Source organism: Talpa occidentalis, unplaced genomic scaffold (assembly GCF_014898055.3).
Source record: "Talpa occidentalis isolate TD23 unplaced genomic scaffold, MPIMG_talOcc4v2.1 talOcc4.4, whole genome shotgun sequence".
Lineage (NCBI taxonomy): Eukaryota > Metazoa > Chordata > Mammalia > Eulipotyphla > Talpidae > Talpa > Talpa occidentalis.
The window spans coordinates 46,472,566-46,926,844 of NW_023604295.1; the positions used below are offsets into that span (position 1 = coordinate 46,472,566).

Below are 454,279 nucleotides of genomic sequence, written 5' to 3' on the forward strand. Positions count from 1 at the left end.
TACCCAACTGTTTTCCAAAGGAGTTTTACTCTTTCCACTCACTATGAACAACATATGTGAGTTTCACTGTTCTACCTTCTCATCAATACATGATTTTTAATCCTATCTGACAATTTCTTCATTTTAATTAGTGTTTAGACCATTTACATTCAGTGTAATTATCAATATAGTTAAGTTTAAGAAATCCATCTTGTTTGTATGTTTTCATAGTCCTATTTCCTTTTCCTCTTTTACTGCCACCTTATGGATATAATGAGTATTTTAAAAATTTTGTCTATTAGCTTTTCAAGTATACCTCCTTGTTGCTTTTTTTAGAGATTATTCTGGGAAATAGACATTTTTATTGCAATCTACAATTAATATATACCACTTCACATATGAAGTGCAGCTAATAATATACCACTTCACATATGAAGAGAGAACTTTGTGACTCTAATTTTTCCATTTTCTCTTCCTGTATGTACATTTTATATCTACAGCACTTTATTGTTTGCTTTAAGCATTTGGTTCTTCTAAAGAAATTAAAAGCAAGTGGAAAATGCCATACATTTATCCAGATATTTATCATTTTTCTGTGTCTTTATTCCTTTGTGTAGATACAAATGTCCACTTAGTGAAATACTTTTTCATCCTGAATACTTTCAAGTCTCTTTAATTTTTTAAACTTTTGATTACAACCTAATGATATTATAAATTCTTAATATATCTTGCATAACTCAAAGGTTCATCTTTCATTTTATGGTTTATCAGTGGAATTTATGAATTTTTTTAAGCTCTTTAAAAAACTTTACCTGTTTCTGCTATTAATTATTGGGTAGACCATTTTAGGGATTCAGCTACACTTGCATTTTAATTTAATATCTACCTTGACAAACTGTAACTTGAGATGCCAGTTTACCTCAGGTAACCTTAAGTTCTTTAAATGTAAAGTGAGCAAGAGTATAAAGTTTAAATGAAAAAAAGAGAATTAACATACTTAGCACAAAACTTTACATACTGGCTGCTCAGTAAACAGATTTTTTTCCCTCTTTTATTTTCTCCTATACCTCAATGATGTAATTTTTGAAAGAAGAACTACATACATATACTATCTTCACTTAGTCATTTTAGATGATTACAGTGTGTTTGTTCATTATGATGACTGACCCCTGACCAACGTCAGCAAGGAATTCTTCTTGGCTAGCTGCCAGTAAACTTTGGACTGTCTCTTTACCTGGCCTGAGTGTGTCACAAGATACCCACATCCCTGTCATTTAAATGTTCATTGTCCTTTATCTGTGGATTCTTTTCCAACTTTTGGAATTCGTCTTCTTTTAAAATTTCCCCTTTCCATATATTTTGTCCAGTAGCTGTTGATCCTCCGTACTCTTCTCCTTAAGTCAGCTTTACCGTTAAACTTGTTACAGCCACCTAGCACCTGTAAATCAAAGTACTAGCGTAGCTGTTTTTTCACCTCCACTTTTTTTCTAAATATCTTAATTAAAAAAATACTTTATTGCTAAAAAAAAAAAAAAAAAAAGCAAACCATCATCATTGAGCTTTCAGTTCTTTTTGCTGGTGGAGGGTCTTTGCTTGATATTGATTGCCACTGATTAATCAGTGTAGTTTGCATAGATTGGGTGGCTGTGGCAACTTAGCAAAATAAGACAATAATAAGATCATCCACACTGATTGACTCTTCTTTTCATGAAAGATTTCATGACATGCTGTTAGCATTTTGTGCATAATAGAGCTTCTTTAAAAATTCAAAGTCAGTCCTCTCAAATCCTGCCTCAACTACGTTTATATAATATTCTAAATCCTCCATTGTCATTTCAGTAATGTTCAACAGCATCTTCATCAGAAGTAGATTACATTTCAAGAAACAGCTTTCTTTGTTCATCCATTAGTATAAGCTCCTCAGAGTTTTATAATGAGATTGCAACATTCAGTTACATCTTCGGCACTACATCTAATATCCTAGCTTTTTTATTACTACCACCACATCTACCATTACTTCTCCATTAAAGTCTTTGAAACCCTGAAAATCATCACAGAATCTGTGTAGGGTGGTATAAGAGAGAGGGTCTTTTCTTTTTTTAAGTATAAAAAGAAAAAAAACAAGTGCAATATATTTGAAAATTTTTCATTATAAAATTTTGGTGGTTAACATGTTTAGCTCTAAGTTGCCTGTGAGACAGAATTTAGGAGAACAGTGTAGGGAGTAAATGTAAATAAATAAGACATATAGTAAATCTTGTTACTATAAGTATTGTAATATTTAAATAATTTCTGAAAGTTTTATTATTGGTATTGTTTCATATAATAATTGCCACACATTAAAAGCATATAACTTGACAGTTTTGACATATCTATATACCCACAAAACTATCACCATGAAATCAAGATAATGAACAACATTTATAACCCCCAGTAGTTTCCTGGCACCTCTTTGTAGTACTTTCTTCCCTCCACAGACCTCATTACCATGATCTTATTTCTCTTGCTATGGGACGAAAATTTTCTAAAATCCCATGTAAGTGAAAATATACTATAGTTTGCTCTTTTGGGTCTTTTAATCAGTCTAATTATTTGTAGATTTCCATGTTCTTTTTATTAGTAAGTAGCATCCTACTGTCTGCATTCACTACCTTTTTTTACTTACTCACCTACTAATACACACTTGAGTTGTTTCTACTTTTTGACATTCGAAAAAAGATGTTATGTACATTTGGTTACAAGTCCTTATGTGACTACAAGCCTTCATTTCTCTTGGCTAAATATTTAGAAGTGGGAATGATGAGTGTATGGGTAATATATGGTTAACTTTTTGCAGACTGCCACAGTATTTTCTGAGATACCTTACCATTTTATATTTCTGTTGTCAGTGAATGAACATTTCAGTTACTCTGTATCCTTATTATGACTTGGTATATATATAATCTTTTGAATTTTAACCTTCTTGGTTTCTAAGTTATACCTTACAGTTTTAATTAACAGTTTTCTAATAAAAATGATGTTGAGCATCTTTTTATGTGCTCATTTGCTCTCTTTGGTGGAGTGTTTGGTCATATTTCTTGCCTATTTTTATTGTGATTGTCTTCTCACTTTTTAATTATAAGAGTTCTTTGTATTCCCTAGGTAAAGTTCCTTTGCAAAATACATATTTTGCAAATGTTTTTATCTATAGCTTGCCTTTGTTTCTTGAGTATATCTTCTGAAGTTTTTAAAAAACAAGTTAAAAATTTGATTGAATTCTGAAAAATTTAATGAAGTCTAAAAAATTAGAATGAACCAAAAAATTCTGAAATTCTTATTTTATCTTGATCATGCACTAGCTGTGACACAAATCTTAAGGGCTTATTTCACTTCTCTGAGCAACTGTTCTTAAATTGTCAATGGCTTAATATTTTATTTTAAAAATTTTGTTTTATACCAGACCCTAGAATCATAAAGACAATAGTATGCATTGTCTCTCTTCAGAATGCTCATTTTTAGGGCCTCCCTGGTGGCGCAGTGGTGAGCGCTGGGTTGCGAAGCTGCCCGCAGCCTCTGCAGAGCCAGTTCGATCCCCGGCAGCTCCCCGGCTACCGGAGGAGGGTCCTGCATGGCACGCAGACCTCTCCTGCTGCCCACTGTTCCCCTCTGCAGTGTACTTCGGTCCTTCTCCCTGCTCTGGCTCTAGTGAATTCTCTCACCCTCCCGCGCTTCTGACTGTACCCAGTGCTTGTATAAATAAATAAATAAATCTTAAAAAAAAAAAAAAAAAGAATGCTCATTTTTATTTTTTAATATATCTTCCTGGTATCTGTCTTGTGCAGCCAGGTCCATATACTTTCCCTCTCCTGGTGTCTACTACAGCTCTGGAGAATGACGTGCTCTGTGTATTTCCATCTTGTATTGTTGTTACACTTCTTTTCCACACCAGATATATAAATTTGTTATAGCAGGAACTCTACATATATCATAGTTCGTTGCACACAGGGTACACTGATTAAATTACTGATGATACTGTTTTAGTAAGATTCTCTTGACTAACTTATTGATAAAAATAAATCTTTGGCTGTACTACACTAAATGAATAAAATATATTCATATTTCAAGTGTCATTGCAATAGATTACTTTTCTATATGGAATGAAAATGCTGGTTTTTACTTAAATATTTTTAGGTGATTTTTTTTTTTTTTAAACACAATCCAGATTTAACTCTACTAAGATGAAAGGCAATATAGGGTAGTACAGCATGGACTTAGTAGTCAGTTAAATTAAAAATCTTTAACAAAGGCGGTTCTGTTTAACAAGCTATATGTTTTATAACTTTCGAGTTCCTTTTTCTAATGAAACCAGTATGTTAAAACATACAAGACTTTTTAAGTATATAGAAAATTTTAGCAAAAATTTGCTTAATTTTTCTAGGTCCTGGGCACACCAACAAGGGAGCAAATTCGAGAAATGAACCCAAACTACACAGAATTCAAATTCCCTCAAATAAAGGCACATCCTTGGACTAAGGTGAGTCAAAATGAGTTTTAAAAATGAACATTAAACAATAGCTAACTAAAACTGGGGTCCTCATTGTTCTTGACTAAGCTATTTTGAGACTAATCACTGCCTGTGTACAAAGTACACATCAGTTCTGCATGTAAAAATAGTTGGGTAGATGTACGTAAGCATTTCCGTGATTGTACATGGTTTCATCCCTATTGATTTCCTGTAGACAGTTTCCAGCCTGGGTTTTTATTTGTAAGGGAGGAGGGTGTACTTAGATCAATAAAATACAGAACTTCATTAGGAGGAGGATCTTACATGTAAATTTGACTACTTAAAATTCAGAAGTTAATTTCCTTACATAGTGTTTTTAATTGGCTCAACATCATATTAGCATGTAAAAACATACATTTTATGTATTTTCTTTATTCTTAAATTATTAGTACATAGATTTTGCTATAGATAACAGTGTGTTTTACTCCTCTAGGTTACTTTCCTTTTGGTGTTTTGGGAGCAGGAATAAAAGCAGATATGATCTTAACCTTAGGGTATACATTGGAAACAATTGATGGGTTTAACACATCACCAGCCTATCAGAATCCTAACCTCAACATTAGATGGAACCAGTTCCAAGACCAAAAGTACTAATTTACCAGAAGACTTTTATTTCCTTTGATACTTTAATTGAAATGATTTTAAAAGATATTTTTTCGCATTTCAGTTTAATTTGTGTAAACATGCATAGGGAAAAAACAATATCTTAATAGGGTTTATGGCTATAGTGAATCGCTAGCTTCCTAATTTTATGAGGACTTCTGACCAAAGATACCAAGTGATTTATCCAAGAATTCATAGGTGATTTGTGACAAAGCCAAGATTAAACTTGTGTGTGTGTGTGTGTGAACTGTTAAATCTTTCAAATGTCTACTTATGTGCCATGCACTCCTCTCCCCCTTTTATTTATATTTCATTATATTTTTGTGGGTTTTAAATGTTTGAGTTTATGATACTCATTTCAAGGTGATACTTTAATTAAAAATGTATGTGTAACAGGTTGTTTTGAACAACGATAAGTTCATTTACTTGATTATAGATGTTTTATAATATGAGGTGAAGTAATTTAGGACTGTAGATGAACTAATTTACATTTACCAGATTCAATGCATGTCTCTTTCTCACTCTAATTATATTATGATTCCAGTTACTTTTTTTCAAGTTCTCACCATCTTGTTACCTCTCTTCATTTTGGAAAATCTTCTTGTTACTAATTATTTATTATTTAGAGTCAAAGACCTCAGTAGTATAGTCATGCCAGAATATATATGGTATCTTTCACTGATCAAGAAATGAAGATGTTATTCTCTGCTTTTAAATTTTGTAATGAATTTTGACTAGTTTAAGATAAACCACTGTTTGATCTTTGTACTTTAGATTCTTTTTGGATTTGGATTAGAAGATACCTAGGGTCTCTCTTAACTCAGATTTCTAAGTGACTTACTTGGATTTGAATACTGATTTGCAAACTTGAATCATTAAAGTTATTCCAAGTTAAAGTATTTGTAATAGGTGGTTTCTAGTGTACTGTGATTTCAACCATGTTAAGTAAACAACTGAAATCAACAAGAGAATTCTATGTAGTAAATAAATACAGGGAAATGTTTCAAAGTGCTCACAAGTAGTTTGGATGAGATGCGTGTAGGTGATACTATTTTCTTGGTTCTGTGTTTCCATTTTTCTTAAATATGCACCTTTTTATGAAGAAAAAAGTAAAGCTCTTTCAGTGTAATATAAAATAAATATACATCACACATTACCCTTAATAGACTTTCTAACCAATATAATGATGAAATTAGGGTCATAAGTCCCAGTACTTATGATTTATATCAAGATTGCCATCAATATTAGTATATGTCATAATTTGCTACTACTCTTCCCACCTTCCCCCTTCCCCACATTGTCTCTCTTCAGTTTAAGTGTTAGCCAGGATGGAATGTAAAAAATGATTGATTATAATTAAAATAGAAGCCAGCAGAAGATTTATGGTAAATTTGTATGCTTTATGCCTTCTTTTGCATTTATGGATTCTTGATGTTTCTGTGTCTTGCCTAATGCTTTTCAAATTTGAATGATCTGTATAAAACCCTTTGACTTGCTTATTAGGTTTCCATTCTAGTACCACATGTGGAATAATGACTCAATTTTCCCACCTGTTTTGTCTGTTAAACCTACATAATTTTTCATGTAGGTTGTCTTGACATAATTTGATTTTCACTTGGAATAAATGCATTTACCATGTAATAAGTACACTTATGTTAATTTCTCATTAGAACACAAAACTAGAGTGGTATTACTGTGGTCGTAAACATAAAACCAAATTCAGGCAAAGAAACTCCATGGAACTACTTCATCCAGCTAGATGATTCAGAATATGCTTATTGATTTTTAAAAGACAGGTTATTATTAAATGCACATGCAAATTTTAAAGTTCTGGAGGGAACCTAGACACCTGAATCTTCATTATGATTGAGGCAACAGCTTGAGAATTATACTCTTATGCTAGGTAGCCAGTAAAGTTTTTTAAAACATAAACAATATTACTTTCTAAAGAGATGGGCTTATTTCCTTTGAATGGCCAGGCAAACAAGAATCTGGAAACAAAAGCTGATTTGCCTTAATTGCAGTCGTGTGTTAGATCCCACTTAAATATTCAGTAGAACTCCAGACATGTGAGTTCCCTCGTTTTCACTGCTGCAGTGTAGTCAGCTATATCTTCAGGATTGGACACTGGTGTTCTCAGAAAAGGAGGCAGTCAAAGATCATGAGACAAATGTCTTCTGTGGAAACACTGAGGTGAGAGGATACAGATGTGTAAGAAAGATAGCAAAACAAAACAATGAGATGATCCTAATGTGGTGCATGGCAGGAATCTTGAGAATTTAGAAATCCAATTGTTATAGGACAGGGAGAGGGTCAGCCCAAACCCCGCAAACCTGCCTATTCTAAATGGGTTCTGCCATCCGCCGCATCAACACAAAACATAGGAGACTTTAATGGGAAGGAACTTTAATAAAACTAGGAAACAATACAGGTAAGGCAAAGAGTCTAGTTTCTAAATGAAGCACCCAAAGTTACCCATCCCCTCGTGGGTAAAAGTCCATCCATATGGGATCGGCCCAGAACAAGGCCCCAAAGCCTGCCACAAGTCTAAAGCATCTTCCAGTGGGGACCCACAGAAAACGGTCACAAACAACTGGACAAGCCCGGAAGGAAAAGAGCAAAATCAACATCAAGATAAAAGCTGCCATTGTCACCTCCCCACGGGTCTCACCCACATCTGTGTCACCTAGTCCACAACCAAAAGACAAGCGCAGTTTCTTCACGTGTCTCTAGGCTCCATGTGCCTCCTCCAGGTCTCCTGGCTCCATCCTGCTTCCTTCCTTAGTCTCTTCTCCAGCTTCTCCTCTTCCTGCTCAGCTCCACCCTCCCTTGGGAGGGGCAGGGAACCTCCCCCTTTCCTGGGGACCACCCTGTTACACAATGAGTGGCCCTTGCCTATTACTTAATAGCCAGAGCAACATAATTCATAGATAATGTAGGAAAGGACTTAGGTGCTATGTTTTGAAACACAGACCATTACTGGGAGTGGGTTTGGGAAGAATAAAGATCACTGCATTGGTGTATGCATGTACACTTCAAGGAATAAAAGCCAGATGGAAAACAAAAAGGAGGTCATGCAAAAAGTAGAGCAGGTATTAGTTAGAGAATTAGAGAAGAGATTGGTTGGAAGAAAAGAGGAAGCTTAAATTTTGCATTTAGCACATGGAGAGGCTATTTAAATGACAGTGTAAGGTTCCAGTTTAAGCATTGTTCTTACTCTTTCTGCCTCGAGGTTTTTCTTTTGTAAGATAACAATTTGACTATAGTGTCTTTTCTCTGGGTTCTTTTGAAAAGGCAGCCAAAGTATGCATCTAAAGGATTATTTCCTTTTAATTCTAAATAAATGAAAAGATTCTACCTCTAGTATAGTTCTGTGATTGTCCTCCTTATCCCCACTGCCCTGACTTAGATCATCATCATATCACAGAATTGTTAAAACAGTCTCCTACCTTCTGATTTCCTGTGTTCAGTTTCATGTATTGCTATCAATGTTAGTTTTCTTAAAAGCACACATGATACTGTCACTCATATTTAAAATTCTTCTCTGATTCCTCATTGCCATTAGGAAATTCACCATTTATGTTAAATGTATATCATTGTATACATATGAAAGTGATCATAGTAATACAGTTATTAATTGCATCCCTTCATTTAAAAAAAGTTCTCATTTGGATGACAGATTATACAGTCAGTCTGTTACTAATCTTTTCTATCTTTCCTTTACCAAAAAACCCAAAAGATTTAATTCTTACTCTGCTCCTAACATTCCCTGAGGCATCTAGTCCGTAGAACATGCTCTTTCCCATTTTCTCCAGCTCCTCTGCCGTTAGGGTGCATGCAGTCAATGAATGTAAAAGACTTTTAGAATTTGTATGTAGGTAGTTAGGTATAGTTAGAATAGGTTAAGGATTTCTAATAAGCTTATATTGTGTTTTCTATGTACCCTTCCTGCCCTCCCCACCCCATTTGTCCTGTTTCTGCTAATAGGACAAGTATTTCCCCTTTATCCCAGTAAGAATTGTGTGGGGTCAATTAAATAACACAGATATTTCTATATATTCTTTTAAAATAATGAAATTTATAAATGACATGGGTGGTTAGTGAAACAAAGTTGATTAAGAATCCCAAGGGCCTGATCTCTTTCAGTTACATTAGGGCTCTTTAATATGTTAGCTACATATGTGCATATTTTCCTACATCTAGCTCACTTTAAAGAAAAGAAACCATGCTGAACTTCTTGTTCTAATGAAACTGTCCTCCTGATTGTTTCCCAGAGAAACCATACTCATTTCTACCTCTGGCTACTATCTTTTTTTTTTTTTACACTTAGAATGCTCTTCATCTCTGTTTACCAAGTATTAATCTATTCTTAAGACCTCCCTTCTCCCATGAAATATAATTATTTCTCCATGATTATTTCACCACATAACTCCTGAAGGACCTACCAAGTCATAACATATGTATTATAGCAGTTCCTTATTTCTCTTTCGTAATGGTTAAATGACAGTCTATTCTGTATGAAGTAGATATCAATTAACTCAAAATGTTTATTGCTAAGTTTTTGGCATACAGACTAGTTTACTAATAGTTAAGTGTCTATAGGGTATGTGAGACCACAAGATCACTGGTTAGGTATCCCAGAAAGCATTGTCCACAAAAATCAGTCCTTCTGTACTTGATTTCTTAGAATACTGTCTAAATATTTAAAAATGAATGACACTGAAATTTCCAACTAGCTAACAAGGTAAGCAGAAATTTGAGTATGAGATCGTTTCAGCTATCAAAGGAATCAGACTAGACTGAATACGTTACATTTATTATCCTCTGTGCTTGAAACTAAAGGAAATCTTGCTGTACTATTTTTTTTTAACATTTTCTTCAAAATTTGACATTCCTTTCAACACAGGGTTTTTCAGAATTTGGTAAACACATCTGTTTCAACTATAGTTTAACACTATCAAAAATGCCTTCAGAGGGTCCTAGAGTGTGGGGAAAAAATTGCTGTCAAGTTGTTGTTTTTGGTTTTTTGGGTTTTTTGCAAGTTCACTTTATCTACCTTTCTTGTCTTTCTGCCGTAACTCATTTTGTTCACATGTATTCCAGAAAGCATGAAATGAAAGTTGGAAATTTCTGTTGGTCACTTAAATTGCCACTTTTCTGTTGCTTATGTAGATCAGTTTTTATATATTATTCAACCTCCTCTGCCCTGAACTTTCTACTTACACAGTATCACTCGTGACATATATTCACTATGGTCTCTACTGAACTTTCTACCTACATCTTTATTTAATGCTGTAATAATTACATCTTTTCTAACATCCATTTTCCTGTGTACAGGGTTCCTCCTTTTTCTTCTTATAATGGTTATATTCCTATCTCTTTGCTAGAAATTATATGCACTAAAATCCAGCTACTTGGATGGTTAATCCATACGTAAGAGGAATAATATTTTTTTGAAAATACTAAGACTTAAGTTTCAAGACACTTGTGGAGAACAGAGGATAGGGTTGGGGTGGATGGAAAAAATCTATTTTTAACATCATTTGCTCTTTAAAACCCTTTATCTCCTATGTAATTAATACTATGCCGGCTACCATAAAAGGATGCAAAAGAAGTAAATATATGTTCCTTGTCTTTTGAAAAACTTGCTGGTGATTGACTCTGTTAAAGCAAGTATTAAATAATATAATATATAACCATGTACTTCATCATGTGCTGTAGGTATTCAGAGGTATTTCACATGCCATAGGTATTATAAGTTTGTCTCCAGTGAGGGATGTTAGAGGGAAAGAGGAAGTCTCCTTAAAGATGATGGAAACACTATTATGAGTGTGCTGTTGAAGGAGGATTTGGATTTGCTTGGGTGTAGAAAAGGAAAGGAATTACTGTGTCTTCAGAAAACGTCCCATAAAATGAGGAGCTGTGGATGAAAAGAAAACAATCCTGTATTCTTGGGAAGGTCAGCCTGCCTACAGTCTTTTTTAAGAACAACAAAAGATTAAATTGGATAAGTAGATTTTTAGTAAGTCACTGTTCTATGTGAGCCTGTAATACTGTCTTAGTGAATGATACCAAAGGGAAAAATTAGGTTGCATAGTTAGATACTGATATCAGCTCACATATATAATGTGTCTTATGGGTAGTAGAGCTCAGTAAAACTCAGTAAAGCTTTTATTTAGTGCAGCTGAAATTTATTAAATGCTAGCTATGTTTTGGCTAAGGAATTGATTGTTTCTTATAAATTATGGACAATATCTCAGCACTTAGGTAGACTTAAATTCTTTTCTTAATTAACTTGATTAACATAATCATTCAACTAATCCATGGGTGGCATTATCTTTCTTTTAGTGGTGTACTCAGATTTACAGATTGCAAGTAATTTTAGATGATTCATAGGTTATTTGAGAGTCAATATTGGGGTGGCCTTCATGAATGTTCATGGTTTATCGGTTTTTAACATTGGGTGCTTGTATATTTTGTGTATGACCCTAGAATGGTGTCTATGTTGTACATTAATACAATGCAAACTAGAGCAAAGTAGCTGTTTAGAACAGGCACATTTGTTCTGTGTTTCTTAGATTAATTATCATTGCCCATAGTCATTTTTACATTGCTCTGGTTAGCCGTTTATTATAGTGGAATTGTTGAGTACTGATGCTATGATAATCAATCATAGGGCTTGAATATGATATTTGACTATTTATAAACGCTAATTTCAAATGGCTTAAGGTTCAGTCATAACAGTTAGCTCCAGGTTGTAATTTGATATTTGATGGCCAAAGGTCTTTTCTAGGATATATAAAGGGGAACATTAAATCTCTGTAGTTTATGAGTTATCCAAATGCAAATTTATTTTTAATAATTCTTCATTAAGGACTCATTTGCATTTGTTCAATACCACAGAGACTTTATTTCTAAAAAAATTTTTTTTTCTATTAGTTTCTTCTATGGATTAGTATTTGTGATGAGAGTTTCTTTCAATTTAAGAAAATGAGTTGCTGCACAGGTGAGGTAGTATTTGAATATTTAAAAGTTCATGTCAGTGTTTTGGTTCTTTACAATTTTTCCTTTTCTCTTTGCTTTTTTTTTCCTTTTGTTTATTTACTTTTTTAATTTTTTGCTTTGTTCTGTTGCTTTATTTATTTACTTTTGTTTAAAGTTTTTACAGGGGGTGTTTTGGGCTCTTCATGGCCTTGCTGCATACTTGGCTGGCCATATTTAGTCTGCGCACTAATTGTTAGTTGGCCCAGTTGACTCTTACTTTGTGCTCTCAGTTCTTTCAGTCTGGTTTTCTATTTTTGTCCACATGGTTGTGTTTTAGTTCACGAGAGATTTTTATTCTGATGGGCCGGATTTTAATCCGTGTACTAAATTTTAGTCTGCAGACTAAAAGTAATCCGCGGATTATTTATTTTTATAAAATATTTAATTCTCCCACTGGAAACTATCCTAAAAGAATGTTAAATTCTCTTAGAATAGCCAAGGGAATTCACAGCTACTGGTGAGTTCTGCCAATTTTTGTCCTCAATACCTAGACATAATAGACCCTACAACCTCTCAGGCATATTTGGCTCCTTTGTGCCTAGGTGTTGGTGTACATTATTATGCATGTCACCTGTAACTGTGACTGTCCCTTAGTTGTATTGCTTATTGTATATATTTTTGTTTAGCTTTTGGTGGGTGAATTGGGCATATTTGCAGATGGAACTGTGTTGAATTTGTAGTGGTCAAAGACATAGGATTTTTTTTTTTTCAGTGAGTTTTTCCAAAAAGGAAAGAATGTTCTATTTTTATTTTTCCTAAGTAATGGGTGCAAGGGTATGAGGGGGCAAAGCCCACAATAGAAAAAATAAGTTTATATACCCTCACTCCTGAGGTGATATGTCAATTTCCTGAAGAATCCTAAGATAATGAGAATGTCAGCAAATATCTTTTAGCAGGGAAAGTCAATCCAAAATGGAGAATAATCCGCGGTGGCCTGATCCTTTTTAGCTCACATAAATTGAAAATATTTGGCTTGCAATCGATAGTAATACAATTAAATTTATTACATTCCTCTCATTGCTAATAATTTAGCAAAAAAATGTTTATACTGTGTAACTGGAATATATTAATAGAGAAAAATTAGCGTCTTGGGAACTCCTATCTTTAAAAGCAGGCAAATATCTCCCCTCCAAGCCATGTCAATGGACTATGATTCCAGGTCGTAGAAGACCAAACACTTTACTTTGGGAACTTTACTTATAGATTTCATTTTGATTTTAACTTTTTTTGGTTTTGTATTTTTTTAATAAACGCACTGGCATTGGAACATAATAAACTAAAATTAAAATGTTTCTTTACTGTGCCTCACCATTGCGCAATCAAACAATTTTTTTGCATACACTGTGGTGAAATAATTTTTAAAACTTGGACTTGCTACTGTGGAGACTGATGTTTAAAGTTTATAACTGTATAAACATTTTCTATGTCCCCCCCCCCAACACCATGGATTTCTTATAACATTGGATATATTTTTCCTTGCTGGACTATTCTCTTTTGGATTGACTTCCCCTGTTTGGATTATTTCACTGCATTATCATCTTTAGGATTCGTCAGGAACAGGACATTTCACCTCAGGAGTGCGGGTATGTACTTAATTTTTTTTTTCCCCCAAAATTTCAGGGCAGGTCTGTAGAATGAAAGGGAAAACATTCTTGAAACGCTAAGCAGTTATTCATTCTTAAAATTAATAGTAAAGACAATGTAGGTAGCTGTGATTTCTGTTTTCATACACTGTGTGGTGTAGGCTTTGCTTATGGTATATTTAAATTGTCAATCTCCTGAGTGATTTAATGATACCTAGACTATAGCTGAAGAATTGTGGGGTTTTTAAATTATTACTTTTGCAAAAATGAATATTAATGAAGATCCACAGAATCAAAGATTCTAAGTGTTAATTTAAATGAGTAAGAATGAAATGGCAGCAGAAAATTATTCATTAAAAGCCAAATTTCAGTTACTGGTTTCCTTTTCTTTAGCCACAAAGATAATTCAGAAGTTATTTTCTAGTTTGGTCTGTAATTTTTTAAATTTGCCTGCTAGCATACCCTGTATTATGGTTAGAAATCTGAACTTTGGGAGATGCTGGGTTTTGACCCCATGTGATTTTCACTTAACCTTTTATAGAATATTAACCCCCAAGACTTTTCTCATCAGGAATCTCTCAGAGGGTTGAAAATAATAACGGATAATTTTTTGAAATGCTGATTGCCTTGATTTTACCACAGATTTTTCTCTTTATTGTTTTTACCTCTTTCATTCCATGAGTTAGCGACTCCTGGTAAAATAGGTTAATCTGTACATTAGTACCAACATGATGGTCACCTATAACCAGTAAGATACCAAAAAGATTTGAATGCTGTTTTGTGTGTTTTTTAAAAAAAAAAAATCAGATATAAACTTATAATACTGGTTTATTAACAACTGTTACACAAAGTATTCATTAATATAACATGAAATTTTTCAATTTTAAATATACTCACTGTTACCCTACAGTTGAATGTTATCAGGAGATATTTATTTCTACTTTTGTTGGTACTTCTGCTTCTACTTATGTGCTCCCATATTGATGCAGAAGCATTTTTGATTAGACTTAACAAAATAAATTTATGTGCTGTTAAATAAATGAACTGCCCTCCAAGACAGAATATGTCAGTAATGCTTAAACTTAAAAAAAAAAAAAAAAAAAAAAAATTTTTTTTTTTTTTTCAATTTTCCTTCAGTTTTTTTTTTTTTTTTTACATTTTGAGTTTGATTATGGAGCTGACTATGGAGTCATAGAGGAGAAAGTGACTAAGAAGCAGTGGAAGATCTAAACATTTCAAATAATATAATACCTTAAAGGTTTCCTTGACTTGAGGCAAGTCAGATTATTCAAAAGCAGTGTTGTTTTTTGGTTTTGGTTTTTGTTTTTTTGCCTTACAGAAGGTTTAAGATCCTACTTAAACTATTTTTCAATTTCCATGGAAAAATCCTTACTAATAATAAACTAATAATAAACTTTACATGAATATGAAAGCAAAAAAGTATAGAAACTACTCACTGGAGAAAGTACTCATAGTATCTTAAAATGTAATGAACTCTGTAATGGTAACTAGTTTTCCTAACTTTGGCCAAAATGATTAACGAGATGTTGTATGAGCCATTCTCATTAGGAAACCTTAGCCTCCCAGGCTCTCCTCCATGCTTTGTCACAATCTAGTTGTCCTTTCCTCGTTTGTGAGTCTGTTTTCCCGTCCATTTATACGTCTGCTTCTCTTTATATGTATGTCTACTTCTACACATTCTGTTTGAATATAAGTTGTTCCTATCAAAAAATGTTTCATTTTAAAGTGTCAGAGGCTTTCTATCCATCTGCTTATGTTTATTTCTTCCCCCCCCTTCTGCTTTTATTTTGTAACTATTCATAACTTAGAACAAAATATATTTTCATCAGTCTGTATTGATTAGGAGTTTTAAGACATATGTGTCTTAAATTTCTATCCTAAGTAAATTAATTTGTATTTTACTTAAATATAGCCTTCAGTTGAGTTTTTCTGTGAGCTAATGGCTCCTAATGAAAGTACATTTCTCTCTCCTGATTAAAAGCTTAGAGTATCTATTCAAATAAGGTAATTGGCCATGTTCACAATAACAGCTACTTGAGAAAGCAATTTTAGGCATTTTGTCAAATTCCGAGCATTGTAAAATCTCTTTAAATTATGACAGGTTCAGTTTCTTGAAGAGGTAACTGCAAATCACTAACATTTATAGACCTAGATGAAACAGCTTTCTTTCATTTTAAAAAGTATTGGTGCTAATTTGAACAGTGCCATTATCAATAATTGTTCTGCACAAATCACACAAAAGAGGCAACATTTAATTGCCACAGCAGTCAAAACCTTAATTTTTTTTTATATTTTAATTATGACCTCCAGAATCCAGCCTTTTTCATGTACATATTTGATTATACTTCTTTATGATTTGCATGTGCTGATTTCCCCCCCATATCCCCTAGTTTTTTCTCTGAGATTTTTCCTATATAGTCTTTAATTAGTAGTTCACCCCAGTGTGGTGAATCATATACAGTTAACGCTTTTCATTCTAGAAGGCTCCTTTCCCATATGCAACCATGTTTTTGTACATGGTGGGAATTAACTGAGTATTCAGAAGTTACTTAGCTAAGATTCTTACAATAAGGCATTGATTGTTCTTTTCCTTTTTTATACTACAGGTCTTCAGACCCCGAACTCCACCAGAAGCAATTGCACTGTGTAGCCGTCTCCTGGAATATACACCAACTGCCCGATTGACACCACTGGAAGCTTGTGCACATTCATTTTTTGATGAATTACGGGACCCAAATGTCAAACTACCTAATGGACGAGACACACCTGCACTCTTCAACTTCACCACTCAAGGTAATACCAAACACAGTTCTCTTACTTTCTGGGAAAACTACATATAGATGTAAAGTGACACCTATTAACTAAAATCCGTGGCGGACAAATGTGGGCCTTTAAATCTTTATGCAGTAGGAAGCATCCTTTATAACCTCTTATTTAGGCAACTACTTACATGGTTTTGAACAAAACAGTAGCAAATAAAATTGTTCAAATAGGCATAGTGTCTATAATTTTAATAAATGTTGGCAAATGAATCATCAGTAGAGATTTCATTGACTGTGGTTTTACTAATGAGACTAATGTACAAATTAACTTTGAGTTTTATATCTGAAACTTAGAATATTAGCATTTCTTGCTTTCCAAGGATTTATATAGTTTTAAGACTTGGAAATAAATCTGACTATATTTGTGTAAATTCAGATATTTTACAAATGGGAGAACTGGAGTCCATCCTATAAACCCTATAAAACTACTTCTAAGACCATCTTATAAAAAAAGGAGTAGACATAGATTCTTTCTCCAGTCTAGAAAGTTGAAGATAGTAGGAGAAAGTCAGGTACCAGGACACATTTAGGCTTACTGTGAAGACTTCAGCTTCTGACTCACATAGAGATGGAATAACATTACTGATGAATCAGTGAAGAAGTTTTTGATTGTTTGACAGTGGAACAAGTTGTTTTCAACATATTGATCTCTGTACCTAGAAATGTTCAGGAAAAATCTGGGTGATGTCTCATTGTAGATAAAATTACTCCCATTGGTGGAAGGTTAAATCTAGATAATCTTCATGCCTTTTCCACAAACGTCTGTAATTCCGTGTCATACAAGTTTTAGACCTCTTGAGAAAATAAATTTTGTTTTTAATTCTTACTGCTTTAGTTTTAATCAAGGAGGATACATATAGGTTGAAGTAAATGTTGAAAATACAGAGAAAATTAAAATCACTATACCAGTTCAATTACTTTTAGTATTCAAAATATCACTCTGTAGCATTTTATGGTATAGCTCTTTTCAGTCTTTTTCTAACACCTTTATTAATAATCCTTGAATATAAAATGATCCTGTGGTTTCCCAATTAAGTTTCCAAGAGGGGTTTTTGGTTAACTCAAATGTATTTAAAATTATTTAATAAAGTTAATATTAATTTAGAAGTTTTACTTTTTTTATATCTCAGATTTCATAAAATAACTATTCAAACTCTATACACATATTTTATGTCTATCTTTGTAAATCACTACAGATATTTTAGGACCATCTATCATAATTTTGTAGGTTACAGCCCCTAAAATTTGGATTTAAAGCACTTTTTGAATCAATATGAGTCCACTGTTGGGAATAGTGTACCCCTTTACATGTGTTTTTTACTGTTGTACTGTAGGCATATGTTTATTATGTGTGTGATATAATTATTTACTGGATTGCTTTTTAAAATTAGTGATCTCTAAAAGACTTGTATATAGTGATGCCTAGCTCTCAACTGAGAAAAGTAGGCAGCATAAACTAAGTCAATGTTAAGTGTTTTTTGCCTCTTTTTTTAATCCCTTCTGTCAGGTGACCTTAAAGTTTCCCGAGTTTTTTCGGTGTCTTCTTTGAGGACTTAGTGTCACAACAAATTTAGAAATTCAGGATTCAGTTTCACGGTTCACATGTACCATTTTTGAAGTAATTGTATTTTATTCTTTAGTCAATGGATAATTTTCATTATTACCCAAGAAAATGAAATTCAAAAACTGTTGTATTTCTTATTTTATGAAATTCTAAATAATAAAACAAAATTCACATAAGAGGAACCTTTTTTAAGTGATAATGTTTCTATTGAAATAGCAATGGTTTACAACATTGTATGTATATTGGGAGTAAATATGTAAAATTCAGAAGTATGATACAACGCTACATCTACTACCAAAGCATCTATAATCCTCCTCCATAGTCTATTTGGCCCCCTCCCCTTTGCTTTCCTTTCCCCACCCCTTCCCTCTGGTAGCTTCAGTTCTGCAGTCAGATTTCAAGGGTTTAATTTAATTTAGTTTTTCTCTTCTTTGTTTTGTTAAGATGAACCATTTTAAAGCAAACAGTTCAGAGCCTCCCTGGAGGCGCAGGCGGTTGAGTGCAGCTCTGTGAAGCTGTCCATAGACCTCTTCTGTCTCCCCCACTGCTCGCCTCAGCAGTGTATTTCATCAGTCTCCCTGTTCTGTTCCCAACTCTGTCTCTGGTGAATCCTCTCACCCTCCCGCGCATCTGGCCTGTACCCTGGTTCATAAATAAATAAATCTAAAAAAAAAAAAAAAAGCAAACAATTTAGTATTCAAGTGTTGTGCAACTACCACCACTATCAAGTTCCAAAACATTTTTATTGATCCTAAAGAAAACTTTTCATAAAACTAAACATTAAGGGCCTCCCCAGTGGCACAGCGGTTGAGCACTGGGCTGCGTAGCTGCCCGCAGCCTCTGCAGTGCCGGTTCGATCCCCGACCGCCGGTGAGCGTCCCACATGGTGCACAGACCTCTCCTGCCACACCCGCTGCTCCCCTCAACAGTGTATATCGTCAGTCTGCCTGTTCTGTTCCTCGCTCCGTCTCTGGTGAATTCTCTCACCCTCTCGCGCTTCTGACTGTACCCAGTACTTGTATAAATAAGTAAATAAATCTTTTAAAAAAAAAAACTAAACATTAAATTCAAAATGCCATAATTTTGAGATAAAGCCTTTTTTTTTTTTTTAGTGTTAAAATGCACTATGTTAGCAGCCATTCTAAAGCTGAGCTATGATCACATAGTAGTACTTTCTAAATAAGTATTATATTTGAACAGTATTTCTAAATAGGGACATGATGTTTATTAATTCATGCAACCAGCATTTGTTTGGCATTTCTGATGTTCCCTGCAGTTGCTATGAAGATTAAGTATTTGTGTAAAGTTGTGGTATTGTATAAAAGTAAAGCTTACAATAGAGCTAACTACAACTTGATGTTTATTACTATGAATAATTACTATAAACATTACTGTGAACAATTAATCATAAATAATTAGTATTAACTTCACATAATTAAAACAAATACTTCTTTCATCAGCTAGAGGGAGAAGAGAGATGAACAGATAGGGAACAGAAACCTTTGAGATCCTTCTGAGCTCCTGCATCTGTAACTCAGGAGAATACTATTTTTCTGGCATTGGAGCTTCAGTATTCTAGGACCCTTCCTGACTGGCAGTGTTGTCTGTACCCAGGCATTGGTAACCAGGACAGACCTTTGATATATCCTCTTCTCTCCCTTTCCTTCAGTTATTGACTCTCAAGAGTTAGGACATGACTGAATCAGATACTAGGCAACATGTGGAATCAGAAAATCCCAACAGGAATCGATTTTTTAATTCACTAATTTTTTGTCTAGTCCAAGACTGGAATGATTGGGGAAACAAGTTATTTTCTATCTTCAAAGACGGGTTTCCAAATAACCCTGCCATGTACATCTCCAGTGCCAACTTTCTACTCAAAATTTGTATGGTATTTTACCAGGTAAAATGATTTTGCCAAACCTTATTCCCCTGAGGGCGTAAGGCAGAATGGGGATTGGACAGGAGCGACTAAAGGTTATCAATCTGTTTGCATAAGTATGATTTAGTTTACAGACTCTACTGCTTAGCTGAATTACCTGAAAGAATGGTAGCTATGTGGAGAGATGAGGAGCGGTGGCCTACTGGGTAGGTCAGAAGGGGAAACTGATTAAATAAAAGTTAAAATAAATAAAGCTACATGCAGGAATACTTGGATATGAGGAAACACATGATGAGATGAAAAAAATCCCTGTAAAATGGCTGTGTGAGACAGTAGACTTGAGGAGTCCATTTTCTTAGGAATGAGAGGTAGACCTGTTTATATTTATCAAAAGATAAGTTAGTATAGTTTATTTACTTTGATAGCTCAAATATGGAATACATCTTTTTATTTGTAGTATTCATCATGGGCTCCAAGAGACTTAGGATTATTGTTTGTTTTGCATCTGCTTTCCTGCCAACATATTTAAAAATATATCAGACACTGGGACACCTCAATCCTGAATATGTTAGTAAGAGTGTCTCTAATAAACAAGGATCTTTTTCTATATAACTATTTAATAAGATTGCCGCGGACCAGCACAGCAGTAGACAATGAGGCCGTCTCAGGGTTGAGAGACTGCGCAGGGTGGTCAGGGATTCGGTTAAAGAAATGACAAACAGACACACTTCAAGAGAGAGTGTAAATCTGAGTGTCTTTATTTTTGTTAGTGGTCAGTATATATATGTTTTTTCTAAAGGCATAGGAACAGTGAACATCAAAGAAATTAGTTTGTTCATAGGTTTAGCTTATCATTGACAGGGCAATGATTTATGTCCAAAATACATCTGGACCTAGCTGCATTCCTAAGTAGACAGGTTATTAACTCTTTCTATATTCTTGTACTAATTACTACTACTATTATCTACTTATGTTTACTCATAATTAATTGTCATAGGTAAATTTATATTATAATGTAGTTAATATCAAAGGTACTAAAGTTAAGCACATAATAGAAAGATTATTAAACTACAATTCTATTATAACACAGTGTTTAGTAATGTTTCATTTGCATTAGCCTAATTATTAAATTACGTATGCTTTTTAATTAGCAATCAATGACCAGAAAAAGGAAAGATTTTAGAGAGACAGTTGTAGCAGAATAAAGTTTATGGGCCTTGAGAAAGCGAGATAAGGTTCCAGGTGGTCAGCATTTCTTTTAATCATCTTTGTGGCAGCTTCTGGTGGTCGTTATCTCTTGGCAGGCATTCGGCTTCTCTGCATCTTAGGGAGTTTGCTGTTCTCCCCCTGCGCGCATGGTTCCTTGCCCACGCCGGACCTCAGGGACCATGGCAACAGCCATTAGCCCTGAGGGTCACTGCAGGGGGAGGTGCAGCATAAGATGAATGATGAGTCCCTAATATTACTTAATACACAGTCCATACTCAAACTTGCCCAGATAGAAACCAGTTTTTTTTTTTCCCCTCCACCAAACCACCTGTGCCAATACCATACCTGCCTCTCTCCCCAAAGTTTTAGTTGAGGTAACTAGAGTGCTAGGGACAAACAATGTTGACAATATTCAAGATTTTAAGATCTGAATTATCAATTGTTTGTGAGGATATTTTCACTGAAGTTTTTTTGGTCCACTTTGCTGCTTTGGTCATACTGCTCCAAAGGATGTGGAATGATACAGAAACAATCAAAAGCTAATAGCTTAATTTAAAATTCTGTATGTAGTTGGCATAGGTACCCTTCCAAGAAGACCAGAACATTAGTGGTATCTGATACATAACTAAGACAATAAAGATTGTCTATGAAAGGAATAAATCTATAGTTGTAGACTTCAACCAAGTCATTATGTCTCCCTTTTTATATATAAAAAGATGAGGTGGTTGTAGTAAAGAATATTCAAGGACACTTCCAGCATCAAAATTCTGATTACAAAAAAATGAATAGACTCCAGAAAGACAAAAAGCAATGAGAAATAAAGCTAAAACCAGAACACAGTAGAGTGGGATTCATAAAATCACAGTATAAATGGATGAAGAAAAGAAAAAAACAGAGCATGCCTGATTCCCCCAGAATGCAAAATATTAGAAGTATTATTTTTAAATGCCCCCAAAAGTTGTTCTCAAATGGATAAAAGAACTCCTAGTAATTGCACATTTATTACACTTTAACAAGAGTGGAGTTCTGATGTTAAGAATTTCAGGTTATTAAAGCATATTGTTTTTAATAACTAGAACTCTTAAATGCTGACTTTTAGCTAGATAACTTCTAAAATATATCCCTACTATAGATCTCCCTGGTGGCATAGGGGTTAAGTCTCAGCATTAACACTGCAGGCTGCAAGCTAAGTTTGATCAGTGCCAGGGAGTTAATCCACTTATGGCACAGCAAACCTCTCTTGTCTGGCCCACTGCTCCCCTTAGCACAGTGTATTTCAGTAGTTCTGCCTTTTCTGCTCCCACTCTGTCTCTGGTGAATCCTCTCACCACCACCCCCAAACCTCTTGTCTACACCCCAATTTTTCTATGCATAAATAAATAAATAATTTAAAAAATAATAAAATATATCACTACTATAAATGTAGCATAATAAATGCATTTAGGCATTTTTGGGTGACTAGTGTCAATTGAGATGCTCCCTCTTTGAAGGCAAAGTGGTCATGGATTTGTGCAGATATCAAATAGTCCTCACATGTAAGTAAGATCACCAATATCGTGAAGCACAAAAGACAGCCTTGTAATTTGTTTACTGTTTGATCTTCTAATTAGCATTTGTTTAATTTTCTGAAAGAATATCGAATATGTAGTCAGCACTTGGAACTTGGTCAGTGATTTCCTAAGCACTTGAAAATTGTTAGCATAGGAGAGAAACAGTTCCGATGGCATTCACTTGTTTATCTAAAACAATACGTCCAAAATGCAATGTTAGAATTCAATAATATGTGAGATTAAGGTGAACTACAATGTTATATTTGGAAGAATAGAAAATTTAGATTAAGGGAAACCTCAGGTTTTGCCAACTAGATTTAGGTTTTATTTTGTTTTAATATTTTTAAAAGATTGTTTTAATAGTCATTTGGTATGACTGAGTCTATTCAGTTTGTCTTTTTGTGGAAATTTTTTATTTGTAGTTCCCAGTTATAAACAACAGTGCAGAAAAATTTTATTAAATGAATTTAACCTTTTGGTTGATTGAGACCTCTCTTGGTTTATTGATATCTAAATTGTGCATTAAAATATTTGGTTATGGGCCTCCCCGGTGGCGCAGCGGTTGAGCGCTGGGTTGCGAGGCTGCCCGCTGCCTCTGCGGCGCCGGTTCGATTCCTGGCTGCTCCCCAGCCACCGGAGGAGGGTCCCACATGGCGTGCAGACCTCTCCTGCCGCCCGCTGCTCCCCTCAGCAGTGTACTTCAGTCCTTCTGCCTGCTCTGCTCCCTGCTCTGGCTCTGGTGAATTCTCTCACCCTCCCGCGCTTCTGACTGTACCCAGTGCATGTACAAACAAAACAAACGAACAAACAAATAAATAAAAAAAAAAAAATATTTGGTTATGGAGCACATAGTGATTCATGTACCATCAAAACATTTTTAATGTTTGGGCCTCCCCGGTGCCACAGCAGTTGAGCACTGGTTGCGAAGCTGCCTGCAGCCTCTGCAGTGCTAGTTCGATCCCTGGCCGCAGGGCGAGGGACCCACATGGCGCGCAGACCTCTCCTGCTGCCCACTGCTCCCCTTAGCAGTGTACTTCGGTCCTTCTGCCTGTTCTGCTCCTTGCTCTGGCTCTGGTGAATTCTCTCATCCTCCCGCGCTTCTGACTGTACCCAGTGCTTGTATAAATAAATAAATCTTAAAAAAAAAAATTAATGTTTTCTAATTAAATTATTATATAATTTTTGATGTGTTGTTTCATAGTATCTGCAATTCTTTGTCATGCATTTACTTTTCTAAAATCTTCTAGAACCTCTTGCCATGTTTTCTGAACCACATCTCTGTATTATCTTCCAACTCTCAAGTCTAACTCTCAAGTCTATCTTCCAACTCTTCTAACTCTCTAACATATATTGAATAAATACTAGCCTATTTTTCTTTATTTTTACATTTTAAAATGACAGGTTTATTGGGAAAAGAGAAGTACCTGAATAGTCACAGGTGCTAGGAGAGCTGCTAGCCTACTTTTCATTTTTAATCTCTTCTATACTCTCTCTGCCTTTAAAGTGCATACACTCCCTGATCCTGAAATTTATTTATTGCTTTTCTGTTCCTGCCCTCCAAAATGCCATCCTTTTATGCATTCTTTCATTCTGGTTTCTATCCACATATACTGCCTCAATTTCCTCACTACTCATTGACATGGATACAGAGGAAGATTGGGAATAGTTTGTGAATGTTGTGGACAAAAAACAATCACAACTAATTTTGGACTAGCTATGAGAGCCCCATGGGAGTACTCATAGTCTGTCCCCACAAAAAGGACAGACTTGTATATAGAATGGGACTATACACGAGTACAGGAGGCTTCCTCATTCACATAGGAAAAGCTGTAACAGTTAACAAGCTTTCTGAAATAGAGAAAGCTAATCAGTGGAAAGCAAGGGACTTACGGAATGCCTACAATTAAAGAAGAGGAGGAGGACAATGGGGTATCATGTGGTTAGAGGGACACATAAAACCTATAAGTGGCTGCCTTGTTTAGAATTCCTTAACATTAGGATGTTTGATTCAAAAAAGTTCACAAAACCTTTCTCCCCCTATCCAAGACCACTTATTGGCAAACTTGTCTTTTTACTTGTTTTGTAGACTTTTCTTACTCTTCTCTTTGTCTTTGGATATGGTAAAGCCTCCAAGAACCCCATAGCTTCTCCTTTACTCACTTATTTTCTTCATTTTCCACCTACTTTCCCTTCATTAATTAATCCCTTCTCCCTGCTCAATGGTAAAATGACTATTTAATAGCTAGAGAGAAAAGAAGATTGCTTTTTCTTTTTTTTTAAGATTTATTTATGCCTTAAAGAACTGGGGTACAGGCCAGAGGTGTGGGGGGGGAGAGGGTTCACCAGAGACAAAGTGGGAAACAGAACAGGCAGACTGGCTGCTGAGGGGAGCAGTGGGCAAGACAGGAGAGATCTGCTGTGCCATGTGGGTAGCTCCCTGTCTGGCTGGGGATTGAACTCATGCTGCAGAGGCCGCGGATAGCTTAACAGTGCTGTGACTAACCCCTTTTCAAGTCCTGCACCTGTGCACAAACCTCCCCTCCCTTCCCCTCCCCACCCTCCTCCCCCCTTCTACTCCCCCTCCCCCCGCCCCATACACTCACAGAGACACTTAGAATAAGGCACAGAACCACCATGGCTCTACAACCAAGCATGCAGTTACATAGAAAGATAGATAATCTGGTGAAAGAGACTAAATGAATGGTAGGAAATGAATAGAATGAGATGTAAGTGACCACAAACCACTGATAGTTTATTCGAAAGATTGTCTTAAAAGTAGCTTGGTCAAAATGTCTTATTAAAATATCTGATCTGGGCCTCCCCGGTGGCGCAGCGGTTGAGTGCTGGGTTGCGAAGCTGCCTGCAGCCTCTGCAGTGCCAGTTTGATCCCCGACTGCTCCCCGGCCACTGGAGGAGGGTCCCACATGGCGCGCAGACCTCTCCTGCCGCCCGCTGCTCCCCTCAGCAGTGTACTTCGGTCCTTCTGCCTGCTCTGCTCCCAGCTCTAGGTCTGGTGAATTCTCTCACCCTCCCGCACTTCTGACTGTACCCAGTGCTTGTATGAATGAATGAATGAATAAATAAATAAATAAATAAATAAATAAATAAATAAATAAATAAATTATTTAAAAAAATATATCTATCATCTTTTTCCTTTTGTTTTAGATGTTAGGTACTTTCAATTTAAAAATTCCCTTCTCCTGAATAGGTTGGATGCCTGGATGCCTTTCTTGCCAGCTTGTTTATACAGTTGTCCTATTTTCTATTTCTGGTGATCAATGACAATTATCTTTTTGTCTCTCTATCCTAAGATCTAACACACTGTTTCATGCTCAGTATTCATGCTCAGTATTTCATGCTCAGTATTTTTAATCTTCATTGGGATGGTTATCTGTCTGATGTTTAGGTTAATGAAGTAATTACGACCATATCCTGCATTAATTTTTATTCCCAGAACCATAAAAGACATTAGTAATGGTGATTCCTTGGCGTTCTCTTGCTTTCCTTGGTATAAGATTGTGAATTAAAGTTGGTCTAATTTAAAGTAAAACAACATAGGCTCTTCCTGTTGCTCAGTGGGAACCAAAACAGCCACTACTGCTTATTATGAGAAAACAGCATCTTTTCTAACCTGATTTAAGGCAGTGGTTTTCCAGCTGTCTTTCCAAGAAAGACTATTATTTGACAAGCTGGCCTAAAAATCTCCTCATTTAAGCGGGAAAGGTAATAAAGAATATTCTCTCCCTTTTAAGCTTTTCCTCTCATTTTTTTTCATAAATCTATTGTCAACTTGTTCCTTTTTGCCAGAATCTGATGTCAATTAGGATTTAATTTAGTGCAAAATTTAGATATTTAGGTACCAATTTGAATAAATCAATATTACCAGGAACTATGCATCAAAAAAAAGCTTCTGCCGTGCCCACTGCTCCCTTCAGCAGTGTATTTCATCAGTCTTTCTGTTCTGTTCTCTGCTCTGTCTCTGGTGAATTCTCTCGCCTTCCCGCGCTTCTGACTGTACCCAGTGCTTGTATAAATAAATAAATAAATCTTTAAAAAACAAAACAAAACAAAACAAAAACTGTTTCTCTTACCTAGGACTGGAGGGAGGGACAAGTTGGGCATGACTGCTTAACGATTTCCTTTGGCGGTGATGAAAATGTTTCGTAACTAGATACTGGTGATGGTTGTACAATATTGTGAATGTACATTATACATGTTATAATGGCTAATTTTATGTTACATGAATTCTGTTTAATATTATAAAACTACCATATCCTAACTGGTTTATTCTGTGCCAATGTATCTATGAATTTTCAAAATGTATGCTATAACTCAGAGGATAATTATCTTCCTGTAGCTAATACTGTCATACAATTACTCTTTAGAGTTTTTACACTTAGAGAGTGAAAATGAACACTCATTGGTTAAATGCTGAAATATCAAGAATAAACTAGGTTTATCTCCGGCAAAGGGGAAACATATTACCTAAAGCTAACACTAGATGCTTACATGTACAAGCTCACTACCTCTCCTGCAATCTGTCTACATCATTAGATCCAGTGTCTACTTAAAAGGATTTCTCAGAACTCATATGATAGAATTTGAAAACCAATCTGTATGCAGTTGATAGAAACTTTTCCCATGGAGGTAAAAAAGATATATTTTAGACTTTAAAAAGTAAAATCCTTATTGAATTAAAAAGCAGCTTAGAGGGCCTCCCCGGTGGTGCAGCGGTTGAGCGCTGGGCTGCGAAGCTGCCCGCAGCCTCCGCAGCGCCGGTTCTATCCCCGGCCACCGGAGGAGGGTCCCATATGGCGCTCAGACCTCTCCTGCCGCCCACTGCTCCCCTCAGCAGTGTACTTCGGTCCTTCTGCCTGCTCTGCTCCCCGCTCTGGCTCTGGTGAATTCTCTCACCCTCCCGCACTTCTGACTGTGCCCAGTGCTTGTATAAATAAATAAATAAATAAATCTTTTAAAAAAAAAAAAAAGCAGCTTAGAATCGAATAAAGACTTTTTTCTTTAAAGCAAGGAAACTTTTAAATCAGTGTTCATTAAATCCTGTTTCCTCTCCTGTTTGAGTAGATCTTATCAGCCATTGACCCAAACATTTGGGTAGGTTGGTCTGTGCATGTGATCGTGTATTCATACACACACAGACTACAATATTTTTCTATGATACCATCAATCTCAATTTCTGTAGTCAAATACTGTCAGACTAGTATGGGGAAACCTAATATATTTAAGTTAATGAAAGGTGGAAATTGATTAATATGCTTACTTTCAAACTTCTGGCCAATATTTTTCTCCAAGATGTCTTCCACTCTCAAACATACCCTAATTTTATCAGATAGTGCTTTTGTTATGTATCAGAACGTTTCTGCTGGCTTTCTCTGTAAATTGATTACTAAGCTCATTGATTTTCAGATGTGTATTCATTGTATTCTTTTTTTTTCTGTTAAGCCAGTGTCTTAATGCAGTATCTTCTGTTATTGTTAACATAAAATAGTGTTACATACCCCCCCCACAAATGTAGACTCTAATATGTATCTTAACTATTTCTCTAGAACTGTCAAGTAATCCACCTCTAGCTACCATCCTTATTCCTCCTCATGCGAGGATTCAAGCAGCTGCTTCAACCCCTACAAATGCCACAGCAGCCTCAGGTAAGAAAAGTCTCTTCTATAAAAACACATTGTCTTGTTTTAAGTCATGATTTACCTTCATCTTATTTCATCTGATGAATGTGAACATTGTATACTTTCCAAGTATCAAAAACAGCACAACCAAATAAATAAATGTGAATAAAATGTTGCTTTACTTCCAAAAAGCATAAAAGACCTCATAGTTTTAAGATGTAAATGCCTTATTATAATGTTACATTGTGTTACCTTAGTTATTATTTTAAAAGTCATACTTTCCATATAATTTCTTGATCAATATTTGTCAAATGAGGTAGCAGAAAGTAGTGTATATAAATGTAATGTTATTGACTATAACTCACTTTAGTTCCAGTACCCCGAAATGTAAATTATACTAGTATACTAGAGAGGCAAATTTTTGAGAAACATAAAATACAGATTGGTGTAATTTAATCATTTGAAAGATCTGAAACTGGAAAGCACATACATTGAAGATTTAGATCTGAATGTAACTAAAACTTCTCTAGCCATAAAAAAATTTAAAAGTGTGTACAGAATCCCAGATTAATGCTCAGGTGTACTGCTGACTCCATAGCCAGCTAATAGTGGGGCCTAAATCAGTGAGTATTACTGTCATTACTGATGTTCTGAAAATATTCAACCCTTGAGTGAATTGAAGGTCTTCCAAAGAATGACTGGTTGCTGTATACAATGAATTTATAAATATAATAGGTAGCACAGTCGGGTTCCAAATTTGGTGCCCTTTTATTCCCTTTACAAAAAACAGATGTTAAAACCCGACTTTATTTTCATTAAATCATCTATTAAACTCATTGAACTGAGTTAAATCAGACCTATTTTTGCTTAAGGGCATTTATGTTGCAGGAGATAAAACCTTTCATTACTAGTTCCTATCATTCACCAGTAAGGTCAAAATCCATCTCTTTTTGTCTGACATAGAGTTCTTTGTTCCTGTCTAGTTTTTTATTTTTTAGAACATTGCTAATAAAGATTAAAAACATGTTCTTGTTCATGTCCATCCTTTGTTCCAGAAAGTATGGAAGGAAAGGTATATTTTATAGTTCTGGTTCCATCAGCACATGCTATCTTAAGAAATTTGGACTTTGTTAGTGTCTTACTAAGTTTCTCACTGCAAAATGAGCAGCATTGCTCCTCTAGAGTAATATTATAAAAATAAAATATGTACTGAAATGTGTTTTAAAACTTTTAATGTAATAAATTTCTTTTAAAACTATGACTTATTAAACAAAGAATTGTTGAGATGAGCTATTAAGAAATGTAATAAATAACTGGGGTTTGATTACAGTGGTTATTCAAAACATGAAATAGACCTAAACCCTGAACTAATGCATTTATTTGTTGAACCAATTTCCATAAATATTATTAGAATTGCTTGAGACTGAATAAAAAGATGAATTATTGATTGGTAAATTTTGGGTAATTTTAAATAAGGATTTGGCAATTTGCATTATAATCTTTAGTAAGGCATTAAAATACATATGCTCTCTATTATCTTTCTTAGCTTAACCTTTCCTTATCCACAAAACAGGAAGAATAAATGCCAACAGCATACAGTTGTAAACAGTAAGATATAAAGTATAGAAAGTGCTTAGTTAGCATTTTGCCTCGTTGCCTGGTAGGCCTTCAGTGAAAGGAAACTGCTATAATATTTTTACTATTGTTATTGCCAAGTGAGGACAGATCCAGACATATTAAAAGCCAGTCATGTGGAAGGCAGGGTTGACATTCATCCATTTATGAAAAAATAAACTAGGACTTTCCTCACCTGGATAAATGGATACCCATCTTTCCAGTGAGGGAATGTCTGTAGACACAGCTTGAGCTTTTTTCATAAAACATTTCTGGGTCTGCTTCAGGATGCAAAGAATAAAGTATTAATCTACAAAGCTCCAGACCCTAAAGATCTGATTCTGAAAATTTTCAGATTTAAAATTTTCAAAATCAGAATATTTCATTCCTCATGCTGTGGCTAAAGCCATAGCACCACAATGTAATATCCCAGCATGGCCTTGGATGAATTGATTGTAATATGTACCTCTAAATTACTAAATAATTAACTTACTAAATAATTAATGTACCTCTAAATTACTAAATATAAGTTAAATTAATGGAGACTATGTATAAAAACAGTTTAGAACTGGGACCATTTTTGGGTCTCCGATGGTGGCCTAGGGAGCTATCAGCGCTGTCACTGCTATAGCCTGAGTTCAATCCCTGGCCAGGGAGCTAACCTCACATATGACACAGCAGACCTCTCCTGTCTCCCCTATTGCTCCCCTTAGCAGTGTATTTCAGTAAATCCTAAATCTGCCTGTTCTGTTCCCCACTCTGTTTCTGGTGAGTCCTCACCCCCTACACTTCTGGCCTATACCACAGTTCTTCTATGCAAAAAAACAAACAAAAAAAACCCCAAAAAACTGGGACCACTTTTAGTTAGGACAAAACCATGCAACAAGAAGCAGAATACCTATTTTCATAGTCTGAGAATGTGTGTCTGGTCATCTAAAAATGATTTGACTCACTCAGGTACAAATTCAGAAGAGAAGCATAACACTGAAATTATCATCTGACCTGTTAAAATACCATTTCTACTGATGCTCAGCACCATTATGAGGTTCTTTCAAACATTTTTGTGTTCTGAATAAGCTCATCGAACCCAGAGGCACCTAGATGACTGCCTTTGAAGCTTTTTATGTTGTTTATAGCTGACTTAAAGAAGAGTGGAGTTTTCCAGCATTTATGTTCTCTGGAAGCAAAGCTAAATCAGTAGATGGGATAAAAGCAGAAGAATGAGGCAGATTAATGAATATGCCATTAATCATAGTCAGTCTTCTACCTTTGGATTTTAGTCAGTTTATCTTGGCTTTCAGATACTAGAGCTTCTTAAATTTTAAATGCATTGTGAACAGACATCTTAGATTTATTACCTATATTGTTGCTACTGGAAAAGCAAAGAAAATAGGTTTTTCTTACCCAGACTATAACCTAAAGGCCATATTGAGATTACTCTAGAAATAATGTCGTTAACTATTATTCTATAGCCTTTTTAAAGAACTTTGATCAGGACAAATACACTTTACTCACCTTCCTTGAAAATGGTAAAGATAGTGCATCTATCAAGTTTGATAGTATTAATACCAAGGACTAATAACTTTGCAAATGTTTTAAATATTCTTCTGTTATTTTTGAGGTTCAGGTAGTGACTGCAGCTGACTATTAATAAAGACTTGTTAAAAAGTATTAGGATGTATAACGAGGGTTTTTTCCCTCAAAAACTTTTACTTTTTTAAAAAGAAAAAACAAAAGAAACACCTTCCACCATCCATTATACCCCCTTAACCCTTACTCCCATTCACACCCCCCACCCTCAATTCAGTAATCATATCCAGTAATTTGTTTTTATTTTGTTTTTCACATTGTTTCCTTATATTTTACATATAAGTGAAACCCATCCAATACTTATCTTTCTCACATACTTTTAAAGTCGTTTTTAGAATACCTCATTATCTGGGAATTAGGTGATCATTGCTAACTGATGTGAGAAACTCTTGAAAATTACATGTGTTACTGTCAGTCCATAAAATGTAAGAGTGTATATGTGTGTATTCTGATCTTTCTCCACATCCACCATTCCACTTGGGAGTCCATTCACCTACGCTATCTAAAGTAACAAGCCTTAAGAGATAGTTTAACTAATCAAATATGGACCACTTAGGAGATCATTTGGTCTAATATCAGATGAGTTCAGTATGACATGGTGGGAATTTGATCTAGTAATTTTCTCTCATGTTTTTTGTATATCAGTCTTCTGGGTACAGTTTTTTTCATTGCAGTAGTTCTATTAAAATAAATTTTTAAACTACTAATTTCAGTTCACCTCTCGTTATCTACTGAGAACTGGTCATCTCATATGTAAATATATTAAGTAGCTAGAAGCTCATCACTGCAAATGTCAGTCTGTTAGAAAGTTTTTCCCCTTTTTGCCCTGAAATTTATCCCCTATGTTCCTTCTACTCAGTGATGCTACTCTGGGGTTATACAGACCCAATCTAATCCTTATACACCCAATCCTTCAAATTTTTTTTTTTTCCAATCCTTCAAATTTTAGTGGTGGCTAATGTGCCCTCCATAAATTCTAATCCAAGATACATTCAAAAGTGTTAGGTGTTAGGTTTTCTATGCAATTTTATATCTAGACATCTATCTGTACAATAGATTATATAGATACATATATTTATATATTGCACATTTCATAAAACAAATTTTTTGCCTCTATCATAGAAACTAAAAATATGTCATATTGGACAAACATACCTAGAGAGTTTTGCTGATACTGAAATTACCGATAATGTAAATTAAGTGGGATTAGGCGAGGTTTACTTAAGTTATTATTCTGGTCATCTCTAAGTGATTGGTTATTCCTTTTGTTTGCTTAGCTACAGACCAACCTTAAATACTCAGTTATATAATAATGTTATTTTAAAAAAACTCTGTAAGATACTTTGGTGTTGTCCAGAAAACTTATAGGTATTTTTCCATCAAAAAGGGGTATCAAAAATGCAAATTAAAAATTTTTTAAGGCAGGGAAATATATGGTGCCTACATATTTGTGAACTGAATTTCTGTAATCCATTTTAGAATTTGTTTATTGAACTATAGATTCTGGGTTTAAAAACATTTAAAATGTGTAGCTTGCCCTCACCTTCCTTGGGCTGCATTTTGTTTATTAGGATTTTTGTTATATCCTTTCCAGGTTGAAAACCCTTCTAACAGAAAAGGGAATCATGATAGGAGTTGGACAAGGTCTGTCTTCTCTGTCTTTTTACCTGCTCAGGGGGCTTAACTGTTTTTTGATCTTGCTTTGAAAACCTTTTGCTGATACCATATTTAAGCCAAACCTGGCCTGTTAACAGATTTACATTGTTATTTTCTATTCTTCCACAGATGTGTGCCCTTAAAGTTACGTATTTTTTTTTAAATTATGAGCTTGTCAGAGAAAACCCTTTTAATTGGTTTCTATGATCTTCTCCATTTACTTCTTCATTGAATTATTTGCAATTGCTTGATCAGAATTTTTTTTATAATTTTCTACTTCTTGTCAGTATTAGCCCCCTTTGAAGACTAGCCACAAAATTATACCTGTTTAGTCTCTGACTTTTTGAAATACATTTTGCTAAGGTCATGGTTCAGATTTAGCCAGGGCAGTGATTCCTTTTCCTTACTAATAAAGTGTTTTTATCCCAGAAATCCTGTCACCTTCTATATCACTAGCCAGTTTTTTTAGTTGGGCAGAATTAAGCCTAGAATAATTTCTACCATTTTTTAATTGTTTCCATTAATTTTGGGAGATGAAATGTTAAATTAGTATATCTAATGCTTTTGTAAAATGATAGTTACCATTCCTTCATCCCTCCTCAAGTACTGTTATCCCATATTCCTATGCCACTTTCATAGTGTGCATTGGGATAGCTGTATCCATGTTCTGTCTAGAGTAGAATCTGCAGTGTATGCAGATTTTGTCCTTTTTGTTTTCTCTTTTTCTTAATCCAAATGTGTGTTCATAAAAGTATGGTTTTTTTAGTTTTTTATAAAGCTTTTTAAAATGCAGTTTTTCTTTATTAAAAGCACAATATATAGTTATTCTAGAAAGTAAAAATTTCTCATATCACTTCCAAAGATAATCATATGTAACATATTTTAGACTATATGTGAATAGACAGGGAAGCATGCTCTTTTAAAAAGTTTCATGTTATTTGGGGAGTAGGAGTATGTGACCATAGTTACTATTCATACTACTCATATAGTACTATTAGTACTCTAAGACTACCATAATTTATTTAACTAATTCCTTATTTTCGGGCATTTGGGTTGTGTCCCAGTTTTTAGATGTCGAATTGCCAAGTCCAAAGATAGGAAGAATTTTTCGTTTTTTGATATATGTTGTCAGATTACCTTCCAGAAAGCTTATCCCAGTTTGTTTTGTCCATTGGTAGGGCACATATTTTTCTGTTTCTCAACTACCTTGACTCTAGTTAGTCCAGAGTGGGCCAGAGGGAAGCACAGTGAGCGGGCTCACACATGACAGTTCTATGAATTACCAGGGAATGTGGGTATCTTACTGAGGTAAAGTGCTCTACCCGTTACCTCCTCTTGGTTCTGTGTTTGAATTAACAGACTTCTGCCCGTATACACCAGTTTGACAAAGTCACTGACACCAGTGAGCAGAAGCAGCTCACTCTGACAATCTACTGCTTACTAGTTTCAGGTTCACTTGAGTATATAGATATTAAGTTGAAGTAATTATATAGTCAGGATATATTCAGGATTCAAGATATCACTTAAATGAATAAACACCTACCTAAAGCGCAATGAACTAGGTCATTATTTTCACCAGAATAAGTGTCACTTCTGAGAAATTGTTTCCTTTTATGCAAAAGATGTTTTTGCCTATTAAGTAGAAATTTGTACTTGGGATTCCCCCTCTGAATGAATGTGGAATCTTCTCGATTACACTTATGATGTTCTGTCAGATGGTCTTCTGTGTGTCCTCAAGTATTATTCTCAATGACTGACCTGCAGCCACTTGCTTTTACTTTATATTCCTGTTATTAGTCTTTATTCCCCCATTAGGTGTTTTAACTTAAAGGAAAGAAGACATTGTGTCCCAAGTGCCCATTGCCCAGTTCCCACCCTGAGTAATAACAACCGCTCTTCACATAGAGGGCACCTACCACTGAGCTGGCAGCGCCCGACACCTCTCTGCCCCTGCCAGTCTTGGTAACGAGCTCTCCGGGTTTGCTGCTGGAATGTTTGGCTTGCTGGGGTCTGACTCTCAGTTCTACTTTTGCAGTAAAGTGACTTACAGCTATCTTGATGTATTACACCACGCCTTTTCCTCAGAATAAATGAAAAATGGGGTGATGATGCTCTGCTAAGGGGGACGCCTCTTCTTCCTCATTAAAATTGTCAAAATCAGGCCTCCTTGGTGACGCAGGTGGTTGAGCGCCACACTGTGAAGCTGTCCGCAGCCTCTGCAGCACGGGTTCAATTCCCGCCGGCCGCAGAGCAACTCACATGGCGTAGCAGACCTCTCCTATCTCACCTGCTGCTCCCCTCAGCAGTGTATTTCAGTCAGTCTGTCTGTTCTGCTCCCCACTCTGGTGAATCCTCTCACCCTCCCATGCCTCTGGCCTGTACCCCAGCTCTTGTATAAATGAAAAATAAATCTTTAAAAAAAAATTTGTCAGAATCATAGGCATTATAAAATGAAAATCAAGTCTTCCTTATAGGAGATAGTTTGATTTTATTAACGCAGATTTTTATTTCCATTTAAATATAAATATACTTTTAATTCTCTGTGAGTCATGATCTTGTTTGTTCATGTGTCCGTAAATACTAACATCTGAAACATAGTTTTGTAGTAGCTTGGAACAGCTTTAATGGGAACATCACGAACATTATGACTTAGTATAGATGGTATAAATAACATACCCCAGGCTGCCAATTTTTTGTTTTATAAAGGAGTGGACCTGCCATGAGACATTTCTAACTTTTATAAAAAAGAGTATAATTGGTGAACCAGAATACATTAAATGAACTCAGGAGAGCATAAGTAAGGAAATAGAGGTTCTCATATACTTTTAAAATACATATAAAACATAAAGCAAAAAAGTATTGGCTATATCTGAAGCACGCTCTTTTACTAACATGCCAGTAATAAATATTCTTAAAAAGTAATGATTTTGTATCTTTTGAGAACTTGAAATTTGTTTAGAGTTAATAAGGAATAAATTTTAATTTTCATATTGGCTTCAATTAAATTTAAGTAACTATATAACTAGTAGCCACCATATTAGAGTGTGGATGGAACATTCTATCATTGCTGCTGGGCCAGACAATGAACACTTGTGTCAACTAGAAGAAGGCTTTAGGGCCTCCCTGGTGGCAAAATGGGTTAAGACACAACCTATGAAGCTGTCTGCAGCCACTGCAGCACGAGTTCAATCCCCAGCCAGGGAGCCACCCACATGGTGCAGCAGACCTCTCCTGACTCGCCTGCTGCTCCCCTTGGCAGTGTATTTTAGTCAGTCTGCCTGTTCTGTTCCCCACTCTGTCTCTGGTGAATTCTCTCACACCCCACACCTCTGGCCTGTGCCCCAGTTCTGGTATGCATAAATAAATAAATCTTTGGGGGGAAAAAAAAAGAAGGCGGCTTTAGACCCACAGTTCTGGAATGCAGCTTCATGATGGCAGCTGTTTTGGAGCTCCACCGCCTCTGTTTATTCTCTGTCCTTTCTTCGCATCCTGTTTCCTTATTTTCTACTCTCTTTAAATGCTTTATAACAACTTATAAATGTGGAACCTTCTATTAAGTTCCTTACCCTCACCATTTGCACATTTGATCATATTTGGAGGAAGAGTGAGAGGATTGGTGATGTATTACATGTAGTTGAGAAGGGAAGATGAAGAATAAGGGTGAGAACTGTAGGTTTATAACCTGAGCTAGTGATGCGGCTGATTCCTCAGTATTGAGACATCTGGCCATCTAATTCATGACTTGATTATCTTGTGGCTTTTACAGACCTCTAAGAATCTGGGAAAGTAACTGTGGTACTCTCTAGAAAAAAAATTGTATGTCAGGTTTGGGGATTTTGCACATAAAAATTTATGTGCAACATTTATGTGCTAGGACAAAATCACAGCCTCAGAAACTGTGGGGAACCCAAAAACTTAGACCATCATCCTTGGCTTCACTTGGGATTGCCCAACTTGTCATTTTTACCTCTGAAGTCACACAGACTAACGTTGGTTTCAATAAATATATATATACATACTCTCTTTTGCCACATCCAATACAAAAGCCGTAGACCACAAACTCTTCTTAGAATTAGGGAAAACACAATTGCTAATCTGATGTAGTTTTCCTCATCTTGTATAGTTTATTAGGAGCATGCCTAATAATTGTAGAGGGACTTGGCTAGTGGCACTCCCATTGGCCTTGTGAGCATAAACCCTAGGTTGCATTTAAGTTCTTTGATATAGGGTCTCCCCTGGTGGCACAGGCTGTTGAGCACAGCACTGTGAAGCTGTCCGCAGCGTCTGCAGCGCTGGTTCGATCCCTGCCGACTGACGAGGGTCCCACATGGTGCAGCGGACCTCTCCTGTCTCGCCTGCTGCTCCCCTCAGCAGTGTATTTCATCAGTCTGCCTGTTCTGTACCCCGGTTCTTATATAAATAAATAAATCTTTAAAAAAGTTCTTTGATATTTATGTATATATTAGTTGCCTATTGCCTACATGTCAAGAGATTCCAAAACTTAACAGCTTAAAATGATAGTAAACATTTATTATCTCACATATTGAATAGTTTCTGTAGATGAGGTCAGGATGTCTTTTGAGGTTATAGTGAAAATGTCAGCCAGGGCTGAAGCATCTGAAGGCTTGCCTGGAGCTATAGTATCTACTTCCAGAATGGCTCGTTCATGTGATGAGTAAATCCATGCTGGCTGTATGTAGGAGGTCTCAGCCCCTTGTGATGTGGTCCTTTCGATAGGGCTTCTTGAAAGTCTCTCCTGGCAGCTGATGCCCTCTAGACCAAGTAATCCAAGGAGGAGGACAAGGTAGAAGCTACAGTTTCTACTATGGCATATCCTTGGCCATCACCCACCATAATTTCTGTAGTATCCTAGTTGTTACACGGGTCAGTCTCATCACCAGGGGAAAGGACTGTATAGGACATGGACATTTAGAGGCGTAGCTCAGTGAGGCCATCTTGAAAGATAAATCATACCACAATGTATATATACAGTCTTACACTTTCTTCCCTAAAGCTGATTATTCTCTCCATTGTCCCTCAGGTCCATCCATGGTTGGTTGGTTGGTTGGTTGATTGGGTGTTGATCTGTGGCAAGAAAGGTAGTAAGTAGGCATTGGTTTCTAGGGGGCTTTGAAGTTAGTGAATTATCAGCTTTATAGTTTCTTCCAGAAACACTTGTATCTCTGTATACTCCATACAGATTGTTTGAAAATTAGAAAATAAAGTAACTTATTTTAACCATTCTTGTAAATTTACTGATCTATTTTAATTTAATAACCCTTTTAGATAATAAAAATACATTTTTAGCTATCGAAGTAGATTGTATAGGACGTGAATGCAAGTCCCCTTAAGCTTTTTTTCTCCCTTTGCTAGGAAATCTTTTTTGCTGTCCTCTCATGCCCATAGAAATCTTTATTCTCTTCTTTGTTCTGTTTGTGCCCAACTCTCCCAATAGACCTTGGGCACATTACTGATTAATCTCTTTGTGCCTCCATTTTCCCATTTGCAAATGGGGATAATCCCCCGTTTCTTGGGGATTGAACATTTTTATTATATATGGCCGATACTTAGAGTAAATCATGTAAAATAAATTTACACAGCTGGGAGTGGAAACAAAATAAACATGTACCAAAAAGAATTTAAGAAATCTGAGGCAAACAGCAGGGGAGGGAAAGAGAGAGGGGTCAAAACAGGGAAAGGGAAGAGCACGAGGGACTGTGGTGATGGTTCACGGGTACAGTGGTGGTAGGAGAATTGTGGGGACTACACCTGAAGGGAGAGATAAAATACTATCCAAAAATTAACAAAGGTGTAAGAAAATAAATTTTTTAAAAAGAATTTAAGAAATAGTGTTTTGTTCAGTTAGTAAGGCAATTAGTCTGTTGCGGTTACTGTCGAGTTTACAGAACTTCACATTTGGTGTGCTTTTCTCCTCCCTGTATTCTTTGCCTCTGAAAAACAGAAAACTCTTATTCTCACCAAGACATGAATGATTTGATTTTAAGTGGAGTTTATTGCTCTACTTAGAAGTTTTTTATTTTGTTTTATTGAATAAGTACATATAGGCTAAGGTAAAAATGTATCAGGCTTTTCTGCCCTCCCGCCATTAGGATTGATGATAGAACCCTGTGGTTCTGAATGCATGCCTGATGGCGGGCACCTGGAGTAGGTTGTGGGCAGATGTAAGTGGGTACACCTGGGCTGAGAGACTGGGCTTACAAGGGCGGTGTCACGGAGATGCCAACAGAGAGCGGAACAGCAGAAGCAGAAGAAAGAGAACAAGGCCACGAGAGAACTCCAGAGAGCCCAGAGAGAGTGAAGAGTGCCAGCCTCCTGGCCCCCGGCACCCTTGCCTTCCGTGTACCTGATAAATCCCAAATAAAGCCTGCAAAGGCCACCGAAAGCTCTAGGACTCCTCCTTTACCCCATCTGCTCTATCAGAGAATGTGCTCCATCCCTTCCTGCCATTACAGTGCAGTACTGTGACTTTAGGTATCAAGGATATTTATAATCAAAATAGCTTAAGATTTTACTTATCAAGTGACTTGGAAGTATTTCTAAGAAGAAAAAATATTAGATCATTAAATTATAAACCCGAGGAGCATAAGTTTCTTTTCAAACTTTATTATTCAGAAGGTCAGTTTATTTCTGGTCATATGCCTACTTCAAAGGGTTGTGCTATTGTGATATTACAGGCAGCCTTTGAATTCATCCAAGGAAAGGGAAGCTAGTTTTGGGACTGTCCTAAACTCACAGCTAATAAGCAGTAAAAGGACATCTGCAGACTAGCATTTTACCAAAGAGCAAATTGTCATAAACAGACAGGCAGCCATGAAGATGAACTGTGTTGGGCGTTGGCTGGTGTAACATATAGCTGCCATGGTCAGACCTGCAAACAGTGCAGGTATGTGTGCTGATGCGATGGACAAGCAAGAACTTCCCAATGATTGGTGAAATCTCTTAAGTCCTGGGGAAGACCAGAATGCAGTGATTTTGCCTGTCGTCTTCACATGCCTAGAAGTGAGAGAGAATTGCTCTTTGATAATGACCGTGCATAGATTCTGAGTGTCATCCAAAGCCCGGGAAATGCTACAGTAAGCATGGATCTCTGAGGAACAGTGTAATCCTGAAGAGCTCCTTCTGTGCTTTCTCAGAACTGTCTTTTCTAAAGCAACCTGTGTCTAAATTACGGAAATGAATGTTTCTTCCTAAGAAAGGCTTACAAACTTGGGGTCCACCTAGGAACTATGTTAGGTTATTAATGATGCATGGAACTTGGATGATTATTGAGAATAAAACTCCCACTAACCAGAACTTATCCAGAAGTCATGAATAAGGCAGTAAACATAGTTAATTACTGATTATTGGAAAAGGCTGTTTATCTTCCTTTGGAGAATAGATTCAGTGTATCATATGCCTTCTCCTGCCAGTTGTCCATGTGCTCTGCCAACAAGTGACTATTACTCATCATAGGCAATGCAAATTAATACATGGACCCTGATGCCATATTGTCTGCACTTACTACATGAAAACAGGCTTAGAACAGCTACCGGTGTTTTGAAGGAAATTAAACATAATTATTCAAATTAAGACACATATAAATTATTTTTTCTACCAGAGGCCAAGCTGATGATAAGTAGATTGTTTTGAAGGCAGGATGATCAAAAAATTTAGAAACGAAGTATAGTTTTTGTAGAGTGGTTATAGAATGAAAAATTGAACATGTAATCCATAAATACTTTCTGTGTATCCTTGGGGGTCTTTGTTTCTCACTCTAATTTAAAAATTAAAAGATGCTGCGGGCCAAATGTTGTGTTGAGCAGTGACATTGTTTTATCTACTTATAATAGGATATAGGAGTGCTTGTCTCTAGAGAAATAGAACTTCTGGGTCTGTTTTTTTGATGTCACCTGCCCTAATGGCCAAGGGTAATGTGGCTTCCTGGTGATGATTCTTGGAAGTTGCTCATCCCAATCAAGCTACCTCTCTTCTTTACCAGAGTTTAGCATGCAGTGTTTCAAAGAAAAATTATCCTGCAGTTTATTTCCAGTCATGTGTGAGGACAAGGAGGCAACTAGTCAGCCATACAAACAGCAGTCTGTTAACTACCAGAGATGAAGAGCCAATCTGAATACAATTAAATGTCTGCTTAAATATTAATAGATGTTATAAAATAATAATGGCCCTCAAAAATTGGGAAAGAAGTTAAAGTTAGTTGTAAAGTTATACATATTTTCAAATGACTAGAAAAGTCAGTTCAGTACCAAGATGTGACTGCAAAATGCTTTATTGAATTAAATAAGTGAATTGGTACTACAGCAGCTATTTTTTTGCCAGTTGTTTTCCATTTCTGTGAATAATAGACTGTACTTAAAAGCCATCAGCTGAGTATTATTTGCACATAGTGTTTCTGCCTGTTAAAACTGATGACCCATATACTTCCAATTCTGTACCCACTCACCCACTTAAGCAGACGGCATATTAGAACAGGGTTCAAAATTTTTAACAAGTTTTCCCAGCTGTACACTCTTCATTTATTTTCAAGTAGACTAAACTCCAACTGAGTACTCATGTACAACTGAGTGTTCACGAAAAGTCTTTGGCTCCCTGCCTCTGTAACTTGAATTCAAAGATACTGTCTTCCCCGCACCAAGAACAAGCCAAGGCACTGACTTAGCTATAAGCAGAATTAAATTCAGATCTCATAGTATTGGCAATATTTCAGAAAACACCTCAAATACATCCTGGAAGCCCGCACAGTTCACAGTCTGCAGTCGAGGCAGTGTGCTTTTCTCTTTGCAGTATTATAGCGTTGCTCATGCTCTCTCTTGGGACCTTTGATTTACAGATGCTAATGCCGGAGACCGTGGACAGACCAATAATGCCGCTTCTGCATCAGCTTCCAACTCCACCTGAACAGTCCCAAGCAGCCAGCTGCACAGGAAAAACCACCAGTTACTTGAGTGTCACTCAGCAACACTGGTCACGTTTGGAAAGAAAATTAAAAAAGAGACAAAGAAACCTATTCATTTTAGTGTTCAATTTTTTTATTATTGTTGTTGTTCTTATTTAACCTTGTAAAATATCTATAAATACAAACCAATTTCATTGTATTCTCACTTTGAGGGAGATCCAGAGGGTGGGGTGGGGTTCTGGGGGTGGGGGGCGGGAAGCGGAGCACTAGAACACACAATCTCTCTCCCACGACAATCCTTTTTTATCAGAAATCTGCTGTTGTATACTTTAGAAACAGGACTCCTGCCTCATGCCCCTTCTACAAAAGGAGAAAACTTTGTTCTGTGCTGAAGTTTTTTTGAACTTTGTTTTCTTTTACAGTCAAGTGTAAGACTTCAGTATAGTGCACAGCTTGAAATTGGTCGGGAGCTTTGAAGGTGTAACTCTTGTAAATGGGGACTTAAATTGTCACTTGTAAAATTAATCCATATCCTCGGGTATTTGAAGACTTGCCTTTGGCATGTTGGTGGCAGGTGTGGCAGACAAAAAAGGAAATGTAAACCCAGGGTGGTCCATAAATTTTGAAACTATAAGGGGAAGATTGTTAATTGATTGAAGGTTTTGTATTGTTCTTAAAGAGTGCTGGTGGTGAAGAAACTTCTGTAGGCGGCTATCAGAAGAGGAGCCTGCATGCTCTGCAGGTGGATCTTTGCCTGACCAAAGGTTCTCTGTTAGTGCAGTTTTAAACTAGTGACCTAGGAGAAAACTGAAAAGGGCGATGAGCTGGCCACTCTGGCTGCAGAGATCAAAAGCTGATGAGCCTGGAGGAAGGGGACAGGCCAGGAGCAGATCTCACCACTGTGAATGAATTTGTCCAGATTTTTTCTAAAAGTACTTCCCTTGGAAAGATACACTTGAGAGGACATTATAGTTAAATAAATAATGTGAACTGTAACAGTCTACTGGTTTATTTTTCATATTTTTAATTGCAAATTGAGCTTGCAGAAATTGCCACATTCTGCACATAGTTCTAATTTTAAATCCAAATCTAGAATCTATTTAATTTTAGCTTTTCTTAATAACCTCATGCTTTTTAAATTTTATTTATTGATGCATGTCAGATAGACCATTACGAATATTTTAGATGGTAGGAATATTAAAAACTACACATCAAAATTATATAAACAGTCACTTGTACCTGCTGACATTGTAGGAAAGCTGATTATATAAATGTATGTATATATGTTATATATACATAGACTCAATACTGCCTTTGTGTGTGTGTGTGTCCACAGTATCAAAATTGGCTGGTTGAAGCATGAGAAGAAGAATGTCGTGTCCTCCCCTTTCGTCCTGCCCCTCTTCCCTGAGTAGTTTTAATTTCTGTTTTCTTTGTGTATCAGTGAATGGTGTCAGAATCAGTCTTTGTGTTTGACGAAAAAGCAATATTCCTTGGAAAGCAAGGAGGATTGAAGGATTATGTTTGCAGTGAGGAAAGAGATTTTCACAACTAGTTTGTTTTATACTTTTAAGGTTGACATCTATGTGGGCCTTATATACTCTAAAATGAACCTTAGTCACCTTGGTGCTTATGGGCCATTACTTGACCTATGAATTTTTAAGGCACAAATCAGTTGTATTTTACATGTAAAGATCACTCGTGATGGCCGCCTTTCCCTCCTACCCGCTCCCTCCTCACAGACCTTCCGAAGTTAGTTGAAGTTAGCTGAAAACCATCGGGCTGCAGAGAAAAGCCCTTGATTGTGTGTGACTTCCCTTCACCCTCCTCATTGCCAACTATGGTCTCCTTAGGGGTCTCTCCCTCCCAGGCATTTGGGTTCAAGTCTCTTGACCCTCACCAAGCTCCCAGCACCCTGTCCTCCTCCTTATCCAAGTGTGTGTGACTCCAAGAGAGTTACTGCCTGCTGAAGTGAACCAATACCCAGAAAGGCAACTGTGAGCCATCTTAGTTTCACTCACTGTTTAGCTGAGCGCTTAGGCCACCAGAGGGGTTTCTCAAACCTCTGCTCTTACCAGAATTCATGAGAAAGAAAACACTCAGTCAAACCAACTCAAATTGAATTTTACTTTTCATAATGAGCTGAGAGCTAATTAAGATTTGAAAGAAGTGTGAAATCAGAGTATTCAGCAGCATAATTCCTAAAGGGAATGTTTCAGTTTTGATAGACCATTTTCAAAAAGACTTTGTAAAGACGGTGAACCAGCAGGTCTGTGACAGACGTGGACCTGCTTTCATACCCAACTGCCCAGCCAAACATTTGCACACAAGACACTACTCTGGACTTGGTATACTTACTAGAGTCCATAAATATCTGTGCTTGTTTAGGAAACACCTCCCCCATCCCACCCCCACAAATGAAGAGCAAAGTGGGATGCTTTTCTTTCATTTGTGTGTGTGTGTGTGTGTGTGTGTGTGTGTGTGTGTACGCGCGCGTGAGCGCTGAGGTGCATGATTTTTCTTTCTCAAGGATCATGGCGGAATCACAGAACTCTTTTATACAAGTGAGATCCAGGTCTCTGAATATCTTTTTGTAAATAATAATAATAATAATAAAAAGCTCCTCACCAAATTCAAGCTTGTACATTATATTTTCTTTCAGTGTTTTTAAATTTAAGTTTTATTGTTTTGTATGTAAATATGTGGACCCAGGAACTGTTATTAATGAGCAAAAAGTTACTGTTCAGGGCAGTGATTCTGTTTAATAATCAGACAAAATGTAGACGAGCTTTTTAAAGCCATATAGTTTTAACTCTGTACAGTAGGTACCGGCCTGTATTATTGTAACAATAACTCTAGCAATGTATAGTGTATCTATAGTTTGGAGTGCCTTCGCTTCCATGTGTTTGCTTTTGGTTTTCTTTCTTTTTTTTCTTTTTTTTTTTTTTAATTTAATTGGTTTCTAGCCACGTCTCCTTGTCCCACCCTGGTCCCTTTGAAATAATAGTTCACTCATAACACAGTGTCCTAGCCCCTTCCACACTTAAGCTTCAGTGACACGGTGCTTAGGAGTGGAAAGAGGAAAGAAACCATGTTCATAATCTCATTTCATTCAAGCGCTGCCTTTGTTTTGGTTGTGAACATCTGTTTCCTTCTCAGTAGCAGTGACCGGTTTCATTTCATAGTTAGTCCATCCAGGGACCTAGTATAGTGCCGGGGGGCCCTAGAGCTGGAGGATATCAATCAACTAGATAAGATTTTGCTCGTCTCTTCCCCAAACCTTAACCTTGGGTCTTAAAAACAGCAGATCCCAGGACCCTTCCATACTCTCTCCTCTTGCCTATTTTGCTCCCAAATTAGAGCGAGAGAGAATTGGTTTGTAAAGTCAATTTCTTAATAGTATCAAGTTTTTTCATATGTCAGTGGTCTGAAATGCTACAGTGCAGTTCTAGCAGTTACTGCGTGGAGCGAGGCTGTGCCGGAGGACTTGTTTTAACAAGGGCACTCTGCTAGCCTGTTCTCTCCCTCCCACCGCCACCTCTGCCCCCCTTCAATAAATGTCATTTTAATTTCTTTTTTTAAAAAATCAGTTTAATTCTTACTGCGTGCCCATCCTGAAGGCCTTTATTTGAAAGAAGAAAAATCGAAATTATTTGCCTCCAAGTACTCCATTTGAGATGTCTTGAGTAGGAAAAACAAACTTTACCAAACCAAAGGTTGCTACTTTTGAAACATCTTGTGTTCGTTACAGTTAAGGGAGAAGACAGCACCTTCGTTTCAGTGACATGTCATTTTAAGTCCTTTTAATTTTTAGGCACATTTTTTGGGTTGTGTTTTAACAAAGCCTGCCTAACCAGTCATCTTGTGTGCACCAATGCAAAGGTTTCTGAGAGGACTATTGTATTTTCTGCCCCTGTGTTTATAGACACTGGCCTTTCGTTTCTTTTTCCCTTTCCTTTTCAAAGGATTTAACTTTGGATTTTCCCAAAGGAAGTTTGGTCAATGCCAGATCCCCAGGAGTTTGGGGTTATTTCTTTGTTTTAAGCCAAAATTGTATCTGATTCCTGTTGTTCATGATGTTAGTGATCATCTAATCACAGAGCTGAACACTTTCTCCCCTGGTCTCGAAAAAGAAACTTAGCATGCTTTACAATAAAATCTTTTTCTGGTAGAAACCTGAGCCACTGAAAATAAGAGAGACAGCTAGAAGCACAGTAGAGTCCCAGATTAAGGTCTATGAGAGGCTTTGAAAGTAATCCCTTGGGTTTGGATTATTTTCACAGGGGTTGTGACATTTTATTCAAGTTTGTTGCTCCGTTTTGCACCTCTGCAATAAAAGCAAATGACAACCAGTACATAAGGGGTTAGCTTGACAAAGTAGACTTCCTTGTGTTAACTTTTAAGTTTTTTTTTTTTCCTATATCTGTCTACAGGCAGATACAGATAGATGTATGAAAATGTGCTTGCCTGTAAAATTTGCATTTATAAATGTGTTGCCGATGGATCATTTGGGCCTGTACACATATCAATTAGCGTGACCACTTCCATCTTAAAAACAAACCTAAAAATCAAAATTTATTATTATATATATATATATATATATAAAGGACTGTGGGTTGTATACAAACTATTGCAAACACTTGTGCAAATCTGTCTTGATATAAAGGAAAAGCAAAATCTGTATAACATTATTACTACTTGAATGCCTCTGTGACTGATTTTTTTTTTTTTCATTTTAAATATAAACTTTTGTGAAAAGTATGCTCAGTGTTTCTTTTTTCCCTTTTTCCCCATTCCCTTGTAAATACATTTTGTTCTATGTGACTTGGTTTGGAAATAGTTAACTGGTACTGTAATTTGCATTAAATAAAAAGTAGGTTAGCCTGGAAATGAAATTAAAATTCACAAGTGTGTGGTCTTTATTTCAGTACCCAATCCTCTTTCCTTCACTCTATTTTGCCGCCACAATATGTAGTCACATCACCGTCTCTGTTCCTCCAGTCAGAGAAACATGAATCTTTGTTATAAGAAACAAAATATGAACACTAGTTCTCGTTCTTTCGAATGATCATATTCTTTGTATAGCCCCAAGAGGTGCAGCTTCCATCTTGGAAACCTTTGGACTTGATGTACAGGAAGTTTTTGAGATACTGCTTTGGAAAGAAAACATCCCTCAAAGAGACTAATTTTTAAAACATGTATAAGCTGCTGTCTTTGATTACTGTGTTCATGGTTTGGTGTAGCTGTACTTTCTTTTAACTTTCATCCCATTAGTACTGGTCTTTGGGAGTATCTGTAAAATATATGAACACCACAAACCGTGGGGCTGTACCTCCCAGGTAACCAACACATGTTGTGTTTGAGTCTGCTCATTTCCAATACTGGATGATGTATGTAAACATGTTTGTCTCTTAGTGCAAAAAAAAAAAAAACAACAAAAGACATTTTTTTTAGGACTGGCTCACTGTCAGGCCTACTCTAAAGGCTAGATATAAAGTCATGTGACTGCTGCTTCAATAAAAACAAATTTATATTGGATAAAATCTGGTCCTCTAGTTATTTTTATGGGGGGGGGGGTGGTGGTGTGCGGGTGGTGCCTAATTCCACTAATATTTGTAAAGTAGTTAAGACACATCAGGATGGGAGGGGGTTTTGGCGATGGGGGTTCCACAAAAACATTGAAGATATCACTTGTGGGATGGGCTTCTTGTGGGCATTGTAGAGCATTTGGGATGTACTACTATCTTGTTTACTTCCTGCCTATCTGAATCAGGATTGAGTTAAACCATGTGTTAAATGTCCTATAAAATAAACTATTTAAAATCTTGAAGACTGCATTTAAAATTTTTAAGGTCTTCTAAAAAGTCCTCTTGGTGTCATTTCGGGAGAGCAGAGAGAGTACATGTTAGGTGTTCTAGAAGAGGAGTTAGTGAGGAAAAGGAGGGATTTTGTTGCAGATACATCTCATGGAGAAGTTTGTGAAAGTAAGAGAACAAATTTCTGGAATGGCCACTCATTTCTGAGGAGTAGTACAATTCCACCCACCTATCAGCACAATCAGATTTAGAACTGGGGGTGTCAGGGGACACAGGCTGTGTGGAAGAGGGCATAATGAGGCCCGTAAGTTGTCAGAAACTGGGAGGAGACGCTCATGTATTTTCTCCTTACAGCCTCCTTTCTCCAGAAAGGAGAGGCCATCCACTCTGGGCCTTCCCACAAGAATTGTTAATGTCAAGGCTTTAATTCCATCCCTAAAGTCTGGGCCATGTAGAGCTTGGCTGCTGAGTGACTCTGAATAAAGGGGGTACCAGAAGGTAAACACTAAGGTCTTTCTGCCTGGAGACTAACTCCATCAAGTTAAATTATGTACTTTGAGGTTCTTCTATCAGCAGTCTTCACATGTATAAAGGCTAATAATAAAATTAGTAAAATAAATAGAAATAATACATATTCTATCTATAATATACAATAGTCCACCTCCACATTTCTTTTCTCCCCAGAAAAGAAATTTAAAATAAAAAAACAACCAAAAATCCACTAGCCAAAAGTTAATTAAATCACCATGTCTTGATTTGACATTAAACTCTTGAACATATTTGCTAAGCATAGTTCTTAGGTATGGAATGTCCTGTGTAAAATTAGTTAAAATTTGTGAAAAAGGCAAAAATCTCTTCATTCAAAATGACTATAAGCCAAGTAGACAACTTTCATACTCTTTAATTTTGAAAATAGGTGTGTAAACCGAACATGCAGTACATTCAATTGGTTCTGCTCTGGCTTGTCTCCTGCCAGCGTAGCCTGCCACAGAAAGCACCCCCAGAGTGGACCCCCAAGAGCAAACTCAAGTCCTACCTCAGAAGGGAGGAGACCTGTACCAAGTCACACAATTGTGCACACAGTGCCCTTCCTCCCACAGACATTCTGGCAACTGTCACTTGGGTCCCCCAGTGCACAGAAGCCCAGCGTGGCTCAGCACCGACACACGGAAACTCCCGCGCTGGCTAGCTCACCCATCACTTCTTTTGACCAACTTTTGTGTTTCTGCTTTGTTTCCTTTATTGAACTACAAACTTTTTCCAGGTTCTGGATCTACTTCTGAGTCAGGCTGAGTACCCCACTGCTGGCTGCATGCTCGTCCTTAACATGGGTTTGAGTGACTACAAAGACACAGAATGCGGTGCCCAGAGGGGAGAATATATGCATAGAGACATCATGATGAGCTTCTGATATTTAGTGCAGGCCTCTGGCTTCAGTACTCCCACAGATACCAATGCACAGGCTGCTGGACACAGTGGACCAGTGTGGGGACAGGAGGCTGGGACCTGGGGATGGGTGGGAAGTAGGACCCTAGGGTAGTAGAGAGAGCAGTAAAAGTACCCAATAGGCTAGTGAACGTGGGTGTGAACATAGACCTTCAGACGACCTTTTTCCCTCTCCCTCCAGGAACTAAATCCCCAGACCACAGGGCCTTTTCTGAGGGTTGGGTTGCCTTGCCTCTCAATGGCCTGACCTGTAGGCCATCACACTTTCCATATAAGGGTTAATGGCTTCTGTCTCCACCAATTGAGCTGCGGGGTGAGGGTGAGGAACACCAACCAGCCATCGTCACAGCTGCCATAGGAGTCTGCTGGGGGAGGCGAGACCGGCAGGTCACTGTGGGCGCTCAGCAGTGTCCATCTATATAACCCCAGCAGTGGCAGCTCCAAGGCTTCTGGCCCTGGCTGCCCGGGGGGATTTGCCCCGGGGCAGCTATTCAGCCATCCGCCATGCTGAACAACTCCCGCATGAGGGGGGTGGCAAAGGGGTGTATGTCCTGGATGCGCAGCAGTCGCTGGGTATGCTGGGCGTTGATGCTGCGGAGCTCGGTGAGCATGGCCATGATCTTCAGGAACAGGAACCTGCAGAACAACCAGAGGAAAGCTGGGGGTGTGCCTTTGCCCTGGCCCCACCCCACCAACCCTGGGACGCCCCCTGACGTTGCACAAGTTTGTGTGTTTTCAACTCAAGACATCTCCAATCAGCAAAGAAACAAAATTCAGTTAAGTTCCTTAAACTTCTCTTTCAGCATGCGGACTAGAAGAGCAGAACAGCCTTCAGAGACTCAAGGGGCGGGGTGGGGGGGCCTATACTCCCCACTACCACCTCCTCCTCGGGACTTGAGTCCTCATACACAGCGATTTCAGTGGGAATCCCACGCTTTGCAGGTGCCCAGTGCATAGGTCAATTTGGGAATATCACCCCCTTGGCTAATGGTTGTGCGTCAGGAATGAATGAAGTAGTGTGGAGGCAGGAGCTGCCGTCAGCAATCCCTTCCTGGACCTTGCTTGGGATCTAGTGTCTCAGATGTACTTTGTGCCTCAGTTTTCCCATGATACCAAAGGACTGAGCAAATTAAGACTTGCCCCCCCGCCCCCACATCCCTGCATGCTGAGCCCAAAAGCCAGCTAGAGAAAGCCAACTAAAGACTTGAGGCTTCAAGTGGATACCCAGTGCTGGCCTTGGCCTTCACCCGGCATGGCCTGGATCTGTGGCACTTTACATCACAGGGACTGCTGAGTCCCAGTGAAGGGCTGGAAGCCCCTGTATGGCCAAGCCCTGAGCAGCCTTCCTCTGGGTAGTGACCAGGACGAACTTAGAGCTTCCTGTCCCCTTTTGCTTGTGTTTTTCCTGGAAGGCGGTTTGGTGGTGCTCAAGAGCGTGGGCTGTGGACCTGCCTGGGTCCACCTCCATTCCACTGGTCTGGCTGTGAGCCCTTAGGTTGTCACCCTGAACCTCAAGTCCCTTGCTGGTTGGTTGTGGCACCCACTTCATGGGGTGGTTCTGGCACTTCTCAGCTAATGGTAGCTGTTATAGATTTATTTGTTCTCATCATTATTGTTCTAATGTGATCTTTATTGTCATGATAGTAATTGCTGGTTATTGCTAGAATACCCTGTGGGAGCCTCAGGGGAGCAACTAACTCTTCCCACCCTGAGAGACTGGGCAGATGTGAGCTGCTCTCACATCAGGGAGCAGGTATCCTCAGGCCCCCTCAGGCTTCCCTGTTGTTGGGCAGGAGTACAGGTAGCCTCGGCAGGAATTTGCCAGGGGAGGTCACAGATCAAGGCCCCCAAAGCCCTGGTGACACAAGGGATTAAGATGCAGCACTATGGAGCTATCCTCAGCCACTGCAGCATGAGTTCGATCCCCGGCCAGGCTGCTGACCTACATGGCGCAGCAGACCTCTGCTGACTCGCCCGCTGCTCCCCTCAGCAGTGTATTTCAGTTGATCTGCCAGTTCTGCTCCCCACTCTTTCTCTGGTGAATCCTCTCACTCCCCACACCTCTGACCTGTACCCCAGTTCTTACATGCATAAATTAATAAATCTTAAAAAAAGAAGAAGAAGAAGAAGGCCCAAGGCCCTGGTAATCAGAGACTGCCCCAGGAATCACCAGGAATCACTCTGGTCTGCTCTCCCAAGAGACCCAGGACAGGTGGGAGCTCGGAGGGCAGGGCTGCCCAGAGCCCCTCCCCGCCGCACACATGTTGCTCACCTGTGGGCGGGCTGAGGCCGGTTGCACTCGATGTAGGCCTTTAGGGTGACGGCAAATCGCTCCTGCAGCTGGTCCACCATCTGGTACTGCACCACACCCGGGCGGTCTGGCAGGAAGAGGAAGGCTTGGTGTCAGCAAGGCCGCAACGGGCAAAGACCAGCTCGGCCCAGCCCAGAGTGGACAAATTGCCGGCTGGAGACACCAGGGCAGGGAAGTAAGGGGAGCACTAGGAGGACTGCGTGCCGCCCTGTCAACCCGAAGGGAAACCAGTAGAGTCCCCAGCCCTCCGTGCAGTGACCGGGGAGCAAGGCTGTCAGCTGGGACCTTCCCTGGGGAGGGGCTACTCCTCCTGCAGCTAAAGCCATGGGGGATCAGCAAGCCTGGGGAGGGTCAGAGAAGCCAAGCAGGACGGGTGGGGCCGTCACCTGGGGAGAAAAGGGAGATGGCCTGCATCAGCACGTACTCCTCCTTGTGCAGCTGCAGCTTCTTCAGCATGTAGTGGAACTTCAGCACCGGCTCTAGGAGAAGCTGCTGGAAGCCACCTGTGGGTGGGGATAGGCTGGAGTGGCAACTTCCAGGAAGCTGACCCGAGTCCTACATTTCCCTGCCGGAGGGACCCACACTCCCAGGACGGGGCACCTCCCCTTCCTCCATGGCTGTGTTCCCCTCCTTTTGCCAGGACAAGCCGGCACCTGCGGGGTCTTCCAAGCAGTAGGACAGCCGGCCACACTCCCAGGTCCCGGTCTCTGCGTTGAACACTGTGTTGAATCTGAGTTGGCACAGCTCAAAGGTGGCCCCCTTCAGCAGGGAGATCTGGTCCTCGATGGGCAGGTTCCTGGCAGCAGGGATAGGGAGAGGACGCCAGCTGCCTGGGGAGCACCCCAGGCTGGCACCAGCACCCAAACCCATAATCCAGAAATCAGGAGCAGGGAACGGAGGGATGAGTGCCTGCTCCCCAAGACTACTGCGGTTTCTCCCCGTTGCTTCCAGTCTCCCCCTCTGCCACCCAGCTGAGCCGATGATGCCCCCTGCCACCTTCCTCTGTGGACCTATGTCCTGGCTCCTGGGCTGGTGCCTCACACCTTCTGCCTCAGTTCCTCCACTTGGAATGATTGCCCCGTTAGCTTCCCTTGAGTAAATCCTGCCAGTCCTTTAGCCCAAGCTGCCTCTTCCCTCTTCTACGTCTTCCCAGAGCAGTCCTGCCAGTGAGTTTCGTGCGGCAGGACTATTCGCTTCCTGTGTCCGGTGCGTGTTTCTGCTGTTATGAATGCTCCTTGTCTCCAGGAGGCCTGCCTGCCTTGGCTCCCTCTCCCAGCAGCCTTGACCCGGGGCTGTGTCCTCTGATACTGGTGTCCTTCCCATTCTGAAGGGACTGTCCTCTCCCCACCTGAGAGGGGCCCCCACTTCCCACTGAAGCAGTCTCCGGACTGGGGGTCCAGGAGAGAGTGAGAGCTCGTGAATGGCTCTTGAGGACGCCCTCTGTGTGCCTGTGATCTTGGGAATTCAGCCCCTCGTTTTCCTCACACTCCCTCTTCTTTTAGATCCAGCCCTGAGCTACAGATGCCTCTTTCGTCTGTGACCCCCGGTTCCCAGGCCAGGCCTTGGCAGGCACTGGCTCTGAAGCCTGCACTCTGTGCTTCCAAACCCAGCCTCTCTGATTGTGACCTGTGCACACGCCTTACCTCGCAGACCTCGGAGTTGTAGCTGGAGAATGAAGGTGATACTAGCGCCTGCCTCCGGGGCTACTTGTGCATGAAACTGGAGGTGACGAGAGGCAGCAAGTGACCTCCCACCCTCTTGCTAAGTCGTGGGTCAGCTCAGGTCAGCGGGGATCTGCCTACGTGCCTCTCATCCTGCTCCCTGGACCCAATTTGCCAAAATCCGCCCCCCACTCCAGTCTGTTGCCACCCTCACCCCACTAAATGAGTCCAGTATGTCACCCACAAGCCACTGGGGAACCTGGAATAGAAACTGCCCTTCTGTCTCCCGATGAAATCAGGGCTTCTGTTGTCTGTGATTCAGCTCTAGGTGACCAACCCAGGAAAGATCCGCCCAGGGTCATCTCCAGCCCTGGAGGACCACATATGATGGAGGCGGGGCGGGGGCGGGGGCTTTGGCCACCAGCCGGCTTCTTTTTCCCAAACCTCAGTTACCCTGTGGTGTTGCCTCCACACCATGCTCTGGCGGTCCTCCTCGGGGCCTTCTCTGCCATCCTCTGGGTGACCAGTCACCAGAGACCCAGCATCTGCTCGTGCCTCCTACTCCCTCAGGACTCCCCCCTCCTTCCAACTTCTGCTTTGCTCTGGAAATGCCAATTTGTGCTTCCTGCCCCTTGTGGAGGAACAGCGGAACCTGCCCTCTGATCGTCCGCCACGTATGTGCTGCTTGCTCTCACATGTTTTATTTCTCATGCAGCCCTGCATTGTAGGCACTAGTGACTCCCTGCCGAGAAGGGGCTAGGTACCCTGGCAGGTTCACGATCCGTCACGAGCCCCACAGAGGGCTCTATTCCTGGCACTATCAGGTGTTCTGGGGGCAGAGAGAAAGGAGGCTCTTTGGCACAACATCCCAGATTCACAGGGATCTACCTCAGACCTGCTGGCCATGCCCAACTCCTTTCCACACCCCTCCACCCTGCATCCGTATTCCTACCTGAAGTGGGAGATGACTTTGGCAAAGTTGATGATGCCTTTGAACATGTAGGTTGACAGGTCTGCTATGTGAGGCAGCAGGGAAAAGATCTCTTTCCCGTTGCTGGCTGTTGGGGGTTTGTAATTCCAGACGCTGCCATCCTCCCCCTGCAGCTGCAGAGAGACCTTCACAGAGCACAGGTCTTCCTTGATCTGGTGCCACTTGGCAGCTTCCTCTCCTGATGGCGCCCAGAGAGACTCCGGATTCTCAGAGCTGCCGCTAAGCACCTCTGGCAGCTGGGACAAAAGCCAGAAGGAGGAGAGAAGAGGAGGCACAGCATGTATTCTCCACAGCAGGTTCCCACACAGGCCCCAAGCAACAGGAGCAGCCATAGCCACAGCCTGAGGGTCATGCATTGCACACACACCATGTACATATGCGTGCATGCGCGTGCGTGCGTGCGCGCACACACACACACACACACACACACACACACACACGGCATTTACAGCACTTGTTTTTCTTCTTGCTAGTCTCCTGTGAGTGGTGTGCTTTCCTGGATCTGTGAATAAACGCTCTCTCCCGTTAGCTTGGTCAGAGATGGGTTTACTCCCTGCCCCAGTGGAAGGTGAGGGGTCTTCACTGAGGGTGTGCCCCAAGCATCCCATACCATGGGCTATTAAAGATGAAAAGAACAGACTTCTGGGACTGCTGTGCTTGCCACTTCTCTGAGCTGGTTGGGTCACAGAGGGGGAGGAGGGCACAGGGCTTGGACACAGCTGAGGTTGCTGGGACTGCTAACCAGTTCCCCAATGTCACACGCCCCCAACAGGTCCTGATCCTGTCCTCACCAAGCCCTGAAAACCAGCACCCTGGCACTGCAGCTTTCAAAAGCGCTGCTCATCTCCCAGGCCCAGCTTCTGTCTGTGGGAGAAGAGCAGCGATTCTCAGGCCTGAGCTGTAGCAGAATCACCTGGGGGGGACGTGCTGAGCCCAGACTGCGGGGCCCACCCTCAATTTCTGATTTAGGAATTCTGGGATGACCTGAGAATTGGCATTTTAACAGATTCTCAGCTCATGCAGCTGTTGCTGGCCCAAGTTCCTTGAGAACCCCAGGAATGAGATTGGGGGTCTGAGGAGCTAGTGCAGGGGCTGAGCCAGCACCTGTCTCATACCCGGAAGTTCCTGAAATGGGAGAAGGTGGTGTCAAAGGTTTTCATCTGAGCATCCATCAGCTCCCTGATCATCGTCTGCTGTTCTTGGGTCAGACCCTTTGTTCCTGGGGGCTGCAAGTCACCCCGTTCTCTCTTCTTCCTCCTGATCAAGGCGCGCCTCTGCTCCACGGCTGCATCCGACATGATCACTGCGGGGATAGCAGGGCCGCTCAGGAGCCTGTGATGGACTCTTAGGCAGCCGTAGGGAAAGTGCTGGTGACAGGAAACCCCACCCCTTTCCAGGCCTCAGGGGGAAGCCTGGGTGAGGACAGCGGCATGGGGTGCCACCACGGCAAGTTTGCAGAACAACAGAAGAGTGAGGCTTCAGAATCCAAACAGCCTGGGTTTAAGCGATAGCTTTGCCGCTGACTACGGTCACCTTGTGGGGGTGGGGGGGCTTGCCTCTCTTGCCCTCCGTTTCCTTCCTTGTGATCTGGAGGGGTTCATAGTGCTCCCTGCACACTGCAGTTACTATGAGACATTTCATGGAAGCATCTGATACAGCGCCTGGCACTCAATAGTTGTTCAGTAAAAGGTAGCTCATGTTATTCTTCTCTGGTGGATTAGCTACCAGCCAAGACTCCTGAGAGTCCCTCAGGATTTAGCAAGAATTATCAACTCCAGTCACTTTCAATGTAGACTGGAGCCCAAAGACTTTTGATGGGTTTCTGGAGCAAATTTGTGGGGGTCTTTGGAGAGGACATCTGGCAATGGCCTCATTCACAGCTGTCTGCCTGCTTGCCAGGGATTTGTTCCCACGGCAGGGTCACGCTATGATTGATAAATATACAATGGAAGCTTCCAGTCTTGCCCCATACATTTCAATCTCAATAGTACCTGGGAGTATGACTAAGCAGAGCTCAACAGGTAGAACGAGAACGTCCTATGTCACCTGTCTGCAGACAGTTCCTCTGTAGGATGCCAGGTCCAAGGCAGCTGGTGGGAGCTAGCAGCTGAGATGTTGGGGGTCACATCACATCATGTTGTCTCCAGCCTCCCTCCCTCCAATTCAGTCCCCCAATTTGGCTATACCTCGATGAGGACAATTAATGAAGGGGACAAACAGAATCACGCAAGGGGCAACTGAGGGGTGGCAGGGCATGACTCTGGCCAGAGGTGCCCACCACCCCTCCCAAACCATATAGCAAGGATGCCCCCATCTCTCTTGTGCCTCTTGCTCGTCCTGGACTGGAGGCTGTAAGCTCACCTGGGCTGTAAGCTCTTTCTCCACGCACCTGCCTGTTGTACAGGGCCACAAGCTGACACAGGTGCACATGTGCGTTCACGTCCCCACGGCCCTTTCCTCATCCCCGGGGACGCCTGTGTCAGGCTCACAGTGCCCGTGACCCAGCCCACACCGCCCAGGCTTCCCGCGCTTACTCTCCTTCTTCATGCCGCTCTCTAGGCACTTCCGCAAACGGCAGGCCTGGCATTGCCGCCGGGTCTTCTGGGTGATTTCACACGTGCCTTTCCGGAAAGGGCACCTCAGCCGGACATTGCGTTTCATGGCCCTCCTGTGAGAGAACAAAGAGCAAATTATGTAATGGGGTGTGCATAGGACCTGCCTGGCTCCCTGGTCAGGGCCTCCAGTCCTTCCTCCCTCCCTCTCTGTTACCTCCCACAACAGGGGACACTAGGCACATCCTTATGGGCCCTGCCTTTGTCTCTGAGTCAGGTGGTGCCATAGGAAAGGTACAGGTGGGGCTCTTTAAGCTTCTGTCTTTGGGTCTTCCCTGAAGGCCCAGGAGTTGGCTGAAGGAGGGGGGTCAGGGGAGAAACCTTGCTCTAGAAGGCCTGTGGCCTCGGTCTATGAAGGGCCCAGGGGGCATGGCCTTCTCTAGCACCTTCCTTTGCCTCCCCTGCCAGTCTGGGTAAGAGGCCCTGATCCTACTGAGGGTCCACCCAGAACAGGTGAAGGGAGAAGGAACAAAGATTTACTAACTGGGCTGAGGACAAGATGCCGGGCCAGGCATTTGACAGTTTTGCAGATTTAGTTCTCACAACTCTACGAAATTCATCCTTGTTATCTGCCTAGTGCAGACGAGGAAACTGAGTCTGAGAAGATAATCACTTCTCCAGATAAATGGCAAGCTGAGTGTGAACCCAGGTATGCCTGACACCTGAATCCAAGTCCTTACCATTTCAACGGGCTGCCTCCCTCTGAGAGTCCCAGGACAGGGACTCTCCTTAGTAGAGGGGGTACAGCAGGGACCCCCACAACCCAAAGCAGTCTACACAGATGCTGTGGCAGATCCAGAAGGGGCGCCCGTGTCCGCCCTCTCCCCTGAGGGTGTAGGGGCGCCCCACCTGTACCTTTCCTATGGCCCCACCTACGTAGGGGCATAGGCCTAGTTCTTTGCTAGTGACTCATCCAAGAGTGGGCTTGGGGCCCTGGTTCTAGCCTGTGTGAGGGGAGGGGTCTCCTGGAAGGGCCTCCTTGCTCTTAGAAAAGGGTCTCCTTGTTCTGTTTCTTGGCACAATATTGTAGTGAGGTATCGTGCTGCCGCTCCCCTGCCCCCGTAACTGCGAGCAGCCTGATAGAGCTGTGGAGCAGGAAGAGAAAAAAGAAAGAACTAAGCTGCTGAGCTTACCCACCCTGAACTTTCAGGCGCCAGCTGAGTGAGCTAACCTGGGCTCCTCACTGCGGAACCACTCTCGGGGGGTCTGTTACTCCTAAACTGCCCATGTGTCTTGCCTGTTATAAGTCAGGCCACACAGACCTATGTCCCCCTCCTTCTTCAGCTCGGTTAGGCGAGCTCTCTGTCCAGGCTGGCCTTGCAGTTAGCTGAGACTTTCAGTGCTTAATTTTGGACCTCTGTGTCTGTTTCTTGATGAGACTGTTCTATCATATTCATTTATTTTACGGATTTCTTTCTTTAAATACTATTCCATAAGGTTGATTTGGACACTTGCATTTTTGGATCTTCAATCTCTTTCCTCCCTTACAACTGATTTTCTAATTTATTCAAGGATACATAGCAACACAAAGGTGTGTCTTAATGGAAGAGCACCTTTCCAGGTAGACAGATAATGGATTACTCTGAGATATAAATGGCTCTCCTGGGACTAACGAGGAGGACTATGGATGGGCCACCAGCCCAAACTGAACTGGGGAGAGAGGTCAAGCTGAGGCTCTGAAAAGATGCCCAGTGGAGTTCATGGCAGAACCCCAATTAGATATGAGTGGTGTGTCAGGGGCAGGTGGGTGAGATTTGACAGATGAATCTACCTGAAAAAGCCCTTGCAGCCTTCACATGTCATGACATTGAAGTGATAACCAGTGGCCTTGTCCCCACATACACGGCAGATTTGGGGACCCTCATCTCCCTCATCCACATTGATGACGGACTTTCCAGAAATGGTGTCTGCTTCTTTGCCGTGTGCAAGGTCAGCATGGTTCCAGCTTTCTCCAGGTCCCACCTCCAGGTTTACTTCTTCCAGGCCTCTTGGACTAGAATTGAGAAAACCACAGGGACTGAGAGGGCTGGACGGGGTCTCACTGTGCACGCTCGCAGCTGTTCTTTGGACCCAAGAGCCAACCCCTTGTGGAAGAAATGGGGGTGAGGGTTGGAGTTGTTAAGAGGAGGGGTGTAATCATGTCATTTTGTAGTCAACAATAGGGTCCTGGAGTTTATCATGTTTTCATGATAATGAGAACATGGGAGAGAGAAGGACAAACAGAAGAAATGAGGAGGAAAAGAAAAGCCTCCCCAGGCTGGATAACTGAAGTGATGTGGAGGCCACGGGCTGTTCAAAGTTCCAAGCAAAGAACAATCTTGTTCAAGAAGACTTCTGGGACTGGGAAGACTCCAGGGGCCTGACCTGTCAGGTAAATCGTGGCCTAAGCTCCCAGAGAGAGCTGGAACAGCAGAAAGGGGGTTTCCAGACAGGGAGAAAGATGTAGAAGTCAGTCTCATGAAGCAGGGAGGCAATGGCCGTGTTCCCATGAATCTGGGCGTAAGGGAATAACCAGAGACCTTGTGTCCACGACTGGGGCTCTACTCCAGGTGGCCACCCCAGACAATCTCACTGGACAGGGGGACTTAGATTCTACTTGGAATGGGCACTAAAGATGATGAGTAGAAATTAGGAGAAGTCCTACTCACTACTGCCAAGGCCCACCACACCATGGAGAATATTGTCTTTTCCAAAACCAAAATAAAATTTCTAGTAAAATTTCAGCACAGAAATTTGTTTCCAATAGCATGAAGGTTCAACCTGACAGTTTCACTTGTAAAGACAGATTAGAAATTAATCTGTATTTCCCAACCCCGAGCCTCCAGAACACTGTAAATAAAGTAAGTTGACTGAAAACTTCAACTGAGCAGGTCTGGGGCGTCTCCCCCTGATTTTTCAAATCACAGCCCTGACCTCCTCTAGGTTGCAGACAAAAGGTATTCTTTGGGTGTTCACAAAAAACTCAAGTCAAGAATTTGATTGAAAATGATGTTGGGTTGCTTGTGCTCCCAGCCAGTCACAGAAGCAGGTGCAATTCCTCCTCTCTAGAGAGCTCACTTTCCATCTAGGCACAAAGATAGGAAATTTTCAAGAAATATGAGCAAAAGCTCATGAATCATAAATCAAAAGACTAACGTGGTACCATGAGCAATAGCCAGCAGAAATGACGTACAGCAGAATTAGACATGCAAAGACCTCCTGACTCATCAAACATAGAATACATTTAAATAAAGACCAGATGAGTTTGAAGTCATACGCGCAAATGACCATAAAACTGATGAGGCAGATTTGCAAAATGAATAGAAAATTGACTATAAAATCTGAGCAAAAAATGGCTATATGAAGAGTAATAAATCTGCCTTGAGAGTTAGAAAAAGCAAAACACAACTGAAATATACAACATATAAATCAGAGGACGAATTATCACCGTGCAAATTTTCTAAGGTTATATGTTGTCGAGGGAGGAAAAAAGAATAAATAACTCAGAATTTAATATACTAGTATGCTTGTTAAATATCCCGGAGAACCCCTAAAAGTCTAGAAATAGAGTGCATAATTTAAAAAGGAAAAAGTGGAAGAAGGAAAAAAAATCCAACTACAGAGATTTAAAAAAAACTGAACAGTTCATACAAATACAAAACACAAGCTGATGGAAATAGCAAATATATTGATAATTCAATGTAAATATATTAAAAGTTCCCATTAACAGACACTGGTTCCAGCAAATGTTTTGGGTTATTTAAGGTTCAGGATTAGCATATTGGGAGGGGGCAGACTTTGTGTTGGACAACAAGGGATGTGACGGGCGCTAAAATGGTAACTGGCAACTGTTGAAACTCAGGATTCCAGATCCTTTGCGAAAGGTAACTCATTTGTTCGTCTTAGCAATTATCATATTTATCAAGCACTTGTTGAGCATAGTAGATACTCAATTGTGTACGGATCCTTTTGGGTTCTACAGAAGCTGGAAGTCATTCTCTTAGCAAACATATAAAGATCTTTAACTGTTTACAGACACGGAGTGTTCCAAAATCCAAGAACATCACAGGAAGAGACAATTTTATGAATGTACATTGGAGGAGAACAAACCTCTTTCGGCTTCCAGCATCACTCCGGAACCATTAGAAGAGCAGAATATGGGACTAGGAAGGGCATCTGCAGAGATCCTGCATATAAATTATAAATATCGGGCAGCAGAAGAGAGTGAGATGGGGTTCCTCACCAATCCATAAAAACGATGTTCCCCAGCAGGGACGTGAGCAGCACAGTATGTTCCACAAATCCCAGGAGAAGCTCAGTAGATAAGACACCAAGGCAATGAAAGAAATGTCTCCAAAGGAATGTAGGAGAGGTATTTACCTAAACGGCCTCTGATGAACACATCCCCCAACTCCTTCGCAAGGAGGTATTAGAACTAATACCAGACTCTCACTGCACAAAATTTGTATAACTTTTGTTCTACCTGACTTTGCTGTTAAATAAGCAGACTCAGGTCCATTCCATAGCCCATTTTCTCTTCGCCTAATGAAAGCCAAGTTAAAGAACCTATAAGATGAGCCTTAGTAAACCCCATCTCTTGGCACTCACACCCTCATGCAGTTCCCTCCCAGGATGAATCCAGGATGGTCTGGACATACTTTCACTAACAGAATGTGGGAAAGCGACACTGCCAGTTCTGGGTCCTAAGAAGACCTGGTAGCTTCTGTGTTGGCCTTTGGGGAACCCTAAATCACCATGTGAAAAAGTCTGATTACCCAGCTGGGGTGACCAACTGCAGGGACCCTGGCCAGTAAGGCCATGTGGAGAGGGGGAGCCCTTAAATGATACAAGAGGGCAGCTCAGGGCCCCAGGCTTCCAGCTGCCCCACAAAGCTCAAGAGGTGTGAGACCTCCTAACATCCCAGCACAGTTAAGTCTCCACTGGATGCCGTGTGGAGCAGAACTCTCAGAGTCCACACAAGGAATCATGAGAGAAAATAATAGGGCAACTGATTTAGTCCAGTAAGTTCTGGGGAGGTTTGTTACACAGCAACCCCTGGAGTTCTGTAAGAAGCAGACCTGAAGCGGGGAGTTACGCTCTTGCATCAGTCCTAAGGATGGTGCCCTGTGGGCAGGAAAATGACAATGAGTGCTCTGTGCCAGCACCATCTCTCTTTCATGTGAATTTAATAAGACCAATTAGATGTGCAGCTTTAATTGAAGCCAGCTGTGTTTAATCGGATGGTTGCACCTGCTCCTCCCCGTGCTTGGTAATGTGTGAAATCCAGCCAGCAGAGGGTTGAAATGACTATAGTCAGTGAAAGTAAAACAGTTCTTCAGTGAGTCTTTGCAAGAATAATTAATTGGAAGATCTGGGATTCAGGCTGAATACCAAAGAAAGGCTATGTTTTCCCCAAGGAAGCGCCATCCATAACAAATGAGGTAAAAATGTGGTATCTATGCATGATCGGGGCCTGCTGCTCTCAGCTCACGTCCGCTCTGGGTATGTGATGAGTTGACATCGCTTAGCTTGTAGGAGGCAGAGCCAGAATTTAAACCCAGGTCAGTCGGACTCTGTACCCTGCATCCCTAATTCAATGTGATGCTGCAGCCTTCACAAGATTTGTTTCTGAATAGGGAAACCATCCATGAATCTACCATCATTTATTTCTGTGCCAGCGTTTTCCAAACAGTTCATTGCAGCATGCCTCCATGTCGATTCTTTGATAGAGCTCCGTGTTCTTGGGCAGAAAGTGGTTTCCTGAGGTCTTCTGTTTTTGTCACCTCACTGCTGGGTCCTGCTGAAAGGACCAAGGCATGAGGCTGCCACATCAGACCTCTCCTGTCTCCCCTGCTGTTCCCCTCAGCAGTGTATTTCAGTGGATATGCCTGTTCTGCAACCCAGAACTCTGGCTTGGTCATGGGCACCTTTGAGAGCTTTGGGGTGGGGTACATATTTAGGATGTTTCCACACTGTGCTCCTTAGAAATTGCTGAAATTCTGTAAGCTCAGCCCTGTGTACACACAGCAGCAGCCTTGACACCTGTGCAGTAGATACAGATGCACCCGTACACAGAGACACAGACACACTGCATAAATGGTGACACACACACACGTGCATGGTTACTTCCTTAGCTAAGGGAGGAGATGTCCTCCGTGACTGACTCACCTAAACACATGGGAATGACTAAATGTGACCCAACAGGACTGGCTGTCCCCTGCCTGCTGGAAATCAAAGGACTTTGGTTTTTGCTCCCTGGGGCTGGAGGTGCAGTGGCCCCTGCCACTGACCTTGGACTCACTGAGTCTGCTCACTAACACCTCCAGTGCCCAGGATCCTCACAGATAAGACAGAACCTGCTGGGAGAGGCTGGCATGGCCTACAGTATGAAGAGGAACAGGAGGGCTCACTGTTATGGGGGGGCTGTTGTCACGGGCAAATCTGACAGTGTCAGGGCAGAATTCTGTCAGGGAAGCAGGCATTTCTCAGAGAGGAGGAAGGAAGCTCTTTATTTACGCCAGCGGGCTTTACACCGGCAGGCCCAAAAGAAGATCTTTCTCCCAAGTCTGAGCCCGGAGCAACTAATTTACAAAGTATTTATTGACTAAAGCAAGGGGTACAGTCATCTGAAAATGCATGAATCAGGGTGTGTGTGGCCTTGAGGGCGCTAATCAGCTGTTCCCTGAATCTTTCAGCCTACTGAAAGTTATTCCCAACTTCAGCTAATCAACAGGTCAGCCTCACATTTTCCACTTCAAAAGGGCAGAAGTGAAGGAAGAGGAGACCAAGAAGGGACTGAAGCGGCAGGAGCCACTCAGAAGGTGCAGCAGGGGAGCCCCCACACCCAGCAGTGGACAGCAGGCACGTCAGAGAAGACAAGTTAAACTTGGGGAGAGATTGGTAGGAGAGAGATGCAACCTAAGATGAGAATGGAGGGAAATTCTAAAGAAAACATGCATCAAGTTTCTGCTCTCGAGGGCACAGGGGTCCTCAGGAGTAAGAGAACAGCGGGAGTGGCTGGGAGGGGAGGCTCGAGAGGGGAGGAGCACAAGGCCTGGAAGAGGTGAAGGACTCAAGGAGGGGGAGGAAAAGAGGATGCGGAGGCAGCCCTAAGGGCGAGAAGCACAGGAGCCCCACAGTGGGCTGTGCCCCGCAGAGAAGGACGATGAGCTGCAGGGGACACTTGCAGACCCCACGCCATGTGGGAGAGGACACAGGAAGTGAGCCTACTTCAGATCCAGGACCTGGGATTCCTGATCCACTGGGGACTAAGCTGGGAGATGCGGCCCCTCTGCTGCGATGACTCGGTGATGTGGGCGAGATGCTGCTCGGCTATAAACTAGAAGGGAATCAGAAAAACGGATGAATATGTCCACTCCTCTCGCTGCACAAGGAACAGGTGAAAGGGACAGACTGAGGGGAAGGAGCCAGGCAGAGACTTTATGCCTTGAGGGCAAGTGAGAGGTGGGAAGTGAGTCAGAAACCTTTGGTGTCAAATATTTGGACTATGTGTGGGAAACATGGGGGAGTGGAGCTCTGGATACATCTGGGCCACTGGCCAGAAATCCAGTATAGACAAGGAGAGTGGTTGGGTTTATGAGCCAGAAAAAATAACGTGTTCAGTGGAAGGTCAATGATACTACCCTGGTAGGTTGCAAAGTTCAGCAGAGATGTGTGCTGAGGACAATTCCCCTGGCTCAAGAAGAGCAAAATGCCAGAAGAGAAGGGCAGCTCTTGTCAAGGTTTTGGGATTTTAGTGGGAAACCGAAAACTAAGGAAGCAGGAATGCTGGTTGTGGTTTAGAGTCAAGAAGAGTGCAAGTAGTTCAAGCAAAGCAAGGAACCTGCCTTGTCCAGCCACACAGGTTCCGGGATGGGAGGTGTGGGGGGACATTTGGAGATGAAGAAGGCAGATGAAATGGGGCCAGAGGGAAGCCTCTTAACCAGAAGAGGGGCTGGTTAATGCTGAGGCCAGAAATGAATCACGGAGGGAAAGGCAGACAAGCGGCTGCGTTGTAGCCATAAACGAGGGGAGGAGAGCCGGTGAGCTGAAGAGAATCATGGCAACTGCCAAAGCAGATACGTCCTGTTTACTGCCCTTCCTCCGCCCCAGGCCCCGAGCACGCGCAGCTTGTCTGTTATTGAGAGAGGCCCCTACAGCGTGTCTACAGGGTGCTCTTTGCTCAGGTCAGTGACTCCCCGGGGTCACAATCAGGAGGGTCACTGTGTTAGCCGGTCGTCTCACAGTCTGCACCGCACTGGTCGCCCAGCCAACAGCAGACCCTCCCCAGCTCCAGGTGGGAGACATGTCATCAAGTTCTCATCTTCATCTTCATCCATGGATGAGTAGGTCCCATTAGTCAGCGTATGTGGGGGCTAAGCTTATACAGTTAGGGGCTTCTTTAAGGAAAAAAAAATACAAAATTGGTACCAAAGAGAATATGTCCTTGTGAGAAAGAATGGGAAAAGAAATCACAATAAATTGCACATTTTAAAAATTTCAAAAAGAAAATTTCACAAATAAACAAAAAAGAAATTCTACAAAATCCAGGGTGGGCAAAGTGGCACATTTCTATTTATTAATTATCTGACACCACTGTAATCTTTGTCCCTTTGAGGGAGGCGGGATAATGACTCCCAAATACACCCCCATTCTGGAACATGTGAATGTATTTCCTTCCTTGGCAAAAGCAACTTTGCAGCTGTGATGAGGGGTACAGACCCATGATGTCTAGAATTATCCAACTGGGACTAATCTAATCATAGGAATCCTTTATATAAGGGAACCTTTCCTGGGTTTGGGCAGAGAAAGAGATGTTTTCTTCCCTTAGTGCAAAGAAAAGGGGCCTGATGCTACATCTCTGGCTTTGAATATGAAGGGAAGGGGCCATGAACCTGGGAATACAGGGGGCCTCCAAAAGCTGTAAAAAGTGGAGAAAGAAATTCTCTAAAGTCTCTAGAAGAAACTAGCCTACTAACACCTTGATTTTAGCTCAGACATCCAGAACTGTAAGATAATAAATGTTGTATTGTTTACATCACTGAATTTGTGGTAATATTACAGTAGCAATACAAATGAATTCTACTCCTCATCTAACAATTTTGTAATATTGTTTTTAATATGAAGAAAAACATAAAGTTTTTCCTTTAGCACCACTGATCAAAATTTGCTTTTCATTTTGAGAATGGTTGTCAAACTCAAGGAAATTTCCATCAGGTTTCTTTCATATAACTCTTCATATTGGGAAGAATTTTCTGTGGATAATGTTCTGGACCCACTCGTTTCAAACCTTGTTCTCTTCCCTTAGCCAGTGTGGGACACCACAGGGTGTGGGGTTCTGGTCACACACCTCAGCCCTGCCTGCACCTTCCAGTCTTGAGAGTGGATGAGCAGTGGGGAGGGGGGAAGAGAAAAGAGTTGGGAGCATTCCCAGATGTCTACACTGACTAGCAGTAACTCTATTCTACACACAAGTAATTGCAGGCAAACAAAACTGAATTTGAAAACACCCAGTTCAATGTATTCCCAGTTCAAGTTCTCTTAGCCTGACATGCCCATGGTCGCTCCATCACCACCTGGACTACAGCAAATGTGACAGTGGAGGGGCCTCCCTGGTGGAGCAAGGGGTTAAGACACAATCTATGAAGTTAGCAGCCACTGCAGCATGTGTTCTATCCCCGGCCAGGGAGCTACCCACATGGTGCAGCACATCTCTCCTGATTCACCCGCTGCTCCCCTCAGCAGTGTACTTCAGCAGTCTGCCTGTTCTGTTCCCCACTCTGTCTCCTCTCACCCCCCGCACCTCTGGCCCGTACTCCAGTTCTTGTATGCATAAATAAATAAATCTTTTAAAAAAAAAAATGACAGTGGAGGTAGATGTCTTCTAAAAGCAACTAGTTAAATATCTTACTTTTGGAAATTTTACTAAAGCATATGACCGTGGGAAGGAGCCCTCTTAAGTGAGGGTCTCAGATACCTGAGCTTCATTAGCTTAAATCCATCTCTGCCTTTGTTCTCTTGTACCTTTAAAACTAAGCTACACAAACTGTCAGAGTCTCTAAGGGCGATGATTTCTTAGACCAGCAGACAGAGTCCCCTCCCCTCAGTCTCCTGTCATGACATTTCTGTGCTGATGTCAGGCCCCGATCTTGAGAAGAGTGGTAAAACAAGAAGTCTTCAGAGACACCCTCCAACTGATGGGACATTGGGACTGCTTGGCTGTACTCGACCCTGCCCAGCCTCTTTGCTGCTCTGTTAACTCTTTCATCATGCAGAGTGGCAAGAATAGAAGCAGTTACTTTCCTTCTGGCAACTTTGAAGGGAGAAGAGTGGACTTTGACCAGAAGACAATGGATTGTCAGAAGGTGGGAATTAAAATGAGATCTGGGGCTTTGATAAGAGCATCAACAGGTAACATTTTTGCTTTTTATTAGTATAGGGATCAAGGAAAGCTTTTGATAGAAAAAATACTACCCTACCCCCCACTCATCAGAAGAAGGCAGGGTGTGTCAGATAAACTGCCAACTTTTGTGGGGCAATTGCATGAGGGGACAAATGGTTACAGAGAGTATTCACAAACCCACTCTCTATTCCTGTAAAAGACTCTTACAAACTCACCAGCCCAACTAGCAGGCAGAGGCTGCTCTGTTGTCTGCCGCCGCGAGCAGCTGCCCTCGAAGGGGGAACCGACCCAGACGTCTGAACAAAGAGTCCATAGACTTTCTGGAGGCCAGTGAGGGATGGTGTAATTGTTCAGGGACAAATGATTCACTGCGTCATTCATGTCTTCAACTAGAGAATCTGAATGTCAGATGAACAGACAGAGTCAAATTAAAGGCCTGATGGCTGGGCTCTGCCTAAGAGGTCACTATTTAAAGGGCACTAGCACATTGCTGGAACAAATCAGAAATGAGGAGAGCCATAAGTTGCCCCCTTCCCTACCAAAGTAGTCATCACCCTGTGGTTGAGTGCAGACAGGTCTCTGTAGAGTGGTCGGGGCACTCTGCGTCCCACACAGGCCTCTCACAGCCAGCCATCCACTCTGAGGACAAGTGAGGACAACCCACTCCATTGGCAGAGTCAGAAATAGAATAATGTGTGGTTCAGGGCAGACCATTTTATTATCTAAATGCAAACATGTGTTCCAAGAAGTTGTCTGGTTTGAAAAATTGCACAGAATAAATTCATTATTTTGACCATGGAGTACACGAAACACGTTTGGTTTTTTTTTTTTAATTTAAAAAGGATCACTTGCCGACACAGGAAGAGATGCTCAGCCTCACTAGTCATCAGGGAAATGAAATCTTGCCGTTTGCAACAACATGGACGAACTGGAGGGGAAAATGCTAAGTGAAATAAGTCAGAAGACGAAAGACAAACACTGGATGGTGTCACTCATATATGGACTATAAAGAAACAAAGGGGAAGACAAAACTAAACCAAAACAAATCCTAGGGCCTCCCTGGTGGTGCAGGGGGTTGAGCACCGCACTATGAAGCAATCCACAGCCTCTGCAGCACAAGTTCGATCCCCGGCTGGCCAGGGAGCTGACTCACAAGGCGAGCAGACCTCTCCTGTCTCGCCCGCTGCTCCCCTCAGCAGTGTATTTCAGTCAGTCTGCCTGTTCTGTTCTCCACTCTGTCTCTGGTGAATCCTCTCACCCCCCGCAGCTGGCCTGTGCCCCAGCTCTTGTATGCATAAATAAATCTTTTTTTAAAAAAATCCTAGAAATCTGACTGCAGAATTGAGGCTGTCAGAGGGGCAGGCTGCAGATGGAGAGAAAAGGGGCAGGGGAAGAAGCAATGGTCTGTGGAGGAGAATTATGGGTGCTTTGGAAGTGGGAGTGGTGACATACATTTGAGGAGGTATGAACCTACATCTCTTAAATATATACATGTTGTAAACCAATGTTACCACAATAAAAATGATTTTAAAAACTGTGCATCCTTTCAATGTATACAATTATGATTTAATTGTATACAATTGTATTTGCAATTATTCCTCAATAAAATTAAAAACAAAAAGTAGAATGGTCTTTGCCAGGGGCTGGATGGAGAGAAGAACACGGAGATGGGGAGTTGTTTAAAGGGTGTAGAGTTTCAGTTTTGCCAGATGGAAAAGATCTAAAGGTTGGTTGCACAGCAATATAAATATATGTATTACTGAACTGTACCCTGGAAATGGTTAAGACTACAGATTTTATGCCATGTGCATTTTACCACAACTTAAAAAAAATCATTTGTCATTAAATAAATGATGGAGTATTGAAAGAATATTAAAAAGGAAGTCAAAATGTTAGGCTGCTGTCAGGGCCCTCATTTCTCCGTCCTGCCTGGGTGTTGAGGAGAGCAGGCAGCAGGCAGCCGGGAGAACTGTGAGGATGCACAAACTTGAGACAGAGAAGCCAGAGGGAAGCAGCAGTAGTAGCCAGAAGCACTTAAAAATAAAAGCAGTTGCACAGAATAAGTGAAGAATAGTGACTCGTGAAGGATAAGAAGATAACCAGGTCAGTTATGCTGCATATGATCCTGAAAGACCTTTGTTTTGGAAACTGTGTGGTCTCTGGGAGACCTGGCCATTGCCGGCTTGCCTCTCCCCCAGGGCAGCTTCGGAATCCCCACCAGAGCATGCTTCTCAGCTAAGCCAGGGCCTCTCCAGCTGAAGAGCGCACCCAAATCACTGGGGACCTGTTGAATGGCACCTTGCAATTTTCTTGGTCCTGTGGGGCAAGGGAGTACTGAGCTCCTTCGTGCATTTCTGGCAGCCTTCAGGTGAGGCTGCTGCCACCTGTGGTCTGCAGCCCACAATGGAGCAGCAAGGACCTAAAGAATCAACAAGCCAGACATAAAATCAGCAGTACACGAAGAGGATGTAGAGAGGAAGACAGGTTGGCAGGCAGAGGACGTAGCAATAAAAACAATGTTTAGATTCAGGAACATAGAGATTCGTTATTTAAAAATCAACCATGAGTTTTTTTAAGATTTATTTATTTATGCATACAAGAACTGGGGTACAGTCCAGAGGTGCAGAGGTGAGCTAGACAGCCCCATCCCAGGAATAGGGGCGTGGGGAGGAGATGTAGCTTTTCATCTTTAAATGAGTCATCAAAAGCGCTGGAATCAGGTCAGTGAGACTATGGGGAGGGAAAAGTGAGCATCTTAGGAGTTGCAGCAAAAAAGAGTTAAAAGGCATGGGGTGAAATGGTAGAAAATCATGATCACAAGGGTAGAAACTATTGGAGACAGCAGGATCATAAAATATACATATATGTAAATATATATCATGATTTACAGACACAGGTGTGTATGTGTATGTAACACAAGTGACCAGAGGGGAAAACATGGGTAAAAGGAAAACTATCTAAAGACACTGAATTCCTCAGACGTCTACAGTGAAGCTTATACAACTGTTGGCTTTGTTTACTGAAGGGGGGAGCTTGCTAAATTTATTAACTAACATCGCACAGGTTATGCTGTTTACAAAATGATTTCAAAATCACCACTAGCTGTGGAGGTGCCTGTGAGGTAACAGGGCTTGTCCCCAGTTGAGCAGGGGTCACAGTTCATTATCCCTTTTGTAAATCAGGAAGTTGGGGCTATGAGATGTGTCCAAGGTCATGACGGCAGAAAGTGGTAGAACCTCTCTTCCTTTTATTCTGATTCTTCCTATAGTGCAATTAGCTATACTACCCAAGTTTCACATTTATCACAAACTCATAGGGATAAAATGTGATCATATGTCTAAAATATTTTGGAAATGGATTGAACAGTGAGAACAAAAGTCTCCCCCTCCTTAGTCCTTAGTCTTCTGGGCAGGTGCCCAGAGAGAACTCAGAGAGCAAAGATCACATCGTATGAATTAAATTGTGAGAAATCAGCTGTTATCTCTAGCTGGTCATAAAGCACAAATGACCTTTGTGCTTCCCAGGACGCAGTCATCAGATCCAAGAGGTCAGAAGGCTGATGCCTACACATGGATTAGGGTTAAGAGCTGGTGTCAGCCCAAGTCAAAAGTACACACTGTACCCTCGTCCAGTATTTAACAGGGCACAATAACCTCTGACGTAATTGTCTCTGATGAAGGCATAGGCAATGCCTGTGGTTTTATAGTGTGAATCTTTGTTTGGAGTCAGAGATGCAGGGGAACTGTGTGTATATTACTTGAGGGACTTGGATATGTCTCTACATTTGAGTTTCCATTTGGATGTTCAGCTGATCATTTCAGTGTTTCACAGAAGGTAGTATGGCAGGTAGATCGACAAGTACTAGATGGCAGGAAACTCTTTCCAGTTTCCTTAGACTTATATCACCTACATTAAGGCACCTGAATGCATGAGGAGGCCTCCCACCCTCCTAGTTTGTCCCCAATTGTGACCAGGCTGGGACACACTGAGGAGTGAAGTCAATAATCTGATGGCTCAGTGCATACAGCGTGGTAGCCACACTAAGAATTTGAATTTTGTCCTCATGAATTTATTGTCCATCTTAATGGAAAATCATAGTTCTATATTGTAAAGGTCCTCATACCTTTTAGGGCATCTCTGTTCCTCTCACCCTTGGGATGAGCTGTCTAATTAAGAGCCCACTACCTACAAAAATAACTTGAGGAAATGAGTAGATACTGAGAAGCATTTACTAAAAATCAATAACTACTCATGATTTAAAGATTCTAGGTTAACCACAAGGACTAGAAGAGAACTTCATTAATTTAATGTAAGTTACCAAACACTTTTATTCATGTCTTACTTACTGGAGAAGCATTAGAACAATTCTCTTTAAAGTCAAAAATATAGAGTTCAGGGCCTCCCCTGGTGGCGCAGGTGGTTGAGAGTCGTGCTGTGAAGCTATCTGCAGCCTCTGCAGTGCCGGTTTGATCCCGGCCAGCCAGCGAGAGTCCCACATGGTGCGGCAGACCTCTCCTGTCTCTCCCGCTGCTCCCCTCAGCAGTGTATTTCGTCAGTCTGCCTATTCTTTTCCCGGCTCTGTCTCTGGTGAATCCTCTCACCCTCCCGCACATCTGGCCTGTACCCCTGTTCTTGTATAAAATAAATAAATAAATCTTACTAAAAAAGAAAGAAAGAAAGAAAAAAAAATAGTGAGTTCAGTGCTCCCTGGTGGCTTAGGGGTTAAGTCTCAGCAATACCACCACGATGGCCCTCTGGCTGCCTGAGTTTGATCCCCGGCTAGGGAGTTAACCCACACGGCACAGCAGACCTCTCCCCTCAGCAGTGTATTTCAGTTGATCTGCCTATTCTGCGCCCCACTCTGTCTCTGGTGAATCCTCTCACACACCCCCCACCCCACACCTCTGGCCTACACCCCAGTTCTATGCAAACATAAATAAATAAAATCTTTTAAAAAAATTAAAATATATACAGAGATCTCATTGTTGGTGCTCTGATACAGAACGTGTTTAAAGAAAATCCTCCCCTATATCACACTTGAAAGTACTGAGTTATTTTTTAGATATTGTATTTAGTGCAGGTTTGAGCTATTAGGAAAATAAGGGAGGCCTCGCAGGCCAGAATTTGTAAGAACATGCTAGGAGACAGTTGTTAGTCACGGGAGTCACAGTTTGCCCTGGGTCACCTGCAGATCCTTAGCAGCCACAGCAAGAAGAAGACAAAGCCTGGGGCCCACTCAGAGCAGGAGTTCAGGCCACAGATTTCAGTATAAAGTTAGGATCCCATCAGTAACATGCTCTGTGGATGCCCAGTCAGGGAGACAGGGTGATTCATGGCCTTATCAGCCTTGGCTCTGGGTGGAGCAGAAAAAATTCCTTTTGAGGATTCCTAACAACAAATCTACATTGGCTTATAGTTCCTACCACTCCTGTGACTAGTGAACCCTAAGCCTACAGTGGGCCCAGTTACCGCTGTCCTTAGGCTCCTGGCAAACATAAATATAATTCCTCTGGAGGAAAACAGTTTCAACTCCAACCTCAGAGAATTCCCCAGGGAAGCTCCCAAGAAATGCAAGTTCACAGTATGAAACAAAATTGGATTAAACTTAGAAACACGACAAGAATGCCTAAGATATATAAGTATTTGTGAATGATATTCCCTAGAATTGTGCAGGGTACAACCCACACAACTGTATACATCTGTCCTGACACTATCTCTATCACAACTGTTACTCAGCATTGTGCTAGAGGGCCAAGAAAAGGCAATAAGACCAAAAAAGTTAATCTACATAATTAGAAAAGAAGGATCAAATCTCTCATTATACATATATCATACGGTTGTCTACTAAGAAATCCCAAATGAGTCAACTGGAAAAGTTTTACAGCTATCAAGAGAAATCACTAAGGTGACCAGACAAATTACAGAAAACAAAATAGATTGTCTATATATCATTGGAAAATCAAACAGTAAAGATAAAGCTATGGTGTAAATTGACTCATGAATAGGAAATACATACAAGAGAATAGAGTATCCAGCAATAGACATGTGTGAAAATTTAGTACATAATAGAGGTGACATTTCAAATGAATCGTAAAAAACAATCAATGCTATTGGAATAATTCACGGAATAAATTCTAAGTGGACTAGAGACCCTTTTTAGAAAAAATTACAAAAGTATTAGAAGAAAGTGTGCCAAAATATCTTAATATTCTTGGGGTTAAGAAGGTTTTCTTAAATAAGACCCAGAGCAAACTCCATAAAGGAAAAATGGATAAATTCAACTATATCAACATAACAATGACATCAACAATAATAGAAAATATATCTGTTGCCTAAAAACACAATGTCAGTAAAGTTAAAAATAAAACAAGTGACAGACTTAGAATATTATATGTATAGCAAAAGATCAGCATCAAGAATAAATGTTAGACTCTTCCATATGAGTGGGAGAAGATTACCAAATGTCAGACAAGCTAAGGACACAAATAGGCAACTTAAGAGACAAAATACAATGACTAAGAATTACATAAAAAGATGTTCACCCTCACTCATTGTTAGGGGTTAAATTGTGTCCCCTGTTACCTCCAAATGTGACTGTATTTGAAGATACGGCCTTTAAAGAGATGGTTAGGTTCACATGAGTTAGTTATGGTCGGCCCTAATCCAATTTGGCTGTCGTCCTTCTAAGAAGAGAGACACACATACCTTGAACACACACACAGAAGAAAAGCCACATGAGGACACAGAAGGTGGCCGTCTGTGAGCCAAGGAGCAAGGCCAACACCCTGGCTTGAACTTCTAGTCCAAGAAGTTCAAGAAAATAAATTTCTGTTGTTTAAGCCATCCAGTCTGTGGTATTTTGTTATGGAAGCTCTAGCAAACAAATATATTAGTAATCAGGAAACTTTAATTATTAAAAAAAAAAATGAGCTACTATTTTCAACTCACCCAATTGGAAAAATAATAAAATGTTTAATAAATAGCAAGTATCACCATGTGGAAAGGCAGTAACTAAGGTTCTCAGCTGGTGGAAGGATAGCTTGGTTCAGGCACTGTAAGGGGTGATGTGACAAAATGAAAAATTAAAATGCTGAGATGTAGCAATCATCTATTCAGTACTTGCTCTAGAGAGGTACTTGCACGTGGGCACCAGGAAGTATTACGAGAAAGCCATTCCAGAGCTGTTGGGAAGAATGAAAATTGGGAACAGCTTACACATCTATCAAAAAGGAAATGGGCAAACAAAACATTTTACTCTGAAACACTATGGAGCAGTTAAAATGAATGAGGCAGAATTATATGGTATGAAAAGTCTCCGAGTCATTTGAGTGAAAAAGCGGGAAGAATAATGTGACAACACACAGCTTATTAGGGCACTTGTGTACAGGTGACTGACAGCAGCCACCTGGCAATACGCACACCAAGATGGTTGTAACTGTTACTCCTGGAGAATGGGGTTTGGTGCTGGCAGGATGGCTAAAGGAGAATTTAGCTTTATCTAAACTGTTTTTTCCCTTTACAAAGAACATGTACTTATGCACTACACCTAGAATTCTAAAAAGTTAGTGCTTACTAACAGTAGTCAGTTTTGTGGTTGTCTTTTATATTTATTTCTTAATAATTGAGAAACAAATTGATAGCTTTAGGTAAAGAGTTGGCAAACACTTTCTGTAAAGGGCCAGATAGTTAATATTTTAGGCTTTGGGGGCTAAACTGTCTCTTTTACAACTAATCAATTCTGCAGTTGTAGGGCAAAGGCAACCACAAATGATCTATAATGAATGAGCAGGACTATGTTCCAATAAACGTTTATTTATAAAAACAGCTGGTAGGCCGAATTTGGCGTGTAAGTCATAGTCTGCCAAAACCTGGTTTAGTCTTTTATCATACAACCAAAATGCGTTTTAAAGAAGTATTTTTGTTGTGTGGAAAAATAATCTTGCCCATTAACCAATTAATACAATAAGTAGCAACCTCTGGGGCCTTGTGTAGAATATTTTACAGTCTGACCATAACATTAGAGATCATATGCCCATCCCAGTGGAGGCGCTCTAGTCTCTCTGCTGTCTGGTGGTGACCACCAGTCTTCCCAGTAGCAGAACTGCAAAGCATCTGTGTGGGAGCTGCCACGAATGATGCACTTAGTCAAGATGCAGTGGCCACAGAGGTGAACTGCTGCCCTCCCCGGACACATAGCTTCCCTAAGGCAAAGGTCAAGGGCACAGAATAGGCCAGGTTGTGTTGTGATGCAGGAAGAAGGAGGGCTAGGTGGTGCTAAGCACATGTAAGGAGGCTCAGTTCTGTGGGACAAGGTGCCACCCTTCAAATGAGGTAGAAATCTCACGATCCAGGTCCAACTCAGTCACAGGGCTATATAGAGGCGTGGGACTTCCCCCCATCATGCTGAGTGCTCAGGACCTGTGACTGTTATCTGCTGGGTCTCAGCATTAGCTGCGGGTGGGGGTGGGGGGCTGCCAGCACTAACCTTGCAAGCTAAGAGGAGCGGGGGCTTTTTCCCAGCGCCCACAGTGCTGGATGTGGTATTTTCTCAAGGGAAAAAAGATGTGGGATTTTCTCACATTCTCAAGAGAAAAGAGACTCCTGTCCAACAACAGAGAGGGAGATGATAATATGAATGACTCAAGGTAATCGTTTAGGACGAAGTTTTCCACAATCATTACTTCTCTAGGAGGCAAATGTGGCATGGGGACAGAACTAATGGGGCTCAGTATAGATGATCGTCTTTGGGGTTTTTTCCAACCTGGAAATGAGGAGAGCAGCAGGAAATCTGCTACAAAGCCCACCACGATTCCGACCTCAAACATAAAATATACGTGGGTCCCCACATTTCTTTTGCAAGTTGCTGAAGGGCAGTTGACCCTCAGCAAGAGAGAATGGAAAAACATACCTGCTTGGTGGAAACTTGACTCTGACTGCGTCTATGGGGTCCACTTCAAACAATCAAGGACAAAAGAGCAATCAAAATATCAGCACATCTGAAATAGCTTCCTTGTTAGAGGCTGGAGGATTAGCTTCACCTTTTGCTTTTCACAGACGTGAATGGAGAGGCGGAGGCTTCCGCTGAAGTAAAGGCAGCACTTCCTGTCCAAGTCAGAGGTTATTATTTCCCAGAATACGAACCAATCTTGTCTCTCACCTACATTTCAGTGCAGGTTTGCACTTAGTCCAGGCTCTAAATGGGCCCCCACCTGGCACTCCTGAGTCCCAAGTCCAGCACCTAAACTTGCAAATGAACAGATTACCGTATTTACTCCCATTATGTGCTCCCCACATTTTTCCTCTCAGCTGTCTTCACTGTAAAACACAGGAGAAGAATGTTACTAGTATCTTCTTTGGGTCTTACTACTTCAGAGCAAATTTCATGCATCTGACGCTCTCTGTGCTTTAGACACTGAGGCAAAGTTAGTTTGAACTTAGATCTCCTATTGCTTCTTCCTTTGTCTAACCTGCCTTCCTGGACAATGTCACTTGCTGTGAAAGTCAGGGGGACAGCATATGAACAGCAACACAGGTATGCAAGGAGAGGGAGTGTGAAGTGAGGGCATGAGCACAGTTCATGACTGTGACCTGCCCCCCAACCTCCAGAAAGGTGCCCACCAGGAGGAGCAGGGAGCCTGGACCAAGGGAGGAAGACTCTATGACGCTCTCCTCACAAGGCCCTGCTAGAGCCCCAGGTCCTCAATCCTCAGCCTGACCCTGCAGGCTCCCAAGCAGCAGCTCTGCTGGCTGCTCTAGCACTCCTGGGGGTAGAACTGGGAAACCCTAGGGGGTGGGTTTCATAGGATTAGTCTCTTTCTTTTGCTTTGTTTTAAAGGCTACTTTATGGCAGATGTGGGGAGTGGAAACTGCTCCCATATAAAATGCAAATGAAGCGCAGGCTTCTGAGAAGAGTAAAGCAGTGTCATCTGCTACAATGAGAAAGGCAGAGGGAGAAGGATGGGGGCTGAGCAGATAGGTGGAGAAGAGAACTGAGGAGTTCCAAAAAATTACCACAGTCGTCTGCATGTCAAATTTTGGGTTTCTTAACACTTATTTCCTGATTTGATTGTTTTTATGTTGAATTACATGTTTTAATCCAGCCCTCCTGATGATATAAGCAAGAATATCTAAGGTTTGTGGGTTTTTTGTTTTTTTTTTTTAAATCTTTTAGCTAAATTGGTTTCTTCTCTTCCACTCAATTTTCCCCTGGGGGCGGGGCGGGGAAGAGGGGGGAGGGAAGATTTCAGTCTGGGATTTCTAAGTGTCATCATTTCTCAAGTGGTTGCTGGCTTGCTCTTCCCAACCAAATGCAAAAAATAAGATGGCTTGCACAGCTCACTGCTGGGCTCTGCCGCCAGCAGTGGTGACCAGGACCCATGGTCCGGGGCTCCTTTCTGTCAGTCAAGTTTCAGTCTGTCCACAGGGATCCTGCTAGGGATGGGGAGCACTGGATTATAACATCCACTGGTTGGGAGGCTGAATTGGACCTTGGCAAGGAGAACCTAGAAGTGAAATGCTGGATTTCAGTTCCAGTAGAAGCAGCCCGTCCATGAATCCCTAGTATAATGGGGGATACATGTCACTACATATTTATCCAAACCCATGCAATGTCCACCAAGAGTGAACTCTAAAGTAAACTATGGACTCTGGGTGATGATGTGTCCCAGTAGATTCATTGATTGACAGAAATGTGCCACTCTGGTGGGGAATGTTGACAAGGGGAAAACTGCATGTGTGGGGCGTGGGACAGAGAGAGAATCTCTGTACCTTATCTCAAGGTTGCAGTGAACTAAAAACTGCTCTAAAAAATAACAAAATCTTTTATTTAATAAACTAGGGCTTTCTGTAAAGACTGGCATTTCTAAGCTTAACAAAAAAAGGCCAGCATCCTAGACTAGGGCAGCTTGCCAGAAACCCTTGTGTTATGGGTAAAATATATAGCTTTCACCATCTCTGAAATGCCTTCTCTCTTACAAGGACCCAGCCTTCTCTCTCTTTAAACAATGGTCAATTATTTACAGCAGAAACAGGACTATAAAACCACTGAGGCAAAGACACTGTTGGCAGGCTTCTGCAGGGATCTTCTGGATTCCCTGTCCTCTGGGTCTGTCAAGTGTCACGGGCCAGTGGACAGGAGACAGGCTGCAGGGCTGCCTGGCCTCTTGAGGCTATAAATGTAGTTTTCACGTTAGCTCCAAGCTCAGAGAATACACTCAAATTATTAAGGGCAGCACAGATGAGAAGTAGGTGAAATTTGAGTCCCCAACCACCATTTTACACTTTATTTTCTCTTGCCAAAACCAGAAACGTGGCGCTCCTAAATCACTCGTAAGCGACAAGTAGATCTGATAAGCTTAGGGATTTTCCTTAGTGTGATTTCATTTATGTTTTGCCTTCCTACAAGGATGACCTAGATGAAGAAGAGTCAACTAAAGGAGTGATGCACTAATGGGATAAACTAGGGGAAAAGGTACTTATCAACCAATCAAGTTGTCCTCAAAATCTGTTACCCCACTGGGGTATGCTCTTGGAGGCCCTCGGAGGCTCCTGGAACAGGGGATTGCCAAGGCCAGACACGGAGAGGGGCTTTGATCCCATGAGGACACCTTGGAGGAATCTTCTTGCTTGGACAAACATAAAGTATGTACAACTTCATTCAATAAATACTTACTTGGAGAACACCATATGCCAGAGTCTGCCAGCACCAAGAATAAAAAACAACTGAAAACAAGAGGCACAGCTCCTGCCTCCACCTCAGAACTACAGTTACAACCAAGTGTGATATGTGATGTTGGGAAGTCCAGGTATTATAACCTTGCCCTGTATCACTTTTTGGCTTGAGGCTTTGTAAGACAAATGTCATTAAGACCTGACTGAAAATATGTCTTCCATGGCAAGTCTCTGTGTGGTCAATACTTGGGGAGGGACAGTTTCCTTGTCTGGGAGCTTTGCACTTCAGGAATCTGGAATCTCTAATAATTTCATGCTAATGGTTGCTCATCCCAAAGCGACTTTTACTGCCATTGGATTTTACATTGACTGTTGAGGCAAGGCACTGCCTCTGTAAAAAGGCATAAATCTTCACTACTCTTGATTATGCATCTATGCGAAATTTTTTTTCTCTACCTCAAAAATCAGGCCGTTGTAATTGTGCATTGCTGTTGATTGTATTAGTCTAGCCCTAATCCATTACAGGTCTCCAGTTGCCATGATCACATGGCTTTAAATATGAGCTTTGCTCATCACTCAATGTGTCTCATTTTCCCAAAGCAACAATTATGAAAGTTGGGGTGTTTTAAGTCAAGCCCTGATAAGTAGAGTCTGCCAGTGTATCAGAAAAGTAAGTATTTTCACCTCCTTGAAAACTTCTATTATTCAATGAGAATTCTGGAATACTTCATAGTTTCCGTTTTGTCTAAATAGAAAGCTTAGACTTAGGAGTCTATATAAGGATGATGATTTAGAGACAATATTTTAAGTTTCATTACATTATTTATTAGAAATTACTTTAAATCACTTTTCAAAATAAGATTTAAATTGAGTTCACTGCGATATACCAGGAATGGGCAAACAACAGCCACGTGTGCCAAATCTAGCCTGCTGCCAGTTTTTGAAAACAAAGTTCTATTAGCACACAGCATGTTCATTCATTTGAGTTATTCACTGCTACTTTCATCCTGTAAGAGTAAAGTTGAGTAGTTGCAACAGAGACCAAGGGCCTGCAAAGGTTAAAATAGTTACTATCTGGGTCTTTACAGAGAAAGTCTGTTGTTCCCTGCTGTGCCAGCCCCCCCCAACCCCCAATCATTTATCCTATCATCCCTAACTCACCAATCATTGTGTTCTTGATTTTTTATTTCACAAGTGAATAATATAACCTTTGCCTTGTTCTGGGGAACATTTTTAAAGAAAAAAAATTCAATGGCCCCTTATTTGTGCAGTACTTTTGCTAGTGATCCTCAAGGGAAAAAAGTTTCGATCTAGTTTTCCTAGGACATTGTAAATTCACAAATCAGTAATTTTTTTTAACTCAGAATATTTTTTTATTATAACTTTATTGTTTCTATTTTATTTACTTCTATATGAATTCTTTTTTTATTTTTAAAGGTTCATTTATTTTTATACAAGACCTGGGGTACAAGCCAGAGGTGCGGGAGGGTGAGAGGAATCACCAGAGACAGAGCGAGAGAGAGCAGGGAGCAGAGCAGGCAGATGACCAAAATACACTGCTGAAGGGCGCAGCCGGCACCAAATCTAGAGGAGAGGTCTGCTGCACCGTGTGGGAATCTCCCTGGCCGGCCTGCAATCAAATCGGCTCTGCGAAGGCTGCAGGCAGCTTCACAGTGCTGCACTCAACCCATTGCGCCACCGGAGTTTAAAAAATGAAACCAAAATCTGGTTCTTTGAAAAAAAAAAAAAAAAAACAAAATAGAAAAACCTCTAGTTAGACTAGAGAAAACTCTAGGGAAAAAACTCTAATAAGTTGACTCAGAAAGTTGAAAGAGAAGTTTTAACAGACATCTCCAATATAGAGGATCATAAAAGACTACTATGAACATCTTTATGCCAACAAATTGGAAGAGCTCATCATTTTCATGTTTGTCCTTTCCTCTCCATCCCATGCCCTATGACTTAACAAATTTGTCAGGAAAATTGTAATTTTCTGTTGTGATAGCTATCTTCTTAACTGTGTATAAATTGATGTCATTAGATTTTTAATCTCTCTGTATTTTTTTCTTCTTAGCCAGTCTTTCCTTTTCAGCCTACACCTGGTCTTCTCTGTGCTTACTATTCTCTGCTTCATTTTCCTAAGAGACTATCTCCTTTTGCCTCCTGTTAGGACCAAGCAGATAGTTTCTGAAGCTTTTCTTGTTTTCTATAGTAAGATGTTTTCTAAGATAGGTTCTTTATCTGTCTTCAGGGTAAAATACATTTTCTTTTATAAACTCTTTACTATGGGTCCCCATTGATGCTTTTATTAATTGTTTTTCCTACTTCTTGAGCTTTAATTAAGGAGGGATTCATTTCACTCTAATGTTGTCAACACACAGGATGGGCAGATTGCTCTCCAACAGTACTCTTTTTATGTTGCATGAAAATACTTCCTAGATCTAAGGCTCAATGGTGCACTGACAGGCCCCTGAATAGATATACCACAATTAATTTTTCATTGCAGGGAGCTCTCATGAATAGTACTGCTCGTAACATTCTTCCCCTGCCTGTTCATGCACATACTTATGCATTTCTATTGGGTATGTATCTAGGAGATGAAATGCTGGGTCATGGGTTATGCATATTTTCAGCCTGAGTAGAGAATAAAATATACTATGGCTAGAAAACCAAAACTACTTAAGAAATAATCAGTAATATTTCTTTTTGTTTGATTCAACAAGCTAACATAACCTCACATTTAATAAAATGTTAAAATGAGACATGAGAAAACTTGTAGTAGAGCATCTAGGAAACACCACAAGGAATAAAACTCCTTTTGATTATTATTACTAAAAATCATTTCAAATCACTGGGATTTTACAGAAAAAAAATCTTTTTGCTCATGAAGTACACATTGACAAGCTCATGAGAGCTGCACATCCTGGGAAAAGCAGAGACTACTGGAATTCTTTCTGATGATTTATACAGCTTTCTTAAAAAAGATCACAATCTGTAAAAAACAACACAAATGTTTATGATTATGTCACCTTTTTAGAAATCATCATCATCAGATCAATTCATTTTAAAAAATACTGTGATACAATTACACAGAGCCCTGCCTTTGAAGTCAGACAGCCCCACCCAATATACCATCCATCCATACATATATGTATTTGTATTCACACACACATTTCTAAATTTTATTATCAATAAGACACATAGAGGGAAGTACCGAAAACCAATGTGCAGTCTAATTAATGTAAAGTATCCATCTGTGCAACTACTATTCAGGTCAAGAAACCCCAGAAATTGGGTTATCCCCCCGCCCCATCACAACCCTCCTCCCCCTACCACCTAAAATTAATCACTGTTCTGCTTTTTGTTGATTTTTATAGTAATCATGGTCTTTGCTTTTCTAAGAATGTACTCCTAAACGTTAGAGTTCAGTGCTGATTCTGAACTGCACATAAATAGACAGGTTCTGTAGATATTTCTTAGATTTGGCTTCTTTTGATCGTCACTGTATTTATAAGATTCAGTCATGCTGTTTTGTATTTAGTTCTGCTTTATTCATTTCAGTTGTGAAGAGTTGTGAAGACTCACAAACTTTTTCTGTAGCAGGCCTGCTAATAAGTATTTTAGGTTTTGTAGGCCAAAAGACAAAGAGAAGGATATTATGCATTCAAATGAGAAAAGACAAATTTTCACAAATGTTTTATTAATAAAATTCAAAATGTGCTACTAATATGGATGAACTAAATAAAATAAAAGTACACTTTTAGACTATAAAACCAATTAGTGATTACCAAAGGGAAGGGGAAGAAGGGGTGGATAAATCAGATAGAAATGGTCAATTATGTGGTGAAGGATAGAATTAGCCTTTTAATGGTGAACGTGATATAGCATATACACATGTTAATTTTTATTTTTATTTATTTATTTATTTATTTATTTAAATAGAAGCATGTTTTATTTATTTGTTTGTTTGTTTGTTTTCTTTATACATGCACTGGGTACAGTCAGAAGCGCGGGAGGGTGAGAGAATTCACCAGAGCCAGAGCGGGGAGCAGAGCAGGCAGAAGGACCGAAGTACACTGCTGAGGGGAGCAGCGGGCGGCAGGAGAGGTCTGCGCGCCATGTGGGACCCTCCTCTGGTGGCCAGGGAGCAGCCGGGGATCGAACCGGCGCCGCAGAGGCCGCGGGCAGCTTCGCAACCCAGCGCTCAACCGCTGCGCCACGGGGGAGGCCCTACATGTTAATTTTTAATGATGCCCACCTGGAACTTATATGATATAATGCACTGTTATTTCAATTAAAGGAAATAGTACTAATAATTACAGTTTTTTGTAATACAGGCCTACTAATGAGAAAAATGAAATTCTTATTTAAGGGATAACATCTTATTTAATTGGGGTTCAAATCATCAAAATCAACTGCAATTGTTCATGTGTTAATAGCGATGAGAATTCCCCCCATTTTAGCTTTGAGAATGTCTTTCACACATATTGGTCCTACCAATATTGATACTGGTATATTTTTTAAATTGTGGATATTTGTTGCTTAGAAGGCATTTATAGGATTTCATTAGTTTCTTCTCTTGATATTTGCCTTTTGGGAAGTTATTATAAGGCAGATTAATCACTTCCGATTAAAGGTTAAATAGACATGGCTCCATTGCATAATCAGATTTTGAAATATGGAAATTTCCTTTCAACTTATGTCAAGATCCAAGAACCACTCCTGAAAACGTAGTTCAGATCAGAAATTAAATTTGTTGCAGATATGTGTGGGAATGGAGAGTTTGCTTCTTGTTTCAACTTTTGACAGCACAGGAAGTATGTAAAACAATTTCACATTGCTTGTAATTCACACAATGCTAGTTGTCATTGAAATGACTTTACCATAGTATAAGTGCTGCATATAAGTTCTGCTGTGCCTTGAAATTTTAGGCTGGATTCATTTAAAAAATTACCAATTCTGTACAAAAGCTAATTTCCATAGTCATTCTGTGTTTTAAAATTAGTGGTTAAGGGTAGCTTTCTTAAAGAAACTTGGCCATTGTTAAGTCATTGAACACAAGTGTGGCAGGGAAAGTCAGGATATTCAGCTATTTTTGAATAGCTGAAAATAGCCACACATTAAAAAAAATTTTCCATGGAACGATAAATTAGCAACAGTTGAATCCATGAGACTGAATGAAGATCACCATTGACACTGCTGGCTAATTTCTACAAGACAGATTCAAACTAGTGAAAGGGTACCTACCAAAAACCTAAAACGGGGCCTCCCCTGGCGCCGCAGGTGGTTAAGCGCCGCGCTGTGAAGCTGTCCGCAGCCTCTGCAGCACAGGTTTGATCCCGGCTGGCCAGTGAGGGTCCCACATGGCACGGCAGACCTCTCCTGTCTTGCCCGCTGCTCCCCTCAGCAGTGTATTTCATCAATCTGCCTGTTCTGTTCCCCGCTCTGTCTCTGGTGGGTCCTCTCACCTTCCCACACATTTGGCTTGTACCCCGGTTCTTGTATAAATAAATAAATCTTAAAAAAAAAAAACCTAAAAAGGACACTCTGTGGGGGGAAATGTCATCTTTTGGCTGGGTCACAATCCATTGTCCTACTCCACACAGACTTATAAAGTTTTGTTGGTTTCTCTTCCTCTTAGTAAATAAAATTCCTCTGCTTTTCATAAGCCTAATTCTTAGCAGGTGCCCATGCTCAGCCAGTGCTCCCAGGAAGAAAATAGCCAGCAGCCTCAGGCCAGTTAGGAAAGACTCTGTCCTTGCTACAATTTAGTTTACCTGGTTCCCTCTATTCCCACAGCTCTGTAAAGCCTTTAAAAAGATGGCATTTATAACATACCTATTATTTTCCCTAATCTGTACAGCTATCCTACATAGAATCAGAAGACACAGCTATTTTAATTTCTGCTGTTATTTTTTATTTTATTGTTTCCATCCTTTTATTTTTGCTTTGCCACCTAATTTCTAGAAAAGGATACTCTGTCTTATTTTCACCTTATCAAATATCACTTTAAGATTATAAAGTGCCATAGTAGCAGCATTCCACAAACTTGACACATAGCATTTTTGTCATTTTTCTGTTCAAAAATATTTTCTAATTTCTGTTCTGATACTTTCTTTAATGAGCAGGTTGTTTAAACCGGTATTTCTTAATTTCAAATATATTGGGATTATCTTGTAAGTGATTTCTAGCTTCACTGCATTTTAATCAGAGAACGCAGTTCGCATGATTTCAATTCTTTGAAATAGCTGAGACATGCTTGATGATAACGTATTGTCAGTTTTTGTTAAATGTTCTGTGTATGCTTGAAGGGAATGTGCATTTTGCAGTTATTACATTCTATAAATGTCTATCAGGCGAAGTTTCTTCAATGTGCATCTCAAATTTTCCATTTTTTACAGTTTATATTCTGCTTACTCCATCCATTCCTGATATATAAAAATTTCTCAGCATTATTATAGATTTCTCTACTACACAGTTATGGCAAAGCTAGTCAACATCCAAACCTTCTGAATGCCAGCCTAAAACTTCTCTGTCAACTTTAGCATCTTCCTGTCGTCTGATAGCACCGTCAGGACACAGTAATGGGCACCGTGTGCCTGCACCATGAAAGGACTGAGGGAAGAGGTACAGCCAAAGGGTTTATTCCTTTCCCCCTTCACAGGAGAATTTTACTTTTAAGTGACTCCCTGTGGGTCAATGAAACTACTACTAGGCAACACTGCTTAAGGTATAAATGACCCCTAAATGCTACCTCTAAGTAGCATCTGACTGGAAAGAATTACGGCTACTAAGACTTACTAGGAAACCATGCCTTTAAACGCTCCTGAGAGTGCCTACTTTTGCGACTGGGTAAATGCAATCTGAGGACCCTAGAAGCGCTGCCTATGGAACTTTATAAGAGATACTAGTCTCTGAAGCATATAAGTCAGGGCTGTCCTTGCACCCACCCAATCTGATTCTCTTTTCCTTGCACCTGAGAGCTAAAGAAAATATGTTCTGTGTGTACAAGGTCTCACAGGGAGAGAAAAGCCTGGCACTGCCCTGCTGGAGCAGATTGTTACTCAAATCATACCAATTGTGGCCTATGGTGGGTAATCCCATGAGTGTGACTGTTTAGTTGAGACCAAAACCTGATGGGCACTGCAGAAATCATCTGGACGAGGACTGGGCAGACTGTGCTTAGAACCAGCACAATGCGTTAGGCAAGATATATCTTCTCTACCTCCACAGAAACAAGTTTTCTTACAACACAAACATATTCTATAGCTATATTTGTGAAGGAGCACAGCCACATGCTAAAAGAACCTATTAAAAAATAATTTAGAGTCACAAAAGTCCAATTGGTATAATATCAATGCTATACTCTAATAATTTAAAGTCAATTCCATCATCTAGATGGAAAGTGCCAATTTGAATGGGAGAGCTTATTTTTTTCTTCAGCAATGGACAATCTGTTCACATTATGATTGTCAGAGTTCAGCTGAACAAGGTAGCTTGTCCTCTCTTCCTCTCCTTTCCTCCAGATGAAAATCAAACTCACCTTAGCTGCTTTCCTCACTTTGAGTTCCTTTCTCAGCTTCTTGAGTTCCTTCCTCATTTTGCTGCTGTTCAACAGCCGCTCTGATCATGGCTTCCGTGTGCCTGTGGATGATCTCATGGGCTGCAAGAATATGCTTCCGCTGTGCGTTCCTCACTGTACCAAAGTGACAGAAGAATGTTTTCTCTGAAAATCTGAATGAAATCATGCCCAAAGATTTTCAAGGAGTGATGACAGAAATTGTAATTTTGAAAGCCACATATTCCCTGGCTGATGGCTGACTAGGTTATATAAGAACAACCTGCTCTCCATTTTAGAAGAGTATCTTAGGCAACCACACCCAAATCGTATTACTGCTGTACCCTCTGTTCCCACTCTTTGGTTCCGTCCAAACCTATTCTTCCCTACAGACTTGGCTCCACTCCACTTCTCAGCAGCTTCCTGACCTGGAATGCCTGCACCCCAAATCCTACCCTTTTTGCAGAGCCCAGGTCAAGTTCCAGCTCCTCGAGGGAATGTCCTCTGACATGTCCGCCATGTCTACATTTGCTTCACTCTAGTTTCTACCAACCCATTCAACATCCAAGGACTGCATCTGAGTTACATTTTGCTTTCTATCTAAATGGTAAATGATTTAAAAGTACAGGCATTGTCTCATACTACTCTCTGGGCCTTAGTTCCTAATACGGAGGATACTTGATTGACGATGATTTTCTAAGTTCATGGGTTTAAGAGGATGGTCCTAGCTCCATATTTTAAAAATATTATCCGCATTTAGTACATTAAGCTTCCCATGTCCCCTGAAAAGGGGCAATCATGATGATGATATTAACAGTTAGCAATTGTCCTTTTTTTGTGCCAGTCCTGTTTTAAGCAGTTGGCATATAATTATTCATATAAACCACCCACATCCCTAAAATACAGCATTACTAATATTCCCATTTTCAGATATGGGATATGAGATCCAGAGAGATTACGTAATTTGCCCAAAATCATAAAGCTAGTAAAGAGTGGTAAAATGTTCTGCAAATTCTGTGCTGTTCAGGTATTAGCTAGTCTCCATGAGGTAAATCAGTCAGCAACCCATAGAGCCTAACAGTAGTATAGCTGAAAAAAATGGGGGTTTGAAATTATACAGATCATGGTTCAAATTTGAAAGTCATATAAAGTCCTTAAGCAATAATTTCCTTAACAGAAAAATAAGAACACACAGCTGTTGTAAGAAACTGAGATAACGTCCTTTTTTCAAACACTTGGTACATTGTCTGGAACTTAGCATACGTTTAAATGTTGGCAGTTACTGTTATTTTACATCTACACGGGTCTCTTAAATGTTTGTTTTTCTAATCCAGCAGCTTTCAAAAATTAGACATCTTAAAATGGCCTGTATGCAATATTATCTTAATTTTGGGTAATATAATATGTATGGTTTTATTATATTTGGTAAGAGAAACAGAGGGTCCTAGTGTGTATCCCTGCCCATTTGACTTCCTTGATTTTGCAGAAGTACAAAGGAAAAAGGCTAAGGACTTGTCCAGATGAATTCTTTCAGATTCTTCAGATCAACCGCCCCCTCCGGCTCCTTCCCTGCCCTCCTAGGAGCAACTGGGGAAAGTAGTTACAAACTAGTAATTATTAAACTATTTCCTCCTCTCCTTCAATTCCCTCAAGGGGAATTAATCTGAAGCAGGCTGATATTACTTCCCACCTAGAAGTAAAAAAGGTTGCATAATTTCTCAAGGATCTGGTAAACACAAGATCACTTTAATAATATAAGGTGACACAGAAATGTTATTTGATCTAAAATTTTAATTTTGTTAATAAAGGCACTATCATGTACTTGTGATGAGAACATGAATTAGAAAAATCTTTTTTATGTGGATAATCTGGTAATCTATCAAAACATGAAATGCCCATGCCCTGTTTCCAGCATTATATTGCTAGGGATTTACTTTCAGAAGCATGACCTGGATATGTGCAAAATACATGGACTGCAGTACTGCTAATTATAGGAAAACACATCAAACTAAATGCTTATTACTAGAGGCTACTAGTTAAAAAATTACAGTATAATCAGTTAGTGGGAAAATAAGATTTCTTTTTTCCCTTCTAATGTATTAGAACATCACCATTCCTTTATCCTGGGTTGGGTGATCTGATACATTACACACTTTTCTTGTAAACCTGTCCACAATGCCCCTGTATAATTCTAAAACCTTCTGAGCTGTTATTTACTTCAATTTGGATCTTCTCCTGGTTGCACCTTCTTTCCTTCTGGGATGAAATCTGTCACCAACAGTCTGAAAGTTCCAGAAGAATATCCTTCTTTCTGCTGTTCCTATTTTTTTAGACATATTTTTCTCTCTCCCTTCTCTATTGACTGGAAGCATCAATTTTCAAAAACATTCCACTTTCGACAAATGATGGATGAGGATATTTATACTGAGATACAATCCAGCAGCAAAAGACGATGTTCATGGCACCAGCTGAGCCGCAGGGAAGATTGAGGCCCTCCAGGCATCCCAGCTCCTCAGCACCCACCCTGCGAGTGCTATGCCTCCTCCAAAAGGATGCTAGTTTCAAATTCCTGCCTGCCCTCAACATTTGTTCTCTGCTTTAAAAAATTAAATCACAAAACACACCTCTTCTGGAAGCTTGGCAACTGCCTCTTAAAGGTTTGGACCTTGAGACTCTGTCAAACTTGTTAGACCAACACCCATTTACTTTAGAGGTGATTATATTCTGGAATCAGACAGCACGAAGAGAACTTGACAAACGTCAAACAGAAAACAATGATTCTTCTTCAGAAATTTTCCTAACTTAAAACTGCTCAGTTATAAATCTCTTAGCTACTAAAAATATATCTTGAAAAAAAAATCTTAAAGTGAAGCATTTACATTGGCTTACCTTTTTCTTTGACAAAGGCCTTCTGTACTTCTGGGATCAGGAAACTATAAACCAACTCAGCAACAATTTCCTCTGACTGAAGATGAGTCCGACTGAAAAATGAAGCAACAAATTAAACCACTGCCTTTGTTGCCTTGTTTGAGCTGCTGCCTTATTCTTAGACCCTCCTTGCTTGTGTAATATGCGCCATTGCTCAAATCCCACCATAGTCTTTGTCTCAATCAGGTGATCTGAAATCTCATATTCCTGGTGAGCTTGGTTAACTCCATGGAAAATTGAGATTTGACCATGTAATTCATTTACCCTGCCTGACAGGGAAGGATGTTAGCGATAGAACTTAAACACGGACGCCTAAAACACCAGGGTGAAATGAAGTCCAAGTAATACTGCACATACAGTTTACTGCTGCCATATAGGATTTGGCTCTAAAGAAATACACTAAAAACGAATAAACAAACAAAAAACACTGGCATGCGATATTTATCTTTCTACTTGATGGTCAAATCTCACATTCTTGAAAAAATTATGAGTAACAGCAGATGGACTGCCCATTCTGTTCCCCTGGTGCTTACCGGTTTTCCATTTCATAAGCAATGTCATTGATTTCCTGAGCTATCTTCTCAATTTCTGCCCTGGCTTGTTCTTCTGCCGTATTCTCTTCAGTATTCAGTATTATGTCTTCCAAATAGGATGTTATAGTACTTTGGTGCACTTTTACCACCTACAAAACCCCACAAAAACCCCAGTTACTGAAAATAGCAATAGTAAACAAAATACAATAGTAAACAAGACCCCAAAATGTACAAACATTGGTTAAGCTTTTTTTTAAGTGCATCAATTTCCTTTATTGAGTCAATGCTGTCCTCACTGATCATTTCTTTCATCTTAACCATCTATCCAGTCTGTTTCTGATTCACCTACATATTCTGAGCAGCCTCTCCCCACTAGACGCCCCCCCCCCCACCATCTACCCCATTTCAGAATTGCGGTTCTTCCACCAGAAGGTGGGCAATGCAACATGGCAGGAAGGTTCAGGCTTCAGAGTCAATGGCCTTGCCTCAAGATCCTGGCTTTGTTCTTGTCAGCAGTGGGTCCCATTTGCTTCCTTCATGAGACTCAACACACTTTCTAATTCTACGCTTATCTGCATGGTATATGGTAGTTACGCTCCAGGACAAAAGTGCCCACGTCGGTTTTCCCTCCCAAGGATCCTACAATGCCTTTGTGTATTACCTAGCCTATACACATTTATTGAGTACATTCAAAAACGACTGTCATTTCATACCATGAGTTTCCTTCGTTTTGACTCCTTACAAGCCGCTCCAGTCAGTGTAAGGCAAATTAGTTTTCAGGGTTTTCTGCCCTCCCACCATTAGGATTGCCCTGCCTGATGGGGCACCTGCAGTTGTTACATTATTGTGTTGTTTACTTCTGTGGGCCGTGGGAGGAGTATTGGGATAGTCACCAAGAGAAGTAGGAGGGGAGAGAGGCAGGAGAGAGGAGGAGAGAAAGAAGCCAGAGAAGCCCAGAGTGAAGACTTGCCTGGGGCCTGGAGGCCTCCTGGCTTCGTGGCCCCCCCAGCACCCCTGCCTGCCGTGTACCCGGTTGCTGCAATGCATGTAAAGCTCAATAAAAGCCTGAGAAAGCCACCGAGGGCTCCAGGCCTCCTGCTTTACCCAGTCTGTTGGGATCATAAAACCTGCGCCACGGTTCGATCCCCGGCAGCTCCCCGGCCACCCAAGGCGGGTCCCGCATGGCGCGCAGACCTCTCCTGCCACCCGCTGCTCCCCTCAGCAGTGTACTTCGGTCCTTCTGCCTGCTCTGCTCCCCGCTCTGGCTCTGGTGAATTCGCTCACCCTCCCGCGCTTTTGTATAAATAAATAAATAACTCTTTAAAAAAAAAAAAAACCTGCCCAGTGACCACCCTGCCCCTATAGGCAGCCAGCGGCACCCACCGACCTGCTTAAATATCTCGTCCTCTTCCCGCAGGCGCCTCTGCTCCACCTGGCGCCGGCCGCTCTCCTCGGCTTCGCGCATCCTCCGCTGGCGCTCGGCCAGCATGGCGAAGGCGTGGACCCGCCGCTCCTCCTGCAGCCTCACCAGCTCCTTGGACAGGAAGTCCAGCATGTCCGCCAGCACCCTGCCTTCCAGGCCCGCCAGGTGGTTTTCAACAAGGGACACCTTGAAAATAATCATATCCATTAATGGAACAAATTCCATGAGAGAATATGTATGAGAAATTTTGTGTCATACATGGTAATCATGAAAAGCTGAGAGAGATTTTTCTTGAAGTATATTTTAAATAAGCGTAAGCTAACTTAATTGTGGCATATTTTAAATAAAACCATCAAACTTGGAAAAAAAAAAAAAGGTGACTTTTATGATGAGATGCTGGGTTACCCAGAGCTCTTAACAGTGATTTTGCCATGCGCTTAGTTTTTATTAGGAATACTGTCTCTGGACTGGCCACGTCCCAAGGAATCTTACTAGGAAAACTTAGGACACAAATTGAGACATGAGAAATTACATTGCTCAGTCAGCCACTGATGGATTCTATCTGCAGATTATGAAGAGTGCTTAGCAAAAAAATCCTTTTAGTAAACACACAAAATGTCTTTTTTTCCCCTTTCAGTCTTATCCTGAAAGTAAAGTGTATTTGCCCAGACATGAAATATCGAGGCTTTTATTAAAAGATAGTATTGGAATGTAATAGAAATTCACTCATGATTTTTTTTTATGCTTGGTCCATTAGTACAAGTTTGGGAAATTTTAAGAACTTGAATAACATGAAAGTAGAAAATTATGGACATTTTATTCTTTCCAATGACTTCAAAGTAATTAATTACCTTTGAAATAGGAAAAGGCCTATGTCTATAGATCGCCGAGGTTAACCAGGGACCTGGTGTTCTTATCCAGAAATAAGCCCCAGTATCTACTTACGCATCACTCTGCCCTGGCTTTGACATGGAGAATAAAAGTATTTTAAAAAAAATTGTATCCTTTGTAAAACCTGGAAACAACCCAAATGCCCAAAAATAGACTGGATCAAGAAGATGTGGTATATATACACAGTGGAATACTATTCAGCAATCAAAAAAGATAAACTAATGCCATTTGCAGCAACATGGATGGAGCTAGAAGGAATTATGCTCAGTGAAATAAGTCAGAAGGTAAAAGAAAAATACAGGATGGTTTCACTTATAGGAGGGATATAGGGGAACCAAATAAGGCATCAGGGGAAAAATAATAATAAAAAACACAACAAAACAAAAACAAACAATTATAAACCAGAGACATCCTTGGGGGGAGGGGGGGAGAGAGAGGGATGAGAGAGAAGGACCAGAACAAGGGAGGGAGGAGCACAGGGGACTGTGGTGATGGTGCACGGGTGAATTGGGGTGGAAATTCAATGGGGACTACACCTGAGAAAAGAAAGCAAACATTGTTTAAAAATGAACAATGATGTAAAATACATATAAATAAGAAAATTGTATCCTTATTCTGTAAAAATCTTGCAAAAATATTTAGGAAGTTGATTCTGCTACAGTCATATCATGTAATGCATTACAGGAACACCTTGTTTTATTGCATTTCATTTTATTGCTTTTTGCAAATATTGCCTTTTTTTTTTTATACAAATTGAAGGTTTATGGCAACCCTGTGTTAAGCAAGTTTATGGAAACCATTTTTCCAGCAGTCTGTGCTCACTTCATGTCTCTGTGTCACATTGAATTAAGGAATATACACTTTTTTGTAGACATCATGCTATTGCACAATTAATGAACTAGTGTGTGCATAGCTTCTATATGCTCTGGGAAACCAAAATAATTCATGTTATTCCCTTTATTGCAATATTTGCTTTATTGCAGAGGTCTGGAATCAAGTCTGCAATATTTCTTGAAGTTTGCACATACAAAAATGGAACTGTGCATGCTCTGGATTGTTTTCCAGAGAAAATATAAGAGAACGAGAAAAGGAAAGAATCAGCATTGTTGTAGGTACATGTGAGGTGCCCACTTCCTTAGATCCCTAACATATCATTAGTATATCAAGGTACAACTGAATATAAGCAGGGTGAGTCCTTGGCTAAGTGACAAGTCTTCCTATTTACTCTTCCCTTTGCTTCTAGCTGACATACTAGGTATTTATTCACTACATGGAACAGATGAATTGAAAAGCCTGTATTGGGGCCTCCCCGGTAGCGCAGCGGTTGAGCGCTGGGTTGCGAAGCTGGCCGCAGCCTCCTCAACCCCGGCTGCTCCCCGGCCTCCGGAGGAGGGTCCCACATGGCGCGCAGACCTCTCCTGCCGCCCGCTGCTCCCCTCAGCAGTGTACTTCGGTCCTTCTGCCTGCTCGGCTCCCCGCTCTGGCTCTGGTGAATTCTCTCACCCTCCCACGCTTCTGACTGTACCCAGTGCTTGAATAAATAAATCTTTAAAAAAAAAAGAAAGAAAGAAAGAAAAGACTGTATTGGCTTAGCATATGCTACAGTCTATTATCAGAAACCTTGACGAACCAAGGAAGACATTTGTCCATTGAGTTCCTGCAACCTGATGCTTCTAGGGTACTAATTGTGCTTCCTGTCAGGATGAAAAAGCAGTTCTGCCTCCATCATTTCCAGGACTCTTGTAACTTCAGATTCAGAGACTCCAGTGTCTACACTTTCTTTTTTCTCAGGTATCTTTACTGAATTTCACAGTCTATGACTTTCTTCCTCTTCCTTCTTCCCCTACCCCAACTTCCCAAAAGTCAGCAACAATCCACGTCCTGCCACCATGTAAATGATGGCATTGTACCCATTTTCAAGCTGCTTACCTTTTATGCCCAGTTGCCAGCACAAGTGTTACATGTGTTGCTAAAGTTGGGTCATATTAACTTGGCAATAAATTTACTTCTTAACAACAGTAATCTCTGTGCAAATTGATTCTATTCACACTGATTTTTTGATACATGAAAAAGGTAGTAAAAGTGCATCTACACTGTAGTCAACAACAACAAAATCTGGATAGATATAAACAAAGATCAGAAGAGAAAAGGAAAAATATTTGCAGTTGTTGGGTCAGAGATGCAATTACCAATTGTTATCAGGAGTCTCAGAGCCGAGAGGTCATGATGAAAGTCACAGAACATTCTGAGATACTAATATATTTAAAATGCAGTTTGACCAGCATGAGCTATAGACAGCTCCAAAACTTATAAGTAAGCACTGATATTTTAAAATAAATCTCATTTCTCATTTTTTATTGCTTTTATTATTCATTCTGTTAAGCTCCCACTAACTAATATTTAGATTCACCAAATATTTAAGGAAAATTCAAAGGGAAAAACCTTCTAAAAGGTGGGTTTTTTTGCAAATAAAGGAAAAAAGACCAATCGAGTAAGGGTACATACCATTCAAATATTGGCTGCAGCAACATTGTTTAAAAATGTTGCTTTGTAGAACAACCACATGATCCAGTAATCCCACTTCGAGATTTTTACAGAAGAATATGAGAACAATAATTTGAAAAGATATATATATATATATATATATATATATATATATACCCTTGTGTTAACTGTAGCACTAGTCAACAAATAGTGATTTTTGTATAGAAAGACAAGGGACTACTACTCAGTCATCAAAAAGATGAAATCTTGCCATTTGTAACAACATGGGTGGACAGTAAGGTGATTATCCTATGTGAAATAAGACAAGGAAAATACTGTATGATTCCACTTATTTGTGGAATATAAAGAAAAAGCAATCAAACAAACAAAACCTTATTCTAACAACACAATGGTGGTTTCTAAAGATGAAAAAAGAGGAGAAGGAATAGGTGGAGGAGGGCAACTGGCCGGTAGATGATGGTGTAAGATATGTAGTTGCTGAGGTGAGAAGCTGTACACTTGGAACCAATACAGAGTTGTAAACTAAAGTTACCTCAATAAAAAGGAAAAGGAAATAATCGTTGAACGTGATAGAGCCACAGGATTATGGGGGACATTACTTTTGTGTCATTTCATTTATTGTTATTATAAGAGTGAGAAAATGTAATAAGAAAGTAACAAAGCAAAGAACCTTGTGTTCATGCAAGTTCCTCTGCCGCTGTAAAGCCAAGGTCACTTGCTTCTCAGCTTTCTTCACCAGCCTGTCATCTTCTTGTAGTGCATGGCTGGTGCGCAGTTCCTGGATCAGTTCCAGTCGCTTTTCTTTCCCTTCAAACATCTGTGTCAAATCAAGTCAGAGAGATTTGCACATCAGCCTCCCTTGCAGCAGGCACTAAGATTTGCCTGCAGTGAGCTGTGAGGCACTTGTCAATAGTGGGTTCCACACTGCCTTTTGGGGCCACAGCAGGTTATTTCTCAGAGCTCAAGTTCAGCCCCCTTTTTACACCTTCAACTCCCATGAACTTAGTTATCAGCTCTTTACTCGATTTTCTTAATTGCCCCTCAAAAACAGGGAATGACTATGGGGTCACATTAAAAAACTAAAACCTTCCCCTCATTTTTGTGTTCCTTCCCTAAGAAGAGTGGGATAATACATGTTTTGGTCATGGTTTCTTTTCCAGGGGCTCTGCCGCTGGTCTGTAATACACAATATGCTGTCTGAACTTAACTGTGGACTTCCTGGGAAAACACTGAAAGAAGAGTAAATAATGCTGTACACAAGAAGCTTGCCCATCTTTCCTGGACTTTCTCATCATAAATGAATCCCTTAAGAGTTATAGCTGTCTGGGAGAAGATAATATCGTAGCTAGGGGTTTTCTGTCAGTCTGTTTCTTAAATTAAAATGTGCTTGCTCTAACACCAAAATTAATGTGATTAAGGCTTTATAGTCAGGAAGACCAGTGTTGAATTTGGGGGTAGTTAACATAATGTCTCTCTGACGCAGACCACCTGTCTCTGAAAAAGAGTTACTGATAGGAAAGAAAGTAAGATGAGATATGTCAAGCAAAGAATGTCTAATGTAGACATATAGTAGGAGTCCAAAAATAGTTCATATTATTTAGCTATCTCATTTTAATTCAGGTGTTACTGGTGCTACACAAAACTCAAAGAACTGTGTTATGACTATGTATAAAATTAGGGAATATAGGGGCCTCCCTGGTGGCACAAGGGGTTAAGATGCAATCTATGAAGCTATCTGCAGCCACTGCAGCATGAGTTCGACCCCCAGCCAGGGAGATACCCACATGGTGCAGCAGACCTCTCCTGCCTTGCCCGCTGCTCCCCTCAGCAGTGTTTTCAGTCAATCTGCTTGTTCTGCTCCCCACTCTGTCTCTAGTGAATCCTCTCACCGCCCCCCACCTCTGGCCTGTACCCCAATTCTTATATGCATGAATAGATAAATCTTTAAAAAAAAATAGGGAATATACACTTAATTTGTGATGCTTTAATAGTCAAAGTTCAGATAAGAAAAATGCTGGATTTAGTAATCCCAAGGATTAGAAATTAGGTTCACAATGCTTTAGTTACAACTGGCAAATAACAGCAAGTCCTTCCTCTTTTCTCCTTGACATTGTGCCACCTAGCTGGGCAAACTGGAAGGGAATGAGTAGTTAATTTAAGAGTGTAGTTCCATGGGACAGCAGAGTGCGAGAGAGAATTCACTTCAAGGAACCAAGCACAAATGCAGTCTACAAATCTATTCTCAAAGGAGAAACTCTGGGCCACTGGTTGGGCCCTACAAACCATGTTCTGAACAACTCTTCCCCGGAGTAACTTTTGAAGGTAGATCACAGCCATTTCTATATCTTCTTCTTCCTAAAAGAACAAAGACAGAAGCAAGCAGTTTGAGAACAGCAGCAGAAAGCATCAAATAATTTTTGAAGACTTATATCAAACAAAAGACACTATGCTAGTTACCAGAACAATTTAAAGAGAAATAAAACACTATCCCCACCCTCACTGAACATATAGCATTTTATGTCACTTGCTGCACCATTAATATTTATTATTTTTCATCATAAATATCATTAACAAATCATATCAAAAGCAAAAAATTCACCCACTGTCATGCAGTAATACCTATAAATTAAGTCATTTTTGTATTTTATACTTCTATTCTCCTTTTCAGCAAAATCTTTTCCAAAACAAGTATTGCTTATATCATCCCTTTTGCAAATGTTATTCATATATTATCATGAGCAAAGAATACTGCTAGTCTGACAGAGTCTAGATTGTCTCGGAAGCATTTAGCTAAGCTGGTAAAGTCAGAATATAATAGGTAAGATTAGCCATTCACAAAAATCACCTTAAATAACTATGTGAAAAAAGCAAAAGAACAGTCTGCAAATCAAATTAAGTTGCCTCTGAATGCGAAAGAAAGCAACAGTCGTATAGTGATATTAACATATGTAAGAGGGGTCAGCACAGAGTCTAGAAAGGGGGGTGCTGTCCAGTCTGTGGGGGCATTCCAGAACCTCCATAGAGGTGATCTATCAGAGGCATTAGTGAGATTTCCCTCCTTCTGGCAAAGTCCCACAAACCGCTGAATACAATTTGGCTTTTGTAAAAATTGCCCGATACTGGGAGCTCATGGGCTAACCCGACAAGAGGAATATCCTGATCCACAGGCTTATAACATCCCCTTTACAACTGCTTTTGTAAATACATTTTTCATCACAACAAATACGCTGTGGCATCTCTAGCCGTTTCCTCTATGTTTGTTTAGTCTTAGTCAGTCCTTTAAGTCCTAACTGACTGATACATTGCCCAACTGAGTCTGAGGATGTATAGGTGAAGGTCTAGCCCTGGTCAGGGTGACTCTGAGTGAGCCCTCCCTCAGAGGCCAGCCTGGCTTGGTGTCACCTCTAGTGTCTCTTTCCTCACCGACTCTGGCTGTCAGCAGCCACCTCCCAGCATGGGAAGATAGTGATGGTAACTGGTCATCAGTTCATCTTCTTATTTTATTGACATCTGTGTAGATTACCTTCTGATGCCCATTTTTCTTGGGAAGATTGTTTTTTTCTTTTTTTTTTTCAAAGATTTATTTATTTATTCATACAAGAACTGGGGTATAGGCCAGAGGTGCAGGGGGGTGAGAGGATTCACCAGAGACAGAGCGGGGAACAGAACAGGCAGATTGACCAAAGTACACTGCTGAGGGGAGCAGCAGGTGAGACAGGAGAGGTCTGCTGCGCCATGTGGGTAGCTCCCTGGCTGGTCGGGGATCGAACTTGTGCTGCAGAGGCTGTGGATAGCTTCACAGTGCTATGTTTAACCCCTTGTGCCACCAGGAAGGCCCAAGATTGTTTTTGCATTGTGTTTTTATTCTTGAAAAGAATTTGGGCTTAGATTTCATTTCATTTTGTAGGCTTTTGTGTGTGTTTAATGTTTGAGACATAAGAATAATGGCAACAAATAGAGATCTTGAGAAACTAACACTATTAAATTAGGTTTGTTTTGAACCCAAACTATCTGAAGAATAAACTGAGAGCAATATTGAATTTAGCGTTTCAAATGAAACGTTTCATACTTACATTGGAACTCATTTCCAAAGTTGGGGTTGGAAGCCGAGGTTGAGGTATTGGTTTTCTTTGAAGAAAGCGCAGAGGTTTACTTGGTTCAGGAACCTTATTCTTCTTATCCAACAGTGCCTGAAGTAACACCAACTAATGTCAGTTCTCATCTTTATTTTCCCCCACTGCGACACTACAGATCAGAACATCAATAAGATATCCTCTATGGCTATGCTCAGAGACTTTGAGAAAGTCGCTACGATATTCTTAAGGATAAGTTAACCACTTAATGAACACAGTACAGACTGTAAGTGTGTCTAGAGGGGAGAAAGAATGTAGGGCTAGATGTTGAGAACCATGGGACACTGCTGCCCAAGACAAAGTGTAATCTTTAGAGTGCAGTACCTGCTGCAAAAGTCCCACAAGAAGCATTTTATCTTCCAGCTAAAGATGATACCTTATGAACTTCTGCCAACTCATGGTCCATCCTTGCCGCCCTCTTTAGGAAACCAGTTTTGGTAGTTGTGACTTTGGGTTTTGGAGGTTTGATTCGGGGTTGTGTTACAAAATCTGGGAGACATGACTCAAGTTCAACTAATCCTGTGGAGAAGAAGTACATGTTTTTACTATCTGGCACTTAAATTTACCATTTTGAAAGTATATCGTTAATTTTATTTTTTTTAATTTTTTTTTAAGATTTATTTATTCGTGTGTACCAGAACCAGGGTGCAGGCCAGATGCATGGGAGGGTGAGAGGATTCACCAGAGACAGAGCAGGGAACAGAACAGGCAGACTGACTGAAATACACTGCTGAGGAGAGCCGCGGTGAGACAGGAGAGGTCTGCCGTGCCATGTGGGATTCTCGCTGGCCAGCCGGGATCACCAGCGCTGCAGAAGTGGCGGACAGCTTCACAGTGCTGTGCTCAACCGTCTGCTCCACCAGTGAGGGTGGGGGGATGTCCTATTGTTAATTTTAGTAACTGTTAGCCAAGTGGTTTCATTTGGAATTATTGCTAAATTGTATCTTATATAATTGAATTGTCCCCAAACTGAAAAGCAAATTTCTATATAATTATATCATCTTTTCAGTAACTTAGTATGTAAAATGAGAAATGCATCCAAAAATGAATACTGTCCTACAAAAAAGGAATAAATTTCACAATAATAGTCAATAGAAAGTTGATAGTCGTGTGATACAAGGCACCACCATTCCACAGTAAGTATATACTCACTGCTCTGAAGAAGGTCAGTCAGAGCTACAAGTTCAACAGTGTGGTCTTCAACTCATGATCTTGGCTATGTGATGCTTCAACTTGTTAAGTGAAATTTAAATAATTTAAATAAGCCTCTCTTGGCATGTATAATAGGTATTTCCCTCTCCATAACTGTATCCCTGGCCACCCAGTCCCTTGTTGCCCCCTAGCTTTCTGGCATTTCTCCTCAAGGGCTGGCTTCATGATATATTTCTTGTTTATTTCATAATCAAATATAAATGCTTTTTCTATTTTATTTTTGCATAATTTTGATTATTAGTGTCATTAAACACTCTCAAATGTTGATTGTTGACTATACACCTTGATTAAACTGTTGAATAGTATACACATTTATTTATTTGTTAGTAGTTTTTACTTGTTTGTATAAATTACTTGATGAATAACATTCAACGTGTTTGCTATTTCTTGAAAATATTTGTATCTGTCATTTAGTCTTTAAATTTCTAGATTTAAGATTTATTTATCCATTTATCCATTTATCATTTATATTTCTAAGTTACCCTCTTATTTGTAATTATGTAAATAGCTTACCTTCATAGGTGTTGAGATAGTGGTTTTTCACTACAAATTCCTCTGAGTTGTTGTCTGGGAAATGGCCGAGGCGAGACAGAGGTCCATAGACCTGCGATGCATAATCAGTATAATCCTTGATGATATTTCGTCTCTCCAACTTCCCTTCTATATTCTTTCCCTTTGCCACAAGTTTTCTGATTGCTAAAATAAAATATACCACCATGACTGTCTCCAAAATTTTGTTTTGAATGCTCCAAACGCAGAAGAGTAAACCAGTTTCAGTTTCATTCACAGGGCAGCTACTGAACTGTATAACTTTCATGGTCATCACTCGGTGTAGCCAGAATATTAACACTGAAAACAGAGGCCTGTTATCTGTGTGGCCTGGGTTGTCATGAAATAGGCTGAAGGAAGTGACAGAAGCTGGATCTTTAAGTGTCCTCAACTGTTATTAATTAAAAATCTCTCAACTGCATTCTAAGGTTTGGGTCAAGAAGAGGAATTCATTAAAAGTTTGTTAAATGAATGAGAGAAACTCAAAAGAACTATGAAATACAAGTTCAATGGAGATAGGACAACTATTCTCTCCTAGGAGAATAATTAAAAGGGAAGAAAGACTGTAGGTTCTTTAATAATCTCTGTTCATCTTGGTTATAACCAGAATATATCCCAGTTTATAGCTTTTGGAATTGTTTGGCAATCAGAGGGAGAAGGTTAAGCAGGGCATATTACGAGTGTACTCACATCAGGAGTCATGCTTATGACCACCTCCTCCTCCTTTCATTTCAATCCTATCCAGACCCATTTCCATTTGAAGGTTCTACACTGCGACTCTCAATGAGTGTAAAATCATATTTCAAGATTTGAAGTCACATTGCAAGAGCCACTTGCAAGGCAGCTTCCACTGCTGCCTTGTGGATATTGTTTATGTTTAATCCTCACTGCTTCTGTGTATGATGTGGGGTTTTAAGATTAAATAAAAAGGGTTTACATGTTATCATTTATCCATAAAAATAAATATTGACAGAATACAAATGTATAGCCAGCAGCTAGTTAGGAGTGATTTAATCACATCAAGGAAAAGTTAAAAGTTTACTAAAAATAGCTTTTAAGAAATTAACTTATTTTTTTGCAATTGCTTTACTTCTGCTAGGACAATAATAATTTGAATTTTTAAAAATGTGCTTTAAAGATAATATACATAGAGAACCCCAAAAACTCCACAGAAAAACTAATTCAACTCATCAATCAGTTCAGTAAAGTGGCAGGATACAAAATCAACATGCAAAAGTCAGTAGCCTTCCTATACACAAACAATAAATCTGAAGAAGAAGAAATCAAAAAAACCATCCCTTTTATTATTGAAACAAAAAAAATCAAATACTTGGGAATAAATCTAACAAAAGAGGTAAAGAACCTATACAAAGAAAACTATAAAACACTGTTAAAAGAAATAGAAGAAGACACAAAGAAATGGAAAGACATCCCCTGCTCATGGATCGGAAGAATAAACATAATTAAAATGGCCATCCTACCAAAAGCAATATACAAATTCAATGCTATTCCAATCAAAATCTCAATGGCATTCTTCAAAGAAATAGAACAATTATTGATGAAATTCATATGGAATCACCCAAAACCCCGAATAGCCAAAGCTCTCCTGAAAAAAAAAAAGGGAATGGAGGCATCACACTCTCAGACTTCAAACTATACTACAAAGCCATAATCATCAAAACTGCATGGTATTGCGGGCCTCCCAGGTGGCGCAGCGGTTGAGCGCTGGGTTGCGAAGCTGCCCGCGGCCTCTGCGGCGCCGGTTCGATCCCCGGCTGCTCCCCGGCCACCTGAGGAGGGTCCCACATGGCGCGCAGACCTCTCCTGCCGCCCACTGCTCCCCTCAGCAGTGTACTTCGGTCCTTCTGCCTGCTCTGCTCCCCGCTCTGGCTCTGGTGAATTCTCTCGCCCTCCCGGCTTCTGACTGTACCCAGTGCATGTATAAAACCAAACAAACAAACAAATAGATAAATAAGACATGCCTCTAGAAAATTAAAAAAAAAAAAAAAAAAAAAAAAACTGCATGGTATTGGACCAAGAACAGACACACAGACCAATGGAATCGAATAGAAAATCCAGAAATAAACCCACAGATTTATGGTCAACTAATCTTTGACAAAGGAGCAAAGACTATGCATTGGAGCAAAGAAAGTTTGTTCAATAAATGGTGCTGGGAAAACTGGGTTGCTACATGCAAAAGAATGAAGCTTGACCACTACCTCACACCATACACAAAAATCAACTCAAAATGGATTAAAGAACTAGACATAAGACCTGAAACCATAAAACACATAGAAGGAAATATAGGTGAAACACTACATGATATGCACATCAAAGACATCTTTACAGACACATCACCCAAAGCAGTGATAGTGAAGGCAAAGATCAACAGCTGGGACTACATCAAATTAAAGAGCTTCTGCACAGCAAAAGAGACAATAACAAAAAGAAAGAGAAACCTCACCGACTGGGAGAACATTTTTGCACACAACACTAATGGTAAAGGACTGATCACAAAAATCTGCAAAGAGATGATGAGACTCAACAACAACAAAGAAAATAATCCAGTCAAAAAATGGGCAGAAGAGCTAAAAAGAAACTTCTCTGAAGAGGAAATGCAAATGGCCACCAGGCATCTGAAAAAATGTTCAATGTCACTTGCGATCAGGGAAATGCAAATCAAAACTACAATGAGATACCATCTTACACCAGTGAGAATGGCACATATTAAAAAACTAGCAACAACAAATGTTGGTGAGGGTGTGGAGAAAAAGGAACTCTCCTGCACTGCTGGTGGGAGTGCAAACTGGTCCAACCACTATGGAGAGCTGTATGGAGATTTCTGGACCTACTAAACATAGAGCTCCCATATGATCCAGCAATTCCACTCCTAGGTATTTACCCAAAGGACACAGAAACATCAATTCCAAAGAGCACCTGCATCCCTATGTTTATAGCAGCACTGTTTACAACAGCTAAGCTTTGGAAACAACCCAAATGCCCAAAAATTGATGACTGGAGCAAGAAATGTGGTACATATACACCATGGACTATTACTCAGCATTCAAAAAAGATAAACACATGCAATTTGCAGCAACATGGATGGAGCTGGAAGGGATCATGCTCAGCGAAATAAGCCAGAAAGAAAAAGAAAAATACCGGATGGTCTCACTCACAGCAGGAATCTAGAAAACTTAAATAAGGGACCAGGAAAATGAATAACCATAAGAAAGTGAAAATCAAAATCAACCAAAAACTATGAACCAGAGACACTCTATGGGGGGTGGGGGTCGGGGAGGGGAGGGATTGGGGTCAAAATAAGGGGATTGCAATTGTATGGGGAATATAAAAATAAAATTTATTTTAAAAAAATGTGCTTTAAAAATGAACAGTTTAAATTACTTTAAATGTGATTACATTACTATTCTTAAATGTGTATATAAATTGATAATTTATATATATAATTACTATATCATTTTTAAAGTAATTAAGTTATATTACATTTTTAAAGTAATTAAGTTATAAGCTAATCAGCAAATACAGTTATCACATTAAATGCTAATAAATGAGAATTTTTAACTTAAATTTAAAATATTTATTTAGTCATTCTTAATCCTCCACTGACTTCTCTTCACATATAAAGATATTTATAGTACATAAACAAATATACTGCATATCTTTAATATTAAAATTTCATGGAAGTGGGTGAAGTCGGAAATAAGATGTCTCTTTTAGGAGGCAATAATGAAAAAAAGGCTGAGAAATGAATGTGGAGAGACCAAAATCTAAACACACACACACACACACACACCCCATAATCTCAACAACTTAACTGCATGTTAGAACATGATCACTTGATTTCCTTCTATTCTTCCACCATTGAGAAATAACTCATCTCCCATCCCTTACCTATTTGGTAACACTGGGATCAAAAAAGAATTATGTCATAGTTAAATTAGGTTTGGTCAAAGATCCAAAGTAAATACCTTTTTTCCATTCTCTTTTTTTTTTTTTTTAACACCATTACCTGATACATGTTTGTGTTGAATTTTAGCCACTTTCGCCTCCTTTGCTTCCTGCAGTTTAGACCATTGGGCATTCAAGCGTTTCATGTTCACTTCATTTTGATTCTCATCACGCTTCTTCAGCAGCTCTTTTAAAACTTCCAGGCGAATCTCCTGTAGTCTTCAAGTACATGGTAAAACATAAAGAAATATATATATTTCAAACAGACTGTTCTACTAAAGAAAAAAGGAACACCTGCTATAAACAGGATCTTCTCTTTGGACTGATATCATATTCATGTATTTTAAAAAGACTACTGTGAGCAACAAGAGCAAAAATAAACAAGTGGAATTACATCAAACCAAAGAGCTTCTGCAGAGTGAAAGAAAGCATCAACAGAATGAAAAGATAACCTGCTAAATGGGAGAAGATATTGGTAAATCATGTTTGAAAAGGGGTTAATATCCAAAATATATAAAGAGCTCATACAACTCAATAGCAAATAAATAGCCCAATTGAAAAATGGGCACAGGATCTGAATAAACATCTTTCCAATGAAGACATACAGATGGTCAATAGGTGCATGAGAAGATGTTCAAAATCACTAATCATGAGGGAAATGTAAATCAAAACCCTAATGAGATAGCTCCTTACACCTAAGAGAACAGTTATTATCCAAGAGAAAAGAAATAGCAAGGGTTGGTGAGGATGTGGAGAAAATGCTGGCAAGAATATGGGAATCATGATGCACTATTGATAGGAGTGTAAATTGGTGCAATCTGTATGGAAAACAGTATGAAATTTCCTCAAAATTTAAAGCATGGGCCTCCCTGGTGGCTCAAGGGGGTTAAGTTTCAGCATTATCAAGCTATTGGCAGCCACTGCAGCATGAGTTCGATCCCTGGCCAGGTAGCTAACCCACATGGCACAGCAGACCTCTCCTGTCTCACCCACTGCTCCCCACAGCAGTGTATTTCAGTACATCTGCCTGTTCTGCTCCCCCCACTGTCTCTGGTGAATCCTCTCACAGCCCACACCTCTGGCATACACCCCGGCTCTTCTATGCATAAATAAATAAAATAAATCTTTAAAAAAAAAAACTAAAAGCAGAGGGACTCCCTGGTGGCACAAGGGGTTAAGATGCAACCTATGAAGCTGTCCACAGCCTCTGCAGCACGAGTTCGATCCCCTGGCCTGCAGCAGCCCACATGGTGCAGCAGACCTCTCCTCTCTTGCCCACTGCTCCCCTCAACAGTACACTTTGGTCAATCTGCCTGTTCTGTTCCCCACTCTGTCTCTGGTGAATCCTCTCACCTCCATGCCTCTGGCCTGCATCCCAGCTCTTAAACGCATAAATAAATCTTAAAATAAAAATTAAAAGCAAAACTACCATATGATCTAGCAATTCTACAGCTAGGTATTTATCCAAAGAAAAAAATATTTGCACCGCCATATTCAATGCAACATTATTTACAATGGCCAAGACATGGAAGCAAACTAAGTTTCCATCAATGGATGAATGGATAAAGAAAGTGTAGTGTATGTGTGTGCATGTGCACACATATATGTATGCACATACAAGGGAATATTATTTAGTCACAAAAAAGAATAAAACCTTGCCATCTGTGACAGCACGGATGAACCTCGAGGAAATTTTGCTAGGTGAAATGTCAGAGAACAACCAATACTATATGCATATAGTATATGCTTATGTGTAGAATGTAAAAAAGACAAAAACAAAAAAATCAGGCTCATATATAGAGACCAAATTGGTGGTTGCCAGAGTGGGGAGACAAAGGGGGTCAAATGGTATAAAGTAAGTTAAGACATGAGGATATGATGCACAGCCTATGGCTAATGTTAATAATACTGTATTGCATATTTGAAAATTGCTAAGAGACTAGATCTTAGAAGTTCTTCTCACAAGAAAAAGAAAGTTTTATAATTTTGTGTGGCAATGGACAGTAATTAGACTTACTATGGTGATCATTTTGCAAAATATATAAATATCAAATCATTATGTTTACATCTAACATGTTATATGACAATTATACCCAAACAAACAAACAATAAAAAATGACCATTCTAACAAAAATGTGACAGATGAATTGGAGGTATACGGGAGGCACCACAATTATAAGTCTCTATATAACAGGAATGTGTATGGGTATAGTTCTAAAGGATGAAGAAGAGTATACCAGGTAGATGGGGTGGATCGGCCTAAATAAACAAGATGTTTGTGCACAGTTGCAGGTTGACTGGTATTACTGGAGGATGAAATAATAGGCAGAGTAAAGAGAAGGTGCGGTGGGGGCACCATATCTTAAGCAGGGAATGTGAAAAAAAAGTTGGTGTCTGCACATTTGTTTTCTTTCCCCTTACATCACCTTGTTGTCCCAAGGCTACTTTGCTAATAGGTATACAACCGTGTACAGATGACCTCAAAATCTGTACCTCCAGCCTAGGTAGTTCTGAACCAGAGTTGTCTACTTATATCTGCAGCTATCGCAACCTCAAAATAACCCACTCATTTTGTTCCTCCGGAAATCTATAGCTTCTCTTCTATCTTTTCCCCTCTTCCAATGACTGCTCCTCTGAAACACTTCTGCATCCACCCCCTAGCTCATGTTTTTGTCACTCCCTCCTAATTTGGACTTTTGTTAGTCTAATCTCTCCTGGTTCCTATCTTGCTCTATACAGCTGTCAAGATTTTCCTTCCTAAAATAGATTTGAATATTTTACTCCTACTTAAAAATTCATACATTAATTTATTCAGTCAAAAAATGTATTCAGTCACTTATTTGTCAAATATTTATTAGGAGCTAGCCATATGTCAAGGCAAGGAACAGACACCTATTAACCCGTACTTACCACACAGACAGATAAACAGCAGACTGTGGGAGAAGAAATAACAGCACACTTATTCCCAGTGGACCAGGGGGACGATGGGGGATAAAGGGTCCTTAGACAGTAGTTCTCAAACTCAAGCATGCATCAGATAACCTTGAGGGATTGTTATGATATAGATTGCTGGGTCCCAACCTCCTGATGCATCAGGTCCGGGAAGGGGCCTGAGAATCCGCAACTCTAACAAGTTCCCATCTAATGCTGATGTGCTGGTCTTTGGGCCACACTTTTGACTTGGAGCACTGTCCAGAATATAGTAAGCACTCTGTATGTGTTACATGCTTTAAAAATGTCATCATCATTGATATTATCATTTACCTGACAGCTTCTAGTCACACTTAAACATCCAGATCAGAGGCAGCCCCTTTCTTTACTTTCCCCAAATTTCCATTTATCTCAATCAGAACTAATTGTTCTCAACTGCATTTCCCTGGCTTTATGTATATAGAGAAGTGTTAGTCTGAGAGTTGTTAGTCTGAAAGTTTTGTCCCATCACCTCCCCCACTGTTGCCCCAATGGACCAGGAGAAGCTCTGTCTGTGCACAGAAATTTCCTACTCATTCCTTTTTCCCTTACTCACAGCACAGAATCCAGCACAAAGGAGGGACTCAAAATATATTTATTAAAATTATCCTCAGCTTAAAAAGTACTCAGTTTCTCAGGTGATGTCTTCATTCTGATCAGAAGCATTTTAAATATTATTAATCCTTCTCACAAGAATATACCTCTCCAAATTGTAGCAACAAATTTAAATTTCAAGAGACAGGATTTTTGCTCCAAACACCATTTTCTGCCAAACTGCAAACTTTCATCAAAATGGTCACAACATCTGGATTCACTGTCAATCAGATGATGTTGACAAAGAAAAACATATTTTGAATTCAGAACCAACCTGAGTCCCTAACTTTTTGATTCCTAACTTTTTAGTGTCTAAGCATACTGCCAGGGGCCCTGGTAGCATTGCTACAAGCACAGCCTGGAACAAAGGACAACCTCCACAAATTCCCTTCCTTTCTTTCTTGCTAGGGACTTGTAACTTGTTGGATCTCATCACTTCTATATATTCCAGCGACAAATTCATTACTAAAATATATCAGTTAAAATAATTGAAAACAACCAGAAGTACTGAAGCATATTGTTTTTTTTTTTTTTTTAATATTTTTTTTTTTTAAAGATTTATTTTTTATTTATTTATACAAGCACTGGGTACAGTCAGAAGCGTGGGAGGGTGAGAGAATTCACCAGAGCCAGAGTGGGGAGCAGAGCAGGCAGAAGGACCGAAGTACACTGCTGAGGGGAGCAGCGGGCGGCAGGAGAGGTCTGCGCGCCATGTGGGACCCTCCTCCGGTGGCCGGGGAGCAGCCGGGGATCGAACAGGCACTGCAGAGGCTGCGGGCAGCTTCGCAACCCAGAGCTCAACCGCTGCGCCACTGGGGAGGCCCTGAAGCATATTGTTATTTAGATGCTATGAGTTCTCTGTTGATTAAAGAATTCTACAATTTGGAAATGCCCCCATTAACTGTAGATAGAACTTTTAAGTGTCCTGACTGTGAATCCAGCACCAGGAAGATTAGAGATGGGGTTGGTGAGGAAACTTTTGGAAGGATATAAATAGGGCCAAGGCCCAGGGGTAGTGGCACTGGAAATGACAAGAAGGGGACATTTTTCAGAAATCAGTGGAATTCTGACAGTCTAGATTAGATACTACAGAAAAGGGGAAGTGTCAGAGATGTCTTGAGAAATTGTTCAAATCTGGGTTCCATGTTGAACTTTACATGCAAAGAGGGCATTATACATTTTTGTACTACTGGTGAGAAAATTTGGAGTTTTTGTTTTTGAAGGAACCAGAAATCCGATTTCTTGTCCTTACAGGTTGAGGATTACTTTAAACCTATACATTTGGGAAAACACTGTACAGATAAAATGAGTTGTCTAAGTGACTAAGAACCTACTTTTCAATTTCCTGCTCTCTGAAGGCCCATTCCTTCCTCTCCATTGCATCCATCATCTTCCTCCTTTTCTCAAACTGGGAGGTGTCACTCAGAGATGGAAGAGTGGCTTCCCAAGCACGCTTCTCCCGGGCTCGTTCTATCATCTCTATTTCAGCTTGTCCTGCAGGGAGACCACGACCTGCAGGAAGGGTGATGCAAAAAACATGTTAGAAATATACTGACAAACTCATACACCTATCATTATATAACCTACTCCCTTTCAGTTCCTGTCCTTTTTAAATTCAAACATTATGAGAAGATGAAATGATATTAGGAAAGATCCTTCAGATGTGCCTCACAGCCTGTTAACTGTGCCCTGTACTGCTTCCTATTAATAATTCAGACAGAGGACCATTTTAGTTGTGTATAAGATGAAAATAGGTTTGTGAAGAACATTATGAGATTACTGAAAAATGACAGCTTGGAATACTCTGTATTTGATAAATGTATATTGTGAAATAAAAAGAAATATCAAAGTTACTTGCAGAAGGCCACAGCTGATAAGCTGTGGAAATCAGGATTTGAACAATGCAATCTGACCCTTGTGGTTTTATGCACTACACTATACTCCTCTCTAATAAAAACAGTTGTGAAAGAAAAAAATGAATGACACTGACAAGTTAATATCATACTGAATACTAAACAGTTGAAAGCTTTACCTCTAAGATCAGGAGCAAGACAAGGATGCTTACTCTTATCACTTCTATTCAACATATCACTGAAAGTCCTGGCCAGAGCAATTAGACAAGAAAAAGAAATAAAAAGCATCCAAGTTGGACAGGAAGAAGTGAAATTGCCACTATTTACAAATTACATGAACTTTTATACAGAAAACCCTAAAGATTTTACAAAAAAAATTTTTAGATCTAGTAAAAGATCAATAAAATCACAAGACACAAAGTCAACATACAAATATCAGCTGTGTTTTTATATGCTAACAACTACTTAAAATTTTTCTGGATATTGCCAAATGTTTTTTGCTCAAGCCCACTGAGATTCTCCTGATCCTTCCTCACAGACACACTTCCTCACTTGTCCCCAACTAGCTTCTACCTAATCTCAACTGCTACAAATAAAAATTTCAAAGTTTACAGATTATAAATATACATATATGTATACATATATATACACATGCACATATATAAATCTCTCAGATACACTGAAAATGAAATTTCTGAGAGTTTTGTTGTTCTTGTTGCTTTAGTATATTTTCTGGGAAAAAACGGTGCTAATTTGCATCGGTATGGGTATACTGGGAACAGAGACTTGGATTATAATTGCTTAAAGGTATAAAATATTTTATATCTGAGACTGATTTTGGTTTGTGTTGTAAAGTAGGAATCAAGAGGGTAGGTGTAACAAAACAAGAACGAAATTAAGTTGAAATAAAACTTCAGCTTCAGGAGCACAATAAACCCCCTCTTAGTGAAAAGGGCCTAACTCTCACTCCTTGAACAAAAGTATTATAACAAGTATGAATCTATGAAGTAGCTCTGCTGAGCAAGATATTTTAAATATCAACATTTTAAACCACTGTTGTTTCCATGTGTGTCATTTCCAGGAACTAAGTAGCACACATGGTTATGAGGACTGTCATCTGCGAATGCTTAAGAGAATTACCAACTCACCCCAAGTAAGAGTAGCCAGAGTCAAGAGCTCAGGGATCGAGTCCTGACATATTACATATTCTGGAGAATACGGATCTGTTTGAACTTCAGCATCCCGATAATCAGTCTGAGTGCCCACTGAGGACTTCATAAGGATGGGTGGGTACGGAGCAGGAGCAGGAAGAAAAGCATATGGTGCAACCCTAAAAAAATTATTTTAAAAAATTAAGACCTGATATAATCACTTATAATGCTATACAATCAAGGAGAAATAAGTCCTTGAGCTTCACTAAGTCCACTTATCCTTCAAAAATTCACAGGCACAAAGTTAGTTATCTGGTAGGCAGGATTATACCCAATAATCTTGAGAAAATTACCTTATTCTTACTTCTGCTGAGAAACTGAAGGAGTATTAAAAACATATGTCTACTCACCAAAGTGCCTATCTTTCTGTGTATAATTGGGAAGGCCTGTGGCACAGAGCTATAAAAGGGGCATCCTAAGGTATCAGGCAATTGCTTCTGAACCTGTTCAGGATAGCTACATTCCCTGGTTTCTTTCTTCCCTATTTTTGTTACACACCCAATTTTAGCTGCTTCCCTTCAGAAAAACAGTAGAAAAGAAAAAGAGATGTTTTCTGATTTTTTTAAAACCAATCCTTTTTCTGAATAGATGAGTCAATAATTAACCCTGAGATCACTTGACTAATCATGTAGAAGTCACCTCGTGTGTTGCACAAAAAAATCACTCCAGATATTTTAAAATATTAAATGTGAAAGTAAAACTATAAGGAACTAACAGAAACATAGGAAAATATTTATATCATCTTTGAGTGAAAACCATACCATTAAAAGGAGTATATCTTACATCATTCCTACAATATACATATGAACATATGTATATATCTACCCAAAGGAAAAGTTATAAGTAAAAAGCAACTTACCCTCAATATGTCTAATGCTTTCAATTATTTTCTATTCTAGTTCATTTTTTTAAATGTTGCTTATGAACTACTAGAAAATTCCATGACCTTCTAATGGGTTGTGATCCACAGGTTAAAAAATTGAGAGAACTATCTTCTGCAGACAAATTTGGAAGCATACAATAAATAAACTGGTAAAAGTTTTAAAATAATGGTTACTTACTTGGTTTCTGAAAAAACAATACTGAATGGCATCTGTTCATAAAATGGAAGGAGAGGCCTAGGGGAGAAAGGAAAACACAATGTGTGAGACTTTTGAATTGTGTGCAGTCTGAGCTTTCTTCACCTCTAGCATTTTCCCTTAAAATCAGTGAGCTTGATTATCCAATTTATGAGTAATCCTCATTGGGAGTGGGGAGATTCTTCTTTAAATACAAATCTCCAGGTCTAGCCGAGGAAAATTCATCAAATATAGGTAGAGCCAATGAATCTGCATTTTTAATGAACATTCCAATTTTTCTGTGCAGATGGTAAACAAGCCACACCTTAGAAAGCTTGAGCTTTAGCTGGCCTTTAGCACCCAGCAACTTCTCAAGTTCCCTGAGACATTCTAAAATTCCCAAGAATTTAAGTTTAAAAGCCCCCACCAAAATGTCTAAGAATTGAGTACACTAAGAATTTAACATTACTGCAAAAACGTTAGGATCATAAAATTTCCAAAAGGAGGTTGCTCATAATAACAATGTGGATTATAAATTTACTTCCTCAAGGAAGCTTATGCAGATATGTAGCAAGACTATTTTTCTAATTCAGATAATACCTATATGGAAATCCTTGTCTTATTTTAATTTTATCTGAGTATATTATTATTGTATGAGTATTAGTCACAAATGAAACAAAGTGAATCCTTTCACCATGTTGATTCTGGCAACACTAACACAAAGAGAGCAGATATCACCTATTTGTCCACTTTTAAAATTTTCCCATGACTGTCATGGCATCTCTGCTGTATCTCACTTTGTCTGATGACTTTATTTTGTTCTCAAATATGCATTCTTATTTTCATCTAATACCTCTGAAATCAGGAGGAATTAGCTGGAATCCTGGCTCTGTCACTGGCTATGTGACCTTGAGCAATTTACTTCTCATCTCCTCGTCTCAGCATTTTTACTGGTAAAAAAATGAGGATAATATATCCTATCCTACATTTCTATTATGAAAATTGATAATACATATGTAAAACACTTAAAATGGTGCTTTGCATATTTCATGCACTTAAAAATGACAGCTGTTATTACTCTTATAAAGAGGCTCTCTAATAATATCAGGGTTCCTATTCATTAATAATTACTTTCTACCTTTCAAAATATTTATAGCGATTCTTGCCAGTAACCTGAGGATCTTCATACACTGCAGGCATCTGAAAACAGGTGTCAATTCTAAAACAAAGCAGAAAAATATTATTCAAATCTGAAGTATTATTTCCAAATATAATTTCTATTTAATATTTCTACACCTATAAAGTAGGAGATATAATTGGCATCTTAGAATAAGAGCAAAGTCTTTTCTAACATGCATCTGACCTACATCTCAGACTAGATAACAAAAAATAGGAATTAAGATTTATGAATTCCCACATACAAAAATGCTCACTAAAGTGAAATGAATGGTAGCATTCGTTTTTAATATACAAGATAGAGCATGTAAATAATTAAAAGATGAAGGTGTTCAAAAGATTTGGTTCTGATGTTGAAAATCTCCCCAAAAATAGACTTGCAAATTCTAAGATGGATCAATGAACAAATTCAGTCAACCTCTTCCTTTGGTGGCAAGTTGTCATACATACATACATACAACCTTTGCGAACGTCTACTAACCAATAAAGAATATCTACTAATCAATAAATCTATAACCACTGCTCCTGAATCAGGCTTGAGTTACTCAAAAGGGTTAAGAGAGATAATTTGGGGTCAATTTACCTAAGTAGAAGATCACAATTGTACCTTTTAAAATAATAGAGAAAAATAAATACAAATTATTTTTTAATTTTTTTTAAAGATCCATCTATTCATGTATACAAGAACCGGGGCACAGGCGAGAGGTGTGGGGGGGTGAGAGGATTCACCAGAGACAGAGTGGGGAGCAGAACAGGCAGACCGAATGAAATACACTGCTGAGGGGAGCAGCGGGCCAGCCAGGAGAGGTCTGCTGCGACATGTGGGTAACTCCCTGGCCGGGGATCGAACTCGTGCTGCAGCAGCTGCGGACAGCCCCATAGATTGTGTCTTAACCCTTTGCACCACCAGGGAGGCCCAAATACAAATTTTTTAAAAAGAAAAAACATTCATTAGAAACATGAGATTTTTTCAGTAGCTGAAGGTACGTAACACATACGCAGCAAGTTGCTGAAGAGCTTCTCTGTGTTTCTCCTCAGGTCTCTTCCATTCCCGACTGATAAATTGTGGCACAGGGTCTGACTTGCTCAAATACAGAGAATATCTTGGATAATGGATCAAGTTACTGAACATGGTTCGGAACCTGGGAACTTTCTTCTAATGTTAGGAAAAGGAGGCAGGGAGGAAAAGCACAAACTTATACCATCAGACTTTCTAAAGCATTTCACTTATAAAAGTTTATATTGTAAACTTTTTTTAAAAAGTTAGAAAACAGTATATACTGAATAGAAAGAAGGGTTGTTGGTATGTGCATGGACTCTCTCTAGAAAGATACCCAAGAAACCAATGGCATTGGCTAATTATGTGAAAGGAGCTAAGAATAGAATTTATTTCATACTATATATGCTTTTGTATTACCTGAATTCTTTCAACACAGGCATATGTTACTTTTTCCCACTGAACTAAATTAGATTCTAATGAGTCCTATAGTCCTTTAGTCCTATTAAAACTAATCCACACTATGGGTCATAAATATACAGATGTCATGCTCCCTAATAATCATCGCAAAATAGTTTTTGTAGAATATAAAATTTAGTAGAGGTGTAGTGACGAGTCAATCTGATCAAACATGGTTAGGGTTCAAGGGAGGAAGTAACTTTTCCACTATGGATGTATTAGACCTACCAGTTTGCTTTGAATCAGGGTGACTTGGACATTTGCCTTTTTGTGGTCTTTCTCACTTGACACAGTAAACAATGGATCTATAAAAATAAATAAGGTAGTATAAGAAAGAGAATATATCTATTCTAAGACTGAAAATAATGACAAAGCAATAGAATTTTTTAATTGAACAACAAATTAGAAAATGTAAACACTGCTTATCTCTGAGGCATTCATAGCATTGTTCCCCTACCACCAAGGACAGTCTGTTAGTGCATTTATTTTCTGTGTATTCCAAAGTCAGCTTGTAGAGTTGGCATGGAAAAGGAGACCTAACACACTCTTTTGTCTCCTACAAACAAACCTTCTGGGTCTGCGTAGCTCAAGAAATACTCCAAGGGGAAACACCATGTATATATGCACAATGCCCATTTACAAGTGAAAGAATCAATAAATTTGGGCATAACATCACATTCAGTATACAGGGAAGATACAAACCTTAATAGTACCCCAGAATTGGTAAGCATGGTAACAAAATGTTATTCTCTAACAAGAGATAAACAATATCAGCTATCTTCAGTATTCGCCTTTAGGTTTATAAGATTGTTGATGAGGGGACTGTTATTTCTCCAAAGTTCAAGACATTGTCCTGCTATTATAAGTGTGTCCTTGGTAGGTATAGTTATAAAATAACAAAGACTATTCATGACTGACTATACCATCCCTTAAAAATCATCCAATTTGACATTAAATTCACAAGCAACCTTCAGGTACATACTTGATCTCTTTTATCTCTTTTTTTTATACATGACCTTAAATATAAAAATAATTGGTAACATTAAATAAACAACCAGGTCTCAAACTTTTCTCTGTACTAATTCACTTATTCTGTGCAACAATTCCACACTTGGTCTGTTTTTCAGATAAGAAAAGTCGTTTCAAAGAATTTAGGTAAAGTGTGCAGATGACTTAAACTAGTCAGTGATAGAGGTGGGAATTAAACCCTGGCTTTCTGATTCTAAAATTTAACTCTTCAGCTGTATGCACTGCAACTTTGAGATAGTTCATATAATCAAGTGTTAAGAATTTTTTTCTGCACCACTATTCCACCACTATATCCCCTTTGGTTTTTTTTTTAATGTTTATTTATTTATTTATACAAGCACTGGGTACAGTCAGAAGCTTGGGCGGGTGAGAGAATTCACCAGAGCCAGAGCGGGGAACAGAACAGGCAGACTAACGAAAAACACCGCTGAGGGGCTCAGCGGGCACAGCAGGAGAGGTCTGTCGCGCCATGTGGGACCCTCGCCCAGTGGCTGAGGATCGAACTGGCGCTGCAGAGGCTGTGGGCAGCTTCACAGCCCAGCACTCAACTGCTGTGCCACCAGGGGAGGCCCATCTTTTATCCTCTTATACCCTTTCCTCCTCCTCCCTCTTAACTTCAGAGCCTCAGCATGTTTACTGATGCTCACTGGTTTTTTGACAGTGTTTTAAATTATTGAATTATTAGCTATATAGATGTCTGGTGTTTGTTTTTATCATTCTGACTTACTTCGCTACACATATTTCTCTTAAACTCTCTCCATTTTGTTGAAAATGTCTGCATTTCATCCTTTCTTATAGTTATATAATAGTCCATGGTGTGGATATACCACATCTTCTTAATCCAATCATCCATCAATGGGCATTTAGGCTACTTCCATGACCTAGCTATTGTAAGTAATGCTGCTATAAACATTGTGGAAGATATGGGGTTTTATGTTGATGGTTTCATATTCTTTGGATAGATGCCCAGGAGTGGAATTGCTATGTCATATGGTATTTCCTTTTTTTTTTTTTAAGCTAAATCCAGATTGCTTTCCATAATGGTTGAACTGGTTTACACCCCCATCAACAGTATAGTAAGGTTCCTTTTTAACATATCCTTTCCAATACTTGCTGTTGAAGGTCTTTGTAATATGTGCCAGCAGGAGGCACCTTAGCTCTGATCTTCCCTGTTCTGGTTTTAGTCTGTCCTAGCTGTATTATGTGTCCTATTCATGAATAACTGTGAAACAGACTGTTTTACTTGAACAATCCAATTTCATTTGACCTAAGTGGATTTTTGTTCCTTGCAAGGGACATTAGTAATCCCTCTGCAAAAACAAAACAAAACAAAACAAAAAAAAAAAACAAAAGAGAGAGAGAGAGAGAGATACTTTCAGTCATAAAAAATCATCCAGTTTAAGTCCTAGCCAGAGCAATAAGACAATAGAGACATACAAGGAATCCAAATAGGCAAGGAAGAAGTCAAACTATCACTATTTGCGGATGATATGATAATATACATAGAGAACCCCAAAAACTACACAGAAAAACTAATTAAACTAATCAATCAGTTTAGTAAAGTGGCAGGATACAAAATCAACACGCAAAAGTCAGTAGCCTTCCTATACACAAACAATAAATCTGAAGAAGAAGAAATCAAGAAAACCATTCCTTTTATTATTGAAACAAAAAAAATCAAATACTTGGGAATAAACCTAACAAAAGAAGTAAAGGACCTATACAAAGAAAACTGTAAAACACTATTAAAAGAAATAGAAGTAGACACAAAGAAATGGAAAGATATCCCTTGCTCATGGATTGGAAGAATTAATATTATCAAAATGGCCATCCTACCAAAAGCAATTTACAGATTCAATGCTATTCCAATTAAAATTTCAATGTCATTCTTCAAAGAATTAGAAAAAATATTGATGAAATTCATATGGAGCCACCAAAAACCCCGAATAGCCAAAACCCTCCTGAAAAAAAAATGAAGGGAATGGAGGTATCACTCTCCCAGATTTCAAACTGTACTACAAAGCCATAATAATCAAAACTGCATAATACTGGAACCAGAACAGACACATGGACCAATGGAACCGAATAGAAAACCCAGAAACAAACCCACAGATCTATGGTCAACTAATATTTGACAAAGGAGCAAAGACTATGCACTGGAGCAAAGAAAGTTTGTTCAATAAATGGTGCTGGGAAAACTGGGTCACTACATGCAAAAGAATGAAGCTTGACTACTACCTCACACCATGCACAAAAACCAATTCAAAATGGATTAAAGAACTAGACAAAAGGGCATCCCCGGTGGCGCAGAGGTTGAGCGCTGGGTTGTGAAGCTGCCCGCAGACTCTGCAGCGCCAGTTCGATCCCCGGCTGCTCCCCGGCCACTGGAGGAGAGTCCCGCATGGCGCGCAGACCTCTCCGGCCGCCCGCTGCTCCCCTTAGCAGTGTACTCCGGTCCTTCTGCCTGCTCTGCTCCCCACTCTGGCTCTGGTGAATTCTCTCACCCTCCCGTGCTTCTGACTGTACCCAGTGCTTGTATAAATAAATAAATAAATAAATCTTAAAAAAAAAAAAAAAAGAACTAGACATAAGACCTGAAACCATAAAATATATCGAAGGAAATATAGGTGAAACACTACATGACATGCACCTCAAAGACATCTTTACAAACACATCACCCAAAGCAGTGATAGTGAAGGCAAAGATCAACAGCTGGGACTACATCAAATTAAAGAGCTTCTGCACAGCAAAAGAGACAATAACCAAAACAAAGAGAAGCCCCACCGACTGGGAGAACATTTTTGCACCCAACACTAATAATAAAGGACTGATCACAAAAATCTGCAAAGAGCTGATGAGACTCAACAAAAACAAAGAAAATAATCCAGTCATAAAATGGGCAGAAGAGCTAAAAAGAAACTTCTCTGAAGAGGAAATACAAATGGCCAACAGGCATCTGAAAAAATGTTCAACATCACGTAATCAGGGAAATGCAAATCAAAACTACAATGAGATACCATTTCACACCAGTGAGAATGGCACGTATTAAAAAAAATAGCAACAACAAATGTTGGCGAGGATGTGGAGAGAAAGAAACTCTCCTGCACTGCTGGTGGGAGTGCAAACTGGTCCAACCACTATGGAGAGCTGTGTGGAGATTCCTCAACCTACTAAAGATAGAGCTTCCATAGGATCCAGCAATTCCACTCCTAGGTATTTACCCAAAGGACACAGAAACATCAATTCCAAAGAACACCTGCACCCCTATGTTTATAGCAGCACTGTTTACAACAGCTAAGCTTTGGAAACAACCCAAATGCCCCAAAATAGATGACTGGAGCAAGAAGATGTGGTACATATACACCATGGACTATTACTCAGCATTCAAAAAAAGATAAACACATGCAATTTGCAGCAACATGGATGGAGCTAGAAGGGATCATGCTCAGCGAAATAAGCCAGAAAGAAAAAGAAAAATACCGGATGGTCTCACTCATAGCAGCAATCTAGAAAACTTAAATAAGGGACCAGGAAAAAGAATAACTATAAGAAAGAAAAAAATCAAAATCAACAAACAACTATGAACAAGAGACACTCTTTGGGGGGGGGGAAGGAGGGATTGGGGTCAAAATCGGGGTTGCAATTGTATGGGGAATATAAAAATAAAAAAAATTTTAAAAAATCATCCAGTTTAATAAATTCTTTGCCTGTCTTTACTGAAGATATTTATCACCATTCCCAAATTACCTTTGAAACATAGTGATATGATTATAGGAATTTACTAGATTCATTTTATAAGCTAAAACCGAAAGTGACTTTAGAAAACCACTATCCACAATAGGTAAGCAATGAATATATAGGCCCTATACCAGTAGATGGGTAACCTATAGATTTCCACCCAAAGGAGAAGAAAGCATTCCAGAGGAGACATGATGTGGTTGAAAGCAATGCAAGGTTCAAGTGAAGAGCCTAGGATGACTGAGGGCAAAATTGGAAAAAAAAAAGTATGTTTAATTGATTATAATTAAGTTCAATAAGTACTTATGAAGCACTAGCATCTGTACCAATACTGGACTAGGTGCTGAGAAGGCTAGAAAAATGTATAGAACAAGAAAAGATAGAACATAAATGGACAAAGTTTTAAAATAAACTGGGCTTTACTGTCACTGAAGGACCCATTGGACCTAGTTTTTATGCCATGTTTTGATGGATATAAGTTAAAATAAAAAATAAACTAAAACAAAAGATGGGATAAAATGGCACTTCTTTACCTTGGATGCCAAATTTGGACTTGCTCAGAGAATGGGGGCAGGAAGGTCATCCTGGCTGGGCATTTTATACAGTTTGAACGTGGGAATGTTGAGTGAATCTCCCAAGTCTGCATCATTGCATACTTTCCTGGACACCAAAAGGCCTGAAGTAGATTTCAGGAAGATCTCTAGGGCTGTGAAAATAATCAGGATAAAAGAGTGGCGAAGAGTAAGGTGGCCCCGCGCAGGTGGCTCTCAGAGACGCAGGGCTCACCTGAGGCTTCGGAGGAGCGCTACCAGTGCCCTACCACCAGTGCCCTACCACCTGCATGGCGCGCTGCCACCCACCCTTCACCTGCCCCAACCGCGAGCAAGGGGTAGCTCCTGAGGCCTTTCTTTTGTTCACCACGCCCCTGGCGAGGTCCACACTCTCCAAAGTCACCTGGTCCAGGGGTGGACAACTTGTGAGGGAACTCTGGGGTCTCCCTTACCGTACAGAAAATCATAAGGTCGACTGGAAGACACGTTGCCCGAGGGGGCCGGCCTCTCCGCGCTCGGAGCTTGAGGCCACTGTGGCAGGTCCTGGGTCTCGACGGTCACTACTTGCTCCATGGTGTCGGCTCTTCTCCCTTAGGCTAGTAGAGAAACAACTGCACCGGCCTAGCAGCGCTGTGCACTGTAGCTATGGTAACAAACGCTAGGGGCGGGACTTAGGGGCGGGGCTATAGGCGGAAGGGGCGGGGCTGAGTGGAAAGGGGCGGGGTGAGGCTAAGGAAGGGGTGGGCTGAGGCGCGGCCCAGGTTGCCTTGAAGGGGAAGAGCAGAGGGAGGGGCGTGAGGAGCAAGCAGGGAGCGGAAAGGGAGGAGGAGCAGAAAGAAGTGAAAGGAAAGGCAAAGAAAGGCAAGGCGTGCGTGAGGAGAGGAAGTAGCAGGGCGTGAGGAGAGGGGTAGCGACACCCTCACCGCGCACTCCACTGCAGAGACGGTGCCTCGAGCTCCTGCTCCTCACTCAGGGTCAACACTGGGGGAAGCCTGCTGCTCCAATTCAGTAGTGATTACAGAAGACGCCACAGACTCAGAAATCCCTAGGCAATCTCAGAACATTCTAGAATAGTTGGGGTTTTCAGTTCAGATAGCCTTTACCCGCAGGGCTTGTTCTGCATGCTGAGGAATACATGCTCATGAACGTGGTGCCTTGGCACAGTGTGAGCTCTAGCCATGCTGGCATCAGCATTAGGGTGGTCAGGGTGATCAGTAGCTCTTGATCCACCGAGCCCTGGGCATTAAATCTATTGAAGGTGATGTAGTATAGGCACCCTTTTTTGAATATTTTAAAACACATCCCAGAATATTGTTTTACGGTAAATTAACCTGCATCTCAGGTGAAACGGATTTTTTTTAAAGATTTATTTATTTATACAAGATTTATTGATTGATTTATACAAGCACTGGGTACAGTTAGAAGCACAGAAGGGTGAGAGAATTCACCAGAGCCAGAGTGGGGAGCAGAGCAGGCAGAAGGACCGAGGTACACTGCTGAGGGGAGCAGCGGGCGGCAGGAGAGGTCTGCGCGCCATGCGGGACCCTCCTCCGGTGACCTGGGAGCAGCCGGGGATCGAACTGGCGTTGCAGAGGCTGCGGGCAGCTTCGCAACCCAGCGCTCAACCGCTGCGCTCAACCGCTGCACCGGGGAGGCCCTGAAACGGATTTTTAAAACGTAATCATTATCAAATGTAACGAAATAATTCCTCATTTCATCTAATAATACATATTTAGTTTTTCCTGGTTAAATCCGAGATGTCACTTAATAGCTGATTTGGTGCAATTAAAAGATAGGAAAAAGGTTCTCATTCCATTTTGGTATATCTTAGTCTTGTCTTAGAACAGTGAATTTTTAATACTTTCTATATTCTCTATTACGTAGGGATTTTTTTTTTCTAAGATTTATTTATGCATATAAGAGCTGGGGTGTAGGCCAAAGGTGCAGGGGGTGAGAGGATTCACCAGAGACAGAGTGTGGAGCAGAACAGGCAGATTGACAGAAATACACTGCTGAGGGAGGCAGTGGGCTAGACAGGAGAGGTCTGCCTGGCCATGTGGGTTAGCTCCCTTGTGGGGTGGGGGTGGTATTGAACTAGTGCTTTAGTGGCTGCTGATAGCTTCATAGTGCTGAGACTTAATCCCTTGTGCCACCAGGGAGGACCTATGTGGGGATTCTTTTACAGAGATTATAGAAGAAAGATTGGATAAATGCAGGATTCTTTCACTTTCAATTATCAAATTTCAGAGAAATTAGTTGTTGCTCTAGCAACTTTCAATGGTAACCTATAAGTTTGTGGTGTTTAGTATCACACTGAATGCATGTATTTTTAAACATCTGATATTAATCCATTATGATTATTTTTCTTTATGATGCTCAAACTATCACATCAGTTTAGTGGCACAGCTGAGAACTGGCTTGTCTGTATGATGTACTCCACTTCCTGGATAAGCCTTTGACCTCTTATGTCTCTTTCCATATATACTCCTGATTTTATTTTCTTTACTCCTTGAATTTCTTGGGGTTTTTGCAAACCAGCCATATACTTTCTTATCTCCAAGTCAATTGCTTTGCCTAAATTGCTTTTCCATTTATAACCCCAACTAATCTAGTTATCCTTCAAGACTTAAAGGCTAAATTTTCCACCTTTATGTAGTTTCCCAAAATATCCCAAATAGAGTACAATTTTGTTCTTTCTTCCAATGCTATATAGTAGCATCAATAGCATTGACCATCTGTGTCAGTGATTGCACCTCTGCTTACAAAAGTGAGTTCTTAAAGGGACAGGCCTTCACATGGTCATTTTGTATCTGAGGTATCTGGTACAAGAAAACTTAAGGAAATGATTCCTGAATTAATAAATCCAGCCATTTATTAAACAAATGTATCATTTATTATGTAATAGGTGTAGACAATTCTGAGATAATTTGTACAGCCCACTGATGCTGGAGAAAACAGAAACAAATGAAATACAGTGCTACATGCTATTTTTTTTTTCAGTCTGTGGTTATAGCTACATACCCCACTTTCTGTTCCTTCTTCCCGACATGTTTCTCACCCCACTCCCCATTGCCTCACTGTTGGCTCCTTTTTGAGTTCTCCGCTAAAATCTCCCCTCCTCAGAATGACTTTTGCTCTATTAGATAAATTATTTGAAGTGGCCAACTGCCTGCCCCCTCTACAAATACATTTGAAGTCACTAACCAATACTGTATGTCAAACATCATGGGAGGAAGCAAGTGGCCATGTTGAGGATCCCCATGTGGCAGGAACTGCAGGTGGCCTCTCAGAGCTGAGGGTGGCCTCCAACCCAGAACAAACAAGAAACCAAATATCTCAGCTCTGCAACTGCAAGAAACTGAATTTTGCCAACTTAAGAGACTGGAAATATATCCTTCCCTAATAGAACCTCAGATGAAACCACAATCGCAACCAAAATCTTGACCACAGTCTTGTGAGACCCTATTCAGAGGAGTCATGGTACCATGCCAATTCCTGACTATAGAAATGGATATAATAAATATGTAATTCCACTAGGTTTGTGATAATATTGTTACAGTAAGAAATAACTAATATACAACCTTTATGAAATTAGGTTTCTGGGTCTTTTAGTTTAATAGAAACTTTTGATATTGGTTTTGATCAGTTATGCTTTGCCATGTGGGAAGACAATTCCCCTTGGGTCTCGTGTTCTGCCTGTAAAAGAGGAAAGGCTGTAAATAATAAATTATCCTTCATCTCTGACCCAATAGTTTGCTAGCTTCTACCAGTATTCATGGAACCGAGCCAGAGAGTAAAATTTCAGATCCCTCAGAGTTCTTGAAAGGTATAGAAAATGAAATACAGCACATATTTACCTATGGAAATTAGAATTGTTTATTTTTAGCAGAGGCAGAAATGCAAATACTATACAAAATTACCTCTGAACCTATTAACTAAGCAAATGAAAATTTAAGCCTTGTAATTCTTCTCTCTCAGCATATGGTGTCACTCCTTCGCTACCAACCCCAGCTACCCATCCTTACCTGGTCTACAGACCTTACCCAGTCTACATACCTGGGATTAGTTAGACATAAACAATAACCAAAATCACCTTTATCATGGAAGGAGTTTAGAAATTATTTCCTTAGTTGTTACTTGTTACTTTATCAAGGCTGCTATGGTGTCCATAGAATAACTACTTGATGCCACTGATAGTCAGCATCACCATTCAGTACCATACATTAACATGTTAACTGTATTATGAAAAAAGCCCATTACAATCACCATTTCAAGTCTTGCTGCCTACCAATGTAACAATTATAGCTAACTATACATTTTATTGGTTGGAATAACAAAGAACCCATGGCATAAAATAGTAAAATATTGCTGGTTAAAGTCAGAATGGGAAGCTAAAACTTAATACCAAAAACTATTAATCAAACTAACTTTAGAATTCCCTCTATAAAGCAGATGACTCAATGCACTATTTTATTATTTAGTCTCCACATGCTCCTACTCTTAGTTTAATCCCTAATTACAGCTCTCTGGAATTTTCATGTTTTTCATGGGAAAAGTAGGCTTGAGATTTTTCCTTGGAATAGAATGGAAAGCCTAAATCTCATGTTTTACATCCCAACTTTTCCTTTAATACTGACAGGGCATCGCACAGGTCTAAAGGCATTTAGGCTGGGTAAGAAAACTAAAAAATGATGTTAATGTAAAAACAAATAGTTGACCTTAAAGTTTGCTTATTCATAAATCAAAAGGCAGGAGAAAAAGTAATCCACGTGTTGGGGCTAGCTATACCATTCTGAAACAAGAGAATTTGCAAGGGATATAAATATTTCACTTTGGAAAGGAGTATTTTTTTGCTCTGCTTTTCAACAGTCACAGTGCTCAAGGAGGAAGGTCCTGGGGTGTCCCTCCTTCTGCACACTAACACTACTTCCAACTTCTGCACACTATCACTACTTCCAAAGTTATATGATGCTGAACACATCAAGTCCATCTCTGAACCTCAGTGTTCTCAACTATAAATTTAGATATGTTCAGCTGCAATGAGATTAAATGTGGGCTCACAAGCTCAACAGTTTCACTTGTATAAGGAAGATACAGTAGCTAAATATTTTGTTGTTATTTCAACTGCTTATACGTTCTCAGTGAGCATATTTTTTAAAAATTTGGCTTCTCTATTAAGAATTATCAGTGGCAATATAAGAGTTATGGTGGGAAAATTAGTTCAAACATTTTCTGCTTTTCTGTTGTTGTCCTTTGCTTAAGCTGTTGGGGTGGAGGAGGGAATACTTCTAGATTCCATAAAGCAACAAGGCAAAATAAAGCTCTATGGCAATAATTTCTCTGAGTAAAAAGCATTTACACTGTGTCCACTATATACTGGCCACTGAGGGACCATAATAAGCATGGCCGTGTCACAGAACAATATCTCTTTATAAAAAATGATTATTTTTACTTCAAAGTTAAGGAAATGACTTAAGCCCTTAGAATAAAACTTACTTTGTTCCACACTACCTAAAACTGCAGTGAAAGAAGACATTACAATATTAAATTCCAGTTCCACCCCATGAAGTAATGGTTTCCAAACTCTTTGGTGGCGTGCAACTGACACGGCATTCCTTGTTTTCCAGGTGAGGATCATTGATTTAGTTAAACTCCTCTGAAGATGACACATCATCTTTGATCCCAACAAGTTTACTTTTTAAATAATATTTATTCCCATTCTCTACCCCCACTTGCCTCCCTTCACAGGCAATTATTCTATTATAAAGCAAATCTTTTTTTCATGCATGTATTCTTTTTTTAGGGGGGGCGGTTTACCTATAGGCTTTTATTATGTTAAAGTATGTTTCTTATGTTTCCATTTTTTTGGAAATTTTATTTTATCTTAAATGGAATTTGAATTCTGTGAACTTCAGTATATGATCTAGGGACACAAATTTCAGTCTGACATATTTGGCATACAAACAAATTTAGAAGGTATACTAAAAGGCAAGTTAAAAGCAGTATGAAGAGACAAAGTATCAGAAATAGACTCAAATACAACACAGGTATTCATGCATGTATTCTTATGTGTATTTTTTATTTTGCATTCTTCTTTAAATTTATATATGCACATATTTGATTATTTATTCTCATCCTTTTCCCACTACCTATACTATTTTAAAAATTTATCCTTGTTATGGTTAGGGGTAGAAAAGGGCTCTCACACACTCCCAGACACAGCTGCATTTCTGCATTCCATATTGTAGGTAGGGCTGCTGCAGCCTAGTCTTAAGGACTGGATAAGATCTGGGACCAGGCAGCTTGGTAAGAGTCCGAATTTATTCTATCTAACAGCTCCAATCCATAGCTAAACAGCAATTATTGGCTGGGTTAGTTACCCTTTTCACAACCTTCTTTTTAATTGCATCTCACCATTTTGACATTAGTCTTTGTTCCTTCACCTCTGACCTCTGATGTGGCAGTTACCCCCAGTTACAATTAGCCTGGAATCAGGACCAAGCAAGGCAGCAAAGGCATGCATACATAATTAAAAGGGACACCCCCCCCCCAGAAGAAAAAGAAAGATCACAAAAACTCTCCTGCTTTACACCCTCTGGGCAGTTCTCCAGTTTTTCAGTGACCACCTGCTGCCTTATGCAGAGTACTTTATCTTACAGTTACCTTCTAAATAAACAAACTTTGGCGAGCTTTACTCCAGTACTTGGTACTTTCTAAAATTCTTTTTCCACAAGACACCAAGACCCTCTGGTGTCACCATCTCCAACATTACTTGTGTATATGATGCAATTTCTTATAGTTTGTGATCAGTGTTCCCTATTTCCCTTTCCATCTCCCCAGTAATGCATGCTCAGATTGCCTCCAGTTGTCTGCCACATAGAAATGCTGTGACAGTTATCTCCATACATGTTCCCTAATGGACTTGCTAGGAACTTCTTTGGAATATAGATCCAGGAACAAAATTGCTGAGTCACAGTAATTAACTAGATACTGCCTAATTGCCTTCCAGAGTGGGCACTGGCAAGAGCGGTCTACACTCTGGGAACACACTGTAAAATGTTCTGGAAATGACCTCCTTGAGCCGCCAAGAGAGCAAAGCCGACCTGAAGTCTGTGAAAAAGCCATGCAAAATTTGCTATCTGTGAGTAAAGCCAGTCCTTACCCGCAGTAATAACCAGGGATCAGGATAAAGAAGATTCCCTTTCTCCATCATTTCTGTGGGGAAAAAAAAAAATTGCGATATTATAGTCACTGTACTGCAGACAATGTAGGCACCAGTTCTTACCTACCTAACTCAAATCTCAATGGGGAAATTTTTTTCGATTTAATTCCTGCTGAAATCAAACCTTTCGTAAGGAGGCTAAAAAAATGCCAATTACCTAAGGATTTAAACTGTATGGGGGGGCCTCCCTGGTGGCGCAAGGGGTTAAGCACGGCACTATGAAGCAATCCGCAGAGTTCGATCCGGCCGGCCAAAGAGAAACACAATGGTGCAGCAGACCTCTCCTGTCTCGCCCGCTGCTTGCCTCAGCAGTGTACTTCAGTCTGCCTGTTCTGTTCCCCACTCTGTCTCTGGTGAATCCTCTCACCACTACCCCCCCATGTCTGGCCTGTACCCCAGCTCTAGTATGCATAAATAAGTAAATCTTAAATTAAAAAAAAAACAAAACAACCTACTTCCCAGGCAGCTATGAGAATTAAAACAAAAAAAAAAACAAAAAAAAACTGTATGGGGAATAGGAGTGGCATGGGTGATTAACACTTGTGGACTAGTTTGTTAAATTGTTTTTTCAACTCATTTTTAACTAGGTCAGCGAAGTGCCTTGGGAGACAGGAACAAGGCTGATAATACCGCAGTGTGAAATAAGGGGAACTGGCTTGTTGCTGAAGGAAACTGGCTTTCACTAGTGGTTTTTCTTTAGCTTGGACAAGTCATTTCACCTTCATGCATTCTTTACATCCGTGGGGAGTAGTGGGGTTGGGGGATCTTGGAACTGCCTTTCAGCTCTCATCTTTCTAGCTCTTCCCACGTTGCCTTTCAGACTCCTGGAGCCCCTCCACCGCCTCTGCGCCTGCGCTAAAAAGGGGCCCTGGCATTCCCGCTATGCTAGAGCCTCTTCTGCGCACGCGCCTTAAAAAAAAAAAAAAAAACTTCCTCTTCCTCCCCCGCGTTGTTCCCCCCCCAGCACTGGTCTGAGGAAGGCGGGACTTCCTGTCCTTTTTCAAAGCGACTGCGGAAGTGACTGCGAACGAATCGCCGCTGGCACAGTTTAGGGTGTCTGAGCAAGTCGCTGATTTCGGCGCCAAACATGCCGGGTCTGGCGGCCGCAAGCCCTGCCCCGTCTGAGTCGCAGGAGAAGAAGCCGTTGAAGCCCTGCTGCGCCTGCCCGGAGACCAAGAAGGCGCGCGATGCGTGGTCAGTGCGCTGCCGGGAAGGGGCGGCCGGCGGGCCCCCGCTCCGCCTTCCGCAGCTTGTGTCCCCCCCTTGGGCTGGTCGTAGCTCCCCACTTTGCTGTGCGGCGCGCTCGAGAGTTATAGGGCCCCGCAGGCTGGGCGGTCGGCTGTTGACAGCTCTTCCTGGGAAAACGGTGGAAGGGTCACATTGACTCAGACTTGCTTCACCCACGTGCCCCTACTGAAGGTTTTTTGAGCCTCTATTACGTGTCAAGCACTGTGTAGGGTCATAAGACGTAGAACTGCATAAGGGTGCTACATTGCTTAAGAGAACTTGACGCTAATGGCGACACACCAATGTTTGTTATGCCACGTGGTAAGGGCTGTGATCTTTTGCAGATGTAGCGATCATGAGCAACCATTCAGTCAGTCTGTAAGGTAGTGCACCTGATGGACATGCTTTGGTATCACTGAAAAAGCCTTTTAAATTCCAAATGTAGAGAGTAAGTGATTCTTATAAGTCGAGGGGAATTCAGTGGATTTGGGGGACTATTTAGACTTTCAAGGAAGGCAAGAAATCTTTAGAATCAGAATCATAGCCAAAGGAAGTTTAAAATGTTGGCGAGACCAAAAAATAAACATTTTCTGTTGTTTCTTCTCAGTATTTGCAGTCCTGGCGGTGCTGAAGAGTTCCCGTTCTTTTTAGATAGGTGACTTAAAAATCAGCCAGTCTACTACAGTGTATTCTAAGTTCACAGTACTTAGAATAATGGTACGTGTAGATTACCATCACTCCGCAAAAGGAGAACTTTATATGGATTCTGTTGTGGAACAAGTCTTCCCACCAGCTCCTTTTCCTCCTCACATAAAAAGTAAAGAAATCATAAGTGGCATATTACGGATAATACATTAGAGTGTAGGAGTTCATTGCTTTTTATTAATATTTAGTATTTTGCAAATCTCCCAACATTATGAAGGGGGAATTGAAAGACTACCTTCTTTAACGAAATTGCTTCCATAGTGACAGTAAGTGCTTATTGAACTTTCTGATAGTGTGATGTATCATGATCCAGAGTCAAGGTTTGAGTCTACCCAAGACTTGGTGATCTTGAGCAAATTCCTTAACATCTGCCTCATATAACTCCAATGTGCCTAATAAAAGTATTTGCCTCCAGGATTATTGCAGAGGTTTAATGATTTAAACCACATCAAGTGCCTAGCACGGTATTTACAGCATTCAGTACAGGCCAGGGAATGCTAGTTATTTTCATAAAAAACTATCCCAGGAAGTCACTCATAGGCAGACTGCCCTTGAGCTATTGAAGGATGTGGAGGATTTAAACGGAAGAAGAACCTACCTATCTTTAAATTTCTGTTGCACTAGCTACCAACATATCTTCTCCCCAATTATCTCTAGTCAGGAATCAGTTTTTTTCTTGTAATTGAATTTGGTTTAACTTGATTCTTTGATGAAATTACTTTTGCAGGCCCTAGTAATAAAGCTTGTCTCTGTGAATTTTGCAAATAATAAGTTCTTTGACCATGAGGGGGACTGATCAGTTTTCTCCTGGCCGCCAGATCTTTTTTGCTGTTTATGTTATTGGATGTCTTATGATTCAAGTAGATTTATTTGAATGTACATGTAGATAAATCAAGAATCAAGAATGTAATTCCTATGTGATAGCAGGCAGAAAATTAAACCTTTTCTCTTCCATTGAGCATGAATATTTTATTCAGTCAGTTTATTTCATTATAGAGTGATATTATTCCTTACATATGAACTAGAGGCAGTATTTGATATGCATAATGAAAGAATGAATCAGGTTCCCCTCTCCCCGCCCCCCCTAACAAAAAAGTAGTTATCTTTGTAACATCTTTAGGGGCTTAGAAATATTATAAGAGTCAAAAACAAACAAACAGAAAAACAAACAGCCATTTGGTGTAATAGCATTTTTTTTTAACTCCAGCTACGTTCCACCAGGCTCATGTTCTACCTCACTCCCATCACTCTTAACCATGTTCTTGTTATATAATAAGTTCATTTATTTTTGTAGCATCATCGAGAAAGGAGAAGAACACTGTGGACACCTAATTGAGGCCCACAAGGAGTGTATGAGAGCCCTGGGATTTAAGATATGAGATGGTGAGCATGTTACTTTCTGATTGGGAAAGGTAATAATATATTGGTTTATTGTTTCAGAATTATGTATTGCTTTAATGGTCATTGACAACATTCATTTTGTAGGGTAGTTCACCTGGTTAATCTAATATGCTTAAGTATCACTAAAAATTTTTCCATGTCTAATGTAGGAAGTAAATGATGCTAATAAATTGAGAGGCATTCAGTGGATTTGGGAAAGAGAATTCAGGCTTTCAAGGAAGACAAAAACCTTTAGAATTATGTCAGAGTCTGAAGGAAACATAGCTGTAGGGAGTTTAAAATATTCAATTTTCTGACTTTTAAAGGAACTAAAAGGAAAATGTTCTCTCCTTATTTCTAATATTGGCCTTTAATAAGTTCATTTATATCGGTGTAGACGGCACACAGAAGTAATACTCTCTGCAAAACAAAAATGAAATTGTTGCTGTTTATTTTGGACCGTGCAATATTCTAAGAAAGCAAAAATCTTGGACCAATTTTTTTTTAAGAACCTTGAATCCAAATTTTAATGATGAAAGGGTCCCTGAGTAATGTGTTTACAACATACCAGAAATAATTGATTTTCTTTTGTTTGGAAAGTATTAATTCATTAAGCAACCATACTTACTCACTCATTGAGGTCTGTATTCAGAATATCTCCTTAGTAGAGAGGCTTTGCCTCAACACTCTATAAACAGCATCTCTTGCTGCCTGTCCCAGCAATATTCAAGAGAACTTTCTGTGATAGGTATGAAAATATTTCTGTACCTGCACTCCACTGTATGGTTGCCATTAGCTATCTGTAGCTGCTGAGGACTTGAAATTTGTCTACTGAAACTGAGGAATGGATTGTTTAATCATTCTTTAATTTCAATAGCCACATGTGGCTAGTGCCTACTGAATACCATCACCTGCATATTATGTGTTTATCATCTGTGTTGCTTTATTCCAACTAGAATGTAAGCTCTGAGAGAGAAGGAATTTTCTGTTTCACTGCCATTTTCCCAGGACCTTTAACAGTGCCTGGTGCGTAGTAGGTACTCAGTCTATAGAAGAGTGCTAATTACATGATGAAACTCAGACGGACAGGTTTGAAATGACCCCCCAAGGAGGATTAATAGGATCGGAACTGCCTCTATCCAGGCAAACTCCCTCTGCTGATGCTCCTGCTCACTCCCCACCCTGCCTAATGTCTACAGTACATTGCCACTGTTAACTCAGTAGCTGAGAAATAATGCCAAAGCTACATATTAGTATGATAGTATTAGAAAGCCTGACTTCCTTCCCTTTTCACCTCTTTCCTGCCTTTTTGGAATTTCACATGTGGCCGGTCTTCCTCACTGAGGTATGAAAAAAAGGAGGGATAAGGAATCAGTCCAAAGCTGTTAAGAAGCATTGCTGTGTAAGTGGCAAACAGACTAGGCTGAAAATCCTGAACCTTAATCTTTGGTTCTTTTGATACCTGGTTTAGCTTATTTTTCACTGTGGATACACTTATTGAGACATTAACCCTCTAAGTTTTACTTTTTTCATTTCTAAAAAGAGAACCATAATATATTTTGTGGTTCTCTATATGATGTGGTCTAGCTACTCTGTATACATGATATACTTAAATGACTTTTAGAATAGATAGCATTTAAAGAAATCCAGGGGTGAATTGTTTTTGGGGAGGGGAGTGTGTTCTTAAAAAGTATACCTATTGATTGATTTTAAAGATACAGAATCTCAACATTTGTACATGGTTTCATTATTCATAATCTAACTCTCTTCCTAATCAGTTGAATAAGCTGTTGGCTAGGACTGAACCTGCCTTGTAAAAGAATGTAATTTTAGCATCATCAAAATTCCTCTTAGACTCTTTGGAGACGGCAGAAGTGGTACAGTTGTTACAAGTACCCTGTGTTCACAAGCACCAGGAAATATCATGGGACAGTGAAACTGATTCCTAGGTACTTTATTTGCACATATAAGAAAGTACAAGAGCTTTTGGACTTAGTAGAGCTGATATTTAAATGATTATGTTGTCTTGGGCAAGTCCTTAACTTTCTGAACCTTAGTTTTCTTATCTGTAAAGTGACTACTTAATAGAGTTGTGAACATTTAATGATACATGTATAAATATACTTTGTAAACTAAAATAGAAACCAGAACACAATACCTGGGGGAGTTGTGGATAGCAAACATTAATTGAATGAAGCAAGAGTTGAATATATGGCAGATTATGGATTTTTGAATCCTGGTTACAAGAAGAACAATCTGAATCCATGTAGTACAATTCTAAAAATTCAAAATGTCGTGTTTTCATTTTTGGTGTAATAATACTTTGGAAGAGGAATAGGTATCTGGGTCCTTGTAGGTCCCCAGCTACCATGGGGACATGGAGAACAGTGAGGACTTGGGCAAAAGACTTGCCCAAGTTAAGCGTTGACAGGGGCTGGAATTAAAACTAGAGTCTAGGTCTTTTATATTCTCCAAATCACTGGCACTTTATGCTTCACTCCTTGCACGTAATGAGATTTTACTGCCAACATACTCATTTTTAGGATTGCCTTTATTCTTGGTTGTCCAAGAATAAATCCTAAAACATTTTCATGAATGCCAATTAGGAAGCCTATTGCTGAAATGCATAGGTGTGTATAACTTAGTAACCAGGTCACTGGCTGTAGGTAAAATCCAACACAACTGCCTATACTGTTACAAGGTAAACTTAACTAAGTAGGTATCTCTTAGACTGCATTGTTCTGAATAACTTCAGAGGAAAAATATTTTGCAAACTTTGATCTTTCCAGTAATGAACATGAAAGTTTCTTGATTCAAAAACCTTTGTAGATTTCATTGTCATTAAATAAGCTAGATCTGAAGTGTACCTTTAATTCAGTAGGTTGGGACTTCATATAAAAGTAGGCTATATTCAGATTTTAAATCACCCAAACAGTATTTCCAAAACTCACAAACCTAGGCCCTGATGTGCACATGGCGACTCAAGAAATGTCTAGATAATTTTCAAGTGTACTCCTCTTTAAGAACCACTGGTTTAGACTGAAGTAGTAAGTTTAATGCTAAACATAAACTGTCAGAAAATTTACATAGTAGCAAAAACTACTCCTAAGAAAAAATAGATGTGCTGGCATTGTTTCTAGACACTTTCTTCTGTGACAGTTTATTTTACTGAAAGAGAAACTGAAGCGATCTTAAAAAAAAAAAAGAAGAAACGAAACTGAAGCAACCTAGAACCTGCTTAGAAATGCAAGAAGAAAATGACAACCAGTATCTTTCTGCCTTTAGGAATCACTAGAATCCCAGTTTGGGCCCTAATATCATTGAATGCAGTTGAAGTTCTAGTACTGAGCAGTGGCGATTTTCTTTTATTAAGTTTAACTGAACTTAATAGTTGACTAAAATATGCTTAAAATATGCTGATTTCACACGCACACAGAAAATGAAATTGTATACAATGTAACACCAAGAATATCCAAAAAGGGGACATTTCTGCTATTCAGACATTTGTTCACTTAATAGATACTTATTATTTAAGACCTTAGAAAATGCCAACCTGAGAAAGAGAGGGTCTCTTCTCAGAGATAAAACCAATGTGTGTGCACCCAGAGACTTTCAGCAGGTAACCAGCCCCTCTTCATACATAGTCTGTAGCAAAGGAGATAATACTTTGGACTCTACTATGTCCTGGAATGTGGACTGGCTTAATGTTGAGTTATCATTCCTGCCCAATCTGTGTTTGAGCCTTTTGGAATAGGGAGAGTTTAAATTATTGTGTTGTTTGAGGAGACTTATCTTCCTCTAAATTCAGGAATAGCTGCTTGAGAGAAGCACTTGCTTTAGATTTAAGAGTTGGCTAGCCCAAATTATTACTGAAGTTATCTTTTAATTACAGCATGTTTTCTGACTTCCGGGATTGCTTCTGGGGTGGGGGTGGGTGAGAGCTGTCTGGAGAGCAGGCTGGTACTCACTGACTACAACAGCAACCCTGTCCTCTAGTACACTTTCTTTTTTGATCGTTGCCCTTAGTTCGTCCTTGGGATTAAGTGAGTAGCTTTCCACAGGAAGTGCTTTTTGTACAGAGCTGACCTTCTGCCTTCAGCTTCATGGGTTTTTGCCAAACATGCTTGGATCAGCCAGGAGTGATTAGCAAAATTCTCTTGACTAGCTATAAAATTAAAATGCCTTTTTTGTGAAAGTTATTTTTGAGAAAATATATAGATTACATAAAGTTTTTACTTCAACACACCTCTAAAGATTAAATAGTACAGATTGAACAATTTTAGTGATTTTTTAGTTAGGCAAAACTAGAATTTAAAAATGTTTCATGACTGGTTTAGGGTAATTGTGGCAATTAGTAAATAGCACTGGTGGAGGCATTCATTTCCAGTGATGTTAATATTTCCTAATTTTATAGGTCTGGCATAATGTTTGAAATCTGACTTGCTGAAATCTCTTTCTGTAGGTGGTCTGCTCATTCCTGAAGAATGAAGAAGATTCAATGATTTTGGGAGTTCTTTGATGAACTTTGACAAATGAAAGAAGTATTTATAATTTATTAAAAGAAATATCCCTGGTCAAAAATCTCTTCATGTGTGTTTGTCTTTAGTTGTTTGCTTGTTTTTCTTAAAGGGTATAGTGTAAACAAATCTTAAAACATGTAAGTTTCTTATATTCTTGTGTCATTCCGGGGACTCTGAATATCTCTTGTAAGGAAAAAGCAGATAATGGTCTCATCCAATGAATCTCCACCATTAGGAGCTTAAGAAGTAAGAAAATAACCCTTTACCAATTCAGAATGAGTACAGTAGCCAGGTCGTTTCATTCAAGATTTTTTTTATTTTTAACTTCCTTAGAGGCAAGAACTGGGCAAGCCTTCTGTATCTGTATTTTAAATCAATACAGTTGTTTTTATTAGTTCTGACTTTTGGGGAAGTAGTTTGTTTAGATTTTGGATCACTTAATAGCCTCAAAGGTGTTTGGCATGATTAATCAGTGGCTAGCTAGTTTCATTTTAGAATTGACTAGAATCAAGTTTATTGCTTAAGCCCAGATAATTATCTCTTATTAGAAGCCGGCTCTGCCATAGACTGAATATGTACAAGTAAATTAATGAAATAGTTTAACAGAGTGATACCAGAATGCGTGGTTCACTTACTATAGCAACCCTGTGGTCCTATTAACTCTTTCTGGGCTAATTAACTGTATTCTAAGTATACTAAGTTTCAATCTCAACAACAAAAAGGCTGAGGAATGTAAGATATATGTAGTATCTTGTGTGATGGGAAAATTGACTCTGTTATAAAGTGAAGAAGCTGAATTAAATAATTCCTTAGGGTTCCTTTCTCGATAATTTATTAGAACCATGGTTTTGAAATATAACACTCTTAGGTTCAACAGCTGGCTATGTAACCAAGAAATTCACCGCCTCTTTGGGCCTGGTTTTTTTTTTCTCATGAAAGAACAAAAGAATCAAGGAAAATAGGATTATCTAACAAGACCGAATACTAATTAAAATGATGTACATAAAGCACTGGCCACAGGTGCTAGCACTTAACATTGTTAACATTCTCTTAATTCTTTGATACTAGATTCATATTTTTCTTTGAAAATGCTACTTTAATTTTAAAGGACTTCAGGGTTTTCAGAACATTCTTCTAGATGAAGAATGGAATCTTCAGATATGAACCAGCTTCCCACCCAGAACAGATCTGTGGTAGTTACCCAAATTTTGCTTGAAAATATCCCGGGACTACAAAAGAAAATAAAAATACATTGTTTTATGATCCATTTGTTGTTGTATGCTGTTCCAACTGTTTCTTAGGCATCTATATATTTTTTAAAACAAAAAATGAAAACATTTTTCTGTTAACTTTTTTTTTAAAGATTTATATGTACAAGAGCTGGGGTACAAGCTGGAGGTGTGGGGAGTGAGAGAATTCACTAGAGACAGAGTGGGGAGCAGAACAGACAGATCTAATGAACTGCACTGCTGAGGGGAGCAGCAGGTGAGTCAGGAGAGGTCTGCTGTGCCATGTGGGTAGCTCCCTGGCCTGGGATTGAACTTGTGCTGCAGTGGCTGCAGATGGCTTCATAGGTTGTGGCTTAACCCCTTGCGCCACCAGGGAAGCCCCCTGTTACATATATATATATTTTTTTTAATGAGGCATGTTTTATTTATTTGTTTGTGTTTGTTTATACATGCACTGGGTACAGTCAGAAGCGCGGGACGGTGAGAGAATTCACCAGAGCCAGAGCGGGGAGCAGAGCAGGCAGAAGGACCGAAGTACACTGCTGAGGGGAGCAGCGGGCGGCAGGAGAGGTCTGCACGCCATGTGGGACCCTCCTCCGGTGGCCGGGAAGCAGCTGGGGATGGAACCGGCGCCCAGAGGCCGCGGGCAGCTTCGCAACCCAGCGCTCAACCGCTGTGCCACCGGGAAGGCCCCCTGTTACATATTTTTAATGAGATCACAAAATTGATTGCCTTTCCCCCTTTATAATATTTTACTGTCCATGAGTATAGTTCTATAATGTGATTTCTATTAGCTATGTATAAACTCATTCTATGGCTTATCATAATTTAACCAATTCCCTGTTGTACAATGGTTAAATAAATTAGTGTCATAGTCATTTCATTAAAGTAATTATATGTGTTCAGCATTATAGGAATTGGGTCTCAGTCTTTGTGGTGGGAGGGTGTCTGTCTTGAACTAACATACCAGATACCGAAATTACTATTATTTTTTTATATTTTGTGTTTTGATTTGATGGTAACATGAGAAAGAAATCACTTAATACCCAGCAGTCTATAATAGGACCACTTTTTGTTGACTTTGTCATATATCTTTCTCATATATACATACTTTTTTGACTACCTCAATGTCACTGCAACCCATGTGTAGGGTAAGGAAAAATGTCAGGCTTTTCTGCCCTCCCGCCATCAGGATAGGTGATGGATCCTTGAGGTCCTGAATGCATGCCTGATGGCGGGCACCTGGAGTAGGGTGTGGGCATAGGTAGATGGGATTCACCTGGGCTAAGACTGTGCTTTTAAGGGCGGTGTCACGGGGATGCCAGCAGCAGCAGCAGAAGCTGAAATAGGAGCCGAAGAGAAGCAAAGAAGCAGAAGCAGAGAACGCCAGAGAGCCCAGAGAGAGTGCGGATTTGCTGGGGGCTGGGAGGACTGCCAGCCTCCCGGTCCCCCAGCACCCCTGCCTGCCATATGCCTGGTGAACACCAATAAAAGACCTGCAAAAGCCACTGAGGACTCTGACTCCTCCTTTACCCGGTCTGCTGGATCAGAAAACCTCAGTGGCCATTCCCTGGCCTTACACCATGTTTCCATAGGGAAGTCTTTACAAGCATCCTTCACTATCACTTAGCTAAGGGTGAGCCACAGGGAAAGCCTTTTTTCAAGGCTTTGTATGAGTACTGCCTGACTTAGAAAGAGTGCCAATTTGTATAAGCTTTTAGCAAGGTTAACTTTTTCAATCTTTGTCAGTTTGATAAGTTGTACTTCCTTTTTCCCAGAAGCCCTTCCTTTACCCCCTACTTTTTATATCTCATCGGTCACATGTCCATAAACCAGCTGCCATCAAGGGGAATGTTTTAGTCCCTGGCATCTGAAGGAGAAGTTCACCTTCCTTATTATGTTGCCCAAGTAAAATCAGAGTTCCAAAAATGAAGGTGAAAGGGGAAACAGCTATAGACTGGGGAAACAGCTATAGACTTGGCAACCAGCAGTGTATTCCTAAAGTCATGTTGGCAGTATGTGTCCACAGCCGAAAATCACACCTCTTCTATTTTAAATTCTGTATTAGGAAAGCATCACTCTGAAGCCCAATGTTTCTCAGACTACACGATGAAGAATGAGCTTTTTTTTTTTTCCAGCTCACAGCTGTACAGGTTTTGATGAAATTCAAAGGCCCTAAGTTTCTGTAAAATTACCATAAAGTGTCTAAATACTCTAAATTTTTCTCTCCTTGTCATTGAACAGTGATAGTTCACCAACCAGCTGTACTCATCACCACCCTTGGAGAGTCACTCTCTAGTTAGAGACTTCATAATTTGGCCCCAGCTTCCTCTCCTGCCTCATGCCCTGCTGTTCCCTTTGACTCACCTACAACAGCTGTTCCCTGTTACCAGAACATGTGATGTATTTTTGTTTTACTTCTGGATGTCACTTCATATTCTGTTCTCCCTTCCTGGAATGTCCTCCCCTAGCTGGGGGTTGTCTAATCATCTTTTCAGACCAGCTTAAATGTCACCTGTTTTTCCTGAATTCTTTGTGCCCCCATTGGTATTTCCTTTGACCCCCTGAGTATACTGACTTTCTTGGATTACAGTTGTCTCTGGGTTAGTCTCTCTCACTATACCAAAGTTTCCTTAAAAGGGGATAACTGTCTTGCTCCTCCTCAGATACCATGTCCCTGGCTCACATGCTTTGCTCTAAATAGACGCTCATTGAATTGAATCGAGTCAACAAATGATGTGACTTCTGTATCCTTTGTTCTCCCCAAATAGTTTCTACAGTGCTTTTGCCTACATATATGTTGATTTCCTCAAAATATTTTGACACACAAGTTTTTTCTTTCCTTTTCTATCAAATTTGAATTAAAAAAGAAGATAGAACTTTCCACTGTATTCCCATCATTGGGCCTATCCTACAGGCATCAATGTTACTGATACTGCCGCTAGCATGTGGGATTTAGGCACCCATTATGCAACCCCAGCAACATGTGCAAATACCCTGTAGCAATAAATGAGGCCGTGTGTTAATCATAGAAACTTCCGAAAGCACCTAGCAATGTAGTACAGCACCAACTGTCGATACATACAACTTAGAGTCACAGTGACCAAGACATTAGTCCTTATTCACATACGAGCTCTGTGACCTTGGGCAAGTTCCTTACTCTCTGATGCTGTTTCTTCCATTTAAAGATATCAATGGATGACGTAGAAGCCATAACCATTTGATGAATGTTAGTACCTTCTGCTCAGATGAGCACTGGGTTGATAAGGAAGGCGGGCTGAAAACTATTCAATAGTCCTCTGTCTCTTTAAAAGGTTAGGGCCAGCCCATCTCTCAGGCTTCCAGAGTAAAATGACCTGCTTTGAAATTCAATCTCCATCAGAGCCTTGGTTGTCTTCCTTTCTGCACTTCTGATTTTGATCAGCTAGCTAAGACAGCTACTCAGACAGCTCAGGGGTGTATGACTAAACAGGATAAGCAGCTGCTGCTTGAAGTGGTGAGTTGGTTGGGAGGTGGGCAAGTGGCATAAAAGCAGCTTGGAAACCCCCAAAATCCACTGCTCAAATGGATCCAAAGCAGAGGAGGGGTGTGGGAAGGAGGGAGTGGTTTCCTTCTCCAGGCACTCCAGCAGTCACCCCTGGATTTTTCTCCCTTAAATTTAGAAAAGAGGGGACAAGATGCACATGGGTTGATCAGTTGATTTAAATTAAATAGGAAAATACCACTTTCTTCAACATGCTGTACGTTTTCATATCACTGTGCCTCTATTAGTGCTCTTCTCACCACTAGAAATGGTCTTTCTTTCTTTCTATCTGGTTAATTCAGCCCCTACACCTAAAATCAAATGTTAATCCTTGCATCTTCCCTCCTTTATCCCACCCTTCCTTCCAGGTTGCCACCTGTCTATAAAAGTAACTATTATATATCACACACGGAATTGCCATTGTTTTTTTCATTTATCTTTTCCTTGATTCAAAGAAAATTCAGAATCTGATTCTCTACATGCTTGGCTAAAGTAGGCAGTCAATAAAAAAAAAAATTGTTGAGCAGAAAACTTCCACTTCACATATTTGAAAATTTCGAGCAGTATAATAAAAGTCCCTATGGATTGAGCATATGAAAAATTGTTGGGTGTCCCCTTCTTGTCCCCCTGCACCTCCCCCCAGGAATGATAGTAAGTGCTAATCAGTAGCAAGAGAAATAATAATAATAATAAAGGAGTCGTTTAGAAGCTGGTGGGCATTTCTTAGTTAAATGTTGGCACAGTCCAGTTTATTTCTTGGTGACACAAACTAGAGCTGGGTCGGTTTACAAGTTCCTTGGGTGTCATCATTCTTCCTGGGAGGGGAGGCGGGAGGGGCTAGGGGTCATTTGTCAAGGCCAGGATTTCCACTGCTGCAAGCTATTTGAGTCATAGCAGTAAGTCTGATGACTAAACAGTATGTGTAAAGTACCAAATCTAGACCGGGCACTTCATAAGTGCTTAATGGATGGTGTTTTTTGGTCTGCCAAGGTCTCACCCTTTGTGTTAACCATTGCTAGAGCCAGATATGTGTGGGGAAAATCAGCTTAGAATTCAAAAAGCTGTTTTGCATAGCTATAAAATTTAATGAATGCCACATAAATGCCTAGTGATGTTTACAAAATGATCTAATAAAGGCCTTCAAGGGGTTTTCCTCACTGTTAGGAGTTTTTCTGATAACAGTCCCATACTTTCCTACTTTGATGTGTCTTTCTACCTCAGGAGAGCCCCGGCCCTCCCCTCAGGGAGCTCAGGACTGCGTCCTGCCTGAGGTGTTGTGGAAAATTCTGTGCTTGCTTATCCCTTGTGGGCGCCCCCCCCACCTCTTCTCCCTGCCTGTCTGCATGTCTGTCTTGCTCCCCCTCCTGCATGTCCTCCCTTTCCCCCCTTCCCCCCCACCCCCCAGCCTTATCCTGTCCTCTGTGGAGGTACGCTAAGTGCTCTGCCAGCCTGCCTGTGTGCCTGATCTGTTTTTTCTCACTGCCAGTACCTCTTGGATTCCAATTCCAAACATGGTATCCATCTGGGGTCACCCTTTCTTCCAGTGCCAAGAGAGACGCATTCCAAATGGAACACAAGTGTGCCTCCCATGCTGGACTCTCATTCTGTTTAGGGACAACAGAAGGCAGGATGTGGTTACTTTATCCCTCACTGCTGAAGTTTTCAGTTCCATGGCCCTATTTTTTCCTTGGGACAATTTAGTTTTCTTTTTCAAGAGCCAATTTGAAGACTGTCAGAAGAAACCTGCAGCCAAGGAACGTTGCCAGACCTCTACAGGGAGGGTCAGAGCCTTGCTGAGGGAAAGAGAGAGGAGAAAAAGTCTTGAGATTCTCCACGAGATGTACTATGTTCTGTCACTCACTCCCAAAGCTACCGGAAGCATTCCTCCCAGGAAAGGTGGAGTCACTGGGGAGAAGCTGGAGGTGAGAAGACTCCTGGGAGGACCGTTTCATTCTTTTTCTGAATTTCCTATGTGGGGACAGCCTTAGGGCTGGCAAGACTTTGAGAAGCCCCAAAGATGAGCGCCGACAGCAGCACAGTAGGCCAGCACCTCTGGCAGGGGCCAGTGTGCGTTGGCTGGAAGCAGGATGTGGAAGGAGCTATCTACCACCTGGCCAACTGCTTCTTGCTCCTGGGCTTCATGGGAGGCAGTGGGGTATATGGATGCTTCTACCTCTTTGGCTTTCTGGGCACAGGCTACCTGTGCTGTGTGCTATGGGGCTGGTTAGATGCCTGTGGCCTGGACATCATCCTCTGGAGTTGCTTGCTGGCAACGGCCTGCCTGCTCCAGCTAGCACACCTGGTGTACCGCCTGCGGGAGGATACCCTCCCCGAGGAGTTCGAGCTCCTCTACAAGACACTGTGCCTGCCCCTACAGGTGCCCCTACAGGCGTACAAGGAGATTGTTCACTGTTGCAAGGAGCAGGTCTTGACTCTGGCCACCGAACAGAACTATGCTGTGGAGGGCGAGACGCCCATCAATCGCCTGTCTCTGCTGCTCTCTGGCCGGTAAGCCACTCTGTCGCTGCCAGTATTTCTCCCTCAGCCCAAACTTCTTTTTTCCCAGCTTGTTCTTTTTTCCATTTCGTGGTACCTTCCGTCGAGAGAAGGATGTGACAAATCAGACCAAAATAGGTTTTCTAAGCTTGGGTTTGCTTCCTCTTTCTACGTATACAGTACTTCATGGCTTGGCTACAGCAATGTCTCTGCAAATTGTGGGAAACTGAACATTTCTTTAAGATTAATCCAAACCTGCCCTTATGCATTCAACATTTGCTAAGGGAACAGTACCAAAAATGGGTTTTCTAGAACCCCTGTTGCTGCCAGAGAATCAAGGAAACACCCCCAATTGTGTTGGCAATATCCTGTACAAACTTAATGGTAAAGCCATTCTAAGTATAGCCATTCCCAGTATTCTATTGAGATTCTTGCAGAACTGTAAATGTGAGACCAGACAGTGAGGGAAGAATAGAGATGCCCACATATGTCTCATTGAGGATTTGGTGAGGATGCCTGGCTTCCTAATTGTGAGAAGGCTGGCTGACAGACAGACATTAGCAGAAATGGTCTAAGTTAGGACCCATGATTCCCAGTCAGCCCGCACGTGAGTGTTGCCTGTTGGCCGCTATCTTCAGCACAAATGAGATGGGGCTATTGCTGTGCTGTGATAGGGGATTGTGGATGCTTGAAATACGGCCATACTGGGTCTTGCATGTGGGACTGAACAGCCAATAGTAAACAACTTAATCTGGTCTACTTGGGCTGGCTTGCAGAAAGCAAGTGTTTCAAAAGCTTCATTTCAATTTCCTTCCCTGCTTTCTTTAGACCAGGAGAACATGGTAGAAAAGATATGCTAGGAGTCAAAAGACTGACTGTAAGAAGAAAAAAAAAGAAACCAGAAAAGGCTGCTAGTCACATAGAAAAAAGGAGATTGATGATGATGTTATTATGACAACTATTAATAGTAATGCACTTATATATTATAATGTATAGAATCCACAGTATATGTATATATGTTTTCATTTTGTTTGGGACTCAGAAGTCCTGGGTTCAGTGAACTATGAGGTTTTGTGAGCAGACATTCCATTGTAAACAATTGCAATTATTTATAAACAAATACATGTGTAAACACAAATACATTATAACTGTGGCCAAAATGTTTGCCACTTATAACTCATGCTTCAAATAAAAACAATACAGGAACCTTGATTGTTCATGAGATCTATGTAGTTATTTGCACCTCTGTTTAAAGGAGGAAATTGGGACTGCTGGGGGAAATACCTACTTCACCTGTGTGGTGATCATTTGCTGGAAACATATTACAATCATTGTTTGGAATTACCGTGAACTTGTATAAAAGCACTTCTCTGTGATGAGGAGAGGGGAATTAGTTCCCCTGGTGGGATGTTTCCTAGTGTATTTAGCATCAAAACCCGAGTCAGAAATAAACCATTCTGATTTTTTTCTTAGCTTTCAAGGTTTGGAGTAAAATTTTATCTTTCAATGTTATCCTGGTGCTCCAGACCTCTCCTATTTTACCCGATGCTCCCCTCAGGCCCATGGCTCCCCTTAGCAGTGTATTTCAGTAGATCCATTTGTTCTGCTCCCCACTCTGTCTCTGGTGAATCCTCTCAGCCCCTGCACCTCTGGCCTGTACCCCAGTTCTTGGATGCATAAATAAGGAATAAATAAATAATAAAATGCTCTCACGTGAAATTCTAATCGCAAAGACTCCTGAGCCAGCAACTGCCTAAGCAATTTGTGTCCTGCCATCCAGGAGATCAAGAAGGAAGAAGAGGCTGGAATGGAAAGGACAGTGTATATGCACTTCAATGGCTTCACAGAGCCACCCAGGCTCATGAGATGTTGCTTACACTCTGAAATGGAGAAAACTTACTAGATCCTAATCATTTCCCCTTTTTTTAATACATAGATTAGACTTGAAGAGGATTTGAGCAGCCATTTCCCTTCACTCACATGGTCTCTTCTCTCCCTTTGCCAGGGTTCGTGTGAGCCAGGATGGGCAGTTTCTACACTACATTTTTCCTTACCAGTTCATGGACTCTCCTGAGTGGGAATCACTGCAGCCCTCAGAGGAGGGGGTGTTCCAGGTAACAGGGAGCCCTGTGGCTCATCCCACGGTGACCCAGCAATAGCCCTTCCTCCATCTCCTCCCTCTCACACCTGTCCTTTGAACCACTGCCAATAAGGCTGCTTGGGGTGGGAGGGCATCTCCTGTGGAAAGAGGGCCTGGGCTCCAGTAGACGTGGGGTGGGTAGGGAGGTGTGACCTCTGATAGAAGGGCCATGTCATTCCTATGCCTAAAGCTTTCCAGAGCATTAAGTGATCACAAGATAAAAACTCACCCTCCTTAGACAGTAACTTAGGACCTTTAGTGATGCCCAGTGTCCTCTCTAGACCTTCCCTCCTTCACTGCTTTTGCCCATTCCAGTCATGCTGAACTATTAGTTCTTCATGAACACATCACATTATTTGTAGCACCAGGCCTTGACCCCTCTGTCCTTCTATCTGAAATGCATTTCCCCTGTCTAGATGAGGCTATGGTGTCTTACTTCCTCTGAAGCCTGCCCAGATTGACCTCACTAGCTCCCACCCTGAGAGCCTATTGTTCCCGCCTGCATGTCTGTTTGATTCCTTTTATCTGTGCTGACTGGTACATATATTGCTCTCTGTTCTAACCATCTGGTTTCCTTTCTTTCTTGCATGGGGTGAGCTCTTTGAGTTAGAAAACTGGGCTTTTTTTCTCTCTATCCCCGACTTCCAAAGGACAGTTCCTTGAACACAGTAGGTATTTGATAAAACTTTCCTGAACTGGCTTGTCTGTGGGCAGCTGGTGTCTCAGAAGACCCCCTGGGGCACTTCACTTCACATGTAAAGCCTGATTATTCATCTCCTGCTCTCTTCTGTGCCAATCATCGGACTTCAGTTACTCTCTTTGTAGTTCTCACTTATCTAATGGCTATTGTATTTTATTTATTTTTTAGGGGGAGTGTTGTATATTTTTACTACCATGCTTAACAGATGAGGAAACTGAGGCTCAAAACCATCAAGTAATTTGGCTAAGGTCTTCATCTAAAAGATGGCAAAGCCAAATTGCTTAGCTCTACTATTTCTCTCTCTCTTATTTTTTTAAATCAGAGTGTTCACCAGGAAATTGTAGTTAACACACACACACACGCACACACACACACACTCACTATCATAGGGACTCCCCTCTCCAGATGGTTTGCCAGTACTGGGCTCCATGTGTCTCCTACCACTTCTATTAGGGAGTCCCTCAGGCTTGCATATGAGCCAACCCCAGAATAGACACATACCAGGCAGTGCCACCTGGCTGGGCCTACTTCCGCCCCACCCTGCATCTCAGCTCTGTAAACACAGATCCTGAGAGGCAATCCTGATTCCGTTACCAGGGCTACCAGCCACAGGCCCCCTCTAATGATGTTTCTCCCCCAAACAAACACACACACACACACACACACACACACACACACACACTCATACACTTATCCTCTCCAACCGGCCCAGAAAGTCTCCATTGAGAATTCCCCCAAGGCCATAAAAACCTCCAGGAAGGCTGTGTCAGGTCATAAGCCAGCCAGAACAGGCTCTGTTCTGACACTGATACTCAGGAACAGGTGGTGGATAAACCGGGTGTCCTCCCGTAAGTTATGCTTGAAAGGAAGGCCTCTAACCCCAGATGGCCTCTCAATCTAGAATGGTGGTATCAACATATTCCTCCTATTTTTATTTTTAGTGTGCACCTCTCTTGGAACAGTGAGATCCACATGTTTGCTATTGGCTATGTAAAGTTCCGTTTCCTCTTTGCAAATGTCAAGTGTTGTCCAGAGTTATAGAGTTTATCCTGTCCTTGCCTTGAATTGCATAGACTTTGTTGATTCTTACTGTGTTTAAAACAAATGAATCGACATTCCAGCCTATCTCTCAATAATTAGTTAAAAATGAATATATTGATTGTTCATCTCTGTGACCCTCTCATTAATCATAAAGAATATAGCCCATGAGGGTCACATAGAAATCACCATTATTTCTCCAGTCTATATTGTGTTTTACTCGACCCACAACTTCTGTATATATGTCCTCTCATTTAATCTATTCAAATAGCCTCTGAGATAATTAAAGAAAAAGTTTGTCATATCTTTATCACAATTGCAATGGACTAGTGAGCCCCCATGTATCCCTCAGAATGGGGGAGACACTGGAGCTGGAGGTGGGTGCTGTCATGGGAACTGTTCGTGGCAGCTAGGAGAGTCTGGCCCACAGCTGAGAACCCCCACAGACTCCTGGAAGGTTGGTATGGGGGAGCATAAGGCAATGATCTCACAAAGGAACTTGGAAAGAGCTGGCAAAACTACAAATGTATTTACCCTTTGAGCCACTAATTCCCCTCTAGGAAATTGCTCTAAGCATATACTTCTACAAGTACAAAACCACAAAGGAACAGGCTTTTCTCATTGTGGTATTATTTATAATGGCAAAACATTGGGGACAACGTCACATTCATTCATGACAAAATCTTTGTCACAGATGTGTGTGTGTGTGTGTGTGTGTTTAATTAACAGGTTTAAATTAACAGAAATTAACTGGTTTCCTGAAGACCTTTGGGGAAGATTTTAAGGACATAAGAAAGTGATATTAGTTTGTTTTGAAACATTCATTCATTCACTTTAGTAATATTTATCAAGCACCTGTTATATACCAGGCACTACTAAAGGTGCTGGGAGTATATCTGTTAACAAAACAGATGAAGGTTCCTGTCTTTGTGCATTTATAGTCCAATAGAGTAGACAAAAACATAGCTCTTAGACACAATGAATAAGTAAGTGATGTAATATGTTAAAAGATTTTTATCTTTTACTTAACTTTTAAACTTTTACTAAAAAGCTTTTTATAAAATCTAGCAAATGGCAAAACACAACATAAATAACTCTTAGACTCTGAAAATTACAGTGGTAACCAGTGAGTGGAGGAGAGACGAGGGCACATAGGGAATAAGGTAATGGTGTGCTGGCACTGGAGCTTTGATGGAAGGTAAGCATGTGCACAGGTTGAAGTGTAAATTGTACTCATAAACATATATTCTTGCAAGCAAATGACAAATCAATAAAATTTTGATGGGGAAAAAAAGGCTAGAAAAAAATTTCAATTTTAAATAGGGTGGTTATAGATGACTTTGTTGAGTAGGTGACATTTGAATAAAGATCAAGAAAGGTGATATTGACCCCTGTGAATATCTGGGGGAAGATCATACTAGGCAGAGGGAAGAGCCAGTGCAAAGGCCCAGTGAAGGGAGGGACAAAAAGAAGGCCAATGCTGCTACAACAGAGAGAGGGAGTAAAGAGTATAGGTGGAAAGGCCCCACACTATGTAGGGCCTCTAAAGTACAGGCTATGGCAGATCCTGACAAGCACTTGCTGAACTTAGTCATGGACAGATTGTGAGTACTTCTTGCAGAATTCCTTCTCATGAGGCAATAAACTTGGAGAGATTATGTAATTTGTCTACTGTCCCAGCTGGTAAAGGGACAAAACAGGAGCTTGAAACCAGTTTCTGGTCTTGGTGAGGTAGTGCTGGGCCGTGACTTTAGTGCAGATTATTATGGGAGAAGAAACTTAGTGGATGAAATAAATGAAGGAAATGAAAGAGGAATACTGCAGAGGAGAAGGGAGAGGAGAGGAGACAGTGGGAGATGGGCAGGACTTAAAAGGATTATATGAAATCTCTGAGAATGCTTGGAATGTTGACTCTAACTTCAGTTAAATAACCCATACAAAGAACTTAACACAATGCCAGGCACATAGCCAGCTGTCAGTAATTGTTAGCTGCTGTCGTCATTGTTAGCTGCTTGTCTCCATCCACAAATCTGCCTTGTGAACAATGCCAGCCTTCTCACTTTTAATGTATCACAGCCAAGTAAATCATTAAAAATTGTATGACCCCCCCATCCCCTTTTCCTTTAGTAGCCTGGGTTTCCCAGTTTAACCCCAGCCAGATCACACATCAGTGTTTTAATAAGAACTTATCAAGAACCTACTGCGTGCTGGGCACATTGTTATTTACCCTGCAGTATAACTTAGCTTTGTACCATGGGCACATAGTGGGTGCTCAGAAATTCTATGACTAAATAAATGGAGAGTGGGGACCCTTCAACTTGAGCTCTGAAGAGTTCCTCTTCCCCGTACCTGTTTTTCTGACTTCAGATCCTGTTGATAACTTGCAGAGGCCAAGTCAAGAGCAACTTTATGGGCCTGAGTCCCAGCCAGTGTTTTGTCCACTTGATGTAGCTTGGCATACCTAATCAAATGCTCTTCCCTAATAGAAACTCTTTTTTTTTTTTTTAAAGATATATTTATTTATTTATACAAGCACTGTGTACAGTCAGAAGGGCGGGAGGGTGAGAGAATTCACCAGAGCCAGAGCGGGGAGCAGAGCAGGCAGAAGGACCGAAGTACACCGCTGAGGGGAGCAGCGGGCGGCAGGAGAGGTCTGTGCGCCATGTGGGACCCTCCTCAGGTGGCTGGGGAGCAGCCGGGGATCGAACTGGTGCTGCAGAGGCTGCGGGCAGCTTCACAACCCAGCGCTCAACTGCTGCGCCACCGGGGAGGCCCCCCTAATAGAAACTCTTTCCATTGCTTTTTTCACCCCCACTCCAGTATACTGTCCTTTTTATGATAAAATAAGCTGTCATCAACATCTGACCTTTCTTCAGGGCCCTAGGAGGCCCCTTCTCTCTTGGAATCACAATAGAATCAGAACCCTCTACAGTCACTAGTGATAACAGCCTTGGGACATAGAATATGAAAGCTGAGGAGACTGAATGGGAAACTGAATCTCCAAGAAGTGAGGTCCCCATGAGTGAATGACTGATCCTAGGGCTTCTGACAACCCCTTACACCCCTCCCCCAACTCCCATATCACTAACACAAATAAAAGTCATTCACTGGGCCTCCTCAGACAAGGCCATGAAGCGGTACTCCCCCAGGTTCTTCAGTACACATACATATGTTTGCCATATATCTGTTTTTCTATGCTAAGTGTGGGCATGTTTTCTAGTTTAAACCTTCATTCTCTCCTCCTGAACTTTCTCAGGTCACCCTGACTGCGGAGACTGAATGTAGCTACATTTCCTGGCCCCGGAAAAGTCTCTATCTTCTTCTGACCAAAGAGCAATACATCTCCCGCCTTTTCTCTGCCCTGCTTGGCTATGACATCTCGGAGAAACTCTATGCACTCAACGAGAAGCTCTTCTCTAAGCTTGGACTGTGCTTTGACATCCGTCTCCCCAGCCTCTACCTCGTCCTGGGTCCGGCTGCCCCAGATGCAGAGCCAGAGTCTGAGAAGGAAGATGAGGAAGTCTTTGAGCCAGCAAATCCCCCTCCTCAGGCCACACCCACATTTATCCAGCCAGAGACCCCTTACTCTCCTCCCCCAGGGGCCACTGACCCTCCTATACCTCCTTCTTGGGCCAGGATTCCCAGACCTGAGAGCGGCATCCTGAGTGAGGACTCCACCAGTCTGGTGCTGGAGGACTTTGAGGAGGTGTCAGGCTCAGAATCATTCATGGATTATAGAAGTGATGGGGAGTACATGAGGTGAGGCGAGAGCTGACGTGGGCACAGCCACCATGCTTAGGATCCTGTGTAAGTATTCAGAAGCAGCTGCCACACCTTCCTGCCAACAGCTGGCCTTACCTTGATTTGAGAGAGCAAAAAACAAACAAACAAACAAAAAACCCCCCGAAAGCTGTCTTTTCAAGAGACTTCCAGAAAGTGTCATTGATTTAACCTTGCAGAGGGTCACTCACCCCAGGTGCACAAAGGCGTGAAGGGATGTTTGAACCCATTCTTTACTGTAATTGCATTTGGGGCAGATTGATACATTGAGTAGGCAGGTCACTTACTAGAATTTGGGCAAGGTTTTGCTAACAGCTAAGGCCACAGCTAGATCTAAAAAGATTCTATTTGGGGCATGCATTTGAAAGGGAATAAAATACTGGCGTGGTTCTAATTCTTACTTTCCTCCTGGAGCAGAGTCAGCTCTGAAAAGCTGTCATTACTTAGCCTAGATTGGGCCATATCTCTATTAACATTGCATGTTTTAAAATGGTTTGTGGCTACAGGCTAGAAATCACAACCTCACTTTCCTTTCACCCAGGGGAGAATGTGTTGGTGGTTCAGGCATTGGGCCGCATGGCACCCTGCTGAGTGTCACTATGATCGGGATGGGCACACAGCAGCCCAGCTCTCCCACATGCCACACCTGTGGGAGCTGGAGTGGGGCCTAAAGTTACATGCATTGTTTCCCTCACAGCTCCTGGGCGTGTACAAGAAAGGCCATACTGAACGGTTCTGGGAAATTGCTTTCATGTTCCTCCTGTCTGATTTTGTGATGCTGTGACAGTTTCCTCTGGGACTCTGCCAAACCATTGTGGAGGCCTGACTTTTCTTGAAGAAAATCCCACTCTTTTAATTTGGAAAGCACTTCCAGCTGAGGGACCCATCATGATCTGGGAAGCATTGAAAGGTTAGCCCAGGGAGGAGGGCCTCCAGTAGTCACAAGGTGAATAAGGGAATGTCTGTCTATTTTGAAAAACATATTATATAAACAAACAAGGCAAGAGAGAGTTTTTTCTTTTTTTAATATATATTTATTGCATCATTCTTCATATTTGTACAATGTATGATTTCACCGTGAAATTCCCACCACCATTTCACTGTGCACCATTACCATAGTCCCTTGAAGAGAAGACTGATGAAACATGGTTTGATGTTTATTTTCATAGCTATGGAATTTTTAATCTTCTGTGGCACCAGTGTCCTAAGAACCACAGATGATGAGCTGATTCTGGGTTAATTTCATGGCACCCAAACTCACACTTTTGCATTGTCCACTCTCATCACCCCCACCTGGCTACAGACATTCACCTTCCTGATCATTCACCCCTCCAGACATATGAGTTATGTTCTATGGATCCCTGTCTTTGTCCAGCGTGACTACCCAGCTGAACTCACAGCTGGGCTCATTGTTCTCATGTTCTTCCTGGTTCTATTTGTTCTCTTCTACTTTTTTTTTTTTTAAAGATTTATTATTTATTCATGCATACAAGAGCTGGGGTACAGGCCAGAGATGCAGGGGGGTGAGAGGATTCACCAGAGACAGAGTGGGGAACAGTACAGGCAGGCTGACAGAAGTACACTGAACAAAGCACACGCTGGACAAAGACAGGGATCCATAGAACATAACTTATATGTCTGGAGGGGTGAATGATCAGGAAGGTGAATGTCTGTAGTCAGGTGGGGGTGATGAGAGTGGACAATGCAAAAGTGTGAGTTTGGGTGCCATGAAATTAACCCAGAATCAGCTCATCTGTGGTTCTTAGGTCACCGGTGCCACAGAAGATTAAAAATTCCATAGCTATGAAAATAAACATAGCAGTGGGGAGACAGGAGAGGTCTGCTGCACCATGTGGGTTGCTCCCTGGCCAGCCGGGATTGAACTCATGTTGCAGATGCTGCGGATTGCTTCATAGTGTGATGTTAACCCCTTGCGCCACCAGGGAGCCCTATTTGTTCTCTTCTTTCTAGCTCTTTCTGAACTCTTCCAGTCCTTGGTTGCCACAGCTTGTTTTTAAGAACAGAATCCTTTTTTTCTCAGTTAATTTCCCCTCTCCATTTGTCCTCTGTAACTTTCCCATTTTCTTGTTCACATGTTTATCTCTTTATTACCTGTCCCCCTGACTTTCCTACCTTGTTGCAGCCATTCTTCCTCAACTACCCTGTACTCCCGTCTTGGTTTTTTAATGCATATCCTTCCGTGATCAGTAACTTTCCCTCTGCCTATAAACACTCATTCAAGTGAAGGCAAAATTTGGAAATCCCCAAATTTAGATGACTACCCTTTTCATACATGAGTTTTACCAAACATTAGGAAGCAGGCAACATGGTAAAAGAGAAAGAGACAGTCCGAGTCTTTATGTCTGCCTCCGCTACTAAGCAGGATGTGACTCTTTTTTTTTGCAAACCACACAACCTCACTGAAATTTTCTTCATATGACATTGAAACTTTCTTCATATGAGTGTGCTGGATGAACTGGTTTGGTGAGAAAGCAAAGATGAGTTACTTTTCAGAGGAGCAGTGAGCCAGCAGCAGAGTGCATCTGTGGTGCAGGTGTAATCAGCTGCATTTTACCGATTTCTGCAGTGACTTGGAATTGTCTTCCAACCTGCTGAGTGGTGGGTCCTGCTTGCCTAGAAGTTCCCTCTATTCTGTTCCCGTGAGGAGTCTGTCAGCTCAGTCTCCAAGATCCTCTGCCCTTTATATGGTTATATGAAATACCACTCTTCTAATTCAGCCTTTTCTGAAGCTCAAGATGAGAAAACATATAATTTAACTGACTTTCTAAAGTATAATACAAAGAGAGTAGGTTTTTAAATTTGGTAAATAGAGAGAAAGGAGAAGCTGTTGTTTACTTCCATGTTTTCAGAACAACTTGAAACATAATCAAATGGGCAAAATTCCAAATGACTTTCAATTTATTTTGTGCTAATGAAATAGTTTCAACCAGAGATCCTTTTCTGGAAATGTGTGTTTGGCTTGACTTGTTTGCTATCAAACTCCTTCTAGGGTTATTGCTGTAATGAATAAGTACCATCTTTTGTGATTGGCTGGAATTTGCTACTGTTTCCTATATGAAGTAAAGCAAAATTTGCCCTCTATTCCCTGCCTATTCAGTTACCAAAATGTTCAGCTCATTGCTACTCATCTGGCACTTACATAAGAGGCATGTGGATGACTGTTTTCTGCATCGTGGAGAATGACACAGCTTCATCACACTGACACCAGCCCTTGGCCCTCACATCAATCCAACTTAAGACCAACTAAAAATAGTCAGAGCTTCTACTAACACTCTTTTTTGAAGGGAGTACATCCTTTAGTCTGCGGGTGCCCGGAACTGAACTGCAAACAAGCACTGCTCTTGTTATCCAGGGCAAACAACGCTACTGGATAATGTATTCACACAGGTCTTACAGCTGCTACTCCTTAACCCTGACTTCACTAAAAATTTTCCATTTCACTCTACGAACCCTCTCCATGATGTCCCACTTCGTTTCTTATAGGAGATGCTCAATGCACACATCTCTGAAGGGGTCAGTTGAATCAGATAATTATCAGAAATTAATTGAAAAATTTCTAAAATTTGGCCAGATGTGATTATGTTTTCAAAACTCTGTGGTTTCCAAAAACTGTGGTTTAAAAGTAAAAACAATATATCATTTCCTTTCTCCCTACTATTTATGAAACAAACAAATGAAAAACAGATGACAATGTGGTGGCTAATTGTGGTCAGGGAAGGAGCCTGGAATCAGGAGAGGACCACATGCCAGAGAACCAGAGAATCTTGACCCAGTAGGTAGGATATATTTCAAGCACTTTGCTAGGTAATTGCACCATGATTAATTATGAGTAAAAACTGAAAGAATGAAGAGATTTAACTGTAAGAGATGGGCCAGGTAATATCTTTAACTTTCACAAAGAAGGGGAATAAGAATTTGCCTTAATTTGGTGTAGTTCTTGAGAAAATAAATTAATTAAAGGCTGAAAGCTTTAAGGAGGATTTCAGCAGTATTAACAATGGATCACCTCGGAGAGTAGTGACTTACTCATCATTGGTAGAGTTCAAGTAGGAACCAGAAGAAATCGCAGAAATTTTATAAGTTGGGCCTCCCTGGTGGTGCAGGCGGTTGAGTGCAGCACTGTGAAGCTGTCCGCAGCCTCTGCAGTGCTGGTTTGATCCCGGCTGGCTGGCGAGAACCCCATATGGTGAGGCAGACCTCTCCTGTCTCACCCACTGCACCCCTCAGCAGTGTACTTCATCAGTCTGCCTGTTCTGTTTCCCACTCTGTCTCTGGTGAATCCTCTCACCCTCTCACGTATCTGGCCTGTACCCCGGTTCTTGTATAAACAAATAAATCCTTAAAAAAAAAAAGAAATTTTATAAGTTGACTCAGGCTCTGCCTTAGGTTTTTGCTATTAGTATCACTCTGTGATTCTGTTTCTAAATCTGACTCTAGTCCTGCTACTTAACCACCATCAAGAACCACCGTTACTCTGCAAAACAGGACTAATAGTCTAATAAGTAATTAATATCTACTAATAGGTAGACCGGTAGCTCTGTAAAAGCAGCAGTGATTAAGTTGTAAATCATTGGTTTCATGTAGAAGATACTTTAAAATTCCGCTGTTTGCAGAATTGTTTACTACTGTTTTTCCTCTCTCTCTCTCTTTTTTCCTCTCTCTCCCCCTCTCTCTCATGACTTCCCTTCTTATTTCCCCTAGTCTGATTTCCAGGGAAGGTGGCAACTGGCAGAATCCCCTGACAACACAGTGGCTGCTGATAGCTTTGGGTGGAAGCCCAAAGAAAACATACCCTGCTCCTCAGCCCCTGAATAAGCGAGGGATGATCTTACCCAATTCATTTTATTTTTTTTAAAGATTTATTGTTTTTTATTTATTTATGCATACAAGAGCTGGGGTGTAGACCAGAGGGGGGTGTGTGTGGTGGGGGAGAGGATTCACCAGAGAGAGAGTGGGGAGCAGAACAGGCAGATGAACTGAAAGCACTGCTGAGGGGAGCAGCAGGCAAGACAGTAGAGGTCTGCTGCGCCAAGTGGGCCAGACAATGCCCCCCAACCCCCATCAAACTTGTGCTGCAGTGGCTGCTGATAGCTTCATAGTGCTGAGACTTGACCCCTTATGCCACCTGGGAGGTCCCCAATTCCCTGTATTTGATCAGGAGAAAGATACCGATCGCATATTATAATCAGGTTCTCTCCCTCTGAGGAGGCTCTAAGGTGTTTAGGTGGGAAGACTCTTGAGACAGAAAACCTGCTCTTGGAAGTGGCTTGGTAGGAGCCTGGGGGTGTCTCAGGTTCTGATTCTATGTACTCTCAGGTACTCTCAGTGAGAGGCAGCATCTTCCCCTGCAACCTGTGATCACTGCCGGGTTATCCTTCTTCTCATGTTTTACAGGCCTCATTTACTCATCCTTATCTTTATAAAAATAAAAGATAGGACTCTTATAAAACTTACCATTTTTCTATACAGAATTTTTAAAGAACTCATTTCATAGTGTTAACTAGGAAACAGAGTTCTATAAATTCTTCACAGGAAGCAAGGAAATTTGATCTCCTGATCTTATCACCTATGAAATGACAGGACTGGACTAGAGAACTTCAATTCTACTCTAACACTCTGACTGGTCCTAATAGTCTAGAATGAAATGACTCAAAAATACAACTTCCCAAACCATGTCAGGCATTTAGTACATTTAAACATTAGGAATTATTTAACAAAAAACAACGAAAGGAACCCTGTGACATTGGGCAAGATGTTGAAGCCAGTAGTGCTGAAATCCTTCCTCTTTTTCTTTCCACAGCTTCTAGAACTCCTCTCCAGATAACTTAAGTCCAGGGGACAGGCCCCCTTGGCTCCCACCCACACTCTGAACTTTAAGGATCAAAGGGCTATCCTTTCTGTGGCCAAGCTGATCTTCACAGGAATGTTCTTTGTAAACACACCCCTCTCTCCAGCACTGGGAGGCTCAGCTACAAGGACCGAGCACAAGCTGAAGACCCCAAACCATGGCTACACCAGGGTGACTTTTTGAAAGTCACCTTCACCAAAAGGCACCCAAAAGTCCAGAAGCACAGATTCCATCCTTTACGAAGTACAGAATCTTAGGCAAGTTACGGACCACTTTGAGGCTCATCTGTAAAGTGGAGATTATGAAAACCGCTCACAGGGCTGCCGTGAGGATGAAATGAACAAATTTAGGCAAAACGCCTAGGACCTGGCATGGCACCTAGTAAACACTCAATAAATCACTCAGTTTCTTTCCCAAGGCTGTTTCTTTGAACTGTCTGAAAGGATTGATGAAGTCAGCTCTCCAACAAGTTTTTACTGTTGTTTGTTCTTTTTTTTTTTTTTTTTTTTTTTACTGTTAAGATTTTTGGAAGTAGAAATATTAAACCCTATTATTCCTTAGTTTTTACAAATTTTAGATCTTAGATTTCTCTTGTTCTATTATGAGCCTAGCATTAAACAATAGTTTTTAGAGTGGTCTTTACAAACATAACTAATTTCTTTAGGCATTTTAAAGTGGATCTTTAATTTTATATGTTGTTTTTTATTTTTACTTGTACATTTAACATACATTCCAGTTATCTGTTGCTGTGTAACATTCATCCCTAAGACAGTGACTTAAAATCACAAACATTGATTTTGCTCATGATTGTGCACCTTCTCAGGTTTCAGCAAAGCTGTTCTCACTCAAGATTTCTCATATTGCATTCAGATGGTGGCTAAGGCTAGACTCATGACAAAGGCTCATCACTAGTCAGAGCCTTAATCTGAGCACTCACACAGCTGAGGGTTGAACAGCTGTGAATCCGTGGTCATTTTTGCCTCCATCTCTATCTCCATCTGTCTCTGTCTCCATCTCTGTCTCTGTCTCTCTCTCTTCCATTTGTTCATTTTGATTTGCATAGACCACTCTTACATATCACTACGCCACCATTTATTCAGTCTATTACTGATGATCACTTGGGTACTTTCTAACTGGGCAGTTATGGATCGTGCTCCTATGAACATTCTTGATATTATCTTGGCATAAACACATGTATTCATTTCTTGGGTATTCTAGTTCAGGTATTGGGTATGTTCAACTATAGTAAGTGCTACCAAACAGTGTTCCTGGGTGAGTGCACCAATTAATATTCCCTCTATCAGTGCATGAGAGTTCTACTTGCTTCTCATCTTCCCCAACTTATGTCATTGTCTTTTTTTTTTTCCCCCATTTTAGTCCTTTGGGCATATGCAGCAATATATCATTGTGGTTTTAATTCTCATTTCCCTGATTAATAATAAGGTTGAGTACCGTTCATATTTTTATTAGTCATATAGATGTCCTCTATTGTGAAGTATTTATGCTAGTTCTTGTCCATTCCTTTATTTGTATGTTTTTGTTTGTTGACTTAAGGAATTCTTTAATAATTAATCCTTAGACATCAGGATTTTCCATCAGTTCAATAATGTCATCTATAAATAATGATAGTTTTATTCCTTTCTTCCTCATCTATACCTTGATACATCTACAAATGAACTCTAAGAAGTCTTTTGTGGAAAGCATTCTATGAGTGGTTGAAACTCATGAGTAGACATGACCTACATGAAAGACATGATCCACAGAAGTTCAGTAGATGCCAGTTCCTAATTCTGGGACCAGGAGGGTTCATGGAGAAGATGACTTTGGCAGAATTAGTCTCTTTGGCCAAGTAGTCTCATTGTGGTCTTGATTTGCATTTCTCTAATAATAAGTGATTGTGAATATTTTTTCTGTTCTTGTTGGCTGTTTGAATGTCTTCTTTGGAGAAGTGTCTGTTTAGTTCTTTTTGCCCATTTTTTAAAATTGGGTTATTTGTTTTGTTTGTATAGATATCAGACCTTTGTTAGATGTACAGTGGGCTAATATTTTCTCCCATTCAGTTGGGTGTTTTTTTTGTTTTAGGTTATGGTTTCTTTCACTGTATAGAAATTTTTAGTTTGATGTAGTCCCAGCTGTTTATGTTCTCTTTTGTTTTCCTTGCTGCTAGAGATGAATCCCTAAAGACATCACTGAAGCTTATGTCATGAAATATTTTCCATATGTTTTCTTCTATGTATTTTATGGTTTCAGGTTTTTTTTTTTTTTTTTTTTTGAAAGATTTATTTATTTATTTATACAAGCACTGGGTACAGTCAGAAGCGCGGGAGGGTGAGAGAATTCACCAGAGCCAGAGCGGGGAGCAGAGCAGGTAGACTGACAAAGTATACTGCTGAGGGGAGCAGCTGGTGGCAGGAGAGGTCTACACACCACGTGGGATCCTCGTCCAGAGGCCGGGAATTGAACCGGCGCTACAGAGGCTGCGGGCATCTTCACAACCCAGCGCTCAACCACTGCGCCACCAGGGAGGCCCTGGTTTCAGGTTTTACATCCAACTCTTTGATCCATTTTGAATTTATTTTGGTGGATGGTGAGAAATCATGGTCTAGTTTTATTCTTCTGCATGCAGCTGTCCAATTTTTCAAACAGCATTTACTAAAGAGGCTATCCTTGTTTCAATGTATGTTTTTGGTTCCTTTGTCATAGATTAACTGTCCATATATATGTGGGTTTATTTCTGGACTCTCAATTCTATTCTATTGGTCTGTGTGTCTCTTTCTGTTCCATTACCAGGTTGTTTTAATTATTATGGATTTATAATATAGAGGTCTGGAAATGTGATACCTCCATTCTCTGTCTTCTTTGTCAAGATTGCTTTTGCTAGTTGGGCTCTTTTGTAATTCCATATGAATTTCAGTAGTATTTGCTCCAGTTCTTTAAAAAAAAGCTCCATTGATATTTTTATTGGGATGCATTGAATCCATTATTACTTTGGGTAGGATGGCCATTTTGACAATGTTGATTCTTCCAGTCCAGGAGCAGGGAATATTTTTCCATTTCTTTGAGTCTTCTTCTATTTCTTTCAACAATGTTTTATACTTTTTCTTTGTATAGATCTTTTACCTCATTTGTTAGGGTTACTCTTAAGTAGTGTGTGTGTGTTTGTGTGTGTGTGTAATAGTAAATGGGATCATTTTCTTAATTTCTTCCTCTTCTTTCTCATTGTTTGTATATAGGAAGGTAATTGCTTTATGTATGTTGCTTTTATGCACTATAAACCCCATTTTAATGCAGCCAAATGTGTATGTTTGTGGGTGTATGTGTTTGAGAAGACCTTCATTTAGTATGTGTGTGGGTCTGTGATTCTAGCTCCTGGCCTGAGAGCCTCAATTGTAGCTAGAGAAGCTGCCCTAGAGATTCTAGCATCCAGTAACGACTCATGAACATCCTTGAGTTTTCCATCCACGGTCAGTTATTCATCCTCATCCCAACTTCCACCATGTCTGTGCACAATTCAATGTTTGTTGTGATCCTGCTGTTTGTTGTGATCCTGCTGCTGTTGTGATCCTAAAGCATGAGTCTCAATCCTGGTTGCATATTAAAATAATCCAGGAAGATTTTTAAAAATACAAGTGCCATAGAAAAAACAGTAATGAGAGTTGATAATTATTAAAACTGGATGTTTAGCACTTGGAGAGTCATTATGCTAGCTTTCTAATTTTGTGTGTTTGGACTGTTCCATAATTTATAAAAAGGTTAAAAAGTAAATATAACTATAAAAAGTTAAAAATAAATATATTTTTATTATGGAACATTTCATACATGTATTGATATATGTATAATGGACCAACAGAGTATCCATTAAAATGGAATTTTGGGGGGCCCTGGGTTTGGAATTTATAGTTGTAAAAGCTGCCTGAGGACTCAGGATGGAGATGAGTGCATGACTCAAGATGATTAAAGTGATTGTAGTTGTTGCTTCTGGACTATGAACTTTTGATGACAGCCCCTAGAATACTTAACTCCTGGTTTGGATAATTGATCAAATGTTTCTAAAATGGTACCTAAAGATAACTAATTTACCATGTCATCTATGCTGAAATATTTTAAACTAAACTATAGACCACTAAACTATATGACAGCTCTTTTTATTATTATCCTATTAAGGTATGAGCTTCTGAAGAGAATAGTCTTTTCTGTCTTGTCTGTATTTGCATTCTTAGAACTGAGCATGTGGCCAGTTTCCTTGCTGTTACCAGCAAATGTGTGTTAAAGTACCTTTTAAAAAGAGGAGATGGAGTGACAAAAGCAGACATTGAGTTAGGATACTATGTCAGCGTAGTGTAGGGTTAAGAATACAAAGTTCTGGCCTCCCGGTGGTGCAAGGGGTTAAACACAGCACTGTGAAGCTATCTGCAGCCTCTGCAGCACGAGTTTGATACCCCGGCCTGCCAGGGAGCTGCCCGCTGCTCCCCTCAGCAATGTATTTCAGTCAGTCTGCCTGTTCTGTTCCCCACTCTGTCTCTGGTGAATCCTCTCATCCCCCGCACCTTTGGCCTTTACCTCAGTTCTTGTATGCATAAATACATAAATAAATCTTATTTTTTTTTTTTTTAAGAATACAAAGTTTTGGAGCTAGGCCACCTGGATTCAAAGTTTAGCTCTGTTACTTTGCTATGTATCATTCATTGTCTATTTAGTTAACTGCTCTGCACTTCAGCTTGCTCATGTATAAAATGGTAATAAAGAACTTGTCTCATATGGTTGTTGTGAGAATTCAGAGGATGGATGATAGATAGATAGATAGATAGATAGATAGATAGATAGATAGATAGATAGAGATAGATAAAAGCACTTAAAACCATGTCTGGCATATGTTAAGCATTCAACTAGTTGTAGTTATTATTACGAGGATTGCCGGGCCTCCCCTAGTGGTGCAGCGGTTGAGCGCTGGGTTGCGAAACTGCCCACAGCCTCTGTAGCGCTGGTTCGATCCCCGGCCGCCGGTGAGGGTCCCACATGGCCTGCAGACCTCTCCTGCCGCCTGCTGCTCCCCTCAGCAGTGTACTTCGTCAGTCTGCCTGTTCTGCTCTCCACTCTGGCTCTAGTGAGTTCTCTCACCCTCCTGTGCTTCTGACTGTACCCAGTGCTTGTATAAATAAATAAATACATCTTTTTTTTAATACTTTTTTTAATAGAGGCATGTTTTTATTTATTTGTTTGTTTGTTTGTTTGTTTTGTTTACACAAGCACTGGGTACAGTCAGAAGTGCGGGAGGGTGAGAGAATTCACCAGAGCCAGAGCGGGGAGCAGAGCAGGCAGAAGGACCGAAGTACACTGCTGAGGGGAGCAGCGGGCGGCAGGAGAGGTCTGCGCGCCATGTGGGACCCTCCTCCGGTGGCCGGGGAGCAGCCGGGGATCAAACTGGCACCGCAGAGGCCGCGGGCAGCTTCTCAACCCAGCGCTCAACCGCTGCGCCACCGGGGAGGCCCAAATAAATACATCTTTAAAAAAAAAAAAAAGAGGATTGCCATTAAAATAGTACCTAACATGTAGCATGCATACAATAAAAGTTTGCTGAATGAAGGAATGAGTTAATATTCTGGTTTCATCTCCAGTTTAACCTGTATTCCTACAATCTCTAGATAAGAAATACAGCAGAAAGCAGTTCTATATTGAATGTTGGATTGAGAGTCAAAAGGTATGATCTTGGGGTCAGGGTGGATTGAGTTTTGAGTCCAGACTGTTGAGTAAACACTGAGGGAGTGTAAAGTTGAGAGGGCCAGTGACTATGAGAGAAAATGGACCATTTTTAAAAGATTTATTTATTTATTTATGCATACAAAAACTGGGGTGTAGGCCAGAGATGTGGGGTGGGGAGTTAGTAGGTAGTGAGAGGATTCACCAGAGACAGAGCAGGGAACAGAACAGGCAGAGTGACTGAAATACGCTGCTGAGGGGAGCAGCGGGCGAGACAGGAGAGGTCTGCCTCACCATGAGGGTTAGCTCTCTGGCTGGGCAGGGGATCAAACTCATGCTGCAATAGCTGGCAACAGCTTGGTAGCGCTGTCTTTAACCCCTGCACCACTAGGGAGGCCCAAAAAGGGACATTTTTAGAGTCACTCTAATACCACTCAGAACAGGGGTATCTGCATTTGGGGCTATGCTTTTCAGAATATTTACCTAGATCTCTTTCTGCCTCTCCACCCTCCAATTCTTTCCAAAATAAGAAAGGCTTACAGGCTCAGACCTGGGTAGATCTTACAAGCTCAGAGCTTCAAGGTGGCAGCAGGAAGAAAGTAAATGATTACTCCAAAATCAACATTGTCCCTTGTTTATCTTCATAAAGTTATTAAAGCTCACTTTCATTATGCCTGAAGCACAATCCAGGTTTGAACATGCAATAAAAATGGGAGAGCAACTGTGCTTGTTGCTGGTCGTTGTTGGACTTTGGGCAATTCATTAAATCTGAGGCCTTGGTTCCTAACCCTGACACTCTGTGGCCTGCTGACCCATAATATATATGGGTCATTTAAAGAACACTATAGTAATAACAGTAGTAGAACCAAACGGGGCTAAGATTTTCTTTTGAAAAGAAATCAAGGAAGAAAAAGAAAGATGTGGCCACAGAAGCTCCTGAATTCTGCATTAAGACATTAAGAAAGTCCTTAATCTAAGGCCATCACAGGGGAATCCACTGAAATTTTTGGAGCAGGAGGATAATTCAGTGTTTTTAGAAGGAATTTTCTGGCACAAGGACAGAGTGGACTGGAGGGGAGAGAATCTGGAGGAAAAGAGACCAGTTCAGAGGGTTGGTGTCAGTTCAGAGGGTTGTGTCCAAAGGAAGAGATAGGAAAGGATGGCTTTCAGACTCCTTTTGAAGAAATTGAGAGTGTAAATAACTCAAACGCTGTCGGAGGAAGAAGGGAATTTTTATTTGAGCATGTGAATTTCTGAAACAAAGATGACTCAGACTTGGGGTTTTGTGAGATGTTGATTTGGAGGGATTGTTTGAGCTGTAGTGAGGGGAAGAATAGTCACATAGAGCAGTTACGGTTTTATAAATGAAAAGGCAAACGCTGAGGATTGGGAGGGTTTCAGGAACTTCATGGGGTATGGCAGAATCAAATATTGAGATACTTGAATCAGCTCTGTGCTGTCCTTGAAGAGGAAAAATCCAATCTCCTCCTGGGTAGAGGTAGCACTGTGATGGCCTGGGGTGTGCCCAACAGTTGGGTCAGCAGAGTGCTTAAAGGTGGGAGAAAAAGCACATGTCACTTTAAGAATGTCACTTGGGGCACTCTGCAAAGAGATTAAGGTCTAGATAAAAATTCAGTAATTTGGGAAGTCATGTTTTATTTTATTTATTTTTTATGCTTTTAAAGATTGATTTATTTATGCATACAAGAGCTGGGGTACAGGCCAGAGGCGTGGGGGGTGAGAGGATTCACCAGAGACAGAGTGAGGAACAGAACAGGCAGATCTACTGAAATACACTGCTGAGGGGAGCAGACCACAGGAGAGGTCTGCTGTGCCATGTGGGTAGCTCCCTGGCCGGGGATCTAACTTGTGCTGCATTGGCTGTGGCGAGCTTCATAGGTTGCGTCTCAACCCCTTGCGCCACCAGGGAGGCCCAGAAGAGTTATGCTTTAATCTATATACAACCAGAGCTTCCTCCTGTAGAGACTTTAAAGTTTAAAATGTAACACTGGCAGGTGAGAATTTAAAATAAGGTGAATAAATAAAGGCCATTCCTAAGATTTATGAAAAGACACTAACCCCTCCTTCAATGTTAAAATTCTCTGTGCCTGGTCTTTTCTCTTTGCCTTTGTCTATATTTCTAGAATACTGTTTTTAATTCAATTCAGTTTATACTGCATGCTTACAATGTGCTGGACACAGAGAAGGAGAAAGCATAGCCTCTATCTTTAAGGACTGACTGAAATGATGCAGGAGGTCAGGCAGTTTAGAAGAAATACATCAGGAAGTGGATGCTGAGTGACTAGTGACTAGCAGATTCTGAAAGGGGGTGTTGGGGGTAACAGGTGCAGAGGCATGGAGGTGACAGATTATCCATATCACCACTAAGGCCTGAGTTCCATCCCTGGCCAGGCTTGGAACATACTGCACAGCAGACCTCTCCTGTCTTGCCCACTGCTCCCCTCAGCAGTGTATTTCAGTACATCTGCCTGTTCTACTCCCCACTCTGTCTCAGTGAATCCTCTCACCGCCACCCCCACATGTGGCCTACACCTCAGTTCTTCTACGTATAAATAAATAAGTGAATCTTAAAAAAAAGAAAAAGAAAATACTGTTAATATTTTTGCACACAGGGCTGTGTCAAAAGCCAAATTAAAAGTATAAGTTCAGGCAAACTCCAGTATGGTCAGTGAGGCATCAATACCACGTCAGTTTGATCTCCAAAGCCTAAGACAATTTGCACACACTCTGAAGCAACAAGCAGGAGGGAAAACTAAGGAAGAACTTGTGCTAAGCCACATCTCCTTGTGTAGCGAATATGTTAGAGTGACATGACAGAAAACGTAGCCTTACATGGCTCAGGAAATGGAATGAAGGGTTTCAGGGTGCAGTGAAAGAGAGGAAGGAAAAGAAAGAAGGGGGTTGGTTTTGTGAAAGGAAAAAAATAATAGGAGGTGCGGCTCCAGTGGTGCAATCTGTCAGCGCGGTACTTAGAAGGGAAAAAAAAAAAGTGCTCTAAGCTGCATATTGGGGAAGCTTATTTGGACATGTTATTCACACAGTGCAGAAAATAGAAATTTATGTGAGTATCCACACCGCAACAGCTGTCCTTTGGTTGCATTTCCACGGTCTGGACCAAGGCTGGGGCTCTCTGTCCTGGTGACCAGGGTGACTTGACTCAGATGGCGCAATCACAGCCTGTCGTTCGTTCTGTTCCCTGCCTTTTCTGCCCAGAGTCAATCAAGTCAGCAATTTCCTTTCAAAGCACATTTACTTAGATTAAGAAAACGTCTTAAGCACACATTGGTATGCCAGTGTTTCCAGCAGCACTACTCACAATACCCAAATTGTGGAAGCAACCCAAGTGTACACGGATGATAACTCAATAAAACAAAATGTATTTTATACATACAATGGAATATTTTTTGAGATATAGTTGACATCAACAACAATGTATTTGTTTTAGTTTGGGATGATGAACAAGTTATGGAGGCAGATAGTGGTGATGGTTGCCTGAAGTACTTAATACTATTGAATTGTATACTTTAAAATTATTTAAGTGATTATTGAAAGATGCAAAGAAAGCCATTAAGTGTGGAAGAGTCCAGGCAGCACCTGGCTGTGAAGATGTGGACCATTTCTCTGTTGTTTGCCTACCCCAACCCTCCCCTCTCTACCCCACCCTTTCCTACTCAATCCCAGGCCAAATCAAAGTGCTTCTTGCCTCTGGCTTCTGGCTGGAGTAACTCAGTGGGGAGCACCAGCAAGAAAAAGAAGACCAAGAAGAATGAGGTTGGAAAATGATGTCCTTGCTTCCTCCCCCAGGAAGGCTGCCTGGAGACTGTATGTGTCCCTTGACTAAAGGCTCCTCTTCTTTCTCTGGCTCCGGCTTCTGATGTGTCTTCCACTTGCCCCTTCAGAAGAGACCAAGGGCAGGAGCAACTCCCACAGCCACTAGCCCCAGGGCACATTGTTATCACTTCTAGTTTGCCCATGCCCTAGTCAAGAGTCACATACCATCTGTTTCTCCATGGACTGTGGTTGATATAAGGTTATTTATCAAGATCAAAGTTTGGGAAACACTGATCCAAAGGAAATCTACCTCTATCCCCCAAAGAGCTCCCTGATCCCCCAAATCTTCTGCCTATCCAGAGAAGGCAATGGAAAGTGGTGGTGAATGGTGTCATCTTCTGCATCTCCCTGCATCCCCTTTCATGTTCCAAGCATTTCATTTCATTACTATTTAATACACACAATTCAACATCTGTTTTCTCTAGTCCCATAGACTGTAAATCACATTTTTTGTAAATAACAGCACTCCATTCTAGTAAAACAAATGGTTCAGATATGCGATGGAAATAGGGCGTATTTTCCTTGTATATGTTTCTATTAAATCCTAAGCACAGATCTCCAAGAATATGGAGCAACTGCAGTTAAAAATAATTTATAAAGTTGAAATACATTCTATATCAAGCTCTCCAAACTAACAATGAAGCTAGAGCTCTGTAAAATGAACTATCTCTTCCTTCTAAGGTGGCTAATTTTGGGGAAAATTATCAAGGATTTGGCCTTCCTTCTTTGTAGTAATCATCTAGAAAAAGTTGAATCACCCACCTCCCAATTTCAGGAACACGTGTCCTGCTAGGGTTGTACTAAACACAAGTTATGTTCAGGTCATGAGAAACAGTCACACCTGCTTGCAGGGTCACTAGCTCAGGTAAGCAGACCATCCTTTTGCTGCAAAAGAAGAACAAGAGGGTATAGGCTCAGGGTAGGCTCTTGGTTGGCTGGTCAGGAGAGAGGGCTAGAAGTTGTGTGCACCTGTGTTTCCATGTCAGGTGAAAGGGGTCTATCGGTGGCTATAGGAGCTTGTTGTCCCGGGCTGCTGAATAGAATGTGTAAATGCCCACAAATATAAATGCTGCTAATACAAATGCCTGTAGAGGGGACAGATCGGGTAGGGATCCTGGATCCACATGCATGGACATGATCAGTGGAGACTAAGGAAGAGGAAGAAAGCAACCAGAAGTCTTTACGCTAATAAAATCTGATGTGAAACAAAATGAAACAGACATACCCACCCCCAACACACACACACAAATATATTGGGTTGTTGGAAAGGTCATGATGCATTTGTACATCATGACCTTTCCAGCAACCCAATAAATAGAGTTTCTTTTTTTTTTAATATATATATATATATTTTAATAGAGGCATGTTTTCTTTGTTTGTTTGTTTGTTTGTTTGTTTTGTTTATACATGCACTGGGTACAGTCAGAAGCGCGGGAGGGTGAGAGAATTCACCAGAGCCAGAGCGGGGAGCAGAGCAGGCAGAAGGACCGAAGTACACTGCTGAGGGGAGGAGTGGGTGGCAGGAGAGGTCTGCGCGCCATGTGGGACCCTCCTCCGGTGGCGCAGCCGGGGATCGAACCGGCGCCGCAGAGGCCGCGGGCAGCTTCGCAACCCAGCGTTCAACCGCTGCGCCACCGGGGAGGCCCTAAATAGAGTTTCTTACACAGAAGTGGGGATGAGAAATTAAAGCCCACTCTGACTTCCTAACATCCCAACCCAAGATTGCACGGCAAGAGGCTTGGGAAAACCCTGGATCTTTGCCATTTCTGCTTTGAAAAAGCTAATCCCCATCATGGGACTGCACTTCAAGAAGTACCACATTTGAGGTCAGCATTGGTCCTTGTGGGTGTGAATGGGGTGGGGGTGCACAGCGGGGCTTACTTGTCATTGACCGGCAGAGGCGCGGTGCAGAACTTCCCAGCAAGGACAGTCTGGTCTTTTTTCCAAACCTTAAGTATGGAAGCCTTAAGCTTGAGTTTCACTTGGTTTATCTGGCAGGGAGGATTGGCATGGGCCATGACTGCTTTCCCCTGGAGCTGCTGTTTAGGTCTGCAAAGGGAAGGAATAGTAAGTCACTGTCACACTTTTTTTTCAAAGATTTTTTTTTATTATTTATACAAGAGCTGGGGTACAGGCCAGAGGGTGGGAGGGTGAGAGGATTCACCAGAGATAGAGTGGGGAGCAGAACAGGCAGATGGACCGAAAGCACTGCTGAGGGGAGCAGCGGGCGAGACAGGAGAGGTCTGCCGCACCATGTGGGGTTCTCCCTGACCGGCCAGGTATCGAACCGGCGCTGCGGAGGCTGCGGACAGCTTCACAGTGCTGCGCTCAACCTGCTGCACCACCAGGAAGACCCCCACTGTCGCATTTTTGATCTTTGCTGCCTGTGGCTCCAGTAGGTCTCTGCTGGTGTATTGTTTAGCTGACCTACATGAGGTTTAGTGAGTTTAGCTCTCGGAGGTTGTATCATCCTCACCAGCCCCACTGCCCACACCCCCAAAGCTTAGAAAATATCTGTGGATTGTTGTAAGTTAAGTAGTGAGCACTGCAGCAAAATAGTAATAGCTCTTGGAATTTCCCATCTGGAGAAATGTCCCTTTTCTTAGATTACTAGTTGGAGATCTTCATTTCAGATCCAATTATCTGAAAGTAGAGCCCTCTTTTTAGTTCAAAGAATTTTGTGCGACGACTACTCTATTTTAGATTTAATATGAATGTGTGGATAAGAAAAAAATAAGCAAAAAACAGGTCTTAAAGTCAGACAGAGCTGGAGTGGAACTTGGTTCTGTCTTCCCAGCCATGTGGTTTTGGAGTCACACAGTCCTAGGTCTAATCCTAGGTCTAAAGCCTAGGTCCCCCACATGCCAGCTACAGAGTTCGGCAGATACTGACTGCAACATCGGGGGTCCAGAGTGAGAACAGAATCCCCCACTGCTTTATGAGATTTAGGCACCACTTTGAACTCATGCCCTCAGGCCAAGACGAAGGGAGGAGCTTGCAGACCAACAAAGAGAGGACCCAGACAAAGGCAAGACTCATGAGTGGAACAAAAGTTCTGCCATGAATGTCATCTCAGAAGTCCTGGGTCTCCAAACTGGGCCCTGAGGGGCTCTGGAGGTAGGGTGGGGGGAGCAGGGAAGGAGCTCAGCAGAGCCACTCAGCCTCCAGTCTGGGAAGGAATTTGCTTCCTGAGTCCTGGTGTGGGCTGCTGACCCTTCCCAGTCCTCTCTGGCTTCAGAGGCAATAGGAATTGTGAGAAAGAGAGGGCCCAGGAGGCACTACCCCTCCTACCCCCAAGGTGGTATGCATTGTTCTAGGGAAGCTGTGGTTCAGCCAGTTCGGGTTCTTTTCTTTCCTGCCTGTGCAGTGATGAAACGTCTTCTTGTTATATGTTTAGTCATGTGGCTTATTTTTTTCTTCTGAGAACAAGATCTTGTATGACTTTGTTTAAAGTGTTCCTTTTTTGGAACTATTTCAAAGGAGAAATTAGGAAGATTGTCCCCTTTAAGAAGATACTTGGACTGAGGAGCTTGCAAACTAAAAAGGAGCATGGACACTGTGAGTGGGTGGCCTGGGGACTTGACGGGGTAAATTTTCTAATTAGAAGGAAACCTTGGGGTTTCACAAAGCTAAAGGAAGTAGGGGAAAGACCACACATAAACTCCCCTCTATTTTTTTTTTTCAATTTCTGTTCTGCTAGAAATTGAAGATAGTCATGTTCTGATCGCCTTCTTCAAAAGAGTAACATACAAATCTCTTTGGGAGATGTTGGCAGGCCTGACTCAGGAAGCCCTGGAGGCTACACCCTGACATTCTTCAGCCAGTAGCCTGGGGCTTGGCGGCAGGCGCTTCAAAGCTGTCCCCTGACTCTAATGTGCAGAGTGGCGGGTCACTGTCACAATGCCTTCCAGTGGTGACCCACCTACCAGTGGGCTGGAGAGGTCATAAAAACTCTCTTTGTGAAGTGACACAACCTTGAACTGATCTCATGAAAAACTTTCAGCTACAATCTACAAGGCTCACGTGGACACCTGAAAATCTGTGTTGGGGTCCTGATGGCCACACCTCTCCATGGGGTCTCAGTCAGCTGGAATTCTGCCTGGGGCAGGGTGTTTGGGACCCCAGCAGAAGGTTCTTCTCAGCAGAAACCTGAGAAACTCTGAGAAGTTTCTCAATAGAAACTTCTGAGAAAGCACAACCAGTGTCTTAACGCCACAGCCTGAGATGTGTTCCCAACTCCGCACTTGTTGAAAATACCTAGTGGCTCCCGAAACTGCTCTCAGATAAAACCCCTTTCCTGTCCTTCAAGACCCAGCATGGTTTGGGCCTGACTAACCTCCCAGGTCTCTGCTCACTGTGCTTTAACCCCTGATCTCTGTTTCCCAGTGTCTTATTCTCACTAAACCGTGGCCTGGGGAACTCTTACAAAGCCTTCAAATCTCTATTCTAATCTCATTTCCACACATGGGTTAGGTTCCCTCTTACTTGTTCTCAGAACACCTGTCACCTTGACCACAGCACAGTTCTCCATGTGTGGGCTCCGTTCATGCCCTTGCAAACCACATTTCTTAAGCTCCTCTGCCAAGCACCTTTAATGCACCGGTGTGCACCAGTTGGTCAGTGCTTCCAGAAGGGCTGTGTTTCCTCCCAGCTTCCAGCTCCTGCCAGTCAGCCTCTCATCACACACACCTCCTCCCTGTGAATCTGCTCTGTCAGCACCACCTTGCTCTGCCCTTTTAGTCCTGGTGCGGGTGTGGTTCTTTCTGAAGCTAATCTCTGCACTGCCTCCTCATCCTCCTTTTGGTTTTTTAGTTCTCCCAACACATTTGTGTTAGTTCCCTGTGTTAAATTCTTTTTAATGGACTATGGAATTGGGCTGTATTTTTCCCACTGGATCCTGACTCAGACAGTGACTTCTCTGCTTAGTCTGTCTCCTGCAGACGTGTGAAGAACTAACCAAATGCTTTAAACCTGAATCATTGCTGCTCTGTTCTTGTCTCCCACCACTGCAGCTCCCTACTCTTGAGGTTCTCAGCTCTCTCACCTCAAATCTGGTCCCACCAACTACAGGCCCAAGTGGGACAGAAATTCTCAGCTCACTTCCAGGCACTGGTTCCACCAGGCATCAAGCCTGCTGGCTCTCAGCTTTCATTCATTTGCTAATGACGCTCTACCTAGGGTTCTGGCCGGGTAACCCACCAAGTGGGATCCCCTCCAGGAGTGGGTGTTGCCCAGGCCCTGACCAGCCCTCTGTGGGCTAGAGGCTGAATTCCCTTCTTCCTGCTGACATCCTTGATGGCCCTGCTGTACTGCGGAGCACCTTTTCCTATCAGGGACCCAATTTCCATGTTCTCACCACCTGTTGGGACACCCCACTACTGCTGCTTGTCTGCCTCGTCTGCTTTTGTCTGAACACACTACTCTTGGATCTGGTGCTGGTCCCGAACCTGGGACAGTTGCCTAGCATGTCTGTTATACAGCCATCACCCCCCTGTCCCAGCCCAGGGGACTTACTTGTCCCACCCATCAGTTATCACACAATGCCTCTCAGGGGACGTGTGTATATGTGTGTCTGCATGTGTAAAGTGGGAAGGCAACTAACTCCTAGGAGATTGGTCATCCACGTGGGGCACTTACTTACATGGTGATCTTGACCGAGGAGGAGACATTGCCGCTAAGGAAGGTGACCTTAATGCTTGTGTCCTTGTTTCTTGGTTCCTGTAGGTGAAACTCCACAAAGCTGTGATGCACTAGGAAACCAAAGCAGAGCAGATGACCGGGCCAGAGATCAGTGGTATAACATGAAAAATATCCCAGATATTTTTCTGTGTGGTATGTGGTGAGGCATCTCAGGGCAGCCCCTTAAAAGCTGTGTGACCTGTGACAGATCACCTGTCACCAGAGCGCCTCAGCTTCTCAATATGACCATATAGATAGCTCTCAGGACTGAATGAGAATTATTTTTTTTAAAGATTTATTTATTTATGCATACAAGAGCTGGGGTACAGGCCGGAGATGCAGGGGGTGAATTTGCCAGAGACAGAGTGGGGAGCAGAACGGCAGACTAACTGAAATACACTGCTGAGGGGAGCAGCAGGCGAGACAGGAGAGGTCTGCTGCACCATGGGGGTAGCCCCCTGGCTGGCCAGGGATTGAACTCATGCTGCAGAGTCTGCAGAGAGCTTCATAGTGTGGTGCTTAACCCCTTGCGCCACCAGGGAGGGCCCTGAATGAGAATTAAATGAATTACATATAAAGTTTTCAGGCAGCATGTGTGCCTAGGAAGATTTAATACATATTAATTTTGATTACCTTTAATGCTAGAATGTCCTAGCCCTCCCAATTTGGTCACATGACCCTGGTGGTGTGATTTTAAAAATGCTGTATCTCATACTAAATAACTAATTAAAAAAACATAGCGACATCCCTCTGACTACAAACACAGTGTCAAGGAGTCCATTCCCTGTGTAGGAGGTGACTAGTTCCCTCTCTGTGGTAGCTGCTGTCTATGTGGCATTTTGAGCCTCCAGGCAGTGTGGACACTAGGGCTCTCAAAGCCGGTGTTTTCCACATAGACTGGGAGAGCAGCTTGGCTCATGGGGATGTGACCACGCTGAACCCGCTGCCCCTGAGGCAAGAGAGGTTAAGGGAGGCCACTACTTCCTTAATGCCAGGACAGCACTTCTGGTGGCATTTTGCAGTAACTTTGGTCTCAGGGTTTTCACAGACTCATTGGGTGATTGAGATATAATTAAAGAGGTAATTCTTTACTTTTGCCCCACTTGTGCTTTTTCTATTTTTTAAATTTTTTTTTAAAGATTTATTATTTATACAAGCACTGGGTACAGTCAGAAGTGCGGGAGGGTGAGAGAATCCACCAGAGCCAGAGCGGGGAGCAGAACAGGCAGACGGACGAAGTACACTGCTGAGCAGGCATGGCAGGAGAGGTCTATGCATGTGGGACCCTCACTGGCAGATGGGGATCAAACCGGCGCTGCAGAGCCTGAGGGCAGCTTCGCAGCCCAGTGCTCATCCGCTGCACCACCAGGGGAGGCCCTTCTATATTTTTTTAAAGATTTATTTTATTTATTTATGCACACAAGAACTGGAGTGTAGGCCAGAGGTGCGGGGATGAGAGGGGAGAGACAGAGCGGGGAGCAGAACAGGCGGATCGACTGAAATACACTGCTGAGGGGAGCAGTGGGCTATAAAGGAGCTGCACCATGTGGGTCACCTCCCTGGCTGGGGATTGAACTATGCAGTGGCTGGTGGCAGTTTGATAGCGCTGAGATTTTAACCCCTTACGCCACCAGGGAGGCCCCTGTGCTTTTTCATTTGTTGTGTTTCACAGGCAAAATTGGAGGGGACATCAAATGGATTGAGGCAGACTCAGCACAAAGTTGCAGGAGGGTTCATTGTGTTAGTAACAGAGAGGACTCGTTGACATTGCTAATATGCTAAGAACCAATGAAAAAAAAGATAGCACTATACACTGCCCACTTCCCCAGAGGAAAATATCAAATGCCACACCTCTTGTCTTTTTATTATGGGATATGTATTGTTATGGTGATGGGCAGGGACTAAACTAGAGTGGATAATTGCAATATGGAAAACAAGGTCTAACCTTGTTTAGAGATTTTGGAATTTTATTCTCTAGGTTGTTTGATATACTGCTTCTTTCTTTGTCAATAGGTATTACTGATCAAGAAAATTTTCCTAAAGAAAATGTCTGCTTCTCTCTAGTCTGTATTTCCCAGGAGAGCCAAGTCTACTAATGCTGGGTGGGAACTGGTAGTGAAATAAAATGAGCACAGCAGGTCCTCCCCTGGTGGCACAAGCAGTTGAGTGCCATGCTGTGAAGCTGTTCACAGCCTCTGCAGTGCTGGTTCAATCCCGGCCAGCTGGCGAGGGCCCCACATGACGAGCAGACCTCTCCTGTCTCGCCCGCTGCTCCCCTCAGCAGTGTATTTTGTCAGTCTGCCTGTTCTGTTCCCTGCTCTATCTCTGGTGAATCCTCTCACCCTCCCGCACATCTGACCTGTACCCCAGTTCTTGTATAAATAAATAAATAAATCTTTTTTTAAAAAATGTGCACAGCATCTTGACCTGGGAAGCAGTGCTTGGAGTGCTGACGGATAGTGAGGGGACTCAGTTCCAAGGTCTGACCCTGCTGCTGACCAGCGGTGTGACTTTACCTAAGTCGCCAAATCATCTGTCCCTCCTCTGCCCACTCACCACAGTATGGAACCATGGAAGTGGTCAGCAGGTAGACTCTCACTTCCTTGGGCAGCGGCTCTACCTGGACACCACCTCGTTCCACCAGACCTGGAAGTAAAGAAGAAAATACAGCAGAGTCCTAAGGTGGTCATTTCAGGACAAGCTACATATTGATTTATTTGTGCACCCATTCGCTGGGCAGGCAGATCCATTGTGCTAATCATGGACCGCACCTTGCAGTGCGGCAGCCAGGAACACAGTGCAGTGGAGGATAAACATTCAAGTAAACATGAGGTACGTAGTTCAGATCGTCTAGCCCAACCTCAGGAAATATTTAGAAAAAATTTGGGATTTCAAATTTAAGAGGGGCAAAATTGTCTCTGTGACATTTGTTTTAGTGACACTGGAAGCACGGGGAAGTATTTGATCTCAGGAACAGTGGTTGGCCAGTTAGGGAAGCGTATTCCAGGCAGAGAGTGCACTTTGGGCCAAGCCACACAGTGTGGAGAAACATGAAATACCCTCGGACATGCTTGAAATACTTGCAGCATCGCCGGGGTGGTCAGGGCAAGGGAAGGGGTGGGGAGGGGTGGGCTGAAGTGGTTGTTACACCAGCTCATTCATCACATCTGGGAGAACATGCATGATGAGCAAGAAGTAATGGTGGTTTGCTTGACTATGGGAAACTACCCCAACTTCCACACTTTGTCTAGTTGGCATCCATTTCATTCATATAAGCAGGGACAGACTGCTGCAGTTCTGAGTGGTAGCCAAAGTGGGAAGTGGGAGAGGAAGGGAAGTTTACACTGCCCAGGAGTTTTTTCCAGAGCCTTTCAGCCTGGCCAACACCAGGATATTTGCAACAATGTTCTGCCCGAGGAGAACAGAGGTCAGATCCCTCCCTCTCACCAGAGTGGCCCAGATCATCCAAGAATGTACCTGAGGTGGGACAAGGCACCACAGCCAGACACCTCAAAAGTGGGCCGTGTGTGCCATTCTTGGGGACTCCTGCAAACACTTAATTGAGAATCTATCAGGAATAGGAGAATGGCAGGCCTCGCCAGAAAGACTTATGGCAAGCATCCCATAGAGCGGGGATGGGAGGTCTACATTATACCACTGTTTCTAGATGATCCGGAGCCTGAGTTTGCAGGCGAGGGACTGAGCATGCAAAGGGTGTGTGAACAGAGAGTATGGCATCAGGTAGCAGCACAGAAGGTAAAGTGCGGGGCACAGAGACTCAATGCCATCTTTCGGGTGAGAACAGACTAAAGATCTCATTGGTTAATTTCTTCATCGCAATGGGTAGATTTCTTGACCAAAGGTGGTCAGAGACTTGGATTTTCCACAAATTGTTAAAGAAGCCAAAAGGGTGGCATTTACCAATCCTTGGGCAGGAAAGCAGAAAAGGGTTAGTACAATCCAGACAGTGTCCTGCCAGGAAGTCCTCGTAGTTGTCGCAGGGAAAGGCCATCAACGGACAGGAATTCTCCAGGGCGCTGATATAGAGGTACACAGCCCTCATGTGATCACAGATCAGATAATTGTAGCCTGTATAAGAGGGAAAATAACACAACCAAGTTTCAGTTCAAGAAAATGAAAATTCCCTGTATGCTACTTACTTTAACTCTACTGAGTTTATATTCCAGAAGTCTGTAAATACACAGGATGTCCCCTGAACCACATTTGAAAAATAGTAATGGATGTGGCTGCTGTTTCTTCCCTCCCTTTTTAATATGTCCTGAGATACCTAAACTTAATCTATCAGGAAGTTTTCCTAATTTAAGACCCATCTCCCATGATCATGCAAGGTCTCTTTCAGAAAATGCGAGTATACAGAGAACTGAAGATTCTGAGCCCACTTCTCAAAAAGAGTATTTGTCTTCACATTCTTACCTTCTTCATCATCACCCACACAACCACCTGCATTATAGCCACCCCAGCAATGACATGAGCAAGGGAGCCAGCAGTAGCCCACAGTCAAACTCTGAGAGTCGAGGTGCCAATGTGCACCTGTCAAATGACTGATAGCTGAGTTTGCCAAAAGTTGGTTTTCTTGTAATTGTTATATACTATTTTAAATTCTTCTTAACTCACATTGGACAAATCGACTGGGGCTAAAAGGTCTGTATTGAGCCACAACTCCAGGGTTCTGGAGGCTTCCAACTCTCCCTTCACCGTAGGAATCCTTCTCTAGGACCCACTACTCAGTCTGAGCTGTGTGCTGACTTGCCTTTCCCTCACAACTGGATCACTGTCTGTGGCAAGCTCCTTCCAGCTGCACCAGGGGGCTGGGAAAAACATAAATTAAGCCTTTTCAAATTGCATTATGAAGAAAAAACCAAACATGAAACCAACCAATATGCCACAGGAAATTTCAGAAGTCACTAAAACCAAACTCTCCAATCTGATCAGAATTGCTGGAAAAAAATATAAATTGTTAAAAGAAACATGTTATTGGAAAATCAGTGAATTTGGTAAATAAATTATCAAAAGAATCCTTAAAATGGGAAAAGTTTGATAAGGCCAGATAAAATTAAAAAGATAGTAAACAAAATCAGGATAAGGTTCCCAAATAAAATGCTGATAGTTGGCTATATTCATAGCACACCTATAAGAAGACTAAACAAGCAATAAGGATGTCAGCTTTTGACTAATATAATATTATTTAAAATGATGATAAGAAGAATATTATTCTGTGAATTTATTTTTTAAAAATCCAGAAGAATAGGGCTTCCCTGGTAGTGCAGGGCTTGGTCTCAGTGTTATCAAGCTATAGCCAGCCACTGTGCCATGAGTTGGATCCCCAGCCAGGGAACTAACCCACATGTGGTGCAGCAGACCTCTCCTGTTTCACCTGCTGCTCCCCTCAGCAGTGTATGTCAGTAGATCTGCCTGTTCTGCTCCCCAGTCTGGTGAATCCTCTCACCCCTGCACCTCTGGCCTACACCTCAGTTCTTGTATGTATAAATAAATAAAATAAATCTTTTTTAAAATCCAGAAGAATATACTTAGAAGAGAAGAAATGTATATTCATTGAAGTATTTGATGAGTATCTTGAGAATGACTTTGAGAACTACAAGTCTGGAAAAAAGGTCACACAGTGAATGGACACTTCAGCTCTCTAGCTAGCACTGGGTACAACGATCTACTTCTGCTACAACCAGGCTCTGCCCAGATGTAGCTGGTGTGGACCTGCCACAAAGCAGGGCCCAGGAAGAATAAAGGTTACTGGCTTGAATGATATTAGGTCACACACAACCTAAAGTGGGGAGGGCAGCATAAGTATGGCACACCTTTTAATTGCAGACACACCTCCCTTAGACTTCTGGGATTCCAAAGACATCCATTCAGTAAGTGCAGAGCAAGATTTATGGGACACAGCTAAGGACACTGGAAGGAAGACTCTCTATGCCTCCACTGGCTGACTCTGCACTAAGGCTGTTGGTGAATTCTGGTTCCTGGGGTAGCTAAATGCCAACTCTGTGGCTTTCTGACCTGCATAAAAGTAAGTGGGACAGCCAGGTTGGTCTTGGCCTCCATTAACGAAGTAATCCACGTGTCCTACAGGAATCCGAATACCCCAATCTGAAAGGAAACAAAACCCTGTTACCCTGTTACCTCCTTACAGAAGGGACATATGTCCCCATTGGCAGCAGGCCCCACACAGTGCTGAATGGGTGCCCACCTCATTCCTAACTGCTGTGAAGCTGCTGAACTGGCCCACAGACAGCTTTCTAAAGGGATTTTTCCATGTTGAACAGAAGCAAAGAGGAATACATTCATAAGATAATCATGTTGGCCTAATAAAGTCAAGAACAACGTCCCTTATAAATCAGTAAATGTTATATGCTCCGTAAATGTTGAGTAGTTTGTATTTCGCTTCAAGCAATAGTTCAGAGAAATATATTTGAGCCACTTTCCCACAGTTTACTCATAACATATTTTTGTGCTCTCCTTACTGAGCAGAAATATGACCTGGTTACAAGGGATCAGTTTTAGAGACAGTAGCCTCATCTCATCATATGACCATCTCTGACCCCTCACACTGGGTTAGATCCAGCTGCCAAAGATACTTTCTACTTTATACAATCTACACTATTGTAAGCAATTGGTTGAGTATTATTTATTTAATGTCATCTATTCAGGGGTTCAGCAATGATTCAGAATTCACCCTTGAATATACGTTTTCCCTTGCTCCCTCCCTGCACCTATCACTAGTCTGGTCAACCATCTCCAAAATATGTTTTGAATATGAAGCTTCCATAAGGGGAGGGGGTGAACTTGGGGAGGGACAAAAAAAGGGGGAGAGGAGAAGAGGACAAAGGAATATGGAGATGGACTATGAATGTGTGTATGTATATATATATATATATATATATATATATATATATATATATATATATACTGAACCTTTCTGCTGTCTATCTCTACTGCCACCACCTTTGCCCAAGCCATCATCATCTTTTGCTACCATAACAAATACCTCTAATGAGCCTCTAGGCTCCCCCGCCCAGTGCCTCCTGCAGACCATTCTCTATATAGCAGGCATGATCATCTTTTAAACAAATCCAAATCACCGCTCTACTATCACTGATTGTAGAACTCCTTGCCAAGGCCGGCCTGGTCTGCTCCCTTTTCTCCAACTTCACTCACAATCTCATTCTCCATTCTAATGTCATGTTTCTCTTTCCCATGCCACATCTTTCCTCCTCACCCCTCATCTCCCATTCCAGGTTGTACTGACTACCTAGAATGTTCATTTCCTAGGACTACCAGGACTGACTCATTCTCACCACAAGTCTCCCCTCTAATATCCCACCTTGGACAGATTTTCCTTGATAATCCTTCTTGAAGAAGAACCCCTACCTAAATCATCCTTTAGCTCAAATCCTTCCTAATTGCAATTACCTTGTCTATTTCCTGGTACATGAGCTCCACAACAGCAGAGCCTTTGCCTGCTATGTCCCAATACCAGCATGGCAGCTAGCACATGTGAGTGGCTAATAAATGTTTATTCAAGGAGTAGATGAATGACTACTTGCCCAATTAACCCATCATTTCCATGTGGACAGGGGCCTTATTTGATGCCTTGTTCAATGTGCCAGAGGAACAGTGAGGAGCAGCCTCTGAGACAGTGGGTGGTGCTCATGGCCAACTCAAGGTAGAAGGTGGAGCTTTCCAGGCCCCACCCCCTGAGTGGAGTCTGATGGGAAAGGGGGGTCTAGTTGGGGCTATGGGCAGTTGAGTCACTGCCAATGAGGGGTGTCTATAGAGAAGGCACCCGCTTTCCACTTGTGGTTTCAGCTTGGAACTTGTTCTCTGCACAGCAGATGCTATCTGGTGTAGGGCAGACAGCCTCTGGCCTGTGCCAGCCTGTAAGTACTCTCTCAGCTCTCCCTTTTCTCACTGCCTCATCACTAAATCCTGTTACTGATTTTTCACCCTGTATCTGATTTGGGGTCAAGTTCTGTGTTATTAAGCACATGGGTAAGGACCCACCAGCTGGGTCAACTCTGGTGCTCCGGGTTTGTCCTGTTTCAGTTGTATTCTCAGAGCCTATTACATAGTTTAAAAAAAAATTGATTGTATAAATGGACAGGGTGGTTTTTGGTGGTGGTGGTTTTGGTTTTTGGTTTTGTTTTTGTTGTATTAGAAAGAGGGTCTAACTTTGAAGTGAGACTAAGAGGCCTCGCTCAGGACACTAGTATATCACACATTTAGTAAATTTAGGGACAGATAACCTTATTAAGTATGGCTTAATTAACCCAACAGCTAGGCAGAGGTCTGTGGGCTTTGGTCGTCCACCTGTAAAATTAAGGTGGAAAAGAAAGTTGAGCAATATGATTGTGTTAGTTTCTTCCAAAATGATGAATCTGTAGGTCTTGGAGGCTAGCAGCAGGCTTCTGACCAACTGGAACAAAACAGGGAAATCTCATTAGAACTGCAAACTCTTCTGGTCAGGTGCAGATGTTATTTCTTCCTGCACCTCCCTCTCCTCCCCTCCTCTCAAGCACACTGAGCACAGGACCTGGGACAAACTTTATGGGCATTTGATGGTGAGTAGGAATGAGGAGGAATGCCCACTCCTTTTTCCAGCTGGTCAGAAGAAGCTTAATTTGGTCATAATGGATTTCGAGATGGAGGTGGAGTAGGAATGGGGAAGGGTGGCTTTTATGTGCCAGTTGATTTGGGATGGTAGATTCTCATTCTTCATTGAACTGAGAGACTGGGCTTGTCCCCTAGAAAGGAAAGGAGACTTGACAGTCTTGAACATCTGTCCTGAGTGGAATCCCCCAACCCTCTGGGGGCACATTCACCCCAAGAAAACGGTCTGACTTTCCCATTTATGAAAAGGCCACAGTGTCTTCCCAGCACTACCGCAGCCCAAGGTTGAGTTGAATCAGAGACTGAATTTATGACCAAATATCTTGGACCCACAATGTTTTTGACCCTCCTGCCTGCTGCTGGTTGAAAATAAAACAATTCGTTTCAGTAGTCACAGAAGGCAAAGCTGGGACAGCCTTTCAGGACCAGGCTGGAAACTCCTCATTGAGCCACAGAAGCTGAGAAGGGGAAGGACTTTGCCCATGGCCACATAGTTAGGTGTCAGCATCCTCACCTCCTGCCCTGTGCTCATTCTCCCACCCAGAAAGGTCACCCCAGCTCACTGTCAGTGTCGGTGTGGATGGCTTCCACGAAGAGGGCATCTCTGGCATCCAGACGCTCCTCCGGGCTGGCTCTGGTGTACTCTGGTCCAGCAGGGTCCAGGCCTGTGAGGACAGACCCATATCAGAGGCCCTTTTCTTCTTAACTAAAGGAACCTCATGTGCCCACTGCACACTTACCTGCGCAGTTTTTCAGTTCAGATCAGAGTCACCCATGGAGGACCCAAGAGAGAACTAGTTCAGGACCACAGTGCCCAGGAAACCCCACTCTGTTGTCTCTGACCTTTCAATGATCCAGTTTCTCTGCCTCTAAAGTGAGTTTAATAACACCACCCATTGGGTAGTGTGAGTAATATTAATCATCACATATTAATCAACACTAGCTTTACGCTTTAGGCAGTTACTATCTGCCAGGTCTTGTGCTAGGGAGTTTTATAAATTCTAGTCTCACAACGACATGGGAAAATAAATATTATCTCCATGTCTAAGTTGGATTATTTTCCCCTCCAAAAACAGACCCTGACACAGGGATTTATAATCAAATAACTTTATTGGGAGAAGATCAGCAATGTGAGGGAGTAAGAAAATGAGTCAGAAATTGGAGGAAAATTTTAATGGATGGATTATCACTTTGGGCAACTGGGTGTCATACGACTAGGGGCCTCTGAGGAACTCTGTATGACTGATTGTCCTGCTGGTGGGCCAAGAAGTTGGAGTGTTTACCACATGACTTTAGTTCCTTAAAGATTGAGGACAGCTCCTGACGCATAAAGCACCCTCCGATTCCACAACGGACCAAGGAGATATGAGCAGTTATATTCCATTTTACAGATATAGGAACTGAGGTTCAGAAGGACATGCATGGCCTCTTATACTGACATTAGAGATCATGTAATAGTAACACAATGCCATTTTATACAAAAGGGCCATGGTAAAATTTTTTAGTGGCAGTAGGTGACTTAATTAAAGAACAAAGAATCAATACTTACTCCTACTTGTCTTAGCAAGGGCATTTCCAGGGCATTTTCTATCTCTAAAACTGGAAAGGTGGGCAGAAAAGAATGTTACCTGTGATCCGTCCCAACTGGCCTTTGTGGAAATGTCCCACCATGCCCCCAACATGGGCCCCCAGGCTGACACCAATGATGTGGACTGAGGACTCTGACACGCCCAGCACCTACAACAGGACATTCAGAGAGAGTTCCATTTGGGACACAGCAACCCTTGGCCTCCCCATTCTGGGCCTGAGGCCCTCAAATGCTGCAGAAAAAGAGGGGACAATTCTCATTCCATTAAGCATTTGCTCTCTTTCAACCGCTCTACCTTGACAATCCCCTCACTTTCCTTTCTGGCATCCAAAAATCCACAGCCGTGCCCTCTTGCCTACAGAAGCCCTCCATGGCCCTCCCTAATGAGCATGCAGTGGCCTATTTTAGAAAGGAGGAGTGGAAGGTTCAGAGAGATTCACAAGCCGCCCAAGGTCAGCACTGTCATTAGCAGAACGGAGATTTGAATCAAAGATCAGCAAGCCTCCGGGTGGCTCCGCTTTTGCCCTAAAGCTCCTCTCTGTGTGTTGTTTCTTTCTTTCCTGTAAGTTGTCAAAACTCGCCCCCAAGTTGTTCTGCACCTACCAGAAGTTCGCTGAGGAAGCTGGAGATCTCCAGTCCCAGCTTAACCACATTTTCCACAGCTGAGAAGTAAGCAGCTGTCGAGCCGTAGACCCAGTCCACAGCAATCACATTAGCATCTGCTGCCCGCAGAAGGGTGCCAATTAATGTATCTATCCATGAAGGCTTTGTTCCTAAAGCTCTGGACACGGGGACAAGAAAGGATAGGAAAATTACCTGCCAAGTTAAGCTGCATTGTCCTGGTAACTTCTATAAACCTCAAAACTAGAAAAACTTCAATTTTAGGGAAAAGAGATATATGGGCAATGACTCGTATGTCACTTTGGATGTAGGAAGAACACAATCCCAAAGTGATCAGGTGTCTGCCGACACATGTGGAGCCCTGGGTAAATTATAAAAGGGTGCCCTTTGTTCCAGTTGGTACAACTTCTCTCCAGGGCTCCGAGCTCAGTCACACCAGGCCACAGTGAGGCATCTTTGTGCAATACACAAACTACACAAGCCACAGCACAGACCTGCTTGTGTTATTCATGGAAAAGAAAAGATGATTTTGTACCTTAGGATTCAGATTTACAACCTTAATTTTTTTAATTTTGGTGGAATTTTATTTTACATCGTTGTTCATTTTTTAAACAATATTTGCTTCCCCCCACCCCTCAGGTGTAGTCCCCATAGAGTTTCCTTGACCAATGTGCCCATGTACCATCACCTCAATCCCCTGTGCTCCTCCCTCTGATTTCTCTCCCTCCTCGTCCCCTGTAGTATGTCTCTGATTTATAACTGTCTTACAACCTTAATTCTTAAAGTATTGACAATTTCCTTGTTTTCATTTACTTGTTCATTCATTCACTCTTCCATTCACTCAATAGACTGACCAGGCAGTTTGCTAGGTGCTTTGTAAAAGATAAGAAAAATAAGATCTATTCCCAGTCCTCTGGAGTTTAGAGGATAATAGGACTTTTCTAGAAAAAGGAGAATGATAGAAAATTTTTCAGAAAGCTTTCCTGAAAGACTGGAATGAGGAAAGAAGTTTTCTTAATGACTCAAAATATAGGAACAATCAGAGCATGCTCGTGTGGCCTAAGGAGCACAGCCTAGGTGTGTGCTGTGCAATGTGGCTTTGTGAGATTTATGAGCAAAAAAAAAGGATGAGCCTGCTGAACTCTCCAGCTCTATTAGCTATCCCTGGCATGGTATTTTACAAAAAGGGAGACACACTAAACATTGGGTAATGGTTGACACTAAGATTTGCTAGAGGAGATGCCTAAGGAAGGATATGATGGGGTCCCCGGAGTTAAGGTATTTGAGAAGTAGAGAGAACTCAGAGATTAGGAAATAGTGATTTGTGCAGTGACTGTGTCCACCTCCCCATTGGACGCCCCTAACTCTAGTTGCTCTGTGGTGCTGCTGCTTCACCACATTCTCTTCCTTTCTCCTCCCAGCAGCCTCTCTGTTCCTATCTTGCCAGGAGGCTTTGCATTGGAAGGAAGTGTTGGAAGGATGGGAAATGATTGAACTGAGACTCAATGAATATATGTTGTAACAAAATTTGGTCTCTAAGGCATCAAAGAAATTAAAATGAGACCAACCTAACTCCTGAGGAACACTAACCTCTGAGTATGACGGAAGTAACACCCATGAGTTGGAGTTTCCTAAGTCATGAAACCAGGGAAGAAGTAAAGGAGAAATAAAACCTTTTATACAGACACCACACACCATGATCCCACAGCGATTATGCAAATCCTATGACCTCATTGGCTGAGATGAATCACACAACCCCCGTGTTTCAGGGAGGAACGGTTCACCATGACTATCTCTACAACATCGCTTTTATTCAGATATAGAAACCAAGACTCCATGTGCTGGAGTGACTTGTCCAGGATCATACATATTTACTGCTTGGGTGTGTATAGACAGAACAAAGGGAAGGGATAACCTACCTGACCAACAAGAATGAACAACATAAGTATGTCATGACACACATTCAAAAATGGTCCAAAATAAGGGATGAAACATGACACTATCAGTCAATCAATTTCTCCACCTGCACCCCTCATTAATTTCCTGTGGCATTTTAGTTACTTTCTAGTTCTTAGCTGAGGTGGTCCTATCAGTTGGTTAGCTCCCACCTGAATCCATGGATAATTAGTTTGGTGTCCAGAGTGGCATTGAACCCAGCATTCTGGATATCACTGCTGTCTTCCACTAGCTGTCCACAAGTAGGATCCGAAGGGGTGAAGAGGAGAAACTGGACTTTGAGATTGGTGCCTCGGAGGAGATTGGCATTCTGGAAGTCAGCACATTTTGGCTGTGGGGCAGGAGGTACATCTCCTAGAGGGAAAAAACAAAACAAAGACGATTCAGATGAGCTCATCTGTTCTTAGAAGGAAGAAAGAAGTTCTTGAAAGAAAGAAGGAACAGGGGTTTAGAGACATTATAAATCGGTGAGTGCAATAATCAGACTTACTTATTCCAGGCCACATCACTTCTGTAACTAAAATTTGTGATTTTTTTTTTGATGTGTAGAGATAAAATACCAGAGCAAAATTGGAATATTGCTCAACTAGCACTAAATGATCTAAAACCGCCTCCTCCAGGAGTCCTCTGTTTGCCCACTTATTACTTCCTCTGTTCCAGCCCTTCTCCTTCTTGCTGCTCATCACTGAAGATAGGTTCCCAAATGAGGGTCCTATGCTGGTTGTCCTTTCTGCCCAAGTCACAGACCTCCACATGGCTAATTCCTTACCTTTAGTAAATGTCAGCTCTCTTCTAACCATCTAATTTCATATTAAATATCAGCTGTCATCTAACCATCTTATTTAAATTGCAACTTGTCTGTGTTCCCCATTCCAGTTTGCTCTGTCTTCTTTACTCTGATCTACTTATTTATTTTTACAACAATCATCATCTTCTAATCTACTATGGGATTTTCTGATTTATTATAAAATTTATTATTTATTATTTTCCCACATGATTTTTTGAAGGAGCAGCAATTTTTGATCATTTTATTCACTCTACTGCTTAGATAGTGCCTGTCATACACAATAGACATCAGAAGTTGTTTCTTTGAAAAGAATAATAAATTGATTTTTTTTTTTTTATAGATTTATTTATACAAGCACTGGATACAGTCAGAAGCACGGGAGGGTGAGAGAATTCACCAGAGCCAGAGAGGAAAGCAGAACAGGCAGACTGACGAAATACACTGCTGAGGGGAGCAGCGGGAGCCACAGGAGAGGTCTGCGCGCCATGTGGGACCCTCCCCCCGGGTCCGGGATCGAACCTGCGCTGCAGAGTTTCGCAGCCCAGTGCTCAACCGATGAACCACCGGGGAGGCCCAAATTGATGTATTTTTGACAAGACAAAAAGAACAAAAGAGAGGAGTCTAAGTAAAAAATATAGAGAACACAAAGAGGATATAAATGTAGACAGCAGGGTCATTGAAACCATGAAAGAATATGTTTATATCCACCCAACAAAACAAGGCATTAGTTGTGCCTGTGTTTAATTTAGATAGCTGATTTAAAATATTGTGTGGCCATGAAAAAGTTTTTGAAAAAACAAAAACAAATACTGGACAATTTACATAGCAGATGATTTGATAAAGTAAAAACTAACAAAAACTTATGGAGGCTAATAAACACCATGAAGGCTCTCAAATCATCTCCTATCGTGGGGGGAAAAAAGAGAATAAGTAAAAAAAATTTTAAATACTCAAGAGTCTTTAAAAGTCATAAAGTTTTGGGCCTACCTGGTGGTGCAAGAAGTTAAGATGCAACCTGCAGCGTGAGTTTGATCCCCCCGGCAGGCCAGGGAGCTACTCACATGGCACAGCAGACCTCTCCTGACTTGCCCACCTCTCCCCTCAGCAGTGTGCTTCGGTCAATCTGCCCGTTCTGTTCCCCACTCTGTCTCTGGTGAATCCTCTCACCCCCCACACCTCTGGCCTGTACCGCAGCTCTCGTATGCATAAATAAATCAATCTTTTTTAAAAAAAAGTCATGAAGTTTTAAAGGGGGAGGAAAAAATTGCCAATACTTGCAGATGATAAAAACAACTGTATCACTCAGGAGTATGGAAGACAGCACAGTGAATCATACTCAGAATACTCCTCCCCCAACCCACTCCAACCAAATAATGACAAGGTAATGATTAAAAGAGGAAAGTGGGGGGGCGGGAAAGTAAGAATTCTGTGCAGCAAAGTAATATCTCCACGGACAAGAACAAGAACAATGACAGAAATGCAAAGTGAAGCTGGCTTTCTAGTCTGGGAGAAGGCAATGTTGTGAAAAATCACTGTGTGAGGTAAGTAGGCCCAAAGTGGCTTCATGTCAGAAGTGAAAGGCCAGCACCAGGCCCACCTGGACAGCCAGTGAGGCAAAGAGGGCCCCAACTCAGGAAAAGAAGCTAAAACCAAAAATCAACAACCTTAGCTATTGACCTTTCACCTGGGGCTTCTGCTTTATTTAGCAAGAGCAGATAAAAAGACAAGGTCTCACCAGTGGGAGCTGAGCCAACTCATGACTGGAGGAGAGTCTGAAGATGGAGAACCCCGGGGTGGGGAGGCAGAGAGTCCCAAAGTGTACTTTTCATTGAAAATTAGAGTGAAATGAGCACAGGGGACTGTGGTGATGAAGCATGGGTGCCTTGGGGAAGGAAATTCTATGGGGACTCAATCTGAGGGGGTGGGGGGAAGCAAATATTGTCAAAAAAAATTAAAAAATGATAAATGTTAAAATAAAAAAAATAAATGAAGGAACACATAAATTCAAAATAAAGGTCTTGGGAGCTCCAACCAAAGTAGCTCCTAGGGCTGAATCTGGCCTCCTGGGTTTTCTTTTATAGTCAGCTGTTCTAAGTGTTCCAATACCAATCTTCAAGTGTCTTGTTTTAATCTCAGCAGCCCCTAACACTGATCCTGAAAAAAAAAAAAAAAAAAAAAAAAAAAAAAAATAAATAAAATAATGCTACTGGAGATAAATAAATAAATAAAGTGACATGAATCTTTGCATGAGAAGCCAAGATAATAGTTATCTCTGGGGTGGTGGTGACTGAGAGACGGTACTGGAAATGCACTTTAGGACTCCAGTATTGTTTTGTTTCATGATCTGGATGATGGTTGCACAGGTGAATTCACTGAAAAACTATTCATCTGTATATTACTAATCTGTACACTTTCTGTATATATGTTGTACTTAAAAAAAGTTTACTTAAAAAGTAGCCTATGCACAAAATGCTTAAATATATAAGGAAAATGTTGACAAAGCTGGTCAATAAAACCAGAAAGTGGTGAAATCAGTTTTACAAAGCCTTTGACTTAGACTTTAAAATAACTATGCTGAGAAAACACAAGGATAAAATAAAGACAGAGCATTAAAAATTATTAAATAAAACTTGGTATAACTAATACAGTAAGTATATAGGAGAGAGATAATTAGTAAATTGGAAACAAAGATAGCTATTGAAATAAAAAAAGGAATCAATGCTACAATAGCTAGTACAGAAGTAAAAGAATATTTTAAAATACAAAAGAGCAAGTAAAAATACAGACAATAAGTTGGACAAACCCCAACATTTATCTAATAGTTGTTCTCTAAAGGAAGAGAGTGGGTGAAGAAGCGATATTTTGAAAGATAATTGTTAAAAAATTTTCCATAACTAAAAAAAGATGAGTTTGCCAATCAAAAATTATACTCAGGATAATGAACAAGACAAAAAATAATCTCTACTAGGTAGATTATAGCATAACTGCAGAACATCAAGGATAAAAAGATATTTTTTAAATTCCCAGACAAATACATTGAAGAACTTAAAACAAATCAGCAATTTTCTTGGAAAATATAATTTACTGACATTAATTCAACCAGAAATAGAAAACCTAGAAAAACCTGCTACCATCAAAAAATTGAATTGATGATCAGATACATTAGAACCAGAAGGTTTTATCTGATAATACCACTAAAACTTTCATGCATAGATAATATTTTTCTTATATGACCTGTTTTGTGAATAAAAGCTCATTTATGAAGTTATAATAGACTTTGTTATACCCAGACAAAGGCAATGACAGAGAAAAAAGTGATTGGTAAATTCCTTTGTGAACATATATATGAAAGATTAGAAACGTGATTATAAAAATAAACAAAAATAAAAATAAATGTTGGCAAATCAAATTCAGTTTTCTATTTAAAAGATACACCATGACCTAAGGATTAATCCGTAGCGATCTTAATTGCGTTGGGCCAGTTCATGGGCTTTAGAGGAACATATGCAGATTATCTTTATAGGAAAATTGCTTAAACAACACACTAGAAATACAAATCATAATAAGAACAAAGATGAAAATATAATGCTGTTTTTCCTATCAGACTGACAATATGAAAAACAAATTGTTGGTAGAGAGCTAGAGAAATAGCATGCTCACATGCAAATAGAGTTGTAATTGCTGGCAGGGCAATTTTCTCACATCTATCAAAAATGTCTAAGCTGGTCCTCCTTAGTGGCGCAAGGGTTAAGCACAGCACTATAAAAGCTGTCCACAGCCACTGCAGCACGAGTTCGATCCCCGGCCAGGGAACTACCCACATGGTGCAGCAGACCTCTCCTATCTCGCCCACTGCACCCCTCAGCAGTGTTTTCAGTCTATCTGCCTGTTCTGTTACCTACTCTGTCTCTGGTGAATCCTCTTACCCTCCCGGACCTCTGGTCTGTACCCCAGTTCTTGTATGCATAAATAAATAAATCTTAAAAAAATTGTCTAAGCTATAAATCCTTTCAGATCTAGTATATACTGTTATGTCAATTTTTAAAAATTCATTTTTAAATAAAAGTAATTAAATTTAAAAACAAGATAGCTCTGTACGTTGATATGAAAGGATTTCATACATATACACTCAGATTTATGTATATATAGATAAATAGCAATGCAATTTTATACACACAAATATTATATATACATATAACAGGATGTGAATTTTTACTATTTGCATTTACTTCCATGTATTACTTATACCTCTTAAAATTATTTGTCTTTTTAAATTTTATTTATTTTATTTATTTATTTTTTAAGATTTGTTTTTATACAAGAGCTGGGGTACAGGCCAGAGGCATGGGAGGGTGAGAGGAATCACCAGAGACAGAGCCAGGAGCCGAATAGGTGGATGACTGCTGAAGACACTGCTGAGGGGAGCAGCAGGTGCTACAGGAGAGGTCTGCCATGCCATATGGGAATCTCCCTGGCCAGGAATCGAACCCGCACTGCAGAGGCTGCAGACAGCTTCACAGCACTGTGCTCAACCGGCTGCGCCACTGGGGAGGCCCTTTTTAAATTTTAACTCTCAAAGATTGCAATTTCCATTTGGGTATCACTTTATTTCCACCACATGCCAGGTTGGTCAGAGGGTTAGAAGCAGTAGCAGGAGGCATATAGCATTAAATTCTGACTTGTTCATGTCTGAAAAGAGCCCTTTGTCCTGATAAATGTTAAAGAAAGATGGCTGAAGACCCCATAATACCTACGTTTCTTTGGTGGAAAGTGACTCTCAGGGTTGAAATGCTTAGAGCTCCCTTCAGCCTCCCAGGCTGCCAGTGATTTGCATGGTTGAGCCTGTGTACTGTAATTGTTAGAAATATTCTGTAGTGCTGCCTGTATCTGTTTCACATGTGTTTTCTAGCTTGGTATCACACTCACGCTTTTGTTTCATACAAGTTTTCTTTTCTAAAATAGTTGGGTGGTATGGACTGAGCCAAGAAGGGGTCAAGTGTGCTCTGGAGGACAGAGTGGGCTCAAAACCACGCCGGCCACCTTGTTATCAAGTGTGGAGATGAACAGGAGCCATAGGTTGTTCAGCATGTGGCCTCCCTCTTCCAAGCAGCTCAGAATAACACTACTGGGTGAGAGGGGAGTGGGGGTTCCCACCCCCAGCTGACTTGAGCCTCACAACCCTCAGTGAGGCTAGCCCAGACTGGCCTTTGAGGGTCTGCCATTGCAAGCCAAGTCCTAGCTGTTTTTTCTCAGAGGCCTCTGCCCCCTAGTTCAGCCTGAAGGGACCATGAACTTCTCATCACCACCTCTGCTAAACCTCAGCCTCCATGGCAGACAGTTCTGTTTTCAGATAACCTGTGTTGGTGATCAGTGTCACCGAAATGGGTGACACTCTTGGACCCCTTTTGACTGAAATGCTGTTTCAGGACTAGTGTCATTGAACTAATCCACCATGATGCCACACAGTGGAGATGGGGGCCTGTGACTCCACCAATTTCTTCTAAGCAAACTAAACTCTTTCATTGACTGAGCACTCTCCTGTGTGCTTGGCTGAGGCTCTGGGGATTCAAGGATGAGCAGACATCAGCCATCACTGCCTTTAGGTACTCAAAGTCTAGAAGTGAAAGTGAAAATAAGCAGGGACATAAGAGCTGTGACCGAAAAACTGCTGAGAGAACATGTAAGACAGTCACCTTCCCCAGATAAAGGAGGACTGCAAAACCACCCAAAGGAGAAGACCCAGGGTCAGAAATATGAATTTGATCAAGGAGGAAGCTGGAGAAATTTTGGCATCCACAGTCCAAGGAAATGGATGTGACTGACTTGTGAAAGATTATGCAGGGAGCCAGGCAGAAAAGCAAGCAGAGGCCAAACTTCCACATGGGCCCAAATGAGTTAGCTGTGGCCCTCCTGTGACGGGGATAATGTTGCTTAATGACACCTCAGTACTTCCTGAAAGTCCCTTCCTCATGTTCATTTGGTCTCTCTTTCCTTTCCTTTGTTCCCTCTCGGTCTCTCTCATCCTCTGTCTTCCCTCTGTCTCCTTCAGGTTCAAAGCAGTTACCTTCTTCATGCTCTCCCCTTTGGCTAGTGTCTAGCCCCCTCAGCCCCCTACATGCATACACGCACAGTGTATGTTTCTATCTCTGTCTATCTGTCAACTCATTTACTTCATTAACTTTTTAGCGTGAATTTAAAAGTAAGAATGAGAGACATTATGTCAATAGATCCGTCACTATTGACAACGAGTGACTTGGTAAAGGTGGGAAAAGAAGTAGGTGGAAGATAGAAAATGCTTCACCAGGGGGCATGTGTAGAGAAGGACATCAAACTAAGGGGATAGGGCAAGGAAACCCGACGCCCTGCTAGCCAGTTATTTTAAGCCCACTTCCTGCTGGGGTAGCTATAATATTTACCATGCATGTAGTTGGATCTGGATCTCTTTTGCCCTGATCCCAACTCTGTTGCCCGACTCAGGGTTTCTGAGCTCTGTTTATGCCTGAAGTTCCAGGTTTGCTGAGAGATGAAGTTCCAAAAGGCATTTGAGGGCAATTTGCTACCAGTCCTGCCATCCCTCAAGCTCCAAATCAGGACAACTAACAATTGCTTCCTAGCCCCCAAGCAGGATTGGAGCTTTGAAATGGGGGTGAAATAGCTGAGTCCACTTCTCTGAGCCCATAGCCTCCTTCTAAGAACCTCAGGACACCTGCCATCTTCCCTCCTGGAGGACATATCACAGCTCCTGCTCCTTGCACTTCCATCAGCCCAGTGAACCACTCATTAATAATAACATCACCGCTGAATGAACAACTGCAAAATGTCCTATTTGGGACACACACAATCACATTTAATCCTTATGGTATTTTTATCTGGTAGATATTACCTTAAATTATGGGTTAAGAAACATATTCAAAGTCACACAGCTACCAAGAAAGTCATAATTCAAATCCAGTTTAGTCTGACCCAGAGTCTCTGCTTAACACATGGCCTCCCCTCAGCAGGCACGCAGCAGCATTCATTGAGCACTTTCTGGGTACAGAGCCCAGTGCTTAATGGGGTAACAGGCAGAAGCCCCAAACTTTCACCTTCTGGGAAAGAATGATTGAGTTAGGAAAAAGTTACACATGAAGCTAAGCAGAATCTTTTCAGAAGCCACCCACTAATACAAATAGTGAAAACACTCATACAAATTAAATGTGAAGCAGAGAGGGGGTGCTGAGTAGAGGAATGAAGACATTGCAAAGAAGCCATGAATCACGGAAGTCCTCTAGGATGATGTGGACAGCAGAAATGACCGAAAAAGGAGAGCAGTCAGCTCCAGGCAGAAGGACACATAATGTTGCGGAATGGAACTGAACATCTGGTGAAGATGACCACAAAACGCCTGCTGGCAGCAGAAAGAGGGGGCTCTACTAGGGGGGTGCACCAGCTGGGACAGGTGGGGCTCTTCGCTATCAGAGAACCTTAACTACACAAGAGGGCTTACATTTACTATATTAAGCAGGAGGGTGTGATGGGTGGGGTTTTTAACCAAGAAATATGCAGAATGCAAATGGCATCTCTAAGTTGTTCTAACGGCCAACCAGTCATCTGTGGTGAGCAGGGACGAGTTATCATAGTTCCGTCAGGAGGAACGCCAGACCTGACATGAATTGAGTTAGCAAGATTAAAAAGGATATCTAATAATCTCAGTGATTTTATTGGTTTGGAATTTTTAGACTTTAAAATTAAATGAATCATGGAACAGTGAGTATTTATAGGGTGAAAATGAATCATGTTAGAACAAATCCAAATTAATTTTCTTATAGAAAATTTACTTTCTTACATATATATATAAACGAAATAGTTTGATGAGGCAAAAAGGAGGAATACAGACTTAAAAAAATGAGCAAGGCAACCAGGGGAAGTTAATTTGATGACTTAAGAAAGTGTCCTGGTTAGCGTCATTCCCATTATGATTGTGGGGGTTTTCTCCGTCTTTTAAATTCACCTCAGGGGAGGACTTTTAGGGGACCTTCCAAAGGTTAGCACTGCATAAATGCGTGTTTGAGAAATAGAACTATTGACTGAAAGAATTTCCATCAAAGGCCCGAGTCCCCCCACTTACCTGAACTCCCAATGGCGAACCACAGAAGGAGCACCCAGCACCAGAAGCTTCTCTCCCAGAGGCCTGGGGGCATGATGACAATTGGAAGTTTTGGAGCTGGGGTGGCACTAGACCCCTTATGCGACATAACCCAGCCTCTCGCTGTTTCCAACACTTTACACCACCTTGGGTCTCGCTAATCATTAACTGGCTTCATGACCTAAAAAGAAAAATAAACTCTCCCTATTTGTTCGACTTCTACATTTTTTCAGTTTCTTCTTCTTAATGAAAATAAATACCCTTTTCCTTTCTTTTCTTTTTTTTTTTTTTTAAACCAGGGTACACTGAAACACATTGTCCTTCCTCTCTGCACCAAACATCACCAGGAAGCTATTTCCTGTACCTCTCCCACTTCCCATTATAAAATGTTAGTAAAAACCAAAGCAGAAGTCTTTCATCTCTAGGTGATCCCAACACCCTCATTGTACTGGAATTGTCTTGGATATGTTTGTCTCCCTAGGAGGTTCAACTTCTTAAATTCACCAATAAAGAAATCTGGGAAGCTTCTGAGAGACGTGAAGGCATAAACCTTCTTCTTTCATTTCTGAATCCCCAGTACCTGGCACACAGCTGAGCCAATAATACCTGTTCAGTGTACATTTAATGAATAGAATAAAAGAACATGAAGTTGGCTTTTAGAGAGTATTATCCTTTCCTAGAATCCTGTACTCCATTCCACTGCTCACCACCAGGACGGAGCGTGACAGTGAATGGGACACTACTGAAAACTGTTCTGATGTCAGAGATCTGTTAGCCCAGGTCTATAGAGAAGAAGATGTGAAGATGAGCCTAGGTGTGGGACAGATCTATTGGGGACAGCACCTGTGAAATTTAAGGTGCACTGAAGGAAACAGGGAGATCCTTTAGATCTTTTATATGTTTCCCTATCACATTCATCCTCGAGTACGGTGCTCTCCAAGTGGTCCCATGAGGAAACATATGCTTCAGAATCCCCCAGGGGACCTGGCACAGACTGCTGGTTCTAACCCAGCACAGGGTTTGGTGACCCCCTCGGAGAAAGAATTCACCACAGAATTTCAGATGAACTGAAGACTGTATCAGAGACTCATGCGTGAGGCAACCAGTGCCAGGAAAGGAGACTTTTCGCCTGCCTGTGAGATGGGGAGTTAGGAGATTTTTAAGGGGAAGTTCTGATGGAGGCTAAGAATAGAAAATTTAGGATGGAGGCATCACAAGACCAGAAGTAGGGGTAGAAATTGTTATCATAGTTGTTAAACCAATTATAGAACGAAGTTCCTTAGATGCCAACTGATACAGGAAGTTTCAGATGCTCTAGAAAGTACCTGGAGGCACAGACCAGCGGTGGGGATATGGGGATTGAGCACAATTATAGAGAATCCTTGGTCCTTACAAACCAACCTAGGGGCCTCCCTGGTGGCTTAGGGGATAAAGACAGCACTATCAAGCTATCTGCAGCCACTGAAGCATGAGTTCAATTCCCAGCTGGCCAGGGAGCTACCCACATGGCTCAGAGACCTCTCCTGTCCTGCCCGCTGCTCCCCTCAGCAGTGTATTTCAGTGGCTCTGCCTGTTCTGCACCCCATTCTCTCTGGCGGGTCCTTTCATCCCCCACACCTCTGGATTACACCCCAGTTCTTGTATGCATAAATAAATAAATCTTTTTAAAAAAACCAAAAAAACAAATCAACCCAGACTTACCCTAAAAGTGATAAACAATAGGTAACAATTTCACAAAGCCCCTCCCTAAAAGAACTACTTTATCAGTCCAACTTCTGCCCTGGCAAAATGCAGCTCCCTGCCTATCTGTGACTACGCAGATGCCTCTCTCCATCACTCTCTCTCTCTCTTTTCTCCTTTTCCTAAGAAACCTGACCTTTTAAAATGTATCCTTTACCTGCCTGTGTCTGTGCCAACTTCTCCATCTCCTGGGTAAACTTGCTGTGTCAATGAAAGGGAAACTGCTGAAATTTTTCTCAGAGATAACCCACAGGCCCTGCTCACTGAACTCAACATCTCATCAAAAGGACATCAACACAATGTTCAATATCTAGTCCTCATTGCCCTGGGTTCCTTGCTGTGTGCTCAACGTCTAGAACAGTGCCTGGCATATCATAGGTGCTCACTAAAGACTTGCTATGAAAGAGAGAGAGGAGGAAAAGACTGGAAAAGAAGGGAAGAAAAAGAAGGAAAACCTACAGGCTATCATCCCTAGATCACTGAATCCATTTCTGTGTTCCCTGTCTGCCTATTTCCGGTTCAGATATCCCATTTTCTCACCTTCTTCCTGGATCCCTAGTTGACAGTTGTGAAGTAAATATGCCTTTGCTTATTTGCGCATGTGTGTATCTGTAAACATAATGTAACACTTTCTGGGGACCTGCCCATGGTCTGGCTGGCAAGCAAGCAACCTATCTTCACAAGCTCCCTTCTGAATGCAGAAATTTTCTGTGTGAAGGTGTAATCAGTCTTTTCAGATAAAAATATTTTTTAAAAGATTTTACAATGGGCACCCAGTCTTTGCATCTCTGCAGAGCATTCTTTGATATGGAAAAGATTAAATCCCACCATCGTCTTCCTCTATCATTAGCACATCTTTAGACCTAAAATTGGAACCCCTTCCTGCCAAACTTAAACTCTTAATGTCAATTATACAGTTTCTGTTTATATATTGTGTTTACTGGAACAGCTCTCATAGAGTACAATCTATTGGACTGCTTCCCAGGTTTGAATACTCACTTTGATTATTGAAAGAATTCTTTTTCCAACTATCCTTGAGATGTATTTTCAGTTAACATATGTGTATAACCGCTGCCTTCAATAAGGATGGGAATTAGGGTCGGGGTGAGGTGGGGGTCATAGGGATGGAAACTAATTTTAGGGAACAATAATGGTAGGTCTCATCAATTTATGATTACAAATTGCATACAGGTTAAATTTTAATATTTTAGTATTTTAATAGTTATATATATATTTTTTCAATCAAGAAGTTCAAAAGTATATGGTGAAAAATAAATCTCCACCCCTCCTGCCCATCCCCCAGATTCACCAGGAGGCATTTTTACAATTTCCATGCTTATTTGTTAATAGATATTCTAGCTCACCCTTTTTGAACACTTTCTTCATATGTTGACCCATTACACAAATTCTCTGCACCTTGCTTTTCACACTATACAAAATATTTTGCATCAGCCTTATTCTTTTTTAAGATTTTTATATTTATTTATACAAGAACTGGGGTACAGGCCAGAGGTGTGGGAGGTAAGAGGATTCATCAGAGACAGAGTGAGGAATAGAACAGCCAGACTGAGTGAAATACACTGCCGAGGGGAGGAGCGGGCAAGACAGGAGAGGTCTGCTGTACCATGCGGATTTCTCCCTGGCCAGGGATTTAACTCAGGCTGCAGTGGCTGCAGATAGCTTAATAGGTTGCATCTTAACCCCTTGTGCCACCAGGGAGGCCCAAATTGAAGCTTTTTAAAAGCAGTTTGATGTGAAAGATCCAAGGTTCAATCTTTGTTTGCCAAGATCTCCTAACTTCAAAGTAAAATTATTTGTGAACCTTGATGGCTTGTCACTGGGTGTGCAGTATTGAAAAGCAATCCCCTGAGAAGGTTGAAGAGGAAGAAAACGTGGAGGTCCCCTTAAGTTGTCTTCCAGGTAGTGAAAGAAAGCAGCTGGAAGCAATTTGCCTAGGATCCTCCCTGGGTTTCCCATTTCATCACAAGTTGATGGAAAGAAGACCCTAGACACATTAACAACAACAACAAAAATGTATCAGTGTTATGCTACTATTTCTTTCCACTTTTTTTTTGTTTGTTTAATTATTATTCCACATACTATTTTATATAATACATAAAGCAATTCCTCAGAATAGATACTATTAATAGCCCTATTTTACACATGTAGAAACTGAGGCAGGGGCCTCCCTGGTGGTGCAAGGGGTTAAGTCTCAGCACCATGAAGCTATCCGCAGCCACTGCAGCCAGTATAGCACCAGTTCAATCCTTGAGTTGAATCCTCAGGCAGGGAGGTGACCCACATGGCGCAGCAGACCTCTCCTGCCTCACCCGCTGCTCCCCTCAGCAGTGTATTTCAGTCAGTCTGCCTGTTCTGCTCCCTGCTCTGTCTCTGGTGAATCTTCTCACCCCCTGCACCTCTGGCCTGTAACCCAGCTCTTGTATGCATAAATAAATAGAAAGAAAGAAAGAAAGAAAGAAGGAAAGAAAGGAAGGAAGGAAGGAAGGAAGGAGAGAGAGAGAGAGAGAAAGAGAGAGAGAGAGAAAGAAAGAAAGAAAGAAAGAAAGAAAGAAAGAAAGAAAGAAAGAAAGAAAGAAAGAAAGAAAGAAAGAAAGAAAGAAAGAAAGAAAGAAAGAAAGAAAGAAAGAAAGAAAGAAAGAAAGAAAGAAAGAAAGAAAGAAAGAAAGAAAGAAAGGGGGCCTCCCCGGTGGCGCAGCGGTTGAGCTCTGGGTTGCGAAGCTGCCCACAGCCTCTGCAGCGCCGGTTCGATCCCCGGCTGCTCCCCGGCCACCGGAGGAGGGTCCCACATGGCGCGCAGACCTCTCCTGCCGCCCACTGCTCCCCTCAGCAGTGTACTTCGGTCCTTCTGCCTGCTCTGCTCCCCGCTCTGGCTCTGGTGAATTCTCTCACCCTCCTGCGCTTCTGACTGTACCCAGTGCTTGTATAAATAAATAAATCTTTAAAAAAAAATAAAAAATAAAAAAAGAAAGAAAGAAGGAAGCAGAGTTAGGTTAAATCACTTGCCCAAAGTATACAGGTAGTAAATTACAGAGTAGGGATTTGAATTTGGAAAACCACTGAATCCATGACGATGACACATAAGGTTACCTAGTGTTTCAGAAAATCCCAATTCTTCCCTTACTGTTCCTCCTTTACTCTCACACAGCTGTCAACTCATCACTTTGACACCAGATGTGGGTGGGTTTTCCCCACCTGGCAATTCTCTGCAACGTCAGATGGATGTCCTACAATTAAAATTGCCAACACCATTTACCTAGAGATTATATCAAATTCCACAGATCAAGGGCTCAGTCCTACAAGACTGACTACCAGCTCTGCCTCCTCAGATGCCAGCCACAAGTCCTGGTTGTCACCTGTGTGCATGACTGATGGGCTATGAATTAGAGGTTCTCCGACACCTCCTCCTTGGTTTTGATTAATTTACCAGAGCAGATGACAGGACTGAGGAAAGCAATTTATCTACATTTACTAGTTTATTATAAAAAGGTGTCATAAAATATAACAAGTAAACATCAAGATGGGAGAGAGGCATAGGACAAGGTGTGGGGAAAGGGTGCTGAAGTTGCCTGCTTTCTCTGGACACCCACTCTTCCAGCACCTCTGGGTGTTTACCATTCCCAGAACTCTCCAAATCCCACACTATTGGAATTTTTATGGAAGCCTCATCTTTTGGTAAAGCTCAGTCACCAACTTAACTTCATATACATCTCCTCTTCCTTTTCAAGAGGATGAGGCTGTGGGAGAACTGAAAATTTTAACCTTCTAATGATGGCTTGGTCTTTCCAATGACCAGCCCTCATCCAGGAACCCAACCAGGGTTGCTTCAGAACAAAAGACACTCCTATCACTCAGGAGCTCTGTGCCAGAAACCAGAGGTGAGATGAATAGACATATTTTCTATGATCTCACATCTAGTCTCATCCTCCCTACAGTGCTCAAGGTGAGCATTATGAACCCCAATGTACATTTGTTCTCAGAAGTTTGAGACTCAGAGAAGTAAATGACAAGCCCTGTAGCAGAACTGGGCTATAGTAACAGATCTCTTTGTAAAATATCACAGGGTATACCTTTCCTTAGGCTTAATCACAGAGTAATTAACCTGTTCCTGCAAGAGGAAAAAAAATTTACACCTTCAAAGTGTTCTCTTCCCAGTCTTCTAGATTCTTCGAGTCCTCTTCCTAGTCTTCTGGTGTGGAATAAGGGACACCAGAAAATTCATCTCACCCTAAAATATCACCCCACTAGAGTAGTCTGCCATGGAAATCATCCTGCTGGAGACACATTCCTTTGCTCAACACCATGTTTCAGTTTTATTCATGCAGGTTGCACCTTCCATACATCTACCAGATCTACCTATCACCACTTTGACTCTGTATTTCCAATTTCTATTTACATAAACTTTAATAAATATACTTTATTAGGAACATTTTGTTAACAGAAGATACAACCAATCCCTGAAGTGGGATGACAAGCAGACTATGTCACCTCTCTGCTAACACTGGCCATGGGGAGTGATGAGCCCACCTGCATGATAGGAAATGCTGGTTTGAAGCTCAGTTCTCTATTTAAACTACAAATGTCTGTCTCCAACTCTGTAAGTCAGGAGAAACCAAAGAGTTCTTTGTTCAATTCTGTCCCCCTCTTCAGACAATGCCATTTTAGACTCCTGTTCTTTAGATGTTAAAGTCTATTGACTCCAAGCCCAAGACCCTGGCTCTGGGGGGCACTTGCCTGAGACCACCCAGCTAGCACATTTGTGACGCTGATGTCCAAAAAAGTGAAGAAGGAACTGTAGTGGGGCAGGTGCAACCAAGCACAAACCAGATGGGGTGTTCTTGGTGGTCTGGGGACAAAATGAGGGTAGAGGAAGAAGAGACTCTCTGGGGACATAATGGGTCTAAAGAGGAGAATGAAGAGACTCTTCAGGCTTGGCCCTATCCCCTCCTTTCCTGGCCCTGTGTGTGGGTCTCAATTCCACAACTAGCTTTCATCTTAAATTCACCTCACAGCTGTGAGAAAGTGAAGATAGGCCTCAAACTTTTGCCATCACCACCTCACTCCTGCATTTCATTTGGCTTTCTCTAAGGAGAGATTTTCTAATTTTCACTAATAATTAGAATGGGGTAGAGTGTGTCAAGAAAAAAAACCTTTGGAAACACATAGGTCTGGGTTTAAACTGCAGTTCAATCTCATCCAAGCTGTGTGACTTTGGATAGGAGACCTTTCTGAGCTCAATTTCTTGAGCTGCCTGAAACTGGGCAACCTCTTTCTTCCTCCATTTTCTTCAAACAGAAAAAGTCTCATCTACTCTTTAAGTGTCACTTTTCCCAATTCCCAAACCTCAAAGGTGAAAAAAATGATGGCCACATTATGCCACTCTCGCTATCTCCTGCCCTGTGCCCTGTCTACATGACTCCTATTTCCTTCCTTGCTTAGCCAGACCCTAGTAGCTATTCCTGGAGATGTTGGTCCTCAGACTGGCTGCCTGTGAAGTCATCAGAATCTTCACTCCTTCTTTCATAGTCTCAATAATTCTGCAACTGTTTAAAAAAGATGCACATTCACCTGCACAGAAGAGGAATAGAGAATGTGGTGACTGAAGATGCTTGGAGGGGAGGGAGGGAATGACATCAGTGTTTATTTTGCAGATATTAAAAAGTTGTCAAGACTTCTAGACAGCATCTAATAATCTTAGGCAATTTTTTATATATTTTTATTTTAACATTTATCATTTTTTAGACAATATTTGCTTCCCCCACCCCCTCAGGTGTAGTCCCCATAGAATTTCCTTCCCCAAGGCACCCATGCACCATCACCACAGTCCCCTGTGCTCCTCCCTCCCTCCCTCTTAACCCTCTCCCTCCTCCTCCCCTGCAGTATGTCTCTGGTTTACAATCATCTGTTTTTGCTTTGTTGTGTTTTGTGCTCTTATTATTATTTTTTTACACTGATGTCTTATTTGGTTCCCCTATATTCCTGTTATGAGTGAAAGCATCTGATATTTTTCTTTTTCCTTCTGGCTTATTTCACTGAGCATAATTCCTTCTAGCTCCATCCACGTTGCTGCGAATGGTATGAGTTTATCTTTTTTGATTGCTGAATAATAGTCCATTGTTTATATATACCACAACTTCTTGATCCAGTCATCTATTTTTGGGCATTTGTGTTGTTTCCAGGTTTTACCTATTGTAAATAGTGCTGCAATAAACATAGGTGTACAGGTGCTCTTTTGAATCACTGTTTTTGTATAATCTTGGGTAATTTTATGCACAATCTATTGTTTTTCAGTGCACAATGTCAACCTGAGAGAAATGATCAGGCTGTATTCTAACCAAAGGGGCATTTATTTGAGAGCACAAATCATGATTTGGGTACATGACCAAGGGACAGTCCAAGGTTCTGTGCCATCAGGATCAGGGCATAGGGGAGTTTCAAAGGACCAGGCAGGGACCCTGCTTGGTTGGATTTTAACCTTTTAGATTGGTTCTGAAGTCCATTTGTCTATGCATGGTTGTTGGACAAAAGTCTCCAGACAAAGGGCTACAGTGGAGGTGGGAGGTCTATAGTCATGACCAGTGTCTTCTAAACTCTTACTAAAGCTTGCTATGATGATTAGTGAGGATCTGCAAAGCAAATGTAAGAGGATCTCTAAAGAGTCTTTTTCTGTGGTCTCCAATTGTAGCTAAAGACCTGTAGGGGAAAACAGCCAAGGCCCCACCCTCCTTACCTGATGCCAAGGTAACAACAGATGCCAAGGCCCCACCCTCCTTACCTGATGCCAAGGTAACAACAGATGGCAAGGCCCCACCCTCCTTACCTGACTCCATTCTTGCCCCCACATCCACCACCACATTTTACAGAGACTGGAAGGATTTGGAAAGTCTTCCTAAGAGTTATGGAACTGCTCCGTTATCAGACCTCCCTTCTCTACCTCCCCCAGCTGAAAACCATGGATCTGAAGGGAAAACCATGAGAGTTGTAGTTTGTGGGGTTTTTCTCCTTCCCTTTTTAAAAGGGGAGGGAAGGTGATGCTCTTCCTTACCTTCTAAACAAATCAAATGAAGAGGACCAACCAACTGAACTAAGGGTGACTTCATGAAGGTGACAATGGCGTCCGTTTCGGAGCTGAGCGTCTGCTGGACAGTCTGGTCTGTCCTTAGGGTCTATTTGAGGGGTGGCGGTGTAAAGACAGCAATGGGTGGGGCAGCCTGCATTCACCTGTGGCCCTGTCCAGCAAAGGTCCTCCCCTCTTATGGAGCCTCAGAAGACAGCTGACTGCCGTCTTTCCCACCCATGAGGATGGTCTGAGGTCAACACGGGGAGAGGAGCAAGGAACCCCAGAAGGGGAACAGGAGGAGTAGAAGAAGTTTCCACGATCCCATTTCTCTTCTAATTCTCTTAGGCCCAGGCTGGCCTGATAGTGGGGAGGAAGGAGGGCATCACATTAAAGTTTTAGAATTAATTAAACGGGACTGGGATTCTCATTGGGATTCTTCCAGTTTTTACTATTTTGTGAATTGTAACCCTCCACTCTTAAAAACCTGCCATTCTGACTGGCTGTCCTGCTAAAAAAAATCTGTTCTTGGTTGTATTATTTAAAATGATATGTTTGGTTTCTGAAATATATAAATAAAGAAGGAATTTTTTAAGCAGAAAAAGTGCTTTGGAATGTCCTTCATTTATTTAAATATTTTTTTAAAGATTTATTTTTTATTTATGCAATAGCTAGGATACAGGCCAGAGGCACAGGAGGGTGAGAGGATTCACCAGAGACAGAGTGGGGAGTAGAATGGGCAGATGGACCAAAAGCACTGCTGAGGGGAGCAGTGGGCAAGACAGGAGAAGTCTGCTGCGCTATGTGGGAATCTCCCTGGCTGGCCGGGAATCGAACCCATGCTGCAAGGCTGCAGACAGCTTCACAGCACTGCGCTCAATCCGCTGTGCCACCAGGGAGGCCCATGTCTTTCTTTCAAATATAAAAGAATGATAAGTCTTGTGCCATTGGTGGAGTCCTGCTGCAAACACAGTTAGAGGGCTGCCCTGGTGGCCGCAAAGGGTTAAGCACAGCAGTATGAAGCTATCCGTGGCGCAGCCCGCAAGAGATCCATCCCCAGCTGGCCAGGGAGCTACCGACATGGCACAGCAGACCTCTCCTGTCTCTCCCACTGCTCCCTCAGAAGTGCATTTCAGTGGATCTGCCTGTTCTGTTGCCCACTCTGTCTATGGTGAATCCTTTCACCCCCACCCCCCGCACCCCTAGCCTGTACCCCAGTTCTTGTATGCATAAATAAATCTTTAAAAAAAAAAAAAACACCACACAGCCAGAATCTCTCTTAAGTCAGCACATAGGCATGGTGAAAGAACCAAATTCTCCATCTCTCCGGCACCTGTTTGGCCAGGTGACAGCTGGCAATCCTGAAGTAGAGGGCATATGAAGCAGATGTAGAGCTGCATGTTGAAAGCATTCATGTCAGCACAACATGATGTCACAAAAGTCAATACTTTTTGAATGTCTCTCAAGGGACAGGCAGGTAGGCCACAGAGAATAAGACACTATGCCTCACAAGGAGCCTGCAATTGCCCCAGAAGACACATAATCCCCGTCTCACTTCCCCATTCTCCTACCAGTGCTTCCTGGAATCGTCTCCCACATAAACTCCATGTGCTCAAATCTTTGTCTCAGGTTTACTTGGCAAGAAACCCAACTTGAAATAAACAGAAAAAACTTAGTCCAAAGATGAGATGACGAAAATGAAGACTTTAATATATTTATGAGATTTCAGACTTGGGAGACACTGACCCCATCACCTGAAATTAAAGACTCTTTGGGATAAGAAGAGGGATAGATTCAGGGAAAACAGGTCAGCTTGGAAAGACTGGATTTTAGGTATCCAAGGGACAAGTTATCTCAAAAATACCTGAATACAATGTTAAACCTCTTGACTTTGGAAAAAGTGAAAGAAATCTAACAGAAAAGGAACAACACCCGAGGAGAAACCAACAGAAATGAGTGTCACATTCCCTAATGGGCAATTCCAGCATCTTCCTTTGACCCAAGAGAATATAAAGCCCTAGCTGTCTCTTCTAGTCGGTTTCTGTACTCAAGTTTCTCGTAGTTGGAGGGACTCACTCCTTTAAACCCATACATAATGCCCCACCAGCAGCCTGCAATGACAGCTGTAGAATCACTGTCTCCACCGTGGAAAAAGGCTCTGTGGGCAAGCTGCTTCCAGGAGTCTCCGGCAGCCAGGATGGCATCGTATGCAATCATGGGGGCATCGTGGCCGCTGCTGCCGCCCAGGCCTGAGTAGCTCACGGATTTGTAGAACTGATCCCTCTCCTTCACACCAAAGGGCTGGGGGAAAGTAGGGGCTGATTTGCCATCCAAAATCCCTCTAAGTTTTAAGTATTTTTCCCATTGGTCTTGGAAGTAAGACCTGCAAGAGGAAAGAAATCTATTGAATTGAAAATAAGAAACTCATAAGGAAAGGTGCCAGATGGATATGTGAGCAAAGGAAATTCCAAGATGATTTCAACTTCTTATACTAATATCATAAACAATGGAAAAAAATCAAAAGAAGCTGTGACATTCATTCAAAAACTTGCTAGGTGTTGATATAAACAAGGCATTCAAGTCTGTGGCTAATAAGGAAGATATCTATCAAGTTATAGGTGAGAAATAAAGGTTTTGTTTGTTTTTCTGAGTAGTCATGTTACCTTTCAAGAGGGGAACTTTCTTTAATCTGTCATTATATATTTTATCTTCCTAATATAAATTATATATATATTTAATATAAATTATAAATATATATATATAACATGACTGGATATACATAACAGTGAAATGATTACTCAGTCAAGCTAATTAACACATCATCTCATACATCACACTGTTTTGTTTTGTTTTTTGCCCCCAAGAAGGAATTTTGGAACATTATGACCAAAGGAGATATTAGCGGAAAGCCTCTGGACTTTTTTGTTCTAAGAAAGGCAATGTGAAGCAAACTTACAGAAAGAGGAAGATGTGGTCTTAGAACTTATTAATTAGTTAGTGGAAAAACCTAATTCTTGTTTATTCTAAACTAGGATTTCCAAACCTTGCTTGTGTGTCAAGACAACATTGAAAAAACAAGTTTCAGGAGATGAGAAGGAACTGAATTCACCTCATTCTAGAATAATCACAAGAACTATAGAAAGCTGGAATACAATAAAGGATCTTCACACAAGAGGGATGTGCTCACTAACATGCTCACTCAGCTACTTTGTACCAACCACTGCCGAAACTGAACTTGAAGTCCTTGGCAGGTGCAGGAGTGCCACCGGATGCAGTAAAAGTGATGGTGAGAAGTGTGACAGTTGACATGACCTAGGAATCTTAGCTATACACATGCATGCTTGTGGGCACACAGATTTCACCATTTTCCAGCAGCACTGGACCTATAAACTCACCAGTGTTGAAGATTCTCCTCCACAAAGTAGCCTGCTTGGACAATGTACTTTTTTGCTTCTGGCAACATCTCCATCAGTCCTTTTCCCCATTGCCTGGGTGGCTTGCCATTCACAGCATAGGCTGTAAAAAGAGCAGACACAAGGGCTCCCAGGTAGCCTGTGGGGTGGTGGTGGGTCATTCGGCCGCTCTCGATGCTTACCTGCATCAGTGTGTCTAGCTGGCTGGGGTGAGGGAACCTGAGTCCAATGCACATGGCCCGCATGGCAGCCCCACAGCCGCCCTCGTGACTGTTGAAGGGAATCCTCCAGCCATTAGCTTTGTCAGGTTCCAGCCGCAAGGCATTACTCACTGAGGCACCACCTGGGGAGAGTCAGATAAGGCACAGGGTCACAGGCTCTATGGAACCAAAGCAAAGACCCAGCAGAAGAAAAGAAGCAAGCTCAAGCTCTGTCTCCAACTTTCTTTGACAGAAAATGAAAGCCAAAAAAATATGATGATGAGCACGGTCAAACTTTAAACCCTAAGCCAGCATTGTGCCTTATATTATAAATACGAATCCTCTCTTATTCGTGGTTTCTCCTTCTGCAGTTTTTGTGGTGCAAAAATATTATATAGATATTTTGAAAGAGTCAGAGAGACCACATTCATACAACTTTTATGACAGTAGATTGTTATCACAATTCTATTTTATTATTAATTATTGTTGTTAATCTTTTTCTGTGACTAAGTTATAAATTAAACTACCATTAAGTATGTATGTACTGGGGAAAACATAGTATGTATAAGGTTTGGAACTATCCATAGTTTTACACATCTTGGAACTCGTCCTCCGTGGATAGGTATAACTGTTAGCATGGTAAGAAAAATAATAACAGGCCTCCCTGGTGGCACAAAGGGTTAAATCACAGCACTATGAAGCTATCAACAGCCACTGAAGCATGAGTTCGATAGTGGCCATGGAGCTACCCACATAGCGCAGCAGAACCCTCCTGTCTCACCCGCTGCTGGGCTCATCAGTGTATTTCTGTTAATCTGCTTGTTCTGCTCCCCACTCTTTAGGGTGAATCCTCTCACCCCTCCCCCCATACTTCTGGCCTACACCCCAGCTCTTGTATGCATAAATAAATACATATTTTTTTTTAAAAAGAAAAATAATAAGAGGAGAAGATTCATGTAGAGAATCTTTGGCAATTATTATGGAGACATCACATTAATTCAAAAAGGTAGGTATAACATATTAATCTCTTTTAAATGAATAAGCTAAAGATCAGAGTTGAAGAACCTTGCTGAAAACCACGTAACCAGCTAGTCTGTGGCTTTGTCAAAACCATCAGACTTTATTTTTTTAAAAATTTATTTATTTACAAATGGTGCTGGGAAAACTGGACCACCACATGCAAAAAATTGAAACTAGCCACTACCTTTCACTGTGCACAAAAATCAACTCAAAATGGGTAAAGGAACTGGACATAAGACCTGAAACCATAAAATATATAGAAGAAAATATAGATAAAATACTACAAGACATACAACGCAATAGCATCTTTAAAGACTCATCACCCAAAGCAAAGAAAGTCAAGGAAAAGATAAACACCTGGGATAACATCAAACTGAAAAGCATCTGTACAGCAAAAGAAACATTAACCAAAACAGAGAGACACCCACTGATTGGGAAAAAAAATCTTTGCACTCCAGTCAATTGATAAGGGACTGATCACAAAGATATACAAAGAACTCACCCGGCTCAACAAAAACAAAATAAACAATCCAGTCAAGAAATGGGCAGAAGAACTTAAAAGACTTTTCTCCAAAGAAGAAATGCAAATGGCCAACAGGCATATGAAAAAATGTTCAACATCCCTTATCATCAGGGAAATGCAAATCAAAACCACATTGAGATACCACCTTATACCAGTAAGAATGGCACATATCAAAAAAAGCAAAACAAATGTTAGCAAGGGTATGGTGAAAAGGAGCTCTCCTACATTGCTGGTAGGAGTGCAAACTGGTCCAACCACTATGGAAAGCTGTCTGGAGGTTCCTCAGTCTACTAAAAATGGAGCTACTATATGACCTGGCAATTCTACTCCTAGGGATCTACCCAAAGGACACAAAAACACTGATTCAAAAGAACACCTGTACCCCTATGTTTATTGCAGCACTATTTACAGTAGGTAAAACCTAGAAACAACCCAAATGCCCCAAAATAGATGACTGGATCAAGAAGATGTGGCATATATACACAATGGTATATTATTCAGCAATCAAAACAGATAAACTCATGCCATTCGCAGCAACATGGATGGAACTAGAAGGAATTATGCTCAGTGAAATAAGCCAGAAGGAAAAAGAAAAATCAGATGGTTTCACTTATAGCAGGAATACAGGGGAACCAAATAAGACATCAGTGTAAAAAAATAGTAACAGCACAAAACACAACAAAGCAAAAACAGACAATTATAAATCAGAGACATCCTGCAGGGGAGGAGGCAGGAGAGAGATCAGAGGGAGGGAGGGAGGAGCACAGGGGACTGAGGTGATGGTGCACGGGTGCATTGGTGAAGAAAACTCTACGGGGACTACACCTGAGGGGGTGGGGGGAAGGAAATACTGTTTACAAATGAACAATGATGTAAAAAATTTAAAAAAATTTAAAATTAAATTTAAAAAAAGATTTATTTATTTACGCATACAAGAACTGGCCAGAGAAGTGGGGGAAGGGAGTGAAGGATTCACCAGAGACAGAGTGGGGAGCAGAACAGATGGACCGACGGAAATACACTGCTGAGGGGAGCAGCAGGTGAGACAGGAGAGGTCTGCTGCACCATGTCGGTCACCTCCCTGTCTAGGGATTGAACTTGTACTGCAATAGCTGTGGATGGCTTCATAGTGCTGACGCTTAACCCTTTGTGCCACCAGGGAGGGCCCCCAAAACAATCAGATTTTAAACTCAAGCTCTTTAAGAGCCCAATGAGAACTTGACAATTGTTGCTCCTGAATGTCAGAAAGAGGTGACAAGTTCTAGTGTGAAGAGCACACACTCAGAAGAGGAGTGATGGATTCTGGGCAAGTGTCCTTGGTTTGCCTCTATGTGCAAGCAGGAATCAGGCATATCCATCTCCCTGGCCTGCTGGGCGCTGAGAATGCAAAAGTGAGTCAGAAACAGCAGCAGTAATACATGGTGTGGATCATTGTTCCCTGATAGTAACTTAATTGCCAATGATGTCATCCATGGCAAAAGTGGACACAGAAAACTCTCCATTTGCCAACCTGATGAGCTATCAGATGTTGAGAAAGGCTAAACAAAGACTGGCTTCCTTAGATCACCTTGGGGGATGACTGGAGGCCCCTGGTTTAGTATGTGTGTATGTGTGGGGAGGGGAATTCATCAGGGGCTATATGAGCTAAACTGTGTTTCCCGAAGTTCATATGTTCAAGCCCTAATCCCTAGTTAACTTGGAAGGTGACTACATGTGGAGATAGGCTCTTTAAAAAAGATGAATGGGGCCTCCCTGGGGGCACAGCGGGTTGAGCACTGCATTGTGAAGCTGTTCGCAGCCTCTGCAGCACAGGTTCAATTCCCTGCCCCCCCCCCGCCCCCCCCCCCCCCCCCCCCCCCCCCCCCCCCCCGGGGGAGAAATCCACATGGCTCAGCATGCCTCTCCTATGTCACCCTCAGTGTCTTCCGTCTGCCTGCCTGTTCTGCTCCCTGCTCTCTCTCTGGTGAATTCTCTCACCCTCCCACGCCTCTGGCCTGTACCCCAGCTCTTATATAAATAAATTAATTTTAAAAAAATGAATGGCGCAGCGGTTAAAGTCTCAGTACTGTCAAGCTATCGCCAGCCACGGTTGCATGAGTTTGATCCCTAGCCAGGGAGCTGACCCACATGGGAGCAGACCTCTCCTGTCTCGCCTGCTGCTCCCCCCAGCAGTATATTTCATTAGGTCCACCTGTTCTGCTCCCCACTCTGTTTCCAGTGAATCACCCTCTGTACCTTTGGCCTACACTCCAGTTCTTGTATGCAAAAATAAATAAAAATAAATCTTTAAAAAAGAGAGAAGATGAAGTTAAAATAAGACCACTAAGACCTTAATTTAATATGACTGGTATCCCTATAAGAAGAGAAAATTTGAACACAAAAAGAAATACCAGGGATGTGAGCGTGAGAGGAGACAGAAGGAGGTTAAAAAGCCTCAGAGGAAACCAATCCTGCCAACACCTGATCTCAGACTTGTATCCTCGAGAACTGTGAGAATAAAATGCCTGTCCTTTAAACCACAGTCTGTAGATCTTGTTATGGCACCAAGCTGCCTAAAACAGGAGAGGCAGGTCAGAGAGGACACAGAAAAGGGGGTCCTAGTGGCAGCAGCAAGCTCCCAAAGGGGTAAGAACCACTGTTGTGTGGACCTAGAACCAGAGAGGGAATCTCTACAAGACCCTTTCTGTTCCTCTTAAAAATATATTTTTTTCTCTTTATAGTTGTTCATTGTACAAAAAAAAACTTTAGAAAATACAAATAAATTAAAAAAAAAAGCAAACTATTCTGGGGCCTCCCAGGTGGCGCAAGGGGGTAAGCACAGCATTGTGAAGCTATCAGTAGCCTCTGCAGCACGAGTTTGTTGCCTGGCCAGCCAGGGAGCTACCCACATGGCACAGCAGACCTCTCCTGTCTTGCCCGCTGCTCCCCTCAGCAGTGTACCTCTATCAATCTGCCTGTTCTGTTCCCCACTCTGTCTCTGGTGAATCCTCTCACTCCCCTCCCCCTGCCCCGCACCTCTGGCCTGTACCCCTGTTGTTGTATGCACTGCTGAAGGGAGCAGTGGGTGAGTCAGGAGAGGTCTGCTGCACCATGTGGGTTGCTCCCCGGCAGGCTGCGGAGGCTGCGGAAAGCTTTATTGTTTGCGTCTCAACCCCTTTATTGTTGGCATCTCAACCCCTTGTGCCACCAGGGAGGCCCATAAATAAATAAATCTTTAAAAAAAATCTTCCCATATCAGTAGATATTTACCTAATTTTTAGATAATATTTATCTAGCTTTAAGGCTGCAAATGTGTCCCCATGATTAAATAAATTATGGGACATTTAGGTTATTTCTATTTTAAAATCACAGCTACAAAACTACTGTCTTGTTAATATTTAAATCTCAATCAACATTTTTGATACTTCCTGCGCCTGCTTTATTTTCCACTTGCCTAGGATCAACACTGCCTGTGCTTACCTGGTGACCGACCGTCCATGTCTTCCATGCAGTTTTGGTAATTCTTAGCAAGGAGGGAATACAGTTGGTCCAAGTCTGAGATTTTCCCGGCTTCTGAGAGAGCTTCTGCTGTGGCAAGGTGCATTACTGTGTCATCACTGACTCTCCACTTCTCCACATCGATGGCGTCCAAGCCACCAAGCTGGGCCAGCTGCTGGTGGATCTTCTCCCCACTCCGGAGGAACTCCCACTTCCCATTGAAATATCCCAAGGCATCTCCAGTTGCACTCAGCACCATGGCTGCCACATACCTCTCGACTAGCCCCTCACACATGCTGAGGGTGTCTCTGGGGGAGAATTTAGACACAGGGAGAATACAGACTCAGGGAAAAAAATCACAGTCCTATTTACATTTATGAACACTGACTACTCATCAGCACAACATAAAGGGCATCTTATTTCATCCTCACAATAGTTCTATGAGGAATGTGTAAGGTCCATTTTACTGATAAGTAAATAGAGGATCACAGTGATAATGCCGTTTCATAACTGTTAAATGACTTGTCTTGGGCCATAGAACTTTTAAGCGGCCAAGCCACGATACCAAAGGTTCACCTGACTTCAAAGTCCATGATTTTAACTACAAATCCATTTTACCTCTTTGAGTGGCAAACTCATTAAATTCCACAAATCAAGTCAAATTATCATTTTCTCTTCTTGGTTGGTGTTTGACCTCCTTTACTTAAATAATTGTACTTTCCACTGGTGTCACCATGCACGGTTCAGAAAGCACCTGTACATTTTTCAGCTCACTAGTTGGCAGGGATGACCATGTATTTTTCACAGATAAGAAAACCATGGTTCAGAGAGAGTAAATTCACACTACCAGGAAGTAGAGGCACTAAGCCCAGTCTTCTGAATCTAGAAGAATCTAGGCCACTCTGCTTCAGCACATACCTTACCTTGGGCATTCTATGTGCCTCAGCCTACACAACCATAAAATGGTGACAAAAATAGTAACAACTACCTGGGTTTATTGTGTGGATTAAATGAATTAATTTTGCCAAACTCTTAGAACAGTGCTTACCACCAAGTAAGCCCTATTTTGATTATTCATACACACCAGGGAAAAGAATTTTTCTATTATTAAATGAGAATACTTTTTCCCTACAACCTTCCTTTCAAAAGCAATATTTAATTACTTTCCTTCTAAATACCTGCTTCTAGAGTCTTAGGATATTAGCTAATATTCATTCCATAAACCCGGTGCCAGTCAAGTCCTGGTTTTCCTGTAGGTGCATTTCCAGTTCCCCAATGGAAATCTATTGTCTTGGCATTCTCACCCAAAGCCCTCCCCACTGCCCCAGTCCACTCACCCATGCCACTTGCACTTGCCAGACGTTCAAACACCAATGAACTAGCTTATTCTTTCCTCTGCTCAAGCTCCTTCTCCACCCAAGATATCTTTCTTCCTTACCCTAACCCTTTTTATTCAAGGTTTAGTTCAAGTCCTAGGGTTTCTAGGAGTCCTTCAGCTGCACTGCTGTGGGCCAAAGAGTGCAGGTTGGCAAGAACCTGGGAAGAGTAAATGATAAAGATGGACTGAATGTACCATCTAAGTTAATGACCACGCCATGTTTCATATAAGATATTTATTAGATATTATTTACATAATTTATTATTTATAAATGATGCCTAGGAACTGGAATTCTGGGTTGCTAGACCTGACTGTGCAAGAATAAGTTAGGTGGCTGTGGATCAGCAATCTACTTATTGGCGGGGTTGAGACAGGGACTACAGAAGCTCCCTCCCCGCCCCTACCTCCCCCCCCCCCGCCCCCCTATTCCGCACTAAGAGCTTCAGAGCTCAAGTGTAGTTCGTTTCTGAGAATCAGCTTGTGACACCGTGTACCTTCCTCTCTGAAAGTCCTTCTCATTCCACCTAAAGTGTGTTTTTGCAAGCGAGGGCGAGGGGCCCTCACCCTCTCTTTTGGTGAGAAATTCTCTGTGTGATATTCACACGTACTGCTGCAGCCGCCGGCTTTCAGCTGTTTATTCCTCAAATTCCACTTAACTCTGGCCTTTTGCATTTTTTGCCTCGAGCTAGACGTTCAGAACAAAGATCTGGGTAGCTACTTCCCCAAAGTCCTCTTCTTTACCGTGCGTGTTGGGGCGGGAGTGGGGGTGGGGTGGGGCGAAAGGGGGGGCAAGGGCGGGAGTGACAGTGGGGATCAATACATAAAACACATTCAAAGCAGCGCCAAGCACAAACCCTGAGCGGCCGGCCAAGTTCCGGACGCGCCCCCGCCCCGCGGCTGGGGGTTCGGGGTGAAGGACACCTGGTCCCCGCCCGGAGCAGCGCGCGCACCCGGCGGGGCTGGGCGGAGCGCACCCCGCGCCCGGGGGGCCGCGCCGAGGAGGGGTCGCGGGGGCGGGGCCGACCTGGACCCCGCCCGGGGACGAGCGCGATCGGGTTCAAGGCCGCGTACCTGGGGCGCGCGCGGCTCTAGGGCAGGGTCCGGGCCGGAGCTCCCAGTCCTGGAAGGGTCCTGGCGGCTCCCGAGCGCGGCACCCCGAGCGCACCCCGCTGGGAGCCGAGCACTAGAGCGAGGCCGAGGGGCGTCGCGGCGTCTTGGGGAGCTTCCCGGCGCTGCGCGGCCGCAGTGCCCGAGCGGAAGGGAGGGGACCTGGGTCACTGTGGTTCGGGAGGGGCGGGGCCGCGCTTGGACCGACGTGGAACCTGCCTGGTGTGACTGTCGGTGACTCAGGTGTGACCCCGCACGCCTGACACCTCGGTCTTTTCCCTTAAGATTGATTTATTTATGGATACAAGAACTGGGGTGCAGGCCAGAGGTGCAGTCTTTTTTCCTGACCAGTTGTTCTGGGTTAGTGAACCAGTGTGAGGCCACTCACACTGGACACTGGTTACAGGGCATGGATAGTGGCCTTTGTCAGAGTTCTGGGCCCGTGGCCCATAAAAGCGGGGCAGTTATAGTATCTCCCTCTCTTCGTGTGGTTGTTAGTTTTTAAGCTAGTTAATTTTAACCCACGTCATTTATCTCTGAGAAATAAATCAAAGCAAAACAAAACTAAGATTATTTTTTGCCTGAATAAATTAAGTCACTTTTATAAGGAATTAGAATCACCATATGTAAGTCCGCTTATCTGAGTCTCCAAAATTTAATGTGCTGTGCCTCTTTTTTTCCTCACCAAAATGACCCTGGCTTGACCTGGAAGTTTTTCATTGAGATAGACTTTCTATGTAATGAAATGTACTCATTTGATGTGTTTTCCTAGAGAAATATCACACATGTTCACAAAGATAAAAGTTCCTAGATGTCCCTTGCAGAGTTTTCTTGAATAGCAGAAATCAAAAATAATATGAGTATGAGTTACCTTTCCCTAAATTATGGCACAATTATGGGATAGTTAAAAACTATTTAGATCAGTAGACTTTGGGTAAGTAAGATCACATGGGGAGACATTTTGCTCAGTAAAAATATGTCAAATTTTAGAATGAGGAATATATGGTTGTATTTATGTGGGGAACAAAAGAAGTGTGTGTGTAAATACGCACCAAGTTGTTAGTAATGAATATAATTTTTTATTAAAGGCTTATTTATTTATGCATACAGAGCTGGGGTATAGGCCAGATGTGCAGGGGGTGAGAGGATTCACCAGAGACAGAGTGGGGAGCAGAACAGACAGACCCACTGAAATACACTGCTGAGGGGAGCAGCGTGTGAGCCAGGAGAGGTCTGCTGAGCCATGTGGGTAGCTCCCTGGTGGAGGATGGAACTCATGCTGCAGTGGCTGTGGATAGCTTCATAGTGCTGAGACTTAACCACTTACACCACCAGGGAGGCCTCTGTAATGTTTATAATTACTTCTCAAGAGACTAATGTGAGTTTGGGGGGACTAGAAAGAGAGGAGGATAAACTTTTAATCCTTCAATATAATTTATATATGTATACGTAAATTTACAAATGAATTTATATGTATATACACATATATAGAAACATAAAGCACATCCCACCATTGTGATTGTATATACTTACAGTCTTTATCTTCTGCATATATTTTGAAAAAAATTATATGGTTTTGTATATACAATTTCATATCCTTTTGTTTAAACACTAAACTTTACACCATAAGCATTTGTCTGTCACCCGAAAGAGTGGGTCATTTGCCCTCTAGAAGGAATTCACCAGAGAGCACTAGATGTAGTTGAGACAGGCCAGGCTTTATTAGACTCATGCCTGAGGGAGCCAACTCTGGAAAGGAAAAGATGAGATGCCCCAAATTGTTTAGCTGGCAGTATCCTACCAGCTCTGGATTTCTTTTACTTAGGTCATTTGGAATAGTACTGATTATTTTATATAATTGATTCCAGATTTTCAGTTAAGATAATGCCTCCAGAATAAACCCCCTTTCAAGTAGATGCAAAGAAAGATGAGACCTGGTGCTCAGTCGCTTTCTCCCACACTAGGGTCATGGTTCAACAGGAGGAAAATAGAAACACAGACAATTGAAAAATATTTGCCACAACATGGGCTTGAGTGTATGCTTAGTTTAATGGTAGAAGCTAAAAAAAAAAAAAAAAAAAAAAAAAAAAAGCCTGAGCTAACAGGAAATGGTTACTAGTCAGGGCCCCTTGAACTCATTAACAGACACAAAATAAGAAAAAGATTCAAAGGAAAACATACCACAAACAGGACTCAACATGCACTTATTGAAATGAATTTAAATAGGTTTTTAAGGAGAAAATGGAAGAAAGCTAGCGGAGGATAAATAAGTAAAAGCAGCTGTTCACATATCATTTCATAAGACTAAGGGAACATCTGTGATTAATTTCATGTGTCAACTTGACTAGGTAATATTTGGTCAAAATTTTTACTAGATGTTTCTGTGAAGGTATTTTTTTTAGATAAAATTAACTTTGAAATCAGTAGATACTGAGCAAAGTTGATTATCCGTAATATGAAGGGGCCTTATTCATTCAGTTGCAGACCTTAACAGAAGACTTACCTTCCCCAAGGAAAAATTCTGCCAGCAGACAGTGCAGACACTGCTTTCAGACTCAACTCTCACCTGTGTCTCCAGCCTATGGCACCCCGCCCTGGGGATTTTGGACTTGCCAGCCTCCACAGTCATATGAGTCAAATCCTTAATCTCTCTCTATCGAGAAAGAGAGAGAGGGGTAGATAGATTATAGAGAGGTTTATATTTGACTATGTATACATTATAATCTGTTGGAGAATCCTGACTAATACAATGTAGGGGAAAAACTTTTCACTGTTCTCCTTCCATTAATAGTTTCTTTGCAGGTCTAAAAATAATATTGACATATGACAGATTAACAGGGAACATTTTTTATATCATATGTATGGAGGCCCCAGAAATATAGGACTTAGAAGAGTGACCAGAGCATTCAGTTTTATACCATCCTAAACAAAATAGAATTGAAACGAAAGGAGAGTTCGTAGATTAATGAAGAAGTAACAAAGTTTGCTCTTAAATTCTTTCTAGGTATAAATCCCTCTCTCTGATGAGAAGAATGCCTTCTCTCTTCTGTTACAAGGAGAGTACTTTTCACATGGGGAACTCATCTCTTTTCAAGGATAAAAGAGTGGTACAGTGTTTTTGCATCAGCCATTTCTTACATAATTTTAATTCAAAATAACCAATACACCAAGGTGCATGATTTGGGGCAGCTTGCTCTGAACCCCATCAACAGCATATGAGATGCGTTAGGCAGTACTCCTTGTAATTACAGAGCTGAGGCAAAAATCAGGAATAGAGGAGACTGCATAGAATATAACGAAAATTAGGCCAAGAGGACTGTGACAAGGGAGAATGCTCAAGGTACCAACTTGGCAAAAATGAAAGAGACATTTTCAGATTACTCAAGGTGTTCAGAGAAGGCGTCCAGAAAAAATTACACCTGGGTTGATTTATGAAGAATCATTAAAACAGAAACTAATATTACCAGAATTCTAGAAGTAATGCAAGCAGAAAGAAAGATTTTAAGAAAAGTAATAACAAAGGTGGCAGTTTAGGTTGGCATTTCCTCCTTGACTGATGTACAGTTGTTGGGCTTCACCTCAGTGCTGAGGATGAGTTGTCTTCCTCTCAGAACTGCTTACTAATTTCTCACAGTTGCCCTTTTCTCTCCTACTGAACCATTGTACACACATCACAATAGTAAGACTGAGTACCAGCTTTGCACAATGCAAACCAAATGGAGGATTTGAAGGATTTCAAAATCTACCAAATGAGATCAGCTCTTCTCATCAAAGAAAAACAGGCTCCCTGGCCATTAATCCCAATCACTCATGAATTTGCCACACAAACTTTTCACTGAGATGAAGATGCCACTGCCTTCTGTAAGTCTCACCCACACTCTATTAGATCTTTCTGCCTGCCTTGGGAGAGATGGGATCTTTGACAATAGACAGGAAGTAGAAGAGACAAAGTTCATTCACAAAAAATTGCCATCACTCCTGTCACTCCACTCTATAATATGCCTGTTTCTGATGTCACACTTCCACCTTCACAGAAATAAAGACAAGATGGGAGGGCACAAGGCCCTCCGCTGAACTTACATTGTCTTGATTTGAGGAGACAACATTAATCAAAATACCAGTATTTCAAATAGTCTCTTTAATGAGCACCACGATTGCAGTAACATTCAAATTGGTTGAAAGGTAAATCTTCCTTTCCAAACAGAGAGAAGAATAAGGTCCTCCTCACTGCAGGGAAAGAGCACGTAAAGGAAAGAGCACATAAAGAGATTGGAAAAATCTGGACATTGATCCTCTTGATGACCAGTGCCCATCTATCCTTTGAAAATCTGCAGGTGCCCTTGGGTACAAGTATCTCAGTTTGAAGATGCTGCCTTTGCCAAAATAAATGTATCTGGGTAAGGACGTACAAGTACTGTGGGTGCTACTCAGGAGAGCTAATGCAGAAGTGAACCCATCAGATCACATCACATAAACTGCCGCTTTGTGTGAAAGGTTTTTCTCTGTGCAGTCAACCATTTTCTGAGCTTTGAGACATCTTCCCTCCAGGAAAGCCTGTATTTGCCAAACACCAGAGGCCTGGTCGGTGCCAAAGCATGGGCACAAAGTGGAAAAGACTTTGTTCTTCCTTTTTCTTCCTTCAGGATGATTTTCACTCTTCCCCAGAGTATGGACTCCCAGAGACCTCAACTGGCATCCTTCCCAGTCAGCTATTTATTTCAAGGAATCTCAGTGCCTTCCTTAACAATGAAAAATAAGGGGTGGAGTGAGAATGGCACATATTAAAAAAACTAGCAACAATAAATGTTGGCGAGGGTGTGGAGAAAAGGAACTCTTCTGCACTGTTGGTGGGAGTGCAAACTGGTCCAACCACTATGGAGAGCTGTGTGGAGATTTCTGGACCTACTGAACATAGAGCTTCCATATGATCCAGTAATTCCACGCCTAGGTATTTACCCAAAGGACACAGAAACATCCATTCCAAAGAACACCTGCACCCCTATGTTTATAGCAGCACTGTTTACAATAGCTAAGCTTTGGAAACAGCCCAAATGCCCAAAAATAGATGACTGGATCAAGAAGATGTGGTACATATATACCATGGACTATTACTCAGCATTCAAAAAAGATAAACACATGCAATTTGCAGCAACATGGATGGCACTGGAAGGGATCATGCTCAGCGAAATAAGCCAGAAAGAAAAAGAAAAATACCGGATGGTCTCTCTCATAGCAGGAATCTAGAAAACTTAAATAAGGGACCAGGAAAATGAATAACTATAAGAAAGTGAAAATCAAAATCAACAAAAAACTATGAACCAGAGACACTTTTGGGGGGGTGGGGGGCGGGAGGGGAGGGATTGGGGTCAAAATAAGGGGGTTGCAATTGTATGGGGAATATAAAAATAAAATTTATTTAAAAAAAAAGAAAAAGAAGGGGTGGGTGGTGGCTTAAACTGTGACTTTTGCCAGGCAAATGTGTTTTCTAATAGTATTAAGGCGTTACTCAGATATGCCTCATTGAGTATTCATAGTGTTTACCACATTCATGTACCATGTCTGCTACGTTTCCTTTTTCCTCTAAATTGACTTATCTTTCTACTAACAAATTTACTTTAGTAGGAAACTGCTTTTATCTTTACTGCTGCTTTAGTCTAGATTCTCCAGGAAGCAAAGTTAGAGGCCAAGTCTTGAATAAAGTAGTTAGTTGGGAATGTGAGTCCAGAGTTGCAGGACAGTAGTGAAGCAGGAAGGGAGGGAACACCAGTTATAAGCAGGTGTTGCCGGTGGCTTCTGCTGCAGGAAACTAGTCCTTGGTCCCACTGGCTCCTTCTAGAGAACCTCATGAAATAGTTTTAAGAATTCGCTCTCTGGCCTCAAAAGGGGAAAGCAGATATCCTTAGCTTCCAGTCTTTTGGTCAAATGTACCCCCATGGGCATTAATTGCCCCCATTTTTCCAGGCTGCACATGTTTGGGGGCAGAACTTTCAAGTTATTCCTTGCCCAGACACACAGAAGTACTGGGGTCAGAAGCAAACAGTGAAAGGTGCAGACTCGAGCAAGGTGTGCTCAGGTTCTACCTGTGTAAAACAAGTCAATTCAACTATCACAAGTCAGTTGCTTACCCACAGGAAGTTCCAGAATTCTACAGAGAGGACACATCAGTGAGTGGGAAATGGGGGAGGGGCTTAAATCTTCATGCTACCATTTGGTTTTGTCACTGTGCTCACCAGTGGTTGGGTTGACCGGGATACACCGTCCATCGTGGCTACCATTGGTGCTGAATGTGGGCCCATGCCTCATGGCATAGAAGCCAGAAACCATACCACCAGCTTTTGAAAAAAGAACCAATTAACATGAGGTCACTTGGCAGGAGCCTGGAGGCAAGGCTTTCAAATCAGTCTCCCCAAGGGTGGAACTTTAGGCAATGTTTATGAGATTGAGGAACAAATATAGAAAATGCAAGTTAGCAGAGTCTGATTGGTTACTTTCTACTAAATCAGGGTGTAACTTGAATCTGGATCCAGAACTGTGACATACCGTGCACCCTTGCTTCTGAATTTGCTCTCTGGCCTCAAAAGGCCAGCGTCAGATACCTTGGTTCCGTCTTCCAACACTATTTTGGGTTTAGGCTATGAATACTGTTCTGAGCATGTATGCAGAAACACAACTTGTCAGCTTCTGAAAGATTGCTGTTTTTTTTCCATTGTTGCAAGGCTGCCCTGCTGTTCTTGCAAGATAAGCAGAAGCAAGAAAGACCATCATGACCTTTACCATCTCACCTGGACCCCACTGTGCGAAGAGAGTGGGGATGCAGGAGAGAGGGTGCAGTTAACGATGGCCCTTGTGAACTGAGCACTCTCCAAGAAGTAGCCACAACCACAGAGGTGGAGAACAGTCCACTCTCACAGTGGTCTGGCTGTAAAAAGGGAGGAGTAACTCTGGATGCTAAAACAAAACTGCAGGGCCTCCCTGGTGGCACAAGGGTTTAAGTGTCAGCACTATGAAGCAATCCGTAGCTATTGCAGCACTAGTTCAATCATTAGCCAGGGAGGTGGCCACATGGCTCAGCAGACCTCTTTTGACTCACCTGCTGCTCCCCTCAGCGGTGTATTTTGGTCAATCCGCCTGTTCTGTTCCCCATTCTGTCTCTGGTGGATCCTCTTACCCCCCACGCCCCTGGCCTGTACCCCAGCTCTTGTAGGCATAAATAAATCTTTAAAAACAAAACAAAACAAAACAAAAAAACAAACTGCAGACCAGGACAGAAACAGCCAGCCCATGAAGTTCACAGGCCATCGCCCACAAAAGTTCAATAGGCCACCCCTTCTACTAGTGCGTCATCTTTCTTCCCTCCAACCCTGGCTGTCCAATGAAGTCTTCCTTCCCCTTCGAGATTGCTGTAGTGTTTGGCGTTAGTTTACATGTGGTAGAGAGGGAGGGCTGCTGAGTGGTTTGCCCTGGCCCCACCCTGAGGAGGTGAGGGATTAAAAGGAACTGTAGTGGGGAAGCTTCCTTAAATAGTGTGGGGAGCACCAGACATATACGCTGCTTGACCTAAGTATTACTAGGTGAAGAAAATCCTCTAGAAAAGGAAGTTGGAAGGGGAAATGCCATCTCACTGATATATTACCCAAAGAAGATGCAAGTGGGTTGCCATTATTTTAAAGACAGCAAAAGATCTCAAAAGTGGAATCTCGTCCTCTGATTTTTACCACTAGAGAAAACCAGAAATGTTTCTTCAACAGTAAGTACCTTTACTATGATCTTAATATGGGACAGCATGGCAGAACTAGTTAGATATGACAACATGTTGGCACAGAAGGTTCATTTTCATTTCTAAACTTCAATGTTTTTATTGAAAAAAAATCACTTTGCAGTATGTAATATGCATAATTGTTTGTAGTATTACTTTTTCCTTCCCTTCTTAAATGATAGAATTTCCTGTTATATAAAATCCTCTACCTTCTTAAGATGTATTTTGCATTACTTAAATACAGTCTTGTACAAAACATACCCTCACTGGTGTTCTGTATTTCTTGTCTGTTCTTGAAGAGGATCTGAACTTCATGGGGTGGCTGACTGATATTGAGGACCCACAGAATTCTCTGTGTTTTTACCAAAGTCTTAATCATCCTCACTGATTAAGCCATTCTGTAGGAGAGCCTTGGTAGGTTCTTGGAACTTGCACAAGGAAGGATCTCCTTCCCAAAGTCCCCCGACCTGTGCCCGGCCCTCGCCATCATGCCTGTGCTTAGAGGTGGCTCCAGTTAAGATCCCCCACTCATTTCAGGCAGGCAACTCAGGAGTTTTACAACCCATCAGAGGCTGACCTAACTTCTTGGGTAATTTTTTTTCTTATTCAGGTTGTGACCATAATCACAGTCCTATATTCTGGAGTTTGGAAGCCCAGGTGCACCACTGGGCCTCTCCTCTGTTGGTTTGCAAGCATCGCAAGACAACCTGCTTTTTGGAGCAATTGAATTGTCTTCGGCACAGATCCAGTGCATGCTATCTCAGTCTCTCTTGGCTCAGAATTGTTTGCTTTTGTTTTTCATCTTGTGCAGCAGCAGCCATGGGTCTCACAATGAAGTATCTAATACGAGCATGCATATTCTTTAAGTTCTCATTGCTGATTCTTCACATCTCTGAAGGTAAGCAGCTTCCAGGATGTTAACTAAGTTCACTGCCTTGGAATTTAGAGAAAGGGGATGGTGTTCTCTTTGCAGTGCCCTGCTCTTGCCCTGGGATCTGGAAGGGATCTTTAAGGTATTTCAGTCCATTCTAGGGACAAGAAAACAGAGGGTCAGAGAAGTTGAAAGACCTGCCTGGGAATGGCACAGCAAGTCAGTGGCCAAGTTAGCCCAAGAACCCAGGCCTTAAAGAAGGGAGAGGCAATGTTATTTTAAGAAGATAAAAAAGCAGATTCAGACGGAAAGCTTAGAGTTGTAGTTTTCTTTCATGAACACTAGATGTTCATTTATATTTTGTAATCATCTGAGGATGTTGGTCTAGAGCTCTGATTCCTAGACTGTATTTCTATGAGACAAGCTGCTAAAGTGGTCTGCTTCGAGAATGGAATACTGATGATCTTTCCACGTAGAAGCAAGGGGAAAAAAGCAATTGAGGCATGTAGTCTTCTTACTGCTAATTTTTTTCTTAGCACTGGAGAGGTTTTCAGTGGTCTGTGCCAGTGTTGAACTTTCATTATGCATATGAGTCACGTGGGAGCCTTGCTGAAATGCAGTTTCTAGCACCGGGGATTTTTTTGGGTAATGAATATACTTTGTATAATGCTATTATGGTGGATAGGCGTCATTATCCATTATCCGTTATTACCCATCTCAGAACATGCAACACTGAGAGTGACCCCTAACATAAACTGTGGAGTCTGGGTTGATAATGATCCATGATGTACATTCATTGTCACAAATGAACCACTATGAAGGATGTTGATGATGGGAGAGGCTCCACATGTGAGCAGGAAGGAGTATGTGTGTATTCTCTGTACTTTCCACTCATTTTGCTATGAACCTAAAATTGCAGTTTTTGCTTAGGTGGGTCTGGGGTAGGGCCTGTGATGCTGCACTCTTTTTTCAAAGATTTATTTATTTATTTATTTATGCATAGAAGAACTGGAGTGAGGCCAGAGGTGCGGGGATGGGGTGGGGTAAGTGGATTCACCAGAGACAGTGGGGAGCAGAACAAGCAGATCTACTGAAATACACAGCTGAGGGGAGCAGTGGGTGAGACAGGAGAGGTCTGCTGCTCCATGTGGGTTAGCTCCCTGCCCGGGTATCGAACTCAGGTTGCAATGATGATAGCACTGAGACTTCATCTGTACGCCACCAGGGAGGTCCCTGATGCTACATTCTTAACATCCAGGTGATGCTAATACTACTGGTCCACAGATCTTCAGCTTGAATATTAAAACTCTAAATGACATTTAAAGATAATGGTGTTGCTGAAGCATCAAAAATAATTTGTTGGACCCTGTCTGACTGTCTGACTGGCCTATCTGGTGGTTGTTTTAGTAATTTTACAATTCCTGATGATAACTTTGATGGAAAATATGGAGTTGGAGGGGATGGATGGACTGGAACATGCGTACGATGTAGAATTGGTGAAGATTTGATAAATGGGAGTGGATGTGGATGTGAGCTGTGCATGGCCTGTGGGGGACAAGACAGGGTGAAGCGAGTGGAGTAAGATTATGAAGGGGCAGGGGATTTGCCATTCATCTTCCTTTCCTGCTCTGGATCAGGACGTTGCACTTCCTTCCATCCAGGCACAGGTAACCTCTCGATCCTGTACAGAGCAGGGCCAGCTGTCATCTCTCCCCTTCTAGTGTGGTCTGCAGAAGCCGAGACACTAGCTCCTGTGCTGCAGGAACTGGCGATTGTGAAGCACAAGGTCTGGTAGGGCAGCATTCAGAGGGGGCAGGCAATGGGCAGCTTTTCTTAGAGCTGAAGTCCTTCCAGCTGTGGGGCTGGGGTGAGAGAGAGAGATGTGGAGGGGAAAAGGCTCTAGAAAGAGTAGGCTGGGGACCTCCCTGGTGGGGCAAGGAGTTAAGTCTCAGCACTATGAAGCTATCCACAGGCACTGCAGCAGGAGTTCGATCCCTGGCCAGGGAGGTGACCCACATGGCTCAGGAGACCTCTCCCGTCTCCTGTCTCGCCTGCTGCGCCCTTCAGCAGTGTATTTTACTCTGCCTGTTCTGTTTCCACTCTATCTCTGGTGAATCCTCTCACACCCCCACCCACACACACCCTTCTGGTGTGTACCCCCAGTTCTTATATGCAAAAACAAATAAATCTTTAAAAAAGAGAAAGAGTAGGCTGGAATGAAGGAAAGATGTTAGCCTGGAAGTCATGAGCAACACTGAGCTGGAGGAGCCAGAGAGTCTCTTTTTACCCCTCCATGCACTGTCCAAATACTGCTGGCCACGGGGTCCCATTTCAGTAAATTTTATGCTTTTTGTATTTTCCATTCTTTCTAAATTTAATGTGTGTTTCTTGTAAAGTCAGGGAAAATCATTTTTTATTTAAAAGTAAACTCAAGTCCTTGGTGAGATAAGGTACCTCGCAACACAGGGTGAATTTAAGCTATATCCAACATGTTCTTTTCCATCTGAGGAGACACTCACCCTGCTCACCCTGACCACTGATGAGGGTCAGGGTCATCTGCAGATGGGGCCAGGCCACTGTGTCCCCCACAGTTTGAAGGGATTAGAGGAGATTCATGGCTCACTAGATTGGGTTCTTTTTCTTTTTTAAAGTATACATTAAATTTTATTATTTTTATTATACTATCTCCCAACATGTTTTATTTTTGCAATGATAAAGCATTCACCATTCTATAATTGTACACAACTATATGATTATACAACTGTATAATTCTGTGGCCTTCAGTGTATTGATTATATTGTGAAACTGTTGCTACTAGTTTCAAAATATTTTCATCAGTCTAAAAAGAAACTCTGTCTCTATTAGCAGCCATAGTCCACTGCCCTCCTCCCATAGACCACTGATGTAGTCTCTGTGTGAATTTGCCTATTCTGGACATTTCTTACAAATGGAGTCAGACAATATGTGGCTTCTTTTTTTTTTTGAGATAATGTGATCACTTTTGCACTTTGTAATCTTTTCAATTATTCTTAGAATCATTGAATTTTTCTTTTTTTTTTAAAGATTTATTTATTTATACAAGAACTGGGGTACAATCAGAGGCACAGGAGGGTGAGAGAATTCACCAGAGAGAATGGGGAGCAGAACAGGCAGATACCGACTGAAGACACTGCTGAGGGGAGCAGTGGGCGAGGAAGGAGAGGTCTGCTGTGCCATGTGGGTTCTCCCCGGCCTGCTGGGAATCGAACCCACGCTGCAGAGGCTGGGGAGAGCTTCACAACGTGGCGCTCAACCAGCTGTGCCACCAGGGAGGCCCCAATATGTGGCTTTTTGTGTCCAGCTTCTTTCATTTAGCATCACATATTCAAGGCTCATCCATGTTGTAGTATTAGTACTTCAGTCCCCCCCCCCTTTTTTTTTTTGGCTGAATAATACTCTGTTATAGAATGAGATCTTGAGAGGTGCATTATTGGTCTAAATTGCATAGCCTCCATGCTCGTAGTGAAAGGCTTCCTCCTCTAGGGGTTATCAGTGCAGAGTTGAAAGGTCAAAGGTGTCAGGAAAGGCAGGGCTGAGGGCACCTATTGTGCTTGTGTCCGTGTGCTGTGGGAGTGGGCAATTTGCCCAGGTTCACTGTGAGACGTGAGCAGTCGCCTTTTTTTCAACTTCCCCTCTGCTCTGTCACAGTCCCTGTCCCTCCAGACTGTTGCTGTGGAGAGGTGACTGGCCGGCACCTCACGTCAGATGTGGACACTTGACTCAGTCCAGCTGTCATCCAGTTACTATTGTGATTTTAGCCCCATCCTGAGTGTGATTCAACTAATCAGACCACTGTGCATGAAGAGAACGACCCCATTCAAAATTTGGATAGCACATTAAAGTGAGCAAAGAAAGCACTTTCAGATCACAGTGTCATGTGATCGTATCCCCTGCTTTTTGAAAGTTCAGGTCACACCATCTCACTGTCATAAAAAAGCAACATTCATACCAGTGTTCCATAAGTAAAAAAAAAAAAACAGAGGATTTTCACTTTCATGACAAAAGCAGAAAAATGAAAGCATTGTTTCAGGTTTGCTTTGAGGCAGCTGTTCTAGAGGAGGCAAGCCTCCCAGCAGGGTGGGTGGGGCTGCCAAAGTCCTTGTGGGAACTGTTTTCTACAGGCTGTGTATCCATCATGTCCTTCCTATTTTTACTATGTTAGTGCTGTTTTAGGTTTTATATGTTATTTGGTAGGTTATTTTTCGGTTGTATAACACTCGAAAATGTTTTTATATAAATTAATGATAATTGTTTCTTCAATTTATACCATTTTGGCTTATGAGAGGTTCATAGGAACACTCTACTTTCAATGGGGGTAGACTGTATTTACTGAGCCCTTGCTGTGGACCAGGTCCTGTTCTAGACTCTTTGTTTTTTTTTAAGATTTATTTATTTATGCATACAAGAACTGGGATACAGGCCAGAGGAACAGGGGGTGAGAAGATTCACCAGAGACAGAGTGGGGAGCAGGACAGGCAGATTCACTGAAATACACAGCTGAGGGGCGCAGCGGGCAAGACAGGAGAGGTCTGTTGCTCCGTGTGGGTTGCTCCCTGGCTGGCCAAGGATGGAACTCTTGCTGTGTTGCAGTAGCTGCGGATAGCTTCATAGTGCTGCACCTTAACCCCTTGTGCCACCAGGGAGGCCCTAGACTCTTTAGGTTGGGCAATGAGCAAAGGAGGCAAATCCCTCACTGTTGTGACCCCCCAAATAACAACACATGTTAATATTTATCAGCTGGAGACAGGCTTGAAGAGAAATACATCAGACAAGGGACTGAAGAGTGGCAGGATGAATGGGGTCTGACTGCTTAGGACAAAGAAGTCTGCACTGACAAGTGCAATGGAGCAGAGGTCCAGAGCATGTGAGGAACTGAGGTGCTGCTCCCTGGGGAAGGCGTTGGGCCATGCCTTGTAAGCACAGCATGCTGTTAAGAAGGTGTTGTGATGCCTATTATAAAATGGTGGAGCAGTGACCTCCCTGGTTGGTGCAAGGGGTTAAGACGCAGCACTATGAAGCTATCTGCAGCCACTGCAGCAAGAGTTGGATCCCCGATGCCCGGCCAGGGAGGTGACCCACATGGAGCAGCAGACCTCTCCACTGCTCCCTTCAGCAGTGTATTTCAGTCACCACCTGTTCTCTTCCCCACTCTGTCTCTTGTGAATCTTCTCACCCCCTGTACCTCTGGCCTATACCCCAGTTATTGTATGCCTATATATATAAATCTCAAAAAATAAAAATAAAATGGTGGACCAAGCTCAGAAATTCAATTGGGTTTTAGTAGTGATGCTTATTACACTTCCAGAAACTGATTTTCCCCTCCACAGCTAAATATAGAAGTCGAGGCCTGGTGGGAATTTCCAAATTTCCCAGAAGACATTTGGTTCCTCTTTTTAGTCTGGTTCTTCCTCAGCCAGGCATCTGGTCAGGGGACCTCACGTAAGAACATTGAGGAGTTCATTTGACCTTTAGAGTGCACCCACGCTTTCCTGAGATGGCTGGACAAAAACTCCTTAGGAACCGTCATTAAAATTAGATCACTTTTAATTTGCACATGGCAGAATCAGTTCAAAATCCTGGATTCTTTCTGGTCAGGAGATTCCCCTTTTTTAGGGTCCCAGATGAGGGTCTGGCCTCAGAGCAAGACCAAAGTCCTATGTATCTGACATAACCCCTAAGTGTGATGAAAGGAATAGAGGGTAGGATCAGGGCTGAGCAGAGGGAAGAAGAAGAAAGGAGACTCTTACAGAAGACCTGCTATGTCCCAGTGACTTTCTATCTATACTACTTAGTTGAATTTAATTTTACAATGATTCTGAGAGGTGGGTATCACTCTTTTTTAAGATGAGAAAACAATTAATCAGCAAGTGCCAGAATAGCTGGGATGAGAACCCGAGTCTCTGGGAATTCATGATCCATGCTATTTCTATGTATCATTTAGCTCCTATTGTATCACTTCTTAAAGAATGCTTGGTTTTTTTAGCTATTACAGCTTCACTTCAGAATATGCTCCCTTCAAGTGTATTTATTTTTTTCATTTCTTCCCTGCTTTCAGTTATATTCTCTAAAGCCTGGACTGGTGATATTCGGCATAATTGTCAAAAGGGGTGACTTAGATTATTCTGAATTAACCTCACAGTGTTATGAAAATAACTACCATCGCAAAACTCTCTTCCTAAAGGCTGCTGTGGCCAGTTTTAGTTTTCTGGAAGCCTGAAGAATGTCTGGTGAGTTGGAGAGGTGCTATGCCTCATGACTGCCATCAAAAGACAGAGAGGCCTAGAAATGTACCTTCCCGAGGCCTAGATATGTACTTTCCTGAGGCATCTGTATGGTTCTGGGGATAGGTGGGATAAGGGTGAGAAAGACACAGCATGGCAATGCCAGGGGTAAGGGAGTGGGCGGTCATTTATGAAAGAACTTGGGCCTTAGAGGGATGCTGCTTTATGTCAAGTATAACACAGAAAAACAACCAGGAATTTTGAAACCCCGAATCAGCAAATATGGCATGGTAAGGGATTTTGGTGCTATTGATGAGTGCTAGGAGCTAACAAAGAGATGGAGCTTAGATGCTGAAATATTGATATCCATAAGGTATACAATTGGGGAAAAGAGCAGAATGTTCAAAATGGGGCCCTCTTAGCAACAGCAGGCTAGAGGGCAACTGTTGCATGGATTGCAGATACCCCAGAAAGATACATAAAGGCTATAGATCCATTTAGGGTACTGAAAAGGGCAGAAATAATTGAGAGCATAAATGAGGCTTTTCTGATGGAGGAAAGAAAAGGAATCTGCATTTTAAAACAAAAGAGGCCAGTAGTGAGGATGGGCTGGGGTGGAGAAAAGCAGTATTGGCTTATTTATCCTTGAACTGGGGCCTAAAAATGGGAAAACCAGTACACAGATCTTGTTATGTAAGAGTCAATTGTGTTTTGTAAGGCATAAGGAAGCTTGAGGGAAACAGATTTCAGTTCTAAGCCAAGCAAAGCTTCTAAGTCACACAGTCCAAAGATGGAATTAACACCCTTAAAAGTTAGTAAATTTTCCCTTCCTTGGAGAAAGGAAAATAAAATTCATTTTTGGTGAGTGCCTAGACATTGAAGATCATGCTACACATATATCATGTCATGTTATCCTTGTAATAACCAATGAGAAGATTGGACTTCAGAGAACTTAGGTTGCTTAAGGTCACACAACTAACATGGAGTTTGTGGAATACTTCTGTTCTTTCCACCCTGATATATAAAAAGGCCTCTATACAGAGGCATTAACAAAGGGCATGCACTCATGATTCTCTTTTCTATCTTATTCAATTCTGAGAGCCTCAAATTCTAAGTCAGTTAGGTGAAAAGAGAGTGGATTGTGGAAGACAGGAAGACAGGAAGGTTTTATTCCTGCATCAGTCAGTGAAGTCACATGAATCTGTCTTTAGCACTCCAAATTTGCATAAAATGTATCCTTAGAGTCTCCTATAATTAAAAACAGTTCTTCATTTTAAATGAAGCTGTGCATATATATGCAAGTATGTTGGGTGCATTGCTGTACTACATGCAATTGGGAGAAGAGGGGCTGTAGAAGAAATGAAAGAGAGAAATGAATTCCAGGGACTAGGTCTTTCTTTATAATGAACGTCTTACTTCCCAGGGAAGTGTTGATAGTAACTAGGGCAGAAAGTCAAGGAGGTCTTCTGTAAGTGGACTTCCTGGGGGGTGTCTGTTTTATATCTGTAGCACATAGCTACAAGAATTTCTAAGGAAATGGATGTCACATATCCGAAAAAGTATGTTACTTTTATCCAGGAAAGCGCATATGTTTTAAATGGGTGATGCAAGTACAGTTGATTCTCACTATGGGCTGTGGTTGTTAGCACTAAGTTACTTGGACACTGAATTTAGTGAATCCTCAACCACTGCTGCTCAGGGAAATATTGGGTTAGTTTCCTGTGATCTCTGATAACATTTCATTGACTGATCAATATGTAGATTTGTAATATGTGTGTTTCTGTTTTCAAGATGACTAATTTAATATGCACTGTTGATTCATTAACACTGAACTCAGGGCTATAACACTATAACCCATGCCTGAACAAAGCTTGTCTAACACACATATTTTCTCTGTAAGCTACCTCACAACCTTAGCCAGCATCTCAGCAATATGTTTGGGGGCCATTTTAAATAACCAAACCACCACAAAAAAATAAATAAATAAATAACGAAGGAAAATGTGAAAAGAGTGGCATTGACTGGATTGCCAAGTGGACACATTTATACTCTGAGAGCTAAAGTAAGATGGTGGTGTCTCCTTGCCTTACCTCATCATTGGCCACTCTGTGCATGTGTGTGAATGACTGTAAAATGGTCACAAGTACTGACTGTGGTATTACAAAAAAAATTCTAGAGAGTAGGTGAATTTGTAAATACAGAATCTGTGAGGAGGATCGATTGTATTATTTAAAATATGAGCCTCTTTTGTCTTCTTGGTTTCTCCATCTCTGTCCTTTAGTCTTCCCTCATGACTGCAGACTGAGAGGTGTCTGGCATCTCAGGCCTACCTACACTGTGCTAGGTTTCCTGAACCTCATATATAAAATTGGAATTAGTGTATCTATCTTGCTATTCCCTTTCGTCACCATTGCTGAAGTGCCAGCTGCCAGAATCAAGTTCAATCCCTTTGTGATTTCTGACTAGAACAAGAGTTGTAAAAGATATTTCAATGAACCTTCCCACATTCCAAAGAGCTGAGACAGATGTTCAATGTGCTATCTACGCCCATCTGGAAGAAAATGAAGTTCAGGTAATTCCAGGACACCACAAAGGGGAACAAATTGGCAAAGTAGTCCAAGTTTACTGGAAGAAATAGGTCATCTACATTAATCACGTGCAGTGGAGGAAGGCGAATGGCACGGCATCCACGTGGATATTCACCCTAGAAGGTGGCTATGATTAGAGTGAAACTGGATAAAGATTGCAAAAAGATCCTAGAATGCAAAGCCAAATCCCATCAAGTAGGAAAGGGAGGGTTACCAGAGAGTGTGGTCCTGGTAAAAGATTTGCTCTAATCTCTGTACCCACAGTGCCAGGCACTATACCTGATATTACAAACAGTTGTTGGATGAAAGATCATTGTATCTGCAAATACAAGAAAGAAACAACTGAGAAGATGCATAAATACGGTAATCATTACAAACTGCTGAAACAAACAAAAAAAAATCATAATACCTATCTCACAGCACTATGAGGGGGATTAAATGAAATAGTATTTGTTCTCCTCCAAAGTGAAAGCTCATAAGAGGCAAAATAAGAGATGAAAGACATAGGGAGAGCGATTCAACAAAGAACATCCAGACAGATTGCCTAGGACACCTTCCCTCCACCACTCCCAGACCCTAGGATCTTGGTCAGGGCTAACTTATCTTGGGGGTGGTATAATGTTGGGTTGCGAAAATAAGAAGTAATAGGACTGAAAATTCCCTGATCTAAGAGAAGATTCAGATTTACTGCACATCATTTGAAAATCCTTAAGAAAAAGGTCACATTATAATGATTGGCCCATTTTTCTGATCTTAATGTTGTATCATAATTATATAGAAACAAAATTTACTTTTCATGCAATCAAATTAGTTTTCTAAAGGATGACTTACAAAACCTTTAAAAATCATTAGGGTACAACTGCTATGGAAAACAATATGGCATTTTCCCAGAAAATGAGAAACAGAAACACTTGATGACCCAGAAAACCCATTATTGGGTATGTATTCTGAAAGAATTTAAAGTGGTGTTTTGAATTAAAAGTGGTGTTCTGAGGGCCTCCTTGGTGGTGCACAGGGTTAAGATGTATGAAGGTTAAGACCTATGAAGCTATTCACAGCCACTGCAGCATGAGTTCGATCCCAGGCCAGGGAGCTACCCACATGGTGCAGCAGACCTCTCCTGTCTCGCCTATTGTTCCCCTCAGCAGTGTATTTCATTCAGCCTGCCTGTTCTGCTCCCCATTCTGTCTCTGGTGAATCCTCTCACCCCTCCACACCTCTGGCCTGAAACCCTGTTCTTGTATGCATATATAAATAAATCTTAAAAAAAAAGTGGTGTTTTGAAAAGATATTTCACACTCATATTTGTAACAGCCTAATTGTCAATCATGGGTTCCATAAGAAGTGGTTCAAATAGCCTACAGATGAAAGGATTAAGAAATGTGGGTGTGGGCCTCCCTGGTGGCACAGTTAAGACACAACCTATGAAGCTATCCACAGCCACTGCAGCATGAGTTCAATCCCTGGCCAGGGAGCAACCCACATAGTGCAGCAGACCTCTTCTGACACGCCCACTGCTCCCCTCAGCAGTGTATTTTGGTCAATCTGCCTTTTCTGTTCCCCACTCTGTCTCTGGTGAATCCTCTCACATCCCACACCTCTGGCCTGTACCCTAGTTCTTGTATGCATAAATAAATAAATCTTAAAAAAAATGTGGGTGTGTATGTATGTGTGTATATATATATTTATATTATTTATATACATACATATCTGTATATGTATATATATATATGCATATATGTATATGTATATATGTATACACAGTGGAATATTTTTCATTATCATCACTATCATTATCATTCCTTAAAAGAGAGTAAATTCTCACATGTCCCATGACATGAATGAACCTCAGGACATTGTGCTAAGTGAAATAAATCAGTCACAGGATAACAAATACCATATGATTCCACTCATATGAAGTAGCCAAAGTAGTTCAGCTCATAGAAAAAAAAAGTTGAGTGGTGGTTACCAGGGCCTAGGGAAGGAGAAAAGGAGAGTTGTTTGTGCTTACAAAGTTTTAGATGTGCAAGAAGAAAAACTTCTGGAAATTTGTTTCACAACAGTGTGAATATGCTTAGCACTATTACCTGCACACTTAAAAATAGTTAAGATGGTAAATTCTGTGTTATTTGGTTAATCACATTTTGCAAAATTGAAGGGGAAAAAAGCACTAGGGACCAAAACAGTCAAAATCAAACTGAATTCTCTGATCATGCTCAGCCACTTGATGCAACACCTTGGGTTCTATTCCTGCCGGCTCTGCAGGACTCTGCACTTAATAAATATAGCAATCTTGTTCCATTTGCTTCTCCTTAGGCATCATCCAGGTAAACAAGACAGTGAAAGACAAAGCAGCACTCCCCTGTAATTACAACATTTCCTCGGAACAGCTGGCAAGCGTTCGCATCTACTGGCAAAAGGGAGATGAAGTGGTGATGACTATCGTGGCTGGAGAAGTAAAGTGGTGGCCCAAGTATAAGAACCGCACCTTCTCCCTCGCCAACAACCTCTCCATCATGATCCTGGCTCTGCGCCCGTCAGACAATGGCACGTACACCTGTGTTGTTCAGAAGCAGGATAAAACGTCTTACAAATTGGCACACCTGAATGAGGTGACATTATTTGTCAGAGGTCAGTGGGATTTCTGATTTATTTTAGAAGATTTGTGATACCCTTAAAGACATACTCCTATTGATTTGGTTGGAAATTAAACCAACTGATGTTTCTCACTTCATTTTTTAAGTTAATCTGAGTCTCTAGTTTTATAGTAAGTTAGCACTGCTTTCTCCAGATGTCCTGAAAATAGCTACTCATGTGCATTTTTTGCACTTGGACAGTTTAAGTTCTGGACACTGTAATGACCTAAAGAGCCTTCAGAATCATTTGGGAATACATTTGATTTGATGTAGTTATACTGTTATCTGCACTTGATGTAGTTATGTATTCTGGTAAAAGTAAAATATATTAAATGGTATAAGAGCAATGCAGGTACAAATATTTTTCAATAGACTATCCAATTTTTTTTTTTAAAGGAAGCACATACAACTTGAAGAAGGACCAGTGTTGTTTTTTTTTTTTTTAAGATTTATTTATTTATACAAGAACTGGGGTACAAGCAAGATGTGTAGGAGGGTGAGAAGACTCACCAGAGACAGAGCGGGGAACAGAACAGGCAGACTTACTGAAATACACTGCTGAGGGGAGCAGCAGGTGAGACAGGAGAGGTCTGCCGCACCATGTGGGTAACTCCCCAGCCAGCTGAGATTGAAGCCACACTGCAGAGACTGCAGACAGCTTCACAGCACTGCGCTCAACTGCCTGCACCACCAGGGAGGCCAACATCCAATTTTTTTTATGCATACAAGAACTGGGGTAGAGGCCAGAGGTTTGGGAGGTGAGAATATTCACCAGAGACAGTGGGGAACAGATCAGGCAAATTGACCAAAATACACTGCTGAGAGTAGCAGTGGACAGGAGAGATCTGCCACAGCATGTGGGATGCTAAACAAAATTTAGAGTAAAAGAAGCTACCTTAGGTATGGAAAGTAGAGGTAAAGATCTGTGAGACCATACAAGTAGATTTACATAACTTATAGTCAGTGTCCTGGCTCTCAAGTTGGAAATTGAGTTTATAGGTGTTTGTTAAAATATTATAAATACATATATTCATAAGTAAATAAATAAGAGTCACTTTGTATAATTCAGTATCAAAAAGGAACAGAAGTCTCTGATATAAATCAGCAAAACATGAATTCAAATCTCAGTTCTTCCTCTTATTGTGATTTCTGTAAACCCCAATTTGATTATTTCTAAAACAGAAATTGTATTAGGTTAAACCATATGCAATTACTGATATTTGACCTTTTATAATTTACAGTTTACCTCCTAGGGTTGTCCATATCTAACAAATATTAAGAGCTCAATAAATGGTATCTATTGCTTTTTTCTTTTTTTTTCTTTTTTTTTTTTTACTTGCTTGCATTTATTTTTTATTTTTTTTTAAATAATAAATTTTATTTTTATATTCCCCCATACAATTGCAAACGCCCCATTCTGACCCCAATCCTTCCCCTCCCGCCCCCCACCCCCCAAAAAGTGTCTCTGGTTCATAGTTTTTTGTTGATTTTGATTTTCACTTTCTTATATTCATTTTCCTGGTCCCTTATTTAAGTTTTCTAGATTCCTGCTATGAGTGAGACCATCCGGTATTTTTCTTTTTCTTTTTGGCTTATTTCGCTGAGCATGATCCCTTCCAGCGCCATCCATGTTGCTGCAAATTGCATGTGTTTATCTTTTTTGAATGCTGAGTAATATTCCATGGTATATATGTACCACATCTTCTTGATCCAGTCATCTATTTTTGGGCATTTGGGTTGTTTCCAAAGCTTAGCTATTGTAAACAGTGCTGCTATAAACATAGGAGTGCAGGTGCTCTTTGGAATTGATGTTTCTGTGTCCTTTGGGTAAATACCTAGGAGTGGAATTGCTGGATCATATGGAAGCTCTATGTTTAGTAGGTCCAGAAATCTCCACACAGCTCTCCATAGTGTTCCTTCTATGTTATTGCTTTTTTCTTTACATCTTACATGTGCAGTATTTATTCATATAAACCTGCTTTCCTTAATAAATGCCCTCTTACCCCCATCAAAGTAATTGATGTTGTTTTTTGGAGTTAATGGGTTTAGAGAGCGGTGTCCTTGTGATACCAAAATTGCAGTTTTCAGGCCTAGTCTCCCAGCCAGGAACTGATCCCAGGCTGCAGGGGCAGTGCTGACTCCCAGTCATAGACAACCATGGGTTGGTGTCTCAGGAAGCTGCAGCAGGAACTTCACTGATGCTCAGGCAAGCAAACGAAAAGGCAGATTTGTTTAGACAAAGAAAAAAGCTCATTGAGGAGAAAAGGAACAGAAATAAAGTGGGACTCCCAAACTGATGGAACCAGGCCAGGGAGGGGCAAGGCTACCAAGTGGAGGCATGCCTCAGGAAATATAGACGGTCTTTCCCTAATTGTTCTAAAGCTCCACCAGTCTCTTTGTGATTGGTTAGTTCTCGGTGGTCTCACTCACTGCCTAAATGTCTCTGTGCCCAGAACTATGTCTCTGTGTCCCAGCCCTTAATCGTCCTTGTCCAGGAATGTCCTGTTGCTCCTAGGCCTGGGGTGTGTGATTAGTCTTGGAATTTGTTGCCCTTATCTCTAGAGCCTTCCTTAACTCTCCTGAAGTCCCTGTACTGCCTGTGAAGCTGCCTAATTATTCCTGACTTGCCTAGGACTCACTCAGGTTCACTCTGGGAAAGGTTTCACCAGAGCTCCCCTTTCAGCAGCACACAGCAAGTTTCCCAGGCGAGTTTCTCCATAAGCCAGAGACATTAGTTTTATTTAAAGAACAGGTTTATTTGAAAAGGAACAGAAAAGTAAAAGAGACTTGCATAGACACAAGCAGGCAGGAAGAGCTGCCCAGTAAGGGACAGGTTTGCTGAGAGAGGCCTGCATGGTTGCAGGCGGGCGGCCTTGAGGAGAGCTGCCTCCGCTGAGGGAGGTCAGTGAAGAGAAGCCCTGGCATATTACAGATCACAGGCAGGCGGGAAGCTGCTGCCCTGCAGAGGAGAGAGTTGGTGAAAGGTAGCCCCTGCATAGTCACAGGTGGGCAGGACTGCTGCCTGGTGCCAGAGCAGAGACTGCACTGATATAGTCTCCTTCTCTTTGCAAGGGACTCACTCCTTTGAGGAGTGGTTTGTTTGTTGACTTTAAATAGATTATGTAGAATTTGAAAGGGACCAGAGATTCTACAATGGACTCCTTTTCCCTATCTTTACCTTTGGGTCTGTGCTCCTAACACTCCCTACAGCAGTCTGATACCTGCTTGGATTTTACACTTTGTGACCTAGGTGTTGGCACTTATGGATCTTGGTTTCTAGAGCTGGGTCAATGGCTATGTTAATCCCTTCTACCCCCACCTCCAGCTCTTGGCATTGTGTGAGCCAGGTTTCTGGTCTTGTGGCACCTCCTTTCCAGTTTTTTTAACCTTATCCTTCATCAGTAATGAAGAATTAATATAATCAATTCAAACCAAAGTCAGTCTTTGGATTATACATCACTATTAATGACTTATGGGAAATTGCAAATTACATCTCATTTTATCATTCTTATTGAAACTGTTATAGAGCAACCCCGATATTAAACGGGTTCCTGGCTGTGGGTCCTCACCCGTGCGCTTTAAAGGGACTTATGAATACTCTACTACAGACGCACACAAAGGTTAATAAAAGGTTTATTTACAAGAGAAAAGGAAATAAGGAAAAATGTACAACTCAGGGAGAAAATAGGGAAATAAAGTCTTTAATGCGTCCTACCCGATCCGACGACCTGGAAACCCAAAGTCACTCTCAGAGCTGGCTGGATGCTGCGAGCTGGCGGAGAGCCAAAATGGGGACCCCCAAAGCCCACGTGTCTGCCTTTTATGTCCACCTGGCTGCTTAACCCCACCCTCAGGTCCCAGCCACCTTCCCTTTGGTGGTGATGGGATTTGGAGTTCCCAGTGTCTTTGGCTTTGACCTGGGGTAGGGGTGGAGTCCACAAAGCCTATATGGAATTAGCTTTGGGACATCCTTTTCCCCCTAACAAAACTACATAAGTTATTAAAGCTATAGCCCCCCCCCCACACACACATGCATGCTCACACAAATATGTAATGATTTATATCCTATTCTTTCTTCAGCTGACTTCCCTGTCCCCAGTATAACCGACCTTGGAAGTCCATCTTCTAAGACTAAAAGAATAAGTTGCTCAACCTCTGGAGGTTTTCCAGAGCCTCACCTCTCCTGGTGGGAAAATGGAGAAGAATTAAATGCCACAAACACAACACTTTCCCAGGATCCTGACACCGAACTCTATAGTATTCACAGTGAAATGGAATTCAGTGTGACGACCAACCACAGCTTCGTGTGTCTTGTCAAGTATGGAGATTTTACAGTGTCGCAGAAGCTCAACTGGAAAAAAAGTAAGTGACTACTACTGGAGAGCAGCTACTAAAAGAAAATCTAAAAAGATAATAACTTAGCCAGATACATTTAGAATTGCATTGACTTTGATAGCATTTTTGTAGTATTTTCAGAAAAACAAAACAAAAAAAGATAATAAAGTATTGTGATTTATTAAGGTCACTGCAGAAGGTGTAGAAGTATAATGTTACTAGACTAGTTTTATTTTCTTTAGTAAACCTTCTAAACATTAGACATCCAAATAAGTGCTACACATCAAGTAGTCATCTTGGGAAATGATTGTAACAGCATTGTTGCTGTTGAAAGCACGAAATTTTGCCCACTGGGCTTTGGCACTTTTCTGGGGGCCCCTTCTGCATGGTTCCTTAGTGTCAAATGATTGTCTTTTGTGTGTAAATGTGACTTTTAAAAACTACAGGTTTAGAGAAGTCTGGTGAAGAAGGTGAACAAAAAATTCCTTGAAGACAATGTCTGCAAAAACAGGTCATTTTTGACCAAATACTATGGCTGAATATGTATGGCGTTCTCTTACCCCAGGAGGTGAAATCATCTAAAAATACACAGTGGAAAAAGCTGGGCTTATATAAATCTCTGTATGATTAGCCTGTCACAATTACTACAGGAGAACTCAGATATTTGCAATATAAGTCCAAAGTGTGTGGCTGATGAATCACAGGCCTCTCCCCACTCCCCAGGCCTACTCCTAACAGTATGTCTTGTGGTTTCAAAGTAAGACACAACACATTAAGTGGACATAAAGTGGTACACAACTGAGTAGTATAATATACAATGTATGGTATGTCTATGTCTTACTCTTATCTCTTCTTGTAGTTGAAAAAATATTTTAGATTCTAGTGAATGATTTACTCTAGATCTTTCCACTTTGAGGTGAGTTTTTTATTTTTCTCAATAGGTAATGAGGCAAAATTTCCTGGGAAAATTTGTTCAAATATGAAGTAGCATCATTTTACTATTAGTCCATACTCAACTTCTTTCAATCATCTTTTGTGTATTGTAAAAAATTTATGAAGATGGGAAGGATTTTAAATAATCTACTTACAGATATTAGATGATTAAAGTCTATAATTATAAAAAAAATGAAGATGGGATGTGAATCATATAGTAAAGATATTTTAGTCATCAAGCACTACTTTTCACTTTATTAATATATCATTATTTAACCAATTTTAAACTATTGTGACTAAGGTGGGGGATGGTACACATGTTAGCAACAACAGCTTCAATTATTTATCACTTTGGGCATAACTTAGAATATGGGTACATATGATGTTCTAGGATGGGGGGGTTGGCAAAATTTCCCATCAAAGGGTCAGATATTAAATATTTTTGTCTTTCTATATCATATGGGTTCTTGCAACAACTCAATTCTGCTTGAAAGAAGCTATAGGCAAGACATAGCTGTGTTCCAACAAAATTTTATTTTAAAAAATAAGTGGTAGGTCAGGTTTGGCCTGTGTACTGTGGTTTGCTAACCTACAGGGAACAGAATGCAGCCTTTTAAATAAAAGGATGGAGCTATAATTTAAAGATGATTTAGACTGTCCAGCTTTATCATTTCCCCCCATTATGCCTTCTCTTAATTCTTCCTTCAGACAAGGCATGAGCAGTACCCCTTTTCAGTCTAATTCAAAAGAATATCTCTTTTCCCTATTTGGTCTGTGTTCACACAGTTAATGGAGATTGATTAAGTTTGTTTACTCATGCATTCACTCATTCAGTCTTTACAAAGTGCTTATCACATACCAAGTATTTTGCCAGATGCTAGTGCTGTCTTTATGGTCAGAGAGCCTTAATATGTAAATACTTCTTTAATTGAACCACAGGCATCATTTAGAATCAAAAGCAAATAATGCTTCTATGGGAAGTCAAGGGCTGACCGCATAAACAAACATAAATTAGGTGCAGAGTTCATAGAAATGTTACACAGCAGTGTGAGTATAGTTTTACTATCTACTCTAAAGCTACCTGAATTTGTTAATTAAGCAGATCAGGTCTATGATTCTTTTAGTCTGGGTTACCAAGTTTGCTAGTCCTGGTAGGCATATGTATGTGGAAGGGAACCCCCCCTTCGTAGTGTCTCATGAGTTAAATGTGCACACATCCTCTGCATATAACTTATGCACTGCCCTCTGGGGTGTTTCCAGTTTCCTAAGAGGCATTAGAACAGAAGTGGTTTCCTGAGAATGATTTCTCCTTTTCCCCTTAAAAATACTTCCTCTCAAGAGGCTGAGAGAGGTTTGAGGGTAGGTGGGAAGAGTCCTCTGAGAGGAAGCCAGGAGTGAGTCAGAACCTGTGAATCAGCCTGTGCTGTTATCCCAGGAAAATAGCAAGAGCTTTGTTGTTAGTTTGGGTTTCATTTGGTCTACAGAAGGTCAACCCTGATAATCACTCCATGTCTTCATGCACTCTATTATTTTATTTTATTAAAGATTTATTTTTATTTATTTATACAATAACTGGGGTACAGGTCAGAGGCGCGGGAGGGTGAGAGGATTCACCAGAGACAGAGCAGGGAGCAGAACAGGCAGACGGACCAAAGACACTGCTGAGGGGAGCAACAGGTGAGTTAGGAGAGGTCTGTTGTGCCATATGGGAATCTCCCTGGCTGGCTGGGAATCGAACCCACGCTGCAGAGGCTGTGGACAGCTTCACCTCGTGGCGCTCAACCCGCTGCGCCACCGGGAAGGCCCCACTCTAGTATTTTAAAGAAAAAGAAAAAACAAATTTCCCTAGTCTTTAAGTGATAGGTACGTCAAAATTCATTTTACAATGATTACTGCAGCCAAATGTGTAGTAGTTATTACAACCCAGGAAACCAGAGATAACAAGGCCAATGAAGGGTACTAAGGAGGAGCTGAGGGGAAAAAGCAACTGCAGGCAGCTGCTGCAAGAGATTTGGGGGGAAAGGAATCAATTCCAGAGAGATCCTGTGTACAGTATAGGAAGTTCACTGGAGTCTACTGGGTAGCAACGACGAAGACAAACTTTCACTCCTACCTGGGTAAATAATGGTGTTGCCATTCCCTATATAATAAGTGGAGAATATAAGTGGCAGAAAGAATATAGTGAGTTCAGTTTTAATCAGGTGGAGAAGCTGGCATCCATCCATCTAGTGAGACTTTGGAAATATAAATCTGGATCTAAGAGCTGAGCTCAGAAATATGACATATAGATTTAGAAGTCCAGTGGGATCTCAAAATTTGAGATTGCCCGGGAAGACAAAGGCCAGTGAGAGAAAGGAACCACCGACAGAAGGCACCCCAGCAGCAACAATATTTAAAGGACAGAGGGAAAAAAAGGTCAGCCTACAGAGACAACCAAGTCATAACAAACAGAAACAAAAGAATGTATTGTCACAGAAGTCTGCAATTTACCTACAAGACTTGGCAATCAGAAAAGTGAAAAACAATAAGTAAATCAATATTGGGTATTTATTTGTAAGGCATTCCAGAGCAGTCAGAAGAAGGTGAGCTACTATTATTCCTTTTAGTTGGTGGCCCTGTCCTTCTCCAGATGTTGTCTCTAACTGTTCCTCAAAGGGCTGATGAATAAATGGTGCAGCTGCTGCTCCTAGTCAGGAGGAACGGAGAACAGTGCCGCATGCATTCTTCTCACCACATCCGCCCTTGTGTCCCCATGTCCTCTGTGGGACAGGAACTACAGCTGATAGTTTGCAGAGCTTTCCTCCAGGATGGTCCCACCTAACTCCAAGCCACATGCACCCTTAGTTCTTTGTTGGGGCTAGTCTATCCTTCCAAAAGCTCTAGGCTAGATGGTAAGAATGTCAATCTGAAAATGAATGCAAAGTGGCCCCTGTAACCTTGCACTACCACAAGGGTGTGTGTGTGTGTGTGTGTGTGTGTTAAGAGAACATGCTAAGAGAAAGGAGAGAAGGGGAGAAGGATGCCAAAGCTGGTGAAGGAAAAGTAAGGTCCATCTAGAAAATGACATCAGCTATTTATTAGCCAACTAATAATCAGTGATACATAACAATAGCAGCTATAAAAATGAGATACAAAGACAAAATGGCTTTTAAAGTATCTGTTCAGAACCTTTCTATGACAACTTAGCTAAGTTAAAAAAAAAAAAAAGGTTATGGGCCTCCCCGGTGGCGCAGCAGTTGAGTGCAGGGTTGCGAAGTTGGCCGCAGCCTCTGCAGTGCCGGTTCGATCCCCGGCTGCTCCCCGGCCACCGGAGGAGGGTCCCACATGGGCTCAGACCTCTCCTGCCGCCCGCTGCTCCCCTCAGCAGTGTACTTCGGTCCTTCTGCCTGCTCTGCTCCCCGCTCTGGCTCTGGTGAATTCTCTCACCCTCCCGCGCTTCTGACTGTACCCAGTGCTTGTATAAATAAATAAATAAATAAATCTTTAAAAAAAAAAAAGAACATCATTAAAAAAAAAAAAGGTTGCATTTCCCTTTTTATGCTCAATATCTGTCACAGGGGTATTTTTTTTTAAAGATCTATTTATTTATTTATACAAGCACTGGGTACAGTCAGAAGTATGGCAGGGTGAGAGAATTCACCAGAGCCAGAGGGGAGAGCAGAGCAGGCAAACTGACGAAGTACACTGCTGAGGGGAGCAGCGGGCGCGGCAGGAGAGGTCTGTGCACCATGTGGGCCCCTCACCGGCCGCTGGGGATCGAACCGGCGCTGCAGAGGCTGCGGGCAGCTTCGCAACCCAGCGCTCAACCGCTGAGCCACCAGGGGAGAACCTGTCACATGGGTATTAGTTTCCAACAGTATGTATCTGAAGAGTTAAGTGACAGAGTTGCTAGAAGCTACATACTGAAAAGCAGACCAGGCAAGAAAGTGAAAAATACTCTCTATAGTTGTGTCAATATAAGAGGCATGGGATGCATATTAGGCAGTTGGAAACATATTAGAGTTGATTTTTTTTTTCCTTCACAGATGAGCCGGAACCTCATCATTCCTCCAAGAACTGGACTTATGCCTTAATAGTTGTGTGTTGTGTGATCATTCTAATAATAATCATGTATTACAGTAAGTACTGTCACACTAAATATCAGGATCCCAAATTCAATCAGTATGGTTCAGAATCTCTTCAAGGTTTTAGTCTTTCTTTTTTCTCATTTTTGAAGCATTTTGGAAACGTTAGTGTCTCCTTTACTAGTCCCAGCAAGTTCTGTCCATTTACTGGGCTGACATTTCTTGGACACCTACTATGTGTTTGGTACTCTGCTAGCCCCTGGAGTTACAAAGCAGAGAAATCACTGCCCTCAAGACACGGTATAGTTTAGTGCTTCTGTTTTTCATCTGATTTTATAATATTTTCTTGGAGACACTGAGGCTTGCTAATTTAAAAACATTTCTGATGCAAAGTGATTATCTAATCTTGGATTTGGAATTGGAGGAAAGGAAGAATGACAAGATTAGGGAGGGGGGAAGAATCATTTCCTTGGAGGTGGGCAAGATGGTGACAGGTGAGTTTACTGCTTCTCAGTTCCTTCAGAATACATTTTTTGGATAAAAGATCAGGAGCGACTGAAAAGGAATAGATATTTAGGATATTTTCCCCTCTGAATTAAAAATTTTGGTCTTACTTATATGCTACCTTCAATCTCTATAATAAAATGACAAGTTGTTGTTAGGCCAGAGAGAAGGCCATAGTCACCATGCAGGAGCACCAACATTTATTGGAGTAGAAATCGCAATACTGAGCAAAGAAAATTGGAACACCAACACCATTTGACCTTCCCAACCTTCAGCACAAAAAATTGTCAAAACTCAGGAAAGCCACTAGAAACTCTTTGCTATGAACAACTCACCCCAGAGGTAGAACAGTGTTCTGGTGAGCTCAAGACTTTTCAAATTCATACTGACCACTTTCACCATTCTAATTCAGAGTTTCTCATCCTTTGTATTATTGATATCTAGGGCCAGGTATTTCTTTGTTTTAGGATGCTGTTCTGTGTATTATAGGATGGTTAGCAGTATTCCTAGCCCCTACACACTATATGCCAACAGCACCACTTTCTCCAATTTTAAAAACCAAAAATATCTCCAAGCATTGCAAATGTCTCTTGGCATGTATCTATGTGTGTGTTTCTAGTTTGAGAACTGCTGGTCTAATTGTAAGACAGTCCAAAAGTTTGCTGAAATATATGGGCACAATTTATTTATTTCTATATATATATATTTACATGATTATTCATTTTTGTACAGTTTGCTTTCTCCTCTCAGGTGTAGTTCCCATAAAATTCCCACCACCAAGTCACCGGTGAATCATCACCCTAGTCTCTAGTGTTCTTCTCACCCCTGTTTTATCCCTCTCCTTTCTCCTCCCCTGCTGAATGTCTCTGATTTATAGTTGCCTGTTAATTTTTTTAAATATTTATTTATTTATGCATACAAGAGCTGGGGTACAGGCCAGAGGTGTGGGGGGAGGGATGAAAGGATTCACCAGGGATAGAATGGGGAACAGAACAGGCAGATTGACCGAAGTACACTGCTGGGGGGAGCAGTGGGCGAGTAAGGAGAGGTCTGCTGTGCCATGTATGTTGCTCCCTGGCCAGCCGGGGTTTGAACTCATGCTGCAGAGGCCGTGGGCCATCTCTTAGGTTGCATCTTAACCCCTTGCGCCACCAGGGAGGCCCAGTTGCCTGTTAATTTTGTTTTTTATTTATTACTATATTTTTTTCCTGATCCCTTATTTGGTTCCCTTGTATTCCTCCTATAAGTGAATCCATCTGATATTTTTCTTTTTCCTTTTGACTTATTTCACTGAGCATGATCTATGGGCACAATTTAAGGGAAATTCACTTATTTAAATTTTTATTATTTTGTCCTTGTTTTCAAGTTTGTTGTAGAACACGAATAGCGGGAGCATGGCGAGGAGCTACCGTACCTCCAGAAGATATATAGAAGAATCAGACCGAACATCTAAAGGTCACCTCCCTGAGCTTTTCTCTACCATACGTATCCAGGATATGTGAGAGCATGTCCATCATGAGGCGCAGGGTTTTCTTCTTCTCAGTACCAAATTTAACATCATCCACCTTTTTGAAAACCTCATTCAGATTACTTGAAACAGATGACTGGTATCTCTCCTTTCTCCCTACAATTTGGTTATTCTCACCTCTTCCTTTGTTGTGCTATTCTGACATCTTTAAATGTTCCCCCTTTGCCTGTCAGCTTAGTAGCTTTCATTATCTATGAAGCACTATGTTAAATTCATCTTGAAGTACTATTCTGGGCTAAGTCCTTATTTTATTCATTCCTTTTTCTGATCAATCTGATGGACACAGGTTGAAGTCACTAAAGGCTCACTCTGTTCTAACTCAGTAACACCCTCATTTGTCTCTATGCCTCTTACTGACTGCTATTCTGCTGACCTAGTCACAGAGCCAGATTTCATAATGAATTATTTCTCTGTGTTATTATCCACTCAAAAACTCTGAAGAGACCCTGGTGCCTACAGGTAAAGCTTTAAATCTTTTTACATTACAGCTGATCTCTTTAGTCTAAACATCCTCAGCTCTATCCATTGTTCTTCACAGCTTCATGTGAATACATTTGATGTTGACAAATGGAGGCCAAGACTTTAGGTAGAAGTCCACAAAGTCTACATGCAATGGATTAATTACTATCCCTTGTTTTTTTTTTTTTTTTCCCTATTAAGGGAGCATAAGCTTTTGTGAGCTACACTGTTAACACATATCAATCTTTGTTATCCTAAAATTCCTAGGTCTTTTTCATATAAGAGAAACATTGGAATATTGGAATCCTAGAGACTGATACCATATCCAGGTGGCTATAGACTCCATAAACAGTTCAATTTTGACTTGTGAAGCCAATATCAGGAAATGAGTCTGTAGGGTTGCCTTTAAAAATAAAGGACAATGAAAAATAACACCTGAGACATATAACAGCTTATGTTTCACAAAAGCATTACTTCATTTTAGTCCTATAAAAATCTCTAGGAACAAGATCGATCTCCATTCTATAGGAGAGAAATCTGAACTCCAGAGGCTGAGTGATCTAGGTCAGACAAAACCAGCACATCAGACTCCATTCTGGGTTTACTTCCATGCACCCTATCATATACTCCATTAAATTGTAGGCTTATTAAGAATAGCAACTATGTTTGATACAGCTTTGCTTGTCCCACACACACAAGAGTGTGTTGAGCTATGTTTACTCATTTGGTGACGCTGGTGATTAGTATTTGCCTGCTATTTAACGTAAAAACTTGTCAGGCTAGTCCTTAATTCACTCATAATTTAGACGGCCTTTTATATTCTTTGGCTATCAAGATTAGTATCTGTAATGTTAGTTTAAGTCGGGAATGCCCTTGCCATAAAAAATATAAAATTTAAAAATGTTTTCCTCAGGGCTCTGGACTGATACTGCCGGCCTCGCCACCTCTCTTCAGCTGTATCCTGAGTTGTTGCCAACCAGGCCAGGGCTGCAGACTCCAGAGCCTACTCCGGTGCCAGGGCCCCCATCCCTGCACGGGCTCCTGGATAGAACTGCACTTTAGCAATAGTGGGGACTGCAGTGATGTGTCAGCTTCTATTTATAATGGCGCAAGGAAAATATCCCCTGGACGCCCAGAGCTTGCACGGTGACAGCTTGACCCACCACAGACCTCACAAGACACTCGAAGACCTTCTGAAGCAGATGCCACAGCGTCGAAGGAAAACAAGAGCATTCGGTCTGAGGAAGATTATGCTGAGAGAAGGAAAGAACTTGAAAGTATCTTAAAGAAAAACTCATATTGGATCTGGGATTAGTCAAGTCAGTCAGAAAATGCCCCCGCCCACCTCCCAGAAGTTCCTCTTTCAATAACCAAGGGCACATTCACTCTCAGTATGAGAGATTAGAGTGTGAAGAAGAAAGGGGACATTTTCTCCCTGAATTTCCGAAGGGTTTTTTTTTTTCCCCCTCCCATCTCTGCTGCTCTCCTATCTGCTGACAGTCAGATTGGGAATCTATTTTTGGAAGGTGGCTGACAACCTCACGGGCAGGTTTTGATGCAGTGGAGAGGCTTTTTTCATCAAGTGGGGATCTATGGGGGAGCTGGAAACACTGCTATAGGAGAGATAGTTGGGTTCAAATACTCACATTCTATTGGTTCATATTGGACTGACTGATACTCTTCCTCACTGGCTTTATGCTAGTTTAACTTCAGAAAATGTTTGAGAAAGTTCTCATTAAAAATATTTTTTATTAAACAGTAAGCTGTCTTTACAAAAAAGAACACTTGAGGTAATGAAAACAAAATTTTATATAACTTTTAGGTCACTAAAAGTGGCTTTTCCTCTGTGCTATTTCTGGATCCTGCTGCCATTAGCAGAAAATTGAAGGAAAGCAGAGGAACCATTGTTCCTATGTTACTTATTCTCCTTTCGCTAAAATTGCCTTCCACAATTTTTTGTACGCTGGAATGGACCTGGCTTAAGGTGGGCAACATTCTCATCTGAATATTTGGGGTGCATAGCAAGAGCTAACCAAGGTTTTCAAATGGGGCTGAATTTAAAACATTTAATTTGGGGATCTATAAAAGATTAAGCTCTATAGTCAAAGGATGCCTAAATGGTGGTTCTCAGAACAAAAATCACTGAAAAAAAATAAAAGTAGTAGATGGACAAGAACTTAGAACAATGAGGAAAAAAAAAAAAGATAAAAATTGCTGCATTAAGATTCACTAGACATAATCAAAGGAGACACCAGTACATAATTAACCATAACATAGGGCAAATTTAATACAGCTTATTTATGTTTGAAATAAATTATATTATTGCTTGTTACATTTGATAAATGTGTTACTATTGTTTCAAGAGTTGTTTTACTTTTATTCTGATATTTTCATGATATGAATAAAATTATTTTCTAAAGCAACCATCTAGTTGAAGGATTTAATCAATATGTGGGTATGAATAACAGATTGACTAATTGCTAATTTGTCACAATTTGTGAATAGAATTTTAACATCTCTATGGAGTGTGATAATAATAGCAAATTATGGTGAAAATATACTGGTGCAGAGGCTCTCATATCCTTAAGACTACTAGCTTTGTTATTATGTAATGGGCACTAACTATTATATAGCACCTGGGCATTGTTCTACTCTTTACATGCATCATTTTTTATTTTAAAGATTTATTTATGCATACAAGAACTAGGGCACAGGCCAGAGGCGTGGGGGTTGAGAGGATCCACCAGAGATAAGAGCAGGGAACAGAACAGGCAGATTGACTGAAATACACAGCTGAGGGGAGCAGCGGGTGAGCCTGAGGTCTGCTGTGCCTTGTGAGTAGTTCCCTGGCTGGGGATCGAACTTGTGCTACAGTGGCTGCAGACAGCTTCATAGGTTACGACGTCCCAACCCCTTGCGCCACCAGGAGGCCCTACACGCATCATTTTATTTCACACCAATTCTGAAGCAGATCCTATTTCATATGACAGATAAAAAAACTGAAACTTCAAGTAAAATGGCTTTGCTATGTGTCACATGGCTGCAGAGCCACATGGGTGGAGTTAGCGGCCAGTGGTCTGCCTCCAGAGCCAAAGGTTTCAGCCAAACACTATGCTGTTTCATAGATCTTGTTTCTATGGAACGACAGTGTTTTCATAGTAGTTCTAAAACCAAAACAAAGCAATAGAAGTCTTCTCCCCTCAGTGTACTTATTTCAGTAATTTCTTGCCCCATCCCAACCCTCCCTACTTAGTAACAGTTACAATCTGCCAGCAGACTTCCTTATAAGGCAGCAGGCTCCTGGAGAACAGAGACTATATCTAGGTTAAGTAATTTTACATGGCATCATGGCATACTTTCTCTGAAATACTAAGAAAGAAACAAAATCTGGATGTCTCTAAATAATACTTCCTGGTTCTTAAATTTATATTTTATTGCAAATGACACAGGAGTCATCTTTGATTTTTATTAAAACAAAACCAAACACTAAAACACATTAGGCCCACATTGTTTCCAGGACTCAGGGCCCACAGGGCTTCATAGATATTCCCTTATCTGCTTCTTTCCCCTCCTCTTCCTAGTTTTTCCTAGAGTACCCTTTTAAAGTTTACAAGAATATATATACAACTTGTAAAATTCAACTTTTTTTGGGACTTTAAATTTACTGTTGTAAAATCCAAGGGGAAAGATATAAATTGATGGATCAATACAGATATAATGTCAAATATATCAATGGAGGATAAGGAAAATGAGAGTACAACAGCCCAAATCTTGGTTTAAAAAAAAAAAAAAAAAAAAAAAAGAGCAAATCACAGCCACCTCCAATACCAGCACATACATTTGTCAGCAAGCTGACCACAGACATTCAATACATAGGGCAACATAAGCCCTTTCAATTCTCTGACAAGTTTCAAATATCCAGAATATTTTCAGTCCTTGTCTTGTTTATCTGTTGATGAAGGATTTCTAGGAAGATTTAGGAGGGCTTCGATTTTCTTAACATCATCGTTGGATTGATTTTTCTGTAAATTACTTTCAATTTCTTCAGGGAGTTTTTCTGTAAATTGTAGTCTGGCTTCCCTGTATTCGAAAAATGAAAAGGATATCAATTTCCATTTTTTTAGTTCTTAGAGATTTTTTTAAAAAGATATTTGCCTTACTCTTCCTGTAACTTATGACTATTATGATTATGATTCTGCTATAACAGCAGCTCCGATCCAAAAGATATCCCAGAATTCTTATAACAATGATGTACAGGAGCTGAAGTACATGGAGCTAAGGTATAAGCCTCAAAATCTGGCTGTCCCCTCTCAGTGTCAGGGTGATGTGAGAGAGTTCCCAGCCACTCTGTTAAACTCTCTGTTGGCAGACACTGTAGCAACTAGAAAAAGGCTGAAATAATGGTAATCTACGTATGAAAAAGTGAAACAGGTCACTACAGATGTGTTTGTATATATATATTAGAAGTTAAAAATCAACTTCCAAACAACAGATAAATAATTCTTCTAACTCTGTTTTAGTGCCTTCCTTCTTTTAAGTGATTATCAAGATCACCTAAGACTTCTATTCTCAATTGTTCACAACCAGATTTGTCCACTTCGTCTGTTTCTCTAGCCAATTTTCTTCTTTTTTAATAATTTTTAAAAAAGATTTATTTATTTATGCATATAATATCTGGGGTACAGGCCAGAGGTGTGGGGTGTGAGAAGATTCACCAGAGACAGAGTGGGGAACAGAACAGGCAGATTGAAAGACACTGCTGAGGGGAGCAAAGGGCTAGCCAGGAGAGGTCTGCTGCACCCTGTGGGTATCTCCCTGGTGGGGGATCGAACTTGTGCTACAGCGGCTGTGGAGAGTTTCATAGGTTGCGTCTTAACTCCTCGAGCCACCAGGAAGGCCCACTAGCCAGTTTTCTATATGTTCTGCTCAATAAGGCAATTTTTCAGATGAATTTCTCTAGTTATTGTCAAGCAAAGAAGCAGACATATAAAAGGCTCTTAACTGTTTATCAACTCTCCTCAGAAATATCACATTTATACACATGTAATTTATATAGAGAGAGTTTATATGTATTAATGACCTATACAATTTTTTTTTTACTATTTCCTTCTGCCAAAGTATTCTTTCTTTGGTGTATTCTATATGCCAAAGAAATCTATATTCAAGTTATTGTTCTTGCCCATTTTTAAGGTTTTCTATCTCTAAATAAAGTTAACTGATCAATTCTTCTAGTTTTTTATGTTTTTTTTTTAATTGGAATACCATTATTATTTAGGTATATTTTTCCAAATGTTAATTCTTCTACAACTTCTATGTCAGATTAAAATGGCCAATACTTTTCTTATCTAACTCCTTGTTCAAAGCTTCCATTATTAAAAAAGAAAAGAAGAAAGGAAAGGGAAAGGGAAAGGCAGGGAAAGGAAAGAAAACAAAGGTCTCTTATGACACCTAAAGAGCTAGAAATAAGCTGGGGCCTCCCTGGAGGCGCAAGGGGTTAAAACACTGCACTATGAAGCTATCCGCAGCCACTGCAGCACGAGTTCAATCCCTGGCCAAGGAGATAACCCACATGGCACAGTAGACCTCTCCTGTCTCGCCCGCTGCTCCCCTCAGTAGTGTATTTCAGTACATCTGCCTGTTCTGCTCCCCACTCTGTCTCTGGTCTGCACCCCAGCTCTGATATGCATAAATAATCTTAAAAAAAAAAAAAAAGAACTAGAAGTAAGCTAATGCTATCATTCTTTCAATTCTCCCATAATTTCAAATTGTATGCTGGCATTCATAATTTAAGTGCTCTTTTTTTAGACCGTAGATAGTGGCCTATCCTATCTAACCTCTTACCCAGGAGAAGAGGAAGGAATGAAACAAACATACTGAGCATTGTGATATGATTCTGTCCTTGGTACAGCTGAGGAAACTGAGACTTGAAGGAAAATATCTAAGATAACAGAACTGATTAAGAGTCATTAGCTCCTTGTCCTATAGTACACCAGTCCTTGGACAACAGATACATAGATACTAATAAAATTTCCATATATGCGCGTGTATGTGCGTGCATACATGCGTATGCGTGTGTGTGTGTTTAGCACAACAGAAATTTCAAGCAAAAACATGGAAAAAAAAATGACTGTTTAGCTGTTCAACTACCAAAGCAGCAGCAACAAATGTCATTGTGGGTACCCAGGAAGCTGAACTGTGAGAATTATTTCTACCAGGAGTACCAGATGGCAGCCTATTATTTTATTCTTCCAAAGAATCAGCACCAAGTCTACTATCAGTCTGATTACTGTATCCAGGGGATGACTTTCTGGAACAGGTACAAGTTTTCATCCTCTTCAGTGGCATCCAGTCTATGAACAGCCACTATATCTACTTAATTCTTTTGTGCCCAAGGCAAGAAGTAGAATCTTTGAAAAGTAGAGACTATCATATTCTGTATTGTTCATAGATGTATGTGTAAACAGAGATAATCACCTTATAAACAAAGTCAAAGCTTACTCATTGCTGTGAATTTTACTTAGGTAATTTCCTGTGATGTCAAGAACATAGGAAAAGAAAAACTATACAACCAAATGAGATGTAGAGTATTTTTTTTTTAAAAGATTTATTTATTTATACAAGCACTGGGTACAGTCAGAAGCGCGGGAGAGTGAGAGAATTCATCAGAGCCAGAGCGGTGAGCAGAACAGGCAGAAGGACCGAAGTACACTGCTGAGGGGAGCAGCGGGCGCGGCAGGAGAGGTCTGCGCACCATGTGGTGGCCCCCCCGCTGGCGGCAGGGGATAGAACCGGCACTATAGAGGCTGCGGGCAGCTTTGCAGCCCAGCGCTTAACCACTGTGCCACCAGGGGAGGCCCCGAGATTTACAGTATTTTAACTTAATATATTTAAGGAAAGATCCTGATCAGATTAAAAATAAAATTAGTGTCTTTCTTCCTTAACTAAAAAAATTAAATGACCACATAGGATACAACTTGAAAGACTCAGTAAAAATAAACTCTTCTCTGAACTGAGTGGCAGTTTGCAGTACTGCCAGGTTAAAAGAACAGCACCATCTAAGGCCTCTGACTGGGAAGTCAGTTATTCTAGACTTAACATGCTCCTTACCATTCGTGCCGTTTCTGTTCATGAAGTGCTATTAGATCTTTCTGTTTTCTTTCTTGAAGAGTCTCACCATAGTACTTCTGAAGCACCATCAATAGGCTTCCTATAGGAGTGCTGAGGGCAAAGCAGAGGGAAAGTTTAGGAAAAAGGCAATCATCAGACCAACAATCAGACAACAACTAAAGATCCTGTTGAATAAAGAAAACAGTAATAAGACAATTTCCATCTTGATCTGCACAACAAAGATAATCAATGCAACTTCTTAAAATTAACTGATATAAAAACAACAGGTCTGAAAATTGGCTGTTTTTTATCATGAATGATAAATAACCAGATACACACACATGACAAGCTCTAGTAAGATGTGCTCCTAAAGTACTGTTTCTCAGAAACAAAATTAATAATGGGAATGGTATCAGACTCCCCAACAGGAAGGAACTGTGGAGGGCATTTTTAGTTGGGGGAAGGATGCTACTGGCTTTTGGGGAAAAAGCTGCCAAAATATCCTAAAACTTAAAGAGTCTGGTATAAATGTCTCACATACCTGCCAATAGTTACCCATTAAGAAACTGATGACAAATGTGGTAATGAAGAGGGTTTGATTCTTGTTTTCTCAAGGGGAAGACATTTTTGACAATGAACTTAAGTTCCCATTGGCTACAACTTAAGTAATCTTATTAAAAGTTACTTTTGCTAAGTGGAAATGTCCATCAACAGACCAATGGATAAAGAAAATACAGTATATACCATAGATTATTATTCAGCCTTAGGCAATCCCGTCACATGCTACAACATGGATGACATGCTGAGGACATTAAGCAAGGTACTAATAAAATTTATGTTAATTTAGAACCAAACTATGCTGATACTTACCCTAGCAAGGCTCCAATTATGCCACCAGCCACCAGGCCACGCAGGCCTAAGTTTATTCTAAAAAGACTTCCTGTGACAGCTATTTAAAAACAAACAAAAAGAGGCAATATTAAATCATCTTTAAACATCAGAATTTTCATCTTTAAATTTCTTCCTACAAAAACACAACCCCCTAAGTAAGTTTCCTGAACCAAACATTAATATACCACCACAAAACAAGATTTCCTGAACCCAAAATGTTGATTCAGCTAGTTTCTCATCCTTTAGCAGGTTTAAAGAAACATTCCTTTTACAAACCACTTCTTTAATCTGTTCTATGGATCTAACGTATTCTGTTTCCATTTCTTTCTGCTCACCTTAAAGTTCTGTAATTTTTTTCACTTCCATTTTTTTTCACTTCTTCCTTGTTCATGGAAAGCTTTCCCCAAATAAACTTTCAAACTTCAGAGCTGCAACTTAACGCATTTTCTCACCTTATCCTTCCTTATAAGGCTATCCTATAGCTCAGGCAGGCCCAGAAGTGGGTAGTTGCCCTAAGATGCCCCCTGGTGGCCTGTACACAGGTGCTCATTGCTTCCCACTGGTATTCAATGTTCTCCTTTCCTTCTTTGTAATATTGTCACTTATGTTATATAGTGGTGGATCTCTTACCAAAAGGAATATGTTCTGAGAAATGCATCATTAAGTGACTTTGTCACTGTGTGACTATCAAGATATATGAGAGGCTGCTGCCAGCATAAAATGCAAGGACTTTATGACAACAATATCAGTAGGTAACAGGAAGTTAGGACTACTGCTATATGGTGGGATATGTGATTGTATGTTAAAATACAATGTTGTTGTTATTATTTTACAAAACCATATGCATTTTAAAGAAGGGAGAAAACGGGAAAAGAAAGGCAAAGCAATACATTTACAATGTCTTTTATATTAACCAATGTATTCATATACCATTTCTAGTAATTCTTGTTTCCTCCTGTGGAGTAAAGTTAGTATGTTATCATTTCCTTGTTCCCATATACCTCCACTCCTTTCTTTTCTTTTGTGCTATGTCATATATAGCTTTGCTATATATTCAATAATTCAACTTTAGTTTTTTTAATCAACTACGAAAAATATAGCTATATCTATAATGTATTTAATAACTGTCTTATCAATGTTCTCTAATTCTGTTCTCTAATTCATGTAGATTCAAGTTACCATCTGGTATCTCTTCTTTTCAGTCTAAAGACTTTTCTTTACTATTTTATAAGGTAGGTATGACAGTGACGAATTTTGCTTATTTGTCAATTATTTAATTAAATCTGAAAGATTTAATTAATTGACAGGTTATCCTTTTCAGTACTTTTAATGCCACTTTACTAGCTTCTGACTTCATTGTGATGAGTTAACCCAACTGTCCGAGCCAGTTTTTCTTGCTGCTTTCAAGAATTTTCTCTTTGCTCTTTCAACAGTGTAGCTGTTATGTGTCTTGATGTGAATCTCTTTATGTCAAGTCTTCTTGGAGTCTGCTGAGTTTCTTGGATAGGTGGATTTATGTTTTCCATTACATTTGGGAAGTACGCGAACATTATTTCTTAAAATACTTTTTCTGTCCCTTTCTTTCCACCTAGATTCCCATTTTATATTTGTATATATATTTGCATGTATATGTATATATGTATGTATATATATTGTTATGTGTATGTATATATGTATATGTGTGTGTGTGTGTGTGTGTATATATATATATTGGGATTCTGGCTGGTATCCCATAAATCTGAGGCCCTGTTCATTTCTCTTTTTTAAAAATTCTGACTTCCACAAGTGACAATCTATATTTATCTTCAAGTTCATTGACTCTCTTATGCTATCTCAAATCTGTGTTGAGTCCCTCTTCTCCAATGATTTTTAAATTTCTATTGTTATACTAACAACACCACACTTTTAACTTGATTCCTTTTCAAGATTCCTATCTTTATTGATTTTTACATTTGATGAAACATTGTCATCATACTTTTTCTTTCCCTCTCCCTTTTTTAATTTAATTCTTAAAAAAAAAATGGTTTGAAATCTTTTGTTTGGTATGTCTTAAACCATATTTGAAAAGACTGAAAAATATAAGTAAGAACATAAATGTCTTACCTCCTGCAATGACAAAATGGCTTAGGGTATTTTTATTTTGGTACACATTTAGACCAGTGTTCACAGAGCTGGGAAGAAGGAAAAACCACAAAATTTAAGGCATATCCCATTTGCTTTTTGATTACAATTTACACTAAAGTGACAAGTATCTATTTAGAAGAGGCTGCAATGTCAATATCTGGTCCTAATCTAGGCCTCATCCAGACTGTTAATACATCTGCAGGTTTTCTAGGTGGACCTTTTCTTGCTGAAGAACAATAAAAAATAATCAAATTTCTGGAGTAAATATCCATTTAGAAAGAGAAAGGTGCAGAAGAGTTTTGTAGAACTTTTCCTACTTAGAAAGTCTGTATCTATTTTGATACTAGTGGGTAAAACTCTAAAGATGCAAAACTACAACTTTTACATAGACAAAAGCTCTTGAGAAAAAGATATGATCAATCACTTTCATGTGGTGTTCAGTTTTTATAATTCCACTTGTTCAAAAGATGTGCTCCTAAAAAAATATGGAAAACTTTGTCACAATCCAGAAAGAACTTACTTGAATATGGTCACAAACACTGCAGTTCTCCAACTCCAGCGCCAGCCGTACCGGATGAAGCCTCGTGTGGCAGCATGATGTGCAGATTGCTAGAGTTAATAAAAAGGCTATGAGCTTCCAAGACACCTTGATACTTTCTTTATTCTACAACTGTAGTGAAGGGATGTCAGCTACAGATTAGGCAGGAACATGTCGACAGAAACAACAGAAGACCTACAGAAATTGTTTAAGTATTAAAACTTAAACAAAAGTCCCATGTATATTCTTTCCAATCAGGAAATAGAAAAGGAATTAAGAATTGCCAATGTCAATTAAGTATCAACTGAGAATCTGTTGGCAAACACAACATATCAGTATTGGACATGCTTTTAATGTTCAAGAAATCTTAGGGAAAAGAAAAACATAAAAAACCGAGTAAAAAATAAAGGGTAAGGATTAAAGTAATATAGATGTGCAGGAAAGGAACAGAGGGAGAAAAAAGAATTAGTACTTACTGGCCACTCAAATAAATTAGTGTTAACATATCTCATTTAAGCTTTTTTTTTTTTTTTTTCCCCTTTCATAGAACTGGGTTGTAGGCCAGAGGTGTGGGGGGCGGGGTGAGAGGATTCACTAGAGACAGAGTGGGGAGCAGAACAGGCAGATCTATTGAAATATATTGCTGAGGGGAGCAGCGGACAAGACAGGAGAGGTCTGCTGAGCCATGTGGGTTAGCTACCTGGCCATGGATCATACTCAGGCTGCAGAGGTGATAGTACTGAGACTTAACCCGTAGGCTACCACGAAGGACCCCTCTCATTTAATCTTTACAGTAGTTTCAGACGGTGTTTTACTAAAGTATAGAGAGGAAGCTTCTAACTAAGATCACTCAGCTAATAAGGAATGCAATTAAACTGGATGAGAGGTTATCTGTCTCCATAGCCCATTTTTGCTATCCTACAATAGAACATGTCTGGTACAATATTGTGATGGTAAAGTCTAGATTTTGAAAGAACCTGAGAGAATCCCTACGTGGGTGCTTACTAGGTCATATTGGGTAAGTCAAAACATCTCTGACAGGGATATGGATTCATAGTTTTTAATAAATAGGTAATAATAATAATAATAATAATTTAATAAATTAGATACAGATGTGTGCATGATGATGTATATTTCCTGCCTGCCCTGGGCAAACAGAGTACATAATATTCTAGTAGCAAAATGAGCAAATCTTAAAAACAGGTATTGATCTTTAAATACCATTTTCCACTACAAGAAACCAGCGCTCCTTGGTCAAAAAGCTAATTCCAGGACTGGTACTAGAAAAGTAAAAAATGAGCCAAGATGCCAAAATATCAAGGTGGAATCAAAAGAATGATGAGATCTTATCAAAAGGATATAGGATATAGCCTGAATGGGCTCAAATATCCAAACCCTGAACATTGTAAGCGTCGAAATAAGTAACAATAACAGATTACAAACATACAGAATAAATAAACAAACGGGAATGGAAAGTTCTCCCTGTAGCAGGATACTAATAAATAAATATAAAAGGAATGATGGAATTAGAAAATGGTCATTTGGCAACTACCACAGTAATAATAGTTTCAGGCAAAAATGCTCACTGAATACTAAAACCAGAAGGTAAAAATTTGATGAAAAATAGATTTACAGGGCCTCCCTGGTGGTGCAGGGGTTAAAGATAGCACCATCAAGCTATTGCCAGGCACTGAAGCATGAGTTTGATCCCTGGCAGGCCAGGGAGAAACCCACATGGCACGGCAGACCTCTCCTGCTCGCCCACTGCTCCCCTCAGCAGTGTATTTCAGTAGATCTGCCTGTTCTGTTCTCTACTCTCTCTGGTGAATTCTCTCACCACATGCACTTCTGGCTTACACCCCAGTACTAGTATGCATAGATAAATAAATCTTTGGGAAAAAAAGAAAAAAGATTTACAAAGTGTCCAGAAAGTATCCATAAGTTATTTATTAATTACAAGGGAAAAAATAGTAATTTTACAGTGAATAAACCTGCCAAGAGACCACTTAATCATGTCACAAAATTGAATGTCGAAGTAAAAAGATGTCAGTAAAAAGAAAGCATGTACTTCTGATACAATATACAGGATATTCCTGTATACTGTATACAATATATACAATATACAGGATATTCCAGAAACTAATAACAAGAAAACATCAAATAAATCCAAATGGAGGGACAGTCTACAAAATAAATGGGCCAGTCTTCAAAAATGCAAAAGTCATGAAAGTCAAAGGAAGACAGAGAAACTGTTCCAGATTAAAGGAGACTAAAGAGGCATGCCAGGCAAATTCAGCATTTGATCCAGTATTAGATCCTGAGCCAGAAAAAAAGTTTATTATTCATTTACTGTTAAAATAAATTATATCATTTAGCCACTAGCAAAATTTACATGAAGTCTATATATAATAGTACTATATCAGTGCTAATTTCTTGATTTGGAAAACTATATTGTGGTTGCTTAAGAGAAAGTCCATGTTTTTAAGAAATGTACGTGGTGCCTAAATTTACCCCCAAGGAAAATTTATAGGAAAATACTATGCATTACATAGATAATGACAAAAGAAAGGTGGTAAAATGTTAACATTTAATGAGCTGGGTACAAAGCAATAGGAATTCTTTGTTCTATTTTTATAATTTTTCTTTCAGCTTAACAATTTTTAAAAAAACAATGCAAAAACATTAACACACTCTTAGCTGTAATTTCCTCACTAATACAACAGAATTGAAGGACAGAAATGATATAACAAATGAGCTGGTACTCTATAAACTGTAAAGTTATACATATTAGCTATTATTTTAATGTGAACTAGTATACTCCATGAAGGCTTTGTGAATGGAATAAATATATGATGGCTGAGCCCTGACGATTCAGTAAGGGTTTAAAAATACATTTCAGAAACAAAGCCAGACTGGTGATTCCTTTTGAAGAAAAAATAATCTGACAAACCACGCATATGCATTTAACATTAGTAATTCCTTGTTATTAAGTATAGACTTTGTTGTTTTACTCTGACATCCAAAACCCTCCCAATCAACTACCTAACTGAATAACCAAATATAAAGTGAAATATTAAATGCCCTGTATATTATAAAAATAGAGTACCTACCACAGCATCAAGCTGGTTATGATAAACTTCCGCTTGGCTCTGCTCAATGTAGCGCTGTTTAGCATGAATAAAAGCTGGTATTCCCCCGTATGCCCAGCCAATGATGCCTGCTGAAACTGCTGCCCTGTAAATATTCTCAAGTTCCTCTGACGTTCTCTGCTGTTCACTAGAACATCAAAAAGACAGTTGTCTAGAGAAAGACATCCAAGGAATCCAAATAGGAAAAGAAGAAGTCAAACTATCACTATATGCAGATGATATGATAATATACATAGAGAACCCCAAAATCTCCACAGAAAAACTAATTCAACTCATCGGTCAGTTCAGTAAAGTGGCAGGATACAAAATCAACATGCAAAAGTCAGTAGCCTTCCTATACACAAACAATAAATCTGAAGAAGAAGAAATCAAAAAAACCACCCTTTTATTATTGAAACAAAAAAAAAATCAAATATTTGGGAATAAATCTAACAAAAGAGGTAAAGGACCTATACAAAGAAAACTATAAAACACTGTTAAAAGAAATAGAAGAAGACACAAAGAAATGGAAAGACATCCCCTGCTCATGGATTGGAAGAATAAACATTATTAAAATGGCCATCCTACCAAAAGCAATATACAGATTCAATGCTATTCCAATCAAAATCTCAATGGCATTCTTCAAAGAAATAGAACAATTATTGATGAAATTCATATGGAATCACCAAAAACCCCGAATAGCCAAAGCTCTACTGAAAAAAAAAGAAGGAAATGGAGGCATCACACTCCCAGACTTCAAACTATACTACAAAGCCATAATCATCAAAACTGCATGGTATTGGCACAAGAACAGACATACAGACCAATGGAATCGAATAGAAAATCCAGAAATAAACCCACAGATTTATGGTAAACTAATCTTTGACAAAGGAGCAAAGACTATGCATTGGAGCAAAGAAAGTTTGTTCAATAAATGGTGCTGGGAAAACTGGGTCGCTACATGCAAAAGAATGAAGCTTGACCACTACCTCACACCATACACAAAAATCAACTCAAAATGGATTAAAGAACTAGACATAAGACCTGAAACCATAAAATACATAGAAGGAAATATAGGCGAAACACTACGGGATTTGCACATCAAAGACATCTTTACAGACACATCACCCAAAGCAGTGATAGTGAAGGCAAAGATAAACAGCTGGGACTACATCAAATTAAAGAGCTTCTGCACAGCAAAAGAGACAATAACAAAAACAAAGAGAAACCCCACCAACTGGGAGAACATTTTTGCACCCAACACTAATGATAAAGGACTGATCACAAAAATCTGCAAAGAGCTGATGAGACTCAGCAACAACAAAGAAAATAATCCAGTCAAAAAATGGGCAGAAGAGCTAAAAAGAAACTTCTCTGAAGAGGAAATACAAATGGCCAACAGACATACGAAAAAATGTTCAACATCACTTGTAATCAGGGAAATGCAAATCAAAACTACCATGAGATACCATCTCACACCAGTGAGAATGGCACATATTAAAAAAACTAGCAACAACAAATGTTGGCGAGGATGTGGAGAAAAAGGAACTCTCCTGCACTGTTGGTGGGAGTGCAAACTGGTCCAACCACTATGGAGAGCTGTGTGGAGATTTCTGGACCTACTAAACATAGAGCTTCCATATGATCCAGCAATTCCACTCCTAGGTATTTACCCAAAGGACACATCAATTCCAAAGAGCACCTGCACCCCTATGTTTATAGCAGCACTGTTTACAATAGCTAAGCTTTGGAAACAACCCAAATGCCCAAAAATAGATGACTGGATCAAGAAGATGTGGTACATATATACCATGGAATATTACTCAGCATTCAAAAAAGATAAACACATGCAATTTGCAGCAACATGGATGGCGCTGGAAGGGATCATGCTCAGCGAAATAAGCCAAAAAGAAAAAGAAAAATACCGGATGGTCTCACTCATAGCAGGAATCTAGAAAACTTAAATAAGGGACCAGGAAAATGAATATAAGAAAGTGAAAATCAAAATCAACAAAAAACTATGAACCAGAGACACTTTTTGGGGGGTGGGGGGCGGGAGGGGAAGGATTGGGGTCAGAATGGGGCGTTTGCAATTGTATGGGGGAATATAAAAATAAAATTTATTATTTAAAAAAAAAAAAAAAAGACAGTTGTCTGAGATTACCTATGGCTACTTCTCTCTAAAGGACAGGATAATTTATCCCAAATGCTAACACCACCACAATTTTCATTGTAGGCAGATTAAATCCTGTGATGAATTAAATAATGTAGTTATATTATGAGTAGCTCAAATCTCTGACTAAATGAATCTATTCTGTTAGAAATTAAGAGAGTAGTTACTTTTGGGAATGCAGTGACCAGTAGGGGCACAAGGGGGAGCTTCTGAGTTGCTGGCAAATTTCTTGTTGGATACCTAACTGTTTAATTTGTGGAAATTCACTGATCAGCAAATACTTAGCTCTTTTTTCCTGAGGCATATTATACTCCAATAGAAAATTGTTTTAAAGCTAATTTTATTTGATGACTGTCACAATTCTACCATATTCTGGAAACAGCTTCCTGCTTTTGTGAGTTGGAAGTAGAGATCAGTATTTTCTCTTTTTGAATTTTAAGCTAAGCTTTTGAGTACACAACCTTATGACCTTGTAGGACAATGCATGCAAGAGTGAAATTCTAGCTAGATATATTAAAAAACCCCAAAACCTCTTTCTGAATACCTGTTTTAACTTCTATATCATACTCAGACGGGGCTGTCTTATAAAAAACAACAGACATTAACCTCACTTTGCAAAGGGCAGCACAGATCAGCCAAAATTAACCAGGTACAATTACTGTTTCATTCAATGTGTTACTATCAAAATTACAAAAAACTAGACCCCTTAGTAAAGCTTCCAAGATATTCTATGGAAACTGCTCTAATTAAGAGCTAAGTTTGTAATTATTAAGTAACTATACATAATGGCCTTCTTAGGAAAATAAACTACTAAATGTTAATTATTTACATTACTAACTTGCTTTCTTTAGAAAATGTGCAAGTGCTTAATTCTAATTACCAATACCCACAATATTTCTGAAATCAAAACCAGTGAGTCTTTATAGTTTTTGCATCTGCAAGAGGAATCGAAGATAAATCTCCCAGGAAACTGGGATTCTTGTGTCAAAAGAAAAAAATGCTATAATTTGAACTTTGCATTTTATCTTTTCTAGTAAACAAGACAAACATTTCCATAAAAGCTGACCCACAGTAGAGTTCAGAAAAGAGACGTTGTAAAAGAATTTAAGATTTAACATGCCAGGAAGTGGTCAATTGTATTGAAACTATAGACTTTGGGGGGGTGAACATACTGTAGTATAAACTGACATTACTTTATACGACTGTACACCTGAAACCTATATGCTATACATATTTTGTCTCTTTTTCAACCTCTTAAAAAGTTCATGAAGTAGGTGACGGTCCAATTTTATTGATATGCAAATTGTTTTAAGAAGTTATGTGGTTGATCCAAAATGGCCAGTGGATAGTGAAGTAACTGGGCACACAGATGGGAAGGACCTAGACTGAAGGAAACAAGAATGGGATTGTGGTTCTGTCACCCACTGCTAAGTGACCTGCAGCCAAATTACATGCTCTTTGAGCCCCAGTTTCCACATCCATGCCAAGGAGGCTAGTATGAAAGTTACACTAGATTATCTTTCAAATTTCTTTAAGTTCCAAGATTCTGTGATTCACCTCTTCCATTAAACATTATGTACTCTCTCACAATTCTCTCAAAAAGGCTTCTCATTTTCCTTAAAATGGCAAAATCTAAATAATTACATGCAATTCTGCTCCCTTGCCCCAACCATTTCAGCAACATAATTTAACCAGCTGTTTTAATTTAACCACTTAATAACACAATAGGTAAAGTACTTCACTTGAAAGAGTAACTTTTCACCAGTAATTGATAAATGAATAAAGGATGAAATAAATGTGAGTCTGTTTTTCTTTAAAGCTCATCAATTTAAAGGGCTAACCTTTATTCTGAAATATCCTGATTTATGAATCCATCTAGTAACTTTTCTAAAATGAGGAGCCAACAGCTGTTACTATTTTTTATGTATTTCTTATTTGGCAGAACAAAAATCTTAGAAGTCTCTCTGCCATTTCTTCAACCTCCGTATTTTTGGAATGGTGGGAAAGTGCTGGTCATTAAACACGAAAGGTGGATGGAGGGCAAGTGAAAGACAGAAAAGAAAAATAGAGTAGACTCCTGCCAATGTGGGTGTCAGGTTCACTTCTGAAACTAGTTTGGTCCAATTCTTCTAATCGGTAAACTCTCTTATCTGTAAAGCAACACTTTAGAGTATATTACCTAAGCATCCGAGAGATTTCCTTCCATGAGTCTCACCCACCCCAACTGAAACTCGGCTTGTCAATCAACAGAACTACTAGATGTCGGGCTAGTATACCCTACAAGTTTAGGGTATAAATCCCAAATCCCAAACGAAAATAAACCACAGCTTCCCGGGGTCCCTTGCACTAGGATGACTCAGGTTGCAGGACACCTCCTTCACCCCCTTCCCCACAGACCCTGGGCACTTTTACTCTTTGACAAACAGCTGCCGGAGGCGGTCCCATCCAGATTCCGGGAGATGGGGTTCGGGGACGTAGGAAGGTAGCTTCTGCTCCTCCGCAAGGGGCTCCGAGTCGGCGGCCAAAGCTTGCGCAGCTAAGACCCGAGGGAAAAGACCTAGCGCCCTGCAGGAGAAGATCCGGGGCGCGGGCGGCCGCACCTCCATGGCCCTCTCCGAGCCTGCGGACATTTGGGTGCTCAAGGCCCTGTCTATCGCCGTGGGAGGAGACTGCGTGTAACGGCAAGAACGAGCCGAAGCGCACCCACACACTAAGTCCGCGGCCACCGCCACTGACACCGTTGCCCTCAGTAGGCGGCCGCACTTAGCGGGATCCCCAACACACGAGACAGGAAGTCCCGCCCCAGGGGCAAAGGTCAGGGGGCAGGCCGAGGGCGGAGCCGAAGTCTCAAACACTTCCGGTCGGAGACTGGCCGGACTTAGGCGGACCCAGCCCGTCCCCCGGAAATGAAGTTGTAGGGCTCAGTTCTCTCCGGCCCCGCCCGGGTCTCGCTGCCTCTGTAGCACCTGAACCCTACAAACCCCGGCCTCAGGCGGGTTCTGGTCGGCCAGACGTGCCCACGGGACGCAATAGTTTAACATACTGACACGCCGGGAATCCCACACAGAAGAACGTGCAGGTATCAGTGCACTACGGAAGTGTGAACTCCAGTGTAAGTGGAGTACGGAAAGGGGAGGATGATTTGCACAAGAGCGAGCCCAACCCGTATCATTCCTACTCCGTTCACTTCTGGGTTTTGAAAGGACATAGCCAGTGAAATTAGGTCTTGGTGCCAGTTACCGTGAGCTTTCTACAGCACTTTATTTTTTTTTTAAAGATTTATTTATTCATACAAAAACTGGGGTGTAAGCCAGAGTTGGGTGGGGGGTGGTGGTGGTGAGAGGATTCACCAGAGACACAGTGGGGAGCAGAACAGGCAGATCTACTGAAATACACTGCTGAGGGGAACAGTGGGCGAGGCAGGAGAGGTCTGCTGCGCCATGTGGGTTGCTCTCTGGCCGGCTGGGGCTCGAACTTGTGCTGCAGTTACTGGCAATGGCTTGATAGCTTGATAGCTGTTTTTAACCCCTGTGCCACCAGGGAGGCCCAATTTCTAGAGCACTTTAAAGGAATCAGCTCTGTTCAGTTCTTCACAAGGTGGGTTTTGCCTACTGCTTCTCAATAGGCATCCAGTTTCTGGAAATTTATCAGGTCTCTGATGGTGCAGCAGTAATACCTTGTCACTACAGACTTCTCTCGCCATAGTTTTTATTAAAATGCCCACATTTGCAATATTCTCAAACAGATCTGTGATTTTATTTAATCTTTGTTAGCAACCATGGCCCTTTTTCTCTGCCAATCCCTATCCCTCTTTTATTCTTTTCTAAATGTAATTCAAAATCGCTACACTGTTTAGTAGGATACAGTGAAGAGTTCTGGAATTTGGGCCTCCCTGGTGGCGCAAGGGGTTAAGTCTTAGCACTGTGAAGCTATCAGCAACCACTGCAATAGCAGTTCTATCCCCAGGCCAGGGAGCTGACCCACATGGCCTTTCCTGTCTTCCCCCCTGCTCCCCTCAGCAGTGTATTTCAGTCAATCTGTCTGTTCTGCCCGGCACTCTGTGTCTGATGAATCCTCTCACTGCCCATTCCCCCACATCCCTGCTCTTGTATGCATAAATAAAATAAATCTTAAAAAAAAAAGTTCTGGAATTTGATCGTTGGACTTCTTGTTATAGCTGAGGCCCAGATAAGTGACTGATCAGTGACTAGCTGTATCAGCAATAGTGCCAGGGAGACAGTGCCAGCAAGTGCTCCCAGCACAGCACTTACTACATTGCGCAATTTCTATTTGCTTATATATCTCAACATATTAATTTTGAGGTCAGAGACCCTAAATATTTATCTCTGTATCTCCAGGACCTAGTGTGGTATGTGATTGTTGAATTCAGATCCTATCTCCCGGCTCTGACTCTAAGTTGCTGCTTAACCCATAGTGGGCACCATGATAAAGTCCCAAGGTCTGAAAGGCCAAGAAAAAGATGCATAATTTGTCTGCTCTACATTTTGAAAAAGTTCAATACTTAAGATAATTCCAATATCATTCTGGGATGAGGGAATTAGGGTGTGAGGTAGAAACTAACAAAATCATTTATATACAATTCACATGCCCACTCACTGTCCTATTGATACAAATGAGGTTATGTTAACAGGCAAACAGGCTAACTCTATAGCTACTTTCTCCTTTGGGTGACTGGAGCCTTGTTTCTAAGTTTCTCTTTGACATTCCTAGTACCTCAGCAAATTTCTGACCCTTGGCCACTGGTAAGCTCTTCTGATTACCCACCTGTCACCTTCCGGTACACCTGTTTCTCCAAACTCATTGGACTTACTACATTTTTTTCTTTTAGCCATCAGGGAAATACTCTTCTACTTGCAGTCTGCTCTTTGTGAAGGTTATCAGAGTGACACTAAGCTGAAGGTGCTGAGATTTACTTGAATCATTGTTTCACGTACAGTGCTCTCCACCTCCAGATGTAACAGCAGAGTAAAGGCATCTGGGAAGGATGTCAGTGCAGTGACCACATTGGGCCTGGAACTACCGCTCTCCTACACTCAGCCCTTGTTGTGGAGTTGCGCTCATAGAATCCAATAGTTTCTTCCTCCAAAATGAATTTTTGCCCAGGGGTCAGATGGTTTCCTTTCCCTGCCAGGTTCATGGGATATGGCCTCTACTGCATGTATTATATATTAATTATATTATATTATGTTAGTTATATGATATGTAACATGCAGTGTTCCTATAGGTAGAATGAACTGAGAACTCTAAGGATCACTTAATTTACTCATTTCTCAAAGTGTAACTTGAGTTTTACCTCCATAAAGTTTCTCATCTTCCCATATGGAAATTTCTTCTTCCTCTAAAATCCAAGTCTACATTGTCTTTATGAATTGACCTTATGATTAAGACCTCATGTCTCCTTAATCACCTTCCACCTATGCCTCTCATATTATCACTTATTTTATCATATCAATGACAGGATCCCTTGATACTAGGGAGCCGGTTGTAAACATTTTCCTGTCTTCCACTGTTTGTACACAGTAAATGCTGAAGAAGCATTTGATAAATATTGAGTAATTTGTCATTGTACCCCTCTGCCTCAGCCACAACACTTTATCTCTGGAGACAGTAGTATTACCTTAAATGAAAGCATCTTTAGACTCCCAGGAATATGGGTTTTTATGTATCTATCCGTGCACTTGTCTGTAGTCAGCATAGGGGTGAAGGGTAGGAAACTGTCCTCATTGGAGCTGATCCATAGGTTCTCATTAAATGTCTTCTCTTGGGGATCTTGGGCTGAGAGAGAGCCTGGCAGTCTTGGAACTGCACACAGCAGCACTCTAAAGACAGACCAAAACTCTTGCTCTAGTTATACCCTGCCAACTGCTGCAAAACTTATGTAGATTCTTCAAGATGCCCTCATGCGGCAGCCTCTGCCGCTGAACACCAGTGAACTTACTGGAAAGAGGGAGGCTTTCACTCAGACACATCAGAGTGAGTAAGACCCCCTTCCCCTGCGTGCTGGACTGGACAGTCAATGACGGGTAAGATCGGGGGCAGACTAAAGAAGGCACTGGCCAGCCTCATGTCTGTGACTCCTGACGACCTAAGACAGGCGCAGTCCCCGAGGGGCTTCATTATGATAAACTTTGGCGTTCAGATCAAACAAGGTCTACATGCCTATAAGCCTAATTTAGGCAACAAGCCCGCAGTAATTAACCCCTCCTTTGATGGAAACAAGGCTGCTAAGAACGTCACCTGCAAACAAGCCTGATGGAATTACCTACAAAGCAGTTTTACCATTAATCAGATAGCCATTGTTTCAGAATAAGTAGCAACCTAGCAACCTGTCTATAATCATACTACTTTTTCACTTACTTTGCTTTTTCTTTATATGTGTACAATCAGTTTCAGGAAATGCATGATAAAGAAAATAGCGTGTGGCAATAGTAGTTTTATAATAATCATAATACTTCTCACATGAGACAACACCATAAAAATCAAAATGCTTACGTAGAGAATATATTGCTCGTGATCACTAAAAGTAGAAGGTGCCAGTAGGTAAATATCAATGTTTTTGATCATTGTGGTTTTGGGATACGAATCAAGAAAAGCTAGCTTAAAGAATGCTGTTCGGTGTAAGCTAAAATGATTGTGTAGATTCAGTACCTTGAGATTGTTTACTGTGCCATGTCATGGAACAGCAATCACATGCACATAAATAACAAAGTAAATGTCTTATGCCTTACAAAGTATTTTATGCTGAGAAAGAATTAAATTGTATGAAATCATCCATTGTTAAAAAAGGTATAAAAGTGTATGATGATTTTGAGCAAATTACATTCAGATCTTCACTCTTGAAGTGTGTCTGTCTGTCATTTATGTGTCTGTCTGTCATTTATGCGCCGATTCCTTGAGCATCCTCACAGTTTCTCAATCCTGAGACAGTCCTGCAAGTCTACCGCTGCGCTGGTTCGCGGCACCCTCACATCTTTTTAATAATATTTTTGCTTGAATTTGCTAGAGGCAGTTTCAGTTCTTGGCAGCTAGGAGAAACTAACTGAAGAGTGCAGAATAAGGTGTGGGTACTGACAACATCACATAGATGACACTCCCCAAATAAAGGAAAAACAGTATTTGTGTGAGTTGAGTATCTTATTTCATTCAATTAAACTAAATCATTCTCTTTCCTTGAAGAGAAGTGTGGGTTTTAGCCCTCTAGCAAGTCATTAACATCAAACAACAATCTTCAAAAATTATGGGGTTAAAAAGTATTTTCAAAGACATACATTTTACATATTGCTACACACCATCCTCATACTATCTACACTGAGACAAACAAATAAACACGTATAAAATCTGAGTAACATTTGCTATGTTTAAATACAAAGATGCCTTACTGACTCTTCAAAAAGCAGGTGAGAATTTACATTGATTCAAATCTATTAGGCTTATCCAGTCCTTGGAACCAATGGCTGGGCGGTCTGTAACTAGGATCTAGGTAAGCCAACCATATCCTTCCTTCTTTCCTCCCTCCCTTCCATCTTTCCTCCCAACAATTCTTCAGTATCTACTCTGTGCGAGGCACTATACTGGATAATGGACACATAAGATGAGTAAACATGATTCCCTCCCATCAAAAGCTAACAGGACAGAAGGAGAAAGTCAACTACAGTGCAACGTGGTATCATATGATACAGATATGAGCAAAAGTATAACGATAGCCCCTAACTGCCTAGAGGAATGAAAGAAAGAATTCAGAAAGAAGGTATCGCTTGAGCTAGAACTTGAAACACTCACGGAAAATGTAGATTCAGCTCCTAATCCAAAGGATGGAAAATTTTGTTCTAGTTTACTGAGAGGAAAATTAAAATATGAAGAAAACGATCCTAAATACTAGGGACTCATCGTTACAAAGCAAAACCATGGTACCACTCAGAAATCCAGACTGCTTATTGTCAGACTTATAGCACCTAAGGACATTGTCCCCATAATTTTTTAGCTCAAAAACAAAAAAATCTAACTTTAAATATCTGCCTTATTCCATGCAATGATCCTACTAGGGATATTCCACTCATTATGAAGTTCCTTAGACTTAAAATTTTGTAGAAGGGTGTTAAAAAGGCCAGATACAATTCTTACAAATAGAATAAAATTCCAGATTTTATATGACTGACTGTCAGTCATGCCTACTAATTTTGAAACCAGTTAATACCAAACAGTTCTTAAGAGGCAAAGGAAAAGAGTAGATTTATCTGTGGAAAAGTTGGGCCTAAGGGACAAGGATGATTCTGAGTTACCGGGCTATGTTGATTTTAATAAAAAAATTTTTTTTCATCTTTGAAAGAGACAATGTTAGGGAGAGCACCCTGAGAGATTAAACTACTATCCAAATGTCTTTTCCGATAATAGAAAAGGAGGTACTCTAGCATGGATTTGGATTGACACAAATATCTCCTATAGAAGTAAGTGCTAAAGTTGAATAAACTCTCAACTTAATGATATTTGGCATATGAAGGCCCCATGAGGTCCCGGCAAGACATGGACATCAATTTGATAAGGAAAAATACTAAGGGTTTGCAAAGAGTGAGGAAGAGTTGCTGTTTTACAAACAGTTCCTTTAAAGAGAGGAGACTACTTCCTAAGATTCTGAAAAGGTTTTTGTCTTGTCTTTTCTTTTCTTTTTTTAGAGAACATAAACAGAAGGTGTGAAGGCACCAAAAGGGAATTTGAAATCCAGTTGCAGTAATCACTCATACAACTGGCCCCTTGCTATATAGATCATAGAAACCTCCTGAGTACCAAAGTTAATGCTTTTACAAAAGAAAACTCCTATATCATTGCATGGCATGACTATTGCTTCCTTAAACCTTTCAGGAAATGATTCCCAAGTATTTTTCACAAACCCTTATAAGGATTCCTATTAAAATATAATGATGGAGATCAAGCCTAGGATAACTGCAGAATTGTGATGATAAGTTGCAGTAGTTCCAAATGATTAATTTTCTGCTCCAAGTAGTGGGCCAAAGGCCATCATCCCATTGAATCAGTCAGTTTCACAGTGATGGATTTACACATGTGGATGATCTGAGGCACAAGCTGTGATTGGTCTAAGAAAATGAGAGGTTGAATTGGGTTCAAAGCCCACATCTTGTGATTTCTGGTCCTTATTCAGTCAAAGCATTGATCTGCTTCTTATCTGTATTATATTTCTTGACAGTCATTCTGGATGCAGCATGATAAGGAAAACCAAGTAATTGGCTTGATAAGAGTATTCAAGGTATAGGTGCAACACTCATGGTAAGCTTCTCACCACAGGATATCCAAGATCTGCTACCATAGAAAGGACTATGACCCAGTGATGACTCCTAGAGTTCAGTTTTCAAGATTTTGGGAATAATCTGATCATAGCCTTTCCTTCTTGTTACATTATAGGACAAGAATTTAGAGTATTCCGTCAACAGGTTCTCCCAGTAACAGGTGATGTCATCCATCTGCAAGTGGTTCATAATAAACTGGCTTCCCCTGGAGACAGATTAACAAGAACATTTAAAGCACAACATTAAATAATACAGCATACATTTGAGTATATCAAGCACCATTCAGAGAACTTTACATGAATTAACTCATGTGATACATAGACCAATTCTATAGGCGTTGAATTTATACACATGCATTTAGCAATAGAACTTCACACTTTTTATTTTTACAGTCAATGTTCAAAAAAAGTATTCATTTTAACTACTTCAAGGTCTTCAGTCTATTTATCTAAAGGATGGGCTTGGGGCTTATGTTGATGAGTACTTTTCCCCCAAGACAGCTTTAGCTCTGATTTATGTCTGTATATTGAGGATGAAACCGGATTATCACCATAGTAACAATATTCATGTAACTTTAGCTTGGACAAAATGAGGATGATAAAGTGGAAAAGGAAAAATGAACAGAATTTACCTTTCAGCAATTTCTTGAGCTACATCATCATTTGCTTTTACAAACTGCAACAGCTCTCTAAAATGAAAAGAATTATTAGACTCTGATTATAGACCATGCTCACTAGTATCAAGTCAGAAAGACCATCAATTGAGATCTATGGTTAATTTTAGATATGCGGATAGTGGATTATTTCTTTTTTTGAAAGAAAGATATCACAGTCCTCACAGAAACATAATAACAACAAAAAGCCCACACACAGGCTAAATACAGCCTGTTTTATGTTTGGGATGTGTTTGAGAAAATAGGGAAATGTTCAATGATACACATCAAAAATCAATAGTAAGAAAAAACTGCCTGTATCCTGCTCTGGCTGCCAGAAGAGAGCACTGGGCTCACCTTGCTGGTCCCTCTCCATACCTCTTCCTAGTGCCTCCCATCATAAAAAGAAATTTACCTCAGCTTCCCTGGGGTCAGTTCTCACTCCTTTAACAATATAACAAGACTGAATATTCCCATCTTCAATAACACATATTTATGTGAACCCGATAAGTAAAAAAAAAATCTTTCAATAGAAAAAGTCATCAGAAATAATGCCTTAAGTGGGTAAGACTTAGGGACAGACTATGGGAGCTTTTAGAAACTCTGCTTGGGGGAGAGCTGCTTACTGGACATTGGAGAGGTCTGTTTTGACTGGGATATAGTGAACCCATGGCTTCAGCTGTGGATAGAAGAATTCCAACCACTCATCACCAACGTGGAAAACAAGTGAACCACAAAGGAAGAGGTGTTTGAATCGGAAACTTGCAGCTACACCTCGAAAATTAAAGAGATACCTGGGAAAGAAAGAAAAACATACTTGATATTATATTCCTACTGCCATAGAAAGGACCATTTCTTCCTCATTCCCTCTCCTCTTCCTTCTTTTTATAACTCCTCTCCCTTCTCTTTCAATTTTTAGTTTTCAAGGACACAGTAATATGTCCTTGTGGAGTTTCTGTTAAATTCTTAATTCTCTAGGGGCTACTGGTTTTTCCTGGGAATGTTAGGATGAGGAGGAACAGGAGATACGTTGCCCAGGCACAGTAGATAGGACCAGGAGCTGGATGCTGGATAGAAATGATACAAAACTCAGATGAAAACAGTATCTAATCTTTTCCTACAAACTTTTTAAGAACTAATGGGCCCACAAAAGTTTGTTTTTCCCATAAGGTAGTCCATCTGGTTAAAGGCATCCCTTGTTCCCTGTTCCTTCTCTTGAAGTCTGGAGAGAAGAACAAGTATACCTAATGTATCTTTAAAAAAAAAACAAAAAAAAAAACCCTGGAGAAGAGCTAACTTAGGAAAGAACATTTTCTTTTCCATGCATGCACCCTTGTCTCCAACCAGTTACTTTTAAACTGTAGTTCCCAAGGTGCAGTGTAGTCAGTACTCACCCCTCTTAATCCCCCCATAGCCCTCCACTTGACCTGCTTTTACTGTTCATCAAATTCTTAGTCTGGCATTTAATTATAATATTTTAGTTATATATTTTATATTCATGTTGAACTTTAAACTATTTTATTAACCTGGTCAAAACTTAGTCTAACTTTAGTTATTGGCCTGGCGGGATGTTGGAGAGAGGGAATTCCATCCCATTATTCATTAGCACACAGCACACAAACTCTATGGAAGCAGGAGCCATATCTCATTGTCGCCACAGCACCCACAGAACTCATGTCAGAGTCTTGGATGCATTAGACCCTCAGTAACCAATAGGTATGAAAATTAATGAGACTTTGATAATCCCCAGCTGAGTCCTAGTTCTCATCCAAATTGAAGCTATTTGAAAAGCACTATGGAAGTCTTACTTGTATTTGCAGTGGTCCACAAGATGGACGTCCTTAGCAGCTGGCTTTCCCAAGGTATCCTTTAAATAAAAGGAAGTTAGTAATAATAGAAACAGCAGCACTTAGTGAAGACCATTGTGCAGCAAACATTGTTCAACATTTCATCAACATGACCTCATTTTAGCCTCTGAATAAACATACTCAGCAGGGTTATTATCCCATTTTATAGATGAAGAAGCCAAGGCTTCAAGAAGTTGGGAGACTTGCTCAGGGTCATATGGCCCTAAACAGAAGAGCTAGAGTTTTAACTTGAGTCTGTAAGCCCTCCTGAAGTCAAGTGGATCCTCATCTGGACTCAGGTCACGGCTGCAGCACATTTCCCTCTATGTAGATTATACACAATTGGTCACAAGTGGTGGCTGGTGGACTTTGAGGTATAGCCCCCACACAGGTTTTGTTGGTCACATAAAGTAATTAAAAACAACTATTCAAACCATTGCCAACATTTATACATGGTAGGCTATTTCTTAGCAAAAGAATCCAGATTTCCAACTTTTCTTGTAAAAAGAAAAAGAAAGAGCTGGTTCCTTTAGAAGTGGGCTCCTGTGCCCTTGGCAGCAATGACTAAACCTTTAGTGCACTTTTCTGTGGCCGCTGAAGGCATATAAGTTTGAGACCCCTATCTGTAGTCAGCCACCTTAGCAAACTTGTCCTCTTTGCATCTTTCCACAGTTGATGATTTAGTTAATGGATACATTTTTCATGTTTTACTTTTTTAAAAAAAACTCCTTAAACTTCATTGGTTTCTGTTTGGTTTCAACTAATAAATTTAGGCATCTCTGGTAGACTTAGCTATTTCCCCAAGAAATTTAAGCCTTTTTCAAATATCATCCTTATGTGATATATGGAAATTTCAGATGAGGACATTTAGGCCTTAAAGGTCTTTGTACAAGGCAAGAAGTCATAGACTTAAGAGGATAGAGATGGACTCCAAACTGAATGAAGTTGCCAGTCATTAATGGTTTCTCCTTAAAGTCACTTGGGAATTTTAAACAAAAGATGTCTAGATCCTATTCTTAGAGATTCTTTTTTGTTGTATTTTTTTAAGCTTTCCAGTTGGTATTATACAGCTAAGGTTGAGAGCTACTGTTTAAACCAGGAACTGGCCAACTACAACCCACAGGCCAAATCTGCCCATTGCTTGTTTTTATGTACAACCAACAAGCTGAGGATATTTTTACCTTTCGAACAACTGAAATAATTCAAAGAATATTTTATGACACGTGAACATTACATGAAATTCAAGCTGCAGTGCCATAAATCAAGTTTTACTAGAACTCCACTTACATACTGTCTGTGGCTACTTTCCTGCTGATGGCCAAGCTAAGGTAATAACAGAGACCAAACAATCTGTAAAGCCTAAAATATTTACCATCTTGCCCTTTAAATAAAATGTTTGTGCTCTGTGGTTTAAACCTTCAAAGTAGCATTATAGTATTACTAGTCATACCAGGGGCCAGAAAAGCAATGTGAGTTTGAAAAAAATAATTTACGTATATGCTAATTCTAGCTCACAGAACCTTCTCTACATTCATTCCACGACTGAGAAGAACCTAATCTGAAGTTCTACCCAGATGGCAATGTACTTTGAGTGAGAATGTTCACTGCTGTAGCTCTATTCAGAAGGCTGGTGATTACTTTCATAGATTTCCAGGCCTGGTTTTTGGTGTATTCTGCATCAACAAGTTTTGGATTTTTCCGAGATAGAAGAATGAGAGGATCTCGTTCTGGACTTGTCCTATAAAAGAAACACATGACATAAAGCTATGGTACCTACACCACAACACTATTCCCAATCTCTGAAAGGTGAGCAGGACTTGGACCCAATGCAATCACTCTAGGTACAGACGGACAACTCCCCACTGTAACAGTAGTGACTGGATATTGAATACTGCAGCATCTGGATGGTCCTGTGCTGTTCCCCACTTTACCCTTCAAGGATGGGGAGTATTTTCCCTTTCTTTGTTTGCATTTAGTCTTTAAGGGTATATTGTTCCAGTCACTATAGCTGTATCTCAGAGAAGATCTCTCTCTTAAGAGTTGGGTGTTGATGGGGGGTGTGGGTTGGAAGGATCACATAGAGGCTACAATCACTGGTACCATAGCTCTTTGACTAGGTAATCACCACTTATCAAAATAGTAACATGGATTTTGTTGTGTATGCGCTATGAGGTCCAGTATGATGATTAAGAATAAAAACAAAGGGCTTAATAACCTGAAGACTATATGTAGAAAAATATCCTAGTTATGGTCCAAGTAGCAGATAGTCATGATATATGAAGCGGGGGAGGGCCATAGACCCCCTGCTGAGAATCTGATGAGAATTGTGGAACCCTCTTTCCAGAAAAATGTAGCACAACCATATAATTTCAAGGAAGTTCTAGAATTCTTGGAGCTCACACATGGACCCAAAGTTAAGAATCTGTGATCTCAAGATTTGAGAATCAGAGAAGTTAACAGTGAGCAGTAAGCAGTAACTGTTCAGCCAGTCTGCATCCTGAATTTCATTGCCCAAATAACCAGGGTGCAATCTCAGACACGGTCTCATTGAGAATGCTACAAAACTCTTCTCTCTTCACATTCATATGTTCAATAGATATTCACTGTGTGTCTATGTACCAGACAATAATCTTGGCATTGGGCATATGCTGAAAATAAAGAGTCCTTTCTCAATCTCTTCCCTTTTCTTCTTCTCCCTCTTCCCTGCTTCCCTCTCCATTTCACCTGACCCAGTTTGTGATCTCCACCACTATCTGGCAGCCACGCGGTCTGAGGAAAAAGGCAGTCAGGAGATCTAGTGATGGTTTCTCTTCTGTATCAACTATTAGAGTGACTATGGGCAATCATAAGCTACTCCTAGGAAACTGCAGGTTCTTAGGCAAGAGACTCATCCATCCTGTTCAATCTTATATCCTCCCTGTCCATCACGCTCATGGCACTCTGTAAATAAATTTGGATGGATGAAACTTTCCTTCTTTGAATTTCAATTAAAATCAGAGAGATTTCAACAAACAACTTGAGTTCTTCTCTAGTTTAAAAATTCTGTGATTCTGTTTATTTCCTTAGTTATCTAAGTTTTCTCTTTGAGCTAAAGTTCTTTACTACCTCAAAACTGCTTATATTTTACACAATAATTGGAAGAATACATTTGTAAAATATCAGAAAATATAATCACCTTGATCCTCGGAAATATGCTGTGGAATTTTTCTTTTTCCATGGCCACTGTGCTGCTGACCTAAAAATAGATTTTGATTAGTTTCTATGTTTTTTCCTTAACTACACAGGGATATGTTTTAACCATTTTAAATAAGTCCAATCCAGGCTACTCAAAAGAAAAAGTCCCAAATAATATTATATTCCCTTTTCTTATTGCTTCTTTCCTCTAGAGGTACTAACTAAAATATCGACAAATCTATTTCTCCATGTATAAGTTAACAACATTAAGAGAAACATTCCTAAATCCTAAATGACAAGTTTAGGGGTGTTTAACTCAGCACAATGAGGATTTCTTCTCTACTTTAAGTGGAATACTATTGATTAAAATTAATACAAAGAGTATCACAGCAACTATCAGAAATTGAATTAAAGCAAGAAAACAAGTCACTCCCTGACTTCATGTTTTGGATATATAGGTGATATTATCAGATTTAGTCCAAAGCAACCTGGCATTCTTGAAACTGTTCTAAGTGCTCTATAAAGACAAAGTCCCTGAAACTCAGGCCTCAGTACACATTACCATGACCAGCTTTCCTTGCTGAAACTGCTAGCTCACAGGTGCATCATTCTGAATGTTCTTCGTAGGAACCCTGCACAGAAGTTTGTGCAGTGTCTTCCTCTGAAAAAGGGGGAGGAGGGCTAAACTGAAGTTAATGAAGGATTGGTGGACTATTTACTATAATGGAGAAACTTAGGACACAAACTTCACAGATATATACGTTGCCACATTTTTCATCTTCTCTCAGCTGAGAGCATGTTTTATTTTTCCAGCCCTTTCTCCCAGGATCAGAGGTACCTGGCTATCTAGTCCAAAACTATCCTCAGAGCATCTCTTGCTCTGCCCTGTAGCACTGGGGTTTTTTCAATGGAAAAATGATGTATGTGTATTATAAAATTCTAATAGAAAAGCATAAAAGTAAAAAAAATCATCTGGAACTTCTCCACCCACGGAAAACCACTTTTAACACTTTAATGTTTCAGTGAAGAAATTTTTCCCAATCACTTCTCTCCTTATCAAATCTCACCTGGAGGTGATTTTGCCCTCTGCCCCAAGGGACATATGACTATGGCTAGAGACATTTGATTGTTGTCACTCTTGAGGAATTACTGCTGACATTTAGTAGCATCCTACAATACATACAATACATAGCCCCCTACAACAAAGAATGATTCAGTCCAAAAGGCTACTAGGACCAAGATTAAAAAACTTCATTCTATATAACAGAGATCATACCATACATACAATTAGATAACATTTTTATTAAGATGTATATTATAGAGAACAACCAGAACACCTATATAGCACTTACAATGTTCCAGACGCTATTCTAAATGTTTTATACACACACTAACTCATTCTCACAATTGTATGTGGGTTTTTATTATTCCTGCTTTACATTTGAGGATCTTGAGAAGTTAAGCAAATTGATCAGAGTCACACAGCTAATAAGGTTTGAACACACAGTCCCTGTTTTTAAACACTAGCCTACCCCTACTTTCGATTCACGCACAGTATTACATTTAATAGCCTGGTCATATTTCATTTCATTCCTTACTGATGAAATTTGGGTGATTTCCAACTTTTTACCTAAAGAACCAACACTATAGTGAATATCCTTGTACAACTGTCTTTACACAGTTATGAAATTAGCTTTTCAGGATAAATTCTAGAAGTGAAATGGCTGAGTTAAACATTTGAAATTTTGACATATATTGTGAAATTACCAAACCGAAAATGTATCAATTTATACTCAAATTTTAACTATAAATTTCCTTGATCTGTGGGAAGTACATAATATAAACAGACCTGATTTCCCGCTCCTTCGATCTTCTCACCCACCTCCCCAGCCTCAGAAGACCTATGTTAGAACTTTTATCCATGAAGTGCTAACAGTGGCCATGACAGCCTGGTTCTGCCCCAGCTCTCTTTCATAAACCACTGCTCACACCTCCTCAACAGTAGCGTGAAACCTTTAAATTCACAAGGACAATGAACTTTTCTAAAGATTGAGAATTAAGTCAGAGGAGATAAACTCACAAAAGATCATAAGAAAAGAAAAATGACAGCAGAAATAAATGAATAAACTAGCAAATTTTTATAGTTTCAAGGTAAGAAATGAAATCAAAAGCTTAAAGATTCTGAATGGAGGATTCTAAAGAATAAATTTGCAGTTCTATAATCATTAATAAAATAAATTCTACTGGAGAACAAAGGGAAAAGTACCAAAAGGAAAATCTGTTCATATGAGGTTAGATTTTAAAACATATTCTATATCCCTAAAAATTGCTTATTAGTTTAAAAGGGGGAAACCAGTAACTATGCAGTAGGGGAAATAGATAATACCATGACTAAGTGAGCAAAGTTAACACCATTAGAAAGGTGCAAATGGACACAAAATCACTGATGTAAGTAAGTATTTGGCCCACAATACTTAAATTTATTCTAATCATGAGGAAATAGACAAAACCAAATGGAAGAACATTCCACAAAAAAGTGGACTTTAATTCTTCAAAATGTCAATGTCATGAAAGAGAAAAGACAGACTGAGGAGCTGCTCCAGATAAAAGGAGACTAAAGTCAAATGACAAGTAAATACATGACCCTGGGCTGTGCCCTACACTGGAGGTGAAATAATTATTAAAGACATTATTGGAACAATTAAGTGTTGTATCAATATTGTTTCCTGACTTTGATAATTGCAGTTTAGCACTAAAATATAAAGGGGTAAAACGTGACAAGATATGCATACTCCCAAATAGTCCAAAAAAACATAAATGCATGTATTACATACACACTCAATGTCCATCAAAAGAAATAATGAAGTAAATTATTATCCATTCAGTGGAATACTATGCAATTGTTAAAAATAATGAGGTTCTTTTATATGTACTGACATGGGAAGATATCTAAGACATAAAAATAGGTGGGGGGGAAGTTACTTAGGTTAAATATATTTATAAATTTTTAAGCGCATATGTAAGTTTTATAATCAGAATTGAAAGAAAAGACTGCTACAAAGGCATGCTGATATTTGCAGAGTAAGTTCTTCAGCTCTTTTTCTATGGATACATAATTTTTTTACACATAGAAAATTGCTTATACTATAGCTATTTTGTCTTTTATTTTTAACTTAAAAGTCAGTCATTTTAAAATAAATGTTTATACTCTACTATTATTTTGAGAAAACCCATAAAGAGGGATAAATAAAACCTTTCTAAAGGACTTACCTTACCAGATCTTCTCTGAAGAGGTCCCACCGTCCAAGACCCGTAGGATAAATTGGCCAAACAGCAGGTCCCCCTTCCCAAAATGTCCATGCAGGATACATGATATCATGGTACTCTGATGTCTTCAACAGAAGCAGAAACACTGTTCTTAATCAGTCTCAGGTCAGAGTAAGAAGAAACAAACTAAATCTATGCCACAGTAGCCCGAGTATTACACTGCCAAACATGTATTTTCCCTAATTTTCAAAGTCTGGACCCTACCTATGAAAAAGCAAAAGTGACCATGACTTATGATTCATACGCTCACAGAATCCCAGGATTTGAAATCCCATTAAAGGTCAACTTTTCCAGTTCCCCAAAGTTCTGTTTTTCTAGCAAACACAAACTAAACTAGGGTTTTAGTTTAATGAAATAATATAGCGAATTTGAATGATCATGTAACTCTCTCATCTTTGAACTGCTGTTACACCGAAAGTGTGCACTGTCTCACCAGCTCTAGGTTATTTCCTAGTCCTAGTTTATTTCTTGTATTTTTAAAGCGCAAGAATCAGGAAATAACAATGCAAAGATTAAGAGTACGGTTTCTTAAGTAGATCATCTGAGTCTGAATGCTGACTTTTTCAATGCCTTTGTTTCCTTATCTTTGCAATGGAGAAAATAATAATAATGTTATCTATCAAATTGGCTTATTTTGAATATCAAATGAGTTACTACATGTAATAATCTTCCAATAGTGTCTGACATATAGCAAAGATTCAGTAAGTATTAGTATTACCTACCACTGGAGCACTGTTGAGGTCACATTGGTGGGTTAGTAAATTCATGGTTATGTACTGATCAAGGTCAAAAAGTGCCAATGGACAGAATGGAGGTAAAGAGAATTATCCCACATCTTTGAAAAAAATTTGAAACCGCTTGTTCCTTTTTTATGGTTTTTCTGTCAAAACTCAGGCCACTGATAAACCTCTAACTGTACTGTTTCTTCTTTTTTTAATTGAAGTAACACTGTTTCTTCTAATGGAATTACACACACAATATGTTATTTGCCTTTTCTCAAATATTTAAGAAATGGTATGCAATTCATCAAGCACCTCAGACAAAAGAGCTGCTCAACAGAAGCTGCATGATTAACTATGAAATTGACAGACTAAAATCTCTCCCTTGTAAACCAGGATTTAAAAACAAAAGGAGAGGAAAGTTAGACTAGCAATTGTCATACTTTATTATTCATATAAACAAGAGATAAATAATAGAAAGTCCTTACTGACTTACATGGGAACCTCTATCTGTTCTCCTGGGAGGGTTTCATGAAACACAAAAGGGCCAAAATCATTTGAGAAACAAGGTTAAACCACGGGAAGTGCAAAACAAATATGGCCTCAGCCCACTTGCAATACAGGAAATAAACCATTCTAGAAATGAAAGTAAACTGTGATAAAGAAAAAGCAAGGATAAAAGTCTCCTTGCTTTGGAGAAACTGAAACAAGAGATGGTGTTCCCTTTCCCAAAGTCCACAGGGTTTTCCTAAACTCATTCATCCACCTAGAATCTTCTATCTACTCTCTTCCAGCTACCCACCCCACCCCAAATGGTCTCTAGGGAACCAAAGCCCAACCTGCCAACACATCATTTGTGAGATCTGAAGCACTGACAAAATACTAACTTTCCCAAGTTCCCCAAGCCCACAGGTGAGTCCTAACACTCATATTCTTCAACTAGACCCAGGGATCACATTTTACATAACCATCTTGAATATCTCAGGCCTATGCATTCAGTTCACTGTTTGGATGCAAACTGCAAGGAGTTACCTGACACCTTCAATTTCAGTGCTAGACATGTTGGGTCCCTGGGATACAGTAAAAGATGTGGCAGAGGATACCCAATGCTATGGCTGATACATACATTGAAGGTACTTAACAAGTGTTCTTTTAATGAAGGTATTCCCCTACTCCAAGCTCATGAACTTTCTTGAGCCACTCTCTTCCACTCTGTAGGATTGCTGAACCTCACCTCTACGTCCTACAGGTTCCTCGGGTCGCTCTCATTCTCTACCCCCCACCCCTAGTCCTATAGGCACTTAAGCAATCTTACATCATTTACAAGTCCTCAGCCTCATTTCTTTAATCTTACTGCTCAACTAGTGTGAAGTTAATAGGGTCAGAGACCCATTCCTTGGCCTCAAGCCTCATGCTCACCATCACTCATCAGACTGTCACAGGACACTCATTTCATGTTCATATACTAGAAGCCCACTCTTCAATCCCCCATATGGTTCTTTCTGTGCTTACCTTACTGAAGGAGAAGATTGGAATGGCAGGTTCCATCCATTTAGGAACCTGAGGATAATCTCGAACATTGATCACCATCTCCATGTCAGGGAGGCGCCCAATGACTTCCAAAATAAAGTGTTCTACACCACTACACCTGCCGACCAGAGACACCACAAGTTCACCAGTTTCTTGCAAAGACATTATTTTTATTGCCACAATAATTCTCAGTTTATGAGGAAAGGTAAGAAACATTACATTATCTTCTACCTGAATACAGAACGCTATCAAAATCAGTTTTGCAAGTCAGAAAAAAAGTGTTATGTACAGAGTCAAGAAGATAATGATAGCTTTCTGACTAGATGCCCCAGGAATCCTTAGAGGATTTCCTGAAGAAAGAGAAGATACACAGACAGCTCTGCTGCATGCCCTCCCCTGCCTCTACTGCTATCCTTTGAGGTCCTGACAAGCACTATACTGAGAATAGCATTCCAGAGCTTGACCAAAATTTTCTAGCAGCATGAAATGACAATTTTAAAATACTATTTATATGTAGGGAAATAACTACAAAGAATATCAATGTTTCTTTTCAGCAAATACCAACCAAGAATATTTACTCTGCAAAGCTCTCCTTCCTCTACAAAGAAAAAATATGGACCTTCTCAGACAAATAGAAACTTCAGAAATTCATTACAACTAAACCCCCACTCCAAAAAATTCTACAAGAAGTCCTAAAGCCAAAACCAACAGAGGAATGAACAAGAACAGAATAAAGCAAGGAATAAAATCACAAAAAAGACAAACAAAATGGCAAACACAGATGCCAACTTATCAATATTAACTCTAAATGTAAATGGATTAAACTCATCAGTAAAAAGACACAGAGTAGAAGGCTGGATTAAAAAACAAAATCCAACCTTGTGCTGTCTCCAGGAAACACATTTAACCACAAAGATAAACACAGACTGAAAGTAAAAGGTTGGAAAACAATCCTACAAGCAAAAAAGAAGGCAGGAACAGCCATACTTTTATCAGATGAAATAAACTTCAAATTAAAAAAAGTAAAAAGAGGGCCTCCCCGGTGGCGCAGCGGTTGAGCGCTGGGTTGCGAAGCTGCCCGCAGCCTCTGCAGCGCCGGTTCGATCCCCGGCTGCTCCCCAGCCACCAGAGGAGGGTCCCACATGGCGCGCAGACCTCTCCTGCCGCCCGCTGCTCCCCTCAGCAGTGTACTTCGTTCCTTCTGCCTGCTCTGCCTCCTGCTCTGGCTCTGGTGAATTCTCTCACCCTCCCGCGCTCCTGACTGTACCCAGTGCTTGTATAAAAAAAAAAAAAAAAAAAAAAAAAAAACCAACCAAAAAAAAAAAAAAAAAAAAAAAAAAAAGTAAAAAGAGACATAGATGGACACTACATTATGATCAAGGGGACAATACATCAGGAAGATATAACACTCATCAACATATACTCACCAAATGAAGGGGCACCAAAATATAGTAGACAATTATTATCACCTCTGAAAACAGATATTAAAGAAAATACATATATAGTGGGAGACTTCAACACCCCACTCTCACCAATGGACAGATCAACGAGACAAAAAATAAGCAAAGACACTAGAGCCCTAAATAAAGACATAGAACTCAAGGACTTAACAGACATCTATAGGACACTGCACCCAAAAAAATCTGAGTACACATTTTTCTCAAGTGTGCATGGATCATTCTCCAGAATCTATCACATACTGGGCCACAAGACAAACATCAACAGATACATGAAAATCAAAATCATTCCAACCATCTTCTCCGATCATAAAGGTATCAAGCTAGAAATAAATCATGAACAGGAAACAAGGAACCTTCCCACTTCATGGAGATGAAATCCACACTACTGGAAGACCACTGGACTATTGAGGAGATCAAAGAAGAAATTAAAAAATACTTTGAGTTGAATGACAAGGAGGATACCACTTTCCAGAATGTATGGGATGCAGCAAAAGCAGTAATAAGAGGAAAATATATAGCAATACAGGCTCACATCAACAAACAAGAAAGAACTCAAAAACAACCTAATCTCACATCTCAAAGAACTAGAAAAAGAACAACAAAAAAACCCTAAAGCCAGTAGAAGAAAGGAAATAATAAAAATCAAAGCAGAAATAAATGAATTAGAAATTAAAAAACCAATCCAAAAGATCAATGAAACCAAAAGTTGATTCTTTGAAAAAATAAACAAAATAGACAAACCTCTAGCAAGTATCACAAAGAAGAAACGTATAAACAGGAGAAAAGAAAAAAAATGTATAAAAAGGAGAAAACACATATAAATAGGATTATAAATGAAAGTGGAGAGATCACAACAGACTCAGTAGAAATCAAAAGAATAATAAGAGATTACTATGAACATGTATACACAGACAAATTTAACAACCTAGAAGAGATGGACAAATTCCTAGAATGATATAATCATCCAAAGCTGGACAGAGAAGAAATAGAACAACAAAACAGACCAATTACAAGCAGTGAAATTGAAGCAGTAATCAAAGCACTCCCCAAAAACAAAAGCCCAGGCCCAGACGGCTTCACAAATGAATTCTACCAAACGTTTAGCAGTGAATTAGTGTCTATCCTATACAAACTCTTTCAAAAAATTGAAAAAGAAGGAATACTGCCAAATACGTTCTACGAAGCCAACATTACATTAATACCAAAACCCAACAAAGATGGCACAAAAAAAGAAAATTACAGGCCAATCTCCCTAATGAACACTGATGCAAAAATTCTCAACAAAATCCTTGCCAACAGAATCCAACAATGCATCCATAAGATAATTCACCACGACCAAGTAGGATTTATTCCAGGGACCCAAGGATGGTTCAACATCCGAAAATCAATCAATGTAATCCAACACTTCAACAAAAAGAAATATAAAAACCATATGATAATATCCATAGATGCTGAGAAAGCATTCGACAAAGTACAACACCCATTTATGATAAAGGCCCTTGAAAATCTTGGGATACAAGGAACATACCTCAACATTATAAAGGCCATATATGACAAGCCCACAGCCAATATCATTCTCAATGGCGAAAAGCTGAAAGCATTCCCATTAAGATCTGGAACAAGACAAGGATGTCCACTCTCACCACTGCTTTTCAACATAATACTGGAAGTCCTAGCCAGAGCAATAAGACAAGAGAAAGACATACAAGGAATCCAAATAGTCAAGGAAGAAGTCAAACTATCACTATTTGTGGACGATATAATAATATACATAGAGAACCCCAAAAACTAATTAAATTAATTAAACAATCAATCAGTTTAGTAAAGTGGCAGGATACAAAAATCAACGAACAAAAACCAGTAGTTTTCCTATACACAAACAATAAATCTGAAGAAGAAGAAATCAAGAAAACCATTCCTTTTATTATTGAAACAAAAAAAAATCAAATACTTGGGAATAAACCTAACAAAAGAAGTAAAGGACCTATACAAAGAAAACTATAAAACACTGTTAAAAGAAATAGAAGTAGACACAAAGAAATGGAAAGAAATGCTCTGCTCATGGATCGGAAGAATTAACATTATCAAAATGGCCATCCTACCAAAAGCAATCTAAAGATTCAATGCTATTCCAATTAAAATTTCAATGTCATTCTTCAAAGAAATAGAAAAAATATTGATGAAATTCATATGGAGCCACAAAAAACCCCGAATAGCCAAAACCCTCCTGAAAAAAAAAAAATAAGGGAATGGAGGGATCACTCTCCCAGATTTCAAACTATGCTACAAAGCCATAATAATCAAAACTGCATGGTATTGGAACCAGAACAGACACACAGACCAATGGAACCAAATAGAAAACCCAGAAATAAACCCACAGATTTATGGTCAACTAATTTTTGGCAAAGGAGCAAAGAATATGCACTGGAGCAAAGAAAGTTGTTCAATAAATGGTGCTGGAAAACTGGGTCGCCACATGCAAAAGAATGAAACTTGACTACTACCTCATACCATGCACAAAAACCAACTCAAAATGGATTAAAGAACTAGACTTAAGACCTGAAACCATAAAATATATAGAAGGAGATATAGGCGAAACACTACATGACATGCACCTCAAAGACATCCTTACAGACACATCACCCAAAGCAGTGATAGTGAAGGCAAAGATAAACAGCTGGGACAACATCAAATTAAAGGGCTTCTGCACAGCAAAAGAGACAATAACCAAAACAAAGAGAAACCCCACCGACTGGGAGAAAATTTTTGCACCCAACACTAATGATAAAGGACTGATCACAAAAATCTACAAAGACCTGATGAAACTCAACAAAAACAAAGAAAATAAGCCAGTCAAAAAATGGGCAGAAGAGTTAAAAAGAAACTTCTCCAAAGAGGAAATACAAATGATCACCAGGCATCTGAAAAAATGTTCAATGTCACTTGCAATCAGGGAAATGCAAATCAAAACTACAATGAGATACCATCTCACACCAGTGAGAATGGCACATATTAAAAAAACTAGCAACAACAAATGTTGGCGAGGATGTGGAGAGAAAGGAACTCTCCTGCATTGCTGGTGGGAGTGCAAACTGGTCCAACCACTATGGAAAGCTGTGTGGAGAGTCTTAAACCTACTAAAGATAGAGCTTCCATATGATCCATCAATTCCACACCTAGGTATTTACCCAAAGGACACAGAAACATCAATTCCAAAGAGCACCTACACCCCTATGTTTATAGCAGCACTATTTACAATAGCTAAGCTTTGGAAACAACCCAAATGCCTAAAAACAGATGACTGAATCAAGAAGATGTGGTACATATATACCATGGAATATTACTCAGCATTCAAAAAAGATAAACACATGCAATTTGCAGCAACATGAATGGAGCTGGAAGGGATCATGCTCAGCGAAATAAGCCAGAAAGAAAAAGAAAAATACCGGATGGTCTCATTCATAGCAGGAATCTAGAAAACCTAAATAAGGGACCAGGAAAAAGAATAACTATAAGAAAGAAAAAATTAAAATCAACAAACAACTATGAACCAGAGACACACTATGGGGGGTGGGGGGCAGGGAAAGGAGGGTTGGGGTCAAAATAAGGGGGTTGCAATTATATGGGGAATATAAAAATAAAATTAAAAAATAAAAAAGCCAAAAAAATTTTTTAAAAAAATTGCTCCAATATAAGATGAAAAAAAATAAAAAAATAAAAATAAATAAAACAAAACAAAAAAAGAAAAAAAGAATATCAATGTTTCATAGCATTAAAAAAGATGCTGGACTGTATTAATAACAAGGTAAACTGGTGAAACAAGATGCCAGTTTTCACCATTCAGACTGGCAAAGATATGAGAGTCTGATAATAAAGTGTTGGTGCAGGTATAAGGTTTATTCTAAACATGTGATACAAAGGCAGTGGAGGTGTAAATAGGCATAGCCCCTTGGGAGGACAATTATTTCTATTTATCAAGATTTGAAAAACACATTAATTGGCCTGTTAATGGTACTTCGAGGAATTCAGCCTGCAGATAGAGTTACACAAGCTTAAAGGCGTACAGACAAGGATGTTCACTGCAGCACAGTTTGCATTAGGTGAAAATCAAAGGGGAGTGGTGAGGAATTATTTTATTTTATTTTTTTAAGATTTATTTTATTTATGCATACAAGAACTAGGGTACAGGCCAGAGGTGTTGGGGGCGGGGGTAAGAGGATTCACCAGAGAGAGTGGGGAGCAGAACAGGCAGATAGACTGAAGTACACTGCTGAGGGGAGGAGTGGGCGACACAGGAGAGGTCTGCTGCACCATGTGGGTAGCTCCTTGGCCGGGGATTGAACTCCTGCAGAGGCTGCCAATAGCTTGATAGCTCTGTCTTTAACCCCTGCACCACCAGGGAGGCACAAGGTAAGGAATAATTTAAGTGTCCATTGACACAGGACTTGAATATAATTATATTATAATCCAAATAATAGATTACTAACCAGCTGTGCAAGGGTCAAGCTTTTTCTATGTGCTCTTATGTAACAATTTCAAAATCTACTATTACATTTAAAAGAAAAGTAAGTTACAGAACAGAAGACACATGTTCCTATTTGTTGATGAGCCTAGATAATTATATATGCATAAACTATTTCTAGAGGTCTACACAAGAAACATGCAATTGTGATTGTCTCTTGAGAAGTGTCTCTCAAGGACTAGAGATATGGGAGTCTAAAATGGTATGGCCTCCCTGGTGGCACAAGAGGTTAAGACAGCCTATGAAGCTGTCCGCAGCCTCCACAGCATGAGTTTGATTCCTGTCCAGCCAGGGAGCAAACCACATGGTGCAGCAAACCTCTCCTGAGCAGGGCCTCCCCGGTGGCGCAGCTGTTGAGCGCTGGGTTGCAAAGCTGCCCGCGGCCTCTGCGGTGCTGGTTCAATCCCCGGCTGCTCCCCGGCCACCGGAGGAGGGTCCCACATGGCACACAGACCTCTCCTGCCACCCACTGCTCCCCTCAGCAGTGTACTTCGGTCCTTCTGCCTGCTCTGCTCCCCGCTCTGGCTCTGGTGAATTCTCTCACCCTCCCGCGCTTCTGACTGTACCCAGTGCATGTATAAACAAAAACAAAAAAAAAAACAAACAAACAAATAAATAAATAAAACATGCCTCTAAAAAAAAAAAAAAAAAAAAAAACCTCTCCTGAGCAGGGAGCAGGTGTACTTCGGTCAATCTACTTGTTCTGTTCCCCACTCTTTCTCTGGTGAATCCTCTCACACCCCACACTTCTGGCCTGTACCCAGCTCTTGTGCTCATAAATAAATAAATCTTTTAAAAAAATGGTAGGGAAACTTCCTTTTCATTGTTTATCTTTTCAGGTCATCCAAATACTTCACCATGCGTATCTAGTGCTTTGTACTACTAAAAAAAAGTAAACAGATAAATCTGATTAAAAAGTTAAAAATACATGGGCCTCCATGGTGGCGCAGCGGTTGAGCGCTGGGCTGCGAAGCTGCCCGCAGCCTCTGCAGTGCCGGTTCGATCCCTGGCCGCCAGGCAAGGGTCCCACATGTTGAGACAGACCTCTCCTGCCACGCCCGCTGCTCCCTTCAGCAGTGTACCTCGGTCCTTCTGCCTGTTCTGTTCCCTGCTCTGGCTCAGGTGAATTCTCTCACCCTCCCACGCTTCTGACTGTACCCTTGTATGTGCTTGTATAAATAAATAAATAAAACTTTAAATAAATAAAACTTTAAAAAAAGTTAAAAATACATAGTTACATTACATTTATACATGACAACTAAAACATTTAATTTCTTTCTCTTTTAGCTTTTAAAATAGCACTCTCATATACTGTATGACTTCACTGACATAAAACTCTAGGAAATAATCTATGAGAGAAAGCAGGTCAGTAGATGCCTGGGGATTGGTGTGGGAGAAAAGCGTGGTGGGAAGGGCTGGGAGACAGGGATTGCAAACAGGCAGAAGGAAACTTTTGGGAATGATGAACATATTCATTATCTTGATGTATATATGTATCAAAACTCATCACATTGTACTCTTGAAATATGTGCAGTGTCCATTAACCATACTTCACTAAAGCAATTATTTAAAAGATGTCATTATTCTCCATCTTTGAAATGTTATATCTGGAGTGTTAATTAGATGGTCCTCTGGTTCTTGAGCAAGACGTCTCAGTTCATCTTTGAAATACTGCGTTTATATTTCATTTTGTTCAGAACCAAATTTTCTATATGTCATACAGTTTTTGAAAGTGGGTGGTTTTTAAAAAAAGGATTAAAAGACACTATTTGTAGCTGCATGGGAATCTGACATATTACACACTGTGCTCATTTCATGAAGGCTACTGGTTCTGAATATCTCATTTTATTTCTATTTGATATGATTCTGTTTTCCTTAATTGTCTACATAGTCAGAATAGGGAACTTTCACTGCCATTAGAAATACAGACAATCATTCTCAATGAAAGAACCTGTGTTCCTGTAAGAAACCTTTCTAAGAGCTCATGATTCTGACCAAAATGTTCCGAGGTCTAGAATAAGAGTTACTGGCCTTTCAGAAAATTTGAAAGCATTTAATTTCATCTGGAAATCACTCAGGTATTAAGTACCAGGATAGCTCTCAAAGTCATACAGTGTCTATGGTCATTTTGTATTTCTCATTAGTGAAAATTAGAAATTTCTCTAAATTCGTAATTTATATTTAAAGTCATCAGTATTGGGCCTCCCCGGTGGCGCGGTGGGTTGAGTGCAGTGGTGTGAAGCTGTCCGCAGGCTTTGCAGTGCAGGTTAGATTCCCGGCCAGCCAAGGAGATTCCCACATGGCACAGCAGACCTCTCCTGTCTCGCCCACTGCTCCCCTCAGCAGTGCTTTCAGTTCTTCTGCCTGTTCTGTTCCCTGCTCTATCTCATGAATCCTCTCATCCTCCTGTGCCTTTGGCCTATACCCCAGCTCTTGTATAAATAAATAAATCTTAAAAAAAAAAAAAAATCTCTCTTGAAAAAAAAAAAAACTCATTAGTATTGTCCCAAATAATGAAACAAATGTCCATTTAAAATACCTCAGTGATTTTCCCCACGAGCACTTTGTCTCTGGCACTTGGTAACCACAATGTAACTGTGATTACCTAGGAGTAGTGGGATAGTAAGTGATCTTTATTTTCTTATTTTGCCATTGTTTTTATATATTTTTGATAATGAAAATGTATTAATGTAATTAAGTTATATTAAGAGCAAATAATATAAGTCTTTATGTTTAAAAATGCATGATTTTCTGACAGAATAGAGATTGTTTAGAAATAATATCTTAGGTAAGGGACTATCATGCCCTCTGTTTTTTTTTAAAAGACTCTTGAAAGGGAGGCTTATCATTTTTTGCATATAATGTTGTCTAAAACTAACTTCCATGCTCAGTCCATGACCTTCCTTGCTTGCCCTCAGCATACTGAATGGCAACTCACCTCTTATGCTTGGAGTCCTGGCTATTCTGGCCTGAGTGATCTGCACCTCCAGTTACTCCCTTGCACCTTCTACCACCTCTCCTCAAATACTCACAAGAGTATTTTTTGACTCACAAGAGTATTTATTGACCCACAAGAGACTCAATAAATGCTGCTCCTCCCCCTCTAGCTCAGCTCACTTCCACTAGGTCTCATCAGCCTGTGTCTTACAGCTACTCTAGTGGAGAATGAAAAGGGGCAGAGTTACAGCTAGTACAAGTGATATGCCAGTTTTACACACAGAGAGAAAAGAAAGGCTTTCATACAAGAAAAAAGAGAACAGATGTTGGTCACAAAAAAAAAAAAAAAAAAAAAAAGTCCCCAGGCAAGAAGAGTTTGCCATTATTTTGTAGTTCCCCTGAAATAGAGTTTTGTTTATCAGTGCTTTTAATTATCTTCTCTATAAGAACAGTACAAACAAAACCACATGTAACAGGATCAGAAAACATGTCTACTTAGAACTCTTACCTTGAGGGGAACATGCAGTCATTTTCTCGGTATAATCTATTCTGAATGATCTGATAGTGGGTCCCCAGCTTCCGTCTGACAACCTCTGCCATCATCTTCCTAGAGATACCACCTCGGAAAGGAGTCAGATCCTCTTCTATGACACTGGGAAAGAAAGGGAATTATCAGGGAAATCAGGCGAAGAAAGTGACACCATTCCACCCACTTCCCATCTGTGGGTTTAGGGTTAGTATTAGAGAATACAGTAACCTAAGGGAAAGAATAGAGGGCAGGTATGAGCAACTTTAGCCCCAGAAGCATCATAGATGATCTAAAACATCAATAAAGCCACTGCAAGGACAAAGCTAGTCAGTTTCTCTCTTTTCTCCCTCCATTTAGATTGCCCAACACTGACATGTTACATATTCTTTTTTACCACTAATGTCTTTGTCATAGCGGTCCCACTGACCTCCCCTCTCAGAATGCTACAGAAGGTACAGTTGATACCTGACAGTTTGATGCTGACTGACTCCCTTGTTTTGGCCTTCATTCACCCTACATACACTAGCAGCCTGATAACAGTCACCAGATATGACACCATTTTTGTACCCCCTTTAAAGCTCAGCACAGTCAAATTTTAATAAATAACACAAGTATCAGTTGAATTTTTTTGAGACATTACAAATAACATGATGTAGAGCTAAAGGGATGTTGCTATTTAGCTGATGAGAAATCTGAGGCCCAGAGAAGTCAAGTGGCATGCCACAGGGATAATCAGTGGGAAAACTGGGACTAGAAACCAAGGCTGCCTTTTTTTTTTTTTTTTTTAAGACTGATTTATTTATGCATTCAAGAACTGGGGAACAGGCCAGAGGTGCAGGGGATGAGAGGATTCACCGGAGACAGAATGGGGAACAGAACAGGTAGACTGACTGAAATACAGTGCTGAGGGGAGCAGCAGGTGAGACAGGAGAGGTCTGCTGCATCATGCGGGTAGCTCCCTGGCCGGCCATGGATCGAACTTGTGCTCCAGAGGCTGTGGATAGCTTCACAGTGCCGTGCTTAATCCCTTGCACCACCAGGGAGGCCCCCAAGGCTGCTTTTGAAGTAATCTTTCTAACACACCATGTTCCAGACCTAACTTGTATACTTTAAAAATAACAGACAATTTATTCGATTCATTTATAAATGTCTATTCCTTCAACAATACTTATTGAGGGACAGCACTAGGGATACAACAGTGACTAAGACATAGACCTTTACCTCAAGCTTTCAGTCCAGTGGAGAAAGCAGTGCTGAGCAGGTACTCTCTTAGCTCTGGGCATTTTTATTCCCAGGAAAACCACCTCAGGAACCCCTTCTACTCACTGCAACCAAACACTCTCCGGAATCCTAGGGGACTTCCTTACTTCCTTGTGACAAGAACTAAACTCTCAAAGACACACCAAAAAAAAAAAAAAAAAGAAAGAAAGAAAAAGAAAAAAAGAACTCACCCATGATAACAGCTGCAGTTTTGACTTGAACATGGTTCATAATTCTCCAAAGACCTGTTAATTTGGTCAATAAACACTTTCCATTTTGAACCTTCAAAAAGTGAAGTAAATCAAAGTTAGCAAAATATCCCTGAGTATTTCTATTTGCTAGCAGCAGGCAGACAGAATCAACAGACAACCCCTTTCCAAACCACTGAGAGAAATGAACCGCCTGCAAAGATTCATTGTGTAACTCTCCAGCTCAGATCAAGATCCTCTACTTGGGCCATCAGGTGTCAAAAAGAAAGGAAAAGTACAATTTCCAAGCTTAACGCCTGACACGTAGAGGCTGTGTATAAACTGGTGACACACAGCCTCACCTTTTAATAACGAAAATGAGTCCCATAAAAAGAGTGATTAAAACCACAGACATTAACCTTTTCATTTCTCTGGCAACATAAGAATCGCCATTACCAACCCCTCCTCCCCCACTTATATATTTCTCTCTCTCTTTCTCTCTCTCTCTCTCTCTCTCGCTCTCACACACAAACACACACACGAATTATTCCCCCCCCAGTGTGTTTTAGGGAGGTGCAGAGTGGCCAAGTGCGGGCGATGACCACTGTGGGTTGTTTACAGGGGTACTCCCTCTACTCCCCACTATCACTACCAATTCCGGAGGATGGGTTACTCTCCAGGGTCCTGGGCAGGACAAACTGCGCCAGCCACCCAGACGCTCGCTCTTTGCTCCCTGCACCCTCGTACCCTCTGCCCAGCTCTGTACTACAGAGGCGACAGCAAGAGTCCGGCGCCGGCAGCGAGGGACAGCGAGGGGGGCGGCAGAGGGTCTCCGACCCAGCGAGATCCGAGCCCGAGCCGCTGAGTTGGCCTGCCCAGAGCCCACCTGACTCCTTTTGGCGGCCGGGTACAGGGGGTAGGAGTAGCAACAGCAGCCATAGCCTAAGCTGCGAGCGCGCCCCCCGCTCCATCGCCAGCGGACCCACTGCGGAGTCCCGGCTGCGGCGCTGGCGGAAGCACCGCCCCGCACAAAGATGGCGGCGCAGGCCACACCACGTGGGCGGAGGGCCGCCCCGCACAAAGATGGCCGAGCGCCTCTCCGCCTGCCCCGCCCCCAAGCGCGGGCCTGCAACCTGGTTTCCCTGGGAATGTAGCGCCGGGAGGTTGAGGCGGAGCATTGCAGTTATCGCAGGAGTGCTGTGCAGGTAAGCCTACTGATTTGTTTAGACCCACACTATATGGTTAGCTGCTTTCTGTCGAAGTGCATATAGGTATTTAAAATGCGTCCTCCTCCCTCTTCTCCCCACCCTCTCTCTCAGAATCCAAGTTGAGAATGAGTAAGTGTCATCCTCTGAAAGAAATGTCTAATAATGACAATTTCTTACACTCTGTAACATGCTGAAAACATCGTATTCTCTGAAGCCAGAAAATTGAAAGCTAGAAAGGATACATTTCTTGCCCACAGCTTTAGTTAGTGGTACAACCTAAGTTAGTTATTTGCAAGATATAAAATTTCTTCTTATTGTATAACATAGATTTTGTTGAGCATCTGATTGTATACAGCACTGTTAGACGCCAAGAAACTGCAACTAGTGTAACGTAGTCTCTTTGTAATAGGAATATATAACAATTGAGGTTGTTATAGGATAGGGAGAGGGGCAGCCCAAACCCCGCAAACCTGCCTATTCTGAATGGGTTCTGCCATCCGCCGCATCAACACAAAACATATGAGACTTTAATGGGAAGGAACTTTAATAAAACTAGGAAACAATACAGGTAAGGCAAAGAGTCTAGTTTCTAAATGAAGCACCTAAAGTTACCCGTCCCCTCGTGGGGAAAAGTCCATCCAAATGGGATTGGCTCAGAGCAAGGCCCCAAAGCCTGCCACAAGTCTAAAGCATCTTCCAGTGGGGACCCACAGAAAAGGGCCAGAAACAACCAGACAAGCCCGGAAGGAAAAGAGCAAAATCAACATCAAGATAAAAGCTGCCATTGTCACCTCCCCACGGGTCTCACCACATCTGTGTTACCCCGTCCACGACCAAAAGACAAGCGCAGTTTCTTCACGTGTCTCTAGGCTCCATCCTGCTTCCTTCCTCAGTCTTTTCTGCAGCTTCTCTTCCTGCTCAGCTCCACCCTCCCTTGGGTGGGGCAGGGAACCTCCCCTTTTCCTGGGGACCACCCTGTTACAAGGTGACATAGAAGTGAAAAAAATCAGTGGACACCATCATTTTGGACAGTCTATAGCTATATATAATGATCATACAGTTAGAAATATTTAGACTTTGTCTAAATGTGCATGGTAACATCCTAGGCTCTGAAAATACATGGAAGTACAAGATGAGGTCTCTGTCCTTTAGGAGTTTAGAATGAGAGAGAAAACATATATGATCCCCGGTGATAATTTATAATATAAGGCATTAAGCACGGCTAGTTTCAGTGGTGGGAAAGGGCAATATGAACTAGAAATCTGTAGCCAGTGAGGAAATGTTGGTGAGCCAACAGAAAAGCAGCAAAGGAATTTCAGTGTTGCAAGCTATGAAGCAGCTAACAGGACAAAATAAATGTACAAAATTGCTTATGCCTAGAAATGAATACAATGAAAAAATGTAAATTATCTTTTTATATACTCATGAGTAAAAGTTTCTGTGGTACAACAGGATAAGAATATTTGTGACTAGCTACCTTTATTGGTTTTATCATCATTCTAGTTCTGCATTTACTAGATGGGTTATTTTCAACAAATCATTTAACTTCTCTTCAATTTCCTATGCAGGAACAATGGCATTATTAAAAACTTTATGAGAATTAAATGAAATATGTAGTTATAATTTCTGGCAACCAACAAAAACACCTCAATAAAGGTTAAATAATCATATACTCAAGGCAAAGGGTTTTCTCTTAGGGTGTTTAGAATATCTGCAGGGAGAGATCTCACACGGTGCTTTTTTTAACACTCTTGTAACTATTCCAAGTTTCTGAATTCCTCACTATGTTGCCCACCTCCTTACCATTTCATCTGCCACATCCTTTACTAGAAAGCTTTTCTCCCACGAACTGCCTGTTTGTTCTTGGAGTGTTGGTTTATCAAAAATTCTGTTAAGTTTTTCTTGATATGACACCACCATCATCCCACACAATTTATTACACTGTCTTGCACACTATCTTTGGACCTTGGACATACTTTTTAATGTTTCATTTATTATAATAAGTTGCAATTCCTGTATTTTTCTGGTATTTTGTTTCATCCACGATATTGTGAGTTTTTTGTGGTATTCATTTTTGTAAATCCACCATCTATGTAATCTTTCATTTACAAAACAGTGAACGCCCCATTGGATGCTGAGGCAGGACTTCGGGACCGGGAAGTGACCTGACCTTCTGTGACTTCTCCCAACCTGCCTCATTTGTAAAATGGGGGCTATAATTGGCACACGGTTGTTACTTGAAATCCAGGCGATAGCAAGGACCCTAGCACGGTGGCCCCAGATCAAGGGGGCGCGGTGACCAAGAACAGGAGGAGGCAAAGAAGCAGGCCAGTGCTGCCCAGGAAGGCTGGACAGCGAGCTCAGCGGAGAAAACCGACCCCACTGCGCAGGTGCACGCAGGAGGGGGTGGGGTGCCCGTTTTTTGGGCTGCTAGTGCAGTTCCGGGGGTCAACTCGCGGCTGGGGCCGCCGTCTGTCGCGGAGCTGACGTCATCGTTGTGCGCTGCCACGTCTGCTCTGCTCCGCGGTAATGGAGGCTGAGGTTGAGTGCTGACGGGGCCGGGCTCTGCTTCTAGCTTTAACTGTGGCTCTGACTCTGTTACTGCCTCAAGGTTTGGGTCTGGGACTGGGTCTGGTGTGGGTTTGGGTCTGGCGGCCCGAAGACTGGATACTTTTTCTCGAGTCTCCGGGCGGCGACGGCCTGGGGTCAAGCAGCTGGTTAGGAGCGCCTCTACGCGAGAGGGTGTTCTCTTGCTTGGGGTCCAGCCTGTAAAGCCGCCGCCTCCCAGGGATCCCGCCCCACCGGCTGGGCCTCCTCCATGCGTGAGTATTAGGGAGCTGCCGCCCGTCCGGGTGTCCCTGGCCTCTTTTGCACTCGGGGTTGTATGGCGGAGATCGCGTCGTCTTCCCCTCTTGGGGGCCAGTCATTGAAGTTTGTGATCCTTTGCCTTATGCATTGCCCCACCTTCGCTCTCGAAGTCCATCCCAGTTTTTTGCTCCGCTTTACTTTCCCTTTGCTAGTAAATTGAGTAAATACCAGCAGCCCCATATACATCCAATGGTATGAATGCTTTGTCTCATCTGGCATTTTTGAGTCCACAGCCAAAGGCTGCTACGAATAGGGAACATAGATTCGTCTGTAGTAACGTTTTGAGAACCAGGGTGTTTCCCAGAGTCATTAAGTTTTTAAATTGTATTGTTTAGAAAACAGACTTTATTATCCATGTTGGTGGAATCATGATTTTACCATAGCTTAATGAAAACGGTTTCTTTTCAGTGAGGGTCATTATCTGTTACCTGTGTTACTTGTCTTTTTAATCCTGGGGTTTCAGACATTTCTAAATGATTTTATATACTTTCATTTTTTGAGTGGGCATTCATTTGGGCTCCTTCCAATATTTTCACTTTAACACACGGAGATACCAATTGAACAATTTTACATTTAAGTGTTAAAAAGCCTACTAGTGTACTTTAATTCATCTTTGTCTTGACAACAATCTCTGGAAGACATGGCACACCTTTTGTTGAACAGAGGTTCATCAGAATCTAGGCTTCTAACCTATGGAATCTGAGTAGTCCTTTCATTAGAATAAAGTAGGTAATGGACAGTTGGGAGCATTTGTTTGAAAATTTGGTTTTATAAGACTTGCTAACTCAAGTTTTTCTGGTTGTTTTGTTACATTGCTTACTTTAACAATGGTAAACTGATATTAATTTTTTTTTGTTGTTCAGAGTTGAAACAGGTTGATAACCATTAACCTGGGTTGCAACTACAGGTGGCACTGGAAGTAGACTGGTTCCCGGACATGCCCGGTGGAAGGAGGGGCCCTAGTCGGCAGCAGCTAAGCCGATCAGCTTTACCTTCTTTACAGACTTTGGTTGGTGGGGGCTGTGGCAATGGAACAGGCCTGAGAAACAGGTAAACAAAAAATAACGCATTATTTGTCATATCCTATGATCAGTTAGCATGGAAGCTATCAACGTTATTTCTAACACTGAAATAGAAATTCTGTCCTTGAAAACTGAAAGTTCAATATTTCAGAATACTTTGGAGGTAAAAGTTGTACAATGGGGCTTACATAGTGAAAGCAGTTCAGTTCATTTTAGTTATTAAAAGAAGGGGAAAGTGAATAAAAGTATAAGGCCAATATGATTTACCTACTTACTAGCATTCTTTTGTCTTTTTTTTGAGGACAAATTAAAATAGTTAACAGCTTATAAATTATGTCATATTCTATCAGTGATCTTAAAAAATTGTTCAAAGAGTGGTTTGAAGTTAATGAACTGTAGCTATAGTCTAATCATCTTAAAATTTGTGTCATATGAGAATAAAGAATTTGATCTTTTTAATGGAAATTTGTCTCTGATCCTAATTTCCTTTTTAAAAGTTATTATTTTATTGAGGTAACATTGGCTTACAATATTTTTGGTATTTTGGAAATATAGGAACCCCCCTCAAGTATCACTGTTATAGTGTACCCATCACCAATTCACCCATAGTCAATTGTGCTTCCTTCTCTCTTTCTCTGTTCCTAATTTCAGAGTTAGGATGAATTATTTCTAAGCTTATCCAGGATATCAGGAGGTTTGATCATGTAGCAGTGGAAGGTGATGACTTTTGCCTGATGCACTGTTTTATCAAGAAAATTTCTGCTTCCTCCCTCTATAGAGTTTTTTCTTGCCTTGATTCTAATTTTCTCATTCTTTTTATTATTTTTTTATATTTATTTTTAATATATGACTTTATAATATCTCATTCTTATTTATTTTGATTCTTATTTATTTTTAATATATGACTTTATAATATTTCAAAAGCACATCTTAATTCAAACTAATACCTTTAAATAGCAAAAACTCATTTAATTTATGAGGTGTATAAGGTAAACAATGTAGGCCATTTTATATTTATAAATACAAACCATTGTATAGTAAATGCACAATAAAGATGACAGTGATAGTCATTTTTAAGGGTGAAAACTTAAACTTTAAAGGGCTGCTTTTCTGAATCTGTATAATTAGAGGGTTCTCTATGAATTTCATTTCTAGAACCTCTGTATTCAAACTTACCCACTTTCATGCCCCAAGGTGGGAAGTGGTAGGTAGATACCTGTAGGAATACAATTTATTGTCTGCTCCTCTGCTCAGAAGTAACCTTGTGTCTGTCCAGTCTACACTCAGCACTTTTTTTTCATGAGCAGTACATCATAGGAAGGAGCATTACAACTTCTTGCATCCCAAAACTTGACAGTGTTATCTAAAGCTGTTGCTCATATGTAGGAGACCACTTTACTGGTGTGACCCATCCTGTATATGAAGTTAGGGACAGCAGCACCCAAGAATCATTTTTGATTCAGGTGCTAAGCGTTTACAAAGTAGAGAATAGAAGATGCACTGAAACACTTTTTTTCCTGTCAAGGTTGACTTAAGATTGCCAAACTCAATATCTTACATCCTAATTGTGGAGTCCCAAGATGCACTACAAATTTCTTCAGCATATGGCCAGAGATGGTCACTGTGGGCATCTTTGTTATTCCCAGTTGTTTTATTTACTGTTTCTTTTTCAGTCAACTTATGGATTCCTCCATTTCATCTTCATCTGTAGGGAATGTATACCAGATCTTTAGTCTCTTATCCTAGGAATCACTGTAAATTTAGTTCCTGTGCTATCAACAGCTATAGAATCCACTTCCAGCATGACCTCTGCAGCAGTACAGGGTTTCCAGTTGGTTTCTCTCTACATCCCACCCTCATATGAGAATGGTCTGATCCATAAAGGCACTCAGGAGCAGGCAAGACACACTGTCTTTTTTCACCCAGGCCACATCTTTGACAACATTTGTTGTTAAATTGTGTCCCGCAATTGTCATTATTGACTTTCCTTCCAAGGACCAGATCCAGGAAGTCTTATAAGAACCAGTTAAGATCCATTCCTCTACCCCTTTGATTTAACTGATTCAGACATCATGAAACACGCTTTACTCTGACTGAGGTGCAGTGTACTTCTCTATGTATTCATGGCTTCTAGTTCCACAGCCTATTCTGATGAGATGCTTTTCAATTCCATGGTTTGACTAAGGGTATTTACAGAAACTTGCCCTTGAGAATGAAATCAAACCACATTTTGGGCCTCCAGCAATTTATAGATGATATTATTAAGGTTAGCAGTTTCAGAGGCTGCAGAGATTGAGAAGGCAACATCATCTATCAGATATTTTTTTCAGTGGGGAAGAATGTCTGCAACTGAGCCACGACACAAGTACACACAAGATTTGCCTATAGAAGTAGCATAATAGTCAGACAACAGACACCTTGATCTCTTACAGCTATAGAAAAGAGGCAATTGAAATTAGACTTCACAGGTAAATAAACTTTTCAATTAGGAAAAATAAGGTGGTCAAGCTGTTGCATGGACTGGGCTGCCACTTTCTTTCTTCTCACTTCCTCAGCTGATTCTATTTTTCAAAGTTTGAAATCACTAATACTGATTGTAGCCATTTCTGGCCCTTCTGATGTTATTTGTGTACTTTTCTCTTTCTGGCTTGCCCTACTTTTTTCTTTGACTTTCCAATCCAAGATCTTAAAAATCAGTTCTGATCTCATCACTTCAGTGGGACTCTCCGAGAAATTCCAGTTTGAGGGGATTTTTCTAGTGTCTGATTCTCAGACTAATTTTCAATTCTAATTTTATGTTTATATATGTTTGCAAACTACTTAGAATTTACTGTAGAATATTATTTCTTATTCTGTTGTGCTTTGGATTTTCTCACTTAAAAAAGTCATACTTTATGCTTCATAGCAGGATGTTGAAAATAAATGAAGTAGTAAATTGCAGTAGCTTTAAAAAACTTTATTCTGAATTTTTCAAAATTTCTACAATATGTGTTATTTTATCTTTAAAAAAATAAAGAGAGTGGGCCTCCCCGGTGGCGCAGCGGTTGAGCGCTGGGTTGCGAAGCTGCCCGCGGCCTCTGCGGCGCCGGTTCGATCCCCGGCTGCTCCCTGGCCACCAGAGGAGGGTCCCACATGGCGCGCAGACCTCTCCTGCCGCCCGCTGCTCCCCTCAGCAGTGTACTTCGGTCCTTCTGCCTGCTCTGCTCCCTGCTCTGGCTCTGGTGAATTCTCTCACCCTCCTGCGCTTCTGACTGTACCCAGTGCATGTATAAACAAAACAAACAAACAAATAAATAAATAAATAAAACATGCCTCTATTTAAAAAAAAAAAAAAAAAAAAAAACAACTTAAAAAAATAAAGAGAATGAGAATATGTGAATATGCTTTTGAAGAAAGATACATGTAACATAGATACTGAGGTGAAAATGTTTCCTATTTGAAGTATAGGCCTTAATTTTACTAATTAAAATTTTACTAAGATCAAGGTATCTGTTGTCTATTACTCTATTTTTCTAGGCTATCAACTTAGTGACTTGGTACTTTCAAATTGCAATCACAAATCATCTATTGTGGTGAAGTAGGAATGCTTGGGTGGTGGGTAAGAATGGTAACAACACCTGAAGGGGAAGATCCTATACCTCTACCAAACAACATTATAAACCAATGTTACCTCAATGAAAAAAAAACAAGAAAATCATAGCCAAGCCTAGGTAGGATTCTAGCTAGCTAAAAAATTCTAATTCTGCCTCTGTCTTTACTCTAGCACTTCTTTGTTCATATTCTTCTACTTTGACTTTGACAATTCCCCTAGATAACTGTGTTTTCAAACTGTTCCATAGAATCTCTTCAGTGTGTGGGGCTGCCATTGGAGAGCTTAGAAGGGAGAAAGAGGCAAATAGGCCTAGCAGTGCAGGCCTCAGGTTTCCCAGTCCTTTCTTCATCAGACTAACTTCTGTGTGTTTTAAATATTGGGATACTGTGTAAAATATCTTTTGGGAGAAAATAAAATGTTCTACTCTTACAAATGGACCAAAGCCATATTCCTAGTTGGTTTTGCTTGCACTTGAAGTCTGCAAATATATTGGCAAGTAGAAACATTTGGAAAATACCTCTGCTGTTAAATGGGCTTAGCTATAATCATGTATTCTTTTCTGTGCTTTTTTGTATCTCTTTTACTTGGCTTTCAAGGTTCTAGTCATGATAGCCTTGATCTACCATTCTCTACCTGCTCTTGTCTTTTAGCAATTAATTGGGGTGGTGGAAAGAACATATTTTAGATATGTTTAGATTTTTATATTTGGGTGGCAGAGAAGGTATTTTATATATGTTTTGATGTTTAGAATAAAGTAAAACATGGTTGTGATCATTGTGCTTTGAGAGTTACTAAAACTGTTATTGAATGATTATTTTGGAAGAGGGCATTCCATATTTGGTTATTGATAGTAAAGGAGCTGCTAGAAGAGGTGGTTAGATCATGGGGAAGAGGTATAAAAATTTGGATAAAGCAGTGATAGATAGCCTAGACTATAGGTTTAGGAAGTATGTGTGCAAAGACATTGTCCAGATGAGAAGAACTCATTTCTGGGGTATCCATAGATTATTGATAGACATAGGTATTTGCTTAAGTGTGATATAGTTGGATAATTGATTCTGCAAACCAGGTCAGCTGGTAGGTGTTTTGTGATATACAAAACTTGGATTGGTAAAGTTCAGCTTGCAAATATCAATGAGCTCCTTTGGTGACACAATCAAGATTGAAATCTATAGTTCTTTCTCTTGCTTTCAGCCTGTTTCTTGGAACAATGTGCTTAGATGATTATCTTCTACAGAGGAGGACAATCTGTGAATTTCTGAGTGTCCTCAAGAGCTTTTATTTGAGGGAGACTCTTAATTTGCTTTTTTTCTTTGTTTTCTCCTTGTGAGTACTAGGTTCATAGTACTGCGTGATCATGTCTACATTTTAACTGCTTTCTCTGTCCCTTCTAGTTCCTCTTTATCCTTTTGAATATTTCCTGCTTTATCCATTTGCTTCACTAAATTCTGATGCTGCTGGCTTCATAAAAGTTGGTTCCAGGTCTGCTTTAGTAATTCTTTCCTGTACACAAACTTTATATGAAAAGGACAAAGCAGGTATTGAACATAAATAATTTTGGCTCATTTTAGGCATAGTGAGCCATTCTTACTATTTATGAATATTTTTATATCAGCAGAAGGAAGTATTTACCAGTTGGATCTAAATGCCAACACTGCAAGCAGGCCTTGCTGAACACCTGTTTTACTTTTGGGAATCTGTAATTTTGGTACTAAAAGCAGAGTGTGCCTGTATAATCAGCTCCCGGTAAAAACTTTGGGTATTGAATCTCTTTTGAGCCTTTCTGGTATACAGGTCATTCCTGTATAGTTATTAGTTGCTAAAGTAGTTATGGGTGCCCTGGTTTCCTCCAGACTTGCCCCCATTACCGTTTTTCCCCTTTGCTGATTTTGATTTGTATCCTTTTGCTACAATAGATCTTGGCTATGAACACAGGTATATGCTCTGTCCTTGAGGAGTCCTAGTGAATCATCAAACCTGGGCATAGTTTTGAACCACTCTTTTTTTTTTTTTTTAAAGATTTCTTTATTTATTTATACATACAATAACTGGGGTACAGGCCAGAGGTATGGGGGGGTGAGAGGATTCACTAGAGACAAAGTAGGGAACAGAACAGGTAGATTGACCGAAATACACTGCTGAGGAGAGCAGCAGGTGAGTCAGGAGAGGTCTGCTGCACCATGTGGGTATCTCCCTGGCCAGGGATCGAACTTGTACTGCAGTGGCTGTGGATAGCTTCATAGATTGCGTCTTAACCCCTTATGCCACCAGGGAGGCCCAAGAACCACTCTTTAAGGAGAATCCATTTCAAGCCCTTGTGTTATAGATGAAGAATCTGAGACTCAGGGTTGTAAGGTTTTCTTAAAGACCATCCTGGCTAATGGAAAATCTGGGGCCAGAACTATATCACATCGTATTTCAAATATTTGTCATTTTACTTTTCTTGAATCCACTTTTATTTCTCTTAGAGGAATAATACGTTAACATTTCCTAAGTAATATATCTGTTACTAATCTTCTGAAATGTATTGAATAAGTTTATTTTAGCTATATAATTTTTGGTTTCACAAACTTTGATCTTAATCTCCTTTTAAGCTTCCAGCTACTGTTGTTCTTTGCCATTGATGTGCCAGCTCACTTTATGTGAGCTTTTTCTTTGTCTTCTGGCTTGAAGTTTAATAACCAAGATTGTATAAAGTATCATACACGTAAGCCTTTGTATTTTGTTTTGAGTATCTTTCTTGAAGCCTAACATTTTATTGAGTATTAATGGCAGAATCACATTAATTTGCTTTACTTGGGCAAAATCCCATAAGAACCTACTTAACCTTTAAATCATAACAAATAATTAAGCATGCTTTCTCACTTAATATATTGTTGACTGAAGAGGAATAAGAATTTCTGGATTGTTCTAGAGTAGAGACTCCTAATCTTGTAACAAGTCATCAGAATTTTAATTCTGTAGCTATGATCAGCTGTAATGAGGGGCTAGATTGGCCACTTGCATTAATTCCCTCCTTTATAGTCCAGCAATGTGTACAACTCCAGATGCCACCTTTCATGTTGTTTTCTGTGTAAATGATAGCTCATGGATTTGTGCAGTGCTGTGACCCATCTCCCAGACCAGATCAGAGGACTGTCGTGTTTTAATGATTGGTTTGTGATTGATCAAGTAAGGTTGTAAAACCTGCTGGTAGAACACAGTCTACTCTTTAGTAGACTTAATCTGTTGGAATATACTCTGGAAGGAGAGGAAAAAACTGTTACATATTTTTCCGACCCTCTTCTCATCTCTGTTCTTTCCTTTTTTCTCCTGAATTTCTGCAATGGTCTTCTTAACTTTTCAGAATGGGCAGAGTGAGCAGAGTGTTCGTTCACATTAGACACTTAAAGAACTAAATGGCCCACACTATGTTAGAATTCTATATTTGGAATTTTTAAAGAAAAAGAGTAATGTGAATATAATTCCAAATCAAGCCTCTTTTCCTTGTTCTGTAAACAGACCCTTTTATCTCTGTAACTATTACCAAGTGTACAAACAATAGGAAATTTTGTTCTCCACCCCAATCTTATCAGTTTAGATAGTCCAGCTATTTCTAACCTGCAAGAGTTGGAAGAAAGAACAACACAAAGATAGGAATTTAAATCTCAGTATTTCAACTTTATATTAAGACCGCTGTCTTTTTCATGACTGCACTGTGTGCTATCTTAATCTAAATATATATATTTGCAGTGAACTAGGATAAATACTCTCTTTCCTTAAGATTGTGATCTAATAGACAAGACATAGATGTATACAAAAATTATGTAACAGTATAGTATGGAAAGTGCAAAAAAGTAATAGGTTGAATATGACAGAGAAAAGATGAATCAGTTTTGGCTGGGTCAGAGTCCGCTTCATAGAAGATATATTTGTTCATCTTAAAATGCCTGAAGGATCTTGTCAGCAAATGTGTACATGAAGGGTTAAGGAAGGTGTTTCTGATAAAAGGATTAGGTGTACAAAGAATAGTGTGTGTATTGTTAGATAGCTAATAGCATGGCTTTTATAAAGGATGCATGTGAAAGAGTGATAAGAGGCAGCAGAGAGGACTTATTGGATGTACTAAATTTTTAAAAATATTATCCTATTGGCAATGGAGCACCACTGGGGATTTTGGACAAGAGGATAAAGCTGTCAGGCTTTCACTTCATAAAGATCTCTGAAGGCAGCTTGGAGAAGTGGGTAAAAAATGAAGTCAAATTTAATTTAGGTAAAACATAGGGTATGTTTGAAAAAGTACTATGGGTTTAGACAGGAAGGTACAGTTTGGAAAAGTTTCATAAAGTGGAATCTAAAGATTTAGAGAGTGATTGGATGAATATAAGAAGCAGAAGGCAAGTTCTAGTATAACTCCCAAGTTTCTGATATGAACAGTTCACTGGTTAGACTGTGGACTAGGATCAGGATTATAGGAGAAAACCCGGAGATATCCAGTATGCAGCCTGATAACGTAGGTCTTAAAATTCAGCAGAAAACTCTATGGAGAGAAATTTTAGTCTTCAGCATGCAGGAGATAATGGAAGCCATGATCACCTATTAGATCAGTGAGCAAGAGAGTACAAAGGGAAAAGGCCGATAGTTAAAGGGTAGGTGGAGGAGGAAGCAAGAATCGTCTGTACTGTATGACACTGAATGGTATTACCATTTGATTTTACCATAGTTTTCTCTTTCAGGAATGGTAGCGCTATTGGCCTTCCAGTCCCGCCTATCACAGCCTTAATCACCCCAGGTCCTGTTCGTCATTGCCAAATACCCGATTTGCCTGTGGATGGGAGCCTGCTCTTTGAATTTCTCTTTTTCATCTACTTGCTGGTTGCTTTGTTCATTCAGTACATCAACATCTATAAAACAGTGTGGTGGTACCCTTACAATCATCCTGCTTCTTGTACTTCACTGGTAAGTCCTAATAGGCCTCTAAATTCTTCATGTTACTTAGCCAAGAAAAAATTGGAAAGTCTGTGTATGAATTACTTTTCTTAGTAATTTTTCTTCTAATAAAGTTATTTGTTAAACTACATGTTACTTTCAGAAATATGTCAGAATAAGATTGTTAAAATATAAATATCTCAGGGGCCTCCCTGGTGGTGCAGGGGGTTAAGTCTCAGCACTATGAAGCTATTGGCAGCCACTGCAACATGAGTTCGATCCCCAGCCAAGGAGCTAACCCACATATAGTGCAGCAGACCTCTCCTGTCTCGCCCACTGCTTCCCTCAGCAGTGTCTTTCAGTAAGTCTGCCTGTTCTGCTCCTCACTCTGTCTCTGGTGCATCCTCTTCTCTCCCCCCGCCCCCCCCATCTTTGGCCTGCACCCCTGGTATGCGTAAATAAATAAAATAATCTTAGATACATATGTGTATATATAAATATTTTACTTTGATCTATGACTAGAAGAAATAAAAATGAAGAAAAAATTTAAATAATTCATTATAATAACACAGGAAGGTTTTGATATTTAGCTTTCTCTACACAATGTTAAATTTGTTGGAAGTTTAAAGTGCCAATATGATTAAATTCTAGCAATGCTAGCTTTTTAATAACTGTATTAGGGTAATGGTATCTTCTAATAGAAATAAACCCAAAATTGTAGAATGCTTCAAACACAAAACAGTCTGAGACAGTTCTCCTGGTTGGCAGGAGTAGGATAATTCCATGTGGTCAGTAGGGGAGCCAGGCTGGTGGAGACTGTATTTCAGTCTGTGTCCGCCAGTGTAGCTGTGGTCCATCCCTGTCAGCCAGAAAGGGAAAAGAGCATATGTAAATATAGAGGAGAGTTTCATACCATTGTCACACATGTCCCCTCCTGACTGCTTGGGATGCTGGAAAATAGAGTCCTTTAGCTGAGTGCATTGTTACCCTAAGTAAAATTGGGTTCTATTAAAAAATAAAATTGAGACAGGAACAGTCTATCTAACTAGTTTTTACGTATTTTTTTTTTTTCTATAAAAGTATGTTGTAAGTCTCTTCTACCCTCTTTCCAGTTGTTAGGAGGCCTGTCAAAATCTTGATGGAGAGAAGATTCTCCATAGATGGTTATATAAAATAATAAGTAAAGCAGGTCAGTTGCTGAGACAGGTAAGTAGTTGGCAATAGCAGATTTAGTTGGTTAATGGAAATATGCTCTCAGAGAAAGAAGATGATTGCCTTGGGTAGTTTATATGTCTGGGCCTTATAAATAATTTTTAAAATCCTCCCTAGCCAGCTGATCATAGGAAATATGGACCAAAATATTCAAGGTAGTATAAATGGGAATAAAAATTTTTGTTTTAAATATTTGTTACTTTGTTGTTCCTGGAATTAAGTACTGAAATGTTTCTTTCCACATTGGCTATCTACTAAATATCACATGAGGAGAATTTCATTTTCTTAAGAATTATAATGAATCAATGCCCAATTGTATGTTTTTTGTTTGTTTGTTTTTAATGGTCTTTTCTTTGGCCACTGTGTTAGAAAATGAAGTTGGATTAGATCATCTTTAAAGCTTCCTCCAGTTATGTATATCTATAAGTAAATACCTCACTAGCTTAACAGTGACATTGGCAAACATTTGTTAAACTTTTACTGTGTTCTTTGCAAGTGTTAGCTCATTTACTGTTTCTTGAAACAGATAAGTCCTACTCTATGACTTCATTGTATAAATGAGGAATGAGATCTAGAAATTATGAAACTGACTCAGAATCAGATAGTTCCAAAGTGGGCACTCAAATACAGATCTATTAAGCTTTGATTTCCGTATTTAGTCTATACTTACTGCATAAATATTGTTGAGTAGTTCATTATAAAATTTCCTTTGACATCCGTGGAAACTTACTTGTTGCATTTTCAGGCTAATTCAGGAGCTCTTCTCCCAGTCCACCCTCTCTGGCTATAGTTCTTTTAAAAACTCCCTATAGATGTTGCCTTGAAACTAAGGGAGCAAGTGCTGCTGTCGTAATCAGGAAGCTGCTGCTATCGCTGCTGACTCTAAGTACGCTGCCTTTGCTCTGGTTCATACTATGCATGGCTGCCTTTGATCCTACCCCACTCCCCTCTTCATTCAGTTTTGAATTCAAGTTTTATGTGATGTTTGTGGTTGGCAAAAACTACATCATAACTAGAATGTTAGTTTCAAGAAAAGCTGGAAGGCATTCTTAAAGGACATTATTGCCTAGACTATCTCACTTATCTACCAACATGTGATTCTGGCTAACTAACACAAAGCTTAAAATTCAGTTATAAAGCTAAAAGAAAAATACATGGAAAAGTAAATAAGATTTTAGCCCATGTATCTGAAAGGGGCTTGAATTGGTAAACTGTTCAAAGATGAGTGGACTGCCAGATACCTAACTACTTCCTGTCACTGAAGGTGTTTAAACCTAAAAGGTGGCTACCCAGCTGGGATGCCCTGGAAGAAACTTTACATCTCAGTTAGGTGGTTTGTTTCTTCATGTTAATGTAATCCTAAATCAGAAATTTATCAGATTTATATGTTAGGTTTTTCTTTTTCCATTTCAAGATCTTAATAATTACCAGAAAGAAAATATGGACACTTGAATATGTAAGTACTATTCTGGCTGTCAAGTAATTAGCTGACTGCTCCTAACTCTAAAAAACATAGAAGTAGGACAGTAACTTATTCAGTCAGAAGTGGAGGACTCTGATTAATATTTTGGGTAACAGAGAATTACAATCATATATATATTACCAGTTTTCAGTTATTTAGAATATAGCAAAAGTTGCTTAATGATAAGATACATTAGGCACTTATATCTTCTGATACAAAAAAATGTGTTAGATGCACTAGTGATGCATAAATAAGACCTAGACATTAGCTAGGGTCTAGTGAAATTTGCTTCTGTTGTTTTGGAGGAGTGAGGTCAGTAATGAGATGTCTGAAAAGTAAGAGAGGATAAATATTGGTAAAATCCAAAGTATTTAGAAGGAAAAGGAAATGCTCTAAGGAGTGGTAAGCCAGCATTCTGGTTCCTCTATCTTTAAAATATATCCCAAATCTGGTCCACTGTGACTGACCCTTTGTCAATCCATCATCACTTTTCACTGAATTAAAAGCAATAGCCTAAACTGATCTTGTTCTCACGACAGTATATTTTCCACATAACAGCCAGCAGGACATTTTGAAAATATAAATAGAATCATAGTACCTTTCCTAAAACACACAGGACTTTGCTTTAGGAAGAAATATGGACAAACTCAATCCTCAGTTACTTACTATTTCACTCCAGCCTTCTTGCTGTTTTTCATACTTACCAGTCATATTTTTCCTGCCATGGGGGCTTTGTGATTATGTTTTCCTCTACTTGGGACTCTCATGCCAGATCTTGGCATGACTGCTACTTTTTTCCCATTTAGCTCTTAGCCCAAATGCTATCTTGTCAGGGATACCCTTCCTAATCCAATTTAAACTGGCACTTTACCTCTCCTTCTAGTTGTTATTTATCACGATTTTATCTTTACCAGCAGTTATAATTTCAGAAATGTTTTCTAAAGGGTTGCCATTACTCTTCCCCTTTAAATAAATTTATTAAAGATACAGATTTAGCCTCTGTAACAGGGTGGCTAAAATGGAGTGAAAGCTTGTTTCCCCATTAAATAAAAAGTACTTGATAGGCCAATGTGACAACTCTTTTTATCTATTTCTGTATCATCCCCAACATGCTTCTTCCAAACTGTGGTCCAGGGTAGCTGCTCCAACTCCTGTCATCATATCCAGCCAATAAGAAGGAAGAAAAGAGAAATAGACAGCTTCTTCTTTTAAAGGGGTGGTTTGGGAGTTGTACACATCACTTCCCCTCATGTTCTTTGGTTGCAAGTAGATGTTGCAAGGGAAACTGGGGAATGAATATTTAGTTAACTAGGAGCTGGTGCCTATTTAAATCCTGCTATGAAGGCAGACGAAACAACTAGTAATCTTACTAATCCTACTAAGATCCAGGAGAGGTGGAACCTTGTTTATTATTCTTCAGCACTTTGTTCTCAGTATGAAGAAGAGTACCTAGCACATTGTAGATACCTACTACATTTTTATTGAATAAATTAATTGAGAAATTCAGTTTTTTATTCTGGAAGGACTGTGGAAACCCATGGACCTTTTGATTATCAAAATGAAAATATATTCCAGTTTTATTGCTGACTACTTTTTATTTTCTTTATTATCATAGTTTTATATATAGACTGAGAACTAGAAGGAACTATACACAGCATCTAGGTAATGCTTTCATTTTAAAGGAGGAAGAAATTAAATACAAGGCATGCTTCTAAATTAAGTTAAGGAAGAAGACAGTGTAATTGATGTATCAGCTAGTAGGAATTTTAGGTTAGTAGATATCTAATTATATTAACATAAACTTGCATAGAGAGGCCAACAACTCTAACTCCTAAAGATTGAAAATTCCAACTGATCCATTAAATTTGTGGTGCATAATAAATGACATTTTAGGTAAATCATTCTTACACAATTCTGTGTTTTGTTACGTCAAAGCTGTAATCTTTTCCTTTTAATTTAGTAAGCTTTAAAAAAAGGAAAGGAGGGCCTCCCCGATGGCGCAGTGGGTTGAGCACAGTGCTGTGAAGCTGTCCCGCAGCCTCTGCAGCATGAGTTTGATCCCCGGCCAGCCAGGGAGAAACCCACATGGCGTGGCAGACCTCTCCTGCCTCGCCTTCTGCTCCCCTAAGCAGTGTATTTCGGTCCGTCTGCCTGTTCTGCTCCCCACTCTGTCTCTGGTGAATTCTCCCATCCTCCCGCGCCTCTGACCTGTACCCCAGTTCTTGTATAAATAAATAAATTTAAAAAAAAAAAGGAAAGGAATACATTCCAGATAGTTTAAATAGTGTTTGAGAAGCTAAGCAATTTGTCATAAAAGAAATAGAAGGTAGGTAACCTCTTTAAGATCTCTCAAATTCCTGTGGTCTGTAAGTATAAGGTGACACAAGATTTTTGAAGGGGCAATCCTTTCCTTGTACTAGTTCCGGTTGGATACTCATATTTCTTTCTGATGCAGTTATTTGTTTCTATTGTAGAATTTTCATCTCATTGATTACCACCTGGCAGCATTCATCACAGTGATGCTTGCGAGGAGGCTTGTATGGGCCCTCATCTCAGAGGTAACAGCTCATTCCCTATATTCTATCACTTGTAGAGTTAGTTACTAAAATGGGTTCAGGTTGAAAATGTGAAATGTTTAAATATAATTGCATATGGTTATAAATCTCTTCACTCCCAATGTATTGTGCTATTATTTTCAAAGGTTTTTCTACAGTATATTTAAAACCCACATGTGAAATATTTCTAGAGAACTATTAAAAATCTCATTTGTCTGGTAGGAGCTTGTTTTCAGCTTCTGACTTCTTCACTACAATCTTTAAAATAGTAACAGTTACAGTAAATATAGGGTGATTATAGATATGTAGCAATATCTAACTATTGATATGATATGAAGAGTTATATGTAAATAAACAGTTGCATCTCAAACATTGTTTCAGTACCCATCTGAAAAATTGAAATTATATACCATCTGTGGAGTTCTTAGCAATAGACTTCTAGAATTTTAAAATAATATTTAAATTTGCATAAGACTAATCTTGGAGATTAGATACTTACATTATAGTGGACAGTGGAAAAAATAATTTGGACATTAAAAATCATCTTTTTCAAATTAAATATTGACAGAATTCACCACTGGTATCATTTTTTTATAAATCTATAAACTCTAATGAGGAAGGTAAACATTTTCTTAAGATTTTGTTACCATGTGCCCTATAAGTGATTGTAAAAACAAGAAATGTTAACTTAGCTAAAATGGCAAGTAATTTTAATCTTGGAATTTATAAATCAGGTAAAATTTAAAATGAAAGTTACTATAATTTCAGATAGCTGACAGTTATTTTCTTCTGAAACATACATGGACAGTATAAGTTTATAAGCTCTAAATTTTAAGAATCTTATTTCTACACACTGAGTAAATGCAGATATTAATTCATAATCTGAAAGCCTTTGAAGTTAACGGACAACCTTGGTAGGAGGATCATTTATTTGTCACAGTGGAGAAAGCTATAACCTTTTCTCCTTGACTTTTTATTTAGGTCATGATAATAGATGCTTGCTATAGGCTGTATTGAAAAACTATGTTCTTTCTTTAGAGGAACTCAGTGGGATTTCAATTTTACATCTGTTAAAACGGGGAATGATTTTGTTTTGTCCTTTCAGTTACTTAGAAATGGTACTTGTGTATGTCAAGTTAATATGTTCAGTTACTGTGTAAGTGCTTCATAACTGCGGTTTCTACTTGGAACTATAAGGACTTTAACTTGAAGTGCTGTCTTGTTTCTCTTTTTAATGGTTTAGTACCCCTTATGGGCTATAGTTGGAGAATATATTAGCTGTTTCCTAAAGAAACCTGAAATTCTTACTAGGAACAGAATATTTAAGCTAATACAAATGATTTCTAGTCAAAGAGTTAATGTATACAAAGAGTAATGTCTGTCAGAAAGGGAATGTTCAGATAATCATGGTATGTCTACACAGTGGAATAGCATGCAACCATTAAAAAGATGAAAATGTCTTTCTGTATTGACAAACTAGATACTAAGTGAAAAAGCCAGATACAGAATAGTGTGAAAATAAGGTAGGTTGACAGAACAAAATACATATGATTTATATATGAATAAATTATCTCTAGAAGGACATACAGACTTACAATGGACAACCTGGTTGGTAGTTGGGGAAACAGGGCCAGAAGAAGGGAAACTTCATTGCGAACTCTGTTTTATGCTTTGTAGCTTGAACAATGTCAATATGTTACCTATTTTTATATTAAAAGCAAGAGGTTTATAGTGATTCTATTCCTAAAAAAACTAAATTAGGTGGATAAGACCCTTCATAAATTATCTTTCCTTCCATTAAAATATATTTGCCTTTTTTTTTTTTTTTTGCTTATAACACAGAAAGGATCCCTACCCTGAGAAAGAGCAGTCATTTTTAAGGAGAGGCTAGAGGTAATTAATTTAGAAAGCTATATACTATTCTGGGAGGAATACCTCTCCAACCAGATAGACATTGTTTATTCACCTCCAGGTCAACTCTACAAGTGTACTTACTCAGCAAATTAAAAAAAAATTCAACTATTCTTTCACCAACTTGAGGCAGCTCACTTTTTTAAAAATTGAGTTGTTTTTCTAAGTAGTGCATTTTATTGGAAAACACTAAAATATAAAGCAGGAAAAAATGTAAATTATTCAAAACCTCATTATTGAAAGAAGCATGTTTTGGTATATTTCTTTCCAATCTCTATATGCATGTAGAGATTTTATATATATATATATACTTATGATTATATAGTATTATACATATTTACATATTTGGGATATTATCTATATATTGTCAGGATATTTGTGTTTGGAATATTTTTCTACTCCTTACCTAGCTGATTCTTGCTTGTCCTTGAGTTCTCAACTGAAATATCACTTCATCTAAAAGCCTTCCCTAGGTTAGAGTCTCCAGTTTTTTGCTCTCTATAGGAGCCTACTTTTTACTGCAATTATAAAAGTAATTACTTGTATGAATTTTAATACTTGTCTGTCTTTGTTTGCCAGCTTTACAAAGACAGAGGTTTTGTTTGTCTTAGTTACCAATATGTCCCCAGGACCTGGTACAGTATCTGTCACACATAGCACAATGATTAACAGCTTGTGCTCTAGAAAGAGACAAAAATGATGCATACATCCAAGCTCCACTGCCCTGGTGACATTGGGCAGAAGTAGTTTTTTGGTGTTTTTTTTTTTTTCCTGATCCTAAACATATGAGAATGGAGGCCTTGGAGTAATTGCATTAAATATGTGAGGTACATTATTTGCCCTGCAGTGACTGAGGACAACTTGTATCTTCTTCACAATTTGAGGCTTAAGTAATTCATTATGGTATTAATTCAGTTGCTTCTTTGTATTTGTAAATAACTATATAACTATTATATATTGCATGTACATTATATATGCTATGTAGTATGTTGGGTAAACTAAGAAATGAACATATATAGGAGGGACCTGAAAATCTCTTCATCCCCTCCCATGTGCTTTTAACTCCAAATAATTTTTCCCCCTTTCCGGGTTATGGGAATCTACTGTTTCCCCTAACATTGTGCTCATTGTGCCCTTACTAGTTTATTTTGAAAGAAAATGACATTGCAAAGCTTCATGTTTAGACAAGTGTGTTTTCTTACCATATTTCGTCAATTTTAAAGATGTGGTATTAAAAGAATATTTGAACAGCTGTGATACAAAGAATTGGAAGTGTTTATACATCATTTCCATGTTTGCTAAAGTAAAAAAAAAAATTCTATTTATATAGGGATCTGTTAAAGATAATCTAATTACTTTTGAAATTTCAGTAATTCTTTAAACATTAATTTAGCAAACAGTTTGGGGTGAGTATTCAAAGAAAAACAGAAGCACTGTAGCTGCTATTGAGGCCTTTACAGTATAATTGGCAATAGAACAACTAAATTAGTGACTCACTATCTCATAAAGAATTACCTGGTGGGTTGTTAAAATACAGATTCCCTGTTCTCTTTTGGAAAATTGATAGGAATTTACGTATTCATAAGCAGCTTAAGTGATTCTGATTAATTTGGTTCATGGATCAGATTTTGAGAAGCCCCAATGTAAACAAGCTAGATAGCATTATAAAAACTTAAAGGAGGTATCTGTATAGGGCACTTTAGGTATGCAAGGAGGAAAAACTAGCTGCTCAGAAAAATCTGAACCTTCAACAATGAAAAAGTGGGATGAGACAGTTTTTCTTTCCATACCCTCCCCTTCTACCTTCCTTTTTTTTTAAATTCACAGTTTATCTTCCTCTAAAAATTACTAAGTCCTTATTTGAATAGGATCATTTATAAAATGTTTCTTTTGGTGCTTCCACCTTTCAGGCCACTAAAGCAGGTGCAGCATCTATGATTCACTACATGATTCTCATATCAGCTCGCTTAGTGCTACTTACTTTGTGTGGATGGGTGCTTTGTTGGACCCTCGTCAACCTCTTTCGAAGCCATTCAGTCCTCAATCTCCTTTTCCTTGGCTACCCGTGAGTACTTCAATTTTACTTTTTCTTTTTAGTAAGTCTTTTAAGAAATTATACGAGGGCCTCCCCGGTGGCGCCGTGGATTCAGTGCTGTGCTGTGAAGCTGGCCGCAGCCTCTGCAGCATGGGTTTGATTCCCGGCCAGCCTGGGCAAAACCCACGTGGTATGGCAGACCTCTCCTGCCTCTCCCACTGCTCCTCTCAGCAGTGTATTTCAGTCTGTCTGCCTGTTCTGCTCTCCACTCTCTCTGGTGAATTCTCTCACCCTCCTGTGCCTCTGGCCTGTACCCCAGTTCTTGTATAAATAAGTAAATCTTTAAAAATAAAATAAAATAACAATGATAATGTTAAAAAAATAAATTATACAAATCATGCAAATGATATAAAAGAGTGAAAAATGAAATTCTTCAAATATAAACCAAGCTTTCAGAAAATTAGGAAATCAATGTGGGGGATAATCATAGAATTTATTTTCTAAATAGAAATATAATTGTAACAATTATTTAAACCAAGACTATCCTAGGAAACTTGAGAGGTATGGCTGGCTGCCCTACCAATGGAGAATATTTTCATTAACTCTTCACCAATTGAAGGCCCCTGTATTGCCTATATTGGGACAAATTGTGGTTAATGTTAGTTAAATCAACTGGCTCAACCATTCTTACCCTTTTTGTAAAATTAAAGCTCAAATTTAAAATTTTAACCATGGGGCCGTCCTGGTGGCAGAGCGGGTTGAGTGCAGCGCTGTGAAGTTGTCCGCAGCCTCTGTAGCACCTGTTCGATTCCCGGCTGGCCAGGGAGAATCCCACATGGTGAGGCATCTCCTGTCTCGCCCACTGCTCCCCTCAGCAGTGCTTTCGGTCTGTCTGCCTGTTCTGCTCCCCGCTTTGTCTCTGGTGAATCCGCTTACCCTCCTGCGACTCTGGCCTGTACCCCAGCTCTTGTATAAATAAAATAAATCTTTAAAAAAAATTTTTTTTTAACCATTCTTATGGGTCTGTAGTAGCATCTTACTGTGCATATTGGTTATGAAACTGCTTTTCATAGCTTAACTTGTATATAGTTATCTAATTGTATATATTTGTATACCTTTGACCTTCATTAGATTTTAATAACTACCAATTATTAAATTCTTATTATGTGCTAAATGCAATCAGTAGTCTTTGCAAAGAGAAAGACAGGCTGAGAGACTAAAAACTTTCTTGTGGTCAATTAGTAAAAATGACTAAGGTCCTTTTGACTCCAGAGTCCTCATCTTAGCCATTATTCTATGAATAGTTTTATTCTATGAGTGATACCCAGCACAATACCAGCATTACTTGAAAAGTTGTTAGACATTCTCAGTCTGTCCATAACCTATTAAAAACAAAAATTCTGGAAAGATGGAACCAGCCATTTGTCTTTTAACAAACCTTCCAGATGATTCTGATACTGTTCAAATTTGAGAATCATTATTTTATGCTGTTATGTTGCTGAAGTCTAAGAATAGATAATCACATAGTATAAAATCAAGACATAATCAGAGATTATGGCAAGGATGCATAGAGAGACTTCTGTTGGTGATATTGTAGCAGGTCAAATGATATTGTTTAAGCTACTATTTAAAGCACTCATCAGTTCAACTCATTAATATTATTCTTTTTCCTTCAAAGTAAATTTTCTGTGGTATAACATAGAAATCACTTTTTGTGATTCATATTTCTTATAAGGTGTCTATTTTACATCAATTTTTTCTATATTTCTAGACCATTTCAACTGTTTGGTTGGAAACAAATGATCTTGTTACTCTGTTTACCAAAAATAGCTGGTTAAACAAGTTAGGAGGTTAGCCATATTTGATTTGAAAGACTAATTCTGGATATATATCCAGGAATATTTTGACCAGGTTTAATAGGATATCATCATCAAAATGGCTAACAAACTTTTTCATTTCAATCTAAGTGCCCATGTAAACAGTAATGTAAGCAGGTAAGTTTAAACAAATTTTAGGTTTAAATATATTTACCTTTCCTTTTTAAAATTTGCACATGTAATATACCTTTTATCTAGTTTCAATTTAAAAATTTTAAGGATGAGATATTTAAAATATTAGACTATGGCAGTAGTATAGTCATGTACTGTCTAACAATGTCTTGATTGTATATAAAGGTGGTCTCTATGTACAGCCTTGCTATGTTTGGGCTATACCATCTCATTTTGTGTAGTAAACTCTGACATTCACATAGTGAAAAAGCATCTAAAGGCATATTTCTCAGAAGATAATCCTGTTGTCAAGTGACACATAACTGTACCTCTTTATTTTATTGTTTATTTATAGACTAAAAAAGAGATGCTTTTTGCCCCTTTTTTTCCCCCATTGATTCTCAAATAGCTTCTCAATATAGGATAAATTAGTCCAAAGATTAATAGTTATACCTCTTAAATTTAACTTGAATCTGCCCACAGATCTCCATAATCTCTGTAACACTCTAAATCTCGATCTGGTCTTCTGGTAGTCTGTTCTTGCCACTCTCTGTTCCATTTTTCATTTTGTCTAGAATGATTTATCAAAATGGAAGTTTAATCATGTTACTAACCCATTTTAAAATTCCTTAATGTATAATTTTTTTGCCTTACAAAGCCCTCCATTGTCTAAACCTTTGATACTACCTTTTCACTTTCTCCCATTCTAGCCTGTATCACTTAATCTATTGCCACAATAATGTAACAACCACAAGACCGTGATAGCATACCACAGTATGTATTTATTGTGCATGTATTGGGGTCATCTGAAAGTCAGGATGCTCTCCTAATCTTACCTGGGTTCAGTTGCATATCTGGGATTGACTAGCTATCAGTTTAGGTAACTAGGACAATTCAGCTGAGTTATACATGTCTTATACTCTGGCAGGCCTGCTACACAGGGTCTCGTGAAATTGACAGAGTGGCAAGACTCACTGTGCTTCATGATTGCAGCATGTCTGCTGACATTCCACTGGTCAAAACAAGTCACATTGTTGAGCCTGGCATGGGGGTGGGGCAAGTCACCTCACCCACAGAATAAGGTCTGTGCAGTTACATGGCAATGGGTAAGACTAGAAGAAGAAATGGGGCCACCATTGCAGTCTGCCACATAGCCTAACCTCTTGACCACGCTTCTCATGTATAGTTTGTGTTTCAGCAGTCTTCACTTTCAGCCTCTCTAGCCTTCATAATACTCAAACTCCTAGGCAAGCTTATATTTTTACCCTCTTCCTTTTCTCTCTCCTTTTTTTCATTTTGAAAGATATTAATTTTCTGTTTATTGACGTTGTGAGTCTAATCAGTCTTTGGAATATAAACTTCTCAGGAGAAACCAAAGCATTGTTTGGTAACCAAAAGTTGTTCTTGGTTCTGATCTCTAGAAAAACTATGAACAAGTGACATTTAGTAATTTTTTAAATAAAATATGTAACCGGATGTATCTTTTTACTTCCTGTTTTTCATATCTGAACTTATGTTGGTGAAATGACTATTTTTATTACAATACCTAGGTCACAATATGGAAGTTACTTAATTTATACTTGGAGAAGTATTTAAAAAATTTTAAGGAACCAAAGGTTGGAGTACATATAGGAAGTTATTAAAAGTTTCAAAAATAATTCAGTCCTTTAATAGGGTAATTCCACTAGTAGAAATTTATTTATTGTACTTCTGAAATTAAAAAAAAAATCATCAAATATGTATTGTGTTCTTTGCATGTTTCAGCCACTGTTCTAGGCATCAAGGCTATAGTGAATTAGACTAAAATCTCTGCTTCATGGAACATACGTTGTAATGAGGGAAAGAAAGAGCAAGGGGATAAAATCTCGAATAAACATGTAAAATATCTGAAGTAGTAAGATATATGGGGAAATATAGCCAGGCAAGGGATCCTAGACATGCTTGTGTGCATGCTTACGGGCATGTGGAGGTGGGTGGCAGGGGTCTCCTCCCTAAGAAGGAGAGATTTGAAATAAAGGGCAAGCCATTCAGAAATTACGAGGTGTACACATCAGTCTATGTTAGAAAGTGCTTACGTGTTATGACGTATGGTAGTAGAAAGTAAACAGCCTAAGTTTCCAGCAAGAAGGAAATTAGTAAATTATGTTATATCTGTATGATACTATAGTATCAGTAAAAATTATTATTGAAAAATATTTAATGACACAAGAAATGCTTAGTACTTATATACTTAAGTGCAAAGTTTAAGCAGCAGGATACAAGTTTATATTGTATGAGGCTGAATATATAAAAGAAAGTATGAGACCTCCCTGGAGGCGCAGGCGGTTGAGCGCAGCACTATGAAGCTGTCCACAGCCTCTACAGTGCAGGTTCGATCCTGGCCAGCGGGGGAGATACCCACATGGTGCGGCAGACCTCTCCTGTCTCGCCTGCTGCTCCTCTCAGCAGTGTATTTCAGTCAGTCTGCCTGTTCTGTTCCCTGCTCTGTCTCTGGTGAATCTTCTTACACTCCCTCACATCTGGCCTGTACCCTTACCCTGGTTCTTGTATGCGTAAATAAATAAATCTTTTTTAAAAAAAGTATGAAGTCTGTATCCCCAATCATAAAAATTATAGAAACAATTATTTCTATGTGATTTATATTTTGTTGTTGCGATTTTTGTAGTTTGCTATTATGTAATGAACATATATAACTTTGTGGGTACACATTAAGGAGCTACCCAAATAATGAATTTAGCATCAGCAAAAGTCCCCATTATGTTCACTCTAATGAATCATGACTATTTTACTAATATAGTTATAAGCTCTGATCTTAGGTGGTATCTGTGGTCTGATTTTCATATTCACCTTTTCCCTACAGATTTGGTGTATATGTTCCTCTCTGCTGTTTCCATCAAGATAGTAGAGCTCATCTTCTCCTCACAGACTATAACTATGTGGTTCAGCACCAAGCAGTAGAGGAAAGCGCCTCAACTGTGGGTGGTTTGGCCAAATCCAAAGACTTCCTCTCCTTATTGCTGGAGTCTCTGAAAGAACAGTTTAATAATACCACGCCTATACCCACCCACAGCTGCCCCCTATCTCCAGACCTCATTCGTAATGAAGTAGAATGCCTGAAAGCAGATTTCAACCACAGAATCAAAGAAGTCCTCTTCAACTCCCTCTTCAGTGCCTACTATGTTGCGTTTCTTCCCCTGTGTTTTGTGAAGGTAAGTAGTTATCTTGCTTTTAAGAGCTTCCTGGATTTGTGTGAATTACGTAAACTGGGTATTTCTTATTTAATCCCCCTTTTCTCTGTCTCCCCTTTGGCAGCCTGGATGGTGGAGTTCGGCTGCATCTGGAGTGCACTAATACCGCTCCTGGTTGGCGGATAGGTATTTCCATATATGTGATGCACCCGTGGTGGTCCCCTCTTTTTTTCTTTTCTTTTTTTTAGTTTTTTCCTGTTTTCTTTCTTTATTTTTTGAGTTTCCGGGGAGAGTAAAACTTGAACTTACAGTAGAATCACTATGTGATAGTTTAAGAGGACTGAAGTTTCCATGCAGTTCAGCCTACTGTAGTTGATTTTAACATGGTTATCAAGAGTTTCCTTGAATTTAATCTAACCTTATTCTAAACTTCAATTTACTTCAGTAGAAAAGGAAAAAGGTCCTGGATGTCACTTGGGCCCAAAATCTTTTGGGACATTTTAGTGTCCTTCCTTCACCCATTGAGCAGCACATCTGCAGCCGGAGTGGTCATTCACAGAGAACACTCATTTCTTCTAGAAAGGAAGCACTTGAAATATAATTGCCTCTCCCTCCCAACCCTAACTCATACAGCCAGAAAGTCAGGTTGAAGGATTTTGGAAAACTCTGCTCTTGAACTTTCTCCACGGACAGCAGGACAACCAATGCATGTGTGACTCAGTGTAACATATGTCTGCAGGGCGTATGTACACGCACCCTTCCCTGCCTTCTTGCTCACCAGTGCATGGATCATTCCTGTCTCTTCTGGTCTCTTGCAGAGTACCCAGTACTATGACATGCGCTGGTCGTGCGAGCATCTCATTATGGTGTGGATCAATGCTTTTGTCATGCTTACCACACAACTCCTGCCATCCAAATACTGTGATTTGCTACATAAATCAGCTGCTCACCTGGGCAAGTGGCAGAAGCTGGAACATGGGTCCTACAGCAATGCTCCACAGCACATGTGAGTAGGCTGGAGGGTAAACCATGTAACATCTTTCTACATGCTGCTGATCATGTTTATTTGCTTTGTATGTCATTCTTGTTCTTGGCTTTGACATTTAATTTTTAGTTTTTGTCCACATGGATGCTTGTAATCACTCTAAACTGAACACAGGGGACATTAACTCATTTCCACCACCATTCCCAGTCCCTTCTTAAATGACTCCTACCTTTCAGCTACCCAGTCACTCTAGAGTATGTAATTTGTTTCCCAAGCAATAATCTCAGAGTTTTCTTTCAGTCTTAACCCTTTGCCCAAATCAGAGAGTCATGATATATTTTTAATTCTTTTTAGAAGACTTTAAGTTTCATCTCCTCATCTTCATTGCCATAGCTAAACAGTTGCTAGCTAATCATCTCACACTTAGGCAGCTGAAATTTGCTTCTCTTCTTTTCTTTCTAATAAATACAGATTTGTTTTAGTAATTTTCTTTGCCTGCACCTTCTATTTCTCCGCTTCTTCCTAAACTCATAGTTAATGTTTCCCTGCTTTCCCCATATTTAAATGAAAACTGTCCCTAATTGAGCTCTAAGTATTCCTTTCATTGTGTCCCCTTACCAATTATTTTTCTGCATGATTCCTATGATCCAAAATGGCTAGCTTTAGAAACCTTATGTTCTCTCATTCTTGAGCCTTTTATCATACCTTCTTCTCAGATCTGGACCATCTTCATCTTCTTCCCTCTTATAATTTGAACATTTCACAAATTTCATCACCTAGAAATTCTTTCCTAATTAAGTGGGACAGACCGAGGTGACCTTCCCTTCCCCTCTCCCCCTGAGTCCTCCCTTCAATTATCTGCCTTGATGTCTGATACAGATTAGCACAGGCCTTCAAGCCCAGGAACTGAAAGAGATTGGGCCAGGCTGAAAAGAAACCCGACTGTGGGCAAGGACAAATTTCAATAAAAATTGAAAATACAATCCACAGTACTAGTACTGTACATCTTCAGGCTCCTGATGGCACATGGCCATGAGGTGTATCATCACTTTAATGCTGGTAAGTGTGAGCAAGGCTGATGGAACATTTTCTGAACTGGGAAAGCTTCAGGGTGCTAGAATTTTTTTTTTAACATATCTAAAATGCTGTCCCAGTTCTTACTCTAGGAAACTAACCTTTCCAAAATCAGGAAGAGATGAATTAACTTAGACTTTTTTACAAAGCTTAACCTGAAGATCCCCATCCCCACCCCAACTCCATTACGTTGGTGCTGGAAAGAATGAAACTTCTCCTGTAACTTCTTTTTCCTAGAGAAACCTCTATAAAAATAAACCAAGAAAGCGGTAAAAAGTCTGTGTGTCAGTACCTTGTGTGTCTCTATGTCTTCTGTATAACTTTTTGCATGTATGAGGTATTTGAAGTGTAAATAAACAAACAAACTGATATTTTTTAGTTTTTATGGATATAATTCTGTAGTGAATATCGCGCTAGTGTGACATGTTAATTTTTCCACTGCACTACTGCCATCTACTTTCTATTGTTTGTTCCCTCTAGCATTTCTACCAGTAGACTGCTCACTTGGGACTGAGATGAAAATTCACCTGCTTATTCTCAATTTTGTGATTCCATAGATTCCTTGCTTACACATTTATTTCTGCTCAGTGTCCTTGTACGCTGAGTTAACTGTATAGCTTTGCTGCCTCTCTCTACTATGTAGTAATGAAATAATAACAACAAATCCCTTCTAACTCCTTCTAGTTTTACCATGGAATTACTATATTTTCAGAATTCAGGCAGATGAAGCCTTGAATACTTAATCTGTTCTTTAGAAATAAGCTGGCATTCCTAGATGCTATCTTATCTGTAACTGTAAATATGCCGACATTGCATTTCTTTCTCCCTTAGTTGGTCAGAAAATACAATATGGCCTCAAGGGGTGCTGGTGCGACACAGCAGATGCTTATATAGAGCCATGGGGCCTTACAACGTGGCAGTGCCTTCGGATGTATCCCACGCCCGTTTTTATGTAAGTCATGTTTGTTTATTTTTAAAAATAAATTTACAGGTTGGTGTTAGAAGGCTACTCTGTGTGTCAGCATCTTGTACAGTGTGTAGAACATACTAGGAAATTAATACATGGTGATTATTACTGTTTCTGTGATAATGGCCGCAGACCTTTAGAAACATCTTCTGAAAGATAGTTTGAAGGTCACACACCATAACCCCAACTTCATGCTATACTTTGCTGGCTTCTGTAGTTAACATTGAAATTGTTGAGTCTGGTATTAACTTGAAACAAGAAGGCAATTCTCAAGATTTAAGACTTCTTTTTTAATTTTATAATTTAGATTTGTAGTGGTTTGGTTTACTGGTATCCTTATTATATCTGTATCCTTAAACAATATTTATTGTAGTATTATGAGGTAGTTTTTATTGTATTTGTTTTATTTTTAATGTTTTTGGTATTTGTCATATATATCACCTCCTTAAAATACCATGATTTCCCTTGTGAAAGACAAATATCATGATCTATGGCTTAACTTTAGCCTTCTAGGCTAAGAAAAAGGGGCTTTAAAAAGTTAAAAAGGAAAAAAAAAACCAAGTGTGTAGTGCTTTGCTTTTGAATGGACATCATATTCTAAAAAAAAAATAACTAGAGATACTTTAATGCCTTTCACCCACGCTCTCCATCCCTTTATTCATCCCGGCTCCAAATAAAGATACATGGGCTTTCTGCTCCTGCAGGTATTAAGGGCCCTTTCAATTAGATACTGAGAACTTGCATCAGGGCAGAATGTTTGGAAATACTGTGGCATAGGGGAAGGTGGGGCAAGTTGGGTTTGGGAGGAGCATGAGGAAAGTGAACGTCCCTTGAATGAAGAAACTGTCCTCTCCTAGACTTCTGTGGGATTGCTTTAGAGAGGGAGAGTCACAGCTACATAAGCGTTTGTTTCTATACAGAATATTTAATTCAGCCAGCTGAATTCCATGTGCCATTAATGATTTCTGTTGATCCTTGCTATCCTTGAAACCTACAATAACCAGGTATTTTATTAGAATTTTATGCTTGAAAAATAAGTACGTTCCTTGTTAGCATTGAAGAGTGCAAGAATCAGGTAAAATCCATAGAAAGAGGATTAGGCAAGCTAACTTATTACTGATTTTGCCTAACCAAACAGGTAAATCAGTGCTTCTCAGAATATCCTTGGCTACTTACATATAAATCACATGTCTCACTCTTTAAAAATAGTTCCCTACCCCAGACTTGTGAAAATAGTTGGAAGATCACAGGAATTTGTATCATCTGCATATTTGGAAGTGATTGTTAGGCAAACTGAAGATTGAGAACATTCATTTAAAATGTGCCTTAAGGGCCTCCCCGGTGGCGCAGTGGTTGGGTTGAGCGCTGGGTTGCGAAGCTGCCTGCAGCTTCTGCAGGGCCGGTATCCCTGGCTGCTCCCAGCCACTGGAGGAGGGTCCCACATGACGCGCAGACCTCTCCTGCCACCCGCTGCTCCCCTCAGCAGTGTACCTTGGTCCTTCTGCCTGCTCTGCTCCCCTCTCTGGCTCTGGTGAATTCTCTCACCCTCCTGTGCTTCTGACTGTAGCCAGTGCTTGTATAAATAAATAAATAAATCTTACCAAAAAAAAAAAAGTGCCTTAAATTACCTGTAACTGTTAGAATTTAAAATCTATTCTCACTTTCTACTCATTCAGTTTACTAGAGCATTTACTTGTAATTATTATAATTGCAATAGAATCTGAATCTTTGGGGCCTCCCCGGTGGCGCAGCGGTTGAGCGCTGGGTTGCGAAGCTGCCCATTGCATCTACAGTGCCGGTTCGATCCCCGGCTGCTCCCGGCCACCGGAGGAGGGTCCCACATGGCATGCAGACCTCTCCTGCCGCCCGCTGCTCCCCTCAGCAGTGTACCTCGGTCCTTCTGCCTGCTCTGCTCCCCGCTCTGGCTCTGGAGAATTCTCTCACCCTTCCGCTTTTCTGACTGTACCCAGTGCTCGTATAAATAAATAACTCAATCTTTAAAAAAAAAAAAAGCTAAACAATATTCACAATTTAAAAAAAAAAAAATCTGAATCTTTGTGGAATATTAATTCAGAACCATTTTTGTACATAACATAACTGGGTATCATGTAATAAGACCCAGGTTAAATATTTTCTCTCTCCTGAAGATCCCCTGACAACCTGGCTACCTTTCAGAGCTGTCATGATGATTTGGCTTTATTCTCAGGTTGAGCACTGAGGCCTATTAAGTTAGTTCTTTTAGACCCGATATACCACCAATGTTCCAAATCTGTCTCCATCTAAATTTAAGAATGGGGGCCCTCTGGTGGCGCAGGGTTTAAAGTCACTTTCAAGCTTTCGCCAGCCATTGCAGCATGAGTTCAATCCCCAGCCAGGGAACTAACCCACATGGCACAGCAGACCTCTCCTGTCTCACCTGCTACTCCCCTCAGTAGTGTATTTCAGTAGATCTGCCTGTTCTGCTCCTCACTCTGTCTCTAGTGAATCCTCTCATTCCCACCCCCAACCCGGCACCTCTGGCCTACATCCCAGTTTAAAAATAAATAAATTTGGGGCCTCCCTGGTGGCACAGGGGTTAAGACGCAACTATGAAGCTGTACGCAGCCACTGTAGCACAAGTTCGACCCCCGGCTAGGGAGCTACCCACATGGTGCAGCAGACCTCTCCTGATTTGCCCGCTGCTCCCCTCAGCAGTGTATTTCAGTCATTCTGCCTGTTCTGTTCCCCACTCTGTCTCTGGTGAATCCTCTCACCGCCCTGTACCTCTGGCTTGTACCCCAGTTCTTGTATGCATAAATAAATAAATCTTTACAAATAAATAAATAAATTTAAGGATAGGCTGGTTTTGTCAAATTGTTCAATAATGTTTCCTTGTAATCTCTTACCGCTAGCTTCCTAGACATAATATATTTTTGTTAGTAAGCCAGGTTTTAGCCAAACTCTAGTTGACTAATTTTCCTTCCTTCCTCGTTGTCCTGTCTTTGTATACCTACTTCTCAATATTCAAAGAAAAAACCCAGCAGAAATACAGGATACAGAGGACTTAAGTCATTGACCATGGTGCAGTAGACCGTTTAAGGAAAAAACAAGAAATTACTGCATTTGTATTTCAACTTCACCTTCCCCAATCCCACCTTTTCTAGTATAGGTGTTTATGTCTGAAAACCAGCCCATTAACTAATAATGACGTTTGTATTTATAAATGGTTACATTCTAAATAGTTATGTACCTACATAACATCTTCATTTTTTTCTTTTTCTGTTTTTATAGTCCAAAGGTCTTTTATTTTTTTTCAACACCTGTCATGCCATGAATTCACAGAGAACGGGTTCCAGCAGCCCAGGCTTCTTTCCGTTGGTTCTCAGCAGTGTTTCTCTGGGTGAAGCAAGTTGACACCTGAATTGAACCAACGAAGTACCTTTCTCTTTGGCTTCCTTTTTTTTTTTTTTTTTTTTTCTATTTACTTTCACATGTTTCGGGAAGCTGTCTCTGCTCTTAAAGTGCTTAATATGCTCAATACGAACACTCATTCTCTTGGCAAGAGTCTGGCCCTTTGTTTACAACAGTGCCAGCTGCCTGCTGGGTGACACTGTGGTCTCCCCCAGTTTTGTCATGGTAACGTGTGTGGGACATTCCTTTTTGAACCGTGCCCATCCCTTTGATGTGTATAGTATCACCTTTCTGGTAGGATCCCATGTATGTTGCCAAAGGGACTGCTCTGTTCTTTCTAAAAGGCCTAGAGAATATATCATAGGGGCCTCTGTTCCTTCCTTTGTGCAAATCATTTTGGAGATTTACTAGAAGATGGCGGTTCAGGCTGAAAGGCCACCTTTTTCTCTTACTTATAAAGTCTAAAATCCTTTATCTGGTCCCCGTCTTAGATAAATATACTTTTGGTTATCTCAAATGAAATACATTCCTAAGATATAACCTAAGAAAAATCTTTTAAAGTGAGGCTCTTTTGGGCATAATCCCTTTCCATGTTTCAAGGACATTGAAATAAAATTTATTTTATTGTTTCTTGAGCCTGAAGGAAAAGGTTTGAGTATCTAGAGCAAGAAATAGCCTGATTGATATTCTGTATGCAGATCTCAGGCAGTTATGTTATTACATATAGGGACCTTTAAATGTGAAGTTATTTTAGGGAAAAATGTGATAATTTATTTTTCTGCGAAATAACATTTTGATTTTTAACTTCTTTGCAGTTCCTATTTCATCGTCCATTAAGGCTGTTAAATCTGCTTATCCTTATTGAGGGCAGTGTCGTCTTCTACCAGCTCTATTCCTTGCTGCGGTCGGAGAAGTGGAACCACACACTTTCCATGGCTCTCATCCTCTTCTGCAACTATTATGTTTTATTTAAACTCCTCCGTGACAGAATAGTATTAGGCAGGGCTTACTCCTACCCACTCAACAGTTACGAACTCAAGGCAAACTAAGCTGGGCTACGCTGCCTCTCAACAATGAGGGAGAACACAGATAAAAATATTTTCATACGTTCTATTTTTTTCTTGTAATTTTTATAAATATTTAAGATATTTTATATTTTGTATACTATTATGTTTTGAACGGTGGGAAGGGGTAAGGGACATTAAATGTATCCATAAACAAGGTGATGTGATCGTTCCTGTGTTAGCATACAAGGGGTGTGCCTCTCCAGTAAAGACATTGATTTGTTTGTATGACTCTGGAATAACTCATTCATTTATGAACATCTCGTTTATCACTTGACACAGCACCTTTGGGGTGACTGCTTTTCTTCCAATCCTTCTCATCTTTAGTTTTCACCTGGCCTATTGCTACAGAAAAGGCAATCAGTGGCGTTTCCTCCCAACCCCCATTCTTTTGACTTCTGTGTTGGACTACTGGTGGGCAGGGAGGGGGTGAGTGAGTGGTCCTTTGGGTGGGATTCTCTTTGTTGCTTGCTGTAAAGGAAGCGTTTCAAGACAGGAACTCAGCATTTTATTCTGCTCTGTAACCTTTAAATAAGCCACTATCCTAAAATTCGACTGTTTCTATTATTTTTCCTGCTCTTTCATTCTTTTTCCTCCCAAGATTTACTGGTTAGCTTTTTGAAATAGTAATTTTTAAGATAAAGTTTGGAATGTTGACATGCATGAAGTGGTGTGTGGTTAGATCTGTGGGAGAAGATGCGTGCAGATGCCATGTGGGCTAGAGTATTAGCAGGTTGAAGATACTGAGTAACTGAGAATGGGTGAGTCCTCAGTTAAAGTCACATGCAGTCTACTAGCAACCCACCTACAATGGCCTGTTTGGAGCTATGAGTGGAAGTAAAATACAAGAAGTTACCTCTTTGTCCTCAAATAGTTTGAACATTATATTCCAGAACCTTCATGTTTGTGAGCATTTTAAGTCCATGTTCTTAAAAGAGGGGTACTTAGCCAGCTAATATTGTTACTAATCTTTTAAACTTCTGAGGCCCTGTCTTGAGAGCCTGAATATATTTTCATGTTTTTGTGGTTGGTTTGCATTTTTTACACTCTGAAATTTGCAGGGAGACACAGTATGACATGAAATATAAAGGCCGATCATATAGTTCATAAACTGGCTCAGAAAACTGTTCTTGCAGAGGAGTTCCCAACAGGTTTTCAGTGAAGACAGCATATGAGGAATTAGGCATGTATACAGCTCCCCAAAGTGATTGCTATTTTTATTTTATTTTGTGATTGCTATGTTTAACTATTGGTTCCTAAAATATTTTGATGTTAAGAGTTTTTAAAAAAATTAATTGGCTAGTCTGTCTTCAGGCATTCAACAAATATACATTGAACACCAAGCACTATATTAGGCATTAGAATATAGCAATGAATCAAAAATACAAAGACCCTCACAGAGATTACAATGTGGGAGCTGCAGAATATTCCTTATATAAATGTATAATGTCTCTTGGTAGTAGTAATAAGTGTAAAGAGAAAATATGGCAAGGAAGTAGAAGGTGCTAGAGTGACATTACTAGAAAGTATCTTTGACTAGGTAATTATTGAACACAGATCATATGAAACAAGACTGAGCCATATATATAGTTTTGGGGGAGGGGATGGTTGAGGGGGATTTCCACATTCCAGTAACAGCAGAAGCAGTGCCCTGGAGTGATAACAATTCTGGTGCATGAGAAGACACAAGATAACCCATTTATTGGTTGTTTTTTGTAATGTGGCCTGAGTGGGGGAGGCTGGGAAATCTGCCATGTCATTATTCTTTGGGCTGTTGAAAATAGACTTCTTTTGGCTAGCAAACATTTTTGATGAAATTACTTCATGATGAAAGGGGGGTCTGGGCTTTAAGATCTCAGCAAAATGATCCCAACTCAATCCTGTCATTGAAATGTAGACTAGATAATGTATTTCAGACAATGGATGACTAGTAAGCTGACATGATTTCTCCTTTCCAGTTTGAGCTGTCTTGGTCATCTCTTAAAGGAGTAGCACAGGAGGGCCAGTGCCAGATAGGCTAAACAAATGCTTGAATATAGGAACTAAAAATTAATTTTGGCTTTTGGAATTGCAAAGTGCCCCCAGCTCCTTCCAGGTAGGACGGTATCAGGAGGCTAAAACCCTTGAGCTTATTATGCTCCTAGCCATTGCAACTGTTTCAGGTGACACAGTCAGCAAGTTGCTGGTTACCTGTGTATTTCTTGTTACTTGTGGATCATGTGAAAGAAAGGACACCATCCTTCTTAGTGATAGGACATACATACCCATTAAAGATTGCTTTCCTGTAATTGTTTTTATGTTGGGGAATTAAGTTGCATATGGGAAAAATGGTATAGCAAAACATCAGTTGGCTGAAGTTGGATTAATGGAAAAGGAAAGATGTCTAACTAGTTATATGGGCAGTTTATGGTGAGTAAATGTGTCAGGCGTAGGTAGAAGTTCAGAAGCATAAGCATAAGGAAAATATTTCTCAGTATCCTATTTGCTTTGACTCCCTGTTAATTCCCTATTCTACTTTCTCTTCCTTCCCTATCAATCACCAGTGCCACCCCAATTTCTATTCACTGAGCAATTATGTGACAGACACTGCTGGGTACCAGTGATATTCAGAGTAGGAGGCAGACTAGTTAGTAGTTGTAAAAACTGTGTTTAGTAAAGCAAATACTTAAAGGATGCAGAGAAAGAAAGCTTGGAACCTGTGGTGTCAGGGAAGACTTCACTGAAGCAGTAACATACCAGATGCATTTTGAAGGACCAGGAGTTTACCCCAGAGGTGAGGAAGCAGACTTAATGCGGCAGGAAGGGGAAGGCATAAACTCAAGGCATGCACTAGGTTTTTTAAATAACTAGTACCATAATGCTAGAGAATTGGGCAAGGACTAGATTACAGAGGGAGTTGAATTGTGCATTAAGAAATTTGGATTTTTTAAAACATTCTAAAAGTGGCATGCTTGAACACTGCATGAGGAAAGTCAGAATCTCGAGGGTGAGGCACTAATAGGCAGTTTCATAAGCTCTTCAAGAAATCTGGGAACTTTTTAAGGCAGAAGACAGCTAATGAAAAAATATTAAACAAATAACTTCAGACTTAATATTTCACAGGGTTCTCAAATCAAGGATTCTCAAAGTATGATTTCTGGACTGGCAGCATCACCTAACTGGGAACTTGTTAGAATGGGGATTATCAAGCCCTACCCCAAACCTACTAAGAAACTCTGGATGGAGTCCAGAAGTTTGTTTCAACACATTCTCCAGTTAAATCTGATGTATGCTAAAGTTTGAGACTCTGAAGACAACTTTGGCACCAATATGTAGGCTAGGTTTGAACAATGTCAATGAGACATCTTGGAGACCAGTCAGCCAATCATTATGAAAGTATGCTTACAGAATTGGAGCGGGAGGCGACTGCTTGTGGTAGAAAAAGTCATGGCATAAAGTAATGTAGGGAAAGTATGTGGAGTGAAAAGGATAGAATTCGGATCAGTAACAGAACACAAGGGTAGAGGAAGAGGAAGTGTTCAAATGAACAAGACTAACAAAGTCCAACAGAGGAGATTAATTCATGTTTCAAGGGGGAAAAAAGACCAATTGTATCAAAGAGGGAAATCAAGAGAAGTGACTGTTGGATCTAGTTGTTAGATCATTGGGTAACTGTAGCAAGAAAATTTCAGTGGAGTAATGGTGATGGCGGTCTGATTGCAGTTGGTCTAACATAATGAATGAAGAAGTAAGCAGTGAAAATTGAAGACTCTTGAAGAAACTAGAGGCCAAAGATAGTAAAGGGGAGGCATGGTTGGGGAAGGTGTTTAAGAAAGCAGGGATTTTTTTAGCATGTTTATATGCTGCAGGATAGAAGCCTGAAGAGGACAAGGCTGAATGTAGAGGAGTTAGAGAATAATGGATGCAAGGAGATTGAGAACCCAGGAGTCTTGGGATCTCTTAGGGAAAGGGGAACTCTTCCTCTGAGCTAGACAGGAGTTACGTACCATATATGCATAAAGGGAAGTGGCAGTGGGAGGCTAGAGAAACAATATAAACTGAAGAAATAAGTTATTATTGTGGGGGGATGAATAATAGTCTTTGTGAATTCAGGGAATGAGTTCACTGTGGTGGTAGGTCATGAATTTCTAAAGGCTCTCATCCCAGGGTTTTGTGGTTTTCTCTGCTCTGACTCAATGGACAAAGTAAAAGGGCAGAGAAGATGGGTGGTAGTAACAGTCCTGGTCCTAGTTTGGAGGTTTGCCAAGCAGGTATGATTGAAGGCTAGTGGTCAAGGGAGTTTGTGAGCCTGGTGAGTGTAGTTGAGATGAGGCACCCTGAGGTCTGGAAAGGAATGAAGTGTGGTGGGTGTATTTTCTGTCAGGAAGAGTAGGTGGACCAGGTATTAGTAATCTTGAGCAAACAGAAGGAATAAAGGAGCTCAGATATGATATACTAAGAATGAAATATGGGAGTCTAGGGTCAGAGTTCTGGAATGTGAAACAGCCTGATGTATAACCCTGGAAGCAAATTCCTGATACTAATTAGAGGCAAAAAGCGTGAACAATTGTAGCAAGGGTGTTTAGTGGGTTTACCTTGGGAACATAAAGTCATCTGGAATGATGGTGGACATGAGATATGGCCACAGAGATTGATAAAAGTTAAAATGGCTGGGGTGTCATACATTTTGGTGACAGGATTTTTGTATGACACGGGAAGCAGTAGTGATGCAGAAGTAGGAGGTCTTGGCTTTTTGTAATATGTGTAAAGTGGGAAAAATGTACACCCTTTTGTGCACGGGAAAAAAGTGTCCTGGGGAGCGTCAAATGTTACTGAAGTCCAAGAAGTGGAGGCAGCATCTAGTGAAGAGATTGGGTTGTAGGGGAGTTTATAAGGAGAGAAGAATTCCAGGGGAACTGTAGGAAGAATCAGGGGTGAGGGGAACTATGTGTTGGGGTGGGGAGGGGAGATTTAGGTGAGAACAACAGGAATGTGGGAGTCGGATACACAGGGAGAAAGCCACGTGGGGCAGGAGTGAAGGAGGACAGGCGCAGGCCTCTGTGGAATAAGGTCCTAAATACAATATTGTTGCCAAAGTAATATTTCTGTCCCCTTGGCAATGATATTTTTCATTGAAAATCCTACTAGTGGGCCTGTCATTTTGATCCTTCGAGTGCCCCCTCCCCCTGTTTTGCAGTAACATGTAGCAGGATAACAAACTTTGCTTTTTTAGCTTCCAGAGTACCATTAGCATAATCTCTCAAATGAAAGAATTGCCCTTCTTGATTGATTCAACTGATAGAAAAATTGAGTTCACATTTGTGCAGGTGGGACCACAATCCTGTAACTTCTTAAGCTGAGGCGTTTTGAGTAGCAATAGTTTTCTTCTTCTCATTTTTCCAAATATTAGCCACTGATTTATACTGGATATCATGGTGATGTGTGATTATAAAAATAATAAGGTGAAGTTGCATATATCTGACAATTATTAAGAAATAAAATAACAAAAATTTACTGAAGCAAATCATCAGCAATTTTGCTGAGACCAACCCTTGAAGTAATAAAATGACATGAAATGGAGCAAACTAGAACAATGAGACTAAACTATTATTAATTTTGATAATCCCACTTCCTCCTCTATTTCACATTGCCATCATAAGCATTATATTTTATATCATTTATTAGAATACATTTTTAAAGCATAACAATCTGTTTCAATTACACTTAAAAGTCTATGGATAGGTTTAATATTTATACTTTTTTAATCAATAGGAAAACATTTTGATTATACCTTTGGAAACATTTGTTGAGCTTAACAGCTGAAATCATGTGACTTTCTAATAAAATCGTTTGAAAAAGTGCTTTACCTTGCAGAATTATAAGCCAGGAAGTACTACGGCATTAAGTTATTGCAAAGCATTATGATTCATCTTGTAAAACACAGTTATGTACTTCATGGGTTTCTTATAATATAACTGCATTCTCTTTCATCCTCATAGAGAAGTGATCCCTGCTTTGCTTTTGAACCTTAAGGCTATGAGATTATCTACTGTATGCCGGTCAATCTCCGGTGGCCCCCTAATTTGACACTGTGGACAAACACTGACCTCACAATCATCTGCCATCTTCTCCACTTTTCCATATTTAGAAAGGTGCTTACCTGCTCTTCTGGCCTTTAGAAAGATTTTGATAAAGGAAGACATATTCTTTATCATTCCATATTTTGAGTTGGCCTTTCTACTGGAAGTTCCTAAAAACATACTTCTGGCAATCTTAATCCCAAGATTCATGTTGCCATCAGATAGGACAAGCCTTGGTAGAGTATGGCCCTAACCAATCGTGGTGAGAACTGAAATTACTGTGAGCTATTCCCTTTCTTATCTTAGGCGACTGAATTTTAAGTTCTCCAGGAACTCTGCAAGCAGGAATACAAGGCCTGCATAGAGAAATGACAAATGTGATTATCATGTGCTAAACACTAGATATGAAACTAACAGCTTATCTTGGACCTATGACTTCATCATCAACAGGAGTTAACTCATTTTTTGATGACGGAAGTCTCTAAAAGCCTATCTCAAGGAGTGTGGAATGCTGCTATTACCTTGCTCATTTGCAGAGGATCCCACAGGGCTTCACAACCAAACCAATTAAAGCCATGTAAATCCTCAGGACTATTTTAGTTGCCACTTTCTCATTTTTTTTTTAAATGATCAAAGCAAATTCTCAACACCCGAGTGTCTCACTGGATCTCCAATTTACACTTCTGCTTAATTTGATTATTTTAAGTCAGTAGTATTTTATTTTTTTAAATTGAGAATTCTTCAATAAAGTCAGTAATAGGAACAGCATTAACAATCCTATTAACAATTTCCATGGGCCACATTTTTTCTCCTTCTGATATCATTTGGTAACCTAATGGTTGTAAATTTTGCTCTCGATTGTTCATGGACTGTTTGCTTCATTTGCTACTACTCCTTCCTCTTTTTCATTAGACTCTTCAAGGATTTAAGAATATTAAGGTACCCAGGCAGTATTATGTAAGCCATTGATAAATATTTGTTGAGGATGCTGCTAACTACACTTAAAAAATTTCCCCAGAATCCAAAAGTTTGACTTTGGCAATATCTTGAATTTTTGGAGTTAGATTAGTCTCAAGTGTCTAGGGGATTCTTGATCAGGTGACTTCATATTCCATGTGAAACAGAATAAAAACTAAATTCCCTATATCTGGTCCATTTTGATCAAAAAATTGGCTCAGGAGGGCCATTTTGCCAGTAAATATAGGTTATTAACATCCAAAGTAACCATTCATGCTAAAACATTAGGACATCATGCATTTCACTTCAGATGCAACATTTGAAGTCAGCCACACTTGTGTTGAAGACTGAGATTTGTGGTGAAGGAACCCTTTGAAAGTTAGATTGTGTAGCCCTTTCTAGAGCACCAGGTAGACCCTCCTAAAGAGGCCTCTTAAAGGCCCTCTTCTGCCCCTCCCCTGGGTAGAAACAGGCAATCTGATTCCCCTCCAGCCACTCCCAGGGGGTCCATGTTTCTATTCCGGACTAGGTGACCACAGAGGTTATCTCAGGACATTTGGGGGGAACCATTTCAGGGAAAAATATAATGAGTTTTCTTTGCCAGAGAATGGAATTTCATCAGCATCAGGCTAGCCCCAGCCTGTAAGTTTATGAATGTTTGTTGACAATGGACAGGCTGGGAGCTTGTTAAAAGAGAGGCCCACACCAGCAGCGGCACACTGAGAAGGCGAGTCAGCTTTAAGGCCTTCTGGACTGGCTGACTAGGAAAGCTCCCAGTAGGGAGTGTCTCATGACATCCACATACCCATGTCCTGAGGATGAGGCAAAGGTGTCAGCACAGAAGGAGAGGCAGCTATTTTATAAATCTACATCTAAGCTTTAACCATTAGAATTGAACTCATTTGTTAATATGTACTTGGTAGCTTCTCAGTCTATCCCTAAATAAAAATATATCCTGCATTACCAACAAAAATTCAAAATGATCATAAAATAGTTCAAATAGCTCACTACTCGACTCAGAGTTCTGATGATGAAACAAAGTGCAGTTCTTCCTTCCTTCTCTCACAGTCTAACTGGGTCATGGTCTTTATCAAAGTGTAGACACCACAGTGCACTGAGACTGACAGAAAGCCCATGTGTCCACATTTTCTGATAAGGGAGGAATGTTCTTTCCAAATCTTCTGAACATGGCTTTTCTCATCTGTCACCACTGTATTTCTTCACCTTACTTGCCTGGGGGGAAATACTTATACCCAAGGGCTTTACTTAACGGTTGATGTCTCATTGGCTGTTGGTTCAGTCTCGCTCATCTGAGGAGAATGTAAAAACAGAGCAAAAGATACTAACTGTTGCCCTGCTCACTCATCTCAGTGCCTTCTGAGAGCAACTCATCTGAACTTATCTCTGTCATAAACACTGGCTTTGAAGGAAAAGATTTCAAAACTGTAAGGCTTATCCAGGAACAGGGAAAGAGAAATATGTATCTGTTGCAGGTGTCAGCTTCCGGTTTCTCACAGGAGGAGCTAACTTTCAGTTCATTCCCCACCCAGCCCAGCACTAGCTTTTGTTGTAAAGTCAACCCAGAGGTACTGCTAGCCCTTAGACAAATTTCTTCAGTAATGGAGCTTCTGGACAGAGTTTAGCCAGACTTGAATCTGAGAAGAGGTGCATGTGGGGCTAAAAACAGGTCCTATTTTTCCTTGTTTCTCAAACAAGATAGTCATTTTAGTAAGTTGTAAAATGTTGATAACTTGATAGCTTTTGCTTTGAGAAGGGCTCCTGTGAAGCCCTTTTTTGGGGGGAGCACCAAAATCTGCCAGCAAGTTATATTAGTTTTCCTTCCTCTTTCCAGCTGAAAAGGAACCAGAAGTTCTGAATAACTAGAATAAAATCAGATTGGTTTTATTGCTTCTGCTTGCATACAGAAAAGAGAATAAAAAGTCTGAGTGTCTGGAGTGGGTGGTAGATGAGGGGACTTACGGAAGGGAGAAGGGTGCCTCAAATCTGCTCTTCAGCAATGGGAAGAGGGAAGCCACCCGATCACTAAAATGAAAAACATTTTCAAGAAAAGCAGCTCTCACCAAGTAGTATCTGGTGGCCAGATAGGGTGGCCATCAATTTCCTTATCTACTGGGGCTTCCCCTTTATCCCCTCCTTACTGCTGGTCCCTGCCTAGCACAGAAGGTGAAGCTGAGTTAGAAGTGTTTCCTGCCAGTAGCTCACCAATTTGAACAAACTAAGTGCAGAGTTCTGCCTATGTGTGAGGCTTTTCTCTAAGATCTCGTCCCAGTCATGGGCTGGTACTGGAAAGAAAGCAGCTCACATCACTATTGCACACCTGAATGGAGATTTGGCACATTTCACTGTGGTAACCTTCAGCTCTGCCCCACTCTGCCCAGCAACGAAATTCACAAATCAAAGGTCAGGATATGACATTTGGAGGCTCAAATTAATAAGAACCAGAGTCTTGGATTGTGCCAGTCTCAAAATTTGCTCTTGAGTACAGAATCTGATTTTCTATGCTGGTCTACGGTGCTATCTCAGACAGGTCTGTAAGGAATCAGGGGAAAGAGCATAGGTTGAACCCATCCACTTGGATATCTAAGTATGTTAGTTTGCATTTCGAAATCTGCCTCTATTCTGGATAGTACACCTTTACAAAGCTTGTCAGAAAACTGGTCTAAAAGAACACATGCTTTAAAGAGCATCAGAAAGCATGTAGTAAACAGGAAGTCTTCCAACCTCAATAGCGACAGTTTCCAACAGGCGCAAAGGATACCTTTTCCTTTCAGGAGACATCATAGCCAATACTCATCAGTAATAGGTAACGGTAATGGGGGAATAACACAACTCACGAATAAGCCCCAAATCTCACTGAACGCAAGCCCTGCATCCTCTTCCCTTGCCTGATCTTCTGCCTGCTCTAAATACAACTCAATTCCATCTCTCAGTGCTTCCCTTGACCTTTCTTCTGACAGATGAACTAATTAATAATTGGTCAAAAGGCCGAAGAAAGAAGAGGTCAAATAAGCCCAAACTTGGATAACTTGCGTCTGGAATAAAAACAAGTTGGCCCTGTGACAGTTTCCAGATGAATCATGACTTTCTGTCAAACACCAGCAGGTGAACTGATGTCATTCTATTTGCCTCCCACTTCTTCCATCCAGAATCACTGATCTCCGCTGGGGCTGGTAAAAACAGCTGGTTGAGGTCTCTAGTCTCTGACCATTCTTAGGGATGGTCATTTTATTCCTAAGAGTAACTCCTTCTGGTGTGACCCATGTGTTTTCAGCTAATTCCCCACAAAGAAGACCAGGGGAAACTGTTTGGGTGGGACTTCTGATAGGGGACAGCAGGACCTTGGAATCTGTGGATGAGGTGGGTGGGTGGTCCATAATGGGGAAGGGAGGACTAAATAAGATTAGGCTCTGAGGTCTTCCTGGCCTTGACCTGTGGAAAGGCTTAGAACCCCCTGATGGTCGTTCTATTTTTGAAGAAAAAAGGTTGTCCCCGAATGGTTCTGTCTCTGATGTGCGCTTCCTGCATTGCACTGCTGCATCCTGGGTGGACAAGTTAGCCAGTCCTGGGTCTGGAGCAAGGATGGGCCCCTCGCACTTGTGGCGTGCAGAGGCATCCATTGGCGAGGACTCGTGGGCTCCCATATCTTGCTTTGGTTTCTCTTCCTTCGGGCTGTCTAAGGAGGAGACAGAATCGTCTTTGGCAGGTTTCTGAGAGGTGCCACTAGTGGAGCTGGGTTCCTCCTGGCCCCTGTCCGGAGGTTGAGCACCACTTTCCCCCGTGCTCTGAGAGGGTAGAGGCTGTGGGATCTGTGTGTACTGAATCTTGGGTGGGATGACTGGGACTGCCCTGGCCTGGCACATTTTGACCATGAAGGAGGTTCTCACAGCTGACACACTCACAGGAGCTGAGTTACGGCGGCCTGTCAGGGCGTGAGCAACAATGTCCAGGTCCTGAGTGTCCTGGGAGTAAACCCTCCAGGGGTCTACTCTGCAGTGAGGTGAGGCCATCCACGAGAACTTTGGGTCTCCTGCCTCAGCGAGCTGCATTCCAGGTGAAGCAAATGAGGCCACATTCTCAAACCGAAAGAGGTCAGTAATGGGGATGGCAGCGTCCAAGTTGAGGGAAGAAGGCCTGTTTTTTCCTTTTAGGGGCCCACACTCAGTGCTCTTCAGCTGTAACTTCGGGGGGTGCGCTCCAGGCGAGGTGCTGTCCTGTGTGATAGGTAAACTCACCTTGCTGCTCTCTGGTTGCGGTACACTACCTTGCTCAATCTGAAGGTTGCTGTGCCCCAGGTGCGTGCCTGATTCCTTACCCTCTGCTAGGTTGACAGGGCTGGTTTCTGCTGGTTTGGGCTGCAAACCATCTGATCCCTTCTGGAAGGGAAGAGCTTCTGTCCCTTTCAGGCCAGAGAACTCCCTGAAGGACCTCAAGACTTTCTCATCGCATCCAGTAATCTCCCTGTTGGGTGCCAAGGGCTGCAGAGGGTCAGAATTCCTCTGTGTGTCAAGATTAGCACAGCTGCTAGAAGACGGGCCCCCAAGAGTCCACTGGTCATTGACAGTGGTTTTGCTGTCTAGGGAATGGCTCTGGCGTAGGCTGGGCCTGTGGGAAAGCCTCTTCTCTAATCGGTGACCCTGGAGGCTATGCATCTGGGCCTCTTGCACATCCTTCAGGGTGGGGGAGTGAAGGGGACTGGTCACCCACTGGGGCTCCTCCCAGGGTTCCACCATCTCCAGGCCGTGCTGGGCAATGTCTGTCACAGTGTCGTCTTCATCACAGTCGGAGGGCTCCTGTACTGAATGGGCCACATCCCCCTCTCCTTGTCGCGGGGTGTCGCCCACCCTTGTTGGGCTTGGAAAACCAGAGTCTTTTCCATCTGGAGCTGCATTGTTTGAATTTTGCTTTTCACTTGGTCCTGGAGAGGGGTCTTCTCCCTGGCAAAGGCTGGGGACCCCAGGGCTGCCTTTGCACTTAAGCTGATCGATAGATGGGTCTGTCCTCAAGTTCTTGGAAGCATCATCTTCTCTCTCAGGGCTGTCCTTGGGTGGCAGGACTGCGGGTGCCTCCTCCAGGGGAGTTGGAGGGGGAGGAGCAGGCGGGAGCAGAGGAGAGAGATTCCCTGGGTCTCCCACCTGTACCCTTGCGTGTGGCGAGGCCGTCTCAAAGGGAACTATTTCCAAGGGAGCCAGGCAGCTGGGATCTGGGCGCCGGCCCTTGTCCGGTTCTGGGGTCGGGAGGCCACAGGTGGTCTCCGAAGAAGGCCCCTGTGTGCTCTGATGGGCAGGATCCCTCGCCCGCTCACCCTGCAGGGCGGAAGCTGGAGCTGGGGCGGAGCCGCAAGGCAAGTGTCCGGGCGCCCCTGGGGAAACCAAGGTCCCAGGACTGGGCTCAGTGGTCTGCGTTGGGCTGGTCTTTACAGGAGGCGGTGGTACCGAGGAGAGCTCCTCCTCAGATTCAATGATTTTCAGCTCCTGTTGAATCTCAGGCCAGATCAGGGCATTAGCTAGATCATCTTCATCCTGAAAAAAAAAAGAAAAAAAAACGGATTGTATTAGTACCAAAGACTTTTTCAGTGCTCGCATCTGCACTGCTTCGCAGTGGGAATGAAGAAAAAGGAGCTGTACTAGGCTGCACTACCCTGCAAATAAGGAATTCTGCATTTATAACTGGGTGTGTATTCAGTGTTTACCATGTGGCATAACATACTCAAACTCTGTTTTCTTGTTTAATTTTCCACCAACCCTAAGAGATAAATACTATAATTAACTTTCATTTTAGAAATGAGGAGACCTGTGTTCAAACAGATTTAAATTTCTATCCAAGTCACATAGCAACAGACCAGGCTTGAAATCCATCTCTGTCTACACCAGAACATAAGTACTTAATCCCTGTGCACTGTTGCCTCATAAAACAAACAAACCCCCTGGTCTCACTTAACCTCATCTTTATGGGTGGCTCACAAGAATGAGAGCCTCCCCAAGGCATGAAAATGTTGCCCTGCCATCTGCTTTCTAAATAAATAAATACAGCATTTTCTTATTACCAAAGGAAAAAATACTCAACATCTGAAAATGGTGTGCAGGCTTTTCTGAGAAGTGTGACCTGCTGCCAACTTAGCATCATTTCTTGCCAGCCTCCAAGAAGCCTGGAACAGTGACCTTCTTGCACACACAGCGATCCAGTGCTCAGCAGAGTGCTTGGCACGAAGTAGGTGTTGTTTTTTTCTTTTCTGTTCTATTCTTTCTCTCCACACCTACTCACACTTTTTGTTACATAAGGAACAAATGCATGAATCTGATAACTTTCATTTTTTCATCTTCACGTTTTTAAAAAATAAATTGCACAAAACGGGTTCTGTTAATGATTTGGATGGGACAATTAAAAATTCATTTTTTCCTTGTCTACTTTTTTACAACAACCATTTTTTTCCTTTTCTTTATTATTTCCCCACCACCACCATTCCTATGATCCTTGTCTGTTTCCTTCTCTCCTCCCTCTTAACCTCAGAGGCCTTGTGTTTGTTGATGCCTCCTAGCTGTTGAAAGTATTTCACATTACCGAATTGTGTGCCGTGTAATGTCCGGTATTTGTTTATGTGGTTCTGATTTGCTTTATTACACAAAATTCTCCACTCTTCATCCATTTTGTTGAAAATGGCTGCATTTCACTTATCTTATGGCGGAGTAGTATTCTATAGTATGGAAATACTCTATCCTCTTCATCTGATCATCTGCTGGTAGATATTTAAGCTGCTTCTGTATCCTACTTATTGCAAATAATGTTGCTGTGAACATTGTGAAACGTAGACTTTTTTGTGGTGATCATTTCATGTTGTTTAGATAGATGCCCAAGAGTGGGATTGCTGGGTCATACAGTATTTCCATTTTTACTTTTTTAAGGCAAATCCAGATTGTTTTCCATAATGGTTACTTACACCAATTTACATCTATACTAACAGTGCAACAGAGTTCCTTTTTTATCTCCAGCACTTCTTGTTGGAGGTCTTTTTAATATGTCCACTAGGTTTTTTAAAGTACCATGTCATTGGTTGTGAAATGCTGTCTCATTGTGGCTTTACTATGAATTCTCTTACTGGAAGTTATAATGCAAAAGTCTTACAGGAGCCTTTATTCAGTGTTCCTGAGGACACTGTGGCACCCATGCATTGTTCTAACTCCTGGGTCTTTTGGGTATTTTGTGCATATTCTGGAAACCAAGGCCTTGGAAGCAAGTTAGAGACAAAATCTTCCATTTCCCATTTGGCACACTCCTCCAGGTCACAGAGCTGCCTCACAAATGTTAGCTACTTCTCTGGATATCCCTAGAAAACCTCCTCACACCTTCATCCTATGCAAATACATCTCATAAAATCTTGAACAATTAATTCCACCTCTAAAAAGTAGAAGAGGGGAAGTGAACTCTCACACCACATTTTAACTTCTCTAGAAACCATCGGAGGAAAGATTGGATCCTGGATAGCTTTCAGAAATTTAACAAACAAACATAGATAATTGTCTATCCAGGATATTTGGAAGAGACCTGGATTTCATAAATGGTCATTCTATTTGGGACTAGTGCATAATATGTATGTTTTGTGCTGCTTCTAGGATTGAATGTCATTATATTCCAAGGGCATGTGAATTCAGGTCAGAGATATTTAGAGTTGAGTCTGTCTAGGGAATCTGAGCTAGACAGTTCCTTCCTATTACCAAGACCTCTGAAAAGTCTACTGCAAGATAAATCCCAGATCTGATTAAAATGTTGTCTCTTAACTTTTCTGTAGCAGAAACTGGTTATTAAAAAGCAAAAATAATCTACCAGAAGATGTACCAAGAGCTCTTGGGGAAAAAAGGACTTTGCTGGCTGCGCTGGGTAACGAGTCAATCTTACCATCTCATGGGGAAACACTGCTTCAGTTCTGGCCCTGGGGCTCTCCTGTGGAGCACCGGACTCCGTCTGGTCAGCCTCTCCTCCCTCCTTCACCGCCTTCTCTGGATTCAGCCTCTTTTCTAATTCACTTGAATGTTGACAGTCCATGAGGATTTCTGAGGTTTTCTTCTCCAGTTGGGTGTCTGGCTCCAAAGGAAGGCCTTTGCTGCATTCCACTGTCCTCACTGCTTCAGATACTGGTTTGGCATCTTCTGGAGACACCTTCTTAGGTGCAGATGCTGCAATGAGGATGAGAGTGATAAATTGAAGGAGATTCCACTGTGCTCCATCCACTCCCTTCCCAGCAGGATAACTATAATGAGTAGTCCTGCTTCACAAAGAGGGAGAGAACCCTCCCAGTTTGTTGCCCCTTCACATTCTTTACTCTAGCAATCCTAGCAATGCCCCATCCTCAGATCCCAGAGTCATAGAATTTCAGAGATGAGAGAGACCCTGAACACCATCTTGTTCATTGTTTCTTTTTCTTTCTTTTTTTTTTTTTATAGAGGCATGTTATTTATTTTTTTATTTATTTGTTTGTTTGTTTGTTTATACATGCACTGGGTACAGTCAGAAGCGCGGGAGGGTGAGAGAATTCACCAGAGCCAGAGCTGGGAGCAGAGCAGGCAGAAGGACCAAAGTACACTGCTGAGGGGAGCAGCGGGCAGCAGGAGAGGTTTGCGCGCCATGCAGGACCCTCCTCTGGTGGCCGGGGAGCAGCCGGGGATTGAACCGGCACCGCAGAGGCCACGGGCAGCTTCGCAACCCAGTGCTCAACCGCTGCGCCACCGGGGAGGCCCATCTTGTTCATTGTTTCTTAACTGGGGGACATATTGCTCCTTCCCTTCACAGAAGACATCTGCCAATGTCTGGAGGCATTTTTGGCATCACAGCTGGGTGGAGGTGGGAGTGGAGGTGGTGGTGGCTACTGGCATGCTGTAGGTAGAAGCCAGAGATACTGCTAGATATCTAACAAAGCATCATGTAACTCCCCACAGTAAAGAATTACCCAGCCCAAAATGTCAATAATGTGAAGACTGAGAAAACTTACTTTAATCCATTCTTTCACTTCACAGATAAGTAAATAAATTCAGACCCTGAAAAGTCAAGCTTATTGCCTCCGGTTGTATTTTGATTATGATTGACAACTTCCTGTATGAATCTTCCCAAAGGTTATCTACACATTAACTTGGATATGTCTAAAGTGATAAACCTCTAATCTTAAGCATCTACCTGGCAGGAGAGAGGGAAGCCAACCTCAAGTTTGGCCTCTACTGCTTTGTACAAAGAGGCCCCATTACATTGTATAAGGCTGTTTCCACAGTATAGAATAAAGACTTAGGACCTAAGATAGTGATTGGTGCATAGCAGATTAAAATTAATTATAGTTAATTATAATGGAATTAATAAAACCTGAATTCAAATTCTAGTTTCTTAATCTTATAATCTTGGTACCACAGTATTAAATGATATGTAATAATATAGGAATATTGTGAGGACACGGTAGATAATGGAGGCAAAGCAGTAAGGTGCCTGACATACAGTACAAACTCAGAACATTTATTTTTTTATTTAAATTTTTATTTTTTTATTCCCCATACAATTGCAACCCCCTTATTTTGACCCCAATCCCTCCTATCCCCTCCCCCCCATAGTGTGTCTCTGGTTCAGAGCTGTTTGTTGATTTTGATTTTTTTCTTTGTTATAGCTATTCTTTTTCCTGGTCCCTTATTTAGGTTTTCTAGATTCCTGCTATGAGTGAGACCATACGGTATTTTTCTTTTTCTTTCTGGCTTATTTCGCTGCAAACTCAGAAAAGTTATTAAGAATGAGTACTGCTCACCACCACTGGCTCTGCTGGTGGTTTAAATCAAAGAGTCTCACAATGATGCTGATCTTCTAAATCCGTTGGGCCCAGGGATGTCTGAACTATTAACAACTCAGAATTGATTATCTTCCTTTGCCCATTACTTAGCAGGATAATTTTGAAATTTAATTTAATTTTTAAATATGTAAAGATTATTCTAAATACATAGGATACACAGGGTTCAAAAGTTAAAAGTGTATGAAAAACTCAGAAAGCAACTGCTTTCTTCCCAGTTGCTTCCATTCTGTTCCACATTCGTATTGTCCCTAATGGATAATTACTCTGTTAATTTCTGGTTTATTCTGCCATTGTTCATTTTTGCATGCACAAGCAGATAATTATATGTATTTATTTCTCATCTTTATTACAGAAAATATAACATATGATATATACTGTTGTACACTTTGCAATTCTTCACTCAACAATTTATCTTGAAATTTATGCCAAATTAGTATATACAGAGATTAATATTCTTTAGCATGTGCCCTAGTTTGAGTTTCTCTCAAAGTAGAGCTGAGCCAAGGTTCTAGAAGCAGGTGTGTTTTGTGGAAGGTGGTTTCAGGATGCAGGTGAGAAGGAGAGACAGTGATGGAGGAAAATTCAATAAAGAATATTTACTGAGCTGGTTAGAGTGAAACACCAGAACTAAATCCCTGGTGACCCTCTGAGGAACCATGAGTAACAATAGTTCCACAACTATTTCTCCAAATGGTGGGAGGCTGGGTCACTAATCAATGATCCCCATCTCTTATAAGTGGAGGGCTGATCTAGTAATTTTCCACACTTTTGGGCTAGCCTGAGCAAGGGCTCTGTGAGAGCCTCTTTTCAGAAAAGCCCTGAGGCAGAAAATCAGAAACACAAGGCAGACACTTGAGATAGGAGGCTTTCTGTGCATACAGAAACTGCCCCCTACTAGCTTCCCCAGAAATGCTCTGAAGTTTAAGGAAATACGGAATTTAAGGCAATACTGAGTTTAAAGGCACATAGGGCTATAGATGCCAGGGATTCAATCGTGTGGCTGCATCCTAGGGATTCGGTCTGTCTCCTAAAGACACATATTTGGGTTTCCAGTCTTTTGCTAGTACGAATAATGCTGTGATATACTTACACATGTTGCACTTGTGCAGCTATTTATTTAGGATAAATGGGTCCATCCTTAAGGGGCAGTTGCTTGGCTGCCTTCCCTGGTCCCCTTCCTACAGGCAGGAATGTGGCTACGGAGGTTTTGAATCCGCTTTGACCATGCAGGAAGGAACAACACCTCTGGAGGACAGCTGAAGGAACCTGTGGCCCCAGAGGGTCTCCCAGAGCACAGATACCTACCTGTGGATGGCTATTTAAGATAGAAATCAGCTTCCATCTTGTTGATTTATTGGGTTTTTGTTCTCTGTTACAGTAGCTTGGTCTATACCTTAACTAGTAGAAACATTGGTTTGTGAGATAAGTTTGCTCCTGGTTATAGAAATAACAGGACAAAACCAATTTTTACAGGTAGATTCATATTTCCAATAGTTTGTCAGTTATCCTTTTCTTTGAGGTTGGTTCTCCCTACTTTTATTTTTTAAAGATTTATTTATTTATGCATACAAGAGCTGGGGTGCAGGCCAAAGATGTGGAGGGTGACAGGACTCACCAGTGACAGAGTAGGGAAGAGAACAGACAGAGTGAGTGAAATACACTGCTGAGGGGAGCAGCAGGTGAGACAGGAGAGGTCTGCTGCTGCGCCATGTGGGTTGCTCCCTGACCGGCCGGGGATTGAACTCGTGCTGCAGAGGCTTCGGATTGCTTCACAGTGTGGTGCTTAACCCCTTGGGCCACCAGAGGTTAAGAACTGGGCCCACAGAACTGGGCCTCCCCTGGTGGCACAGGCGATTGAGCGCAGTGCTGTGAAGCTGTCCACAGCCTCTGCAGTGCTGGTTCGATCTTGGCTGGCTGGTGAGGGTATTACATGGCGCAGCAGACCTCTCCTGTCTCGCCCATTGCTCCCCTCAGCAGTGTATTTCGTCAGTCTGCCTGTTCTGTTCCCTGCTCTGTCTCTCACCCTCCTGCGAATCTGGCCTGTACCCCAGCTCTTGTATAAATGAATAAATAAATCTTTAAAAAAAAAAAAAACCAACCACAGAACCCCACTCTAGAAATTGCTCAAAGACTCAAATTTAGCCCATCTTAGAAGCCTATTAGCCAGGCAATAATGGTTGAAGGCTGAACATGTGACCAAAGGAGGTCCAATCAGAGACCTCACTGCATTTGACAAAGACTTTGGGAAAAAGATGCTCTTTTTCACGCTAGGGCTGCTAGCCATACTCTCTGCAGATGGGAGATTGAAATGAAGGCTGAATGGATGGAGAGAAGTTGTGTCTGGAAAATTTGAATCACCAATTGCAGGTCTGCATTTCATTCTGTGTGCTTTTCCTCCTTTGCCCTCACTGTGTGAGTAATAATAAATTAACGATAACATTTACTAAGTACTTACTATGTATTGGATACTGTTCTGGGAGCTTTACATGTATTAACATAATATTCACAACAAACATGAAGAAGGCGCAATTGTACAGAAAAATGGCTGAGCCTGGACTTGTACCCAGGAAGTCTGGCTCCTGAACCCAGTCTTAGTCACATCCCTACACTGTCTTACAGACTCTAGGGAAGCAAGTCTAAGTCTGGTTTTTCATCTCTTGCAAAGGACAGAAACCTTTTCTCTCTTGCTTTACCTGAAGTCTCAGCTACTGGTGGCTTCTCCTCTTCAGGCCAACCTCCACTCTCTGGCCCTTGGAAAGAAAACTCTTCTAGGCTGGAAAGAGACTGCAGTTCCTTTGGGGGTGTTCTGCATGGGGTACTGTTGGTGCTGATGACAGCTGACACACGGAGTGGCACGGACACAGCAAAGGGCTCGGAGATGTTCAGGGCCTTGCGCTGGTGACGGGGCGAGGGCTCCATCTGGAAGAGGCTGCTGGTGAATACAGATTTGCTAGAACTGTCATTGGAGGTGTAGAACATGCCCAGCATCTTCGGGGCTGTTTGCTCGCCTTCGGGATCCTCAATGGGTCGGAAAACCTTCAGCTGCTCAGGTGGGGGCCGGGCCTGAGTGCCCTGGAGTTGGTTTCGGTCACTGCTCATGTCAAAGCCTCCCTCAGCCCCCGCCGGCATCCCCTGTGGACCCCATTCAACCTCTTGCTTGCTGAGGTCACAAGAACTGCCAGTGCTGGCTGAGTGCATTTTCCCAGCTGGAATAAAAAATCCACCCGTGGTGACTGTTCGATTGAAATTTCCTTTTGTTTCTTTTCCTAAGGAAAAAGCAAACAATCACATGGTCAGCAGCCTGGGAAGTCACACAACTCACAGCCTCCCAATATGGGCAGGCACACATGCTTGATGATTAGAAAGGCTTAGCATTCTAATAAGACCATGGTCCTAAAAAAGACAGGAACATGAACATTTGATGAACATTTGAAGCATCTTCTCATGTGCACAGAATTTGTCATGATGCCTTGGTAGGATCAACTGCTGTTGTGTCATATGTATCCATTTGCAACTTTGCAGGTAGAGCAGTTTCTAAAAGAAGGCCACTCCTAAGATTGTTCAATAGAGCTGCCATCCTCCAAGCATTAAATACAGATCATAAAAAAATAAAAGGTGGATGAGAGAGGGTAGAATGATATTTGCTCAAAATGAAAAAGACAGAAAGGGCAAAGTAACAGAATTTTGTTTTAAACTTAGTGTTTTAAGTCTTCTTTGGCAGATAAACCCAAATCGGGTTTTGATTTTCCAGCAGGGAAACAAATGCTGTTCTCAGTTAGACCTTTCTCTTTTCCCAGGCTTCTTCCTGCTGATTCAGAGGATGAGGAACTAGAAATGTAAATTAACTAAATGTCAGAAAAGATAATTCTGAAGAACAAGTTCCTGACTGACTTAGAAGTGAAGGCAAAAAAGAGAAAAATCTGTTTGAGAAAAGAAACAAAAGGAAATTTCCATGAAACAGCTGAGAGGTGACAAATGAGTTGTCAGGAGTCTGGAGAAGAATTTCCATCTAGGTACTAAGCATGATGCTGGGCATTTTATGTGACATGATGTTTAAAATCTTATGATCATTGTAGAGGAAGTGTAATTAGGTTCTTTAACACATGAGGAAACAGAGACTCAGAAACATTAAAATTCCCTCCTCAACACCCATGGAGATTGTGACCTAGATTTTGAAGTATTAAATCCTGCAAAACTGGGCAGGAACTCTCCCAAGGGTTTCAAAACCAAAACAAAAGGATGAATATAAAGATGAGAAAATGCAAAAAAAAAAAAAAAAAAAAAAAAATTCTGAGTTTGCTTAAAAAAAGTGCTCACTGAGTATTTTACAGGTTTTTAAAAAGTTGTTCTAAAGACTTCTACATTGTTTCTGGCTGGCTCATTTATCAAAGGAAAAAAAAATGTTTTGTATTAAAAGAGTTAGAAAGGCTTGGGATAAAATATGCTGATATGGAAGCCCTGTATCTTGTAACAGTGCTCGTTGGTTGTTTAACAAAAATAGAAGCAAGAGGTTCAGGCAAGTCAGCTTGAAAGTCAAAGCTATGAGAACCAACGTGGTGGGGTTTAATTTTGGTGGCAGGTGTCACTTGCATGCATATATACGCACATCAACTCTGACATGGGATGTTGTAGTTTACACATGCCTGGCATGGAGTACTGGCCACTGTTTATTGATGAATGGATGGATGAATACATGTATGGATCTTACCAACCCCAATCATGCCTTGATAAGTACTATGAAGCTAATACCTATGGGAACACCCAAATTCAAGACACACAAGCCTCTAGCTCAAAACTCTGAGGTATAAACCAAAAAGAGTGCTAGACTCTTTTTGATGCTCAAGAGGGAAGTCTCTTTTGCCTTGGTTTTCTGGTGTTGATCTTTTACCTGGTTCAGGTTTGAAGGTAAAGTAGCTGTTGCTTCCTGCTGTAGTTAGGGGAAGACTGGAGAAAGACACCTCAATCTGCAGTAAAGTAAGGGAGGTTAATGTGGGGGCCTAGTGAAACTCTTGAGTTCAGGAAAGATCAGGGAGAGATGTGGGCCTGGGGGATGGTGTGTGGTAATGAGTGGCAATATGAAGCCCTGTCAGTTTTCTATGAAGACAAATCTGGTGAGGGAGCTGTCTACAATTGTACTACCCAATTCGGAACCTAATTAAAATCTCACCTTCCACAGGAACTGAGCACAGTGAATCCATGCTTTTCGCTGGTCGGATAGTCGCCTTTTCCACTAGAGACGAAAGAAAAAACAATCCCTGATGAACTTTAGGAAAAGTTTTTCAAATATTTATAATCTTCCCCTTGGAAACTATCCCCCCACTCCACCCTGAATGTTTTTACTTTCTTAATGGGATTAATCTTATAAAACCAGGACATCTGTAGATCAGTTTTATTTAACATACTACAGATAAAAGTAAATTGCCATTTTGTCTAGGGTTCCAGCTGTTCTCTCCTAGTGAAAAACAACCACTCAAGCAACAGTCAAGGTCACAGAGAATCACTGGTATTGCCTCCGATGGTTCTTTCATTTCACTTCTGTGTCCCATCAATGTTTAGCCAGTTTGGTGATCTATAATTAGTTTACTCACAAGGCCTTAGACCAGTGGTTTTTAACCCTGGCTGCATATCACCTGGGGAGTTTTGAAAACCCACACTTCACCACAGACATCCTGAGGCAAAGTTGCTATGGGTTTGAACTGCTCTGTGGGCAATTTGGTGGTACATCCTTGCTCAGAAGCTCTGGCCAGGAACACCCTGTGCAGGCTGTGAGTTTACTGCCTTTTGATCCCGCACCTTGGAAAACCACATGGGGATGGAAATCTTCCTAAATTAAGACCAAGGCAGATCATTTATTTCATTTTTACTGATTTGCTTTGTTCTATTGTTTTTGATTTTTCATTACTTGGTGAAGCTCTTTTATTGTATCACTGATTCTGTAATTTAAATTCTCTCTTTGTTGTGCTTAAGCAAATCTGTTATTACCATATCAGGAGTTTCTTGCCAGCTATGACTCACCTCAAATTCTCCCCTTTTTTTCCCCTAAAGTAGGATCCAATCAAGATTTTCTCATTGCATTTGTACATTTACCTCTTACAACTGTTTTCGTAACTACTTCCCCTTTCAAAAATCATACTTCAATCTAGAACATTAGGTCATTGTGGTATATTTCTTTGGGTTTCCCTTTCTGTTGCAATGTTATATTCCCCATTGTGCAGTGTTACCCTCAATTCCTTCTAGCATAAGTTGCTATTAATATGCAGATATAATTTCCACAGGACACCATTCTCATTTAAAAATCATGACCATGACTGTGGGGAAGAAGGAACATAACTTCTTTTTTTTTAAAAAAAGATTTATTTACTTATTTATACAAGAACCAGGGTACAGGCCAGATGCGTGGGAGAGTGAGAGGATTCACCAGAGACAGCGGGAAACAGAACAGGCAGACTGATGAAATACACTGCTGAGGGGAACCGCGGGCGAGACAGGAGAGGTCTGCTCGCCATGTGGGACCCATGCAGGCCAGCCGGGATCGAACCAGCGCTGCAGAGACTGTGGACAGCTTCACAGCGCTGTGCTCAACCTCCTGAGCCACCAGGGGAGGCCCCAGGGACATACTTGTTTATAGTGGAGTTCAATTGATAAATGTGGAGAGAATGATGGAAATAGAAAATGATTCCCTGGCAAACACCACAGTAAGTAAGTATGAGGAGCAACAGGATATTTGCATTGTCTCCAAATATTTCCCTCAAGATACTTAATAGTTGTAAAGGAAGAAATAGTGATTTCACAAGGGCAAAACCTTGTAGACAGCAGTTCAAGCAAGTAATCAAAGTTAACATCACCAGCAGTAAGATACTGGCAGCAAAACACTCATAACCTCAATCTGATCATGAGAAAACATCAGACAAATGCAGCAATATACTCTAGGAAATAAATGGCCAGTACTCTTCCAAAGTGTCATGGTCAAAAAGGCTGAGGAAGGGCCTCCCCTGGTGGCACAGCAGTTGAGCGCTGGGCTGCGAAGCTGCCCACAGCCTCTGCAGCGCCGGTTCGATTCCCGTCCCCCGGGCGAGGGTCCCACATGGTGCGCAGACCTCTCCTGCCGCCCGCTGCTCCCCTCAGCAGTGTATTTCGTCACTCTGCCTGTTCTACTCCCTGCTCTGGCTCTAGTGAATTATCTCACCCTCCCGCACTTCTGACTGTACCCAGTGCTTGTATAAATAAATAAATAAATCTTAAAAAAAAAGAAAAAGAAGGCTGAGGAACTGTGCTAGGTTGGCAGTGATGAAGGAGGCAGGACTACTAAATGTAATGTGGGTTCCTAGACTGGATATTGGACCAGAGATGGATATTAGTGGGGCCACTGGTCAGAGATGAGTATGGTCTGTTAATTTTCTGACTTTGATCATCATATTACTGTTGTGTAAAATGTTAACATTTAGGGAAGCATGTGAAGGGCTTAAGGTTCTCTGTGTATGATTTTTGCCACCTTTTTTAGATATCTAAAATAAAAACTACCTAGTGAGTCTGACGTGACCAAATCAAAGACTTAGGAAGTAGAGTTGGGGGAAAAAAAATTTTTTTTTATTCTGTTGATTCTTACCTGAGAGCCTTTGTCCTCTCACAAATACGCTGCCATTTCTACTTAGCTTTGATTTCGAGTCTGATCCAGAACGTCCCAGGTTAAATATTGATTTCCACTTCTTTGATTTACTGGAGAGCTTTCTTCTAAAAGAACAAAGCAACGAGGGATTAGTTTGGTAGCTAGTTGTTTCATTGGGACTTTTAAATTGACAAGGAATACCTCAGTCATGTTCTTAGTTATGAGTGGCTCTGACATTTGAAGAACCTTCTCTCTAAAATCCAAGATGAGCCCGTCTCTCACCCAGGCTGGGGCTGGCTAAGCTAGGCTTCCACAAGTGAGAGCAAAGGGCCACATTTCCCAGAGAAGGGGCAAAAATATGCTATTAGAGGTGGGAGTTGGGGGCAAACAGAAGCAGGGATGGGGCAGGGATTGAGGTCAGTGGGGAGACTCAGACCACAAGGAACCACATAATTCTGGGAATTCTGGTAAGCACTGTAGTCCTGGGTTTTCAAAAACAACAATTTTTTTTTGCAAAAGTAAACACAAAAGACCATAGACCTCAGTCCTGTTATGTTCTTTGCACTTCGGCCACACTGCTGAGACATTCATAGGCCAGGAAAGGACTGGTGAAGACTTTCATAGATGGCAGAGGAGATAGATGAGAAAGCAACTTGGGAAACATTGTGGCCTGAGAGAATTGGAGGCCGCTGGGTGTGGTCAGTGATCATTGAGGAGAAACACAGACGGCAGTTGGCAGTCGGTGTGGCTCTGGTACCAGGCTTTTTCAGTAGGAGGCGGGAGCAGGAGATTGATAGATGGGGCTGGAAAGAGCCTGGTGCCACCAGGGGTCACCACAGAGGCCTTTTCCTTCTCCGGCTTGGCCTAGCCGTTGGCTTCCATAAAGATCCAGGATGAAACCCTGCAACGGGTGGGTTCCACAAAGGACCTTCTCTGTAGACTTCTCACAGGGCATACTCATCTCAAGCTCGTGTGTTTTTGTGATCAGAGATAGATCTACAGTGCTTGGTGGTTTCTTTTGGATCTAGCCTCTTTATTTCAATCCCTTGGCCTTAAAGTATATTTTGCAGCTAGTATATCGTCGAGCATGGTACAGCCCAGATGTGATTGCAGGCACAGAGAAACTGTACTTGATGATCCTCCCAAGGTGCTCTTCTTACTGAACCCTGGGTAGAAATTACTTTCCAGGGATTTAAGGAGTGGGACAATCCGTTCAGTCTCATGACAGTGTGATCCATACACTCCAGGAAATGAAGGGGTTTCTCACCAAATGAGTTCCAGCTGTACCACTCTCATAGCATGACAGGCGGCCCCTATCGCTGCACAATGTGGCAGCGTTCTTCCTCTCTCCCCAAAAGGAAGCCAGCATGTCAGGACACGGGCATAGTTCTGAGGACCTGTTTTTTTTTTTTTTTTTAAAGATTTATTTACTTACGTACATAAAGACTGGGGTACAGGCCAGAGGTGTGGAGGGTGAGAGGATTCACCAGAGACAGAGTGGGGAGCAGAACAGGCAGACTGACTGAAATACACTGCTGAGGGGAGCAGTGGGTGAGTCAGGAGAGGTCTGTTGTGCCATGTGGTTCAGCTCCCTGGCCGGGGATCGAACTCATGCTGCAGTGGCTGCAGATAGCTTCAAAGGTTGCATCTTAACCCCTTGCGCCACCAGGGAGGCCCCTGAGGACCTGCTTTTATGCATCTTTCACTGACCAAGCAGCAAGGATGATGTTTTCCGATAGAGAGATGCCTCCCAGCTCCTCCACCTACTGTCTGCCTCCTCCTTTGATCATTGTCTCCTCTTTATGGTGGGCGTGAGGAAGTGAAAGGGAGAAATGAGCAAAGAAAGTATTGTACGAATGAAAATGACATTTGGATTGTTCTGCAGGGCAGAGGTCTCTGGCCAGCATGAAAGAAGGAACGAAAACTAGGGATGTATGTCCCCAGTGCTGCATGTCGTAGGCGCTCATTCTAGAATGGCATTATTTGTCACCCAGTCCTCCATTCACTTCTGTCCTCTTTTGGTAATGTCCCATGGGGGTAGAGGAAAGGGTAGAGGTCAAAGTTTTGTTTTTAGCAAACTTCCTTTTGAAAATGTCAAGCCTATTTGTCTAAACTAAGTAATGAAGGATTTTAGTCATGACTCTTGACCCTACAAGCCTCACCCCCATCATGGTACTGGAGATCTCAAATGGGGGATCAGGGTCTTAATACTTTAGGGTGGTGAGCAAAGTCATCGATCTCTGGTGAAGGCAGTGGTAGAGACAGTTCCCTTCTCTTCTGGAATGTTTCCTTACATCCCACCCAGACTGAACCCCTGAGCCATGCTGCCACCATGGCCTGAGAGAACATGACTTCCTCCTTTGTCCCCCTTCGTCCAAACATCTCCCAGAACTTAAACGAATGTCACCTACTTGCTGTCTGGTAACTCAAGGACAGTGTGGAAAAGGGTGCCCATGGGAGGGACGATCTCAGGCAGGCTGTTTTCCCGTCTTTCCTTCCGAGCTGGATGGTTAGTAGCCAAGCTCCGGGCCTGAGCTTCCTCCAGGCTTACCAGCTTCATGGGCAGGGAGAGGGCTGGCAAGGTCAGACTCTTCATGATGGGCCGGTTTCCTATAAAGAGAAGAGAAGAGCTCAGTCATGGGAGGAGATTGTGTAGCAGGTCCAATCAGATCCCCCAACCACATTATTTCTGCTCTTGACCTCCTCACAGAGGGCTTCTCTTGGGCATGGTGGGCTCTGGGGTGGAGGCTGCACACCGAAAACTGACCACCCTCTCGGCTAGACTAACCAGGAGGCACACAGAGCTGTAGGAGGCAACCTGCACTTCTTGTACTTTTCAGAGAGAGACCATTCACTCCACTCACTCATTCACTCATCAAACATTTACTGAGCAGTTACTATAGGCCAGAGGAACAGCAATGGGTCTTCATTCCTAGAAATTTGTCTAGTGCTTTGGTCAGGGCAAATGTATGTTGAGCTGTAGAGGCAGCCTCATTCAGCTAGGTAAAACAGGAGACTGTCCCTCTTCTTAAAAGCTCCAAGGCATTTTAGGGTTGGCACCTGTACTTTTCAGACTTCATGTAAGCTTATGTCTCTGCAGTAAAAAGACATTTTACAGCCTATACTGTTTCCTTAAAGATAAGTGACTTTTTACTCATGGCCAATCCCTTCCTTCTGGATTTTTTTTATTTTTTTTATTTTTTTTTTTTTTTTTTTTTTTTTTTTATAGAGGCATGCTTTATTTATTTGTTTGCTGGTTTGTTTGTTTGTTTTGTTTATACATGCACTGGGTACAGTCAGAAGCGCGGGAGGGTGAGAGAATTCACCAGAGCCAGAGCGGGGAGCAGAGCAGGTAGAAGGACCGAAGTACACTGCTGAGGGGAGCAGCGGGCGGCAGGAGAGGTCTGCACGCCATGTGGGACCCTCCTCCGGTGGCCGGGGAGCAGCCAGGGATCGAACCGGCGCCACAGAGGCCGCGGGCAGCTTCGCAACCCAGTGCTCAACCGCTGCGCCACCGGGGAGGCCCCTGGATTTTTTTAAAGATTTATTTTTATTTATTTATGCATACAAGAACGGGAGGTAGGCCAGAGGTGTGGGGGTGAGAGGATTCACCAGAGACAGAGTGGGAAGCAGAACAGGTGGATTTTCTGAAATATACTGCTGAGGGGAGCAGGGGGCGAGACAGGAGAGGTCTGCTACACCATATGGGTCAGCTTCCTGGCCGAGAATTGAATCCATTCTGCAGTGCTGGTGATAGCTTGACAGTGCTGAGGTCCTTTCCACCTCATACACCTCATACATACACGCACACATATACCCAGTTGGAGACATTTGACAATGTCTGGAGACACGCAAGTATGTGAGTGTACTTAGCTTCTAATGAAGTTAAGGGTGCTGCTAAATACCCTACAATGCACAGGCCAGCATCCACAACAAGAATCATGTAGCAAAAAATTTCAGCAGTCCAAGGTTGAGAATCCCTGATTTTATAAATAAAAAAAGAAGAGAGCTAAATTTTTGTCTTAGTCTTTGGCAACCTTGCCAGTTTTCTGTAACTTCAGATGTGAGGAGACTCAAGGATAATCTGGACCAGCTGAGACTAGGAAATCATTTGTGGCACAGAACTTGCCTTGATGGCATTATTTCCCTACAGAGCATGGACCCTTTCCAGGTGGAGAGAACTAAAACCACTGAAAAATGACCTTGTAGAAAACAGACAGTAAGTGACACTGGGTTGTTTCCTGGGAGGATGGAATGTTCATAAATCAGCAGGATGGCCATAAAGTAAATCTGCCATCCTGAGAACTTTTTATTAAGTTTCTAACTTAAACTGAGTTTTCTGACTTAATCCAAAAGAGGTTAATATATTTAAATTTAATTTACTCTCAGTATTTGTTCAAGATTCTGGATTATTGATGATTTTGTTATCTATTTATTTAAAAAATTAAATCACTGTGGAGCAACTAGTAAAAATATCCACTGGAGGGTCAGGAGACTTCACCTTAGCACCTACTGTTTCCCAAATTCCAGGCCCTAGTATCCGAAAGCCTGCACATCATCTCTACTTAGATGTCTCATAGACAGCTCTAGTTTTACATTTCAATACAGTGATTTCTGCTCCTCACCTCTAAACTAGGTCTTCCATCTTCTCCAACTCAAAACCGTACTGTCATTCCTTTCTTTGATGTACTCCTCACCCCCATCAAACCCGTAAGCAAGTCCTGTAACTGTACCTCTAAAATATATTCTGGATCTAGTCACTTTGCTCCTTTCCACCACTGACATGCTAGTCCAAGCCATCATGACTTCCCACCTGGTTTCTGCCATAGTGCCTGAGCTGGCCCTCTGCTTCCTGTCTTGCTGCCTTTCAGTCTCTCCTTCGCACAGCAGCCAGAATGCTTAGATCCTTCACAACCCACACCCCCACCTCACCTGCTCAAATCCTTCAGTGCTTTCCCAGAGCACTGAGAACAAACCCAACTATGAGCACGACTTACTGGGACCTTCCATTTGCTTTTTCTCTCCTCTTTGCCCACCGACCTACTGGTCTGCTGGTAGTATACAGTATACAGTAAAAATGTTTTGCATCTTCACTCCCATTAGAAAATGTATATATTTGTAAAGTAGATATACACACTATTGTTTATATTATGTGTAAGATAAAATATATGCAAAATCATAGAAATTACAAAGTATACAATAAAAACAAACAAACAAATTATTTTGTTTTAAAGTTTCTTCCATACTTCAGAACTGATCTTTGGTACCAACCAGGGTGTGACACCCCACTTTGGAGATCACACTGGCTTTAGTCTGCTTTCTGCAATGCTGAGGTCCTTTCCAACTCAGAGCTTTTTTCCTCCTTGTTCTCTGAGTTTGGAACATTTGTCCCGCAGATCCTCCCATAACGGTTCCTTTTATCATTCAGGTCTCAGTTCAAAGATCACTTCCTCAGACACCATAACCACTTTGCACTAAAATCATATCCCCTGGTTGCTGGCCATCACATTACCCTTATATATTTTCTTCATGGTGTTTATTGTCTTTGAAGTGATAATGTATTTATTTTTAAACATATTTATTGCCTGTCTTTCCAACCAGACCATGGCTCTCTGCAGGGCAAGGTCTTGCCATTTTGTATATTGAGATAGTCTGTGTCTAGGACAGTGCCTGGCACATAAGAGGTGCTTCATGCTTCATACATATTTATGTTTTTTTTTTTTAAAGATTTATTTATTTATTTATACAAGTACTGGGTACAGTCAGAAGCACGGGATGGTGAGAGAATTCACCAGAGCCAGAGCGGAGAGCAGAGCAGGCAGAGTGATGAAATACACTGCTGAGGGGAGCAGCGGGAGGCAGGAGAGGTCTGCACACCATGTGGGACCCTTGCCCAGCAGCTGGGGATGGAACCAGTGCTGAAGAGGCTGTGGGCAGCTTCACAACCCAGTGCTCAACCTCTGCGCCACCGGGGAGGCCCCATATTTATGTTTTAATGAATCTTGGTATATTAAAATCTCTCTGGATCATTCCTTTCATCTGTCAATTCACAATATAGATTCAGTGAGTTCGAGAATCTTTCTGGTATGAAACAGTACCCTATTTCCAAATCTGAAATTCCAGACTGATAGTTCATTTTATTTAAACATTAACTATGGTACATTGCCAATGAAAGTGAGTATGATTGATGACAAGAACATTTAAATAGAAAGGCACTGAATAATACATACTGGAGGCAATGAAGAGTGGAAAGCTAAAGAGTAAATTGGGTGTCTATGTGCAGGACAAAAGATGCCTGGGGCAAAGATCAAGAGAGTAGGCCTTTCCAAAGCTGGAATTAGAAATACACTAACACTAATTGTCATGGATGGGATTTTCTGTCTAGAAAAACATTTCTCAAAAGTCATTAATTTTCCACAGTGGTTTATTTATCTATTTTGCTGTTTTTCTTCCTCATAGAGGCAGCATAGAACTAAGGAAAATGGATAAGCTGAAAGATTTAAGTGCAGCATATGTTCCTACCAGTTACTTGTTGTGTGGCTTTGCAGCCACTCAGCTTTTCTGGTTCTTTATGTGTAAAATATGGTTGATAACTCTGACGGTTGTTGTGGTAAGTCAGTGAGATGGTGATTTGGGGGTGCCTGCAATATTTCCTGGCATAGAATAAACCCCCAGCAAATTGTTGGTTGACTCAAAAGGATAAATGAATGAGTGCATATTACTTCCATTTACTCTCAAAAAGGATTTGCTATATAGCTTACAATTAAAAACACATTTATAGTAGGAGAGTTAAAGTAAAGATAATAGGTCAGCCACTCCTAGGTATATAACCAAGGGAATTGAAAACACATGTTCTCATAAAAACTTGTACATGAATCTTCATGGAGCATTTTTCTTAATAACCAGAAAGTAGAAACAAAATTTATGTCCTTCAACTGATCATGAATGAACAAAACGTGGTATATCCACACAATAGAACTTTACTCAGCCATGAAAAAGAATGAAGTACTGGTACATGAGACGATATGGATAAATCTTGAGAACATATGATAAGTGGAAGAAGTCAGACACAAAAGACCACATGTCATATGATTCCATTTATATGAGATGTTCAGAAGTGGCAGATTTATAGAAACCAGAAGTCAATAAATTGTTGCCAGAGTTTAGGGGACAGGGGGTTATATGGAATGACTGCATAATGGATATGGAATTTCTTTTTAGAATGATGAATATGATCTAGAATTAGATAGTGGTATGGTTACACAACTGTGTGACTATACTACTGAATTGTGCGCACAATATGATTAAAATGTGAATCTTATGTTCTGTGATCTTTATCATAATAAAAAAAATTTTTAAGAAAGGTCACAGAGAATAGGAGTGGGAACAATTGTAGCAGCAATCAAAACTTGAGGTTAACTGCAATTGATTATTCTGATGAATATACTTGATTTTTGCACATAGATTAGCCAAACTAGAAAATAATGTTTTAATCAAGTGTATCATGCTAATGATATTCTGCAATCCAGGCTTTAACTAGCCCTCCAGGTAATCTTAATATATAACCAATGTTGGAAAAGCATTTTCACACAAATGGTAGTTACCAGGTTTCTTGATCAACTAGATTTTGGGTTTTTATGAGTTAGGTGCACATGAATTCAAGCAGCATAAAAACAGTTGTTATTATGATAGCCACAGAACTGAAAGAACAGATCTTGCATCTCATAATTTCCAGCTAGAAATAGCTATATCTTTCTCACCACTATGGCTATAGTGGGTTTCAATGCTAACTAGTCTCTGCATATACATGCCCACAAACAGAAAAACACACACTCATTTCTGTGTGCCTAGTGCCTGGTGCAGGGCTGAACAAAGTAAAACACTCAAGAAATGCTTTCAAGAATGTCCTATAGTTGTAATCATGTGATACATTGCCTTTTCAGATTGCCTTCTTTCACTGAGTATCAGACATTTACCTTATCTCCATGTCCTTTCATGCCTTGATAGCTTGACTTTTTTTATTCCTTGCAACATTTTAGACAGTGTCTAGTATACTGAAGGCATTCAATAGATGCTTATTGAGTTTATTAACACAAAACTAATCAGATCAAAGGAAAAAAAATAAGAAGGAAAGAAGTGATTGCAAAGAGAATGCATTCTGAGTATGAACATGGTGTGTCTTAAGTCCTTCACTTAAGACTTCAAGTTGAAGGCAAAAGGGTCTTCTGAAATATACTAAAAGTAAAGATGAGATCTAGTAGTTGAAGAAAAGAATGTTGCCAGTCCCTTTAGATAATAACTCAAAGAGTTTAAGTACTCACATAAGCCATTCAATATTATTCCATCTCACCACACCATATTCATGGAATGGTCTATGTATACAACTGATCAGTAACACGCTAAAGACACACACAAACACACACGCACCTTAGCTGCACATACACAGACCTGGGCACAGAGAGTAGTCAGCACGCACACACAGAGCAAGAGCCAAGACCACCCTAATTTACTCTGGGGTCTCAGGCCTAAGGCACGAAAGAAGGGTGGGCTAGAGGAGTGCATGCCAGGAAGAGCTGTTACCATCATTCTCCAGAGACCCTGGTGCGCCGCTGTTAAAGATCTGATCCACATGATTCAATATGAACTCAATCACCACCTGCTGGACCCGGACTGCAAGGAAGGCTGCATCTCCATTGCAACCAGAGGCTTCAATTTCTTTGGACCTAAATTGTGGAAGAAAAACATTCAGTGAGCAAGTCAGCCCTATAACCTGAAGCAGAAGGGGGAGCCAGTGGGCCTTTCATACAAATTTGTTAATCTGTAGACTATTTTAACTATTAAGATCAGTTGCAGGGACTTACCAAAATTGTGAAGCCCAACATACTGAACCAATTTAAAAATTACCAGGTGCTATACATTGTAATACCACAAAGACTATATCAGTAAATATACAGGAATTGATTTTTTTTTCTACAAAGGCTCTCCTCTTTCCATTCCCATCCAACTGTTTCATGGGGCAGGTTATCATTTACTAAGCAGTTGATTCAGGTTGCAACCAGTTGTGATCCCACTCAAACCAACAAAAGCCAATGAGCTCCCAAGACAATAAAAGCCTTTTCAAGAGATTCTAACATAAAGACCGTAACATTGACCACATCTCAGCAGGAGCCATAAAACACTTGGAACCTAGAGTTCCAGGTTGGCAGGCAAAGGGCATAGGGTATTAAAATCACCATTAAGTCATACCTGCTACTAATGACCATTTCACTACAGATTGGTCTGAAGGTGGCTTCAATTTTGAAGACTCCAGTGTTGGCTGAAAGCAGCCCACTGGGGTAATTACCTGAGGAGGTTTGGTGCCCACACAAGGGCCAGGTTCCTGGCGTGCATGTTGGTCTTGCTGCTGAAGGAGGCAATGTGGGCCAGGTGTCGAATCAGGTATTCCAAGGTCCTGTAGTGTTCATGCGGATAGATATTTTGGACAAAGTAGGAAACTTCAGTGCCTATGTGAAGCCTGACATCTGGAGATAATTTCTAAGTTTGGATTCAAAAGACTAAATATTTCTATCTTGTGAATTTTGGAGGAATATCAGGAAGATATCGAGATTGATGGAAGTTATTTTCTTGGCCTTAGGCATGCTGGTCCAGGGTGGAATGGGCAAGATCTTGTCAGAATCATCTGGGGCTCTTGCAGCACCACTCAAAGACAGAAGCAGGGAGCCACAGCACCCCAATGCCTGAGGTTTTTAGTGATTACCCAGTCCTTTCACAGAGCAAAACTGCCTCAACAGGGTCTTAAAACTGGCTCTTATCATGGCCTTTTGGGTAATTATATACCTATAAAGGGTAACTTGGTACTTGTTAGCAGCTCATTTCATGGATGAGTAACATCTATTAATGCTAGGAAGTTTATATCACATCAAAATCTGCCCCCTTCTAAAAGATGGGCAGGTTTAGGGAATACTCAGAAAGGTGGCAAACTTGGGAGCTAAACAATGAGAATGAAATGTAAGGATAGGATGATGTAAGAGTTGATGCTAATAAGCAAATATTAGTCCAGCCACATGCTCAAGAGCTACAAAATCCTCTTGGTTTACATAGATTTGGTTACGCCGTGAACCTAAGAGCAAGGGTTCACCATGAGGCTGGCTTCTGTGATGGGAATGACTTCCTGTGGGACACTGAGGGGAGCCTGCAAGTGACTTGGACATGGGCCTCTGCTTCCCACCAATGTCCCTGAGCAGGCAACAACTCACTCTGATAAATGTGACCAGTTCACCCATCTCAAAATGCCCCAAGAAAGCCACTGTCCACTGAATTTGTCCCTTTCATGAAGCCAGCCTGCCTCTTTGGTATGACACCACATTGAGAGGCTATAAATTTATTTTACCAAGGGTTCTTACCTATAATGGGATGGGGGAAGCTCCTGGATAACATTTTGGATTCTGGCCAGTTGGCCTTCTTCTGGACAGTGTGACACTGCTTCCTGTGAAGAACAAGAAGAGACCCAGTGAGTGACTGAGAGGGTGGACACCCAGCTGCATCCTGGTTTCATTTAGGCCCCTGGTATTCCAGCCGCCCAGCGATGCCTTGAGATCACCATTTCAAAAGGCATGCTATTTTAGTAAAAACCAAATGCTAGCATTTCTGGGGATTCATGATATGAAGTCTCTAACAGTATGTGCACACAGGGGTGCCAAGACTGTCGGGGTCTCTGTGCATCCTCGAGTGGTTGTCAAGGATCTGATAAAGAAGGTGTAGCAGTATGGTTGTGATGAGTCCCGGAGCCTGGCACAGTGTCTGGCACACAATAGGCACCCCCTTTATTTACTGACTGGCAATACTCCATTTCCTTATTTGGCACATCGTGCAAGGACTTTGTCCACTGCTTGTCTGTTTGCTTATTTATTTATTTAATGGAAGTAAAACATACATACAGAAGGCCCCTGGTTTTGAAGGCAATCAAATTTCTCTGCATGGGAAAACTTGAGGTTTCATTTTCTAAGCAGAGGTGGGGTGAAATTTGAGGTGAGGATAACGGTCACAGTCACACTCTGGTAGGCTTGTAAGTCTGACACTAGAGCCAGCATAAGCAAGATCTCTGCTATAATTCTAGCTTTTTGAGATATGCAGGATGCAAAGGCGGGGAGCAAGAATTGGGTGTATGAGAGAGGGGGGCATCTCTGCTCTCTTCCCAGGAGCTGTCATTGAGAAACAGATTTGTGGAGAGGTCTCTGGCTTCCAAGACAGGGAGAGTCTCATAAAGGGAGCTAGGGAGAGAAGCTCAGGGGAAGGAGAGGCCCAGGAATGCTGTGTGGACCCTCCCACATTCTGTCTTGCAAAGGTGGTGATCTGGTGAAGGGGGGTTCTCTTCCTCTCTCTGCAGAGCTGGAATGAACTTTGCAAAGCTTTGCACACACTCCCCACCTCCTCCCACCCTTAATAAAAATGTGTCTGAGGAATAATGGTGTAGGTCAATTTAACAGCCTTCATGGAAAGTTCCCTTAATATTTTGGGAAGATATTAGTCATTTTTGTTCTCTGGGAAGCCAGGCAGCTCACCCCGGATAGTCCCATTTGGGATTGGTGTTTATTTCATTATTCATAATCTCTCCCCATCACACCCCGATCCTATTCAGAAGCTCTTTAGATCCTCCTTTTCCTTTCATCCTGTCACTGCAAGTGTTATTTTTAGTTTTCTTTATGTTCTCCCATTAAGATAGCAGAACCCATCATTGGGAAATTGAGGAAGGTAGCTATAACTTTGCCTGAAAGAGAATTTTATTCAATATTAGCCAAGCCATGGTTAATGATTAAATCTCAAACCATTCAGGATGAATCCATGACTATTTGTTCTCTTTTGATTAGTTTCAATAAGTCTGGTTTCCTGACCTTTGAGGACTCCGGTGAAGGCTGGGCTCTCAACCACTTCAGGCAGGCTCCTCCCTCCTGTTTATTTTTTTATTTAACTTTTTTTAAGATCTATTTTTATTTACTTATGCGTACAAGACCTGGGGTTTAAGCCAGAGGATTCACCAGAGAGCAGAATAGGTGGATCCACAAAAATACACTGTGGAGGGGAGCAGCTGGGGAGCAGCTGGGGAGACAGAAGAGGTCTGCTGCATCATGTGGGTCAGCTCCCTAGATGGGGCTCAAACTCCTGCCACAGTGGCTAGCGGTAGCTAGATAGTGCTGAAACTTAACTCTGCGCTACCAGGGAGGCCCCTCCTCCCTCCTGTTTAACCAATCACAGCTGACATCCCTGAAGCCCAAGTCGTGCCATCAGGCACCTCTCTCCAGAGTGAACACCCTAGTACTCTCCCTTCAGATGTGACTCGGTCTTTGCCTTTTATTTTTCATTAATTATTTAAAAATTATTATGAAGTCGCTTATTATATTAAATTATCTTAAAATAACTCAATTAAAAAGTAATCTTGCACATGATTTAAAAAATGCAAAGTATCCAAAGGTATACACAGGACGAAGTTAGTTTTCCTTGCAACTGCAGACCCACAGTCCTTACACTTCTCTCTCTTGGTCAGTGGAAGCCAAACCACTATGTAACCTGACCCATGAGTAAATTCCCCGGCACCCCTTATTCTCCTGCAGTCTAGCTCCACACAGGCCATGCCAACCTCCACATGTTCCCCTCTAACTAGCTCAGCATGTCCCTCATGAGAGCCTGTGCATCTGCTATTTCTTCTGGGCACCTTCTTCTCCCAGATATCTGCACAGTTTGTTCTCTCGCTTCATCCTTGCCTCTGTTCAAATATCATCTCATAGAGAGAACTTTGATTTATCCTACCCAAAATAGCAGTCTCTGTCATTCTTTCCCTTGTATTTTGCATTAATTTTCTTCATAGTGCTTGCTAACCATTCTCATGATAGAACTATGCTTTAAATTTATCAGCTATCTCCTTCACTAAAATATGTTTCATGCGAATAAGAATTTTTATCAGTTTTGTTCACCCTTAAATCCCCACACCTAGAATTGTGTCTGCCAGGCATACATAGTATCCATACCACAGCAGACACAGGCAGCTAATGCATATACTCAAAATTAAAATAACCACTAGTAACCTACTCACAAGGGAAGCTTGAGAGAAGCAACTGCCCACATATTGCAGCAGCCATTATGAACATTGGTGTCATTTTCTATTTGGTTGCATATACTGTTTTGCATATAACTTAATATTGTGGCCAGTGTATGGTCTTCAGATATGTGTCTTTTCATCAGCTACACAGGACTGGAAACAATAGATTTATTATCATTTATTTAACCCATTTCTCAATGTTCAGACATGTAGTTACTTCCCAACTTCTGAAGTGATAATAACACTGCAATGTTATTATCTGTGGGGCCTCCCCAGTGGCGCAGTGGGCTGAGCGCAGCACTGTGAAGCTGTCCAAAGCCTCTGCAGTGCAGGTTCGATTCCAGGCCGGCCAGGGAGAAACCCACATGGCGCCGCAGACCTCTCCTGTCTTGCCCGCTGCTCCCCTCAACAGTGTTTTCGGTCTGTCTGCCTGTTCTGCCTCCCACTCTGTCTTTGGTGCATTCTCTCACCCTCCTGCGCTTCTGGCCTGCACCCCAGTTCTTGTATAAAAAATAAATAAAACTTAAAAAAAATGATCTGTGTGTACATCTGATTATTGTCTTAGTGACATATTAAAAAATAACAGCACTTTAGGACTGTTGATAGCAATTTGAAAGGACTTTCTGGGCTACCTAGCCAACTTACACTTTCAATAGAAAGCTGAGTCAATCTCACCATAGGCTCACCAGCATGAAATGGTAATATTAAATAATGTTTCTTTTATAGTCAAATATGTTTTTCTTATACATTTATAATTTAAAAATAATTCTCTTTCTTTGATGAATTGTCTGTTGAGGTTCTTTGTTCATTTGTTTTTACATAGTTGTTTACTTGCCTTTTACTTTTGGAAGTATGTTTTATGGAAAAATAATTTATATATAGTTTTGGGGTTCAATTTGTGTTTGGTGATTTTTTTTCCTTTGGTTTTATTCTCAAAAAGTCCTCTCCAAGGCCTCCCCAGTGGCGCAGCAGTTGAGCGCTGGGTTGCAAAGCTGCCCCCAGCTTCTGTAGCGCCCATTTGATCCCCGGCTGCTGGGAGAGGGTCCCACATGGCGTGCAGACCTCTACTGCGGCCTGCTGCTCCGCTCAGCAGTGTACTTCAGTCCTTCTGCCTGTTCTGTTCCCCGCTCTGGCTCTGGTGAATTCTCTTACCCTCCTGCACTTCTGACTGTACCCAGTGCTGGTATAAATAAAATAAATAAAGCTTTAAAAAAAAAAAAGTCCTCTCCACTCCAGATCTGCTAAATGATAAGAATATTATTTGATTTTTCCCCCTTTCCAATTTGCTCATTGAATAGTTCCTTCATTCGTTTGGGATGCTTTCTTCACCTCATTTTAATACTTGCGCCCCTCAGAACTGTTAACTTTATTTTAATGTAACATGAGCCTCAACTCACTCATCTGTAAAAAAGACAAAACCTACTTCATAGACTGATTTTGAAAATGAGATAAAATTGTATTTGTAACAAAGCATACAGTAAGTACTCAATAAATGGTAGCTATTATCATTTTTTGATATTAATCCATTACTTTTTCTAATTCTGTTATTATTCCATTGTGATATTATTCTACCTTAGTTATGCAGGTTGGCTTAACTAAATCATTATAAGAATGCCTAACAAGAGGGGCGGAGCAACATGGCGGCGAGGAGACGCTGCGAGTAAGATCTCCCATTAAAAAAAGTGAATAGGGAGGAAAAGCGGCAGGTCCCAGTGAGAACTGGGACACGGAAGATAAACGGACGACTCCAGCAAACTACCCGAAGAAGAAAGTGGCCATAAAAGAGGACTAGAAGGGAGGGAAGCGCAGAACCCTGCTCCCCTCCCCCGCCCGCAGAGGCGGCACTCTCCGACCCGCAGAGAGGAGGAAACAACAAACCAAAACGGCCCACAAGAACAAACGAGGCAGCAAGCGGGACTGTGAGTGGAAAGGAACTATTGCAGCCACCACACCCCGTGAACGGGAGCTGAGGCGAACCCTGCAGGATCCGCAGCAGCGGCGGTGAGCGAACGGCTCCTGGCGCCAATAGAGAAGAACAAAGACCCCGGGAGACGCGCACACAGCCCGGGCTGCCGGTAAGCTTGCACAGAGAGCGGCGCGCTCGGCGCACTTGAAAAGCAAGTGCAGGGCCTCCCCGGTGGCGCAGCGGTTGAGCGCTGGGTTGCAAGGCTGCCCGCGGCCTCTGCGGCGCCGGTTCGATCCCTGGCTGCTCCCCGGCCACCGGAGGAGGGTCCCACATGGCACGCAGACCTCTCCTGCCGCCCGCTGCTCCCCTCAGCAGTGTACTTCAGTCCTTCTGCCTGCTCTGCTCTCCCCTCTGGCTCTGGTGAATTCTCTCACCTTCCTGTGCTTCTGACTGTACCCAGTGCATGTATAAACAAAGCAAACAAACAAACAAACAAACAAACAAATAAAACATGCCTCTATAAAAAAAAAAAAAAAAATCAAAAAGAAAAGCAAGTGCAGACCTGGATCGCGGCTGCCCAGGTCCCCGGGTCCCCGCGCCTGCGACCTAGGCTTGCGGGGAGACGACCTAGGCTTGCGGGGAGACTCACGGAGGTCCTCACTGAGGTGAAAGTCCCTCCCTGAGTGAGCAGGAACCAGGCGCCCAGGCACGGGAGCGGGGTGCAAAAGGCGCCCTTCCCGCGCCACTGAACTGGGCTACAGCCCGCGTCCTGGAACTGAGGGCTTTGAACTGAGACCCGGGGCACGAAAATTCGGGGCGTGGTTTCTCCACGACGGTGGGGCACAAGGCAGACACAGCACCCCAAAGCTGTTGAGGTGTACCCTACCATTCCCGCTCTGTTCTCTGTCCCACGGGGTGGGGGGAGGCGAAAAACAGCCCCCCAAGGACAATAGGAGAGATCTCTGGCGCCACCTAGCGACCAGGAAAAAAAAAAGTCACTAACACCCTATAAAACAGGACATTTCTTAAGACTGCTTGAAAAGGGCAGAAGGTTTCTGGAGGACCCAGTGGCCAGCTGGGAAGTTATTCCACGCCAGGCCCCTTCCGACCAGCAGTCTGAGCCCACAGAGGGAGCAGGCACCCACGTCCGGGGCAGACCGGGTGCGCAGAAGAGTGTGCCTGAAACCGGAGGCGCAGGGACTGCATCCCGCTTCGCCATTTGAGAACAGGGACATTTCTTCAGTAAAAACTGCCTAAAACCAGCAGAAATCTCCCCCAGAAGACAGAGATGGCTCCTGGAAGAGCCAGAGGGGAGCGGAGAAGTTCACCCAAGATGTCAGTCAGTCCGAGCAACACAGTGTCCCAACGCATACGACAAATTAGAAAACAGACAGTAGGGAGTAGAAGAACCACACGCAACCTAAAAACTCCTCAGGAAAGAAGCACGCCACAAAAAGAAAACCACTCCCCAGATTGCAACGACAGCAACTTGGAAGAACTTCTGAGCCTTCCAGAAAGAGAATTTAAAATTGCCATGATTAAAAAAGTGATAGATCAGAAGAAGGAAATTGAGTCCCTAAAGAGGGAAGTAAGAGAAATGCAGGAGATCAAAGAATTAATGGAGGAACTAAAGAACTCTGGGAAAAGCAATGAAAGCAGAATAGATGAAATGGAAGAACGAATAAGTAATCTTGAAGACACAGAAATAAAAAGAACCAAAACAGAAAAGGAAAGAGAAGTACGAAGGAAAAAGAATGAAGAAAGACTTCGAGAACTATCTGACTCCATGAGGAAAGGAAATATAAGAGTTATAGGAATTCCAGAAGGAGAGGAGAGAGATGTAGGAACAGAGAAAATATTCATGGATATAATTGAAGAGAACTTCCCAAATGAGAAGAAGGAGCTGAAAATTGATATACAAGAAGCAAGAAGAACACCAAACTTCCACGACGAAAGGAAAAACACAGCAAGACACATAATAGTAAAGCTCCCAAGAATCCAGGACAAGGAAAAAATAATGAAGCTGACAAGAGGGAAGAAACAGATAACATTCAAAGGAAAGCCAATCAGGCTGACATCAGACTTCTCTGAAGAAACACTACGGGCAAGGAGAGAGTGGAGGGACATAGTCAACAGACTCCAAGAAAACAGATGCCAACCAAGAATACTCTATCCCGCAAAGCTCTCTTTCCTCCATGAAGAAAGAATATGGACCTTCCCAGACAAAGAGAAACTCCGGAATTTCATTGCGACTAAACCCCCACTCCAAAAAATACTACAAGGAATCCTAAAGCCAGAACCTCAGAGGGACGAATAACAACGAAAGAAGACCAAAAAAAAAAAAAAAGTTATTAAAAGAATAAATAAATAAAATCAAAGGAAAGACAAACATAATGGCAAATACAGATGCTAACATATCAATATTAACTCTAAATGTAAATGGACTAAACTCTTCAATAAAAAGACACAGAGTTGCAGCCTGGATTAAGAAACAAAACCCAACCTTTTGCTGTCTCCAGGAAACACATTTAGCTACAAAAGATAAAAATAGGCTCAAAGTCAAAGGATGGAAAACAATCCTACAAGCAAATGGGCCAAAAAAGAAAGCAGGAACAGCTATACTTATATCAGATAAAACAGACTTCAAACTCAAAAAAATAAAAAGAGACCCCAATGGTCACTACATTATGATTAAGGGGACAATACTTCAAGAAGAAATAACACTCATTAACATATACTCACCAAACGAAAGAGCACCAAAATATATCAGACAACTGTTGTCCTCTCTGAAAACAGACATCAGAGAAAACACATATGTAGTGGGAGACTTCAACACACCACTATCAACAATGGATAGATCAACAAGACAAAAAATAAGTAAAGAAACTAAAGCTCTAAATAAGGACCTAGAGCATTTGGGCTTAACAGACATCTATAGAACACTAAACCCAAAAAAAACGGAGTACACATTTTTCTCAAGCGCACACGGATCATTCTCCAGGATCGATCACATACTGGGGCACAAGACAAACATTAACAGATACACCAAGATTGAAATCATACCAACCATCTTTTCTGACCACGAAGGCATCAAACTAGAAATAAATCATAAAAAGAAGGCAAGGAACTATCCTACCTCATGGAGATTAAAAGCCACACTACTGGAAGACCACTGGACTAACGAGGAGATCAAAGAAGAAATTAAAAAATTCTTTGAATTGAATGACAAGGAGGACACCAATATCCTAAATGTATGGGATGCAGCAAAAGCAGTAATAAGAGGAAAATATATAGCAATAGAAGCTCACATCAAAAAACAAGAAAGAACTCAAAGAAACAACCTAATCTCGAAGCTCAAAGATCTAGAAAAAGAACAACAAAAAAACCCCAGAACCAGTAGAAGAAAAGAAATAATAAAAACCAAGCAGAAATAAATGAAATTGAAACTAAAAAAACAATCCAAAAGATCAATGAAACCAAGAGCTGGTTCTTTGAAAAAATAAATAAAATAGACAAACCCCTAGCCAGGCTCACAAAGGAAAAAAGGGAGAAAGCACAAATACACAGAATCATAAATGAAAGAGGAGAAATCACAACGGACACAGCAGAAATCAAAAGAATAATCAGTAACTACTATGAACAGTTATATGGAAACAAGTTCAACAATCTAGAGGAGATGGACAAATTCCTACAACTCTACAATCACCCAAAGCTAGATAAAGAAGAAATAGAACACCTAAACAGACCAATTACAAGCAGCGAAATTGAAATGGTAATTAAAAACCTCCCCAAAAACAAAAGCCCAGGACCTGATGGATTTACAAATGAATTCTACCAAACATTCAGAGACGAATTAGTGCCTATCCTTCACAAACTCTTCCAAAAAATTGAGAAGGAAGGGACAATACCAAACACGTTCTATGAAGCCAATATTACACTAATACCAAAACCGAATAAGGACAACACAAAAAAGGAAAACTATAGGCCAATCTCCCTAATGAACACTGATGCAAAAATCCTCAATAAAATTTTAGCTATCAGAATCCAACAATGTATCCATAAGATAATTCACCACGACCAAGTTGGATTCATTCCAGGGGCACAAGGATGGTTTAACATCCGAAAATCAATCAACGTTATCCAACACATCAACAAAAAGAAATATAAAAACCATATGATAATATCAATAGATGCTGAGAAAGCTTTCGACAAAGTGCAACACCCATTCATGATAAAAGCCCTTGAAATTCTTGGGATACAAGGAACATACCTCAACATCATAAAGGCCATCTATGACAAGCCAACAGCCAGTATCATTCTCAATGGTGAAAAGCTGAAAGCAATTCCATTAAGATCTGGAACAAGACAAGGATGTCCACTCTCACCACTGCTTTTCAATATAATACTGGAAGTCCTAGCCAGAGCAATAAGACAAGAGAAAGACATCCAAGGAATCCAAATAGGAAAAGAAGAAGTCAAACTATCACTATTTGCAGATGATATGATAATATACATAGAGAACCCAAAATCTCCACAGAAAAACTAATTCAACTCATCAATCAATTCAGTAAAGTGGCAGGATACAAAATCAACACGCAAAAGTCAGTAGCCTTCCTATACACAAACAATAAATCTGAAGAAGAAGAAATCAAAAAAACCACCCTTTTATTATCGAAACAAAAAAAATCAAATATTTGGGAATAAATCTAACAAAAGAGGTAAAGGACCTATACAAAGAAAACTATAAAACACTGTTAAAAGAAATAGAAGAAGACACAAAGAAATGGAAAGACATCCCCTGCTCATGGATTGGAAGAATAAACATTATTAAAATGGCCATCCTACCAAAAGCAATATACAGATTCAATGCTATTCCAATCAAAATCTCAATGGCATTCTTCAAAGAAATAGAACAATTATTGATGAAATTCATATGGAATCACCAAAAACCCCGAATAGCCAAAGCTCTACTGAAAAAAAAAGAAGGAAATGGAGGCATCACACTCCCAGACTTCAAACTATACTACAAAGCCATAATCATCAAAACTGCATGGTATTGGAACAAGAACAGACATACAGACCAATGGAATTGAATAGAAAATCCAGAAATAAACCCACAGATTTATGGTCAACTAATCTTTGACAAAGGAGCAAAGACTATGCATTGGAGCAAAGAAAGTTTGTTCAATAAATGGTGCTGGGAAAACTGGGTCGCTACATGCAAAAGAATGAAGCTTGACCACTACCTCACACCATACACAAAAATCAACTCAAAATGGATTAAAGAACTAGACATAAGACCTGAAACCATAAAATACATAGAAGGAAATATAGGCGAAACACTACGGGATTTGCACATCAAAGACATCTTTACAGACACATCACCCAAAGCAGTGATAGTGAAGAGAAAGATAAACAGCTGGGACTACATCAAATTAAAGAGCTTCTGCACAGCAAAAGAGACAATAACAAAAACAAAGAGAAACCCCACCAACTGGGAGAACATTTTTGCACCCAACACTAATGATAAAGGACTGATCACAAAAATCTGCAAAGAGCTGATGAGACTCAGCAACAACAAAGAAAATAATCCAGTCAAAAAATGGGCAGAAGAGCTAAAAAGAAACTTCTCTGAAGAGGAAATGCAAATGGCCAACAGACATATGAAAAAATGTTCAACATCACTTGTAATCAGGGAAATGCAAATCAAAACTACCATGAGATACCATCTCACACCAGTGAGAATGGCACATATTAAAAAAACTAGCAACAACAAATGTTGGCGAGGATGTGGAGAAAAAGGAACTCTTGTGCACTGTTGGTGGGAGTGCAAACTGGTCCAACCACTATGGAGAGCTGTGTGGAGATTTCTGGACCTACTAAACATAGAGCTTCCATATGATCCAGCAATTCCACTCCTAGGTATTTATCCAAAGGACACAGAAACATCAATTCCAAAGAGCACCTGCACTCCTATGTTTATAGCAGCACTGTTTACAATAGCTAAGCTTTGGAAACAACCCAAATGCCCAAAAATAGATGACTGGATCAAGAAGATGTGGTACATATATACCATGGAATATTACTCAGCATTCAAAAAAGATAAACACATGCAATTTGCAGCAACATGGATGGCACTGGAAGGGATCATGCTCAGCGAAATAAGCCAAAAAGAAAAAGAAAAATACCGGATGGTCTCACTCATAGCAGGAATCTAGAAAACTTAAATAAGGGACCAGGAAAATGAATATAAGAAAGTGAAAATCAAAATCAACAAAAAAACTATGAACCAGAGACACTTTTTGGGGGGTGGGGGGCGTTAGGGGAAGGATTGGGGTCAGAATGGGGCGTTTGCAATTGTATGGGGGAATATAAAAATAAAATTTAATATTTAAAAAAAAAAAAAAAAAAAAAGCATGCAAAAAAAAAAAAAAAAAAAAAAAAAGAATGCCTAACAATGTAGCAGAGCTAGTTCCATGCTCTTGAAGGTTTCCTTTTATTATCATAATTCATTTTGTGATCAAGAAATCTATTCAGGGATAAATTCTTCAACAATTAACTTTACTAGGTCCTACCTATTAGAATCACAACAAAACTTCATTATTTTAGTTATTAGTGCTAATAGCTATGTTTGAATTCAGAGTTAGATTTCTTGAAATTGGATGACGAGTTGCTAATAATACTGTTTTCGTACTTTTCTGTTGCTGTGGGAGAACAGAATAAATAGCAAAGTCAGGGAACAGGAGATGGAGTGACAAATATGGGTTTGTTCTAAGCCTGTAAACAAGATCTAAGAAGAAACTTTATTTCTGAAGTTTCTAGATAAAAATTCCTATCTATCCCAAGTATCATAGAATGAATTTTAGTTTTGATAAATCAGGCTCATTCAGTTCAAGAAGAGGATGATATTCTGGTCTAACACCCTCAAGGTGATACTATTATACTGATGAGAAGATTACAACTATGTAGAAAACAAACAAGAGTCTTATGCATGAATTAAAACAACAAGATAAATAACAAACTGAAAATAGCCAGTGTTGGGGAGACTGAAGAAAAAAGAACATTTTTGTCTTTCTGGAGGACAATTTGGTAATACATAGCAAAATTTTAAATAAGAACATTTTACTCAGTAAATCTACTTCTGTGACTTTTTTCCTTAAGGATATAAGCATATAAAAGTATAAAGATATATGTACAAGATTATTTATTATAATGTTGTTTACTTTAGCAAACAACATTTCCAAAAGCAAAGTGTTGAGAACAAAAATTCTGAGTGCCCATCAGTTGAAACTGGTTTCAGAAATCAGGGTACATTTGAAAGAATACTCTGAAAATAATGTCTCTCTCTAAATTTAATTACATGGAAAGATTGCCATATTGTTGAATTTAAAACATTCTAACACAGAAATATATAGTGCTTAGAAGTGAAAATTGAGAGAAAGCGAGCGTGCACATGAGTGATCTAAGGATATTTCCTGAAATGTTAATAGCAGATATGCCTGACATGTAAAATTTCAGGTAATTTATATTTTCTCCTTTACACTTTTCTGTATTGCCTTAATTTTTACAATAATATTTTGTTTTCACTTGGGAAAACGAAACACAACAATAACATTATGTGAAGAATAAGGCTGATGAAAATATCCACATGTTAACTGTAGTTGTCTTTAGTCTTTAAAAGTAGAGGCCAATGTTCTTTTCTACATTGCTCCATTTTCCAAATTGTCTTTTACTGAGCATAATTACTTTTAAAATGAGGAAATAATCATAAGCAGTGATGATTGGGAAGGACTAGATCTAGGGACTGGCCATGGAGAGGAATCTTTCTCATGGATCCTGCAACAAACTTGCTTTGATCTTATAAAAAAGTTTTTATAAGGAAGCCCACAGGAAGCCCACAACCTTTCTACCTGGTTCCTGGGAAAGACTCCTCTGTGGTTCAATGGCCAAGTGATGACTTAGCTGGTCACTCACAATGGCGGTACTTTCCCTTTTGCCTTAGATCTCAAGGGAAGGGTCCTACCCACTGACACTTCCATATCAGCTGGCATGTGATGGCTTCTCTAGTTTCAGCATTCATCCTTGGGTTGTATGTTCTGGACTAATTTTTTTTTAGGATTTATTTTATTTATGCATACAAGAACAGAGGTGCGGAGGGTGAGAGGATTCACCAAAAACAGAGTGGGGAGCAGAACAAGCAGATTGACTGAAATACACTGCTGAAGGGAGCAGCAGGCGAGACAGGAGAGGTCTGCCGCACCATGTGGGTAATTCCCTGGCTGGGAATCAAACTCATGCTGCAGTGGCTGCTGATAGTTTCATAGTGCTGAGATTTAACCCCGTGTGCCACCAAGGAGGCCCACTAATTTTTTTAAATTAAAAATTAATGTATTTTCAGTGGTTAAGTTTTGAAAGCTAAAATATAAAGAAGCAGGGAAAATTATACTTCCATCATTGAAATAAATGTTAATCCTTTGACATCTTTTTAATCTTAATTTCTTAATATACATTTCCTAATTTCTTAATAATACAATTTTGAATTCCTTAATATACTATTGCATATCTTTTTTTTTGATTATCATTTCTAGTGTTTTCCTATATCATTGAAAACTCTTAAATATATGTTTAATGGCCCAAGCCCAATTTTTTAGATGTATCATTTATTCCTGTATGATTTCAAATTGAAAAACTTTTTTATAAGATCAAAGCAAGTTTGTTGCAGGATCCATGAGAAAGATTCCTCTCCATGGCCAGTCCCTAGATCTAGTCCTTCCCAATAATCGCAGCTCTTCCCAATCAAGCACCCCTTCTGACCACCCTACTCCAGCACTCTCTTGTCCTCACAAGTATTAAAAAATCCACTGACTTACATTTTTGCTCTTAATAATCTGCCTTATGCCCTCATTTTCTTCCTTAACTAGACAAAATTCTGCCGTCAATTATTTCAGTCACTCTCTTGCACACAACTCACCCACTCAATCTACTTGTACTAGTTGAATCTCAACTTCAGTTAAACCCAACTCTGCCATCTCTGCACCTCCACCTGCAGCCAGATGTTCAAGTCCTACTTTTTAATGCTGTCTCTGCAGACATCCTTGATGCATTTATTCCCCTTTTTACTTTTCCTATGACTGCCCTGTGTGGTGTTCATATAGCTGCTACTTAGGAGTCTGCCCATCCATCCTCCACTAGCACAACTCATTGGCCAATCCTGTACTCCCTTGAGGCAGCTTCTCTTAGATTCTTTTCTCAACTATCTGACCTCTCTCTTGACTTTCTTTTGTTCTCTCTCCATTCCCACCCACTCCCCTCTTTCCCCAGCTCCCCAAAGAAACAGAAGGAATAGTATGATGAAAATGAACTAGCACAGTGGGTGTAGCATCTAGAGGCTCAGATTCCTGTCCTGCTGTGTGACCTTGGGTCAGTCGCTTCACTTCTCTGGTTCTTAGTTTCTTCCCTATACAACATTTGGTTAAATAAACATGGAGATAATTTAACCCAGCTCTTAAAACAAACATGGTTCTGAAAACTTAAGAAAGGAAAACTTTAACAGTCCCACTACCCTACTTTCCTCACCATACCATCCTACTTCCATCACCAAGCTAAGATAATGTCGACCATCTGGAGAATATTGTTATTTTTGTGCTGAAACTGTCCTTGGCCCATCCATGAGTCCCACTGGGTAGCCATAATGGAAATCCAAACACTCACCGTGAATTTCTCATAGAGCTCATAAGTCAGGAGGGGGTTGGGCAGCTCCCTAAAGTATAACTTGCAGAGTGAGCCCACACAGTGGATGTCCTGGAGGTACACTTCTCTTGTCAGATCTGGACATTGATCTGAGCCAAACTCTTGCCTGAAACAACACAGACAGAGACATAACAATCCCAGGGAGCATGTGTTCCATGTCAGCAGCTGCTTGGCTGCTTAGGGATAAAAAGACCCTAAACTGCTGATCTGACTATATTTTTGACTTTTATTCGAAAAGACCTACTGCAGGCCCAGAGAAGCTATGAGAAAACTTCCACTCCAGGTCTGGATCTTCCCTATAAAAGCTGCTGGGATTAGAAAGACATAATGCCCATTTACAAATAGATTTCTCATGGCATTATGTCCACAGTCTCCATTATGAACAGTGGGGAAATATGAAAGCAATTTGGGAAAACAGCCTGTTGAGAATTCAGTTTTTCCAAAATATTGTTCTAAATGAGCTGCTCTTTCTTGGAGGAAAGACCAAAACCAGGGTGAGTCAGATTGTTATCATTCATCTCCATATATTCTTGTCAACAAACTTGTTTTATCTGGAGGACCAAATTCACGGTTTGAGAACTTTAACCACATATCTCTTTGATGCTGAATGGAACCTTTTAGGCTGCCTAGTAGTGATTCCAACAGGATAGATGAGTTATAACTATCTTCTTACACAATCTGTAGAGGGTTGTCTGGGAACACCATCTGATTTCAAGTCTCATATCTAATTTAAAAATATTTCTTAACAAGGTTACATGAATATATAACCTCAGTAATGTGTACTTACAAGTATAAAAATCTGTTTTTTTAAATGCTGTATTTGCATTTTAATATAGAAGAGAAGTTAGACTCCTTCAAGGTATTTACTTGGTCAGCAAAAGCAGTGACAAAGTCCATGGGAATCTCAGAACCAGTATTTTAAAACAGCTGGCTGCCCACTCACTTAGAATCTGGTTCTGCCTCTTTAAATAAAGGGCAAGGAAGTCCCCCATGCTTCCAGAGCCTGAAAGAAACTGAATGGGGCTTTGAAAAGAAAACCATGCCATGGTCACATAAATTCATTGGTGTGTGTTTTTTTAAGAGGGCAAAGCAAGAACAATCTATAGCTTACTCATTTATTTAGCTAAAATTTTCTCTTGTCAAGGCTATGATTGATCCTGAAATGAAAAAGAGTTAGCCATAACCCAAGTGTCATTCCACCGTACCAGCTACTGTGCAGTATATTTCAGAGCTAAGTGCTAGCCATTAAAAAGCATTTGCTGGGAAACTCTTAAAAAATGACATACTAGTAAATTAGTGAAATTATGTTAACACATAAATCCATTAAAGTCCATGGCTGCAAAAAAAAGTTATTTTTAACAGGCATCACTTCTCCAGGAGTAAAAAGAATGTTTTATTACTTTGGTATAAGTTTGTTGAGACTTGGAAGGGAGGGGCAGAAAATCAAATAGGAGTAAAAAGACAAAAAATGAATTACTATATTATTTATTAAATTTTATATATTTTATATTAAGGCTGTTTTTTATTGTTTTCAAATTGTACACTTATACCTAAAGAATACACAATAAATATATTAAAATGACACAAAAGTTATTTTTGGTGTTAAAGAACAATATGCAAAATATATAAACCTATTGTTTTAGTCATTAAAAAGTATATGTATTACTAATGCTTAGCTCTGAAATATACCAATGTATGTATATGCATTTATATATATACTCTTGATATACTCTATATACATACTATACATATATATACCCTGTATTTATATATACTATACTCCATATATATGTGTATATTTATTTGTTTTATTATTTTATATATAACATATAAAACATATCTGTGTTTTCTGTGAAGGTTATTGTCCTCATAATTAAATGTGATAGAAATTTCTTCCAAACGTTTAAGATAAATCCATGGGATTAGAAATAGGTTCATCTATCGATACTTTTTAAAATACCAGCATCAATTAGGCAAATGCATGGTCATGTAGACTTCTGATTTCCCACCCAGATGAAATATCAAATGTTGAGTGTGCCAACAAAAAAACTCTCATCCAAATCCAAGTTCTGAACTCTATGTAACAGGGATCTCACTGAGCTCTGGCTAGGTGAGTAAATAATAATAAAGCATGTTTTCCTAACTTGTAATTTAAATCATTTGAGTTAAATCAGATCCACCTAAGAAGGAGAAATCTGGTGCAAGACTAAGAAGCAGATTAATAAAAGCCCTCAGGAGCTTTTGTTGGAAAGAATTACATCAGACTAGAGAACTTCCTGATTAGATTAAGGACAGTTAGGCATCTGAAAACATCAGCACTTGATTTTAAACCCTGCCATCTTTCCCTACTCCCTTTAGGTTTTTAATACTCCCGATACCTGTGGCCAGAGGAAAGATGGGAGAATTCTTGTGGGGATGATTCTTTTCGCTTACCTTAGCCGTTGTATGTTTGAGGTGACTCCTGACAGCCGATAAATTCCATCCACAATGCCGTGAGTCTCTATAAATTCTGCACAGCTCTTCAGTACATATGGAACTATGTAAAGGAAAAGAAAAAGAAGTATTAGTATAAATCTGACTGCCCATTAAAGAAACTCTTTTTAAAAAAATCCAGGTAACTTCAAGAAGTGAGTATGGAACCATGTGAGTTACAAGTGGAAATAATTACTTGTAAGTAGTAGATAATGTTCTTTTGTAGGGTTTTGTTAAAGTTCAGAAAACTCATGTGTCTTGAGTTGTTTTTTTAAGAATGTGAAAAATATGAAAAAACTTAGATTTTGAAACCAGCAATGACCTTGAAAATCCCACAACTCAACCACCTCATTTCACTGGTTCTTCAAGTGTGGTCTCCTGACCAGCATCTCCTGGGAACTTGATGGGAATGCAAATTCCCAGGCTGGTCTCCAGACCCACTGAATCAGAAATTCTGGAGGTGGGGCCCAGCAGTCTGTTTGCAAAAGCCTTCTAGGTGACTGTTACCCACTAAAATTAGAGACCCACTGTCTATTTTATACATTAAGACCCAGGGCACAGGTAAATTTGTGTACCTTACTCAGGATTACTTGTTGCTTATGAAAAGTTATTAACACATGAGACAAGTCTTAATATATAGATAGGTAGAAGAAAAACAAAACACAAAGTCAAATCTACATTGTGAATTTAGCTATGTTAACAAAAAATTACAAAGGAAAATGACTAGAAGAAAATCTGCCAGAATGTTAAAGGTGATTTAAAGTTTAAAGTGCTAAAGAAGTGTTTTCTTTTTTTTAAGGTGAGAACCAACCCTCCCACCATCACCAAATGGGTCAGGCATTGATTGAAAGGATCACAAGTAAAAGACCGACATGGCCTCTCAAATTCCTGCCGTGAAGAGTCATGGAAGAGTCTGGCTACACTTTTCTTTCCAGGGCTGAGCCAGAACTGCTCAAACAGCTCAGTGACTAAGAAAAGGCAGCCACTGGTTTTCTGGATGGTAAGGAGAGAGCAGCAAGTCACTTGTCACTTTGGTCCCAGGACAGATCCACCAGAGGTCCTTGGGAGAGCGCTATGAGCAGTGACTTGCATGGAACTACTCAAGTCTCTAATGTTAAAGTCAGGCAGAGAAGTGATGTGGGAACTCCATGAATTAGTTCTTGGGTTAGCAGTGTGCTCATTCCCCCAAAACATACCCAATCCATGAATGACCCAGTAGACTAATGTCAACCCACTAATGTCAACCCATGATCATGTCAATGCACATGATCATGCCTACACCCAGTTCCAAGTTGGACTAGACTTTCCATGGTGACACTGGGTGTTCAGATTCTATGTTCTTCCTGGATTCTGTATGACAATACTGTCTAAACCTCCCACCCCCATTTCCTTCAGCTACTAACTACACATACATGGTCACTAAAATTCCTCATACTTAAATATTCCACTTGTCTGTCAAAGGTCTTCCACCCCCAGAGTATTCCCTTCTAAGACACATCCATGTTTTTTGCTCCTATCCTCTAGAATTGAGGAGAAGCTTAGCTGAGAAGAGGGCAGAGGGTGGACTTGGGATCGGAAATCTTGAGGACAGAACAGAGGTAGATCCACTTACTATATGAATAGAGTTTGGGAGTGAGTGTGATGGTAAGGGACTCTGAGTGTGAGCAGGGATCCTGAGTTTCTGCCTGGCTTCAACTAGAAGAGCTCTACTCTGCTCTGTTTTATGAAATAAGGTTCTTGGTGAGATGCTTGTCTCCCACTCCTATGAGACACTCTTTGTAGATGGTCTCATGCCTATAAACAAACAAAAAATAATTTTGCCTTATTTGTGTTTGTTTGTTTGTTTAATCCCTGTTTGCACAAGAATAGTTGACTCTTTCCCCATCTCACCCAAGCTATTGGTGGTTTATGGTTAACACAGAGTTGGACACCAAACTGCTTTGGTAAGTTTGGGAAAAATATGTAATATTTGTTTCTCGGTTTCCACATCTGTAAAACGTGGAGTCACTTGTCACTTTGATCCCTGGACAGATCCACATCCACCTGAGGTCCATAGGGGAGTGCTATGAGCAGTGATTTGCATGGAACTACTCAAGTCTCAAATGCTAATGTCTTCAGGCATAGAGGTTGTGTGGGAACTCGATGAACTAAGTCTAGCTATGAGGGCAACAGCTAGAATCAAAGTAATCACTATAAACATTTAGCACAGACCATAACATATAAGAAGCAATCCACAATGACAGTCATTATTTCTATTTGTCGTTTATCTATGTAAATTTATAATTTAGTGAGATGCAATCTTGGTGAAAATGGAGCTTGCCTCCTCCCATCCAATGAGCTCTTGGAGCAGAGATGACCAACCTCTTACCAGTCAGCATTCATCTCTACTTTGCATCCTTTTCTGTTTAAATGTTTCTACTTAAATGTGATTTGACTCAATGAGGTCTCTTCTATGTACTGAGTTGTGTCTTCATGACACAAAGGTAGTAGGATCCAACTGTGTATGGATTTTAAGGCCCAGAGCTGTTTGTCCTTGGGGTATTCCAAACTCTGAGTTTTTTCTAAGGTGTATGGCTGTTGTGGCCTGCAGGGCAAAGCAGACGTAAGAGTTCTGAGCATTCATAAGGAGGACACAAAGACAAAAGCCTCCATCCTAAAGTGCCTTTATAAAGAACCCCACAATAGGGGCAGTACAGGGTCATCAAACTGTCTTCTCTTGTTCTCAGACAGGGACCTCCCAATACCATAGCTTTCTGCTATGGCTCCTCAGGCTCTGTTTGTATTAAAGGTGGGGAAAACACATTCCCCGGATGGTACCCCATCATAAATTTACTCTGGCTTTGGTACAGAGGCCCTAGAACCTCTTGTCCACAGCTCTGTTTAAACAGGAGACAACATTAAAATAACCCAAGGGAAGAACATGGTCTTAATCCCTGAGGAGTGTTAGCTTTTTTGGATTCTTGTCTAGGGCCAAGTTGGAAGGTGCGGAAATTCTCCTTTATACTCAATAAATGGGAAAGGAGCCTCTTAGTCTCTGTAATTGTCCAGCTCCAGAAGCCATAGCAGTGGTTCTCTGACTGTGGTTTCCAGATCAAGTCTGGAAGCAGCCACATGCCTCCAGATAATTCTGAGGTGGCTAAAGATGAAGACCGTTGGGCTAGGACAGAGCTTCTCATACTTTCATGTGTGTACAAATCACTGGCATCTTGTTAATATGCAGATTTCAGTTTAAGAAAATAGGAAGAATGTCAGTAAACTTGGATTTGTAACAAATTCCCAGGTGATGAGGATTTTGCACATCTGCAGCCCACACATAGTGGTGCTGGTAGATAATATGGTAGACGCTACTAAGTTTACGCTCAATGTCTCAGAATTCTTTAGACTATTGTATCTGGGGTCCAACCAAACTGGGGACACCCTAAGATGTGGACAGTATAGAAGCTTGATACAAAATAGCTGATTAGTTACAGATGGAAAGAAAGCTTTCATTGTCAAGTTAGGCATGGGAAAGAGAAGTTGGAGGTTGGAGTCACAGAGCTAGTTCTGTGGGATTTATCCTGGACCCAAAGAACTCTCCCCTCCTACAGAGGTACATACAGTTGCTGATTATGATATAATTTCATGACATCTTTTAATTGTTTAACTGATGGTTCTCTAAGTCCCCCCCCCCTTTTTTTAACCTTATATCAGTGACCTTAAACATCAAATTTAGCCTGAGCACAAAATAAATCATTTTCTGGTTTTGTTTATATTTTTTTAACTTAAAAAAATTGAGATGCAATTCAAATAAAATTCATGCTTTTTAAGTGCACACTTAAGTAGCTTTTAGTATATTTACAGAATTAAGTAGGCCATCATATTTTAGAATATTTTCATTACCACAATTCCAGAATAGTTTCATATGTACAAGGTTATAAAATTGTAACGATTTTTATAACCATGCACAAGATTGCTCAACAATAAGAAGTTGCTTATTTAAATAATGAAACATTCACATAGTGGAATACTATATAGTCATTAAATATAATACATAAACTTCAATGAACTGATATGGAGTGCTTTCCAATATATATTGTTAAGCAAACATAACAAACTTCAGCCCAACATTATGGTATGCTAGCATGTGCTTTTAAAAAAGAAAGAAAAAAATAGATATGCAGTTTGTATGTGCACTAAATATCTATAGAAGTACACAAAGTGTTAATGTTAGCTACAGGAAATAGTAGGGAAGGGACTAGGGTCAAGGCTAAGAGTGTGAGAGAGAGTTCTCACTGTATATGCTTTTGTACTTTTAAATTCTGAACTATAAGACTGTATTACTTTTTCCAAAATATTTTCATAAAAAATTTAACTCAACAAATATTTATTGCAAATTTGCCCCTATCCAGCACTAGGTACCAGGTATTGCCTATTTCTATCTCATGTTCATCACTAAATTGTGAGCTCCTTATGGACAACGAGGACAGTACTATGTCTCAGTCATCTAGAATAGCCTTGAAGAAAAACACTTGAGGTGTTTTTGCTGAACAGGATATTAGTCATTTTTCACCAGGTGAATTTTCCATGCGCCATTGATACTGGATCCCTCAAGGAAGAAATCACTTATGTGTCAGTTAGTGCACTAGGTGCTATTTTTTAACATCTCTATTTTACAGTCATACCAAACTCATATAACAGATAAAATTATCTCCATTTTGAAAACTGATACTCAGAAATATTTCACTAAGTTGCCCAATGTCACACTGCTAGTGAATGTAGGAGTTGACTCCAAACCCAGATTTGTTTGACTCCAAACCTGTGCTTTTCTCACGATAACCACACATGAGGATGAATAGAAAACATCCCATGTCTACCTGCCTCGCACCCTCCCTATCAGGAGAGTGGGTCCTATGAGTTGGTGGCCAATTCTGGAGGCGCTATTTGAGAGAACCCCTCGGTCCCTTGCCCTTGAGAACTCTTAGGTCCCTTGCCTGTGACTCCCCCAATGCCTGCAATTCTACCACTGTAGTCCCTACGCTAAGGTGGTAATAGCTTTTAAGAATTCAATACCTGTGGTTGATATCTAATTTTAAATTCTTTTTGAAAAAGTTACAAAAGCAATGTATATTGATTAATAATAATGAAAAAGATACACAAGTATAAAGAGTATGGAGGATTGTCTCCCTGTTATACCACCTTTCCTTAAATGACAAAAAGATGACACACACTGAAATATAATAATAGTCATTATTGGGCCTCCCGGTGGCGCAGCGGTTGAGCGCTGGGTTGCGAAGCTGCCTGCAGCCTCCGCAGTGCCGGTTCTATCCCCGGCTGCTCCCCGGCCACCGGAGGAGGTTCCCACATGGCGCGCAGACCTCTCCTGCAGCCCGCTGCTCCCCTCAGCAGTGTACTTCGGTCTTTCTGCCTGCTCTGCTCCCCACTCTGGCTCTGGTGAATTCTCTCACCCTCCCGCACCTCTGATTGTACCCAGTGCTTGTATAAATAAATAAATAAACCAAAAAAAAAACCACTTTAAAATAAAAAATAATAATCATTATTATACAATGGTTGAAATGATTTTTGCTCTTCTACTTTTTTCCTGAATTTTCTCTAATAGGGTTATAGCGAAAAAAGATTTTTTTTCTTTAAAGAAAGGGTTTTTTGAAAAACAAGTTTACTAAAGAAGCCAGGGGGGTTTCTAAAGTCAGTGAGACAATTTCTAGATGTTTGTTCAAGTCCTTTCTAATGACTCTGTTGAAGTCTTTTTACCCCTTGTTAAATAGAGGTCTTTACCTAACCTGCTGGTGTGATGTAAGCAAGACCTAGCTCTGCTCCACAGCTGCGCAGGGCTTCTGATGGCAGATACCATGCTGGAGTCCCCTCTCCTCCTCACTTCCGGGGTCTCAGAGGCACCAGGGAGTCAGAGGCCAAATCAAGTTAGCTCTTGCCTCTAGAAGTATCAAATCCTCCCTCTGGTCGTTATCCTGCCTTATCCCATCTAGGCACTTAAAGCTCCACTCTCATCACACCCACTCTTCCGGATGACCAAGATTCTCCTCCTACCAAAGCAGATATGTTGAGGACAACCCACTAGGCTCCAATCCTTGAACTCTATACCATCAGCCTTTATTTGTACTTGATACACCCCTCATAACCACCTTATGAGGGAGCTATTAATCCCTGCTTTAACAAAAGGAAACTGAAGCTCAGAGGTCTTAAGTAACTTAGCTAGTATGGAAATACCAAGCAAAATATGTGAAGGGCCTTAAAGAGGCAAAGAAATGTGATAGAAGTTCTTCTAAAAAGATTGCACCTGGTGGATGAAGTCAGGCAGGACTTTTGGCTGCTAAGCAAGAACAGGAAATAGGGTGCAATTATAGAGAGCCGAATGAGGGGGACTATGTTAGAGAAAGCTGAGACAGTGAGATAAGTGGATAAAGAAGAACAAATCGAGGCTGGGCAATAAGAACTCTGACACTGGTTCACAAGGTGATTTGAGATGTTATGATGTGATACGATATAAATGATACTGTGTGATATAGACTATAATACATGCAGAGTATATCAATACATGCCTGGCATGTTAGTGGTCTCCAGTGGGGCTGGAGCAGGAATCATATGCAGTCATGAGAGTCTTAGCCATGTTTTGGTCAATGATGAATCACATACATGACATTGGTCCCAACAGGCTTGATCTACAATATCATACAGCCTAGTTGTGTAGTGGGCTAGACCACGTCGGTGTGTGATTATATTCCATGACGTTTGCACAACAAAATTGCTAATGACGCATTTCTCAGATGTATCCTCAAGCAAGGCATGACTACAAACAAGATAGGAAAGAAATAATGTGCTGAATTCCAGGAATGTTGACTAGACCAGTCTAGTGGAGGAGAAGCATTCAAGTAAATAGGGGGTGTTTTTAATGGACTTAGGAAGATTACACTCTATCTTGATCTCCACTGCTAGATAAGTTTTTCAAAAACTTGACCTTGATGATAAAGCTCCCCTCCTCTAAAATATTAGTGGTCCTTTATTGCCTGTAGAATAATGTCCAGTCCAGACAGCTCGAGGACTAGACCTTCAGCTGCATCATTAGACCTAACCAAGGAATTCTTCCTTTTAAGGGACAAGGCCTTGGAGAAAAATGGGTGGGTGAAGGGGATAATATGAAGGAAAAGACTTGCCTCAAACATATCACTCTGGATAGAAACATAAGGTGCCCCTTTAGGGTCTATGGAGAGAACCTTTTTTCTTTGCCAAAGAGAAGTGAGAAGGCTCATTCAATTCTAGGCGTTGCTTGAAATTTCTTTAAGAAAGGTTAAGTGGTTATTCTGGCTCAGAGATTAAAGGCTGGTGGAAGGGGGTGGAATATCTGGACCACATGTCATCATCTAGTTAATGAGCAAGTGGAAACAGCCAAGGAGGGACTGTCACAGGGCGCCCCTGGAGTGTGTGTCTGGGGGAGGGAGGTGGTTGTGGCAGTGAGAAAGGGCAGTGTTGAGTACAGAAAAGGGGTGGGTATGACTGGGTGAAACAGAAACCTCAGAGAAACTTGGTTTGTGGCCTTGGATTTAGAGCTGACCCTGTTCACCTTAACTCAGGGACTTTGCAGAAGGGTTTTGTGGCCTTGCTGAAAATGGAGTCCGCTAGGCTTTGCCTAGCTTATGAAGATTTTTTTTTTTGGCTCATCCCTCCTACTGTCTGACTTTGTTCTCAGACGACTCTGTAAGGTGGAATCACTCACTGCATGGGGCTGCTCCTCAATGACAGAAAGATACGTCCGTCATCCCCTGCATCCATCCACCCAGGCCCAACTTGTGAGCATCAATTTCCTTCTCATTGCCAACAAGTCATTTAAGCCCTCCATTTAACAGCATAAAGACCACAGTTAGCTTGGATCACCTGATGAAGACTTTATTTCCTGAACTAGCAGCACTCTTCCCTGTCACCAGCTCCTTGGGATGCCACCCAGAGGAGGCTGTTCCACAGTAGCAGATGAAAGGAGAGCTCTGTGTGTCCCCAGAGAGTCAGAAGGGTGTGAAGAGACAAAAGATGTGTGCTGAACAGGCAGCTGAGAGATAAACAAAGATGAAATTGTAGACTTTACTAACACAAATCATTTCAAAATGATTTCAAAATTTTTTCATGTTGGAGTGTGTGCAGGCCACCTATTTTTTGCCCGCCTAATGGGTGATCATGAGGTGCACTAACCAAATGTTATGTGTGTGTCTGTCCCATGTTCACCAATCACGATTTAATTTAATTCTCACAGCACTGAAGTATAGGTTTTACGATTCCTACATTATACATGGGAATATGAGGTTCAATGTGGCTAGATGAGTTGCTCAAGTTCAGCTTGTAGGAAAGCTGGGATGCACTTTCCCATACATTTATAAACATAACCTCTAAACTAGGGAGACTGAGGCATAGAGCAGCCAGAAAGCAGCAGAAAGTAGAGAAGATTTCTTGTCTAATAGCAACTTGATGAGAGAGAATGGAGACAAGGAGTTAAGAAACCCAAGTTCTAGTCCTGACCTCCAGGTATTAGATTTCAGACCCTTGAGGAGAAGAACTGTTCTCTTGGAATTCCTCAGCTATCTCACAGGTGCAAAGTGCTATGTACCTGTGAGTTAAAGCAACAGGGGCTATGTGTTCTCAAGCAAAAAAAAAAAGGCCATGTGCTAGGAGCAGTTATGGATCTAAAGGATTGCTAATGTTTCTTCCAGGTGTAATAGCCCATAACCTGTCAACTTCCTGGATGAATTGGGGGAGGTAAAGCCTCTCTTGAAGCTAAGAAGGAAGGTGTGAATTCTACCTGCACATGTTGAGGCCCTCACTCCTACTGGTTCTGCTTTGCATCTAGGTCCTCCAAAGCAAAACATGAGCATTGTTTTTTGTTTGTTAGTTTTGTTTTTGCTAATGACTCCACAACTTGCCCCACCCTGATGAACGGAAATTTGTGTTAAATAAATATAAACTTCAGTCTCAGAAGGTTTATACATGTCCTTTGGTATGGCTGGACTTCTATTAACCCCAATGCTATTTTTATTATTATGGAGGCTGGAGTCCTCCAGGGACTTAGCTTTGACTGGTGCTGAGTTCATCTGCAGTTCCCCTGACTGATGTGACCATGCCCTTAGAGTGAGAAATAACCTTCTTTTGCTTATTGTACCCTCTGGGTTCCCCAGGCAGCTCAGTTTCCTAATGGTTTCCAGACCTATGGCACCATGGGTCCTTTTCATTTTACTGGTTTTTTTTTTTAAATCAATTTTGTTGATGAAAGATGAGGAGCATTTAGAAAAAGCAACTTCTTCCGTGGCTGGCTGGGTCAATTCGAAGAACAGCCAGGTAGCTCTTATCAGCTCCTCACTGCACCCCCGCCCCCAGCATCCTTTCATTTCCTGCCCAATATTCCCGAGCCACAGGCAGCCATTGTTTCCAGAATGGCTTTGCTTGGAAGCCTGGGTACCATGTGGCCTCCCAATGCTTCCTGTTGTTACAAGGCCTCTTTTTCCTGCTGAAAACAACAGCACTTCCCTGCAGTATGTAACCCTTTTTGGGCAACTCATTTCTTCCATGAGCTCATTCAGTGCTTCAAGTGCTGGGTGCTCACTAAATATATTTGGTTAACTTTTTTTTTTCTTATTATACATGTACTGCAAGTAAAAACAAAATTAAATATAGATGAACAAAAGGAAAAAAGTCATCAAATCTCACCCTGTCTACAAGCACTTGAAACCTCTTTGGTGTTCATGCTTTAAGACCATACAGCTACCGGGCCTCCCTGGTGGCACAAGGGGTTAAGACACAACCTATGAAGCTATCCGCAGCCTCTGCAGCATGAGTTCAATCCCTGGCCAGGGAGCTACCCACATGGCCCACAGACCTCTCCTGACTCGCCCGCTGCTCCCCTCAGCAGTGTACTTTGGTCAGTCTGCCTGTTCTGTTCCCCACTCTGTCTCTGGTGAATCCTCTCACCCTCCCCAAATCTCTGGCCTGTACCCCAGTTCAGACATAATAAATAAATAAATAAATAAATAGATAGATAGATAGATAAATAAATAAATCTTAAAACAAACAAACAAACAAACAAAAAAAACTACACAGCTACATACACAGAATTTACCAGTGGACCTGGGGCTTGAAGAGATGACCATTTTCAATGGCTGAAATCAACACAGGGAGGCTTGCCTGGAAAACTGCCTCTTGGAGGCTCTCAAATATTGGTGTAAGGTTCCCAGCAGCTTAAGGAAAATGCAGAATCCAGGTCCCTAGCAAGGCACGCTGGGTTCTTTGTGACAAATCACTCCCCCAACACCAGCTCCCTAGTTCCATCAAACTCCCCACCATTCCCTGAAGACTACCTCTCATGCTTTTGCTTTCTCCTTCCAACTGAAATGCACCACTCCCAGCACTTTTCCTGTAACCTCAAATAGAATAAATTCCCAGCAAGGCACAGAGCTCTGCTGATTTGTCTAGAATTCTGGACACTATTTTTATGATGCAAATTAAGATATCCTAATTTCTGTGAGTTTGTTTTGCAGCCCCAGGGAACACGGTTGAGGGATATGATGCAGAATACTTTGGAGAGTAACACTCCCTGCTCCCCCAGCTTTCTCTCTGAATCACTGACACACCCCAACGAAAAGATATGCTCTTACAGAGAGACTTCTCCTTTACCTTTGTAGGAATATACTGTCCTTTTTGTCAAATCAGGCAAAAACTAGTAGCAATGTGGGGTTTGTTAAAACAGCAAGGGATAATGATATTCAAGCTTTTATCATGAGGTCTTTCAGCTCAAAAATGACTTAGATTTTTCTGAAGTGTCTCCTAAGAAGAATCAGGATTCTCTCAAAGGCGGATATTGTAATTAATCCAAACCTGTTCACTCTCACAACTATTACACCCCTGTTCTCAATGCTGTCTCTACAAATAATTTTCACCACCAGGACTAAGGCTCCATGCTGAAGATGGCACTGTGAAAAGTTGGCATGAATGGGGGCATTTAAAAATGGAACCAGAAGTCATTTTCAGGCAATTACCTTAAGGGAACTTGGTTAAACTGCCAACTTTCCAAGAAGCCCAGGGAAAGAGAATATATTGTATGAAAGGACTAATAAAAGTGAACTTTAACCTTGTGACCGCCTCCACCTGACTATTTCACATTATGATAAAAAAAACAACTCTGACTTTGTCCCTTCTCGGGACACGTTTTCTATTTCTACCCAAATCTGTGCTCCTCGAAATGCAATTTTTTGATCCCAAATAAATGTGCTTTACCTTTTTTAATGGCTGGCCTTCTAAATTTTTAGGTTAATAGCACAAAGGATTATTGTCAAATTTTTGGACCTTTTTAAGAGGAGAAGACAGACATAAATAATATAAAGGATATAAACAACTAGTAAAGAAATGCTAGTTTACTGCTTAGACACCTTATTTCTAGGGTTAGAGGAGCTAAGTATCAAACAGCTCACTTTTTTAAAAAAAATTTTTTTACATCATTTTTCATTTTTGTACAATGTATGCATTTTCATCTTGGTTATAGTCCCTGTAAAATTCCCACCACCCTTGTTTTGATCCTACTCCCTTCTCACCCCCATAGTGTATCTCTCGTTTATAGTTGCTTGTTGAATTTGATTTTGATTTTATTATAATTAGTCTTTTTCCTGATCCTTATTTAGGTTTTCTAAATTCCTGCTATGAGTAAGACCATCCGGTATTTTTCTTTTTCTTTCTGGCTTATTTCGCTGATGATGATCCCTTCTAGCTCCATCCATGTTGCTGCAAATGGCATTAGTTTATCTTTTTTGATTGCTGAGTAATATTCCATTGTGTATATGTACCACATCTTCTTGATCCAGTCATCTATTTTTGGGCATTTGGGTTGTCAAACAGCTCACTTTTGCTTTTGATTTCTAACTTTTATTCTCCTAGGCTTTTCCTTATCCGTTTCAGAATTGGAATTTTCTGGCTGTGTGCTGTTTGCAATAGAAAATGTCGGTGGCCAGATTCAATCCAAGGGTAACCTAGGGATGGGCAGCTTTTAAATGGTAAATCTCAAGCTCTGACCCCTTCTCTTGGTTACACAGGAGGAGTCGGGAAGGAGTCAGGAATATCCCCGTGCACTCTGGGTACCAGAAAGCAACAGCTTGTTCTGGAAGCAGCAGCCTAGAAGCATCTCTGAATGGAGACTGAACCTCTACTAAAGCTTTCACACAAGAAGGCCACTGCAAAGCTTCCATGAGGTAAGTGATGGCAAGAAATTGTTTTCAAAGATATGTCAGAATCAATTATATGGAGGAGGCAACAAGAGACAGAGGGACCTTCTGGGAAAAACTGTGCCTCCTTCTGGGAGGCACTGGGGAGACACATATCCCTTCTTTTGGAAAGCTTTCCCTGACCCACAGAGGAGAGAGTACTTGTTACATAGGAACACAGTTACAGAGAGCACTTGTTATAACAGGCACACAGTTAATGAGTAATGGAGTGGCTTTTGTTTTTGTGTTTCTAAACATCTGCTTTTTTCCACAAGAAGCTATGTCTATCTTACTCAGTTTATAGATAGTGCCCAAGAACTCAGCTTACAATCTAGCATTTGTCCCATGGATGTGTGAGCGAAAGGAAAAGCTGGTCAGATGTGCGGGCCACAACTGGATCCCATATAGGATCTCACAAGAGGATGTCATCTTATTGAGGACAAAGCAAGCCTTTGGAGGGACTGCAAAGTGTATCTTTTGTCTCCACTGCTCTTTTCCTTCCCAACTCCATATCTATTTTCTCCTTCCCAGCTGTCCCATCCCCACACCCAAACATTTACTCAATACTCTATTCCTTCTCTCCACTGGTTGAGCAACCAGAATGATGGAATTCTGGAATGGCAGAAGGAGAAGGGTACTTAAGGTCATCTTGTTAAATCTGCTTGATTCAGTGTCAGGAAATTGTCTCCAGGAAGTTCTAGGACCTACCCAAGGTCACCCAGTTGACAGTGATAAAGCCTTGGAGTTGGAGATAGACTGAAAAAATGGAACAGAAGTAACTGGAAAGTGATGAGATTTCCTGTCTGTCCAATTTTGAAGATTACAGTTGAAGCACCTAGGATTTCTTTCTCTGTCCCAGACTAACATGTTGGTGTCAGAAGTAATTTAAAGTATTTAAGCTGAGGCATGCCCTTAAGCAGTCAAATCCAATTAAGTATGTTTACTAGATCCCATATGTAGAACACCTTACCATACTTTTGGAATTCAAAGAAGTATCATATACTTATAAGCACTGCCCATGACCTCAGCTTACAATCTAGTTAGTTCAATTCCATGTAGTTAAATTGTGGGTAGAACAAAAATGTCAGGAAGAGCTTTTTCTTGTTCATTCTACAGCTGCCAGGCTGTTAAGTTTAATACCTTTCTGGAGAGAGAGAAGAGGGAATCAGCTGCCAGAGGCTAATTCTCATCTACAATTTTGCTTTCTTCTTCTAAAAAGTGAGTAGCTGATCTTCAGCAAGGAGGAGGGCTTTATTTGTTTTAAAGACCTCATGGCTCTTACTTAAAGAGGGTGCAGGCTTGCAATTGATTGTCCCAGCTTAAATTCCCCGAGGAGAGATGGAAGTAGCAGACACTGGGGGCATGCAGAGAGAACTGGGGGTGACCTTGGGCTAGGGGTCCTGGTGGAACAGACAGGTATGCAGGCTGGACTGGTTGAGGAGACTTGGGGGACTTACAGGGAGGTTTCATTCTCTATTGACAGAGTCACCTTGGTAACCCAGTGTTGAGAGAGGTCTACTTCCTCTTGCAGAACATTATTCAGTTAGCAAGTGCTGGAGCCCATATTTAAACTGAGTCTCTAAAACTGGTAATCCCATTCTTTTTTAAAAACCAAACAGCTGGATTTTATTGAGCACATATTATATATTAGTTGCAGCAAATAAGTCTTTCTCGGTGAAGTAAATTCCATATTATCCATTTAAACAATAACCTGCTAGTCAATAGATACTTGTTTGTGCTTTTTTTGATACTTCAGAAATTATCCCAACAATGTACTTTTGGTGGGAGATACATAAAAGTACTTTTAAAATCAATAGACAATTTCTATGTCACCTAAAAAATTTGACCACCCAAGAAAGTTTCTCCCAATGTAGAGGAATTATTTCCCGTGGGTGTTTTTTTATTGTGATTATTGTCCCAATGGACTTTGGTCCTCTATCATGTCTGGATCCTTATGTCCAGTATTGTTTGACTGCTGTCCTGTTCCTAGCTCCCAGCACCATGCCCTGAACAATGGAGTTTTTCTTTAACATACCAGTTATAACATTGCTATGTAAACTTCCCCTTGCTCTCTCCTGAGTAGATTGTCAACTCCTGGGGAAAGGAACCATAGTTGATCTACCTCAGTATTAACAGAAGTCACAAGGCAATAAACCATTCAACATACCATAAAATAAGTAATGATAGGGCCTCCCTGGTGGTGCAAGGGATTAAGCACCGCACTATGAAGCAATCCACAGCCTCTGCACGTGTTCGATCCCCGGCTGGCCAGGGAGAAATCTACATGGCACAGCAGACCTCTCCTGTCTTGCCTGCTGCTCCCCTCAGCAGTGTATTTCAGTCAATCTGCCTGTTCTGTTCCCCACTCTGTCTCTGGTGGATCCTCTCACACCCTGCATCTCTGGCCTATACCCCAGCTCTTGTATGCATAAATAAATAAATCTTTATTTAAAAAATAAAATAAGTAAAGATAGATGTTTTCAATAAACATTTAACTATCTTCATTCACTAATTTATCATGCTCCGCACACATTTAGAAGAAAGCTAAGATGATTATATATTGTAATAGTAGAGTTTCTTTATACCATGAGCACATCTGCTTGGAGTGAATTTGTTTTCAAAGGTGACACATTACCTGTCATAGGGATGGATCAACTACTATTTCTGAATTCTTTTAAACCCCAGAGTTTGGTCAGCACCAATTCTCACTCATCTTATTAGAAAATGACACTGAGTTATATTCAGAAGCCTGCACACTCCAGTTGGAGAGCACACCAGCCCTTTTTATTTTAAAATGATTTGCATGGAGTTTTAACTAGCTGCCAAAGAGCCTGCAATGAGAGATAGATTGCTTAAGAATAAAACATTGCATTTTAAATCTCATTCAATGCAGCTTCTTCTCCAGCCTTCCCTTAAAAGAGTAGGGGGTCATGTCCAGCCTGTCACCACAATGTGTGGTCACCTTAAATCACACCCCATGTGTGATTTCCCATGAAACCCAGGGACACTGGCATTTGTAGTTCCATGTCATAAACTCTAAAAACTACCCAAATAATGTAGTCTTTTCTAGTTATTCTATGTAGCTTCCAGCTTCCCCTTCAGTTGCAGATTTTTCGAGAAACAGTGTCTCTTTGAAAGATAAAATTCCATATTGGTACCCAATTCCTGGCACTACACATGGCTCCTCTTTCTCCATATCCTCTCCAGCACTTACTGTTGGGGGTCTTTTTAATGTGTGGTATTCTCACATATATGAGATGATATCTCATTGTCGTTTCAACCCATATTAAAATCAAAGATGAACATTTTGTATATCCCTACTGTGGTAATCTCATTCTTAACCAGCTCACTATGCTGTTATTCTTTAGAATTCACCTTGACTTTACTAGGTGCTTGATAACTACTTCCTGAATGGTTGCATGACTGATTGTGTGAAATCTGTGTAGACCATAGGAGCCACACCTCCATAAGACCTGCTTGACAATAGTTATCAAGACAATCATATTTTCATAATTCTTTTGATTTTTAAAATTCATCAAAATGTAACTTGCAATCAATATTTTATGGCTATTTATTTCATTACAAAATTTTCTATGTTTTTAAATGACAATGCTTGGGTTACAGGTCCCAATTTCCATAGGCTTTGTGCTCCTATTTGTATTTTACATTTATTACAGTGTTTGGGTGAATATATTCCCAGCGTAATTCAGGATTCAGCTAGCTTTTTGGGAAATCATCTTTGTGGGATTCTCAAATCAGAGCCTCTGACTGGTCCCTGCCTTTTTAAGAACCTTACTGAAACATGCCCTGACCTTCAATTTTATGTGAACCAGCAGTAACCAACGATCTCTGCATAGCTCTGAGTATTCCATTGAGAAATTTATTTTTTCTTTTGATCTTGATGTACATTTGGTATTAATTTTTTTTTTGGTGTGTTTCCATTTACACATGAATGACCTCAGTCTGTTTTTAGCAGAGCATTGCTTGAGCTGGATGAGGATGCACTGAAAAATCCTTCAAGTTGCTGGCCTAGGAGAGAACTGCTTTTTCAAAGGACATACAGTTACAACACATTCTGGTACACACACACACACACACACCCCACAGCACATCAGGCTGTGAAACATAGAGGGACTTTATTTTGAGGATTGTGACAATGAATATGAAAAAAAAATGAAATAATCACCATCTTAAGAAAAAAGTGGTGAGGATCAGGTTGGGTATAAGCTGTGATGTGCGGTCTGGTATGGATTAGGTAAACATTCCAGTAGTGCCCAGAACTCCTTTCTCATGTCAGAAAGTGAGAGGACATCTGGGACACCCTTGAGAGGTTGCAGGACCATCTTGTGCACAGATTTCTGGTTGTTACATAATATCAGGAATGGGGTTTTCAACTGAGATATGTGCTTGGATAAGCATTAGAACCTAAGAGGAAAGCAAGGCAGTATAATAATTTGGGGATTGCCTCTGATATTCTTGGCCTTACAGTGAACAGAATTAAACTGCTCCAGAAAAAAGACACTTAAATTCTTCCTAGGGATGGCAGCCTTGACTTGTGCGCTAAAACAACATCTATACCCCCTCTGAGAACTCACTGGGTACCTCACAACCATGGTTTTTGGGCTGATCTTCACAGGATCCTGTAAGGTAAGAATTATCATTATCATTTCCGGGAGGAAAATGAGTCTCAAAAAAAGAGGTCTCTTGTCTTATCACATGGCCAGTAAGTGACCCATGCGGTGCCAGTTTTCATAGATATTAGGGCTACTTCAGTATTTAATTGGTCACTAAATCCTACTAGAATTATATGTGGCATTTGGAAGAGATGCCTCTGGAGACCTTTGTGGATCCCCAAATTTGGAGAGTACTGCTAGAACTCTTAATTTATATAATAGAATGAGAACAATTCACCTTTAAGAAGTAGCTGACTAAGCTATTCAGTTGTCACTAGACCCTCAATGTGTGCCATAAATGTGTGGCTCATAAAAATTGGAAAGGATCATGTGATATGTATCTTACTGTGTTTTAATTTGCATTTTTCTAATGGTTAAAGATGGTGAATATCTTTTCAGGTGCCTCTCCATTTCTACATCCTCTTAATGAAATATCTGCTCATGTCTTTAGCCCATTTTCTAATTGGACTATTTGTTTTGTTTTTTACTGCTGAGGTTTGAAAGTTCTTTATATACTAGTCAGATATGTTGTTTACAAATATATCCTCTCCCTCTGTAGCTTGTCTTTTTAACCTCTTCAGTAGGGTCTTTTGCAAACCAAAAGTTTTTATTTTTGTTGAGGTCTAATTTATTAGTTTTCCCTTTATGAATTACACTTTTGATGTAACATCTAAGAACTCTTTGCCTATTCCCAGATCTCAAAGATTTTCTTTGTTTTTCCCCCCTAAAAATACTGTTGTTTGAATTTTAGTCCAAATTTTGAGTTAAATTTTTGCATGAGGTCTAGGTTGAGTTTCATTTTTTTGCCTTTGGATATCCAGTTACTTCAGCACCGTTTTATGAAAAGGCTGTCCTTCCTACATTGCATTGCTTTAGCACCTCTGTCAAATAAATCAGTTGGGTATTATTTGCATGGGGCTACTACTGAGTTCTCTGCACAGTCTCATCTGTGTCTATTCCTTTGCCAATTGCACACTGCAGTTATACTATAGTTATGTACTAAGCCTTAATTTGGGGCAGAGTGATTCTTCCCATCTTCTTCTTTTTCAAGATCATTCTAGCTATTTTAGGGCCCGTGCCTTTCCATATACACTTTAGAATAAGTTTTTCTATGTCAACAAAAAAGCCTTGCTGGGATTTATAAAGAGATTGTATTAAATTTATAGGCCAGTTTAGGGCAAGATTGACATATTTCACATGTTGCTTTTACACGGCCCTTTGGATTTGTGTGCTCACCTTGGCAGCACATATACTATTGATTTATTCTCTCTCCATTCCTGTAACTGCCGTCTGAAGGAGAATGTCATTAGCTTTGTGTCTAAGTACTTGAACAACTTTAAAATTTGGCTTTGGATTGAGATCTTCTGTTATCCCATTCATCTTGCATATTGCTGCAGAAATAATGAAACTTAAACCCTCCTCCACAAAGTTCTTGTTTGGGAGTCTTAAATAGATATTTATTCCAGACCCATGGCCAGGTTGATCCTTCTCTTCAAACTCACCAAACTCCCACTTCTCTGTTTTGACATACCCAGGTAAATTATGACTCTGGGCCTTTCTGTATTCCTATAACTAAGCCACAAATTCCACACTGACAAACCAGCCTGATCCCATTTTCTTCTACCAATTCAAGCTCATTGCATACAAAAAAAAACATTTCCTGTATAACCTGGTCACCTTGCACATGGTCATACAAGGGGCATGCCTACCATATCTGACTCTTGAAGCAGATAACTTGTAATTTTCCTTTATATAATAGAAATTATTTCAGTGATAAGCATACAATGTTAAGGTTATACAACAATTGTGGGTTTTTTTTTTTTTGTTCGTAGTTTTAAATCAATTTACTTTAAAAGGAAAAGTAAAGTATATTTTAAGAAATTTCAAATTCATATGTAAAGTAATATGCTTTGGTGGTATGGTAGGTGTGGAATGGTATTACATATCTGAGGACATGTGAATCTAGTCCTCTAAATCACATACACATAATTGTAAGCCAATGCAACCCCAGTAAAAAACAAAACAAAACAAAACAAAAAACTACTAAAAAAAGATTCAAATTCAGTAAATAATAGATGGGTGAACATTTATGAAACAAAGATATTATACCTTGCAGTGAATACACTGTTTCATTATTTTACATTTTAACCACAAATAGAAGCCTCAAGTAGTCATATATAAATAACTAAAATCCTGTTTGTAATCCTGTATGTTATCATTGCTTTCTTCATAGCTACTTTATAAATGTGGGGAGTATGTAATATCACAGGGATTGGAAACAAACTGAAGCTGAAAATGATTTGAAATGATTTGAAAACTCAAATCATTCAAAACAGTATGAAATAATTATTAAAATGAACATTTGCAGTTGGGTCAACATCTACCTGGGGATAGCTGTACAAGTGGAGGTCTCCAGGTCAATGTCCATGTGGAAAACCAGGTTTATTAAAGGATCAGTAATAAAATGGTACCAATATGTTTTTTTACTAAAGGAAAAGTAGTAAAAATGTATGACTATATTAAATATATTTGCGTACAGATTGTTAAAATTCACTGTTCTTCAAATTGTTACCCATAATAACAGCATAACACACGATCCAAGAATTCCACTCCTAGGTATATATACCCAAGGGAAATAAATACATACTTCTGCACAAAAACATCTACATGAACGATCTTACCAGCGTTATTCATAATAGCCAAAAAATAGACAACTCAACCCTGCATTCCTGATGAATGAGCAAAGAATGAAATATTACTTAACAATAAAAAAGAAAGAAGGACTGACTGACTGACACATGCTATGCCACAGATGGACTTGAAAGCACTTTGTTAAGTGCAAGAAATCAGACGCAAAAAATCATACATTGTATGATTCCATTCCTATGACATATTCAGAATAGGCAAATCTAAAAAGACAGAAGATTAGTGGCTATCTAGCACTAGAGGGGCTAGAGGGGCTGGCAGGGAGATGGGAGGGTAGGAAGTGACACCTAGTAGGCACAATGCTTCTTTATAGGGTGACAAAAATGTTCTAAAATTGATTGTGAGTTATACGACTTTGTGGATATACTAAAACCCATTGATTTGTACACTTTAAGTAAGTGGATTGTATGGCACATGAACATAAAACTTTTTTAAAAAAACAACAATAAATGCAGCAGTTGTTTAGAACTTAGGCCAGTAAAAGTTTTTTTTTTATTTAAAGATTTATTTATTTATGCATACAAGATCTGTGGTACAGGCCAGAGTTGCAGGGGGTGAGAGGATTCACCAGAGACAGAGTGGGGAACAGAACAGGCAGACTGACTGAAATACACTGCTGAGGGGAGCAGCGGGTGAGACAGGAGAGGTCTACTGTGCCATGTGGGTTGCTCCCTGGCCAACTGGGGATTGAACTCATGCTGCAGAAGCTGAAGATTGCTTCATAGTGTGGTACTTAACCCCTTGCACCACCAGGGAGGCCCCGAGTAAAAGACTTTTTAAGGGGAGGAATATTTTATCACTGGCATTGTTGGAATTACCAGCAAATAGTGATTAAGAAAAGCAGGCCCACTCTTGGCTGGTTTTATATTTCTGCTTACCTTCTCTGCAGACACTGTACTCCTGACTTAGGACTTGCGAGGTGGCCTCTCCTACTGGGAACATCACTGTTGACACCACAAGTTACTAGCAATTGGCTATTATAAATTGCTTTGGTGCAGAGAAAAGTTTAATTTGGGACTTAAACGTAATTTTAAATAGAAAAGTAAAACAGCAAAAGAGACAATAACCAAAACAAAGAGAAACCCCACCAACTGGGAGAACATTTTTGCGCACAACACTAATGATAAAGGACTGATCACAAAAATCTACAAAGAGCCGATGAAACTCAACAAAAACAAAGAAAATAAACCAGTCAAAAAATGGGCAGAAGAGCTAAAAAGAAACTTCTCTGAAGAGGAAAGGCAAATGGCCAACAGGCATATGAAAAAATGTTCAACATCACTTGTAATCAGGGAAATGCAAATCAAAACTACCATGAGATACCATCTTACACCAGTGAGAATGGCACATATTAAAAAAACTAGCAACAACAAATGTTGGCGAGGATGTGGAGAAAAAGGAACTCTCCTGCACTGTTGGTAGGAGTGCAAACTGGTCCAACCACTATGGAGAGCTGTGTGGAGATTTCTGACCTACTAAACATAGAGCTTCCATATGATCCAGCAATTCCACTCCTAGGTATTTACCCAAAGGACACAGAAACATCAATTCCAAAGAGCACCTGCACCCCTATGTTTATAGCAGCACTATTTACAATAGCTAAGCTTTGGAAACAGCCCAAATGCCCCAAAATAGACGACTGGATCAAGAAGATGTGGTACATATATACCATGGAATATTACTCAGCATTCAAAAAAGATAAACACATGCAATTTGCAACAACATGGATGGCGCTGGAAGGGATCATGCTCAGCGAAATAAGCCAGAAAGAAAAATACCAGATGGTCTCACTCATAGCAGGAATCTAGAAAACTTAAATAAGGGATCAGGAAAATGAATAACTATAAGAAAGTGAAAATCAAAATCAACAGAAAACTATGAACCAGAGACACTTTTTGGGGGGTGGGGGTGGGAGGGGAGGGATTGGGGTCAGAATGGGGGGGTTGCAATTGTATGGGGAATATAAAAATAAAATTTATTATTTAAAAAAATAAAAAAATAAATAGAAAAGTAAAGTGATAGTATTTGGAAGGAGGTTGGGAGCCGTTAAAAATGCAATAGAAATGATCTTTCATAGACTTTATTCATAAACCATTATTTTTACAGGATCTAATTCTCTGTGCACTTGACCAATGTAGAATGCCCTGTAACTGATAAGCTATGAATAATTCACAGATATAAGTTAAGTATAAATCAGCAGCTATGAATGTTTGCTGACCTTTCCAACCCCAAAAGCAGTCAGAGCCCCTATTACACAGTTGTGGGTCACTGAGGTTATCTCAACACCCCTCCTACTCAGAGTTCAGCAATAACTGTAGCCATGGATGCTTCTTTTCTCTCCAGGAGCCTATGTGCTCTTCTCCCCCCAGCAACCTTGTTTCCCTCTTACCCCATTTGCAGTGCCACCAGCTACAGAGTGGATGCATGTTTCCCCAGAGGCCCCTAGGCCAACCCTGACAAGCTCACCCATCCTCCCACTGCTCCATCCAGCCCCGAAGAGATTTTGTCTCCACTTTGAGGGCTGGGGTTAGTGTTCTTGGGAATCTGACTTGCCTTCTGGCAATATTATAAATGCTGGTCAGTTTTTATAATGTTACAAGTGCTATTTTCAAAGGACTTTTATATACATTATCTCCTGTGATTCTTGCAATCTTTAGAAGCTACACATTTTTCTCAATTTTGCTGATGAAACTGAGGCTCAGAGAGGTTAAGTAACTTGCCCCAAGTTACAAAGTCAATAGTGAAAGGATTTATGGTAGAAACCTGTGGTTTCTTCCTCCTATTCCAGTTCAGTATTACATAGAGGAGTAAATTATAATCTGAAATTATAGTGCATAGGCTTTTATTGGTTGGTCTTGCAGCCTAACCACCATTTTAGTTTTTTTCCTTCGGAAAATGCATTTGCGAGCAATCAATGTACAATGTTCCTCAGGAACATAACGTATTTTTAATTTGGGGACAAAATTTACCTTATCTTTACCAAAGATTTCATTTTTATTGATTCCATTATTACAATGGTCAGGATTCCAAGGGAGATTAAAAACAAAGGCTTTCGAGTGAGGTTTAAACTTACCACTTGCTAGGTATGACTTCAAGCGAATTATTTAAACTCTCTGAGCTTCAGTTTCTTCCTCTATAAAATGAGGTCAACATACCTATAGGATTATTGTTAGAATTAAATTAATTCACATACAATCCATGCTTGGTGCAGTCCACAGTAAATGTATATGTAATGCTGTGGTCTTTTTTTTTTTTAAGATTTATTTATTTATACAAGAACTGGGGAACAGTCAGAGGCACAGGAGAGTAAGAGAATTCACCAGAGACAGAGCAGGGAGCAGAACAGGCAGATAGACCGAAGACATTGCTGAAGGGAGCAGCGGGCGAGACAGGAGAGGTCTGCTGCGCCCTGTGGGTTTCTCCCTGGCTGGCCGGGAATCGAACCTGCACTGCAGAGGCTGTGGACAGCTTCACAGTGTGGCGCTCAACCCGCTGCGCCACCGGGGAGGCCCCCTGTAATGCTGTGGTCTTAAGTGAACAGTCAGGCTGTCTACAACCTCAAATGTTTTCTAAGTGACCAGGCGTGGCCCTTGTTTGTTCCTGTTGTGCAGGTGAAATTATTAGGCACCCCCCTCCCCTTAAGGTGCTCTAATGTGGATGATAAATTATACAGCCCTCCTACCTACAGATGGCTGGTTGGCAGGACCCAGAAATTATGATTTCAGGAGATCACACCACCCTAAAGCTGAAGCTCCCTAATCATAGGAAAATCTGGCCTTTGTCAAGAGTATCTCACCAGGGAACTGAGAGCTACTGTTTGGATGTTTCCAGAAACGGAGTCTGGGTTCCGTTGAGGGTCTGAATTCAGGAAGAGAGCTTGCAGGGATTAGGGAGGCCAGCCAAAGGAACCAATAGTCACGCAAGTGTCTGTTCTGCCAGGAGTACTGCCAAGGAGCCAGGCCACAAGGGCAGGGTGGGGGCTGGAGAAAGGGCCAAGATGACAAGCCAAACAGGAGGTGAGGGTGAGCCAGGAGACAAGGTGTCAGGGACACCAGTAAGAAAGGTCAGCAAGGTGCCGGAAGGGTGATCGGACTCTGTGTGGGGGAGGGGGTGCTGGGCATCAGTCCCCCACGGCATCTGGCTCCATCCTTCCTTGTCTTTAAAGGGATTGGGTACTGCCACTGTCTAGGGCCCATCCGGGTTGCATTCTCTGCGATGCTTCATATGTGCCAAGGTTGATCACTGACTTCCAGAAGGGTGGCAGTGATAGCAAGGACGCACCGGGACGTAGGCAGTGCCACTTAAACCTCCTGAGGCAATGTTTCCTCCACCTGCCCATGTCAGTTTTCCACCTTCAATAAACAGAACTGGTAGTTTATTTCAACCTTATCTGAATACTGAACTCCTCACAAAAGATCTGTCACAAGCCACTTCTCACAAATGACATGTAATGATCTGATGGAAAGCCCTATTTATCAAGAGGCACATTGGGGGAAAGAAAAAAAAAAAAAGAGGCACATTGAGGTCGGAGTCAGAATCAGGTCCTCTGCTGGCTCTGCTTCTTTCTGGCTCTGAATCTTGAGCTAAGTCACTTCACCTTGCTGAGCTCATTTTCCTCAACAGAGATACTAATTATTGGAAAGGTAAAGATTGAGTGCGGGCATGCTGCATTACAAGGGTAGACATAGCAGCAAAATAATAATGAAGTAGCAGTATTTCCTAAAGCAAATACTTATCAACTGTTTTAAGACAAAAGCTCAGAAAAAATAGCATTATATTTAAAACATAATATAGCTTGTATATATACAGTGACCAAATTCCAGTCTATTAGAATCAGGACAACTTCAAACACTTTACATGAGCCTTTGATGTGTCAGTAAGACTTGCTGACCTCACCTCGCTATGGAAACATACAGCAGTTAGAAAGCATAAATATCTTTTTTTTTAAAAGATTTATTTATTTATTATTTATTTATACAAGCACTGGGTACAGTCAGAAGCGCGGGAGGGTGAGAGAATTCACCAGAGCCAGAGCGGGGAGCAGAGCAGGCAGAAGGACCAAAGTACACTGCTGAGGGGAGCAGCGGGCAGCAGGAGAGGTCTGCACGCCATGAGGGACCCTCCTCTGGTGGCCGGGGAGCAGCCGGGGATCGAACCAGCGCTGCAGAGGCTGCGGGCAGCTTCGCAACCCAGCGCTCAACTGCTGCGCCACCGCCAAAAGTCCAAAAGCATAAATATCTGAGGCCCAAAAGCATAAATATCTTCCCAAAAAGCTAGGACAGAGACATGGATATATAGATCCTAAGTGGAATATTAATATTAATGGATATAGAGTCCCCTCGTGCAGGAGGAAAGACTGTCTTTTCTTTCTAACAAACTCTCCTGGTTTGAAATAGAATGCTAAGTTGGGCTATTTTGGTCCAGTATTTAAAGATAGAACAACAGCACCTCTGATAAGGCAGTATAGTGTTATGGAAGTGTGGGCTTGGAAATCTGATGAGCCCACACTCCTTTCCAAGTTGGCCGTTAGTCTTTCTCTATCTGACTTTAGGCAAGTTATTTATCTTCACTGAGCCTCGGTGTTCTCATGCAGAAAATGAAGATGGCAGTATCTGCCTCATCGAGTTGCTATGAGGATTGAATTAAATAGCATCTGCCACACTTCAAATGCAGTTCCTGGTACAGAGGAAGGTACTAGTGAAAGGGTTCTTATTGTCACTTTGAAGGCACCTTGTACTGCCAGGCAGCTGGAGGCAAAGATCTTGGCAATTGCCTGCTACTCGACAATGTGAGTAAGCACTGAGAAAAGGCTGCGATCCAGCTATCCCTCCAGGCCTTGTGCATGGAAACATGGGGTCTGGAAATTGTATGTAGGCACGTGTGTGTGTGTGCGCGTGTGTGTGTGTACGGTCCCCAAACAGACCATATCTGGAGGGCTGGGTAAAAATATGGAAACTCATCTTAAAATACAGGGAACTCAGAAGAGGATGAGGAGGAGGCCAGAGGGTGGCCTCCTTATTTTCACCTTATTTGAAAAGTGGTTGAAGGAGCTGGGGAGGGTGTAGGAGGGGAGTTTAACCTGGAAAAGGGGTCTTGAGGCAAAGTAAGGACTGTTTCCAAGCAGCTGAAGGGCTTCGTGCATAAGGAGGTGAATACATATTCTTCATGGCTCTAGAAAACAAATCAGGACCCAGAGATAGAAATGACAGAAGTGCTGTTTGACTCAACAGCAGGAAGTCTCTCCATCAAGTGGAACTCTCCAGGGAAGGGAATGTCACCAGGCGAGCCCCTGAGGCCAGGTTTTCTGCCTGATTCCAGCTGAGATTAGCTGCCCTGTGAGGTCCCTTCGGGGTCAATTAACCCTTAACAGAATCCTGGTTTTTATAACCCAGTTATAATTTTGGGGTCTTTATTAAATTATATTTTATAAATCTCAAATTCTTCAAAATGGTTAATTAAGGTGATTATGCCTAAAGACAGATACAGAGCCAGGAGAAATAGTGACTATGTTAGAATTGTTTTCCTTTTTTCCAGTAGATTCAGAATGCTTCTGATGATTTTCACTCTGGTCTAGAATTAAGGATTATTTATAAGGGTTCCCTGGCATTGTGTACATATACATATTCCCTGCTCCTCCCACCCCCAACTCAACCTGGAGTCAGAGTCCTCTCTGTTGCTGCTAGGTCCAAAAGTAAAAGCATCTTTTAACTTAAAGTCTTAATATAGTTAATATCACTTTCCTTAACCTCTATCATATTTATTCATTCAAGTTGTTCCGAAGTTCAGAACACATTTGAACAGAAATACTATATATACAAGGAAGGAAACTGATTAAAGGGTCAATTTCCTCCAGAATCATCCAGGTAAATCTATAATCTTTATCCCATCTCCAGTATTGACTGTTCATATAATATTCAATGATTCAGCAAGGAGACCCTGAGACTAAGAATTTGTGGACCCCAAAGTCCTAACTGAGCACCCCCTTGAACTCTTTTGACCAAGTGCAGACCATCAGAAGTGGACATTTGAAACATGTCAGCAGTTTCTGAGGCGCACCCAATGACATTTTAATCTGAAAAATTATAAACAACCTCACTCCCACCACCAGCCCTACCACCTCTTCAGGAATGTGCAGTGTGGCGGATCTGAAGGAGCCATTGATAAGCAGAGCAGCTTTAAAGTGCCCTGGTGAGCCGAGACTTTGACAGTCAAGATTATTTTTGATGCTTTCAAAGGCACACACTTTATAAATATATTGTACATAGAGAGCCCAGATCTGTTTCTGCATGACCTGTATGCACGACCATCTATTTAAAAGCATTTCAAAGCCCATTTAGTAATGGTTTCTCCTACGTGCTGAGGGGTGAAAGATAAAGAAATAAAGAAAGCAAGGCCTCTCCCCACAGAATCCATGGGAGGCCCTATCTGCCAGACACTTCCAGACTATCTCTATCTTTTTCCTGTGCTGAGAAGGAAACTGGACGGCCATGAGGGGAGGTGACTTGCTTTAGAAAGTTAGGCCTAGAATCCCGGTTTTTGATTCCACAACTAGAGTTTAATATGACAGCGTGGAAAGAACATAGCCACACTGTAAACCACAAAACAGTTCTAAAAAGGGTCAAAGCCACTGGGGGGCCGGGAGCACTGGTTTTTATTCCAGCAAAGGAAGGCACACCCTGCCCATTTCTGGCCGCTATAACACAGACCATTGCTTGCACTGGGTCACAGAACAGTCGTGCCTCCGGAAGGGAATGCAAGACGCCTGGTCAAGTTACAAAGCCAGGGGGCTGAGCTGCTGGCATCGCACTGCCTGCAAAGAGTAGAACCAGCCACACCATGCTCCACCCTCATGCAGTCCTGCAAGTCTATAATTGCTTTTCTAATGATTTAGCATAGGAAGAGGCAAATGGGAAAATACACAATCCCATCTCCGACATTTCCCCTACTGGTAGCTCTTGTCTTTTATCTCAGTATATCACAATACCAACTGAGAGAGTAGATCAGTTCGAACAGTCAGTCAATTGGATGGAAATATCCACCATACCAGTCGGCTTTATGAAGCCACTGGCTGATTGAGTCATTGATGATCGTCAAAGAACCTCTTTGCCTTGACACAGTCTCCTTCTCTTCCCCATTGCAGCTTCATCAGTGTCTCTGTTTACCCAGACAGGGTCTTCATTTACCATCTTCTCAGCTCCTATGAGGACCCTCGCAATGAGGCTTGGCCCTGGCTGCGGCCGGGACGCTGCAGCGCGCCTCTCAATGCGCTCATGGTTCAGTCACAGAACAGTTCGTCCTTTCACCGACCACTGTGGAATGAGCACACGCTCGCAGCGCGCAGGGCATCCTCTGTCTGAGGGCCAAGTCCTGTTTCCAAGTTCCCCACCATAACCATGGCTACAGCTGGATGGGGGCGGAGAAAACTCTGAGAGGGACCTTTGTTTGTCACTGGAGACTCCCTAGAAGGAGCTAGGTTCTGATCCTGGCAGAGAAGGATGGGAAAGAATTGGAGAGAGCAGAACTGCTTGCTCCATGGAGGGCCACAAAGAAAGAAACCAGTCCAGCATAGCAGGATTGCAGTAAGTTCTCTGTGTTCTACTCTCCTATTCAACACCTCTCCAAAGTTCCCTTTTAGCTTCCCCCACTCACATGGGCTGTGAGGGTTTTACACAGGATGACTGACCAGCAGTGCTGTTTATGTGGCACATGCATGTGGCTCTGGTCATGCTGACTATGACAACAGGCTGTGGCGCTGGACAGTAAGCAGTGGAGAAAGATGAGCTTGCTGACCATCTACCACTACTATCAAAAAGGCAGTGAGGTGGCAGGGGCCCTTAAAGTTTCTAGTGCACGGTATCCTTTAGGACTCTGCATGCTGGATTCACTTGCATTCTCAGACAGACCACCTTCCCAAAGGACTTTCAGGTTTCTTCCAAGACACACGAGGTGGCTATCACCTCAAAATCACATCATGGGTGATTTAATTGTCCAGCAAATATTTCTTGGAATAATAATGATTATTATTTATACCCAGATGCTAGCACTTAAGCCATCTATTCTATGCTAGATATCTATTTACATTTCACTTTTTCTGCCCAACTATTCCAAAAATTGGGTGTTATTATCTCCTCTACTAAATGAGAACACAGAGGATTACAGTAATAAATATAGATAAGAAAGTAGTAAAGAAGCACTGTGTTCAGTTTTTAAATAGTTTATAAATGATTCATTGCCATACAATGTGCATTCAGTTTTCACTTTTTCTTCTCCAAGGGTACAAAACTTATTGTCTTGCCAATTATACCAGGCAGGAAATATTTTGTGTCCAAAAATGTGATGTAACTGACAAAGATGGCGCTATATCTCAGGCCACATTACAAGAAGTACAGTGTCTAGAAAGGAGGAGGACAACATCACTCTGTACTCCATAGTTGACCCCTGAACACTATGTCCTACTTTTTTTTTTTTTTTCCTTAAAGGAGTTGATCCTCTCTCTATTTTTTATTTTTTATTTTTTTTATAGAGGCATGTTTTTATTTATTTATTTGTTTGTTTTGTTTATATATGCACTGGGTACAGTCAGAAGCGCGGGAGGGTAAGAGAATTCACCAGAGCCAGAGCGGGGAGCAGAGCAGGCAGAAGGACCGAAGTACACTGCTGAGGGGAGCAGCGGGCGGCAGGAGAGGTCTGCGCGCTATGTGGGACCCTCCTCTGGTGGCCGGGGAGCAGCCGGGGATTGAACCGGCGCCGCAGAGGCCACGGGCAGCTTCACATCCCAGTGCTCAACCGCTGCGCCACCGGGGAGGCCCACTATGTCCTACTTTTGGGAACACAGTTTAAGAGGGGCACAGACCAACAGGGGAATGTTCAGAAAAGTCTGACGTAGAAGACAACTGAACCTAAACAATGTCTTGTTTCCTTGTCAGGAAAGCTGAAGAACTGAGATTATTTGGCTTGGAGAAGAATTGGAGTTTCTGATGACATGTAGGATTTGGGGTGAATGGGGAGAAGGAATATAATAGATATTTTCAAAATTTGAAAAGCTGTCTAGAAGAAAAATACAATTCCCCAGTGTGGTGATATATACTTCTAGAGCTAGTATAAGTATAGTTCGACAGAAAGAAGGGCTTTCCAATGTGTGGACCTGCTCACAGATGGAATGGTCTGCTTTGTGAGGTTTCCCGTCACTGGAGGATCTGGAGTTCATGTGACAAAGGAAGAGTCAAATATCAGGACTCATGACCTTTAAAGTCTCTTCCATCCTCCAATTTCCACATCTATCTATAAATTTACCATCATAAATGTCCTCTCAGATTCTATATTTCCCCTTTCTACTATCTTGTGTGTATCTAAACTGCTATACTTGGTGAACTTGACACTTCCCCTTCACTTGAATCAATTCTATTTAAAAATATTTCATATTACGTTAATCACTGATCGTTTATGAGTTTTCCATGAAGAAAGGAAATGTTTTAGATATTTAATCTTTTTGATCATCCCAGATTTCTATATAGGGCTTTTATAGCAAATCTGTTGGACATGGGGGAGGGTAATTTATTTTTATGAACACGTTATTCCAAATTTTCCTACCTAATGATCAAATATTATCATCATTTCCTCTTCTAAAATGGAACAGTAGCTAGACAGGTTCCCTTGGTTTCTCCCACCCCTGAATGTTGAATTTACTTGTGTTTGGAAATAGTATACACATTCAATTCCATTCATTCATTCACTCATTCAATAAATATTTGTGATATATCCAATACTGTTTCAGGCACTGAGGAAGCAGCAGTGACTAACACAAACAAAATCCTCTGCTCCTGTGGAGCTGCGTTTTAATGGAGAAGACAGACCGTAAGCAAGATAAAAAAGTAAATACAGACAACATAAACAAAAATATGTATCAGAGGGTGACATGTATTAAAGAGAAGAATAGAGCAGGAAGAAGTGTGTGGGAAGGGTGAGGGAGAGAAAGAGGATGTTTTAATTTAAATGAAGTGGTCAAATGGAATCAAATAGAAAATCCAGAAATAAACCCACAGATTTATAGTCAACTAATCTTTGACAAAGGAGCAAAGACTATGCATTGGAGCAAAAAAAGTTTGTTCAATAAATGGTGCTGGGAAAACTGGGTCGCTACATGCAAAAGAATGAAGTTTGACCACTACCTCACACCATGCACAAAAACCAACTCAAAATGGATTAAAGAACTAGATATAAGACCTGAAACCATAAAATACATAGAAGGAAATATAGGCGAAACACTACGTGATATGCACATCAAAGACATCTTTACAGACACATCACCCAAAGCAGTGATAGTGAAGGCAAAGATCAACAGCTGGGACTACATCAAATTAAAGAGCTTCTGCACAGCAAAAGAGACAATAACAAAAACAAACAGAAACCCTACCGACTGGGAGAACATTTTTGCACACAACACTAATGATAAAGGACTGATCACAAAAATCTACGAAGAGCTGATGAGACTCAACAAAAACAAAGAAAATAAGCCAGTAAAAAAATGGGCAGAAGAGCTAAAAAGAAACTTCTCTGAAGAGGAAATGCAAATGGCCAACAGGCATATGAAAAAATGTTTAACATCACTTGCAATCATGGAAATGCAAATCAAAACTATAATGAGATACCATCTCACACCAGTGAGAATGGCACATATTAAAAAAACTAGCAACAACAAATGTTGGCGAGGATGTGGAGAAAAAGGAACTCTCCTGCACTGTTGCTGGGAGTGCAAACTGGTCCAACCACTATGGAGAGCTGTGTGGAAATTTCTGGACCTACTAAACATAGAGCTTCCATATGATCCAGTAATTCCACTCCTAGGTATTTACCCAAAGGACACAGAAACATCAATTCCAAAGAGCACCTGCACCCCTATGTTTATAGCAGCACTGTTTACAATAGCTAAGCTTTGGAAACAACCCAAATGCCCAAAAATAGATGACTGGATCAAGAAGATGTGGTACATATACACCGTGGAATATCACTCAGCTTTCAAAAAAGATAAACACATGCAATTTGCAGCAACATGGATGGAGCTGGAAGGGATCATGCTCAGCGAAATAAGTCAGAAAGAAAAAGAAAAATACTAGATGGTCTCACTCATAGCAGGAATCTAGAAAACCTAAATAAGGGACTAGGAAAAAGAATAACTATAAGAAAGAAATTATCAAAATTAACAAATAACTGTGAACCAGAGACATTCTATGGGGGGTTGGGGGGCAGGGAAAGGAGGGCTTGGGGTCAAAACAAGGGGGTTGTAATTCTATGGGGAATATAAAAATAAAATTTAAATAAGAAAAATAAATGAAGTGGTCAAGTCCCTTTACATTTTATTAAGTAGTGCTAGCCCCTCTAAGTAGGTAACCATTGAGTTTAAAGTCACAAAGGCTAAGTATCTATCAGAAGAAAACTCCAAGCAGAGGAATAGCAAGTACAAATGCAAGCCCTCAGTCATATTGGAAAACCTGTGGGGTGCTTAGCTTAATGTGTGAAGAAAAGATGTAAAAGATAGGTCTCTGCACATAGGATCTTAAAGAGGAAAGATGACATGGGCACTCAAAACAACAGGTAGTCAAACCCGAGCAGCTCAATTTTGTACATCAGATCATTGCAAACTTCTGTTTAGTGATACTGGACCAGCCAATATCTCCCACATACAACCTACATGTTCCTTCCCACCTCCATGTCTCTAGCCACCACACAGGCCAGATGCTCTCCCCTGTTTCTCTGTATTAGAGCTGACACAGCCTTCTATGCCCAGCCCAAACCTGTTCTTCATGAGCTCTTCCTGACCACCAACATCCACTGGTTTCTTTTTTGGAGCCTAAGTGGTAGCAGGCCTCACTTTTGGCCTACTGACTCGGAAGCCACATCTCAACAAGATCCACAGGAGGTTCATATGCATGCTGAAGTCTGAGTCTAGGCACACATCTCCTGTGGCTGCATACCACAGAACCCTGTGAGCCTTTAAAAACACCAGTGCCTAGTTCCACCTCAGGGATTCTGATTTAATCAGTGTGGGGTGAGAGCTGACCAGCCTGAGATTTTTTTAAATTTCCCAGGTGATTCTGACATGCAGCAAAATTTGAGAATTACTGTTCACGCCTCTCTGATTTCCTTCAAGTGCTTCTCCCCACTGCTTTGCCCTAGTTGTCACACAGCCTGCTCTCAGGCCCGGTCATTTTTTTTCTAGAGGTGGGTTCTTAGTCCTGTGGCACCAAAAGAAGACACTGTCCTTCCCTCTTTCCTCTCTTTGCTCAAGGACTGTGTGCTTAGCCTCCTAGAGGCTTTCATGTCACGAAGACCAAAAGCAAGGAATAGGTAACAGCTAGGTGGGAGAAGGCGGACAGAGCTGACTCCCTTCCCCATGGTAAGGCCTTAGGCCTTCGGGTAAGCTGCCTTGGGCTAGCCACTTAAATCTCTGTCAAAGGGGAACAACAGTATCACTCCAGTCTGCCTGTGGAGTCACAGGATCTTGGGGATGGTAACAGGTCATATGTGGAAGTGCTTTTAAAATAGTAGGGTTTTAATGTGCATGGAAGCCAAGGTGACTTCCCGTTCAGTAGTCTCAGGATACTTATTTCCTAAGGCTGAGTCCTATATCTGAGCAAGAATCTTTTTTTTTTTTTTTTTTGGCTATTGTTTCTTAAAATTTAATTTTTAAATTTTTTTTACAACATTGTTCATTTTTAAACAATATTGCTTCCCCCCACCCCCTCAGGTGTAGTCCCCATAGAGTTTCCTTCACCAACGCACCCGTGCACCATCACTTCAGTCCCCTGTCTGAGCAAGAATCTTAAGCATAATTTTATCTTAGCATTCAAAAGGATGAAAATGCCTGTCTAACATTTATCCATGCTGATTGGCATGGTTCAAGTTACACTTTGCTGTACCATTGGTTACCAGAAAGCAGTGTTTTTCTTTGACTTGAGAATATTTTGATTAGCACCAAATACACTGTGAGTATTCAATAAGCATTAATCAATGAGGCCTCATTTAAGACGGCACCATGGAAGCCACCACACCATGCCACTATTGACAGGAGTCGTCCTTATCACTTACGCATATGACCAACTTGTTACTTTTTAAGGAAAAGTACATTTTCATTTAGCCTTTCTGCTGATCTGCAAACTGAAAGTCCAAGAGACTTAATTCTCTGTTTTACTAAAACAAGAGCACTGTTTGACTAAAAAGAGTAGTCATCAAAAGTCACCCTAAATGCTAAACTCCACAAGTTAAGAATAGCTACAACTCTGCTGCCTTTAGCTAGTCCAAACACTGGATAGAGAGAGAATATAGACATACCCCTTTACCTAAACCTATTTTCCCTAATCTCTCCTTAGAAATTCTTTGAGGTTCTCATTTTGGCAGGTTTTTTGTTTGTTTGTTTTGTTTTTTGAGTAGATACCAATGCCCTTTCAAGGAGCAACTAGAAGGTCCTGGCACTGACCTTAGTGTGAACGAGATGTTCAATGATGTAAAGGTACCCAGGATTTTGGGATTTCATAAATCAATTTAAAAAGATTTTGGGGGGGGGACTCACATAGAATTGTTTTTTCATTTTTCTTAGAGGAAACATCGACTAACAACAGTAACTATTAATTTATAATAACATGGACAGCTGGGGAGAAATCATGAAAAACATTGTATCGGTATAAAGTGTTTTTTTTCTTTCAAGAAAGTCCAGATGTAAACTTAAAATTATGATGACCTATACGGATAAGTATATTATATGGCCCTGATTTTTCCTATGTCTCTGTATCCATGAGCCACTATTCTAGAAAGCTAGAAGGGTTTGAAATGAGTTGAGAGCTATTCAGTGTCCTGGAGATGGGTGGGGGCTAAAGAAGAATCCATATTCTACAAAGGGAGAAAGAAGAGAGGAAAGCTCTCTAGCAGTAAGCTTGCCTAGGATTACACAGAGAGACAGACAGCAGAGTCCTGCCATGTTAGACTCCAAAGCACTTCATCCCCTGGTAACAAAGCAGGGATGGCAGGGAGCACCACACTTTATACCTGAAGGAAGAGAGCATCAGGTGCAAAGGGTCCTGGTGCTGACTTTTCTTTTTCCTTCATGTGTACCCTCTCTGTCTCCTCTGACTCCCTCCCTGGAAGGAAGGGGTGAACAGTATTTACAGCCAGAACATAAACTAGAATGTGGCCAAGACACTGGAAGGGAACACAAACAGCCCTTTCACAGTGAAACTAATCTCCCCCGAAACCACCCCCTTTCTAGCTGCCCCACCACCACTGTCAAAGTAAGGGCATGGCCCACAGATGTTAGGAACATTTTCTGTTAACGATTAGATCCATTTTGCCAGAGAACCTGCCCAAGACCATCCAGGATGGCGGGATGCAGGGCGGTGGCCCACCCCAGATGGCAAGGCCTGCCCTCGGCAGCACCGGGGTTTCCCCCAGCTTTGCTCTCTTGATTGATACTGTATGTTGCACGAGGCAACTAAAACAATTTCCCGTGTATCCTCTCTTTTCTTCCTTTGCTGTTATCAGACAGGTCTCCCTTCTTCCTGGACGTGATTAATAAACAAACAAAACCCCCGTTTGGTGTCCAGGGGTGATCCTCTGTCTTCTGTTCTTGCTTAGTGTGGGCCGGGTCTGACCCATCGCCCTGGGGTGTGAGGACCCACTTTCTCCCAGGTGTCCTGCAACCCGAGCTGCTGCCAGCAGTCGGGGCGTCTAGCTGCTCCTGGGGCTTCCCCAACTCCGGGGGAAAAGCGTGAGCGCCAGACCGGGCTTGCGGTGACGGTGGGGGCGGTCTGAGCCCAGGGGTCCGCCCGGGCTCGCAGTGACTCAGACCTGCCCGGGGCGTTCCGGGAAGTGTGGAGGCCCCGGGCTCTCCCGCAGCCGCAGGGTGTCGGGTTCCCGTCGTCAAAAAGGGGATGAGAAACTCGCAGGCGTCACGTTTCTTTTGAGAGGGATCAGCGGGAACGCGGCCTTAAAAATAGTCAAGCTGAAGACACCAAGCCGCGGAGATAAAGGGGTCCAGTGACACCCAAGGGCTCGGTCCCTCTTGCTAAAAGGGAGGCCTCCAGGGTAGGGGGGCAGGGCTGGGAATGGGAACTGGAGGAGGGAAAGGGAAGGGAGGGGCAGATGAAGGAGTGGGTTATTGGGGCGGCCCCTGCCGTCTCAGTGCGGTGCGTTTGGCGTGAACCCCAAGTTACTCCCCCACCCCAGACATGCAGCTCGGTGCAGGGTCTGACCTGCGCCCAGTCCAGCAAGCAAATGACAGCGGTGCAAGCTGAGGACACCCGGCCCCTGACAAAGAGGCTTTGAGGGGAACGGGGTGAAGAGAGGGGTTCAGCAGAAGAGCCCCCGCCCACCTCCCCTTCTCAGCCAGCCCTTCCAGACCGCTCTCTCCATCAGAGATGCCTTTGTTTTCCTCTTGGCCTCTCAGCACTGTGGTGGGAGGCTGTGGTGGGAGAGGGTCCGGCAGAGCCAGGGGGGTGGAAACAAGCGTGGGTGTGGAATGGAGGAGCGCAAACCCATGCGGAACACAGGTTGGCCAGAAGGAGAAAAGGTGCCTCCATGAGTAATGGGGTGAAAAGCTCAACCACTGGGGAAGGCGAGTTCATAAACAAAATCTTGGCTCCAAGTAAAAGATGTAAGATAGACAGGACTGTTGCTGTGGGTCAGCACTTGGAATCCTCTTCCATTTATCTCTGTAAGATAAATGCTATTACCCCGTTCTAGAAACAAGGGGAAATAACAGTTAAGATTTCAGTCTCTGATCTCAGCTTCCTAAAGCCAGTGCCAGTCCCCTCCTTGCCTTTGCTGAAGTTAATTTATATGAATCAATAACCTCCACCTTCTTTATTTCTTTAATTTTTAAAAAAAGATTTATTTATTTATGCATTCAAGAGCTGGGGTATGCATACAAGAGCTGGGGTACAGGCCAGAGATGCGGGGGAAGGGAAGAGGATTCACCAGAGACAGAGTGGGGAACAGAACAGGCAGACTGACTGCAGTACATTGCTTGTGGGGAGCAGCGGGTGAGTCAGGAGAGGTCTGCTGCACCATGTGGGCAGCTCCCTGGCAGATTGCTTCATAGTGCCGTGCTGCTGAGGGGAGCAGCAGGAGAGACAGGAGAGGCCTGCTGAGCCATGTGGGTTTCTCCCTGGCTGGCCAGGGATCGAACTCATGCTGCTGAAGCTTCGGATAGCTTCATAGTGTGTTGCTTAACCCCTTGCGCCACCAGGGAGGCCCCACCTTCTTTACTTCTTATGGAGGTCTCCTTCACTCTCAACCAAAAAAATCCTGACTAATAGTACACTCGTTAACCTAGTAATTTTATTTCTGAAAATCTATCCCAAGAACGATAATAGCATAATAAAAGAGCCATACACCTTCAAACATTGACTGTGGCCTTATTTATAAAATTAAAATTGACAGACAATTCAAATGTTCAGTAATGAGGAGGAGGTCATAATGTTAAGTGATGATCACTATTATGTGGAAAATATACATAGAAATAAGCATTTAAAAAGAACATCTTTGGTGGTAGAATTACCCCAAGTATTTTTTTTCTTTCTAAAACACACATTTTCTGGGCCTCCCCAGTAGTGCAGCGGGTTGAGCGCTGTGCTGTGAAGCTGTCGGCAGCCTCTGCAGCGCCGGTTTGATTCCCGGCTGGCGGGGAAGATTCCCACATGGCGCGGCAGACCTCTCCTGTCTCGCCTGCTGCTCCCCTCAGTAATGTATTTTGGTTATCTGCCTGTTTTGCTCCCCACTCTGTCTCTGGTGAATCCTCTCACCCTCCTGCGCCTCTGGCCTGTACCCCAGCTATTGTATAAATAAAAAATAAATATTTTTTAAAAATTTAAAAAATAAAAATAGAAATAAAACACACATGTCCCAATTTCTCTATAATGAAGTTAAGCTTGTATTCCTAAATAGAACATTTACCTCCAAAACTGTACATATATATTTACGTATATTGACACCATATGAAATCACTGGACAGGAAGTTATCAGGCTTGAGTGAAATAAGATGTACTTGAATAAGATTTTCATTAAATGAAAATTTTTCCATAATTTACAAAGGTATGTGGAAGTTAAAGGGGATGGGACAATTTTTATGTGTCTAAGATATTAATGAAAGGGAAGGGTTTGCCCCTGTGGGCCAGAAGAGGAAAAAATAGCTGAGTTTTAAAATACACAAAAAGGAAATGATGTGATCATAACTGATTACTGATCGGCAAAGTCATGCCGATTCAGGAGTGGAAAGGAAGAAGATTGGAATGGAACTTTTAATGACAAAAGAAAGAATATATTCATAAATAAAATTTCTTAGGAAAGTGGTAAGGGAGCAGTGGGGGAGGTAATGGCATAATGAAAAAATTTCTTTTACAATAAATGTATTTATGAGGAGAACATTTTCTAATCATGAAGATTTAGATGTGCAAAACGAACTTGACATGTTCATGTTTGGCCCAAGGTTATTGATGAAGGTATTTTGCATCTCAACCCACGCTCTTGATGATGATATTCACCTATTCTATAGGAAGGGAAGAGGAGACAATCCAGAAAGCTTCATGTCTACATGCTGTGTGTTCCTGGAGATGCTTCAGGACAGCAGAAAATATATATTATTTAACAAAAGCAGATTTCTCCTGGTTTGAGAACTGTCTAGTGTTGTGTGAGGACCTGGTAGGATGAAATATCCAGCAGTATCCTCCAATAATCTAATGCCTGATACAGTAGGAAAACATAAACTATGGAGCATAAACTATGATAAAAACCTACAGTGAAGTAGAGGGCAAAGCACTTGTTCCAGGATTGAAATCTATTGAAGGGATTCTCTGGATGGTGAATTGGTGGAATTTACGAAATTATACACAGAGCTATGTCAGGGATTAAGGATGTCTTGGGTACTTCCAGTTCCCTTCTGTGGACTCTTCCCCTGCTTGGGAAGAACCTCTGCTGATTTCACCTCTCTTGGTGATCTCACCATGTGTGGACTTTTTGTTATTTTCCCTCCTATTGACTATTGAAAGGTGGGAAGTCCCACTAAGTTAAGGGTTAGACCCTGGAACTTCATGGATTAACTGCCTACCCCCAACAACACTTTAGTCTCCCCAACCTCACCACTCTGTTTTCTAGTCACTGAAAAAATTATGGCAGGGGCTATAAGGAACGCTAGGATCACTTATGATTCTTTCAAGACTTTTAATTAAAGGCCAACTAGGATGTTTCAGCACTAGGGCAAGGTTTGGGTTTCTACTGATATTTGGTTATATAAAGAAACAGGGAGCACAATGTTCAGGTCTGCATTGTGCCTAGATGGAAGGTAGGAACTGTCTTGCTTGGTACTCTGCATCTAGTAGAATGCAGTGAAATGTTACCTTCTTCGAATGTCTACAATGTGCAGCTATTTCTTAATACCTTCTATCAAAATCAAAGGCAGCAGAGCTATCATTAAAAATTATAATGGCTGGGCCTCCCTGGTGGTGCAGCCATTGAGCGCTGTGTTGCGAAGCTGCCTGCAGCCTCTGCATTGCCGGTTTGATCCCCGGCCTCCAGGTGAGGGTCCCACATGGCACGCAGACCTCTCCTGCCACCCGCTGCTCCCCTCAGCAGTGTACTTCGTCATTCTGCCTGCTCTGCTCTCCGTTCTGACTCTGGTGAATTCTCTCACCCTCCCACGCTTCTGACTGTACCCAGTGCTTGTATAAATAAATAAATAAAAATAAATCTTTAAAAAATAAAAATTATAATGGCTGGATAAAAAGCATTTTTGTTAACTTTGCCTAAAATCCAAACACCAAATATATGCATTTGTACTGCACTTGGATTCACAAAATACAACTTTCTGAATCTGTTGTTACAAAAGAAAAAAACCAAAACACTAAAACCTCTAGAGACCATTTAATAAAAAATATGTGATGAAATCCAGAAGGTACTTTTATCTCTAACACCCATACCAGAAGATTAATCTCTGTGGTCTCTGTCATGTTCTCACTGGGGATACGTTTAAGCCCTACTTTGGAATCTTCTCTAGTCAGAACATCTGTTCCACAGTTGTTAAAGTTTGTTTGGTATTGCCCAAAAGAAGGCAGCAGAAGGGAAGAATTTTTAACAGTGAGTCCCAGGATAGACTAGATCTACAGTATTGCTTATTTTGAAATGGCATTTTTTGAGCGCAATCTGACCTGTATGTAAAAAGAAAAAAGGGTGTGTGTGGGGGGCAGGTCATTGGACCAACAGATGGATGTCCATCCAGTACTGGAATGTAGTTCAGCTTGTTTTCACTGCTTCTCAAATGTTTTTTCCAGAAATATGTGCTCATTGAATTATTACATTCCATACTAGCTGAGCTTAACTTTTTAATTTTTGCACAGAAATTTGACTGTTTAACACAAAACAATCATAAGTGAGACTGATTCTGCAGTATTCAATGAAGAGTATGAAAGAGTAAACATTATAATTGTCTTAGAAAGTCTAAGTAAAGTATCTAACTCTGTAGATTTAGTGTCTGTATCATTTGGAAATGTGCTGCCACAGCCAAGAAAAGAGGATGCTATCATTTCTTTAGATGCTGTGAAACTGGGTTAAATTAGTTCATCAGTAGTTGATCTCATTTTACTACGTAATGTGAGAGTCAAGAAAAATCAAGTGTGACCTGCATTTGCACAGAGTAACAGTTATATTTAAGGCAAAGTTCAAAGTATTAGATTATATTTTTATAAAGATAATACTACAACCCCTCAGTCATTAGTGCTACATTGAAATTATTCTAATAGCAAGAGTTGTTACTTAGGAATTCCAGTGGAAATAACTTATATAGTTTCTGAATTGGACTCAGTGAGAAGCCACTGAAACCTAGCATTTGAAAGCTTTGTAGTAGAAAAACAGCTGGGTTTAGTTTCAAAGCTCCAAAATTAAATTGAAAGAGGGAAAGATCCTAATCCCTCAGACCATCTGTTCAAAGAACAGTGAAAAATGATGACACAGTCTTCAGCTGGGGAACAACAATAAAATCTATAAGTCCCTTTCCTGTTCATTGTTTCAACTGATCCTCACAACATCGTTGTGAGGTCCAGAATGCAAATATTTGTATTCTCATAGAACAGATAAAGAAATTGAGGCTTCTTTCTCACTCTCACAAAATGCCATTGGCAAAGGCAATACTTCAAAAATTCTAACTTATTTTCTCTACCAGTTTGCAATTCCACTTTTTCTTCCTACCCACCTTCCTTTCTTTTTTCCTCTCTTCCATACTAATCAGGATGCATCTCACAATGCCAGAAATTATTCTATGTTACTCATATACCCACAATGGCCAAACTCTAAGAGCTATTCAGACTGGTCTAGAGAAGCTGGGTTAATGCCAAACCTTCACCTCTGCCTTGTTTCTTTTCTGTGGCTATTGAAAATGAAAACTTCATATATCACATAAAACATAAAACAGTACATTATGTATCAGTGCTTATCTTTTTTTTTTTTTTTCCCGCAGAACCAACTTTGCATGTGCTATTCTGTAGGCATTTTGTGATGCCCCAAACAACAACACACACATAACAGCTGGATGACCCAGAGGAAAGTTTCCAGAGCAAACCTAAGGGCAACAGCTCTCAGCAAGGAGGAATCGGTGAGGTCAGGAAGGGGCAAAGCTGGGTGAGTGGTCGACATTCACACAAAAAGAAGGTTGGCTGATAAAAGCAGCAGTGGTTTTCAAACTTTTTCGGTAAACATGAAGTCTTTTGTTTAAATACACTTCACCCAAAGAATAAAACAAATGGCACTGAAAAAAGCAGAGTGTTCTGGTTTAAGTGGAGTGGGGGAATCCAAAGCCCTCCCTCTAGGCTACTCTAGAAGTTGCTGCTATGGGAAAAGCATAGCACAGATTTAAGATTATTTGTACTTAAATATCCCTCAGAATAAGTAGGCAAGTCCAATATCTTAGGATTGAAGTATGGGCCCCCCCAAGCAACTATTTCAAGAAGAGCCCTGATGGAGCCCGCTGCAACTCTGGGGTTGTAGAGAAAAGCAGCAGCTGGTCAGGAATGCCTCTCTTTCCTAGAAACTTGATTACTTATCTTCAAAGCTGAGAATCTAGCTGAAGCAGGACAGTGGGTGTGAAAATAGAAGGTTTAGGTTTCTAGGGAACTGACAGGGGGTTGTTGGGCTGTCATGGGCTGTATTAAGTTTATCCAGTCCTAAAATAACAACTCTGTTTAGAGAAAATTATTCGCAAACACATATCAGCACTGCACTGAGAAGTTAATCATACTTGTTTCCTAGAGAGTAGTAAGTAAAGGCCACAGATATTGTGGCCTTGGGAAACCTCAGTACTGTCCTCATTGTACAGTAAGTGTGATAATTACCTGCTTCCTCTAACTCACAGACTTGAGGAAAACAAATGAGATGATTTGGTGAAGCACTTTGTAAGGTGCCATCTAAGTACCTTTCTTTCCCACCTCTTCCCTCTAAGTGCCTTTCTTCTCTCCCTTTTCTGTTCTTGGCAGGTTCTTTGTCCTGCTGTTAACTTGGACTTCACTTTCACAAACCAAAATATTTCTTTCTCACCTCTATTGGTATCTTTCAGTGGCCAGGGCAGCCAGCCAGCTTTTGCACAACCTCCAACCAAAGTACTCTTTCCCCCCAAGTTGGAGATTCCAGGATGCACAGTCAAAGGTTCCCAAGACTGCTTTACCCTAAGCCCCAAGGGGTGGCCATAAAGACTAATGGGCCCAGCTAATGACTTAAGGAGGACTTCAAGGGATGTGGGTGTGGGGGAAGTTGGGCCTCTGTGGAGTCATCACAGGTGGGGTTTTGTCTTCTCGTTGGTAAAACCAGAACCTAAATTTGGCAAGTTCATCTGAGAAGATCTGTTTTCTACAACTGAGTTCTGGGGGAAGACTATAAAGTCAAGTCAAATGGCAATGCAATCATTTGTTTATAGAACTCATAATTAGGTCTGGGCCTTGCTTGGGAAAGCAAGTTGCAGATGACAAAAGTTGTTTGATGAAAATAAAATCAGAATGGTAATAATTTAGCAAATAGGTGTGCTTTTTTTACAAGTTGAAAATATTTTATCCTCTTCCCCAAAGGTAAACATTATATATGCTTACTATACAGAAAACAAGCAAGTATACAGAAAAACATCCATCCAGAGAAACTTGTAAATTTACAAAACATTGATATTCTTCCTGACTTTTCCTTATACATGTAGTTGCCAAAAAGGAATTATACTCTGCATGCTACTTTGTAAACATTTTAACTTGATGTTGGACATCTTTCTGTGCCGGTAAATGCATGTCATCCTTTTAACCAGTCGTATAATAAAAGAAATTCTCGCAAGCTGTGAGTTAGTCCTATGAATCCTTCTCTCCTAAAGGCACCATCATCTGAGCCTCTTCTTTCCTCTTAGGGATCCCTGATGCTGTAAGATTCTGAGAAACACTTTGACCTGTTATTTCTGGCCAACACCCACCAACAGCCAAAAAAACTCCAGTCATCCAGCTGCATCTTCTCAGGCAAATTACTTTATTCTCCAGAGCCCCTGTTTCTCCATGTGTTAAATGAGAGATTTGGATAATGATTCTTCTAATTCTAAAGTGATGCATTACCTTCTAGTTAATGTCTCTGTGTTTTCCTTAGCACAGGTGCTACTGGCACAAGTAAGAGGGGTTGCCATGGGGACCCCCAGCTATGTACCTGCATGCTGTACTTACAGGCCCTGTGCAAGCTCTACTGGTAGTGGATGGTTGAAGCTGGCAGGGCTGGGGAGGCACAAGGTATGTGGGAGGGTAAAGAAACAGCTCTCCTGATTTCCTCACAGTGTAGCAGTGGGTGATGTCTACAAGGAAGTGCCAGGAGGTATCAGATTCACAGCTATTGGTAAACACAACCGTTGGGGTCATGTAGCCCTTCCTGAGCACAGGTGTCCAAACTGCAGGATAATTACAGTATCCCTCATTTTAAAATCCCTGTTGCATATATTCTATATCATTTCTCATTCCTATTTTTCACATAAGGAAATTAAGGTTCAGAGAGTGTGATGAATTACTTAAGACCAGATGATGATTATTTATAGAATGAATATTCAACCCTAAGTTCCACCAGTGGATTCCTCTCAGGCCTCCACAGCCTCCACATTGAATACAGATACATGATGGATGCACATACATGTGCATAATATTCATGCTGAACATGCCCGTCTCCCCTCCCCCCTCCATACACAGACCCAAGACAGTATAGTCCATCCCTGGACCCATCTGCTCACTCAACACATATTTATGAGCATTGTGCTAGGGACAAAGTGATGAACTAGAAGACAGAGTTAGTTCCTGGTCTCAGCGTTTCCCCAGAGTCGTCTAGAGTAGAGCGTGAGGCAGGGCTAAGGAAGGGATGAAGAGGGGACATCTAGTGTGAAAAGAGCTGGGTTGGCACAATTCAGGGTAGAATGGCATACACAGGAGGCCACCTAATCCATCCTCTGAGGGCTTGGGGAAGCTGCCTGGAGGATGAGACATCAAGGCTGGGTTGCAGTTGGCACGTGGAGGTAGAGCTAAAAAAAAAGAAGGGGAATGATCTTCACAGAAAGAAGAGCAAGTACAAATGCTTGGAGGCAAAAAGAGCACAATACTTTGGACCAACTACAAGGAGGATAGTGTGATGAGGGAAATTCCGGGAGAGCTTGACTGGTGAGGATGCAGGAGAGGCAGGTGTGTAAGTGCGACAGGATGGTAAACCTTGTTGGTATTTATGGAGTGGATGTTTGTCTTGAGGTCACTGAGAAGTCATTGAAGGGAAGGGCTTAGTGACATTGGTAACATGTTCTTATCAAAAAATTCTCCTTTTGGGCCTCCCTGGTGGTGCAAGGGGTTAAGACACAGCACTATGAAACTACCCACAGCCTCTGCAGCACAAGTTCGATTCCCAGCCAGGGAGGTGACCCACATGGTGCAGCAGACCTCTCCTGTCTCACCTGCTGCTCCCCTCAGAAGTGTATATCAGTCAATCCACCTGTTCTGTTCCCCACTCTGTCTCTGATGAATCCTCTCACCCCCCACACCTCTGGCCTGTACTCCAGTTCTTGTATGCATAAATAAATAAATCTTTAAAAAAAATTCTCCTTTTGCCCACTGTAAGAATCTAAAACTGGTTTCTGATCCTACTTTAAGATAATTCTCTGGCTACAGTTTCTGTAAATTTACAATGTTCAACTTCAGGATAATTTTCCAGTTTAAGTTGCCACCTCCATTTCACCTGCTTTAGCCACTCTTCCTGGGCCACTGTGGCCAGTGCCAGGATTGGCACAGATGACTAGAGTTCTGTGATCAAGATGCCACAGATATGCCAACATGTGGGCCAGACAGATCCTAGCTGTCTCCTGCCCCCAGACTCAGCCTTAGTCCAGAGTTGAGACTGCACCTGATAATATGGACTGACTAGTCCTCATCCCACGGGAGGACTAGCAGATAAGTTTAAAGTATAATTAGAACATGTGGACTTGCAAGTTCTACCATCATCAGAAATAAAAGGAAGCAGTATTGCTATTTCAGTAAGTTGCAAATAATAGAAATCGCCAAAATGATGCCTGACTTAAGCAGCATAGCCTATAAACACCAGATCTGTTGATCAGTGTTTATGTAATAAGAGAAGACTTATAGAAACTTGTGAAAAGGGAAAGATTTCTATATAAAAAGTATTATAAGGAGGTCAGTATATATATTTGCTTGTATATACACAGAGTATCTATGGAAAGATTTCTAAGAAAATTAACATTAGATGCTTCTGGGGTGAGGACCAGGGAGGCTGGGCACAGGGATGGGAAGGAGTTTTTTTAAAATGCTCACTAGTCTTTTTACCTTTTGAACCACAGGACTGTGGTATCTGATTTTTTTTAAAGATTTATTTATTTATACAAGCACTGGGTACAGTCAGAAGTGCGGGAGGGTGAGAGAATTCACCAGAGCCAGAGCAGGGAACAGAACAGGCAGAGTGATGAAATACACTGCTGAGGGGAGCAGCGGGCGTAGCAGGAGAGGTCCCTCGCACCATGTGGGACCCTCGCCGGTGGCCGGGGATCGAACCGGTGCTGCAGAGGCTGCAAGCAGCTTCACAGCCCAGTGCTCAACTGCTGCACCACCAGGGGAGGCCCTATGGTATCTGATTTTAAAAATAATATTAAACTTTAAAAAAATCTAATATTAAACTTAAAAAAAATCTAATATTAAACTTTAAAAAAATCTATTAACAGAGATTAAAAAGTGAGATGGAGCTATAATTACAAAAATGGATTGTTTCCTAGCATACACTATTATTTGATTTTAATTTTTAAAGATTTATTTAGTATGCATACAAGAACTAGGGTACAGGCCAGAGGTGTGGGGGGGGGCGGTGAGAGGATTCACCAGAGACAGAGTGGGGAACAGAACAGGTGGATTGACTGAAATACACTGCTGAGGGGAGCAGCGGAGTCAGGAGAGGTCTGCTACGCCATGTGGGTCACCTACTTGGTTGGGGATCGAACTCATGCTGCAGTGGCTGCAGATAGCTCCATAGTGCTGGGTATTAACCCCTTGCACCTCTAGGGAGGCCCCTGTACTATTATTTTAAACAGCATATTTTAGGACATACATATTTACAGCTTTATCTCTGTGGGGAAAAAAAACGAAGAAAATAATTTGATGTGTATATTTTTTAGTATATATACAGAGAAAGGTCTTTGTGCTATTCAAGACAATAACCATAAGCCACATGTGCCTATGTAAACATTTAAATTAATTGAAGTTTAGAGTTAAGTTCCCCACTAGCACTAGCTACACGAAGAGCTTAAGCCATATAAGACTTTTTAGCTGCCATACTGGACTGTGCAGATGAGCAAATTTCCTCCTTTGATGAAAGTTCTGCCAGACAGAACTGGTCTAGATGAAACCAGTCCAGACAAATAAAGATGTAAGGATGTGGGAAGGGCCTCTGTACTTTATTAATGTTTGTATTGTTTGAATTTTTCTTTACAATTACTCTTATAATTTTATAAGAGGGTGGCTTGCACCTGTGGCTGATATTTATTCCTCATTAAAGTCACGTCCTGCACTGTTTTTTCATGAGGCCTGTCATTTCCACCCCAGAACCAAGGGATGACAGAGTATTGCCAGCAGAGTTATTCTGGTGAGGGGATAATGGAGATGACCACTGTCCAGAGTGAACATAAGTTTGGGAGGGCCCCTCAGCAGCTGACCAGCACCCCAGTCCTGCTCCTTTCTGGGTCTTTCAGTCAGTTTGAGTTCCTATCAGCATGGGGAGAAGCAGAGACTGAATACTTCCAGTTCTTGGAGTGAGTTCTGGAATCTGGTAGGAGCAGAGTGGGTACAAAACAGGGAGGCCCATTTCCAAGGAACCCTAAGTTCTCCTAGGAGATGGAGCTTAGGGAAATAGCTGTTCTGATGTGGGGATAGCCATCCTGGTGGAATGGGAGTGTACACAGGCAAGCTCAAAATGGCACCTGGAAGTAGATTTGACAAAAACGATGGATCTGGTACCTGCTCTGTGATTTTTCAAATTGGAGGAATGACATCGATGAAGAGAAAGCTGGAAGAAAAAGCAATGGGATGGAGTAGAAGAATGACCAGGAGGCAGGTGGGAAGTAACAATGCAGATTTTTTTCTCCTCAAATAAAACTTAGATTTGAAATATTAAACATCAACAAGACAGAGAAAAATGAAATTTCCTAGCATTATTAATAGATCAAAGAAACTGAAACTCTGGGTTATAGCTGTTCAGGATACTGCATTTTTCTCTCCACCTGGAGGAAGCTTATTTCTAAACTTCTGTCCAATTTTTTTCCTCAATAAAAATAGCAAAAAGGACACAGTAGCTTTAAATGTGGCTCAAAACTTTTTTGCCCTTATCAATCTTGAATTTAAACTGGCATATTTGTCTTTATCACTCTTTCCTCTCTAGAAGACTTAAGAGTGGTTATGAATAAACCATTTATTTCTTTTTAAAGAAAAAAAAGATTTATTTATTTAGCTGTATAAGCACTGGGTACAGTCAAAAGCACGGGAGGGTGAGAGAACTCACCAGAGCCAGAGTGGGATGCAGAACAGACAGACCAATGAAATACACTGCTGAGGAGAGCAGCGGGTAGCAGGAGAGGTCCATTGTGCCACGTGGGACCCTCACCAGCAGCCGGGGATTGAACTGGCGCCGCAGAGGCTGCGGGCAGCTTCGCAGCCCAGCGCTCAACTGCTGCACCACAAGGGGAGGCCCCATTTGTTTCTTTAAACCTAGTCCAGGGCCTCCCTGATGGCGCAAGGGGTTAAGATGCAGCACTATGAAGCTTTCCACAGCCACTGCAGCATGAGTTCGATCACCGGCCAGGGAGCAACCCACATGGTGCAGCAGACCCCTCCTGACTCACCCGCTGCTCCCCTCAGCAATGTATTTCAGTCAGTCTGCCTATTCTGTTCCCCACTCTGTCTCTGGTGAATCCTCTCACTCTCCACACCTCTGGCCTGTATCCCAGTTCTAAAAATAAATAAATAAATAAACCTAGTCCAGGCAAGTAGGTTGTCTAGTCCACACCTCATCCTTGTTCTCTTTGTTCTTTTGAGAATGCTGATGCTGCCATATGGTTTTATATGCCTCCATGCCTTTGCTTATGCTGTTCCCTCTGTCTGGACTATATTCCCTTCCCTAGTTTAGATCCCAGTGATCTTACATGATCCCACTCCTCCAAGTCATAATTAGTGTATTTCGTTTCCTGTTGTGGTTTGTGTAAAGATCAACTGAGGTGATCTCCTGCTTGGGATTGTGAGTCACACAGGGACAGACAATGCCTGTTTATCCCTGTGTCCCAACCCTCGCGTGGTGCATGGTAAGTAAATGTTGATGTCCCCTCTGCCTCCGTTCCCATAATCACCACTCTATTCCCTTCATTCACATTTAACAATATTTATTGAGCCAACCATGTATTGTGGGGAAAGCAGATTCCATAGGTTGAATAATGGTGCCCCCAAGAGCCCCATGTCCTTATTCCTGGAATTTGTGAATGTTGCCTTATGTGACAAAAGAGATATTGCAAATGTGATCAAACTCAGGATCTTGAAATGAGGAGACTATCTTGGATTGTGTGGTGTAATTATGGGGGCAGTAGATCAGAGAGGAGAAGGCCATGTGAGGATGGAAGCAAAAGAAACAATGTGATGTGATGAGGGGCCATGAGCCAAGGAACAAGATGGCCTCCAGAAAGGAACTAGCTCTACAGACACCAGACACACAGGTGAACAAAGGTCATGCCAGTCTTCAAGGAATTCATTTTCTTTCTACTCAAGGAAGTTGATGATGGTCATGTGACTATCACATGACAGCAGTTGGAGGTGAGAGATAATAATAGTCTCAACTTCACCACCTTCATCACCTTCCTAAATATACTTGTGTGCCATGCTTCCATCTTCAAATGGAGCACTGGGAAATGTACTGAGTTTCCATATTTGAATCAACCTCTGCAAAGCATAATGTGGATCCCTTGATCTGTCCTCTTTCTATAGCTTATGATTCTATTCATACAGTCAAGATTGAGCCAGATCTATCCTTTTCAGTCAACTGTCAAAATGTGATTATGGAGCAAAGAAATAGACATGTGTAAAATGTCATAAAGGCTGTTAAAACTTTGATATTGTTCCCACAGTGATGGAAACAGGCTCCTTTTTCAGATTTATAACTCTCCTGAAATACAGATGGAAATTAGAAGGTTGAATGACTGTCACTATGACCTTTTACCACCTTTTACCCAATTTTTATCTATTTAGTTTTACTTTTAGGTTTTTTGCTTTTTCTAATGACTAAAAAAATGTAAACTTAAAGTTTGCCACAGTACCACACATTTGTCAACAGATAGAGCTCTTAAAACTAGCATTTTAATGCATTCAACCAAAGAGAACTAACAATTGTGTGTATATACGAGAATTTTTTTAAAAAAAGAAGCCCCTAGGGATATATGGAATATTTGTTCTAGGCGCTCTCAACTTCCACATCTGTAGCATGCATGACTCAGGAACCACATTCTGAGTAATGAGACTGAAACAGTGTAAGGTTTCCAGTCACCAAGGAAACAATAATTGTAGCTAGCACTATAGAAGGTTTACTCTGTTCCAGAGAGTGCACTCATTTATCTAATCCTCATAGCAAGCCCTATGTAATAGGTACTATTATGATCATAATCCCCACTTTATAGATAAAGAAAGTTAGTTTTGTATATTATCACAAAACTAGCATGGGGTAAAACTGGGATTTGAATCCAGGCAGTCCACCAGCAAAAACCATATGATACCTTCCCTTCTTGTGAGAAAGGTTAACTGACCTCATCTATTAAGGCAGGAAAGTTAACTAACACACTTTATGAAGATTTTTCTTTAAAAATATAATTGAAGGGCCTTCCTGGTGGCACAAGGGGTTAAGCACCACACTGTGAAGCAATCCGCAGCCTCTGCAGCACAAGTTCCATCCCTGGCTGGCCAGGGAAAAACCCATATGGCGAAGCAGACCTTTCCTGTCTCACCTGCTGCTCCCCTCAGAAGTGTATTTCGTCAGTCTGCCTGTTCTGCTCCCCACTGTTTCTGGTGAATCCTCTCACCCCCCTGCATCTCTGGCCTGTACCCCAGCTCTTGTATGCATAAATAAATAAATCTTTAAAAAAATAAAAAAATATATGATTGGAACAAAAGCACCTTATGAAAAATACAATGAAGCAAGATACCCCATTTCTATACCAATTTTTAAAGGTATTTTTTCAATTTAAGTAGTGAAAATACATGTTCACTGTTAAAAAACTGGGCAATATAAAAGTATAACAACAACAATTAAAATCATGTGTTTTCATTTAGCAGTTCTTGCTATGGGCTAAATTGGTATTTCTCAAAGTGAGATCTCTAGAACAAGATTTCAGAATCACCTGGAGCACATCTTAAAAATATGAGCTTCTGGACTCTGCCTCAGACTTACAAGAGCTGAGTCTCTGAAGGACTGACCTGAGAATACTGACACACAGCCACACTTTGAAGCTTGCAGGCCTATAAACTGTAGAGCAACTTTAGTAGAATCACACATTCTCGACAGCCCCAGATACCACAGGACCCATGCAAAGGCCCATTTGAATCTTTTATTAGCTGCATTTTGTTTCCAGGAGTCCAAAATGGAATTCAAGGAGTATTTCTACTAGTACCCTGAATTTAACTAAGAATTCTGAAATTTAATGTAAGCATAAAAATTACATTTTTAATCAATCTTATGGCCAATAAAAGTCGTGTTTCACTGCCCCAGGCTTTAAAAGAGAGATCCAGAATTCTTGGACCCAGCATATAAAATCAAATTGTCTTTAGAGGTAGTAAAGAAAGGGGAACTGAGGAAACCAGGCCCCACTTGAAATCCAGGCTTGGGTGAGGGAAATGGATTACTCAATGGTGTATATCCTTGAACTTCAGCAACAGGTGTACCCAGGATCCAACAGCTTTAATGCAGGCCCTGAGGGCCCTCAAGCAGGGTGTGTGTCTGTGGCTCTGAGCCTGATTCAGAGTCCTACATCTAGCTTGACTTTTTCCAGAAATAAAATGGCTCCTCTCCATTCACACTGAGTCCATGTTCTAGCTATTAGCCAAACAAAGGATTTTCCAAATATGGACCCAAAAAAACATGTGCACTTTGAAGGCCACAATGAAACTTAAATAGCTAAAACTTATTAAAAAGAAAGCCAACAATTGACGCCAAAAGCGCGAGCTTTTAAAGAGCAGAACAGCAAGACAAAAGCCAGAAAGAGGAACAAAAATATGCATTGTAGTAGGGGAGGGACAAGCAGGGAGGTGTAGATTTATATGGAAGAGTTGACATCATTGTTTCCCAGTAATACTCAGCATGCAGGAAACAGATGGGAAAGAAGTGGTGGAAGGGGCTACTTATGGTAACAGAGCATGCTCTCTGCTTAGAATCCTGCCATTTGGAAACTACATGTTGCACTGCTTTGAAAAGCTGGGGATGGGAATTCCATTGCTAGAAGTTTTATTTAAGTCTTACTAAATGCTATCTCCTTGGCATGGTAAATGGAGCTCTACATATCAGACCCTGACTTTATTGCCACCATAGATAGTTACAGCAGTTTGGGTCCAGAGGAGACAACACCATGGAAGGGGAATTTAATGTCATACATAGTTTGAGTCCTGCCTCTCCCAGTTCCTGACTGGGCTGCATTAGGCAAGTTACTTAACCTCTCTAAGTTGGTCTTAATTTATAAAATGGACAAAACAGAACTTTCTATACCTAATGGAGAGAAATCAGGGAGGTGCATTTATGTTGCATGGCTAGATGTAATTGAGAAACATAATTAGGGTTGTTAGTTAACAGCATTTTAAATTTATATCTTTTAACAAAATCCCCCATTTGCAGGCCCCAGCTGAGACACAGACACAGACAAACCAATTGCCACTCTTGTCAGAATCAACCTTTCTGCTTTCTCTGGGAGTTGGCTGACTCTTCTGACACTAAAGACAGCTTCTGTCACCCCCCGCCCCTGCTCTCCCCACTTGTCATCCACAACCCTGAAGCCAGTAGAAGTCACTCTCAACTGCTTTTCCCATATTTTACGTGGCTTCTCCCTCAGGGTGCAAGAGGGTGTGACCGATTACAAGTGTCAGGGAAAACCATGTGGTTTCCCGTCTGCATGAACCAGCTGCCTCCTCTCCCATATCTCAGTCATTCCTCACAGTCAGATGATTTTGTTTCATTGATTTTTCCCCATTTACAAACAACGCACTCTGTGTGACGGTTCTCTTTCACTCAGCTGCCCCACAAGTTAAGGATCCTGCTAACACGTGCTCTAGAACCCTCTCAGTTCGGTCTTCTGTGCGCATCTTTGAGATGTTTTCTGCCCTACGTCCCCATTAGACCCAGAGCAACTCGAGAGCATCTTTGTAAACTCAAAGGTGTCTAGCATCTTCTAGACTCATGAAATATATTTCATGGAATTGAAAGCCCCAAACAAAATGACTACTGTGCAAAAACATGAAAAAAATCCCGGGAAAGAAATATGCATAATTACACAAATTAACTCATTGCTTTACTCGAAGGCTATAGATTTATAGTTTGCCAAAATCCAAATTTATATGTCAAACAGTTTTCTGGTGTCTGTAGCAGTGAGAGTGGATAAATGTTGCTTTGGGGAGGGGTGGCATTCACCCCTTTTCCTCCAGGGAAAGAGGGAAGGGGGGCCCCCAAGGCTTTCTGAGCCAGCATCAGGCCCTGGGCGTGGTACCAGGGCCTGGTATGCATCAGCCAAGCTTGAACTAGAACAAAGAGTGCCTGAGACTCGATCCCAGAAACTCAGTTGGTTCTGGGGCTCCGCCAAGAATGTGGTTCATACCAAGGAGTAACTGGTGAGGCGCTGGGAAAAGACGTGTTTCTGGACTCCTGCACAGTCTGGGTCAGTTTCTATCTAGAGCAGCTACGAACCCTCATGCAGAACTGAAGCAATCTTGGATTCCTGATATCCCAGCACATCAGCAATGTCCCTGTCCTGAGCTTCCTAGAAGGGAGCTAACATTACTTTCCTGAGGAGAGAATGGGGTCAATCAATCAGCTGCTGTGTGTTGGCCATGGGGTGAGGAACTACCAAATCTGCTGAGCCACCCAAAGACTCTTCTCTTCATTGGATCTTGTCATCAATTTACATACAAAAGTCAGTTAGAATAACAAGTAGAATGAAGATTAAATTGCCTCCCTCTCAGGGCCTCCCTGGTGGCACAAGGGGTTAAACATGGCACTGTGAAGCAATCGTCAGACTCTGCAGCACGAGTTTGATCCATGGCCTGCCAGGGAACAACCTACATGGCGCAGTAGACCTTTCTTGTCTTGCCCGCTGCTCCCCTCAGCAGTGTATTTCAGTCACTCTGCCTGTTTTGTTCCCCACTCTGTCTCTGGTGAATCCTTTCACTCCCTGCATCTCTGGCCTGTACCCCAGTTTTTGTATGCATAAATAAAGAAATCTTTAAAAAAAAAAAAAAAAGAAAAAAAACAAGTGGCCTTGATTTGGGACAGCAGTAATTATTTCTGGGTCCCGTCTCTCCTTAAAGAGCTTGTCTTCCTGCTCTCCTTCTTTAAGCTCCTCAGCAACCTAATGGTGTCATGGTTTTTTTTATTGCTCTTAAGCAAAAATCTAGAGCCAGTATCCATTCTGTTTCCTCCAGGACTTTTTTATTTTAAGCCCTAACTTGAATTGTCTTTTGAGGTGAGGAGTAATGGGGGATTAGAGGGCTAGGGGCACTATCTGGATTCCTGAAGTGTCATCAGGCACGACTTGAAGCCAATCTTTGAGGGAAGAACATCAAGACCAGTGAAATTCAAGTGTGGCATTTGTGTTGGAGCATAGGGAGAAAAAGCACAGAAAACTGGATGAGCTAAGCACCCGAAGGTCAAAAGAAAATTTGAAGGGTGGGGATAAGTGGGAAATCAGCTTATATTGGCTTAAATATAGGGCAAGCAATAAATTAAAAGTAATAGAAAACAAAAAATCATAAAAGCAAGTAGTTCCCTGTTCCTGGGCCTCCAGGTCACTATGAAGGATCCACAAGGGACGGAGTGCCTTGAACCCAGAGACCCAAGAGGGGTGGGAAGACAGCTCAGCTCGATCAGTCTGTTCTGGAATGAGCCAGGTAGGCTCAACATGAATGATCTGTCACTACTTTGTTCAAGAAATAATTAGCCATGGGCCTCCCTGGTGGCGCAAGGGGTTAAGTCTCAGCACTACGAAGCTTATCAGCAGCCACTGCAGCACAAGTTCAATCCCCAGGTAGGGAGCTACCCACATGGCACAGCAGACCTCTCCTGTCTCACCTGCTGCTCCCCTCAGCAGTGTATTTCAGTAGATCTGCCTGTTCTGTTCCCCACTCTCTTTCTAGTGAATCCTCTCATCTCCCCTGCACCTCTAGACCACACCCCAGCTCTTGTATGCATAAATAAATAAAATAAATCTTAAAAAAAAAAGGAAAAAATAATTAGCCACAATATCTACTGGAAATGGAGTTGAGGGCACTTCCTAGCTCCCAACTGAGTCTTAGACCTTTCAGTCTATTCCCGGTTCCCACCTGCTGCTGCACAGCCGCACACACAGCTCCAAAATCCCAGGAAATGTTCTGAGTGAGGTGATTTTTCAGGAACACACAGTCCCCAGCAAGTGCTTCAGAACTATCTTGGTCAATCAACTTCTGGACCCCTTCCCTCCTTCCCATTCCCAAAGAAAAGATTTCCAGGCTAGCCCATAGGTGCCTAATGGATTAAGGGGGAAATAAGAGAATGTATCTAAAGCAACAAATTACAGTTCCATGGCATCAGGAACTTATCCATCATTTTCAGCATCATCTATAGGAAATTGTGTTTTGGTTTCAACACAGTTCCCTTTGCTTTGGGACTCAGTGCTTATTTCTGGGTCCCTCCTCTCCTTCCAAGGGACCTCTTATCTCTCTGCCTTCCGTTTGCCCCCCAGGACCTAATGTTCTCATCCTTTTGTTTTCTGTGTGTGTGTGTTTAATCAAAAGTTGCTCTTAAGTAAAAATCTAGAGCTAGTATCTATTCTCTGAATTGGGTGAGGCCAGACCTCCAGCTCCCTCCTGCCCTAGCAGATGGTCCACTTGACTCGAATGCAGGTCTGGGGCAATAGGGCAGTGGGCTTCCTCTGCAGTCCCAACCCCACCAGGGCTTCTGAGGCTGGAAGGCAACTAGGTAGCTGCCAGTGGCAATGGGGAGGGGTAAAGGAAGGGTGAGGATCTGCCTGTGGTCAAGGGATGCCTGACAGAGGTCTGGTAAGTGGGCAGGAGGGAGGGGTATGGGTAGGTAGAAGTAGCAGTTTCTCTTCTCTTGTGGACTGTTTGTCATATCCGGAGTACACAGAGTAAGTTACAGTTCAGCTTCAAATCCTCTAGTCAGTTTATTCCAGCTTTAAAGTCTTAATGCTCGGGCCTCCCTGGTGGCACAAGGGGTTAAAATGCAACCTATGAAGCTATCTGCAGCCACTGCAGCATGAGTTCAATCTCCACCAGGGAGCTACCCACATGGTACAGCAGACCTCTCCTGTCTAGCCCCCTGCTCCCCTCAGCAGTGTATTTCAGTCAGTCTACCTGTTCTGTTCCCCACCCTGTCTCTGGTGAATCCTCTCACCCCCCCCCACACCTCTGGCCTGTACCCCAGTTCTTGTATGCATAAATAAATCTTAAAAAAAAAAAAGTCTTAATAAATCTTAAAAAAAATAAAGTCTTAATTCTCCTCTTTTGGTTCATTCTGTTTCACGCTGGAGCCCGGAATGCAGGATGCCCCTTTAAACTCAAGTCCCTGGAGTTGCTGTTCCATCTGCACAAACTCCCCCTCCAGGACCTGGCTTCTCTTTACTTCCCTCTTGGTCAGGAGTGGCTGGGTCTCTTTCTCAGATCTTTCTTTGGGCCCTTCAGTTTCAGGTTGAGAGGTTGCTCTTCACAACTATACAGGGATGGTCTGTTCCCCATTGGCTCTGGGAAATGCCTGAACTGGTCTGTCCATAAAGTGGGGTGACCAATCCTCCCATCCCACTTGGTGACCATATCATTTACTGACTTCTTGGCGCCTCGTTCATTCAGTCATGGATGGTATGTGGTGATGCTTGGGCAAGTTCAGAGCGTCATGATAGTAACAGCTATGCTATAGCTTACCAAATGCATGCCCGCTCTTAAGTGCTTTGTTTATATTAACTCATTTATTTTCATTTCAGTCCTCTTAACTGCTTCATAAATGAGGAAATTAGACCCAGAGGTGGTAAATAACTTGCTCCAAAGAACAAGCGAAGCTGGATATATATATAGAGGATACCTATCTATTACCTATTAAGGTTCCAGAACTCCTAATGGGAGCCTGTACCAGAGGCACCTGCCATCAAAGGATCAGGGAAGGTTTCCAGAAGGAGCTGAGGTCCAAAGGATCAAGAGTTAGCCAGGGAAGGTGTGATAACGATGTGGCAGGCAAGATTCTGGGAAGGAAATAACTAAGCCACAGAGAATGCTCTGGTCCTGGTTCTCCATTCAGTGTTAACTCTTATCTTGAACAGAAAAATATTTACTTTCCTTGCTAAGACTTTGCTTCTATTTATGTTTGGGTATCTCCTCTATTGTAGATAAAAGCTTTCACATTTTCTCCTTTAGTTAACTCTTCAGTTAAGACAGCTAACTTCAAAGCTAAATTTTGAACCACTGGCTTCTGAAAGTTGCTCACATCCCTTAGGCTGTAAATTTCTGGAGTCTGGGGTGCATGTTTCACCTACACGGTGCCTTAATCCATATTTGCTAAATAATTGAATCAACAAAGTGAGAGAACAGCTTAGCCTCAGAAATTTAAAAGAGCTACATTGCTTTATCTTTGCTTTGAAATGCTAGGGCTATCTTACTCTCACGCTTAAAAGTCTATTTGGTAATGGACATTTATTTGTTTTGAACCTTCTGTGATCCCTCAAATCATATACTTATATACCTATGCATATATGTACATATACATATATAATTTTTTTTTTTTACCTATAAGAACTAGACAAAAATCTTCAGGGATAAAGAGACTTAGAGTTCTCACAAACATTCAGAGGATCATTCTGAATGGTGGGGAATGGTCCCTAACCCTCTGCCCTGCAAGCTGTGGTTCTCATCTCTACCCACATAGCAAAACCAGCTAGGAAGCTTATAAAACATATCCATGCCCAGGCACCAAGAGATTCTGATTTAATTGGTCTGAGAGGGATCCTGGGCATCACCTTTTTTGTAAAACTCCCCAGGCAATCCAAACGTGCCACATCTTGGAGAACCACTGGGCCGGAGCAAACATGACTTTTTACCCGGGAGTGAGCAAAATGACAAAGACTGTTCAGAAGGGTGAGAAAGCCCTCAACCTTTAAACTGGGGCGGGCACAGAGAAAGAATGTAGCTTTCCCTGTGACATTCTCTTACTTGTCCTTGACTCCTGGCCCGCATCTCCAAATACTGTAAATATTGTGGGAAGACTCAGAGGTCTGGGCTCAGACGGGTAAGGTAGGAAATGCCCATGGCGCATTCTGGCCTCACAGGCCCTCACCCACAGCCTTCCAACCGCAGGCGACAAAATGATGTGGTTTTCATTACATAGCTGCAAGCAAGGGCCTTCACAGTTAGTGGTCAAAAGGAAGAAAAAGAAAACTACTATTTCCAGCATCAGCAGTGAGGAAGGGATGATCCTCTCCCTCTATTCCAGGCAGAAAGAGAAAGTAATCTGGCCCCCAGGGGAGAGCTGGGACTGGGGACCACTGTGCTGGAGGGGAAGGGAAGGAACTCCAGCCAGAAAACAACTTCATGCCTATCATGGGTATTCTCACCAGCCCGGAGAAAAGTGGTCAAAGAAGCAAAAGAAGAAAGTGGTCCTTTACCCCAGTCTGCTGTGCAGCTGAGGACTATCTCTGAACTTAGCATGTATGTGGATGCCCCCAGAAGCTGTATAGAAGACGTGTGTGTGTGTGTGTGTGTGTGTGTGTGTGTGTGTGTGTGTTTTCTAAGGGAAAGGACTTCTGTTTTTATCAACTTCCTAAAGATTAAGGATGACGACTGGCCCTGAACAATGTCTGCTTTCAACTGAATAGCTATTTGTCACCTGAACACCCTGCCCTGTCAGATTTGCCCAACTAGAGGTGGAGGGCTGGGCCACAGCAAATAACAGAACAACGTTGGTCTTCTACTCGCAGTCTCAGGGATGTAGCATCTCTATGTTTAGATTGTCACCAGCTTTTTCTTCCACTGTAGCTCTGGACTTTAACTTCTTGTCCAAGCACAGGATTCTCTTGGCTTCCCTAAAATCTGCCCTGGTGCTCCCAGACCTGAATCTATTTTCTTTCTCTATTCAAGTTCATTCCCAATAGCCTAGACCTCGTAATTTAATAACCATGATGTGAGTGTTATGAGGTCCTCCCCAGGCTTCTGGATCTTGGTTACCATGCTGACTTGTCACCTGCAGAGTTCTGGGCTGCTCTTCCTAAGTGGCTGACAAAGGGGCAGGGCCAGCTTTTCCTCCCTTGCAGTAGAGTCCTGTCCTTGGCTATTAAGTGCATCTTTTAGAAAGTCCATAAGGAGGATACATTGTTATAGCACTGACTTTGTATATTGATACTACATGAAAACAAAAATGAGAGATAACTACCTAACTACTTTTAAATGTGGGGGGAAAGAAATGCTAATTACTCTCACTTATATAAGCTGCTGGATGTATGTGCCTAATCTTCCCACCGCACAGTAATGGGGCGTGGATCACTAAGTGGGTCAGTTTCCTTTCGTTTCAAAACTGAACACTATTCAGGTATGTCAGTTTTGAAACTTTGCTGATCCTGTGCAGGGCTGTCTCCTTTCAATTTAGGGGAAAAAACATTAGAGGGGACTGTTAACATAGATAGGGAAGTCAGGGAGGGAAGAGGAGCCTGCTAGGCCAAGCCCTCTGCATCCTTCATGATCAACAGTGTAACCTTAAGCCAGTCAATTTACTTCTCTGAGCTTCCTCTCTTCTTCCCTAGGGTAGGGAGCACTGGATACTGGTTTTCAACTTTTTTTTTCTTTGAGCAGTAACCCTTTTTGCCCCCAAATGAAACATATGGGGGAAGGGTGGAATGGCTAAAGGTGTCAACTCTATGGTGACTTGGAATAGTGATCATGATGTAGTGCACACAAAAGCTGAGTTTCAATGCTGTATAACTTACACTTACATTGAAGTTATAAACCAGTGTTACGGCAATAAATATGTACATAAAAACCTATTAGGGAGCCTCCCTGGTGGAGCAAGGGGATAAGCTGCATACTATGAAGCTATGTGCAGCCACTGTAGCTCGAGTTCGATCCCTAGCCAGGGAGCTACCCACATGGTGCAGCAGACCTCGCCTGTCTTGCCCGCTGCTCCCCTCAGCAGTGTATTTCAGTCAGTCTGCATGTTCTATTTCCCGCTCTGTCTCTGGTGAATCCTCTCACCCCCTCACACCTCTGGCCTATACTTCAGTACTTGTATGCATAAATAAATAAATCTGTAAAAAAATACTTGTTAGGAAGGCCAAACTATAAATGTTGCAAAAGAAGAGCTGCCTAAGGCTGCCTTTTAGGTGCTTTTACTGAACCCTGGAATTCTTGACTCATCCTATGATCTATGACATTGTAAGAATGAGGCAGGGCTGGCAAGTGCCCCTGTGCACTCTCATAGCTAGGGAGGGAGGGCCCAGAATGACACCCACATGGTGGAAAGTGGCAGCCTGAAGCATTCCTAGTGAACCTGAATGTTCACTAACCTGAAGTCCCTGCAAAAACAGGTGGAGGAAAACATTTCATTCTGAACTTCTGAAGGTACGCTTAAGATGCATACTTGAAGTTCTCTCACATTCAAGATAAATTCATTTCAATTGATCTTTATTTCAAATCTACCTCTCCAGATTGTCGGACAAGATTAAATGAATTGACTGAGTTTTGCCACAATTTTGAAAGAGGCAGTTTTGAAATCTGTGGTCCTCCAGGTTCTGAAATAACAACCCATTTGTCCTTAAGGATACAGCAGACTCTGAACTCTACAACACTGCAGGACTATCACACACTGCAAATTACTAGGTGGTGCTGAATCTTTTAAAAAAAAAATGGAATGAAACAAAAGCACTGTACTGTTTTTTGAGATACACATTTGATATGAGCTAATCAAATAGTTTTTCAGATTATTTTCCTGGAGGCAGAATTATTCTGCACAGTTAAACAGCCCTTCAGCTTCCCCCTTTGTAATATAGATCTATGTATAAACACCCAGCCCATATAGTGGACTATTTTCTCTCTCACTGAAGTTGCTGAAGACAAGGCCTTTTTGTCAGGGTAAGTGCAGGGCCAGTCAACCTTACAAAAGGAGTCATTTAATGCTCAATTTCCTCAACTTTCCTATGATTAAAAACTTTTAGCCTCAAACCCAGTTATAGTGTTCTAAATTGTTTTCTTTCCCCTACACCCAGTAAATGTTTAAGTTGTGTCTACTCTGCAGGAGTTCACCCCTCCTCCTTTATTCCCCCAATCTGACCTTGAAAACAGAGCTGCTCTCCTTTGCTTTTTTACATACCCTAAACTATTTAAAATTCGGGGCCCTCTGACCTTTTTACAACACTCTTCTTGTCTGACAGCCAAATGCTAATCTGAAAGCCAAGAGGAGGTAAAGGGTCTGGGGGGTTGGGAAGGGGAGGGAGGGAGGTACTATATATTTGGCATCTGTTCAGAAATTCAGAAAATGTTTGTGCAACCACTCCCCCAGCCAGGATCCACCGCACCCCCTGCCTTCCAGCACATTAATAAAAAAAGATGTGAGCAGATGAAATTGGAGAGCCCGAAGGGACACCTAAGGCGGTCATAATTATGTACCCAGGGAAGTCCTGATCACCCTCCCACAAGTCCAGCCAATAGCCAATATCCAAAATTCAGGATCCCTCCCCTGTAACAGCCAAAGTTTAGGATCCCGACCTCTCGAGCTCCCACCCCCACCCTCCAGAGGCAGCCGGTTAAACTTGTGCAACGCCGCCCATTAACGGCTGGTGCGACCCACAGAAGGGCTGACTGACACTCGTTGAGATGGCAGCGCTGTGCACCTTAGGAATCGTGTGGGTGCTTTTATATAAAGTGCAGTGCGCTCACAGGCCTGGAGTACATTAACTTGCGAACCGAATCTAACACATCCCAAGAGAATCCATCTCTCACTCAAACAAAAAGAAAGGGGGGGGGGCCAGAGAGAGACGAAGCCACATTACCATCCTGTCCGGAGCTTTCCAGATACTCGGTCAGGTCACATCCAAAGGCACTGGCGGCTCCCTTTCGTTTCAGCTTCTGCTTGGCACCCTTGTTCTTCATGAGTTAGTCCCAAAGAGGTCGCCCCTCTGTCTCCCCCACCCCTCTGCTTGGCACCGCGCCGAAGACGGTCTCCCGGGTTAGCTCACTGGTTGCAGAGCCGCTCTGGGGGGCCGCATGGGCGTCCAGAAGAACTTGGGCCCGGGGCAGTGCGCATGGACCCCGCGGGGCGCTGAGCCCGGCGCGGGCGCGGAGCCTGGAATCCACCGCGCGCTGCTCCAGGGCCGCGGTGCCGGAGGCCGTGCAGAGCTGGCGGCTGCGGGCGCCCGGCTTGGGAGTGTCACTTCCTCACTTGGAGTCCCAGGGACTTTCACAGGCTCCCGCGGCGTCTTCGGGTGTTTTCCTCTGCTTCAGAGGGAGGGCGAGCTCTCCCTTCTGCCTTTCCAGATGCCCCGGGGTGGGACGAGAGCGCAGGGCACCGGCAGCTGCGAGGGGCGCGGGGACAGCCCAGCGGCGGCGGCGGGTCGTCTCCCTGCGCCCGCGGTCCTGCCTTCAGACGGCTTTGGTAAAGCGAAAAACAAGCATCCTGTCTCTCCGCCCGCCCTCACGCCTTCCTTTTTTTCCTGTCTTACAAATCCTAGGATCATCCAGCTCAGGAAATGCTGGAAGGAAGTTAGCCAGGGAGGGGGGCGGAGGGTGGAAATTTTTGGCAGCTCTGTGCTCGTGTGTGTATGGAGCCGGAGGAAGTAGGTGGGTGGGTTGAGGAGTGCGGGGTGGGGGAGAGAAGGCGCTCTTGGGAGAGTTGTTCTGAGACTCTAGAGATAACTGGGCAGCTCGAGAGGAAATCGCGGCTCTTCTGGGGGGTTGGGGGGCGGGGAGACCCACAGTCCCAGCCGCCAGCTTCCTGCCCCACCGACAGCTCTTTGAAGAGGCCAAAGGTTTAGGCGCGCTGCTTTTGGGATGGAGGGTGCTAGGTGGGACTGAAAAAAAAAAGTCCTGCCTTGTTTTTAATGCTCATTGTCATCGTCTCTTTGACACTTTCTATTTCGGTGCCTGTCTTGTGCTACACAAACACTTAAAGAGGGTGACAGAAACAAAGACAGGAATTCCAACAGAGAAATCTGATGGGGAGAGGTTTTACTCTCTGGCCACTCCCCACCTCCTCTTGGGGGTGGGGGCAGGTACCCCAAACCGAGATACAGATGGCCTCTTTGGACTCAATGCCCAGGAAATCAGATTTCTGGTTACAGATTCTAGCACGGGCGCACACACACACACACACACATACACACACACGCACACACGCGCGCACACACACACACTATTGAGGAGTTTGCCGAATGGAAGTAATTTTGGGGGGAGAATCCACGAATTGAAGTGATCTGATATTCTGCTGCAGCGTAGTGTGGAGAAAGGAGTCTCACAGAATGTTCATAACTTGCTTCAAATTTTCAAGAGAGCATGTTTTTTCTTCTTCAGTTAGATTTGAAATTCCTTGACTTCTGTGTACTCAGCACACAATAAGCACACAAATTCTTGTGATTTAACCATTTGAGGATTAGATTATACTTCCTGTATAAATTCAAATCCATATGTAGGCTTGAAGAATAAGGACATTCCTACAGCTCAGAATTGCTGGCAAAAACCTTATGTATTGTATTTTAATTACTGAATCCCTTTATCATCACTTATCACCCTCTGCATTATCTGTGATTTATGAACTTTGACCTTGACCATCTTTCTTTGTCAGAGGTTACAACTGATGACCTGCCTGTTGAATCTGGGCCACAGATGTGTTGGTTTGGCACAGCCCATGCTTTAAATTATTTTAAAAATTAATTGCCAACATTAAAGTGTTAAGAGATTTCTCATAAGAAACTGGATTTCTGGCTTCTCTTGAAAAAAAAAAATAGATGATCTAGTAACACTGAAAGTGCTTTTCCACATGGGAACGGCTCCTGGTGCCAAGTTGTGGCAGCCCCCTTGGAGGCACCCTCTGGAAAAGACATAAGTCCTCCAGCTTCACAGTCCCCGTGGCCTGTCCTCCCTCCTTTGCACCTGTCAGGCCTCAGAAGCCACTTGAGTTTGTGGCCCATGCTTTATGTCACCTTCCTTCCATTTTCGGTCTGTCTCAGTGACACTAACATTGCCCCAGTCATCTTGGCGAGACATCCTCAAGTAACCACTGACTCATTTCTCTCCTTCCTCCCACACCTCCAGGCTAGTCCCGCCCAGCCTGGTGAGCCCTTCAAAATGCCTCTCTTTGGGGTTTCTTTCTTTTCAGGCCCCTCCAGTGAGGATCAGTCACTCAGTTCTTAGACTAACACCTACTAGGGCATGCTGAGTCCACTCTCTTCCTACTTCTTCCATTCTATGTGCTCAAGCCCTGATCAAACTTTGTGAAGCACTCGTGTTGTTGCAGGCTTGCTCAGAACTCCTCAATGACTCCTTTCCTACTGCCAGGAAAACAATTTCTAAGTTACTTGGTGAATACTCAGTGGGGTATTTAGTATACTGGCTTGCTCCATTTGCAGAGAAGGATTCCCATATGAGACTGTAATTATTACTATTAACTTGAAGAGTTTACTTTGGCAACAGCATTCATATTTGTCATTTCGTCTGACTTACAGTGAGTTTCACCACTCGGTCAGCAAAGGAGAGAGACTGAAGGAGCACTTTTTTTTCTGGGGTTCAAGCTCTCAGGGCACAAATTATGGATAAATTGTCAACCTTGTGCATTACCTTTTTAAATCCTTAAAAATATTCTTTTTAATGTTTCATTTTGACTAAGGACAGCTTATTAAAAAATTGCAAAAAATAGTTAAAGAATTCCTGTTATACCCTTCTCCTAAATGTTGGTATCTTACGTAACCAGAATATTATAATAACCAAAATCTAGGAAATTTATATTGCTATTAAGTAATCAGTAGGTCTAACTCAAATATGAATTAGAGCATTACATAAATTTTTTATTAAATATAATCTTCCTTACAATAAAGCCCACCAGATAAGTGTGAAAAAAATAATTTACCTGTTATTCTCAAAACACTTCACAATATAACATTAGCTATGTACCAGACCCCTTGAGCACCATCAAACCCAGGAGGTGAACTGGGCCACCTAGTTGAATCAGTAAAACTAGTGACACAGCCCTGAGATTCTTCTGTGCTTTACTGAGGATCCCCCATATTCTCAACAACTACAGAAATTTCAACCTGGAATAGCCTGAGATTTTCTGGTCCCTGCTTCATGATAATTTGGGGTCAAATTTGTTTAGGATTCAGGATCAAGGTAATAATGAGCACCTAACTGGCATTCATTATGCCTGGATAAATTGAACAAAACTTATTTGAAATCTGTACATGGTGGTTCTTTGTCTCTATTTGATAATTCTCAATTATTGACACCTGAAGGTGGGAAGAGCTCAATTTATCAGGCCACATAATGAAGATTCATGGTGACAGCCTGACATAGGCTAGAAAACTATCCTCTTTCCCATTTGCTCCCCGCCCCTTCTCGTTGCTGAGCATGCCCTGTGATAGGTGCTGAACTTAAATCTAGCCTTTGTTCTGGACACTTTTTTTCTATTTCTCTTTCTCTTTTTCTACTTATCTCTTTCCCTTATCATTTTTCTCTTTCTCTTTGCTTACTCTAACGTGTCTACCTTTTTCTGGAAGGTATCTTTTTCTTTTGTGGCAGAAAATCACATTTGGGTCCCAAAGGGTTTTTCCAGTAGGCTTAAGATTTCCAAGGAAACAAGGATTTCTGGAGTTAGTGCAGGAATATTATCAGGAGGACTAATGGTGATGACATAAATTACCCCTTTAACAGATTGTCAATGTGCAAATTTTCTAAAAAGCACTTTGCTCTATGGTGCTACTACAGAAGAGTTCAATTGTTGCCTATGATCTATCTTATCTATCTTATCTGCCTATCAAATTGTGCCATCTGCCTCTCTGACTCACCAAGATGTAGCAGTCATCTCTGCTGTAAATAAGTAGAGCCAGAAAAGAGAAGGGGGTATTGGGGGATGTAAATGTCACTGTGATCTACGCTTCTTTTTTACCCAGTTTATCTATAAGACTAGAGTTAGCAAATCAGCAATTTTAGAATTCTCCCTCCTCTCCTAGTGCCTGACTAATTAAATACTCTTCCTCCTGGTTACTATGTTCTGGGGTACTAGAGTGTCAGCTCAAGCTCTTGCTTGAGCTCTCGCCACCCCTCTCCCAACTTAAAGATGCTACTGCTGTCACTACTTGTTGGGTGTTATGGGTTGATTGTGTCCCCCACTCCATTTATATGATGAAGTCCTGACCTCCAGTACCTCAGAATATAACTGTATTTGGAGATAAGGCCTTTAAAGAAGTGATTAAATGAGGATATTAGAATGGGTTGTAACCCTGTGTAACTGATGGCCTTGTGTGAAGAGGAGCTTTGAATACAGAGACACTAGGCGTATATATCATAGAGAAAGGAACATGTGAATCATGCAAGAAAGTGGCCACCTGCAAGGCAAAGAGAAACCTCAGGAGAAGCCAAACCTGCTGACATCTTGACCTTGGGCTTGTAGCTTACAAAACCATAAGAGAGAAAAAGGGCTTCCAGAAAGTTCTATCCCAAGCTCCAGTATTGCATTTCCCTGTGCTTTTTTCCCCGATTTAAATTATGCTGCAAATTGTTGCTTCTCAATGTCCAAATGAAGTTGAATAAACATCCCTCGTGGGGCTAGGGGAGATCTGTATTACTAATCTAATTGAACATAACAGAGTGGAAGAGAGTCAACTTGATTGGGAAAAAAGGATGATGAACCAGAATCAGTCTCCCTATCCTAGATACAGGGACAGCATTTACCTTGTCAGCAGTACTCCTGAAACTATCAGCTGACTTCCCTTTTCTCTACCATCTCTACTACCATAAAAGCCAGTTTTGTTTCTAAGTGGGCTTCCAAGAGCAAGCAGTTGTGATAAGAATGGAGGTGGAAGGGTGCTTTAATGACCACACTCCCAGCTTAAAAGTTGTAGAACAGACATTGCATAATTATTATATATAAATATATTCTCTCTCTCTCTCTCTCTCTCTCTCACTCGCTCTGTGTGTGTGTGTATGTGTATACATTTTAGTTCCTTCTCAGTGCCTAGAGTTGCAAAACTGTATAACTCAGGGCACAAAAAAATGTATAATTAAATAAATGTGTTGCTGGGAAACACTGCTTTATAGCCTCCCTCCCCAGCTAAGAATGTGATTCAGTTGCTTCATACAACCATTAAGTAGGCATTTTGGGGAAGAAAAAGTCAAAGGTGAGAGGATTGTAGGAATGAAAAAGACTTGATTATAAGAATGAAATCTTACTTTTTCTAATAATATTGCACTGATTGGGGATCCTACCAGTTATTTCAGAACCTCAGACTATTTAAAAGACTGGATGTGAGTAGAACCCATGATGATTCCAGCTGATAAAATTGAGGGTAAGCTTAAAAGCTAACTTTTGGAGAAATATAAGACATGTTTCTCTATATGTTAATAGCTACAAATAAGCTTTCAGAAGGCAATGTGCTTTGATAGCATAAAATGTAGGACTGAGTAGAAGTTGCGAGATTAGGACTAGAGATTACACGAGGCATCTATACAAGTGTTTGAAATGATTTAAGAAATAAGGTTCTCCCCACCAATTCTTCAGTTATATTCTGATTTCTTTGAAAATTGACTGCAGAACTGACGCTACCAGAAGGGGAGGAGAGGTGAAGTCCAATGGACCATCGTGGAGGATTTATTGGGCGGTGGTGGTGGGAGTGGTTTGGTAACACACATCTGTGGAGATGTAAACCTATCCCCCTAAAAGATACAGTGTGTTGTAAACCAAGCTTGCCTCAATAGACATAGAACAATAACTCAGAAAGTGTGGAGATCATTTGTATTCTGCAGGATGTTATTAAAACTGTCATGACATTTGACCCATAGTACACAGTGCAGCATGAAATGAGTCCTCAGTATTTCAGACACCATGAACAAAGCGAGGCAGCACAACACCCCCTTGTCCCGCTCCACCGGCGCACTGGACGCTGCCAAGCAGCAGCGGGAACTTCCTTCCTAGAGTCTCTTAGAGAAGAGACTTCACAAGGCTGGAGGGAGAGCCAAGAGCCGAGGGTTGAATCACTATTATGCGGACATCTGAATCAGTGCAGGTCTAGCCTTCGCCTCTGAGGCTGAATTTGGATCCATTTTGCTTGAAGCCTCTGTCTAGAGATGCAGAAGGAAAGATGCTGCCCTGGTCCTTAAGCATCGGGCCCCCTCCACGCACACCCCAAACCTGGCTGGGTCTGTCCTGAGCACCTAGCAGGTGATTCCCAGGCCCCTCTCTGCAAATGCAATTGGGATCTCTTTTCTCATTCCCTACCCGGTATCTTTTTTCCCAAGCTGAACTGACTAACACTTTGGGTAGAAAAATCTGAATTCTTCATGAATAGGAGAGTCCTCAGGATAAAAGATGACTTGGCTGGGGCCTCCCTGGTGGCGCAAGGGGTTAAGTACCCCACTGTGAAGCAATCCACAGCCTCTGCAGCACAGGTTCAATCCCTGGCCGGCCAGGGAGAAACCCAAATGGCGTAGCAGACCTCTCCTGTCTCGCCTGCTGCTCCCCTCAGCAGTGTATTTCAATAGATCCACCTGTTCTGCTACCCACTCTGTCTATGGTGAATCCTCTCATTCCCTGCATCTCTGGCCTGTACCCCAGCTCTTGTATGCATAAATAAATTAATCTTTTAAAAAAAACCTAAAAAAAAAAGATGGCTACTTGACTGATTTGATTCAATAACCTCCATATTTTGTTTTGCTGCCTTTCATTCTGCCTCTCTGTCCAATTTTATTCTGTTCTGTACCGCTGGGAGCTGGCTGCCTTCTTTCTGGTTGAAAGAAGGACCACTAAAAGAAGTAGAGATAGTTTCTGAGCTCCATCAGTCTCCCCCAGAAGCTCTGAACACTAGAGCTAGTAATTTTCTTAGGTGGGTGGGGATCTGTCCCCTCCCCGTTCATTGTGTTCCAGAGTTTCCTGTGCATTGCCTGTAACCCTTTACCAATCTGCCAGGCGCCTTTTAACACAAAAGGGAGGAGATGGGGGAAGGGAGTGCTGAGGAAAAACATCCCTATAAATAGCCCTCTTGAACAAAATTGTTTTCCCAATACCCAGTTGTTGTTAGACCTCAAGGTAATCTACCTCAGCAAGCTCCTCCCCTTCCATTCCAGCTCCTCCTGTGTGCCTGGGCTTCCTGCTGCAGTCTCTCTCTCCCTTGGATTTGTTGTAACCAGGTTTGGTGGAACCAACAGCCCCAGGCGAACCCCAGCTCTGGCCACTCCCATGTGGCTCAGGCTGACCTGGTGGGTTCCTCATCTGCTTCTGCCCTTATTTGCCCCCTCGTCTTGGTTGGTGCCCAATAACTAAATGAGAATGATTTTTATTATCTTCTTACTGATCAATTCTCCTGTTTCCTCCATCATTATCCAGTTTCTTAAGTTGTTTTTTTTTTTCCTCCCATTTTTTCAACCTGGTCATGTTTCATATAAAACATTTATAAGATGTTAAGTTTATTTTATTTTCATTTATTTATTTATATTTTTCCTACTTCCAACTTGGTTTGAGGTGAATTACTTTATATTTAAAGTGCTTAGAACCTAGAATATTTTTGAGAAAGAGTAAGGTGGCCTCTTATTAAACATAGTTTTCTAACATGGAAGAGATATTGTCTTCTGTGAGTCGTTTGTGACATAGTTCTGATTGTGGCTCACGTTTTCTTACATCTCTGCAAGGTATCCCAGAACCTGCTTTTATTCTTATCTTGGGAATACAGGATACAGAAATTATTTTGGAAACAGGAGTTTAATAAGTTACAGATATGCTATCCTCAATATATATAATTATACCCCTAAAAATCGTGAGTATTTGCAAATTGGGTAATATATTCCTCTTGGTTTTGTTATACATTTTTAAAAGATTTATTTATTTATACATGAACTGGGGTACAGGCCAGAGGCGTGGGAGGGTGAGAGAATTCACCAGAGACAGAAGGGGGAGCAGAACAGGCAGATGGACCAAAGACACTGCTGAGGGGAGCAGCGGGCAAGGCAAGAGAGGTCTGTGGCGCCATGGGGGTATCTCCCTGGCCAGCCGGGAATCAAACCTGCAATGCAGAGGATGCAGACAACTTCACAGGGTGGCACGCAACCCATTGTGCCACCGCAGACTCTCTTGTTATACATTTTGGATATATGTTTCCAAGACTGTAGTGACTGGGGGGTGGTGGGAAAATTGTACCGTTGTAATAAAATCACACTTGAAAAACCTCATCTATATCAGGGAACATTTGGCTTTTTTAAATCCTCAATACACGTTCATCATACTCATTCTAAAAGGTCCAGTCAAATATACAGAAATCTCATTTACTTGCACGCTTTTTCAAAATAAGATGTATATATCTCTATCATCTTTTTCACATTCATTTTTAAGTTTGTGAAAAGTCCTCTCTGACTTCTGACATTTAAAAGCTTCAGTTTTCTGTTCTAATTCAATTTGGTGTCTACCTAGAGAAGTTTTAAAGCTTTTTGGATTAACATGCATATGCCTGGATTTACTCTGTCAAATGACCCTCCCTAAAACTTCACATTTGCCAGTCTTAATTTCAAACTATCTGCCCCATTGCCAATCATTATGCCAAAGCATGTGTTCTGATTTTTCTTTAGAAAATAGGGCCAATGTTATGAGTGGAATGTATCCCTTAAAATGCATATTTTCAAGTTCTAACCCCCAGTACTTCAGAACGTGACCTTTTTTAGAAGTAGGGGGTTGGGCTGTAATTAATGAAGATATGTTCAAACTAGAGCAGGCTGGCCCTGACCCAATATGACAGTGGCCTCATAAAAAAGGGAAATTTCGACACAGACATACACACAGGGACAAACCATGTAAAGACTGTTGCAGAGATTGGAGTGATACTTCTACCAGCCAAGGAGTGCCAAGGATTGCCAGGAAACTGCCAGAAGCCATGAGGGAAGCCTGGAACAGATTCTTCCTCAGGGCTCTCAAAAGGAACCAGCCGTGCCAACCCTTTGATCATGGACTTCCACTCCCAGGACTGTAAAATAATAAATTTCTATTGTTTAAGCCACCCAGTTTTTGATGCTTTGTCAGGGTACCCTTAGCAAACTAATGCAGCCAGCATAGTTAAGACACAGTATTATTGGGCCTCCCTGGTGGAGCAAGGGGTTAAGACACAACCTATGAAGCTATCCACAGTCACTGCAGCACGAGTTCAATCTCTGCCCAGGGAGCTACCCACATGTCACAGCAGACCTCTCCTGACTGGCCTGCTGCTTCCCTCAGTAGTGTATTTCAGTCAATCTGCCTGTTCTGTTCCCCACTCTGTCTCTGGTGAATCCTGTCACCCCCTACAACTCTGGCTTGTACCGCAATTCTTGTATGTATAAATAAATAAATCTTTAAAAAAAAAAAAAGACACAGTATTATTAGCTCCTCATCCTGTATTAGGCCCTTTTGCTTGTGATCAAATTGGTAACAGTCTACATAATTTCAGTAGTTTCTCTTGGTGAAGTACCCAGAAAATGCCTATATCTCTAGCTGGCATGGACATTAAGCATTTTTATACAAAAATATTCATTTCATTAAGGAACGCCGACGGAGGCCAAGGAAAATAGCTACAAAAATGACTGAGAATTCAGCTGATGAAGGAAGATAGTAAGATGGGATGTTGGGGGATCTCCTTCTTAGGTACTCAAATGTTCTGAAGGATTTTCCTTGGAGCACCAGAGAAGGGAAACTCTGTGGCATCGCTGTAGTAGCCCTGCAGCACCCTGAGTTGCCCTCTTTGGTTTAAGCCCCTTCTCCCCCGTACCTTCCCACACCTCTGCAAGAAGTTTGGTGATGGAGTTCTCTCCCTTTTATACCTCAGGGCCTGAAAGCTGAAATCTTTAAGAGTCTGTGAAATCTGACTACACTCAGTGAGTTAAATTTACTGTATGTCCTGCTGTGCCATGTGGGTTGCTCCCTGGCTGGCTGGGAATCAAAATGGTGCTGCAATGGCTTGATAGCGCCCGCTGTCGTTAATCCCTGTGCCACAAGGGAGGCCTAAGGACAGCATTTCTGGAGACACAGCGGTGTGTGAGAGCAGAATTTCTTTAGAGATGGGAAGTTAGTCCAGGTGGCTGAGCACAGAGGAGATTGGGGGCTATCTAGCTTGTGCCAGTCCACAGCTGAGCCTGCAGAGTGGGGAGCCACTGGAGGATTTTGAGCAGGGCAGTGTCAGCTAAGTCTGGTAGTGATGAAGGGGGTTAAGGAAGGACAGAGAGGAGGCAGCAAACAAAGGGGCAGGAGACCAGCATTCCTCTTGGACTTCTTCCCTCTCATCTCAATGAGAGGTGGAAATGCATCCTGAATACCTGAATACCGAATGCCTAGCTTGTGGAGTTAAACCACGTGGAGTCAAATCCTGACCTTGTCACTTACTTTGGTCCCACAGTTAGTTTTGAAGTCTACCTATGAAATCAGATGGTTTAGTAATGGAATTTAATTAATTCATATCAATACTACATTTTGTATGGAAAATAAGTCATAATAGATTCTAGAAACTGTGAAGCTGTAAGACTCTATCCCTAGAGATTATCTATAAGATCATTACCACAGACTTCATTTACAAATCCTTAAACTGTGTATAATATCTTGGCCTTATAGGAATTTGGCATGAATTATTAAAATGCTTCAGCCTTCCAGAAGGGGCATCCCAGGAATCATTAACATTTGAGATGTGGGTTTGCCATCTAGTGGGCATCTTGGAGTGTGTATGCATTATAGGTTCATTTCTCTCCCTCTCTCTTACACACACACACACACACACACACACACACACACACACACACACACACACAGAATTTCAGGCAACGAGTCTTACTCTTTCTTCCCAATCCTCGACACTTCAAATTCAAGCGGTATTTCTGAAACATTGCTGTTTGTGAAAGTGTTTATGGGTAAGGAAAATGAGAATGTTTCATAATGTTTGTGCTTGCACTCATGGACAGGATCACTGCTTCACATGGGGAGGGCGGAGGGGGGGTTGGTCTTTCAAACTACATGCACTCCTCCATATCTGCTTTTCTTGCTCCTGTTTGAGAATCACTGATTAATATAGCACCCCCGTAAAGGCTTAGTGCCAGCTCCATGGTAGATATCCAGTAAACATGAGTTTTCTTCCTCTTCTCCCCAACTTTCTTCCATAAAAGCTACTCTGAGTTACAATTCAGCAGTACAATGTGCATTTGGTGTGTGAAGCATTACTCTGTGTGAAGCATGTCTTTGACTCAGCAAATACAAAGATGAGTAAAACCTGGCTCCTCTCTTCAGCAGCGTACATAGAGAAGTTTACAGCTTTGTCACGAAATATGCCTCAAATTTTAGGGGTAGATTTTTTTGAAATTAGGTTTTGTTTTAGATATAACTTTACAATAAGTCTAGACTGAGAAGAAATATCCTTCTGGTAAGGAACAAAGTGAACATCAGGGGCAACTTGATTTAAATTTGAAAGGGCAGAGACTTAGAAAAGACCAGCAAGGAAAGAGAGGGAAGTGGAGAATTAAGGAGAGTAGACTCGGGATGATGTTTTGTAGAAGTTTGTAGAAAGGGAGGAGAGACACTTGGGAGCAGCTACCACATGATGTGAAATATTGGGAGAGGGGCAGCAAAAGAAGATTTTAAGAGGTTTTGTTATGTATTATGAATGGAATCCCTCTTTGATGTTTTCATGGCATTACAGTAAAGATTTAAATTGCCTTTCTGTTATTTTTGGATGTGGGTTAGTGTTTTTTTGGAAAATAACACCGTGCAGAGACAGGCTGTGAAGTGGCTTAGCTTTATCTGGAAAACATAAATGCTCAGATCATAAAACTTTAAAAATAGACATGTTATATTCTCCTCATGTGCTTTAAACCTAAAATTAAGCAAAACTAAAATTATAAAACTGGATAAGAAATCCTATTATAAAAGTAATATATGTACTTGGTTTAAAAAATCAAAAGGTACAAAATGATATTAAATGGAAAAGGAAAAAAGTCAGTCTCCCGCTTCATTCATCAAACCTCTCCCTCACCCACCTGTCTTACCACCCTAAGGAAATCACCTTTAAGATTTGATTTTTAATTTTTTTGGTGATTAGAACTATAATTATAAACTCTACACTTATACCACTGTTTCTGGATGTGTCTACCTTATTCAGTGTCTGTTAACCCTGTCCTGTAAGTGTTGAGCAATATATCTCATGGGGCGACTTTTCCATTTCTTTCCTCCTTCGTGTGCTTTGTTAATGATAACATTTGCCATTCTCCTTTGGGGTATCATTAATTTCTATCCTTAAACTTTGAATTCTTGTTCCATCAATGTAGGTAGTAACTCTTGATTCCCCACTACTCTTAATAGTATGAGAAAAATAAAGCCCTCATAATACCTTTTATTTTAAAGATTTATTTATTCATTTATACAAGAACCGGGGTATGAGCCAGATGTGTGGGAGGGTGAGAGGATTCACCAGAGACAGAGCAGGGAACAGAACAGGCAGACTGACGAAATACACTGCTGAGGGGAGCAGCAGGCGCGACAGGAGAAGTCTGCAGCGCTATGTGGGACCCTCCCCGCACAGAGGCTGCAGACAGCTTCACAGCATGGCGCTCAACCGCCTGCGCCACCAGGGGAGTCCTCCTCATAATACTTTTCACCTCTCCCTAGATTCTCCTCTATTTCTCTCTTTCACCTACTAGTCCCCTCTACCTTCCAATTTCTGTCTTCTCTCCCTTCACATTTACAATATTAGTGTCCATAGTACTTACATTTTATTTGGTGAGATTTATTTATTTATGGATACAAGAGCTTGGGTACTGGCCAGAGGTGTGGGGAGCATGAGAGGATTCGCCGGAGACAGAGCAGGGAACAGAACGGGCAGATTGACTAAAATACACTGCTGAGGGGAGCAGTGGGCGAGTCAGGAGAGGTCTGTTGTGCCATGTGGGTTGCTCCCTGGCCAGGGATGGATCTTGTGCCGCAGAGTTGGAAGCCCATAGTACTTACATTTTGTCCTGTAACTATAACTAATTTTTCTGCTTTTTATCTATTAATGGACTCTAAAAATTGAAATTAGCAAATTCTTTTAT

The 454,279-nt window shown here is 40.9% G+C and overlaps 12 protein-coding genes, 1 long non-coding RNA gene and 1 pseudogene across 22 annotated transcripts in view; 5 read left to right on the forward strand and 9 right to left on the reverse strand.

The window, feature by feature from the left end:
- GSK3B (glycogen synthase kinase 3 beta) overlaps positions 1-42,426 on the forward strand; it is a 170,497-nt gene extending 128,071 nt beyond the window's left edge. Inside the window, exons 8-13 of one of the 3 annotated variants that reach the window (XM_054700537.1) lie at positions 4,397-4,492; positions 13,714-13,752; positions 16,380-16,566; positions 28,365-28,463; positions 33,235-33,284; positions 42,145-42,182. In XM_054700537.1, the coding sequence (XP_054556512.1) occupies positions 4,397-4,492; positions 13,714-13,752; positions 16,380-16,566; positions 28,365-28,463; positions 33,235-33,239 (426 nt within the window). In that variant the 3' untranslated portion in view covers positions 33,240-33,284; positions 42,145-42,182. Of the gene's footprint in view, positions 1-4,396; positions 4,493-13,713; positions 13,753-16,379; positions 16,567-28,364; positions 28,464-33,234; positions 33,285-42,144 lie in introns of all 3 variants that reach the window. The other 2 variants (XM_037525488.2, XM_037525489.2) reach the window with 2 other exon arrangements.
- A 6,489-nt stretch (positions 42,427-48,915) lies between these two features.
- Positions 48,916-76,389, reverse strand: NR1I2 (nuclear receptor subfamily 1 group I member 2; the record flags this gene model as incomplete). Its single annotated transcript, XM_037526611.2, has 9 exons — positions 48,916-50,108; positions 51,745-51,850; positions 52,170-52,286; positions 52,437-52,579; positions 54,397-54,671; positions 55,551-55,738; positions 56,970-57,103; positions 58,819-59,040; positions 76,337-76,389. Coding segments are annotated over 9 exons (1,383 nt in total), but the record flags the coding sequence as incomplete, so codon positions are not given.
- Positions 76,390-80,316: 3,927 nt separating this feature from the next.
- Positions 80,317-121,088, reverse strand: CFAP91 (cilia and flagella associated protein 91). 2 transcript variants are annotated; one of them, XM_037525490.2, is made up of 18 exons: positions 120,885-121,088; positions 115,343-115,419; positions 114,657-114,814; positions 113,621-113,701; positions 112,486-112,542; positions 111,362-111,543; positions 109,695-109,872; positions 104,858-105,015; positions 100,795-100,977; positions 99,446-99,588; positions 99,010-99,126; positions 97,220-97,291; positions 95,607-95,753; positions 91,505-91,726; positions 90,118-90,266; positions 89,546-89,637; positions 86,642-86,794; positions 80,317-82,090 (listed from the first exon to the last, which is right to left on the reverse strand). In XM_037525490.2, exons 1-17 carry the CDS (start codon positions 121,003-121,005, stop codon positions 86,643-86,645), a joined length of 2,289 nt encoding a protein of 762 aa, XP_037381387.1. In that variant the 5' UTR covers positions 121,006-121,088; the 3' UTR covers positions 80,317-82,090; position 86,642. The 2 variants fall into 2 exon arrangements, with proteins under 2 accessions (XP_037381387.1, XP_054556513.1); XM_054700538.1 differs by lacking the exon at positions 120,885-121,088 and adding an exon at positions 120,415-120,458.
- Positions 121,089-123,348: 2,260 nt separating this feature from the next.
- On the reverse strand, positions 123,349-128,862 carry LOC119257492 (uncharacterized). Its single transcript, XR_005128037.2, has 3 exons — positions 128,374-128,862; positions 127,595-127,647; positions 123,349-124,128 (listed from the first exon to the last, which is right to left on the reverse strand). It is a non-coding gene; the product is annotated as an uncharacterized LOC119257492 (long non-coding RNA).
- On the forward strand, positions 128,624-135,567 carry LOC119257491 (cytochrome c oxidase copper chaperone). 2 transcript variants are annotated; one of them, XM_054700543.1, is made up of 3 exons: positions 128,624-128,848; positions 130,881-130,969; positions 132,821-132,927. In XM_054700543.1, the coding sequence occupies exons 1-2, from the start codon at positions 128,742-128,744 to the stop codon at positions 130,963-130,965; spliced, it is 192 nt and encodes a 63-aa protein (XP_054556518.1). In that variant the 5' UTR covers positions 128,624-128,741; the 3' UTR covers positions 130,966-130,969; positions 132,821-132,927. The 2 variants fall into 2 exon arrangements, with proteins under 2 accessions (XP_054556518.1, XP_037381388.1); XM_037525491.2 differs by lacking the exon at positions 132,821-132,927 and adding an exon at positions 135,429-135,567 and having other exon boundaries at positions 128,626-128,848.
- A 6,524-nt stretch (positions 135,568-142,091) lies between these two features.
- On the forward strand, positions 142,092-156,259 carry POPDC2 (popeye domain containing 2). Of its 2 annotated transcripts, XM_037525492.1 has the most exons (4): positions 142,095-142,746; positions 144,740-144,848; positions 149,869-150,419; positions 156,214-156,259. In XM_037525492.1, exons 1-3 carry the CDS (start codon positions 142,256-142,258, stop codon positions 150,373-150,375), a joined length of 1,107 nt encoding a protein of 368 aa, XP_037381389.1. In that variant the 5' UTR covers positions 142,095-142,255; the 3' UTR covers positions 150,376-150,419; positions 156,214-156,259. The 2 variants fall into 2 exon arrangements, with proteins under 2 accessions (XP_054556517.1, XP_037381389.1); XM_054700542.1 differs by lacking the exon at positions 156,214-156,259 and having other exon boundaries at positions 142,092-142,746; positions 149,869-150,475.
- Positions 156,260-165,859: 9,600 nt separating this feature from the next.
- Positions 165,860-181,821, reverse strand: PLA1A (phospholipase A1 member A). The gene is made up of 9 exons (XM_037526613.2): positions 181,764-181,821; positions 180,699-180,800; positions 177,526-177,615; positions 175,411-175,578; positions 174,046-174,135; positions 171,452-171,560; positions 167,692-167,859; positions 166,573-166,695; positions 165,860-165,872 (listed from the first exon to the last, which is right to left on the reverse strand). The coding sequence occupies exons 1-8, from the start codon at positions 181,804-181,806 to the stop codon at positions 166,611-166,613; spliced, it is 855 nt and encodes a 284-aa protein (XP_037382510.2). The 5' UTR covers positions 181,807-181,821; the 3' UTR covers positions 165,860-165,872; positions 166,573-166,610.
- A 21,878-nt stretch (positions 181,822-203,699) lies between these two features.
- On the reverse strand, positions 203,700-213,192 carry ADPRH (ADP-ribosylarginine hydrolase). Of its 2 annotated transcripts, XM_037525495.2 has the most exons (5): positions 213,110-213,192; positions 211,998-212,196; positions 210,643-210,968; positions 205,423-205,783; positions 203,700-204,410 (listed from the first exon to the last, which is right to left on the reverse strand). In XM_037525495.2, exons 3-5 carry the CDS (start codon positions 210,953-210,955, stop codon positions 203,996-203,998), a joined length of 1,089 nt encoding a protein of 362 aa, XP_037381392.1. In that variant the 5' UTR covers positions 210,956-210,968; positions 211,998-212,196; positions 213,110-213,192; the 3' UTR covers positions 203,700-203,995. The 2 variants fall into 2 exon arrangements, with proteins under 2 accessions (XP_037381392.1, XP_037381391.1); XM_037525494.2 differs by lacking the exon at positions 211,998-212,196.
- An 18,756-nt stretch (positions 213,193-231,948) lies between these two features.
- Positions 231,949-246,022, forward strand: CD80 (CD80 molecule). Its single transcript, XM_054701111.1, has 6 exons — positions 231,949-232,006; positions 232,937-233,251; positions 237,337-237,618; positions 242,550-242,642; positions 244,459-244,547; positions 245,993-246,022. The coding sequence occupies exons 1-5, from the start codon at positions 231,949-231,951 to the stop codon at positions 244,521-244,523; spliced, it is 813 nt and encodes a 270-aa protein (XP_054557086.1). The 3' UTR covers positions 244,524-244,547; positions 245,993-246,022.
- Positions 246,023-247,245: 1,223 nt separating this feature from the next.
- On the reverse strand, positions 247,246-263,832 carry TIMMDC1 (translocase of inner mitochondrial membrane domain containing 1). Its single transcript, XM_037525497.2, has 7 exons — positions 263,453-263,832; positions 258,850-259,015; positions 255,722-255,810; positions 255,181-255,248; positions 253,057-253,135; positions 252,187-252,297; positions 247,246-249,159 (listed from the first exon to the last, which is right to left on the reverse strand). Exons 1-7 carry the CDS (start codon positions 263,668-263,670, stop codon positions 249,009-249,011), a joined length of 882 nt encoding a protein of 293 aa, XP_037381394.1. The 5' UTR covers positions 263,671-263,832; the 3' UTR covers positions 247,246-249,008.
- A 3,240-nt stretch (positions 263,833-267,072) lies between these two features.
- On the reverse strand, positions 267,073-293,536 carry POGLUT1 (protein O-glucosyltransferase 1). Its single transcript, XM_037525498.2, has 11 exons — positions 293,392-293,536; positions 292,509-292,599; positions 291,037-291,180; positions 281,592-281,727; positions 279,304-279,425; positions 276,035-276,094; positions 274,498-274,597; positions 272,821-272,879; positions 271,639-271,806; positions 270,992-271,048; positions 267,073-270,565 (listed from the first exon to the last, which is right to left on the reverse strand). The coding sequence occupies exons 1-11, from the start codon at positions 293,474-293,476 to the stop codon at positions 270,409-270,411; spliced, it is 1,179 nt and encodes a 392-aa protein (XP_037381395.1). The 5' UTR covers positions 293,477-293,536; the 3' UTR covers positions 267,073-270,408.
- Positions 293,537-293,645: 109 nt separating this feature from the next.
- On the forward strand, positions 293,646-328,874 carry TMEM39A (transmembrane protein 39A). 4 transcript variants are annotated; one of them, XM_054700540.1, is made up of 9 exons: positions 293,646-293,710; positions 297,445-297,631; positions 305,911-306,133; positions 311,252-311,335; positions 315,154-315,308; positions 320,127-320,475; positions 321,273-321,460; positions 323,345-323,465; positions 327,686-328,874. In XM_054700540.1, the coding sequence occupies exons 2-9, from the start codon at positions 297,519-297,521 to the stop codon at positions 327,917-327,919; spliced, it is 1,467 nt and encodes a 488-aa protein (XP_054556515.1). In that variant the 5' UTR covers positions 293,646-293,710; positions 297,445-297,518; the 3' UTR covers positions 327,920-328,874. The 4 variants fall into 4 exon arrangements, with proteins under 4 accessions (XP_054556515.1, XP_054556516.1, XP_037381396.1 ...); XM_054700541.1 differs by lacking the exon at positions 293,646-293,710 and adding an exon at positions 296,095-296,103 and having other exon boundaries at positions 297,489-297,631; XM_037525499.2 differs by lacking the exon at positions 293,646-293,710 and adding an exon at positions 296,186-296,535.
- LOC119257046 (ribosome biogenesis protein WDR12-like) lies at positions 298,786-303,060 on the reverse strand (annotated as a pseudogene).
- Positions 328,875-333,457: 4,583 nt separating the features above from the next.
- Positions 333,458-441,885, reverse strand: ARHGAP31 (Rho GTPase activating protein 31). The gene is made up of 12 exons (XM_037525501.2): positions 441,046-441,885; positions 379,574-379,676; positions 377,102-377,246; positions 362,795-362,877; positions 361,735-361,842; positions 360,972-361,114; positions 354,803-355,001; positions 352,392-352,516; positions 349,953-350,015; positions 347,479-348,051; positions 342,862-343,139; positions 333,458-340,490 (listed from the first exon to the last, which is right to left on the reverse strand). The coding sequence occupies exons 1-12, from the start codon at positions 441,143-441,145 to the stop codon at positions 338,085-338,087; spliced, it is 4,326 nt and encodes a 1,441-aa protein (XP_037381398.1). The 5' UTR covers positions 441,146-441,885; the 3' UTR covers positions 333,458-338,084.
- Positions 441,886-454,279: the final 12,394 nt, after the last annotated feature.

Bases quoted from the DNA above. Each gene is read 5' to 3' on its own strand.
- CFAP91 (XM_037525490.2), bottom strand. From the start codon at position 121,005: ATGGAGCAAGTAGTGACCGTCGAGACCCAGGACCTGCCACAGTGGCCT. The intron at 114,815-115,342 runs GTAGGTCTAATA...TCCTAACATTAG, and splicing joins CCCTGATTCAAAGCAAACTG to AAGAAAGTTCCCAGGTTCCG. The intron at 99,589-100,794 runs GTAAGCTATTTA...TCTTCTCCACAG, and splicing joins CTATCTCAACACCTATGAAG to GATTAGTTGAACTTGAGTCA.
- LOC119257491 (XM_054700543.1), top strand. From the start codon at position 128,742: ATGCCGGGTCTGGCGGCCGCAAGCCCTGCCCCGTCTGAGTCGCAGGAG. The intron at 128,849-130,880 runs GTCAGTGCGCTG...TTATTTTTGTAG, and splicing joins AAGAAGGCGCGCGATGCGTG to CATCATCGAGAAAGGAGAAG.
- POPDC2 (XM_054700542.1), top strand. From the start codon at position 142,256: ATGAGCGCCGACAGCAGCACAGTAGGCCAGCACCTCTGGCAGGGGCCA. The intron at 142,747-144,739 runs GTAAGCCACTCT...TCCCTTTGCCAG, and splicing joins TCTCTGCTGCTCTCTGGCCG to GGTTCGTGTGAGCCAGGATG. The intron at 144,849-149,868 runs GTAACAGGGAGC...GAACTTTCTCAG, and splicing joins CAGAGGAGGGGGTGTTCCAG to GTCACCCTGACTGCGGAGAC.
- PLA1A (XM_037526613.2), bottom strand. From the start codon at position 181,806: ATGGTGGGACATTTCCACAAAGGCCAGTTGGGACGGATCACAG. The intron at 180,801-181,763 runs GTAACATTCTTT...CTGTCCTCACAG, and splicing joins CCAGTTGGGACGGATCACAG to GCCTGGACCCTGCTGGACCA. The intron at 175,579-177,525 runs GTCAGAAAGCCA...CCTCTTATACAG, and splicing joins TCCCACTTACTTTTATGCAG to GCTACAATTATCTGATCTGT.
- ADPRH (XM_037525494.2), bottom strand. From the start codon at position 210,955: ATGTGTGAGGGGCTAGTCGAGAGGTATGTGGCAGCCATGGTGCTGAGT. The intron at 205,784-210,642 runs GTAAGCACAGGC...GACTCTCCCCAG, and splicing joins CATGGACGGTCGGTCACCAG to GTGGTGCCTCAGTGAGTAAT. The intron at 204,411-205,422 runs GTGAGTTTATAG...TTCCTCTTGCAG, and splicing joins GAGGAGAATCTTCAACACTG to GTCTTACTTCCAAGACCAAT.
- CD80 (XM_054701111.1), top strand. From the start codon at position 231,949: ATGGGTTCCATAAGAAGTGGTTCAAATAGCCTACAGATGAAAGGATTA. The intron at 233,252-237,336 runs GTCAGTGGGATT...TTCTTTCTTCAG, and splicing joins GGTGACATTATTTGTCAGAG to CTGACTTCCCTGTCCCCAGT. The intron at 237,619-242,549 runs GTAAGTGACTAC...TTTCCTTCACAG, and splicing joins GAAGCTCAACTGGAAAAAAA to ATGAGCCGGAACCTCATCAT.
- TIMMDC1 (XM_037525497.2), bottom strand. From the start codon at position 263,670: ATGTCCGCAGGCTCGGAGAGGGCCATGGAGGTGCGGCCGCCCGCGCCC. The intron at 252,298-253,056 runs GTAAGTATCAGC...CTTTGCCCTCAG, and splicing joins ATAATTGGAGCCTTGCTAGG to CACTCCTATAGGAAGCCTAT. The intron at 249,160-252,186 runs GTAAGGAGCATG...TTTCGAATACAG, and splicing joins GAACAGAAACGGCACGAATG to GGAAGCCAGACTACAATTTA.
- POGLUT1 (XM_037525498.2), bottom strand. From the start codon at position 293,476: ATGGAGCGGGGGGCGCGCTCGCAGCTTAGGCTATGGCTGCTGTTGCTA. The intron at 279,426-281,591 runs GTAAGCACAGAA...CTTCTGTTGAAG, and splicing joins CAATCTTCTCCTTCAGTAAG to ACATCAGAGTACCATGATAT. The intron at 271,807-272,820 runs GTAAGACTTCCA...TTTCTTTCCCAG, and splicing joins GTGGACCACTGCAAATACAA to GTATCTCTTTAATTTTCGAG.
- TMEM39A (XM_054700540.1), top strand. From the start codon at position 297,519: ATGCCCGGTGGAAGGAGGGGCCCTAGTCGGCAGCAGCTAAGCCGATCA. The intron at 311,336-315,153 runs GTAACAGCTCAT...TCCACCTTTCAG, and splicing joins TATGGGCCCTCATCTCAGAG to GCCACTAAAGCAGGTGCAGC. The intron at 321,461-323,344 runs GTGAGTAGGCTG...TTTCTCCCTTAG, and splicing joins AGCAATGCTCCACAGCACAT to TTGGTCAGAAAATACAATAT.
- ARHGAP31 (XM_037525501.2), bottom strand. From the start codon at position 441,145: ATGAAGAACAAGGGTGCCAAGCAGAAGCTGAAACGAAAGGGAGCCGCC. The intron at 355,002-360,971 runs GTAACAGCTCTT...TTCTCTTTATAG, and splicing joins AGGGTCTCTGGAGAATGATG to GAAACCGGCCCATCATGAAG. The intron at 340,491-342,861 runs GTAAGATTGACT...TTTTTTTTTCAG, and splicing joins CAGTGTTTCCCCATGAGATG to GATGAAGATGATCTAGCTAA.